General features: G+C 46.3%; 3 protein-coding genes and 1 long non-coding RNA gene across 5 annotated transcripts; 1 reads left to right on the top strand and 3 right to left on the bottom strand.

Annotated features, from left to right (window-relative positions):
* Positions 1–15,030: 15,030 nt before the first annotated feature.
* On the bottom strand, positions 15,031–42,405 carry TMEM242 (transmembrane protein 242). The gene is made up of 4 exons (XM_079146780.1): positions 42,032–42,405; positions 41,396–41,496; positions 35,368–35,505; positions 15,031–15,489 (listed from the first exon to the last, which is right to left on the bottom strand). The coding sequence occupies exons 1-4, from the start codon at positions 42,117–42,119 to the stop codon at positions 15,391–15,393; spliced, it is 426 nt and encodes a 141-aa protein (XP_079002906.1). The 5' UTR covers positions 42,120–42,405; the 3' UTR covers positions 15,031–15,390.
* Positions 16,899–21,491, bottom strand: LDHAL6B (lactate dehydrogenase A like 6B). The gene has a single exon (XM_079146779.1). It carries the CDS (start codon positions 21,420–21,422, stop codon positions 20,295–20,297), a length of 1,128 nt encoding a protein of 375 aa, XP_079002905.1. The 5' UTR covers positions 21,423–21,491; the 3' UTR covers positions 16,899–20,294.
* A 42,480-nt stretch (positions 42,406–84,885) lies between the features above and the next one.
* On the top strand, positions 84,886–357,488 carry ZDHHC14 (zDHHC palmitoyltransferase 14). 2 transcript variants are annotated; one of them, XM_079146777.1, is made up of 9 exons: positions 84,886–85,964; positions 250,379–250,539; positions 290,807–290,965; positions 319,837–319,974; positions 323,262–323,310; positions 333,449–333,551; positions 334,652–334,761; positions 337,504–337,606; positions 352,339–357,488. In XM_079146777.1, the coding sequence occupies exons 1-9, from the start codon at positions 85,720–85,722 to the stop codon at positions 352,738–352,740; spliced, it is 1,470 nt and encodes a 489-aa protein (XP_079002903.1). In that variant the 5' UTR covers positions 84,886–85,719; the 3' UTR covers positions 352,741–357,488. The 2 variants fall into 2 exon arrangements, with proteins under 2 accessions (XP_079002903.1, XP_079002904.1); XM_079146778.1 differs by having other exon boundaries at positions 84,889–85,964; positions 352,384–357,488.
* Positions 357,489–440,249: 82,761 nt separating this feature from the next.
* Positions 440,250–442,658, bottom strand: LOC306665214. The gene is made up of 3 exons (XR_013764946.1): positions 442,530–442,658; positions 441,753–441,868; positions 440,250–441,242 (listed from the first exon to the last, which is right to left on the bottom strand). It is a non-coding gene; the product is annotated as an uncharacterized lncRNA (long non-coding RNA).
* Positions 442,659–465,866: the final 23,208 nt, after the last annotated feature.

The following is a 465,866-nucleotide window of genomic DNA, read 5'->3' as shown; positions in this document are numbered from 1 at the left end:
GGTCAGTCGCTGTCCCTTCTGCCTCTTGGTCCCTAAAGTGTCACATTCTAATGTGCTGATAATCTAAGGACTTTCCATTTTCCAGAATTTCTACTTAGATGCAAATATTCCTGGGAGAGGTGGGGCCTTAATCCCTTAGGTGGGGTCTTTCCATCCCCTACCCCCATTGCCTATGTGGATCTGGTGTCTGGGCCAGCCCCTCACCCCATGGCCCTTCGGTAAATTTCCAGCTAATATTTCAACTCTCCAAACAGCAGCCTGGAAGTATAGGTTTCAAACCGACCAGGTTCAAGGAACTCCATATTTAGATGGAAGGAACATTCTTTTGAAGCTAACCTGAGTGATCAGAATAATCACACCACACACACACACACACACACACATACCACACACACACTGGGTTACCAGGAAGCTAGTCCTGAATCTCGACATTTCTGAAACAGATTCTTCCCTGGCCTCACATCCATCCATGAATGGTTGAGAGAGGTGTGCTCGGTGCCAGGTTCTCCAACTCTGCTGCAATTGGACGCTCCTGAGCAGCATTTGAAAATCTCAGTGGCCTCCGTGCCCTGCGCCACTTAGATCAGCATCTCTGACATCAGTACTTTAAAAGCTCCAAGATGATTGTTTTGGGCAGCAGAGTCTGAGACCCAGTGGGCTGGGCTGGGCTGGGCCTCGGGTGAGAGAAGCCTGGCCTGCCTTCCTCCCGGGACCTGCACTGCCCACCCTGTCAATCCAGGTAGGTCATCTGGAGACTCAGACACTCCCCACCTTCACCTGTAAAGTGGGATGAGCAACCCCCTCCCAGAGCCATTGTGAGTGCTACAGATAATGTATGGGAAAGTGCCCCAGGCCTTGCTGGGGCTGGCAACAGGGAGGTGTTATTATTTGTAATTTGCCGATTAAGAAACTGAGGCACCAGGGGAGGCTGGGAGTGAGCCTCAGTCTGGGCTCCCACCAGGAGACAGTTGCAGGAGAATGCGTTCATGTTCCTTTGAACTCTACCTGGGTTCTGTCGTCTAAGAGGTGAAGTTTGTCAAAGGTGGTCCTGAGTCACCCAGAAGATGAGGTGCTTCCCCCCGACATCTTAGGAAAGGACCTGAATGCAAGCGCAATGAGGCCAAGTGAAACCAGACACCCAGCTTCTGGTCACCCCTGCCCCGTCCCCTACTGTCCCTCAGCTGACTTGCCTTGCAACTTCTTGCCTGTTCCTGTCATTGGCCCTTTACGTTCATGGTTAAGGCCATGGCTCTTCAGGTGGTGCTGCGACCTTGACCTGGGGTTCTTGGGCCCTGAGGGGGTGGATCTAGAAACACTTGGAGTGAGATTTCTCAATCTGGGCATGACAGACATTTTGGGTGCCATGCTTCTCCCCGACCCCGCCCTGTGGGACCAGTTCTGTGCATCGAGGGCTGTTCTATCTACTAGGTGCCAGTCACGACAATAAAACATGTCTCCAGGCACTGTCACATGTCCCCTGGGGGGGTGACCTGACCTCCCGCCTCCCACAGCGAGGATTGCCCATGAAGACACTTCTTGCCAGGCTGCAGACAGTGGGCATGGTGCTCCTTTAGGTGCATCATGGTTTAGAGATCTATTTATATTTTTCAGATTTAAATTCACACCAGAAAGAGCCACTTGCAAAGGACAGAGTTGTTTCAACTGCAGATGGAGCTGGCAGGGAGGAAGAGAAAGGACAGGAATGGTACTTTCTTCTTCAATGAGTCCTTCAGAAGGCCACACTGAACTCCTGAGGCCATGATCAGGGACCACCGGTGACAGGTGCCAGTGAGGCTCACGGACTTGGCCCTTCTCCCACTGGGCTTGGGATGTCGGGTTTGCCCCTCGTCTCTGCCCTTCCTCCCGGGACTGGCAGCTCTTCTGTGGCTTCTGGGTGTGTGCTGAATGCGACCTCAGTGGGAAGGCACATCCAGGAGGCAGGTGGGAGGGCGGGACCCCAGTTTTGGGAAAATAATATATATCACCACGCACACACTCATGCACAGTACAGACACACCTAAATGTCACCGCTGTTACTGACAGAAGGAGGCCGGGATTTCAGGTGACTTTTCATTCATGTATCTTACATATGTTATACATTTTCTCATTTTTGTATCTTAAACAAGGAAAAAAAAAAGTCATTCAAAAAAGTTAAGGAAGTAGACACTTAGGAGAAGGCACCCCATGCCCAAATTGCCGGGACTCCACTTGGATCGCAAGGGCAGCTCCTGGCAGTCGGGGACGGCTCCCTCTGGGACTGAGCTTGCAGTTTGGAGAGGGGACAGGGGTGGCCGTGTTCTCGCAGGAGCGTGAAGATGGGTAGGTGGGGGCCTGGGAGCGAAGCCGCAGGCCCGGCCGCACCGGCCCTCGCGCCTGCTCTCCGCGCGGCCACCTGCGTCCGCACCTGCGGCCTCCTGCACCTGGGGCGGTGCGCGGCCGGACCCAGGGACCGCGACACGCCTGCCCGTGGGGGCCCTTCCAGGCTAGTGCTCGGTGGTCGGAGTGACCACGAACCCGGCCACACCTTTAGGACACGTGGGCTACGTGTGGCTTCTGCTGGGGACGGTCGGCGGAGATGTCGCTTGGGCGTTTCCAGGAGCCTTTAGTGGCCCTGGTTCTCGGGAACCCGAAGCAAAACAAAAGAGTCAAAGGCACCCGACCCATGCCGGGGACCGGCGGGTGCAGCGTCGCCGTCTTTTTGGCAGATGGCGCGCGAGGCTGGGGCCCGGCTGACCGGCCTCGGGCTCGCCGGACGCCAGGGAGGCGCGTCCCGTGCGGGCTGGGACTGCGCCCCCTGTCGGGCCGCCGCGCTCGGTGCCTCTCCGCGGCCGTGTCGCCGCCGCCCGCCCCGCGCGCAGCGCGGCAGCAGCGGCCGCCATCTGCTGGTCGAAGCGTGAATGACACTTCGTCGCGCTTCCTGCCCCCGCGGGGGGAGTCGACGCCGTGTCCTTGAGAACCGGACGCATGGGGACCGCGTGGAAGGGCGGGCCGGGCCGAGGAGCGGGAAAGGCCGGTCCGCGAGCGGGGCGGACATTTGTCCCGTGTGGCCGGCGAGCACAGTGCTGAGAGCGTGGGGACCCGCACAGAGGAACAGACGTGGGCCGGCGCCCCCGGGACCTGGGGGGATGGCAGGGGCAGCCTGGCAAACCAGCAATGCCATCAGGGGCCCCGGGCCGCGTCCGAGAGCGGCAGCCGGTGGCTTCCCAGGAGGGGAGGCTGGGAGCGGCCCCAGGAGGCAGGGGGCGTTTCGCCTGGGCGCCCGCAGAGGCCACTGCCCGTGCCTGTCGGGCCACCAAGGGCGCGTGTTCTTTCCTGGCGCTGCCTCACCGAAGTGCCACGGACACTTGGGTGGCTTGAGACAACAGAAACTTATCCTTCCATGGTTCTGGAGTCGGGAAGTCCCGAGTCAAAGTGCCCACAGGGCCCTGCTCTCTGAAGGCTCTACGGGAGGGTCTGTCCATTCCTTTCTCCTAGTGGGCCACCTGTCCCTCCGGTGTGTCCCCCTCATCACTGCCGTTCCGCAGCCTGTCTATGCCTCTCCCTGCTTATAAGGATGGCAGTCGTGTTGGAGTAGACCCTACTCCAGTGAAATGTAACCTTATTTTAACTTGATTACATCTGCAAAGAGATTTCTGAAGGTCACAGGTGTTGGGGGCGCGACTGTGACTCATCTTCAATAGAGTCTGGACTCCACCCTCAGAAGGCATGCTTGGGTGGACCTGCGAAGTCCAGAGTGGGATTGTGGGCTCCGCTCTTGAGGCAGAGAGAACACTGAAGGGTCTCAGTGATCTCAGGTAACCTGAGTGACCCTGGGCACACCAATCTGGTGGAGACCCACAGCAAGGAGGACCGAGGGCACTTCTACTTCCCCAGGGAAGGACTGAGAAGTGGGGACTGATTGAAGTTTCAGATCAACCAATATACTGTAGGCAGTGATGTTTTTATTATTCTTAATATTAATGAAAAATCCCTGCATTATTTTTTCTAGTTAAAAGAGTAAGGCCTGCCCATTGGGGCCGGGGGACTTGAGGAGTGCAAAGAGGGGTTAAAAGTGCCCCCGTCCCGGCCCCAGAGATGTGTGCACTGGAAAGATGCATTTATATACTCAAAGGGTTTCCGGGGGCACTGTTCACATTGAAAACAGAGCCATGTGGCCAGCCTTTCTGCAGCTATGGCTTTTGCCGCCACTCTGTAGATTCAGTTTCTGAAGGGTGACTCATCCTTCAAAGCAAGTCTGGCAGTAGGACCTCCGTAGGCCGCAGGGGCTCTGCTGGTGTGGTTCAGAGGAGCAGCAAAGTCGGATTGCCTGCAGGAGCCCAGATGAGCTCGGGGAAGGATGTCCTATATTGTGACTGCAGGATGCATACCCACAGTGAGTGGCTGGGACCATGGCCGAGTAATGCAGCTTACAGTGCCCTGGAGACAGGAATAGAGAAGAGACCCCACCGTCTTGCAGACCAGAGCTGGGCTGAATTGGATGTGGAGGAGTTGGGTAGGAGGAGCAGAACCAGGTTCATGACTGACCCACAGGAAGCAAGCTCCCCTTCTGGGTAGTGGTCAGGGTAGGGGACAGTGGTCCCCAGGGCTTAAAGGAGCCAGACACCATGGGTGTGTGCACACAGCTTCTTTTGAACAAAACAGAGTTCCCTAATACAACCGCTAAATATTGATAGCATTAAATGGCAAGGTACCTAGTGTCATAGGATAAGATTTCAAAACATAAAGGCAGGAGGCAGAAGTGTCCATTGGACTGTCCCTCGTGTGTCTTTTCTCCCAGGTTAGGTAAGAAGGCTCCTTTGTCTGACTCTGGATAGCTCAGTCAGCACGGGAACTCACTTTAGAGGTGGACGAGTGACAGTCAGAGCCCTGGTTTCCCCATACTGCACCCCCTGGAATGTCCTTCTTTCCTTTGTCCCCTCTCATGGCAGAGAAAAAGGAATGACATTAAAATCTCCATGCTAGCTGGTAAATTCAAGAAGTCACTTCAACCAGAAGTGACTCCACCTTGCCCGACCTCCCACTCCCAGCTATTCCCAGCTAGCTAGGAACAAACCCCAAATTTAAACCACACATGCTTAGGAAGAAAGTGGTCATGATAAACAACCTTTCGAAGTCAGCATTTACAGATCTTGCCCCAGGAGAGTTTTTTAGTTACAAGTCCAGGCCAATTCCAAGCCAAGATGTTTTATAGAAACAAAAACTCAGAAATGGGTTGGTGCATGAGATGTTTTGTGTTGAATTTATCTCCAGTGCCATGTCAGGGTTTCGGGTACCTTCTGAAATAAAAAGGCTACAAGGGGAGAGATTTCAGCCGTATTTATTTTTATTTATAATTTACACCCTGTCAGCTTCTGAAAAGATCGGCGGCAACTAGCAATAAAAGATATGTGCACGATAAAGTTGCTAAAATGGGAAGAGAAAAAGGAAAACTGATGCGGGAGGGGGAGGCAGAGACGGTGGGAACCAGCGTGACTCAAGAGGAAGTTAGGTTCCGAGCTTTCTGGTGGTCAAAGCAAAGATGGAAACGTGGCTTGCAGACATTTCATAGCCTGAATAAACAAAGTTGCAAAGCACAGTCGATTCGTTTTGCAAGGAAATCAGGGGGTCCCTGGCCCTGTGTCACTTGGTGACTCCTAGAGTGGTCTCTGAGGAAGGGGACAGGGAAGTTCCAGTTCTCCCTGCCTGTGGTCAGGGCAGCAGGAAGCAGTGAGGCTGGAGAGGGCCTGGGCTGCCTTAGACAAGGGCCCAGCCCAGCCCTCACTACAAAGGGCCCTGCTTCTCTGGCTCCCTCGACCCACAGTGAATCCCCAAGGCCAGGGTCCCCCAGCCCCACAGGTGTCCTTACCCCTCTGCCCAAGGAGAGGCCAGTGTGATCTGGGGGCCCAGGGGGTACTAGAACGGTAAGCTGGCCATCCATGCAGAGGAGCAGCACAGGATGGAGCCTGGGCTGAGGGAGGAGACCGAGCTGAGCCCTGAGTCGGAGGCCCCTGACATTGTGACCCATGGGCCTCAGCAGAGGCTAAGCACTCTACAAGTGCAGCTGGTCTTTAGACTATGAGATATTTGTCAAGGAAGGTGGCTAAGCTTATTTTACGTACCAACCTGTTAGCTTGATTTATAACAGTTCCCAAGTAGCAGTAAGCATTCCATACCTGCCTCCATTGGTACTCCTGCCCCTGGCCTAGCCAATGCAGAAATTTCAGACGCAAAACAGTTTCCTGTCTTGTCGCCTGCCTTGGTGAATGGGGCATGGGGGGCTTCATAGGTCAGACAGGGATTTTAATTTGAGTTATGACATTTATTAGATGGTGATCTTGCATCTGGTATTTTGCTTTGGGTCTCAGCTGTGTGACCTGGGAAGAAGTCCTCTGGTGTCTCCAGGCCTCAGTTTCCTCCTCTACACAACAGGGATAATGTGAGGCTCATTAAACGAGGCAATGCAGTGAGGCTTGGAGGACAGTCCCTGATTCTGGCAAATGCTGTCATTAATAGGACCAGCTACTCTTCCCCATCGTGGGTCTTGTCTGATTCCCTCCTGGAGGGTCTCCCGCGCACAGGGCAGACCCCTTGTAGCATCTGCCTGTGCTCAGTAGCCAGAAGACCCTCAGGGACTTTGAGGTCCTCTTCTGTGTGTCCTGGGCCCCCTTCCCTGGAACCTGGGCTGCCTACACCTCTAGGGCTGTCACAGGCAGCACGCGTGGACTAGCTCTCACCACCTGCAGCCACCTGCTGCTCCAGCCCACTCTGCCATGGGGAGGCCACCGGGGGAGCTTGCTTGGTTTCAGCTCTGGCACTCGTTCTAATTTTCTTTTTCAAAAAGGAAAATCAGCAGGGGTTGGGGGGACCGGTGAAAGTGCAGCCCACAGCCTTTGTGTCCAGGCTGTTTGGCCAGCGTCTCTCTGGTCATCGGCTGGGCTCTGCGCCCCCTGCTGGCCACCCAGGGGGGTGCCTCGCTCCTTGCTGTCTGTTCTCCACAAGGCCATCTTCCACCTTCAGGGTCAGCAGGAGTTCTTAAAGGAGGACTGTTTAGTGGTTGCCAGGCCCCCAGCTAGCACCAACCAGGCACTTAATAAATGTGCCTTAGGTGAATGAATGAATGACTTGAACATCGCAGTGTCATTTGTCACAAGCTCAGAAAACTTAATGAACTTCATAGTTCCATTGCTTACAGGCAAAACCACAGCCTCCCAGAGGCCAACCCAGGCCTTCTTTAATTTTGACCCTCGCCATCTTCCTGACTCACCTCTCTCTTCCCCACCACCCGTTACCCAGTCACAAGCTGCGTTAACCTGCTCGGTTCAGCCTCACGCCCTCTCAATCCGTCTCCCGGGGCCCCTTCTTCTCCTGTCCCTTCCAGATTATGCTCTTGGGGGGGGCCTATGGGGAAGGACTCTCATCAGCCCCATCAGAGTCTTGCTGCTGAAGTCACGTTGACCTTGCCTGCCTGTCCACAGCTTGCCGGCTGAGAACTGCTGGACACCTATGTGCTCACCCGTTCTCCCTCAGCACCCCCAGAATGGGTCTGTGAGGTCTCCTGCTGTGGGTCCCTTTGTTCTGCCCCAGTCTCCTGTCTCTCCACAGGGGCAGGTAGTACCCTCCACTGGTTCCCTTGTCCCCAACCACGCTTAGAAGTGACCAGGTGGGAGGTGGTCTGCTGAGGTGGGACAGTGACACCCAGCGGGTGTGTTTTCAGTCCCGTGAACGTGTCGCTCGGAGGTGTGGAATCAGGAGGAGGGCTAGTGCAGGGGCTGCAGAAGTGAGAAGGTGGTTTGTGGTGGCACGTGAACCATCAGCAGTGATGAGCTCCTGGGACACACTTTTGTCACAGGCACTATCATCAGAGGCAGGAACAGAATAGGGCAGTTGTTTTCGGACTGTGGTCCCTGGACCATCATCATCCAGGGTGCTGGCAGCACTCTGGGGCCACCCAGGGACTCCAGAGTACAGGGCTCCAAAGAGCAGGCTGTGAGCTCAGGGCAAGCCTCGCACACCCCGTAAGGATGAACGTTGCTGGCACACTGTCAGCACTGGTACCACGTAAGGACAGGCAACAGAGCATCCCAGGGAGCCGAAGAACGTAGGTTCTGACTCTCCCAAGATGGGCTGAGCCGGAGTCCTGCAGGTGGGGCCACAAGTCTGTGTTCTAACTGGCTCCCCGGGGGGTTGGAGTCAGGCCAAGGTCTGAGAACTGAGGTCTGGACAGGGCGGGAGTGATGCATGAGCCCCTCCTTTCCTGGCTGGAGTAAGTCTGGAGGCCCTGTCCACCCTAGCAGGGAGGCATCCGGCCTTCCCCGTGCCCCAAGACACCAGAGTTCCCTTGGAGCTCAGCTGTGTACCTGTGGAGGTAGGGACTGTCCTCAGGGAGGCCCACCCGGCTTACCAGCAGGTGCAGCCTCAGAAGCCCAGGCCCTCTCACCTGTTGGGTGGGAGGGAGGCGCAATCTGGAGACTGAAGCACCAGCTCCAGGAAGAAGCTGCCCTGGCGGGTGAGCAGGACTGTGCCGTGGGTGAGTGGCTGGTGTCAGTCAGTGCTTCACACTGTCACCTACGCCACGCTGGCAGAACTGGCAGGTATCCTGTCAGGTGCTATATGCTGCAGACCACTGCACACATTCACTCAGTGCTCCCACCAATGTGGTGACATGAGAGTCCTTGTGCCCATTTTAGAAATGAGGGCAGTGGGCATGGCATCTTGTGCCCTGTCATCTAGGCTGCCAATGGTTTGCTTTTGAGGGGGAAGGGCTCCAGCTGGGGCCGAGGTCACGATAGAGGACTGCAGGCTGAGGTCAGGTGGCAGAGCAGCGGAGGGCAAGGGACTCGGGTGTCCCTTTCACTGCCCCCCCCCCCCAGTGGCCCCTGGAAGCCCCTTCAGGGCGGACTGCCTGGTTACATGGGTGCTGCCTGAGTGTCGAGAACCTTTCCAGTGTGAACAATGGCGGGTCTGTTATGAAGGAGTTTTGGCCGCGCAGAGAATGTTTGTTGGTGTATCTCAGCATTGAGTAGACCATGAGGAACTGGAATGGACACAGACAAGGCTTGGAAAAGGCTTCTCCCGGCCCAGGAAGGTTTCAGGAACAGTTTCTGGAGGAGCCTTTGGAGCTAAGCTTTCCCGGGTCCTGGCTGAGCCTGGAGTGTTTCTGCCTCCCTCTGGCCTGCTGCCCCTGGCCAGTGCTGGATACTGCACTGAGTAGCGGGGCTGGCACAGCTCCTGGGCCTCTGAAAACTTACTCTGAGTGGGCAATTTAGAAGTTTGAAGCCATAGGGAATAAAGTCACTGCCCGGTCAGCATGACCCAGGGCCCAGAAGACTCCAGCCTGCTGCGTGTTTGAGAGAGCTGGTTTAATTTTGGTGCTGCTAGCCCAGGCACGGAGTGTAGATGGCAAACCGAAACCAGAAGGGATGATATTAACCTGCAGCCGAACTTTTCTAATAACTGCCACTGCCCTCCCGGCAGACACAACCCCGGAAAACCAGAGGACAGGGGGCTTTGTCATGCTACATAATTAATATGTGATGGCACTCGGCTCAGAATGATTTAGTGACCAGTGAAAATGTAAGACATAATGCTGGGGCTTACATTAAGGGCACAAATTGGGGAGATTGGGTGGAATTATTGGTCTTTCCAGGCCATATTAGGTTCAAGGAAAGTGGATGGCTGGTTGGTTTGTCCAATTTATTCGACAAACAACTTTGTGACCAGGTGCCCTGGCCCGAGGTATTCCTGGGAGCCCTTCCTGATCCTAGGTGCTCTCAGAGTAAAACTTCAACTTGACTTTCTGGAGATAAATCCAAACCCTCCACCCCAGAGAAGAGGCAGCCCAAGTTCAAGTTGGTTCTGCGGGTGCAATAAGTGAGAAGAGAGAGGTTCGGAAATGAGGCGAGAAGTGTATGTGTGTTTTCAAGGCTCTGTCGTCGGGGAACCCGGAGACCCGGCTCTGGGTGGGACTGGCCTCTCTCGGTGCTAAGGCACCAGGTCTCTCCGAGGACAACCTTGGGCTCTTCACCTCACCTGTCTGGTAGGCCAGAGTTGGTGAATGCATTAGGATCTTGCCAGATGGCTTTTAATTTTTAACCTATTTGGTCACAGGACTAGGAGTTAGAAATTGTCATCCTCAAGACTCAGAAATGACTTGTCATTTTGATCTGATTCTCATTTTCTTGAGTCTTGGTGGCTGGAGTCAAGGGCGCCAACCTGGGTGAGAAGGCAGATGTGTTCCACCAGGCCCTGGCTGTTCCCGCCTGCAGCCACTTGGACATCTGGGGCCTCTCCTGGTGAGGCAGCCCCTCCTCCCCGCTGCCCCTTCCCTCTCTCCCAGCCCCTTGCTTTTTCTTCCTTTTCCCTTCCCTCACCCTCCCCACGTTTGCCAGGGCTCGTGGTAGGCTTGGTCCTGATCTTGATGAAGAAATCTGAGGGCGAACGCCTGCCCCTGGCCAGGATGTGGGCGTTTCTCCGAGGCCCACTAGGCCCTGTGCTTTGAACCCGCGCCTCACTTCCAGCTCCTTCAGTCCCACTTAGGCTACTGGGAAGTTCAGCTCACCTACTCCCACGCCAAACCCGAATGCCACCCCAGCTCAGAGAGGTTGAACTCCAGCAACCCCAGGGGAAGAGCATCGTATGCGAGAGACACAGGGAAACTGGGGTTCAAGTTGATTGTTGGACGGAGACACATTCTGACCTCCGACTTGGAAAGAAGCTGGCTCAGGCACAGTGTGACCCCACCTACCTGCATTGTCATGCACTGATTATGCTGCAAGGAACATTCTCCCTCGGAAACAGGTGGTAGACTTTATAATGGGCTCTTGACACAGATATTTTACTAAAATCATTTGTAATAAAACTCTATGAAAAGGGAACCAGAGTTGGCCCACAAGAAAGCTGAGAGCAAAGGTTTTCCTCCTTTCTTTACTTTTGATGGGAGGTTTGATTTTAGCCCTCATGAAATTTACTACACTAGAATTTTCTTAGCTTTGTAACCTGTGAGGGTCTCTGAGTAGCTGTGGCCACCATGTATTAAGGGAAGGACCAGTGATGAACCCACTGGTCACCCTCCCCTGGCTGTCTACCTCATGGGCTTTGCCCCTGCAATGGGGACAGCTGGAGAAGACGACCAGTAGCAATAAAAAATCACATTCCCATCATCTGCCTACAAAGTTGGGCACAATTCCAGGATCCAAGCTTTCTTTCACCAACTGTTTTGTCAACTTGTTCAAGAAGTGCATGCATGCCAAGAGTACAGTCCAGAGCCTCACATTTCAGACATTCTGCCGAGTGTGTGCCATGGAGGGTCCCCTGTCAGGCTGCAAACCTGGAAAACCACCCTGAGCCTGGGACATCAGGGGAAGACTGATTTTTGGTGTTTTCAGACCAGCAGGTAATAGGTGTTTCCCATTCTGCCTGATGGGGCTTCTCAGGAAAGTCCAGTGACAATGGACTTTACCTTTATGTCTTTAAGTACATTTATACACTTGCTTGGCTTTTTTTTTTTTTTTTTTTTTTTTAACTATTGTTCTTTTTTGTTTTTTATGTAAGTGTTCATGCCTCATTAAATGGTAATGAGGCAAAGGATCTGATCCAGCTTATGTAAGAAATATAAATCAAGGTCCTAAATCACTTCACTAATACTGAAACTGAATGTACTTCCTGGCAACTGTGATTCTAATTTTCTCCAAAACCGAGTTATCTGTCATCAGACAAAATTTGCTAACAAGATGTTTGCTCTTTCTCTCTGCACTCATGAAATCACAGCCTTCCACAATGAATCCTGAAAACACCAAGAGAGCCCCAGTACTTGCTATATCATTCAGTGACTTTTGGCCAAAAATAAAAAGATCTCCATGAAAAATGCTAAAAATGAAAAAATGCTGTAAAATATGCATTTTATTAACTTTCACAGGAAATTCAACTATTTGAAGAAATACTTTTGTATTTTACCTGTACTTAACTATTTGTCTTAAAGAAAATATGTGAAATGAGGTGAAAATAAACAACATTCTCCATGAACCAAATCTAGGGGAGATGAAATATTGCCTGGAGTGAAATAGCTGAATTCAGAGGATTTTAATTACTTTTGTCCCAATGGGCCCTCCTCCCCATGCTAATTTCTTCAGTTTTTTCCCTTCGGTTGCAATGATTAATTTCTAGGTTCAGCCCCAGACCATCGGTGGATTGGACTACAGTGTGACAGGTGAGATGATTAGGTGCCACCATTTTTGTCGGGGGGCGGGTACTGGGGATTGAACTCAGGGGTGCTCACTGAGCAACAGCCCTTTTCATTTCAAGACAGGTCTTTTCAAGTTGCCGAGGCTAGCCTGGAACTTGGGATCCTCCTGCCTCAGTCTCCCAAGTAGCTCTGATGAGCATGTGCTGTGGCAAGTGGCACCTCTTGCCTGAGCAGGCTGGGTTTTTTCCATTGTCAGTCAATATCAGGGAGTTGGAATGAGGATGGATGAGGATCACCCACTGCCCATCTTGGCTTTGTGTAGGATACCTGCTTACTCTCCCTATCACTGGAATCCATCCTTGTTTCTTCCTGTGGCAGGCTGCTGAGATAGTTCCCAGCTCCTATTTTCCATTCCCAGGTTGTTCAGAAATCACATTTTCTTAACTCTGAAAAAAATAGGCAATGGACACATTGTTTCAGGGCAGTGATAACTAAAGATGCACATTTTCTCCTGCAAGAACTGAGTCTTGCAAGTCATCTCTCTGCCTGCCATGTTCTCTCCTCTGGTTTCCTCTAACAGCCCTTCTGGGTGCTGGTGTTCTAAGTGTAAAGCTTAGCACTCACCCAGTGGAAGCCACATCCTTACCAAAAGCCTTCTTAATGTTGGCTGAGACAGGAAATGGAAATGGCTGTGTATCCCTCCTTCAAAGCATTTCCAGTGCTCAGCCTCCATGAAATGGATTGCTTATGGGGAGATAATGTCTGTTCTATTCCTTTTTAAGTCTGTGAAAAATGTCATCCTGGTTAATAGGGTGATTAAAACTCTTTATGCTCCAGGAGATAAATGTGATTATGTTTGTCATACTCTACCCAAGATAAAGACAGCAAAGAAGGCAAACTTGAAATTCCATAACACTTCCTCTCTTCCATATCCAGGAACATTCAGAATGCAATACACAGATGGTACTTCACATAAAGAATAACATTATCTGTTAAACATTTTTCCTTTCCATTAACCAATTTAACAATATGCCTCTGGTATAAAAGGAATAGACTAAATCTTCTGATATCTGAGTTCTGACTGAGGAAAGACACTTTAGTCATTTGCTTGTTTTCTTTCTGAATTTCATCTTTGTTAATTCATTTTTGCTTTTAAAGTGCAATTGGAGCCTATGCTTGGTACTTATTCTGGGGAATCTGTCCCAGGTAGCCGTCCCTCAGCAGGTGACTCATGGTCATTTCTACAAGGGTCCCTCTGCCATCTGTCAAGAAGGACAGAAGTCAAGTGTAGGGACAGGGTTTTGGTAGGATCGGGCATGCCACAGGACAGTGTTCCCTCATTTCACCAGCTTGCCTTCCTAGGACTGGTCTGCCATCAGCAGTGTACAGTCCCTGCAGCAGACACTGTCACCTGTTCACGAGGCCCTGAGAGGGAGCCCCCACCCTCACGGAGCTCACAAGGCAGGAATTCATTCAACAGAATCACAGTTAATAATGATTTCCCCTTTTGTCACTCCAGCAACCTAGGAATTCTCATTTTCTTCTACCCAGTGGAGTCTTTTAAAAATCAATAGGCATTCTCCATCTGGGAAAACGAACATGGAGATCCTAGCTGTAAATGGCTGCAGGTCACCCCCTCTGCGGAGGGGAGCCTGGACCCAGCCCTCGGCTGCTTGGTTTGGCTCCTGCCTTTTCTCCGTGACATTCAAAGGCCGGAAATATTTTCCTCAGAGTTTAAAATGTAAGATGGGTGAACACTTTTTAACTACTCCCCACCCCATACGCTGATGAATTTCATAATCCTTGCCGTTTAGTCTTGGATTTTTAACAGGTTACACGTGAACCCAGACACTGATTACACCTGTTTAATTAACAATACAGTAATTTTAACAGGGTAGCATGGTCTAGAGAAGAATGTTACATTATGCATTTGACATTTCATTTAAAATTTCCCTTACAACTAAACGGTTTCATTATAACAGAAATTTCAAATGTGCTTTATTAAACCTGATTGCTGACTAATTAGAGCCTAAGCGATTCTAAGGAAATTGCACAACTGATGTTCAACCAGGGGTGATTTCTCTGGACATACTGACACATTAAAGTATTTTCTCTTTTTTAAAGAATTTTAATTTCCGGTAAAAATAATTGCACCTAGACATTATTCTGCACCTGTTTTCTGTGAGATCACGGAGTACATGAGAGGGTTGGGTATGTAGGTAAGAATTAGCTTCTTTAAGGAACAGGTACCAATTTATGAATGCTGAGACTCAGAACTCGACTCTATTAAAAATATGTAAGGTGACAACTGAGCTGATTTTACTTTGAGACAAAACTATAAATTGTCAGCGTTCAAGGACCCTGAACTAATTTCTCAAGAAAGTATATCTTATACCCATTATTATTATTTTAGCCCAACTGTGTCATTTCAAGTTATCATAGTCCGTCGGCTTTTTGTTTTAAGCATAATAATTTATAGGGCCTTCAGGCGAGTAACTGGCATGTGTGCTAGCAGTAAACTCAAGAGTGCTTTCAGGACAAGGGAGCCACACCATTGCCAGCTATATGGGAGTCACCTATGACCCTGTCTCTTTGGAGACTGCCTCACAGCAACAAGTCTTCCAAATTCTCATATAATGACAGGAAAGGCTCTTTTTTTTTTTTTTTTTTTAAAAAAAGAAATATATATATATTTTTTCTAGATGTTGATGGACTTTTATTTTTATTCACTTATTTATATTCAGGACTGAGAATGGAAGCCAGCCTCACACGCGCTAGGCAAGTGCTCGACCACTGAGCCACAGCTGCAGCCCCAGAGAGGCTCTTCAAATCCACCAAGTTGGCACATGGAGGTACCACTGCTGTCAGGGTCTGATTATAAAGACTGTCATGCTTTATTATAGACTTTTTTTTCCAGGTACAACGCTAGATTTACTGTTCCAAACAGACATATTTCCTTTGGGACCCCTGCACCTGGGGAAGTTATCCCAATGATTAGGATTGTTTAATAGTCATCGGAACTTTGAGAAGACAGCCCCTCCCCCGACACAGGCTCAGGCAAACAGAAAGACGGCCTGCCAGGGGGCCTCTGGACACTGCCCATCCTGTGGCTCCGTCAACAATCTGTTCAGGCTCCGAAGGAGAAGTCGGCCCAGTTCCTTTTCAGTTGTGGTGGTATTTCCAAAACCACCCTTCTTGTAGCGATCGTTCTGGAATTCGTCCATGTCCTTCTATTTAGATTTCAGTGCTTCTTCCCACTCAACAGCTGATGTAGAGTTCTTGGGAATTGTTGGAAATATCGATTGCATTTTACTTCGAAAGTCTTTCATCTAGAAGAAGGAAAAAGAAAAATCAGTCATCAAATGTCAGAAGGAGGGAGAAATAGCTGAAGCTATTACAGGCAGCACCTTTGCTGACTGGAAAACACTTCACCGCTCACAGGCACAGAGCAGAAGGAATAACCAATAACAGCCGAGGTCTGTATTCTAGCTGCCTTGACAGAACAAAGAATGCACCTCTTTTCTTCTTCCAAGTATGAATCCATTAGCTAAATAACAAAATTTCACTCTAAGTCTAGAAGGCAACATGCCTTAAATTGTCAACCCTCCAGGATATGTATTTGCTATCAGAAGAATGGTGTGGTCGCTGGCTTTCATATATACAGATGCAGCAAAGAATGGCATTTCTGTCAGTTCAAATAGATGAACGTACTCGGGTCCTTCAAAGTTAGAATTCTAGAGCCAGAGGGAAAGAGTGGAGAGAGGAAGCTCAGTAGGAGTTTATTAAAACAAATGAGTCGGTGAATGGCAGGTAGTTGGAATGCGCGCACAGGCCGGCAGCACGGAGAAGCCCAGGGGCTGGACCAGCAGAAGCTGGTTTGGAGCCAGTCAGGCAGGGTTGGGAGGTCTCACTAGGCTGGCGGTGTTCTCGCAGGTCACCTGGCGCCTGGCCCCCTCAGGCGTATGCCCCCTCTGAGCCGGGAATGCGACTCCTGGAGCTGGGCAGCCTCCCGCTGCCATGGATCCCTTCCTCACGTGGTTCTGCCATGAAGACACCATTTCAGCAGCACCTCGGCGTCACTTTCTCCTCAGCCATTTTCCAGAAGACGCCGATTTCCTTGATCAGGTTTGTGGAGAGCGCTGGGCTCATGAGCACTTCCTAGAGTGGTTATCTTGAGAGTCAGTTATTTTTTCATGTTGATGCTTAGTTTTTCAAACTGAGGCTAAATCTTTACCATTTCCAAGTTCAGAGGTGGTATCAGAGTCCATTCAGATTCCAGCCCCACCACTTGGAAAAGCTGCTTACTCTCTCCAGCCATAATTTCCACTGTGCAGAATGGAAATAATAACTACCTGCCTACAGAATTGTGAGGATTGAGATGATGCACATAAAGCACAGCACCCAACACACAGTAGGTGCACACATAATCAAAATGTCTTGTGTTCTAAGAACAAAGCTCACATGGATCTAAATATAATGGTTTGTTGGTTAAAGCATTATTTTATAGTTATATATAATTTTGGTTAAACTATTCTGACATTGGAGATACTTCAGGTTTTATCTACTATGTCGCCTGTAGCAGACCCATGCCAACCATCTCTGTTCTAGACCCTGATTCCAATCTTGAAGACACACGCATTGTGGGATAGGCCTCTCCTGGCCCCGCCCTGCTTCTCAGCTCTCTGTGCACTATGATGACCCCTTCAGGAGAGGTTCTCACTAGAGACAGCACTCACAATCATGGTGGACTACTATTTGTATTTGGTGGGAGTTGGGATGGTACACAGAAAGAACTGATTTATCCAAAGCACCGATCACACCCCCACTGAGGAACTTGCATCGACTTTCCTAGTTGAAAAACAGGCATTTCTCAGGCCAGGGTTTGCAATGTGTTGCCTGGTTCTCTCCCTTAACCTTTCTGGCTGAACATCTGTTAAAACTTAGCTTATTGACACAATTTTCAAATGGGAAGTCAGATAAGCAGCATCATTTACCACTGTCCCTCCTCAGTGACAGACTAGTAAGCTGTCAGGAAGGGAGTGGGTGGGAGGTGGCCGAGGCCAGGGTAGGAGAGTGAGGGGCAGCTCAACTTCAGCACAATGGTGTTCCTGTCGTCCCCTTCTGGCCCGATTTTCTTCTTTCCTCTCATTTCCCCAATATGGTATTATTTACTTGCTCCCAGGGTCATAGGTAAGTAAATAAACCAGGAGGAGAAAAAACAGCCAACCAGGAACATATGGGCTTCAAGACTGAGGTAAAAGAGCTGAGGAAAGTGCGGGAAAGAACACCACCGTGCCCTCGTCTCAAGTGCTCCAGCTGTGGATATGGAAACCCAGCGTCTACATTTAAGTTAGAAACAGGGTCTCAAGTTGCTTTAGACAATGGAGCTCCAGACACTTAAAATCTTCAGGTTATACCTCAGTTTAATTCATTTCTGCAAATCCCTGTAGCATCAATTCTAATAAATGGGCAGCTATTGGAATTTGAAACTCTTGAGTTTCAAAATGTTTTTGCCACTAACTAGCTTATTTAGTTTCTACTTCCTCACCTGTAGGACCATTTCTAGGATCATGAAAGGGTCCACTGATATGAAGGCATGGCCTTTGGATATGTCAGTGATTACAGCATCAATGATCACTTTCAAGAATCTGGTTATTCGACTTCTTCGTAAAACAGAACAGAATAAGAGCACATAACACTAATGTAGCAGGATATGAAAAGTATTGTTAGGTTGTTAAAGAGTGTTACTTAACAGGAATAATAATGTTTATCATTTGAGATCTCCTATGTATCAAGCACTGGACAAAGCATCATTATTTAATCTTCAAAATTCTATGTAGCTTAAATTATGACCCTCCTCCTTTATGTATAAAAAACCAGGTCAGAGAGGTGATGTGGCTCCTAAGGATACTTGCCTGGCTGATGTCCAGGGCTGTCCCCTCAGTCACTGTTTCTACGACCCAGAAACATAAAGTGTCTCTAAAACTTTCACCCATGTGCCAGCTTTCAATGAAAACATTTAAAAAAACATAATATATACCTCTTGTAACAGTGGATATTTTCTTTGGGATGGAATGACAGATGCAGCAATTATGTTCACCAAGAACCAGCACTCATCTACTTCTGGAGATGAGGGGTTCACACTCCCCGCTTCTTGAAGTTAGGTAACCATGTGACTAGTTTATATGAGCAAAAGAATCGTGTGTCACTTCCAGGCTGAGCATTACTGCAGGAGTTGCCTCTCTTGATTTCCCATCGCAACACTGGAAATCTGTGTCACCATGGTGGTGCCTCAAGATCAAAGCAACCTGAGGTGCTAAGCCAGAACATAAAGAGCTTCCCAAGAGAGTCACCTGAACCCACAGTGGCTTCTACAGGAGTGAGAAATAAACCTCTGTATTTTAAGGCACCAGCGTGGGGAGACTCTCCTTTGTTGTGGCAGAGTTCAGCCTATCCTGGCTGACATACACAGTGAAGGGAATTATAAAATAGACAGAAGGCTTACTCCAATGCCCTTCAGTCATACATTAATTTGACTGACACACAACTGAATAAAAGCTCAGCACATAGGCAGGAACAAGGACTCTGCAGAAGAACTCTACAAATCTCTTATAACCGCTTGGAAAAAAAATGAACCATCAGTTTCCCATGTTCAGGAAACTCAGTACATCACTTAATCCCTTTATATGATATTGTTTCCTGGGGGAAGTAGAACATTTCTAGATGTTTTCAATGAACTCATATATGGGAGATCTGATCAGCATACAAAGGGCCATTTTTTATGGGAGGATTGCTGTCCTAAGTCTGTCTGACAAAATTCATCTAAGCAGCACTGACTTGGCTTAAAGAGCAGATGCTGATTGCAACAATTTGAAGATGACGTGTGTTTGTATATAACCATGTTATTCATTTCAACATTCAATGGTGTTAGAAAGGCTAATGTGAATATTTAAATCTAAGCTTCCCATTTTCTTAGTCATTAGTACTATCATTTAAGTAAAGGACAGATAATCCATCTTTACTTTTTCCTAAATTCTTACTGTATCACATCCATAAAGTCTAGAATATGAAGTGAAGTCAACTGACTTAGGAATAAAAAGTGAACGTGCCACATTCTGAGAAAAGCAATCCTAGGTACCCATAAGATGGCCAAATCTTATGACACAATTACCAACAGGCACAACTGAAAATCAAAAGCTGTTCCACACGAGCTAAACTGAGCAGCAGGCATGACTGCCATGCCTCTGGGAGCCAGGGCCCACCGTACTGCTGAGACCGAGCCCCGCCAGAACAATTTACAACAGTGTCTTGATTTAATGTGATGGCAGTGAGGTTCTCACAGGCAGGTTTGAAATGCTTTCACTAAATCAGGCTTTATTTTTGGTAACTGCACAAGTCAAGGGTTTCCTTCCTCTGCCAAATCGGTGACAGAAGCTGCACCACCTGTGACTGTCAGGACTCTCTCTAAAGGCATTCTACTTTACTGCATTGAACATTTTATAACAGCTACGTCTGATCACCATTATTTTCATATCTTAATGATCCAACTTACAGGCATGGATGCATGCATGCATGTGTGCTGCACACACACACAGTCCCCATTTCCTGATGTTTCTGTTTAATGGTCTTGCTGATTGGTTGTCCCAGCAGAAAGAGGGTAGCCTCAAGATGGATTTATTTCTAAAAAGTACTCATGTGTACATATTATTTCTACATTGCAGAGAAAGTTACAACTTTTAAAGACTATATGAATGAACACAGGTACCAATCACTCAGAATAAATCAGTATGTATTTAATGAAAAGAATCAATTTCTAGAACACAATAAACACCAATATCCTTGTTTTGCATTCCAAAACAGACTTGTTTTTGAACCAGATGGCAACTACATATATGTATAAGGGAAGTAATGATACAGAAGAGACACTAAATCCCCCTCTTGTGTTGCAGTTAAGAATTGTAAAAAGGTAAGTACCATCCAACATCTGGATGCTAAATAAAACAAGAGGGCTAAACAAACAGGGGAATCTCTTCATCAATTTTTAGGAATTCAAGTTATTCAAAACGTTGGCATATACAATCCCATGTCTACTATCTTCTCTTCAGTAACTTCAGAACGGTGTCTCCAAACAACTTTAAAGCTTGAGATGCTTCTGAATTCCCCAAAGTGTTTTTGCACTCTTTTTCAAACGGGCCTCCTCTTCAGGGGTCAGCTTTATCTTTATAAGGTCTGTTATACCGTTTTCTCCTAGGACACAAGGAACACTGAGGAATACTTCTTCATTTATTCCATAAAGACCCTTAATTATGGTAGAAACTGGATGCACTCTCCTGAGATTCTTCAAGATACTTTCTGTTAAGTCAGCTACAGATAAGCCAATGGCCCATGAAGTATAACCTTTCATCTTAATGATCTCATAAGCACTGGTAATCACTGCTTTGTGGACATTTTCCCACTGCTCGGGGTCCTTATCAGTACCTATAGCGGAGTTCAGATCCTTTAGAAGGACGCCAGCGATGTTCACTCCGCTCCACACAGGAACACTTGAGTCTCCATGTTCTCCAAGGACCCACCCATGACAGCTTTCAGAGTGGATACCAAGCTTCTGTCCAATCAAGAAACGGAACCGAGCAGTATCCAGATTACAACCACTTCCAATAACGCGATTTTTGGGAAATGCACTCAACTTCCAGGCTACATAGGTTAAGATATCCACCGGGTTGGAAACCACCATCAGCTTGCAGTGGGGGCTGTGCTGCACGATACTGGAGATCATTACTCTGAAGATGGCCACGTTCCGCTGGACTAGATCGAGGCGGGTTTCTCCTTTTTCCTGGCGTGCGCCTGCTGCGATGATGACCAGGCGGGAGCCCGCGGTGACGCGGTAGTCTCTGCTGCAAACGATGTTCGGCATTTTCACGAAGGCGCTGCCATGCTGAAGATCCATGGTCTCGCCCCTCAGTCTGTCTTCGTCCACATCCACGAGGGCCAGTTCGTCACTCAAGCCTCTCAGCAAGATGCTGACGGCGCAGGCCACGCCCACCGACCCGCTTCCTATAACGGAGACCTTGGTGTGGCGGACGCGCTCGTCCGGAGCCACACTCTTGATGAGCTCCCCCTTCACGGTCGCCACCACCGACGCGGGCCTCCGGAGCCGGGCACCGCCCAGCGGGGCCTGCGCCGCCCTCCGGGGCCCCAGGAGCTTCGCGCCCGCCGCGCCGGCTCTCTGGTTGGTCCGCAGCACCACTGCAGCCCAGCTCATGGCTGCTCACTGGAGAGAACGCGTAAGGCCACGGCGGAGTCCGTTGAGGCCAGAGGCTCCCAGCCAGGGCGAGGCGGCTCCACTGCACAGGCCCCGCCCCGCCCTCCCACGTGGCCCAGCAGGCCCCGCCCCCAGCCCGCAAGGCCTCACTGGGCCACCGAAGCTGTGAGGGCCTCGGGCTGGCGCTGCAGGCTCCGGCAAGACTGGGGCGTGGTAAAGGGCTTCCTCTCCAGTGGGGCACTCCTGGAGTTAGTTTTACACACACACATTCTGTTCCGGATCTGACATGTTCAACGGGTCGACCCAGATTCCTGGAATCATTGGTTTTCTATTCTTAGTAGGCAGACCAAGTAAGATGCTTCAGTCACGCACAGGTGAACAAGGTTCTGTTGTAGGCCACAAAGGTGCGCACGCGTTGTCTCCCCACAGCCTGCTGCACCAGTCCCAGCTTCATAGGAGAAATGGGCTCCTGGTTTCCACTGCATCCAGTTGGAGGCCCTTTTATTTAGGAAAGACTTCAGTGTCTACACCAGCCATGACCATGACCCCACACCAGCCCTGACCATGACCCCACACCTAAGGAAATCCACGAGCGCTTGACACTCGGCATGGGGCTGCCCGTGTATTACTTCAGCACTCAAAACTCACCAGGAGAGGATACCCCTTCTTTCTTACACCAAAGGAAAGCCTGTGATTGAGTCCTAGTAAAAACAACTTCTTAAGAAAGATAGTAACAAAAAAGGAACTTACCTTTAAAATGTTCTTAAAATCGCAAATTTTAACCAATGCACAAACCAGATTGATGCCTAAAATTGTGAAAATTATTTAACAATACAACATAGTATCAGTATATCTTACCTCCTGCATTTTTTCTGGGCAGTCTTGTGAACTAATTTCCTTTCAAATTGCTGAGGAGGTGTACATTTTACATCTGATGAAATGCATATTCTGATAAACCCAGTAATCTACAAAAGCCTCAATTACAATTATGGCACTTTCTCCCCACTTACAAATGATTTGGACCCTGTAAGGATTGCCCTCTTTTTCTAAGACAGGATTTGTTCTCCCAGAATAGGGGTTCTTGGTACATGTATCCCTTTCATAATCTACAAGAAAAGATTCCAGTTTGAGGATAAGGAATCCTGACAAAATGAATGATTTATATTCAGAACTTGAAAAGCTGTTCTCATTCTTCCTGCCACTGAAGAGAGGAACAATAAGCAAAAGAGTTGGGTGAGGGGTGGGGAAAGTGGTAATTATTGGAGTTTCAAAATCTTGTTTCCCTATGACTCCTTGGCTGTGATGATGCACTATCCAAGCCACAGGGACCTGACACTGTTTACATGGTACAGAGCCACAGCTTTGTAAAACACAAAAGCATCAGACACATGAATTCTCTCCACTCAAGCAGTCAGATTTATAGTCTACCATTTGTCAAATTAAAAAAAACTGAACTTTAAAAATAATTATCTTTATTGAATGGTGGTCAACATTTTAAAAGGATCCTTAAAAAGAACCAACAAGATTTTGCTAGCTACCATTTCTTTTATCCTAGTCTTCACTCAAAATGTTCTAACCTGATGACTGTTCCCACCTTCTTCCTAAATGATTCCTTTGACCAGCCAAGTCATTTTCCAGGATAAGTGCTTCTGAGCATGAAATTCAAGGACATAAAGACTCAGCTGGATGGCTTCTTTCTACGTAATTTTCTTTCTAGAGCTTGAATTTCTTCAGCAATATAATATCTGATAGCAGCCTCTTTAGTCTTTCTCTCTAGCCACAACTAAATCACTTTTTGGGGGGTGAGGAAACCTCTCCCAAATAAAAATACTCCAAAAAAAAAAGCAGCTTTTTATTTACAATAAGTCTCAAGATAAGAAGGGAAGCACTAAGAAGGATGAAGAGATGCACATGACCTCTAGAGCAGATTTAGGTCTACTCAAAGTTGTGGAAAGCCAAATATAGCCAGACAGCTCCCTAACGGCTTTCTATCTTAGGTGGCTCATTATTCGTTTTGAATTGAAAACCTAACTCAAATTATCTATTCAAAATGCAGTGTGATATTACAGTTGATGGCATGATTACACTTTAATGCTTTTGTTTATACCACTTATGAGGGAGGTGGCAGGGAATTAAGACCACTGCGTGTCTCTGGACAAGAATGGTTGTGACTGTCACTCTGTTCTTCCACCTGGCCTCTCGAGCCCACTCCCATCCTTTCTCTGTCCAGGAGCCCAGTTCCCATAGCTCATCCTTTCAGATCTTGTCAATCCCTCAAGCAGAAAGGATTTTTAAAATCCTATGACACCACTTGGTACCTATCTCCCTACAGGATTTATCTCAAACAAATGTAAAATACTTATGAATGGATCACTCTTATTTATTAGCATTTCCTTGTCCTCTAGATCAGAGCTGGACACATGAATAGGGATTTGGGAAACGCTTATGGTAAAAAAGGATGAATAATCATTGCAGACCTGAGTTTGTAAGGCTAGAATGAGTGGTAAGAGATGAAAGGCTGAGCTAGAGAATCTACCTTGTACTAGAGTTCTGACAACAGAGGTAAGTAAAATGAGTGATGCCCCTTTGGGTTTGTTTGTTTTTGGTACCAGGGATTGAACCCAGGGGTGCACTTGACCACAGAACCACATATCCAGCCCTTTTTATATTCTATTTTGAGACAGGGTCTCACTACGTTGCTTAGCCCTCTAAGTTGCTGAGCTGGCTCTGAACTTGCTATGCTACTGTTTCACCTCCCAAGCCACAGGCGACTGTGACCACACCCTGCTCCCTTTGGGGTTTCTTAGCAAGGCTAGTGTATAAATTTCAAATAAAACTGTGGATAAGTTAAAAAAAAATTCTTAACTATTTTCATAGCCAAGCATTTTTCAAATCTTTAAAAAATTTCTTTGTTTTTGTAGTTGTAGGTGGAGAGAATGCCTTTATTTTATTTATTTTTATGTGGTGCTGAGGATCAAATTCAGTGCCTCACACATGCTGGGAAGCATGCTGCCACTGAACCACAGCCCCAGACATTTTTCAAATCTTAACCAAATTAAAACAACAAGATCTACAATGCTTGAAGTATAGTAGAACAAATATGCAAATGGAATGGAAAATATTTTAAAACAATATTTAAAATGTCGTTTTTGGAAACCATTAAGAAAATAGCCTCAGCAATTTAGCGAGGCCCTAAGCAACTTAGCAAGACTTTGGTTCTAAATAAAATATAAAAAGGGCTGTGGATGTGGCTCAGTGGTTAAGCACCCCTGGGTTCAATCCCTGGTACCAAAAGGAAAAGAAAAATAAAAAAGAAGAACCAGCACAGGAATTTGTTGATTTAGGGCAAAAAGGCTCCAAATGAGTAAAAGCAGTGCCAACTAACATTCTAATCTGATCTGAAACAGGCTATAAACTCACCCACAAGGAAGGAGAGCATTATATAAAATTATTTTAAAGACTCTGTGACTTGAAAATCTTACAATATAAATCATATTTATATTTTAGCATTCAAGAAGGGTCCAGGAAGCACTATGCCAGCAGCACTACCCCAGTTCTGACAAGCAAAAATGCCTCCAGATCCTGCCACATATCTTCTACATATCTCCTGGGCTAGGTGGGGGACATTTTTGCCTCCTGTTAAGAACCAGTAAATTAAAGACTAAGCAGAGGCCAGATCACAGAGGGGCGCATAAACCATTAGAGGAACCTACACTTCATTCTCAAGGCAAGAGGGAGCCACTGAGATGGCAGAGGTCATGTGACCAGATTTCATTCAACAAATACCTAGAAAACACCTACTAACGTAAGGCACTGTGACAGGTGCTGAGGATACAATGAGCAAGATAAAGGAGATCTGTTTTTGGAATTTCCATTTTTTAAAGACTGATAAAACAAGAAAATATGCAAAATAGTTTTATCTTGCAATTGGTGCTGTGAAGAAAAGGAAACAGGATATGACTAATTTTAGATCAGATGGTCTGGGGATGCTTCTCTGAGGAGGTGAAATAAATCTGGGTGGAGCCCTGAATGGCAACAGAGCTACGTGTACAAGGAGTCAGGCCATAAGTTTCCTGGGGAAGCTAGATTAAAGGTCCTAGGCAGGAGTAAACCTGGTGTACTGAGGGAAGAGGGGGCTAGCAGGCTGAAGTGCAGCAGGAGAGGGTGCACAACTCTGGTAGCTCAGGACAAGGTCAGGGAGGTGGGTGGGGCTTCACCATGCAAACCTTCCACAGGAAGCCAGTGAAGAATGTTAAGTGAAGTAGTGGCATAACTTGACTTACTTCAAAAAACATCTCTGGCGGCTGTGTGAAGAAAAATGCAGGGAAAGTGAAAGTGAGGCCAGGAGACCAAACATGACACTCAATACACAAGGCAAGAGAGGAATGGAGGTGGAGAGAGATGGAGGAGTCAGGCTATGTGCTGCAATCGACAGGACTCGCCATGGATTAGAAGGGATGAAGGGAAATGAGAAAATCTCGAACAATTCTCACCCGGGGTTTTGGTTTGAACTAGGGGGACGAGATGATGGTGGTACTTCCTGAAATGGGGGAGTCTAGGGGAGGAATACATAGGGAAGAGGCGAGGAAATCAAGAGCTCTAGTTGGGACATGGGTCATTAGACATGCCCGTGAGACACAGTGAAAATGGAAAATGTGCAGATGAGAGGCGTGTCTGAAGAGCTACTGCTATACATCTGGATGCCACTAGAATAGACAGATTGATTTAAAATGCCAGGGGCCAGATGAGAGAGCTGAGGGTCTGTGGACAGATGAAGAATGAAGAGTCTAAGTAGGAAGTCAATGGATTCTCGAACATCAACAGTGTGGAAGGAGGAGCTGGCAAAGGAGACTGGTGAGGTCGAAGGTGTCTCAGAAACCACAAGACTCACAAGACACTGCGTCCTGAGAGAGGATGCTCAATGGGTCAAATGTGACCAGGAGGTCAAGGAACAGAGGTAAGACCTGGATCTGGCAACAAGGAGGGCTCTGGAGACCTGGACAATAGCACTGCAGTGCCAAGGAAAGAAGCTAGCAGGGGACAGAAAAGGGAGGAAGTGGAAATGACCACCACAGACAACTCTTTCAGGAAATATTTTCTGTGAAGGAGGCAGACCAATGGGCTGGCAGCAGGAGAAAGAATATCAAGAGAAAAATTTCTAGAGGTGGGAGAAACCAGCACATGCTGCATCAAGAGGGAGAAAGCAGCCATTGATAAAGGCTGAGGAACAGGACAGCAGCAAGGCCTCTGGGTAGATGACCAGGACTGGGCCCTACTGCCCAAGTGTCAAGGGTGGGCCATTGGTAACAGCATGGACATTTCATCCCTGGTAGCAGGTAGTGTGTATGGTTCAGCTGCAGGGAGAAGTCCAGGGAAGATGGTGAGCACAGCGCCCTGGCAGTAAGATGGAGCAAGGACTGCAGCGAAGAAAGGTGGGAGGCAGAGAGGGCAGAGAGGTTGTTTTGATCATCTTGGGACAGGAGTGTCCCCAGCCTTAGTGGTTGTGCAGGAGAGAGGTATCTGGTTACTGATGAGACAGGGTGAGAGAGTGTGCTTATGACTGGTGATCCAGCTTCTCCCTTGGGGTACCTTTGTGGACAGTGCTGCTGTTTGATGGGAGAGTAGCCCAGAAGTAGGCTGCAGGGTGGTGAGTGGCCCTTCAGGGAGCAACATGTATGATGCCTGCAGGATGTCCACACATCAGGATCAAGTGGCCCATGAGCCTGGAGCCAGGGTGCGAATAGGCACAGAAGGGCAGGAACCTGTGGAGGAAGGAAGATGAAGACACAGGGAGGCCCCTGAGCATAACTGTGTGTCCAGGAAAGCTGCAGCATTTCGGAAGCAAATGGGACACACCCGCAAGTGATAAGAGACAAACTAGGACTGAGGAAAATTATTAAAAAAAAAAAAAAAAAAAAAAAAAACCCCAGAATCTGTTGGCACAAGAAGCAAACACTATCTGATGCCCAGTCTCCAAGAAAAAGTTAAATTATGTTGAGCACAATTTACATAGTGAAAAGATACACAGCATTAAAAAATATTTCTTCTTAAAATTTTTAGATATATTTGTTAGGGAAATTCAATTTGAAAGACTTCATTTTCTGATATTCTGGCAAGTAAATATACATATTAAATCCATGTTCATAGAATTTTAGCTATATTTGACTACCAGTAACAGGTAGCTTTTAAAATGAAGCTTAAGGGGAAGTATACAATAGCACAATATCAGGTCTTCAGTCCACAATGATTTATTTAGAGAGTTCTGTTCATATGAGCCCAATTTTGTAATCTCAGTGTGAGAAATAAGGACAAAGGAAAAAAGAAAACTCAATGAAATCAAGGCTACCTTTCCTCCTGTGTAATACGACTGTGACTGTTCCTGAGGTGACTAAGCCTGATTTGTGTCAGGCCTCTGGAAAGAAGGCCTTCTTTAGTGGATGCACGTTCCCATTTCATAAATTGCTAGAGGCCTGATATTACTTATGAAAGGAAGCTGGTGAGTTTTTAAAGAAGTATTTTGTAAATAGGCCCAAGCATCAGATTTTTCCCTTCCTCAGCTTAAAACATAAGTACACTGGTCATTATCTCCCATTTTACACTGAGCAAGACCCTGTGATTCAGTCTCTCTGTCACCAAATTGCTCCACCACAGTTATATCAAGTGCCTCTCCCCAGCCCCATGTTAGGCCATCAGAGCTGCAATGGAATGTGAAATAAGGGCTACAGAGATGTCCCTGTCACCTCAAACTTGAACTTACTAATTGATGCTTCCAATTCTTTTAAAAATGATTCCAGGAAAACATTCCTCAATCCATAAGCTGCTTGAAGGCCCAGGCTTGACAGATGAAACAACCTCAGGAAGATCATGCTGCCTGTTTTCTGGGGGTTCTAGTGAACACTGGGAGAAGAGGAGGCAAGGCCCAGAATGCTGAGTGGCAATTAGAGTAAAAAACTGAAGCTTCTTCCTAGGGCAGAGCTGGTAGAGATCTCAGAAACGCTAAAATTAGATTGGGCAGACACAGAAGATGTTTCAGCCACTTCTCAGACTTCCCCTGCAGATCACTCTGAAATGGCTGCTATTAAACAATTTGCCAGGAGACTCACACTTGTTTTCACTCTTTTGAACTGAACTTGTGTGAATTAAATAGCACTTACCCTTTTCCCTTGTTAGATAGCTTCAAAGTTGAAAACCTCTAAAATTTTCCATAGTTTTACTTACATTTAGAGTCTACCAGTCACTCTACAATACTACTTCATTTGAGATGAGTAAGTAAAAATAGTCTAAGAATAAATATACTAATGAAAGATACACCACAATAGTGATAAAACTGAATTAAAGAGTCAAAAGGAAGAAATTTAATTGTAATAAGCAAAAGCCATCAGGCTGGTCATAGAGTTAAGAAGTCATCTAAATATTAACATAAAAATTATACCTAGCAGCAGCTACAAAGAACTGGACAAAATAAATATTGTTAGAATGCACCCAATACAGTCTCAGAGGAGGAATATAATATTACTTCCCTTCGACTCTCAGAATAAGAAGCCCAAAGGCCCATTTCTAGAGAAATATTTAAAATATATCTATTCTATTTACATGGCTTACTTTTTGGTTTGTTTGTTTTTAAAGAAAGGAGACCTGGGCTCTTGAGAACACAGCAACCTCTATCAGCAGATGAGGAGATAGGACAGGTCCTGGAGAGTTTTGAAAAACTAAAATCACAGACTGTTTTCATTTGAGCCTTTATAGCAGCAGAGATGCAGGAGATGCAATGAGAAGGGAAAAAAGAAAAAAAAAGAAAAAAAAAAAGGGGATGATTTGCCATCTATCAGACTGCCAAAAGTTTCAGAGTAATAGAAGCCACTAATGGCCAGGGTGCTAGGAAATTTATATGGGCTGTTATCGTTGTCTTCTTTAAAATGTTCTCCCTTTAAAAAAATTTGTTCTTTATAGATATACGTGACAGTAGAGTGTACTTTGACATATTATTCATTCATGGAGTATAACTTATTCTAATTAGGATCCCATTCTTGTGGTTGTACATGATGTGGAGTTTCATTGGTGACATATTCATATACAAACACAGGAAAGTTATGTCAGATTAATTCTGGGCTGTTACTTTCTAAAAAAAATTTTTGGAGGTCCATTTAGCAACAGATAACAAAAAAGTTTTTTAAAAATACTTGGACTCAACAGTAACATCCTCTGTCTTTAGGACAAATTTCTCAATCAAGAAAAGTACAGTAAGATGTATGCCTACATGCTCACTATGGTGTTTAATAGTGAAAAATTATTTAACTGCCACTGGCAGTTAAGTAGATTAAGTATATTCTAATATGTAATGGAATACCATGTAGTCACTCACTGTAAGTGATGGAGATTTATATACTCTTGCTGTGTGAAATGTCCCTGTTACTGTGTAGTCAAAAAGCATAGTTGTTTTTGTTTGTTTTCAGTCCTGGGGGTGAAATTCAGGGCCTCACACATGCTAGGCAAGCTCTCTACCACTGAGCTACACCCCCAACCCAACACACAACATTTCTGCACAATTCTATGAATCTGCCCATAGATACACAGCACATGTCTGAAAGGGCGTTCCTACTATGGTTGACTGTAACTTGGTGGGATTTCTGCTGGTTTGTTTCCTTTTTGTACTTTTATACATTGAATTTTTATTTTTTTAAACAGTAAATATATATTTTTAACCTGAAAACCAATGTCATCTTTGTTTTTAAAAAAGATAGGTCTTAAATACATTAAGAAAACAACAACAACAACAACAAAAACACCAACATATGTGTTTTAGTTTAGATCCTGAATGTCCCCCAAGGACCTATGTGTCCCTGGTGTGGTCCTGAGAAGGGCATCAAAGAAGGTGGTGAAGCCTTGTGGGAGGTCCTGAGGTCACAGGTGAGTGACCCAAAGGGGCTGTGCAGTTTTTCCTTTGCTCCCTGGCTCCTGATATAAGCAAGCAGCTGTGCTCCACTACACACTTCCGTCACTGCCACCCAGCCCAGCACCCCACCAGAATCCCAAAGCAAGGGCCACTTAATAGGACTGGAATCTCCAAAACTGTGAACTACATCTTTTTGTTCAGAAATTAATTTTCTCAAATATTCTGATATAGTGACATGAAGCTGATTAATATAAGACGGAAATAAAGACAAACACCTCTTATTCCACAATAAGGAAGTAAAAGTACTCATAATTTATAATTTAAATCTCTAAATAATTTAAAGTAATTCACAATAACTAAGAACATTTACATTCATGGTTTTTACTTAAGTTTTAGTTCCTATGAAGGCAACAGCTGTAAATTATCTACAAATTCTTACCACAACAGGCATCTTGACTACATCTACACAAGACACAGGAAAGGGAAGCAGAGGTGACTCTGCCAGTTCTTGGAGATGGCAGTCCCCTCACAAATGTAGAGCACATGGCCATGGCAGTGTATTCTCCCCTCTATGAAGTCCCAATTACACCAACCAGGAAATACTGAGGTACCTATGTTTCCCCTTCGAAGAGGAGAAAAAATATTCAACGTGGTCTACTCAGAAACAAGCTAAACCTCTTCAAAATGATATGGTTTCTTCTTTTTCTTCCATAATTAGGGAATTGTCAGTTAGTACCACCATAGGAACTCAGAGCATTTACCTCAATTATTCTCTGAGCTCAAACTACCTGTCCTGATAAAACAATCTAATCAATCATACTGCCATGGCTGAATGGTCAGTCTCTTGGGATCAGGTGCATGGCTCATTATGGTAACTATGAACTGAAAGGATAAGTTCACCCCCCCACACACAATTAAGTTGCTGTATTAAAATTAATGCTCAGTCATACCCAAATGATACAATATAATAATTCAGAGTAATCAATAAACCCATATTGAACAATTGGGCTGTGCTTACTGGCCCAAAGCTGGCCAGGTAGCAGAGTAGATATGAACCTGTGCCGATTTCTACACAGGCAGGGAGAATCCCACTTTCGGTCCTGGGCAAACTTCCCTACTTGGGTATGCTACTGAACTCCACTGGATCTCCTTTTTTGAACCCTGATTAAATAATATGCCATTATATAAAATACAAATATATATTTGTATTTGATATATTACATGTACTCTGTGAAATGAAATTTCATAATTATGAACGAACAAAGACTAAAACATAAATACTTTTAAGAATCTATTAAGAGTTCTGATTTAAGCATTTTTAACATGTTCCCTTTGAGGCCAGCAGATGTAGCTGTGAACTAATTAGGAAATACAAATACCTTTGTCAAGCTGCTCCAAGTCAGCCATTAGATGGCACCCTTTTTTTGGAGGTGGGAACTGGGCTTATTGCAGATTGAATACATTTCAAGGTAGCTACCAACAATTATTTGATGCTGGAGTTGATTTTTGTTTGCCTGCATTTATCTAGAAATCCTCCTCTCAACTATTTACTGGCTACACAGATTTGGATCATTTCTGCTTATCATTTTCTAACTAAGACTACTGTCCATAGGTATATAAAAATGACATTTCCCAAGGAGGTAATGATAGTGATACAAGTTCATTACTGGACTCAGGTCAATCTTATCAAAACTCTAAATGTAGAGATGAAATATCCCACATTGCTCTCTACGAGCCTCAGAACAGGGTAATCAAAATTTTCTAGGGAAGGGAAGGGTAAGGCTTAGACAACAGCTGTTTTTTAGCACAGTGCCCGGCTCAAGGAAGACCCACGAACAACTCCAAATGAACAAACAAATTAATAAACACTGCTGCTTTTACAACATGTGCCTTGGAAAGGTATTAGTAGATTCATTTTTCTGTGACACTTCTCGAATATGCAGATCAAACTGATGTGCCTAATGATCTGTGTGTGGGGAGAAGTGTATTTGCATTCCCTCTATTTAGTCAGACATGAAGATGCAACAGAAAAGGAATCTGCATATTCTTATATTCAGTGGTGCCAATCAGAATATATTTTTTCTCCCCAAAATATTTTATTTAGGCAATAATCCTCTTATTAGTCACATAAAACAAAGTTCACATTCTAGAAACTAAAATAGCATAATCTAGCCCATAAAGCCAAATTCTCAAGTGTATAATAACCTAATTTTGTTGGTCTATGAAAATTTAGACTGAATCCTTCCATGGCTCTTAAATCAAAGATTATTCATATTTTCATACCTTAAATTTTTTATTAGGCTTATAACCAGAGTACTAAACACTGGTAACATCACCTATCAATTCCACTGTCAATAAGAAGTGCTAACAGGCTGTCAGTCACTTAACTTTATTACTGAGAGTGCAAGTTCCTGGTTCATTTCATATATAGTCAGGGGAGTTAGTTTTATGAACTCCTTTGCAGTAAAAAATGGTTAGAAATAAAATCTTGCACAATTTAAAAAGAGGTAATATTACTATTGAAGTAACATTTAAAACATGTAAAGACAAAATTAAAAATTCACTTATACACCCATAATTCATTCACATATTTCTGACATTTTTCCTCCTAGTTTTTCACTTGTTTCTGATACCTCCTCTCCTATTACATATAGCTATGAGTCCTTTTCTTCATTTACCACAATATCATGACATTTTCTATTGCAGATGACAGCTTAAAAGATTTTCTCTTCTATGAGTAAAGAATGGCAAGTCCTATACCAGACTTGACATCGGTTACCATGTGGAGAGACAAGGCCTCTGAAGATACCCAGAAAAATTTGGTGAATTATGGAGAACAACATGGTCACGTCACAATTAAAACCAAGTTCATTACCTGCCTCCTTCCCCTTGGCCCCTTCCACTTACTCCTTTATTTCCCATCTTAGTAAATAGACACAAAGCTGGAAAAAAAACAGGTCCTGAAGAGTCAAACCTCAGTTCAAAACTTGACTCTATCAGTTGTTAAGTTTTGTGATCCTGCAAGTGACTTAATCTCTTGAGCCCTAATTTCCTCATTTATAAAATGGGGGATATTAATGCTATATAGTTGTTAGGCAGATGAAATAGTCTGCTTGTCCAAAATGTTGGTACAATGGCTGAAATGAAAAGAATTGAAGTAATAACAATCATCAAAAATCTTCAATCATAGGTTTTCAGAATTTTCCAAGTTGCCCCTAATTTATTGTTACAAAGGATGATTAGACAGCAAAATTACTTTAAAAATAATGGTTGGTCAGACTACGGGAACTATCATTTGTCTATCAGTGTATTCTGAGTTAAAAGTACAAGAATCCCCATGTTTGATTATGATTAAACTGAATGTGAAAAGCTCAATTATGTTTATAAGGTTGCTCTAGCAAATCACTCCCTGTTGCCCACCTGACCTCAGTGTCTCCTTCTCTACTGAATTACTCCATCTCCACATACATGCTATTAATTCTCCAACTTAAATAACAAAACAAAACCAAAAAACCCTCTTGACTCCCCCATCCTTCTGGCTATGACTCCATTTCTTTCTTTGATTTTGCAGGAAAACTCAATACCTGCCTACACATACTGCTTCCAATTTCTCCCCTCTATTCTCGTTTGAATCTACTCCACTCAGGCTTCCACCACCATTTCAACAGCGACCACCATATTGCTATACTCAGTCAATAGTAAGTGTCCTTATGCAACTTCTCAGTAGCATGCAACATAGTTAATGGCCTCTTCTTCTTCTTCCCTTTTTGTTTTTTTAGTAATTTTTAGTTGTAGATGGGCACAGTGCTTTTTTCTATTTATTTGCTTATTTTTATGTGGTGTTCAGGATCAAACCCAATGCCTCACACGTGCCAGGCGAACGTATTACCACTGAGCCACAACCCCAGCCCCTAATGGCTCTTCTTAAAATGTTTTCTTTTCCTGGCATACCAGTTACCATTCTGGCTCACCTGACCTCTTTGGCCAAGAAATCCCTTTGCTACTTTCTCCTCACTCCCCAATCTTTCAACCTTAGGAATGTACAAGAGCTCCCTCCTCAGACCTCTTTTCCTTCCACCAGCCGCCTGCCTTCATGAACTCATCTGGTCTAATGACTTTAAACACTATCCATCTACTGCTGAGTCTCAAATTTACAGCTCTATATTGAACCTCCCCCTGAATTCCAAACTTCTATATCTAACTGCCTTCTTGACTCTTCATGTGGCTATATAACAGATATCTCAAATTCACAAGTCCCAGACTGAGCCCCTTACATTATCCCCTAACACTAGTCCCCATCTATTTTCCAGTTGCTCAGGTCAAAATCTTGGGAGACATTCCCTGATTTCACTTTTTCTCTCACCCTCACATACAATCTACAACAAGACCTTGCTAACTCCACCTCTGAAATATATCCACAACTTCTCTTCATCAACCCCATTATTGCCACCTATTCTAAACTACCATCAATGCTCATCTGTCATTAAGAGCCTGGTTGACAGAACTTCTCACCAGTTGTTTAGGAAGTTCTGTGGACCTTCTTATTGACAGAAAAGAAAGAAACCAGTCTTTTTTAATGGATAGCTTTTTACCTTCGGGTGTAAATTTTATAAACACAGACATATATACACAAACACATACATATTTAGGATCTTGGGATTTTTTTTTCCCCAATAATGTGTAAACAACACAATCATTTAAATAACCCATTTTTAAAATGCTTTATTTTACAAAAATGTTTATACATACAGATGTCAAATAGTATAGAAAGTTGTTCAAATTAATAATTTCATTAAACAAGAGGCTAACATTAATTTATATAGAATGAACATTAGCTATGAATTAGTCATTACTTAATTATAGTTGAAAAACTTAAATTCGTTACTAGTAATGAAAAGTTGCCTAGAAATTGGCAAGAATTTCACCACATTCTTTGCCATTACTTCCCAAACCAGAGACCACACTCCATGAAAATCCGAAGACCAGGAAAATTTAGACAGCAGAAGGTAGAAAAAACAGCCAGAAGCCAATCACAAGATTGTAGTTACTTACACTGTGAACTCCTAAAGCTTTCCAGACTGCAAAGCTGATCACACCAACCCCACACCAGGCATAAAGTGAGCCCCAGCCAAGAGCTCTCAAGGCAAGGGAAGATCCACTTTCTGGTAAGGCAGCTGTAGCCATGCTTCCCTGAAATGAAGACAGAAAGGGTTGGGTAAAATGATCAATTCAGCTGGGAGCATTTGGAATGAATTTTAGTACTCTCTGTGTAAGCACCATGACACTGGGAGGCCAGACCAACCCAAGGTCAAACAGCAGTTTCACTACTTAATAAGCTCATGACTTCTCTCATTGACAGATATTTCAGTATGCAAAATACTGTGCCTGTTAATTCTTCCAGAAAAAACTTAAAACATTCTGCTGAGATTTCTCTATTCTCCAAACATTGGCATTTTCATTAGAATAACATTAAAATAATTACCTAATCTGATAAGACCAAATTTTAACATCCTGTCTTCCATCTGGAACGAAATCTCCATTTATTTGAGTTCTCTTCCTTTTCAGAAGAATTTTTTATATTGCTCAACCTATTTCTTAGTGCTGCTTTTTCTTATGCATGCTTGGCTGGAGACTGTGAACACTGCTCCTACCACACTTAAAGCCTTATCTATGTCCCCGCATACAGTGCATCATGACTATATCTAGTAGATATTCAGTGTTTATTGACTGACACTTTTTGTAGATATACCTTAGACCTAACCAGATCGCCAAGAGATCCTTCTTTAACCATTTTCCATAATACAAACACACTCTCATCCTATTCCTTATCCCTGTTGCTATAATTTCAGTGTGGTTCCCTAGACACCACAGATCTCACAAAATGCACTGGTTTTTAATTGGCCTGATTTTTGCCCAGAAACAACCAAATGTTATTTAACCAGGATCAGTTTAAGTGCTTTGGCCTAAATTTTATTTTAGAAACAAATATTAAAAACTTTATTCACCTGGGAAGGACAGAAATTGTTATATATATATATATATTCCGTATATATATATGTATTATATATAATACATATATATGAATGTGTGTGTGTATATATATGTATACGTGTATGTATATATATTTTAAAATCTACATACACCCACATTTGTTTTACTAAACTAAGTAGAAAAACCTTGTATGAAAATAACCTCTAATGATAATAGCAGTATTCACAATAAATATCTTAATTTTGCCTCAGACATTTTAAAATAGCATTTTAAAATGTTTGCGTAGTATCAGTCTCAAACTATGAGATGAAATAAAAATTAGTTATTATTAGTTATACTACATAAAATTATGCTTCCAAAAATGAATTTTAGTGGCAACTTGATGTTAAAAATTGATCCAGGGCTGGGGTTGTGGCTCAGTGATAGAGTGCTTGCCTACCATGTGCAAGGCGCTAGCTTTGATTCTCAGCACCGCATATAAATAAATAAAATAAAGATCCATTGCCAACTAAAAAATATTTTTAAAAAATTGATCTGTCCTTGAGTATTAAAAGTGTAGACCCAAGATTCTTCCTCTGGGGGAAAATGCCAAAGGGACATTCATTCACTCTGTTCAAATTTTTCAAAATGAATGTTGACTGACTTGCAACAGGAAAAGATTAACTTGCCAGAAAGTAATGTTACTTTGACAGCATTTTCTCACTTTTTTTTAAAGACAGGGTCTTGCTAAGTTGCTTAGAGCCTCACTAGGTTGCTAAGGCTGACCTCGAACTTGAGATCCTCTTGTCTCAGCCTCCCAAGATGTTGGGATTACAGGTATGGGCCACTGCCCTGGCTTCATTTTTTTTTTTTAATTAAAATTAAAACAAAGGCTTTTGTATGTGGAAGCTAAATTTAACAAATCATACTGCAGTTACAGTAAGACACTAAGTAGTATCCCCAAGATAAAGAAGCAAAAAAAATTATATGTTTTTTGGTTGTAGGTAGACACAATACCTTTAATTTTATTTTTATGTGGTGCTGAGGATTGAGCCCAGGGCTTGTGCATGCTAGGCAAGCGTGCTACCATGGAGCCACAACCCCAGTTCCAAAATTTATTTTCTAAGTGAAAACTCAGTATTTATAATACCTCTATGCCTGAACACATGTGTACTCCTTATGTTCAAACATTTACCAGTATCCTTTGAGAATAATCTATTACTCATATATGTAGGAACTAACAAGAGCAAATCATCAGAATGTGAACTACATACCAATGAATAAGTATATTTTAGTGTTTTTTCAGTATAATTCTGGGATTGATTTTATGTAAATCAAATGGATTTTTTAAAAAGAATGTTCAATCTAGTTTACTTTCCCCTATAAAGCCTTCTTATCTAATACCATATTTTGATGTGTTTACATCACAGAATAACTTTTTATAATATATGCAATATACTGTTTAAAAAAGATATACTTTTATAATTTCTCAGAAGTTAGTTATATCAGAAATATGAATATCCTGCCCTTTTAATCTACCTATTACATAAATGGATCTTGAAATAACACAGTAATGTGATGAAGTTTTGCCATGCCATAAAATTAAGATAAGCAAAGGCACTGAATTACTAAGCAAACTTTGTGTATGTACATATTAATTCTGTATTTTCTTCAGCTGTTCCAATCAAACAGAAATGTACACATAAAATTTCACTCACATAACCTCATTTAGTCTCACAATCTTTTTATGAAACAAATGCGTGAAAAGAACCAGTTTAAGAAAAAAAGCTTGGTCTATTTAAATAGATCAAAGAGGCTCAAGAGTGGACTATTTGGTCACCTTAGCTGGCATTTTCCTGTTTATTCAAGAAAATTACAAGAAAAAAAAAAAAATGTGCTCACTTAGCCAGTTTTCTAGCAGAGACACAGCTAAGAAGGAAAATAAGTCACTAAGGGCATGATTATCTTCCTGAAATAGAAGCAGAATAGGTAGCCCCCAACTAAAAAGTTGGTCATTAAGAAGTCCTTTTGGGTTTTGATTTGAACCTGTGTTATAATTAATACCTACATTCCCAGGTTAGTGGACAGGAGTTCATGTGAATAACAATATCACTAACTGGTATGATTTATTATTCCCCAGAAATAACTGAAGATGGAAGAACCATGTCTGGCAAGTTGCTTAATTCCTGCTCTTTAGTGGGAACAACACATAGTCACAGCCTCTTAGGGCTGTGTGGAGGTTAAGTGAGTAAAGCCCTAAGAATAACAGCTAGCACTGTTGGCAATGGTAAGCATTTGGATGTTTGGAAAAATAATGATGATAGAAGACCTCCAGGTGTGGGTGACCTTAAAGTTCACTGCCTAAGTGATACTCTTAAATCAGTGCTTGCCCAGTACAGACTAAATGTGTGCTCCAGAACTTGAGTTCTTTCACAACCCATTTCAACTCTCAGAACCTAAATAAGTGGTAATGTTCTGATTCCATTGTTTTCCAGAGGGAAGTAGAACTTATATATATTTAACATTCCAGAATGGTGGTTCTCAAACTTTCTGGGTCTCAGGATCATTTTATACTTGGACCCCAAAGATTTTCAGTTATGTGGGTTATCAGTATTTAATATATTAGAAATTAAAATCAAGATGCTCTCAATTTTTATTTATTCATTTAAAAAATAGCAAATCCATTATAGATTAATATAAATCTATTTTTATGAAAAGTAACTTTTTAAAAATTAGTACAAAGAGAAGCAATATTTTACATTTTTGCCTATTTTTAGATGACCAACCTAATAAAAAAGATAGCTAGATCTTTGTGTCTGCTGCTGTATTTAATCTGCTGCTGCTGCTGCAAAAAAAAAATGTTTGGTTAAACTATATGAATAAAATCTGGCCTAACAAATATGTGATTGGAAAAGAGAGAAATAATTTAAAAACTTTCCTTCTTTATAACAAAACTCTTTCAAGGTTAGTTACAATGTGGGATATGAAGTCATGTCAATGAATTTCTTTGTAATTTATTACATTAAAATCTATTAGTCTATTTTGTACTTTGGACCTTTTATTCCATGTATCATGATTACTCAGAAGATATTGATTTACCAAATTATATAGATCTTTTGATTACTGATATGATTTATTAAACAATGTATTTTTTAAAACATCCTTACTATCACCATAAAAATCTCATCAGCAAAGTTGTTAAGCACCAAGCAAGGATTAAGCCCATGATGGCAGAGAAAAGTTTTCTAAAATCTAATTTGCATTTGAAAGTTTGAATTTTAACAGTGGTGACACAGATTTTAACAGTGGCAATACAGGATTTTTTTTTTTTTTTTTTCATTCTTAGGAAAATGTCTTCCAAATACTTATTTCTAAATAACAGTTTGTCAGTTGTGCTTTCACATAAAAATATTTCATGGGAAAAGGGCCATTTCAGGGGCAACTCAATCACAACTGCTTTTCCTAAAGAAAAACATCTTGCTTCAATGTAAAGAAGAACTTTATGAGTATTTCCCATTTCTCCTCACAATTCAAATGTCATAATTTAATAAAACTAAAATTTATACTGCCTATACAATAACATTCTTATGAAATGTTTGCTTTGTTTGTTTGTTTTAAATTGCAGATGCACTGAAATGAAAAACACAGTGACTACTTCAGGTGGATTTCTGTCACTACTATGACTATGCCAAGGCACAGCAGTTCCATTGTCCATTGCTTATGTACCCGTAGTGCAAACATGTTTGAATTATCATGAAGACAGTTCCGACCTTCCAGACCCACAAAAGGGTTTCAATCACCAGTGTTCTGTGGGCCAGTTTGAAAACTACAATCTTAGACATGAAGGGCATGTCTGATGATCAAATCCCAGAACAAAACAGAATGAAAAGTTGTAAATATGTGTATATGAGAGTCTCTAGCTGTCCTCAGATTCTTAAAAGTATCTATGAGCTAAGGGTTAACATAAAAACCTTCAGCTTACAAATTAACCAAAATCCTACTATTAAAGCACCTCTATCAATTAAGTTTTACTGATTTCTGCAAGATATATTTCTGCTCTAAAAATATTTAGTAACATAGGAAGAAAATGACCCACAAGGTTCACAGGGATAAATTGAGTAGTTCTATGTAAGCCCTCAGGGGAATTTAAATGCATTTTAAATGTGTCTCTTGTCATTACAGTATCCAGAAGGCTTAAGTATGAATAGCCAAGGTAAGAAGAAGCAAATTCAACTGGTTTAAGATTCTTCATGCAACACTCTTCCTTCACAGCACACATCAAACTGTGTGAATCACACCACAATCTTGTGTGAATATTTAATCTGTCTCCCACACCAGACACTAAGGCTTCTGAGGGGCAGATGTGTTGCTCATTTGTTGTTCACTTGCACCTAGCTAGTACAGTGTCTCACATATAAAAGATCCCAAGTAAACATTTGTTAAAGCAATGAAGTAATGAATAAGCCAAAGGGGTAGGCAGATAGAGACAGAACAATACAAAGACAAGAACCTACTAGAAAGCTGGAAGAAAATTTCTCATCAGTCAAGAAAATGAGGTATACACCACCAAAGAGCAACTGTGTCAATCTTACTCATAAGGTAAGGATATTTTGCTTTAAGTATGTTACAGTTATTCAACTAGTCTCTGAGCGTCTGCTATGTGCCAGTTAATTTTCTAGGGGCGGGGGCTATAGCAGTGTACTTTATTTCACCATCACATCTCTGAAACAGAGACACCTACGGCAATAAGTATCGAGAGTTTAACTGCCATATTTTTTCTATCTAAACAGTACATAAAATATTGGGACCTCTTATACTAATAGTGATTTACCTAAATTTAAAGTCATGTTGTGAATAGGAAATGTATCAGCTAAGCTTTCAAAGTCTTGCTCTATTAAAATTTAAGAAACCATGAATCAAGTACTTCTTTTTAAATGAAAATAAAAACCATCAATTAATTTGTACACTTCTTTAAACCATGTGGTATATACAGGTTTACTTCTTAAGCGATGAGAAAGAACATCAACATTTTCTTTACTTTTTCTATGTAAACAGCTGCCATTTATTATAAACAATAGCAATGCTATGAATGGATTTCAGTGTCACAAACCTTATTGAACCACTCAGGGCTTTTCTTTTTAGCCAATGATAGTGTTGTAACAAAGCCAGCCAACATTCCTGCTGCAGCAACAGAACCAAGGAAAATTCCACCTGCCAAGAGTTTGGGGGAGGGGAGATTTAAGTTAAAACACACACACACACACACACACTTAAGTTCAAAAGATGTCTACAAACAAGTTTCAGATAAAGTTACATTCAAAATTACTTCTAAACTCGAGAAATTATGGCTAAGCAGCTGTTGCCAAACGTAAATAACAGCCTCCTGTGAAATGTGCCTGACCTCACGACCTCTGGTTCTCAGGGTCACTCTGAGGGGTGGTTCCCAGGTGCAGGGAGTGGGCGCAGTTCCCTTCCCCTCTCCCAGGGCGTGAAGTTTCTCCCGGGCAAAAGAGAGTGAGTGTAAATAGAAAAAGAGCGGCGAATACCGCACGCACCGGAGGAGAGATCGCGGGACCTGCCTCCCTGCGGGGGGCGCCTCGGCCGGCCTGCGTTTCCGACCACGCGGGCTAAACCCAGGGGCCAGGCCGAGACGTGGGCGGAGTGGGATGCGTACGGGAACGTCCCATGAGGCGAGGCCAGGGCCTCGGGTGAGCTCGCCCAGACACCGCACCTCACCGCGTCACACCTTTAACCAGGAAAAGCCGGTCGTCCGTGGGCCCCGGAGCCTCCAGGCCAGAGGAAGGCTCACCAGGCCCAGAGCCCGCGGCCTCCATGTTTAAGTCTCCCCCACCACGTCCGGTCCCAACTGGGCCCGGGTGGAATCCAGAGGGAGGCGGAGGAGAAAGGTTCCGCTGCTGCCTCCACTGTGCAACCTGAACTTGAGTCCGGAGTACGGCCGCTGTCCCCAAACCCTCTCTTCTCCCGGGCGGAGCGAGAAGGATGGGAGCGCCTCCAGCAGGGTCCCCTGCCCCACGCCAGGGGAGGTGTCATCCAAGGCGGTCCCCTGGGAGGATCACTCGCCTTCCCCAAGGTGATGACCGCTGGACTTTAGTGATTATTTTGTCTATTTGAAAGAATGCTCAACCCTAACCCTAGGAGGCAGTGAGGTCGCAGTTAAGCCAGGAGTCCAGACCCAGCCGGCGCTGAGACCCTGGAGCTCAGTGTTCTGATCAGTCTGACACGGTGTCCAGCGATTGGGCCCGCGCTAACATTCCGCAATTCTAAAGAGCAGGCTTCAGTCTTTTCTCTGTACTTTTCTGAGAAATTTCCTGAAGTCGTCTCTTTGATGTAAGTGACAGGCTTTACTCCTGGAAGAGGGCCGGCCTACTCGCTCCGCGGGACGCTCCTCCTTCCCTCGGATTTGATTGGTCGGCCTACCGCGGAGCGAGGATGCCAGGCAAGATGACTGCGTAAGCGCTGCAACCTTGTGAGGACCGCCGAGGCCCACGCAGGGCCAGTCAGCTTGGACTCCAGGGCTGCCCAGCGCTGCTGCGGAGCGAGGACAGCTGGCCAGCAGGCCTGGTCCTCACAGTCTAGGAGGCGGGTAGCCAAACGGGTACGGATTGGTAGCTGGCTCTTGAGAGGACAAGTCTAGTGGTCAGTGGGAAACCTTTTCAGCCACTCAGACACATGACATCATCTTTCAGAAAGAAGCAGCCCTTCTGCCGTTTTGTTTTTGTTTTTGTTTTTTCCTAATCACGCTAGAGCGTGGATTTCTTGAGGATGGGGATGGGGGTCTATATTCATTTTTACATTCTCTGGCTCCCAGTTTATTACTTGGTCATGCACAGTAAATGTATGTCCGATGAACGAACACATGAATGCATTATGATTATGATTATTTTACCAGTTAAATGCATCTACTAGCTCAAACCTGGGTTCAGGTCGTAAACCACTTCTCAGCTGTGTGAAATTGGGATTGTTTAGGCTCTCTCTACCTCAGTTTCCTCATTTGTTAAATAAACAGTGCCTACATGGAAGAGTCACAGTGAGAATTAGATGTACATAAAGAAGTCAGCATAGTGCCTGGAACAAATACTCAGTAAATTTTAGCTCTAACCGTGCCACCTTTGATTCCAGTGGCTTCCTCTCAGAATTGCCTATGAAGATTTTAACAATTACAGATACACAGCTTCTACCACTGGAGATTATGGCTCTGAAAGTCCAGGGCAGGGTAAAGATTAAAAGCTGCATGAGGGATCTAGTGATTAGCCAGGATTGAGAACTACTGCTCTATTTCTGTGTAGAAGAGATCACACAGAATGTATTTTACCTTTGGGTTCCCTGGAAGTACAATGTCCGGGTCTGAAAGGGTCCTTTATCTCTCTTTGATCCCTTCAATCTAAGTGGGTTTCTCCACTGTGTGTTCCCATCATGATGTGCTGCCTCACTACAGGCCTAAAAGCATCATGGACTGGAAGCTCCAAAACTGTGAACCAAAGTAAGCCTTTTTCTCTTTATAGTTCATTATCTCAGGTATTTTGTTGTAGTGATAGAAAGTCGATCAACACAGTCTGTCATTGCATCAAGTACTTCAAATACATTGTCTCATTTAATCTTCTACTTAAACTTGGAAAGACCAACTTGCTGAAGCTCGTGCAGCTTGCTGTTAAGGGGCAAGGCCAGGATTTAAAAGCAGGCCCTGCCTTTTCCACTGTGCCAGTAGTCCTCACACCTGAGCTTGATTACTGGAATCACCTGGAGAGGCGTGTGAGACACAGATTGCTGACCCTAGTTCCAGAGTTTTCGATTCCGTGGGGCTTGAAAACTCAACTTGTCTAGAAGTGCAGGATCCTTTACTGTCTCCCCTCAAAAAGCACAGGTCCTTTTTTGTTTTCAGTATCATACTGCTACTTACTCTGTGAAGCCTAAGGGAGATAATGAACCTTCAAATCTAGAGAAATTGCAGAGCTCTGTAATCCAGAGCCTGTCTGCATTTTGAGAGCAACTACCAACCCTGTGGCACCCATCTGCTTCCATAGAGGAGGATGCGGTTTCATACTAACTCCCAGATGTGAAGGACAGTGCCCTCTTTTCTACTTGGAAGAAAAGAGGACTGAAAAAATAAAACCAACCAGTGGCTACTCCTGAGCCTTAGGTAAGTCATTTGCATTTTGAGGATCCTTGTTGGATGCCAATCACAGGAGGGGCCAAGTGCTCCCTGGAGAGGGCGCAATTGCGCAGGGGGGATTGCAGCCCCCATTCCTCACCAGCCAGGTGCTTGTCTTGTGGTTTTCCTGTGCTGTGTCCTTGGGTGATGGTGTTTCCAGAGTCTCAGAAGCCTGTGAACCACAAAGACAGGACCTGAGATCAGGACCACATTCCAGGCATCCCGAGTTAGAACTCTGAAAGAAAACATTTTTTAGAAGAGCTTGTTACCCAAGGTCTCACATTTCCACAGTGCACACAATTAGGTACTTCAAGTGCAAACAGATTAACTGGTTTGCTTCAGGGATTTCAAAATCCCACTGAGACTTGTTTCTGTGGGAATGCATAATGCAAGCTCTAAACAGGTGACTTGCAAACATTCAGAGCACAGTCTTTTCAAGACAGAGACTTTAGTTCTAAAATAGCAAGAAAGAGCATTTTCAAGTGTGGAAACCAGAGATTAGAAAGTTACAGAGCTTTGGTGCTGCATGCAGTGCAAGCAGGACTGTCACTTCAAAGCAAGCTTGATTCCCTTTTAGGAAAAAGTAATAGAAATGTCTTGCTGCAGAGAGGAGGCTGCTGGGAAGGCACGTTTATCAGAGATAGACACTGTTGCTATTTTGGTGTTTGTTTTGAGTCAGCCAAAAAGTCCATACCAGCCATGCATCTGACCACATTTTTATTTCAAATTTTTTGGCCCACATTTTTATTTCAGATTTCATCAGCTAGAAATCTATTAGCGTCATGGTTCCCAGAATCCTGGTAGCCTTAGCCCTAGCTGGTTTCACACACGGATGGACTTTTTTCCCATCAATTTTTAAAACATTTCTTTGGAGCTTCACTTACTCTGTGTTTAAAGTATGAGGCTGAATTATTTTTAAAATCCAGTAAGGGTCAAATATTGGTCAAATCATTCTCACTGCTGCTTGATATGACAGTTTTCAAAATGTAGTGTAGAGATCTTTAAAAGTTATTGTCAAATTAAGTGCCTGCATAGAAAAAAAAGATCTGCTGGATTTCATGCTCACGCAGGTGACCTGGAGGAAGGGGGAGGTGAATTTTCTATCTGTATTCCTTCTACTTTCTGCCTTAATAAGCGAAATGTTAGCCAAAGCAACATTTTCACATATTTCTGTAATGTTGAAAAGCATCTTCACATGAGTCACCTATTACTTTTGTGAGAAGGAAAAAAAATAAGGAAAACAATAAAATACTTCCAAAAAATATATCGCTTTATTTAAAAGACAGACTTTCTGGTTGAAATAGAAATATTATGTAAGGTTTCCAGGGTAACTCATTAATCTCTCCAGCAGAATACCCAGCAACAAGATTCTTAGAAGATGAGGAAATGAGCAAGATGCTTTATATCATAAGGAGAATGTCTGGGCTGTCCGGAGAGCCTATGTGCTATCTGCCTTCTGCAGTTTGTATCTGTGGGCCTTTTGGATTCTTCCCAGTATCTGAATTGAGTCCCCAGAGCTATAGCTACTTTGGAGTGCACTGCTGCAATCAATACCGTGCAATATGAATGGGAAGCTTGAGAATGATTCCTCTGGTTCCTCTGGTGAGCCGAAGCTAGGCTTCCAAAGCAGGCGTCTCATGACTCACTTCCGGTATCTCGTTACTTATCTTTAAGAATCCTATTCTGTAACAGTCCCAGGTTGAATAAGACATCCCTTTTTATCACAGTAAATAAAAGTTGCCACTCTGGACTCTTCCTTTCAATTTTTCTTTATTATAGAGTGTCTCTTTCCTAGGTCTTTCTATGCTTGCAACTGTTGAATTGTCACTGTTAATGATCATGCAGACATCTCTGAAAGCTGTTACATCTCATAAGCCACTAGATACATTCTTAGAAACAAGTGATGCATGTGATCTTCTTTAGCTTCTTTAGCGGTCTCCTCTCTCTTGTGAGGATCCAATATGAATACATGTGTTCAGGCATTTTGTGAACCGTCAGGAAGCTGAGTGATGTTCAGTGCTACTATCTGTTCCTCTGTGTGCATTCCAGTCGTAGAAAGATCCTTTAACAGTCCCGAAAGTGAACTGTGTTTCCACCTACACATTATGATGCACAAGCTTGCATGTTACATGAATATCCACTATTAGAGTCTGTGAGCCTAGCAACTTATCAAATGCTTATTGGGTTTTCATTAATTATCCTCTCCTAGTCTAGTGTATTAAAGATTATAAACTATAAGATGATTTAAAATAGCTTCTATCACACATGATGAATGAAGGACTACATAGGCCAGCGAAACCTTTCTTGACCAAGAACTGCTGGTTGACTTTTCTTTCCCTTCATGTGGCATGTTCCTGCTGAGCACCTGTCATGGACTTGGGTGCTGGATGTACTCAGGTGAAGTCAAGTCTTTGCTCATTGGACTTCCTAGTTCCTTGACCCTCAATTCTCTGAATAAGTGGGGCTTTCATTAGAACATCTTTTTGTTTCAACATCTGTGGTTGATATTCATTCTAACTGTATGCCTCCTGTTTTCCACCTTCATAGCTAAAGCATGATTCATTTCTGGCTTATCAACTCTGCAGTGCCTGAAGTCGCTCCTCTGAATATCAACTACCACTGCACGTGGCGTATTGAGGGCCCAGGAGACGGGGCTGCATGTGTTCTTCCCTGGACTGTCAGGGCCCACAATTCAGAAGAGGCTATGGGGAGGGGACTTGGCAACTGGGGCCCAGGCTAATAACCCAGGAGCAAGAAAAGAGGGTCATGGAAAGAGAAGTTTTTAGTCCATGTGGTCTAGTTGTGAGATGAAGTAGGATTTCTAAATAGATAACAAATGTCATGGCATCTGGAGAGGGAGTTCAGAATTCAGGCAGGGTGTCTATTGTCACCAAGAGATTTGACAGGGAGGAGCAGGGTTCCAACCTGGGCAGAACTGGAGATCTAGAAACGGCAACTGGTAATTGCAAGACACAAACCCTGTTTAAACAATGAGGGAACAAAAAAGAAATCCCAGATCCAGGAGTTTAGACACTGGGACCGAGGCAGACGGACTTTGATGTTGAGTCCCCAGGGCCTGGAGATACCCAAATCCATTAGGATATGCAGACTTATGGAAGATCTGGTTCTGCTTGGATCAGTTCAGACCACAGGGTGGAGGCGCAGGAGACAGATGGAAGAGACAGGGTCCTTGCCTGTAGCTGTGGGGCTTGTTCATTTGCAGGAGGGTCTCCCCGTGGGGGCCAGTGGGGACCAGAACCTAGCCTGTGTTCTGTTCACCAAGTTCTGGTTCTAGGCTGCATCTGCCCTGGGGAAGGGTCCTCTTTCTGGGTTTTCATGAAGTTACCTTCTAGGCTGGTTATTGGCGTTGGAAGCATAACTTGGTGTTCAAACACTAGAAAACAATTATAAATCCCTCAACTGTCGAGAGTATGTCCGGCACCTCAACTGTAGTAAGACACCAAAAAAACCTGAGAAAGATTCCACAGTATCCAGGGCTGGAGTCTCAGAACCAAATGCATAATTACCGAATTGCTGAAGTATGTATACATTCAAAATGCCATTGGAATTCAGAGAATAAGGCAGAAAAAATGTCACTTCTAAAGAGTATTGGCAGGCCCAAACTCCCTGAATTTATGTAATTTGAAAAATACATGTGTGTGACCTTTGGACACATTTTTATTATTTTGGCTCACCAATTGTCCCTCTCTGCATCACCAGCGGATTGTCTGGGTGACTTCTTGATGGGTGGTACACCTACGTTTTAGTAATGCTTTGCAGAGTTTTGACCCCTTTGCTTTGCTCTTCCTATTGAGGAAGAACCTCTTTATCTGACTGTGATTCTACAGTCAACTCAGATATTTCAGGGTCTAGTAAATCACAAGCCCTCCAGACAGCGGTGTTTTATTTAGGTCAACCGTACAGGGCCCAATGCCCTTTTTAAAACATTCCAAGCATTTGATGGATTCATTGCTGTGTGAACTATAAATAGACACAACCTCAAATTCCAGACAATGGAAAGGATGCTTGAGGGGAGACCTCAGAGCCACCACCATGGACCATGATTGAAGGCGATAGGAGGAGCCTGGACCGGATTGGAAACAGGTCCAGTTCCCAGCCCTGCCAGTAGCAGGAATCCACTAGTCTCCTGGGCCTCAAGACGGGCTTTGTTTTCTTCCTCTCTAAATCAAGGAGAGGATTCAATGGACAAGCACTCTTCCAAGTATGTTTTGTGGTACACCAGTTCCAGGAGCTGTTACATGTTACCTGGAAACACACAAGCGCACGTGTGAGCGCGCGCACACACACACACACACACACACACACACACACACACACTCTGTGATCAAATAAATCTGGCAAACCTGATCTAGTGGGTTACTTTGCTTCAGGGCTTCTCAGCATCATCAAGTCATCAAGAGGGGGCATATAAAGCAGCAATTCTATGAACTTATTTGACCACGGTACCTTTGTTTAGGGCATCTTGTGGCCCTGTGTACCTTAGAAATCAGTTTGAGAAAACACCGAGCTGGTGGGTCAGTGGGATTCTTCCTAGATCCCAAGCTCCGTGATTCCAGTCGAGCTTGGGGAAATGCAGTCATGCCATTCGGAAGACAGACAGCAATGCCTTCCCTCCTTCAGCTCCTGGTTGAATCTAAAATTCAGTGATGTCTCCACTCAGCAATTTCCAGAAGGGTGGGCAGGAAGAACAACATCCAGATTTCATGAAGGGAGTAGAGACTTTCCTTCTCCGCCAGCAAAAAACAATGTTTTCTTCCCTATGTGGAGCTTAGAGCTTTTCTTCATATTCTAAGAGAAGAAAGAGAACTGTTTGCTGGGGGAGGGGGCAGGGGTGCGTCAAAATGGGCGTGAATAATCTACTTCATTCCAATCAATTAGGAAGAAAAATGCAGTCCCCCAAACACATTCTGAGTTGATAGAGTTAAGAAACCAAAATAGACGGATGTACAGTAGAATTAGATGTACTATTTCCAGCCCCGCTGTGTATTTGTCCTTATTTGGTTGCCTTTTGCAGAGTTGCATGACTGAAAATGAGAGTGACCTTGAGTCACAGAGCTGATCATTTGATCATCTCAGATCCAGGGAGAGTCTCACTCAAGCCCTTTTAATTACGGATCCAGCTGCAGGTGCGCCAGGAGCCCTGATTTCAGAGCACACTGTGTTCAGACACAGTTTCTCCTAAAGGAACCAGGTGGCCCAGTGTGCTGCGGGCACAGGAGCCATGCGTGCTGGAAATCCATGATGAGTTGTGTGCCAGTCACATCTCCAGCTTGCAAGCCATAGACCGTTGCCTCTGCAGAGGTGTCTGTGTCTTGTATCACGAGATCTGCTTATGCTGGCCAAAGCAAGTTGACCAGGGTCACCACCATAACCAAGGACAGTCACCTAACAAATTTGTTGTCTTGCATGGTCCACTCAATCTGCCCTGGCGGCCTCTCTGTCTGCTGCTCTCTGTCCTAATGCTGCTGCTGCTGTCCTGGAGGGTCTCCTACCAGGCCTGCTTTCTCTGGCTGCCAAGCTCACTAGAGCAATCTTGCTGTGGATGTCACTAACCCTCATGGCACTCTGCTGGAATGGCAGTGGGGTGCTGAGGCGGAGCACACGCCCCTCTCAAATTATTTTGTGAATAGATCATCACATAAATACATGGTGGTTGTATGGCAGCAGGCAGCTGATATACCTGCATGTGCCACCAACCTTCCCACTTGCACACCCTCTGAAAGCTAGGGTCCACACCGAGCGGAAGGTTGTCCTTCCTAATATGATTTGTTATATTCACATGGTTAGTTCCAATACCGTAGTCTGCCCTCAGCCCGTGTGTACTCCGCTCTCGGCGGTCAGCTTTCCCTGGTCCTGGCTTCTCCCTAGGTGCTGTACCACTGTGGTGCTGTCCCCCAAACTGACCACAGGAGGCACGGGTCAGACAACCCTGATCCACACCACACCCTGAGCAATGTCCTACTCTTTCCAGCAGAACTTTTACCAAGTCCCGCCTTTCATGGTGTTACCGAGAAAGCTGGTTGTATTTGAAGCAGGTTGGGCACCCAGGCCCCAAGAGGGACTTATGTATCACCTGGAGGGAGACGACCAAGGATGTGCCACAGGTCTCTCTCCTCAGCCGTGCTGTTTCAACAGATTTCTAGCAACTTCTACGTATGAGACATGCCTGTTACATTTTATAGAAGGCACAGTCACATAATGAATAAGATGAACGAGAGAAATGTCTCAAAATTACCTTGCAGACGAGGATGAAAGTCAGAAACAACCAAAATGAGCCTCAACGGGGAAACATCAAATTTTCAGAAAATGCACAAGTACAGGACAGGAGCAGTTTATCCTGCAGTGTTCCTGGGACAAGACATGGCAGTTTAGTTATTTAGCAACGCTTAGATGACCAAGGTCATTGTGCAGCTGCCTCTGAGAGCCCTCTCCTGCCCAGGCCCATCCCTCTGGTGTCACCAGAGAGAAGTCGTCTTCAGAGAGCAGGAAGACACAGGCGAGGGTGACTGATGGAGGCTGGGAAGGCTTGGCCTCATTCCCTGGGAAGAAACGGTTGAGCGGAAGAGAGAGAGATTCAGGCTGGAGGAGAGAAGAATGGGAGGCTGATGCTAAATAAGGGTATAGGATCTCCCAAGAGGCACTGGCAGAAATTATGCAGGTGGAGTCGATCTTATCATTAAGAACCTTCCAAAAATCTGAAATGTCCCCAAGATGGAATTAAGTATTTTGAATTCTGTTGTTTCCCGTCCCAAGGACTTTCTGAGCAAAAGTTGCATTATTGTCTGTTTGAGGTGATGAAGAAGAAATTCCTTCACTGAGTGGCCCGTGAGGACTTCTAAGGGATTGACCTCCTATACCATGGACCTGCTCAGCTCTGTCTCGAGCGAGCGAGAGCAGATTCACCTCTTAGGGAAAAACTGCATTCATCAGGTTCTTGAGTCTGATGACAGTTTAATACAGTGTAATGCAAACCATGGTAAAAGAACAGCAATGGAAAACCAGGTAACAATCAGAAAGCCACATGTGATATCCCTTTTTGATGCTCTGATGGATTAAATAGACAAAAATGAGAAAGAAAAACTTTTAGAATGAATTGAGGGCCCCAGAAAGTAGCCAACCATGAAAGAAACCTTGCAAAAATCTATAAGTTTCCTACATGTTAGCTTTAACTCATTAAAACACAAAACAGGAAAAAAAAGATCCATTCTGTGATGATCACAAAACGTAACTGACACATCCAAGCCCACCTGACTACACCTTGTCTTTGTTTCAAAAGACTGAGCTGTACATGTTGTTGATTCTTTTGACCAGTTATCTGGGTTATCCTTCTCATGTTACAATGAAACTATGAAACTATGGAAGAAACTATAGATGAATCTCAAATGTAACATGCACTTGAGAAAGAACTTTCTAAGCATAAAACCAAGGCAAGAATTATAGATTAATTTGACTACATAAAATCTCAAAACTGCCCCAAGGCCCAGCATGGTAGCACACATTGTAATCCCAGCTACTAGAGAGGTTGAAGCAGGAGAATCACAAGTTCAAGGCCAGCCTCCAGCAATTTAGTGAGACCCCGTTTCAAAATAAAAAAAATAAAATAAAAAGGGCTGGGGATGTAGTCCAGAGGCAGGGTACTCTGGGTTCAATCTTAGCTTCTGCAGGAGGAGAAGACTATTGTATGGAAGGTAGAGAATGTTTTCTTACTTAACCTATTTCCCCTTCATCCTTGTCTGCGTCTCTTACAGGTGGCCACATAACCAGTTCTGGACAATAGAATTTTGGCAGGAGTCAGCTGGTATTGTCTCTTCTTCTTCCCTTCTTCCTTCTGCCTGGAACACAAACCTAATGGTAGTACTACAGCAGCCATTTAGTGACCATAAAGTGAAAAGCAGAAGACTGAATCATTTCTAGCAGCTGCCTCTGTACGAGATGCTTGGTATGTGAGATAAAAAAATCTACCTTGTTTAAGACAGTAGAGTTGGGATTCCTGGAACTTGAGGTCAAATTCACTCCTAACTGAATCTGAGCTTATGATAAAACACCATATTGTGCAAAAGGCAAACAACAGACAAATATTTACACTACATCAGAAAAGTCAATATCCCTATCAACATAAAGACCTCTACAAGTAAGATAGACAAAAGTACTTCTTGTAGTTTGGATCTGGAGTGTCCCCAAAGTTCATGTGTTGAAGGGTTGGTCCCACTGAAGCAAAGTTTTTCTTTGGAGAAGTGATTGACTCACAAGTGCCCTGGTCTTATCAATGGGTTAATCCTAAATAGACTGTTGGGAGGTGGTGGAAAGTGTAGGAGTTGGGACCAGTTGGAGGAAGTACTGGGGACGTGCCCTTGAAGGGCACATCTTTTCCCTGGACTTCCATGGTCTTTCTCTCGCTGCTTCCCAGTCACCAGAGTTGAGCAGCCTCTTGCACTACGTGCTCCCCCAACTTTTATGTCCGACTTCACCTCCGGCCCAGAGCAATGGAGCCATCCAAACTTGGACTGAGCTTTCTGAAGCCATGAGCCAAAATAAATTTTTCCTGCTTTCAAAGTTGATTTTCTCAGGTATTTTGTCACAGTGATAGAAAGCTAACACAATATTCTAATTTTTTTTTTTTTTTTTTTTTTTTTTTTTTTTGCCATACTGGGGATTGAACCCAGGGCCTTGTGCTTGCAAGGCAAATGGAGATATATCCCCAGCCCACAATATTCTAATTTTAAGATGGGCAAGGAATATGGACAGGAAGATAAAAAATAAGCAACTTAAATCTCTAATAAGCTCATTAAAAATTTCAGCTTCACTAATAATAATTATAAACCTACAAGTTACAATAATAGCATAATGACTGACCACCTATAAATCCTGGCAAACATTGGGAGAATTATAATCTATCTTCCAGAAAGCAATCTGACCAAAAGTCCTAAGTTTTGGAATCCATATCCATTGGGAATCTGTGCAGAGAAATGGTGAATGAAGTGCAGAGATTTGCTATGTGGGCGTCTGCCAGTTCTGTCGGAACTGCAAAACGGCAGGAACGCGCAATGGAAGAGCTTTGGTTTACTCATGAGATGCCTGTTATTCATTGGTGAATGAACAGCATGTCTCAGTAACGATGAAATCATTTTATTTTAACTAGTGAGTACATTTGTGTGTTTCTGTGTGTCAAAAATGGCATGGGAGAAGCTGTATCAAGGCATGAACGTCACCCCTGGGCATGTATGGCTTTTGATCTAAGAAAATCATTACTCTGCAAACACTTCATGGTGAGCCCAAAGAATGAGAAGAACCAATCACTTAATGGCATCAGGCCGAGACAAGCTGAGGCGTCTGACTTGCAGCGAGGATGTCAGAACATTCCAAGCTAGTCCAAGCGTGTGCCTCCCTCTGCAGGGCAATTCACGGAGCACCATCAAAGTCGGCTTTGCTGGTCAGCTTTCTCTGGCCCCTTCTGAGAGGTGCAGCTGGCGGCAGAGAGTCCCCTGGACTGGAGCTGCTGCAGTCAAGCCTCACAGCCCTGCATGTCCTGCTGTTAGGGGGACTTTGTGCTTCTGTTATGATTCAGCACAAGGGATTTGGAATTCAACTCTCGGGAGTAATCTTATTTCCCCTATTTCTAAGATTTGGAGGGGCATGAGAGCAGCTAAGTGTTGGGTCCCTAGAGACAGAAGGTTCCTTCTCCTTAGGAGTGGGGAGAATGACCTTTCCGTGGCGCGCTTCTGCCAGGTCCTGGCTGAAGACTTCTGACCTGCCATTTTTTCTGCTCTGAACACATCAAGGCCTGGACAGGCATCGCGTTTCCTTTACAGGATTTCTCAATCTCGCTTCCACATAAAACTAAAAATGACTATTTCCCTTGCGGCAATTACCATCATGACCTTGCAGGAGCCGCATGTGCCAGCTGGAAATTCTCCAGAACGTCTCTTTTAAAGAAGGAAAATATTCTATTGAACCAAAGCATGACTGATAGGAGGAAGTAGGCTGCATGGGAAAATACTGAAATTTATTATAATGACACCCATCACCCAGGTCCCAGCAGGAGATGAAACCTCCTCAACTGGTTCAACAGACATTTCCTTAAAGAAGGGACGCTTCACAGAATTTTGGCAGGGTTCAGGGACCCAAGGAGAGGACCGGGTACCCAGAGATCAATGGTAATGGGCAGCTGTTAGCCCTGGCCTGAGGAAGTGGTTGGGCAGGGCTGAGGGTTTTGAAGCCCAGTGACTTCCCAGAGCCAGCAGAAAGTGCTTCCCGCACAGGGGCAGTCCTGGAAGAATGTCGCCACCCCCAGAAGCCCTCTACTGACCACTCCCCGCTGCCTCCCATCATCCAAATTGTAGCGGTAATCAGCTGACAGGGAGCCATGAGAGCTCCCAGGAGCAGAGGAAGGTAGAAAGGGTGATGAGGGGGTGAGGCCACCAGTGGAGAAGGACCTGCTCGCTCCCTGAAGGAACGTTCTGTTCCTTTACAAGAGAGAACACAGGGCTTGGGGTGAAGGTCAGTGGCAGAGTGCTTGCCTAGCATGCTCCAGGCCCTGGGTTCCATCCCCACCCAGCACCACAAAAAAAGAGAGAAAGAGTGAAGGGAAAAAGAGACACTGAGAGACAGCACGACTTCAAGTACAATTTTGGCAATGCTTAGCCCTCTTCCTCAGGGTTCACCTGTGTGTCGTTTTAGGAATTTGGAGTTTTCAAAAAATAATGAGGGAAAAAGCCCAGCAGCACCCCAGGGAAATATACCATTATAGACAGAATGTGTCCCCCACAAACTTACAGGTTGAACTCTAAGCCTGATGGGATGGCATTTGGAGCAGGGACTATGGAAGATGATTCGGTTAGCTGAGGTCATGAAGGTAAAGGTGTTGAGGGATTAGCGTCCTTATCAGAAGCCACTCACTCCTGCGCTCGACCCCCCTGTGAAGACACAGTGGGAAGGGGGCTGTGTGCTGTCAGGAGGCGAGTCCTCATCAGGACTCAACCAGATGTGCTGGGCTGTGGCTCAGCTGCAGAGCGCTTGCCTAGCACGTGTGAGGCACTGAGTTCAACCCTCAGGACCACATAAGAATACATTAAAAATATATTTAAAAAGAACTCAACTATGCTGTCACCCCGATCTCACATTTCAAGCCCCCAGAACTGTGAGAATTAAGGTGATTAAGCCTCCAAGCCTCTGGCATTTTGTTACAGCAGCTTGAGCTGACCAAGTCCCACACCTCTAATGAAACATGCCTGTGTTGAAGACAGTACTGTCTTCATCAAGCACATGTCTGGTGCCAGGTACTGTGACAAGCACTTATAGCATGGGCTCTTTTAGTACCCACAGTGGCAGCGTAAATACTGTTGTCCCTCTTTGACATAAGAGGAAACTGTTGTCCAAGGAACTGTCCATCTATTCCCCAGGTCACAGGACCAGCCAGGGTGGCAGCATTCATCCCGGGTGGACAGGTTGCTGTCACCAGCTGCTGTCCCAGGTGGAGAGCAAACTATGGGGGATCTGGGTCACAGGAGGGCCCTGTGGACCTGAGACCTGGTTGGGTGGTGGGTCAGGGCAGGACATGCTTGCTTGTTGTCTGGCTCCTCTTACCAGGACACTGCCAATCCTCTCACAGTGGGAAGCTGGTTGGTCTTGTTCGTCACTGTCCCACCCTGCCTGGCATAGGGCAAGGCACGCTGTGTTTGTGAAGTGAATACATGACTGTGTCCAATAGAATCGACGTTCGTAACTCACATGCCTTCACCTTGATTGCTTTTTGATTGTGCAAAGATCACCTTCAACAAGGGCCAACATACTGACACTTTTTTATACCCGAAGTCTACAGGTGTGTGTTTGAATACAAACTGGTTGTTGCTCTGGGTGTCAGAGCAGGGTGTGGGGAAGGGACACTGCGCAGCAGGGCCGATGTCCTGGGAAGAGAGAGCCACAGAGGTAGGTAGCCCCATGTCATGTCAATGTCTACGCAAGTGGAGGCCTGGCCCTACAGGAAGGTGACAAGATTGCAAGGTCACATGGCACTGAGGGACTAGAGGAGGCTCATTGACACCCTAATGAGGGTGAGGGTTCCCATCACGCACATCAAGCAGGAATTTTGAAAGAAATGCTGTCCCTCGAACCCAGTCAGCAAGGGCTTCAAGATTAGCACCCTCAGCAAGGCAAAGGCTGATCGTCCCCCACTGTCAAACTGTGAGAAAGGCTCGCTGATTCGTAATCATGACTATTGTTTGCCATTGATCTGAATGTGCTTATTTTTTCTGTACCTAAGGAAAACCTGAACCCATATGATTGTTTCTAAAACTAAAGCTGGACAGACGACTTGAATATTGGGGTCCAGATGCCGCACCCTCCTGTAACGCTGCATCCTGAGCCAGGGGGTGTGACCACAGGAGTGAAATGCTCTGGAAACCGAGTGAACTGAGGAAGGGGCCCCCTAGGAGGACCACAGGGTCAGCTCAGGGGTAGGCCCCCCTCAGAGAACAGAGAAGCTGTGTTCACTGAGCATCAACCACCCCAGGCCTGTGGCTCTGCCTTCCTGCCTGCTGGCTCCTGGGAGCTGACAACCTGCCTCAGTACAGGACTTGCTTATTTATTTATTTTTAAGTCGACAAGTATACAAGGTATGCAGCATGATATTTTGAACTTTGTATCCACTGTGGAGTGGCAGGTTGACCAACCCCACCTCGCTACGCCTCCTCCTGGTACCCACCGGATGCACTCCTCTGCTTCTGCGCTTGACTTTTTCCCCTTCCACGTATACAAGATCACATGGAACGGGTCCTTCTGTGTCTTGCCTATTCCACTAAACACAATGCTCAAGTTCATTCATGTTGTCACAAATGACAGGATTTCTTTAGTCTTTAAGGCAGATATTATTCCATCGTGTATGTATGTTACATTTTCCTTGTGCATTCACTGTCAACGGACTCTTAGGTCCCTGTCACATACTGGCTATGCTGCAGAACGCTGCAATGAACAGAGGGTGCAGATGTCCCTTGGGTGTACTGATGTTAAGTGCCTAGTGGTGGGTGTTGGGTCTGATGGTAGTTCTATTTTTAAGCTTTTGAGGAATCTCCATACTATTTTCCATAATGATTATACTAATTTACATTCCCACCAACGGTGTTCAGGGTACCCTCTTCTTCATCTCCTTAAGTGCTTGTTATCTTTCAGTTTTTTTCTTTCTTCTCCTTCTCTTCCTCCCCCTCCTCCTCCTCTTTCTTCTTCCTGTCTCCCTCCCCCCCCCTCCTTTTTTTCTGCAGTCCTGTGGATGGAACCCAGGGCCTCGCACTCCCAGCCCCATCTTTCACCTCCTCGATCCTGCCATTTGGATAGGGATGACGTGATACCTTATTGTGGTTTTCATTTGCATCTCCCTGATGAGTGTGTGATGTCGAGCAATCTTTCATGTACCAGTCTGGCCACGTGTATGTCTTTTTTTCAGAAATAGCTATTCAGGTCCCATGCCTATGGAAAACCGCGCTTCCCGCTGGGGCTGCTTCAAGCGACTCAAGCCGCTTACGGAAAACCGCGGCTTCTTTGCCTGGCTTGCTGCAAGCGGCTCGGCGCCGCTTCTCCCGCTTATGGCCCAACCAGAGGGACAAAAGACACGTACACTTCAGAGGTTTATGAAGCAGCTTCCCGTTTATTCAAATAACACCCTCAATATATAAGCAGTCTCATGCATAAGCAATTGTAACCAGATATGTCCCTCCAATCCTGTTAAAGGTCAAGTGATCACTCGCTGGAGCATACATGTAAAGTATATCTGTCCACGTGCTAGGCGGCTGAACTGATTATCATACAGCCAATTGTAAATGCGTTCTGCCCTTTTCCAGGCATAATCAGGACGCCGTTTGCTCTCTGCCAGTCGCCAACTTTATATGCACGTAGCGTAACCCTGGGCCCTGGGTTTTGCCCGCCACACATGCCCATTTTAAATCAGATTACTTCTTTTCTTGATTTTGAGTTGTTACCTACTTATTTTGGATATTAACCCCTTCTCAGATATTTGTTCCTAAATATTTTCTCCGTCCCATGGGCTTTGTCCTCACCCTGTTGACTATATCCTTGGCTGGGCAGAAGTTTCAGCTTGATGCAATCTGCTTAGCCCGTTTGCTTTGTTGCCTGTGTTTTGGTTCATAATCAAGAAATCATGCCTAGACCAATGTCATGGAGCTTTTCTCTTGTGTTTTCTTCTAGAAGTTTCACAAGTGTCCATTCTGAGATGGTTTTTGTAGAGGATATAACATGTCCAATTTTATTCTTCAGCCTATGGATATATCCAGGTTCCCAACAGTTCATCGAAGAGACTGTCCTTTCCCTGTTGCATGTTCTTGGCATCTTTGTTGAAAGCACTTGACATGTCTGGCACTGGACCATTACTGCTGTGGGTAGGAAGACCCAGCACAAAAGCATTCTCAGAACTGCAGTCGCAGCTCGGACTTGGCCATCCGACCAATAAGTAACTCAGGCACTGGAGAAGGCAAGGCAGGTGGTTTGGGGCTGATGAAATTGCTCCCTCAATGGGTGAACTGCATTTCTAACACTGTGACAGTTTAGAATTGGATATGTAGATGCTGACATTAACCATATTCATGCTTTTGCCTAAAGGTCAAGGAGACATTTGAAATCCAAACTGAGAATTGGACACATTAGAACAAAGCCAGCCCAGCCTTAAAATGTGTAATTAAGTAATTGATTTTAGATGTGATTTAAATTAAATTTACAATTTGATTAAATTTATAAATAGTATTGGCATGTTCAAGTGAATTTGAGATTCACTATTATTTATAGGCTTAATTTATTAGATTTATTACTGTTGTTTAAGTCCTTGGAATGGCTTTGCTACTTAAGATAGGAATTTGAAGGGGTTCAAAGGGAAACTGAATATATTAAATTTATAATGGAAATTTAACATATTTGAGGGAATTTAATTAATTAATCACAATGTAAATGGGAATGGTTGTTTAAGGAAGTTCAATCTGTTCAACTTGATATAGTCATTGATGAAAGAAAAACTGAAATGAATCAGTCTTGTTTGACTAGATGTATAACCACAGAGTTATACATTTCAATTTAGTGGCTCCAAGAGAAACTTTAACTAGATTTTAAAATCTGGCATGCTCTGGGCTGAGAGTGTGGCTCAGTGATAGAGTGCTTGCCTTGCATGAGCAAAGTCCTGGGTTCCATCCTCAGCACTGGAGAAAAAAAAAGATAAAAAAAGGCATGTCTTTGTCCTTTCCAATTTCCTTTGGCCTTTGCCTTAAAGGCTCAGGGATTGAGTAAAAGATTCTTTCCTCTATGGACAGCAAATGTATTCTAGACTAACTGTGTGAACAAAACAGGAATGGAATGAGCCATGCTACATCATTTAGAAGCACCATCTTGCAGTCACAGATATGGAATACACACACACACACACACACACACACACACACACACACCCTCTGTTAAGTTTCAAAGGCAATCTTAAGATTTCTAATTGTTAGCTTACTTTGTTGAAGTTGAGTTTGAATGTGAAAAATAAAATACCTTGGAAAGGCCATTTTTTTCTAAATGCAGTTGACCTTCAGCTACTATGACTCACAGTGAGTTCTTCCACAAGAGTTTTATTAGGATGGAAGGGGAAGATATTTAAGACAAAGGAAATGATAGTAACAACCTGCTCTGGAAAGAATGAACCCAACTCCCGTGAGAAAAGCAACCCCATCATCCCTTACAGGCCCTCCTCCTGGCACCACCACAGTGCCAAATTGCAGCGTGAGCTTTGGAGGGGACAGACCACGTTCAAACCACAGCAGCAACCACTACTCACACTGCCTTCACTGCAGAATTTTCCTTGATTTTGACTTTAGGTAAATACAACAATACAGCAGGATTTATTTTTGTGTTTGTATCTTTTTTTTTTTTTTTTAACTCAGCATAGTGGTTGTGAGGTCCATCCAGGTCGTATGTCCCCAATAATGTACTCATAATCATTACCATATCACATTCCATTGCATGACTATCTACGACTTATTTATTATGCTCTTGATAATGGATCATTGTTTTCTTTTCAGTTTAGGTTTATCATGAATGGTTTTACAATGGCCATTCTTCTTGTATGTGTCTTTTGATATGTGAATAGCAGATTCTACCAAATGCTTTTCCAAAGCCAGTTAGCTTTTGCTGTGTAAAAAGTTGCCTGAAAAGTAGTGGCTTACCACATGGCTGTGGTTCTCTGGGTCAGCATGGTGAACTGGACTCACCTGGAAAGGCTCATTTGTACTCCATGGGTGTCCCCTGGATTCAGTCCTGCACTCACAGTCAGCTGGCAGTTGGTGGCTTGGTTCACAGGTCCAGCAGGCAGTTGGTTGTCACTCATCATCTGGTAGTGTGGCTTGGGTTCACTTACAAGTGATGGTGGCAGCAAAAGAGGAAACTCGAACTTACTCTTTTCAAACTTGCGTCACGTTTGCTAATGTCTCATTGGCCAAAGCATGTCGCAGGGTCAAGCACTGAAGAAATGGACACTGTGGAGGGAGAGACTACACTGCCAGTTGCAAATGGATGCGTTGATTGCAAATGTACATGCAAAGTGAAAAGTTCTGGCCAATTTTAATTTACTACTATATTTTGTATTGATTTGTGCTCCTTCTAGCAGTAATAAGAGAGCCAGTTGCTCTTAAGCGCACCAAGATTTGGTATAATCAGTTCTTTTCATTTTAACCCTCCTTTCAGGCAAGTGGTAACATGTTATTGTGCTTTTGGTTTTTATTTTCCTAATGACTAATACTATCCAACACTGTGTGTGCTTATTATCATTTTTATATACTCTTCCTTGGAGAGTCTACTCAAGCTTTTGTTTATTTTTAATTGGATTACCTGCCTTCTCAATTATTTTTAGGATGCACAAACAGTATAGATGCACAAATACACACACACTTTATTTACAAAAATATATACACATACATATGTATGTGTGTGTGTATATATAAATGTGTGTGTATAGAATATACACTTTATTTGTGTATTCTCACAGCTTGTCACTTGCCTTTTCATTATTTTAATGGTGCTTTTTATTGGGAGGTTACAGGGAATTTAATCCAGGGGTATTTTTATCACTGAGTTACATCCCAGCACTTTTTATTTTTATTTTTTATTTTGAGACAAGATCTCTCTAAGTTGCAAAGGATGGCCTCAAACTTGTGGTCCTCCTGCCTTAGCCTCCAGAGTCACTGGAATTATAGGCATTAATGGTGCCTTTTAATAAATAGAAGTTCTTAATTTTTAATTACATCCAATTTTTCCCATTCTTCTTACATGTGGTGCTTTTCACATCCTGTTTGAGAGCTCTTGGTCTATACCAAGGCAATCAAGATCTTATACTGCATTATCTTCTAAAATCTGTATGGTTACGATTTTTTCATTTCAGGGATTGATTTGGTGGTATGAAGTAAGAGATCAAGGCTCATTTTTTCCCATTGGATCCCTCATCTCTTATTGAAGAAATCCCTTCTTTTTCTGATCTCTCTGTTATAGCACAGTACTCTTTATTTTCCATTCATGGTTACTATAGTTTCCATCCATAATACCATAGTTCTCTAATTTGATCTTATAATAAATGTTGATATTTGTCAACTAAGTCTTCCAAATGTCTTTTTCTTCATCAAGATTGTTTTCATTCTTCTTGGACCTTTGCACTTCCAGATAAATTTTGAATCAATTTGTCAATTTCCAATTTGTCAATGACTTGTAGGTATCATTTTGTTGAGACTGCATTATATATACGTTAGTTGATTTGGGTAGAATTAACCCTTAAAATATTGAACATGATTCAATATTGAGTATTCATTGATTTGAATGATAATTAATACCTGCAATGAATGATGTTCATATCATTGAATATGAGCATGATATATACTTTCATTTAAGTTTTTCCAACATTCATGATGTTTTATAGTGTTCAATATAGAGACTGCACATCTTCCATTCCATTTATTCCTATAAATTTGATGATTTTTGCCCTTATTGTATGTTATATTATCTTTTAAGTCTTGTTTTCTAATTGTTTTATCTAATTTATGAAAACACAGTGCTAGCCTCAGGGTTGTTTTATTGTTGCCCTTTAAGGATAATATTTTTTCTCTATTTAATACTATGTTTTTTCCTTTTTAACTATAGTTTTCAGCAATCCTACGGTGACAAGACTATATGTGCTTTTATTTTGTATTTATCTTGCCTAAAGGTTGTCGAACTTTAAAAAACTCTGTCTCGATTTTGTTGTTGTTGTTTTGTTAGTTCTTACCAGTTTTGGGGAATAGTTTCTGCCCTGTTCTCTCTCCTCTCCTGGCATTTTAACTGCACATGCATTATGACTTTCTACCATGTCCCACATATCTTTTCATTCCTTTGTCTATTTTTGTATTTTTTCTCTGTGCTGCAATTTGGATTTTTTTGAACTGACCTATCTTCCAGTTTGCTAATTCTCTTCTGCTTTTAATTACTATTAACTACAGTTTTGAGTTCTCACTTCAGTTATTATATTTTTCTTTTATAGAATTGCCATTCAATTTTTTTTTATAGATTTCAGTTCCTGGTGAAAACCTCTCTCTATATTCTTTTATCTTCATGACCATTTAAATCATAGTTATCCTAAAGTCAGTGTTCATAAATGTAATGTCTAGATTGCATGTATTTCTCTTTCTGTTGTTATGGCTTCTTTATTTTTTTCCTCTGAAATTTTGATCCCTGGCCATCTTTTCTGGCATAACTGACAATTTTGGATTGTATGCTGAACATTGTGTATAAACATTACAGGGGCTGTAGATGAAGACTGCCTTCTTGCAGAGAGGATTCAGTTTTATTTTGGCAGCAGATCCCTCCAATCCAGTCAGGAACTGAGCTGTTTGAGATTGAATTTCAGGGCTACCTTCTCTCCTACTTGCCTTTGCTCCTCTCATGTGAATGTTTAGGGGTCTCAAATAAAGTCAGGAATGCTTGCCAGGAATACATTTTTTTTGTAGTCTTGAACTCCAACTTCTGTCTTCTAGCACCATAAGGCCACTAAATCTCTGGTCAGCAAGCTATTTGTCAGGTGGTTGCTTGGCCTCTTGCCTGTTAGACTGCATGCTTAGCTGAGAAGTAGGCCAAGACCTTGAGGAGAAACTACAGAGAATGTGGGGATCAGTTCTCAAGTAAGCTGGCTTCTCGAATTCTTTCAGTTGGTTAGCCACCAACTCTACTTTTCATCTTCTAGCACAGTGAGACTCTTGCAGCACTAGAGCCTCTTATTTGTTTATTTGATCCCTAAGCATCAGAAAACTCCCTGGGACAAATTTCTGTGGGAGCTTTCTGGCTCATTTCAATGCATTTACTTCTCCCAGGATTTTGGCCCCATTAAGTTCTGGCTCTTTGGTTACTTACTATCTGTTGTTTTATAGCTGTTTTACTTAGGATTCTTTTATTCTGCCTTTATGGTCGTGTCTGTGGGAGAGTCAGTCTGACACAAGCTACTCATTCATCAGCAGAAATACAAGTTTCCTGTTCCTTAATTTTTACAGAATAATATATTCTCAGAAATCTGTGTCCTGTAAAGGGAAGATTCTTTCTCTTTGCTCAAGTGTGGAAGGCTTCCTTGTGATGCTGTGTGTCTTCTGAGCCTCATTGCTCCACTTGACATTCGACTTCAAGCAGATTGGCAGACTCCTGACAACTGGGTTACTCGTTCTGCAACTTTGCATCAGTCTCTGAGGACCTGACCTTCCTCAAACTGATCTCTGGGGGAGCAGGATGATTATTCTTGGCTGTTTATGAGCGGGGAGTGTGGTTATGGCAGTCTTGGTTGATTTTCCAAGAGTGGAGTTAGCCTTGATAAATCCACGGGGATGAAAGATGGGTTTGTGTCGTCTAAACCTCTGTGAAGGAAAACAGCTCAAATAAATAACTCCCTCTTAAGATAAGGCTGCTGCCATGTGGTTTCCACAGGAAACAATAATAAAAACAGCATTCTTTTTAAAAGGGGCAGGAATGACACTTAGGTATTCAGATTTTAAAATAATTTAAAATAACTTAAAATAACAGAGGAAATGTTCAGCATCAGCTATTTCGGTTTCACAGCTCCTATTCTGACTTGTAGAAGAGTTCGTTCCTGTGTCCTTCTTACGCCGAGGGAGGTTACTGAAATGTCCTCAGCCTTTTCTGGCTCTACAGCCAGATGTTCCCATTTTTTGTCCATTAAGAGCATTTTTTCCCCAGTAAATTTTTGAGGTTTCTTTTCATAGATCGAATTCACCAGCTATCATGAGCTTATCTCGTAAGAAGTAATTTGGCTCTGATAAGAACTCCTTGCAATTTTTCTTTCATATCTTTGACTTGTTTTCTATAGGTATCCAGAAATTGCTCCCTGCTTGAGAAAACTTTCTAAAATGCATCCTTTCCTTTCCATATGTGGTATCATTCAGATCGTGGGAATACAGACATTGGATTATGAAAAATATAAAACATGCTTTTAATATTTTTACAAAGTAATTTATTAACAATCACTTTTTGCATTTGGTGGTGCATCTGAGCCCCTGAGAGATTTATAGGAGGCAGGGTCAGCCACCTGTGTTCAGGAGCTAGAAGAATTCTTAGTCAAGTGGATTTGCCCATTACCACTTAGGAGCCGTAGCAGAATGCTATTCTCCAACCTTAAAGAGAAAGTTTTAGAACTTTATGAAACAGACAGCAATTAAAGGTGAATTCAAGTAACATCTCCATAATGGGTCAGAGCTGTGCTTAGAAATGCCTCCAGGGTGAATTCTGCTTGCCTTAGAGGATGGCTCGCCTAGCACACAGCACTCAGATGTACCTATCCAAGGGAAAGTGGCTGTTGTCCTCTATTGAAGTCACTATTACCAGGTTATCCTTGCCAGAGCTGTTAGCAATTAGAGCTTGCTTTGGCATCTGAGCATGCCCAGTTCTGTCTGCTATTGTTAAAGAATCGCAACATCCCAAAAGAAATAAATGACAAGACCATGGGAATAAAAGGATGGGGGTGTTGGTGAGGCCTTGCTATTTAGAGATAGTTTGAAAAGAGCTGTGTGTGTGTGTGGGGGGGCAACACAAATAAAGAAGGGAATTAAAAATAGATGTTTTGATCTTGCCGTAAAATGAATCCTCCCACCTTTCAAAATGAAATTCCAAAGCTTCCTCCTTTTAGAAACCTGTGGTTACCTCAGCCGAGAACGAACACCTGGCCTCGCTCCTTAGATCCAGGGCTGCTCTCAGGTGGGCCCCGTTTGCATTACCAGGGTGCGGGTGCTTCTGTGGGAGAAGGAAAGTCTGCCGTCGCTCTGCCCTCTGTAGGACCATCACCTCACACCAGGTCACTTGTGTGACCTCAAGCAAATGGTGTGATTTTCTAAGCCTCAGTTTCTACCAATAAAAAGAAAATATCCTTTCTGAGTCTTTTCACTGAGATCAAGTGTAAAAGGAGGATAATAAAAGTACCTACCTACCTAATTGGGGTTGTATAAAGATTAAACAAAACAACTCAAGGTAACTGTGTAGCATGCTGCCTGGCACATCTTGGTATTCAAATAAATAGTGTATCTCGCACACACACATACTCATATATTTACTTGAATATCTATATTTGTATCTATCTATCTCTATCCATCTCTCTATCTACCTACCTGTGATCTATGATGTTATTCCAGGGCTACCTGACTAAGATGAAGGAAGACAAAGCAGTACCGGACGCATTCCTGAATGCATATCCCTCTTCTGCTTAGTTTACAGAGTTCTCATCCTGACAGAATCTGGCTGTGAGGTGGAGATATCAGACAAGAAAGCATGTTCCCAGCAGTCAAAAGAGCTGCTTTCTGGGGCTGGGATTGACACTCAGTGGTAGACCACTTGCCTGGCATGTGTGAGGCAGTGGGTTCGATTCTCAGCACCACATATAAATAAATGAGTAAAATAAAGATTCATAAACAAATCATAAACATTTTTATGAAGCTGCCTTCTTGGCACGTTGGAGCACCTTTCCAGTAGGTTGCTGTCACCACTGTTGTTACAGTGGGGCTGCTAAGCGATTTCATTGATGAGGCCTTGGGTTTATAGAAACATCTTTCCCCTTAAGCAAAGACGACAGGCAGATTGACAGTTACATCACAATGGGTCCAAGAACATCTCCCCCTGGTCAGAACCCAGCAGCACAGTCCTGGTTGCTAAGGGGCTCCTCCCAGGTTTCTAGGGTAACTGCTGTCTCAACAGTCCTGGGATTGTGCTCAGGCTGTTCCTGGTATGAAGATGACAACGTGCTTCTGTCCCTGAAGGTCGATTCCTTCCACTGTCCGGCTCTCCTGCCTGCTTCCCCATTGTCCACTCTTCCCTCAGGCCCTTTCAGACTAGCCTCCCCAGTCCTACAAATGCGCTCTCAGAGGACAGTGAGACTGCCTGGTTTTCACATGCAACATTTTTCTGTGACTTCGACATGGCTCTTCTCAGTGGTCTTTAACATTGTTTAGCACATGGCTCCTTCACAGCCTGGCCCTTGAGCTGGGTATGGTGGTGCACACCTATAATCCCAGCAACTCAGGAGACTGAGGCAGGAGGATAGCAATTTTAAGGCCAGCCTCAGCAACTTAACAAGGCCCTAAGAAACTTAACATAAAAAGGGCAGGGGATGTGGTTCAGTGGTTAAGAGCCCCTGGGTTCAGTCTCCGGTGAAAAACAAGTAAACAAACTAACAAACAAAACCCCACCTGCCCTTTGGTTGGCTTCTTTGGAGCCACTCTGGCTTTTTCTCCTCTGGCTGGTCCTTCCTTGTTGCCTTTGCTCCTCCTACTTTCGGGCCCCTAAGTCTCAGCATTCCCCAAGGTTCTGCCCTGAGTTTTTGTTCTTTTCTTGTTCTATATATTCATTTTCACTTGAATCCACTCACTCACATGCTGGTTAAAATAATGGGCCAAACACAGGAAAGTTGAAAAATTAAAAAACATACACCCAATTCTGGACATAAGTGCCAGTTACCTTTTTACCTTTATTTATGCATACAGTTGCCTAACTTTATAAAAATCAGGTCATTCTATATAAGCACAGCAGCCTGCTTTTAAAAAGTTCAGCAACAGGGCTTGAATGTACTTAAAGGTCAAGGCAGGATTTACCCTCATTTTGGGTGTGACCCACTGTACTCACCAATTAGCACTGCCATGGCAGAGTTCCACGGGCAGGTGGCCCACACATTCGAGGTTCACTCCTCACAGGTCTAAGGCTAGAAGTCGGAAAGCAAGGTGCCCACTGTGTTGGTTTCTCCTGAGGCATCTCCTGGGCCTGGAGGTGCCGTCTCCTCCTGGCCTCTCCATGTGGTCTTCTCTCCTGTGTGTCTGAGATTATGGACGAAGGCTCACCCTCTTCAAAGGTGAGCCTCTTCACTTTCTCTAAGTACAGTCACAGGCGAGTTCCTGAGGACAGACCTTCGACATGTGATTTGATGACTGTGAGGCACAATTGAGCCTGTAACACGTACATTTGAAAAAGTCATTCTTCGTCCGTGGTCACTTCAGCCACGTTTTCAGACATTGAGACACCCCAGCAGAGTTCTCTTTCAGTCGCAGTTTTGGAATTTTCTTTTCTACCCTTAGCTGATGACGAGTAGAGTTTCAGTAAAGGTCTGGACCCAATACCAGCTTCCCCTGTGAAACTGTCCACGGGTAGACACTGTTTCATCTGCCACCCAGACGCTATTGTGGCCTCCGTCACTGTGCTAGTTATTCCACTTTGCTTGTGGGAGGGTCCTTAGGCACCGTTTTTTGTCACTACTCTTAACGTCGCAGTGGTTCTCATACACCTCTGTGTTCCCATAGTCTATAGTATATGTCCCGACTCTGTGATGTGTCATAGTTTAGATCTAGAATGTTCCCCAAAGGTCTTGGTCCTCAGCTGGTGGAGCTTCTGGGAGGTAGTGGAAGCTCTAGAAGGTAGGGCCTAGTTAGGATGTAGGCCACTGAGGGTGTGTCCTTGAAAGGTGTTCCTTGTCCCCAGCCCCCACCCTGCTTCCTGGAGACCGCGAGATGAGCAGCTTCGCTGTTCGCCGTGCCCACTATGGTGCTCTGCCCAGAGCAAGGGGCGAGGTGACCATGGACTGCAACCTCTGAAACATCTGTCCTTCTTTTAAATTTCTAATCTCATCTATTTTGTCACAGCAGTGGAAAGCCAGGACGGATGGAGTTCACCAACATTACCAAATTTACCTTGGTACTCCATGCTTTGAAGGTTCGAATTTGACACCATTCATGTCACAGAGGATTTTTTTTTTGTCTCTGTCTCTGTCTCTCTCTCTCTCTTCCCCCTTTCCCCCCCAGATTCTCTCTTTCCATACTCTTTTTTTTTTTTTTTTTTCTAAAGAAATTGTTTTCAAAGCTTTGCCTCAAACTCATGGAACATCTATGTTAATCTAGATAGCCACATTTATTTCATTGTTAAGACACCGAAGCCAAGAAAATGGAATTTTTATTACCCACTTTCCCTTTTGCCAGGAGGATGATAAATATTTCGCTGAGAAGTGCTGATGGAGATCAAGTAACATGATGAGCTTTTCTTACGGTTACGGTTTTATGTACGGACAGGATGGGCCATCATGGAGGCCTGGCTGTAACTGGGCACTTGACCTTATTCACGCTTGTCCAGGGAATTAGGCGAGCTCTTCCTCTTTCCAGGCATTCCTTACAACCTGTGCTTGGCTGCTCTTGCATTTTGTCTAAATTTTGGTGATTAACATGGCTTCCAGAGTACTGTTTCTCTCTCAGTATGTGGACACAGACCTCCCTCACCAGCACAGAAGAGGCCTCGCTGACTTCAGAATAAGAAGGGTCAAAAGGAAATCTCCTTATATTTGGTGCTTTCCAGATTTCTATCTGAGATAAATGTATTATTTAAAAACTCTTTTACTTATTTCTAAACAAATTGGGGTATGAAAATATTATGGTAATTTCATCCTTCAAAAAGATATTAAGAAATATTGTAGGAATACAAAAATTATTATAGGAAATAGTATCATGAAAACATGAAAATCTCCCTGGGCTCACCATATAGCTTAAGAAGTAAAATATTTTGTGCTCCATTTAAATTCTTACCCTCTTTTTCATCTCCCCCACTCTATCCCTTGCAGAGATAACAAACATTCTGAATTTTGTATTTAGCATCCCTTTCATTTTTTCATTTAAATTTTAGCATGTATATATTTAACCATAAGTAATACATTCTATTACAGTTCACAAAAAGTTATCATAATATTTGCAATCTTCAGCAAATTTCTCTTTTCGTTTACTGTCATTAAAAAAATTACATATTTATTCTTATAGACCTGATTATTTCATTTCATATAATGTCTACAGTGTAAATAGTCTACAATTTCTTGACATAGTCTCCCACTGATGGACATCAGGTTGTTTCTAGTTTTGATATTTTTACTGTTACAGCAATGGTTCTGGGATGGCCCTGGGACATGTCTTCTAGTGCTCAGCACTAAGGGCTGACACAGAGGCCAAGTACGAGAGCTTCACTGTTTCACCTCCCCACCAGCTTAGGGAATTGTTTCATCTGTGGTTTTTATCACTACTCTTTCTGACCAAATGTTATGCTAGGCAAGGGGCTGGTTTGAGGGTAAGTGCTTTGGTCAATAGCTGTACTAGTTCAAGTTGCTAAAACAAAATATTCTAAAATGGGTGACTTAAAAAAAAAAACAACAAAGATTTATTTCTGATCGTTCTGGAAGCTAGGTGTCCAAGATTAAAGTACCAATCCTTGCAGGTCCTGGGCTCTCTTCCTGGTTTTCAGATGGTCATTTTCTTATTGAATGACAGTGGGAATGTTTATCTATCCATATCTGAGGGGGGGAGAGGGAGAAACCAAGCTCTCTCACATCTGTTCTTATAGGGGCACTAACCCCATTCACTTGGGCTCTACCCTCCTGACCTAATTACTTCCCAAGGGCCACATCTCCAAATACCAAAATGTTGGGATTAGGGTTTCAACATATGAGTTCTGAGAGGGACCTGAATGTTCAATAAATAACACTAATCTAATTCCTAGACTGCTCAAATTCCATCTTTAAATAGAGATATTTAAAGATTCAAGTATTTAATCATAAGTTTACTCAGGAAAAGGACTCTTGGCCAGGGATTTTACATGAATGAACACTGAATAAAAAACACGAGGATTTCTTTTCAATAAACTTTCTTCTTTTATTTATCCTCAGAGAGATTGTATTTAAGTTGACTTCAGTAGAAAACTGACAACTTGAAAAAGTCTACACTGTTCTCTCCCAATTTTAATTCTCAACTTCTACTCCCAAGCTGGAGAGAGAACATTGCTGAAATTCAAGGGTGTGGGCTAGCCTCAAACCTTCCCAGCATCCAGACAGAGAGCCAGCGTGAGGCCCCTTTTCTCTGGGTGGCAGAGTTCGAGGACCAGAGCAGGGGAACTCTGGATGAGCATGAATCAGGAAAGGTCTCCTGGAAGGGGTGGTCTGAAGAAGTCCATCGCCCATCCATCCATGGAAGTAAGGGCAGCACTGTATTCAGTAGGCTCCGTGGTAGCACACAGGACACCTACAAAAGTTTTCAAGTGAATTCCACTGCAGGTTATCACAAAATAATTGGTAACTGAATAGGCCCTGTCTCCACAAATGGTTATAAAATGGGCCAAAATATATGAAGTAGCAGGTTTTAGAAGTTGTACAACACGCAGAGAATGAGGGGAGTGCTACAATCACCTCAGCTCCTTGCCTGAGGGAATTTTCTGGATCACTGAGCAAGGACAAGATCCCTGGCACAACTGCACATTTGTCATGCCCCAAAGGGCAAATTCCAGGGGCTGGTTGTTACTGTAGCCTTAGAGTGAAGACCACTCTAGACCCAAATTACAAAAACTATAAGCAAACCTTTAAATGCTCAGGTGTTCCAACAGTGAGTCGATTGTCCAGTAGGAACAAACAAACAAAGAAACAAGACAACTATGCTAGTCCACTTTCCATTACTGTAACAAAATGCTCAGAATAATAAACAATAAAAAAAGAGAAAGGTTTATTTTGGCTCATAGTTTTGGAGGCTTTAGTGCATGGCCTGTTTAGTGTTGGCCTGCTGCTTTTGGGCCTGTGGTAGGCAGAGCACAATGACAGGGAGCATGCAGTCAAGAAACTGCTTATATCATGGTGACCGGGAAGCAAAAAGAGAGCGAGGAAGCGGCTGGAGCCCCACTATCCCCTTCAAGGGCTTGCCTTCAGTGACCTATGTTCCTCCCATTAGGCCCCACCTCTTAAAGGTTCCACTGCCTCCAACAGCATCACAGGCTGGGGACATGACCTTTGGTGGAAACTTACCCAAGCGACAGCAATAACAGACATCCTTACTCTCAACAATGTAGCATCTCCAATCTGGCAACAATAGAGAATTACTAGACACACAAAGAAGCAAGAAAACCTGACCTAAGAATAAGAGAAAAACCAAGGTATAGTAACCAACTAGGAGGTAACCAGATGCTGTAATGAGCAGACAAGGACTTTAAAAGGCAGTGCTTGCAAATATGTTCAAGGACTTGAAGAAGATATCGTCATGAGACAAGAGCTGAAAAAGCTCAGCAAGAAAGAAAAACTCTAGAGAAGAACCGATGGAAATTAGAGAATTGCAAAAAATCAAGCATGAAAATGCAGTTGGTGGGTTTAATGGTAAATCAGAGAGAGCAGAAGAGTCTGTGAACTTGAAGACAGGTTAACAGTGGCTATGTGATCTAAAGAATAGAAAGAAAATGGACTCTAAAAAATGAATACATACATAATCTGTGGAGCACTAGCAACCAGTTTAATACATGTGGAATTGGAATTCCAGAATGAGAGGAGAAAGGACCTTAAACAAATATATGCAAGTGCAACACACACACACACACACACACACACACACATACACAAATGCATATACAAATAAAGATCAATATTTTTCCATTTGCATAAAGAACAAATATAAACTAACAGATCTAAGAAGTTCTAAAACTTAGCTTAGGTGTGATAAATAAAAAGAACCCACAGCTGGACAGCTCACATCAAACTGAAGGAGTCCTGAGAGACCCCTTTTTCGGATGGATCGCTACTGGGGAATAGCAGCTCAGGTGAGAGCTTGCTTCTCACCAGAAACAATGCACACTAGAAGAGAGGGTCTAACACCTTTGGGGTACTGCGGGGCAGCACCCATCACCCAGATTCTAAATCCAGTCAAAAAATATCCTTAGGTAGTGAAGGCAAACCAAGATGCCCCCGTGTCTGCTATGACTAAATGATCTGTCCAGCACAATTGTAGAGGAGGAAAGGTTTATTTGAGGGCTCACAGTTTCAGAGGTCTTAGTCCACAGAAGGCTGGCTCCATTCCTCGGGGCTCAAGGTGAGGCTGAACATCGTGGTGGAAGAGTGTGGCAGAGGGAAGCAGCTCACATCATCAGGAAGCAGAGAGAAGAGAGACTCCACTCTCCAGATACAAATATATACACCCCATAGCTGAGGCCCAATTCCCACCTCCTCTTGCTACACCCTACCCGCCTCCAGTTACGGCTCATCCCATCAGGGATTAATTCACTGATTAGGTTAAGGTTCTCCAAATCCAATCGTTTCTCCTCTGAACCTTCTTACATTGCCTCACATGTGAGCTTTTGGGGGACACTTCACATCCAAAGCACAAGATCCCAGAAAAAGGAAACCTTTCTTTAGCATTTCTTTAGGTTGAAATGAATTGATATTAGATAGAAGTTTGAAGCTATGGAAAGGAATAAAGAGGACCAGAAATGATAAATATGTGGCTGAATATGAAAGATTTTTTCTTGTAATGTCTTTAAGTGACATATGAGTTTGTAGTTGTTCTTTCAGAGACACAGGCTTATCTAGGAAAGCAGATACATACTGGAAGGACAATGGCAGCCATCTTGCTAGTGAGACGGTTTTGGGGAACAGCAAGGACCACACATCCACATGCAAGGGAGAAGGTGGGCCGGTCATCTCCAGAGGGAGAGCCAGTCAACACAGGAGCATGTAAAAGCAAAATTCAGGTCATCATTTTTGTGGTTTATACTATATAGTTATGTGAAATCAATTGCATGAAAATAGGGGTAAATGGAACAATACTGTTTCAAGATTTTAAAACTTATATTAAACTCTAAAGACTGTGGTAAGCATCTATGTTCATAGCTGCTCAATTCACAATAGCCAGACTGTGGAACCAACCTAGTTGTCCTTCAATGGATGAATGGATAAAGAAACTGTGGTATATATATACAATGGAATATTACTCAGCCATAAAGAATGATAAAATTATTGCATTTGCAGGCAAATGGATGAAATTGGAGAATATCATGCTAAGTGAGATAAGCCAATCTCAAAAAGCCAAAGGACGAATGATATCGCTAATCAGTGGATGATGACACATAATGTGGGGAGGGAAGGGTTAGTGTTAGGGTTAGAGTTAGGGTTAGGGAGGGGGGCAAGTATGAAGGAAGGAAGTACTGTATAGAGGGAAAAGAGGGGTGGGAGGGGTGGGGGGAAGGGAAAAAATAACAATGAATCAAACAACATTACTCCATGTAAATTTATGATTACACAAATGGTATGCCTTTACACCATGTACAAACAGAGAAACAACATGTATCCCATTTGTTTACAAAGAAAAAAGACTGTGGTAAGTATGCATATTTTAGCTCACAGAATAACTACTAAAAAAAAAAAAGGCAAAGGTGTTAGCTCAAAAGCCAGTAGAGGCAATAAAAGGGACTATGAAGAAAATTTTGATAGAAAGCAAAAAAAAGGCAGGAAAGGAGTGAATATCAGAATCAAATATCAGATCAGAAAACAACATTTAAAAATCTAAAATCTAAACCCAATCATCAATAATCACATTAAATGTACAAATGCTCCCATTAAAAACAGATGGTCAGACTAGATTAAAAAAAGCAAGACCTAATTCCATGCTATTTCAGAGTTACCCTACATGAAGTATCAGAGAAAAAGTCAAAAATGGAAAAGTTATACCATGAAAACAGCACACGTAAGAAAGCTGGAACAGCTAAATTAATACTAGATAAAACAGACATCAAGACAAGGCACAGAAACACATTTCAATAAATTTGAAAGGATGGAAATCATACAAGTTCTCTGACCACAAAGTAATTTAATTAGAAATGGACAACCACTTTAAGTAAACCATGTTAAAGGAAGAATTCACAAGGGAAATTAGAAAACACTTTGAACTCTGATAATGAAAATACAACATTAAAAAATGTGTGGGCTATATCTAAGGTAGACCTTAGAGGGAAAGTTAGAGTTCTAAATACTTACATTACAAAATTTAAAAGAAGCTAGAAAAATAGGAGCAAATTAAACCCAAAGCAAATAGATGCAAGGTAATTATAAAGATAAGGGTAAATATAAATAGAGCAGAAAACAAGCAATAGTTTAAGTTGACAAAGCAAAAAGTTGGCTTTCTGAAAAAAAATTAATAAAATTATTTTTACCCCAGCAGGACTGAGAATTTGCCAATATTTGAAATAAATGATCTTATAGACATTAAACGGACAGTAACAGAATGCTATGAATAACTTTATACAAATATATTTAACCACTTAAATGAAAACTTTTGAAAAACACAATTTACCAAGAGGAACACAAGATGAAATAGAAAATAACTCTGCATCTTTTAAATAAATAGAATTTTCTATCATAACCTTGCCTAAAATAAAACTCCAGGACTAAATGAATCGAAAGGTGAATCCTATGAAACATTTCAGAAAGGAACAGCAACAATCTTTATTTTTAAAAACCCCTAAAAATAGATGAGAGGTCATTGTCATCCTGTTTTATGAGGCAGGAGAATTCTGAAACTTGGCAAAGGCATCAAAAAAGGGAGAAAAAGATATCACTGGACAATTACTCCTATGAACATAGATGTGAATTGATTTTCCCTGAATATTAGCAATTCAACTCCAGCAATCTATGAAAAAGGGTGATATATTTTGATCAAGTGTGGATCATCTCAGAAATGTAAAATTGTTTCTTAGCATTCCATTTGCAACCAATGTAATCCACCATATTAATAGAACAAAATAGAAAATTGATCATGTCAACAGGCGTAGAAAGTACATCTGACAAAGTTCAATACCAAACATAATAACTCTCGACAAACCAGAAGGAGAAGGAATCTTCCTCAGCTTGGTAAACGATATGTGCAAGAATCCCAGAGGCAGAGTTAACCTGCAGGATGGAATGTTTGAGGCTCCCCCCCCCCCCCGAAGCCCCGGGACATGCAAGGGTGCTGTGGGTTTTGCTCACAAATGCTGCCCTGGTATCCATTTGCAGGCCTCACATAAGTCTTCAAAACCCCGTGGTAGCTCATCCCCTTGGGCTTAGTTCCAACTCCCCCTCCCCCCAGGTGGTTCTCCATTGGGCTGCTGTGCCTCCTCTTACCAGGGCAAAGCCCAACTTGCCCTCAGCTTCTGACCACCACGGAACCTAAGGGTTGGCAGCATCAAGTCAATAAGTTCTTCCCTTTGGGTGCATGCACACGTGTGTGTGTGTGTGTGTGTGTGTGTGTGTGTGAGAGAGAGAGAGAGAGAGAGAGAGAGATTAACTAGCCCATCCACAGCCCCTGCAGGAAAGCCCAGGGGACAGCATGCACAGGCTAATAAGAGCTTAGTCCCACAGGTCGCTCCTCCCTTTTGCTCTCCCTCCCCCACGGGCTGAAGTCCTCATCCCCTCCAGACGCCCCATGGGCCTCCTTGTCATCACCCCTCACCTCAGGGAACTTTGGGTAATTAATTTCTTCCGGTTCATGCAGTTGGGGTTCACTTCCCTCACTATGTCTCCTCTGCGGGACACACCTCCTCCTGGTCAGACTTCTGGAAAGTGGTTATCTTGCTTGCTGGTCACTCTCAAAACAGAGACCTCGAGACTGAATGAGAAAGAAGCTATAGCCATAGAAACCACAGTAGATATCTACTATTTTTTATTGTTTAAAATAAGAAAGAAAGGGCTTTAAATAAGTACCTCACTTTTTGCAGGTGGCATGAGTTAGCAGTTCTGAAAGCCTTTCTATATTGTAGGCTTAAGGAAATGAGTAAATATACTTAAACTAGGAGGAAGGAGCCACAAATGTGGAAATTGAGAAGCAGGGAAGATGGCCTGTAATTTGGATTGGAATTGCAAGTGTCATTATGAACACGTGGTTTTTGACACTGAAGAAAATAAATATAAATACACATATGTCTGTTTTTATAGAGAGAGAAATAGAGACACACAAACACATACAGATCCTTTTAAAAGGAACAAGAGATACACAAGCACAAAGCATCTCATTAAAAGGAACTAGAACCTTCGGAGAAATGACAGGTAGCAGGGCTGAGACAGGGAACAAATAACAGGGTCCTGGAACAGCTGATTGAAAAAGACATCAGGGAAGCAAGTGCTGAAGGAAGAGCAAATGACAGAGTTAGCCGAAGAGGCTACCCCACCTAAATCTGGAACAATTTGAATGTCAAAATAACTATTCTCAATAATAGATTATAACCCACTGAATAACATAAGTCTATAAGAGACCATGCTGGCATAAATCCACTAATATACTGCATGAACAGAGACATAAACAGGGAAGAAGGAAAAGTGTTTCCTTACCATAAACAGCTAAGAAAGAGAAAGAAGGAGAGAGAAGGATAGAAAGGAGGAAGAGAGGAAGGCAGAATGAAGGAAAGAAGGAAGACAGGAAAGTGGGTGGGGGACAGAATTAGGGAATCAATAATAGACACTAAAATTAAGGGGTGAATGATGAAGAAAAATAGCATTATGGTCTTTGTAATTATTGATTATTAAAGGCAAAATAGTATCATCATATTAGAAAAACCCAGTGGAGACATTTTATCCAAACAATTACAAAATGACCATCACCAACTCTGGGACAAGCCAACATCATGTGCCTTTTGATATGATACCAAGAAGGACACAATTTCATTTTTCTGGTACTCCTACCGAAGATGCATAATCTGATTTCTTCCCTCTAAGTATCTAAACAAGCTAAATAGAAAGGTGGAGAACAGTAATGGCTGGTTAAAAAAAAAGTGTATGTTGTTCCAAAAACAATATAAATAAATATAAGTAACTATTGTTTGTTCTGAAATAATTTTAAACCCAGGAATGAGTCTGTTTTTGAACAAATTAAAATGTCTCAATGTGAAACATTCCTGTATGAATGATAGAAAGTTATAAAAATGAACATTTTTAGAATGTCTATTTATATTCTTTCTTATGGAATCATCTGTAATAACAAATATTTTTTTATTCCCAGCTGGGCACAGTGGCACATGTGCATAATCCCAGCCACTCTAGAGGCTAAGGCAGGAGGACCAGGCAAGACCCTGTCTCAAAATAAAAAATAAAAAAAGGGAAAAGGGCTGGGGATATGGCTCAGTGGTAAAGTGCTCCTGGGTTCAGTTCCCAGTACCTAAAACAACAACAATAAGCCAAATCTTCTGATGTTCCTTTGGGAACAGGGACACACACATCCCTTCCACCCCCTGGAATGTAGCAGACTGCTGACCCTCCTCCAAGAGATCCTCAGGAGAGGGCAGGCGCATTCATCAAGATCTCAATTTCCTTTTGAAGGACAATAAAATAAACAGTGACAACTGCTAACTGGAAAGGGGAACCGATGCGACCACAATTAACGGCTGCTTGGGAACTTACTATTTACAAGACACTTTCACATCAGTTTTTGATCTCGGAAGCAACCTTGGAGGGAGGCAGTTTAAGTTTTTCATTCCACTGGGGTTTTATTACCCAGAAGTGCCAGAAAAAATGTCAAGTAAAGCTTGTCCTTGGATCTCGTTTCCATGTATTCACGGAGCAAATACAATGAAAGAAGTTGTTGCCCTGAGTAGCGTCGGTCACTAACGGCAGCAGACATTTCTCAAAATCCGCTCTTTACAGAGGAGACCAGAAATGTTTGAAATCCACTTTGGATTCTTAGGGGATTCTCTCTAAGCCCCATATCTGGAAGGGAGAAGCGAGTCTTTGTTCTGGGCTGTCCTCCGAGCGCGAGTGGGCGTTGACAGTGGGACGTGGGCGTGAGGAAACCGGTGGCACCAGTGGGACTGGCCGGCTGCGTGGTGGCAGAATCGCCCCAGGCTCCTGGGCTGCTTCCCCTTCTGCCATCATGAACTGCTGGGTTGCGCACTTTGCACTAAAGTTACAAAACAGTTTGGGGGCCTTGCATCTCCTCCTGATAATTGCTTCTGGAACACCGAGCGCATGCTTTTTGACTTCTCAAGGAACAACAGTCCGTGTTTTGGGAGTCGATTTTGGTTTGGGCTTGAGGCGCAGCTGGGGAGAGCGTGTCCGTGCTTCTTCAAACTGCTGTGTGGTCATGGAGAACTGCAGGCCCAGGAGCAGCGGGGGACGCGCCCGGGCTGCGCTGCGCAGTTTCAGCAACAGGGCCCAGAGCAGGTGTGTTTGCCTGATTGACACCACCGCTGCTGTGCGACATGGCTGGAACCAGGTGGGAGTCCTGCAGTCCTCCAGGATGTCAAGATCACACATCTTCAAAGAAAGGTGGCCGGAAAATTCCACATTAAAAGAGACTTTAGGTCTAAGGCCTGCGTGCCATGGGTGGCCCTGGGCTGGAGACTGAGCTGGCAAAAACGACTGTCAAGGAATATCAGCTCTATTAGGACAAAGTGTAGCACCGACCTGTCCGTGTTTCCCTGGGTATGCCCATGATTACATGGGCATGGGGAGGATCTAGGCCAGGTTGTTAACATTAGTTTCCAGGGAAGAGCTGGGGTGCAGCACTAATTAGGGAAAATGCAATTTAAAAAAAAACACACAAGATGAAAATAACATGCATGATGTAATTCAATTTTTGTTGCATGATATAGATGTGTGTGTGTGTGTGTGTGTATGTGTGTGTGTTTATGTACAATGGACCATATAAGGATGATCTTAGTGACTCTTATTTTAAGGTGATGGGAGTTTGAACTTGGACAATCTTACATTCTTCCTATTTATGTGCAATATATACGAAAAAGTAATATTTTATGTTACAAAAGGCAAGAAAGGGGGGAGGGGAAGGAGAGCAGTAGAGGAAGTACCTGAGATTGAAATGGAGCAAACTGCTTATGAATTTGTGGAAATTAACCCCACTATTATGTATAATTCATTAATAACATTTTTAAAAGGCAAGAAAAACTTGGGGAAAATTATGAGAAAAATTACATTTTCCTACTTTACTCACCCCCCCGCTTTTTTTTGTAGTGTTGAGCTTATCAAACATCTTGCTTTTTTTTTTTTTTTTTTTTCCCTACTGGGATGCTATACCACTGACCTGTATCCCCAGCCCTTTTTATTTTTCATTTTGAGACAAGCTCTTACTAAGTTGCCCAGGCTGTCCTTGAATTTGGGATCCTCCTGCCCCTGCCTCCTGAATCACTGGGATTACAGGCATGCTCCCCAGAGCCCGACTTAAACATCTTGCATTTTGATACAGATCTTTCAAAATGAGGTGTGCTCAGCAGACTGGGTTGGAAGGAATCAGGGTGTCTGATTTTCTGAAGAATTTAGTTTGGAATGGGGTTTCCAGAGTTTTCTCTTGCTATCCTAGAACCTGTGTCAGTTGCACCGTTTTCCTAGGACAGTGTCTAGGAATGCGGTCCTAGTTTTCCTAGGGGTCTGAACGCGGTCCCTTCCTTAGTGGACGGGACCATCCACCCTCTCTCCTGCTGGTAGGAATACTGAGAAAGGAAAAAGCTCCAATTTCATTGATAACATAACCCCTGTTGTCAGTGGGTCCTTTGAGTTGAGATGAGAATGACTACTGGAATCAAAGATGCCACCAACAATCCAGGGAGTGCAGCTGGTTGCTCTAGGCACCAAAGGCAGTGCCTTCCCCTCTCAATGGCTCACTATACCCAGCGCTGCTTCTGGAATCCCCTTGCAGATGAATTACCTGCACTTGGATCCTTGTTGACTGCACTTCGCTACCAGTTTGCTTACCTGACTATACCATTCCTATTTCCCTGAGACACTAACCCCTCTTGTTCTGCCTGTTCAAATTGTCACAGTCACAGACACACTTTGCTATAGTCTGGGCCTGAGCATTCTCTCACCTTGGGAATCTAGATACTTTTCTCAATTCTACTCAGCTGGCAGTTCATCAGACATAGCAAATTTTTACCATTGTGCGGTGGGCTAGGAGAGAAAACCTGGAATCAGATACACAGACTTGCCTCGATCTTGACTCCATTTATTCCTGTGAAACTTCAGTAAATCGCCTAACTTCTCTCATCTTCAGTCTCTTCTATGAAACAAAGATTATAGTACCTGCCTCATTGAGTGTTCTCTGAATTTAATAAGCTAAATGTATAAAAATGCGTGATATTGCCTAATATAGGAAGATGCTTGAGAAAAGATAGTTATATTTGTAATCTTCTTTTTAAATTAAATTTCTCATGTGTCTCTGTCTTGATTTCCAAACTAGATTGAACTTTCTCTGATCATATTCCATTTCTTTATCACATTGCCTTGCGCATGACAGGCATGAAGTTACTGTTCCATATCATTTTTCTAAAGCTTTAAATCAGAGAATGCTCCCTTTCAAATCAAAACTCGTTTTTGGATTATTTGTTATTTGTGAGGCATTCTAAAGGAATTTTCTGGGTCTCATTTTCCTTTTATTCAAAATAAATGCTTTGTTCTATAATTCTAGATGCACTGAGGATCTTCTAACATTGAAGTTGGAATCTATATATTCCAGAAGGGCAAGGACGATATGTTACTCTTCTGTCTGATGCCTCCACACTTGAGCCAATGGTGGACACAGAGTAAGTGAACTTCCCAGTGCAGGCAGAATCAATTCCAGTGCCTCAGTGTCTCCTCCCAGTTCTCCTTCCAACCACTGTCCCTGTTCCTTGCTCTATTCCAGCAGACTTTTTTATTTGCACCTCTGGAACTTTCCAGGCTTCTTCTGCCTAGAGGCCTCTGTTTCTCAGACCTCCCATCTCTGCCCCATGTCTCTTCTGCAGAGACTCCTCACCAACTCCAGTCTCGCCACCCCACAACTTTGCTTTGTGCTTCATTTTTGTAATTGCCCTCTGAAACTGTCTTATTATTGAATCGTTTATTTATTAGTGGTTTGCTTCCTTCAATTCTCTTCATCCCCCAAATAGAAACATCCATCTTGATTTCTTTTATGTCCTTGCTGCTAAAATAATACTCAGCACAGATCAGGTCCTGAAATAAATAATGGTGAAATGATTGAATGAATGAGTGAACGAATTCCACCATACTTTAAACAGAAGGTATTAGTTGGTGAGCTAAAATCCATGGCTACCAGTGCAGGCTGAAGTGAACTTGATCTGAGTCACCCACACAAGTGAAATAAATGCCATAGGGCTTAGTATGGTGATTATTAATTAGCTGTTAATTAATAAATAAGGTCTTGGTATACATGGGAGTGGGAAGAAACACAAGCCCTAGGAAGGTATCTATAAGAAATCATAGCACAGTGTATCTAGAAATCAGCATTATCCCATTGCCGTGGATAACGTAGATAAAATTTAAAAATGAATGATTCACTTTTTATTATGGAAAATGCCAAACATAAACACAAGTAAATTTAACAGATAAGAATGTCATGATGAACCCTCTTATACCCTGGGTGGACAGACTCATCCTGTGTCCGTACCCCTGTATGAGTGTGTGTATGTGAAACATACTGTTTTCTGGTGAACAGAATGTGTGCATTTGGTGGGGCCTCTGTATGGTTATATCAGAGTCGGTTTTGCTAGCAAACTTTCTTTGCTGGCACAATGAAGTCAGTGGCCATGGTGGGAAAGCCCAGGAGATAATGAACCAAAGGTACTCTTTTAAGAACTGCAGGTGACCCCTTAGAGCTGTAGACAGCCTCAAGTGGACAACCAATAAGAAGCCAGGTACTCAGTCCTACAGTTGCAAAGCAATGAATTCTGCCAGTGCCCCCAAAACAGCATGGAAGCCAGTATTCCAGATAACGGCCAGTATTCCAGATAACGAGAACACGGCCTAGCTGACACCTTGACAGCAGGTGTGAGACCCTCAGCAGAGGACTCCATGTGCCTCAGTACCTGACTCACAGGAACTGGGAGATAAATCTGTGTTGTTTTAAAGCCACCAAGTTTGTGATAATTCACAGAAATGGATAATTACATGCAGATACATCACCTAATATCAACAGTTTTCAACAGTTTCCAATGTTGTTTCTTTTGTACTTCCTTTTCTTTCAGAGGTGGATGGGTGGAGTGTTTTTAAGCACATCTCTGACTTCGCATCATTTCATTTGCTAATACTTCAATACATAGTATCTCTAACAGAGCATAACCAAGGTGCCAGAAAAATTGGGTTTAACTGAAAACAGTGGGAGTCTTGGGGAGGTGTGGGGGTGTGGGGGTGCTGTGAATCAAACCCAGGGCCTTGTGGCACTAAGCAAGCCCACTGAGTTATACCCCCAGTCCCAGAGTGGGAGTCTTTTAAAGTCATTGAGACAATGGATTTAGCACATTAATTGAATACTCAGAAAAGGTGCTTGCAACAAATAGAAGGATACTTCCTTGATCCCAACAGCTAAAGGCCATGAGAGCTTTCATTTCAAATGTCAGAGGCTCGCCAGTTGAATTTTCAAGAATAGTGCAGCCACAAAGTTGTCCCTGTAATATGCTTGTTTGTCAGAGAATATTCAACACTAATTCTGATTGTGTGTTTAAGATCCTATCCATTCCCCCAGCACTCTATCTGCTTTGGAATGGACTCCTGTAAATTCCATCTTGATTGGTAACGCCCTGTAGTTTCACGTCATACAATAATTGCCATTCCCACCACTTTTCCCTGACCACAGAAAGCTTTTCGAAACTGGTTACATTTCTTTTTGTCTTTCGGACAGTCAACCTCTTCTCCTTTGACACTGCTCACAGAGGCTTGCTTTCTAAGAGAAATAGAGCTGTGGGTTCAATGCCATCTCTACCACCGGAGAGCTTTGTGATGTTGGGCAAGTTCAATAGTGTCTCGCAGGGTTGCGGAAGATCAGACAAAGAACACGTGTAATGTACAAAGTGGTCAGCACAGAGAAGGCACCGTCCCCACCCTCCCCTTTGTTGGTTCCCATCTCCAACCACCGAGCTCCAGGAAGCCCAGCACCGCGCCTCTCCCGCCCTCCTCGCGGGGGATGCAGGGACTTGTAGTTTTTTGCTCCCGAAGTCATTGTTTCCTCTCAGAGCCGGACCGCGAGAAAAGGAACTACACATCCCAGTGGGCTGTGAAAGCAAAGTGGGGCTCGGAAAATCGAGCGTTCCCGCCCAGCTGCTTTGGCTCTCCGCAGCGCCTTGACGGTGCTCACCCCAGCTAGGGCACCCACTCCAGCCAGGGCTTGGTTCCCAGGCAAAGCCAGGAGGGCGTGAGCGCGCAGGCGCCTTGGACTGGTGCCGCCAGGTGGCTGCGCCCGCCGGCCCGCGGGGCTGTCAGGCCCGGAGGGAGGGAGGCGCGGGCGGAGCGGACCGGCGCGCGGTCCCTATGCTTGAGAGGGGGATCCGCCCGGGAGAGGAGGGAGAAATAAAACGAGCCGATTGTGAGCGCCTGTCGGGGAGAAGTGAAGAACGAAAGGGCCGGGAAGACGGTGACCCAGACAGCCTGGCCTCCAAGGGGCTTTTAGTACGGGAGGGAGGCCCTGGGCGGGGCTGAGGGGACCCAGACCGCTCGGCTCTTTTCTCTCCTCCTGGTTGGAAGCTCGGCCTCGAGACCCCCGCTCGCAGCCCCTTCCCAGAGTCAGGCCTGCCTCGGGCCGCCGCTCCCGGTCCTGTCATCCGGCGCCCCACCCCGTTCCCAGGACATGAGTAGAGTCCCCCGGCGACTCGACCACGCGCCGGACTGGGGAGGAAAAGGAAGCGCGCGGGGTCGGGGATACAGGCCGGGGAGGGTCACCTCTCCGCGCCGTGGCTCCTCAGGTCCCCGGCAGTTGCAAGAATGGGTTTGCGAGTGGCGGTGTAAGCGTGCGTGTCCCAAGGCAGCAGTTGCTGCCGGCAATAAACCCGTAGAGAAGCCTGGAGGCGGACACCGGCAGCGCACGGCGCGGCGGGGCCGCGGGCGCTGCTCCTGATCGGCCCTCGGCCCTCGATGGGGAACGAGGCCTGCCGCGCCCGGCCTGTCGGGTCTCCAAGCTCAGTGCGTCCGCCTGGAGGGGACTGGGGTGGCGACCCGCCGTGCCAGTGCCAGGGCTTCGCCCGCCAGGAGGAGGAGCAGGAGGAGGAGCCCGGCTGGCTAGGCGCGGGCGCCGCCGCCCAGCCGGCCGCGAGGAGGCGGACCCGTTCCGAGCGCCGCGCGCGCGCCGGGGCTGAGCCTTGCAAACAAGTGTCTGTGGCGGTGTCCCCACGGCCCTCCGGCGGCCCTCGGAGCGCCGGGGCTGGCTCTCCTGGGTAGTAGGAAGCTGGGGAGGCCCTCGCCTCGCAGCGCGTGAGCTGCAGACACCACCCTCGGCCGGAGCCCTGCGCAGGGGCCGCGGACTGGGCTCGGCTGCCAGGCGCGCCGACGCGGGGTCGCGGAGCGAGCAGCGCCGGGGCTCTTGCGGAGCCGATCCTGACAGAATAACGTGCGTGGCTGTCCCCACCCCTGGGAGGGGTTGCGGGTGCCGAGAGCTGCCGCCCAGTTTGCAGCGCTCTCTCCTGGGAGGATCCGCCACCCGGAGGAAGGAGTAGAATAAACCTGGCCGAGGCGCAGAAGTGGCTCCTGAAGAAGCCGGCGCCGGGGCCGCCGCCTTGTGTCCCCTCGGGGCGCAGCGCCCAGGGGTCGGCTTGCGGGAACCGAGGCGCGGCCCGGGGCCCAGGGGCGGCGGGGTCAAGCGCTCCACTAGGCTCACAGCGACCCGGGGGTCTGCCAGGCGGTCCCCCGCGCCCCACGGGGCCCCGGAGCCCCGGGACGCGGGCTGGAAGCCACGGAGGACCGCTGCCGCGGGCTGCGGACGAGCATCGTCCCTCCCGAAAGCGGATTCTGCTATGACAGTTGGGCTCCCCGAGGGGTTAACCTGGGTGTCCTCGGTAAAGTTGTCGCCGAGCCGGGAGCCCGTGTAGGGGCCGCGGCACCGCGGCTCGGGGGCCGGCCGGGCGGCCGGCGGCGGTCGTGGCTCGGCGGGGCCCGCGCGGCCGGGGGGCTTCTGGGGGTGTGCGCCCCCAGCCGGCTGCCCTCGTGGATGCCTCCCGGCGGCGGCGGGCCCATGAAAGACTGCGAGTACAGTCAGATCAGCACCCACAGCTCCTCCCCCATGGAGTCGCCCCACAAGAAGAAGAAAATCGCGGCCCGGAGGAAATGGGAGGTGTTCCCGGGCAGGAACAAGTTCTTTTGCAACGGGAGGATAATGATGGCCCGGCAGACGGGCGTCTTCTACCTGACGCTCATCCTCATCCTGGTCACTAGCGGACTCTTCTTCGCCTTCGAGTAAGTGGCCGCGACAGCTCAGCGATGCCGCGTTCCTCTCTCCTCCCCCTTTCCGCCGACTACTTTCGTTTTCTAGAAGTCTTATCTGCCGTATCTTATTATATAATGGCAGCCCGCACTCCAGGGTGTTCTGTCAAGGGTCTGTTTGATTTTCAGTGCCCTGTGCCGGGCCAGGCTCCAGGACGCAGAGGAGAGGGGAGTGGGACACTTGTAAGGTGTGCCGCGCATAGCTGCTCTCCAGCGCCGGTGGGACTGGCAGGTGGGGCCGCCGGTGACTGATCCGTGGCGCTCTCCACCGAGTTTGGGAACCTGCACACCAGCCCAGATGCAGCCTGTATGGGAAGGGGGCTGCAGGAGATAGTTCTAAGTCAGAGATAAACAGACGTGATTGTTTTTTCTCCCTCTTGCTAACAAGATGCGGGGCATTAAGCTCAATCTGCCATTGGCTAAATCTTCTATATAACTTGGCGACATAATAAAAAACATCTCGGTTATTTTAGGTTTAAAAGTGTAGGCTACCTAATGTACCCTGGATGGAGAATTGCATTGTTTTCATTCTCCTTACTTGTTCATTCTTGATGAATGAGTTCTGATTTACCTGTGAGGTTTCCAAACTCTTCACTTTCAAAGAAGTTTCAATTAAAAAAAAAAAAAAAAAGTCCAGAAAAAACAGTTTGGGGACAGATGAAAGTAGACATGTATTCCTGGGAAAAGTGTGACCTGATATGGCAACTTCTGATGCCAGAGACAATACTTTGGAACTTTAAGGATTTTATCTGAAAAAAAAAACAAAAAAACAAAAAAACAAAAAAACAAAAAAAAACCCAGTACATGTGAGTCTTTTTCAGGAACCAAATTGGCCAGAAGCAACTGTCTTCCTGCCAACCAATGAAAGGTCTTCTTATTTATTAATAGTCATTAGGTAAGACAGTTTAACCATATTCTGAATCAGTTTCAATTGCTCTGATTGAGTCCAGCATTTGGGATGCAGCTCCTTATGTAATCCCCCATAGCTGTGCTCAGTGAAAGTTGTAGTCATTTCCTCCCTCTAGACTTAGAAGAAAAAGCCATATATTTATTGGGAGTTCTTTGAGCTTCCCATATCCTGGTTATTATGGGGGGTGCTATGCTTTCAGCTTCCATCTGCTTCTGCTGTGTAGAGTTAATTAAAATCTTTTGTGTTGTTTACTTTTGTCTTTGATAAGCATTAGTGGACTTGATCTTGTACCTGACTTTTGCAAGTGGAAATGCTATCTCAATTGGAAATGAGTGGTCTCTTGACAATATTAATACTTTTCACGGGCAAAACCCTCAGACTCTGTGAGGGGAAACATTTTGTATCTGAACACTGAGCTCTGATGAACAATTTTAACAGGATTAATTAGAATAGGGAAGGAGGGAGATCTCAGATGGTAGCTACCCCCTCCCCCTATTCTTTCTCTAACACAGGATTTCTCCTGCATTTTTGACTGTGACTTTTCCAGGTGTTTCTTAAGAGTCCCTGTTGTGCATGTTTGAGATTCCTCGGTGGAGTTGTGTGACGAGAGGGCAAGGGTGTGAGCAGGCATGCAGGTGGCAAGGAGGCATGCTCTGTGCCTGCTGCTCTTGCTTCTGTGGGTCTCCATCCAGAGCTAGCCTCTTGTCCGTACAGATCTATGGAAGCAGAAGGAAGGGCCCCAGGGGTCCCTGACATAATCGCATCCTGCACAGAATGAACACTGCTGCTACCAGAATGGAATGATGATGCTATGTGTTTAACAGAGATGCCGTCCCTCTAACGTGGCTCGGGTTACAGGTGGGCCTCTGCTAGGGCTGTATACACTATGTCCCTAAAGTTACAAAAAGTTTTGGATAGATCCATATTGGCATTTTTGCTCTTTTTGGGATTTGAAGAATGGAGACAGTTGGTTGATTTTGTGATTGTGTTGCAGAGCTTCAGCCACAAGTGTGTTTTGTGTCTGATGATGAATATTGCATTTTTAAAATATGTACCCAAATCCTTGCTGTATGGCTAGCCCCTCCCCCCCATCCCAGTTAGTACTCACTATCTTTATTTTCTTAACCGTGTCTTCTAACCAAACCATCATAAACTTGTTTCCATTTCTTGGCCTGTGTGCTTTTTTTCTGAGAATTCCCCCAAAGTCCCCACTTGCAGGTTGTCATGGATCTTCTTCTGCATCAGCATCGTGCTGATGACTAAAGGGATAAGCTGGTGCACTGGGATTTTATTAGTACTATTTGCAGCATTATTTTTGTATCAGCTCAGTGGGAGTCAGTGTGTGTGTGTGTGAGCTTGGTCTTCATGGTTGTTGCTTCAACCAGGCGACTTGAACTCTTGGGAAAATAGGCCCATCGAGTATGCGTTTTCAGTTGAGAAAAATCATAGGTCTATTCAAATTTTAGAATATTGTGGTTTGCTAGGACCATTTGTCATTGCATTTAACTGCTTTGTCACAAGCGTTGTGTTTTAAGTTCTTTAATCATTGCTAATGACAGAGTTAAATTAAATAACTTTGGCCAAATTAATTTGCTAGAGGCTCAAAGAACCAATTAGCCACTTGCATAGGAAATGGAATGCCAACCAGCTAATCATTAAATGAGATTCCGAGGAAACACTGGCATTATCTGCCCCCTGCCTGCCTTTCTTCTGGCCTGCCTCTAGTATTTATTGAGTGCATGCTACATGGTCCCCTCCTTTGTATTTTGATAGCTTTTAATGTTAGTGGAATTTCCTTGTCCAACATTAGGATCTGTTTCCCCCGACAGTTATACAAAGGCAAATGAAAAATGGGAGAAGAAAAATACATAACTTCCAACTTCAGGTTTGGACCTCCTTTACCTGAACCTCTTCTCTCACCCCTCCTCTTATTCCTGACCTTGAGCAGAGGAACCTGTTTGTTGAAGAGAAATGAACTTATTTGAACTCAGCAACAGATGTTGATGCTTCTTCAACCCCTGGAGAAAGGCAGGGTAGAAATTTTTATTCCCATCTGGGAGATGAGGTGAGTGACTGGGACGGGTCTCAGGATCACCCAAGATCCCAGTACCAGTGTGGGAAGGCTCCTGCCCACAAAGCCAGTGCTCCTTCAGACCACTGTGTGTAGAAATAGGTAAGGGACGGAGCTTGTGGAAAGACAGATCCCAAGACTCTTGCCAGCAGTATGACCCTTGGCAAATGATTTGTCTTTTTAGCCTCCATTTCCCAATCTATAAAAGGGATTGATAATATCTACCTTTAAATATCGTGAAGATGAAATGAAGAAGTATCCTTAGTACATTGTCCAGTATATAGCAACTGCTTAATAAATGGTGAATATCACCCGAGCACACCTAAGTACCCTCCTGAGGACCCTGGCTGCCCTTTTCTGACAGCTTTTCAAGGGGAGGGAATATGCAGATTAATAAGGAAATGTGACAGTGACTGAGAGCATATTAGGGCCAGAAAATGTGGAGCTGCACAGTCACTCATTAAAAAAAGACCTTCGCCCATCCTGGGAGCCTGTGTGAAGCAGTGTCCTGGGTCTCGCCCCTGCAGAGGGGAGTCCTGAAGGCCTGGGGAACTGCCCTGATCCAGGCCCTGGGTTCGGTTTCATCTCCATTTTGGAGCCACCATCCTGAATTGTAGAGACAGCGGAGAAAGCTGCCAGCAGCGGCCGGCTGGAGCACCATGCCCTTTCTCAGGCAGCCCAGGACTGCCCTCTTCTGCCACTTTTGTTCAACCTGTGGAGCACTGATGAGAGGTGACAGCTGTTCATAGCATTTGAGGGAAAGGAGCCGATGGCAGCTCATACACTTCACTGCTCCTGAAGGGTGTCAGATCTCATGGAAGACTCCAGAACTGGGATTTGGAAAGATCAGTGAGCATCATCGATTTCTTTACCTCTCTCCCTCCCGCCCACACACCCTATTTTCTTTATAGCTGAAATTTTGAAAATAAAAAGCCTTTGGTTCTGAAATATTGAAATTTTACAGTCTCTTGATCACAGGGACAGAGAGAAGGTCCTGTACCCTATGAGGTGCAGGGGGCCTGCTTAAGTCAGGGGTGTGACCGTGGCTCCCAGTTCTGGGCTGTCACCTCTGATTGTTCTAATGTGTTACTGACACTCAGATGTGAGAATTTGGGAACATTCTCAAATTTCTCATTGCTAAGAGTCCATTGATGATTTTTTAAAAAGCCTTATGTTTTTTCTTCCTGTTCCTTCCTTCTTTCCTTCTCTTCCTCCCTTCCTTTCTTTTGTTTTTCAATCAGTTATTCCCCTCTGAAAATAAATGATGAACACTTGGGAGTCGACAGAACTTTCGCCTTGAAGATGGAGCTTGAGGCTCTCCCTGGTAAACAAAAATGTCATTTCCTATAACGAAGTCACTGTCATGGGTGGGATGCCTTTTATAATTTAGTAGAAGGTGTTGCCCTTGAAACACAGCAGGATACCCATCTGTTAGTCTTCTTTCTGCCACTATAACAAAATACCAGAGATATAACTTCCAAAGAAAGATGGCCATTTTTTTTGGCTCATGGTTTGGAGCTTTCAGTCCACAATTTGGTCAACTCATTGCTCTCATCCTGGTGGACATGCAGGATGGCAAGTGGAAACATGGGAAAGAAAAACTCTTCAACCTAAGACCAGGAAGCAAAAGAGGAAGAGGAAGGGGTCAGGGTCTCACATCCCTCTGAGGGCACACCCCCAACGACCTAAGAGCCTCCAGTGCAGCCTCACTTCCCAAAGGTTCCACCATCTCCCAATGGTGCCTCCCTGGGGACCAAGCCTTTGGGGGACATTTAACATTGAAATGATACCTGCAGGCGCCGTCTCCCATAAATGAAAGTGTCATCTCCATAATAATGTCTCTGTCATAGCTGGGATAACTCTTATTATCTAGTAGAAGGTGCTGCCTTTATAACACTTAAGGACTCCATCTTTTATCAGACCTCCTATGCAGAACTGTATCCAGGTCTCCACCATCTCAGAAGAAACGTCTGCAAAGTGTTCTGTGTTCTTTTGGCCAAACACAAGCCTTGCTGTGTCCAGTAGAACAATGTAGAGCTGATAACAGATGATGGTAGATGACCCTCCGGACCTTACCAAGTCACATTACCATTAGCACAGTACACGAAGTCAAGGACATTTATAACCCACAGGAATTTTAGGTGACTTCACAACCTTATTAGTGGTACACCTCTATAATCCCAGCTACATGAAAGGCTGAGGCAGGAGGATCACAAATTCAAAGCCAGCCTCTACAACTTAGCAAGACCCTGTCTCAAAAAGAAAAAAAAAAAAAAATATATATATATATATATGGTGTGGGGGTTACAGCTCAGAGGTCGAATGCTTGCCTAGCATGGATTCAGTCCCCAGTGCTGCAAAACAAACAACAATGAACAAAGCCTTAGTAATGAGCTCTTGACATGAAGGCACTTGCCGATTCATTTGTGTGCGTGATCAGTAATGCGGGCAAGTCCCTGGAGGCTGGGACTCCTGTTTGTTTTGTTCACTGCCACATCTGCAGTCCTTGACTAGAACTCGCCTGCACCTGACCCTCAATAAATATTTGTTGTTTAATGAAGTAATCGTAACATTGAAACTTGAGTTTTTGCACTTTGTAAATGTGGGTATATTAATAAAATTTATCACTAATCATGTCTGTGGAACACATTTGCCTTAGAATCTTTGACTATCCTGTATAATTCTTCTGAATTCAGAATAAAGCAACATCCCTTTTCATATGTGAATTGAAGCAGAGGAGAGAGATTTTCTTAGGTACTTAGAAAACTAGTGGTAGGGTTGGGATTCACTTGGCTTACTGAGACTTCTTTGTAGTGTTTCTTTATTTTTGACCTAAATGTTTTAGGGAAATAAAGCACTCTGTGATATAAATGTTACTGAACAACTACCAGCACCTGGAATAATTTCCTGTTTTATGGATTCTCAACTTTTACACTCAAATTGATCAAATAAAGCTCTCAAGGATACTGTTAACCACTCACATTTTATTGCATTATCTCTCAGCTAGTGGGAAGTGATACCATACTATGGAGAAAGGACTCCTGGAGGTTCCTAAAATAGGAGAGTGATGGTTAATTATTTAATGGGTCATATCTGCATATCCTGGAGATTTTTTCTTTTGCTGTACAATGTTGCACATAATTTATTCATAGCAGAGTTATTATGTCTTAGCCAGAGAATTTAAATTAAGGATTTCAAGGAAGTGCTTCATTCTTTTATAGCCCAGGTTGTTAGGAAAACAAAAAGCATTGGTGGTCAATAGATACTTAAATAAGTTACATCCAGGAACTGTGTCTACGAAATGTGCGCTGGTTCTGGTAAGGTGGGATTCATCTTACTGCTCTTGTTCGGCTCTTCTCTAGATTTAAAGGCCAACCCCAATTCAAACTTATCTTTACAAACTGGATGATCTTCTATTGTCTCGATTTTTACCTTTAAAAAGTATATTAATTTATGGGGATGATTATGTATAGCACTGGTACAAGTTCTTAAATAAAATACTACCACAAACACTCATAAAACTACCATCCAGTCCAAGAATCAATCAATACCATTGCTTTCTTAATTTAAAATTTTTAATTGATTCACAAAAGTTATACATATTTATGGGGTGCCAAGTGATGTTTCTATTCATGTAAACATTTTGTAATGTTTAATTCAGGGTAAGCATATTTATCTCCTCAAACATTTATCATTTCTTTGTGGTGCAAACATTCAAAATCCTTTCTTCTAGCTTTTAAAAAATTGTACTGGCGTTTTGGATTTCCTCATATCCTGGCTGCTGCTGCCCAGGCTCAACTTACCTCCCACCCTGGGGCTATCACAGACTGAGCTTCATCAGGCATTATTGCTACCCCCCCACCTCAAATGATAGGTTGTTTAGTTTGGTTTATTTTTTCTTTATAAATATAGTATCATGCCATATGTAGTCTTTTTAAAAATGATAGCATTGATTTAGTATGTTCTTAACACAAGAGAGCATCACACTGAATACATTTAATTCTGCAGATGTCACAACTTTTTAGTTTGAAATGATTTCAGAGTTCTAGAACAGTTGCAAGAGTAGTTCAGAGAACTCTTGTATACCGTCAGACAGATTCATTAATTGTTGACATCTGTCATTACTCTTCTTTCCCTGGTCTTGCTCTTTGTTGTATCTTCCCCCTGAACCCCTGAAGAATAAGTTGCAGACATCATGCCCTTTCTTGTTCAAATACTTCAGCATGTAATTCTTAATAAAAAGAATAGTCTCTTACATAAGCACAATACCAGGATCAATTTCAGGAAGGAACATGGATATGATATTCCATATTCAAAATTTGCCACTTGTCTCCATATTGTTGGGTTTAAGTTGATCATTTTGGCATTTGTTTTCTACTTATCTAATATGCATTTTGTTTTTCTTTTCTACCTTCTTCCTTCTTTTAAATGAACTTTATATTTTTATCTTCTTTAAAAAATTTGAATTTTTTTGTGCTATTTTTAATAGTTGCTTGTAATTTTAACCAAGTAACAGTGTTGTACTTCAAAAATAATGTAAGAAACACAAAACATTTTAATTCCCTTATTTTTCCCTTTCTTTGTACTCTTATTGTTCTAGATTTTATATGTATGTGTACTAAAAAACCAATAATGTTATTTCTAAGTGGTCAATAGTATTTAAAAGAAACAGGAAGTAAATACAAAATATAAGATAAAGATGTTTTAAAACAAGATATACATGCAGATATAAAATATACATGTATACATATATAAAGCATGAATACATTTTATATCTGTACATAAATAAAATATCTAATAGTTAAAATGGACTTTTATATTTATCTTTACATATCTGGAATTTTGGGTACTCTCTGTCTCTTTCACCTGTATAATTTGTTTTTTTTTTTTTTAACTTAAAGTGTACCACCCACCAAATCCTAGACTTGGGACTGGGGATTGAATTAGGGGCAGTCTACCATTGAGCTACATCTGCAGCCCTTTCTTTTTTTTTTTTCTTGAGACAGGGTCTTATTAAGTTACCCAGACTAGCCTCAAACTTGTGATCCTCCTGCTTCAGCCTCCTGAGTTACTGGGATCTCAGGTGTGTACCACCATACCTGGCTTAAAGTGCTTTTTACTTTACATTTCTTTTCTGTAGGATTGCTGGTGACAAATTATCTTAGCTTTTGCTTTTTCTGAAAATGTTTATTTTGCCATCAGCTTAAAGGATATTTTAGTGGCTATGGACTTCTGTGCTGATGGTTTATAGCAGACATTTGATGACATTGACCAGTTGTCTTTTGGCCTCTATTTTTTCTGATGAGAAAGTAGCTGTTAATTTTTAGAATTTCTCTCCTATACATAATGTCTGATATTTCTCTAGCTTATGTTTTCTTTTTTTTTTTTTCACAGTTGAAGTGTGAGATACCTATATATGACATTCTCCATATTTATCCTGATTGGAGTTTGCGCAGGTTCTTGGATCTGTGGGTTAATATCTTTCATCAGGTTGGGGAATTTTTCATCTATTATTTCTTTGAACATTTCTTTTTATCCCCTTCTCTTTCCTTTCCTGGAACTCCAATTATTTATATATAAAACCATTTTATATAGTCCCATATATATTACTTTATTTCATGTGTTTTCTTTACTTTTTTCTCTTTGTGTTTCAGGTTAGGTGATTCCTTCAGGTTTACTGATCCTTTCTTTGTTAAGCCATTTTTGTTATTATTTTTTTTAATTTTGAACATTTCTACACTGAAATTTAAAATAGATTTTTATAGTTTCTGACTGGGCTGAAATTATTTATCTGTTCATGTCCATATTTTTCACTAGATCCTTTGACATATTTTTTGGTAGTTATTTTAAAATTCTTGCTTAATAATCCTAACATCTGTGTCATCTGTGAATCTGCTTCTTTTGCTATTTCTTCTCTTGGCTACATTTTCTTCCTTTTTTGCATGCCTCATCATTTAAAATTTTTTTTTTAGTTGTAGATAGACAAAATACCCTTATTTTATGTGGTGCTGGGGATTGACCCCAGTGCCTCACACGTGCTAGGCTAACACTCTACCACTAAGCCACAACCCCAGCTCCTGCCTCATCATTTTTTATTGCATGCCAGACATTGTGTGTGAAAGAATTTTAGAAATGGCAGTAATTTAAAATGTTTTCAGGTCACTAGTGTGTGGGATGAGTCAATCGGATTTGTATAACTTGAGTATCTCTTATCTAAAATGCTTGGGACTAGAAGTGTTTTGAATTTTATTTATTTTTCAGATTTTTGGAATTGGGCATATACTTAAGATATCTTGAACATGAGACTCAAATTCAAACACAAAATTTGTTTCTGTTTCAGCTGCACCTTACGCACATAGCCTGAAGGCAATTTTGCATGGTATTTTTTGTTTGCCTACATTCTGATGTACCCATCTCGTGAGGTCAGGTATGGAATTTCTACATGGTATCGTTTTGCCACTCAAAAGTTGTTTTTTGGAGCCTTTTGAATTTTGGATTTTTCTATTAGGAATGCTCAATTCATAATTGAAATGGGTGTGGGTTTGGGGGAAGCTTTATTTAGACTCATTTCATCACTGGCTTTAGATATTTTGAGGGCAGAATCAGAAGTTTCCTTTTACAGGGCTTGAGTTCTGAGCAGGGGATGAACTAAAGATCTCTTTGTACTCCCTAGCCCAGCACCAGTTTTCTCAGAACTGTAGATGATTTCTCTTTGCTTTTTAGCCTGACTGCCAGCTTTTTGGGTCAGCAGGGAGTTATCTTTGCTTTCAATCCTGCCCTGGCTTTCTAAACCTCAGGCCATCTCTACTGGCTGCTCTGCACAACTTTGGAGGCTACCTCAGTGTCTTGGAGTGACTGAGAGTGACCTTCTTGGGTTTTATGCTCCAACCTTTTTGTGACATAGGCCTCAGGCAGATAGCTCTCATCTCTCCTGCTGGCTGGTGGCACACACCTATTCTGTGGCCAAGATTCCTTGGAATTCTGATCCATAAGGAAGTCCTCCTGTGTGGTTCCTGATGCTGGTTGAAAGTTTAGCTGGCTTATGTTCACAGCTCTCTGTGATTTTCTGATCCTTCCCACTGCTACACTAGGGACAGAAGCAACTGATGGCCTTTTTCTCTTGGGAAGGGCTTTGCCATATCTAGGCTTCTTTGCATTTTGGGCTCCCCGACAGATTTTAAAGGCTATGCTTTTGTAGCTAATCTGACTTGTTCTTGTGTGGGAGTGATTGCAATCACAACTTCCAACTTGTGAATTTTTTAACTTAATATTGTGTTTCTCAGATTCATTTATATGTTGCATATATATGTAATTTGTTTTCTACTATTATAATATTTGATTTCTGTAAATGCACTCAGTTAATTCTTTATTTTTTCTTTAATCTTTCTCCTTTGATCCCTCACTGATTCTTGGGATTTGATGACATGTTATAAGGTAGAATATGCAAGAGTGCCACTTCATAGGTTTTGACCTTGAATTTGTGCTGCCAGTAACTATGACGTCCAGACCCAAACGTGTGGGCCTGAATCACTGGAGGAGTAGCATGGGATTCGGTGGCTTTTACACGATGATAAAATATTTGTCAAAATGCTAAATTCTAACTATCATCTGATCTGAAGCTACATATAATTAAGAGCCAGGTTTACAGAAATGTATGTTCTTATGATGAGCGAGGTACTTTATCCCAAATCATCTTCTACTTCAATTTTGTTTTGTTTTGATTTTTGGTACTGGGGGTTGGACCCAGGGGTGCTTTAACACCTCTGAGCTACAGCCCCAGTCTCTTCTGTTGTTTACTTTGAGACAGGTTCTAAGTTGCTAAGGCCGGCTTCCAGCTTGTGATAACTTTGCCTCGGCCACCTGAGTGGCTGAGATTACAAGTGAACAGCAGCGCATTGGTTTTGAAGGTCTTCTCTGATCTCATGCCTCTGTTACATACAGCTGATTCCTCATGTGGCTTTGTAGACCATCAGTCCCAGCTGCTCCACATGAGAGAGAAAGCCATTTCCACTACCAATAGGATCCAAAATGGAGAGCAGGCTGACAACCCTGCCTCTGCGCCTGCTCCTCTTTCTCAGACTCTACTGTTCCTATGGTCCATAGATTTTGGACTGTCCTTAATTTAGGCCTGTTTTTAGCTCTAGTCTCCTTTACCCTTCATACCATGAAAATAGACTTTCCTGTTCCCCTTTAGAGATTTTCAAGGTAGACTTGTTTTCAATTGTAGCAGGGCCATTTTATTTTAGAATAATTTAGGCACATTTTAAGACTCTATTAAAAATGGAACTGAAACCATTTCCATACACTTTCACACTGGATTTTAGAAACTGCTGACTTACAAGTCCTTGGGAACTGGCGTTACCACCAGGCACCATCAGAATGTGATAGACCAGGCAGGGCCGCTGATAGAGGAGGGTGTAGCCAACGGCCCTCTGGGACTGGGCGTGTTTGCCCTGAGATAGGCTTATCAGGAAGGATGGTGGTCCAGACTTCTGGGGAAGAAATTACGCTCCCTCAGCGTGCTAGCTTTGGGTGGTTTTCAGACGCTTCTCATGCAGGGCAACTGCTTATTTTAACATAAAACACTGCATTCTGTTTGAGGCATGAGTTCTACTTACTGAGAAATGATTGCCTCTCTTTGTACTGACTGCAGAAATAAACTAGGTCCCCAAGAGATGTGCTCCTGGCAAGATCCAGTGTGCTTTTCTCAGATGTCATTTTTCACAGCACTGGGGATCAAACCCACAGACTTTCCCACTGAGCTGCTTCCCCAGCCCTTAATTCTTCCTTTTCACTCAGAGAAAGACTCGGGTGGCTTCTCCTCTTTGGAAACTTTCTTCCCTTGACTTCTGCGATATCCCCCTTCTGCTTTCCTTTGGTCACTGCTGTTTCTCCTGTTAACGTCTGCTCTCACCCTTATTGCCTGGGGTTACCTGCTCCTCCTCTTCTGCCTTTCCTCAAGCAGTTTGCATTGTCATTGGGTCCTCTCTGGCCTTTTGGAAAGTGGCTTTCACCCCTGGCTCTGGCCCTGGTCTTGCACTTCCTCTCCTCTGACTCAGGACACCTTGGAAATCCCCTGTGCCTCACAGTTCTGGAAGGGCCCTGCTCTGCTCTCGGCGAGGGTGCATCCCGGGCCCAGGTCTGCATCCTGGTCTTGCTCTCTTGTCATCCTTTCTCGGGTGCCTTCTGCTGTCTCTGGGGCTGCTTTCTTCCTCTGTCTCTGAACTTAATGAACTGGTTTTCAAACATTTTTGCAACTTCTCTGACACACTTCCCATACGAAGGTAGTCAGTTCCCCTCCTCTTGACTATGGGGCGCCCCGTGTGAGGAGCAGTTGGTGGCGGGGCTGCGGCTATGTGGGTTCTGAGGTGAGCTTAGGCAACGTGCCAACGCTTCTGCCTGCTCCTGTCCCTTCTGCCCTCAGGAGAGAGGTGCACCCTTCAGGGCACTAAGCTGCCCTCTGAGTTTGGCCACCTGGAGTTTCCTGTGGTCCAGAGGTTGGATGACCGCAGATATGACCACACAGGGGCAGAGTGACCGTGCAGTCCCTGGCTGGATGAGTGACTTCACCTGGTGCCAGCTGAGCCCTCCCCACCGGGTTCTCTTGCCTCCACCCCCATCTTTTGCCCAGTGAAGGCTGAATGGAGCAGATGGGAGCGATCTCTGCTGAGCTCTGTTCAAATTGCAGATTCATGAACAAAATAAGGTCATTGTTTTAAGCCACTGTGTTTGGGGGAGGTTTATCATACAGCCATAGTAACTGGAAAACAACTATCAGAAATTCTCAGATGGAGTGTTGGGACTGGTTTGGGGCACGTAGTGATGAATGTGTGACAGACAGCACTCAAGTCACAGTGCTGAAGTTTGAGCACTATTGTTTTTAAATTACGGGTCAGCTCTTCTCACTGAATTCTGTTTCAGTGTGTTTCCTGGAGGCGAGAAGAAGAGCTACTTCACCACCCACTATCCTGGCCAGCCCTGGCTCTTCCGTGGGAGAAGTCATCTGTCATATGCGTCCTGGTGGGAAAGTCCAGTGGTCTAGGTCCTGGGCACCCTGTGCCTAGATGGCTATCCTGCTTCCTTTCCCACTTCCTGGCTCTAGTGTTCCCTCGCTCCACCCTTCAGACTCCCAAATTTCCTTCCACACGGGAACTTAGACACCTGTTGTGTGGGAAACCGAACTCATGCAAACCTGTTTAATGTGATATTCAGGCCTATCTACTTTTCCCAACGTGTTAAATGCACTGGATACGTCTGTTCCTTAATGTCTTGGTGTCTGACAGTCCTGTCTGTTGAGTTTGAAGGGGACTGAATGTGGGTGACCCTGTTTGTGCCACGAGGTCCAGTTTTCTCAGGGTTACTGAGAGGCCAGAGGCCTGTTCTCCTGCTTCAGTGTGCTTGAGACATACTGAGTCCTTTTCAGAAGTAGCATGTGGTGGCTTTGTGGTCTGCCCTGCAAGTGAGCACCTTGGCAGCCAGTGATCCCGGGTGATTTGATCTTTCCAGGGGCCTCAGATTTTATGAACAAAGCACTTCATCATCTTGAATGGTCCTGTTTTGGGGTCTTTAAATGCCATGAGTTTCTCATATACACATTCTTGATGGCAGATAAGGGCATTTTTGAATGTAAAAAGCCAAAGTCAAGTTAAATTCTGCAGCTATATATGGTCTATTTATCTTTCTCAGCAGCGAGAGTTCTTTACTCAGATGACCTCACAGTTACTAACTTGATTTAAATTTTCCTGCTTCTCTCTAAGATTGCAACCCATGCAAATTAAACCTCAAAATGGTCCCAGCACACACATTCAGGTGGTGACGACTACTCTACTTAGGAGACATGCTGAGTTTATGTTCTTATTCCACTATCAGCATATTTTGCGAATATTTCAAAAAGTATACTCTTGTCTTTCTAATGGTAAGTGGCAACTGAATGTTAGCTCTATCCTCCAAAATCACTGTGTTGTCAGGACCAACATTGTTTTATGTTATTTTTCTTCTTAGGCTCAAAGTGAAAAGCATAAGAGCTGGGTGTGTTGCTCAGTGCTGGAACACTGGCCCAGCGTGTGAAAGGCCCTGGGTTCATTCCGCAGCACTACCAAGTAAATAAATAAATGTGGGAAGCACTGATTTTAAGATGTATGTTTTTGAGCCAGAAAATATGAATATTCTGTTTTTTTCCTAAATTTAGAAGATGAGGTGGCAGCAAAGTTCAGCCCACTCATCTATAACTATGCTCTTCTGCCTCCTGGTTGTGGGGGTCATGAGAGGTGGGGAATGACTTCTCAGGAAGCTGTCCCTCTTCTTGAGCCTGAGATTAAGATTTCTCTTCGTCCATATGTGGATTGTTGACTTTGCAAGTTTCTCTGGGTTTGTTCATGTGACCCTGGTGGTACTGTCAACAAAGGTCTCAGGCCTTCCTGGATGGAGCTCTGGTCAATCATAAAGCAGGGGCATTAAAGTGGGAAGTAAATGAAGGGTTTTCCTACATGTGCTCTTTCTCTATGATTAGTTCTCTTTTGGTATCATAATAAATTACCACAAATTTAGTGACTTGAAATAACGTAAACATATTATCTTACAGTCTATAAGTCGGATGCCTGACCCTGGTGTCAGGCTAACACCAAGGAGCTGGCAGGGCTGGGTCCGTCCAGCAGCTATGGGGGAATCTATATCTGTGCTTTTACAGCTTCTAGAGCTGCTCTATGACCCGCTCCTTCCATCTTCAAAGCCAGCCACATGCCACCTTTCTGTACCTTTCTTCTGTAGTCACTGCTTTTTCTGCAGCCAAGACATGCCCTCTGATTTTAAGAGGCTGTGAGTTTACACTGGGTTCCCTTGATAATCCAGGATGCCCATCTAAAGGGCCTTAATGTCCCTACACAGGAAAAGCCCCTTGGCAATGTGAGATTACCTATGCATAGGTTGGGATGTGGACAGTTTGGGGGGAAAATACCACCATCCTTATTTTTCCCCAATTAAGCTGAACTTGAAAGTCTGAACACTTTTGCACAATCCTCTGAGCAAGACTTGGTAATCTGAAACCATAAAATGGGCAAACAGAGACTCTTGGTTATCTATGGGATTCTGAGGAAGTCAGGAGATGAAGCAGAGTGCTCAGGGACTGACCTGTGATGGACAGGGTCTCAGGGAAGTAGACTGGCACAAGGGTTAGTCTGAGGGACATTTGCCAGGATGTGATCTTGGATTGACCTATGTGGAGTGAGGGTCACCAAGCTGGGCAGATGTAGTCACAGCAGTCTTCTGATATCCTCTGGCAAGGGACTGGCCTTTGAATGCCTGCATGACTGCTCGTTGATTGTGGTGGCTCCAGAAGGGGGCAAGACCTTGGTGGAGGTGACTATCTTCAGTTGCAGTTTCCTGAGAGGCGCTCAGTGGAAAGCTGGCCAGAGACCAACATTCCCAGCAGCTCCTGGAATGAATGCTTCCCCGCTGAAAGCACAGGCAGTGCGAGTTCAGGGGGTTGTCTGGCTGGCTGACCACAATATCCACTACAGTTAACCACAGGTGGATGTCATAGATGGTCAGTTGCCCAGTGGGACGATGCAGATTTTGGGGAGAAAAACCCAAGTATAGGCGAGCGAGACTCCAGCTTGCAGCAGCAGGTGGACCCAGATGGCCCCAGGCAGGCAGAGTCTGGGAAGAGGAGGCAGAACAGAACAGTGATGGGATTTGGTGGAACGTGGAAACAGGGCAGTGTATCAGCAGGATCCCAGGCCCAAGAAAGAGGTTCAGCAGGAAGCTTTGTGCCCCGGTGGTGGTGGGGGCGCTGGGAGTGTTCTGACAGTTGGAGAACAGGGCCTCAAGTGCAGGGACCACGACAGGTCAGGATGAGGATGGGGCTACCACTGGGCATGGGGTGGGGTCAGGTGGCGCAGCAATCTGGAGTGGGAAGAGCTATCGCTCTGGCTGTATTTGTGGGGAGGAGAGGGAAGTCACGGGAAGGCCTGGCTGGATGCGACGTATGACTCACCTTCCTGCTCAGTTCTGAAAGACCTGTCTCCTCCAGGGAAGACTGAAATATTTCATTGTTTTCTTCTCTCTCTCCACCTAAGACAGGGGAATGGGAGTGATTGTGCTTTAGAGAAAGTTTGAGGAAGGACCTTCTTCCGAGTCAGGGTGACTGTGAAGGTGTTTTTAAGAACACAAAGGATCGTACCACCTGAAGGCCCTTCTTTTTTATTTTGGAGCAAATATTGCCTTTCTTGTTTGTTTGGAATTTTTTGGTTAGAGAAAAGGATTCTGTCGTGATAACGATCCCTTTGCAGGCAGATTTCTCTTTGCATCTACACTGACCAATGCCACAGAAGAGAAAAAGCTCTGGTATGTGTTGCAAGGTAAACATGCAGCGGAGGTTGGAAAATAGCTTGCTCATTTCCACAGTCTCCAGTCAATTAGGTGAATTCAGCCTCTAAAGAAAAATGGTTTTACTTGGAGTGTCTGTTCTAATGCATTGATCAATGACTCGGACGTTTGTGAACCCATGCGATTTTCTGCAGGAGACCCCCGCTGACTGTTGATCAAACTTTGCTTTCTTCATTGACAGCACTTAGACCAATGGATGACATCACTCCTCTGAGCAGGAGCCTCATTTCCATTCCTTTCAGGCCCCCTGTTTTTGTTGTTTTTTTCCTAGCATTTTCCCACATACCTTTCTTCATAAAAATTTCACTTTTCTTTTACTTTTGTTAGTATTTCTTGCTCGCTTGAGTCATGAAATATTCATTGAGTGTCATTGCGTGCTGAGCACAAGGTGGTGTGCTTTGGAGATAGAATCCCTGTGAGACACATCAGTGCAGGTAAATTGGTGAGCTGATGTCTGATGTCAGGGCCAAAGTTAGTCTTTCCTGACTATTCCAAGACACACCATGATGTGACCTAAGAAATAAAGGCGTCGTCTCACCCACCCTGTGCAGATGGGTGTGTGAGCCCTTTCTTCAGCTTCCATCTCCTCATAATTGGTGTCTTTTCACTCGCAAGACTTTTGTTCCAAGGTACAAAAGCAGGTGTTGTTATTTTCACTGGTATTAACCACCAGAAAGTTAATGGGTTCGTGAAGAAGAAAGATCTGGAAGGAGAAAGTTCTGTGCACTTTCGGCCCTTGTGCCCCTTCCTTTGCATGTCACAGGCATGGGCTCACTTCCCAGCAACAGGCCGTCAGGATGGCCCTGGTTCTGATGCCACTTGGGAGCCTGCTGCAGCATATGGGCCCACAAGTACCAGTAAGGTGACTCTGAGAGGGGACCGGGCCATGGCGTTGGGCAAGGGGGATTTCGCTCAGAGCCGTGCAGGCTGTCGCTGTCCAGGCTGGATTAAGGCCTTCCAGAGGCATAAACACTGGGAAGTTTCTGTGGCCAGCCCTCTTCACCACCACGTGTAACTTATATTAAACCATGGAACAGACTTTGTTTTCCCAGTTGAAAAATTGTGAATAAATTCATCGACGCTGAACTTCCTCGTTTTTTGTGCTTCCTTCCCGTGTTCCACGCCGCCGTGGTCTCCCTGGCCATCAGCAGAGCCTGGCTTAGGGAGGGTTGTTGAATAGGGCTGAACCCCAGCCCAGCCCTCCACGCCTTTCCTGGGACCCTCCTCCGGAATGCCCACCCCAGGGTGAGAAATACTCCTGTCACCTGTCGAGCTGCTTCTGCCCCCAGGCTCTGTTCTGTGAACAGTGGCAATGGGGGTGATGACTGGATGGCCCCTGTGCACTCTGCACGCCTGGGCAGTGGCCTTCAAATTTTAAGGGTGATGTACACTAACTAGGGCAGCAGGACACACCAAGGAGTTCTGCAGGATGGTGCTGGCTCTGACCACAGCCCTCAGCTCTGTTCTGTCCTGCTGTCATTTATTTTAGGAAACTTCAGTAGGTAGTGTCTCTGGACCCACTGACTTGATTCTGTGACCCGCACCTTGCTGTGCACCGCTCCCTTCCCCAGCCCCCCAAGTCGCTCCCCCCGTCTGCCACAGTGCCAGGTTCTCCTGCACTTGTCTTCACCCTGTTGTGGTCTCTGCCCGGATGTCCTGCCACCTCCAGCCAGGAACCTGTGAATTGCAGGCAGCCCACCTTTCCTGTCTTAAGCACGTGTGATTTAGAAAGACTTCAGGACACTGCTGGCAGCAACCCATTCCCGTGTACCAGCCCTTTGTCCCTGTGACTCCAGCTCTTAGCACTTAGTGCCAAGGTGGCAGTGCACACCTTTCCTGTGCACCAGCCTCGAAGCTCATAGCCCTGCCCTGTCTGTCTGGTCCTTGTCTCTCATGCCTCTGGCCCTACTGTGTGACTCACAGTAGGTGCTAGATCAGCGTTTCTAGAATAAAACGATGATCCAGGGAGTGGAGCGGCCAAGGGCGACTCGCCTTTAAGCCCAGGCCCAGCATTTTGGGGTCCCGGCTCCTGGTCTTGCAGGGGCCTCCTTCGCTGTCGCTGGCCAGGTGCTGAAGCCTTCCCATGAGAAGCCGCGGAGGAGTGATTACCCGAGTTCCAGCGTTTAGACCGAGAGTCAAGGGCAGGGAAACGATGGTGTTTCACATGATCCACTTCAAGACAACGGTTTTTGTTTGTTTGTTTGTTTGCTTTCTTGTTTAGTGTTGACCCTTAGTAAAGGATGTCCTGGAATTTGACTGGCTACGTGCAGGAGCCCTTTTCTCTTAGTACTGATCGTACGTGAATAGAACTGGTAGAAACGAACCTCCTTTTACAGAGGAGGTAACGGGGCCCACGAGGCCGAGACGACGGACACCGGGTTGCGCAGTGCAGCAGTGAAGGGCTGCTCCGCGCGTCTCCTCCGCAGGATCCCTTTTAAAATAACCAAGAGGGCGAAGGAGAGCGTGATGCGCCGGTCCTCCGGTCCGCGAGCGCATTTCAAGCGTGGAATTCTTTTGACAGTTCTGTAGGCTCGGCTTTCCCGGGAAGCGGTGGGCAGCCCTCCACTGCGGGCCTCGCGGAGGGAGCCGTTTTCAGGCAGGCGGCATGAGAACTCTAGCTTTCTGAACTGGGCTCCGTCGCAGAGTGTACAATAAAAAATTTGTGCTAATTTTCACCTGAGTTTGTAGATTCAGCTTTTAGAGTTCATAGATTCTCACCTGCTCTCATTAAAGATCCTAGCACAGAAAAAGAAATGGAAATATAATCCCTAACAAGCATCCTTGGGCGGGAAACAAAATTTCCTCATTTTGCCTCTTTCAGCAAATACCTTTAGGCTGCGTCACAAGCCAGAAGGAAAGTAAATAACCTACTTGGTCTTGAACCAAAGCATGTATTTTGTGACATGTGTGATCATTTAGTTGGTTAGAATGCAATAGTCACTGGTGTTTATTTTCTTTCTTTCTTTCTTTTCTTCCATTTTTAATCCTTAGCTACCTGTCCACTGATGGAGGACCTTCTTTCTTGCCTGCACAGTGGACCCACAAGCTCTAGGACCCTGCACTGTGTTCCCCAAACCATTGTGCCCTTCCCTGAGGATTAGAAGGTTTGGGGCTGGCCGGACCTCTGTCCTAAGAATTCTCTTCACTTGTCACATTGTTTCTACGGGAAAACACATTTCCAATTCCAAACAACCTGCCTTCGAATTAACTCTGGGGGCTGCCTGTTCCCTAAGAAAGCAAGTGTGTTCTTCAGAGCTGATTAGTTAAGCAGACAGACCTCATTAGCTTAGCTTAGTTTAGCAAGTACATCTCATTAGCTAATGTGACACCATGAAACATGCGCCTCAACCTTGGGAGAATGAGAGGCGGCCAGGAGGTGGCAGGCCTCGGGGACCACCGCAAAGCCACCTCTCCAAGACAGGGCTTCCTTCGTGGACTCCTGCTTGGCCAGCACCCATGTGTGCTGGACAGATGACCTGGTGGGCAGACATCAGACAGGGGACGCTCCCCATGTGGGCCACCTGTGAACTCACGCCAGATACCAGCTAAGGGCTCGGTTGTTCTCAAGGCTCACAGCCCCCAGTTCTAGGTTCTTTTATTAGTTCCATCTTTCAGTTGAGAAAATAGATTAAGTCTATATCGTTAGAGTCTGTTGTTTATAGAGACTGGTATTTGTTCACAGTGGCGAAACAGCTGTTTTCTTAAAAAAATGGTTTATGTCCTCCTACACTGATTTGTAGGGCCGGTATTAAACATTCTTTGCTGTGCTAAGACTCCGCAGTGTTGATAGGTGCCTTGGTGGGTGTCTGTGATTTGCTTCACTGAGGGTGTCTCCCCACTTCCCCAGAGAGGGCTTATTTTAGAGGGGAGGAAAATAGCTTTTGACATTTCCTATTGGTGGGTCAAGAAGAGAATATACCAGAGCGGGTAGCTCTGGGCCTGGCTTATAGACCCAAAGTGGAAGTTGGATCCTTTTCTTTAGTTAGATACTTGTTTTTAAACTAAACTTTTGATTTAGGATGTTTCAAGCTTACAGAAACATGAGGAAAATAGTATATAACTTTTGCTTCATTGGTTCACATTTCAGTCCTTTCTCATACGCTAATGCTTTCTCATTAGGAGTTAAGAGTTCATGAGCAGGTTCCTTGTGCACTGCTGACCATCCAAAAAAAAGATATGCACGTGGATCAGAAGCATATGTGAGAAGTCGCCTCCCAGGTGGGCCGCACAGACGTGCACACATCTGTCTTCAGAAGTGGCCTGCTTCAGCATTGGCAGGCAAGGGGGCCGAATGTGCTGAATTAAAACTTTTTCTGCTCATTAACAAAATATCAGGAATATTGTACATTAGGGTCTGAATCCAGAAATGTGAAATGAGGAGAGAAACTCATCTGGCAGCTTTTTTGTGCCATCAAGATCTAGTACAAAACCTGTGCCAGGTGACTCAAAAATCATGGCTTTTTCTTTCTTTCTTTTTTTTTTTTTTTTTTTTAAGTTCTTTACTTTTGGAGTGGGAAAAGTTTGGTTGGAACTTGGACCTGTCCAAGGCCTCTATCAACAATATTGGTGACAATGGTGTGAAAGGTGTGTTTTGCTGTTAATAACCGTATATTTGCGTAAGAAAGTGAATTTTGGGCAATGACTCACTTCAGTAGACACGGTTCTTTCACGTAAATGCCTTACAGTGCTGGTCATGTCGTGGGACTGTAGAGGCAGAGATCTTGTCAGGATTTGGTCCTAATTCAGTGTTACGGAGGAGGCATACATGAGAGCAAGTCTCGGCTGGGCACACATTGAGAATTTGGGTGATGATTCCCCGGGGAATGTGAGTGTGTTGGGTTCACACAGGGGCTGACATCTGAGGCTCCGCGGCAGCTCGTCAGAGTCTGGTTGGACCCTGCTTTCCCGAGGCCAAGGCAGTGGCAGGTGCCCCCGGCTACAGTTCGTGTGGGCTCTTCTCGGTGGAAGCAATGTGGGTGACATTTGCGTGGGCACCCCCTTTCTTTCCTGGTGAGGGACATTGGGCCGGCCACTCCCTTAGGTGCCAGGCAAATGTGGCACTCCATAGATCTTAATTGAGCACCAACAGTAAGTCAGGCACTGGAGCAGAGCAGGGGACCAGGCACACCACCCTGCACCTGTCCTCGTGGGGCTGACGTGGCCGTGGGCAGTACAGAGACTGAAGGCAAGAACAAATGACCAGTGGAGAGCCCCCACCAGCCACCTCTCCCTTCTCTTGGCCTTTGCTGTCGTCCCATTAAAGTGTTTCCATATGGTTCCATTCCCTCCAAGGGCACGAGAGGCTGGTCTTCTGCCTCCCATTCTCCCGGCAGCTGTTCTGAGTGGCCCTCAAGTGACTAATGATGGTGGAGAGAGGCCATCAGCAGCTTGTCAGTGCTTCCCAAACGTCCTGCCCTGGTGGCTGGTGACCAGGAGCCTACCTGTACTTCGTGACTATTGTTTTTCATGGATTGTCTCTGTCTCAGGGTCAGCCCAGCTACAATAAAAAACCATATGATTCTGAATGAAAGAGTAAGAAGTTATGTACAAAGACTTGCAAGTCTGTGAGCCAGAAATCATTTTGAAAAACAAAAACCTTGTCAGAAGCTCAATTTTCAGGCGCCTCAGAAAGAGCAAGCCATGAAGTCGAAGCTGGTGCCATTGTGTGTGGAAGCGTCCCCTGGGAGGCCTGGAGGAAGTGACGGGTGAAGGGGTGATAATGTAACATTATTCACCTCCAGCAAGATGTTTCATGCCATCTTTAACACCACAGTCATCCGTTAGCCAGAGGAAGTGGTCCAGGCCAGTGGCCCATATGCCACAGTGGGTCAGGATCCCCAGGAAGCTTTTTAAAACACCGGTCTCCTGGATCCCACGTTAGATCTACTGACTCAGAACCCTGGAGCTGGGAGATGGGTAGTGATAAAACTCAGGAAGTGTCATTTATTAAAAGCTTTCGGTGAGGGAAAAAAGCTCGTCTCAAAGGTTGCATACTGTATGGTGCATTTATGTAAGATTCTTAAAATGACATGGAGAACAGACGTGCAGGGCCACAGGTTAGGGGAGGGCAGGAAGGCAGTGAATTTAAAGTGGCAGTACAAAAATTCCTTTTGTGTTGATGGGACAGCTCTGTATCTTGATTAATCTAAACATATGATAAAATGACATTAATTTGTGCAAAAAGAAATATCAAGTAAATGATTTCATGCCAAGAACGGTGTCATCTAGTGAGGTGTGTAGCTCCTCGTACTGTGCCAACAAGCTGCCTTTTGTTATGTAAGGTGTCACTCTGAGGGAAAGTTGGATGCCAGTGCTTTCTTAGATAGACAATAAGATCTGTGAAAAGGTTAAGGGTAAGAAAAATAAGAAAAGGGAAGAAGAGAGACATGAGAAGGTCCAGGACTGCCTGCACTATTTTTGCAATTTCTTAGGACTATAATTATTTCAAAATAAAATGGTAAGAAGAGCTTTCCAGGAGTCACCAGTGTGTGGCCATTGGTTTCAACCGCACACCCATTGGCAGTGTTGGCCTGTCTCAGTGGGTTGGTGTGCAGCTGGGGAGCAGTAGGAAGATTGGCCTTAGATCCAAAGTTGGTCGAATCCTCTAGTAGAATACAGTTTATAGTGAGAACTGCTTTAAGCTTGGAGTCGTCATTACCTTAGAAACGCAGGTGGAAGGGACACTACCACTGAAGTGACTCTGGTGACTTGCAGAATGCAGGGCGATAGACAAGAGTGCCATGGATCACCTAGGACGGGAAGGAGTCCAGCCAGGCCACAGCCAGGCTGGAGTGGGGTGAACCCAGGCACCTGGAGTTGTGGATTCGAGTGAAGGAGAAACCAAGACCCGGAGGTGCTGAGGGAGTGGGGAGGAGGCTGACCCAGCCTGCGGAGGAGTTCCAGATGCTCGGAGCAGCTGCTGCTGTGGAGGGACACCTCACAGGTGTTTCTGGAAGTCCCGGCTGTGTGGGGCCCTTCCAGTGGTTACCCTGGTCCTCAGTTCTCACTGCCTGTGGGGCCAACACCACTGAAACTGCTCTCTGCAAAAGAGGCTGTGCTCAGGGGATGCTCCAGAGGTCTCTGCAGAGACACTGAGGGACAGCCTGGCCTCACCTGCTGACTGGAGTCCTGTTCGTGGGCACAGCTTCTCTGGTGCTGTTTTTAAATACCTGGGATGATGACATGGTCTTAGACAGTTTGCCTCAGGAAGGGGAGTTTCTTATTTCATAGCTTGAAAATTACCTGATATAGCAGGTAATGTTCTTTCAGATTGATCTTTTTTCCTTTTTTAGGTAGATCTTTTGAAGCTTTTCTTTTCTTTTTTTTTTTTAAAGTCAGAAGGCAGCCAAACATTTCTCACATTCAGAAACTTAGTGGGAAGAACGTGTGGGTGTTGAAAATCTCTCTCCGCTGCATTTTCTAAAATGCCTTGTTCCATCTAAAGCATGTCTCCATGGAACATCAGAACTCTCCTCTACCCACAAATTATTCTTTTCTTTTTCCACAAAATTTGTGCCTGTGCCGGGGTTGCCAGCGGTGGTGGTTTCCCATGAGCATTCGCTCCGAGTACCCTGCCTACTAAGTGCTGCTGCATTCCTTCCTCCCCAGAAAGGCAGGAGGCCTGGGGTCTTATGGGTCAACACAGCAGAGACCACCCAACCCGTTTTGGTACTTACTTGCTTTTTGTAGAAGTTAATGTGTCACTCACATTGCAGCATGACACAGGATTGGGGTCCACGGTGAGCCCATGCCAGTTACTTGGGAGTTGGCACACTCAGTGAAGGCCTTGAGAGTCTATTTAGTGTTTTCGGTAGACACATGCGCTGCTAAGTGAAGGGCATAAAATCAATGGGAGATTTAGGATGTTTGGATTCTCGCTTCTTTCCAAAATGATTCATCCATTGATTCCCTCATTGATTCCACACTAGGCATTGGAGATTAACAGGTGACCTAAGTGGACAGGGGCTGAGGGTTGGAGGGTTATATTTGTCTGGGCCCTGGGGAAACAGATGCGAAGGGATTGAGCATGATGGAACTTTTATTAGGAGAAACGTGCCGATGGGGAGCGGGTGCGAGGGAGCTGGCAACCCAGGGAGAGCCCTGAGAACATTTGGGCCTCGGTCCAGCGAAGGCAGGAGGGAAGCTGTCTGAGGCCTCCTGCACAGTCTAGGGAGGGTTTGGCAAAGCTGTTGAAAAACTTCTTGAGTCCAAGTCAGAGGACAGGGGTTCTAGGACCCCTAGGAAAAGCTCTGCCCCACCGACCCTACTGTGACATTGGCTGGGGACATCTCTGGGAGGTATGGCCTCACACAAAAGGGATTTCCAAGTGCAGCAGCTGGGTCCCCAGCCATTATGCTCCCTGAAATAGGAGTTCTGGGACTGCCCTTTCTAACTGCCCCAGAGGGAGGATGGGCAAAGATACTAACCCCCAGGTCACCTCGAAAATGTAGACTCAGAGCTGTGAGCACCTCTATGCATGCAGGGGAATCTGCATGGGGGGCACAGCAGAGCCATGAAACCTGGTCTGCAGTGCCTACCAGGGAAGGCCCTGCCCTGGGGAGCTGAGCTTTGAAGAATGAGAGGAGCCTGCTGGGCAAAGCGGACACGTCAAAGGAGATTTCTGGGCAGAGCTTCCCTTGTGGCCCTTTTGAGTGACAGGAAGAGGGGCCATGCTGGCCTCCTAGGTGAGCAGTGGAAGCCACGGGATGGGGGACAGACAGCATTGAGAGAGTGCTTTGAAGTGACAACTTGGGTTAAGCTTGGGGAGCTGATGGGAGGGGCAGGAGTCGATGGGGAGCCTTAGGAGGAGGCCGGGAGGAAGTCCCGGGAGGTGAGGGAGACGGCAGGAGGCATCTTGGAGAAGGAGTAGTGGACTGCACTTAGGTTGGATGGGGTGGGGTGAAGGAGAGCGGGCGGTGGCAGAGAGGGAGCGAGGGAGGGAGAGCGGCACAAGCACTTGACTTGGGAATTCCAGGTGCGCTCGTCCGACCTTGGGAGTTACCGGCACGTTGTTGGGTACGACCCCACTGAAGGAAAAAGTTTTACTGCAGAAATGGCTGCTGGGACAGGCAGAGGCTGGACAGAGGAGGACAGAGCAGATGTCAGAAGGGCCGGGGGGAGGAGGAGGACAAGAAAGCACAGGTGCAAGGACAGCGTTCCGGGGGAAGGTGGCTGTCAATATCAAGTGAGTGTCGGTGCTAAAAGCAGCTGCCAGATTTGGTGACATCCTGGTCATTGGTGACCTTAACAAGAGCTGTTCTGATGAAACGATGGTGGGAACACCAGATTGGAGTGGGCTGAGGCATTGTGGGAGGCAGGAAGCAACAAAGTCTGTAAGTTTGGCCTCATAGGGGAGAAGAGGAAGGTCAGCGACTGGAAGGGGGTCTGAGGCTGGGAGGTGGCTTTTTTTTCCCCTTATGGTACAGACTTAGCTAAATTTACAAGAATTAATTGGCTCTAATAAAAACAGAGGTTTATTTGTCAGTGCAGGCTTCCTGAGAAGGCAGGAGGGGCCCGGATCCCAAGTGAGGCAGAGGTCTTGGCTGTGGGAAGAGGGATCCTTCTCCATGTAGCTGGAGGGAAAGAAACTTGGGGAAAGCCAGGTGCTGAACATCCTAGAAGTTTAGGATGTGTCTGACAGTGGTCCAGAGTTCCCTTGGAAACTCTCCTGATGTTTCTCCTTTGTCCTTTCTGACAGGGGCCATGTATCTTGGTTCTTACCCTGGACCATGATGATGTTTCACGTTGGGTACCATAAGTTCTACTGCAGATAAGGAAATTATCCTGTGCTTTTTGGAGACTTTTGTGAATAGATAGTGTTTGCTGAAGCATCTGACACTGGTGACTTGTGAACCACAACAGATCCTGTGGCTGCAACCTTAAACCCCAGACGATAATTGTTTAAAAGGGGGGAGTTTAGAAAAAGAAGATGAAACAAAGCAAAGTGGTCGTGATTTCAGATGATTGGCCAGAAGGCAGCAGAAGCAGAGTAACGAACATTAATTTTTACCCAGTTACTTTTCTGCCCACCAGCTGGTTTCAGGTGAGTGGAACCTTTGCTGGTGGGGTCTCTGTTGGACTTTAGCTAAACGTGGGGCTGATGCTAAATTTCCATGTTCCTGCTAGAAACGCCTATTTAAATTTAAGCACAGCCTGCAGGGTCTGCGCACAGTGCAGCTGGTGCCCTTGGCAAGGCCCATCCTGCTAGAAACTGAGCGCCTTCTCCTGTTTGCCTGGGCGCCTGGATGGCATAAGGGGAGTCGCCCCTTGCAGCACAAACTTCCAACTCCCTTCATCAACCCACTGATTCTGAAGAATTGAAGACCTGGGACTTGAACAGCACAGGACTTTGATCTCTGCTTCTTGCCCTTCTTCCCAAAAAAGGGGGAAGGTCTGGAAATTACATGGCAAGCTGAGATAGCAGGCACGGTGCATGGGATTTGAGTGTATGACTTGTTTCTCTAAGAACCAGATCTAAAGCAGCTGCTATCACTGGGTCATTCTAAGCCACAGTAAGATTTTCTTCATTCCCAAATGTACTGAATGGCCAAGCTTTCCTCTAGCTCCAGTGGATGATCTCATTAGCTGTACACTTGGGCTGGCTGGCACCCTCAATTATGGGAACCCCCATTCTTCCCCTCCTACCTTTAAAATAAAGCCAGAAGGAATCCTCCACACTGGTTCCTGCGGTGCTAGGGAGAAAGGGGACCTGAGGAGCTGCATAGCTGGAGGACAATGTGAGAGTGAGATGCTGGCCATCTCCGGTGTGCTGTGGCTGCAGCCAGGGTATTTTATCCAGGTGACCCTGAGGCTGCATACGTGCTGGATCCTTCTTCTAGCACCGATAGACACCTGCAGCCCCGCTGAGTCTCCATGATGTCAGCATCCACAGCATCCAGTTGGTGGTGTCTCCCCCCGAGTTTAAGTGATGACCTTAGAAAACTGGCTTACAACTTCTTTCTGTAGTAAATGTCATGTTTGGGTAGGAAGGATTCTGCACACTCTAGTTCAGAGCTCTGACTTTTTAATTTCAAGTCTCTTCTCTGCCTGATTGAATCCTGTATTGTTTTCTTTTTTCCTGCCTGGCTGAATGACACATTTTCTAGATATTTTAATAGCACGTGATTGGATTCACACATCTCTCAGGCTTTCGCTTAGCTCTGTGGTTACTCCTCTAATGTCTCACTTAGGAGGATTTCAGAATTTAGTGGGCCAGACTTCACAGAGAGGATAGTGGGGGTTGTCGGTAGAGAAGGTGGGGTGCAGGGTTGGCCCTGCTTACTGTCAAGAGAGCTGTACTGATGACAGTTTAGCACTTCCAGCTATCAGTATATCAGCAATGAACAAATGAATTCCTGTTGTGTTTTTATAAAGTTCTTTCTATGTTTTGGGTTGGGCTAGGCTCTCAAAAGCCATTAAGTAATACTGTAAATAATATTGCCATAATAATTTATCAATATCTTTATTGCTAGTTTGTTAAAGAGTAGTGCAAGGAATAGGAAAGTTTTTTTTTTTTTTAAATGTCACCACTCTCAGAGGAGTTGACAGAGGCAGGAAGGACAGAGGAGTGTTGTTTAAGGAGTGAACGGAGCCCCGAAATGCGCTTATTGCATGAAGATGGGGCTTCTATAGAATGGGGGGTGGATATGTTTCCGGAGAGAGAAGCTTAGCAGACATCATCTGCTCGGAGATAATATCATGTCCATTTTTTTTTCTGATCCTGGATTCTTTCGAAGGACAGACACTTGGCAAAGAGAATTCCAAGGCAGGCATACTTTTCCAAAAATTACGAAAAACATCACAACGATGTGTTCATTCACTGAGCAATTACAGGGAGGCAGTGACGCGGTGCCGGCCTCAGGGATCTTGCCATCTGTGGGCGCAAGTCTGCAGCTGCAGGTAGGCCTGGCCAAAGCAGGTGGCATTGGGCTTAAAAAGAAAAATGCAGGTTGCTGTTTTTCACCTGTTCCATTTTCCTGGCCCCCTTTTAACATTCAAAAGGACATTATTTCCTCAGAAGGCTTTTCCCCTCCTTGCATATGTTTGGCACACATTTTTAAATGCTCACAACTGTTTGTTTTTCTTGGATCACCCAGGGAGCGTGCGAGGAGTCAGGCCAGCGCCTTGACAGTGGACCTGGATGGAGCCTTAAAGTAGGTCACGCCTGAGATGCCAGGTAGAGCTCGCTGCCTGCCGCTTCTCAGCTGTGGGAATCGTTGTTCCAGAAGGACCCACGTGGAAGCTTAAAGATCCTATAAATTAAACAGTTCCACTTAAGGGGGAATCTGGAGATGGCGTGATGGGAAAGAGGGAGGGTCGGGGACAGCTGGCCTTCAATTTTCGGATGAGCTGTCTTTGAGGATAATGTGCACAGCTCTTTGACTAATGCTAACAGAGTAGTTTTCTTCTGCCAGATTTTGGCCATTAAAACAATAAAAGAAAAAACAGAAACCATTGCGAACCACATGTAGAGATTGACATATGGCCTGCAAAAGCTCCCTAGAGAGCTGGGGTGTCTTCACGACCATTTTTCCTCCTCTGCACCATTCTCCAGAGCCTGCGGGAGTAACCTTGCTGTGGACCCTGACGCTGGCATCATCCACGAGGATGCTGGTGGAAGAGAACAGGTGTTGTGCAGCACCTTCAGCATCTGTGGGCAGTAATTCATTTACCTTGTCTGATTTCATTGCGTATCGCCAGGAACACTGCTTAAGGAATTTCCAGGCTCAGCTGTGTGTTTACAAGATCGTACCCCCTCCCAAAGGGAGATGGTTGAGCCCAATTTCATTAGGTACCAAAGCTACGCAGTCTAATTTATTCATCACACACATATTATTATTATACTTATTACCTTTACCACTGCCACCACCGCTGTGTACTCCAAAGCCAAATAACATTTTCCAGTGAGCTGTACCAATGTCCCCTTCCATGACCTACCACTGGGACCAACTGTAGATATAATTACCTCCATTAGGCAGGGGACCACACTTAGGCCCAAAGAGTCACAGAGGAGCGCTTCTAGAGTAACTTGGGCTTATGGTCCTGATGCAGGTTTCTCTCTCTCCAGAATATCACTGTGCCAGATTTCAGAGACACCAGGAGTCTCTGCCCCCAGTGGAGGCATGTGGTTAAGGAAGAGGAGAGAGATGCAGACCAATGTACAGTTGCACTGGAGAGAGTAATGTAGGGGTGAGATCAAGGGGCCAGGCTCCTGGGCGGAAGTGGTGCTTGAGGCAAGGCAGGGAGCTTTCTAGGGACTGGAGTACACAAGATTAGAGAGGAGGAGAGAAAAATTCTCATTGTCAAAGAGGCTGGTGGGAAAGTTCCCAACCAAGTGGGGACCACAGTCCCTCCAAAGTTCAGCATCTCTGGAATGTCATTGCATATTGGGACAGGTACTATTTTAAGAAAATACACAATTCAAAATTGGTGTCTGTCCTGAGTGGCTGTGCTTAGAAGTGCCCCAGGAGTAAGCTGGGCACCAGAGGGAAATCTGGAAAACCAAGTAGGAGTTGGGTCTTCTTGTGGTAGCTCTTCAAAGACTGTAGGCAACTATCACTCATGGAAGGGGACAGTGGTCTAGTTCATTACAAAACACTTTCAGCTTTAGAGTGTACATGTGTGCATTTAGATGGAATTTTGTAAATTTGTCTTACCGAGGCTATATTAAAATTAGTTTGTAGCTCCCTAATTCATACTGACAGTAGGTAGCTAGAAGGTTGTAGAGGAAAAGGAGAAGAGAGTTAAAAACTGCCATTTTCCTGTGGCTAATGGATGGTAGGTCTGAGTCGGAAAGTATGATTCAAATGAATTTCTAGGCAGTAATTTTTGTATGTGTATTTGTCATTGTAATACCTGTGAATTATCATAATTGAGTCCTTTAACCATTTTGAAAGTGTTATTCATCTTGATTTAAGAAATTATAAAAGTAGGGACTGGGGATATAGCTCAGTTGGTAAAGTACTTGCCTTACAAGCACAGGGCCCTGGGTTCGATCCCCAGCACCGCAAAAAAAAAACCAACAAAGCAAGAAATATAAAAGTAGTACATGCTACAGTAAAAAAAAATCAAACTGTATAGATGCTGTTAAAGGTAAACTAGTCCATCTCCCCCTGGGCACTCCTCCCCCAGTTGGAACTGTTGTTAGTGATTTTATGGCATCCTTCCAGAAATGCACATGCTTGTCTTTGTTCATGCCTGCTTGTGCTTAAATGCGTATGTGCATATGGATATATTCTGCACGCAGGAAATCATACCCTACACACTGTTGGGTGCGGTTTTTTGTGAACTGATCACATACCTTGGGCAGCTCTTGTATTAGCACACCTGGAGACCCTGAAGGTGCTGCACAACATTCTGTGATATAGGTGGACAATAATGTACTGAACCAGGATGGACTTTTGGGTTTCTAGTCTTTAGTTGTTAATTAGGCTGCAGTCAGCATTCTTGTACATATAGTTTGGCATTCACGTGTGACTTGCTATAGAATTGTTATCCGTTGACTTTAGCTGTGAGTTACAGAAAACGATGGCTTGCATTAGCTTACATGATACATAAACTTACTGTCTCTCTAAGGAAGTAGCCCAAGGTCAGGTATGTTCCAAGATGTATTGGTTCACATGCTCAGTGATGTCTCAAGGGCCCAGCCTCTTTCCCCCTCTGCATTCACTCACTGCAGGATCCCAAGTGGCTACGCTGACTCCAGGGGACATGTCCAGATTGGACACCATCCCAGGAAAAGTGAGGCCATCACTTCCAGCAAGTCCTTCCCAGAAGGCAGGAAACCCTAGCCTGACTCACGACCCCTTCTAAGGCCAGTCACAGGCCAGGGGCAGAATGTGCATTGAGGGTCAGTTTTCATACTTCTAGAAGGATAAAGTCCCACAAACTTAATTTAGGGTCAACAATTCTAAAGCTAACTTTAAAATCTTACAGAATATCCCCAGATTTCCTGGAGAAGACATGGTACCGATTTATACCTGTGTAAGCATGAACGAGGCCAAAGCAATGGTTCAAGAGGTCACTTTTGGAGCTGAGCGTGCTGTGTTTTGGAGGATTCACTGAGGCATGATGTGTTTTTATTTAACTGTCCATAATCAGATGTGTGTAGCCATTCTCCAGGAAGTTCCAAACCATTGGGGGAAAGAGAGGTTTACAAAATGCAAACATGGTGAACAAGGCGTCCTTATTTTAGACCGGCACAAGGCCCTTCCATCCTTAAATTGCTTCATGATAGCATTTGCACCATGGAAGCTGGAGAACTGTGTTCTTTCTCCTCGGCCATCCCCCATTCCCAGCAGATAAGCAGTTCAGTATTCTAGAAACATCTCAGTGAGTGAATGTCTGTCAGACTTCTGCAGATGTACCTGTTACCTAAAAATTCCCCAGGTGGATGTTTCCTTGTAAGTCAGAGTTCGCACAGAGGGTTCAAGATAGGGGATTTAAAGAGCGAGCTATTAAACCGAGTTGGGAACACTGGAGGAACTTTAGTGATTCAGTGGTTATATGGGGCTGCTGAAGAATTGCACTGGAATACTGAACTGAAAATGCGAGAACCTTACACGTAGTGCAGAACTTGTGACTGATTTAAAGTGCAGGCTTGGAGGACATCTGTGGAGCAGCAGGTTTGGGATAGGGCTGGTGTGGGACCCCAGGGGGGCAAAAATAAGGGGTTTTAATTTTCAGCCTCCTTCTTCCTAGGGTCGTCCCTCTGATCTTTGGTTGTGATGATAGTGTGGTACATTTGTAAAGATTGATCACCTAGGTTGAGTGATCACTATTAACTGAGGTCCACGGTTTATGTAGGGTTCACTGTGTGTGGGACATTCTGTGGGTTCATGTCATGTGTGACATCATGTACCCACCATTACAGTATCATACGGAACAGTTTCATTGTCCTGAAAATTCCCTGCATGCGTTCCCTAGAATCCGACAATAACTCATCTTTTTACTGTCCCTAGAGTTACAGACTGTTGCACAGTTGGAATCATGTGCTATGTGGCCCTTTTAAATGGATTTTTCTTTCTTAACGTGTGCATCCACCTGTACTTCATGCCATTTTGTGACTCGATACCTCAGTTCTTTGAACTGTTGGCTAATATTCCACTGTGAAGATGTACTGCTATTTGTTTATCCATTGCCATTTGAAGAACATCTTGGCTGCTTCCAATTCTTGGTGATTATTCATAAAACTGTGATGGATAGTTTTTTTTGTGTGTGTGTGGACATGAAGTTTTGACTCATTGAGGTAAATACCCAGGAATGTGATTACTCCATATATGGTAAGACTATGTTAGCTTTGTAAGTGTTCATCCAACCGTGTTCCACAGTGACTGCCTGCCTGCATTCCTACCAACAATGAGCAATGAGTTCCCGCTGCTCCACATACTCACCGGCATTTGGTTTTGTCAGTGCTTTGGGTTTGAACTTATTCTACTTGCTGTGCAGTAGTATCTCATTGTTTTAATTTGCAATTCCCTAATAACATGCTATGGAGCCTCTTTTCACATATTTATTCCCCATCTCCCTGAGCTATTTTAAGATCTCCCACATAGTAAGGAGTCTCTTGTTTTAGGAGAGCAAACTAGGGACCCTAAGGAGAGGGAAGAGGTTGCGGCTGCTCACGCAGCAGGCTGGGCCTCCGAGACTGATTTGTTGCCAACCTGAGTGGCCTACGTCAGTTTTGAGCACATCTCAGGAACTGCTTCTCTCTCTTCCCTCCATGGAAGCAACATGTTCTAAAGTTTAGGTTAGAACTTGAACACAGGGTGATGACCTCCAGGAGGAGGTGGACAGACTAGCAGGTTCCCACAGTGGCCTCATTGGTTTCAATAGACGTTTCCTCTTGTCCCTATGCAAGTGGGCCTCAGGATCAGCCGACCTGACCTTCAGCTCAGGTTGGGCTGGGACCTCCGACGAGCCACCTCACTGGGTAAGCTGGCAGGAGCTCACTTCTCTGATGCTCTGAAGCATCCTGACACGGAATCTCTTTGTTGGTAAAGAGCTTCCCTTTTTCTCTACCAAATCCTTGTACTGTTGCTATTAAGGAGCCCAGAAATGAAACAAAGCAGACTTAGGCCAAGAGCTTAGAGTTTAGCTGTATTCTACAAACCAAGATACAAGCCAGTTGCCTGCTCAGTGAGCTGTGAACTATTCAAATCCCCACCAGCAGTGAACACTCAGGAGAGGAGTTGCCATCATTCAGGTGGTGGGCTGGAGAGCCTTCGTGGAAAACTAGTAATAGCATACTAATAACTAACATTTGCGTTCTGTGTTGCACATAATTATCTGAAACTCACTGGTGCATTCAGCACTCTTCCTAGGTTTCAGGAGACTCAAAACAGCTCTCCGGGGCAGGGAATTCAGCTCCATTCAGCAGGTGAGAGCCCTGGCGGCCGAGAGGCAACTCAGCCACATGCCTGGGTCTGTTTGGAGCCCTTTGCAGTGGGCTGTACCGTGGCCTTTCCCAGAGCATCTCCAGGGATGCCAGCCTCAGGCATTGCTCACTTGGTGTTAAGAGGTGGTGAGCCCAGGAAGCGGTCGGTGAGAGTGGGAACGCACTGTTAGGGTGGGCGCGGACGTCAGTGTCAGCATTGTTGGAGCCATGCAGATTTGGGGTTTTCCTCCATCAGATCTTCCCACACCCGTCCAATGAATATTCCAAATTTTTAAAATATTCCATCTCCATTTCTGGATGCTGCACCTCCATCCCACCCACCTTGGACGTAAAGGAGATAGAAGGGACAAGTTGATGACTGTGGAACTGGACTCCATCTCTGGTTAGTGGTGCCCAGGAAAGTAGGGAGCCCTGACTGCAATGGGAGGTGGCCTGTCTTCATGGCACCTGTCACCGGAAGCTTCTCATGCAGCATTATTATGTGGACATAGTAGAAGCTCCATTTTCACTGAATGATTTTTGAAGCTGTCCCACATTTGTAAGGGTTCTTCCCCCAGTATCAGGATGGAGAGGGTAAGTCCTGTTCATGGTAACCCAACCCAGGTGTTGGGGGGGCGGTGTCAGGAAAAGGCAGAAACAGTGTGTGTAAGGCATTTGCCTAGACCTGTTATGAACTTTTTGTATTTTTATGTTTTTGTATTTTAAAATTTTGTATCTTTTTATTATGTATTTTGCACACTGTGTAAAACAGAGAGGTTCTTTCTACAATGTATCTATCCACATGGTCTTTCGCACACAGGAAGGTGAATGCAGATCTCTGTGAATAGGAAAAATTGCTTAAATGCGCGTGCAATATTTACTTTGCCTCTTTTTAAATATCAGTTATAGTTTAATCTTCTGCATTCTACTTTTTGGTTGATATGGAAAATGTTCTCCAAGGCCATACCAACTACACTGAGGTTGCACTCTTGCCAGAGACACAGGCTTCTGTCAAGGTGGCTGGTACTCTAGTAGGTAAAGTTCATTGTCATTGACATTCCTTAGCTTAATAAGGTTCCCAGAATGGCAATGACCTTGAGTTAAATCAACTTTGCTAGTGACTTTAGGCCTTAACTTTTCCATCCAGAAATGGGTTAAATGGTTAAAGGTTAAACCATTAACAGGCATGGTTACAATAGAAGGAATATAGGTATTGTGTGTTTTAGGGACCGTTTATTTTAAATGCATGAAGTCTGTTGAAATTACTTTTCCTTTTGTTTGGAACTTGCAATTATTCATAGATGGGGGCTGGAAAGACCCAGATATTTCTTTTTTTTTTCTTAGTGCAAATGAAATATGACAAATGTTATCCTTAAGAAAGTATTTGAAATGCTACTTTTTCAGACACCTCAAAGTTGAAAATTGAAAGGAATAAGCTACATTATATTTTTAAAATTCTATAGTTAAAGCTGCCCTCTTATTTAATTCAAATTGGTGAGGCTTTCCTAACTATTTTGGGACTTTGTAGGTATGAATCTTTAGCCAGGAGAACATTGTAGGGTGGACTGGGATGAGGTAGTCTGACTTGAAGCATTCACTTGACATGTCGGGGCACTTTGGCACAGTCTCTGCGTCACTGAGGGGAGCATGTGCCACCTGCAGGTTCATCCCTGAGGAAGTGGCCCCTTGCTGAGCCTGTTCCAGCCCTCAAACCTCTCACTACTGGCTATGCATCGCTAGGGTGGCATCCCCTGGAGCTCTTTAGGAAGGGGAGTCCCAGGCCCCTCCCCAGAGCTGCAGGCTGACTCTGCGCATGGCAAGGCCACCCAGGCACTTTGTGTGCGCTGCAAGGTGTCAAGGCACTGGCTCAGGCATCTCCTATGGCACGTTGCTTTGTAGCTCCCCAAGAACGCCCGAGACAGACAGTGGAGGTGAGCTGGGTCCCAGCTAGTCTCATCAAACGCCTCTGCTTTTAAAACCCAAGTTTTAACAGGTGCAGGCTTTGCATAACAGGCTGTTTGCACCCAAAACAAATACATTTCTTTTTCATCTCAAACACCACATTCACTGAACTGGTTCCTGAAAATGTTGGAGGCAACCACTGTGTGATATATTTAAACTCACTTTGTTCTGGTTGACGATGTTGAAAGGAGCTGTGAATCAGGGGGAAGAGGCAAACCTGAAAGGGACCTTGCTCCTGACAGAACAGCAGGCGGTGGCAGCAAGAAGGTTCGTAGTACCTTTGGGATTTATTTATTTATTAAAGAAGAGGAAAGGTAGGATGGAGGTGTCTAGCCACAGAGAAAGTAAACCTTGACCCTGAGTAGGTTGGCCACCAACATAATTGCTGCTCTGTTTTTTTTTTGCCAGCATGATTTTGAATCAAGAGGAAAAAGGAAAAATGTAGGGAAAGAGTAAGAGTCTTCCGAGGCTCCCAAGGCCAAGGCCGTCGGCTCACCGAAGCTCTCAGCAGACACCTAATTAGCAGAGTCAGAGTGCAGAAGTGGTGCTTCACTTGGCTGTGACCACACAACTAGTTAGCAAGCCTTTAGGAGGGCCTTGGTAAATTTCCACTGGGCCCAGAGTCACCACCGCCAGCCATGATGTGATTTCAGAAATGCAGTGGTAGGCTTCTGGGACGTTTGACTGATAACCGATGGGGCACACCTAACAGCAGGAGTCTTCTTTTCACATCTCTCACTCACATCCCGCGTCCAGTCTCCATGGTGGGATCTCTCAGTTACATCCTTTCTCTGCATCTCCAACACCATTCCAGCCTGGGCCCAGCTTTCCTCATCAGGACCCTGGGCTGGGTCTCCTAGCTCCCTCACCCGACTCCATTCCACTCTTCTTTGCAGAGCCACTCTGTAGCCAGAGGGAGCTTTTCAGGTAAGCTATATAATCTAATTGTTCTGATATATTTCAAAAACATTGTTTTTTTTTTGGGGGGGGGGTTACATTACCTTTACAGATTAGATTAAGAAGGACTGTGTCATTTTATGTTCTTGTTCAGGAATAGACTTCTAGTGATTTTTGTCATTCAGCTTAATTTAAAGTCTCTTCATAAGAATCTTGTGTAATCCTTATTGCATTTATTCCTAAGAATTTCGTAATGTTGCTCCCGTTACAGACGGAGGCCTTTTTTCTAATGTCTCTTTGAACTGCTTATTGTTTGGATACAAGTAAATGATTGATTTATATGTATTAGTTTGCTCCTATGATCTTACTGAATTCTCTCAAGGGGTGAAGAGTTTCTTAGTGGATTCTCTTGGGAGGTTGTATATAGTTGTACTTCTTTCTGAGTTTTGACTCTCTCATTTCTTATTCTTACCCAAATACATTGGCCAGTTTCTCAAAGAATGATGGTAGTGGACATTTTGTCCAGCTCCTGAGTCCCAGAATGCTCCTGAGCTCCCTCCTCCCTGCTCCCTGCTGCGTTTCAGGTTGGGATCATTGGATTTCATCATGTTAGGAAAGTGACCATCGGCACTTGAGTATTTCGCAGAACAATCTTTTTAGAAGGCAGACTTGACCATGTCACTCTACCACTTCCCAGAGCTCTGAAGAGGACACTAAAATTCTCCCTGCATCCCCAGGCCTAAGGTCTCTGGTCCAGCCTCATCTGGCCAGATGCTCCATTTAACGCCTGGACTTCAGCCACACTGGCTGCCTGGTAGCCTAGAGCACACCCCATGCCGTCTTACCCTAGGGTCCTGCTCCACCCCAGATTCCGTCGCTTCCTGCAGGCTTGCGGAGGTCATTCCAGTAAGCACTTCGTCATGGAAGCTCTCGGACCCCCTGACCAGATGATCCCACCTAGTCTTCTGCATTCTTCCCACAGAGGCAGACAGGTGTGATCATGAGAAGGGCGGGCTGTGAATCTGGGTGTCAGATTGGGGTAGGAGATCCAGTGGCCCTCACTCTGGTTCATGTTCAGATGCTGGGGGCTCGGCGCAGGGGTGGCAGGAGAGAGCCGATGTGGAGGTAAAAGCCACGTAGATGCAGGGGTGGGGTGGAAAGGGACAGTTGGGCCAGCAGAGGACCTTCTTGGATGATTGGATGGCATTCCAAAGACAGAAGTAGGTTTAAGGGGGAAAGCAATGGATGTGGTTTGGGGCTTTTACTCAGCAATCATTTATGGAATGCTTATTGTATGCCAGACACCGTGGTAGGTTTCAGGACCCCTTGAGGCACACAAGACCTCCGCTCTCTTGGAACTGACGGACTGATTAAAGGGACTTTTGGGGCCCTGTGTGCAGAGCACCAGGTGGCAGGATATATGGATCTGGAGCTCAGAGGAGAGGGTGGCCTGGGGCTTCACAGGGGAGTCCTCCACTGTGAGGGTGATTGAAGAGACTCTGGGAGAGTGCAGACGAGAATGCTGAGGGAACAGCTTTTGAGGTTAGGGAAGGAAAACGCAGAGGCGGGGCGCCAGAAACCGTTAGGAGGGAACCCAGGAGATGCAAATGGAAACCAGCATCAGATCCCAGAGCGCGGCGGGCGGAAAAGGTTGGCAATTTGGAGATCGTGGTTCATCTTTGCAAGAGTGTTTTCAGTGGAAATGGAGACTTCCTTTTAGTGGGTGGAAGAGTAAAGCGTGGGGGCTGGGGGTGAGGGAGGGTGGCACCCACTGCAGCCTCCCTTTTATAAAAGGCAGTTAGAGGGGAGGAGAAATTGTAGACGGTGTCTGAGGGAGGAGGCAGGTGGAGAGTCGGTCTAGATGAAAGGTAGAGAAAAGCAGCCGAGATCAGGGCAGCTTGGAGAGCCGGGGCCAGGAGGAGAGGGCCGGGTGGGGCGGGTGCAGAGCAGAGCCTGGGCGTGAACCTGAGCCCAAAGGGCAGCTGACCCCAAGACCAGAGGCAGGGAAGCGGGGCGGTGCCGGGAGGGAGTCCACTTGCTGCTCTTCACCTGTCCGTCCTCAGAGGCCCAGCTGTTGGCTCAGTTCATCAATACACCAAGTGAGCAGAGAGGTCAAAGCTGGAGGTGTCGCTCCATGAGACAGAGAGGGAAAGCGTCCACAGGGACAGGGCAGGGTTCCTGGGCCTCTGGGATTGGACACTTCTCATGTTTTGGGGAAGCTGCTGCCTGTCCTGCGGCTTTCCCCAGCTGGACCTGGGAGCATGGGGCTGGGCTGAGCGAACCCGTGGATGGTTGGCTAGATTCCTTCAGGACTGCAACTTAGCAGGGAAAATGCGGGGCCAAGAGACTACAGAGCCTTGGCAGTGGCACGAGAGGAGGCAAGGGGTGGGCAAGGGGTCCAGGCTGGCAAGGCGGACAGGGAGGAGGGTCGCAGACCCGAGGAATATGGGTGTCAGACAGGAAGGCCACTGTACTTCAGAGGCGGCAGATGCGCCAGGGCTGTTGACCTGCAGATGTGGAGTCAGGGATGCCCTGTGCAGCCTGCCGGCCTCCCTTAGAATGCAGGAATGTCTCGCTTACGACCTTCCGGCCCCTACGGTCAACGGGATGATGGGCTTCCAGTCTTCATCTTTTCCTGGTGATGGCAGGAGGGGTACATCTGAGAAAACACTGCTGGCGGCAGGGAGTGCCCGTGGGCGTTGTGATTAGAGGAACAGCCCGTTCCTTGGGGGTCACTGTGACATTGATGGGAGCTATTTTTGGCCCCCTCAATATTTTCTGCCAGAAAATCTGTGGAGAAGACTGAGAGGGCTCTGCAAAGGCCACACCTGAACATGACCCGGGCCCTGAGCAGCCACCATGTTGTTCATGTGGGCAGGAGGGGACGGGCTGCGGCGGGCTGCAGAGGCCTGCCCACCCAGCCTCCAGAGCCTCTGGCTGGCCAACGACTGTGCCGCAGAATCTGCTCAGCAGAGTGGACTGAATCTGCAAAGCAGGGTGGTGTCTTTCTAAATGAGTGATCTGGGAACTCCTATCAGTCTAAAATCAGCCTGTGGAAAGATGAGCTTTAATATATGTCATTAAGTGGAATGACAAGTAATTGAGAGTGAAAATTCCCATTTAAAAACATAATCTGTGCAAATAAGCCTCTTACATAAAAGGGTACTGTGACTTTTTCAGCGGCTTTTTATAGCAGTGCCCTCTGGAGCCGGTGGCCGGGGCACCCTGTACAGGAGCACAGAGAGGCACATTGGGCTGGGCACATCTCCCCTGCACAGGCTTGCGGAAGGCCTGACCAGGGCTCTGCAGAGCCCACTAGCAATCTTCCCTAGATGTGTTGCGGGATTAATAAAGTCAATCACAGCACATTTTTAGTCATTTGGTGCTTTGCCCAAAGGCTCTGGTCGCTTCTCCTTCGTTACAGGTTAATCTCTGGATGGGCCGAACAGTTGGGGGCTTTGGTCCTCAGTGCTGGCTCTGTGAGCACTGTTTTCTTCATTGCTCTGAGCCCTCCGCGGGCTCCACTCGAGTGACCTTCACAGCCATGGACCTGGTTGACAGGAACAGTGCATCGCAACGTTCCATGCCCAGCTCCCTTGATTCCTGCCCTCCAGGGCTGGTGGGAGCGTGTGTTTCTGGTGGGTGGTCATCACACTGAACTGACAGGACGCTGAGTCAGCTCACCTGGACGACAGTGGGGTGTGGGAGGGAAGGGTCTGCAGGCTGCCAGGCCCGAGCGCGTGTCTGAGGACTGACCTCTGTGGGGCTGCGGAGGGACCGGTGTACTGGTGTCAAGACTTCTATTAGCATTTTTCCAACTGAGAAGTGCGGTCCGTGACTACCTCATGAACTCAGTTGGCTAGGTTATGGTCAGAATGAAGAATAGAATAGAATAGAATGCCAATCAGAATGAAGGATAGAATAGGACAGAAAATAAGAATACATCCCTTTAAGTAAGGGTAGCATGGTTTGGTGAAAGTTTTGGTTCAGTTTGCCGTGAGTGTGGTAGTAGACTGTGACATAGAAATGCATCTATTGCTATGGGTAATGGTCCAAAAAATTTGAGAATCCACAGCTCTAATTGGATGGTGAGTCTTTGACTAATGAGCTCCTTGGAAAACCATTAGGGATTATTCACTCATTTTTGTATTTCCTTGCCTCTGGCAATAGGTAGTATATATTAGGTGCTTAGTAGTTATTTATGGAAAGGAGGAAGGAAAGAAGGAGGGAGGCAGGAAGGTCTGACTTCATGGACCTGAAGCACTGGATAGGGTACACCTGGGGATCATGTGTTATGTCCCCCCAAAGTTCAAGATAGTCTAGAGGCGAAATGGTTGGGTTGTGAGAGCCTTAACCCAGTCAGTGCATTAGCTGGGTGGTAACTGTAGGCAGGCAGGGTGTGGCTGGAGGAGGTGGGTCCCTGGGGGTGGCTTGGGGAATCTTCTCTCTCTGCTTCCTGGCTGTCATGTCCTGAGCTGCTTTCCTTACCACCCTGATGTTCTGCCTCAACTGAGACCTTTGAAACTGTGAGTGCCAAATAAACATTTACTCCTCTAAATTTTTCTGCTAAATTTAGTTGGCAAAAAAGCTGACTAAAATAAGACGTCACCCCCCAGTGTCATCCCAGGGTCTCAGCAACCGTTCCTCTTCTCTCTTTTCAAAATCTCTTCCTGAGTCATCTGGAAGTGAATCAAGAAAGCCTCTCGTACGATGGGCAGAGGTAATGCAGCCTCTCACCACAGCATTGACGTTCAGAAGAGCAGACCCTTCATGGAAGGGCGGGCTGTGAGGAATGACTCTCACTGAGGACTGGCAGGTTTATGTAGCACGGGGCCTTAGTTTCTGGTTAGCTGCTGTAGAAAGTTTCCACCAACTTAGTGACTTAAAACTGCCAATATTTGTCATTTTACAGTTTTAGAGGCTAGAAGTCCAAAACGGGTCTAACTGAGCTAAACCCCGGGTGTTGGCAGGGCCTTGTTCCTGCTGAGGGCTCTGGGGGAGACTCTTTGTCCTGACCCTTTCTGGCTTCCAGAGGCTGCCTGCTTTCCTTGGCTTGTGGCCCTTTGTCTGTTTCCAAAGCCAGCAACGCGAGGTCGAGTCCTCACCCTTCATCTCTCTGGTTCTCTCTTCCGGCTCCCTCTTCCACTTTTAAGGACCATTGGGATTACACTGGGTTCCCTCAGGAATCCAGGACACCCCAGATTGACTGCTAACTGATGAGCAATTTGCCCCGGCTGCTGCCTTCATCACCCTCTGCCATGTCTCCCAGTGTGCTCACAGGTTCTGGGGATTAGGACATGGACACGGCTGTGGGGCCACCATGCTCCCCTCCACCTATGGCTCATTTTAAGATTGCCAGTTGGTGGTGGCTCCTGCCAAGGCTTTTGTATTTGTGTGGCATCCAGTGGGGCTGGGTGTGCGTGCCGTGAGCATCACTGGGTGCGATAGAAAGTCCCCTTCCCAGGAGAGAGCCTGCCCTGACCCTGGTTTGGCTGGGTTAGTCCCACAGCCAGGTTGCATTCTTGTCTGGTATTTTTCCAGAGCTGTCATCGTGTTGCTGATCCTCTTGATGAAGTTGTCTGTAAATAGCAGCTGTCTTCATCTGGCTCACCTACTCCCATCTGCCAAGGTGCATGCAGGGTGAAAGGAATGCAGGCGTGGGTAGACCCAACGGAGCACCTACCTCGGGCTCTGCGCAGAAGTCACTAGACACTCCTTGAAGTAGAGGCCATCACCTTCCCTGTTCAGAGATGCCCAGAACTCAGGGAGGCTCACAATGCATCCATGTAGATCACTCATTTAGTCTGAGTGACTTCCAGCCCTGCATTTCTCTCCTGCAGGAACCACACGGAGTGGGGAGCTCGGTGCCAGCTCTTAGCACTGGATGCGAATCTTTCTTTGTTGGGTCAGTCATGTGCTGAGGACACCAATCTCCATAGCAGGAGGAATAATACGGGCATCCTTCATCCGACGCCGGGAGATGCATTGTGATGGGAAAGCATGGAGGAGCTGCTGAGTGGCTGAGAGTTCTGTTTGCTGATGGCCTTAGTACATTTGGTTATGGGGTGGATGTCTACATTCTTGCTTGCATGGGTTTTGTTGAAATCTCTTAACTGTTGAGGCTTCAGGGTTACCTCAATTCCCTGTGATTACAAAACCAGTAATCAAAACAAAAACAACAAAACAAAACAAAAAAACAAGTTACCCTCTATTTTCTCATTGGCATTTAAGAGAACGCTGCTATAATTTTTTCCTCTTGGACCTTTGGAAATGCTTAGCCAGAAACAATCTACTGCATGAAGGAGCTTACCAGTTAGCCCCGTAGAAGGTCATGGGAAGGAGTACAGAACTCATTTGCACTTTTTTGATAACTTGTGGTACAATTTGTCAAAGGTGCAGTTTGCAGCTTCATGAGCTGTGTAAATTTGAGTTTTAAAATAAATGGAAAACATTTCTGGCAAAAAGAAAAAAAAAAGAGCCTTGTCTTACTCATCTCTGTATCTCTAGTACTTGACAAAGTGGGTACTCAACAACTATATTGAATGAATAATCAGATTATTCATTCTTTATTAATGAGGTAGCTTTTGAGTCAGAGACTGTGTGGGACCAAAGAGAACAGGATAGAGCCCCTCATGGAGTGCACTGTCCAGTAGATGTATTTGCCCTCTGCTTTTTTAGGGATGTTAGTAGTTGCCTAGAAGTTATGAAGTTATGGGAGAGTTCATAAGTCAAACAAGACTTGCCTGCATAAGAGCTTTCCTTAGCAATTTATTTTCTTTGTCTGATAGCTTCCAGCAGGAAGTGGTTTTTTTGGAAAATTTCCATAATAATTTAATTTAAAATTTGACTTCCTGCACAGAAGAATAAAAAGTGTCAGGACTGCTTAGAGGCAGCAGAAATCTAGAACTCTAATTAGATCTCCTTCAGTGTGATTTTATGAACAGCAAGATGGTTCTCCTGACAATTAAACCACTGTTATGAGCCACAAGTTTCAGCCTATTGTGACTACTAAGTAACACCAAAAAATGTAGTAGGAAAGAGCTTTTCAGCCGTGCTCCTGGAAGTTGCTATATACTGTTGACATTTAAACATATGCAGTTTTTTGGGACCATTTTTATGTTTTCGAATCCAGATGGTTGTTCCAAAAGGAGGACTGTCCTTGCTGATCAAGTGGGAGGTAAAGAAACAGGTTTCCTCCAGTAGGAACACCCACTGTGTGGGGCAAACCTGTGGTCAGTGTGGGCTGCAGTCCCTCACCTCCCCAGAGCAGCATTCCTGTGTCTAATGAAGGCTTTAAAGGGCCTGTGGTCACCTTTCTTTGAAAACCTTGTCCCATGTCTTAGCAGATGGCCAGTGTGCATTTGGGCATGAAATCTAGCACACTGCTGGCACTATTGTTCTCTTTCTGGAGACTTCTTTAGTAATAAGAATCTGTGATTGAGTCATGTGGGCCCTGATAACTAATTGCTTTAATTCTGATCGTGTGGGCACAGGTTGCAAGCTAATACCATTGCATCTTTTCTGATATTGAATGCAGGATCATTTCTCTTGGGTAATGCATTCCATTAGCCTACACACAGAGACTCATAGGTGTCCTCTAAACAGAAGAAGGAAGAAATCGTAGAGTAGTGACCAGCACAAAACCAGAGGTTTAGGGCCTGGATGTGATGCTCAGGAACTGCTGGGCAAACCATTTACCCTCCAGGGAACTATTTTGTCCCAGTTACTATGGGAGGAGTCACTTCAGCTCTGCAGATTCTCCGGCTGGTGACTCTGATACTTGGGAGGGCAGGTTTTGTGACAGCAGCAGGACAGAGTGGGACGTGATCCTCGTGCACACAGATGTACCCCTCTTGCGCTGCAGCATTGCTGGCGGCTCTGGTCAGCCTTGACAGCTGTCCTTTTTAAATGAAGACGTTAACAAACAGTGATGTGACATGTGCTGTGACAACGTGCATGCCTTGGCATCCAGTTGGCTGGCTGACATCTTTCCTGAGGGAGCCTGGACTTTCAGATAGAGAAAAATGGCAGCAATGAGGATCTAGGCCACCCCACCCTTAACTTGTCCCTGGCAGTCACGTGTGAGTTGCCAAATGCTGTCCCATGAAGTGCCAGAGAGGGCACCTCAGGATGCCGCCTCTGGTCCTCCTAAGACATGTGCTGAAAGATTTTAGAAAACTCCAGCTCCAGGATTATGGAAACCCCAACAACCCAAAGAAAAATAGTACTTGACCTATCATGTAATTGATTGCTGATAAATTTTAGAAGTCAGTTCGTAAATGATGCTTATAAATTATGTGCTTATATACAGTAATGCTATTGTCCTTGCAGTTCTGGATCACGGAGCTATTCTGACATTCTGGTGACTGCAAAGTTATGGCCTGGGCTGTCTCTCCTGTTGGGGCCCTGACAGCCAGCTAGGAGCACTGTTGGGAACTGAGGCCTCTTTGCAGCAGGCAGATGTTCTTATGGGCCGAAACTGGCTAGAGCACCCCTGTGTCCTCTTCAGAAGTCTCCATGAAGACTCTGCTTCATGAAACCATTCCAGGAGGTCCTGGGTTCAATACCCAGCCCTGGGAAAAAAGAAAAGCCACTTCAGAGGTCATGTTCCTCCAGTTCCTAGGTGTCCTTAAGCATTTTATCTGGGTCACTGAAAACACAATTCCATTAATCATTCAGGCCACAGTCAGAGCTGCAACTGGGCTTTCTTTTAATATCCCTTGGGTACTTTGAAAATGGATCTTTCATCCTGGATTTATCCCAGGTGTGTGTGTGACTGGGCCACATGGAGATGCAAGACTTTAGGCTTCAGGGAAGAGCCAGGTTAAAAAAAAAAAAGGCAACTCTGGTCGCCTGTCGTTCTAGTGGACCTGCTCCATATTGGGGAGAATCCTTGTGTGACAGGTTTGGCAACAGCCCTGTCAACAGGGGTTGGCTGTGGTCTTGGGAGAGGGGACCTGCTCAGAGTTGCCCTTCCTGCATGGCTACAGAGAGTGCACTTCCTGGGCCCATGGCTCCCAGGGAGGCGTACCAGGAGGCGGGTGTACCAGGAGACAGGGGTACCAGGAGGTGTACTTGGTTTGACCTTTACATAAAGACAGAGCAAACTATTCACACCATTAGTGAACACAGACTAGCCTCATGGTGGAACTGGGCGCAGATGGTTTACACACTGAGGGAATTGCTGTGTGGGGTTCCTGGGGCTCTGTGTGGACTTCATCCCACTCAATCCTGCTGCCAGTCCCATAAAACCTCACGGTTGGGGAAACTGAGGCTCTGAAGTCACCGGGAAGTAAGAGGTAGGACTAGGATTTGGCTATGTATGTCCTGCCAGGAGGATGCCTTCTAAGACAGGGAGATTAGGTAGGATGTGAATCTGGGAGGAAGGCAGGGAGAAGGGGAGCATGGCAGGGGACACACTGGCTGTGGGGACATGGGGGGAGGGGAGCGAAGGGACAGCTTCCTGGAGCCAGTGACTGTGGGAGGATCCTTGGACACACGTGGACAGACACGTAGTTCTTGATTAATGACTTCTCTGGCACTAGCCTGTAAGGTCAATGGGACTGGGCACTCCTTTCTTCCCTCATTTCTTTCCTGGTAGCTGTTAGTCAGCTTTCCGTGACTATAACAAGTACACGAGAAAAGTCAACTTATAAGACAAAGAGGCTCTTTTTGTTGTGGTCAGTTCATGGTCAACTGACTGTGGCTTTGGGGCCTGTGGCAAGGTCACGCATTATTATGCGCACACATGGAAGGGTAAAACTACTCACATCATGGACAGGAGAGAGAGAGAGAAAGAGAGAGAGGAGGGAAGGAAGAGATTGGGATCCTCCATAATCCCTTTCAAGGGTATGTCCCAATTACCAGGAGATGTCCTGCCAGGTCCCACCTCTTAAGATCTCTACCCCTCCCACTAGCGCCATGGTAGGAACCAACCTTTAACACATGGACCAGCAGTATCCCAAGGCCTGGCACTTGGTGGGTGGTGCCCAGTGTACACTATTCCAAAGGATGGTTGGGAGGGACTGGACATGGAGGCAGTTTCAGGCAGAGAGTAGCATGGGTGCGAGGAATCAGGGCCAAATGTCGTTTGATTGGTCACTTGGGTCAGGAGAGTGCCTGGGGTGGCAGCCCGTGAGGCCAGGTGCGAGGTCACGCTGTGGGAGCCTTCGGAGGCCAGCTGCAGAGGCTCCAGGGAGCTAGCTCTCCACTGCCAGGCGTTAGTGGTGGGGCACGGATGACTTAGCAATGCTGCTGATCCTCCGTCTCTTCCTCATGTGTAAAGTGGAGAGGGTGCAGATGCACACGACCTGTCAGGGCTCACCTCCAAGCGACTCTAGGGTGCCTGCTTGATCACAGCTATAGTTGCGTCCTCACCAGATGATGGAGGGTGTTGCTTCCTCATGGGGAAGTGACGTGGTTGGCGCTGGGCTTGGCTCAAGAGTGCAGGCAGGGACCTCACAAGCACCGTGAGGATGAGTTAATAGGTATGGGGGTGGCCCAGGTGAGAAGCAATGAGCCCCTGAATTGGGGGGTGTGGGAAGGGTGTAACGGGGGACACCGGGGTCAGGGGCCTTGCAGAGGTCTGCAGGACGTGGCAGCTGACTGAGGGGGAGAGACGAGGGTCTGGCTGAGTCTCCAGGGGAGCAGACTCTCCGACTTCAGAGAGGGAAGCAGGCGTGTTTGCTTGGGAGGGCAACAGGTGTTGGGGATTGCATGGTGCCTGTGCCATTTCCGGATGCAGAAGTTCTGCAGAGTCAGAAAACGCCATCCTGGAATTCTGGGGCGAGGTCAGAGCGACTGCAGGGAACACTGAGGCATCCAAGGGCTGGAGGGAACGGTGGCATGCGGTGCCAAGGGTGCCTTCACCTGTAGGCAAGGTCGCTCCCGAGACTTGCGGCTGCTGAGAAAGATGGAGTACTGTAGTCATGTGTGTGGTGTGGAGACAAGTGGCCCTGCTTCTGTGGCCCTACCCTGTGGCCACAGGTCTTCCCTGTGCAGCCCCGGAGGGCTAAGGAGCCCAGCACTGGGTGGGAGTACCCGAGTGCCTTTGGCCAAAGTCTCCCTGTTTCCAGGTGTCCGATCTGCACACAGGACTTGTCACTTTGTTTCAGAGGTGCCTGCAGAGGCGATGCAGGACACCAAACCAGGCTAAGGCCGCCTCCTTCCTGAAGGAGGCCACTGCCTCTGGAGAGGACACCTGGATTCTCTTTATAGCAGCATCATGGAAATGAGCGGCCAGCACCGCCCTGTGCTCCTGAGCTTCTTGGCAGGCTCTTGCCCTCTTCCCTGGCCCTGAACTGCTTTGTCTTGGTCCTGAGATTCAAGCCCTTAATCTGTATGGCAGGAAGTAATGGGGAACCCTTGCATGTGGCTGCACCTGCATGGACCACTTCAGTGGTACCTGATCTCCTGGAAACCCCAGTGAGCAATCCTTCCCTTACAGGCTCAGCCCCAGCATTTTCTTTTTTTCTAAATTTATTTTTAAATTTAATTAACTTTATTTTTTTATTTATTTTGGTACTGGGGATTGAACCCAGGGGCATTTGACCTCTGAGCGACATCCCCATCCCTCTTCTATATCTTATTTAAAGACAGGGTCTTGCTGAGTTGCTTAGGGTCTCCCTTACTTGCTGAGGCTGGCTTTAAACTTGCTATCTTCCTGCCTTAGCCTCCTGAGTCTCTAGGATTACTGACTTGGTATTTTCTTATTACTAATAAAATGACCATCAGCGTCAGGGTCAAATGTATTCACATTATTTACTGTTGAAGGATACTAGCTCTTCTGTGCAACTATATTAGGTGATTGTTATATGATAATAAATTCATAGATTTAAAACTGGAGAAAACAGATCAGTGCATGATTCATTCTTCCTCTGTGAAATTATGTGATCATGTAGCTCAGAATTTTATAGAAGAAATAGCCCAACTTGTTGAAATTACACCCTCAGTGTTTCTATGGAAAGGTAGGGTTAAAAATAATTTATCCATTTATCCATCTACTTATCTTCATAATTTGATTTTCTAAAAAGGAATTGAGCTAGTTAAAACTTACATGTAATGTTTTCATTGAGCGAGAACACACACACACATAAAATTTATAATTTTAGCCATTTTTAAGTGTACAGTTCAGTGTATTAAGGATGTCTTTTAGTTTTAATTAATCTGATGGTGAAAAATTTCTCAATCTTCCCCCAAAACACATGAGAAAGTGGAAAAGACTGTTAGAAAGTCTTTACCAGGGAAAAAGAACAGTTGGTGAACTGAAAGCTAAGGGTTGTAGAAGTGGGGTTTCCTGGCAGCAGAAAGGAAGCATTTAAGGTAAGAATGCTTTAGGGAGCGTTCTCATAGATTCTACAAATAGGATTCTTTTTAAAATGGAGTGATTATTTTTATTTTGTCAGGGGAGTAAGGAAACCTCTGAGATAGTCAACTTAAGAGAATTTTGGAGATGGTAAAATCAAAATCTGGATTTTGAGATGTGTTCAGAACTATAGAAAAATCACTGGGATCCTTGAACACAAATGTCCTGTATCGACAAGTCTCTGTATTTTGCATCGTGAAGTTAACACATTATCCTCACAATGATCTCAAAGTACAGTGCAATGCTGACGTTCCCGTGTGACTCTGCCAATGAGAGGATCTCCATAGCAACGGCCACGTTCAACTTTACATTCTAAGATTGTTAGTCAAAGACACTTGTGTCTGTAAGGCTTCCTGGGGAGCGAAAGGCCTCTTCTCTTCACTGTACCGAAGGTGTTTCTTTCCTATCTCAAGCTTTTTTTTTTTTTTTGGAAACTCAAAAGTCTGGATGTCAACTTGGGAGCAGCCAAAACACTGGCCTTGGTGTCAGGATGTTAGAAGACATTTCCAGTAGCAGTTTGAGGCAGAGCTCCGGAATTTGTGCATGTGTTTGGCTGTGGAGGGTGGCAGGGAAAGCTTTGGACAAGTATATTTTATAAGTGATAAATTCAGGGTATTGTCCAGGCTGTGGTGTGATCCCAGAGCTGAATTCATCTAGAATCGAGCATTCATGCGGAGTCAGCCACTCCACTGCTTAGAGACTCGTTGACACAAAGGGTCTCAATTGCTGTTTGTGTGAGGGCCATTGAGTGGCTTTTTCTTAACACCCTGTTCCTGAGCTTGGGTACAGTTCCCTGTCCAAAAAAATGCTGTCCTGTTCCCCATCGAATGCATCCTTGCACATCTCTTATTTCCTACTCAGTATTTTCTTTCTTCGTCCCCCAAACATCTTAGGGCCCTTAAGACAATGGCGACTCCCAAGCAGAGGGCTAGAAATCTAAGCATTGGAGAAGACACGGGAGGTTTCTAAAGTTTAGAGAAGGACTGATTCTAAGATCGCTTTTACCAAAAAGAAAAGGAGTCCTGGCGGATCTTGACTGATGGCCTCATTTTATTGGGGATGGGACGAAATTAGGTAAGTAGGCCGTCTGCATGCAGGCATCGAACAAAACTGTGGCATGACTGAGCACCTACGTGGGAGAGTTACACAGGCTTCCCCTGCAGAGAATATCCCCAGTGGGGTAAGCCCCAGCAGAACAGGAGCAGTGAAGGCAGGTCCTTCCTGGCGGACACAAGGAACCATTTTAGAAGTCAAGGTGTTTATACACCAACAACAAAAAGAGCAAACTGTTCAGCATCAAACAGAGCCTCGTCAGAAGGGGAGGATCAGCCACCTACTGGGTCTCAGTAAGCCTGTTCAGTCTTCAGAGAGGCAGGATGAGTGGTGTTGAGCATGGACCGAAGGCCCAGGCTGCCTGCCTGCAGGTCCCGGCTCTGCCATTTACCAGCTGTGTGACTTCAGGTGAGCCACTTTACCTCTCTGTGCTTCTGTTGCTTCATCTTTAAAATGGGGCTAATGATAGAGATAGGGAAGCATTTCAAAGGGCAGAAAATGTAAGCACCTGCACATGTAGCAGATATGTGTAATTATGATTGCACCGTCATCTTCCGAGATTACCAGGGAATCCCAACTACCTGCCTGAGAGCTCTCACTGTTAGAGCAGTATATTCAGGCCACTCAGCTGCAGGGTTCAGGGGCCTCTCTCAGGAAACTTGGTGCCAGGTGACTCGAGGGGCTCTCGGGGACCCAGCAACTCTGGAAGTTCAGCAGGAGGATTCACAGAGTGTTCACGCCCCCAGCCCAGCAGTTTTACACAGCCACGTGCCTCATCAAAACCGTGCTGAATCAGAGTTTCTTGAGGGGTATTTTCTTGTGCTTTAGATCTACATAAGGGGGAGTTATGCAAGGGGTGACCTTGTCAGAGTAAGGGACGGGCCCCCTTCTCTTGCACTTTCTGCATGCACTTTCCAGGCCCCTCCTCAGGTGTGCTAAGGGTGAGGGGTGTGTGGGAGCGTGGTTCTAGAACTCCCCCAGGCACGGTTTGGTGACCAGGAGCAAGGTATCTGACTTCTCTGGGCCTTAGTTTCCTTATGTGAAATGGGGCAGATAATAATATTTTGAGAATTTAAAAAAAGATAAGATGTTGCCCTTTGGAGGATCTGGGTGTTGGATGTGCGGGACCCCCTGTACTATCTTGGTAACTTCCTGTGAGTCTAACATGATTTCAAAATTAAAATTAAAAAAGAAACATGAAAAGAGCTTAGCATTGTTCTTGACCCACAAATGCCTAAAAATGGGCATCTTGTACAGATTGATTGGATTTGGATGTACTCTGCTAAATATTCTGCTGAACATCCCTAGGAGGTAGGTAAAAGCTACCTATATGACCCATTTCACAGACAGAGAACTGAGTCAAAGGGAGAGGAAGTGATTTATCCAAGGTCACTGCAAAGTAAGTGGCAGAGTTGGGGGTCTACTGAAGTGCCCATGACCTTAACTACTTTGCTGTGCTTCTCTTAGTAAGGGCCAAGGAAGAAGAGGAGGAGAAACAGGGGTCTGGGGGTGTAGCTGGATGGTAGAGCACATGCTGAGCATGTACAAAGTCCTGTGTTCCATCCCCAGCACACACACAGAATAGCCATGAACAAACGAACAAATGAAAGCAGGTGAGATTTTTCTCACGTTGATGGAGCCCTCCATTTCAGGGGCTGTGTCTTGTTATTTAGTAAGAAATAGGGTAAAGAGACTTTTTGCATGTCCTCGAATTTGAACATGCACCCATGGCTAGTGTCATGTAATATTTTTTTGGTAACCTCGTTGAAGTAAGGGTCAACATGTTTATAACATTTACACGTAATACCATATTTAATGGATTCGTTGATATCGTGAAAGGTGGGCGTGTCAGTTAGCTTTCTGTTACTGTGATGAAATAACTAAGAAAATCAACTTAATAAAGGAAAAAGTTTATTTTGGCTCATGGTTTCAGAGATTTCGTTCTTTGACCACTTGTCCCTGTTTTGGGCCCGTGGTAGCACAGTAGTACATCATGGTGGGAGTGTGGCCTGTTCACCTCTTGGTAGCCAGGAAGCAGAGACGAGCAGGAAGAGGGTGGGATCCAAATCCCCCACAGGAGCATGCCCCAGTGACCTACCTTTTTTCCCATTTGGCCTCTTCTTAAAGGTTCCACCATTTCCCAATAGCTCCAGGGCTGGAGACCAAGGTTTCAACACCTGGGCCTCTGGAGACATTTAAGACCCATCCTGTAGCAATGGGGATGGAGTTCAAAGTGGCCTTGGAAGCTGTGTCAGAAACTAGCCACAGGACAGGGGAGGCTTGACCAGGGCTGGTGCCTACAGAGGCCCAAAGATGGAGAGACGGGTGTGGACACAGAGGTGCACGGAGATCTGACGTCTTTCTGGAAAGAAGGGCCCTTCAGTGCATGAGCAGCCAGAGGCCACGGGCTTGGGGCCTCATCTTGCCTCATCTGAGCACCTGCTGCAGGTTGCTGTCCACTCTCTAAAGCCGCGTGGAGCTGATGCAGAACAAGCAGCAGCAGTCATGGGGCTGGGTGTGGACGGCGGCTGAGAGCCCCTGGCCTGGCGGGTGGACAGGCTCTCCCATGGGCGGCTGGGCCTTTCTGGGGAGGCCTCGGTTGGGCAGCACTGCCTCTGGAACTGCAGGTCCTGCAGCTGGCATTCAGCCAGAGCCCTCTTTTCTGCAGCCTGTGGAGAACGTGGCTGCCGAGGGCCGTCTCCAATGCCTCCATAGGCCTGGCCATCACCGCTGTCCAGGCCCGATGGCCAGGCTGACAGGGAGGTGGCCAGTCCTGTTGCTGTCCTCGCCTCCTCACTCTGGGGTGTGCTCTGGGGCTGTTCCTCGTCTCCACACTGAACCCCGCTCCATTCCCAGGGCCCCAGTCAGCCCCCTCAGGGATCCCCAGGTGTCGTGGTGTCGCCTTGCACAAGGGCAGGTGTGGGATGGGTGTGACGCCAGGCCCCACCCCTGCTGCCACCGACGGTCCAGCCCTCTGAGGGCCCTGCCCCGTGCCTCCTCTCCTGCCCTATTCTCAACTCGGCAGCCAGGTCTGACTTTTAAAGCAGGTCGCTCAGGTCACTGGCAGTTGTCAGGGCCCTCGCGATGGTGCAAGGGTCTGGGCGAGGCTGCCCATCTGACCTCCACCTCTGCACCCCTCCTCACCTGGCATGGCGTCCACTCCTGCTCCCCAGCCCGCCTCCCTTGGTCTGGGCGTTCTCTGTTCCCTGGCTGGGAATCCCCTCCCTCCGGCTGCAGGGTCCCTGGCTTCTCCGGGCAGTTAGCAAACGTTACCTTCTTCGCTGAGCCTCGTGGCTGCCCTGCCTGCAGTTGAAATCACTCCGCTCTCCGTGACCCCCTGCCACACTCCCTTTTTCTCCTGATCCCAAGCTCATATCATAAACACCTTGCTTGTTTCTTCTTCCTTCCTGCTGGAATGTATGTGTCTTGAGGGCAAAATTTTAAAGTCAGTTTTGGTCTCTACTGAATCTTGGAACCAAAGGTGGACCTAGGTGTAGTGGGTGGTCAATAGCCTTTTACTAAAGGAACGAATGCGTGGTGGTTGTTCGTACTTAGTATGAGTTCCGTGAAGGCAGCTTCATGGATGAATGGATAATAGACTCATTTTTGTATCTCCTCTGGAAACTGGTGCAAAATGACCCAATATGTCCTTGGTCGCTATTCAATATTCTCAACTCACAGACAGGATAGAGGACCTCCTGTTTCAGAAATTGAATGGAGAGAAATAAGAATGTGACTTCTCAGGGTCTCGTCTGGCCTGGGGTGTTGGTTCCTTTCTGTGTTAACCCAGTGGGAACCTACCTGTTCCCCAGGCTTCCTTTCTGTCCCCTTTTGGTGGCTGTATTTGTTTGGCACCTGCAAATAAGTCACTGGAGGGGAGCGAAAGGAGGGGACTGCCATACCTTCCAGACCTTCGAGAACGTGGCAGGGATGGGAAGCTGTGCCCTAGGATCTCATCGCCCGCAGCTTTCATCTCGGCCTGGTGGGTTTCTGATCACAAGAGAAGAGAGCTATTCAACCAAACATTGTTTGCGGGAAGACACCAAATACTTGTTCTTCTTTCCACATCTCTGTTAATGTGGTTATTTGTTCTCTGTTGCTGTAGCCTCCTCTCTGCTTACTGCTTCGCAAGTGTTAGATTGGCAGACGCTTCGTGCAGGACCAAGGGAGGAAATTTCTTGCTAATTTCTCTCTGAAAAGCACGTGTGCAAATGGAGACACGGCCTCTTGTATATAAAAGGAGCAAGTATTTTTGTGTGTGTATGTATGTGTGTGGATTCTCTATAGAAAAGGTTCCATGTTTCACGGAAACCTGTGCTCAAAACATGCAGTGGGCTTTGTTTCCGTCTTATATGCTGGCTGCAGTTAGGACAGAAAGCTTTTCGATGTCAACTGGTTTACTGATTGGTGAGGACATTGGGGGATGTAAAATCGTAAGAGGAGTTAGTTCCGTGTGGCAATTATTGACACAGAAATGACAGTATTTAATAATCGCCAGTGTATAGAGTTCTTACCAGTGCCAGTGAGTAGGTGTCATAACAGAGGCAGACACAAGGCTTGGTGACCTCCTTGCTCAAGGTTGTACAGCCACTGAGTGCTGGCACCACATTTTTAAAGGTGGCATCTGATTCCGGAGGCTGAATTCTCTTCCTGGCTGTGCTCAACTGCTCCTCCAGGAGGTAGATAAAAACCCTTTTTGTGGGAACAAGCATTCTGCATTTATCGCCTCCTGGCCTTCCCATCCTGCTTCGCCACTCTGGGCACCTAAATTCACACAGTAATAGGACCATTTACTTTGCCAAAAAAAAAAAAAAACATCAAATTAATCTTTGATAGCGGTGAAATTGCTTCCAGCAACTGAATAGTTCTCATGGTTCCTGGCATGCAGGTGGTGCCAAGTAAGTACTTATGGGTGAACTTTTGCACGAGTGAGATTGGCAATAATGAATACCAGTCCCAATTAAAATATAAAAGAAGCTTAGATAATTTAGTCCATTTAGCATCAGTTGCCAGAACAAGCCAGCAGTGCTGTGCACCTGTTGGAAGAATATTTCAGTATCAAATGTGTACTGGTTATTGAAAATTATTAGTCCTGGTGATGGTCCAACTTTCTGTGTAATGGAAGGTCGCGGGAGTGTGTTAAGTGTCATTATTGGTACACCTGAGTCCTTCCAGTGAGCCACAGCAGGACCACATCTGCGCAGGGGTCAGGAAGTCAAAGAGCCGGCCCCAGGGTACAGGACTCAGATGACTTAGAGGAGAGTGCTACTCAGATCTGCGACTGCAACAGCAACACCCAGAGTCCAGCAGCTCACCACGACAACAGACGCAGACCCCTTACCTGTGTTACGGAGGGCTGCTCTTGGGGTTTTCTCGTTGTAGGAGCCCCAAGCTTCAGGAGCAGTGTTTGTCTGGACATGCTGTCCTTGTGCTGGGGCAGGAAGAAGCCACGCTGAACCTCAGCACAGAAGGCGAGTGTCTTTGGTGCAGAAGCAATTGTGTTTTCATGTCCTATCGGCTGTGGCCAGTCACTTGGCCAGTGTGGACAACTAAGATTCCCACAGCAAGGGGTGCGGTGTGTGTGTGGCTGGGTGGGTGAGTGGTGAGTCTGCCCCTGAGAGGCTGGGCCACAGGCATCTGCAGAAGCTACTATCCACTCCTTGTTTTTGTTGGGGTGTGTGTGTGTATGTGTGTGAAAACAAGAGTTTATGTGCATGCACATGTGTGTACAAGGGGTGAGTGTGTGTGTGAGGGGTGAACCATGCTGACATTACCACCTGTATTTAGATGTTGATCTTGGTTTTGTAAATATGCTCTGCATGACTGTTAGTTTTGTGTTGCTGTGACCAAAGTACCTGACAAGAACAACTTAGAGGAGGAAAGGTTTATTTTGGCCCATGGTCCAGTCCATGATAGGCTGACTCCAAGACAGAAACTTGGCAGAAGGGTGTGGTAGAGGGAAGCTGCTCAGCTCATGGCAGCCAGGAAACTGGGGTAGGGGGGAACCCCAGTGACCTACTTCCTCCAGCCACGCCAACCTGCCTGCAGTTTCTAAGCCCATTCAAACTATTAATCCCATCAAATAGATCAATCCACAGACGAGGTTACACCCTCATGATCCAATCATTGCCTAAAAGCCCCACCTGTGAACCTTGCCTACTAGGAACTATGCTTTCAACAGCTGACCTTTGGGGGAACATTCCAAATCCAAACTGTAATAGAGACTAAGTTTGCAGTTCCTTACTCTCACTTCCAGTATCCAGACATTCTTTGGGAAATGGCTTTAGGGACCACAGGAAGCAAGAAAGTGGTTGATCCTGTGTCTCTTGAGTGAGAAGCTCTGCAAATCAGTTTCATGTGTCCTGAACTAAGAGAGACTGCAGGTCCCAGGGTAGTGGGAAGCAGCAGGTGGGCTGGACAGCAATATCAGTGGATGCTGGCCTGGAAGGAGGTGGAGGCTGCAGAGCAGAGACCAACTGCTGTGAGTCATGGGGCCATTTTGGTCTCTCATGTACCTGTCCTTCTGGAGAACTTTCATGCATGTGTGCAAAACCTGTTCCTATTGCTGAGGAAACCCATAGAACACAGATTACAGGGGAACTCCATAGTGCTATATTTCATCTCTTGCAGTGGGAGTTACCTTTAAACCTGTTTTCTGGTACTAGATTTTGTTACTTAGTATACTGTGTAGCAAGAGTACTTGTGTCAGTATCAATATATCTTTGCTCTCAAATACTTTAAGAAGATGAAGTTTATTTAAAAAGGTAATACAGAGGTGCAAATTCGCTGTGTTTTAAACTTTAGCCTCAGCATGGCACCAACTCATGATACCAATCTTTTGTCCTCTGGGACCCTCTGGGGAATTAACTGTGAATGGACATAGTGATGCTTCTGATCCAGCCTCAAGTAGCAGCAGTGGTGCTCTGTTGAAGGCATATGTGACCTTTACCTGGGGACTTGCACAGCTACGGTCTCTGCTGGAGCATGGGCTGTGGACCTTGCTGGATGGTAGAGGAACGAGGGGAGCGTTGTGGAATTCAGGGTGTCCCTGGCTTCAGAACTCCTAGCTTTCTAAGCCCTCTCCTGGTGTGCCTGTTTGCTGGTAGCAGAGTAAATATTCTTTCCATTAACTAACGAGGGAAAAAATATTCGCAATACATCATTTCCTTGGCGCTTTGCCCGGAACTCTTTTACCCTGGTGCGGAAGCCTTCGCTGCAGGGCACGGACAGCATGCTTTTGCTGCCCTGCCGAGCTGGCTGGAAGCTGGCAGATACGTCCCGAGGTCAGCGTCTTCCTCCTGTCCCGGCCCTCACTCCCCAGGCGCTCCCAGAGGCGTCCTCCCTACTAGCAGCACTGGGGGTGGGGGGGATTTTTTTTTTTTTAAAGCAAAATTGTAAGACTTCTTCAAGAAAAGTTTATCAAAAAGTTGATCCAGAAACAGCAATGGGTGAAGTATGGCAGCCACTTCCTCAGTCACTAGTTTGAAGCCAACTCAGGTAGCAGACTGTCCACAGGTCTCCTGGGTTAGGGTCCCACTGCAGAGGGCAGGGAGCCTCACAGCAGCACCCGGGGCTATCTGGCCCTGACCCCCAGTCCCCTGCTCTACTGCAGCCCCTTGAACTCCAGCCTTCATTTTTGGGAGAGAATCATGGGCTATAAAGAAACCAGACTGTGGATTTGCAGTGCCAGCTGCCAGGGAACCCCAGGGCTGTTCTTTCAATGCCCTGCAGTGGCTGGCACAGTGATGGTGAAGCAGTCCATGTGGAGGGCAAGAGGCAAGTCCAGCTTTCAGATGAAGGGTCAGGAGCATTTCCAACTCAAAAGCTAAGACACGTTGGCTGCATGTGGATATTTATGACTCCTAAATATCATCCTGGCCAGATCACTAACCCAGTTCTGCCTCTATTAGCTATGTGACTTTGGGTAGTACCTTAACTTCTCTGGGCTACAGGTTTCTTCCTCTGTAATGTGGAGGTGCCTGCCTTCTAGGGTTCTGTTTGAAATTAAATGTCTTGGTCCACATGAAGAATTTATAACAGGGCCTGGAAGACTGTGGGCCCCACAGTATTATTATAGGCTGGCAAAAATTTGTTACAGCTTTTATACCTCCAGTGAACTCATAGTTAGCACAAGGCAGCAGCCAACAGCAGAATCCTGGGGCATGGGCTTCTGTTTCTAACCAGATGGAAGAGCTGGTCACAGCTGTGAGTCGGCGACACCTGAGAACAGGTGAGTGTGGAGGCTCCGAGGAGGCGTCCAGCGAGAGGACACATGCTCCTGTCTAGATCCAGGTGGGTCAGTGGGAGGATGTTCCATGGACAGCCCTTGATGAAAAGACATTCACGGGCCTTCGTTTCCCTGTGGACAGGCTGGGCAGGGGCTCCTTCCAGGGTCTAGTCAGCTGCTCAAAGATGAGAACAGAGCGGGAGAAGCGGCTGCCAGTCAGGGAAGCATAGCACAGTGGTCAAGAAAAAGTCCAGAAGTGGATCTGTAGCCAGCAGCAGGGTTCCACAAAGGGACTGGGAGCCCAGAGGGTAGTCCCTATGGAAGCCAGAGTTGAGGGCAGTGCTTCTTACAAGGTAGGGAGTGTGGGGCCTGGGGAAGGGGACACTTCCAGAAATACAGCACGAGCAAATCCCTGGGAATGACTCTGTTGTTTTACATATGTAAACCACTGGAAAGAGCAGCTCTGAATTACTGGGGATACATTACTGTCCCTGAAGGGGATAGAGAGATTCTGAGAGTTAATTTCCCCTCTGTCACTTACCAGGCTCTTGCTGCAGTTCAGACAAGAGCCATCCATGTTTATTACAGATAAACAAAACCTCGTGGGCTGGAGGTGGACGGGGTTTGTCTTGCCTGTCTCCTTCCTGCTGCACCTCCAACATGTGGCTGTCTGTCCAAAACAGTTCCTATTTCTGAAGCATCCGAAGATCTTTTCCAGCTGGGGTTAGAGGCCAGCACTGGTGCGCCCAGTTGGGCACAGCACCACCCTTTGGGCCAGTTGTGCCCCACAGTGAGTCACCAGCCCCTCCGACACATTGGCTGGTGGACCCGAGCCTCGGTGCCGGCATCATGGATGGGAATGGAGAGTCCTTTCAACCCTAATGTCCTGCAGAAATTATCTGGTGAATTTTATTAAAATAATCTGGTCCAAAAGTGAAGCATCCCACATTCACTTTTTTTTTTTTTTTTTTTTTTTTTATGCCAGGCCTTTGATGATTTAAAAAACAAACAAACTATATTTAGATGCAGAAAAAATAATGGGAACCAAATGGTTCTAGTTTGGAAAAGATATGCAGGGCATAGGGATTGAAATTAGGGTGCAAACGTAAATGCTGTCAGATTCCTAGAGCTTAATATCATGCAACCAAGACACAAAGCACCCTTCTCCCAGGGAATGCTCCAGCAAAACGTCACCTTGGGGCCAGTGTGCTTTCAGCAGGTCGGACTCTGCACACAGTGCTGACCCAGGAGAGCAGGTCACTACTGTCGTGGAGGGTGTTCGGGCATGGCAGGTCCTGGCAATCACCCTGTTTGGCGTGACCACACTTCCTTGTTCACAGCCTTAACCCCCAAAGAATGTGAGGCACCACGCTTCCTGCAGCTGAACCTGTTTGGGGTAGTGACTATGTTGGGCACAGCCGGCGTCCGCTCCAGCCCTCACCTGGGCTGACATCCTGCCACCCAGACATCGTCTCCGGAAGCTCCTCTTTCTGTTAGCAGTCGCTGCTCCCTGCACACACTAGGCTCTTGGCAGGTGCTGCTTGGGCCTCGAGGGCCTTCTCCTCATGACCACATCCTACTTGTTCCCGAAACCCCAGCTCGGCTCCCTCATCCCCGACGTTTCTCTTGACACTTCAGTTGATGTGTATCCCTTCCTTTCTAACTCCTTGACTTATTTTCACATGGTTAGTGATTTGCTGGCTCAGAATTATATGCTGCTGCTTGTGTTTGTATGTATGCATACGTGCGCACAGATATGTGCATGCATAAACGTATGCTGGAGGTAATGCTGTCCTACCTGATGGAGGTTGTATTTGTGCACTTAGTCTCCACTATGGGCAAGAACAGAGGCCCCTTGTCCAGGCCCTTCCATAGCTGTCTCTCTCTCAGTGGAACAAGGAGCCCAAGGGGCCAAACGGATGCACTGTCCCTTCTCAGCGACCTTGCTCTGGGTACCTGGAGCTCAAACTCCTTGTCCAGAGGATGCTGAGCTGCTTATAGAGGCTGTGCAGGCCTTCCCTGGGTGCTCACTGTGCCTCTCGGGGGTGTGTAGTGCTAGCACTGAGGGGCGAGCTGGGGGAGCTGCAGGTGGACGTGCAGTCTGCACTGGCCCCACGCAAGTGACAGGGAATGGAGGGAGAAGTGGGACAGAAGGCAAGGAAGGCCTTGGCTGGGAGAATGCCTGGGAGCCCAAGAACCCTGAGTTAGATGTCGGTCTTGCAGGTCCTTAGGATGGACGTCTGTCAAGGAGGGAGGGGGAACCCTTTCTCTTAAGTTTCTTGGTGACTTACAGCCGTCACCTGTTTGGGCACATGGCACATGGGCCTCTTCTGCACTCCTGCCCTGGGTGCCAAAGTGTTGGGGGTTTCGTCAGCAGCGTTTGAAAAGCATTTTTATTTGATTTCTTTGTAACTGCAGTGCTTCGGGGCTCATTGCAAGTAACCAGAAAGCTATTTGGATAATTGCAGAGTAAAACTTTGTTCTACCATTGGTCTTAACTCTCTCCCAAATGAACAGCTGTCCTGTCTAGAGCATGTGTGCGTGTGGGGGGGTGGTGGTAATAAAAGCCCCATGTCTATTAAATGACGAGGTTCAATACAACAGCTTCTCAGGTCATTCTACTCAACGTTCAGGTCACCTCAACAATCAACAGTTTTTCTTTTTTTAAATATTTCTAGATGTTGATAGACCTTTATTTCATTAACTTATTTGTATGTGGTGCGGAGGATGGAACCCAGGGCCTCGCGTATGCTAGGTAAGCTCTTCCACTGAGCCACGCCCCAGCCCCACCAACATTTTTTCAATCTCTACTGCATTTGCCTTTACCTACATGGACCCGCCCTGTCCTTCCCCCTTACTATCTTCTGTTGTTAGTCACCCGGAAGTTGTTATCCCATGTGCCACGATTCCCTCCAAATTACTGATGGCGACTCTCACTCAGGCGCCTGCAAACCACTGCTGGGCCATGGTTCCCGGTGCCTCCATGGGCTCCACCAGGCAGATTTTTGGTTTGAATAAATCTGGCTCACCATGGGACCTTGAGCAGGTTCAGGTTCAGCTGGATGTCCCCACCTCTGCGGTGAGGATAATGCTGGCATGTGCCTCATGGGACTGTTCTGGGGACTCACTGGGGTTGACCATGCAGAGCACCCCATCGTATCTGGCATATCACAAGAGGTGTATCAGTGTGACCTCGAATTGGGCACAGCCGTGGCGTCTGCTTCCTGTCTCGTGGAGATCTGTGCTAGGGACTCAGGAGGGACTCACGTGAGGTGAGATGAAGTAACCTTCCCATTTATGGTATTTCTCAAGCCTAATTTGCAGATTTCCCCATAACACTTCGTGAGCCTTATCTTCCGGTGCTTGGAAGACCACATGGTAACAACATGGGTAAATATTTATAAACATTAGCAAATAAATGTATCTGAAGAGGAACAGTCCAGAACTCATGAACCACTGAGCTAAGAATTAATAAGACATAATTTATCAAACAGTTTCATGGACTTTAGAAATCCTCAAACAGTTGGTGTTCTCTTTCCTCACTTTTGTTTGGAATGTTTTCTTTGCAAACTGAAGAGTCTGAAACTAAGGAGACCAGGAATGAATCAGCTCTGTCCTCCCTCAAAAAAGAAATTTAAACTAAACCATCTTGTAACAAGTCACGTATTCACTGCCGTTCTGTCGATGCCTTTTGACAATTGTATTTCAATGTCCTGCCTCGCACCTGGAACCTGGACTCAGTTCGGCTATGGATCAATAGCCACCAGGTAAGGCAGGTGTTCAGAGAATTAAGGTGGAAACAGCTCATGCTGCTCATAAATGTCACCTCAGAAGGCTCCTGAGTCAAATATCCTCAAGGCATAAAGCTGTAACTGGCATTTCATTTTTCCCCATTTTAATTTCTTATAATATCATGGATCTCAAAACATTTGTGATTTTATTTAATTTTTCCCACATGTGGGAGAAATTTCCCTGTCAAAAATCTGGCCTTGTTTTTGTGTGTGCCATGGAGTTTGTCCTTTACGAATGAGATCTGACCCCTTCTTGAGGAGGAATGTAGGCGCTTACACCACACCTGGCGATTCCAAGGAAGCCAATTAACCTTTGATGTGATCTTGACCTTCTTCAAAGCTTACGAATGCTAATGCTAGTGCATCTTCCTTTGATAAATTTAGCACAAATCAATATCAGAAATAATAACAATTTTTGAGGTGTTTAGAAAACTGGCAAATGGAAGAATAACGACCTTATCCATTTTCTGCCTTGTGATTGTGGAAGGGTGAGATCTGCACCTCACCCTGATGTTATGAGCAGAGCCACCCCATGTGTGGACGCGGAGCTCCATGAAGGCAGCACATCATCCCCAGTTCCTAGCACAGGACCTAGCACATAGTAGGTCCTCCATTCAATCAATATTTAGTAGTGCTTATTGAATAAGTATGTGCTAAAAAAAAATTTATGAATCAATAAAATAATCGAATAATCAATTGCTGGACAAGAGAACATTTGGTTCAGGTAAATCAAATTAAAATTTTAGGGTAATAGAAAAATTATGCAGAAATTAAGAAACAAATGTCCATACGCTCACATTGTTTTCTGGAAGGTTTGTTTCATGTTTGTTAATTATTGAAGATGTAAATACTTTTGAGGGGCAGCAAGAAATCAAGGTAAGAGAACAGAAAGTGCCTGCTGTGGTCCCAAGGAATGAGAGGGGTTCCTGGCGCGGTCCGCACTGGCAGAAGATGCTGACGGTCTTGGGATCCTGTGAGTTCCAGTGAGTAGTCCAGGTTGGCCCTGGTGGTGCTGGACTAGCCTAGTGCAGTACTGATCCTGGACAGAGAGTACAGAGGCCCAAGAGAGGGAGTCCCACAGTCCCTCCTTCCACCCATACTTGACCTTAGAGGAGACGGTCAGACTGACTCAGGTTCAACCAGGATTTCCAAACCATTTACCACTTGCATTCTCCATTCCCTAATGTACCTAGGATTTTTCTGTAAATACATTCAGTTGAAGTTCTTAAGTATGTCTGAGTACCACTTAAATCCTTGGCTTTAGGACTTTGGGAAACACTGGTTTACCCACCTGCCACCTGCAATAGCCCACCGTTGCTGAAATGCCTCCATCTCCAAGCAGTGACCTCTGTGAGGCAGGAGGCATGTGTGTTGTGCATGTTCTGACTTGGAAGTTGCCAAACAAAGTTCTGGGATTATTGTTTTTTTTTTTTTTTTTTTTTTTTTTTTTCAGCATTTTAAGCTAATTTTTAAATACAGTAGTGTTCATGTTCTATACAGCTCTGTAATTTGGAACTTTTGGTAGAGTTTAATAAGCCTTAATTTTCTGGAGTGTCAAAGAAATTTGAACTTGTGTCTTATCACCTAAATTGAAAGGAGGAAAGATGTTTGGCAGATCTCATAAAGATCACAGGACGTGGGAATAAGGAAACTGCAGCTGACCCTCTAGGAAAGTGATAGTAGCATCCTCTTGTGTCCCCTCCCCACTGCCGGCTGAGCTCTGTCTTTCACATGCTGGAAATCTCCTGTCCCACAAAGCTCCTGTTATGAGCTGGACTCATGTAGGATAAGGGTGGCTGTTATTGATCTGGGCATTGGCAGGTTCCTGGGGGTAGTCTCTTCAGACAGGACTCCCAAAGGGATGCTTCTTTTCATCTGTGCTCTTTAGATCCAAAAGAAATTCTGTGTGTTGATCTTTCATTTTCAAGCTTTAGGACATCTGAATGACGGTATCAATGCACAGAAACCTTGGTGGTCTGAAATCCTCTCTTCTCTGATTCCACAGAATAGGGTTTGGATTCCTGTGAGCCAGTAACTTTTCTGGCTGCTCTGCCGCCAACCACTCACCCCAGCCATCAGGGCTTGAGTTTCTCAGGCCCATTCTCCTCCATATCGATAGTTTCATGTTGTGTCATGTTCTTTTATATGAGAAAGGACCGACTAATAATTGGACCCGGGGCTAGATTGACAAGCTACCCTTGACTCTATCATCACTCATTCAGTGGGAATTTGTGGAACATCTATGGAAGTTTCTGTGCAGCAGCCTCTGTATCCAGACATGGTGCCAAATGCCAAGGCACCACATCTTTTCCCTGAAGACCAGCTGTGTGACTAGTGGATCCACCTGAACTTCCACTGGGCCTCATGCATGGTTTTCTTGGACCATGGCTGACTCCACTGTACACTTGTGTCTGCCCCTTTTCTGGTGGCCAATACATTCTTTCCTAGTCTGGCTCTAGAAATAATCCTGTCTGTTAGTTGGTAGCTGTTTTGTCCCAACCTTATGCATATCTCAAAGGCTTTAAGAAGGGGATGTATAACTTGGGTTAAGATCGGACTGTGAACAATAGGAAAAACATCATTTGCTTAGACATCCGTTCATTTCTCTTGCACACCCTACAACTGGTATGGCAGTACTGTTTCACAAAGTTCTCAAGGCCGCAGACCTTTTTTTTTTTTTTTTTAATGACTGTAATTGGCCTACATTCTCAAGGTGACCTCATGGTCCAGGATGACTGCTCCAACTCCAACCATCATATCTGTATTTAAGCTGCCCAGAGGGTAAAGAGACAAAGAAGTAAGGTTGAAAAAAATAGGCATCAGCCATTCTTTAAGGGCTATCTACTTATTTTCCCCTGGCGTGTCCTTAGTCCTTGCTATTTTTGAATGCACTTTTAACATCGAAGAGTAATTCTCTGTTATCTCTCCAAATACTTTCTGGAAACATGTTGTGCTCTTTAATTTCACAAGGTTCCTGGCAAATGTGTCTATCCATAAAAGAAAAAAGAAAAATGCAATATAATATTACTGATTTTTAAAAATGCTTCTAATGCATCTTTAAACATGATCTAACACGATTTAAAAGCAAGTGGAGATAAATGTTCCTATTTTTCTTCCATCACATTGTAAAGTCTCTGAATATCTTGAGTTTTCTCTGTATTAATGGAGTTACAGGCCCAGCTGGTGCTTCCTTTGATAATGCCGTATTTGATGCTGGTATCATGTGCTCTCTGCGTCACAGCTCAAGTACAGTACTGATTTCTGTTGGAGCAGGAAGCCACCCTCTGTGAGTGCCTTTGGTGGCTCTGGGATGATGCTGTTGGTCCCTCTGGGCTGAAAATGGTCCTCAGTTCCGTGCCACCTTCTCCCTGATCACAAATTGCAGAGCTTTGCCTGAGCTCTTTCCCTACCTGTGCTCCTTGGCCCCAGGTCTTCTAGGACCTGCCACCAGCCCACTCTGAAAGTCAGCAAAAGGCTCCTAGGTGTGAACAGAGCAGGGCATCTCCTGCAGTAGCTCTGTCTCCTGAAGACCTTGAAGCACTGGCAGGACACAGGAGAAGCCGGTTCTCGACGCTGCCTGATATAGACCGTCTTGTCTTTCTGAAGAGGCACGGTCCCCATGGCCACAGTGACATTCCAGCGATGCTGTAGGTGGGCACAGGGACAGTTGCCTTGTCTTAGGGCAGAAGGGCTCTGGAACTGAGGAAGACAGAGTAAGGCTGGGAAGTGTTCTGACGCAGGAGGGAGGCTTTAGCCCGGGGCTTCCTGTGGGGCCGACGTGCCTGGACATCACTGTCCCCCACACTACAGTGAAGTGGGTGAATGGCTTGTGAAATCTCTTGACCCTGCTGAGTTTCCTCAAGGGCTTCTCTGGATCTGGAGGCCCCAGATGGAGGCCTGATGCTCCAGGCCTTGGGTTTGCTTTGGTTTCCTTTTCCCGACTGGGCCTGCCCTGTCCTCTTTTCCGCAGGCCCCACTGTCTTGGGACACACTGCCATTTTCTTCGTGAGGAGCAGGGTGTGATTTTCCTAGAGTCAGCTGGGTCACAAGTGGCTCTTGATAGAAAGAAAATGACTGCAACACAGAATTTCCCTCAGAAAAAGCTCCTGGGTTCAAAAGGAAAGCAGAGGAAGAAACTTGTTGGCCATTGTGTCTGAGCAGCGCCCTCGGGTACTCATCTCAGTGTCAAATGATGTCCTTTGATGGTGGCCCTGGACTGGTCCCCGCCCCCTAATCTGCCTGGGTGGTGGGGCGAGGAAGAGGAGAATTGACGGCAGACAGTGGAGAAAGAACAGAGGAAATGGGTTTTGCTTTTCTGGCCATGGGTTTGGTTTGGCTTGTGTTCCTCTGTGTTTGCAGGTTGCTGCGCTGTTAGGAAAACCATCTTCTGCCTCTCCTTCCACAGGGGCCTCTGCTGGGCTGCTCCTCCTGACCTCGGCCTCCTCAGGAAGCCACCAGAGCACGAGGCCCCTGGATCCACAGGGTGGGTGAGTTAGGACGTGAGCAGACAGTCCTCCTGACATGCCCTATTTGCCCTGGATTTTGTGATCAACTCTAAACACTCTCCGGATCTTTTTGAGTGATTTGCCTATGCAGGTGCCAGTCACATAGTTTGTGGTCCAGCTGGCCCTGTCCTTGCCCATCTGGAAGTTGGAAAGTGGTGGGAAAAGAACCCAGGCCTGGCCTTGGCCCAGGCTCTCCCGAGTCTGCGTCTGTGGGCAGGTGACCTACTGCATGGAGCCTTGGATTCTGCAAGGTGGGAGGGACGGCAGCTGCGATGCACAGCAGAGCTGTGAGGGGCTTCTCCTGACACGGTCTGCTGGAGAGCGCTTGGAAAACTGTCCAGAACTGAATAAAGGCAAAGGGTTATCGTTTCCCTCCCTTGGCCATTGATGCCTCTTCAGAGTACAGATGTGGGTAGAGAAAGATTGATCCTTGTCGGCTACTGTTGGTCGATTTTTTTCTTTTTAACTGTTTAGAAATTTGCCACAGGAGGAGGTGGTCTAAGAAGAGTTTTACCATTATTTAGAGAGTTCACTTAACCATTCTATTTCTGTCCTTTTCTATTTTAAATCACCATGGTAATTCTGCATCACCTGCTGGTGAGGCTGGTGAGGCAGTGCCCACTCTCTCGGTGCCTGATGGGCCACAGAGTGGGATTCAGAGACTGGGTGTTTATCAGGACGTGGGTGGGACCCAAGAGCATCGTGTGTCTGGCCACAGCAGACAGAAGTGTTGTACTGAGCATGTCCTGGGGCCCAGGGGTGGGAATGTAAGTGGTTATTTGTAAGATCTGTTTCATGCATCGGGTCGGCCAAGGTCATTTGGGAGTGTTATTTTATGGAATTGGGAACTGGCAATTTGTGCTAAGCATTCTAGAGGAGACTGGCCCGATGATATTTTTAAATGGGCGATAAAGCCTGCACCATCCTCTGTTCCTGCCATTTTAGTGAGAATACACGAATATTAACTGCGTAGTCACGATATTCCCTGAATCGTCCTCCATCATTTAGGTGTGACATCACTGCCTTTTCTATAAGCCCCAAATTATAGAAATGTGATTTTACTATCAACTGCTAGTAGGTGATATTCATGTCAAAAACTAAGCCTGGAGTACACTGCCTCAGGCATTGGGATCCCCTTGGGATTTGACTTGGTGGCAGGTGCTGCTTGGGTTCAGTATTCTGGTTTCGGTTGCTTGGCACGGTCCCCTGCGGTCCCAGTCGCCCTTCCAACCCTCAGCAGTACCGAGATGGGGCCCTTGGCCTGAGCCCTGTAGCTGCTGAGGTTCCACAGCCTCTCTCTGTCCCAGGGACAAGGAGGGACGCATTTGGACAACATAAAGCATGACCCCTGAGAAAATCAACTCACGGACCTCTCAGGACTGTCTGCCCAGCCTGGCTCTGCAGGAAGACAGGCCTCAGCGGGCTGGCTGCTGCCCTCCCCGGCCCCCACTCTGGGCCCATGTCATTCCGCTTCCTGCGGGCGGTATGTGGGGGAATCTGGTTGTTGACATCTATTTATGTTCCAGCCTCGAGGAGTGTTTTTGTGGGTAGATGGGAGGGGGACTGCTCTGGGTAATTTGATGTGATTGCTAACAAACGTCTTTTTCCCTCTTCATGGTTCCCATGGTGATTTTTTTCATTTGGTGTAGCACTGATCTTGGGGGTTTTAATTAGACTCTAATAGGCCCCAGGATCAGTGGCTGTTGGGATTCATTAGTATCTTTTTTTTTTTTTATTTACTGTATTTCGGTGGTTACACAACACAAAGTGGTAGAAAACCTGTTCTGCTGGCATCTGTTCTGTCGTTTGATGCAGTAACAGGAATATCAGTGGCATGAAAGGGAAAATACGAACAACGAATGAGTGATCACGCTTTTCCCCCTTAGTGTCAGTTTGAAATTCCTTTGGGATTACTTAATAGAATTTTGGTTTTTAGAATTCATAAAAGAGGGGTGCCAGGACAGGTTTTCCAGTGCACAGGGATCCTGTTGTTGGTTTGTGATTAATCAAACATGAATGCAATTAAAACCATTGCTGAATTCATGATAGCCTTTTATAACTATTTTCTCAATGGGGATGTACAAAATGTTTTCACTTTAAAAAACCAGCTCCTCTGCCTGAAGTAGTCAGAAGCCACTCTTCCTAACTATCTACTGGAGTGTTGATCCACAAGAAAACCCAGAGATATGTGGAGTAAAGGGATTTCTCCAAAGGTGTCCATGGAGGAACTTTCTAGAAATCAAATTGTCAATGTTCATCCTAAACATGTCTATGGGGCTCCTGTTGCTTCCACCTAAACAACAGAACTGCAAAAGGCTTTTAGTGGTGGCACCAAGCCTCATAAACAGAACAAAGTGGTCCCTCCTTGGCTTTACCTCTAGTCTCTTCCTCACCAGCCTGGGAGATTTTTCTGAAATGTGAGGAGGGAGACCGATTCCTTGTTTCTGTGGTGGTGGTGGGAAGTTTGAGACCTCACTATGGGAAGTATGAGTTAAAAAAACAAGACACTTGCATTCTGTGACAGTGGACATGGAGCAGCGTGCACTGTGCCCAGAAGGCCCTCACTGGTGACCCTTGCCCATGAACTGGCACAGGGAGAGTTGGGGTTTGCTGAGAGTAGAGGCAACTAACCAGAACTATTGGAGTTTCCAGGATGCACAAGTTGGAGATCCTGGTAGGGTGTCCCTCGTGGAGTTCAGCTTGGATAGGTGACTTGGAGAGGGACACTTCATTCCTCCAAGTCAACCCATAAGCACAGAGCTGGCGTGTCTTAGGAAAGGTCACCGTGTGTTACAGATCTCTTCTGGTGTCCCCTCCTCCAGGGTGCTGCCTGGGGAGGAAGTCCTTATTCAGACATCATCCAGTCCAGTCCCAGGCAGGAGCCCTTCTACAGGAAAGGCTCCCAGAAGCCTGGGGTATGTCTCCTGTTGCTCGAGAGCCACACCCCCGGTCGCACACTTGAGTCACAGAGAGGCAGAAAACAGCAGCTCAGGGGGAGGTCTGCCCAGCGTGCCCCAGGTTCCATCCCTGCACACAGCAGTGTGAACGGAATGTAGCCTTGTGTCAGCCTATTTCATTTGCTTCTGACCGGTTGTATTAGAAGAGCAGATGAGGAAGGGGTTCCAAGGAGAAGGGCAGAGGCGCCCAGCGCAGCGTGGCTCCTGCCTGTACCTTCTCGCCGCATCTTCTGGAGTGGAGTTTCTTCCTGTCCGCACAGGTTGGCAACAGGAGGCTCCCAAATCATTCCCTTATCAGTGTTTTTCGTGTTTGAGACCATGAATAAAATGTGCCCGTGGTCGCAAACGCTCCCTTTCCTGCCTGCTAGCCAGCCGCTTGGCTTAGCAGGAAGGAAAGTGGTGGGGGTGGGGTTCAAAACGCTCATGCAGTCTGTGGCGGAGAATCTGATGTCACTGCTGTGCACTTTTGTTTTTGGAATCTGAAATAACACACACATTCCAGGGGCCTGGGAAATTCCCAGGTGGCCCCCGCCACGAGCACTTTCTCATTGAGTCTTATTAAACTGGCAGGAGTCCAGCCTTCTGGCCAGGAATGATTCCGGGTGCCACAGGGGTCTGCGTGGGGAAGGCACCTTTAAAAGGCAATCCATTTGTGGGCAAAGGTTTGAATACGTTTCGTGTAAATGTCTGCTCCTCATTGCAAAGAATGGTTGTTACTAAAAATAGTTTAAAGGCGACATCAGGATACGGCTGCAGCAAGACAAGGGAAGCAGGGCGGATTGCAGCGGGGTTAGGAACTTGGCTTTCCTGGACAGTTCATTACCCGCCCAGCCCGGGGCTCAGGCCATTTCAAAGGCAAAGACGTTTCGATTGGTGAAGAGCAGGCTTCCTAGTCCTGCCCCTTAGCTATTTTTCATTTTTGTTTTTGTTTGTAGTTCTGGGGATGGAACCCAGGCTTCCTGCATGCTTGGTAAGCACTATACCAGGGAGCTACATCCCCAGCCCTCTTCTAGTTATTTCTGTAACAGCAGCTTCATTTTTGGTTAGTGTCTTCATATTAGAAGGCTCTGCTCCTCCCCTTACAGGCACATTCTCCTTCTGGAAAGGAAGTAAAAATACAAGGATACCTGTTGTAGTTTGGGAATGTGCAGGTGGATAAGGAAGGCTGGGTCTAAGAACAGGAGGGTCTGTTGTGGCAGGGGCAAACAGAAACAGGCCAGCCACCTGGGAGGCTGCTGCTCCCTGCAGGGGGCGCCAGAGAGAGCAGTGGCCCCACTTCCCAGCCAGCCTCTGGGCCCAGGGCCCCAGTAGGAGCCTCCATGGTTAGTAATTTATCACACAGAAGCTGCCAAGGGAGTACTAGGCCCTGCTAAGGCAGAGCTTTCTGAGGCATGAGATTCTCATAGTTTTAGTCTGCCATGAATTTAGGATCATTTTTATGCTTTAGAAGAAAAGATTTTTTAAAGCCATGTTGGGTCGCATCCTGGTCTGCCATGTGACAGCAGCGTGGAGGGGGCCTTGTGGGGCCATGGACAGCTTGGTTTCCCTTGGTACAACTCACTGTGGATCCATGACTTCAGATCCTCTCGAAGCTTATTTATAGTTCCAGCCTCTTCAATGCCCTCTGCGATGAGTGTCAGGAATTTTCCAACATCACGGGAAGTTAGCTCTTCTGCCTGGGTCCTAAGCCTGCCTCCTTCAGCTCAAAGCAGTTGTGGAAGTGCCTGGCCCCTTTCCATTCTTTCTCTGGCCTGGTTTCCTGTGGGGTTCACCGTGGGGTTCACCTGATGATGTCACGATGTGCACAGTAGTGGATCCTGGTAGAATTTCATTGACAAAATCACCTCCCAAAATCAGCTGTCATAGGAGAAGAGCTGTCTCCAAAGAAGGGTCTGAGGAGTTCCCAGAGAGAAGGGAACGCTCCCCTGGGGACCAGTGGGGTTCCTGGCATACTTGATGGAGAAGAAATCAGCACACACCATTCAAAGGCATAGACAGAGATTATTTAGGAAAGTGCTTATGCGTTCCAGGAAGAACGGGAGCACCTCGGCAGAAAGGCCTTGTGGGTGGAGCAAGGAATCCACACGCTGGGGAGAATGCGGCCGCCTGGAGGTTAGAGATGCGCTTTGAGGGCTGCCAGCTCCTCTGTTAAAGGAAACTCCGCAGGCTGGTGTGGTCTTCGTCATCTGATCAATAGACAGCTGGAGAGGCCCTGCATTAGAGGTTCCTCAAGACATTGTATCTCTTTTGCCTGATCTATTTATTGGGGGTTAATTAACAGTGCACAGGTAGATTCACAGACGTCTCAGGAATTGGGGAGTAACAGAGGGAGACGGGCCGGGAAAGTGTGCTTAACTGCTGCATTAAAATCTTTTTCCTTGTCTGCCTTTCTGTCTCCTTCGACCTATTTCTTCTGTCTTCCATTGTACCTCACAAACCATAAGCCCCTATGTTCTGCCTCCTAAGAAAAACTATCTTTCTTTCTCCATATTGTGGTGGGGCTGTCTTCTGTCACATCGTGGGGAGGGGGGACAGGAGCTCAGTGCCTGTTTTTCAGACATTACTCACAAGATGCAGATTTCTGGGACTTTTTGGTTAGGAAAAGAAAGTCTGTATTGCTGGCCTTGGAAGATCTCTCTGAGAACCACTTTGGAGGACTTGGTACGTCCTTGCTTTGCGTAGTATTTCTCAGAAACAAGACCCGTCACGTCTGTAAGCCTTCCCTTACACGTGTGCCAGCTTTGCTTCTCACAATTTGGGCAAAGGAAATGGAGTGCCGTTGTTGGATGTGCCTAGCACTGTGCCCACAGCCTGCAGGGCCTGGCAGAGACGTCGCATGGGTCAAGCTGTAGAAGCCTGGATTGAAGCACTAGGTGTTGTGTGCACAGATGTGGTCAATGCTGTTTTAGTTGTTTAACTGTGACCCTCACAGAACTATTGAGAGGAAAATGGTCCCATTTCGTTACTAAAGAAATTTCCCAAAAGCTCTTAAAGATAGTTGCTGCTAGGTAGCCATTTCAGAGACTTTCTATGTCATCAGAGTTCAAGTAAGTAAACGCGTATTTTATTACTGAACGTTTATGACATTCGTTGTTAGATATGCAGACACACACAAGAGTATACAAGACAGCTGGAAACTAGATCCTTCTGTAGGAAATACTTAGTCTGGAGAGCAAAGACCTGGGGACATAAGAAAATGGAAGCCATCAGCCTGCTGTTTGTGTTGCCTCCTCTGCATTTGGACTGAGGCCCAGGCAGGGATGCTGGTGGCTGGAAATTGTCTCTGGAGCCCAGAGCCTTGCCAGTCCACGTTTGTGTGTTGGTGGCAATGTTTGCTGACCCCTCAGCTCCTCACCAGAGGGGTTAACAGCTATTGAGCCTTGAGGGGAAAACATGTACTCTGATAACTTTGACCTAAATTATATGTGCTATGTAGGACTTTTCACCTTAGGACTTGGGAAAAATTCTTTACTCTTTTCTACTCCTCTGGTTAATAGCCATAGTTCCTGGTTTCATTGTTTGGTTGTTGCATTTTGCTTTTGGTTACATATTCCACTTCTTACTTTTTTATACTGTGAATGCCCAGTAAATATTATTGACTGATTTAATAATTACCTCCACATTTCAGTTTATACCTATGATATATGAAGTAGATTTTAAGGCCAATGTATGTGAAACTATCATTTGTTCAAATTCACTATTTTTCCCTTTTAATGTAGATGAAGTTTTTTTTAAAAATAATGACATTCTCTTTTTCTGCTATTTTAATTATCTATTGTTATCCAATAAACCACCTTGAAGATTAGTGACCAATATCGATTATTTTTTTAAATCAATTATTCATTATTGTTTTAAAACCACCCCAAAACTTGGCAGCTGCAAATTTTGTCTGCTGTCTCCTGGTTCTTTGGGTCAACCTGGTTCAGCTGGCGGTTTTTGGTTAGGTTGTTTGCTGTGGGCTCTGTCTGCTGCCAGCTGGGCCTGGTCTTCTTGCCCTTGACCCTTCACTCAAGTCTGACTCTTTCTGGTAGGACAGTGGTGGCTGGAGGCTGGCCATTTGGCCTCTCCTCATGGCCTCCAAAATTGGCATCCCAAAGAAGCCCAGGCTAAAGCTGCAAGGCTTCTTATGATCTAGGCTTGGGGGTTCCAGGATGCCAGAATGTTCTCCTGGTCATATAAGTCACTAAGACCAGCCCAGCTTCAAGGGGAGAGCAATTAGAATTTTTCTCACAATGGAGCAAAATAATTCCCAGCCATCATATCAAACATATTGAATACTAAAAAGTAAGGTTTTTTTTGTTTTTTGAGTTTTTTTTTTTTTTTATTGTAATAACTGGTTACTGGGTTGGACCAATGAACAAAAAGACTTATTGTTCTATTTAGAAAAGCACAAACATATTTGGCTTTCCTGTTGTGCCATGAAATTTTAGACTATGGTAGTTTCAGATTATACCTAACTTGTCTTAAGTCCAAGTACATCAAGGTGCCCACTTTGAAACTAATGCACACATGCAGTTTGAGGTCCTGACTCACTGTTACTTGTGAGAGCCTTCTGAGAATTGTTTCAGCAACAAAACTTCTGGAGAATCACAGAATGCAGTAAAAATACCCCAGTGCATGTAAACGGTAACCTCCCCCACCAAGGCATTTCCAGAAACCACAAAAACTGTGACTGGAAGTAAAACAGGCTACTGAGACCCCATCTGCCCCAGGGGAGCTGGTTTGAAGTATGGCATCTGGAGAGTTAAAGCAATTCTATTTAGCAGGGGAGGGAAGGAAAAATAGAAATATCCCAAGTGTGGTCCTCTTTGAGGTGCCACGAGGCTCTTGTTAAGACAGGATGCTCTCAGGTATTCTATCCCTGCAGGTGGGGACCTCTGTGCCTCCCTGTCTTTCCAGAGGTCTAACTGGGGTGTCTGGGGAGAGTTGGGAAGAGAACGCCCATTGCTTGGACAGCAGCCTGTGAGTTTCTTCTGGTCTGATCCATAGCCACCTCTCTGAGGACAAGCCCCTCTACCTGAGTGAATGCATCTGCCGGCAGTGATGGTTCCCATGGCAGTTTAGGGCCTCAGGTCCCACACTTGTGGGACGGCACCATGCCATCCCTCCATGACAGCACCTTCCCTATTGAAAAAATGAGAGTTTGTCCTGAGGACACAGCCAGTGCTGTGTGACCAGAGCTTAGGACCAAGTGGACACACTGCAGTGTAACCAGAGCTTAGGACCAAGTGGACACACCGTAGGCATTTGGGGAATGTTGTTGGGTGAACAATAAAAAGCAGAGGTCACATATGTATTACTGAAAAAGAAAATGGAATTAGTTGCAAAAACCAAATTAAAGAAGTGTTATGGTTTGGATGTGAGGTGTCCCTCAAAAGCTCATGTGTAAGACAGTGTAAGAAGAGAAATGACTGAGTCGTAAGAGTCTTAACCCGATGCGTGATTTCATCCCCTGATAGGGGTTAACTGAGTGGTAACTGAAGTGGTGGGTGTGGCTGGAGGAGGTGGGCATTGGGGCGTGGCTTTGGGGATGTATTTTGTATCTGGCAAGTAGACTCTCTGCTTCTGGATCATATGAGCTACTTCCCTCTGCCACACTCTTCCACCATGTTGTTCAGTCTCACCTGGAGCCCCGAGGAATGGAGCCGGCCTGCTAGGGACGAAGACCTCTGAAACCCTGAGCCCTCAGATAAACTTTTCCTTCTTTACAACTTTTCTGGTTGGGCCCTTTAGTCACAGCAACAAAAAAGCTGATAAAAACAGGAAGTTTCAACTAAAGCTTAAGTGTTTTAGTTTTTTCCAAAAAGTGTGAAAATCTGGCAAAGCTTGGCCCGAGGGGCAACAGTTGGGGGTGGCAGGCTGTGCAGTGGCTGCTTCCTTTGGACTGGGCTGGTTTTCCAGGTGGGCCAAATCTCTTCATCCCTGCCTATTGCTTTATACACAACCTGCTTCTCCTGTTGAGTTTGCAAACCATGGAAGACATAGTGCTGTCTGATTTGGAAATACCCCAGAACATTTCCATTTATTTCGAGGGACATCACAGAATTCTCACACAGTAAGAGTTCTTCTTCGTCCTTTTTTTTTTTTTTTACAATGACTTTATGGAGCTCTAATTCACATTCCAAAGATTCACCCTTTTAAGATATACAATTCAGTGACTTTTAATATAGTCAGTGACAACTCTCACCACTATCCAAGTCAGAACATCTTCATTACCCCAAAAAGAAACTCCTGCACCCACCAGCACACACTCCCTCTATGCTACCCCTCTGCTCTGGGCAACCAGCCACGCATTTTCTATCTCTAGATATGTCTCTGTTCCGGACACTTCATGTGAATGAAGTCATGCATTCCGTGGCCTTTCGTGCATGGTTTCCCTCATGTAGCGTGTTTTCAAGGCCTGTCCTTGTATATCAGGATTGGTGCTTCATTCCTTTTTATGGCTGACTACTGTCCTCTTCCATGGATATCCCCCCTTGTGTCTATCCACTCATCAGCTGATGGACATTTGGGTTGGTTCCATTTGGGGGCTATTACCAACAATTCCTGGAAGGTTTTTCATCCTATGAAATAATTGTGTGCTATACAGCACTTTAAGGATGGGAGGGAAAAAACTTCACATCAGAAAGACAAGGATAGGTTATTAATGTTCCAAAACATTTGGAAAATCGCTACCGTAAGAGGGCATCTAACCTCCCAGAGTCACCGAAAGCGGAGGGCAGAGCCAGGTGAAGGAGTGGGGGAAAGCCTGGAACACGCAGGAAGCTCTGCTGGAGGGAGGCTAAGGCACAGTTTGGCTCACGTCAGTCTCTCTGAGCCAATTCCTCCAGGCGATTGTAAGTCCCAGTGGTGGCCAGGAACATCTGAGTCTGGACGGTGTGGTAGCAGGGCTGGTAATGGCTCCACCTCTTGTTGTGCTTTCAATCACTCTGGTTCAGTGGGTTGCCAGGGTCAAGGCTGTGTAGATAGCCTTCAGCCTCCTTGTTATTTCCTGGCCTCACCTCTTTGGAGTGACCTGGTACAGATAGACAGTGGTCCTGCCTGCCCAGTTAGGAATCCCTTTTCTCAAGGGTTGCAAGTGATGTGGCTTTGTATGGCTCCCGCAGCCAGTAATGTGTCCCCTTAAACAACTGTTCCGATAGCAAGACTATGCCCTGCCTCTGAGGCCCCCAAGGACACAGCGTGCTTTCAGAATGAGTGTCTAAGGCTACGAAGCAGATTGGGCCAGAGTGTGGCTCAGGGGGAGAGCACTTGCTGAGTGTGTACAGGCCGGGTCCATCCTCAACTCCACCACAGGAACAGAAGGAGGCCTGGCTATCTGTGACCTTGTTTTTCTTTCACTGAAGGACTGATCTCCACTGATCTTCCTGTTTTGTGGAGAGGACGAATCTAGGAGGATGCTTGCTTGACATAGAAGACACAATTTATTGAGGACCTACTGTGTGCTGAGCACATTTTTACTGTTTTAAGTAGCCTAGCATCTTATGACTTTGGTTTTTTATTCCCATTAGATGGATGAGAAACTCAAGGCTCAGATGTGGCAAAAGACCCAGGTCATTGTTAACCGGAAAATGACAGCACGTGCATCTGAGCCTGGAGGAAGGCTCTGAAGCCCAGCTCTCTCCCCTGAGGTCACCTCTGCCGGAAGTGGTATTTCTAAGTGTGAAAGACAATCACAACTTTCTGGGACTAGGTGGCCAAAGGCGACATGCTGGGTGGATGAGTCTGGGTACAGGGTCTAGCTGCAGCTGGGGACAGCCCGTGGCTGCTCACGTGCCCAGCAGTCTACTCAGGAGCTCTGTTGGGCCCTCGCCTCTCTGGTGAGGCCCTAAGCCTTTCTTCACCCTGTGCCCAGACAGCCCACCCCAGTGCTGCCCTGTAAAGCTGTGACGGACTGGAACTGGACACCTTGGCACTCTCCAGAACTCTTCTCCCAAGTGAGTGTCTTTCTCAGAAGGTATTACAGGCATGGTTTTTGGGCAGTGAGCCCTAGGTACCCCTCTGATCCTTTTAGGAAGGAAGTCGGCCACGTGTAGGGGAAGCGTATTCACAGTGATTTTAGAAGTTGAAAGGGATCAGGCAGGATAGGTTAGGTTGTGCTGGGGTAACAAACAACTCAGAATCTTAGTGACTTAGCAAAATACAAGTCTATTTCTTGCTCAAGTTATTTGACCACTGCAGAGTGGCCAGGATTCTGCTCTATAGCTCTGCACTCTGAGCCCCAGGCTGAGAGAGCAACTGTCACCTCAAATGTTCAAAGTCACTGTGGCAGAGGAGAGTTCCAGAGGATCTTGCTATAGCAATGAGATGCTCTGACCTGAAAGGGACTCATGTTACTGCCATTCAGAGCTCAGTGGCCAGAACTGGTCCCATGGCACTACCCAGCCACAGGGGCCAAAGCTCAGTCAACCAGCTGCTTAGAAGTGGGGCAGGGATGGGAATTTTGGCGAATATCTCTACTGCCTACTGTAGGGGTCTTGACGTTTCTCTCCCTCCTTCCAGGTGCCTTCACTTACTAGCTATGCAACCTTGGGCACGTGGCCTTTGCAAAATGGAGACAACACATTGAAGTGTGTAGCTCGAGGATTGCATAAACCTGGTGACATAGTAGGCGTCCCATAGATGATAACCTGGGCAGTGCCATCTTATGAGAAATATGTTCATCAACAGCCAGAAACATGTCTGGTGTGCCACTTTCTTTTAATTAATTCTCTTTTCCTTAGATGGGCCAACATCTGGAATTCTATTCTAACAGCAGGAAATACACAAATTTAAAATGCTATTACATATACATTTCAAAAACTGAAAGGAACCCAAATTGCATGTCTTAACAATAGAAGAATGATTAAGTAAATTATGATATATTGACTTTGTGAACTTTATGTAGTCATACAAATAAGAAAGATTAGTTAGTAACATGCAAAATGCTCCTGATGGTATGTTGATTTAAAAATGCAGTAAAGTTGTAGATATTATTAATTGACCAAAATCATGCCAAAATAAAAGCAGATGAAAAAAAAAAAAACTAGAAAAGAAAATGCAGAAAAATGACAGTTCTATTAGAGTTGTAGAATTATGTTCTACAATGTTATTTTTATGGTTTTAAACAGAATTATTTCAAGATACGGGAACTTCAGAAAAATATCCTGAATGTGTTTATTGATACCCTCAGAAATTACTAAGAAATTTAAAAATTAGATATATTAACACCATATATGGATCATCTGCAGTTCAAAAATCCAGTGGAAGAAACTGAGGAAAAGAAAAGGTTTTAGAAAACAAACGAACAGAACACAGTCCTGGAGCAGTAAGTCTGCGCACATAGGCATCATGAGAACTTCCAGACCTGAGTAGGGCTGATAGTGTTTGGCACCCGACAAAATCATTAGGTGTAGGGGACCCATCAGATGGGAAGGGGTTCAGGAATCTGTATTTAGATGTGTCTCCACAGTGTTCTTTGCCCCTGGTGGGAGGGCAGGAAGATGTGTCTGTCAAGTGAGCGCACTGGGAAGACTTGGACAGAACTTTGGCTTATATTTTCCCAGTGATTTGTGGGTGGGCTGGTTTTTGGCCTCCAAGCCTCCTCTTGAGGACCTCCACCTCTGCCCCCTCCAGACATGTCTGCTGCCCACTTCCCCAGGGTTCCCCCAAGAAAACAGATTTACATTGCACGGCTGGTCTTCACAGGGGAATTCTAGCATGCTGCGAGTGGTTTACACGGGCTAACGCCACCGTGTCTAGGAAAGAAGAAAGAATCTCAGGAGCGAACTGGCTAAAATTAAGAGTTCGAAGCCTCAAAATAGCTGGGGAAATATCCGCCTCTGTGAAGAAAACCAGACCTACTTTGCTGAGCGTACGATTCCTTGAAAGCTGGACAGGGGATGAAATGAAGGTTGGCGGCGTTGGCATTTGAAAGCGGCCTCAGTGCTGCTGCCGTTGGTATTTTCGGCCAGGTGCAGGGAGCCGCTCTCCACTCCCTCGTCTGGAAACAGTGATCTGATGCCCCTTCCTTCCTGGCTTGTCCTAAAGGTCCAGTACAAAGCTGTAGGTCAAGTGCCAGGCACAGTACCCGGCGCCTGGTGAAACTTTGGTGTTTTGCCTTGATTTTCTAATTAGAGTGCATGCAGCTCCTGCAAGTGAGGTGGCCGTCTGCCCGGGAAGAGGGAAGAGCAGCTCACTCTGCACCGGTGAGCGAGCCTCTGGGCAAAAGGTCTGCTGTGGCCCGTCTTCTCTTCCAGATGTGCCACAGCCTGAGCAGGCCCCGTGGGCTCCTCTGGTAGACATTGTGGCTGAAGGATCCACCTGTGGGACAGAAATGCATGCCCAAGGCTGGTACCCAATCAGCCCGGGAGGAGACTTGGGGCCTGGACACCATGGAACCTTCCAGAGAGCCAGGCTCTGGGGCTGTGATGGGTGCTCCACATAGCAATAGACATTCACTCCCTGGTCAGCCGCTGGGATTCCTGTTTTGACTTCAGACTGTGCTGCTTGACCTAGCAATTGAGTGGAGCAGAGGCTGACTTCAGGGACTGGACTCAGAAAACACAATTTTAATGCACTCCAGTTAAGCCAGAATCCACATTTCTTGTGATTCTTCTTTTAAATCAAGTTAGAGGTGATTTCCCCCTTTTGATCCTTTGGTAAGAGATGGTACTCTTCCTGATTGAAACCTCGGGTCTGGGAAGCGTGTGTGTCACACTTACTACAGAACAGTAATGAAGGGTCTAATTGGAGAGGCACTTACGTGGTCCTTACAGGGAGATACAAAGAACAGCCTTGCTCTCAGGAACATTTGAAGTCCTCCAGCATTTACCAAATCCGCACAGATGAAATCAGAGCCAGCGGGTTTCCACCTGGAGGCATGAAGGGCAGTGTGTGCTCAGAGCCACGGCGGACCATGCCGCTCTCCATTGCCTTTCTGAATCAAGTAGTTTCGAAGCACTGTGCTTTGAAAAACAAAGATAACAAGACATCGGGTCTTCTGATAACCTGTGGTTCATTTAAACAAGTTTTGTCCACTTTTAAAATTAACAATTATATATTTATGGTGCACAACATGGTATTTTGATACATATGCATACACCAATGGTGGGATGGCTAGGTCAATCTGTTTGACATATGGGTCACCTTGTGTACTGAGCATTGTCTTGCAGTGGGAACAATTAAATCTACCCTTCTACCAATTTTCAAGAATACAATATACTGTTATTAATGTTTGTCACCATGGGTACTATAAATCTCTTGCACTTATTCTTCCAGTCTAGCTGAAATTTGGGGTCCTTTGACCAACATCTCCTCAATCCTGCTGCCCTTGGTCCTTGGAAGTCATTATTCTATTCTCAATTTCTTTGAGTTTGACTTTTTAGAGTCCAGGTATAAGTGAGTAGAGGTAATTGTCTTAATGTGCCTGACATTTCATTTAACACAATGTTCTACAGGTTCATCCATGTTGTGCCAAATGACAAGATCTATTTCTCTTGAAGGCAGAACAGTATGTATTCTGGGGTGTGTGTGTGTGTGTGTGTATGAGAAAGAGAGAGAGAAGGAGAGAGAGAGAAAGAGAGAGAGAGTTATTTTCTTCGTCTACTCACCTTTGATGGATACTTAGCTTGATTGCATATCTTGGCTTTTGTAAATAATGCTACAATGGACATGAGAGTACAGTTATCTCTTTGACATACCAATTTTGTGTCCTTTGGCTGTGTTCCCAGTAGTGGAATTGCTTAAGAGATCCAGCTGGATCCTATGGTAGTTGTATTTTTAATGTTTGGAGGATCCCCCATGCTGTTTTCCTTAATGATGGTTCTAATTTACATTCCCACCAAGAGCAAGGATTGCCTTCTCTCAGATCCTTGCCACACTTATCTTTTGTCTTTTGAACAGCTATTCTAACAGCTGTGAGGTGATATCACAGCATGGTTTTAATTTGCCTTTCCCTGATTAGTAGGATCAAACATTTCTTCATGCCAGTTGTCTGTTCTGGTTCTGTGCCCATATTTGAATAGGGTTACTTATTTTCTTACTATTGCACTGTTTGAGTTCTTGATGTGTTTAGGAGACTAACCCCTTGTGAGATGCACAGTTTGCAAATGCATTCTTCCATGCTGTAGGTTGTCTCTTCACACTATTGACTGTTTTCTCTTCTTGATTTTTGCATGTGGTGCAAGACAAGTGCCTACTTTCATTGTTTTGCCCTTTGCTATCAGTTGTTCCATCACCCTTTATTGAAGAGACTTCCATTTTTCCCCAGAGTGCCCTTGGTACCTTCATTGAAAATCAATCGACCATAAATGTGTGGGTTTATTGCTGGGCTCTCTGTTCTGCTCCCTTGGTTAGTGCATCTGTTTTATGCCAGTACCATGCTGTTTTGATTACTATAACTTTGTGGTAGATTTTGAAATCAGGTAGAACAATGCTTCTAGCTTTGCTATTTTTGCTCAAGATTGCTTTTTAGGTCTTTGTGACAAATGTCATTAGCATTTTGATAATTGCCTGAGTCTTCAGATCACTTTGAGTAGCATGGACGTTTTAACAATACCATTCTTCCAATCCATGCACATGTGATATCTTCCATTTGTTTGTCTTTTCAATTTCTTTCATCAAGTTTTTATTGTTTTCAGTGTACAGATTTTTCATCCCCTTGTTTAAATTTAGTTTGATTTTATTTTTGTAGCCCTTATGAATAGAATTGGGGGCAGTCCATTGTTATTGTATAAAAATGATACTGATTTTTGTATTTTGATTTTGTATTTGAAACTTTACTGAATTCATTAGTTATATCAGTTTTTGGTGAAGAAGTTTTAGAAAGTTTACAAATGTGGAGAAATTAAATAAGTGCTCCTGAAAAACGTGTGTCAACAAAAAATTAAAAGGAGAATTAAAACACTCTTGAGACAAATGAAAATGGAAACCATATAACAAAACTTAAGAGATCCAGCAAAAGCAGTGCTACAAAGGAAGTTTGTAGCAATAAACACCAACATCAAAAAAGAAAAAATTCCAAATATTGTACCTCAGAGTACTAGAGAAAGAAGGAAGTAAGCCTAAAGTTAGTAGAAGGAAGGAAATAATAAAGATCAGAGCAATATAAAATAAAGATCAGTAAACAATATAAAGGATCAATGGAACTAGGAGTTGATTTTCTAAAACTATAAAAAATAAAGACAAACTGTTAGCTAGGCTAAGAGAAAAAGAGAGATGACATTACAACTGATAGAAATACAAAGGATCATATTAGACCATCGGGAACAGATATATGCAAACAAATTGGGTAACCTAGAAGAAATGGATAAATTCCTAGTCACTTACAACCTACCAAAACTAAATCATGAAGCAATAGAAACTTTGAACAAAACAATCACGAGCGAGAACATTGACTGAGTGATCAAAGTCTTCCATCAGATAAAAATCCAGGTCCTGATAACTTCACTACCGAACTCTGTCAGACACTTAACAAAAAACTAACACAGGACTGGGGTTGTAGCTTGCCTAGCACCTATGAGGCACTGAGTTCAATCCTCAGCACTACATAAAAATAAATAAATAAAGCAAAGGCATCCTGTCCATGTACAACTAAGAAAAAATTTTTTTTAAAACTAACACCAATTTTTCTCAAATTCTTTCAAAAAGTTGAAAAGGAAGGAGTACTTCAAAACACATTCTATAAGGCCAGCATTACCCTGATGCCAAGGCCAGACAATGATACTATAAGAAATGAATCACAGACCAATATTCCTGATAAACATAAATGCAAGAATTCTCAAAAATCCTACTAGCAAACTGAATCCAACAGCACTTTGTAAAGATCCTGTACCATGAGCAAGTGGGATTTATCCCTAGAATGCAAGGTTGGTTCAATATTCACAACTCAATCAATGTAATACACCACATTAAGAGCAAAGGACAAAAATGATATTATGTTCATATGAATAGAAAAGGAATTTGACCCAATACAACGTCCTTTCATGATAATAACTCTCAGTAAATGAGGTGTTGAAGGAAAGTACCTCGATACAACACAGGCTAAATGCGACAAACCTATAGCACACTCAGTGGTGAAACTTGAAACACTGGTCCCTTAAGGTCAGGAACAGGACAAGCCCACTCTCACCATTTCTATCCACCACAGTACTGGAAGTCCTAGCCAGAGAACTTCAACCAAGAAAAAGAAATGGAAGTTTTCTAGGTAGGAAAGGAGGAAGCAAAACTGTCTCTATACAGACCATGTGACCTTACAGAGAAAACCTAAAGACTCCACCAATACTCCATTAGCAGTGTTGTTGTTGTTGTTGTTGTTGTTGTTGTTTTAATTCCCATGAATCTTCAAGTATACAAATGCTCTAAGACCATCTGGGTTTTGTTTTCCTTATCTTGGAGATGTTTCTTTTATCTTCTTTCTCTCTCTCTACACATATTTTTTTTAAACTTACCCTTATCTTTAAAAAGAGTTAATTTGACTAAATGGTCCTTATAAGACATTACTGGCCAAAATGGATTACAGTACACATAAAATTCAAATGGTTCTTTGGAATTTTTCTGTTTCAGACCTGTGGTATACGAAAACACAACATAGCTCTGGGTCCTGTAGCTCTAGTGTTTATTTACTTTCAAGAAGCCATAATACTGTCTTTTGCCTCCTGGATGTTTGCAAATTATTTATATTACATAAGCAAAAATATGAACAAAATGAAAAACAAAAATGAACAAAATAAAAACTTTTCACACTTTTTTTCATTAGTATATTTTGGAGTTTTGTCATATTGTTGTATGTTCACTTTCTTTTGACATATGCAGAATAATTAACAATTTCCCGTTGTGTTTTGGTACTGTGATTTTTTTTTATCCTAGCAGATTTAATTAAATACCCTTTGCTGTTGAGTTAATATATCTGTCTATTCAAATCAGTTTGTCTTTAGTGCAGAACTACTAGGTAATTAAAACAGTTCAGCACATCCTGATTAATAAGAAGTTCCCAATTTAGGAACTCATCATCAGAGAACTTTGCATTAAACATGGGTTTAGGAATAGACAGCACATTAAGTCTTTAGTCACCTCTGTGTAGAAGCAATCATGATTAAGAAAAATTGGACAATTATGGATTAGAGTCTTTTATCATGTATCATTTGATAATATAGGCAGTTGTGAAGTGCAGTAACAAAATGAACACTTGTAACCTCACTGGAATTTCACCCACACTCCTGATCCCTTTTGCTGGAAATCACTTCCTGTGCAGTGGATGGTACATGCTCCGATTCGATTGGCTTTTGCCAACCTTGTCCACACACGAGGGTCAAAAGACATCCCTGCACTATTTCTAGAAGGAGGCCACGAATTCATATTGTAGGTGGTCCTGCTTTCTAAATGCCGCTCTTGTTACCTCTCTGAATATCAATGCTGGGAAGTTCATCTTTGTTTCTCTTACACTTAGCATCTGGGACTTAGTAAATGCTAGGCAAATATCCACAATATTCAATAATTTAATAAATGTCCTAAGAAAATTTAAGATGGAAGGTTGTTTCCATACTATTTCAAGATCAATTTGATATGTGAAATCAATTTTCTAATTCTCTATCTAGATATAGTCATAGTATTTTTATGATACATAGTCTGTGTAATATATGTGTATATATATTACACATATAATACATAATATATATATATATATTTATATTATAGAAGGCTCTCCCAAATGAGTGAGCTCCATGCTCTCCAACTCAATGGCACCAAGCATGGTCTCTGAGGAGACTCAGTGTCATCTAGCCACAGTGGACTGGAGATCTCTCCTCCCCATCACCCCACCTGTAATCTACCTATTAGAGAAGCAGCATGGCATTCTGGTCTAAAAGAATGGATTCTGCAGGTCAAACTTTGGGTTCAGGTCCCAGCTCTGCCATTAACCAGCTGAGTGATCCTGGGCCGATCACTTAACCCCTCTGTATCCACTTTCCTCTTCTAGGGATTGGGGACACAGCCCTTACCTCGTAGGAAGTTTTTGGGACTAAGCAAAGGCTAGCTTTGAACTTGTGATCCTCCTGCTTCAGCTTCCTGAGCAGCTAGGATTACAGGCATGTGCCACACCACCCAGCTCCTCCTGGCCATTTCTGAAGTACCCTGGTGTTTCCCTGAAAAACCTCAGGTTTCAATAATACTATAGCCTCAGGCTTCCGAGCCCACAGGAGGTGATTCTGTTTTCTGAAGGTGTGAAGGTGCAAGGAGGCCTTCACTTTGCATCTGGGCAAGTTGTTATCAGGCCAACGTGGCAGAGGAGAGAATTCACCCAATCCCAACGTGTCTCAGGTGGGCTGTGTGTAGAAGACAGCTGTGCCCTGGGCTTGCCTGTGCGCATGCTTCACTAACCCCTCTGAGCCAAAGGAGATCTGGACTCTCCAGGGAAGGGTGATTATGGAGGACTGTTGTGATTTCAGAGGGCGCCTTATAGACAGGTTTCTCAACAGGCCTTTGTCAGGTCAGCCTGTGCTCACACACAAGAAGAAAAGGAGGAGAAGCTGTTAGGATTCTCCAGGGGTTAAGGGAGCTGATGATAGACTGAGTCCTGGGTACTGAATGACTGGTTCTTGGTTCCTTTCATCTGATTCACCTGCTTATGACTTGGACCAGGCAGACTGCTCCCACTGTTACCTGTGGGGCCACCACTTGTATGAGACTATCCTGAAGGTCCCTGTAAGTGGAACATCTTATGAGAAACCCGGTCTGAAGGTAAAGTATAAAATACAGCCACCTCTTAACACTTAGCTCATAATGCCATCTGCAGACGTCAGAGCTTCCTGGACCATCACAAGGACCCACAGTGCCCCCGTTCTCAGGGCGCAGGTGATATACCTGAACAGGCTTTCCCGTATGTTTTATGAGATAAAGTAGACAATTTCTGTATTGCAACAAGAAAGGTGTAAATATTGTATATTCCTCATTCTCCAATCTTGAAGATAAAGGTTTAATTGGAGTTCTTTAATTGCTTTGCATTGTTTATTGATAAAAAGTATTTTGTGATGAGAAACAGTCACAGAGTTGTTCAGGAAGTTCAAACACACTGATGAGAAGCCCTGACAATGTTTTTTCAACCGAAAGCATTATTTCCTATTTCAGGCAGCATGAACCCCTGCCCTCTAAGAGGCCATCTCCAGCTCTAAAGTTCGTATACACGTGGCACTTCAACAAACCCATTCATTCTTCCATGTACAACATGGAAAGATGGATATTTGTGTTGTGTTTCACATAGATAATCTCCTGAGGTCTGACGCAGGCCTTTCCGCGGATAAGCTAGTCTGTCTCCTCAGGTTATGTCAACTTCTTTTCCCTTCCTTTCCTTTGAAAGTCAATATGGAAACAGACAGCTGGTTATTGACAGGTTGAACTGTTACGAGTGAATAATTGCGATGGGCTTTGAAACCAGTTGCACAGTGAGAGGCTGGTCACCGGAAGGCCCTGCCCACCTTCCTGAGGCCTCTGCTTCAGATGAGCCACATTCTTTAAGTTCCTTTCACCTTAGTTAGGGTTGTTCCTACACTTGGAATTACTTCCCTGAGCACTCACCTTTCCCCAAGAAACCTGACAGCAGCACCTGACTGCCTCCATCTCTAGAGAGGCACCTCCTGAGTACTGACTCCAGGGAGAACCACCGAGTGTCTTCCACCTCCGTCCAGAGGCCCAGGGGCTGCCGTGGGCATGAGTGGACTTGACCCCTTCTCAACGCTCCCTGATTGCCTTTTTATTTTCGACATTCCTAAAGCATCCGTAGCACCAGTGTTTGTATGGTTTTGGTTACGATAACTGAATTCTACAGAGTGGATAGTTTATAAAGAATAGGGGTTTATTTGACTGATGGCTCTGGAGGCGGATAGTTCAAGAGCATGTGCTGGCATCTACTTGGCCACTGGTCTGCATCTGGTGAGGGCCTTCTCACAGCTTCGTGATCTGGCAGAGGCCTCCCATGGTAAGATGAGGAGAGAGCTCACTTTGATAACAAAACTATGCCTGAGATGATCCATCAGTCCACGAATGGGTAAATCCACTCATGACTCAATCTTCTCCCACAGGTCCTGGAACTTAGCATTTCTGAGCTAAGTCTGTAATAAACTTTTTTTTAAATTTTATAAATTGGAGCTTTATAGTTATACAGTACTTGGTCTCATCCTGACAAACTCGTACATGCATGGAATTCGATGTCAGTTCCTGATCCCCTCTTTTCCCTCTCGTCTTCCCTCTTCTTCCTCTACCAGACTTCTTTTCACTTGTCTGTTTATCTATATCTGATTGTTCTTTTTACTTACACATAAAGGTGAGGCTCCCTGTGGTGTACTGACATATGCACAGGATCGATTTCTTAAGAGTTCACTCTGTGTGGCCTCTCTTTCCCATCCCTCCTCTGTCTCTGGATCTCCTTCTACATCACTGATCTCCCCTTCGTCTTTATGATATCTTATCCTTCCCTCCCCTTTCCTTTATTTTAGTCTCGTTTCCACAAATGAGAGAAAACATTTGACCTTTGAGTTTCTGAGTTTGCCTTATTTCACTTAGCATGATATTCTTCATTTCCATCCATTTACTGGCAATTGCCATAATTTCATTCTTCTTTATGGTTGAGTAAGAACTCCAGTATGTATATATGCCACCATTTCTTCATCTATTCATCTATCGACAGCACCTGGGTTGATTCCATAATTTAGCTATCGTGAATCGTGCTGCTGTAAACATTGAAGTGGCTTTCACTATAGCATGCTGATCTTAGATCTTTTGGGGGAATATCAAGGAGTGGGATAGCTGGGTCATATGGGGTTCCTTCCTAGTTTGTTGAGGAATCTTCATACTGCTTTCCAGAGTGGTTGTAGTAGTAGCAGTCCCACCAACAATATATGAGTGTTCCTTTTCCCCAGCCTCGCCTGCACTTATTATTGTTTGTATTCTCCATCACTGCCATCCTGACAGGAGATGGACTATTAGCATAGTTTAATTTGCATTTCCCTGATTGCTAGAGATGTTTTCAAATGCTTTTTGACCATTTGTGGGTTTTTTTTTTTTTAATTTTTTTGAGAATTTTCTGTTTAGTTCTTTTGCCCACTTATTGATTGGGTTATTGGTTTTGGGGGTGTTAAGTTTTTTGAGTTTATGTATTTTGGATATTAATCCCCTACTGGAGGAACAGCTGGGCACGATTTTCTCCCATTCTGTAGGCTCGCTCTTCATGTTCTTAACTGTGTCCTCTGCTGTGCAGAAGCTTTTTAGTTTGATGGCATCCCTCTTATTGATTTTATTTATTTATTTATTTATTTATTTACTTATTTATTCATTGATTCATTCTTCTTCTTTTTTTTTTTTTTTTTTTTTTTTGCAGTGCTGGGGATTGAACACAGGGCCTTGGGCATGTGAGGCAAGCACTCTACCAACTGAGCTATATCCCCAGCCCCATTAATTAATTCTTGAGTTTATTTCTTGTACTTTGGGGAATCTCATTAAGAAAGTCAGTGCCAGCATCTATATGATGGAGTGTTGACCCTCTGTTTTCTTCTAGTGATTGCAAAGTTTCTGATCTAATTCCTAAGTCTTTGATCCATTTTGATTTGAGTTTTGTGCAGGGTGGGAGTTAGATATCTAGTTACATTTTTCTATATATAGCTCTCCAGTTTTCCTAGCACCATTTGTTAAAAAGTCTGTTGTGTCTCCAAAATATATTTTTGATGCCTTTGTCAGGTATAAGATGGCTGTAGGTATATGGATTTGTTTGTGTCTTCTATTCTGTTCCATTGGTCTTCATGCCTAATTTGTGTGTGTGCGTGTGTTTGTGTGTGTGTGTGTGTGTGTGTGTGTGTGTGTGTGTGTGGTGCTGGGGATTGAACCCTGGGCCTTGTGCATGCAAGGCAAGCACTCTACCAACTGAGCTATATCCCCAGCCCTTCATGACTATTTTGATGCCACTACCATGGTGGATTTTTTTTTGTTTGTTTGTTTGTTTTTGTTTTTTGTTTGTGTAACACATGAACTATTGAGGGACACAGGCAAACCACACCAACACTCAGTGCTTGGAATTGTTACTATCTATCATCTTTTATCTATCTTCCCACCTACCATCTATCTTGTTTCTCTTATTGGATTATAAGCAATTGAGGTACATGACTGGGTCCCAAAGAGAATTGTTTCTGGTTCAAGCACGGGGGCCACAATCAGAGGGTAGGGACAGAACTGGGCATGCCTAGAGGCAGGTGTCCAGCCTGAGGACTCTCAGGATCTGCTGCCAGTTTATAATCTAAGCAGTGACAGTGACCCTGTGGGGACAGGCAGGCAGAGATGATATAATGCAGAACCCAAAGTTCACAGGAACTGGGTTCAACTGAGCTGTGATGGATAAGCCAATACAGTGAGGGTAGGGAGAAAGAAGGCATCCTAGGGGTCCTGGATGATCTGGGACTACAGGGTCCATGGCTACTCTCCCAGAGCAGTCCTATCATTCTCTAGTACTAACAGCTGCAAGCAGTGCACTCCTCTGTCCTGGGGTCTGCCCTCAGCTGGCCACTGATGCCAGGTTCCTCCTCAGGCTGAGTGGTAGGCTGGGCCTTAGCTACTGTTTCCCTTCACAGCCACCTGGACTTCTGCGAGCTCAAAAGTTCATATTTCTTGCTGTAACTCTGTGTCTCTGGCACAGTTCCTTGCAACTGGTCAGGACCGGTCAGTATTGTCCCATTATTGCATTTGTGTAGCCAGGAAGCATCCTGTTCCTAGGACATCTTTGGGTTCTGTTAAGGGAGACCACTGGCCCGCCACAAGTGCCAGACAAGTCCTCTGGTTGTGGTCACAACTCAGAGCCTTTGTTAAGGAAAAGGGTTTTCATTCCTTCTGCTTCTTTACCTGCCAGAGTCACAATTTAGTGTGCTTCGTTTGTCACTTATTTTCACTTAGATCACTTTTGTAGGACGGGTGGGGATGTAAGTGTGAGTGACAGGGTCTCCTTCCAGCAGGCAGTACCTTCCACAGGTGGTCATTTCTGGTTCCCGCTTGTGCACCCCCAAGGAGAAGGGCCCAGGTTTTACGTGACAAGAACCAGCCAGTCCAGGGCCCTTCTAACATGTCACCCCCTTGAGCCCCTGCGAGGAGAGTACCTGGCAGGTTCTGGGCAGCAAATGACAGTGTTCATGGTAGAAGGCACCATTTCAGAGAAAGGGCCTAGCCTGGAATGTTTCCCAGTGAGGCTGCAGGACCCCCAGCTCCTTGGTTCCACCACGTAGTGCTGAGTCCTGTCCGCACACCAGGGCGTGGAGAACACTCTTCACCTCCGGAGACTGTTGGGACGGTGCTGCAATGAGGGTGCTGCCCCTCGTGAAGGCAGTGGGCTGGAGGATCTCCAGAGCATCTTGCTCCCTTTGGGCCCCAAAGCCCTTCCTCCACGATGGGGGAGCATTCTGCCTTGTCCTGTGCGAGCTGAGGGCTGCTTGCTGCACACACAGGCAGGAGGCTCAAGACAGCCACCGATGTTACAGAGTGTGATTCACTGATGGGAAAACAGATCCTCCAGTAACCCACTATTGTGTAAGTCGCCAGGGACACGGTGCCGGGCTCCCCCTGCACGGTGCTCCTCTTCTGGTCCTCACTGCACCAGTAAAGAGATGATCACAACTTGTGATAAGGGCCATTAAGAAATGGGATGCAAGAGAAATCCAGGTTAATATGGCTTCCAGCATCCCGAGGTCCTCTCCGAAGAGGTGACATGGTTTGGACTGAGCTGTGACAGATGAGATGACCCTGCTGTGCTGGGGGAGTGTTCTGTGCAGAGGGCTGGAGTGGGAATGAAGGAAGGGCAGCCTGCTGGCCCCCGGAACTGGGGTGACCATATGAGAAGTCAGAGGCTTGGGCAGGTAGGATTTATTGTAAGTGGGACGGAATCCATGTAGTGTTTGTGAGAGGACTGCTCTGGCCCCTGGGTGGAGAACACATTCGTAGTGGGGCGCAGGATATTGCGTCTCCAGTCTCACCCGACCCTGTTTGGCCTGCTGATTCTGCAGATGGCACACTGGCCCACTGGTCCTCTGGCTTCCTGGTGGACCCAGCCAATGAGGAGCACCAGGAGGGGGCTGGGGAAGGAAGAAGGAGAACTTGGGGATTTATTCCCACATCTGCCTGTTGGACAGCAGTTTGGCAGTGATGAACGTCCACCCTGGACCACTGCCCTGTTCCTGTGGTCTCTCTGGCGCTGGCCCAGGCTGCGATGGCTTCCTGCTGAGGCTGTCCCTGGGCATTTCACTCTCTCTGCTTGGTCTCCCCTAATTCCGCCTGCCCTTCCTTAAGAGCCCCTGCTTCAGGCTCTCCAGTCTCCTCTTCTGAGTGCCAGATGTTTCTCCCCTGAGTGACGCAGAGCAGGAGCGGCAGGAGATCAAACAGGAGTCCATGGCAGTGCCCTGGTGAGAGGAGTTGTGTGGCTTGCCCGAGGTGACAGTCGGGCCCCCTCGACGATGACCGCACCACCAGCGGTGGCAGTGGGGCCTTCTCCCGCCTCGCGCTCCAGCATCCCCGCTTCTGATGCGGAACCACGGCTGGCGTGACTCGGTCGGGGCCCCTGAGCCGGTGTCTCCGTTCCTCAAAGAGCCACCTGCTTCTGCGCTTCCTTGAAGCCCTTGGGAACGTCACTGTATCGTTTAACAGAATCGTTTTAATTGTGCTGCTCGGGTTGCCTTTGGCTTATCTCATTGTTTTGAAAGTAGGGGAACATGAAAAAAATCATGTTCCCAGGTTCCTCCGAGGCTTCTGGGCTCGTGCAAGCCGGGTGGGGCCCCGCCCTGGTGTTTCTCTTCTTTGCCTTGAACGTCCCCTTGAGAAGCTGGTCACTCCCACCGTTCTTGACTCTGTATTTGAACTCATGCAGTGCATTAGGCTCACTCCTCATTAATCAGTCCAGGAATGACAACGACCTTATCTGTCTTATCCATTTCTTTATTCAGTCCTTGGACTCGTGCCTGGCACGGGGTGGGGTCTTAGTAAATATTAATTGACCAACTGTACAAATGAATTGGCCTGAAGCAGCTTCCTGTAGAGGGCTGGCCTCCCATTTTCTGTAACACTTACGTACACTCCGCATACTGTTATGAGGTGTTCATCAGACAAGGGTGCTGGTGAAGGCCGCCACCATGAAGAGGGAAACCGCATTTAGTAATGACTCCCAGCCGAGCACAGTGACGCCCCTGTAATATCAGGACCTCGGGAAGCCGCGGTTGGAGGATGGCAAGTCTGAGCCTAGACTAGGCAACTTAGCAAGGTCTCCATCTCAAACAAGCAGAACCGTCCTGACCACTACCATCTGACCATGTTACAACCAGTCTCTGAGTCAGCCACAGTGTATATGGGAGTGGAGAAGATGTGACCTCAGAGAGTGCGTCTCCACGAGATGATTAAGCAAGACAAACTTTTTATTTCATAACTAGATCAGTTCTTGGCCCCAATACTACCTCCCCATGAAGAAAACTCAAGAGAGAGCACCCTCTTCTTCAAGTTCTGAGAGTGGAGTCTTTCGGGGAAATTCAGTGGAAATATAAACTTAGCCCCCGATATTAACTAGTGGGAGATGTTATTTGAGTGTTGTGAGCAGTGTGAGGACACCTCGCAAGCATGTAGGACAGTCTAACATCTGGGTTTAATTTGCTTTTTCTTCCTTAAAATGACCCACTTTGCCTCCAAGCTGACTGAGGCTCTTCACAGCCCTGTGGCCCCAGCTGACTTGGCCTGGAGCGCTGCTCTCAGCCTGAGCATTTCACTCTATTCGCAGGCCCGAGTTAGGGCACCTGAGGGTCTTGAAAGTGGATCTGGGCAAGACGAGTGCATGTGGAAGTGGAAGACCTGCCCCTGGCTGCCGGAGCATGCTAGTTGCATTTTTTTTTTTTTTTTTAAGTTGTCAATGGTCTTTAATTTTACTTATTTATATGTGGTGCTGAGAATCGAACCCAGTGCCTCACACGTGCTAGGCAAGCGCTCTACCACTGAGCCACAACCCCAGCCCCTGAGCTACAACCCCAGCCCTGGTTTCATTTTTAATCACATTTTTTCCTCTCTGAGCAGCATCTTTTAATGTGCTGCTTCTGCAGGACAGACCAAATACAGTGAGTTATTGCTCAGAAGCAAAACAAACCCTATCTCAGTCCTTCTTTAATCAACTCATTTTTAGGATCGTGGATTTTCTCCCTGCTGGTGCTCTGTAAGCTTTGCAGGCAGTTCTGGGTCCTCGCGGGAGACTGGGACGCTGGGCAGAACAGCCGATCTAATGCATGGCCCGGACTGCAAGGCTCAGGCAGCGTGCGGTGTGTCCATGAAGTTCATCTTCAAAGAGAAATACCCTTAAAATGGATAAAGTCTGTTCTTCAGCTAGCTTTCTTTTGTACAAAGCCACAGCAGGAGAAATGTCGAAGTGAATGTGAGGTCACCGTGATGGGATCCCGGGCCTTGGTCTAGTCAGTTCAACCCTTTGGGCCACTTCAGGATGGTTATCAGCTAGGCCCTACAACCCTCTGCTGTGTGGACAGTTTTTATCATTCCTTCCAAAATTACAGATAAGAAAAGTGGTTCAGGAGATGTGGATAAACCTCTTTTGCATCCCATTTAACTCCCATGCTGCATGATACGTGTGGGCATGATATGTGTGGATACGTCACTGGCCTCGTGAGGCTACACAAGGTCTTTAAGTGGCACGACTTAGTGTTCTCTTTGTTTATTTATTTTTGGTAATCTGCCCAGAGTTTTCTAATAATGAAAAATATGAGACCGCCAAGGATTTGGGGGTACAAACATAACAAAATTGGGTCCAGAACCCTCCCTTTGAAAATTGCTTACTACATCGTAATTCTGGAGAATGGAGGAGGTATCAGTGGGAAGACTTGGTTCATTTTAAAATGATGTAGATGCTGGATTCATAGGCTCTTGGACCTAGAAGTAAACTTGAGGCCCCAAGAACAGGTTGACAGTGAGCGCTATAGTATGGAGGGAGGTTTGGGGCTGGGGCAGGCGCCGTGCCCAGGGGTTGCAGCAGCGCTGAGCCTGTGTCTTCTGTGGGCAGCTCCACTCTGAGCAAGTGGCCGTACTCGCCCCATGAAGAAGTTTAGGCACACGGAAGTTTGGAATGTAAGTTCCTTTGTCCTGCTGGTATCTTTCCTTTTATTTAAAAATTTCCTTTCTGAACCTCAGCCAAAATGTTATTTCTGTAGATTCTCCCATTCGTTTACGTGATTGGGTTCTTGTTTTCATTTTCATTCTGATTGTGGCTCTCTCTGTCCTGTCCTGAAACACATGCTTCTCTCACATTGATTTCGTGTCTCTGGTAGAGATGGGCAGAGCCCCAGTGACTGAGTCTTAAAAGGCCAAATCTTTTAAAAATTGTAATTAAAAATCCACACCTGTATCTCCCTTATTTCTGAATTTTTGTTTTTTGGAAACTCTCTACGGGCATGTTCTCTGGAATGACGTGGCTACTGTGTTCCACCCTGGGGTGCTTGTTATTCCATTGGTTAGTTGAGTGACGTCCTGGGCCTCTGTGACGGTCACAGTGCCTTCTCGGTGACTCTGCTAAAAGAAACGAGATCTTGAGTATAATGGAGTCATCACTAAATCTGTCCCCTGAGCTGGGCGCCAGGGTGGATAGCCAGCCATTGCTGGGGTGTTGCAATCCCACTGGATCTGCCACGCAAAGACCTCCTGCCTGTGTTATCCCAGAGTCTGCAGATCTCTGGTTGACATGCTGTCCCAAAGAATGAAGGCAGTAGATGAAGTGGAGGTGAGTATTCCTTCCAGCTCTGAAACTCTGCAGTTCTGATCCTGGCTTCTCCGTGTGTGTTTTAATTCTCCACATTACATCATACATATACATCATATTTGTTAACATAAGAATGGAAATATAATGCGTATTATATATAATATCATGCATATGATATTGTATATTATATATTATATATATTATCACATTAACAAATATTCAGGGTGAGCCTACAAGGTGCAAGGAACTGGGGTCCAGAGGTAGGAGATGCCAATCACACTCCCTAGGGACACAGTCTGGTGGGGGAGAGAGGAACAAACCTCTGGAATGGGGTGGCATGGTCTGCAGGTAGCAGTGTGTGGCCCATGCTCTGTGGACTCCCCAGGGAGTGCGAGGGGAGCTCTTCCCAGGGGAGGCTGCTGGGAGGGAATCTCAAAAGAGAAACATTCACCAGGCAGAGAGGTTGGGCAGGGCAGATGTGCAGAGGACGGGCGAGGTCCAGGGGACAGGATGTGTCAAGGGCAGAGAACAGGAGGAAATGAGGTGTGCTGGGGAACTGGGCCTCAATTCAGGGTGAGGAAGTCACGGGAGAATGGCAGGAGATGGCTGAGGGGTGGTTATAACAGTGGCATGTCGGTCAACTGAGTTAAATGATTGGTAAGTGTTAGCATCATTTTGCAAGTGAAGACAGTCTCAGGAAGGTAAACGGCTTCTGGAAACTTCCACAAGTATAGTTTAAAGAGCAAAATTTGAGTCTTTGTTCCAAACCTTTGGTTCCGTCCTACCTCACCCCACCCTGCTCCCCGCTTGAGGGATAGGAGATACAGAAACTCCCTCACACCCTGGTCCTGACTGTCTTGATGGAGAGCGTGGGTTTCATCCTAGAGGCTGCAGGATGATCTCAGGATTGCAGGCAGGAGCGGCACGACTGAGTAGAGAGGCCAAAGGGAAAACTGCGGTGGTCTGGTCAGCTGGCCAGCTCTGCTGGGCTGGAACCCATTCTGGCCCAGAATAGACCCTGGGTGGCTCTTGGAGTCCACAGGCCTGGTCTTATGTCTCCCATCTCCCATTAACCTTCTCATGGTCTTGAACCTGTTTCTTTGCAAACTTAAAGAAAGTCCAGAATGATGGAAAAAAGTAATTTCGGCCTATAGTGATGCCCTGACTCCATCCCTGGGCGAGCACCAGGCCCCTGAGCCTGCGCCCGTAGCAGCCTCTGAGGTGCCATGATTCACACCCTTGGGTTTGGGCACCACCTTGCCCAGGGCCTTAGTTAGCAAGGGGGAAGTCGGGACCCAGCCCCAGAGCACAGCTCTTGTCCTGTCACAGACTGCCTTCCAGAAGCACTGGGCTCAGCCCCAGGTGGGAGCCAGGCTTTTATCAGTTGTACAGTCGTCATTGTCATTGCTATTATTAGACGGGGAATTGAGGGGCAGGCAGGAGCTGAAGGAGCCTGAGGTCCTGGAAGGGCCCCTCAGGACGGCAGGCCAGGCGTTCCCTCTCTGCTGCCCCCGCCCGCCTCCTCCACTGCCCGGGTGTGACACTGCTTAGGGACTGCTCCAGTGAAGGTGGTCCAGGATGTTCTCTGCTCATAGTGGTCAGTCGTAGGCCTGGGAGACCCCCCACCCCTCCAGGGAGCCCACAGAACCAGCTTCCTCCTGCACTTGAACTGCAGCCATATCTCAGGACATTCTCTCTGGGGGATTCGTGCAGCTGAAATCCACTTGCCCAGGGGTCCCGAAACCCTGAATTTGCATTGGTTCTAGGGGAGGGAGTGGAACTCATAGGTCTGGTTAATAAGTGCCATCGTCCTACAGAGAGTCGGAAAGTTTAATCTGAAGCTCAGGGGTCTGGATAGCATAGCCTGTTTCGGGAGGTGGGTTGTAACTGAGCTTAATTTTCAAATCTCAGCCACCTGGCTTCTTTGGTTGCTGCACGTTGCCTGGCTTCACGGAGAAGAATGGCATTGGGGGGCCCTCCTTCCCTTGGGGTCCCGGGGTTGTAAACTGTCATCTCTGTATTCATGACCTGTTTAGTATTTATCTGTCTTTAGCAGAGTGTGGCTGCCCACGGGGTGGACGAGACCGCCTACCCTGTCTCAAGGTCTTGTTTTTTCTGTTTTACTTTTAAAAGGTCATACAAGCGCATGGATGGGCCTATCTCCCAGCCCTGGGTATCCCACTTTCCAGAGCCTGCATTTCTGAGTTTTAGAGTGGGACATCTTAACACAGCTAGTGCATCTGCAGCAATCCTGCCACCGATTTCCATCTGTTAATTGAGTCTGTGTGCTTTGTGAGCATGCAAAAGAGTTGTTATCCTGCATTTATTCATGTTTTAGAAATTTTTTATCTTATTTGTTCTACTTAGTTGTACATGACAGTAGAATGCCTTTATACATTTTGATAGATCAGACATAAATAGAGTGTAATCTCTCATTTTTCTGATTATACATATCTACATTTATTTGTTGATCTTTAAAAAAATTTTTATATGTTCTTTTTAGTTATACGTGACAGTAGAATGTATTTTGACATATTATATATACATGAAGCATAACTTCCTATTCTTGTGGTAGTACATGATGTGGAATCATACTGGTTGTGTATTCACACATGAATACTGGAAAGTTATGTCCAATTAATTGTATTGTCCTTCATATTCCCATCCCTCCTTCCTTCCCTTCATTCCCCTTTGTCTAATCCAAAGTACGTCTGTCTATCCCTTCCCCCATTATTGTTTGTTAGCATCTGCATATCAGAGAGAATATTCAGACTTTGGGTTTTGGAATTGGCTTATTTCACTTAGCATGATTGTCTCCAGGTCCATCCATTTACTGGCAAATGCCATAATTTTATTTTTCTTTATGGCTGAGTAATATTCCGTTGTGTATATGTACCACAATTTCTTTATCCATTCATCTGTTGAAGAGCACCTAGGTTGGTTCCATAGTTTAGCTATTGTGAGTTGAGCTGCTATAAACATTGATGTGACTGCATCACTGTAGTATGCTGATTTTAAGTCCTTTGAGTATAGACCGAGAAGTGGGATAGCTGGATCAAATGCTGGTTCCATTTCAAGTTTTCTGAGGAATCTCCACACTGCTTTCCATAGTGGTTGCCCCAATTTGCAGCCCCACCAGCAATGTATGAGTGTGCCTTTTTCCCCACATCTTCACCGACATTTATTGTTGCTTGCATTCTTGATAATTGCCATTCTGACCGGAGGGAGGTGAAATCTGTGTAGTTTTAATTTGAATTTCTCTAATTGTTAGAGATGTTGAACATTTTTTCATATATTTCTTGACCATTCGTATTTCTTCTTCTGTGAAGTATCTGTTCAGTTTCTTAACCCGTTTGTTGATTGGGTTATTTGGTTTTTTGGTGTTAAGTATTTTGAGTTCTTTGTATGTCCTGGAGATTAACGCTCTATCTGAGGTGCAGGTGCCAAAGGTTTTCTCCCATTCTGGAGGTGCTCTCTTCACATATCTTGATTGATTCCTTTGTTGTGATGATACTTTTTAGTTTGATACCATCCCATTCTTTGATTCTTGATTTTATTTCTTGTATTTTAGGAGTCTTATTGAGGAATTTTGTTCGTAAGCTGACATGATGGAGATTTGGGCCTACTTTTTCTTCTAGTAGGTGCAGGGTCTCTCGTCTAATGCTTGGGTCCTTGATCCACTCTGAGTTTGAGTTATTTTTTGGTACTGGGGATTGAACTCAGGGTCACTCAACCACTGAGCCACATCCCCAACCCTATTTTGTATTTTACTTAGAGGCAGAGTCTCACCGAGTTGCTTAGCACCTCTCTTTTGCTGAAGGTGGCTTTGAACTCACAATTCTCCTGCTTCAGCCTCCCTAGCCATAGGATTACAGGTGTGCACCACTGTGACTGGCTTTGAGTTGAGTTTCCTGCAGGGTGAGAGATAGGGGTATAATTCACATTGCTACAAATGAATTTCCAGTTTTCCCAGCACCATTTGTTGAAGAGGTTTTTCCCAAGGTGTTTATAGTACCTTTGTCGAGTATGAGATAACTGTATTTATGTGGGTCTGTCTCTGTGTCTTCTATTCTGTACCATTGGTCTTCATGTCTGTTTTGGTGCCAATAACATGCTGTTTTTGTTACTCTCACTCTGTAGTATGATTTAAGGTCTGGTATTGTGATGCCTCCTGCTTCACTTGTCTTGATGAGGATTGCTTTGGCTATTTTGGGCCTTTTGTTTTTCCAAATGAATTTCATGACAGCTTTTACTATTTCTATGGAGAACATCATTGAAATGTTACTGGAATTGCAATAAGTCTGTATAGCACTTTTGGTAGTATGGTCATTTTGACAATATTAATTCTGCCTATTCATGAGTGTGGGAGATCTTTCCATCTTCCAAGGTCTTCTTCAATCTCTTCCTTTAGTTTTCATTGTAGAGGTCTTTCGCCTCTTTTGTTATATTCATTCCCCAGTTTTTTTTTTTTTTTTTTTTTTTTTTTGAGGCTATTGTGAATGGGATAGTTTTCTTGATTTCTCTTTCAGTGGATTCATCACCAGATATATTGATTTATGGGTGTTCATTTTATAACCTACTACTTTGTTGAATTCTCATATGAGCTCTAGAAGTTTTCTGGTGGAGTTTTTGGGTCTTCTAATTATAGAATCACGTCATTGACAAATAGGGATAGTTTGAGTTCTTCTTTTCCTATTCTTATCCCTTTAATTTCTTTCATCTGTCTAATTGCTCTGGCTAGAATATCAAGGACTGTGTTGAACATGAGTGGTGAAAGAGGGCCTCCTTGTCTTGTTTCAGTTTTTAGAGAGAATGCTTTCCATTTTTCTCCATTTAGAATGATGTCGACCTTGGTTAGACATATATAGCTTTTACATGTTGAGGTATGTTCCCATTATCCTTAGTTTTTCTAATGTTTTGAACATGAAGGGGTGTTGCATTTTGTCAAATGCTTTTTCTGCAACTATTGAGATAATCATATGATTCTTATCTTTAAGTTTATTGATATGATGAATTATGTTTGATTTCCATATGTTGAACCAACCTTGCATCCCTGGGATGAAGCCCACTTGATCATGGTGCACTAATATATATATATATATTTGTTGTTGTTATTGTTGTTGTACTCGGGATTGAATCCAGGGCCTCGCGCTTGCAAGGCAAGCACTCTACCAACTGAGCCTTATCCCCAGTCCCTGAACATATTTTTGTATGTGCTTTGGCAGTATTTTATTAAGAATTTTGCACCTATGTTCATCAGGGATATTGGTCTGAAGTTTTCTTTCCTTGACGTTCTTTGTCTGGTTTTGGTATCAGGGTGGTACTAGCTTCACAGAATGGGTTTGGAAGGGCTCCTTCCTTTCCTATTTCACGGAATAATTTAAGGAGTAGTGGTGTTATTTCCTTCCAACCTCTGGTAGAACTTAGCTGAGAATCTGTCTTGTTTTGGGCTTTTCTTGTTGGCAGGCTCCTGATGGTGTCTTCAATTTCACTGCTTGAAATTAATCTGTTTAAATCTTCTATGTCCTCACGATTCAATGTGGGTAGGCGATATGTCTCTAGAAATTTGCCTTCAAGATTTTCTATTTTATTAAAGTATAAATTTTCAAAATAACTTCTGATTATCATCTCTATTTTAGTAGTCTCCATCATCTTTCCTTTTTCACCATGAATTTTTGTGATTTGAGTTTCCTCTCTCTTCCTCTTCATTAGTTTGGTTAAGGGTTTATCAATTTTACTTATTTTTTCATAGAACCAAACTTTGTTTCATTGATATTTTGGATTTTTTGTTGTTGTTTCAATTTCATTGATTTCAGCTCTGATTTTAATTATTTCCTGTCTTATTATTTCTACTGCTTTTGGTGTTGGTTTGTTCTTCTTTATCTAGGGTTTTGAGATGTAATGTTAGGTTATTTATTTGGTGACTTCTCATCCTTAATGAATGAGCTCATTGCAATGAACTTTCCTCTTAGACCTGCCTTCATAGGGTCTCAGAGATTCTGATATGTTGTATTGCTATTCTCATTTAACTCTAAGTATCTTTTTAATTTAATCCCTGATTTCTTTTCTGATATTCATTGATCATTCAATAGCATATTATTTATTCTCCAGGTGTTAGAGTAGCTTCTATTTTTTATTTTGTTGTTGATTTCTAATTTCAGTTCATTATGATCCAATAGAATGCAAGATATTCTCTCTCTCTCTCTCTCTCTCTCTCTCTCTCTCTCTCTCTGTGTGTGTGTGTGTGTGTGTGTGTGTGTGTGTGTGTATGTGTGTGTTTGCTAAGAGTTACTTCGTGGCCTAAGATGTGGTCTGTTTTAGAGAAGGATCCAGGTGCTGCTGAGAAGAAAGTGCATTCAGTCATCAATGGATGAAATATTCTGTATATGTCTGTTAAGTCTAAACCATTAATTATATTTTTTAGTTTTCTAGTTTCTTTGTTTGGTTTTTGTTTGGAGGCTATATCCAGTGGTGAGAGAGGTGTGTTAAGTCATCCAGAATTATTGTTGTGGTCTATTTGGTTCATGAAATTGAGAAGAGTTTGTTTGATATACATACATGCTCCATTATTTGGGGCATAAATTTTTACAACTGTTATGTATAATTCCATTATGCATAACATATGCTGATGTATAATTCCATTAAGCAGTATGAAATGTCCTACTTTATGCCTTCTGGTTAACTTTGACTTGAAATCTACTTTAGCTGATATGAGGATAGAAATCCCTGCTTATTTATGAGATTCCTGTGAATGATACATTTTTTCCCATCCTTTCACCTTCAGTCTGTGGATGTCTTTTCCTAGGACGTTAGTCTCTTGGAGACAGCATATTGTTGGATCTTCTTTTTTAATCCAAATCCAATCTGTCAGTCTGTGTCTTTTGATTGATGAGCTTAGACCATTTACATTCAATGTTATTATTGAGAAATGATTTTTATTCCCTGTCATTTTGATTTACTTCTAGTTTTTAATTTGAATTAGTTTCTCCATTGATTGGCTATTCTAGTGTAGTTCCTCCCTTTGCTGGTTTTCACTTTTATTTTTCATTTCTTTGTCATGATATATTTTATTGAGTATGTTTTGTATTGCAGGCTCTAGTGAATTTTTTTAACTTTTGTTTATCATGGAAGGTTTTATTTCATCATCAGTTCTGAAGCTTAATTTTTCTGGGTGTAGTACTCTTGACTGGCATCCATTTTCTTTCAGAGTCCACTCCCTCCTAGCCTTGAGGGTCTGGGTTGAGAAATCAGTGGAGTTCTGAATTGGTTTCCCTCTAAATGTGACCTGCTGTTTTTCTCTGGTAGCCTTTAAAAATTATATCTTTATTCTGTATGTTGGGCATTTTCAAAATATTGTGGCTCAATGTGGGTCTGTTGTAATTTTGTATATGTGGGGTCCTGTAAGCCTCCTATATCTGATTTTCTATTTCATTCTTTAGGTTTGGAAAATTTTCTGACATTATTTCATTGAAAAGATTGTGCATTCCTTTTATTTATATCTTCAAGCCTTCTTCTATCTCAAAAATCTTAAATTTGGTCTTTTCAGATTATCTCATATTTCTTGAAAGTTCTGGTCATGGTCTCTTAACATCTTTTCTCCATGATCAACTATATTTTCAAGACTGTATATTTCATCTTCATTGCTTGAAATTCTGTCTGTCAAGTGGTCTACTCTGTTGTTGATGCTTTCATTGAATTTTTAATTTGGTTTATTGATTCCTTCATTTTGAGTATTTCTGCTTTTTTTTTTTCAGAATCTCTCTCTCTTTATTGAAGTAATCTTTCACTTCCTGTATTTTATCTCTGATTTCATTCCTTACATTGTCCTTTACCTCACAGGTTAGTTTAACTATGTACATTCTAAACTCCTTCTCTGACATTTCTTCCACTGTGGTGTGAATTCTATTATTGAAGTATCTTGGTTTGTTTGGGGTGATTTGTTCCCTTGCTTTTTCATGCTTGCATGTCTACCCAGCTCCTAGTATGGATTTGAGGCAGGAGTTTTGATCCTGTGGACTTACAGTGACCCTGAAGGTTTCTAGTACCTTGCTGTTTAGGGGGAGACAAATAGTAACAACAACCAATGCAAACAATATACGGCATTAAATCAAATAGTTTCAGCTATGACTTTAACAATGTTGTCACAACATTTTAAAGAAAAATGATATGATCAGTTATTGCCTACAATAAAAATAGTAGGTCTGCAAAAGGGTTTACAATTTCAAATCATGGACAGGGAGAGAGCAGAAGTGATGTAGGATGTGATGATGATGAGGGAGGAGGAGAGACGATAGACATAAAAAAAGGAATTGTGAACGAGAGAACAATAGAGATCAACCGTCAGCAGAAGACAGAAAGAGAAGGGAAACAAATAAGTGAGAAATAATACATATATAAAGTAAAAAATTAAAAATAAAAGAATACAAAAGAAAACAGAAAAATAATAATCAAACATCTTAGTTCTATAAAAACTGATCCATGAAAAATAACTGGTTTCAAAAATACTGGAAATGAAAAAAAAAACAAATATAAATATCTACAAATGTCCATGAACCATTAAGGTCACTATTAAATAGAGAAAAGAAAAAAGGGGGAAAAAAAGAGAGAGATCTCAATAAAAATGTTAAAGAAATGTTTCCATTGGAATTCAAAAATTCTTAGCTTCCCTTCTCAGCAGTGTTAAGTGGGGTTGTCTGGAGTGTGACGTTTGCTCCATCCTCTGGGTGGAGTTCCTAGGGTGAAGGAGGTGATCCCATAGGCAGAACTCCTGGAGCTGGGCTCTAGGCTCTTTGCTGAATGCCAGTTGGTCTGGAGATTTTAAATAAGTGCACCTCCAGGGCCCAGCAATTGCTGATCTACGCCATAAGATTGCACCCCAAGATCTCCCCTGGGTTCCACTCATTTGGCGGCGGAGCCAATTCTTAGTCCTTTTTTTTTTCTTCTTTTCTTTCTTGATTATTAAAACAAATGGGATACATGTTTCTCTATTTGTACATGAAGTCAAGGCATACCATTTGTGTAATCATAAATTTACATAGGGCAATGTTGCTTGATTCATTCTGTTACTTTTTTCCCTTCCCCCCACCCCTCCCACCCATCTTTTCCCTCTATACAGTCCTTCCTTCCTCCATTCTTACCACCCTCCTTATCCCTAACCCTAAACCTAACCCTAACCCTAACGCTAACCCCTCCCACCCCCCATTATATGTCATCATCCGCTTATCAGCGAGATCATTCGTCCTTTAGTTTTTTGAGGTTGGCTTATCTCACTTAGCATGATATTCTCCAATTTCATCCATTTGCCTACAAATGCCATAATTTTATCATTCTTCCTGGCGGAGTAATATTCCATTGTATATATATGCCACAGTTTCTTTATCCATTCATCAACTGAAGGGCATCTAGGTTAGTTCCACAATCTGGCTACAGTGAATTGAGCAGCTATGAACATTGATGTGGCTGTATCTCTGTAGTATGCTGATTTTAAGTCCTTTGGGTATAGGCCAAGGAGTGGGATAGCTGGGTCAAATGGTGGTTCCATTCCAAGCTTTCTGAGGACTCTCCATACTGCTTTCCAGAGTGGCTGCACTAATTTGCAACCCACCAGCAATGTATGAGTGTACCTTTTCCCCCACATCCTCGCCAACACCTATTGTTGCTTGTGTTCTTCATAATTGCCATTCTTTTTGGGGTGAGATGAAATCTTAGGGTAGTTTTGATTTGCATTTCTCTTATTATTAAAGATGTTGAACATTTTTTCATATATCTGTTGATTGCTTGTACATCTTCTTCTGTGAAGTGTCTGTTCATTTCCTTAGCCCATTTGTTGATCGGATTATTTGTATTCTTGGTGTAGAGTTTTTTGAGTTCTTTATATGTTCTGGAAATTAGCACTCTATCTGAAGTATGAGTGGCAAAGATATTCTCCCACTCTGTAGGCTCTCTCTTCACATTACTAATAGTTTCCTTTGCTGAGAGAAAGCTTTTTAGTTTGAATCTATCCCAGTTGTTGATTCTTGCTTTTATTTCTTGTGCTATGGGAGTCCTGTTAAGGAAGTCTGATCCTAAGCCAACAAGTTGAAGGTTTGGATCTACTTTTTCTCCTATAAGATGCAGGGTCTCTGGTCTGATTCTGAGGTTCTTGATCCATTTTGAGTTGAGTTTCGTGCAGGGTGAGAGATAGGGGTTTAATTTCATTCTGTTGCATATGGTTTTCCAGTTTTCCCAGCACCATTTGTTGAAGAGGCTATCTTTTCTCCATTGCATATTTTTGGCACCTTTGTCTAGTTTGAGAAAATTGTATTTATTTGGATTTGTGTCCATGTCCTCTATTCTGTACCATTGATCTATCTGTCTATTTGGTACCAATACCATGCCATTTTTGTTACTATTGCTTTGTAATAGAGTTGAAGAAAGATCTGGTATTGTGATACCCCCCGCTTCACTCTTTCTACTGAGGATTGCTTTAGCTATTCTGGGTTTTTTATTCTTCCAGATGAATTTCATAATTGCTTGCTCTATTTCTGTAAGGTACATCATTGGGATTTTAATTGGAATTGCATTGAATCTGTATAGCACTTTTGGTAGTATGACCATTTTGACAATATTAATTCTTCCTATCCAAGAACATGGGAGATCTTTCCATCTTCTAAGGTGTTCTTTAATTTCTTTCTTTAGTGTTTCTGTAGTTCTCATTGTAGAGGTCTTTCACCTCTTTTGTGAGATTGATTCCCAAGTATTTTATTTTTTTCGAGGCTATTGTGAATGGGGTAGTTTTCCTAATTTCTCTTTCTGAAGATTCATCACTTATGTATAAACATGCATTGGATTTATGAGCATTGATCTTGTAACCTGCTACTTTACTGAATTCACTTATGAGTTCTAAGAGTTTTCTGGTGGAATTTCCAGGTTCCTCTAAATATATAATCATGTCATCAGCGAACAGGGATAGTTTGAGTTCTTCTTTTCCAATTTGTATCCCTTTAATTTCTTTGGTTTGTCTAATTGCTCTGGCTAGAGTCTCAAGGATGATGTTGAATAGAAGTGGTGAAAGAGGGCATCCCTGCCTTGTTCCAGTTTTTAGGGGGAATGCTTTCAGTTTTTCACCATTTAGAATGATATTGGCCATGGGCTTAGCGTAGATGGCCTTTACAATATTAAGGAATGTTCCCACTACCCCAATTTTTTCTGGTGTTTTGAGCATGAAGGGATGCTGTATTTTATCAAATGCTTTTTCTGCATCTATTGAAATAATCGTGTGATTCTTAACTTTAAGTCTGTTGATATGGTGAATGACATTTATTGATTTCTGGATGTTGAGCCAACCTTGCATCCCTGGGATAAAACCCACTTGATCATGGTGCACTATCTTTTTAATATATTTTTGTATTTAATATATTTTTGCATCGATGTTCATTAAGGATATTGGTCTGAAATTTTCTTTCCTTGATGTGTCTCTGTCTGGTTTAGGTATCAGGGTGCTATTGGCTTCATAGAATGAGTTTGGGAGGGTTCCCTCCTCTTCTATTTCATGGAATACTTTGAGAAGTATTGGAATGAGTTCTTCTTTAAAGTTTTTGTAGAACTCGGCTGAGAACCCATCTGGTCCCAGACTTTTCTTTGTTGGTAGGCTTTTGATGACCTCTTCTATTTCATTGCTTGAAATTGATTTCTTTAAGTTGTGTATATCCTCCTCATTCAGTTTAGGTAATTCATATGTCTCTAGAAACTTGTTGATGTCTTCGAGGTTTTCTGTTTTGTTGGAGTATAGATTTTCAAAATAGCTTCTAATTATGTTTTGTATTTCACTCATGTCTGTTGTGTTATTTCCTTGTTCATTCCGAATTTTAGTAATTTGAGTTTTTTCCCTCTTTCTCTTTGTTAGTGTGGCTAAGGATTTATCAATTTGTTCATTTTTTCAAAGAACCAACTATTTATTTTGTTAATTTTTCCGATTGTTTCTTTTGTTTCAATTTCGATGATTTCGGCTCTGATTTTAACTATTTCCTGTCTTCTACTACTTTTGGTGTTGGTCTGCTCTTCTCTTTCTAGGGCTTTGAGCTTGTAGTGTTAAGTCATTTGTTTGTTGATTTCTACTTCTTTTGTTGAATGCGCCCCATGAAATAAATCTTCCTCTAAGTATTGCTTTCATAGTGTCCCAGAAATTTTGATATGATGTGTCTTTGTTCTCGTTTACTTCTAAGAATTTTTTTATTTCCCTCCTGATGTCTTCTGTTATCCATTCATCATATAATAGTGTATTATTTAATCTCCAGGTATTGGAGAAGTTTCTGTTTTTTATTCTGTCATTTATTTCTAATTTCAATCCATTATGATCTGATAGAGTACAAGGTAGTATCTCTATCTTCTTGTATTTGCTAACAGTAGCTTTGTGGCATAAAACATGGTCTATTTTAGAGAAGGATCCATGTGCTGCTGAGAAGAAAGTGTGTTCGTTCTATGTTGGATGGTATATTCTACATATGTCGGTTAAGTCTAAATTGTTGATTGTGTTATTGAGATCTATGGTTTCTTTATTCAGTTTTTGTTTGGAAGATCTATCCAGTGGTGAGAGGGCTGTGTTAAAATTGCCTAGTATTATTGTGTTGTGGTCTATTTGATTTCTGGAATTGAGAAAGATTTGTTTGATGTACATGGATGAGCCAATGTTCAGGGCATAGATATTTATGATTGTTATGTCTTGCTGATTTATGCTTCCCTTAAGCAGTAGGTAATGTCCTTCTTTATCCCTTCTGACTAGTTTTGGTTTGAAGTCCACATTATCTGAAATGAGGATGGATACTCCAGCTTTTTTGCAGTGTCTGTGTGCATGGTATGTTTTTTCCCATCCTTTCACCTTTAGTCTATGGGTATCTCTTTCTATGAGATGAGTCTCTTGCAGGCAGCATATTGTTGAATTTTTCTTTTTAATCCAATCTGCCAGTCTATGTCTTTTGATTGATGAGTTCAGGCCATTAACATTCAGGGTTATTATTGTGATATGATTTGTATTCCCAGTCATTTGACTCATTTTTGTTTTTTGACATGATTTGCTTTCTCCTTTATTTGGCTATTCCTTTAGGCTAGTTCCTCCGTTGCTGATTTCCATCGTTGTTTTTCATCTCTTCCTCACGGAATATTTTGCTGAGAATGTTCTGTAATGCCGGCTTTCTTTTTGTAAATTCCTTTAGCTTTTGTTTATCATGGAAGGATCTTATTTCGTCATCAAATCTGAAAGTAAGTTTTGCTGGGTATAAGATTCTTGGTTGGCATCCGTTTTCATTCAGGGCTTGGTAAATGTTGTTCCAGGCCCTTCTAGCTTTTAGGGTCTGGATTGAAAAATCTGCTGATATTCTTATTGGTTTCCCCCTGAATGTAATTTGATTCTTTTCTCTCACGGCCTTTAAAATTCTGTCTTTATTTTGTATGTTAGGTATTTTCATAATAATGTGCCTTGGTGTGGGTCTGTTGTAATTTTGTATATTTGGAATCCTATAAGCCTCTTGTACTTGGTTTTCCATTTCATTCTTCAGATTTGGGACATTTTCTGATATTATTTCATTGAATAGATTGTTCATTCCTTTGGTTTGTTTCTCTAAGCCTTCCTCAATCCCAATAATTCTTAAATTTGGCCTTTTCATGATATCCCATAATTCTTGTAGATTCTGTTCATGATTTCTTACCATCTTCTCTGTTTGGTCAACTTTGTTTTTAAGATGAAATATTTTGTCTTCAATGTCTGAGGTTCTGTCTATTGTTCTATCCTATTGGTTATGCTTTCTATGGAGTTTTTAACTTGGTTTATTGTTTCCCTCATTTCAAGGATTTGTTTTTTTTTTTTTTCAGTATCTCTAACTCTTTATTGAAATGATCTCTTGCTTCCCATATTTGCTCTTTTAACTGTTGATTGGTGCGATCATTTAATGCCTGTATTTGCTCTTTCATCTCTTCGTTTGCTTCTCTGATTGTTTTAATTATGTACATTCTGAACTCCCTTTCTGACATTTCTTCTGCTGTGCTGTCATTGGGTTTTATTGATATAGTATCTAGGTTTGTTTGGGACATTTTCTTCCCTTGTTTTCTCATATTGGTCAGATGTCAGTGGGACTCTGAGATATTGCAGATTTCCTCTATTGGCTTATAGTGTCCCTGTAGATTTCCAGTGTATCACCTCCGAGCCTTCAGTAGCCTGAAGTCTTGGAGTAACTTGATAATGCAGTGCTTCCGAAGAAAGCTGCCCCTAGCCCGCTACTGGTTCCAGAACTTGGAGCTGGCTCTGTGTGGAAAGGCTCTCACTGGGGGGCTTGCTCCGAGCAGCTGGCTGTGTGGGAGGAACCCACCGCTGGAGTGCACAGGGCTGCCTGGGGAAGACTCTAGCTGCCCTGCCCTATTCTGAGAAGCTGCCCCTATCCGGGCCTGCCACCCAGGCCGAGCTTCACCAGGTTGGGGAGACTCACCCCATGGCTCTATTTTAGTCCGAGTCTCTCAATGCCTCCCCTTCTTGAATCCTGGGTTCTGGGGCGACTGGAGATGCAGTCACCCTCTAGTCCACCATCTTGGATCACCCAGTGGAAACAGCCTGCGGCTGGAGGGGGCAGGGCCGCCTGGAGAGGTCTCTGGCTGCCCTGCCCTGGTCCCAGAGGCTGCTTGTGGGTTGGTGGTCTCCGCTGGCTTGGGGACTTGTGGCTGGCTCTGTGTAGAAAGGCTCTCACTGGGCAGTCTGCTCCGAGAAGCTAGCCTAGAAAGGCACTTCCCACCGGAGGGAGCCGGGCTGCTTGGGGAAGTCTCTGGCTGCCCTGTCCTGGTCCCTGAAGCTACCTGTGGTCTGGAGCTCGCTGCGCTGGGTCAGGGACTTGGAGCTGGTTCTGTGCAGAAAGGCTCTCACTGGGGGGCCTGCTCCCAGAAGCTGGCGAAGCTGGCCATGTGGGAGGAGCCACCACCAGAGCGCCTAATTCTTAGTCCTTTATGTCACCTGTGGACCACATGTTTCCTGATCCCCCACCCCCACCTTTGAATTCCCAGCCAGACCTGTGTCTCCCACCCAGCCCTGCAGTCTGCCAGGTTGGAGGGGGAAGTGAAGAACTGGGTGGGTTTCCACAATCAATTGTTCCCTGTGTAAACCTCTCTCCATGTTGATTTTCTCCTGGTTACTTAGGCACACTCTATGTCATGCACTGTGGGTTTACCAGTCCTGTATTTTTTTTGCTGGTACCCGGCTCCCCCAGCTGCCAGCCCTGGTACCATAGCTGTGAAATGGTTCCTCCCTCTGTCCTCCACATGCTGCTGGGAGAGATGTGATTTCTTTCCCTACAAGGATTTTGTGCACCATGCCTTTCAGTTTAGTTGGGCGGTGTCTTTGATCTCTAAATGCTCCATACACAGACACCCCTCAGTCCTCCTCAAGATGTGGGTTCCTTTAATTCCCTTATCCCTCCACTTTGCTCATGGAGGGAACTCCTGGCTGGTGCCTCTGGCTGCGGCAGTGGTGGTGGCGCTGGGGATTTCTTCCTTATTTAATTATGTCCAACCTCCTGAGTCCCCGATCTGCTTTGAGTGTCCAGGATTAAATTTCAGTAAAGTTCCCCACACTTTTTTTTTCATCCACCTTGCGGAGAAGCTGCCTGTCTGCCTTCATGGTTTCATGCAACAGAACAGCCAGGAAAGTCTGTTATTTTGCTTTTAATGGATTGACAAGATGCCCTGATGTGTGCAGTGTGTGTGTGTGTGTGTGTGTGTGTGTGTGTGTGTGTGTGAGTGTTCCTACAGCAGCTTCACGGAGTTTTGTGCAAGTAAATGGGCTCTGGTCCACAGAACTCTGTCTCAAATTGCAAAGATGTTTCCACACAAAGGATGTGAACAGCCCTCCTCATCCAATTAACAAGTATTCCTGAACTTAGAGGGACTCTCAGATTGCTCACTTCAGTTTTACTCTTGCTCTTCCCATGTGGGAATGTTTAGAGTGGAAAGTTTTACTGGAGATTTAAATTGTAACATTAACCTGATACCTAAAACAAATCTGTGTGACTGCTCTCTTTGTAAAAGTTGTAATACTATAAAAACTGCATTTTTACAAAAATTTCCATAGAAGTGGTGTCAGGGTGGCTGGGGTTGTGGCTCAGTGGTAGAGCACTTGCCTAGCAAGTGTGAGGCACTGGGTTCAATTCTCAGCACCACATATGAATAAATAAAATATAGGTCCATCAACAACTAAAAAAAAAAAAGAATTACAAAAAAGAAGCATTGGGTTTTGAACGTTGCAAAAAAAAAAAAAAAAAAAAAATGACCAAGTTTTTTGAAATACTTTTTCCCCTCCCTCTCAGTTGCTTTTATGAAGTGGTTTTTAAAATGTTGCGATTTTATTTCCATTTCTTAGATATTTTAAATATGATTTTTGTAGACCTTGCTAAGGCCATCTGGATTTTGCGACGGGGTGGTGGCTATGCTTAGAGTGGGGGCTGAAGTGAGTGTGCCTGACACAGCCAGACCCCCCCCCCCCCCGGGTGCACTGTGTGGCCAGTCTTCAAATTCCGGGTGGGGACAGGAATTCCTTGCGTCTCTTCAGAGCATTGTCAAGAGAAGCTTTCTTCAGTCCTCACAGCCTCCTTAAGAGGCTGACACCAGTCCTGCTTCTGGGCATGATGAACCTGTCTGACAGAGGCCAAGTGACTTGCTTAAACCCCAGGACGGCAAGTCGCAGATTTCCCATCAGCCATGACTTTTTCCACGTGTTCCTTCCTTAACAAACAGACTGAGCATTGTATGTGCCAGGAGCTGTATATAAACAAGAGTGGCCTGGCCCTTGGAGTCTGGTCACCTAAGTGCCCTAGGAGGCTCCCTCCCCCAAGGCCCAAGAGCCCTTTGTCAGAGATTTCCTTGTTGAACTATCTTCCAACATGAAGGGGACACTTACTGGATGCCAGCTGGTGGCGAGTAAGACTCACAGCAGACTCACAGCATGTTGAGGTGGGATGGGTGCCAACTGACCTCAGGTGGGCTTGGGGTCGACCAGGGGTGGCCAGGTCACTAGGGTTAGTGATGAACGTGGGGAGCCCTGAACCAGGCACGGCGGGGTGTGAGGCTGGCGCTTCCTCCCTGGGCAGTGGGAAGCCATGGAGGAGTCTGCCAAGGAAGGAAGGGGTGTGCGGCTCGGTGGCAGGGAAGCAGGAGCGTGTCTGCGTAACCAAGGGAGCCGTGGCATTGGGGCAGTGAAGAGCAGTGGGCAGGCAGGGAGGCAGGCTCTCCAGTGTCAGGGGGATGAGAGGCAGAGGCAAGAAAGGGGGACCAGAGGCGACCCCCAGGCTTCTAGATAGAGAAGTGGGGTGGGCGCTTATACCACTTACTGGAATGGGGACGTTGGTGGAGCAGAAGGGACGACTTGGTCATTCGTGGGCAGTGGGGCAGGAATGAGGGATTATGAAGCTCTCCAGAGTTACTCTGGGTGTCTCTCAACAGTTACCATCATTGTTCATTCAGTTTTCCAATTCCGTTTTAGTTGTTGGAGTTTGAATTAGGGAAATTCCTTGGGTAATTTTTTCCCACTCAGTATTTGAATTTTTTTTTTTAAAGAGAAAATGAGGTTTTTTTTTCCCCCTGAGGTTTTTTTTTTTTTTTTTTTTTTTTTACTGTAAACAATTGGGATACATGTTATTTCTCTGTTTGTACATGGAGTAAAGGCATACCATTTGTGTAATCATAAATTTACATAGGGTAATGTTGTTTGATTCACTCTGTTTTTTTTTCCCTTCCCCCCACCCCTCCCACCCCTCTTTTCCCTCTATACAGTCCTTCCTTCCACCATTATTGCCCCCCTCCCTAACCCTAATCCTAACCCTAACACTAACACTAACCCCTCCCACCCCCCATTATGTGTCATCATCCACTTATCAGCGAGATCATTCGTCCTTTGGTATTTTGAGGTTGGCTTATCTCACTTAGCATGATATTCTCCAATTTCATCCATTTGCCTGCAAATGCCATAATTTTATCATTCTTTATGGCTGAGTAATATTCCATTGTATATATATACCACAGTTTCTTTATCCATTCATCAATTGAAGGACATCTAGGTTAGTTCCACAATCTGGCTACAGTGAATTGAGCAGCTATGAACATTGTGTGGCTGTATCTCTGTAGTATGCTGATTTTAAGTCCTTTGGGTATAGGCCAAGGAGTGGGATAGCTGGGTCAAATGGTGGTTCCATTCCAAGCTTTCTGAGGAATCTCCATACTGCTTTCCAGAGTGGCTGTACTAATTTGCAACCCCACCAGCAATGTGTGAGTGTACACATTGGGTTTTTCCCCGCATCCTCACCAACACCTTGCTGCTTGTGTTCTTGATAATCGCCATTCTAACTGGGATGCGATGGAATCTTAGGGTAGTTTTGATTTGCATTTCTCTTATTACTAAAGATGTTGAACATTTTTTCATATATCTGTTAATTGCTTGTACATCTTCTGTGAAGTGTCTGTTCATTTCCTTAACCCATTTGTTGATTGGGTTATTTGTATTCGTAGTGTAGAGTTTTTTGAGTTCTTTATATATTCTGGAAATTAGCGCTCTATCTGAAGTATGAGTGGCAAAGATATTCTCCCACTCTGTAGGCTCTCTCTTCACATTACTAATAGTTTCCTTTGCTGAGAGAAAGCTTTTTAGTTTGAATCTATCCCAGTTATTGATTCTTGCTTTTATTTCTTGTGCTATGGGAGTCCTGTTAAGGAAGTCTGATCCTAAGCTGACATGTTGAAGAGCTAAAGCAATCCTTAGCAGAAAGAGCGAAGCAGGGGGTATCGCAATACCAGATCTTCAACTCTATTACAAAGCAATAGTAACAAAAACAGCATGGTATTGGTACCAAAATAGACAGGTAGATTAATGGTACAGAATAGAGGACACGGACACAAACCCAAATAAATACAATTTTCTCATACTAGACAAAGGGGTCAAAAATATGCAATGGAGAAAAGATAGTCTCTTCATCAAATGGTGCCTTAGAGGAGGGGAGCTGTCCTGAGCAGGTCTAGGGGCACAGAGGTGCTCAAATCTGTTCATCCCCATCTCTTCGTTTTTCCTTCAGAGAGGACAGACCAGTCTGTGAGCTTCTGTGTCATCTTAGTCAAAGGCAGGAGCACGTCCACTCTGTACTCCCCACAGCACCCGGCACACAGCTCTGCAGACAACGGATATTCCACAGGTATTTATGGAATAAAGCCTGAGATAGGTCAGTGTTCCTGGAAATGGAAAGACAGGAGAGGAGCAGGAAGACTGTACATGAAGCAACCTCAGGACCTAAGGAGAACTTGCAATGGGTCACACAGGTCTCCTCTTTGGCCTCTTTTTTTTTAATCAATGTCTGAGAATGAGCTGAATGTGAATTTCTACATTAAATTTATTTGTTAAACTAGATCCAAAAGACTCACATGAGCCATTTTGGTGGGGAGACGTTGGGCCTCAGACCCTTTCATTTACCTCAAGTGTCCCTTGGGAGACACTTGATTGACAAGTGGCCTCGGCTGTCACTCTCATTAACAACTCTGGCTCCATAAACTGGCAGATAAGAGGGAATTGAAATGAGCACGGATAGGCTGGGCGTGATTGTAATGACAGAGGCCGTAACGCAAGTGTCTTGATCAGAATCCTGAGGATTAATTATCTTGATTATCAAATCACTGATTTGCCATTTTGCAAAGTACCCGGCACTTGCCCACTCGGCAACTTGCCCACTCGGACTCCCAGTCTGTCACCACACAGTGGCTGGCTCCCAGCAGCTGGAGCACTCCTGTGCCCGACTGCTTCCCCTTCAGCATCACGCTGGGCCAGGCGGCACTGGCCAAGCCCTGCCACGGCCCCAGAGCAGTGGAGGAAGCCAGGCCCCACTCACCCCCTCATCCCTGTCACTGGGTCTCAACCGCCAGCGTCCCCTTCCTGAGTGCAGGTCTTTCCACCCCTCTGCAGCCTGCTGTCCTTTCAGTCCTCAAGCCCCATCTGCCACCTCCCAGGTGAGAACCACAGTGGACCAGCTCCCTGGCCTCAGCCTGCCATGGCCCCTGCTGTCTGAGTTCCAGCCACCCTGTGCCTTGTATTCCTGGGACCCTGGGTGCTGCTTCCCACCTTGGGGCTCTTCATAGTCTGTCCTGCCTGATACCCTCTGGTTGAGCAGGGGAGTGGGGAGTAGGGAGGCTGGGTCCCTGTCCCGCAACAGTAGGGTGCCGAGCGAGGAGCTTGCTGCTTGTTGCCTGCCTCTATGTCCCCAGTGTCCAGGGGGAAGTGGCCTTTGACGCCCCCCAGCGCGGCAGCCCTGGAGGCTGGCCTTGGCCCATCCCAGGAGCGCAGCACCTCCTCCCTCTGTCCCCACCCCCGCAGCATTCTCCGGTGCTCCTGTGTCACCCTCACGCCTGTGATCACTTGCTTCTTTTAGGGCCGTGCTGTCTGTGTCCTTCTGTGCTGTCAGGGTGCAGCCTAGATCGGCCCTCCCAGCTGTGCCTGGGTTTTGGCATCTTCCTGGAACTCCGTTCCCTCTGCTCTCTTCTCTGTGCCGGTGGCACAGCTGCCGAGCTGAGGAGGAAACCCCGCCTTTCCTGTCCCTTCCTCTTCCCCGCAGGTCCTGGCAGCAGCCCCGTTAGGGGAATGGGTGATGTCAGTCAATGGGGGCTCCACAGGAGGCAGCAGCAGGAAGGAAGCTCCACTTGGGGGTGGGGGTGTGTCCCACAGTCTCACAGTGATGGGAGATCGCAGGGCAGAGCTCCACGACCTTGTGGTGAGGGCCAATCTGCAGAGAGATAAACCTCAGTGACCACAAGGGCAAGAGACAACAGTCTGAGGGTGGGCACTCCCCAAACGGCTAGGGCCTGGTCAGGGTGGGGACAGAGAAAGTGAGCCCTGTCCCCCCAGGGGGATGAGGGGGCTCTGGAGGGCACACACAGAAGGGGCTTTCCTGAGTTCTTCTGGCAGCTGATTGCTTGAAAGGTCATAGAAGCCAAAAGTATGCCAGGCAGTTGTATTTTCTGGAAAACTAGTCAACAATGGGAAAGCCTCCCCCACCCCCCATCAGCCATGAGCGGTGACACAGGAAGGCTTGAGCTCTGGCCTGGCTCCAGCCGACTGCTCTGCAGAGCTCGCTGTGGACATCCCCCGACTTCCGTGAAGACGTTCCCTCTGCTCCCTGATGTTGCCTCCTGGGTCTTGGGCAATTTGGGGTGAGAAGTCTTTCCAGGGAAGCAGCCACCTGGCCTCTGCCTGCTCTGGGCCTGCCATCTCTGCTGGGCTAAAGACGAGCAACCCATCCTCAGGCTGGTGGAGCACTGGAGAGTGGTCCTTGTCCACCATCACTGCGTCGCTGCTGTGTCCACTCCCTGCCCTCCACAGGCCAGGCCTGACATCAGCGCTGTAATGCCTGACAGGAGCCGGAGCCAAGGAATGGGATTTATGACCTTCTGTGTGCACTTGCTGGCAAAGAACTATGTCCCCCTGCTGGGCCTTGCGCGATCTCATACTTGGGCTTCCTCACTCTGAGCCTTGGTCTCTTCAGACTGTGAGAAGAGTGGACTGGACTTGATCATCTCTATGACCACTTTGAAGTCCCTATGTATTTGAGATGCTGAGGTCCGAGTCTGCAGGAGGTCACACACATGCATTTACTAGGAAGTCCTGGGCCACTGCCTGTGACTTACTTGGCACAGGTGAGAGACCAGCCATCCTTGAGGCTGAGCCTTCACCAACTTCCTTCTTCCTGGGGGCCCTGCAAGCCCTCTGCCCAGGAGCAGTGATGGCCTCTGGGTCAGGAGGGAAGGCAGGCTGTGTTCCTGCTTCCCCTTAAAAGATAATGAACCTGAGATTTAGACAGGACAGCCAGGATGAGAACTGGATGTCACCACTTCAAAATACATTCAGGATGCCAAAGATGGTAGGCAGATTTTTATAAAAAGGGACATAACTGACTTTTCTTATAGATCGTTGCTCCTCAGAGAATACCCGTTCTTATAAATTTTTTTGTTCCAATACAGTTCACTTTGTTTCATTAGGGAAGTCTAAAAGGAAATAACTTTAAAGAATCTAATAAATACAAAGAGAGAAAATTTTAAATTGCATTTTATTGCCTTTATGGTCCCAAATCCATTTCATTTCCTGAATGCATAATCTCAAATTCATTTCATATCCTGAATACATATGCTACATCTCAGAAATATCAGGGACAACCAAACCAAGAGTCAAGTGATAAAATGCTTCTCAGCAACTTGAAATTCTCTTCTTGTCTTCTGGGTCACAAAAAGTCTGCAGTTTCCCATCTCCTGTTTCCCTAGAAATAATTCAGCCTAGAACTGGCATTTTAACTCTGCTTTATAGTCATGTTTTTATGCATGTCTGTGGGACCAGAGCCTTCTGCGATGCTCTTGGGTTTGTTTTTCTCTCTTTTTGAGATGAATATAGAAAAAGTGCATCCCAAGGGATTTACAGTTTTTACAAATCCCTTCCCCCTAGCTTCTACCTGTAATTCTTCGCCTCGCACTGAAGAGATGCAAACTTCATGTTTTGGAGAATTGAAATAAACTTAACTTTTGTCATCCTGTGTATCTATGAGATTTTTTAAAAAAGCTGTCTAAACTTGGAATGGAATCCTGCTTTCAGCATCTCCTGTCTTTATTCATTTAACAGACATGCATGGTGTACATGCTCTGGGCAAGCCCTGTGAGTGACAAAAATGTTGACCAGACCTATTCCTGCCGCCTGTCCTTGCAGCCACAAAGGCAGGCCATGTGCACACGAACAGCTACAGTTGGGATCAGGGGACATGGGCTGCCTGAGAAGACAGAATCGATAGCGCCATCAGACCCAGGGGCTGAGAACTAGCCCATGAGGGGGTCCAAGGGAGGGACTGTGGGGCTTAGTGAGGAGGTGGCAGAAAAGAACAGCATTCATAAACTTAGAGAAGGAGCCAGAGTCAAGCATTTGGGGAAATGCTGAGAAGCCCAGGTTAAATGATGCTCTAAATTATGGAGGATGATGTTGGAAAGCAGACAGGGATATAAGGAAGGCCCAGGAGTCTGCTTCACAGGGTAGTTAGAGGGTTTCGAGCAGAGAATAGCAACCCACGTGGGGACTTGGTGAGAGAAATGTGGTTCTGAAGCATGAATGGTGCTGGCCCTGAGTTTGCTGCTGCCAGGACCAGCCCCCAGGGAGCGAGAGGGGCCCGGGGCCTCTTGGGTGGAAGTGCTGGGCAGAGCCACAGGGCGGCTGAAGTTGAAGAGCCCAGCATGCATGGCTGCTGGGGCGGGGCCCAGGAATATCCCAGACCAGAAGCAGCTTCTGTTACTTTTTTTTTTCCCCCACAAGAGAACAATTTTTTAAAATTTGGTCTGTGACTTTTCATTTTATTTTTTTGATTTTTAATTTTAGTTATTCATGACAGTGGAATGTATTTTGGCAGATTGTTCATACATAGAATATAACTTACTTTATTTAGGATCCCACTCTTGTGGTTGTGCATGGTATGGTGGTGTATTCAAATACAAGACAGCAAATTAATCAGTAATGTTACTTTTTATTCCTTTTGTTGGAGAGAAGGATACAGGAACCTTTAAAACTGTTTTGTGAAGGGTGACCCCTAAGTTTGCATCCTTGCTATAAACTTCTTTGGTGACCCCACAATGCTAGGTGTAGTCCTTCAGTTTTATTTGGTACGTGGCTACTCAACAAATGTTTGAAATGTCTTCGTGTATTTGTTTTAAGAACAAACTAAACTTATCAGCCTTGTTTGGCAAACTCGCATGTACTCAGCAAGTAAAAAAAACTCACATTCTTATGGATGAACATCTAAAATATTCTCAAGCCAGTAACGCCTGCACTTGGAAGGGGAGCCGAGCTGGGGCTCTCTGCTAGACCTGTTCCCCTTTCTTTCAGTAGTGGATACAAGAATGAAATGCCATATCAATGACCCTGGCCATCAGACAGTTACAGCTTGCAGGCACTGGGTGCTTCAGACATTTTCTGTCCAGCAGAGAGCACCCAGAGAGGAAGTCACAGGGATGGGCTGCATGATTCCTCCAGAGTCTGAGCTGGTTCGGTCAAGGCCACTGCTGCCGTAAGGCAGGTGCTGCTACCGGCCAGAGACAGCACATCCCGAGCTGCCCGTCGCCCTTTTGTTCATAGGCACCTTTCTTCCTATACCTTGTACCCAGCCATTTCCGCTCCTTTCATGGCCAGGAATCTGTGCTCTCTCAATACAGCAGACTCCTCCTCCTGCCCTATTTTGTGGAGCAGAAAATGACAGACCAGACCAGCGTGGTGGTACATGCCTCATAATTCCAGTGGCTCGGGAGGCTGAGACAGGAGGATTGCAAGTTCAAAGCCAGCCTCAGCAAAAGCAAGGCACTTAGCAGCTCAGTGAGACCCTGTCTCTAAATAAATACAAAACAGGGCGGGGGACGTGGCTCAGGGGTCGAGTGCCCCTGAGCTCCATCCCTGGTACATGCCCCTCTCCTCCCCAAAAAATCACAGACCAGCAGGTAGCAGCCTCTGGGACCGCCAACTCTGCCTCCCTAGTGTCATTCTGAGGGGGCATGGCAGGTCCAGCACAGTGGCCACCTTGGTTCCCAGGGAATGTCCCTAGGGTCTGTGCCCACAGGCCATGTGTAGCTCATGTGGCATGGGGTGCAGGAGCGCCAACCTGGTCTGGTCCTCCCGCCACTGGGGAGCAAATTGCCTCCTCCCATGCTATTAAGGGTTGAATTATGTCCCCCCCAAAGATATGCCCAATCTTCACCTCCAATACCTCAGAATGTGACCTTATTTAGAAGTAGTAGGGTCTTTACAGAGGTAATGAAGTTAAATGAATTCATATGGATGGGCTTTAATCAGACAAGACTAGTATCCTTACAAAAAGGGGAAACTTGAGCACAGAGATAGCCATGCAGAGGGAAGATGATGTGAAGAGACCCAGGAAGAAGGTGACCGTGTGACTGGAGCGAGCATTTACAAACCAAGCAGTGCCACAGAGCTAGCCGGCAGACTCCAGGAGCTGGAAGAAGCAAGCCAAGATCTGCCCCTGCGACTTCAAAGAGAGCTCAGCCCCACCGACCCCTTCATTTTGGACATGTGGCCTCCAGAACTGTCAGACAACACATTTCTGGTGTTTTCAGTCACCCTGTTATGGTCCTTGGTTATGGCAGTCCTAGGAATCCACACATGACCCTGCATGAGCCTTCAAGGCTCCTGCACAAAGGTCACAGAAACCGAGTCCTCGTTTCCTTCGACACTGCTTCTTGGTCTTCTCTTCTGCCTTTCTGTGCACAGAGTGGCCTCAGAGCAAAGCACAGATCCAGTCCAGTGTGACTAGGATGGACTGGGGAAGGGAGGAGAGCTGCCGGGTTCTGAGGATCTGTCCCAACAGGGCTGTGGCAGCCCGGCCCTCCGTGGTGTCATGGAAGAACTGGGGGCTTGACAACTTGAGATCTGTGAAGAACTCCTGATTGTAAGGCCAGAAGAAACCAGCCGAAGAGAAGCGGTGCTGTTGGTGAGCTAGACCACCTGTGAATTAGGGCCAGCGTTTAATCCAGCACACGTGTTCAGCAGACAAGGAATCTGCCTCTCAGGGACTTGCCACCAATCGCACTAACGAAGACAGTGAGTCAGAACCAGAACTCAGTCTCCAGGGCTCTTTTCACCAGCCCTGTCAACACACACTTTAACGTCATTACCCTGGGGCCAGCACCGTGAGACCCGTGCCCTCCCTTCTTATAGCCCATAACCTAATCAGAGACAAAGCCAATATCCTAGCATTATCTGATGAAGACAGACAGGGCAGCAGAAGGCAGCAGGCCCTGCACAATCCCTTTACCCAGGAAGCTCCTTGTCTTCAACAGTAACCTGGAGTAATGTGTGTCTTGCCCACTGAACTAGTTACGTGAAAACGCTTTGAAAACTGAAATGCACTCTGAATGCAGGAAGCACCGGCAGTCAAGTGTGGGGTCAAGTCCAAATCAAATTACATAAGGGATTTGGTGCAGAAAATTAAGTGCCTTTATAGATATTATCATTTTCACAGGTTATTTTTTTAATTGATGGAATGTCTGTAAGGCACATTATCTCTGGAGTCTCTTGGCAAACGAACATCTGAAACAAAATCTTTCTGAAATAGACGTTAGCACTATTCTCATAGTTCCTCTTGTCCTACTTGGTTTACTTCTTTCCATCTACAAAAGCTAAAATAAAAAAATAGCAAATTCAGATAAAAGTGGTGGTATATCCAAAGAATAATGCAGAAGCATCTGTTAATTTAAACTTGGGGCTTTATTAATAAGTAAAACTACGCATAGCTTTTATCTGTGTTTCCTTTTTACCAAGTTCAGTGACTGTTGTGCAGGGACTGCTGAGCAGATTTGGACCCCATATGCTTAATATTAATTAGATTCATTTGGGCGCTTAATAGCTTTGGTAAAGCGGAACTGCATTTGACACTTTTTGTTTGTGGTTAGGTGATGCATTCAGTTCTGGAAACTTCAAGGGAAAAAAACCATAAAATTCTGACAACCTGCCTGTTAACCCCATCTACCTCTGGGCCCATAAACTCTCATAGCTAAACTTCCTCTGGTGAGCAGAGAGCACTTTGTGTGCAGCTGGTTGTATTCTTAGTCACAGAGCAGTGTCTTGGCCTATTTGGGTTGGCAAAATACCCTGAACTGGGTGGCTTAAACAACAAACATGTATTGCTCACAGTTCGGGAAGCTGGGGAGTCCAGGATGGGGCTTCAGCAGGTTCGGGTCTGGTGAGGGCCCGCTGCCTAGTTTGCAGATGGCCACCTTCTTGCGTAGTCACGGGTCCAGGAAACCAGCTCTTAGCTCTTCTTTGTACAGACACTAGTCCCATCTTGGGTGCTTCACCCTCATGACCTCATTTAATCCTCCCAAGGCCCCATCTCCTGATACCACCCATTGGAGGTTAGGGGATCAACAGAGAATTGTGGAGGGACACAAACATTCCGTCCATAGCAAGCAGCCCAGAACCATCCTCGCCTGAAGGGTTCGGTTACTGGCATTGCCCAAGGGCCTTTTTACATGTGTGCTCATGGGGAAAGGGCAAGATGAAGACAGTGTCCCGTGTCATGTGATGTACTGGGTTTTGCTACTTGGATCATCCTAAGCATCCAACCAACCATCTTCTTATAATAATGGTCTAAAATATTTTCTTTGAAGAAGTAGGAATTTGCTTGAATTATGTAACTCCTAGGTCTGCAGCTCTCAGGAGACCAACAGATTCATTCACTCACTCACCCACTCACTCACTGGCTCATTCAACAAATATTTAGTGAGGACGGGGCATTATTCTAGATGCTAAAGAAGTTAGTAACAAGATAAAAATCCCTGCCTTCAAGGGTCTTATGCCATTTGCAAATCCATAAATTCATATGTAATATGATATTAGATCATGATGACAGAATAAAATCCAGAGGAAAGGCAATAGACTACGATTGGGGAGATTAATCTGACTTGGATGAGCCGGTGAGAGAGAGCACTTTTAAAAATTTTTGTTACTGCATTATAGTTAGACAACTATAGTGTATTCATTATATCATATTCGTATAGCACATGATGTGATTTTCTCAATCTCTCCCCCAGTACCTTCCCCAGGGAAAGCATTTTTGAAGAGGTGATGCTAAGCAGAAATTTGAAAGAAATGAGGGATGACTTTCATGTGGAAGAAGAATATTGCAGGGAGTGGGAACAGCTAGTGCAAAGGCCTTGAGGTGGCATGAACTTTGTATCACTGAGGATAGGTAAGAGGTGGGCATCACTGGAGTCATTGAACAAGATGAGGAATGGTAGGAAAGTGGGGGCAAGAGACCAGGAAGCCAGATCACGTAGGGCCCCGTCGACCACGGCAAGGACACTAGATTTTGTTGTAAGTACAATAGGAAGTCATTTTGAAAGGGTCACTCTAGCTTCTCTCCAGGGAGTGGGATGTTGGGAGTGGGGAAATTCAGACACTATTTCAAGTCCAGTCATAAGGTGAATGTGGACATGGACCAGACCAGAGAGGGAAGGGCTGGGAAGTAACTGGAATCAGGAGCATTTTGAAGGTTGACATGATTGGCAGGTGGACCATGAGGGGCGTGACTCTCAGGGAAACAGCTTTGCTCTTCTCCAATTAGAGAAGCCCAGGGGCCACAATTGCAGCCCACCGTGACCCACGAGGGGACGTGACTCTCAGCAGCAGAATCCACAGCCCTTTCATGAAAGTGAAGGAAAATCAATGCCTCTGGTGGCTCTCACATTTAAAATAAAGGTTTGAATTTTAAGTGCCACACATTTTCCATGAAGAAGAGAATAAAGACATCGCTTACATTGTATCACTTTTTAAAAACCTTTCCTTAGCAACCTTTCAAAACCATAGCAGATGTTCCTTGGTTAGAAAAATAAGTAGATTGCAGTTTCCAGGAAGAGGAGACCATTATCATGGGCTCATTATGAAGTTCATTACTGCATGCATCGGAAAGACCAGACTTAGTTTATAGTTTCTCCTGCTGGGTAGTCCCAGACAACATCAGAGCAGGTAATGGTAAAAAGGAGGCCAATGATAAGAATTCACATTTTCCTCTTCTCTCTTCTGAACTTTCAAAGCTTAAATCATTTTCTTATAGAAACAATACTCAGCATTGGCAGGACTTACTTTGGATTTCCCCTTTCCTTTCCTTTTGGTTACTTCTTACTCCTTCCTTCCTCCAAATCTGTTTTTCATATTTTCCAAAAATAATTTGACATATTTCTCTAGTCTCTAAATTTTTTGAAGATGAATGTGCTATTGCTTAGAGCACTTTTATAAATTAAGAAATGTGAAAATTTGAAATAATGCAATTTGGGGGTTCACCTGTTTCTTGGAATTTTTCTTGAACAAAAACGAAATGATTCTAGGAATCTATCTGTTCTACACCAAATTAGTTGTGTCTCCGTGTTTTTGTTGTCATTCTTTAATGACATTTACAATGTATAGCCTGTGATTAGATGTATTTCACAGCACTGAAATTTAAGCCTTTGTGTCAAAGTCATATCAGTTCTTATTTTGTGTCTGTGGATACAGTTATTAAAACAGAGAGCCTGTGTTTCCACTGTTGATACTGTTCCGTCCTGGAATGAACAGACCACCTGGCACCCCGTGCTGATTTCCTCTTGCTGACATCCTGGGTTGAGCATTTTATTGGCTCATGGCGCCAATAGCTTCTCCTGTAACGGCTTCAGGGGTTCGTTTTATGGTGATCATTTGATAAGCTCTACGATCTTCCGTTGACATGTACAGTGCTCAGATTCTCCCTTATCCATAAGAATACAACTTAAAGATATCTTACTTTTCCCTGAGAAGGAGATATTCCAGGAGTTTTAGGCCACAGGACTCTGTTCTGTGCTGGAAGGGATTCTAAGGACAACAGTCAGCCTCTGGCCACAGCAGGCCTTGCTGGAGTCCAGGCCCTCCTAGATTCCTCCAGCACCAACGGTCAGCAGCCACTTATCAAGGTTGGATGATATGTCACCATAATTCATGCAACAGTCTTGGAATGTTGTCCTGGGGACAGAGAAAATGATTGCGGCTCAGTGAGGACAGATTCTCTCTCAGGGCCCACTGGAGTTGGTGTCAGTGACCACACCTGAGGGACAGAAGGCTGCAAAGTAGAAGAGCAGCACTCCTTCCTTCTTTCTTCCTTTCTTTCTTCCTTCCTTCCTTTCTTTTCTTTTCTTTTCTTTTCTTTCTTTTCTTTGCGGGGGGCTACCAGGGATTAGACTGAGGGGCACTCAGCCACTGAGCCACATCCCCAGCCCTATTTTGTATATTATTTAGAGACAGGGTCTCACTGAGTTGCTCAGTGCCTCTCCATTGCTAAGGCTGGTTTTGAACTCACAATCCTCCTGTCTCAGCCTCCCGAGCTGCTGGGATTATAGGCGCACACCTGGTGGAAAGAAGCTGCAAAGTAGAACAGTTGCACACCTTCCTAAGGTGTGTGTGTATATATGGCAGAAGGGAAGCCCAGACGCCAATGCCATGACCTATTAGGAGCCAAATGCTTTGCATGAGTGAGAGAAGGTAGGTGAAAGTCAGAGCATGGAGGCATCTCTCAGCTCTCTGAAGAGACACCCTGTGTGGCATGTAATTAATGATGACTATTCTGAATGATCCCATTTGGAGAGGGGTTTCTAAGCCTGTGCTCACATCCCAGATTCCTGGGATCAGCCCTGCCTCTTGTTCTTCACTTGTCCTCCAACATGTGACCATGTGGACCTCACAGGTCTGTCAGCTGTCTCCTACCTCTTGCTGTCGGTCAGCTCTCCCAGGGTGTCAGGGAATGCCACTCATGACTCATAGTTCCTGTTGCATTTGTTTTAAGTCACAAAACTTGTGCGAGGATGCTCCTGGTGGAGGTAAAAGAAAACCAGGCCCAGATGGCCTCAAGCAACAAGGAACTGCGTTGATTTACATAAATTGGTACCCAGCCACCAAGCAGTTCATGTGGCAGTTCAGCTATGTGATCAGAGGCCCATCTGTCTGCTCCGCCTTCCACCCTGATCTTTGTTCTGTGACTGCTTCTCCTTGTGAGCGAAGGGTGGCTGCTAGAAGCACGTGCATCTGTTTACTGCCTTTTCTTGTCTGATAGCGAATAGACCCTGGTTTCCCATTGCTGCTTGTGAGAGCAGGGAAAGATTTTTCCAGAAACCACCAGTAGTCCTCCCTTTGAATCTCTTTAGACAGACTTGGTGCACATCTCCATTCCTGGACTAATTACTATCAAGAAAGGTGGGATTCCCTTTGACTCTATGCGGCCACCTTTTAAAAAAAAATTATTTATTTTTTAATTTGTTAGAGACTGCATTTTGATTCATTGTACACAAATGGGGTACATCATTTTGTTTCTGTGGTTGAGCTGAGCCCAAATCCCTAGTCCATAGGCTGCTGTCTAGTGGGGGAGGAGTCCATGATTAGTCAACAGCAGTGTCCTTATACAAGGCAAGTAGTAACTCCGAGGCCCAGCACCCATATTTATTTTCCATCCTCTTAAGGTTTGGGGCTGATGGATAGTTTGATATGCAGTGCTACAAAATGAATTGCCTAAAATTATTAGGAGGCAGGTGACAGACAATCTAAAAACATGAAAACATGCTGGGCCTTGTTAGTAATAGGGAAAATGTAAATTAGGATCTCAATGACAAGCTATTTTACTCCCACTAAATTGGCAAAAATTTAGAAGTCTGACATTAGCAAGCATTGGCAATGATCTGTTATGAGGAAACAAAACCTCTCCTATAATGGGAGTATAATTTGGTACCACCACTTTTGAAAATACAGCTGTTATTATAAAACAGAAAATTTGTGTGCCCTTTGAGTCAGCAATTCCATTTTTAGGTCTATATTCTAGAACAGTTTTTACAATTTCTCCAACAGACATGTTTGAGAATGTTCACAACAATATTGTTCACAACAGGGAGAAACTGGCAACCATCTAAATGTTCAAGAACAGGAGAACAAATAAATGCACTGTGGTATATTATTTAGCAGTGAAAATGAAGAACCACTGGCTACCCAACAACATGGATGTGTCTTAAAAACTTATGCTCAACAAAAAGCAAGTTACCAAAGACTACAAACAGTAAATTACCATGCTTATAAAACTCAAAAGCCAGCACATTCAACCAATGCATTGTTGGGAGCCTGCCATATGTTCTGAAACTCTCTTGAAAAGCAAGGATGGTTTTCTAGGGAGAGAGCAGTCTAGAGGGTGGGGTCCAGAAAGATCTGATCTTTAGTTGGGTGGTAGGATTGGGGGTGTTTATTTGATTTAGGGGTTTCATAACTTTCTATTTATAAAATATTACATAAGAATCTTAAAATATATGCTCTCTGAGCTCTTTAGTGAATGTCATTGATTACAGTAGAGTGTCAAAAAAATTATGATTCTTATAGAAGAAATCCGTGCCTGATGAATCAATTAATATTCTGTGAGGGAACCAATTGTTATGTGGTTGGAAGAATGAGCAACTGTAATCTATTTAGGCTTTGAGGAGTCTTTGATTAATTGCTATGCCGTGAATCATTAAAACCCTGGTGTTAAAAGTGGGTTGAGTTAATATTCACTCACAGATAGGAAAGCAAGGACAAGAAGTTCCAAAAAAATTAATGTGGAACTAAATGAGCCATTATCTATGTGTAGAAATGTAAGCTCTTAGTTTCTGCAGTGATCAGAGTCAAATTTTGCTTATAGCACACTTTTTAATGGATCATTTGAAGGGGAACACACAAGCAAAAAAGTCCCTTGGTCAAAGGGAGAGTTGAGGCACCAGGTGGTTCAAGCACAAGATCAGAGCCTGTTTGACTCAGAAGCACAGCAGATGAGCTTTTGTGTGGATCGCACTTTCGTTCGGTGAGTCCCACTTCCCATTAAATTCTCTCTGGACATTTATTCCTGATGGGAAAACATTGGAGCTCATGTAGTCAGGCATTTTCCCCACACTGAGCCTCTAGGGGAATCTCTTCATGGTTAAATAAGTTCTACTTAATCAAGTTCTATCTGCACGAGTTCTATTTCTGGTGAAGGTGTGGCTTCTGGCGTCATTGGTGTGATTTGTGGTTCGGCATACTCTTTCAATCCCTCTTTAGAACTTCCATGTCTCCCTCAAAATGTAAATTCAAGACTAAGTCCAGGATGGAAGATTCTGGCCCACCCGGCATGATTACATAAGGCATCTGTGATTTTGGCAACTTGTCTCACTTTCTTCGTTAGTGAATTGAAAGGGTCACGCTGGGATATTTCTGAGGTCGCGCTCAGATCCAACATTCTGCGACACTGGGAAGCCACTTATGGAGGCCACGGGTTGGGGAAATCCTCTTCCGGGTTGGCCCAAGGCTAGCAGTGCTGCGCTCTTGCTGATGCTCTGTTACCTGTGCTCAAGGTAATGTGGACCCTCTATGATCCCTTTGAACACTGTCTTCTTAGTGTTAAAATAACTTCTTAGTTATTTTCTGGGCACCTCTCCCTGAACGGGGCAGAAACTCGTCACTGATGAGCCAGACCCAGAGTCTTTATTAATTTGCTTCTGCGGTTGTGTATCGGTATACAACTTAAATGATGTGTGAAAAATCCCATCAACATTAGGGAGCCCTCATATTCTGACAAGAGGCATGTTTTGCGTGGTCCCTGGGAAGATGTCAGTGTGAGCCATTATTTGAACCTAAAGGAAAGCTACGCTCAGGACAGTGAGTGTTCAGAGCATCCTGAACATCTGTGTCCTTAGATCCAGAGTGAATGAGGCCATTGTTAAGTGGCCCCTAGGACTAGCAAGTCATTTTTTTTGTTTAAATTTGATTTTAGTTTTTATTCAAGTATCACATGCACATATTTTAAAAAGTCAAATTGTTCTAAGAGACCTATAACAAAATCACCTGCTCTGTATCCTCACCCTAGTCTACTCTGGTTCACTTCAACTCTTTTAATCTCTATTTTTCTACATAATCTGTATTTCTTTCTGTTGATTCATATTAGAGCTTATTGATTTACTTCTATTCTCTCACAATCCCCTTCCCCTCACCTCCCTAATCTTTTTGGAATAATTATACATTTTGATTAAATACATATCCATATTTTAATTATTTTGAACATATGAATATTGTTCACATCTGTACCAGGTAAGAGGCTATTATATTTCCTGACTCGTTTGTTTCATTTGGACTTTTTATCCACATCTTCCAGCAGCTCTGTAGAAACGTGTACATACTGTTATTCGCAGAGTTGATGCTTTAGCTCTCTGCAGAGCCTCCTTCTCCTTCACACCGGACTGGCCCGATGCACTGATGGTATTCTGTGACCTCCCTTCGTTGTCATCCTGAGAATGTTCTTGGCCTCCCTCTGGAGGCAGCACCTGTTCCTGGACCCTGGGGCTTCCTCTACATGATTTTCCTATTTTTGGTGGATCACATCCTATGATATCTTTAGGAAGTGGTATACTTTTGAGATTTTTAAACATTTGAAAATATGTCTATTTTTTAATCTTATACTTGATTGATGGTTGAATTGGGTATAAAAATATGAATTGCAAATCACATTCAATCAGCATTATGAAGAAATTATTCCATCATTTCTTCACTCCCTAACTTGCTAAAAAGTCCCTGGTTATATACAATATAAACAGTTTGAATCTGACCTCTTTCCCACTATCTTTTTGTCCCTTTTAAAGCTTTTAGATTTTGTTCTTTATGTCTAGTGTTTTGGTTTTTTATTTTTTCAAGTTATTGCTAGCCATTGTGCTGAGCACCAAATTACAATGGTAGTGAGTCCTATTAATAAGGGAACACGAGTCTTTTATTTCCAGGAAATATTCTTTGATAACTTCCTCTGTGCTTTTTTTTGGGGGGGGGGGGGGTTCCTCTTTATCCTGAGTGTCTTTTGTATATGAACTCTTTTATTTGGATAAGGGAGTCTTAAATTGATCTTTCAATTTTTTTCTAGCTTTTTTGTTGTCTGTCACTTGATCTTTTTAATTTTTTTTTTTTTTTACTTTTAGTTGCAATAGACACAATATCTTTATTTTATTTATTTATTTTTATGTGGTGCTGAGGATCGAACCCAGCGCCTCACACATGTTAGGCAAGTGCTCCACCACTTGTCCATTTTTGTTTTACTTTCTGGGAAATCTGTTTGAATATTTTCATTGAATTTTTAATTTCAGCAGCAATATTTTTGAGTACTGAGAACTCTTTCTTGTTTCCTGACTCTTCAGTTTTAGAATGTCCTGATCTTACTTCATTTCTCTGAAGATATTTATCTTTGAAAAATAATAGCTAGCACTTACATAGGACAAGGTCCTGTCCTAAGCAGTTCGTATGGAGTAAGTCGTGTGTTCCGCAGAGCAACCATCTGAAGCAATGTCGTTACCATTCTGATTTTACAGATGGGAAACCGAGGCACACAGAGGGTAAGTAACTTGCCCAAGATGCCACAGGGGAAGGGTGATCAGAACAGGATTCTACCACTCTCTCAGGCTGCCTCTACTCTCTGCACCATCTCTTAGGAGTTCTTCACCTCTTTGTTTTTGTGTTTTTCATGCTGAAGATGCTTCTCAGATGTCTGGTGACATTTGGCCATCTGTTCACATTTTTTGTTTGTTTTTTTTTTTTTTTTTTGGTACCAGGGATTGAATCCAGGGGTACTTAACCACTGAGACAGCCCTTTTTTATTTTGAGACAGGTTCTCACTAAGTTACTTAGGGTCTTGCTAAGTTCTAAAGCTGGCTTTGAACTTGTGATCCTCCTGCCTCAGCCTTCCAAACCGCTGGGATTACAGATATGTACCACCACCATTCCTGGCTCTGTTCATATTTAACACTGAGTTACTCTTAAGCTGCTGTAAGCTCTGTTGGACTGGGTAGGACTTTTTGCCTGGTGGATTGTGGGACTGTGTGATGGGGTGTGGGGGAAGCCATTTACCTGCTGGAGGACTCTGATAACAAAGAAGTCTTTTTTCTAGGTCTGGGCTCGAGAACGGGTCTGGTCCCAGTCAGCATGCATGTGTCTTACTTCCTGTTTTTAGGTTGGCGTTCCATCTCTGTCCTGTTCTGGTGCCTCTGAGCACAATGCTTATCTGGTTTAATTTTTGAAGTCTTGACTTCCCATCTTCTGTGGAGGAAAATTCTGGAACAGATTCTCATGCACAGGACCATTTTGAGCCCCTGGACTGTGCAGGTCCTGCCTGGTGAGCCATCTGTCTCTGTCAGCCTCACTCTCTCCCCAGTTCCCCACACTTGAGGCACTTAGTGCTGACCTCCTTCAACTCTTAAGTCATCTCACAATCCTGTGTCATCTTTGTGGCATCCTTCCTAACCGCCCCCATCCTATACCTGGCGATTTTGTCTTCTGTATTGGATGATCCTGATGGATGGTCCTGATATGTTGTTTCTTGATTCTTCCATGTCTCACTCGTCTTAGCCTGTGTTCTTGGTACTTGCTGATCTTCAATTGGAAGCCCATTGCTAGTTTTTCTCCTTTAGAAAACCCCGTGGTCTAACTTGGTTGAGTGTGCTCTCCTTCAGAGGACTCTTAGCCACTGCTGTGGGGACCTGGGGCTCCCAGGCCTGAGACCACCTCAGCCTCACTCCAGTGCATGCGGGGGTCCCCAGCCCAGCTGCTCGCCTCACAGCTGGCCGGCGGCTGCGTATCAGAGCTCCAGATGGGCATTCCTGTTGGCGCATGCTGTTGGTGCCATCCCGCCCTATGGTTTACCCAACAGCAAGCGCTTAGCTCTGCCCCTCATCTTCCTTGGGAGTGTGGGAGGACCTTGGAGACCCCTGACCTTTGGGCATCTCAGAAGGGGTTTGGGTGCCCTTAGGTACCATCTGCCACATTATCAGAATCAGAAGTCTTTATGTGCTTTCCATTTTCACATGTCAGTTTGGGGGAGCCCCATATGCTTCTTAAGTCCCCAGAAGGTGGAATCTGTGTTTTAGTTTACCTTCCCTCTACGTAGGGAGTGATTTTCAGGAAAGGCTGTGGGTAAAGTACGGAACTGAGAAAGTCGCCTGTGCGTTCCATTCTGAAAGTGTTCCCATGCTCAGTGTGCACAGAACCGCGGGCCCTGGGCTGGAGTGCACACAGACACACGGACCTCGTATTGGTTTTTCTGCTGAGGTTACAACAAATTAGCCCAAACTTAGTGGCTTTGAACAGCACACATTTATCCTCTCATGGTTTTTTTTTGTCACAAGTACAGGTTCAGCACGGCCCTTGGCTTAGGGCATCTTAGAGTGTCACGAGGTGTCAACAGGACTGTACTCCTTTGGGGAGCTCCTGGGAAGAACCCTTTTCCAAGCTCATTCAAGCCATAGGCCCAGGGAGGACTGAGGTCCCATTTCTTCAGTGCTGTTGGCCAAGGTAGTTCTTAGCTACTAGAAGCCCCTACATCCCTTGGCTCATGTCCCTTTTGCTCCAAGCAGCAGTGGGTGTGTCTCCAAGCTCGGTCTGTCTGCCTCTCCTCATCTCTCCAAAGCATTTCTGCTGACACATCGTTACGCCCTTCTCTTGTTGTCCACATTCATGTGCGTTCCCGGGCCTCTGAATGATCCAGACCACCTGCCCATCCTAAGATAGGAAGCAGGCCCAGCTACATCTGTAAAGCCCTTCCCAGCCGCCTGTAGACCAAGGGCAAGAGTCTGGGAGGAGCCTCTTCCAGGTCCTGCCACCCCATGTGGACGCACACATTCATCCGAGTCTCACGACAACCTGTGAGGTAGGTGGCATCACTTTCCTCACTTTAGAAACGTGAACGCCGAGGCTCCGGCATCTACCTGGATTCCCACTTCTGGGCGGTTGGCGAGGGGCAGAGCTGGGCTGTAGACAGCGCGGTCTCCAGAGGCCGTGCTCCCGAGGGCTGTGCTGCACGCTCTGGATCACGAGGCGCCATGCAGGTCCCTGCCGTCTGAAGCACTGCTAAGGGTGACTGATATTTAACAAACCGTTAGAGAGGAGAGGTTGGGTGTGGGAGTGTGAGCTGCTGTGTGAGCCCTTCGGGTTCTCCGGATAGAGTGCCTGCTTTCCCACAGGATGGTTCATGATCTTTCTTTTCTCAGTGTTAATTTGTACACATACTCGCAGAGGAAGGCGTGTTAGATGCCTCTCACTTACAGGTGGAGGAGCTGAGGTCCGTCCTCCCCTTTCCCTCAGCCGCTCTCCACTCTGTTCTCCTCATTCGCTCTGTTCCCTCCTGTCCGTCTGTTCCTGTCACTGCTGCCCCCACCTTTCCTGCTCCTTTTCCTCAAACCAAATCCCCAAAATGAATATTCTAGATTCTCATTTACAACTGCTCCTCAAAGCTGCCCTCGTGGGTTGCAAATGAACCTCTCCAGCCCAGGACACCCCCTAGGCCCCATCTCACTGACCCATCAACCTGGACAGTATGGCCATGCCCCATTCTGGAACTTTCCTCCCCTGGTCTTTGCTGCTGCTCATACGGAATTTCCTGCTTCCCGATGTTCTTTCTCAGTCCCTTTTGCTGGTTTTTCTTTCTCTACCTACTTCCTTCTTTGCAGTCTGCAACAGGAGAAGCAAGCATGACCTCTGTAAGAAAACCCACGGAAACCACGCCAGACAGGGAAATCACATAAGGGAGTTTATGAAGCAAACAGAGTGTCTCCCTGCAGGGTAAGAGAGAAAATGAGAGGAAGAGAAAGGGAACGAGAAAGGGCGTGTGCTAGAGAGAGTGGAAAAACGAGGGGGAGAAAGAAAGTGAGTAGAAGAGAGAAAGCATGAGAAAAGATGGCGGGTAGCTACTGTGAGGCAGTTGAATTCCGCTGGGCTAACAGGGGACCAATACCGGAGAAGGACACTTGCAAGCTGACTGATGAACCAATAGCTAGCCAGGATGTTCACAGACTGACAGTAGTTGGGAGGCGGGGAAATGGCTGCAGCGGAAAGGGCGGGAACAGCTTTGTATTACAGCCTCAGCCCCGGATGTGCTGAGGGGAAGCACCAGGAGGCAGAAGGCGGTCCCAGAGGTGCCTCCAGCCCCAGCCTCCTGCAGCCTCACTCCTCAGGAGACTCCGCCCAGCGGTGCCTTCAGCTACCACACCTGCATGGCTCGCAGCGGACGTTTTGGCCATTTCCTTTTCCCATGTAGTTTTTTAAATCAATAAATGATATCGGGTTTTTAAAAATTATCATTTACCTTTGGGGCTTAGAAATCCAGTCGTGACAGCAGCTGTCTCCGCCCGTCCCAGCCAAGGCCTCTGCCCCCGAGAAGGCAGTGTTCTCTAACCTAATTCTAAGCGTTGGCTTTTCATTTTCTTTTTCTTTCTTTAAGATTTAGTTTTAGTGTCACCCTGTGGGACAAAAAAGGATGGGGTTATTCATCAGCATTCCCTCCCGGGCGGGGGCTGGTCTTTGCCAGCAGACTTGTGCGGCGTGAAGCAGGAAATCACCTGGGCCGGAGAGTGCTCTTCCAATGCATTTGTTTTCCGCTTCCATCAGCGAAAACATGCAGCTCCCCACTCGGCGCAGAGTGAGCAAGGGAGCGCGTGGTGTAGGGGAACCAGGAGGCGCTTCCTGTCATGGCACATTCCTTCACCGCGGCGTTCCATTCCCGGGCTGGCCTGGGCATGTGCCCGGAGTCTGCGTTTATGGTCGTGGTCCTTTGTGTACTGTGAATTTCCGGAGGACCCACGTCGTCTGTTTAGTGCGGCACCCAGCACAGTGTCCTAAACGCCTTTGATAACAGTCGTTTCCGTGACAGTGGGAGAAGGTGGCAGCTGCCATTCAGTGGCCTCGGCTTATTGGAGATGGATCACCGACAACATGGTGGAGACAGGGGGGTGTGGGGCAGCACACAGGAAGCAGAAACGCCTGAGGAAGGCAGGACAGCGGCCTCTGAAGGGCTGTAGATTGTCGCTTCGGGCTTGCAGTCCCCTCCCAGAGCCGATCCAGCTGTTTTCATTTTAGAGTGAAGGGAACTCAACTCAGGGAGGTCAGGTGAGTGACTTGCTGACCTCATGTGGCAAAGTGGAAGGCTGAGACTTTAGCCATGCTGTGGTTGGAATGTCCCCTCCAGGGCTCATGCTGAGATTCGGTCACCACTGTGACTGTACCAGAGGCGGGACTCTGGTCCAGATTCTGACACCCCTGCCTTCGGGAATGGACAGATACCATCATCTCAGGGGTGGCATAGACTCAGGGGTGGCTCTGTGAGGGCAGTGAACTCTCCAGGTGGGCTCTTGTCCTGCCCTTCCCCCATGGGGCGAGGCAGCAGGAGGCCCTCACCAGATGTCCAGCAAGTGTCAGACCCATGTACTTGGACTTCCCAGTCTCCAGAGCCATGAGAAGCAGGTTTCTGTTCTTTCTAAACCACGTGGTCTCAGGTGTTCTGTTACAGTAGCAGGAAACGGACTAAGACCCCTATCACCTGACTCAGGTCCCTGCCCCTCCCCTGTGGCCTCTCCTGGCCCCTTGTCTGGCGACTTTCCCACCTGAGCATCGCATTCCTTGGCTCACGGCCACATTTCCCTCAGCCGGTCAGCATCTCCAGCTCCGCTCTTCCTTGGGCCACTTCCTGCCTCAGGAGTCCAGGGATCCGCCCCTCGCAGACAGAACTCGCTCTGCACTTTGCGAAGCACCGTCCCGGTCATGACGCACACGCACGCACGCTGTGGCTTCCTCTTGGAAGAGGAGCTCTGAAAAATTGGCTTATTGAGAAGGCGTTGAACAGGTCAAAAGGCGTCTGTCTTTTGGCATCTCTATTTTTTAATTTGTACACTCATCAGAATTAGGTTTAGATTGCGCTATGCATTCCTAAAATGTTTTTATCATTCTTTGAGAAATTATGTTTTTTGTACCTTCAAGCTAATTATGTCCCCTAACTCAGGAAAAGCTTGCTTTTCTGTCTTGTATGCAATTCATATTTCATTATCAATGGCAGAGCTTCAGAAGAACCCAGAAATGAAGCCAAGCCCCACTCAGGAGGACGCTGGCCAGGGCACGTGGAGTGGTGGCATCTGTGTTTCCCAGCAGCAGTCCGTCAGGGCCTCGTTGGAGAGTGTTCCCACTTGTGGACGCAGGCACAGTTGACCCAGCTGTCCCTAGGGTGGTCTCTGGCTAGGGTCCCTGGGAGGCTCCTCAGGTCCCTCGGCTGAGCAGGTTGCTCCTCACAGCCCACCACCCTCTGCGGGTTGACACAGGACAGGCTGCTGGGCGCTGTTCTCCACTCTGCGTCATTAGTTTCTGAAACGCATGCTAAAATCTCAGGAGCTGTGGTTGGTGTGGCTGCCAAAAAGACGTTGCAGAGCTGCAAACGTGGGGTGGCCTCTGGGTGTGCCAGTCATCCGGGCGGGGGACTCACGGGGTGGGTCACAGAGGCTGGTGATTCGGTCCCCTGAGCATTTCACTCCGTGATCCACACAATCTTCACCCCACCTGGGACTGCCCACACCCACGTCAGCCTCAGAGACGCGGCCCACATCTCTTTTACCTTTGCTGTTTACTATTACACTGTGCCAGGCACTTCACTAAATGCCACGCACACATTTACTTCACCAGATACTGATACTTGAGCCCTGAAGCCTCGTGGTCACTGGGAGGCCTCACTGGCCTTCCCCTGGGGGAGGCTGACCCAGCTTGCATTCCCAGTAGCCGGAGTGGGGTGCAGTCCAAGCCTTCAGGAGAGCGGGGTGCAGTCCAAGCCTACAGGGGAGTGGGGCGCAGCCCAAGCCTACAGGAGAGTGGGGTGCCGTCCAAGTCTACAGGGAACCCGTTCCAAGAGCATGGGGTTTGGGGCCTGGGTCTCAGGGAGCTGAGCTTTCCTGGAGTCTCCAAAGCACCGGCTCTGGGCAGGTCAGAGTCTCAATCTTGTCTCAGTACTTTCAGAAGCGTTGGCATTGGGGTCCTATAGGCATCTGAGGTGTCAGAGGGAGGGCAGTTTATTTGGTGTGGCTATTTGATGGTGGCCAGAATGTTTCTTTTCGACTCTCCAGAATGTCCTGGGCTGGTGGGATTGAATTGATGCCTAAAAGGTTGTTGGTGTGTGGGGAACAGGAACCAAGGGAGAGAGATGGCCCTAAGCAACACACCTCCCAAGCCCAGCAAGGCCTGATGACTGGACCCTCAAATAGCCTACTATGGCCAGAGTGTTCCTGCTGGACACCAAGGGCCAGACACCAGGAAGTTCTCCCTCTCCAAACCTCTGGCACTGTCTGTGGAACGTGCACGGTGTAACTGATCACGCTCTAGCTCATGATTATCACATTTGGGGCCTCCTTCTCTAAGCTTATGTCAAATCACATGCAATGTACTTGGGACCCTCCCAGTCTCTTTAGCTACCAGTTCCCAGTCTCTTGTGTCACTTCTATAGCAGCCTACTAGCACCAACTGCATACATCTATGTATAAGTAAACATTTTGTTGGTATATAATATACATACAGAAAGTATACAGATTACACGGGTACAGTTCAGTAAATTTTCACTGTGTTCAGAACAAGCAAATAGAACAGTACCAGCACCCATAAATCCCCTTTGTGCCTCCTGATAAGCCACTACCCCCTCAAGGGCAACTGCAGGTCTGCTCTCTAATACGGCAGGATTCATCATACCTACTTTGGAACTTTATAGAAATGAAACTCATGATGTCCTGTTTTTGCTCCACATTTTATTTTTAAGATATGTCTCTGTTGTTGCATTCAGCTATTTATATCAATGCCAGATAATATTCAGTGTGTTAATATTTAACATGAATACAGTCTACTGTTGAGAATCGGTTGGGTTTTAGTTTTTGTTCTTACAACAGTGACACTGTGAACATCTTGTATGTGCACTGGGTTGCATCAGCTGCTTTGAATCCAAGTTTGCTATCTTAAGGTAATTTCATCCCAAAGTTCTAGGAGTACATAATTGTCCCATGGACAGGCTTCTGGTCCCTGAGGGCTGGCACATGCTATCTTTGCCATGCCATTTGTGGGCTTGGCCAGTCTCCTGCCAAACTGTAGATCCACCAGGGTCTCCCACACCCAGTAAGTGATGCATAGTTATTGGTTCAGTGAATGTTCTGATGAGAGATTGGAACACCAAATGTTGGGTCACAATGGAAAACGAAAATTCAGGTTGCTTCTCTCTGTTCCCCATCACCGTGCCCACCATACCACAGCAGTTGTGCAAAGGGACATCGGTCAAGGGGGAGGTCAGGCTGGAGATGCACTGAAGATCCTGGGAGGCTGGCAGCTGGAGGGCCTCCCAGCCTTCCCAGGAGTGCCAGCCACTGACATCCTGGGGAGCACAGTCAGGAGGTATAGAAGCCACGGAGGTGCAGCTGTCATCTAGCTGACACCATCGCCACTGTCCTCTCCCATCTGTACGACATGGACGCCAGGATGGCTGCCTTGGTGGGGCAGGAGGAGGCAGGGTTGAGAGGAAGGGAGCTCTACGTGGAGCATGGAGGGGTCACTCACGCTGCTGGTACCCAGGCTGGGGCATCCCTGGGCATGTGCAGCGCCACTGGGGGAAGCGCCATCCAAGTCAGGGCCCATCCCTCCCCTCGGGTCCTTGTCGCTCTGAGCACTGCTTCTCTGATCCTTCCTCCGGAAATCCGGAGGGAACCAGTTCTCCAAAGTAGGGAGCTGTTTCCCTGGCGGGAGCGAATGCATTCACACAGCGTGACAGGTACAGGGGCCTGAGAGCTGTCTGCTCAGAAGTGTCTCCCAAGCTGCCCTGCAGATTGTCAGGTTCGCCCAAACCCGTGACTCCTGGTCCTGAACTAAGACATCTCCCGGGTGCTGCCCTGAGCAGGCTGGGCGGGGCTGCACCCCGCTTCCTCCTCCCCGCCACTGAGGGTCTCGCTCTTGTGGGGTTTTGCTGCTCCCTCTGCATCTCTCCTTGTCACCAGAAAGGATAGATTTTGTGTGAGCCGCTGTCGCCTTGGGTATTGCACACATCCTCTGTCAAAGTCCCACCCGTGAACCGCAGCTCAAGTTGGCAAGTGGGGACGGGCTGGTTGGAAAAGTCCTCATAGGATTGCCTGGGACTCCTTGAGAGGATATGCGTGTGCTTGCATGTGCACATATGCCTATTTGTGCACACGTGTGTGTGTGTGCATGTGTATACATGTGTGCACTTGCACGCACCCTGGTCACTCGCGGATCTGATTACATGGGCCAGCAGGAGGATGGGGCAGCGACCCTGTGGCTTTGTGCAGGCAGCAGGCCGCTGGCAGCTTTGTTTGTTTTCCTGGAGTTACAGTTCCCAGGCCTTCGTGGGAGGCCTGATAGAACAGACCACCCACCTGCCGCAGCTTTGCTTTCTTCTTTTTGTCTGCAGAGAAGCCCTACTTCAAGTCGTGCTTCAGTGTTAAAGAACTGGCCCCTGTGAGACCCTCCTCAAGCCACCAAGGGGCCTTCCACTAGTTTGATTGGGGATTTAGCAAGTGGTCCCTGACAGACCCTCACGTTGGGGCCTGCGCCAAGGTCTCCACAAGGCCATGTGTGTGGCCACTCAGTTCCTTGGGGGCAACAGCTCCTGAGGGAGGAGGCAGGGAAATGGCATTTTACAAACAACCCGAGACAACAGTAAGTTATCAATGGACTCAGTGCATGTACAATCAATGCCAGCAACGCTGGTGTGAGGAATGAATTGCATTAGACAGAGGCCATCCCAGGACCCGGCAAGTCCACTGCATCTGTCAAAGCCCCAGGTAGCCACCCGCAGCTGGTGCGGCTCTGCACACCTGTTCCCAGACTTTCCCCCTCCACTGCAGCCCCTCTGACTCTGCCCCTGCTTCTCAGGGTCCCACCTGTGTCTGCATTCATCGCTCAGGCTCCCCTCGGTGTTGGTGTCCTGGAACCTTGGGTTTAAGACAGGGACCTCACTTCGTGGCTCCTCCACCACCTGGATCGTTTTCCATGATTGCAGACCTGTTCCTATGATGAGGAGACCTTCACACATGCTGCTTAGGTCCTGCCTTCCCCGGGGACACAATAACAACCCCACGGGGGCCGAGAGGAGTGGCCCACTGTGGGCAACAGGAAGAACGGAGCTGGGTCAGAGGGCAAGGGCGCAGTGCACGCAGCTACAGCAGCTCTCACAAACCCTGTGCTTTCTGGGTGACAACCAGAGACACGGTGACAATTGTGACAACAGACAGTCGCTCCTGTCGCCCTCGGACCCAGCTCTGTTCTTCCCGTTAGCCACAGCGATACCTGATTAACGGTTCTGGTAAGCAACGGAGCATCAGTGACCTCAGAAGCAGGTGGAGGGGAGTCTCTGTTGTTTTCTCCTGAAGTTTTGGAATCATAAAGCAGCAGCTGACTCCAAGTGTTGTTTTTAACACTGTATTCTCCAAAGCCTGATGTTAAAATTCCGATGGCATCTTTACTTCAAACCAGAAGCAAAGAGATGAGCCAAGTTTGGTATTTTTTGTCTTTTGCTTATTTTTGCTGTGAAACCATTGAAAAGAAAAATATCGGATTTTCACACACCCAGGTGTAAATTGGCCATTGCGTGCCATAAAATAGCTGCTTTCCTTATCACAAGTCTTCTCTTAAGGGTCTCAGTAAGTGTGGGGGCAGCTTTTGCCTCCTTAACCAGAAGAACGAGCTGGTAGGAGAGGTGAGAGCCCACAGAGGTGCTGGCTTGGTTGTCCAGAAACGTTAATTGCCCTTCCAGGGACTCTGGAAGCAACCTCAACAGAGTCACAGAAGATTCGGAATCTTCCCTCTCCTGACCAAGGGCCTGGGCACAGGGACAGGAAGTGGAGCCTTAGCCCAAGAGGAGCTGTGTGCTCTTAGGCAGTTCTCTTTGCCTCTCAGCGCTTCCTCTGCACAACCAGAGGGTTCAGCTGGTGTCTTTCATGACACAAACATCTCCTAAGGTCCTTCTGGGAGCCTGTTGCTTTGCCAGGTCCTCACATGGAAGGTAACCAACCAGTCCCTGCTCCAAGGATCCAAGTCCTGATAAAAAAAGGGAAACAGGACAACCAGCAATTACAGCGCAGTGGGGAGAGAAAATGGAGATGGGGTGCATTGGTGGCACCGAGGTGGCACCGAGGAGCCTGGGAATGTGACTCAGGAAGGACTTCTTGGAGCAGAGGGCACTTCAGCTGAGCGGGAGGGAAGAGAAGGACTTTGCAGGCCAAGGGATGGTTCCCAAGGCCCCGTCCAGGTCTAAGTGCAGAGTCCGCAGTTGGGGTGTGGGGCCGATCAAAAGTTCCACTGGATCCAGCGGCCCTGGGGGCAGTCCCTTCTCCACTCTGACTGCAATGGAGGAACCAACGACAAGTTAGCTGTCTCTCCACGACTTCCCATCATGGTTTCCATTATCCCTGCTTCTCCCCTCCTCCCTGGCTGTCTGGCATTTGTCTCATTGGGACACAGTTAATTAGAGATCACCTGGCAGTCGCTGTTTATGCAGGAGGTTGTTTCCTCATGATTTCAGATTAGTTAGATTAGGAGTTTGGAACTAGTTGTTTTTAGATGTGGTCTTCAAATATTTTTGCTTGTTTTGAGCAAAGTTTTAAAAATACAGCTGGGCACCATGGCGCATGCCTATAATTCCAGCAGCTCTGGAGGCTGAAGCAGGAGAATCAAGACTTCAAAGTCAGCCTCAGCAACTTAGCGAGGCGCTAAGCAACTCAGTGAGACCCTGTCTCAAAATAAAATGTAAAATAGGGCTGGGGATGTGGCTCAGTGGTTATGTGCCCCTGAGTTCAATCCCTGGTGGTAATAATAATAATAATAATAATAATAATAATAATAATAATAGCCTGGAGTGGTGGCACACACCTGTAATGCCATCTACTTGGGAGGCTGAGGCAGGAGGATCACAAGTTGGGAGTCCAGCCTTAGCAACTTAGTGAGACCCTGTCTCAAAATTAAAATTAAAATTGTTAAAAAGGATTGGGGATGTGGTTTCATGGTAGAGGGCCTGGGTGCAACCCCCAGTATCACATACACACAAAAAGCAGAATACTATATACATAATAGTAGTGTTTTTTAAATCTCTCTCTCTCCAGGGTTATTAAATTTCTGGTACATTTTCTAGTGTTATCTCTAGCACCTACCTGGTAATGAGCGCAGAAATGACATTTCCAGAGAAAGTTTTTAAAAGATTTTAACTTAAATGGCAGTATTTAAATCACAAAGCAATCACCAAGTCATCTGAGACTTGGAACAGAAGTGTTGGCTTGGGGTGCTGATTCAAGGATGCCTGGGAAGGTCACCCTGAGTACTAGCACTTAGAAGGAGTGGGACAACAGCAAGGTAGTTGCCAATTCACTTCCTGCCAGCTTTAAAATTATGTGGTTCCTGATCTTTTCTTTATCTAGAGAGATTTGGAGTTTTGCACACCAGATGAAACCTCATTAATAATTGTATACCCTATTATTCCAAATTTATGTAAATTCAAATCCACAGGAAATGTCTCTGCACTCTGCATTTAAGGCTCTGCAAGGCACTGAGGGAGGACAAAGAGTGTGCACACGTCTGTTTAAAGCCACAGGTATCAGCACTGGGGGACAGTGTGATGAAGAAGGGGCCCCGGGAAGCAGAGTCCTCACGGTGAACGGGATCTTGTGTCGTGGCTGGAATCAGGCGTGACAGCTCCGGCGGAAGTCAGGGTCATCCAGCCTCGAGTGAGGGGCTCAGCTTTCAAGCGGGTGGCTTCCGTCTTTGTTCTCATGGGCTGCTATGACAAAGTACCATCACGTGATAGCTTAGGAACAGCAGAAATTTCTTTCTCACGATTCTGGCAAGCCCAAGGTCAAGGAGCTGGCAGATTTGGTCTTTCTGATTGAAAGATGGCAGCTTCTTGCTGTGTCCTAGCAAGGTGCAAGGCCAAGGCAGTCTTCGGAGCTTCTTTTATAAGGTCACCAATCGCATTCTTGGCTGAAGACCATTGTATTGGTGATCACGTTTCAACGTGTGGATTGGGGTGGGGCACAGAGATCAAGACCTCAGCACCCTTTTAGACTACTTGGCTTCCTGGAAAGTTGGAACTCACGAAGGCAGAGGCCACTGTGAAGTCTGGCTGAGTCCTGTCCTTCCGCCACACCACCACCTCCCAGGACCAAAGGGGATTCCTGATGGACTGGATTGGGCTTCCCAATAAATGGAACAGGAATGTGTGCTTTAGAAACTAAAACCGTACAATAAAGGGGACATGCTGGAGACACTGCACTATCCAAACTAACCTAAAAACTGCTAAGCGTGTAACAGGTTGCTTTTTTGGCAGGGGAGTACTGGGGATTGAACTGAGGGATACTCGACCACTGAGCTGCATCCCCAGCCCTATTTTGTATTTTATTTAGAGACAGGGTCTCCCTGAGTTGCTTAGCACCTTGCTGTTGCTGAGGTTGGCTTTGAACTTGCCATCCTCCTGTCTCAGCCTCCCGAGCTGCTGGGATTACAGGCATGCACCACCACACCTGGCAACAGGTTGCATTTTTTAAAAATTCTCAAAGCCAGCTGCACAGGTGCCCCTCATTAGCATGAGCTGTCATGGGTTTGCCCTTCACATTTCTACTCAGATGACCTTTGACAAGTTTCTTGATGTCGCGGTTTCATCATCTGTTACACGCCCTCCTCATAGGAAATCGCTGTGGAAATCAAGTTTGTCCTCTGTGGCGGGTTCCTGGACCTATTCCTCCTAAGTACAAATATTATGTCAAAAGCCAAGTTTAGATAAAAATGGCTTTCACAATCCCAGCATCGGATAGAATTTAAATTTCATACATAGTCTCAAACGAAATGAAAATGCTAACAAGGAACCGGTAAACCCGCTCTCAGCGACGGAGTCGCACTAGGCCGCTCCTTCTTGCACCAGCACCCTATTAAGGTTGGGGGAGTTCTCATGGGCCTCATTTTCCCTCATTCCCACCTCTGTGACTTTAGAGAAATAAGTAACATAAGAAATATCAGCTTAGAAAAGGAAATTAAGCTAATTTTTGATGGTATGGATTTTAAGGAAATTATGCCCTTTTCTGGTCTCAAAAAGCTATCCAAACCATTTTATAAATGTTCTGATTTATAAGCAATTCTGTGTTATTTTAAAAGCTTACTCACGAAAGTTATTTCCTTCCCCTCCTCCCCTCCTCCCCTCTCCCCTCCTATCCCTCTGCTCCTCCCCTTACCTCCCCCCTCCCCTTTCCCTCCCCCTATCCCCCTCCCTCCCTCTACCCTTTTCTTCCCATCTCCCTTCCACTTAACTTGCTCCATCTCTGGCACCTGTTCCCAGGCAGCCTCCCAGGGGAGCTGTGCCGTCTCCTACTCCTCTGGCAGAAGGAGGGGGAGGTGATGTCTCTCCACCCGTGGGACATCTGCCAATGTGAACATTGAATGATCACTTTAATTTGCCTTGCTTTGATTGCCGGTGGAGTTAGTGCCTATGTGCAGTTCTTCCCTGCCCCAGGTCCCTCCCTGCCCTAGGGGGCCATCTGTGTTCGCTGTAGTGTGGTTGGTACATGGAGTAAGCGGTGGGGAGCCCAGAAGTCGTCCTGGCTCCTCCCATCAACAGTGCATCTGTGAAAGCTCTTATCTTCAGCCTTTCTGCTGTTGTCATGTGTGTGTGTGCGCGTCATTGTGAGGTTCTGAGGGAAGGTTGGGAGGAGGGACCTCCGACACTTGTCACCAGCAGCTTGTGAAGCTCACTGTGTAGACTCCTGGCTTCTTCTGTCCTTTATGCCACTTGCAATAACACCAAATATAAAGACAGAAAAGTTGGCCACACCTGATTGTGCAGAGTATTCTTTAAACTCATTTAAAAATGAAGACTCAGTGGTAAATATCTCCTTCTGTTTTGTATAAACGATGGAAATATTTTCTTGGGAAGTAAAAAGGAAGAAAATTTAGCTGGTTAGGGTATCTAGCACAGGATTTTAGAAATGCAGCAGGTAAATAAGACATAAGAGGATCTCTAGGAAATGCCAGAATGGCTTATTTATTGTGCTCATTTTATGAACTTCACTTTGGTTTATTTCCAGTTTTTGTTTTTGTGCTGCAGCACTAGGGATGGAAACAGGCTCTTACCACTGAGCCACATCCCCAGCCCTTTTTACTTTTTATTTTGAGATAGGGTCTCACCAAGTTGCCCAGGCCAGTCTCAAACCTGCAATCCTCCTGCCTCAGCCCCCCAAGTAGCTGGGATTACAGGCAGGCGCCACCGTGCCCAGCTGTTTAGTTTTTAAATAGGTAGCAGTTCTGCAGCCCTGTGATTTAATTTTAGGCCTCTGTGGCATACAGTTGTGCATAAACACATGTTTTCTCTTTCTATATTTGTTCCTTAGATTTCTTTGTTGGCATGTTAAGAAGTCAGGTCTTCTTGGTCATTGGTCCTATAAAATCTTTAGATCACCTTCAACATAGTCATTTAGACAGAGGCAGCTCAGCTTTCAGTTAATCAGTGGCAGAGCCCAGACTAATCATCGACAAGCCTTCTGTCCATGCAGAAGGAGGCCTACACACCCCTTGGCTGGCCAGTGGAAACTGAGTGGAAAGGCTTGATCAACTGCGATTCTGTTTTACTCGCCGTAGCAAGAAATAGCATAGTATTTCAGTTGACATACGTAAGTTGGTAAGTTGTGTTCACAGAAATCAGATACAAGATACCATCAGATACAGATACAGATACAAGATATCTAAGTTTATGTCTGATAGAGCCACATGTGTCCGTGATTCGTAACAAACTGTCCCAGAACCTAGTGAATTAAAACTATACACATTTATTATCTCCTAGTACAGGGGCCAGAAGTCTGGGTGCAGATTAACTGCCCAGTGGATCAGGCACTGTCCAGGGCTGCAAGCAAGATATATCTGGGGATGTCATCATGGGCAGGCTAGACCAGAGTTAGGATGTTCACTCTTGTGGCTATTGACCAGAGGCCATCCTTGTGAGCCTCTCCGTAGGGCAGTTCACAAGGACAGCTGGTGTCCCTTGGAAGACCAACAGGAGAAAGAAAGAAAGTGAGCAATTTGGAAGTTGTCCTTTTTTGTAACTTAGAAAGGACACCCTATCACGTCTTCCATTTTCTAGAAGCAAGTCAGCAGATGAAAGTGAATACCAGGAGGCAGGGATCTCTGGAACCATGGATAGGCTTCCACATACAATGTGTGCTGTGGTCTGGGTATGTCCCCCCAAAACCACGTGTTGGAAGCTTGATCCCCAGTGCAAAGATGTTGGGAGGTGGGGCTTATGGGGAGATGTTTAAGCTGAATGGATCAGTGGCCACCATGAAGGGCTCAGGCTGTGAGTCTGGTCTCTCACTCTCGCTTCCTATCTCTGCCTTTTAGCCATGGGCTGATGCAACATGAAGGTCCGCGGCAGATGCCGGCCCTTGACCTTGGACTGCCCAGTTGCAAGAGCTGAGAGAAGTAGATTCTACCCTCTATAAGCCACCTAGTCTCAGGTGTTCTGCTGCAGCTGCACACACACTGACCGAGATGCCATTTTCCCCATCGCGTCAAGTAAAATTGCCTGGACATCAGGAGGTTCCCCTGTCCCCCTGCACACCTCTCTTTCTCAGACTTTCAGGAATCCACTCAGTCACCTCCTGTTCCAAAATATACCACTTTTCTGCCTGGATTATTCTCTAGGCTTTGAGTCTTCTTCCTAACCTCCTGGGCTCTGAAACAAACACAGAACTCCCATAAGCTTTTACTGGACTAAATCAAAACAAGGAATAATAGGGAAGTGTGGGAAATTACCACGAGTCCACACAAGTGCAAGACTAGCTCTCTAGGAGGAAGGGATTGTATTTATGGAGCATCTAATGTATACCCAGGGGTATGTACTAGCTAAGGGTCTTCCTGATGCCAACTCATCAATTCCCAGATCGACAATACAATTGGCCAATCATTACTCCTAATTTGTACTATTCCAATTTATTCCTTGATCTGTGATGAAACTGACTCAGAGTCTGAGCTGACTTCTCAAGCCAGGGTTAGGTGGGAAGCCAGTCAGTCTGATTCTATAGCCTGAGACCTTCCCACTACAATACCAGGGTGGCCCTATGGACCCAGCCCCAGGTTCTGGTATGAAGTGATTCAGGCCCTTACCTTAAACACCTATCTACTCGGTCTTGCCAAGGTAAATTTCTTCAGATTCCAGGCAAGCTGGGGATGGGATGGTACTGCTTCTCAATCTATTCTAGAAACTTCTTCCCACTCTCCCATGGTGCTGTGGGCTATTTTTCTGTCACACAGGCTTTGCCTCAGTATTCCTGAGTCTGGCAAATCCTTGAGCTCATGGGTGAGGAAGGGGCTTCCCCACCTGCTGCCATGGCTGTACTAGTCTCAAGGTGGCCCTTTCCTCCTTTTGCCAGAGGCTGTGAAGTACAGTCTTCCTTTACTGTGACCAAGGGACTCATCAGAGGCCCTGAGAAGGCAAAGGGGCAGAGCTAAGGGAGCAAGGACGGGGACAACTCCACGTGGGGTAGACAGTGACCTTTATTTGATGGATCATGGAGAACTCACAAGGAAGTAGAGGGACTGGGGCCCTTGCTGGTGCTTGAGGACACTGAGGGACTTGGGGCAACACATTCAGCAGCCAATCCAGAAACTCACTTTTGTGTAGCTACGTGGGTACACCCTTCCCTTCCTGAGGGAAGTTATACAGGTGCTTTTGGGGTCAGTGCCCTTAGAAGATCTATGGACCTTCTCCCCACAGAATGTGAGGCCAGGTCTGGCATGGCCCAAGGTAAGGCTCTTCACCCATTGCCGCCAGCCTCTGAGGCCTAGGAGCCCCCAGCAAGCGGTCATCATTCGCAGGGGGCTGACTGCCTTGGGCCCCACTTCCGGACAGTCCTGCAGTGCCTCCAGCCCCTGGGCTCTGTTGCTAGCTTGCTCAGGAACCGGAACCTCGACCTTCCTTGGCTGGGTTAACCATTTCCCTGTGTCCCTCCCTGGATGTCCCATTCACAAACCCTTTCCTTCAAAGACGCGCCTTTGCGGAGCTTGTGGTCATGGTTAGACAGTGTGAAGCTCTCCTTTTAGACTGAGGAGCAGCAAGAGGAGTGTGCCCTGGGGAGAGTGTCAGAACCCGAGCTGGTGGGAACTCCTGGCTGAAAAGCCTTTTGAAACTGTTCAGAATAAGCACCATGGTCACAAGGCTTTGCTGATGAGCACGAAGGCACAGCCAGGGTGTCTCAGGCCATTGCCTCCTCGGCCCTGCTTGGTGGGCCTCTGCTTTCGGACTTCGGTTTCCTGGTGTGAAGTAGTGGCTTTGTGGCAGCCTCATGGCAGCTGCCCAGGCAGTTGTGTCTGGAAAGGTAAAAGACCATCCCAGACCTGACCCCATTCTTTCCACCGGCTGCGTCAAGCTGGACTGTGTGTGCCCACGATGAGCAGGGACTCCGTGGAAGGAGGTGCTTTCTGGCCCTTTTCTCTCTCCATTGTATTATTCTGCAGCTTCCAGTGGCTTCTCCAGCTTTGCCATTTGCAAATGTGGTGGCCTTTTAACTTACTGTGCCTTTCGCAGCAGTGACATCTCCCAGACACTCCTCAGGACACAGCATGACTCCGTTGGCCGTGTCCCTCTTGATAAGCACTAGTTAAAGATGCTCTTCTCAGATGCTTCTCCACCATAGGTCCCATGAGGTTCTCTAAATCTAATGTTTATTATTTTGCCCTCTGGCCCCTTCTATTTAAAAGTTAACTAATAGTCATGTTTGCCACTGGGTGGTCCTCAGGATTCTTTCTGTTCTGTTTCAAAATGAACTGGAAAGGTTTTCTCTCAGAAGCAGTTGGCTTACAAGAAAACTCAAGAAATGATAATGAAGGTTTAGCCCAGGCAGATATACTAGGAAAAGAACGGTTAGATGAAGACTGGGGTGGGGTGGCTAAGGTATTCATTCATTTGTTGTCACATGGCATTTTTTGGCTTTTCCCCCATGAATTCAAAGAGTTTCAGAAAGAGCACACCATGGAACTTGCTCGAATCTAGTGAAAATGCTCAGCCTTCTGAGCTTTATCCAGCACCTCCTGCCTGTCTTCTTGAGGCACCACGCTTGGCAGGACTGTGCATCTGAGCAGGACACACAGGCCTCTTGGAATTGGGGGCCCCTGGGCTTTCTCACCCTGCCCCCTTCTCACAGGGAGCGGTTTACTCCTTGGGTGGAACCTGGGAATTTTAACAAGCATCTTTTTTTTTCTATCAATGAAAGTTTTTGCTTTAGTATTGTACTGGTTAGTCTCCCCAATATTTAAACAAAACTAGTACTGTCGTCATCTAGCATAAATGTATTTTTAAATACTAGGCACCATCTTTACTGCTAGTATCAAGTTTGGTGGACAGGGACGCTGGGGATCCAATCTGTGTTACACAGAAACCAGGGAGGTTGTAATTGCTCCGGGGAATGGGAAACAACCCAAGAGAAACGCTCTTGACCTTTGCGGGAAGGTGTTACTCTCTCACTAGTCCGAGCCACTGCAGCCCAGGGGACATGAGTGGTTTCCATGTTCTGGGTGTCCCTGGAGGTGTGGAAACCAAAATGTGACCCGGAGCCCTCCCTGGCACCCCACGCTTATGACTGTGACAGCCCCAAGCCTCTCCTGGGACAAAGCCGATCTGCACTGCTCCACCCCATGTGTTTGGGCTCCAGATGGCCCTGGCCAGCAGTCAGGGGCTCTGCGCCTGGCTGTCTTTTTGGCAGGGCTGCATGAGTTTCCTTTTCCTGTCCTTCTGCTAGCAATCCATCATTGAGAAGCATGTCACCTGTGACTCCTGAGCTGGCCATCTCCACAGGCCAGGCAGGGCACCTTCAAGCTGAGTCGAGTTTCAGGATTTCAAGGTATTCTTAATTATATTTAATGATTGTAGTTTGGCTCATGAAAAGGTGAAAACAGGCACAACTGTTTCTGTACTCTTAGGAAACAAATATATATGTATAGGGTACATATCAGAAGTGTAGGCCCATGTGGCTTAATGGAGAGAATGTGCTATGGGGTTCGGGCTTTGAAGACAGTCACATCTGATTGGAATTCTGGTCCTGATTTTTACTAGCTAAACTGGCTCTCAATTAAGATAGTTTCCTCATCTGTAAAATGGTCTCAATAATACCAATGACTAACTTTTTGAAGAGATTACATGAAACATAATATGTGAAACCACTTGAAATATAAGCACTCGATCAAAAAATGTGAATTTTCTTCCATTTCCTGCAGTCTCCCTGTCTGGCTGCCTGTTGCTTTGAAAACCATGTGTGCAACCACATCTGTGTGTCTGGCAGGGGAAGACCGTCCCTCTGGATCTGTTTGTTCTGACCTTGTCTTCTAATTGGGCTGGATAATTACATGCCTTTGCCATGTTTTAATGCAAAGGGGTTTTACCCAGGATACACAGGCAAGAGCTCAGGAACTGTGCTAATGGGTGCTAAGTGCTGCCCCTTTGGGGATGGGAACAATGACTCAGCAGCCCCCAGCAGCAACCCCATACCCAAAGACTCCAAGAGCATCGCATTTCATCCATTTTTCCACCATCTGTGTGCCCTAAAGCCGCCTGCACCTGATTGTCTCCAGCTTCATGTCAAAGGGCTCATGGGCTTGTTAATCTGTTGACCTTATTTTGTTTTTATTTCTCTCCTTTTGGGAAATGGAAGATTTTTTTTTCCTCTAAGGATTTTTGTAGCCTTCCCACCCTGCCCCAGTCAAAAGCACTATGTTCCATTTTGCATAAACATTATATGTATGATTGTCAAATCACAATGTCTCCACTATTGAAAACTGTGTTGCTTTGAGTTTATGGAGGAAGCGGCTGAGCCCTCTTGACTCGCACATCTCCTTGGGAAGACAGGCCATTTCTGGCTGCATTTGGAGGTACTCTAGCTAAGAGGTTAGTGCTGATGACTGAGGTACAGACTGAGTCTTCAATTCCTCATTAAGAAGGGAAAATGGCTCACTTGGTCATTCTCCTTCCTTTGCAAAAGGAGGAAGGGGGCCCTCTCTGCCCAGGTGTGGGGGCTAAACCCAGCCTTTGGTGGGAAGAGGAGAGAGCCATCGCAGGAAGCCAGGACACACTGAGGGGAGTGTCCCCTGGGTCTGCACTCGGCTGCTTCTGTCTGGTCAGCCTCATCACCACCTCTGTGGGAATGGTCTCCCCACTCACCACACACAGTGGAGACTCAGAAGTTGCAGGTTTGCTCTGCTGATTCCCCTAAGTTCAGCTCAGCCCCATTTGCGAGCATACTGAGTGGCAGCCGGCATATGAGGTACTAGGTGCAGCAAGCGCCACCCAACCCCTGGACCCTGCTCCTGCACCAGCCACTTCCAGCAGCCACCGAAGGCCTGGAATTGACAGCCATTGCCCTGGGTCTGTGGCTGCTCTCTTGACTGGTCCAACTCCTGCTGACCCCTGAACAGCCCTTGCCTGAGCTGGAGCCCTGCCTGTTCCCAGAGTGCACGCTTTGCATCTGCCTCCAGGCTTGCTGGTTTGCTTGTAGTTAACTGACCTCAGGTCTGTCTGTCCTAGGGTGTGAGCCCCTGAGAGCTCCCCACCCCTGAGGCTTGTGTCTTGATCCTGCCTTTGGTCTGGTGTCGTGGTGTGTACTAGGTGCTCAGTAAATGTGCGCGAAGGGAATGAATGAAGGAATGCGGGATTCTTTGCAGTATCTTGGATCCACGCTCCTACTTTCCTTCTCTGGAGAAACTTTCCAACACTCATGCCTGCCTTGCCTTGAGTTGCTGCTTCTCAGTAACATCCGAGACCACTTTTCGGTAGCAGTAGCTCTGGATGTTGAGAGAAAAGAATTTTGTGCAGTAACGACCCCAGGGCACGGGGCCTTGCTCTGTAGGGCAGGTGTGTGCTGAGTGACACCAGCAGCACCAGGGCTCCCAGGGCCACATCCCTGACCGTCTTCCAGTGGTGCCTGGGAACAGGAGGGGCTCAGTGATGCTCTCATGCAGTCCAAAACGAGGCAGGGACATTGTCCTTCCTCGAAGGCCTTTTTTTTTTTTTTTTTTTTTTTGTATCGGGGATTGAAACCAGGAGGCTTGTCCACTGGGCCACATCCCCAGCCCTTTTTGAAAATATTTTATTAGAGACAGGATCTCGCTGAGTTGTTTTTGCTAAGTTGCTGAGGCTGGCTTTGAACTCGTGATCTCCTGCCTCAGCCTCCTGAGATGCTGGGATTATAGGCATGCACCACTATGCCCAGCCCCAAAGGGTTTTTGAACATAGAATGATAAAACTAATTTGTATGGAACTGAGCGTGTCTCTGTTGACAGTTCATTCCCAACAATACGCGTCAGTGGGATATTCAGGGATGCTTTCAACTTTGGGTTCGACTCTACGTGTGTTGCCAGTTGGGGAGATTTGATTTGTGTAGTTTTATCCTTCTATTCCTGGAAGCTCCCTTACAGGCTGCCATCCCTGGACCCAGTCCCAACCCAAGGAAACAAAAAGGGATCTACCTTGAATGGGAGACTTTGGGTCTCCAGGGGGCTGGTGGGAAGAGAGGGAGCCTGGGCCCAGAGTGGGTGGCCTCCTCAGCTGTCTTCTTGATTTTTTCTTTCTTTCTTTCTCTCTCTTTCCTTCTCATTCTTTCTCTCTCCTTCCTTCTTTCCTTTCCTCTTTTGTTTCCTGTGAAATAGTATGTCTATGTATGGTTGTCTCTGCCTTCAATATATAAATGTCCAGTTTAACACAGAAATTCACAAAGATGGTAAAAGAACTTCTCATAGTTACATCCCATAAGAAAGTGCATCTGGCCTGGAGTTGAGCTGGGAGGTGACCCGAGTCTTGCATGCTTGAAGACCATCCTCCATACCCTAAGCCCAGCCTTCTCAACAGGGTAGTGTAAGGCCACCTGCAAAACCCAAGGGCTTCATCCAACAGTGAATGTGCATCTTCTTTATTGATACTTGAGTTTCTTAAAGCACAGGTCGATTTTAGTATTATGGCAATTTCCTTTTTTTTTTTTTTCCTTTATTTTTATTGTAAACAAATGGGGTACATCTTGTTTCTCTGTTTGTACATGAAGTAGAGGCATACCATTTGTGTAATCATACATTTACATAGGGTAATGGTGTTTGATTTATTCTGTTATTTTTTCCTTCCCCCCCACCCCTCCCACCCCTCTTTGCCCTCTATACCGTCCTTCCTTCCTCCATTCTTGCAATTTGACCCAGCTATCCCACACCTTGTCCTATACCCAAAGGAATTAAAATCAGCATATTACAGTGATGCAGCCACATCAATTTCCGTTTTTAAATTCAACAAGTATTTATGCAATTTATTTTGAATAATATATTTTTCCATTGCAGAAATAAGCTGTGCTTTAATTAGAAAGTTTGGAAACCACACAAAAGCACATATGCACACAATCACCCTTCTACCTTTAAAATGAGGGAATAATTCGGGGCACATTCTTCCAATTATGGATACAAAAGTGTTTTGAAACACAAATTGAATCATCTCAACCCTACTTTGGATTTCATGTTTTTAAAGATACTTTTCATTTTATTAACAAATATTTATTGAAAGCCTACTATGTACTGGCCCAAATTCTAAACATTGGGGTTACATCTGCGAACCAAGCAGACAAAGCTCATTGTACTGAGCTTCTCTCTGATGGGAGTCAGAAAATATACAAGTCAGTCCAGGTGGGGCTAGAAGGGGTGGGCTCCAGGAAGGTGGGCATAATGAGTGATAGTCACCATGAAGGACGGGTGCTAAGAGGAAGAAAGACTCGAAGGGGGCTGGGAGAGGGGATGCTGGTCTGAGGACCATGCTGGTCATAGAAGGGCTGTGATTTGGCCATTCTGCAGTTTTGTAGCCTGGTTAGAGAAGGTTCCACTGCAAAGTGAAATTGGAACAAGGGCTTGGAGGAAAGGGTGTTCTCTGCAGAGGTAGATGCCCTGGAGGGTATGCCTGCCATGGGCTGAGGATCTCAGCTGGGTCAGGTGGAGGAAGCGAATGGCAAGAGGGCAAAGGAGAAGATGAGGTCAAGGCAAAGAGGTAGCAGGAGCTGGGCAGCTTTGTGGCCCCTAAGAGCCCTTGGGCTTAAGCCCTGAACATCTGGGTTCTGAAAGCAGGGCTCCCACTCTGTGCAGGGAGTGGACTGGAGGGCAGGAGCAGCACAGGAAGAGGAGCTGCTGCTGTGGCTGTGGCTGTGTGTGTGATGACCTCAGACACTGTACCTCCAAGTGAGGACGGCCTGGGGCTGCCCCGCCGTGTGACCTCACTCACGGAGCTACACACAATAGCAACATGGAATTTTTAAACTGGTGCCAAAGAAGCCTAGAATAGCTCTTTCCAGAAGGGTAAAGTTTACAAGTGATTATAGAATATTATCTTATTAACACATTTTTTCCCTGAATGATACATCTTAAAACTTGGGTACCTTATATTTGATGAAATACAGAATTCTAAGAGAGTTAAAGTCCTGCCAAGATTTTTTTTTTTTTTTTTTTCTTGGAACTGAGTTTTGAACCCAGAGTGCTTTACAATTAAGTTCCATCTCCAGTCCCTTTTTCCTAATTTTAACTTTTTATTTTGAGTTAGGGTCTAAGTTGCCAAGGCCAGCCTCCAGCTTGCGGCCTCAGCCTCCTGAGTCTCTTGGATCACAGATGAGCATCCTGGGCCCCAGCTGTGAAGACGTTACAGAATTGCCACACACAAGCAGAATAGACATCCTTCCAAACGTAGCACTGTCAGAAGTAACCAAAGCTTAGATCATGCTAGGGCCAGAGCGAATCCCCAGTGTATACCCTTGCCACTCTCCACGAGAAGGCCTCTTCCACAGGCTACCATCCTGCCTGAGGAGGACCAACAGGAGGGCCTGTGGCAGCCGGCCGATTCCTTACGCTTCTGGTGGCAGTGAGAGCAAGATGGTGGAGTTGGGCTGCGGTTGCAGCTCAGTGGCAGAGCGCTTGCCTAGCAGGTAGAGAGCCAGTTTGGGGTAGTCAGTGTCAGCTCTCCTTCCTGTGATTTGCACCTACCCAGAAGTCCTGGCTTCCAGGAATTTTAAGTGTAACTTGAAATCACTTGGCAAAAATGTTGAAACACCACAATTTTCCCTAACAAACCCTTTCCCGCTTTCAATAGCAGGTGGAGATGTAGGGCTGTCTACACACTATAATTTGAAGCCTTTTTTTAAGCTATAGAGGCCCAGGTTCTGTATCTATAAGTAGATCCATCTGGGTGGCCTTGGAGGTCCCTAGTTAAGTATAATGACATCATTTCTGTCCTGCATATTTGGAAGGTTCTGACCACCTGGCTGGAGGGCCCCTGGCCTCCCTGCCTCCGCCCACTGAACACTGGAGGCCTGGAGGCCTCTCCTCCCAAGAACTCCACAGGCAGAAGGCAAGACTGTGTTGAGTCCTTCCTGCTAAACTCTGCATCTGCAGGAGAAACCTGGTTCCTTGGTGACTCTCCTCTCCTCTGTAAGGGGACCCTCGCCTCCCTCCTCTCTTAGTAAGCCGCAAAGTGACAGTTCTCACCCAAGAAAGGCAGACGGATCCTGGGTATGGTGAGGCCCGTGAGCTCCTCCTTCCAGGATTCTGTCTTGATAGTTTTCCTCTGGACTCCCAGGTACATGCATTTAAAGTCTCTCCTTCAGTACGAGTAGCAGTAGACTCGTCCTTAGGTGACCTGGGGTGGTCAAAGCAGATAGTGAGCAGGGGCTTTCCCCACACTGGGGCTGCTGTGGGGTGTCCTGTAGGGGCTGTGCTCTGGGAGCTTTGGTGAATGTTTGTCTCTTCCCATCATCGAGTGAAATGGATATTATTTCAGAGTTACTTTTTCCTTTGTCTCCTAGTAATGTACTTATCTCTGCCTTGGAGTGCAGATATATTTCTGAGTATGCGATTAAGCAAGAAACCACAAAATGAATGGTGCTTATGTCCCTCCCTGTAAGTGAAAAATACATTCGTTTTACAATGACTCATCTGACAAGGAAAAAAGATCATTTTTATTACGATCCTTACAACCTCTATTTATCACAGTACCACTCGCTCTGCTGTACTTCAGACATGTGAGTCATTGGCTCAGATCATTGTATTTTATGATCATTTGCCTTAGCTACTTATTACTGAAATGCGTTGTGATCAAGAATCTGAAATTTAAAATAATAGCTTGCTTCGTGATTTCTGAAACATAGGAAACACTTAATATGCAGCATCGGTGAAGCATGACCACTTCCGCTTCCTGTGTGGTGATACATGGTGTCTCAGTTCTGCATCTAAACAAATGACATCTGTGCACTTACACACAGGACGAAGCAAAAATACCAAATGCAGGCCGTTTGTTCTTAATGAGGAGTCGTGAACTCCTCCTATTGACAGCAATTTTTTTTATGCGCACCCATTTGCAGATAAAAAGAGGCATTAAAAGATGACAGATTGTTTAGATATGGAAAAAGATTCTCTACTTCTTGCTCCAAAGGCCTGTGTCTCTGCTCCATCTTCTTAATATTGCTGTGCTGTGTTTTGTTTTTAAGCAATGTGAATCTTCTCCTAAAGACTGCCCTATGGAAAAACAGGGATCTAGCTGCCCAGGAATGGAATCCAGCTTTCCTAACTGATTGTTTAAGGAATTAATTTTGTCCTAGGGTTTTTGTCCAAGGAATCAGCTTTGTGTGTTATCCTCCCCATGACCCAGTCTCCAAATACTGATGTAGAATCAAAGGCGGCATTCGCCCTGGGAGCTGGTCAGCGCCTGAGGGTGAGACCGTGTTACACTTGTCTCCGTTTCAACAGTAAAGTGCTCTGGCTGTGATCTCAGCCCAGCACCAGAAGATAGTTCCACTTCTCATATACAAAGTACTAAAATTTTTTTTTTTCCTAAAGATTTGAGAAGATGACTGTTGGATTTCAAAAAAAAAAAAAAAAAAAAAATTCCCTGTCACCTTCTGGCAATGCTGCCGTTTCTGATTATTACCTAGCCGTGGCCTCTTTCCCTGAAATGTACGGGCCTCCGGTTTGCATACCGGTGTTTGACCCCGGTTTCCAAGTCACAGGGCTGTGCCGTGGGGTGGGGTGGGAGGCGGGCTTTGTGAGGGAGCCTCGTGTCCCAGCGTTTGTTTGGTCTGGTGCTAAATTAGCTAATTTCTTTCATGCCCTGAAAACACATGCTTTCGGATTCTTATTTTCTCCCTCCTGTCAGTTTCCGATTGAGCTTTAGGAAGGCAAGAAGCCCGAGGCCCCGACTCCTATGTAGGTCACGATTCTTGAGACAGAAATAGGCCTCCATTTGGAGTCTGTGTCTCTGGCGGCTGTGTCCCCTCCCGTGTGCAAGCCAGGCCTCGGGGAGAAGCCCTCCCCATCACAGATGGCTCTCGGAATTGCCACCCCACCCACCTCTGCTCAGAAAGGCCAAGGAACCGGCTCCCAGTGGTCCGAGCTGGGGCTCCAGATTCTCCATGCTGCTTCCAGAGCTGCAGCTCCTGAGGGCTGGCCGAGACGGAAGCCGATAGAAGAAGGAAATGTCACCAAGCACCTAGTAATGCACACAGCTGCACCCACGTAAGGTGCTTCATCTGCCAGAACTTCAGAGGCGAGGGTCTCAGAGGTCTCGTGCATGCTACCGCAGCATCCCCTGGTGCTCGCAGCCCCGAGCCCAGGAAGACCTCCCCTAGCCTCCACTGAGGAAGCTTCATGGAAGCGACACGGGCCCTGCATCCAGGTGAAGGAAGCCACTAGCCCCAGCTGGCTCTGAAGAGGAGAGAGCTTCCAGGTACAAGGGACACTGCTAATGTCAAGCGAATGGCCAACCCTCTTCTTATTTTCTGAGTCACCGTACAGTTCATTAAATGGATCGTATTCAGTTACTCAGCAGATGCTTGTCGATCATGCACGTGTGAGGCACCTGCTGGGTGCTATGGGGTACGCAGAGAGGAACTGCGAGCATTCTCACCCGGGGACTTTCAACCCTGTGGGGTCTGTGCAGCACATCCACAGACAGCCACAAGTACCCAAGTACCAGCGGTGGGCGGGGCGGGCGGGGACAGTGGCCTGTCCGGGCGTTCAGAGAAGGAAGGGCCCACTTCTGCCTGTGGGGAGGCAAGACTGCCCACAGTCGTCACAGGAGGTGATGCCAGCCCAGCGTGGTCGCAGGGGAGCCTGGGCACGCTCAGTGGGGTGAGGGCGTCAAGACGCAGGAGCAGGGAGGCAGGGCCAGAGGGCGTGCAAGGTCGGGGGCTGGGGGTGCATGCGGCCATTCTGTGTGTGGAAAGGGGGGCGGAGGAGAGGGCGAGGAGGAGGGAGCTGCAGCAGGTGGCGTGTGACCTGGCTTTGGAAGTGACAGCAGGATCGAAGAGGGTTCTGGGGCAGGCAGAGTGATGGGGAGGCTGTTCTGCCATCCTCAGTGCCAGAAGACGGGGGAGAGCTGCCGGGAGGACAGGCGTGGAAGGCCCAGCAGGCCAAGGCTGCCCCGCTGGAGGAAGGAGACAGGCGTGAACTCAGGCCCAGCAGGGCTTCTGGAAAACTCACAGATGCGCATTAGGGAAATTCAGTTCTAAACATCTGGGAGGCCAGAGCGCACGGTCACCTTGTGACAGAACTGTTCCAATCCGGACTTCCCTGCCTCCCTGTCCAGGCCATCTGCTTTCTTCTTCTCCAGTCACCCAGGGGCCCGGAGCTGCAGCTGGCCAGCTGGGGAATGGAGGGGCTGCACTAGAAGTTCTCATTATGATGGCACTTTTATTGATTGGCACGTCTGCTGCTTGAGGGGCTGGAGGACCTCCTGGACCTTCGCGTTATGATCAGAGGGGTCCTGAGGCCCGGCCAAGTCTCCGCACAGGCAGGCGCAGGAGCAGGCTCACAAGGGAGACAGAGCAGTCTGTCTGGACTCTGCCCCTGTTCCTCCCCGTCAACAGCCAGCCGCACTGAGAACCCCTGGCAGGTCACCTCTGCGCTTCCTCTCCCACTTTCCCGGAGCAGGACTGAATAAATGAAGGTGTGCTCAAGGGCGAATAACTTCAGCCACAAGGCATTGTCTCTGGGGTGAAAATGTGCGGGGGGCAGAAAGCTTAGTTAAAGCCATTGATCTCTAATTGCTGAGTGTCGACCTTCTCCAGGGGAGGCGATGGAAGGCCTCCGGAGCATGGAGCATCATCACGGCCATTAGCAGGGCGGCCATTAGCAGGGCAGCCGTTGAAGACTGCAGGCCTGCCTGACGTGCATCCCCGGCAAGGAACAGTTCAGCCTGTGGGGGGCTCGTCAGCACCACGGGCTCTAGGGAGGCCGCTTCTGTGACTTGGCACAGGCAGGCTTTGAGGTCAGCCAAGGTAGCTTTCAGACCCCAAAGGGAAAAACACACATGCCAAAATCTGAGACCTGCTAAGCCTCCTTCACGAGAGGCCTCTGGCCGTTCCGGAGTATCTACCCTTGGAGGCACAATGGAGACGAGAGCTCTCAACTCTGCACCCCTGCAGGGAGCGCATCCTGTCAACGGCTCTGCCCGGCTCACCTCTCCAGCCGCCAAGGATGGCTCACCGCTGTGCCCATTCATTAATAACGAGAAAGAGAAAAGACACAGGCCTGTTTTATTCTCTGCCAGTATTCAAATCATGTGCAGTTGTGAATTTTTCTGGAACATTCTCTTTTATACAAATCATTTTCTTGGCCTTTAAAATTATTCTTCCTCCTGGGTTAGTCAGTTTTTGTATCACTGTGACCAAAATACCTGACAAGAACAACTTAGAGGAGGAAAAGCTGATTCTGGCTCCTGGTTTCCGAGGTCTCAGTTTGTGGGTGGCCAACTCCTTGCTCTGGACCTGAGGTGAGGCAGCCCATCATGGTGGAAGGGCCCCGGAGGGAAGCGCCTCAGCTCATGGTGGGGACAGTGTGGAGAGGGTGCCACAGGGGATGAACCCTGCCAGGCACCTCCTCAGTGACCACCTCTTCCAGCCACGCTCCACCCGCCCACAGGTGCCTCCCAGTCAGTCCATTCAAACCCGGAGGGACGATCAGGTCACAGTGATCACAGTCCAGTCCTTCCACCTCTGAAGAGTCCTGCATTAACAGGAGCTTTGGGGGACAATATCTCACATCTAAACCACACCACCTACATTTGTGTATGTGTACTTATGTTAGGGCTAATGCATGTAACTGGAAATCTATTGTTTTGTACCATAGATTTTATGCTAATTTTATGCTTTCAATATGGTTTGTGTTTCTTTCTCCTTTTTTCTTTTGATTTTTATTTGGAAATAATTTCAAATTTACAAAAAAGCTGCAAACATCATAATAGTACAAAGACATACATATGCCCTCTACCCAGCACCTCCTGTGAATATTTACCCCATTTGCTCTCCCTGGAGTGTATCTTCCTCATGGGGCTGTGTTCCGGAACACTCCAGTGTGTGTGTCCTCGCAAGAGGGGCCTCTCACGAAACTATGGTGCACATTATCAGTGTCAGCAAATCTGACGCTGGCCCACTGCTCGGACCAAATCCGACATGGCATGCTTATTTCTGATTGTGATACACAGTGTGAGGTTGCTTTTTACTTGACAGTAAAAGCAACAAAACTAATGTCACAATGCAGTCCCTTTAATGAGCTCCTGGAGTCTGAGTCCCTTTAGATCAACCCCAGGCCGATGTCTCAGTCAGTGGTTGAGACTCTGGACTGGCAGCCGTTGACTGGTGTCACCAGCCCTCGGTTGAATGTGCCCCATCGGCACTGGACTTGGACTGAAGAGGCAGGGTCTCCACCACCTGCTGCCCTGTGCACCATCACCATTTGGGATTCTGAGTTCAACACACCATTAAGTAGATTTGATTGTCACTTTATATGGAATCTCTAAAGGAAAATGATCATTTCCTGAGAGATTTTCTATTCTCTACATGTCTCAAATTGAATTGCAAGTTCTGTGCCAGACCCCGGAGCCTGGGCCCACACTACAGTCTGGTGCGGTCTTTTAAAATCCCAAAGATCTCTGTTGTAGGAAAGATTTCTTCTACAGGTCCAGGAGTACAAACTAAGTGCTATTTGCCTGATTGTGGTGTCCCCACTTTCTTCAATGTTTAACTTGAAGCTTTTCAGTACTTAAAAGCATAAAATCAAATGTTTTAGAAAGGACAGAAGACTGTTAAAGAGAATTATGTCAGTATTTACCCAGAAACACTCAAGGAAAACAGTGATTCCCTTTTACATACAGCAGTACCAGCTGGATTAAAGAGACTTCCCAACATGAGTGAACACTTTTTCAGAGGGAGTTCATTTTGTGCTGCTATAACGGAATGCCTGAGGCTGGGTAACTAAAAGAGCAGAAATTTATTTCTGACAGTTATTGGGGTTGGGAAGTCCAAAGTCAAGGGCCCACATCTGGCAAGGGCCTGAGTGCTGGGTCATCCCGTGCAGAAGACAAGAGGGTGAGAGAGAGAGGGAGAGAGGGAGAGACAAAGAGAGAGCAGGAGAGGGCTGAACAAGATTTTGCAGTTTTTGCAGCACGGAGCCCCTTCCTATGATGTTGACTAGCATCCACTGGAGAGAGCTGAGCCCTGGCCACCTAATCCTTCTTAAAGACCCTCCTCTCAACGCTGCTGCTTTAGGGATTAAGTTTCTAACACGTGAAGTTTGGGGGACACATTTGCAGGACAGCAGGGAGTTCTTCTTTGTTGTTGTTCCAATTGGTTACACGTGACAGTTGAGTGCATTTTGACACAGCATACGTTTAAGTGGAGCACAACTTCTCATTCTGCTGGTTGTACATGATGTACAGTCGTGAAATCACATGTCTGACTAGTTCTACAACCCTTCCTACCCCTATACCGCCCCCCCACCCTTCACTCCCCTCTGCCCAATGCAAAGTACCTCTATTCTTTCCTAGCTGCTCCCCCTACTTATTATGAATGAGCTTCCGCATATCAGAGAAAATATTCAGCCTTTGATTTTTTGGGGGATTGGCTTACTTCACTTAGCATGATATTCTTCAGTTCCATTTATTTACTTGCAAATGCCATAATTTCATTCTTCTTTAAGGCTGAGTAATATTCCATTGTTTATATGTATGACATTTTCTTTATCCATTTATCTGCTGAAGGGCATCTAGGTTGGTTCCATAGTTTGGCTATTGTGAATTGAGCTGCTATAAACATTGACGTGGCTGTATCTCTGTAGTATGCTGATTTTAAGTCCTTTGGGTATAGGCCAAGGAGTGGGATAGCTGGGTCAAATGGTGGGTCCATTCCAAGTTTTCTGAGGAATCTCCACACTGCTTCCCATAATGGTTGCACCAATTTGCAGTCCTATCAACAATGTAGGAGTGTACCTTTTATCCCACATCCTTGCCAACATTTATGGTTGCTTGTTTTCTTCTTGATGATTGCTGTACAATCCACTTTGAGTTGATTTTTGTGCAAGGTGTGAGATAGGGGTTTAATTTCATTTTGTTACATATGGATTTCCAGTTACCCCAGCACCTTCTTTTCTCCAATGTATGTTTATGGCACCTTTGTCTAGGATGAAATAAATGTATTTGTTGGTATGACTCTGTGCCTTCTATTCTGTTCCATTGGTCTTCATGTCAGTTTTGGTGCCAATACCATGCTGTTTTTGTTACTATGGCTCTGCAGTATAGTTTAAGGTCTGGTATTGTGATGCCTCTTGCTTCACTCTTCTTCCTAGGAATTGCTTTGGCTATTTTGGGTCTCTAATTTTTCCAAATGAATTTCATGATTGCTTTTTCTATTTCTATGAAGAATGTCATTGGGGTTTTAATAGGAATTGTATTAAATCTGTTTAACACTTTTGGTTATGGCCATTTTGACAGTATTAATTCCTGCAGGGAGTTCATCTTGTCACCCTCCTTTGTGAATTCTCTTTCCTGTGAGGCTCTGTGAGAGTATAAGCGGTCAGTGTCGGAGGTTGGGTGGTTACCTTGATGTGAGGACACCAGCTCTTTGTTTGTTCTGGTCTCCCCTGAGTCCTATGGAGGGACCTCCCACCTGGCCGTCCACCATGTTGATTCCTGCTGTGGTTTTGCTTTGTTCTGTTTCTGCAAGGGGGTTGGTGTGGGAGCAGGGACAGAGAGGATGGGGTGTCGTAGCTTCGTGCCTCTGGGTGGTCCTCCTGGAGACAGCAGTCCACCTAGTCACATTGGGGTCGCTCTCCACCTTCTTAAGGTCATGGGACATCTCCAGACTTCTGCAGGGCTGAGGACACACAAAGACCTCTGGCCTCAGTTCAGTCACTGTCCAATTAGCAGCACATATGTCCCCAGGGCTGGTGGGCCAGCTTTTCTGTTGTGATCTCAGAAAAGGGGCTCCTGGCTGGTGGTACTCGGGCCCCAACTTGTGCCAGCCCCCCTTGCCATCTTGTTTGAGCATGTGTGGGTGCTGGTCCCACAGCTTCCAGGAACGAGCCCCTGTCCACCTCCAAGTCCTGAGCAGAGAGCTGAGGTCCTGCACCTCCTGCTCTTGGCAGCTGCAAGGACCTGTCATGAGGCTGCGTCCTGTTTCTCTATACCTACCTCATCACTTAATGTGGTGACAAGAGACTGACCATGGTCATGGCAGAGACCTCCCTTCCCTTGGCTTCATGCCGACTCTCAGGTCTGCCTCCCACCCTCTCCATGAAGTCTGGGAGCCATGACCGTGAGCCAGACCCTGATGCTGAGACAGCCCAGCTCCTGAACCCCTCAGTCTGCAGCCAAGGCCAGATGCCAGTTCCCAGGCTGGCCTGGCACAGGCTTTAGTCTGGCCAGAGGCACATCTCCCAGCTCCCCATAGAATTCAGATTTGGGAGTGTACCCTGTAGACCTGTAGTCTCAGCTGCCCGGGAGGCTGGGGTGGGAGGATGACTGCAGTCCAGAAGCTGAGAACAACCTAGGCAATAGAGCAAGACTCTACCTCTTAAAAACAACCCAACAGCCCAGCTGGCGCAGTGGTGCACGCCTGTAATCCCAGTGGCTCGGGGGGCTGAAGCAGGAGGATCACCAGTTCAAGTCCAGTCTCAGCAACTTACTGAAGCCCTAAGAGACTGAGCTAGACTACGTCTCAAAGTTAAAATATAAAAAGGACTGGGAATGTGACTCTGGTTGAGTGTCCCTGAGTTCAATCCCTGGTACAAAAAAAAAAAAAAAAACAACCACAAAAACAATGAGAAGAATCGTTCATCAATTGGTAGCTCAAATGCCTTCTGGAATTAGTGCAGTTAGCCACGGAAATCCCTTCAAGCTTCTTCAGAGACTCCCCTGCAGGCTCACGTCCACAGTTCCTTGACCTCTTTTGGAGAGATAACCTCCAAAATATTGAAAAATGGTTTCTTGCTTTTTGCAAATGAACTTAGTCCTCAAGGTCTTGTGCTGGCAGAAAGTGCCTGAGTTGTTGGATCCGGGCGGGAAAGGCCGGTTCTGGTGCAGATGGTTCTAAGGTGATGTCTCTATGAGGTAATTCCAAGGCCAGGTGACCCCTATGAAGAGCCATGTTCTCAGCCAGGGCACGTGTGCACCTGCCCAGCTCTAGTCTGAGGCTAGCCGGGGGGAGGCAGAATCGCCTCCATTCTTCTGCCGGCTGCTCTTCTGGGGGAGCAGAGGGTGGGCTGCCATGGCTGGGGAAGGATGGTTTGGTGGTCCACAAGAGACAGCAGCAGAGTCCCCTGCGTGCAAAAGCTCAACACGACTGGTCTCCAATGGAAGCAGTTCGTTCCTCCCAGGAAGTCTGGCTTCTTAAAAGACAGAGCTGCTCACTGTGTCTAACTCTGGTTCCCTTTCTTCTCCTCCCCTCCCGCCTCCCCCACCTGTTGGCAGCTGTCCGTACCTAGCGGTGAAGATCACCCCTGCCATCCCCGTGGTTGGGGGCATCCTCTTCTTCTTTGTGATGGGGACCCTGCTTCGTACCAGCTTCAGCGACCCCGGAGTCCTCCCGCGAGCCACACCAGATGAAGCCGCTGACCTGGAAAGACAAATAGGTAATCACACAGGCCCTTGGCTGTTTTGGGTCACTCTCCTCCTGTGCCAGCCCTGTGGGCAGCCCAGCCGAGGTACCCATGCAGGAGGGGCAGGGCGCTGGCCATGGGAGGAGCAGCCGGGAAGGGTCGGGCATGAGCCCATCACCTGGGGAGGAGGTGGGACGTCAGGTGGGGGCAGAAGGCTAGAGGCTCACGAGTGGAGTCCAGGGCTGCTGGCGCGACCTGCAGGGTCCCCCAGTAAGCACGCTCCAGGTTCTGCTCTGGTGACCAGCCTCAGTGACCACAGATCTGCAGTTGTAGGTTGCTGTCTTCTGTTCCCATGTCGGTCACTGTGACTTAGCTAGTTCTGATAAAAACCTTGGAAAGGTTATTCTCCGCCTGCTGCCCTGTCTGTCCCGCCTGGGACCCAGCATTTCCTTTACTGAGGCACAAGAACACCAGATCCTTGTGACGCACATTGAGATGAATAGCTCTTTTTCCTTAGAAATTACAGCCCTAGGTTAAAATGTCTACAGCCATTCATTTTGAAGACATTAAAACAGATCCTAATTCCTCACACAATAAACTTTGGAAGTCATTTTTTTAAGTTTAGAAAGAGCGCCTTTTCTTCCTATTTAATGCTCTTAAATGTTCTGACTTGTGACTGTGGCTTTGCTGTCGCGTGCTGGTCAGTTTGGCCTGGATGGCAGAGGGGCTGCGATCTCTCCGCATGAACACAGAGCTAAGGCCTGAAAAACCATGTGCAGAGATGTTTCCCTCCCATTCCACAGAGCTCCCTTTGCAGCCTCCACCAAAGCTGGCATGGTTCCCTTATCTACAGTGTAAGCAGGTCTGGAAGTGTGGCTGTTGCTGGGAAGTGTCCACTCTGGTCTGACCATTCCCCAGGAAGCCACTGAACTCCGAGAGGGAAGCAGTGAACTGGAAGGCAGAGGGACAGTAGGAAAGAACCCATGAGACCGAAAGTCGGATCTTTGAAAAGAACATCGGCAAGCCTTTAGTCACACTGAGAGACCCAGGGACAGAGATGGACAAGTGACTTAAAACAGGGACAGCATTGGTCCAGAGAAGACGCACGAAGGGTCAGTGAGCACATGGAAAGACACTCGTGGTCCTACTGCCGAGGGGGCCCAAGTCGGAACACAATGAGGCACCGCCCCCTCTGCACCTCTAGGATGCTCTGATCCAAAGGACTGATAACCACAGACGCTGGGCAGGAACTGGAGACACTAAAACCCCGGCACAGGACTGGGGGGAATGTAAAATGGCATGACCACCTTGGAGAATAGTTCCTCAAAGTCCTTCCAAAAGTCAGCTACCACAGGACCTGGCAACTCCACTCCTGGGCAAGGATCCAAGAAAAATGAAAATGTCTGTCCTCACAAAGACTTGTACGTGAATATCCACAGCAACTTTATATCTACTAGTCAAAAACTGGACCCAACCCAGCTGTCCATCAAAGGATGAATTGATGGTCAACATGTGGTATATCTACACAATGGAATACTATTGAGCAATAAAAAATGAGCAAGTATTGATACACTTTTTTTTTTTAAGGTTCATGGATGAACCTTAAAATCAGCATGCTGAGTCAGATAAGCCAGAGGCCAAAGATTACACTGTGTGTTCCACTTATGTCAAATGTCCAGAAAGGACAAATCTTTAGAATGCAGAGTAGTATCATGTGGGTAGGCTAGGAGTACAGGCAGACTGTCCCTGTCATAAGGGAGTCTGAGGTGATGGACATGGTCTAAAATTAGCCCGAGGCTCTCACTGAACTGTATACTCACAGTGGGTCACTGCTGCAGTATGTAAATCATACCTCAGTAAATCTGTAAAACAGGAGGGAGGAGGAGGGGACGAAGGAGCCGAGGGAGAGGGCAGGCGGGGGCTCTGGAGTCACGCCAGTGGGTGGGAATCCTGGCTCCCGTTCTCCAGCCGTGCGACACGAGGCTACAGCAGCCTTTTCTAACCTGGCCTCCCGCGTGGTTCTCAGCAGGAATGCTGGCCCGTTGAGGACGCTCCGTAAGCCGTGTTGCTGTTTCCAAGTCTCCGCTTCCCACCAGTTCTTTCTTCTCCTTCTACAAACATAAAACCCAACTGCTGTGTGACAGGAGTAAGGGGCGGAGCTGGGTCCCCATCCCTGCTGGCTCCCCGTGGTCTCGGCGGGGCTCTGGTCCTTCCCGGGGGTCTCCAGGGGGCCACTTGGCGTCGGAAAATACGATGTTTCCATGAAATCGTAACACATTCATGTTGTGCGCCTGGGTAGAGAAGGAAGAATGAAAAATGAGGTCTGGAAACCTTTTGTTATCAGGGTCATTAACTCTAATCTGTTGTAGATCTCTTACTTCTAAACGCTCGGTGTAGCCCTCGGAAGCAGCCCTGGGTAGTTCATCGGATTTTGGCGAGGTCTCCACCACTGCCGTCCTCAGACTCCTGCAGAGGAGTCGGGCTCTCGGGGTCTGTTGTGCCGGTCGGAAGGGCCTTGCCCTTCTTTCTTCTGAAGGAATGTTCCAGAACTTAGGTCACAGCTAAAAAGACATGGAAGAACAGCGGTAGGGGTGCAGGGGAGGCCCTGCTGGGATCGCAGACTTGTGCATGGATGTCCACAAGGCCCCTGGAAACTTCAGTTTCAGAAACTCCGTTTTGTCCCTTCATCAGGGACAACCAGATACTCAGCAATAGATTCGGGGTCAGAGAAAAGCAGGTGAGATGCCGAATCAGAAATCTCGGACTGAGGCACTCGGCTTCCCTTAGGTGGGGACAGAGCTGCCTAGTGGCCACGCAGCTCCTCCAGCTCTCCGCGATCCTGAGGGCGCCAGGACGGGAGCCGCACGGAGGAGGCCCAGCTGCATGGGAACCCGGCCCCTTCAGCTCCCAAAGAAAGGCTGGCGGCTCAGAGGGCTCCCCGAGCCAGAGAGACCCAGAGGCCACGTGAGGGGCCCACCATTGTGGGGTGAGGGTGGACTGGGCCAGTGCGGCCTGTGGAAGCCCACCCGAGGTGGACTCGAGCTGAGCAGTCCCTGCCTCCTCTCTGCTCCTTCACGAGGCAGCCCAGTGCCACTGTCCCCACCTAGAGCCTAGCCTCCTCTTCCCTCTGGCCCTCCCGACCTTCCTCCTCCTCCTCCTCCTCCTCTTCCTCTCCTCGCTCCCCTGCCTCTGCCCACCACCCACATCTGATCAGAGTGTCATGCTCAGCAGTTCTGGGACGACGCAAGCCAGTCCCCAGGCCCAACAGCCCAGCTTCTCTCCTGAATTAGCTCTGAAACGGGCGCCTGTTGGTGAGATTCCCGGATCCTGGGAGCTCTGGACCCTGAGCCCCCAGCCCCGCCGGGTCCTCCTGGGGAGTTGCCTGTGGCAGCAGGAAGGAGTCAGGTTGACTTGCTGGAGTTTTTTCCCCAACGACATCTCAAGCCTTTGTTTAAGGGTAGAAGCATTTTAATTGGAATTTTAATGACACCGGTGAATTTTTGTTGAAGGAAATACGATTCTGAGGAGAATGCTATTTAAGCCAGTGTAAGACCTTAATCAGTTTTCTCCATTGCAGCTAAACTATTTCCATTTCCATTTTTATTTAACTAAAATTACTTTTATTGGAGTAATTTCTTTTCTGCATAAAGTCGGTAACCAAGATTTTTAATTGATCAGGTTTTTTTTTTTTTAAATATTATGAAAGTGGGTATCATAAAATTTCTCATAGAACTATTATTTCTTTTTTATTGGTTCTTTTCAGTTATACGTGATAGGAGAATCCATTTTGACATAATTATACAAGCGTGGACTCTGTCTTGTTCTAATTCAGACCCCAGCACCTCTCCTTCCCTTCCCCGCACCAGTTTTGCCCCTCTATTGATCTTTCTGCCATTTACCCGTAGTTAGTTTTTAAATTAATATTGTGTGATTGTGCACAATGGCGGGATTCACTGTGGTTGTGTATGTACTCAGGAAGTTATGTCAGATTTGTTCCACTGTCTTTCCTTTTCCTATCCCCACTCCTGTCCCTTCGTTCCCCTTGGAATAACCCCCTGAACTTCTACTGTCCATCCCCTCTTGTGGGTCAACCTCACATCTCAGAGAAAACTTTCGGCCTTTGGTTTTTAGGAACTGGCGTATTTCACTTAGCATGATGATGGTCTCCAATTCCATCCATTCACCAGCAAATGCCATATTTCATTATTCTTTATGACCAAATAATATCCCGTTGTGTATAGATACCATGGTTTCTTTATCCATTCATCCATAGAAGGGCACCTAGGTTGGCTCCAGAGCTCAGCGATTGTGAAACGTTTGATTTGGCCACATCACTGTAGTATTTCTACCACAACAAATTTTCTTGGTGATTTAATTTTCTACCTATCAAGTGTTTTGGTTTTGGATTTTTTTCAGCCATTATTGGTTTCATTTTGTGTTTATTATTTATATTGATAATATTCACCATAAATTTTCCCTAAGATTTGATGGTCTCATTCATGTTTTGCCTAAGGAGTGGTGTGTTGTTTTGACTCACCTGTGTCAAAATCTTCTAGACCCTGTCCGGTCACTTTGGATCCTGTACAGTAGTTGTCCATACTGGCAGTTAGACACCCCACCCCATGGCAAGTCAAAGGGCAGGTGTTGCAGGTGCTATTTTGATAGCTCTTTCTTGTCAGAAGATGGCCTTTTCTGACCATGTTCCCAGTTCCTATTTGTATCTTTCTACGTGCTCCCAAAACTCCACGATTTGTCTTCCGTGTTGTTTACATTCACGGTGATCATTTCAGCAGCTGGTCTCCAGAGCTCGGTCCAGAATCGGGCCACACCTGATACTGAGGCTCCTTTCTGCCTTCTCTGCCCTCTCTCTCCTGCCTGCCCTTGCCAGAGATGTCAGCTCCCATTTACGGGGCTTTAGGACTTTCTCTTCCAGACACCTGTGCCCACGAACTAAAATATTCTCTGCTTTTCCTGTGTCTCTGGGAGGCTGGCTTCCTGGGGGTGGTGAGCAGGCAGGACAGAGTTCCCAGCTGACATCCGTGGGTACTCTTTCATGTGGGCACTGCGTTACACTCTTGCCCTGTGTTATCTTGACTCACCCAGCAGCCCCCGTGATCTACAGACACTGTTGTTGTCCCTGTTTTATTCATAATGAAGCCAGTGCTCAGAAAGTGATTTGCCAGGGGTGGTTTGGCCAGAGCTGGACGTCCAGCTCAGCTCCATCTGCGCTCACACCCTGTGCCCTGAGCTGCTGCCCAGTCCTGCCCCATCCTGTTGGCATGGGAACCAGGCCCTGAACAGGGGATTTCTGGGCTCACTGGAGCAGGGCACCTCTCTTTCCCCCATTGCTGTTCCTCTTCCTGCGACTGGCCGTATATCCAACCCTGCAGCTTCCCTGTACCCCTGGCTGACTCTCCTCATCATCAGCTCAGCTCAGGCATGGAGCCCTGGGTCAGCACCACAGTCAGAGGCCTGATTCTAAAGTCCTGGCCCAAGAGGGTAGAGAAGGAGGCCAGGCAGGAGGCGCCAGGCAACCCGGCTACCTCTTGGAGCTGCCTGAAGATCGAGGCCTTTCGTTCTGTGGGACCCTTGCTGCTGTCTGCATGTTCTGCAGAGTTTGTGAAGGAGCTTAGGCAGCAGGAGTGGGGAGCCCACCACGCTGGATCCCTCCTGGAAGGGACCAAGGTGTTGGAAGAAACATCCCAGGGAAAGGAAGGGCAGAAGAGGGAAGAAAGGAAAAGGAAGAGTAGATTCCTTGTTTGGAGGAAGGTGCTAGAATCATCTAGCATGTACTGATGCCAGGAAAGGGCAGGTGGTGAGCCGCCCACACAGAGGTGGGGGGGTGGGGAGACTCAGAATGTCAAAAATCTTGATTGTCTCTTTTAAAAAACTCCCAGCCAGGCAAAGTGGCAACCAGATGTCACAACTCAAAATTGTGGTATTTGGGGAAATACCACAAGATTTTGAAGAGTCTGGTTCTGAGGGAAGGAGGAAGCCAGAGATTTTGTTTTTCCACAGCATCCCCACCCCGGATGCCTCTCGTAATAAAGGTCGAGGTTCGACTCGCATGCATGGTCCTGCGTACAGAGCTAATGAGCTCCTCCCGAGAGGCACTAATGGTTCTGCGATCAGACGGGGAGGCCTCTCTCTCCCCCTCTCGGCACCAGCGTCACTGCCTGCAGAGTCTGTGTTAAATCAGCACAGTGAGGGCGTAGAGCGATGTCGATGTGCCTTGCTAAGAAATAGAAATGTGCTGTCGTTGTAACCAGTTCTCATATCGGGAGCCGTAAATGGGAAGGATGAGACAAGAACCAGGGTCAGGAGGAGGTCGGCCTCAAGAGCAGAGAGAAAGCCTGCAGGCACAGGAGGAAGAGATCAGGTGCCATGACGGGAACAGGAGAGTTGGGACCCCGTAATTCAGGAGCCTGGTCCAGAGGAGGCGCAGGCGCTCTGGAGCACGTTGGTGGGAATCGGAGCCCCCCTTGCCACCCAGGGGCACTGAAGCTTTGGCTTCCTCCATGGCCCATGGTACAGCTCTCTGTACCCACCTGTCTTCCTCCCGGAGTGCTGGTCCCAGGCAGTGCTGCAAGTCACAGAACATTCCAGTTTGAAGAGACCTCAGCCATCATGGAGATCATCTTGGGCAACTCCTCTGCTTTACAGAAGAGTAAACCGAGGCTCAGAGACAAGCCCCCCCATGCTTACATGGAGCTAACAGTGACAGGCTCAGGACACTGGCTCTGGGGTCTGACTCAAGTCTAGGTACTATGTACTTCTCCTTTGTTTTCTTCTAAAACAGAATCTCTAAACCCTTGCTACTCAAAGCAAGGTCCGTGGAAGAGCAGCATCCACAGTGCCTGGGAGCACAATAGAAATGCAGGATCTCAGGTCTCAGTCCACCTATAGATCAGGTCCTGCACTTAGCAAGATGGCAGGTAGCTGCAGGAAGGCTGAGGAGCAGAGCCCTGGGGCCTGCCATTGCCCACCTAGTGATCCTTCTCAACTGTCCAAATCCATTTCCTCTCCTCTTAAATTCTCAAGACTTCCATATTTTCAGGCGTTCAGCTAACTACAGATCTGTGTACTGGGTCTAATAACCTCCCTTCCCACAGGACCTGAGATATGAGTGGCATCTTATGCTTTATTGTTTCTTGTTTAAAATAATCATATTAATAAAGACCTTCTCTTCAGATAGTGCTGTACAGATTTCAAAGACTATATATGTTAGTATTATCAAGAAAGTGTATGGGTATGAGCACAGAATCTGTAGCTAATTTGACTGAGCCTGAATCCCAACCTTTTGCACTTCCTTGGTACCTTGAGAAGTGTGTTAACTTCTCTCGGCCTCAATTTCAGTGTCTATAAAGTAGACCTGCTAAGGGCAAAGATCTATTCTAATGTTATCATTCTAAAGTAAATTCTTCTTTCTCCTCTGCTTCACTGCAAAATGCAGGAACTAAAATACTTCAGAAGTTTGTTTAGCAGGCTCAACTGTTTAAACATTAGGAATGACGTATTCTGTTCATTTTAGAATGCAAAGATACATGCGCACCCATGTGAATTCAATAAGCAAAGTGTAAGTACTGCAAAATAAGTAAGATATTTAAATAACTCATTGCATATTACTATCATTAGTGCTTTAACTGGCACGCTTGTGAGGATAATTGGAGATGATCAAACAGCAGCTCTTTTGAGCGAGAGAATGAATCAGGCAGTCAGTCAGTAAGGTTTTAGAGGGAAGCCAATGACTCTTCGTCCAGGTCAGCAGGTTAGGGTATTGGGTAAAAGGGGCTCAGGAACAGCAATCTGACCACAGGAGCGCATGCGGGGTGTGCTGAAGGAGTGGGGGCAAGGCTGGCTTTTCAGGGGAGAATCCCCTGGAGGCGGAGTGGACAGGCTCTGTGTGCCAGGGAAGCAGGAGGCTTTTTAAATTCCAAATATAAAGGTGTGCACGAGGCCACTCAGGGGTGAAAGGAAGCAAAGGACGTATTGAGGATGGAGGAAGGAGACCCGGGCAAGGAGGGATGTGGGGCCACTGGGAGTAGCCAGAGCAGGCCAAGCAGGGGCTGCCTGGTGGGGAGGAGGACCAGCCGCGCTGGGCACTGGAAATAGGTAACCAGATGACCAGAGACGCCGTGGGCCATGCAGCACCTCTTGGCAAGAGCCTGTTCCTAACTAAAGGGAGCCATTCCACTGTCCCACACGGTGGCTCATGGTTCTGGACTCAGCCGAGAGCCAGCTGCCCACAACAACTCGCCGTGTCCCTGATCATTCTAAGACATCATTGTTCAAACGGTTGAGGCGTTTGTTCAAACGCTAAGCCAGACTGTCCTGGAAGACCAGGAGGGTGATGGCAGCTGGTGTGGTGAGGTTTCTCAGTAGGCAAGAGACACTGGGCCCCACACCAGACACAACAAGGAAGCCTGGGAGGAGCAAGGTGGGGTCGTCCATGGAAGATTGCTAAAGGAAAAGGTCAAGGGCGAAGCGTCATTCTGGCTGAACCTACCAATAGGATTCTGGTGGATGACAGGCCAGGCAATCAGATAGTCCCTGGGGTGGGGCTGAGGAACCAGGTCAGACAGATCAGGAGGGACCAGATATCTAGGATGGGGCTGACTTCACAGGATTCTTGCTAACACTGGACAATGCAGAAGCCCAAAAGCCAGGGCCTATTTGAGAAGAGCGAGGAGCCTGAGGAGAATTTGGTCATCACGATCCTTGTCATCGCAGATGCCCTGTGTCCCTTGGGTGCTCACGTGCTCTGTTGTCACCAGACCCTGTGAGGTGTCATCTGTGGGGTCTCCACATGGGTCTGTGGTGCCAGTGACTGCAAGCCCTCAGCCCCTGTGCGGAGGGGAGGGGCTGACCCGCGTTCCGTGAGGGCTGTGTCTCCCGTCCCTTCTGGAGGGGAGACTTGGTACCTTGAGGAACTTGTAGATTGACTTTCTGCAGATAAGTTCGGAGGTTAAGAATCACTGCCTAAGAACACGAGTCAGTTGCTTCTGCAGGGTGGCACGGCTGGATGTGGGTGGCCCTGGGAATCGCTTGCAGCCCACACAAGGCTAGAGGGTACCCAGACAGAGGGAGGGCTCAGGTGGGCTGACCAGGAAGACCAGGGGTCATCCCACAAGGGCACTTCCTACCACCAGGTTCTTAGGAAAAAACTCCTCACAATTTCCATTTATCCAAATTTACCTTCCAAAGCTCCTGTTCGGCTTCTATAGCTGGACAGAAATGAAGTTCATTTATTTGGAAATCATAGATAACACTCTCCAGGAGAAAACAGAAGTGCCGTGGATGCCTGCCAAAGTACTTACCATCACAATTTGGAATGTGTACTTTTTAAATCTCTATTTTCTTTGAGGATGGAAACTTGAAGTCTGGGGTCCCTGAGTGAGTGAATAGGTAAGTTGTTCTTTGCACACAATAAAAATAAATAGAATAAAAACAGACTAGAATCACCTGTGACCCTCAAAGAACTGAAATGTAACACACTTGGAGTGAGACTGAGAGGCAGGCATGCCCACTGGAAATATAATGCAAGTCGTGTGTGTTAATTGCACATTTTCTAGCAATGATATTATAAAAGTAAGGAAGAAATAGAAAAAGCAGCAGTGAAATTCATTTGGAAAACTAAGAGAACCAGAATAGTCAAAGCAATTCTTAGCAAGAAGAGTGAAGCAGGAGGCATCACAATACCAGACTTTAAATTATACTACAGAGCTGTAGTAACAAAAACAGCATGGTATTGGCACCAAAACTGACATGAAGACCAATGGAACAGAGTGGAAGTCACAGAGTCATACCAACAAATACATTTATCTCATCCAAGACAAAGGCACCATAAACATACATTGGAGAAAAGATAGCCTCTTCACAAATGGTGCTGGGAATACTGGAAATCCATATGTAGCAGAATGAATTGAACCTCTATCTCTCACCCTGTACGAAACTTCACTCAAAGTGGACCAAGGACCTAGGCATTAGACCAGAGACCCTGCACCTAGTAGGAGATAAAGTAGGCCCAACTCTCTACCATGTGGGTTTAGGAACTTACTTCCTTAACAAGACTCCTGAAGTGCAAGAAGTAGAATCAAGAATCAATAAATGGGATGGTATCAAACTAAAAATCTTCTCAGCAAAGGAAACAATAAAGAATGTAGGCTCTTCACAAGAGAGCCTACAGAATGGGAGAAAATCTTTACCCACCAGCACCTCAGATAGAGCATTAATCTCCAGGATATAGAAAGAACTCAAAAAACTTAACACCCACACACATGCACACACACACACACACACATGTACACACAAAATAACCCAGTCAATAAATGGGCAAAGGAACTGAACAGACACTTCACAAAAGAAATAAGAATAGTCAAAAATATATGAAAAAATGTTCAACATCTCTAGCAATTAGAGAAATGCAACTCAAAACTACATCAATTCCATCTCACTCCAGTCAGAATGGCAATTATCAAGAATACAAGTAACAATAATTGTTGGCAAGGATATGGGGAAAAGGTTCACTCCTACATTGCTGGTGGGACTACAAATTGGTGCAACCACTATGGAAAGCAGTGTGGAGATTCCTTAGAAAACTTGGATAAAACCACCATTTGACCCAGTTATCCCACTTCTCAGTCTGTACCCAAAGGTCTTAAAATCAGCATACTACAGTGATACAGCCACATCAATGTTTATAGCAGCTCAATTCATAATAGCTAAACTGTGGAACCAGCCTAAGTGCCCTTCAACAGATGAATGGATAAAGAAAATGTGGTAAATATGCACTATAGAGTATTACTCAGCCATAAAGAAGAATGAAATTAAGGTATTTCTTGGTAAATGGATGGAACTGGAGACTATCATGTTAAGTGAAATAAACCAATCTCAAAAAACCAAAGACAAAGTGTTCTGTCTTATTCTAACCTTCAACAAGGGAGGGGAAGATTAGAAGTTCATTGGACTACACAGAGGTGAACGAAGGGAAGAGATGGGGAATGGGAATAGAAAAGACAATAGAATGAATCAGAATGAAATTTCCTATGTTCACATTATGAATACATGACCAGTGTAACTCCACGTCATGTACAACCACAAGAATGGGATCCTAATTGGAATGAATCATACTTATTCTGTTTGTATAATATGTCCAAATGCACTCATGTATATCTATAAAGAACAAAAAAAGTAAGAAAGGAATAAATGAGATTAATTTTAATGCCATCATTTCAATGTGTATGTAATATAAAAAGCACTAATGTGATACTTTATGCTTTGTGTGTGGTGTGTGCTGAATCTCCAAGATCTGGTGTGTGTTGTGTACTTACAGTTATCTTTCAGTGTGAACTAGCCATATTTCAAGTGCTCAATAGAGTAGTCACATGTGACGAGTGGCTACTGTGTTGGACCACACAGGTGTAGGTTCAAACAATTGGACCTAAATAATTATTGCAATCTCTCAGATTTGTTAATCTTGGCTATTTTGTTTTGGATCATTTGAAAGAATAACTGGGGAGAATGTTTTTTAACTTCATCATTTTTTTCAATTTTGAAAGAGAGCTTCATTTGTGCGTTCATTCATTTGCCCACTTATTCAACATTTATTTGTTGACTTGTAGCTGGGTACTAGGCACTATGGTAATGGCAGGTCATATTGTTGTTGTTGCTGTTGTTTTATTGCTGCCAATATAATTGTGAAGTTATAAACAATGGAATCATTTGAAATGTCTAAGCAGGCTTATTATTATTGCTCATTAACAAGACCAGATTCCATACCATTCAATTAGATCATCAATCTGAGTGTGCATCAGAATCAACTGGGAGCCTATTAAAATGTAGATTGGAGAGCCACCTGCAGAGGTTCTGAATCAGATCTGGGGTGGGGCCAAGATGCTGCATGTCTAACAAGGCCCCAGATGACTTTGATGATGCTGGTCTGGAGGCCACACTTTGAGAACCCGTAGATTGGAGTGGTTCCTCCTTTACCTTTTACTTAGTCTGCAAGCCTAGAGGCACAGTCTTCAAGCCTGGAGAGTTGAGCAACCACAGGATTCCTGTCTCTAGGGGATTCTTTGGCAACAGGTAAGTCACCTTCCCGTGGTCTGTTTTCTAAGATACAGCTGTAGTGACACGAATGGAAAATTCCTTGAGAAACTTATTTAGGAACATCACCAGGGACTGAATGAACTGGTGTGGAGTCATCTAAGGGAAGCTCAGAGCTGCCTTGGGGACCAGCATTGCCCACCATGGCCTCGCCCATCCTCCATGGTCAGTCCGTTAAGGGCTCAGTCCCTTGTGCTCCCTCTCCGCTCCCTTCGGAGCTATGGGCACAGCAGGACACCTGCACATGAATTCTGCCAGCAGAGGTGCCAGGTGGGAGCAGTGGCCTTTCTCCCCTCTGCCAGTTATCATTTTTGTAGGACAGACCTTTGACAGGCCAGGTGACAGTCGCAAAGGTGACTTTCCAGGGTCCTCATTCTTTCCACTCATGCCTCAAATGACTTGATATCAAGTTCAGATTATTTGGATGTGCCTTTTCCCCATGACATTTTCTTTCTTAAAAAAAAAAAAAAAAGCGCTTATTTTCTCTAAGATGCAGATAACAGGATTTTGCTGTCATATATGATTTTGATCCTGTGAATGCCATCCAAAGGTCAAGTTCTTAGAAAAGAACAAGAAAGGGAAACTGGAGGCAAATGGTTTCCTGCAGAACTGTGGCCGGATGTCGGTGGGAGGAGGTCTGAACAACCCCCATGCCCACCCCCACCCCTCTGGCCACAGCACCATCTGTCCGGTAGTTAGATAAACTTTTGTTCGAAGAACGACAGAGACTTTTGCATTTTTCTCTCAATGAGCACAGAATGTCTCTAACATCTATGTGATTGTTTTTTATCTTGCCATGATAGATCCCAGACACTTAGTGAAAAACATTCCTGGCTGGTTGTTGAGTTTTTAAAAAAAATCGCTAAACAGTTCCTCAGTTTATTTTAAGCCTGGCACGATCTTAGGTACCGTAGAATGATCAAAGGCACTCTAGCTGGGGGCTAGCTTACACACGGGAAACCACAAACAGCTTTCGTTAAACAGCAGAGGAACATCAGCAGGGACAAATTACTATGCGAAGGGCTTGGAACCTCTGCTCCTTTGCCAGGTAGTTCACTGTGAGGCTCCTCCTGCCTGTGGTACGGCGTTGAACGGTCTCACTGCCACTAGAATTGTGACAATCAAAGCATGTCCCAACATTCCCAAGTGGCCCTGGGGGGCAAAGTCCCCCCGGGAAGAACCTCTGCTGTGAAGTCAGCTGGGTTTGTGAGGGACCGAGGGGCATACACCCAGGAGAGCATCAGAAGAGATCAACCACAGAGAGCTCTCTGGAAAAAGCGAATTGGAGCTGGATTTTAAGAGACAAGAAGGACAGGAATTGCCTGTGGGGATGACACTGGGGTGGGGCGGGCAGAGCGGAGGAGAGGGGAGGTGTTATTCTGGAAACGAGTGACCAAGAGACCCAACCAGAGCCCTCTGGCTGGCATGGGCAGTGTGTACAGAAAACAGAGCAATAATTAGTGACTTTGGTCAGTGTTGCATAATAGCTGCTAGAGGCAGACATCAGCAAGCACGAAAGCAGAACCAGGACAGAAAGAACAGCTAGCAACTGAATAGCGCCTACTGTATGCCAGGCACAGTTTTAATGTTACATGTTAATCTAATCCTCCCAACAACCCCTGAGGCAGGCGCCATTATTATTCTCATTTTGTAGCCGGAGAACCAGAGGCATGGAAGGGATCAGTAACTTCCACAAACTTCACCTTTAGCCCTCTGTCCAGCTGCTCAGCCATGCTCTTACCAGCCTCACTGGGTCCAGGTATCCAGGTTTGGTTAAGCAGGGCCGGGGTGATGGTATTCTGTCCCCAGAGGGCAGGAACTGGTCTGGAGTCCAAGCCATCAAGCAAGGTTTGAAAGAATGAAAGAAGTGGCCTTGGTTGTAAGGAGGTCAGGAATTCGCATGAAGAGTCGTATTTCATGGGAAAGCCAGGGTCAAGGGGGCCACAGGAGCGCAGTTCCAGCGGCCTCGAGACTCCCACAGGGAATATTTAGCTGCGAGGGAAGCAGAGGATCCGGCCAGATGAGGATGGGGCAGGCGTGGGCCTGGCTGGGACAGGGTGGGACACTGCCTTCACTGAGGAGTGGGGCCTCAGGAATGAATCACTCTGGCTCCTCAGGAGGGGGGCGGGACAAGAGGCAAAGGGTGGGGTGACAGGAGACTCGGCTTAAAGATGGAGCTGGGTCTGTGTCCAGTAACTGGGGAGCAAAGGGTCCCTCGGTGAGAGGGAGACAGGGCTGCATGTGGAGGGGCCTGGAACCTGGAGGCAGGGGCCTGGACTGAGCCCAGCATTCACAGTGTGGTCAGAGCGGGTGCCTTGGCCCTCCACGTCAGAGTCCTCTTCTCTTGAACAGGGGCCGTAGAACACACTCGGGTCGCTGAGGGTTTAAATGACACCCCGGGTACAGGCCAGGCACCGCACATCACGGCAGCAGAGGAAGAGTTCCTAGGTGAGAGCAGCTGGAGAGGGACAAACTGAAGCCAAACCAGGCAGGGAGGAGGCGCAGGACCCTGAAAGGAAGGCGCTGGGCCTGGATGGTGGCTCTGGAGGGCCCACCACACTGCTAGCCTTGGCAAGCCTGTTCGTTCTGACAGGAGGGCGAGGAACCCTTTCTTTTGCCCTGTGAGGATTGGAGTCACCGATGGCTCATCACGTGATCTTCAAATGCATAGAAATTGAACTGTCGGGCTGGAGTGGATTTTTACCTTTGGCCATGCTGAGCAGTTGAATGCGTGTCCAGCATTGTGTCAGACTGAAGAATGAGAGAAAGACAAAATGTTATTTGAGGGACAGGACCTTGGCTGTTACTGTTTGCAAATTTAGCTCTAAAAAGAGCTTCAGCCTCAGGCACTGCAGGGGTTCGTGACACACCTCTGGTCAGTGGGTGCGCCCTGACCTCAGTCTTCCTAGTGTTGTTGCCACACCACAGAGCAAGGTGTGGATGGTTGTGCCAGCCAACTGCAGAGCACAGGGAGCCCCCTTTCCCATGGCCCCCTCAATTAACAGCACATGAATAGTTATGTCCCACTAATTTCCAGTGAATCCCGATTGGTGTTTCCGATTGCCTAAACTGGCCTGTCCAATAGACAAGTAATGTGAGCCACAAATGCAGGTCACATGTGTAATGTTAAATTTTCCAGTAGCAACATGATAGACCCAAAAAGGAGCAGATCAAGTCAATTTTAATAGTATATAGTATTGAACCCAATTATTCAAAGTATTTTCACTTGAAATATGATTGATATTTAGAGTGTTGAGATAGTTTACATCCTCCTTTTTTGTACCATGCCTTTGAAATTGGGTATGAATTTTATACTTAAAACACATCCCCATTCAGACTAGCCATATTTCGGGTTCTTAAGAGCTACATGTGGCTGGTGGTGCCATACTGGGCAGTTCAGAACTAAATTCCTTGACTGTGATGCTGACAGTCCAGGAAAAGGCTTATAATTACTCAGCCTGGGGACACTTGTTTCCCCTGATTCCTGGTTGCTGCTGTAGAAGATGCCAGTTTTTGATTCATTTCCCACCTCAGCATTATCAGAAGGAAATTATCTAAAACCAGTGATCACCAGAGAGCCCAACTCTGGGCCATGTAGGGACAAGAACAGCCAATCAAGGGCCATGTGCAAGTCTAAAGGAAAAGAAAACAAATCATTTTGGTGCAGAAATGGAATCCCAGGTTGAGGGGAGGAGGAATTTCTAATATAAGAAAGGCAATGGCCATCAATAAAGGAAGATTGGATTCAGGCTACTGCAGTGAACACTCAGAATTGTGGTCTTGGCTTTATTTCTTCTGTGTGGGATCCTCATCTCAGGCCATTATGATCATTCTTCTGCTCGACAGCACACAGGGTGATTATAAGACAAAAATCTCTAAGACGAAATGATTGGGATGGCTTTGTGCAAAAATCACCAGGTGAACTTTGAGGGTAAAAAACAATGTGATGAAGTTCAAGCACATGGTACAGTGATTCTTCCTTCCTGGTATAGAATTCTGTCTGTCCTAGCCAAGCCCAGAGGGAGGGAGGAGCCCGCAGGAGCATAAAACATCTGGCCCCTGCAGTCAGGGCTGCTCAGTCCAGTCCCTCCACCTCTCTGCCAAGTCCAATCCTGCTTCAGAACTGTTACAGCTCAAACACACCCACGGAGATGACTGAGGGCTTCCTCTGGCTTCCTTGACACCTCCTGAGATAAAAGCAGTTGACGACTGCTCTTCCCTGGTGATAAATGGTTGTTGGTTTTCTTTCATCAATATTTTAATGACTATTTGCACATTTTGGCAATAAGGGATCCAGAGTCTGATGGTAGGTGCAGAGGCAGATTGCAGAGGTGACTCACGAGGATTCGGCTGGCCGTCAATGCAACGCCAGTCCCCTGTGACAAGTAGGTTTCAGTCCAGCACCTGGCTGCTTGGCAGGCTTCTGAAGCAGGTGTACCAAGTGAGTCAACCTGCCTTCCCCTCTGATGCTGTCTTCTCTGAGATAGCTTTGCTGCCTGGGAAATGCACTGAGAAACTTCAGGCCAAACCTCGCCTCTGCCCGGGTATGACTGGCACTGAATTCGCAGCTGCATTGGCAACCCCGAGGTGCCTATGTTAGGGGAAAGACTCTGCTGCAGCAGGCGCAGCCCTGTCCACTGGGGAGAGCAAAACCACTCTGCTCTCCTGGAGGGCACTTGCTGCTCCCTGGACACTTCCCCAATCCTCAGTTAAGGTCATGTTCACATCATGGATCCGCTCTTCAGTTCTTCCCCATTTCAAGCTTCAGATTGTCATGAATATTATTTTGGAGCTAGACCAGTGGTAAATGTTCTGCCCAGTAAAGAGTTTGGAAGAAAAGCTCCTAACTACTGGGGATGGTAGAGAGAGAATTAGGAACTGTCTTTCCACATTGAATCAAGTTTTAGAAATGAATGCTTGAAACCAAAATGACAAAATGATGGAAGAAGTCCAACAGGAAAGGAAATCAGAATAGGCATTTATAGGGAGCCAGGGAGGAAGACTAAAGCTAACCTGAAATAAATATGAAAATGGTCATTATAGAATTATTTAGTACAAAAATTGGAAGCAACTTCAATGCATAACAGTAAGCAAATGAGTAAATGAAGCGTAGGATGGGTAAATGATGTCTATGATGACTATTATTAAGAGGTCATTAAATGTTGATTTCAAGCCAGGGACTGTGGCGCATGCCTGTAATCTCAGCTCCTCGGGAGGTTGAGGCAGGAGAATTGAAAGCTCGAAACCAACCTGGACAAGTAGGTGAGTCCCTGTCTCAGAATCAAATAAGGGCTAGAGTTGTAGCTCAGTGGTAGAGCACTTGCCCAGAGTGTGTGAAGCCCTGGGTTTGATCCCCAATACTGAAAAAAAAAAAAAAAAATGTTGATTTCAAAAATATGTGATCACTTAGAAATGAAAGTTACCTTGATATCTTTAAATGAACATAAGCAAAATACAAAATTGCACATACATTCTGATCTTATACTTCCAGAAGCCTAGAAAAACGAGAGGAAGGAATTACACAGTTCTTTCGCGGTTGGTCTGGAAAGTGATCTCGATTTTTCTTCTTTGTCTGTTTCTTATATTCCAAAATCTCTGTGATGAGTATGTGATACTTTCATAATCCAAAGGAAAATAATCAGAAATTGTTATTACATAAGTGAGCAACTGTCCCTCAACACACGCCTAAAGCCGTGCCTCTCCCCAGTTGCCTGGTCTGGGAAAACCCCAGATTCCCCCCAAGTGCCTTCTTTCCTTACTGGGATAATGGGGTCCAATGGCCTCACCTGCCTGTCTGAGGGGGGCATGGGGACGTCCTAACCTGAAGAATCCTGAGAACAGCAAGGAGTTCTCCAAGCATGCCTGGTAGCACGGGAGACGTGGTGTCTCATTGCAAACCTCCTACAACATGAGGAACAAGGGACTGAAGGAACACACTGGAGTGGTCCAGAATCAGAGGGAAGTGGCCCACATGAGGGGCAGCGGGACACTGGGAACCCAGGTCTCAGAGCTCAGATGTCTCAGCTGCCCCAGGCAGGGCTCTCCTGTATGATAGGAGCCTCAGACACGTCCCTGAGAGTGGCTCTTGCAGCCACCCCTGAGACTGACATTCATTTTGCTTTCTCCAAGCAGAGTGAGGTAGAAGGTGCCAGAGCTGGATGTGGCAGGTGGTGGAGGTCGTACTGCCTGTTTCATGGCTGTTTAGTGCCAGGTGTTGATTGGGGCCAAGGGTCCCCTCCCTAAGTGCAGATTAGTATTCCCAAGGAGGCCTGAAATTTTTTCCAGTAAAAGAAAAATTTTTAAGCACATGCATATTACTTTTCAGTAATCAAATGCATAAGGCACAGTGGGCCCTCCTCTGAAGACCCTGATTCAGCAGGTGGGTGCCCCACCAGGCCCAGGCCTGTTGCAGCGTCCAGGTGTGACACCTGCCATCCTTAGTACCCTGACAAATGTGGGGACAGACAGAACAAAGCAGCGCCCCACAGGATGGAATGACAGACGCAAACCCCACGCACCCAGCAGAGTCAGAGCTCGGTCGGCAGCTTCGGGTGGCTCTTGAATTGTGGAATTGAACTGAAAAGTTAAACACACATGTACAGATGTTTTCAGGGTCTCAGAGACCTTTATCTCCTAGCGTCTCAGGGTGTGTGGGTTTAGTGAGAAAGATGGATTTTGTGATTTATCCAACAAAATAACTTCAACTCCTCCACTCAGAGAGCTTTTCGCATGGAGACACAGGTGATCGCAAAGGCGTGTGGGATGGTCAGACTGGGCAGCTGATGCTGGGCAGGGGTGAGAAGTGGAACCTGGTTAGACACTGGGGAGGAGAAGAGCAGGGGGCCTGGGGGTCAGTCTCACTCTGACCCAAGGCCCAGAGCCTGGCCCATGAGGGAGAAGCAGAGACCAGGTCCTAGCTGGACCTGGGCCAGTGCTACTTCAGAGATGCAACCCTTCCAGAAGCTCCCAGGCGGACGCCACACTACTGGGCGAAGCTGTGGGGGAGGGGGTGCCCACATTCTGCTATCCCTTGTTGCTCTTCTTTATCCATTCCTGCGGCGGCAGCCGGGGGGAAGCTTGGGAGAGCCATCACCAGGTTCCCCTAGCTGCTGCTCTCCAGGCAGATTTGGGATGGGGACCCCTCAGGAGGGTGTGTGAGAGCTGGCCACTTTCACAAGGCAGAGGGCAGAGGAGTCTCGAAGCACCATCTCTCACTCTGAGGTCCGCAGGCCTCCATACCGAGTCCCCTAAGCTGCTCGTTAAAATGCAGACTCCCAGGCCCTGTCCTGAACCTACAGCTCAGAGTCTCTGGGACGTAAGGCCTGAGAACCTGCATCAGGCACATTCACAAGTGATATTTATACACAGTGGTGTTTGATGTTTGCTGACTTAAAATGTCCCCAGACATATAAGGAGCATTTTATGCATGTGCACAGAGATGCACTGTTGGGAATCAACAGCCCCTTCAGAGAGACAGGTCAGGCCAGGGCCCACCCATCAGCCAGGAAGCCACTGAGGGTCAGCATCTCCACATTTTGTCTCCTCCCCACCTTCCACTGTCCCCCAAGCACCCACTCTACCTATGTCAGAGAAAAAGCCCAGCAACCCTCAAGAGCTCTGCATTTTCTGGCAGAGGCCACCCAGAAGGTAAGAGGGACTGAGACAGGATGGTCAGGTGCTGGGACTCTTGGATGCAAGGATCTGTGATCTTCCCGGGGACAGAGCTGGCTCCCCAAGGATCCACAGATGGCCTCCTAGGGGCCCAGTGCTGGACTGGGACCCCAGGATGTACAGGTGCATAAGGCAGAGCTGGAAGGCAGCCATGCGGACCCAGAAACTTGGTAGAGGAGCCACGGCCATGCCTGGTGACGTTTTCCTCTGCCTCTTGGGAACGCCGCGGGGCAGCCCTGGCGAAGTTTCCTGGGTGGCAGATGCATGCACCTCGTCCCTGGCTCCATGCCAAAAGAGGGGCTGGAGTGGGGTGGGTCTCAGGGACATGGGACTGCTCAGAAGAGGCAGCTCCTGCTTTGTCCTGTTCTAAGGGGCAGGTACCTATTTTGTTTTGTTACGCCTTATCCAGGAGCAGAATTTTTTTGTCTAAAAGGAGAACATGTGCTCTTGTCTCGTTTATAAACCCTGTTCTGGGAAGATGCCGGGAGACCCATAGCAAGGACACATCCCCCCGGAAGGCTCTGCTTACCAACAGTGTTGGCTGGACACACCCTGTGTTAATCCAAGCATTACTTCCTGTAGGATGCAAACACAATAGGGCCAGACCTCCACAGCAGGCACAGTGTGGTCCATGCCCAGGACCTGATGCCAATGGGACACAGAGGCCCAGGCCTGCGGGAAGGGAGTGGACGGGAGGTGGGGGGTTGCCGCATGTCACCCCCTGTTTCAAAACCAAACACCCAGGGGCCTTTCAGGGAAACTTCTAGGTTGTACAGGTTGTGGGGCAGTAGTGAATGGCTGCATTGAGATTCTAGAACTTTCCAGAAACCTGAGTGAAAGGGAACAGTGCACTCTGGTTGACTGACAGGCTCCCGACTGAGTTCAGTCATCCCCAGATCCTGCCACTCTCAGCTGCCATCAGGGGAAACACTAGTCCACAAACCAGCCCCAGGGGTCGATCAGAAGGGAAGAGCCTGCCACACCCCACTCAGAAAATCAGGTCCCCGCAGAGAGGAAACTGGGCAGGAAACTTAAGGGATTTCTTGGTCACATTTCTTCTAAGTTAGTTGACAGAAGACTTGAGAAACTCCTCCCCTGCTGGAAGGCAACAATAATTTTTAAAAATTAGTTAAAACTGCCCTTGCGTGATGGTGACAACTGGCACCTGCTGTCTCCAATGGGGCAGGCCAGGGCTGCGCGTCAGTAATCAGAGGCAAACTCTGAAGACTGAGCTCTGATCTACTCTTGTTGTCAGCCAAGCTCAGACCTAAGCAAGTCTCTTTCTCTGCCAGAAGGGAAGACAGACATTCAGAGATATCAATGTGACTGTGTGGCTGCAGAGAATCATAGGCACTTAGGAGTAGTTGTCTTTTATATTATGTACCCTTTTGTCATATGTGGAAACAGATGACCATTATAGGCTAATCTCTGGACCTAGACACCCAATTCTTCTCCCCTTTCAATCCAATGCAACCGATATTTCAATGTAGTAAGCATTGAAAAGAACACAAAGATAAAGAAGTAGAGTCTGTGCATGTGTCAAAATCTAGACAGTGCTGCTATTGACCACAAGAAACTGGCTAAAAAGTATTGTATCTGAATTCTGCCACCCTTACATTGTGATTGCATGAGGCTTACATGGTTCTTTATTCAAGTACATATGAGCAATACAGAAAAAACAAAATCTGTACTTCCAATCTTACGGTCAGGTGCAGATGAGACTCATTTTTGCCTGATGTCCCTTTGAGAACTCAGGCCTGGCCATTGAAGGCTGCTGAGGAACCCACAAAGATAAGTGGAGAGCCCTGGGGTGAAACTGTAGTGATCTGGTAAGTTCCTCTGTGCTGCCTCTGATAGTAAAGCATGAATACTCCAAAGTAAGAATATTTAGTAAATTTCACTATAATTGCTGAAAGTAGATGTTAAATTGAGATTATTAGTTCAATGGAGGACTGGATTTAGTTTAAACAAGTGATTACTTTACATGTGCTAATGAGAAAGGGCAAAATAGAAGAAATCACGATGATGAAATACCTGAAGCAGTTAACTTATAAAGAGAAAAGGTATATTTTGACTCATGGTCCTGGAAGTTGCATTTCGAGATTGGGTAGCCCTATTGCTTTGGGCCTCTGATGAAGGCCCAGGATGACAATGGCAGAGAGCATATGTCAAAGCAAACTGCTCACATTGTGAACTAGCAAATACAGCTGGGATAAGTGGTGTCCCACAATCTCAAAATGTTAACCATGGATGTCTCTGCAGGGTTTAGTAGGATCAAATACATTAATAAGTTAATGACCTAAGGACTGCCCATAGGCCCACTTCCTAAAGGTCCACAGTATCTCCCAATAGTGCCACCCTGAGGACCAAGTCTTTAACACATGGACCTGTGAGTACACTCACCTAAACCATAGCAGAGAACATAGGCAAGTTATTCAGTGTTAACCAAATTTAATCAAATTTAAATTTAATCAAAACAAAGTCACGGACAAGGGAGTCAGTAAGTTGAGTACAGGGAAAGCCCTGAACAGAATCCTAGCCCCACAGTTAGGAACCCTTCTCTCCAGCCCCCCATCAGACAGACCTCAGTCACCCCCAGAAGTTCAGTCCTTTGGAGGGTGCACAGCAGGGACAATATAGCTCTGTCCTGACACCTGGGATTGCTGTTTCCATCACCCTTTCATTTCTCATGATGCAACATCTGAATAATATTTTGGCAAATGAAGGAATGCAGTTCCCAGTAACAAGAAAGGCACTTTTTCTTAGAGTTGAACATCATGCTGACTCAGTCTGGGCTAAGTGATTTTCTACTCAGCCCAGTGCATCAGTCCACAGCTGCCTGGGGGCCAGGAGGAGACCGGAGATTGTGGGAGCTTTGAGTGGACCCAGTGATGAGTGAAATGGCCTCCTTGTTATAGAGCCTCGGGAGTGAAGGAAGAACCTGAGAAAGGCCTCACTCACCCCAGTCTTCAGGAGCGATGGGAAGGATAGCCTCCCAACATTATTGACGAAACCTGTGCACTCGTGATTCGTTTTTTCAAAGCAATAGAAATACTTCCTCTGCCATCTAAATCTATGGTCTCACTCTCTTACAAACGATGTACGCCTCTTTTCAAACTGTCCCTTAAAAGTTACATTTTTGTTTGCTATAAGTCATATATATTATTTTTAGAAAGCTTGAAAAGAATAAAGAAGAAAATGAAAATAGATTTTAACTTATTAATATATTGGATCCTAATAATCCACGCAGAGACATCCATGGTTAACATTTTGATGTACCCTTGCATTATTTCTTTCTCTGCCTGATCTATTTTTATAGAAATGTGGAATCACATGCAACATTACTATCTAGAAAATTTTTTTCCTCAATGCACTGTGTGTCATTGTACCCCATCTTTAATAGGTATACAGTGTTTCATTGTATGATCACATAATTTGTTTAACCAGTTCCCTCTTAACATTGTAGTTTCCAGTTTTTGATAATCACAATGTTGCAATCAATATCCATGAACATTTCCTTAAGTCGTATGCCTTGTAAGTGCTCTTGCTGGACCAAAGGATTTATATGTTTTAAATTTTCGATATACACAGCTTATTTCTTCGAAGGTTGCATTAATTTATATTCTCACCAATATAAAGTACAAGTGGTTTATTCTTCCTGTTCTCAGCAGTACTAAATATTGTCATTTGACATTTCACTTGTTTGAAACTTGTTTGTGGGCACAAATCACAAACTTTTTAAAAAAGCGTATTTACTGATTGAGTTTGTGTGCGAGTGGCCTGTTCATCTCTTTGGCCCATTTTCTTATTGGAATATTTATCTTTATCCTATTCATTTGTAAGGGCTCTTTATATATGCAACAATATTTATATATTGTTACACAAATGTTTGTAGATGCAATAAATATTTTCCTGCTTTAACATTTGCTTTTTATGGAGTTTCTGACATACAGGATTTTAAAATTTTATGTGGTCAGAATTCTTTATGTGGCCTGCCTTGTCATATTTGTTTAGAAAGTGCTGGCCACCCTCCAAATACAACAAGTTTGTGTACATTTTTCTAGTTATTTTATGTTTTATTTTTTATATTTGGTCCTTTGGTATATACTTGAGAGATATAGCTTTAACATTAGATTTTATCTTCCTAAATGAATAGCTGTTTATCCAATTCCATTTATTGGATCATCCCTACTCTCCCCACTGAATTGGAAATGGTGTATTTATCACGTACTAAATCCTAGAGAAGTTGCATCTAAGATTATGTATTTGGGGACGTTCTATTTTGTTTCAATGCTTCATTTATTCTGGGGCTAATTATTTCCCTTCATGATTTCATTTGGCAAAAATGCTCACCCATTTATTCTTCCAGGTGGAATTCAGAATCATTTTGTTAAGTTTGTCAAGATTTCCCCAAGTCATAGGGGGACTTTAATTAGCATTGTAATCGATGTACCAAGTACCTGGGGAGGGTGGCAGGTTTAAAGCATTGCAGGATTCAGAATGTCTCCTCATTTTCCAAAAAATTCCTTAACGTCTGTATTGTTTTATAATTTCTTCATTTGGGGCATATCTACCACTGCAGGGGGGCGGTTAAGATTATTCCTAGAGGTTTATGGTGTTTTTTGTTTTTTTTTTCTGTTGTACATGGGAAGTCATCCTCCTTATCCAACAGGTTATTCTAATATAACGTAAAAAGTATTTGAAGTTTGTGAGTATATTAATTTATGCTATTCATATTATTGAAGATTCTTACTCACTTTAAATGATCTGTTGATGAGATGTGTGTGTGTGTGTGTGTGTGTGAGAGAGAGAGAGAGAGAGAGAGAGTGTGTGTGAGAGAGAGCAAGTAGGACCAACTAGATGGACATTTTTATTCTTTAAAGTATGGTCTGTTTATAAATAGCATCCCCTGCTTTTGTGCTGGTGAGACCCTTCACTCTTCTCCTCGGTGCTAAAGATAAAATCTGACAATTGCTCCATGCAGATGGCTCTGTGAGCAGTCCCCGCCCCCGGGGCCTTGCTAATACCCTCCTACCAGGGGCCTTCAGACTTAGCAGCAGCGAGTCACTTTCCTGTGAGGTGTGGAGTCAGACCGGCCTCTGCATGGCTTCCAGAGGCCCTGCGGTACCCTGGTTCCCATCCACTTATCTTACCACACTGCAAACATGGACAATCCAAGCTGATCCCTGTCGTTGCACCGTAGTCTGTAGCTTCTGCCAGGGCAGAGTCTGTGCCCTGTGCTGTGGAAACGGATTTCTCACTTTGGCCTTCAGTAGAACTGGTCTGCATGTTTGCAGGACAGTGGTTTTGTGAGTGTGTGAGTGTGTGCCCAGAGAACTTTGACAGCGTTTGAGGGAAATTAATACTCTGCAAGGACAAAGCCACTTTTCTTTCTTTTACATTCAAGGGCAAGCTTTGCATCCAAGTGGAAAAAAAATAGCGTGGCAAAAAATAAGGTAGTCATTAATTTTCATTTTGCTATAAGCATATATTGGATTAACTCAGTTAGTTAAACTAAAAGGGTCACAGCTACTGAGCTCTTTCTTTCTCTGTGTTTAATTGCACTAATTAGAGCTATATATATACATTGCCCTACAGGATCTGAGCAGGCCTGAGAAAAGTACTTTTGATAGCTGTGCACGTCATAGCATCTGGCAGTTCAAGGCTCCCCTTGAATTACAATGGCTCTGAGCTACAAGAACCCAAATTGTCATAGTCCAAATGTGGAGAAACTGAGGCCTGTTTTCTTCCACCAGATTAAAAGAATCACAGCGATGGCATTCTGGGTTCCAATTTTCTAGAACTTATGCTTCCAGAGCTATTTTTAGGAATATTTGGCTTTGTACTTGTGGAATTATTTTTGATGCCTACCACTCCATCGTCACATTAAAATTCATGTGTGGCACCATCTTGCTAATGTCATGAGAGCTCACATATGTGCACAAGATCTCCCCCGAATGGAATTCAGTTCCTTACGGCCATTCTTCACGACCGACTCTGGCACCCACTCTAGGCCACAGTCACTGTCTGCTGCGTTCTTCGGACTGGGCAGGGCAAGGGGCAGACATGCTTGGGTCATCATGGGAATTAGGTCGCTTCACTCTGGTGGGTGGCATATGTTGAGGTTCTTCTAGAATTTTCTTTGAACAAAACGTCACACTGTTATAAATAACAACAAAAACGAACAGTTTAAAAACCAGGCTTGGCTGTTTCCTCGGGCAGACTTTCAGCTCTATCGGCTCTTGGAGTAACATCGATATCTTTGTAAATGGCACGTCTTCCTCTCTGGCATCTCTGTCCTTAGCTGACCTCTTGGATTCTCCTGCCAGTGAAACTCAGCCTCAGGGTTGAGCTATTTCAGGTGTCGTGTTTGCCATGGACACAAACCTGTCGCCGTCAGATGTACACAGGTGGCATTTGTAAAATTTCATATTCCTAGCTCCCACCCAAGATAAGCATCTTTAGGAGGGAGGAATATCAATTTTTTTAAAGGTTCTCACGTGCTTTAAATACAGCTCTGGTCAGAGTGCTGCAAAGGCAAGAATGGGGACTTCTCAGCTCAGTTAACAGGTGTCTGGCTGGACAGCAAGTGTGTCCTTGCTAACGAGTGTTTGCACCCATAGCAGGGCTTCCAACTTTCATGTGCATCTGAGTCACCTGCAGATCTATTTTTTAAATATGCAGATTCTGGCTCAGAAGGCTTGGGAGGGGCACCAAGATTATTCACTTCTGACCAACTTTCTGGTGATGTCAATGCCGCCGGTCCATGGACCACACCGTGAACAGCAGGTCCTGGCTCAGCTTCTCACAGTAGCACTCCCTCCTACTGTGACAATTAAAAATGTCTCCAGACATTTCACGCTCCCCCGGAGGCAGGGCAGATTCTCAACTCCTGGTTGAGAATCGTGTCACTAGGTAATCCTGATCATCCACCAGGTATACAGTCTACTTTTAAATATAATTTGTTTGCACACTTAAATGATCAAAAACATCCACTCTCTGGGTTTGCCTACCCTCCCCACGGTATAAGTCACAAAGGGCAGAGGACTTGTCCTGCTCATCACTGTATCCACAGAAGACTGACAGGTATGTAGTGGGCACCTAATAAATATCTGAATTAATTAGTTAATTGGTTAAACTAGCACTGAGTTGTACATGAAGTTCAATCTTAGAGGTCACCTTTTTCTATTCTCCATAAAGAGACAGAAAAAAAAAAAGATTGCTTTACTCTATTCTCTACAGATATTTCCATTGTATTTCTTTTCTCAATGCTTTATTGAAAAGCCATAAATAGTCAGGTGCTCGTGGGGCAAGAAGTGCCTATTTAAAGCTCTCATCTGACATTTTTTATTTCCTGAGAAGGTTCTCATCTAAAGGAGATCAACCCATGACCTTTTGTTGACCAAGTCTAGAAAAAGCCCAAATCCTTTGTGCTTTCTCAACTAAATCATCTCACACAACTTCAAACCAGCTTCATGATCAAGGGTGACCAGGGCTTGTGTGAGCCACTGCGTCATCAGGGGTTTCTCGTTTCCACTCACCGTTTCCCGCCTCTGCCCCACACAGCCCCTCCCCTCATACCTGCCCACCACTGGCACCCTGGTCAGCACGCCCCCAGAGCTGCGCCCTGTACACCCCTGCCACTCAGAACAGGGAGCACCCATGCTTGGCCCATTCAGCTCCCCTCACCGAGGGCCACACAGGACCGGCATGGCAGCACCACCAGGGTGGGTTGAACCTCAGGGGAAACTCTGCTCCCATCTCCCAGCATCCTCCAGCAAGGGCAGAAAGGCTTGTCACCGCCCCTTCCTCTCCTCCCCACCCGCTGCTGGGAGTTTTCCTTGCTTTCTTGATTTTGCAGGTAGGTGCTCTCTGTTTCTCCTGGGATGGGCCAGAGACAAGGCAGAGGAAACGCCTGTCTGCCCACCTTGGCTCAGCTTTGAAACTGCCCAGTGAGCTCGCCCAGCATCACTTTCAGTCCTTGAAGACCAACATTTAAGACTCACTTGCAGAATAAAGCTTTTAACTGGAGAAAGAATGGAGAACTCACGTCCCTTTGTGAGCCCCTGTGTGCATATTTGTCAATAAGCACTTGTAAAGACAAAGAGGCTGCTATATGATGTATTAGCAAGGAAATATTCACATTTTACTCTCTTGAGTGAAGACTAGCCAATATGGATAAACAGACCCAAATTCGCTCTACTTTTCCCGTAATAGAAGTTGGCTTGTCTAACATAGCTAATCATCATGGATATTTTCCTGTGAGCTTGGAAGTTGACAGATTGTAGGCCACGACATTCTGGCAAGTGGCTCAAAAATTGCTATCTTCCTTCCTGATAGGTCTGCCTTTCCAAGATTGGGTGGTTTTTGTCCTAATGGCTGCACAGCACCAATGGAAAGAGCTTTCTGAACGAGGAAGATTTGTTAGGTCCATCAGCTGGGTGTCGGTGGCCTCCAAGGACTGGACTCCAGCACACAAAGAGATAGGGCCATGACAACTCCAGTATAAAGCTATATTTGCCCTGGGCTTTGTCATCATTCCAACTGAACTCTTATCAGAGAGGTTCCTACCATCCTGGAAGGCACTCTGGCAGCTAGTTAATGACCTCTGAAACTTAAATACCCCAGGGAATATCACTCCTCTGAATCATTCACTAAGGAAAAAAATCTTAATCCACATCTTGCAAAAATTGAGATTTTTTTTCCCTTTGCATTTTGTAAAAGCAAAACGCCATTACTTGCTAACAGCTTGGAGCAGGAGGCCAATGGGTTGTGTTAGTCAGCTTTCTGTGGTTGTGACAACATACCTGAGATAAGCAACTGAAAGAGGAAAAATTTATTTAGCTCAGTCTCAGAGGTTTCAATCCCTAATCACAAGACTCTGTTGCTGTGGGCTTGGGCTGAGCAGAGCATCATGGGGGACACATGGTGGAGCAAAGCCATTCATCTCATGGTGGCCAGGAAGGAGAGAGAGAAAAAGGGAAAGACAGATGGAGTGTGGGGGGACCAAGGAAAAGATATCCCCTTCAAAGGCATGTCCCAGTGACCCACTTCCTCCAACCTCCTAAAGATTGTACCACATTCCAATAGTGCCCCTGGCTAGCAACCAAGCCTTTAGCACATGGTCTTTGGGTTCACTTCGGATTGGAACCATAACATGCATCCATGTCAACAGAGCTGTAGTATTGATACCGCCGTTTACCGGTGACGAGTTCTGCTCCTTCTAATGTTGAAGATTGAACACTAGAGAAGCAGCCAAGGCAAGCATATTAAGCAGGTTTTATTTAAAGGTAATAATACAGACTTCTCCCGGCAGGGAGAAGAGGGCCATGGCTGATGTTCTAAAGTCCCAAGAAGTGAGCGCACCCTACATCTTTTATAGGTTAAATTCTCTTTTGTTCTCCAGTTCCCTCCCCGCTTATCTCTCCTTCCTGCCTACCTGACTAGGCCTGGTTTTGCATTAAGTGAGAAGCCATGGGCAGGAGGAGGGCCAAGGTGATTCAGGCAGGCAAGGACCCAGGGGGCATTAATTAGCAGCTCCTGGCTTGCAGTCCTTGATAAAGGCAGGTAAATTTGGTAATCAATGGCCTCTGGAGATCCTTGACATTCCATTCTTCCAGGGGCAGTCTCCAACTTCCAGAGGCAGATGGCTTCATGGCCTCCATTTCCTCGATTTGACCGATCCCCTATTTCTACACTAACTACCTGTTCCCAATTCTGGCTTCATTCCCCCCTCTAATCTTAGGAACTCCATGCTGCTGGGGAAGGAGGTCGATGACCGCTCTGACTTCTTCGAGCTGGAAGTGGGTGGCGTGGGGCAAGCAGCTTGGAGTTCCTTTTCTAAAAATCGGGTCAATCGAGGAGTCCCAGGAAGAAGCCTGGTTGGGGGAAGAGCAGGTTGTAAAGTCATCTGGGGGTGGGTGCTTCTATGAGAGAAGAACAAAAAGACATAAGTACTGAAATGAGAGTAGTACAAAGTAAATGTTACAGCATCTGAGACATGCCACTGAGTATCATGAAAATGGCAGAAGTCAATCTCTTACCAGAAGGTGGAAGAACTGAGAAATTGTTCCCATAACTAGGCCTAGCAAAGGCTGGAGAGGACAAGGCCTTTATTTGGGGACTTTAACATTGTCCAGGTTGTCAGGAATGTAAACATGACATTTAACTCTTAATGTCATTGATGTCCCCAGAAAATATAGTTAAGCTACTTAATATCATCTGATTTTGTAAAATATCCCTTTATTGGTATAACCTGTGTTTAGTAGAGATCTCTATACTTCTGTTATTTAGGGCTAGATAATCATACCTGTGTAGCATAGAAAGGTCTTAAACTGCCTAAAACTTCTGACTCTGGCAGTTTCTCTTGATAGTTATTCAGGCACATTTGCTGAAGAATCTTTCTTTCATTTGTAGCTTCCAGTCTTTATTCTAGTGGGCTAGTACAAGTGTACATCTTAAGTTACATTTAACTATTATTTCCTTTAAATGCCCAAGAATGGCTATATTTTGGTTTTAACTGTTTTGCTGGGTATCTAAGATCAAGCTGGTCAAATTGACCTGGTTCCTGTCTTGTTAAAGAGTCAGCTGAGTTCCCACAGGGGTCACTCCTAGAGAACTTAAGAGCGGCTTCCCGGTTCCACCAGTGACTTTGGTTAGGCAGGGTCTCTTGATGAGGTGACTTCCTTTGGAAGCATTAAGGGATGTTTCCCTTTTTCCATGACCCTCCTCTGCAGCAAATGCACTGGGTGATTTTTCATCCTCTAGTCTCAACAATCTCCTTGATCAGGAGGTTGTGTGACCCAGAGTTGCAACGCTCCTTAGAGAAGTTCTCTTATTCCATGGGTTCAGGCTGACGTTGAGGGCAAGACCCAAATATGGACTTTTCTTGACCTCTGTATTTAACTTCAATCTCTAAGTTTGATCTTAATTATCCAACAAGCCAGTCTCACCAGTCATAAAGTAAGAGTACTGGGCTTCAACTTCAATGTCTATAACTTTACAGTTATTTACTCTTATCTAACAGGAGTCTGTATTAGTACTGGAAGTTACCACTATCTGTTCTATAGGTGATGGCTTATTATCACAAGTTACCTAGGTTGTGTGTTCCTGAAGCAGCTACTTCTGCAAAACATCAACAGGTAACAGTTTTACTAAATGAAATTAGCAAGAGTAAAAATATATCTTGTTTGTATAATAGCTATCTTGAGTTTTGACTGAGGACCACATTATATCCCCTATTTGAGATCACAGTACTTTTACAACAAGAACCAATCTTTTGACTATAACTTTAAATAAGCTGAAGTCTGGCTTATTTTGGAGCTATCCTACACACAGTGAAGTGGGAGGCAGAGCCTTATCTCAGGTAAGGCGTGGCTCTTTACAGATCTTAAGTGTTCTAATTCTGATGTTGATCTTTGCTTCTTTCTTAAATGTCATTTTAAGAAGTTTACATATATTGTTTCCTGAGTCTATATGAACACTAGTTAAAACAATTTAACATTATATCTAAAACATGAATTAAAAAAAGTTTGAGAGAGCTTTTAACTTAAGTGGCAAAATGTTTTCATGTTTCACAATATTAATCTTTACAAGTCAGGCTCTAACATTTATAAATACATTTATATTTGAAATTTTTTATCTCAGTGTAAAAAGTAACAAATTTTACATATACCCTATTGATAACAGGTCCTATAATAAAACATTAAATGATAGAAATAAATCCCCAATAAAATTTACTCTTTGTAAGTTTAAGATTACCATTACAGACAAGTTTAATCTGGAGAATAGCAAAGCTTGATAAATTTCCTGCTTTAAAAACTTGTGTACATGAAAAATATGAACACATTTAATATACAACTAGTGACCATTTCACAATTACCCTGACACTTTTATCTTACCAAATTTAGTTTTTAAAGAAAAATGTAGACTCTGTAACATAGTACAATAATCTAACAGTTGTTTAACCATAATTGTATAAACCCCTAATTTTTAAAACTAATTGTTCCAAAGAATAAAACTTAATAGACATAAAGTTAAGAGTAAATTAGTGTTTCTAAGAAATCCTTGTCATTTTACCATATAGATTGAGCTTTGGTTTATATTAGAACATTAGTATTTCACCTTAGGAAAAAAACCTTAAATAGCTTTAGCTGTCTCACACACATACAACCAACTTAGTTACATTCAAACTTGTTGAAACTTGCCCTTTACTTACACAGACTTTCTTAGCACTTACTTAGACCCTCATGTATTTCATCACACAAGCACTTTCTTACCCAGAAACATTCTTTTCCTTTTACTAAATATATTTCCATACCCAGAACCTTTTATTTTCTCTTTCCTATTTGTTGACCCCTTTTTGTTCACATTCTGAAACAACTCTTATGAAATTTCTGAATTTAGATAAATTACTCTATTTTAATAAGATTAAATATTTTGTTGTTTAGAGTACTCTAATTGAAACACAGTGGAAACTTTTGGGACCCTTTGTATATAGAATTGTACTTGTTAGGACATAACTTTTAGTAACCTTGTTTTTAGTTTAGTGATGACACAAAGCAAGTTTAAACCCTTTTATTTACCAACCTATGAAAACACCAATAATGTTCAAGTATGATACCCCATGGAATTTAAGGAGTTAAAAGTACTCAATGTTATTTAATAATTAGCATTTTAACTTTGTAAATTAATCCGATGTCTCTACAAACACATTTGAGTAATCCCATGCATGTTAACTCTAATTCACTTATTCTGTAAAAACCAAGATATCAGACAAGTGTCCTGAACAGTATTTGCTCTCTTCCCTGTTGAAGAAAAGTCCTAGAAACAATTGATATTAGACATTTTATTAACATCAATATTTTATTAGCTTGACCACCTAGAGACTTGCAAGTTATTTTCAAAGACATTTTACTTTTATTAGTTTACCCAATTTGAACCTTTTTAAATCACGTCAATTGAGAGTATCTGGATCCATTTTTTTTTATTTTAATTTTAGGAGCGCTCAGACAAAACATGACATCAGACAGCACGACATACAAATAACACAAAATCAAAGGCCTTGTAACTTTATAGGTGAATCTCCATTGCAATGTAACAGATGTTCAAAAATTCTAGTTGAATAAAAAATAGAACTGATCAAAAAAAATCATGAGCTCAAAAAAACATAATTAAAAAAACAAGAGTCCTGGAAAAATGATACGGCCGTTAATTACTTTAGTGAAGTACCATAAAATTTACTTTTTCTGGAGTTTAGATAAGGCTCTTTCTATCTTTTTTTTTTTCCCTTGGGTTTGAGACCGGTCTCCTACTGAGCCTTTAGGCTTCCTTTATTAACAGAAACCTTGTGCCTAGGGCATTTTAGCCATCTCATCAGGACAGGTTGGATGTCAAAGAAAATTATGAGAACTTATTTTCCATTACCTTTGAGAATGAAGCTACTTTGCTAAGTTCCTCACTGAGATATGCCATTGGTTATTGACCTGCCTATGGCTACTTATCCAGGATTTATTTTCCCCTTTGTGACTAACAGGTTAAATCTTGCTTCATAGGTAAGCTGAGGACAGGAGCTTGAAGTAAGGCCCCTTCTTGATATTCCTGGGGCAGAATATTGTCCTATAGTGGCTATTTTCTGTAGTATTGAACCTGTTGATGACATAATTAAGCTTTATTTTTGAGATCTTTAAATTCCTATTAGCTAAGAAGTTTAGGAGCTCTAAAATGGCCTTTTGATATTCCTCCTGGGTGGAGGCACATAGAGGATGTCATTTACTTACTGGAGAACAATTGCAGATGTTTTATCTCTGAATTTTGTTAAGTCCTTAGCTAAGGTTTGTCCAGAACAGGTGAGGGCCATCTAAATCCTGAGGCAATACTGTCTAGGTTAGTTGAGATACAGTATCTGGTTCCTCAAAGGCAAACAGAAATTGCCATTCAGAGTCTAGCACCCACAGGAAAAGTCATCTTTTAAATCTAACTTAGTAAACCAAGCAGCACTTGGAATCCAAGATAAAAGTGTATGGATTAAGAACTACGGGGGGGGGGGAAATTACTGCTTCATTATTCTAAGGTTTTGGACTACGCAGTTTGCTTTTTAACTCCTAAAATGGACTATTGCAAGGCATTAAAAGTTTCTATCAATTTGAATGATCTTTAATAAGTCCTTTTTCTTGCCTATATGTTCCCTTTTCTTTCCTTTTGATGTCTATTAAAAATGGAAGAAGCAAGCTGGAGAAGATCATCTGAGGATTGATCAGGGCCACATGCCAATTATTGTAATTTCCTCTAAATATTTGGGGCTGACTAAATGATAAATTTATACTTTAAAAGTAGGTGGCCCTTTATGGATTCAGGATTCAGAGTGGTGTGTTTTCTTATTGCTTTCCTAAGTCTCTCTATGAAAATAGCAGGACTTTCCTGAAGGCTGCATAATAGTTTTTTAGGCATCCGACTCATTATTCCAATCCCAGTTAGGATGGTTTCTGGGAACTGCCTGTGCTCTAGATGGTTAATAGCATAATTTTCCAGGTGAAATCATTCCTGGCATAAGTTTTAAAACATCTCAATATTTATTAGGATCTTCCAAAAGCCTCCTTAAATTTATTTTTGTCTGTCTTAAGTTGGGAGGGTCCCCTCCATTTTCCTCCCTTCGTGGGCGATTCCTCAAGGCTTTCTCCTCTCATGGTAGATTATTGATGTCAAGCATGGTAACATATGAAAGGCACTTTTCTTGATCATTTGCAATTTAGCAGTATGCAGGCTAGTGGTGAACCTGGCAATACTGTTGAGAGAAGCTCCCTTCTGAGTTAGAAATGTTAGGGACGTCTCCCTAACTTTGAGCTTCCTTATGGTCCAGAAAAACCCGTCTCTCACTACCTGGCTTTGCCAAAGTTATTTCTGGCCTTCTTTGGCAAAGTGCTAGGGTCCTAGTTTGCCCTGTGCTAGGGACCCTGGGAGGATTCAGACTTAAGGGCATTACTGCTTTCCTCCTGCCATTATAAACTCCTAATTATGAAAAACGATGACAAAAGTAAAAAGTGTGCTTTTTGCCTATCATTTTGCCCTGGGTGGGGGCACACCTGTTGGTTGTTAGGCGTATAACGCCCTTTGCTTGGAGGGAGGGGTTTTTAAATGCCTCCCTCTTGCAGCTTAAAGAGAACACCGTGAGCACATTTAAGCACGGGAACAGTAATGGGGAGACTCTAGATATCTAGACTAGTGAAGGCTAACTATGCGAACAAAGGGAACCTGGGCATTTTCATACTAATCATCCCAGGCCTTAATCCTACAGCTTGAATTCCTAATATCTGACTGGCAAGGGAAGGGGAGCATCCAGGAGGGAGTGGATGTGGGGAGTGTTGTGCACTGTGCGGCCCATACGGAGGCAAAGGTAATTGGCGCTTTCCCTCAGTGCCATTCATCTACCGATCACCCTGGATACCCCTCAGGGCTGTCGGGAGGGGGAGTCCAGAGAAGGAACCTTTGGGGTCCACCCGAGAGTAGCCCGGGCCGAGAACCCCGCAGTTGTTCCAACCCTTCCTCCACCTCCACGCATCCTGGGCAGATCAGGACTAGGGACACTGTGTACTGGCGGCAATTGCGCTCCGGGCCTGGACAGAAAAGTAGGAAACGGCTTCAGCAGAGTCCAACATGCCTACAGAGCAGGGGTTGGAAACTTGCCTGGGCCGGGAAATCTTTCACCCGAGTCTTAAGAATGGCGGCTGCACTAACTGCATTTAAGTAGCCGACGGGTGCCCATTTTGCCCTCCAAAAATAAAGAGACAGAAAGATGCACCTCAAACAGATGTGAGGTGCGTGGAGAGAGAAGCTTACTTACCTTGGCGTAAATCTCCGTGGGACCTCCAAATCTGATACCGCCGTTTACCGGTGACGAGTTCTGCTCCTTCTAATGTTGAGGATTGAACACTAGAGAAGCACGCCAAGGCAAGCATATTAAGCAGGTTTTATTTAAAGCTAATAATACAGACTTCTCCCGGCAGGAAGAAGGGGGCCATGGCTGATGTTCTAAAGTCCCCAGAAGTGAGCCACCCTACATCTTTTATAGGTTAAATTCTCTTTTGTTCTCCAGTTCTCTCCCCCCTTATCTCTCCCTCCTGCCCACCTGACTAGGCCTGGTTTTGCATTAAGTGAGAAGCCATGGGCAGGGGGAGGGCCAAGGTGATTCAGGCAGGCAAGGGCCCAGGGGGCATTAATTAGCAGCTCCTGGCTTGCAGTCCTTGATAAAGGCAGGTAAATTTGGTAATCAATGGCCTCTGGAGATCCTTGACATTCCATTCTTCCAGGGGCAGTTTCCAACTTCCAGAGGCAGATGATTTTATGGCCTCCATTTCCTCGATTTGACCCGATCCCCTATTTCTACACTAACTACCTGTTCCCAATTCTGGCTTCAGTATTCTTTCAGGAGGAGGAGATGACTTCCCTTGCAGAAAATGGCTTTGAGAGCAGGAGAACCTGTCCCCGTCCACTTACTTGAGCCTGTGGCTAGCCCAGGGCTTCTCTTTGAGTGAAACAACCCGTCAGTGGCAGTTTCTGGTCCCTGAGCTCACACACGGACCAGCCTCCCCTTTCCATTCTGAAGGCCCCGGATTCTTTTTCCCTGGGTTTGGTTGCAAGGTTAATACTAGATGTGGTGCTGCTGTTATGTCTGCCTCTTGCCACCACTCTCAACAACTGGGGAGCGGAGGTCTTTGTGAAGGTAAGGACCACTTCAAGCTTTACACTTTCTCTCAGAGTGTTTCTGCATGAAATTGTCCTTGAGAAATAAATACTGGCTTACAGGAACTTGCAGAAACTACTCAGGGGTTTTTACCCAGCATTCTAGTGTTCTTGAACTATTAGCTACTGTAGGCTTTGATTATTCTTGTCAATAGCTGTATTTAAACAACAAAGAGCAGCCCTAAGAAGCAGAGCAGCAATTGTTACCAACAACAAAAAGAAGGGTAAAAAACCACCCCAAAACCAGCATAATTGAATATCAGAGCAGGAACAATCAGCTTCACCCCTTGTGCCTCGGAACTCAGGCCCCGGAGGCTGGTGCTCTCCACTGAGGAGAGAAAGGCTTTGTGACCAGCCATGGCCGCAGACTGATGGAGAAGAAAAGGTTTTGTCCTCAGGGTGGTGTATGAAGCCCTCAGCTCCAGGGCTGGCATCTAGCAGAAGCATAGCAAGATCGATTAACCAGATAAATAAATGAATTAAGTGCAATGAGAGCCCAAGGGAGGAAATAAGCAACTGTGCCTGCCAACTGTTTTCACAAAAGAGGCCTGGACTGGACCTTAAAGGCAGGATTATTCCCGCAGACAGCAGAAAGGGAAACTGCAACATCGCCGTCACTGAAGGACAGAACAGCGTGGCCTCCCAGGGAAGCACAGCGAGGCCTCGGGGCTTGGAGCACAGCCTGCCGGGAATCCTGCGCTGCAAGAAGAGCAGGCCCTCGGGAGAGGCCCCAGGGTTCTTGGACAGACTCTCCAGGGCTGTGAAGAGAACGAGTCTAAGCAGAAGAGGCAGCAAGAGTAGCCAGGAGGCTGCCAGCTTCTCAGGCAGCCACAAGTGCCCCCAGGCCACTGCGGGCCCCACACAGCCCGCACGCAGGACTGTGTTGCCCAGAGTAAGTCCTCCTTCAAGATCGGTGGACTGCTTTTTCATTCCCTGGTCCTTCCAACACTTTACAACCCGGCCCAGGTCTTCTGATCCTTCCGTTTCCTTCACATCCAGAGCTCTGGAACACCTAGCCACCGGTTGGAGGGGTGGGTTCACTTCTCGAGCTTCAGTTTGCTATCTCTGTGGAATTCAAGCTTCCAGCTCACTTTTATATCCAAGGTTTAAATTTTCTTTTCCTTAATCGTAAGGAACTCTAGTAAAGATTAGTTTATTGTTTTGAGTTTTTTGTTTTATTTTTCCCAAGTCATTGCTACTCACAACTAAGCTTTGTAAGTGATTCTAGCTGGTAAGTTTGCCATTTCTGTATTTTAAAATAGTTGACTTCACAATTCAGCTTCAAACTTTTCTGCTTAAATGAGCACAAATGTTTGATTATCTTTTTAAACTTATATCTGACCCTCTAGTTTTTCTACCCATGTTTATAAGAATTAAGTAAATACAGTCGACTTCACACTGACCTACGGCTACCGAAGCCCCCAATCGTTAATTTATCGAAGCCCCAGTAGGTGCCTGCAGAGATTTGCCTTTACATTGATGTGTTCAAAGCCAGTTCTTTTCACCCTGATACTTAGGGACACACATAACCATGCCACCTCTTTGTCTTCTCTTAGTACAGAACAGATTGAAAAACCCGCCTTCTTCCCAGAGTGCTCGCTTCTGGAGCTGAATTTAGCACCATTTGATGGTGTAGTCAGCAGGGTGCCAGGCAGGTGGGGCACATGCCAGGAGGGGATGTTCTGCCTCATCAGGTCCTATGGAGGAGGGCTGGTCCCAAGGAAGAGGCAGAGCCAAGGCCGTGACTTAGCATTTCCATCCTGGCCCTCCCAAACTTACTCCCTCTCTGTTTGCAACCTGCAAGAGGAACTTTAATTTGCCATGAACAGTCAGCGGCTGGTAGCCACAAAATATTCCCCTATTGATATTTTTACTATCACCGAAAAGTGATAGGCTCAAGGTTGAGGGCAGATTATCACAGCCTCTTAAAGGAGGCTAGGGGTGTGGGGGCAGGAGAATGGTCGTTTGAGCCCCTGAATCAGGACAGGTGAACTGTAGATCCTGTCAATGAGTGAAGCCCTCCAGAGACCCCAATGTGAAAAGACTTGGGGCACCGTGAGCATTTACTTATGGAGCCCTTCATCTGAAGTAAAGTGTCTTCTCTGAGTTGGGCTCCTTATCATACTTGAGACCTCATTAGAAGGCACGTGTGTATGACGTATGCCCTGGAGAATATCTTCAAGACCCTGAATCAGGTTCTCAAACTTTAAGGTGCCCAAATCACTGGTAAATCTCAGATACATGCAGATCATGATTTAGTAGCTGGGACGAGCTGAGAACCTGTTTCTGTTTCTCAGCTGAGCTGTTGGGTGACATGGATGCTCTGCGGACCACACGTGGAGCCACAGGGCCCCAGAGAGCAGTGTTCTCAATGGGCCTCTCTAGAGAGATTGGCATATCTGGGGAGCTTTTAAAAATCTTGATGCCAAACTGTACCCCACACCAATGAAATCAGAATTCTGATGACAAGGCCAAGATATCACCAGTTCTAGAGGCCCCCACATAATTCCTGTCTGTATGAAGGACACGAGTGGATGATGGGACTGAGTCCTGTCACTTTGGAAATCAGCCAAAAGCATGTTGTGAGTCTGGATCTGATGTCCTTCAAGGGTTGTGAATTAAAACTGAGCGGCTGCCTTTCCCGTCGCCAGCTCCAGAGCCTGAGCTGAGGGCTCCAGAGCCCGCGCTGAAGGCCTCACAGCGCTCCCGCAATGCTCGGTGCACCTGTGGTTTCTGTTCTTGGCTGCTCCAGGTTCTTTTCAGAAGCCTAATCGGGCTGTGAGAGTCGGGATGAGAATAGAACTGGACGTTTATGTTCCTATGGAGAGGGTTTCTCGGCCCCGCTGTATATTCACATCACTCGTCTGCATTCCGTGAGCTGGGCTAGTTTTAAAAGCTCCCCTGGTGATGCTGATGTGAAGCCAAGGAGGGGAAGATAAAATGAAACTTTTTAAAATGGACATATTTGTTTTTTCTTCAACACTATTGGAACTGGTTCTAAATAACAAGGTGCGGGTCCGATAATAAACAAAATGTAGAAATGATTTTTAAATATGCATTAATGATTTTTAAAAATGTTTCGAAATGTATATGCCGGCTTCCTGTCCCCCACCTGGTATTTTTGAGGAGGCCAATTGGCCCCTGAGCTGGGTGTGGAGTAGCCACCTGAACATGAAAATTAATTAGGGCACTGCATTAGTCAAGGAAAGGCTAGCTGCTAAAACACGTAAAAGCCGAACCTTCTGGGGCTTGACACTGCAGGAATTTGGCAAATGAGACCAGGTCCGGGGGGCAGACCTCCTCTGCAGTCTGCCCAATGGGAGGGGAGGGAGTGGGCGGGACTCCGGGGGGCGGTCCTCCAGATGGGCGGGGCCACGTCTGCTCTCACTTCATTGGCCAGAGCTCCATCACGGGGCTCCTGGCCCCTGTATGAGTGACTACCCCCGGATCCCAGCAACTGAGCAGCCTGGCCTGCAGCCAGCAGCGAAGACCAGCAGTCCTTGAAGTGATGGGGGTTTTTTTGTTTGTTTGTTTGTTTTGTGTGTGTGTGCTAGGGATTGAACCCAGGGGCGCTTAACCACTGAGCCACATCCCCAGTCCTTTTTTATATTTTATTTTGAGACAGGGTCTCTCTACGTTGCTTAGGGCCTTGCTAAATTGCTGAGACTGGCTTTCAACTTGCAATCCTCCTGCCTCAGCCTCCAGGGACGCCGGGATTACAGGCATGCATCCCCACGTCCTGTTTGAAGTGATGATCCTAAGGGCAAGTGTTCTCTTTTCTCCGCAGATATTGCAAACGGCACCAGTTCAGGGGGGTACCGCCCACCTCCCAGAACCAAAGAAGTCATCATCAATGGCCAGACTGTGAAACTTAAGTATTGTTTCACCTGCAAGATTTTCCGGCCCCCTCGCGCCTCCCACTGCAGCCTGTGCGATAACTGCGTAGGTGAGTAGGAGCCTGGGGCGCTGGCGGCCACGTTCGGTTGCTCCGAATAGGCGTTGTGCAGGGTTGATGTGTACCTCTCTTTAATCCTTCTCCATGAAAAGACTCATTCATGGTTGATGTTCGGTGTATTTGCCTGTTGCCACCATTTGCACTGACCAGACCTACAGTTACCAATCTCTTACTTTTCATTCCCTCCCCCCCCCCCTGGCATCCTGCAATGCCCTAGGCCTTCAATTCCCCCAGCACAGCGCAGTGTTATAAAGCCATTTCAGCCCGAGGCCCCTGCATGGCCTGACCGGCTGGCCAGGCACACATTTTGTTCAGTTCTCTTCTGGAGCTGGAAGCATTGGATTAAGCAGGGAGAGGAGGAGAGGCTGGAGGTTTCTTCTTTCAGGGAGCTGGAGTTAGGATCATTGTTCTTCAGAAACCAAAGGACCTCCACTCTCTGTCCACTCGCTTTCTCCAGGACAGATGAGGGAAGCAGGCAGAGGGAAGGTGAGAGCCCAGAGGTCCCGGTGAAGTGGCAAGGAGATGGCAAAGTAGCTAGAAAGACAGAGGCTCACCAGTGTTGATGTCCCACATTTCCTCAGTCCCACAGCCAGCCTCTAGTAGAAGCAACCAAGGACACTCCTGGGGGAATGAACTCGGACCCCTCTGTTACTTCATACCTGAGAGATAGGAATACACCCCAGAACAAGCCTTGTTTCCCTGGTGACACTGATTTCTAACCCACTTCTTGAGTCTTAGAGCTTGGAGTCTCCATTTTTCTTGAGAAAAATAAAATTTTATAGTTTGCTTCCTGTTGTGCCAAGCAATCTTTTATTCATCTTAAATTTAGCTCATTCTAACTTTAATAATTTAAATTTGGTCCAAAGGCCATGTTTTCCCTATCAGGCTTTGTTAATAAAACTTACTATTAGTTTTGCCTTTCCGTGGAACAGCATGGAATTTTGTTCCATCCTTCCTGTGTAGTCAGGAGTCTGTAGTTAAGAGCCTTGGATGTGGCACTGGTGGGCCTGGGTCCAGATATGGCAATGATCTGTAATTGTTAGCTGCTATTGCTGTTATCACTACTGCTGTCTTGATGGTTTAGTGGCTTCCTCTGGACAATTCCTTGATAACATGGTACTCCTCTGCAGGTGCGATGACCAACACTATAGCTAGGCCTCAAGGTGGGGCACACTAGGATTTCAACAAGGACAAGTGACAGTCGTGATTTGATTTGGTACCCTTCTTTGGCAACGCCAGCCTGCCATGCCTATCCCATACCCATCTCAAGGACATTTAAGCCAAAACAGCATGACAGCTTACATATCTTCCAGGGCTTCTTAGATTGTTGGCAGCCTTTTCTTGTGCTGTCACTTTGACCTCAAGACTTCTGGCGTGGTGGGACAATATGTAACTTATTCTTACTCACATAAGCTCCTGTTATTTTGTACGCCCTCTCCTATGGGCCTGGGGATTATTCTAGTCTGCAGGGAGTAGTTATCTGCAAATCAGAAGTGTTTACTGAGCACTTCTTTCACTTTCTCATTTTCAAAACCTTTACCCATTTCTAGACACCCCCATTTCCACTTCTTCATTTCCATCAATTGGTCTCAATCCTGTTTCTTATCTGTAGGCTAGATTCTTAGTCATGATGAAAACTTTCATTCCCATCTCAGAGTGACTTACTGTTTTAAAATTCCCTTTGGATTCTTGTCAGACACTTTCTAAAAGCTCATATGTTCACTCACAGTTTCTTCCCACTATTGCCCATAGGCGTAGATGTCCCTTAAAGAACCCTGATGTATTGCATGTAAAAACCCCTTACCAAAATTAGATCTGCTTTTCCCCAGTTGATGGTGTGCTTCTGCCTTAGTGAAACCACTTAAAATAGTGTCCTCTCCTACCAGCGGTCATAGAGCCATGGGTCTAGAATACCCAGGAGTAGGTGTTGGCCTTTCTGAGAATAAAGTCACCATGGATAATCCAGCGTCCCACTAACCAGCAGAGAGGTGTTCTAGAAACCAGAGATCCTAATCGCAAAGGGAAAGGAAAAGGAGAGAAGGTGGCAAAGTCTGTGGTGGGTCAAGAGGAGGAGGCTGATCCAAGTGGCATACCACCAGCAGTGACCTCTAAGCCTGGTCCACAGTCCTGGGCTTGGGTTCGGCTGAGCCTAACTAGAGCCTGTCTTCATGGAGGACAGCACAGGTGAGGAGCATAAGACTGATTTACAATAAAGCTGCTCATAGAACTCCTTTAAAAAACCATGCAGTTATTCAAGCCTGCATAGCTTTGGTTTTGCAGTTAATTCCATGACATTTGGGCCTTTGTCATGACCAGAAGATTGAACCTTCTGCATATGGGAAAATAGAATGGAAAGCAGATGTCTCCCACAGAGACGGGTAATGGCAGAGTTTGCCAGTAGTTTATTTTTAGATAGAAAGTTTTTACTGAAAGAATTCTACTTTTTGCAGCAAGGGAAAAGCACAGGAAAGCGGAAAGCCAGGGTTAGACTATGTGCTGCCCTTGTCATGAAGAGCTTTGGGTTGGCCCTTCCCAGGCACAGTAGATAAATCTTGCTTTGCATGAGGAGAGGGGAGAGGGAGAATGTGCTTTCTCCGGTGGCTGGGAAGAGTATTTTCCTTTGTTAAATACGTTTGAGATGAGAGTTAAGTTTTAGGGACTATGAGTTTCTAGTTGAGGATGGAGGGAAGGACTTTTGGGGGGACAAATGCTGGTGCAAACATAGAACTAGTGAGTAGAACTCGTGGCTGGGACCTGGCTCTTGGGACATGCAGATCCAGGGCTGCACGCTGTTCCTGTCGCTGAGTGATCCCAGAACCTGGCAGGTTATCTGGACACTTGTTTCCACCTCTGTGAAACAGGGTGACCCCAGGGCTACCTCACAGGTTTCTCTAAGAGAGTAAATGAGATGGTACTCATCAAAGCGTCCAGAACAGATCTGGCACACACTAAGGGCAGCGAGCACCTGCCATTGGGCTCCTGGATAGCAGATTCAAACAAGGTTCGTTGTCACAACATGGCAGTCAGCTTGGGTGTTTTTGGTAGGATTTAGACAATATGCAGTAATGGAAGTGTGTGTGTTCTCTCTGTCTCTCTTACTGGGCCTTGATTTAGCTCCACTGCTGTCTCTCAATCTTCCTCTGTCTGCCTGGTTTCCCTATTACTTCTGCACACCATTTCTGCACATTTGCAGCAGAGTATTTGGGTTCGTTTGTCCGTCTAGATGATCTTTGAGTTTATAGAACATTTTTAAACAACCAGCAGCTCAGGCCTGGCACCCCTCCCTCTCTCAGACCCTCAGGTCACTGGTGCGAAGGTGGTGGAAGGAGAGAAAAGCCAGATGGGTCCAGGAAGTCCTCTCATGTGCTCCACCTTCTGTGGTCAGGCAGACCCTGTCGGGGAGGTCTGTCCTTGGGTGGCCCTGGTCCAGTGTCAGAATGGCCCCAGCCTTCTCCAGAACTGGGGACATCTAATGCAGCCTAAACCTATAACCAAAAGGGACTTAGTTGAAATGAGTGTGATCACATGCTGTGGGCAAACTAATGAGAAAGCTTGCTAGACATGAAGACTTGCGAGCATTTTCAAACTGTCTGTGCAAGAGTCTACCTTGGTCAGACGGAGGCAGCTGTGCCTAGGAGCTGAGAGGGGCCTCTGGAAGTTCCAGAGCTGCTGTCCTGTCCGGGCTGGGGGACCCTCTGTGCACCTGCAGTGCCACACCTGGAGGGGCTTCGAGGACAAAGAAGGTAGCGCACAAAGCCTCGGGCCTTTGCGTATTTTGAGCATGGTCAGCCTCCCTCATGCAGGGGAGCACTTGTCTTGCCATTGTCTTCTGTCCCTCTGTCACTTCTGGTGTGGGTGCCACAGGAACCTCCAGAGCCTCTGCAGAGGCTCGGGGTCCATCCCCGCTGGTCTGGGTTGCACTTCGCCACCCTCCTCAAATCCCCATGGACGCCCCCCCCCTTCCCCTCTTCTTGCTACACTCTCTCTCCTGCTCCTCAACCACTCCTGCCCCACAGCTGCCCTCCCGATGCTCCCATGCTCCTCTGTGACGCAGGTGTCCACACTCAGCCTGCTGGTTCCATGTGTGTAGCGCACGCTCTGCCGAGTGCCACCGCCGGCCCTCAGAACCCAGGCTTTGTGTCAGCATTGTACCACATGCTAAGAGATGTGAAAGGGTGGAGGTGTGGAGTTACACCTGCCTTCAGGTGTGGGTAGCATCAGGGAATTCCTTCTTAACTATTTGTATCTGGCCAGAGGGTAATCGATCCCCATGGGAAAATGTATCATTCAGGGGAGAGGAGGGGGCTGGCATTGAATCCTCCTTGGAACCCAGAATCTCCTGGGCTTCCCAAAATCCATGATCTTTGCATTTCACCAACTTTAATGAGCATTTATGTGTCAGGTACTGTGATAGGAACTAAGTATATCAAAGTAAAAGACAGTCGCCAGGGATTATTAAGACTCGATCAAGGAGAACTTGAAGCAAAAAGCATTATATGTATTACATTACACAGGTCAGAGAGTAATTCTGTGTTGGTAAAGAGTCCGATCAAAAATTGTCATCAACATGTATGCACCAAATAATATTGCATCAAAATACCTAAAGCAAAAGGTGTCAGAAAATGCAAGAACAGTTTTGTATAAACATAGTGGCTAGTGAGAAACAACAGCATACCTCTGCTTTTGATGGCTGAAGCCAATGAAATATAAGGAAATCAAGGATAGCAACTGATAAGGAATAAATATTATGTTAAATTTTATTTCTACAAAGTAGCCTTTTTCAGCTGTTCATGAAACATTTACAAAAATTAACCATATTAGGTCACAAAGAGTCCAACTTCCTAAAAGCAGATATTGCACCAACAGCATCATCTGATGACACAACAATAAAACAAGAAACCGACCACAAAGATATGATTGCATAAACACAAGCAATGGCAACTTAAAAAAAAAAAACTTTTAATAAATTCTTGGGCAACAGAAACTTCAATATTAAAGTTGTAGAATATTTGGAAAATGACAGTAAGAACAATGCAAAACTGTAATTCAGAATTCTAAATTTTAAAAACACAAAAAGCAGCCTAAGAGGAAAAGGAAATAATTGAAAGACTATCCAGGTGCTGGTAAGAATCAACAAGAAGCCGGAGAGGCAAGCTGAGGGAGGCTGGGTGGTGGGGCGTGGGCAGTCACGCCTGTCACAAGAAACTATCTGGAGGTAACTGCCACAAGCAGTGCATTACTGGTACCACCACAGAGTCCTCTGTGCTATGCCAAGACCATGAGCTCCAGATTCAGAGGTCTGGGTGGGCCTCTGGGCCTGTCTCACTTCTGCACTTGAGCAGCCCTCAAGGCGGGGCCACACCTGCGCCACCTGCCCCACTTACATATCTCCCTGCTATTTTGGGATTCTCTCCAAACAGGAAGTTTACTTGGATGGTAGATGACCAATGAAGTAAAGAGTTTTTAAAAGTCTAGTACAAAAAAAAAAAAAAAATTGAACTTAGAATAGAAGCAAATAAACAAAGCATCTATCTCAAGAAGACAGAAAAAAAAAAAAAAAAATCCTTAAGAAAACAGGAAAATAAAATCAGTGACCTAGAAGGCAGAACAGTAAATATGATGCCAGATCTAATTTCTTAGAAAATAAACAATCAAGAGATAAACCTCTGGTGAAACTGAAGGAGAGAACATAGCAAGAAAGTGGAATCAATTCAAATGAGATGAATGTGTTGAGATATTTTTAAGTCATTAGAAAATGTATTATTTTGTATGCTGTCTGACTCTATGTCAGTTGATTTAAAAACTCAATGAATCATGATTTTTATCAGAGATTGGTCAAAGACTGAGTAAAAAACGGGTAGATTACAAGTTTCTCATGGAATTATCTAGGCAATTTTCTGGCCAAAGTGCTGTGCTCAGACAATCTTACTTCCTACATTCTGAATATAGTGTTTCAGAGTTTAGGAAACTTTTCAGTTCATTTTGCCATGATAGTATGACCCTAATGACAAAATCTAACAAAAATAACGTGAAAAAAACCACCAAAATTTTTCAATTATAAATGTATGTAAAAAGATAACATGAGACATAGAAAATTTAATCTCACTTAATTCTATATATGAAAGAATTAGTCCCTACAGCATAGAAGGGTATATTCCAGGTATGCAATTGCTTTTTAATGATATTAAAACTACTAACATACCAGTAGACCAAAGGACAGAAGATAATGAGCATGATGATGATTCCATAAAGGGTTGGATGTCGGGTGGCCTCCGTCTCTAACTTGAACTAAGCCAAGACTGGGAGGCATGGTGGGCAGAATTTTGACCCCCAGGACCTCCTTCCCTGGGTGCTACTTGCTTGGCAATAGTGACTTTGTGGAAGTCATTAGAGGTTACTAATCCACTGAGCTCAAAGTGAGATTATCCTGGGTTATCACAAGGCCCCTGAGGAGCCAACACAGACATTCAAAGCCACGGAAGGATTTAACGTGTCCTCACTGCCCATAAGGTGGAGGGACCATATGCAAAGGTGAGAGGGAAATTGGTGGATCATGCCAGCAGCAGGGCATGTGGAAGAGACCTCAGCTGTGCATGGGAACTGTTCCCTGGATGTCCCTTGATCTTAGCCTTAGACTGAGCAGAGAAGCCAGTCAGGTCATGCTGAACACCTCAACCATGGAATAGTGAGATGATAAATTCGTGTTGCTTAAAGCCCCTACACTTATGGTAAGTTGCTATGCAAAACTATTGCTGTGCAATAGAAGTCTAGTACAGAAGAATGTTCCTTAACATGGTTTTTGTTTTTTTGGTTTTTGTTTTTGTTTTTTGGGTTTTGTTGTTGTTGTTGTTGTTTGGTTTTTTGGGTTGTTGTGTTTTTTTTGTTTTTTTGTTTTTGTTTTTGTTTTTTTTTGTACTAGGGATTGAACACAAGGGCACTTTATCACTGAACTACATCCCCAGCCCTTTTTATTTTTTATTAAAAGACAGCATCTCAGTAAGTTGCTGAGGCTGGACTCAAACTTGTGATCCTCCTGCCTCACCCTCCTGAGTTGCTGGGATTATAGTCATGTACCACTGTACCCAGCTTAACATGTTGTTTTTAAAAGAAAAATTAAAGCTAACATTTTCTGTACCGTAAAGTAGTAAAGTGATGTACATTGAAGTTGGAAACAAATTAGGATATCCATTGTCACAACTAGTTTTTAACATTATCTTTTGTAACTAATGCTGTAAGAAAAGAAAAATATGAACATAAATCTAACAAAAAAGAGGAAACTAAATTATCATTTTCGTAGATGATAAGAACACCAGTAATAACAGTACCAACAAACATTAGAACTAGTGTCATAAGTTTAGTAGGTTTATTAATCACCAAATAAATCCATGACCGTACTTTACCATGGATCAGTTAGGAATTTCAGTAGAAAATCAAAATGGATACCCTTCACAAATATATCTATAAATATAATGCAGTTTGAGGCATGGAACAAGATAAAATAACCATAGCATTCAATTAGCCAAATAAGCAATAATTATGAATAACATTTTTGAAAATAGAGCTAGTCAAGGAAACCAGCACTGTTGGGTATAAAGGCCAGTGTGTCCCTCATAGACAAGTTGCAGAAAGTGACCTCAGGGCCCACACACGTGTGTGTGTGTGTGTGTGTGTGTGTGTCTGCACTTCCTTTGTCCACTTCCGTCTTTTCCAGATCTCCAAGGTGATCCTTCAGGTGCTTAGTTTGTTCAGCAGGGCCTGGGGTCTGGTGGGGAAGGCAGAGACGGATGAGCAATGGGAGATGGGAGGGGAACCAGGTGCAGGTTCCAGGAGACCCCGAAGTCCGGTCCCCACTGCACGTTGTGACGCCAGCAGAGGAGTTACTGGTTGAGGATGGGCAGGAGGCCCCATGTGGACATGTCCAGGGGTCAGAACGAGAGGACAATGCTGACTGTCAGAGAAAAGCAAGGCTTTCGGCCTACAGGTTTGTGGGAGCAGTCAAAAGGGCCAGGCTCAGATCCCTGGGGACCCGCGGGGTCTTCCTCTGCGCTGTCCATATTGTCCGCAGGTTCCACCCCTGGAGCCTTCCAGCGTCCACGCTTGCTTGTGGGTTTTGTCTGAGTGTCCAGAGCTTTATCTTCTTTTTTTTTTTTTTTTTTTTTTTGGCTTCAGCAGCAAAAATATATCAGACAGTCTGAGTAATGCACGTGGGTGCAGCCCCTCCGTGTGTGCACCCCCTCCCGTCCCTTGACCCCGGGGAGAGTTCCTCAGCTTCAGGTCAGTGAGCATTTGTGCCTCCCATCCCCGCCCTGCGACTCAAAAAGGATGAAGTCATGAGAGCTTTTACAGGAAGACAGATTTCAGAGGTTTTTTGTTTTTTCACAGAGAATCTATTTGCAGTGCTAGAGGGTTTCGTGACACTTGCAAAATGACAGGCAGTGTCAAACTGAGCGGCCTCATTGGACTTCTGCCATTTGTTCCTAGAAGATTTTATTCTTCTACATGAGAAGCTCAGAGCCAGACCCAGGCTCACAGTGCAGATGGGCGCTGGGGTGTGGATTTGCTGCTGCCCTTACTCCTGGCTTCCTCCATGGCAGCTCAGATCTCTCTCAGCCGGGTTGTGAGTGTGGTCTCAGGTGCTCATCATCCATGGTTTGGTGATACTAGCTCCAGTGACTGACAGAATTCCAAGGAACTTCCCTGGCCTCTTTGACCCAAGGTGGTGGCGTTCTGTCCCAGAAGCCTTCTCACCTGCTTTTGGGGTGTACTTAACATATTCCCTCCTTTCTTTGTCTAGTCCTGCCAGTTGTCGTTGCTTGGGCTTCCCTCTTGATTCCCTCCTCCTGGGTCCCTGGGCACCCCAAGCTCTTCTCCTGGTGCCACCCCTCCTCCTTGGGTCTGCCCCACTGCCAGCTGGAGCCACTCCTGTGCTAGCTAAAAAAGCCACCCCTTCCCTGGCAGCCCTTTCCTCAACATGCTCACTCCCATCGGATCCCCACGTTCTGCTACCAAGGGATTTTTCTTCCAAAACTATTTAAACTGAAAAAGTGCCAAGAGGTGCTTTTGAGGCAGTAACCAAAATAAAATTCTAGAAAGTCTTTCATCTTTCACCAGAATCGCCTTTGCAACCTGTTTGCTACAGGTGTGAGTAGAGATGAAGTCCTTCAAATGGAATGGCGGGCTGGGAGTCTGCATTAGCACACGCCCCAGGGGTCTTCGGCACTGTCAGGGAATGAGTCACAGGAAGACTTTCTACCTGTCCTGGGAACAGTCATCCGGTTGAGTTGGGAATTGCTCTCAGAGCAGTGACCACTGAGGTTTCCTTCCAAAAGGACGCTGCTGAGGTGACTTGCAACTGTGAAAAGTTAATAAGCAGTGCACCTGTGGAGGGCCTGCCAGATGCAACCCACGCTAACTGTAATTTTGGAGTCGATTCATTCCATACAGCTGTTTCTCCCCACCCGCCTGGGGCCATCATCCCCTTGGGTGTCTGAGGTGAACCATGTGGTTGACCTACAGTGCTGCAGGCCAGGATCAGAGATTCGATCAGGTCTGCCGAATACCCTGTGGAGCAGCATTTACAACTATCAGCAGGGAAAAGAACAAGAAATTCAGTTTAAAAGATCTTGATTGGCTTTGTGATTCTAGCATCAGGCAACAATTGAACAGAGGAGTTTGGTTTTACAGACAAAAAAGGCTGAAGAAAACCGAAACAAAGAGCAAAAAGTGGATTGGCCATTTCGAGGAATTTTTCTTATAGTGCGGGAACAAGAAGACAGAAAAATAACTGACTAATGAATATCTAGGTACTTTTTTCTTGTAAGGATTAAAGCAGAGGAAGCTTCGGTGTCGCATGGATGGAGACGGGCCCGTTTGGGGAGTGTGGCTGTTATGTTTGTGTAGTCATTCTGATTTCTCAGGCAAGTAACAACTTAGCTCTGGTTTGGTGATATCAGCCTTCAGTCTGGGTGACTCCATTTTGATTTTTAATCTGGTCTTTTGGGGCCCAGTGCAAAAGCTTAGTTCAAAACAATGACCTCCTGTACATTTTATTCAACACAACTAATCCAAAAGTATTTATTATTGGCTATTTGTACAAGCAAAGTGCAAAGAAATATAGGACAGACTCCCAGCCCTTGAGGAGTCTTCTGTTTAGTCCTGAAAAGTTAATGGATATCCTAGAGAAATATTTAGCAATACTGCAACATGCAGGATAACTAGTCTGAGAGCAGCAGGGATGTTTTAGACCAATTCCCATAAAGGGGAGAAGACAAAGCTGAAAAAAATAATCAGGTGGTGGCCACACAGAGAGGTTGATGCCACCTAAGGGGGGACTTGATAGCCATAAGCACATAATGCTCCAGAAAGAAATCCAGAAGGGTGAAATTCCACCTTGGGAGGACTGATCTGATACCTGAGCTGTGAGTGAGTTGATGAGATGTATTTGCTAGCTATTGCCCAGTGATGCTGTGTAACAAACATCCTCAAGACTCTTGGTGGAAATTAGCAGTAGCATCTCTCTCTCTTGTGTGTCTGCAGGTTGTCTGGGACAAGTCTGAGGCTTGGCTCTAGCATTGGTTCAAGATCAGGTCTTCTCAGATTTTACTCTGAGACTAGGCTAAAGGGAAACCAGCTCCCAGGGTACATTCTTCTCATGGTGGACATGAGACCACACTGTGGTGAGCCAAGTCACACAGTATCTCTCACAACCTGTGCTCATAGCCCATCTGCGAAGACTCCAGTGACCAAGCAAGGCACATTGCCAGCGTAAATGTCAATGAGCGGGAAAGGTAGTCCAACTGGAGAGGGACAGAAGAGACTGTGTTCCCGATGGTACAGTCTGACGGGGAATTTGAAGGATTAAGACCAGTTACTTTCTAAGAAGTGGTTCCTTTTAACCCATATACCACCTTACATCAGGGGCCCAGCGACCAATCATAAACTGACTTGAGTCCCTTAGAAGCAAGATTGGCTCCAGCAATGGACTCGGGAGTTAGGATGGATGGCAAATGCCCAGGCATACCTCGCCAGCCCTGAAGGTTCTTCTCCTGAGATGCTGTGCGTAGAGCAACTCCAGATGCTCTGTTGGGTGTGAGGCAATAAATGTTTCACAAATTGCCAGCCACCCCTCGTGGGAGTTGGGCAGAGCTGAGCTGTTCAAGGCTGGAAACTTCCATCAGGAACAGTAACCAGTGTGCTTAACTTTGAAAGCTTAATACATGTTTGTACATTTTTTAACAAAAGCTATAAAAATAATTCGGTGTGTTGGAATAAGTTAAGTTTTACTTTATGTTTTAAAAGGGTTGAAAACTATTTTAAATAAAGGGGTAATCAAAAGGGAGAGATTGTATTTTGGGAAAAGGAATAAACATGTTTATTTTAAAATCCAGTGACATACCTGCAGAACTGTAATTATGACCGTTCTGAAGAGGGAAGTGAAAGCAGTTCATAGAGGCCATTTTTACTAAAATAACACTTTCCTTTCTGTCACACTACCCAGTGTTTATGCGTGGCTTTTTGGCTTGGGAGGTAATTCACCACGTGGCTTTCATTCTCCAAACCAGCCTGAGCACTGGTCACTTGATGCAGAGCTGAGGTCCAGGCGGGCAGGGACCTGCCCAGGTCAGACGGCACGGCTGGAACCAGAAAGGCAGCAGCCAGAGCCTGTGGGACAAGGAAGAATTACTAACTTCCTGCCCGGCCCGCTTGTAGGGCTCTGCGTTCTTCTGACAGTTGTCATCTGACCTGATGAGAGCACAGAGAGCACAGAGGACCAGACTGTGGGGAGGGAGCAGGATGATGAGTGGCCACAGTCCCCAGCCTTTAAAAGGCGTTCATGACTCCTGGAGGAGCAAGGGAAGGCGCCACCTGCTCCATCCCAGCTGGGCCCTTGCAGAGTCATAAGTAAGCTCGGCCTGCTACTTCAGTCCCCAGGAACATCAAGAAGTCAACAGACGGATGTGCACTAAGTACTTTCATGTTTTAAGAAACTTCTCTCACGTACATGTATGAATACTGCTTTGCCCTTCTGAAGTTCTTCCCTGGAGGGAAGAGTCTCCTGGTTTTCTGGAGCGAAGGCTCACTAGCCCTTGGATTGGGCCTTCTCCGCCTCAGAGTTCCCAAGGCCTTTGAGGTCCAAGGAGAGCGTTCAGTGAAGTGAGCTGAGACGGAAAGCAGAGGGTGCCAGGAATTTGATGGGATGCAGAAACTTAAGGGGAAGCTTTGAGCCCCAGACATGAGGAAAAGCTAAATGATCTACCCCAGGGGCCTGGACAGATCAACCTCCCCTGGAGGCCTGCGGGGGGGCTCAGTTGCTATGAGGACTGCAGACAGGAGTGGCCCCCCTGTGTGGGGTAAAGCTTACTCCTGGGGACTGACCATCTCCAGGCACCAAGAACCTGGCTTCTCAGGTTTGCTTAGAGCAGGGATTCTTGACTTGGGGCCAGGGATGGAATTCAGGAGGTCCATGACCTTGACTGGAAAGATAATCGTATCTTTATTTTCACTGACATCTAAATGAAATTGAGTATTTCCTCTGATCATGACTATAGGCAGCAAACCACATTAGTAGTGTTCATCGCCACAGGAACTACAGATATTTCCTCTGACGTTAGTTATGATGGAGACCTCAGAATAACATTTGCACCAATCCTGCTTCAAAGTTCTGGTGGTTGATAAGCCATAACTAGGTTAGTTAGCCTACTAATAAATAAGCACACACCTTACTGTTTCAAAACAATTTTCAACAAAAATTTTTTGAAGATGCAATTTCTTTATAATTGACCTCCTTTTCATCTCATGGACGTTATATATATAAAACATTCTGGGCTGGGTCTGTGGGCCTCACCAGTCTGCCGAAAGGTTCACGACACAAAGACAGTTAAGGATCACTATTTAGACTCAAGCTGTTGGAAAAGAGTCCTCTTAGGACTTGGGTATCCTCTCTCCACCCTACCCCAGAGGGTTTCTGTGGGTGTTTTTAAGTAATAAATAACAACATTTCTTTCCAGGAATGCCATTTTTAAAAACTCTTTTTAAAAAGAGAAAGCAAACTGCACTGGACTTTCTACTTCCTTCCTCTTTTTCTCTCTCAACCCAAACAGGTGTGTAGCCTGTAGCTTCCACAGGTGGGAGGCAGGCCTGGACACCTCCCGGCCCCAGTGGGACCTTTGGGGCTTGGTGCTGGGCAGCTGTGTTTAACCCCTTCCTTAGGAAGAAGGGAACACAGCTAGCAGGCAGGGCAGGGTGAGCAGCTGGCCCATGCTCACTGTTCTGTGGTAAAGGAACCATCGTGACAAAATGGCTGTGTAGACAGGGTTGAGGCTTCTTTCCCTCCCGGGTTTTTCCTGTCCCCATCCTGGGGAGAAAAGAACCCTCAAAGTAAAGAAATGAAAACCTTCCCACAAATCATAATAGGACACTTACAGTATCATCTTTTCAATCTGAAGCCATGGTTTTTCCACAGGGGTTGTGGCAAAGGCTTATGTAACATACCTTTTCACCAACTTTTGGCAAAAGCGAGACACATCCTAGAATGCAGTCTAGTTCTTAGGAGTTGAACCACACGGCATTCCAGTGGAGTGACATGCCACTGGTCACACAATAGCAGCAACCAGTTTTCTTCTAAGAGATTTGTGCCTAGAAACCTTTGCTTACTACCAGCCCATTTCTGGTCATGCTCAGAGGAAGTAGCTGGTGTGTGGGCCCAAACTGGCTGCCCACTGCACTCGGGGAGGCTGTCAGCCTCAGGGCTGGTGACCCTGATCTTTTAGGGCTGTGGCACAGCCAGTGAGCATGTCATTCACTCACCTATTTAGAAATATTGACCAACTGTGGAGGTGTGTCCAGCCTCGTGCTAGTGGACACTGGCAGGTGGGCCCTGGGAGGCAGTGGTGAATGCAGCCAGCCTGGGCCAGCAAAAGAGCTTCCAGGTTTCTGAGGAGGAACATGGATAGATTAGCAAACACCTGCCGTGTGCGAGCTTAGGAGAGAGACTCCCAGCCCAGGGGAAGGAGCGCCCCATCTGAGGCCCAGGGGTGAGTGCCTATTAGCCAGCACATGGCCTTTCTACTCCTGCCTCCCTTTGCCTGGTGAAGGGAGCTGAGGGACAGGTCTACCTGACTGCAGTCTCCACACGCAGAAGGCTGAGAGGCAGGAGGGAAGTGGGTGCCTTGCAAGCCGCACAAGGGGGTGTCCATCTTATGAGGGTGAAGGATGAGTGACCTCATCCGTGTGGGAGAAAGTGCCCTCTGTGTCCAGCGTACAGAAAGCTGCCTGGTAGAGCATGCAGCCATGGAGACAGGTTAGGGCTGTGGCCCCAGGGCCAAGATGGGGCGGTGGCCCAGACCAAGATAGTGTCCTGGGGGTGGGAAAATGTCGATAATTCCAGAAATATTTAAAAGGAAGAGGCAACAGGACTCAGTTTTCCTCAGATTCATGGGGTTGAGACAAAAGAACAAGTCCGTTCTCTTTGTCTCCTGAAAACGTGGGTTTCCCCATGTTAAAAACTAAGGCTTTTAAAGAAAGAACTATATCATGATTGGTGACTTGAGTTTAGAACCACCTAGAACCTTCTGACCCTCAGTCCAGAGCTTGAAATGCAGTGGTTTAAAATAAATGTGAGGACCCAGAAACACAGGTGAGCTCCAGGAGCCAGAGCCGGGAGCAGCACACGCCACGCTACATCCGTCTGGCTGGTGCCTGCGAAGTCAGAGGCAGAGCGAGAAAAGGAAAAGGATGGGAAAACAGTGCTGGAAGGTCATTGGAACAGAAAGAAAGGGGGACCGGCCCAGAGGGAGAGAGAGTTGGATGGATGCAGTGTCCATGGCCTGGAGAGCAGGGGCCTCAGGACAGCCTGCTGAGGCAAAGCAGCCACGCTGGCCCTGGGAAGCGGCTCTTCCCACGTGGGGTGTGGGCTCCCCCAGAGCCGCTGAGGATGCCAGCCAAGCCTGAAGGGAGGCCCAGTCATGCAGCTTGCTCCCTTAACCCAGAAGGTCTCCCTGTCACCACCGCTGTCACCCCATCTCTTGCCCAGCTCTTGACAGTTTATAAGCTCTTCATAAAGAGCGTTGAGTTTGTGGTCAGTGGGGTGGGCTGTTTAATGGCTTTATACAAAAAGTGTTATGGGTGCCACAAAACAGGATCCGTTTTCAGGGCTACTCCAAGCAGCAGCGTGTCTCCCCTCTCCTGGGGCCATGGAAGAGAGCATGGAGACCCGCACAGAGCTCAGGCAGGCCGAGGAGGAGGCCCATCCCTCAGGACCACCCAGGGGTGATAAGGCAGTACAAAGGTGGACTCTGGGGAAGCACAGGTAGGAGCCAGAGCCTTGGGATGCCACAGGGGGCCATCAAGGGACCCCAGAGGGGATCCAGGCTGGTCTTCTCCCAGACCTTCTGGATGAAACCATTAGCGGTCCCCTGGGGACAGAACTGACCAGTAACATGGGAGCATTCTATTTGGAAGTTTTCCCCATGATTTTGCAGGGTGGATCATCGTTGTTCATCGCAGAGGGGGCTTCAGAGGTCGCAGAGGCCTTAGTTGGCATGATCAAGGCCTCAGCAACGACCACACCCACCTTCAATATTGTTAGACCCAGACAGCTGGGCTAGGTGGACCCCACCAACTACCCACCGTGAGGCCTTACTGAGCCTCGTTCTGTCTCTGCAGTTGCATGTTTCAGGATGTGTCAGTCACCCCAAGTCTCAGGACAGTCCTGGATGAGAAATGGAAAGAGAGGTTGTGCATCAAATGAGAAGAGGCAGCTAAGCCGGCCCACACCTGGAAAGCAGGGTCTTACTCCGTGCATTTATTTATACATTGTTTTCAACAAACAAGTGACACTGCACATGCCACGCTGGCGGGAACCCTCAACCACAGAATTCCTGGGGCCTCCGGGTACCAGTTCCAATCTGTCCTGGGTCAGTCAGTGACTCCCACAGTGCCCATGCACAGTCGGAAGCGCCCACTTCTCATGCAGGGACTGGGCAGCCAGACTGGGTCTGAGCTGGCCGGAGCACCTCTGGCCGAGCCTTGCCTGCTTTCTGCCAGGAAGTGACAAGCTGCAACTCACTTTAGAAGTACTTTTCTTCATGCCCCGCTCAGCCACAGCAGGCACTTGGTGGAGCTTGTTTCTGTGTCCCTCTCCCCCGGGCATCTTTCTTTGACGTGCTCCGTCCCTTTTTATTGGCGTGTGGCTCTTGGCTCAGTGTCTCTGGGGAGCACGTGCTCCACCCTGCGTCCTGCCCTCTGCCTTCCAGAAGCCTTTCTCGGAGTCTCTGACTCCAGCTCAGACCCCTCTCTGAGCTCTAGTCTGGCGCATGCAGCCATCTGCTGGGCAGCTCCCCTTGGAATCACCCCTCATCGTCTTCCCAGCGTCCTTGCTGAGTGCCACCTCCCTTCATGCTCAGGGAGTCCCGGTGAGCCCTTCCTCTGCCACACCCGCTTTACCATCATCACCAGTTCTGTGCCTTTTGCTCATGTGATGAATCCCAACTCCATCCACTCTGCGCCCAGGCTGTGCCCCCACCACCTACTCCTGCTCCTCTCCAGCCTGTGCCCCAACACCAGTGTGACCATTCCCAGACAGAATCTGACCCTGACGTGAAGGAGGCCACACCCCTTCGCCTGGTCCACAAGGCCCAGGAGAGCGTGCCTGGCCTGCTGCTGCCCCTGGACATGTGCTGAGCTCCTCAGTGCCACCCGGCTCGACCCTGGGCGCCTGGCTCCCCTCTGTTAACTCCTCATCGCCTTTCAGGGGAGTCCCAGTGGGGGCCTCGATGTACACCCCACACTCTGCGCTCTCCCAGGGCTGGGCTGTGGGTGGCCTTCTTGGGTGAACGGCTCTGCCCACCTATGTGTGAGCTCAAAGAGGGGAGGCTGGGTCTCTCCACTGCCTCATGCTCCCCACAGCTGCACCTGGGCTGGCAGCAGGGGTCCTGAGGAGGGTAGCAGAGGAAGAGGAGGAAGAAGAGGCTGTGGTGTTCCTCCGTCACGTCAACCTTCAGCTCTCCATTTTACCTTTCTCTCTTGAGAAACAAACTTTCTGGCTCTGTGATGAGGTTAGTATTCTCAACTAGGGAAAACTGTTTCCTTTACCCAGTCCAAACTAAATCATCGCCCAACCCCAGACCTCTGGGAAGTACACATTAAATTTTCAGACTCCAGGAGCAACAATGGTCAGTTTCTTCCTGCTATCATCTGGCAGGAGGCAAGCACCACCACTGGGACCTCGCCTCATGCAGGTCGGTCTGCACACGCGCGTACTATTCAGCAAGTCGTTCAGGGCCTCTCACTGCCAGGAGCGGATCTCTGAGGGGCAGGAGCTCTCTCTGGGATCCGTGTGCACACATTCCGGGCTGAGCCCCTGAAGCAGGACTTTCCCGCAGCGGAAGAGGCCTGGAAGCTTTCTCTTCCGTTTTTGGTTTTTACGCTGGTCATGGACCCTAAGTTCATCTCATGACACACTGCCGGGCCACCGCCCTTGTTGAGAGGACCTTCCAGGAAAGCACAGGAGAGCAGCCTGCTCTGAGTGGTGGCAGGGTTGGGCCGGGCCCCTTGAAGGTCTGTACCTCCACCGCACGATAGGTGGGCACCTGCCTCATCTGCCTCCTTAGAACAACTTGATTTTAAATCATTTGCTGATGTAAGTCACTCAGGTTTCCATGCACTAACCATGGGGGGAGGGGTAGCGTTCCCTCCTCTTCAGGACATGGTGTGCTCAGTGTCATTGGAGTGCTCACAGTGGGGTTGGGACGCAGTTTTCCTCAGATTTTCCAAACATCAGGGAGTGGAACAGGTTCAGAGCCATGGCCCTCAGGGTTAAAAGCAGAGTGTCTGATACTATCTTCAACAGCAGATGAAGGGGGACGGTCTCTGTGCACGCTGGCTCCTGGACTCAGGTCCTCCGGACACCCTGTCCTCTTCCTTCACTTACTTTGTTCGTGCCACACCTTCGTCCCACCTGCATCGCCCGGGCTCCCCAGCGCAGGCTGGGAGGTCTGAGATGGGGGCTCTGGGAGGACCACCCCATCACTCAGCCTCAGTGCGCAAGGGCTGGTCTGCTTGCCCCAGGGCTGACCGCATGGCCCGATGCTGGCTGCTATTAGGACTAAGCCCTAATCACAGCGTCCTCGCTAAACACTGCTCTTAGAAGCCCCTGCAAATCCTTGCAGGAACGCCAGTGGGACCCGCAGACATTTATCTGCCACAACTGAGAAAATCACTTTCCCAGGCAGCAAAGCCAGGCAGGGCTGAGGTGCTGCTTCATCACACACAACCCAAGGTGGGTGCCGTGCTCTGCCTGAGCCGTCTTGAAATTCTTACCAATTATTCTTAATAAGCTGCTCCATATTTCCATTTCGCAATGGGGCTCATAAATTATGTGCCCAGTCCCGACCATGAGAGAGACCCTTTGCCTGTTCTTCTGAATGCTTTTGTTTAGAAGCATAATTAAAGATCTACTGGCTAGACTTACACGCTGCAAATGAACAACAAGAAACAAAACAAGAGACTATAGAGACTATTTAGAGCCCGAGGAGTCTGCACAGCCACAGTCTGCTGGCAGAGCCTTTATGTGTATTCTGTCGCTCCTGACTGCTGGTAGAGCCACCAATTAGTTCGGGACCTAACCCAAGCCTGTAAAAGATCCAGTTCTTGTAAATTCTTTATTCATGGTCTCTGCCGCCGAGGCCTGCGGCCCTTCCTGGCTTTGTGTAGAGCGGACACATTGAATCGAGTTCTTGAAACATTCTACTTAGCCGTGGAATCGTGGTGTGAGAAGGCGCCTGGCAGAGCCTAACTCGCCAAGGCCTGAAACCTGCCTGGGGACATCGTGAAATAGCCAAAAGGCCAGGACCCACCTTGGGTCCTCAACAGAGTCCAGCTTGCTTTTCTGCACATCTCACCACCACACACCAGGACCTTGACTGGATGCTAGAATAATGTCAGTAAATGCCTACTAGCCGACTGCAGAGATGCTGGCTGTTTATTATTATTTTTATTTATGTATGTATTTATTGTTGCCAGCAGTGGCCCATTTAGGAAATGAACATTTTTGAGGAAACCCAATATGCCGCACAGGTACAGGTGTAGCTGCTGCAGTTCAGGAGCACATGGTGCGAGCTGGTGGGTGGGAGGGGTGGGGGTGCTTCCCCGCACCCCAGGAGCTTGGTTTGGAAACTGCAACTTCAAACACATAGCTCTGCAGTCACCTTGAAGAGGGCCACCTGCGGGAAGAGGGATAGGAACGTCAGCAGCAGGAACTCCCCAGGGAAAAGGGGCGAAGGGCTGACGATTGCACCGGAAGGAGCCTGTGGCACAGTGTGGAGAACACACCAAAGGGACACCCAGATGTGACAGTGGTTCCTGCAGGAGGAGACGAGGGCATGCACAGGACCGTGGCCTTCAGAAGTGGGGGAATGGAAGGATGGAAAAGACCAGAAATGCTTCCACGACTCCAGCTGACCACGTGGGTGTGAGGGGGGGGAGCCCAGAGCAAGAAATGAATACATTCCCTGCCTGGGGTGCCCTGGCTAAGAGGGGGGCTTGTGAGGAGAGAGCGAGGGGGTGTAATGAATGGAGCTTTGGACCTGCTGAACAAGAGGTGTGTGTGGACAGTTGGGTAGAAGCGGCCAGCGGGGCCTTGGAAGCAAGCAGGAGCTCATCTCGGCAAGGCGATGGAGCAGCCCAGCCCCAAGGGTGGCCCTCCCGGCAATGCACACAGACCAGCCCCACAGCAGCGATGCCCATGTGCACCTCAGATGGCCGGTGCCCTGGTGCAGGATGACAGCAGGTCTCCACGCCCAGCTGCACCCTCCCGGCCAGGCACCTGTGGTGGACTTGCAAGCAAAGGGACAAAAGGACCTGAAATCTCAGAGGCAGGCCCTGAAATCCCAGCCAGGGGAGGCGGGAGCAGTAGCTATTTCAGGGGTCAGGGTCACACATCTGTGTGGAGGACAAGGTGCTATGAGACTTGAGGTGTCCTGCGCCCCTTCCGCCCACCAGAGTGTCGCTTTGCTTCTGGGCCACATCAGAGTCAGGACTTGTCCCTGGAGAGCTGGACTGAGCCTCAGAACCCTGACTGAGAGTCCTGGATGGCCAGGGTGCCTGTGGCCCTGGATCTCAGACTGTGGAACATCAGAGCAGGAGCAACCGGGGGTTGAGGGGAGGTGGAAGGGCAAGGCCTCGTAGAGATGGGGTGGGAGACGGAGGACCGTCATGACCACAGTAGACATGAATAGCAGCCGCTAAGGAGATGCCCTCCGGGTGGAAGCGTCAGAGCACACGCGGAGGAGGGTGAGAGGGGACAGCTGTGCCAGCCCTGCTGTGTCCAACACGATCCACGCCGTCCCGTCGTAACACCAGCGCAGTGGAGAGTCACAGGGCACCACTGAAGATGCACAGTTTAATCTCCAGGAGGAGTATCATGTGCTGACGCACGAGCGCATGTTTGCATTTCTTTCTTTAAGCTGCTTTTATATTTCAATGCCACAGTGCTTAAGTTGGGTGTGCAGTTTCAGTTCAGAAAAATGAAATATCTCAGAAATTTTGCAGAGTCTTCATGCTTCTGATTTAAAGGGGAAAAAAAAGGTTCTCCTTGGGAAGATCACCACCTGCTTCCTCAGGGAGCAAGCATCAATTGCAGTGACTCACTGAGTCCTGCTCCTAGGCAAGTTCTAGGTGCCTGGATGATGCAGATTCCTTGCTACAAGACCACCAAGGCGCGTTGACCTTGGAAAACATACTAATTGGGAATAGGACTTTCAAATTGGGTATAGAATAATAGAGCCAAATTAAAAGGTTTTGAAGAGCCTTGGAGTGGCTAGATTCCTGTGGGTATTACACATACAAGATAACTCAGTTCTGAAACCTCCATTATGAGGATAGAATGGCTGAGACTTTGAAAAATCTTAAAAACAGGACAAAAAAAAAACCATAAGACTCGAGAGCGGGGAATACGCAGGAAAAGCAATACACAGAAGGAGAAAGAAACGCTGCTCCCAGACTGGCAGATCCGACTCTGTGTGACTCAGAGCCACTTTCTCCCAACTGACTCCCAGGTGTGTGCTGCTGGTCTCAGACTGTAGAAAGTGAGCAAATAAGAAACGGGAATGGGAACTGAAATCCAGAAAGCCCGGCAGATGCTCAAAGTGTGACATAATGCGGTGTTACTGATTTTGAGACCAGCAATTTCTGGAGAAAACTGAGAAATTTCTGAAGGGAGCCATTGAATGTGGAAGTTTGATTTTTGATATTATAAGATAATTTGTTTTACTCTATGGAGAATTAAGGAGAACTCCCACGTATACCCTTTGGCCCTGCAAACCCAAAGACGGGTGAGGCCAACACGGGACTTGGGTGGGGTCAGGTGGCGTGGCCCCAGGACAGAGATTCACCAGGTTCTCAAGCACTTGCCCCTGGAGCTTATTCCAGTGAGTGACAGCTGTAGAATCACCAATACACAAGGGCTGTTTTCTTGAGCGCATGCAAATCTAAACTTGCATTACTGATTCTATCACAGTGGTGCAGAGCGCAGATCCACCTCCTGCGTTCCAGGCAGCTCACAGCTAGACAGCAGGCTGCCAATCTGATTCTTGTCAAAAGGGAGAGGCCTGGCAGTGGGATGGAGCAGAAAGCGGGGCTGGATTCCTCCTGCTGGTCCAGTGATCCTCCCCAATCCAAAACTGAAACGGTAGGATTTTCTTTTGGATCCTAACTGACCAACTTGGTTCTTAAGGTACCTCTTTTCTGCTCCCTTTCTTACATGGCCTTTCAAAACCGCCATGCTGTAGATGAAGTCATTTTTCCCTCTCTCTCCTCCACTTTCTCTAGCAAAGCCTTTTACGTCTTTCCTCAATGGTTCCGTAACCTTCTGTTTCTAATTAGCCGATTATGGTCCAACTTGCTTCAAAACCCCTGTGTCTCTATTGCTTGCTAGTCCTAGCTCCCCAAGCACAAAATTCCCCCAACACTGGAAACCAGAGTTGGGCTGGGGAGATAGCTCAGTCAGTAGAGGGCTCGCCTCACAAGCACACAGCCCTGGGTTCAATCCCCAGCACCACAAAAAAAAAAAAAAAAACACGCATTAAACAGAAAATTTGAGAAACTAGAAATCTATAAATTGCCTGTTTAGGGAGCTGAAGGGACCTTCATTGTGCCTTATCAAGCTCCAATATCTCATGCACAAAGGGGCCCTTTACATGCCAGGTAGTGAGGAAACCAAGGCAGGAACCAGCGAGACCAAGAAGATGGAGGAGGTAGGCAGTAGGGTACTTTAAAGTCGGCCACATGGCTGGCCAAGGTTATGTTAAATTGCAGCATAAAGGTGACAACTCTACATTTACTAATTACTTTTACATTGAAAAGTTTTAGGGTTTTGGTTTTTAAAAACAAACAAACAAAAAAAAAAAAAAACAAGGAACTAAAAGCTGCAGAATCTTCATGTATAAAACATTGGCAAAGACTCTGACCAGAAGAATTCACACAGGTACTAATAAAACACAATACCTTCTTGCATTTTAATTTTCCAGCTCAAAGGTATCTTAGAGCTTATCTGATCCAACCTTTGACACAAAGAGATTGAGTGCCCACATAGAAACGCTATAATACTTTAAGTCCACAGAATTAGCTAATATGATTTTTTGGTTTTGTTTCTCTATCAAATTGAGCAGAACTCATTTTCAGGAAGGGAGCTGAGAAGAGAGGGCAGGGAAGAAAGCTTCCTCCCTGGTACTCACTTGGCCCCAATTACGCCCAGCTCCACAATCTCAAGTTAGTGTTCAGATCCACACATCTGCATAAGTCTCGCTTCCCTGATGTTCTCCTTGCTGAGAATGAGGCCCGTTCATGTATCAGAGGACTTCTTGATTGAGGGTGGGCATCTCCAGATGCAGACCAGGTGTTCTGCACATGCAGCAGAGCTCGGAAGCCCCGGACCAGAAGAGCCCAAGGAACCACTGACGGAAGCAGTGTCTACCCCTTCCTGTTCCTGGCCTGACCCTCGGTGACTCCCTCAGCAGCAGAGCATGTGGGCTGTTATGGGAGGGACTAACTGAGTTGGGCCCTGGGCATAGGGGCCAGCAGCGGATTGGCAGGGGAGGCAGCCACAGGTGGTGTTGGAGTTGGGATCAGCGCCTGGGTCTCAGTGCCGGCTGCTCCATCTGGTTTTCTCATCTGCAAAAATGGAATAACAGCCTGGAGCTCAGTGAGCTTTGTAGAGTTAGGTGACACAGTTCAAGTGACGTTCTTGGCACAGCGTCTAGCAGGTAGCAGGGTAGGATACAAAGGCTGGATGAAAGCAGGGGCGGTGAGGAGTAAGGTAGGTGGGGCTGCTCTTCAGAAATCTCACCTTCTTGAACCCAGAAGCAAAGCAGCTAGAACTTGGGTCTCACCCAGAGATTCACAGCAGCAGAGATTCTTCAGCGTCTGAGGACTTGGTTCTCGGATGCTCTAGTCAGCTTAATATTTAAATGTTACTGTTGCTTAACTTTATGAATGAGGCGAAGCCACAAAGACCAGGTAGCCACGTGTACCATGGTATCCCAACACCTGTCCTTCTAAAACACAAATGAAATATACTTTATAAGGCAATTATTTTTGGAGGTAAGGGGAAAAAAAAATCCAGGTCTAAAGAAAAGCAATTTTCTACTTCAAACCTTTAAAAACATTTAACTAAATTTGAGTGTAATTAACATTTAAATTAGAACTTTTAAACCTCAATCCTGCATTTCTCTCCCTTAATTCCACATGGTCCTTGGGATGCTCTTGGGGAAGGAGGCTGAAACTGCGCCTTCTCCATCTTCCAACCCAGCCGAGCCAGGCTCCCCAGAGCCCAGACCACTGCCTGGAAAATGGAGGATTCTGGCTCCAGGCCACCTGTACTGACCTTAGGGCATTACTCGAACCTATGCACAGATCCCGCTCATGAGGGTACAGGTCAAAGCCCAACTTCTGGGAGGCTTTGGATTCTTAACATTTTTTCCAAAGATTCCATTCCTTTCTCTGGCCACCTTCAAACACAACTCTTGCAAATACTTTTCTTCCCACATTTCAGTGGACTTTTCCGTCCTGTCCGGTTTGAATCATTCTCCACCTCTCTTTAAGGATCCTTTTTTCATAGTCTCTTCCTTTAGCCAGAGGAGAGATGCAGCCATCAGCTCAGGGTCCCAGAGCTGACTGGGCAGGCGGGGTATGGTCAAGTGGAAGGAGATGACATTCCTAACAGGTCTCAGTAGCTGCAAGCTTTCCTTAATCACTAACAAAATGGAGGCCAGCAACATAGCAGGGTATCTGCCTTCCTTGAAATATGTTCCCATTGGCCCTTTTAGGGGAGACTTCTTTCCTGCTTGGGATCCAGGGGCAGGTGACTTGGTTCCCCTCCAGCCTCTGGGTCCCTCTGTGGCACCTGCAGAGCTTTGAAGAAAGCCTCCTGCATTCTCCAGGAGCCTGTTTGCACTAACAGCTTTCCATCTGCTCCCTACGCCGCTGGTGAACATCTTCCACCCCTCGGTCTTCTCTGAGCATCTTCAGATGGCAAGGACCCCTGCCTTCCCTGTGGTTGGCATTCCCAACCCTCTCTGTACCCACATTGTCTGATGCCCCCACCTGGCTGTCAGGAGGGGTGGTCACTCATAAACCCACAAGTGGCCATGAAAGTCATCTCTTCCTTTACTTGATGTGTATATATTGAGCATCTGTTGTATACCAGGGCTATTAAAATGACTGGCAATGAGTCCTGACTTAGAGGTAACGGGGAAAGAGGAAAACAAGTCCACAGATCGTTGTGGGCTGCACAGTGCTACCAGAGGAACAGCAGGACACCCCAGCTGGCCGGCTCATTACTGTAGAGAACTCTAGGTCCTCCTGCCACACCCCACCTCAGTGTCCAGTCAGCACCCTTCCTGTAGGGAATAGCTCCTCATCCTTTTTAAAAGAATCCTGCAGAACCACTGCAGTGTCGAGACCACTGTGTTCTGGAAGGATACAGACTTCAGAATCAAGCCGTGTGGCAGCAACCCCAAGGTGGTCCTTTAAAGACACCCCATCACTCCCACACCCACCCTGCCACCCCCAGTACACAGGACCCCTTTCCACTTCTCACACTGACCTCCCATGGCGGCTGTTAGAAACTGCTCAGCTGTGTTGTTGATGCACCTGGCCTGGACAGCTGTCGGGTCCCCTCCCTCCTCCAGATGCCTGCCCTGGCCCTGCCAGCCAATTGCTTGGGTCCCTGGGAGCTGTGTCATGAGTCAGCCGTGGCCACTAGATCAGCTGTTGTCCAATTCTCGACAATTCCTCTGGCCTGGAAACTGAGCAACACAAGCCTCATGGTTCAGAACGACCCTGGAAATTCCTGGACTTCCTGCCAATCGGAGCAAATTCAGGGCAGAGGGAGGCCTCCCACCACAGGACAGGGCCGGCCCCCAGGGGCCTCAACCATGAGGCCCCAACCCTGCTCCCTGACCCCCCATTATGCTCCCCCCGCTGGTTTTTGTCCTTGACCTGTGAAAGGAGAATGTTGTGTGCTGCCAGCAATGGAGAGCAAGCAGGCTGATTTGGAAGGTGAGCTGGTTTGTGAGTTCTTTCCTCGCATCTGAGGAATATTTTGGAGGATGAAAATAGTGACCTCACCAAATAAGATCAGGAACTCTTTGAAGCCATGGAGTCTTGTCTTGCTGTTTTTTTGTATTAGTTTCCTGACACATGATAATGGTGTTGCATACCTTGGAAATAATAAAGGCAAGGTGGCACTTACTGACCAAGGACTCAGACTGACATATGGAATAGGCTCCATCCCAGCTTTGGGATTCCTCACCTGTGTGACTTTGGACAACCTACTTATTCATGTGGATGTCCTTCTGGCAATATGTGGGTTAATTCAGTCATTGGACAAAGGTCTGTTAGACCTGGAGCCTAATCACTATTTCAGCTCACAAAATCAAGTAAAAATAACCTGTGGGGTGGAGCCCATAGGACCTGCTCGTGAATCAGATGTGGAGCAGAGAAGGAACAAGGTCGGGAAGGTCACCTGGGGTTCTGGGTTGAGCACCTTATGGATGTGGAATGGAGAGGCTCATGTTTGTGGATGTGGGTATGGAGAGGGATGACAGGAAAAAGTCTCTCTGGGACAAGGCCAGTTTGAGACGCCCATAGGCCTTCAGCCAGAGTCTGTCACTAAAGGTGGGAGATGACATTTTGGAGTCTTGGGGTGGAGTTGGCATTTGAACCTTGGGATGAAAGATTTCCCAGTGACAGAGGGACTCATGGAGAACAGCAGAGGTGCAGGCGGAGCCCTGGAGCAGCCTGTGTGCCCTGCATGGGTGGAGAGCATGCCCCATGCAAGACTGAGAGGGAGGCACCCTGTGCCCCTTCCTCCCACCCTGGGTCCCACACTGGCCAGGCCCACAGAGGGCCCCAGAGTTCTCAGAACCACTGACAACTTGAACTCAACAAACACAATGGTGGCCAAGAAAAACAGTCTGTGAAAGAATTGCTCGGTGTGCCTGCAGTTTCAGTGGGCTTTGTCAGTCAAGGAAAAGTTCCACATGCGAACGGCTTCCAGGCCAGGGCCACTGGAGGGCCAGGTGATCACAGCCACATTGAACACCTGGCTCCCAGAATCCTCTTAGGCAGGACAGGCCATGTAGCAGCCAGGGCAGCTAGCATTAAACTTTCTGAGCTAAAAGTCCAAGGCCTGCCCTGTGGAACAGGCCCCATGGCTGCGAGACCTTCCCCGGATGGCCTAGCAGGTGCTGAGAATGTCCTTTGCTGAAGGAAGATTTTCCCTGCAGCTAGGAGGCTTTGCCCAGGGCCTTGATGTGCACAGTCAGAGTCAGACTTGAACTTGGCGTGTGTTTTCCTGCCCCGGCCTCCACTCTCGTTCCTGTTCCCTACAGTCAGATTTTTTAAAAAGTGGTTTCTCAAAACAGTCGCCTCTGACCCGAATCTTCCTTTTCCTCTTCTGCCCCCCTTCTTGAAGACCTCTCACTGTACAGACCAGTAGATCAGACTTGGGGAAGTGAGGTTGTTTGTCTAATGTTTAAAGACTTATTTTTTTTTAGAGAAGTTTTCAGTTCACAGCAAAATTGACAGGGAGGTACAGAGTTCCAGCCTCGCTGCACCCCACCTGCACAACCTCCCCATTACCAGCACCCCGGCCAGACTGGAGATGTCTGTTCCACTGAGAGGTGCTCTGGCACATGGTAACCACCCCACATCCATCGTTGGCATTAGGGTTTGATCTTGGCCTTGTGCATTCCATGACTTTGAACCAACATATAATAACATGCGTCTGTCACAATCCATGGTGTTTTCTCTGTGCGCCATCTATTGTCCCACCTGTTACTCTAATGAGGCTGTTTTAATGGAGGGCTTAGCTTTTCCAGGATGTGGGGTTGCAGCCATGTCAACGTGGCTCACATAAAGACACCAAGAGAAATTATTTTGGTTGAATATCAGCATTTTATAGGCCATAGGGTTGTCACCAAACCAGTGACCTCCAAAATTTGTCCTCATGTCCTCGGCGTGATTGGCAATTTCTTCTTAATGCCACTTGCAGGCCCTGGTGGTTCCCTCGCAGTCCCTGTGCCACCTCCATCCAGGTGTCCTTGTGCTCTCTTCAGAAGCAGGCCTTCGACCTCACGTAGGAGACGAGTGGTTTAAGACCCGTGATCAGAGGGTCATGGGACTGACCACCTTGTTTTAGTTATTTGGTCCACTTCAGAGAGCTTCTCTGTGCTCTGTTAAAGCAAATACGATAGATAAAGCATGAAACTGGGTAGAAAGTAAGCTCAGAAGAGTCTGCGTCGAGGCTAAGCTGCACGCTGAGCAACTCCCAGGCCAGGCGGGCAGCCTGAGGAGGCGGGTATGGGAATCCCAGGGAGCAGTGATCTCAGCAGATCAGCTGAGGCGTCAGGAGAAGCACTCTGCCATTGCTTGCAAGGGAAAGGAGAGTCACAGATGCGCTCCAGACTGTGGGACTGGGACACTCCCAAGGTGGGGACAGGGGTGTACCTAGGGTACCCGGAGCCGTGACAGGCGACAGTGCAAACACGGCACTGTCACTACACACACCAGAGGCCACGCTTGTAGCGGGAGACAGGAGCAGCTCCAGCAGACCCAGACTCAAGCTCTAGTGTCATGGGCTCTGAGCTGGCTGGCCCCCTGCAAGCCAGTCTCCCATCTCCCCAGCCTCGGTTTGCTCATCTGTAAAACAGGGCAGCGCTTTCATTGTCCTTATAAGAATGTTTCAGGGCCAAATGTAGCAACGAATGGGATGAGTGTGTGCCCAACAGTGTAACTGGGATGGGAGAACGCAGGAGTGTCCTCTGTCTTGCTCCAGGCCCTTTGTGACATCTCTCTGTGACCACTTACTGTGCCAGGTGGTCACCCAGTGCCACATCCAGCTCCAGCCCACACAGCCTAGCCCAGCCTTTACCATCAGGTGGCCTTGGGAACATCTTCAGGGAAGATGGTTCTGTGAATAGAGTCGTCTTTTAGACAGAGGGAAATCTTTACTTTTCTAAAAAGGAATTGGTACCCCTCTTTTTTTGGCAGGACTGGGGATTGAAGCCAGGGCATTGCATGTGCTAGGCCAGCCCTCTACCACGGAGCTACACCCCAGCCCCGTACCCCCATTTCTTTCTTACTTTTAGAAGAACATGTACATTATTTTTTTGAAACAGCTGAATCCTGTTGGAAGAATAATTATGTTCTTGAAATGTCTCGATGTTAATAAGCATCTCTCTGAGTGGTTTCGAAAAATTGTAGTATGATATTTTTATATCCTCAGGGCATGGGGGAGGGCTCCCTCCAGTAAAAGACAGTACATTAATTGACTTTCATTCTTTTTCTTCTGCCTCTCATTTCAGAACGGTTTGATCACCACTGTCCCTGGGTAGGCAACTGTGTGGGGAAAAGAAACTACAGATTTTTTTATATGTTTATTTTATCCCTGTCTTTTCTGACAGTCTTTATATTTGCATTCGTTATCACCCACGTCATTCTTCGTAAGTATGCTGACGAAATCAGATTACGTATGTAACCATTTGCCTGACTTTGGTTTTCTGATTTAATTTTGATTTAATATTTTGATCATTTCGGGCTTTCTCTTCCTTCTCTTCCCCCCCCCTCACTTCTCACCTGCCCCCTTTCCGTTGCTCACTTCCTCCATCCCTCTTCATCCCTCCCTCTTCCCCTTCCCCATCCTCCTAACAGCAGTTTCCTGGGTCACACCTGGACCAGGTGTTTCTTCCACCAACGAGACTGTTTCCTTGATACACCTGTCCCCTTGCCAACCTCGAAGTCTTCTGCTAAGGGATCCTCTGAAAGATTCATTCCCACGTTTTGCACAAAGGACAGTGTGCCACAGTGATACACTAAATAGCAGACGCCACCTGCCCCAGGGAACATGTCTGGGTTTTCTTGGGCACAAACCTATGTATGTTAAAAATACACATTTAATGACATATTCAGTGGTCTGCGAGAACCTGAGCGAACTGCCCCTCAGCATATAGAGAAAGCGACTTTATGAAAAATTTGACTTGGATGTAAATAATCTTAATATATTTGCTTAAGCAAATGGAATTTTTTGTTCCCAATTCCAAAAGTCGTAACTTTGAGTTTCTTTCATCTCCTGATCATCGACCTTCCTACAACAGGCAGTGATGAGAAGAAGGAAGTTAATTGGCTTTGAACTAGAAATTCAAGCCTTTAAACTTCGATTACAGTGCCATCAGCAACACTGAAGACTAGCCGTGCCTCTCACCCACATCCCTGAAGTATAGCAGCCCGTTAGCAAGTGTGCAGCCTCCCTCTAGTGTGTTTCCAGAAGTGTCTGAACAGAGGCCTTACCTTCTTCCTGCTTCAGTGCTGACACACAGACTGAGTGTGCAGGGTCTCAGCTGGGGTGCACTTCCCTCCCTGGTCTGTGGATGGGGTCCATGTGCGGCTGGTGAACAGGAGGATTCTCTTTACCTCTTGTGAGCATTAATCCAGTGTGGACACTAAAGCGACTATCCAAATTCTCACAGATATTTTAAATCCTAGATCCCATTCTTTCCATGCTCCTTGTGTCTGAATATGACACAGATTTGTAGCGTGTAGGTGACAGCCATAACTCAGAGAGCTTACAGGAGACAGTGTTCGTCAGAGTCTTCCTGCACACCAGTGGGGCGGGGGAGTCTCTGCGGAGGCCCCCATCTCTGCAATTTCAGAGGCCCAAAGCAGCAAAACCGAACCAGCATCCCATCTGGGGTTCATAGACCAAAAAGAGAAAGCCTAGAATATCATATTATTTTCAAAAAAGCAATTATTGGCACAAGCGGAGGTAAATCAGTATTGACTCCAGCACACATGCATAGTGTTGGAACCTTACCTTTTATATCATTTTTACAAGTTCAAGATGCCTTCATATACACTACCGAATTGTACTTGTGGCCTTACCTCTACATTCTAGATATAAGAGCCAGTTTCACTTGCCCATTTGTAAATTTCAGGAACACACACACACACACACACACACACGCACACACACACATGCAAGCATCGTTGCACACTACACAGTCTCACACACTCTTACACTTTCACCTGCCTTTATACTTCTCTACCCTCACTCTTGCACACCCACACCCCTCGCCCGGGTCACACACACCTCACGTGCATGCACACCCACACACGCTCCCTCACACACATACTCATGCACAGTGAGGTTCACTGCCGGCCCCCACAGTTGGGCTGGGATGTACATTTCTCTTTCTCCTTTGCTAAAGTGTCACTCACCCTGGCTCCAGCAAACTGGAGTTGACAGAAGCTTATTCTAAGTGCTGTTAATCTAATCAACAAAAAAAATTAAGAATTCATCTGCCTGCAAGATATATTTTAGACAGCAAGCAAAGCTTTTTCTTTCCCTCCTTTGGCTCCCCCCAGCAATGTCCATGAAACAAGCTGCCGCCCTGTTTGGCTTGGCACATGACGTTTTCAAAAGGCAGAGGGTTTACGTGGTCCTTATATGTCCTTAAGACTCAGGTGACATTAGCAGGGCAGAAAGCTCCCTGAGAGCATCTGGGAGCCATGGCCCAGGTTCTGAGCTGGGGAAAGCATTCCATGGCCTCTGGTACTCCCAGAAGCCAAAGTCTGTATTTCTTTGAGGGCAGGAGACTTGAGGCAGGTGATTATAATGGGAATTCAGCAGAGAAAGAAAAATCATTTCTCCTCATTTGCCTCCAAATTGTGCCTGCCCCAAACCTGCAGCATGTCTGCTTGCTGGGCAGCCTTACTGGCCTCAGGGATGCAGGAAGAAGCTTAATGCACCTGCCTTCCGGCTCAGCTCTTGAGACAGCCCTTTCCACATCCCTTCCCTCCATGCTGCACTCCTCTGTGCCTTAGTGGTGGGCAGTAGGTCCTGAGGGAGCAGAGACTCAGAGTAGAATATGGAGTGAGCCCCGTCCTTGCCATCCCAAAGTGGGACGCACTTGCTGGGGCACTGCCCCTCACTGACTCCTGCCCTGCAGCCGAGACAGTTGAACAGCAGAGGAATAGCAGCCTGGCGCTGTCTTGCCAGTTCTGCACACTTTATTGCTGCAGGTGGACCAGATTGCGTCCCCTAACACACAGGAGCCTCATCCAGCAAAGAGGGACCAGGCATCGTCACCCAAGATGGGATTGTCAAGACGTCCCCCAAATAGGCTTTATTTTTATTTTTAAAAGTATGATGTCAATACAGAAAACAAAAATTGCTTCTCGTCAGATGCCTCTTTGTTCAAGTTCCTAAAGAAATGTTTCTTGCACAGATGAGCTCATAGGAAAATGTCATCGATGCAAAAAGATCAGTTATAAACTTCAGCTCTATGACTTTATTTACTCTGGGTTCAGAGAGGGGATCTGTGTCATACGTAACCAAGTCTATAGGACTTCTAAGGTCAAAAGTTAACAAATTTGGGGAAAACAGAGGAGAAAAAATAGTATGCAGTAGTCTGTTTTCCTATTAAAATGAAGGAAACAAAGAGTAATCAGAACTGTGATTTATGGTAAAGTATGCAGACATCCATCTGCTTTTATTGAAACAATATCCTGCAGATGTTGAGTCCCATTGTGAATCTGCCATTTTCTTGTTGAATAACTTAAGTGGAATCTCCATTTCTGATCAGTAAACTGGGTGCCGTAGTACTTACAAAATGTAATTATTTAATTGATCTTTAGAAACCTATTATTTTTATGTAGATGACGGCTTTCAGCATGAGGCTGTGCATTTGGGAGGTAAGTGTCTGAATACTAAATGTTGGTTTTATTTCCGCAGGTTCACAGCAAACAGGATTCCTCAATGCCCTTAAGGACAGCCCCGCGAGATATCCTTTCTGGCACTCTGAGGGTGCGGTGCAGATGTGTTCATTTCTCACGGAGTCTACACTCCTGCTCCTCATCTTTGGCCTTGGCTCTTCTTCCCATAAATCTTACTCTTTTTCATTCTATAAAGCATCCAGGAACTCCCTAAGAGTCACTTGCATGATAAATGACATCTGAACACTTAAATCTCTAAGCGACTCATCCAGCGTCTAAATTGAAGTGCTTTTCAGTGTGAAAGCCAAGTGTGGATGCCTGCCTGCCCCCAGAAGCCAGCCCTGATTTGTGTTGAGTCACGTTGGGCAGGGAAGATGTAGGGCTATGAGCTCCTCCTGATCTCATTTTGATGGACAGGTGATCTGAGTCTCCCCAGGCCCACTGGATAGATGGTGTCTGGAGGGCAGAGTGACATTCTATGGGAAGTGCAGATGATCTGGTCGTTTCTGGAAACAGAACTCCCTTTCACTACCCGAGAGGGACTGAGGATGCTCAGTCTCAAGTGATTTAGATCAATGAGGACCATTTCCCATTCTCCCAAATAGGAAATATGGGCACGTACCACAGTATTTTGAATTTTGAAAGAAAAATGTCCACCATGGAGTGCTTGCTTGGGCTTCCATCTAGATAGGCCCCAGGTTGACACTGGTGTGGAACTGGCTGATTGGACCCGCTCACCTATCTCCTTAGACACGAAGCTCTTTCTTCGTGTAACTGGGAAAACTGCACTTGGCTTCCTCATTTCTCTGGTGTGTGTGTCCATTTTGGAGTAGAGAATTCTACCACATGTTCACGTCAGGTACTTTTCTCTGTGTGGTGCTCAGAGTTGAACCCAGGGCCTTGTGCTGCTAGGTAAGTGCTTCACCCCTGAGCTACGTCCCCAGCCCTTTATCACACGCTTCTTAAAGTAGAGTGGTCCATGTCCCTTAAAGTAGAGTGGCGGTGGAGGATTTGGATCTGAAAAGTATCTTTCTGGCAGCTCTGTGTTTCTGGGCCACATAGGGTGTTGGTTACAAGTCCAGCTTCTATAGTCAGCTGATATCTTTTTAATGCACTCTATATTATGGAAGGGGACTCGGGACATAGAGACAGTGCACAAAGGGGACTTGGAAGATAAATCCCATAGGCATGGCCTGCCTTGTTAATGATATAGGATGCTGGAGTGTGCTAGAAGTTGGCTAGAAGAAAAGGCAGCCGGGGAGTGCCGAAAAGCTCTTTGCGTGACTAAGAACAGGTCCAATGAGCAACATCATCCTCTCTCTCTTTCCTGACCCTACAAAGGGTGACTATCTTCCTACCACATTGCCTCTCTGCGCTCTCCTGTTTCCAGGGACGTGGCTTTGCTACATCTTAAAGCCTTCTTTGCTGAAAGAAGACAGGCTTGTCTCAGTTCAGGGAATCCATGGCATCGTGAACACAGGCTGCTCATCGAGGCACGAGGGATGAGGCTGACTGTGACATCACACTGCCACAAAGCTGTTCTTTTAACTGACAGCTGCTCTTCTCTGGAGCAGATCTGTGAAGTCCGGCGTTCGCAGGATGAGAGGACTTTTCCAGGTGGCATTGCCTGAGCACAGGACTGCAGTCTAACGTCACCTTCCCAAGTGACCTCTGCAGAGTGCTCTCGAGCAAGAAAATAAATCGTATTTTCAGACTTTCAGTGGCCCCACAGCTGATTTCTGACCATGGTGTAAAAATACTACTCTGAGAAATCAGAGCACAGGCCAAGATTTCTCATAGCGAATTTACTCTGCAAAATATCCAGCTAAAAACAATGTGGTTGAGAGATTAGGAACAAAAATGGCTAATTAACAACAAACCAAGTCACCCATCAAAAGTATCAATGTAAACAATGGACACACTGATCAACCATCAGCCCTTTAAAACCCAGCCGGACTCTAGGAAGAGAATCCACCTGCATTACCACAAGGAAGTCAAGAAGGGCCGTGCGTCCAACCTGCAGTGTGGCCAGCTGGGAGGGTGGGAGAGTGGCAGGAGCAGGCCTTTCCTCTGTGCCCACAGTGCTGCTGGTGGTGAGGGAGGAGGGGAAGACCCTGGCTGCCAGGGGGGAGCACTCCCAGCCTCCACCCGTGGCCTGCCTGTCTCCCTCTTCGTCTTTCCTGCCCACCTTCCCTTGCCTGCCCACAGACTCCCCTTTGGTCTTTGCATCCAAGAAGCTGAAGCCATGGGCCAGGGGACAGTGAGGTGGCTGCTGGCCTTCCCCAGGGAAAGAGATAAAAGGAGAATCTTTTCCAAAAGAGATAAAAGGAGAATCTTTTCCAAAACCATGAGAGGGGCCCTCAGTCTACCCAGCCAGGCCGTTTGAGACCCACTTGGCAGCTCAGTCCTACAAAATCACTTTCCTGAGCACGTGCCAGACCTGCAGTTACAAGGTCTACAACGACCTGGCCTGGCCTTCAAAGCACTCAGTCCAAAGGGCGGAGCAGGTGGGGCAGGGATGAGCCACATCACAAACACACCAGCTCCCTCTCCTCAAAGGCCTGCTGGTGCCCAGGTCTGAGCTCTAACTATGTCTTAAATCAGACTGAGTCTTAGGCCCCAGAACAGGACCAGACCCCACTTGCGGGGGGAGTCAGGGAGACCTGCACGTGCTACAGGGAAAGGCTGTGGCTGATGGCCCCTGCGCAGGGTCTTGGAAATGCAGAGGTGGGGTGGAGGTGGGCTCTAGCAGGGACATGGGGAGGGGGAGGGGCACGGGGGAGGCTGAGTCAGGCCTGGAGGCAGGTAGGAGGGTACGCTGGAGAAGATCCCAAGCCTGGCATTGGTCACTCAAAGCCCTGCAGAGTGTCCAGCAGGCTGTTGGGCATGTGGAAGGGGCAGGCACCCAGCCTGCCTTCACTCATTCGAGCACCCAGGTGCGCTCACAGTGCTGGTAAAGCAGAGAGGCAGGGTGACAGCTAGGTCCCAGGAGGGTGGAGGGCATGTGACAGCATTGAAGACTGAAGGCAGTGGGGTCCCTTTGTCCCTGAAGAATGGGGAACCAGGTGTGATTTTTGGCCTGTGGGTGGCATCCTCGGAGTTGGCTTCTCATTTTGTTTCTCAAGAATATTCATCTTTCACTGGGAGCACGAGAGATCGAAATAGTGAGCGGAACGATTTGCAGAGGAAAGGCCCCCAGATGGAAATCAGTGACGAGGGACAGCTCAGTGGGGACAAGCAGGGCAGTGGGAGCCATGTCATGGGAGGGGTGAGGGTGAGGAGGAGACAAAGCTGATCCTGGGGGTCTTCTCAGGGTGCCCTGGAGAATGAGGGTCACAGTGGAAGGGAGAGCTGGCACTGGGCTGGGAGAAGCCACGAGTTCTCTCTGAGGTACGTGTAAGAAAGTTGAAGCTCGCACACAGGTGAGGTGCCCCCCATCAGCCCACAACGACTGTAGGGTCCTCGGTAGCCCCCTGCCTGCAAAGTGGAAGGAAAGAAAAGATAATGCCTAAGAATGTCCCAGCTGCTTAGGAGACACTGCCAGTTGGGCGGGGAGCCACATGTACCTGCTTGTACATGATGACATCTGCTCCCAGACTCCCCAGGTTCTCAGGAAGAAGCCTCAGGAACTCAAGCAAGGAGAGTCAGGGGGCCTGGGCATTCTCCAGGAAGACTCCAGGAGGGGAACTCTGCCATCCACCATCATGGCAGTGTAACAGGGCATTATCGTCCCACTAAAGGGATTGTGGTCACTTTTAATCGTGACTTACTGTCCAGCTCTCCCCAAATGAAAGGATCTTCTGTGGTTGATAAATCAGATGGTAATTGATCCTGCGTCTGTGGAAGCTTTCCACAGAAAGCCTTTTGATCCCTAATTCGCATTCGTTGGACAGTTCCCCATCTGAAGGGCACCATGGCCCAATGGGCATTGTCTGTTTTAATGGAATTTAATGGCAGGCTCAGAGTTGGCCCAAGTGCAACAGAAAACAGGACACCACATGGCACCTTCACTGGCCTGTCCATCCTGATAGCTCTTGACATTCAGAGGGATCCCAGAAAATAGGAAGAACAGGTATCCTCAGCTCTGCTTACTGCCGCACCTGGGCACCTGGGCACCCAGGTACCTGAGCTGGCGAATTGATTGATGTCCCCAGGGAACACTCCACAGCACCAAAGCCACAGCCTGGTTCTCCTAACTCCAGTCCTGTTCCCCTCCAGGAATGAGATGCTCCTTGGCACCACAACCAGTCAGATTGGGGGAGTTTCATGGAGAATAAACATCAGATTGTATCTCATAAGATCCCAAAGAGGGGGAGGTTGTTTGGTTTTGAAAATCACCCCAGGGATCCATGAGTGTATTCTGATTGTAAAAGGTTTCTAAGACCAGAAATCTAAGAGTGAAAAATGCTTCATTCTTTGGCAGAAATCTTGGTCAGTTTCTGTGTGTCCTTCCAGAGTATCCACGGAGCTGGACACACAAGTACATTCATATACCTGTATATGGCCAGGGGATTGTTGGTACCTCAAAAGGGTACCCTTTGCCTTGTTCTATAATTTGATTAATTATTTCCTGGAGATATTTCTGCATCAATACATAAATCTACCTCATTCTTTTTTGCACAGTTCTATAAAATTTCAAGTGCACATAATGACAGTGTATTCATCTATGAATGGAGTTCGATTTCTTAATTTTTTTAACAGTTCAAAATATGAGACAGTGAGTTTTCTTGTATGTGACTCTTTGTGCACAGTGTTGTCATTTATCAGGGACTGACAATGAGATGTGGAATCTCTGAGTTGAGAGTTAAGCACGTTTTAAATGTTGGTAGACCTGCCAAACGGTCCTCTAAAGGGATTGCACCCACTATCACCCCTCATCCCTACAGCCTCACCAACACTTGGTGTCAGTCTTGTTTTTGCCAATTTGATGGAGAGAGAAATATCTCATGGTTCTAATTTCTACATTCTATATGATAATCATGTTGCACGTCTTTCTGTGACTATTGGTTTTCTCTCTCTCATCACAAGGTGGCAATTCATGCCCTGGCACCTAGATTTTGCCTTTCAACTTTACCCCCAAATTTATTTCCCTTATTTCTGTCTAATCTTTATACACTGTTTATGTCAGACACAGTAATCAGTCGATGGTGTGATTTTGTCCCTGTGGTGGGAGTCGAAATTCTTTATCTATCCCAAGAGTTTAGTGACATGTCCCAAGACTGCTTTCCATTCTCTTCCAGTCGTTTGAGAACTTTTCGACCTCAGGGTTCTTTACACTGTTAAAAATTGAGGACCCCAAGGAGCTTTTGTTGGCGCATATTGTGCGTGCATGTGTGTGCCTGTTGGTTATTTATTGTGTTTGAAAATAAAATGGAGGAAATTTCAAAGCACTGTAGTCCCCAGTGCATTGTGGGCCAGGGCACCTCCCGCGGGCAGCCCTGGAGGAACCTGGCACTGCAGGAGCCGGGAGGGAAACTGGCAAATGCTGTTTGGGGATTGAAGGGAATGTGGCTTTGACCTGGAGGGACACTGAACACTTCCTGGGGACTCTGAGGGTCCGTGGGCCACACTTTGAGAACCACAGTCTGTCCCTCCACCACTGATTTGAAATGCACCTTTGCCCCCTGCCCCTGAGCCTATGTCCGGTCCCCATCCTGTCCTTTGCCACCCTGATGTTAGCACCTCGTTTTGTTGACTGGAGGTCCCCTGTCTGCGGTCACCCAGCAGACGCGGACAGCATGCTGAACCTGAGTGTCCCAAAGTGCTAATGCTGATGTCGGCCCTGCCCGGAGGCCCCCAGAGACCCTGCCATCAGGACCCTTCTCATTATTTTTGAGAAGGCACGAAAACAGGCGACGATTCTTCTTCAGAATTTCTCACCTGTTTCTGTGACTGTTGTCATCTAGTTAAAGTTTAGAGTCTGTTTGTCAAATTCCATCTTCAAAACTCCAGTTGGGATTTTGACTGGGATGCCAGTGACTTCTTACACTACTTCCAGCGACCTCTTATGTGACACTCTGGACCTCCGCACGCCATCATTGCCCCATGTCCACGCACGCAGGAGAAGAGGATTTGAGAGAAAGGCGGTGGTCAAATGACCCTCAGGCCTGTCATTCACACACATCGCCACAGTCCCTGCCCCAGACAGTGTCAGGCATGCAGGTGACAGTGCACAGCTGTTTTCCTGCCCTGTCAGGGGTCAGTTAACAAACGAGGGAAGCATGCCAAACCTGAATATCTAAGAGTTTGGCACTGGTGTGGACTCTCCCAGGGGACTGCAGAGCCCCCGTTGCCATCTGCTCGGCCACCGGAGCGCTTCCTACTAGCAGCATGACTATTTCATCCTGGCTGTTAGGAAAAAATAAACGATCGCAAGCAACATGCTCTCTTCTGTTTTAAACACCAGAACACTTTGTGTCCAGCTTCCTCCCAAGTCAGAGAACTTGGGGCAGAAGGACAAGCAGGAGAACCCAGGGCCACACACCTAAGGCACACAGAGGAACACCCGCTACCACCGGGCAACCCCAGGACCTTAACAGCCAAGTGCCAAAAAGGAGAGGCCGGTGACCAAACCCTGGACGTTGGCACTCCCCACCATTCTGGAATCTAAGAAAATCTGGTAAATAAAAAACACACAACACTTACACACTTTTCAAAGGATTGTCTGAATTTGACACTTGGTGAAAGTACCGTCCCCACCCTGATTGGGGCAATGTGTGGAGAAGACAGGTGACAACATGTCCATGCCAGGATGGCTTTAAGGCCACAGGACCAAGGACCAAAGCTCAGTATCACTGGCTGACTCCAACTTGCCACCGTGAGTGCCAAGGCCCACTAAGTCACAGGCGCTGTGTGACACTGCCACGGCCTGGAGCCTTGGGACGGGTCCTTCTACTCTAGAATCTGCAGAGCAGGTTCCGTTCCGTTCTGCCCTGAACGGCCCTGAGGAGCAGCATGACCCCTCTGGGCCTCTGCTTCCTACCTGAACAAGGGAGAGCTTTGAATAAATAGGGACCTCTTACCTCCAAGATGGCACGTACCTGTGGCGGGCTCCAGGGCAGCTTTAAACCTCTGAAAATTATAAGAAAATCTGTGTTTATGTGCATTTTTTTCTAAGAGTAAGGCAGGAACCCAAAGTTACAGGTACGTGGCTCCCTGATGTCTCCCCTCGTAATTGATCCTCCGGGTCCTGCGGCTTCCCAGATGCTCTTCTCGCAGCATTTCCATGTCCATCCGTGGCTTCTCCCTGTCTGACTTACCTTCTCAAGCAGAGAAACCCTGTTCCCTCAGGGGAGAGAGCTGGTCCTTCCCACCCTCACTGTCCCCTGTTCAGGGCTCGGTGCTCAGCAGGCACTTCTGGGATTCTGAGGACTCACGGAGGGACATCTGCAGGTCAGCTCTTGTTCAAGGTCACTGTCAAGACCATAAACATCTAGTGAAGTGGGCAGCTGTTGGGTTAGGGGCTGTGGGGAGTTGGTCGGCACGGAGGGGCTCACCGTCTTAGTGAGGGCTGCAGGGGCTGCAGGGGTGACTGCTCTAGTTCAAAACCCTTCTCTGCAGCCAACCAATTGGTTATTTCCTCTCGTTTCTCTTTTTTGCAAGATCAGTGAATGGATTTTGATACGCGTAAGATGATTTCCATTTCTTGATCTTGTGATACTGTAGATATTTTCAGTATCCGGCTGGTGGGTCAGTGAGACAAGTTGTTTGGGTATCTGTGCCTCAGGTGGGAGTGGATGTGAGGGGAATGGACTCCTTCAGCTGGCACAGCTCCTTGAATCCCTCTCAAGGAATGTCCGCATCTCCCTCGGCAGGGGGCGGATCAGCAAGCACAGAAGGAACCAGCCCTGGGCGCCCCGCCTCACTGGCAGGGCTCCCCTCCAGCATTCGACTCCCAGCTCTGCTGATTCCTAAGCACAGCTCTCCCCTGCTTCCTGCCTCGGGTTCCCTCTCAGTTGCTGGGAATGGCCTTCCCCTGGGATTGCTCTGAGGGTGGTGAGTGAGTCCATGTGAAGTCTCTGGAACAGCGCCTGACATGTGGCCAGCAATGCCAGCCATTGTTCTGAGTGACAGCGACAATTTCTCAAGACACCCGGACTGAGGGGCTGTCAGCTGGGGACGGGGCAGCAGAAGTGAGTGGCTTCCTTGTGTCCTCCCTTGGATTCATTTTGACACAGGGGCAGCCTAACAGCAGCACTGCCTTCTGTTATTGATGGAATATTCCTGAAGCACACAAGATAGGAATACAGAAAGCTGCATTTTTTTTGCTGTTGCTGTAACCCTTTGAGAGTCCCCAGCCACTGGTCCCACTGCCTGCTAAGGGGGCAGTGATTGTAGATGGCTCACAAAGAGAACAGCAGCCAGGAGCCCCTCTGGCTGCCGTGACTCGCCCACTGGTACGTGCTGGTTTCTGTGGGGTTCATACGTATGAACGTTACATCTACCTGGATTGGCAACTTTTGGTGACACACAAGTATTTCTGAGATTGAGATTCAGCGCTCTGCATGCTATTCAGTACACAAACCCTTGGGTTGGGTTCTTAATTCTCTCCCTTTACCTTTGATCACCTCTTGTTCTTGGCCTCACACATCACCTCCTGTTTCGTCTCCCTCCGGTCTTCTCCTTCCATCTGAGACTCAGACTCATTACCGGTATCATTGCCTCTTGCATCGCCCAGTTTCCCTGACTTGGTCTCCCCTCTGGTTACTTCGTCCTTTTCCCTGGATTCCCCCTCTGCTTCCCAGCCAGTGTGGGGTGTGAATTCCACCTGGTTGCCTCTCCCCTCTTGGATGGAGCATCTCTGAGCCCTGGAAAGCTTTGGAGAACAAGGTCACCAGTGAACCATGTTCCACCATCTGTGTGTCCCAAGTATACACCAGGCTCCCAGCATAGCCATTTGCCCACTGAGTTAGCCCTGGGAGGAGCAGAGGGGTCACCCAGCCCAGAGGCAGCCCTGGGGAGGGGATGCTTCCCTGCACCTCTCTTATCGCCTCCGGGTCCTCAGACCATCTTCTCTGAGTGCCCGCCCTCTCCCCACTGGCTCTGCAGTGCTGACAGCCCAGAGCGGGAAGCCCATTCGGTCCTCCCATTCCAAGCTCAGCCCTGTGTGCCGGACAATGGCATCTGCTGATCATGCTCTGACAGATTGTGACCCTGCACTGGGTGATGTATTCAGTGCTCCAAACATGAATTATCTCTGACCTGCAAAAATCGATGGTGACGCATCAGCATGATCTCTACAGCTTGCATCCTTGGAGGCACGAGGAAAGTGCGAGGGCTTCCTTCCCCAGCCTAAAATTCATTGCCAGTCAATGCAAGATGTATATTTAACCCCCAGACCAGCCCCGAGATGAATGGGGTCTTTCCTGAGAAACATCTGTATCTTGTAAATGGAATTTTATAAACACTTGTAGGACAAGAAAATTCTCTCGTCCTTACCAATCGCCACACTATGTGGCTTGATCTCATCTGTTGAAGAATGCCAAGCTGTTTCTCCTACAGCTGACACAGCCCGGCTGTCCTGAGGAGGAAGGCACCACTCCCAGCAGCTGGACACAGTCTTTTACGTCAGGGACAGACTGAGAGACGGGGAAGAGGCCCCTCAGAAGAGCACCCCCACCCCAGGGCCATTCTGAGAAACGCCCCTGCCGGTTCAGAGGCTCAGATCCTTCTCCCCCAAATCTATGAACCAAAAATGGATGACCCGCCAAAGCAGAAACCTCTGACCGCAGCAGTCCTAGGGGGAGACACCTGCTGGCTGCCATCCTCAGCCTCGGGAAGGCAAGCAGAGTCCCAGCTGAGGGATGTCCAGTGTTTAGTCCTCCATCAAAGGCCTGCGCCACGGCCAGAGCAGCGCGCGTCTGGGTGCATCAGTCTTTGACTCCAGCAGGAGTCACAGGAGAAGGTCAAGGTCCAGTAGGGAGGACAGCCAGGGGACACTGCTGTAAAGTAGTGAGCGGAGTGCAGGGAGCCTGCCAGAGCCACAGGGGCCCCTCTGGACTGGGGGCAGGGGGTACAGGAGAATGTGACAGGGCTCCTGTCTGGAAGGGGGTCTCCCTCTGGTTGGAGAGGAGACGGATGTGGAGGGAGAACACTCCCCACTCGCGGCCAGGCAAGGAAGCAGCCTGAGGAGCCGGTCCGGCTCCCCAACCCGCCTCCCCCTGGCGTGAGAGCCCCTCGCTCCGTGTGCTCCTTGACTGGCGCCACCGTGCTGGAGGCCGTGGTGTGCTTCTTCTCCGTCTGGTCCATCGTGGGGCTCTCGGGTTTCCACACGTACTTGATCAGCTCCAACCAGACAACAAACGAGGACGTAAGTTCCTGGCTGCAGGGGACACGGGCGTTGGGCCGTGCTGGGCAGTGGAGGAGGGAAGGGAAGGAAGAGGTCAGGGCCCGCTGCTCCCACGCATCGCACTCCAGGTGTGAGCCCTGGGAACCAAGGACACACCTGGGAAGCATTTCCAGATGTTGTCCTGCATGTCTCTGTTGGGCAGCTTTGCATTCTCCCATCCTTTTCTGACCACGTCGGTTGGATACTAAGACTGGCCGAATGGCATCCAGTTCTGGCCCTGAGGAGAAGGTTCTCTCTATTCCTCTTACATAGTCTTGGAAGCAACTCATTACCCTTCCCCTAATACAGACCACAGCAGCCTGACATCTTGAGTCTCCTTGTCATGTTAAATATCTGCTTAGTATTTCAGGGAGAGTGCCCTGACCCTGAATTTAACTTTTTACCTGGGATCATCTATCTGCCTACATTTACAGGCCAAAAGGAAGAACAAAATCAGGAGTCATAATGATGGATATGTTTTAATAAAATGGTCCTCGTGGCTCTTAATACTTAGATTTTGACAGAAGTCTCTATCCATACATGAATCAAATGTCTCAGAATAAGTCAGGCTACCTTAAGCAAAAACTTGAGAAAAAATTGGTGGTGATAAAATACGTGAGGTAGAAGACTACTAAAACAACTAATTACGTAACTATGAACATTAGAATCTGCCAGACACTTTAGCAGGACTGTGAGGCTGAATTCTTATGTCTAAATTGGAGTTTGGGGACCACATTAGCTTTTCCCGCATCCATTCATTTAATTGCCATTAGAATAGTAAATATGCATATGAAAAAATCTCCACTGGCTTGCAGGAGAGGACCCTTTAGTTCCATGTGGTGTGACTAGAGATGGTTGTCCCCCAAAAATGTAACTCTCCCCCAGTCTAAGCTGCTGCTTGGGGGATGTTTCCAAGTTCGTAGTAAATACCCATTTTCCTTTGGAAAAGCACTTTGGTTTCTCCTAGTGAAGACACGGATAAAAACTATTTGCATTCCTCCTGGGACCCCATGATCAGGTTGCCTGAACTTCGGCATTGGCTTGAAGGATAGTGTATGCTATTGATTTTCCTTGTCTTTCAGATTAAAGGATCTTGGTCAAATAAAAGAGGTAAAGAAAATTACAATCCCTACAGCTACGGAAATATCTTTACAAATTGCTGTGTTGCCCTGTGTGGGCCCATCTCTCCAAGGTAAGATTCAGAAACAGCGGTGCTCTTCACAGACATTGGAAGAGCAAATTGTTGAGCAGCGTTAGCCTGGGCCTTCCCAGGCAAAGACCTGGCCCCTACCTAGTGGAGCTGGCCACACCCACCAATGACCGAGGGCTCAGCCCTCCCCTTTGTGTCACGTAGACACAACCTTAATGAAATACAGATCTGGCTTCCTTTAGTCACACTTCACATCTGTTTTGGTCTTCAGCTAAATGTGTGTCAGATTTGGGGAATTTGAGCAGAATTTGAGCAGATTTGAGGAAGATTCCCTAAAGCTCAAGATAGGAAAATGGAAGTCTCTGGCAAACAGGGAGCAAATATAGGAAGCAGTTAGAAAACTGTAGACACTAGTGCTAAAGGCTGAGTTGTAAAGGATATAATGCTAAAATAGTTCAGGACGGAGATACGGAGATCCATGTGGCCCGGAGAGTTGAGATTGCAGGATATTAACAATGCCAATATCAATCATGGCAGTAGCTGGCACTTATAGGATTCCTGTTCAGTCTTGCCGTAACTGCATTACAGGTAAGAGTTTTTTTTTTAAAGCTCACTCTGTATCTATGAGGGAGGTACCATTATCTCTCACTTTGTAGATGAGGAAATTCAGGGACAGAATTTAAATCATATGGCCAAGATCACAGCTAGTAAGTGCCACCTAGTCAAGCCACCTGCCAACAGAAACACTGTGTGTCCCCAGGGCCAGAGGTCCTCTGGATCAGAACTGTTCAGGGTTGAAGTACAGCCAGGATTTGGGCATTTGTGAGTTGTGCCCCAGGAGATAATTCCCTACCAGTCAACCGACTGCTCATCAACAAGAAATGGACAAAACAGAGAAACCACAAAGGCCACTGGATTGTCTCCAAGTCAGTCCCCTGAGCACCTAGACCTCACGGAGTGAGCTCTGGGGACCCACACTTCATGTTTGTGTCAGCCTAGGTGAACTCTGAATAGGGAAGTAAAAGGAATGCAAAGAAGAAAAGGAAAGAAAGCAGGCACGGGGTACGTCCATGCCGCTCTCCAGCCGTTCTGGGCCACGGCTGGTCAGAGTCATCACGGTGCCATCGGGTCACTAGGAATGGACCTTTTTGTATCTTTGGCCTGGGAAGTTGGGAGCCCAGTATACCTCTCTCCTTAACTGGGCCTCCACTGACCCCAGAGCAGCTCCTCAGAGGCTTCCTGGGGGAGGGAGGCAGCAGGGCCTCTGGGACGGGTTTGGCCTGCTTGCTGGGTACTTGCCCCTAGTGAAGACAGCTCCAGATCCATCTAGACCTCCTTCTTGGGTCTCCTTAGGTCAGCCGGTCTCTCAGGAAGTCCTTGAGCCATTTCAGTTTGTTCCTCATGAAGGGATGTTGGAAGAGCAAACCGAGCATCTTTTCCCTTGTCTGAAATACACATTTGAGTCCAGGAAAGGAACTGAAAACTCACTCTGTCCAAATCTCTTCTCTAGTTCCTGAATCCTGGATTTGTACATGGTACTACTCCTCTACATAAATCAAATTGTGTCACAACAAAAATGATTTCTTTCACAACTGGATTAAATGTGCTATTTTGGTTGGGTTGGGCCATATTCTTTTCAAAACCCAAGTTCTTTGGGTGGGCCATATCTCCAGGATGGCTCTGGCTCCCCGCTTCGAACTGCTTGAATTACTTATTAAAAGGTAAACTAAGGCATATTAAATCAAATTATTTGGGCAGGTAGAGATTGGTGAATCAGGTAGCTCCAGCCTACCTGTGATTTGGGGCTGCATGGAAAGGGCATGGGGCTTTATTTAGGGTGAGAGGAGTCAAGGCCAAGGCAACATGAGATTAGTTGAGGTGGATCACTCCAGTGGAAAGTCACTGGTCCTCTCCTGGGAGTTCCTTTGAGAGCCTCCAATTGCAGCTCCCCTTAGACCAGGAAGTCTCTCAGGAAGCCCTTGAAAGCTATTCTCTCACCTTTTGGAGGCTGAAGCCAAGGTGCAGCAGGGCTGTGCTCCCTCTGAGACTCTGGGCAGGGCGCTTCCTTGCCTCTGCCTGCTCCTAGTAGCAGCAGGCCTTCCTTGACAAGAGGTTACAGCCTCCATTCTCTGCCTCTGTGACACATGGCCTCCTCCCTGTGTGTCTCCATTCCTCCCAACAACATTCCTTCCCTGTTGTCTTCTCCTTTTTGTGAGGACACTGGTCACTTGGATTAAGAGTCACCCAATTAAGTATGAACTCAAAGTAGATATATCTGCAAAGGCCTTGTTTCCAAAAAAGGTCATCCTCACAGACACCAGGGTTGGGTTCCAACATAGCTTTTTGTGTGATTCGACCCAGGACATTCCCCTTCCCACCAACTCCAGTGGGCAGTGGAGCAGGAGGGCACAAAGGGTAGGGGGAAAAGCTTGACCTGACATACAGATGGCAAAGCACAGAGTGCACAAGGCCCTGCCATCACTCTGGTCCCATGCAAAAGACTGGCATATGGCAGGTGGTGGGGACACGTTTGCTGAATGAGTGTGACAAGAAGACATGGAGTTAGGTCTGCAGAGAGAAACTGGGGACAGATTGTGGCAGGAGGAGGTGAGACCAACTAGGAGTATCTCATGGTGGGAGGGGCAAAAGGGGGATGTGGGGTCTCCTGCAGGTGGAAGGTGACAAGCAACCAGTGACAGGTCTTTTAAAGGTAGAAGGGAGCCCAGCTCACACCTTCAAGCCCTGTTGCTGGCCTCTTGGGGCTTTCTTCTCTCTCTCTTGCAGCCTGATCGACAGAAGAGGGTACATCCAGCCCGACACTCCACAGCCAGCAGCGCCCTCCAATGGGATCACCATGTACGGGGCCATGCAGTCACAGAGCGACATGGTAGGGACCGTCTGCACTGGGGGTCACTGCTCCCTCCAAAGGCTTCTTTTCTGCTTACATGTTCTCTAACCAAGTAACAAACCAGGTGCCTAGCCCTGGCGGAGGGGCAGCCAGGACACCCCTGTGACTGATGGGCTTACAGGAGAGAAAGGAAATGGCAAACTAGGGCAACACCCAGGGACCGTGGCCACTGAGCCTGGCTCGCGGGTAGGGGAAGCACACACACAAGATCTCTTTGTCAAACAGCATGTAGCACACTGATGGGAAGCCCTTCTGCAGAACCAGGGGATCCTTGTGGGTTGGGATTCACTGTCCCACCAGGGCCTGGCTGGCTGGATACTCTCCCTGGTCTGGTGCTGTCCATGGGCCCTGCACCCCACTGCTAAGTGTGCAGGGATGATCTGCCCCTTCTCCTTCTCCTTCCTTCAGCCAGAACCTGAGACCAGCACCTTAGCACAAATGACCAGACCAGGTCTCCTTCATTCACAGCAAAACCTGCCTGAGACCCCTGCAAAGCGCCACGCACAGTGTGGGCTCACCATGGCAGGAAGCTTGAAGCAACTGCAGGTGGGGGTGGGCAGGAGTCTCCTGTGGACACAGGCAATACCAGCACAGCCAGGTTCCAGCGCTTGGTGCCCTAAATTCCTTGGGTGTCTAAAGGCAGTGGCCTCCCTTAATTTCCTTCAAGAAGCTTCTTCCTTCTGCCAAGAAGCCCGTCCTTTGTCTACAGCCTGCAAGGCTGCTTGCTCTTTGTAGGGCTGAATCACCCCCAGTTTGCATGCTGTGCAGATCAAAAAGCTGAATTTAAGGGTCCACAGGGAATGGGGGTTCCCGGGAGCACCTGGCTTCTGTGTGTGGAGAGCTCGAGGTGAAGGTCGGCACCCCCCAGGCTGTCTCTGTGAGTGAGCTGAGGAGAGCATTGCATTCCTGGTCATCCTGGTGGCTCAGAAGGTCCCTGGCTTATCTGTGGCTAATGCTGGCCTCTCATCCAGGCTGCTTTGCTTCGCTGGTAATGGGTCTCCTTTAAATCGAGTATGTGTTTGTCACAGTCCCTGCCACTTCCTTCTGCGAGCAATCAGGAAGCCGCTTGTTTCGTCCACACAAGTGACCCAAAGGTCACGCCCCTTATTCTTCAGAGAAGGAAAATGAGCAGAGAGAATAAGAGTCAGGCTCACAAGAAAGGAGATTGCATTTATCGAGCACTGACTATGTTCAAGGCGCTCGATGATCCGATCTCATTTAATCCTAAACCAACAATGGGAAATTGTCACCCACACTTTTTGTCAAGTTGGGAGAGCTTGTCACCTACCTGACAGCACATAGTCCCTGGTTTGTGGATCCAGAGCCCATCCGAGGACTCTGAGGTCCACCTCCACTTCATACTCGGCCTTCAAGTGCACAGCCTTAAAGACAAGCACACCCGGGCTCGGGAGCCTTCCTCGGTCATTTGCAGGTGTGCAAGCAATGTCTTGTAGGGACGGTCACCAGAACTCTGACCACGGTATACACTGATCAGTGTATCAGGCTCCTGGGGTGTGCTAAGGACCAGCCTGGGGACTAGGGCTACAAGATTTATAGGGCACGACTCCCTCAGCTTCAAGGGCCAACAGCCAGGTGAATGGACAGGCGAAGGGAACATCAGGGACCTTCATTAGAACAGACCACTGACGGCGACAGGCATTATGGACCCCAGCGGACTTAGGTAGCCTCACCCGGAACTCCCCCGGCACTGATCCCGCCAATGCTATACGTCTTCTCCAGAGTTGAAAAATAAGCACAGGCTATCTTGAAGGTGCTGCTGTCACCAGCAAGCCCCTTGAGGTCAAGAGGGGATGGGTCCCCATTAATGCTACGAACATTTAGGGAGCCCCTGCTGCATGCCTCTCAGTTAGGGCAGCCGTGACAAGGGAAATGTGGAGGTGGCTTCTCTCCACCTGGTTCGTCAGATTCACCTCTGGATCCATTCAGCTGTGCTGCGGCTCGGTTAGGGGCACACCACGACGAGCAGGGCGTGGGCGTGGCAGAAGTGGTTAGGACGTCATGGCCCGTTCCTGGGGCACAGCCACCTCCCAAGCAACCAGCAACCCGGAAGGCACAGGCCCAGGTGCCAGAGCCCTGGGTGAGGACCCACAGAGGCGAAGAAGCTTGTAACAGAGAAACAGTTTCCTATTGCTGGCTCCACTCAGTGTCAGCTCACTTCACGACACCTGCTCATCTCGGTGCTGGGCACCCTGTCAGGAAGCAGGGGGACCCAGAACCCAGACTCCTCACCCTCCAGTTCTCGGCCACATCTGGAGACAAGAACAGGTGTGAGCAGTTAGGGAGGGAGCCAGGTGTGGCATCTGCATGCCACTAAGCTCCAGGCTGATCAGGCAACACAGACAGAGCTCTGGACCTGACGTGGAGACTCCAGTGCTGACCAAGGGACCAGTGGTGGCATGCGTCACCATGGAAACTGCATGTGGACCTGTGGTCCTGGGTCACCTGCCCAGACCTCAGACCTCATGTCCCTGTGCCCCGCACACCTGGTACGTGTGCCCAGCATACCACCTCCCAACATCTGCACACGCGAAGGGGCGGAACTTCATCACCTCTGTGTTCAGGTCTGAAAGCCCATGGTGTGAAGAAGCAAGCAAGGAAGGCCCATGCGGGAGCCACAGCCCTGGTGACATCTGTGCCCCGTGAGCTCAGACACACAGCTTCTCACATGTGACGTCAGGACCTAGTCCTCCTGTGAAGCCCTTGGACTCCAAGGTGAGCCCTCCCTCGGGGATTGCTGCCATCGACCTTCTCCCCGGCAGAGATGAGACTTTCAGAAATCTGAAACTTCAGAGGTGAGACCCTGTGAGCATGGCTCCAGGTTTGTAATGTGCAGAACTGTGAATCAACCCCAAGCCAGGACTTCCAGCCGGTGACAAAAGCTGGATACAGATGTCTCTTCCACCGGGTGAGTGCTCTGGAGTCAGCCACCCTCAACTCTCAGTTGTCTTCCTCGGCCTTTTCTTGGAGAAGAAAAGGGGATGGGGACTCCTTGCCAGAGACAGGGCTACCGTTGCTCTCTAGATGAGTGACCTTGATGGTTGCTTGACTTCACTCTGCCTCAGTGTTTTCACCCACAAAATGGGAACATTGGTGTCCTTACCTGGTGCAAGCACTAAGCACCTTGCCTCGCACAAGGTATGTACCATGAAGGGTTAGCTATGACATCATCATCGTTACCATCATCGTCGTCACCTCCCTGATGTCCTTGGGCATGATAGGCAAGAGCAATTGTATCCTCTCTAAGCAACTGGACAGTAGACATGATTCCAGGGAGCTAAGGCAGGAGAGGAAGGCACGAGGGGCCTTGGAACCATCTTGGGTTTTGTTCTGTAGATGGCGAGAAGCCATCACAAAGCCTCGGTTCGGTTAGTCATAGCTTCAGATTTTCATGTGGATGAAGATGGCGATGGTGCAGGAGACCTGGGTGGGGGTTCTGCGGGGTGGGGAAGGAAACATGCCACCACTGGAGCCAGAGCAAAAGAGGAGGCCCTTGCAAGAGACCTGGTGACTGGCAGGCTGGCCAGAACAACAGAGGTGGGTCAGAAAAGCAGCAGCACAGAGTAGGCTTTGAGAATTAAGACAATATTGGGGCCTGGGGGAGGTCGACCAGGAGGCCTCCCAGCCAGTGAGCAACTCAGCAATGGAAGTTCAAGAAGAGGTGTAAGTAGGGGAGCCGATTTGGGCATGTGGAATCTGATGGCCCGCAATTCTGATAGCTGGGACCATTGGGGAAATGCCATCAGGTAGCTGAATGGAAAGCTCAGGGAAGGTTTGCTTCCTGGTGTTGATGAAGAAATGATATGGTCGTTAGAAATTCATTCTGAAATAATGGAGATGTTCATTGATTTTACCAATTATTCTAAAGTATCAGTCACACTGGAATTGAAAAGCAAACTATGAGACTTGCTTGTGTTGATTGTCTAAGATATTAATCCAAGTTGACCTCACAAGCTGGGTGATTATTTTTTAATCGGCACTTATTATATTTTCCTTTTTCTCCATCCACCTCTGCCAGTGCTATCCCCACTAAGCCAATCAAGTGTCTTGTTCCAATTGGATACTAGAATGGTAGAGAGCAGGGTGTGGATCAGAGAACCACTTCAACGCTTTGGGGCTGTGTAGTTTTGGAGGAGTCACTTAACAATGTAAACCAAAGAAGGGAACAATGACACCCAGGTTCCTGCACTGTGGCTGGAACTGCCTGAGACCTTCCTGTTATACCTTCCCATTGCCAGTCCATAGCAGAGGGCTGGGCACTCAGTAGGGACTCGTTCAATGTTCACTGGACTGTATGTGAACATTTCTCTAGCAGGATCTGGCTCACGAAGGTTCTTCTTTTCCTCATTACTCCCATCTTCCGATTTTGCCATGTCTGCAGAAAGCTCGATCCAAACTGTACATTGAACTGGGAACTAGAAACAACTATTCTTTGGGCAGCGACATGTCAAGATGGCTTCATGAAGCAGTGGCCTCCCTTGGGTCAAAATGACCCATGAGAGGCAGAGGTTGTGGTTGTGATACCCATTAGACGCAGTCGGCCAGTGTCTGTGCACTTTCCCATGGACTTCTATGAAAAGTTTTAAGATCTGGAAAAAAGACTATATGCACTAAAACATGAAAGTGACAAAATCAAAATCAAAATTAATAAATGTTTAATGTCTAGGAGACACATGACTATATCAACTTCATTGTTAAATTTAGCATTCATGAAAATTTCATTACGTTTGAAGAATGAGTTGTAGCTGAGTTATGCTCATTCGTAAGAACTCCCAAGCACACAGATGAATACACAGAAAGCAGTACCAATTGTAAGTTAAGCAAGTTGCCCGTAGACAGGTGCTTGGAAAGTCTAACTGACTCGAAACCCCATGCGCCTCTCACTGGACTGCCTTCCCCTTGAGGAACCCAGGTTGGCTCTGTGCTTAAGGCTAGAGAAAACTTTGGGGCCCTGAGGTTCCTACCCACAGCTAGGAATGCCCCAGGTACACGAGCACATCTTCAGGAGAGGATGAGGTGTGTTCTTTGTGGCCCCAACAAACTTAGAGCTAGAACCAGATGGCAGGTGTGGGATTCAGATCCTACTCAATCCAAGAGAAAATGCCAGCCCCCAGAGCTCATGGAGGACGGGAGTCCCCACTCCAGAGATGTCAGCCTGGGAGAGCTGAACTCCAGCAATGTTGGACAGTGGCTTTCAGCTGCCCATTGGCCTTCAGGATCCTTTCCAGTGCGGTCTCAGTGGGGCAGACATTTCTGCTCATCCTGTCTTGTCTCCAGCTCGACAGTTCTCCACTCCAGGTTCCCTTGCGGACCGTGAGGCACCTGGAGTCAGACTTTCAGTGGCTTCCGTCTCTCTTTGTGGGGCTCTGTAGTGCAAGTTCCAGGCTAATGGGTTCAGTCGTGGAGCTGGGCTTGCCCCAGCAGAACCCTCACCCCGCTCTCCTCTTCCCAAGTCCTTTGTGGTCACACCACATGGTGTTCACCGATTCCCATACCAGAGCGGCACGGGACCCACTGTGTTCCATTCCAGGGCTTTGTCATTGAGATGTCCCACTAATCATCACGACAACCCTAAGAGGTACTAATACTCTACAGATTAGTAAAACTGAGTTAAGAGAGCTTGAGTAAGTTTGCCTAAGGAAAAGTTTGCAGTCTGAACCCAGAGTCTCTGATCTTTACACTCGTCTGCCCTCAGCGAAGACGCGTTTACAGAGACTGGGCATGAAGTGATTTTCTTCAACACTCTCTCAGTCCTGACAACCCATTATCCTCACCCCCTCTCCCTATGACAATCTACTCTTAGAAAAAGATCTATTAGGAATCATTTATACCTTGAGGGAAATTTAAACCAAATTTCATGAATATATGAATTTTTCAATTATAAATGAACATTTTACCCTCTATTAAAAACACTTGTCTTTGATAATAATATAATAACAACAATAATAATCTAGTGTTTCAATGCTGTTTGTTCAGCACTATATCCCTCGTGTCTAGAATAGTCCCTGTGATGGTTGGTTTCAGCAAATGTTCATTAAAAGAGCAGGGGGGAAGGAAAAAACAGAGAAAAAGATTTAAATCGACTACAATGTGCCCAACACTGGGATAAATGCCTTACATGCATTATTAACTCATTTAATCCTCACTGAACCATCTGATGTGGGTATTTTAATTGCCCCTTGGAGGAGACAGGGACTCGGGGATGTTAAGTATCTGACGTAGCCAACCAGCAGTGATCTTCAATTTCTTCCTTGGCTGTCTGAATCTAAGGTGTTTGCAACCACTGTATCTAAAGTTTCTCATGTGGGAGATCTTCTTATGCAGAGCAGGGGGACAGAGGCTCCTCCCAGGACTGGAAATCATGCCACACAACATTTCTCTGTAGAAGGATGATTAATTTCCCATAGTCAGTCACAAAACCAGACTGTGGGACTGAATGTGTAATGTCTCCATAATTTAACCTACACCTTGACCAGCAAATGTCTATCAAACATTGTCAGTTTCTACTCTATTACAATGGCAGGGCTAATTCAGGACAAATTGAGTTAACTCTTTTGTTCTCTGCTTGCTTCCCTAAGTCCAAACCATTTGCAACACTTCAGACTAGTCTAGTGGAAGTTAGGAATTTATTCGCATAAAAATGCATCAGTACCCAAGTGAATCATTGACCTGTTCCATTATTGTACTGCTGGGAGTTTATCTAATTTGGGGGGTCTGAAAGCTATTGTTTTTCATCCAATTGTGATACTTTGGGGCATTTAAAAATTTTTTTTTTCATTCTTATTTCATTGTCTTTCTTCCTGGAGCCCCAGTTATACATATGTTAGGCCATTTATACTGGCCCCAAGGACAGAGCCTGAGGGTCTTTAAACTCTCTCTCCTTCAGGTTGCATAATTTCTTTTGATAGATCTTGATAGTTGCTGAGCCTTTCTTCTGCTGCCTCCAATCTTCTGTTAAACTTATCCCAGAAGTTTTCATTTTGGTTATTATACTTTTTATTTCTAGAATTTTCATTTGGTTCTAACACATTTTCTTATTTATTCATACACCTATTAATATTTTATTTAAACTGGACATTTTTATTCAGTAGAGGCTCTAGATTTTGTTATCTTCCTCTGAAGAATTCAGTTACTGGCTAATCACCTTGAACTTTGGTAGCCTGTATTATATTTAGCTTGTATAGACCCATGAAAAGTTCAAGAAGTTTCTCAGACCCCTCTAAGTATGTCTGTTGTGGATATCCTGTTAGTTGTTTTTTTGTTTGTTTGTTTGTTTGTTTGTTTTCTCTTTTGGAGGGGGATATTAGGACAGGTCTAGGGTCTTTCTTTAAGGCACGATTCTTTCTCCAAATGCATAGACCTTCTAATGTCTTCATTGGCTGCCAGATATGAGCCATGTTAATGTTATCCTTGTCCCCAGCACCACTTACTCTCTAGTCTTTCTAGTCCTCTCTCAACCCCACTGCAACTTCTGTCTTATAAGTCTTGGGATAGGGGGTCCCCACCCTCATATGCACAGCACAGCTCCTTGCTACAGACTTGTGGAGACTCCACTGGGACTTCTGGTCCACCCTCTGCACAGCATCCTCTTATTCAATGCCTGGTCCTACAAACCAAGTCACTTTATCTTCCTTAAATTCCAACTGGTCTTCTTCATTCAGCAAACTCTAGTTCTAGCTCTATGCCAGGGTTGGGAAATTGCCCCTAAGAAGAAAACTGTTGGTCACAGGCTTGTTTTGTGAGTTTGCCTTCTCTCAGGGTTCGTGGTCTCGCATTGTCTATTGCACACTATTTTGGCACCATTTGCTTCCAGTATTTTGGCCAGTTCTGTCTAGTCCTTATATGCAGAGTAAAGACTAGTCCAGTATCTGTTCTCCGTCATTTCTGGGAGTAGAAGTCCTATCTCTATGACTACAGGACATGTTACAATCAATGTCACCATATGCCCCAGACACACATTTTCGCTACCCACTCTACCAATGATAAATATTGAATTAACTGTGGTAAGATTACTCTGACCCCAAACCAGTTCCAGTGCTTACCTGAAAGGAGAAGCATGCCTAGACACTCAAGATTGAGCACCAAACTCTGAATGTTCATTTGCAGTGGGAAGAAAAATGGCAGGAAAGAGGTCCTATGTATCTTTGGTCAAATTTTGGTCTATCATTTTATTTTAGGACCAATGTCCAGATCAAGAAACCATTTCATGTATGATAAGAAAAGTGCTCCTAAGGAAATACACACTATTTTAGAAATTATAGATAATTTCTAATTTCTTTATAAGTCTTAGACAAACACTGTGATATTGCAGGTCAGAATATTAGTAGAAACTGGCACCTAAGTACACACTAGGGCCTTATTTATTGTCTCAGAAATGGAAAACTATCACCAGCAACCTACCATCTCATGCAAGTTGGGGTGGCAGTAGTTATCTAGTGCCTACGTGATCTTCCTTCTACTACAAATTCTCAAGGAAGAAAATGTTAGAGGCATGAAGTCACACTTAAAGCATCACAATGGCATATGGAACAGCAGATGCGGCCTTCGCCATCTGAACTCATGAAATTCTGAGAACCCAAGATGGGATTGTGTGCAAATAGCCCTGGTGCTGAGGGCTGTATTTTCAGTGCTCCTATTTTCTTCTTTATTGACTCTTGTTATTACCCAGCATGGAAGTTCTTTCTATGCCCATGTATGTATGAATATGCATGACGTTCAGTTACCGTCCAGCTTTTAGCATGCATATTTTATTTAATTGCCAAATCATTTAAATTCTAGATATAATTAGAGTCACAGTTTATGTTTATATCTGGCACTCGTGGCTTCAAAGATAGTAACATAGGGCATAGTTGTTGGAAGTTTTTTAATAACATACTGTATTTGCTGAACCTAATATTTTACAGACTCCTTGCTATAGTCTGGGCCTGAAATGTCCCCCAAAGTCCCAAGTGGTGAAGACTTGGTCCCATACCTGTACGATTAATAGTGGAACCTTTAATAAGAGGTGGGGACTAGTGAGGGGAAGCTAGGTCACTGGGGGCATGCCCTTGTTGGGGATGCTGGGACCCCAGCCCCTTTCTCTCTGTGCGTTCTGGTTGCCATGAGGTGACCAGGTCCTTTCTCATGCATTTCCACCATGACCTATTGCGCCACCACAAGCCCAAAACAACAGAGCCAAGTAACCATGGACAGAAACCATGAACCAGAATAAACCTTTCCTCCTTTTAAGTTAATTATCTCAGGTATTTTGTCACAGTAATGGAGAACTAACACATCCCTTAATCTAGCATCAAAATAAGACTAACCCAGCAGATGCATGATTTATTAAACAAGAATTACATAATCTGAAAAGTCAAATGCAGTAGATAAAAATTACTTCAATAAACTTAATAATATTAAATAAAATAACAAAAAGAAGTTCTCCTCCTAACTTCTGTCTGTGTTTTAGGTGAACTTTAGAAATGTATGTCTTCTAGCATCTATAACAGAGCTTTTATAAGACTCCAGGACAGGGCTTCACAGCCAAAGAGGGATATACCATGCCTACCTCTAATACTTTTGACAGAATTGGAGCAAAAGAAAGAATTAATTTCATTCATTCTTAATTTGTATACAGATCACCTAGAAACTCCTAGTAGCATTTAATGTGCACACTAGGTTTATTTCAGACAAGAAGTCAGCTAGGATAGATAAGATAAAATGTGTTCCAAGAGGAGCAATTTTATTTGAAAATCTACAGAAACAAGAAGGAAATAATCTCTGTGGCATTTTAAAATTGTAACATTAAGCACTAATGTGTGTGACACCCGAATGTCAGAGCCATAGGCTTCTTTGCAAGTTAAGTGCTGAAACTCCATAAGGGCAATAAACCGTCCCTCATGGTGACTCACCACAAAACAGTAACACCCTGTGCTCCTACAGCAGCAGCCCCCCGCTGCCCGCAGAAAGGACTTTTCATAGACAGTCCTACCAGAGATCGAGCTTCTATCCTGCTCCTGTTCACCATCTGACTGATTTTTGACCTAAGAAAAGGATGGCAATTTCATATGCTTCAACCTCATAGTTCATAAATACGAAACTCTGAAGGATTGTTTTGGGGACCAAAACACAAGTTTCTCCATTCGCAGTTCATAGTAGATGGATTGTTCCTGGCAAGAATCTGGGTGCTTAAATGTTTTTCCTTAAGATTATGTAACTGGTGAGATAAATTAAAACATATTATAGCTTCTTGGCATTCGCTGGGATAGTCGCAGAGCCACCAAATTGGAAGAGAAAAAGAGCAAGCAGGGATGTCTCCCTCTACTGGTGGAAGGTGGAAGAGCCCTCAGGTATAAAGCCAGGAAGGCAGGACTGGGGTTTGATTCAAGGCAAGAGAAAAGAGGGAGGAAGGGAGAAGAAGAAAAAAGAAAGGGAAAAAGAAATAGGAAGGAGATGGATGAGGGGAAAGATGGAGGGGAAGAAATTGAGCAAGGACTGATAAAGCTAAGTAGAAAATCAAGAAATGAGCAAATAAGAACAAGAAGGAAAGATTTTAAATTTTAAAAAAAGGAGGGAGACTATTTTTCATGGCTCATCTCCATAGTAACCTGAAGATATTGCCTATTTTCTCTATGAGGTCCTTAAATGGGAGTCATGACCATGAAGGTTTATCAACTCATTGTTCTTGGAATTGTGGCACAGTAGAAAATGTGAAGAAGCGCTGACTTATTTTTTTTAATGTCATATATCCCTGAAACATTTGCTTTTTCAGTTTTTTCCTAAAGAGGAGATGTTCAAAACTGGAAAATTAATATTATGGGAATTATAATTTCAACGGGTAGTGTCATATGCTAGCCTTGGTTAGAATCTGATAAAATCCCAGTCTCCACTCCCAGCCCTGTTATGAGCCAACAGGAGGTTGATGTGGGCAATACGCTGCAAGTAGAGCCTGATCTCTGTGTGCCCCTAAGTGGGGCTGCTCCCCTCAAGGGAAGCCAGTTTGAAAGTAAGAGCTATCTTAAAGGTCATGGGATACAGCAGGATTTAGACACCTGGGTTTGGAGTACCGGGACCTGCACCCACTGGAACCAGGTAAACAGAGGCTACTGGAGAACAGCTTAGCTATTCATATGAAAGTAGTCCCTACAGCAGGAAAAACACCCCAGCTATACTTGGAGAGAGTCATCTTTAACACATTTAAACAAATCTATATAAAACAGGTGCTTAAAGTCAGAGAAGTCTGGGTTACAATAGTCGTTTGGAAAAAATTTCCGAGTGATTTATGGTAGTTTTTTTTTTTTTTTTTAAATTAAATGGTTTAGGCTAAACTTTTCTTTCACTAATTTTTCCCCGTCCTTTCATTGATGTCCTCAAACCGTACCCACAATAAATAGGAGACCAGTTTCAACAGGGTCCGGGCCACAGCGTCCGACATAGGATTTGACCTGCATGGTTCTCAGCAAGTCCTAAGTCTGAGCAAGGTAAAGCTCTGGGTGTGCACAGGAGTGGACCCGGGTCTTGAGGGGCCTGTGTCATGCCATGGGTGTTAAGAAAGGAAATCAGCATGCAAGATACAAGGCCTTGGAAGGGGCTATGCCAGCAAGGTGCCCTGGAGCTTCCGATTCCTTAGCTAAATAGGACTCCGCCTCTTGGTCTGTGTTATTTAAGTCAGTGAAGTGATGCTCATAGCTGAAAGTCTGAGAAGGTGCCTCAGATTCAACATCAACTTTTCAGTGACCTTCGCGGTCCAGTGTCAGCAGCAACATTATTTCCAGAAGGTTCTGGTGGGTGTCCATGAGCTCTGCTGTCAGGCTTGAACGGAAGAGAAGGGTCAGGGAGGTGGGAAAGGGCACCTTTGTGAGGGAAGCCACGAAGTTGGAGAATGGACAACAGAGTGAGGAACAGAGAGGAAGAGAGAGAAAGGGGCGGGGGAAAGAGGAGGAGGGAGAAAGACACTGGGGGCGGGCGGGGGGCTCGGCCTCCCTGTGCTCCTACCTTGGCTTTGGAAGCCCTTCCAGCTCTAACCTACATATTTTCCTAAGCGTCTTTAAGAGCCAGTCACAAAGTACTTGGGCTGAGCCCCAAAATAGAATCTGCCAATTGGTTTTCAGTAAAAAGGTCGACAGAGACAAGCAAATCTAATTTGCAATTTCCTCGTTCCTTGGGGCAGGGGGAACGTGTGAACAGAAAGCACAGGAAGAGTGAGGACTGAGGGGGAGGTTGACACCAAGACTCAGGAAGGGCCCTAGGATTGCGAGCCGGAGGCCCCTGCCCGGTCTCCGCCCTGGCTTCATACGCAGGCCCTCCTGCAAATCGGAGCTGCCCAACAGGAAGCAGGAGCCTATGGCCGCTCAGTCTCTGCCACGAAGAATATTCCTAAAATGGCCTTTGCAAAGCACAGTCCACCGCCTGCCAGCACTGGGTCTCGAAGACGAATATTTACTCTGCAAAGCTGCTCTTCTTCCGCCACTGCCCTGGCAAGACCAGGCCCATGCCCTGAACAGAGCTGGAGCCAGCCTGCCTGACCACCACCGTCCACAGGCAGACAGCCACCACCAAGCATCCACACCTTGGTCCAGAGTCCCTGTAAGAGCAGAGAAAGCTACTCAGCTGCCCCCCTGATGGCAAGGAAAAGGAAACACTGACCTTCACAAAAGGACCATTAATGCTGGACAGTCAACCCATTGCGAGTACTTTTTAATGGCCTTTTCATCTCCTCCAAATAGGCCCCATCCACTCCCCAGCTCCTTCCCACCCTCCCTGCCCTTGCCCCAGGTCTCTGTGTGGTTGGAATCCCCTTGGCCAGAAGGAAGCATGATAGAAAAGCAGGGGTTTCCCCTGAGACTGGCTTTCCCTCCTCAAGCCTTTCCTGTGAGCCTCGCTCCTGCCTGGAACCAAGGGCTTTGAACTTCTAAAGCCTGCCAATTTCTGAGAGTCTGCAGCTCCGCAACCTTCTCCTGTAGGCTCAAGGCCAGGACAGGATGTAGTCTACACTTGTGACTTTAGAAAGAAAGTCTCTGGGATGGCTGGGATGGGCACACTCCGCTGCAAATGAAGCGAGCCCCTGAGATTGCAAGTCCAGGTGAGCTCTGGTCCCATTAAAGCTCCTCCTTGCACACATTTTGCATCGCTGCTGGGGCTGGAGGTCAAGGTCAGTGGCAGTTTGGGGTGCACCTGAGCCACCTGGCTGTTACTACCTGGCTCTTTAGTAACACTCCAGTTCTGAAAAGGAGCAGGAGATAATAAGTCAAGCAACATTTATTAGGTTCCTACTGTGTGAAAAAGTCCAAATGGTTTGCAGTGGAACTATTCAAGCTTCAGATGCTGGATCCATCCCTTGCTTTCATCTTTGAGGTCTGAAGCTCAGGTCCAACCCACCTGAGCCTTGGTCTCCATCTGTAAAGAGCAGAAACATGATTATTAGGAGAATTAAAGAAACAGAGCAGGGCACCCAGCCAATAGCTAGAACAGTCACAAGGTGCTCCCTTGATACCCACACCCATTCCTCCTTCTTGCTGCAGGAAAGCTGCTTCTGAATCTCAAGGGACTGACTGCAGAGGGTCTAGTTTAGGATTTCTATCTCCTGGGAAGTGTATTCTAGCTCTCATAGTTCAAGGAGAGAGTCTGCTGAGCAAACAGGGATTTTACTCTGTTTTCTTTGCCAGTGATTAAAGTGAAATAAAGGACGCAAGATAGAGGTGATGTGACTTCTGAACCCTTGGAAGAAAGGGAAGTCTTCTCAAATGCTGGCATCATCACGCCCCAGGAGCTTCCTTCATGGTTCCTGAGGCTGATGAAAACCCGGCAGGAATTCTAGGCCTTTGCAGAACAGTGTGATCCAAACCCCAGGGCTTCTGTGAACTTTGTATCTTTCTTTTCTTCTTTTGGTCAAAAAGACATAACCTTTTTAAGTACAGCTCAGTGGAATTCAGTCACTATCATATTGCTCTGCAGACATCTCCACCCTCTATCTCCAAAACTTTTTCATCTTCACAAACTGAAACTCTATCCCCATTAAACAAGCACCTCCCAGTCCCCTCCCTAGGCCATTCCCATTCTGTCTTCTGGCCATGGACCTGACTCCTCCAGGTACCTGGTCAGTGGAATCATACAGCACTTGTCTTTGTATGTCTCGTTTATTTTACATAGTGTGACATCCTCGAGCCTCATCCTGGTTGTAATGTGTCAGAATCCCCTTCCTGAGACCCAAGCATATCTCTCTGTACAAATAGACCACATTGTTTGTGCACTCAGCCATCCATCCATCTCCCATTGCTTTTGCCTTTTGAACTATTATGAATAACACTGTGAATGTGGGTGTACTTTTAGAACAATATGGTTTAAAAAAAAAAAAAAAAAAAAAGGTTTTCAGCACATAAGCAACTGCCTCAGACTGCTTTAGATGATAAAAAGCCTGGTACTCAGTCCACAGGATTGTTTTAAAATTACATCCTTTAAGTTGGGGACAGGGGCCACGGGCATCACGGCCTGGGACTGCATGCTACTTCCATCCAGGTGTTGGTCTTTGCCAGCTGTGGGGAGGGGGGGTGCGGGGGGGGGGGGTCTCTCTCCAGATGCACCTGGGCTACTGTGCCAGCTCCTGCCCCCACCCGGGCGCTGCTAACCGTTTTTCTCTTCTTACACCCTCCCTCCCGCCCTGCCTCCCTTTCCCATTCATCTTCGCCTTCTCTCTGCTGGCTCCTGCTGCCCTCCAGTGCGACCAAGACCAGTGCATTCAGAGCACCAAATTCGTTTTGCAGGCCGCAGCCACTCCCCTGCTGCAGAGCGAGCCCAGCCTCACCAGCGACGAGATGCACCTGCCGGGAAAGCCCGGCCTGGGCACGCCGTGCACCAGCCTGACGCTGGGCCAGCCCACGCCACCCTCCTCTATGCCCAACCTCGCCGCCGAGGCCACGCTCTCGGACATTATGCCCTTGAAGGACGAGCACGGGGGCCACCAGTTCCTGACCCCCGACGAGGCGCCCTCGCCCCCGCGCATGCTGGGGGCCGGCAGCCCGCTGGCGCACAGCCGCACCATGCACGTGCTGGGCCTGGCCAGCCAGGACTCTCTGCACGAAGACTCCGTGCGGGGCCTGGTGAAGCTCAGCTCCGTGTGACCCGTGTGGCGACCCCAGGACCGACCAAGGGGTGCACCGCGGCATGGAGATGACAGCCCGGGCCTGGGGTACAGAGACCAGCTCAGAAAGCCAGGGCAGCCCCGTCTCACGGCGGAGGGCCAGCAGGCTCCGGAAACTCGGAGCTTGGTTTTATTTGAATTTTCTTCCCGCTCTGAGCGCTTGGACAATAACGAATATAGAGAAGAGGCTCTTTTCAGGCTTTCGGGACCTGCAGGGTGGGCCTGGGGAGGGAGGACCCTCGAGGGCGCACCCAGCCCGGGAAGAAAAGATGCTGCCCTGGCTGCTGCTCTGGGGAGGGACACGCGGCAGGTTTCAGACATCTGGCCAGACGGCGATTGCACTTAAGTGTTACGCTACTAATATTTGAAACAGATACGCCGTTCCATTTAATTTAAAAAATACTGAAGTTCTAAAGGGAAAAAAACAGACCGGATGTGGATTTGCATGCCACGCTACAGTCTACCTTACAGTGGTGTTGGTATTCCAAGGAAATGCTGCTTTCTTTCCTTCTTCCTTTCTTCCTTTTTTTTTTTTTTTTTTTTTTTTTTGTGAATTTTCAAGTGCTGTTTTGTTGACAGGCAGCAGTGGGATGCAGCCCAGTGGGCAGTGCCATTGGTGGCTGCTTATTCAACATGGTTCTTTGTGAATGGGGAGCATCTGGGCTGCTGGGGTTTATCCCATCCAATGCCCTCGAACCTCTGCCTAGTGGTCAGATGGGGTGCCGTGTTGTGCTGCCCTGCAGTCTTCACGTCCTTGTGTCATCAACTCCCCATGGACAGCCAATAAAATGACATCCTCTGTTACTTCAGATCTGCGTGCAGTCGTCCTTAACAGCTTCCGTGAGAACAAGCCATCTGGAGGACCTGCAGAGAGTGTGTATTTTTTTCAGTGCCCCTAGCCTGGAATGGTTCAAAACCACCAAACTCAGAGCTGTGGGTTGTGGGGTGTCGGATGGTTATTGGGTGATTTCTTAGTTAAGGGACACGCTGTCCACACCATCCCCAACCTTAATCACCTCTGTTTGACACAATCTTGGGGGAACTTGCTCTGCGATTAGATTGCCATGTGACAGGTGATCTGCCGTAGGTAGAGGGAGGGATGCTCAGGGAGCGAGGGTGCTGTCTGGCTGTCTTCCTGGTTCCAAGTCGGATTCGTTGTCACCAAACCTCAGAAGAGCAACCTGAAGTCCTGGTAAAGATTTCAAAAAATGAGGAGGAGAAACTGGCTCAAAGTTTGGGCTGAAATCTCAGAGAGCATATTCTAAGCTAGACACTAATTCAAATGGAATTAAGAAAATTACCTCTTCATTCATTTTGTTTGTCAGCTGAGGGAACTGGCTCTGTACTTGGGAGGAAGTCACTTTGGAGGCAGCCTCAGGGAACTCAGCAAATTCTCTCCTGGCTTCCCTCCAACAGCCAAATCCACTCAAGTTCCAGTCTTGCTGTTTACAACCATATGAAACCATATACATTGTTCTTTAATACAAATAACCACAAATGATTTCCATTGATGAGAAAAGGCTATTTCTCCTAGAAAGAATCACCATTTTATATGAAATAAAAGGAAAGTAGAAACAAAAGAAAAGCACGATTTTAAATGTTACTTGGAATAAAACCAATTCTATTTGGGTCAAAAAATAATTGTGTTGAAAATCTGCAGATTTTTTGCCTCATGATATCTTTGAGCCATCTTTATTTATCATACTGAATGCAAGTATAGAAAATGGAAAGGTAAATCATGTGTGGCCATTTTTGTTTTTGACTTTCTGGACTACCTTACTGCTGTTCCCACTGGTGACTTAGGCCAGAGTCCTCCTTACACGACCACACCTACTCATATCCCATGCCCCTCGAAGGTTCCCTGAGCATAGCGAGAGTTCCATAAAGGGCATTCCACACTCCTGGACTCTCTCTTCCTCTGACCTCACCCACCTGCTCCCCAGGGCCCCCAGGAGAGCACTGGCCCTTATGAGAAGTCTCAACCTTCATTCTGGGATCAAGAGTGGGTGGTTCCATTCCCAGTTTCTGCCTCTGGAAGACAAAGACGGTGGCCTTTGGAGCCCTTCCATCCCGAACAGTCTCTCATCCAGAGGTTGCTCATTTCCTGTGACCGGCCCTTCTCCTCATTTTATGAAAAAAATCCAAGAACCAAACAGAAACGAGGACCAAATGATGAATGATTACCTGAATCGGCCAACCCTCTGTATCCTCTGATTCTACATCTGTGGATTCAACCAAGATTGAAAATATTTGGAAAAAATTGTACCTGAACATGTAGACATTTTTTCTTATCATTGTCCCCTAAACATTACACTATTGCACAGCATTAACACTATTTACACAGCATTGACATTGTATTAGGTATTGTACGTAATCTAGAGAGGCTTCGGGTATCCTGGAGAGTGCACACAGGTTATACGCAAATACCATGCCTTGTTATGCAAGGGACTTGAGCCTCCAAGAATTTTGGTGTCCAAGGTGGCCCTGGGACCAATTCTCTGAGGAAACTGAGGGACAACTGTATTTATTATCAATCATCCCACCCCATACCACCCCCCCATTCTATCCCCTGAATGCATTTGGCATCTTTCATGGAAAGGGTTTGAGAATTTTGGTGAAATGAATTAAAGTTATTCAGGGTCAAGAAGGAGACTAACTTGATTAATTTTCAAAGAAATTAACATCTTAAAAACCCAAACCACAAAGATGTCCATAGCCCTTGCTCCTGTGACTTTCAAAGAAGAAGCAATTGCGCTCCCAGGGTCTCCCTCCCCTGTGGGGCAGAAGAGATGGTCTGGAGGGTAAGTTGCCTGGTGAGGTTAGGCCTTTGCATTTCCCATTAACTGATATGTATCTGCTGAGTGGTCCCTCAGCGTGGCTGAGTAGACCTCGATATTTCTAAATGCTTCCAGTAAGCTAGCAATTGATTGCATACCAGCTAGAAAAGGGAAGATAAATATTTTACCATGCTATTAAGGCTTGGACCATTATCAGACATACACACACACACATATACTCGTGCTGTTGTTTAAAAATTCAGCTGCTCTCGTTCTCCCAGGAAGGCTCTAGGGACAACAGAGCTCCCAGGCACTCGAAGGCTGAATTTAGCATAAGCACCCTGGCCTCTCGACTGGATGGAGATGAGAATGGCAGACAGCCTACACCTGAGAGGGCACGATGACCTGTCACTCTGCCTGGGGTAGACAGCCCAGCCTTTGTGCCGCTCCCTCTTGAAAAATGCTCATCCCAGACTTCACATGTGACTGTTCAGCTTGTTAGAACTTAACCAACCCGGAGCAAGCAAAATGCAGAGAGCTGTCCTGGTCCACAGTGGCACAGGAAAGGGTCTTCAGAGCCCCCTCCCCATGTCTTCTCCAGGGTTGCTGGCTGGGCTTCAGAACCAGGGCAAACTCCTTTCTGTGAACCACAGAAACCTGGGTGGGTTTAGCTCTTCATGCCTGAAGCCCACACCTCCTTGTTGGATCCAAGAAGAAGAAAAATGAATTTGCCAAAATTGGCAGTAGGTGTCGGGGCATAGTGCTTGTGAGGGCACCTCCAGAGAAATGCCAGAATGGAGCCCACAGAGGCTTTTGAAGGGCACAGCCTAGCGGTTGCTCCCCGAGGGTCTCAGACCTCCTGCCCCCTGCCCCAGCACATCCGCCTGTGCAGAGATGAGCTCACATCCCATCCTCTTCAAGCTGGGAGCCAACTGCTTCTCAGCCTCGGCTCCAGGGTTTGGAGTTTGTTGGGAGGTGGCAGGAGAATGGGGCTGTTACTGGGATCTCTCCAAAGGGAGTGTCTTTTGCCCACAGAGAACATTGCTTAGCCCACTCAGTGCTTGGCCAGATAAGAAAAGAATGAGGAGGAGTGAATGGTAAATGTATTTTCTAATTAATGCCTTATAACTGATCTGAAGCTGAGCCTAATCAAATCAATGTTTACATATTTTATTAAATGATATGAGTTGTGGAAATCTAGCATGCTCTTTTCCAGAAGAGAGAGTTTCAAATGAGTTGCTGTTCCTCCTGGGCGCCTGACCTCTCTCATGGCACTGTATGTTCTTTCCCATGTTACCGCATTAAAAAATCGCCTCCCACTTGTTTCCTTAAAACCTCTCTCCTTCTCTCTCTCTCTCTCTCTCTCTCTCTCTCTCTCTCTCTCTCTCTCTCTCTCTCAACAAGCTATCATAGAAATATTAAATGAGCTGAAGTGTCATTTTCTTTCAAATAAATGTCAGACACTGATAGTTTTGTACATCAGTAAACCCTCTGTCAATTGCCCATTGTACATGATCCCAATAATATAGCCAAGATGGATTTTCAAATATAACTGGTTAGTCCATTCATCCAGCCATTAAAAATAATTGGGAGATGGAAGATTAGATTGTCTCTGAAGCATCTGTGTTTGCAGCTGCCACAAAACTAGATAAATGGCTTCAACTGGAATTATCTTTCAATCTCATAAGCCCCAGGAATTACACCCAGAATGGATAGGAAGACAGATGAACATCTTGTGCTACTGCAAGATTTTTTTTTCCATCAATTGTTGAATTTTTAAAGGAAACTCAGTTTTATAATAATGAAGATATGAAAGGACAATTCTCTCTTAACTGACCAAATATCTTAAGATTTGTAGTTAAACCAAGAGATCACATGGACTAGGAAAGGAGGCATGTTTTGGTTCCATAAGAATGGAAATGGTTTCAGACTACAGCAAGAAAAAGAAAAAGTTGAAGCCTTGCTAACCTTTGACCAGAGAATTCTGGATTGGTATTTTGTTAGAATCAAACATTTTGGCATGAGAGAGGGGGGGGGGGGGGGGAAGAAATGAACGAACGAAGGAAAACATCTTGAATTCTAAGTGGATTCAAAACCTGAATCTGAACAATGATGAACACATAAAATATAACATCTCATGTTTTCAGACGGATAGTTAAGTGCCTTTCATATTTTAATCAATGTTTGCAGAACTGATCCTAACCCTGGAATGAATTGGGAAAGCATTTTCCTCCTTCAATAAAAACTGCAAAAGACATGCAATGTAAACCTCAGTCTGTGGAGAGACACCATCTAAGAAGGAGCAGGGAGGAGTGGGATTGCCTTGCCCTGAAGGAAGGGGGGCTCTGAGGACCCACAACCGAGAAGTGTGGGTGTTCTAATCTCTCATATTCAGACTGATATCCTACAGATTTTTCAATTCATAAGCAACTTTAGAGTAATGTAAAAAGTCAAACCTAGAGTAATGTAAAAAGTCAAACCCCTAATCCATTTGCTCTGTGTTCTATCTTCCAACACACACACATGCACATACCCCAACTCCCCACAAAATGAGGTAGAAGTTGTATTTGGCTACTGGTAACAAATCCCCAAACAATAGCGGCTTAGACAAACAGCTGTCTTTTCTGTCATGCAAAGTAAGTGCAGGGGTAGTCAATCCTGGGTCAGTGTGATGGCTCTACAATGTCACCCATCGATCACAAAATAGCTGCTGCAGCTCCAAACATCATCTAGGAAGGAAAGAAGAGAATGAGGGAAGAACAAATGAGACTACTCCCTTTAAGAAACATTCCCAGAAACCCCATCTTGTGATTTCTCCACGGTAGATGTTGATTCACATGACCACCCTGGCCAAACCACATCCTGAGAAATATGGTGTTTTAACCGGACACATTGCTGCCCCAGATGATACTGGGTTCTGTCAGTGAGGAGGAAGAGGGAAATGAGTGTTCACTAGATAAAACAATAGATGACCTCACCTCCTTTAGTGAAAAAATTATATGCTCTAGCCTGATGTCACCCATTCTCCCCTTTCAAAAACTGCTATCTTCATCCACCAACTTTTCTCTCCCTTTATAGAGCATTCTTGAGTTCTTGGGACATGAATTGAGAAGGAGCTGGGTGCTGGGGTCCTGGGGAGTGAGAGCCAGGGTCCTGGGGTTGTGGATGGAACAGGGGCTTGAGGAGACAGGGTCAAGCCTACTTTAGCAAGTAGGAATTCACTGCAATCCTGGTGAATCAGGAGACTGAGGCAGGAGGATCCCAAGTTCAAGTCCAGCCTCAGAAACTTGGCAAGACCCTGTCTCCAAGTAAATATAAAAAGGGCTGGGTATGTAGCTCAGTGGTCAAGTGCCCCTGGGTTCCATCCCCAGTACTAAGGAAAAAAAATGGAAGACTACTCTGGGGCAGCCATGTTATTACCAGCCCAACGTTCAGCTTAGATGTCCCCTTGTCATCCCAAACCCCAAATGTCCTCATGTAGTTGATGTTTTCTGAGTAGAGTCCTGGGCTGATGACCACAAAGTGGTCTCAACTCTTCCTCCTTCTGCACATCTAATCAGGCACCAGGTGCTCTCCATCTTCCTTTACATTACCCATCACGTCTGTTCTCCTTTGCCTTTTATTCTCGCTTTCGCCATCTTACCCAGGGTGCTGGATGGCTGCGGAGAGCTTTCTTCCTCTTGATCTTCCCTCCTCTCAATCTTCCCATGCCTGTCCATCCTGGATGATTGGACAATAATCTCCCCCAACCATTGCTTGGCCCATGTCAGATCCCAGAAGTAGGACTGGCAGGGGGTTTTGCTGACATAGATGTCCCACATGGGTAAGAGAAAGGATTCCCGTTGGAGGTATGGGCTGGCTGCAGAATAAAAGCTAAGAAATATATGTGTGTATATCAGAAATAAAGACAAGAAGGCAAGAATATTTTTGAAGTGGGGCATGATCAATTGAGCCATCCAGAAGGGCCCTGCTCTAACAAAGGAGCCCGTGCTTGCTTTATTTATATTGGTACAGATCAAAGGGGACTGGTAGGAGCTTCTTCAAGAAAAACAGGAATTGGGGTGGAGGTAAGCAGGCCATCTGGCTCTAGCAGGTCACTCCCATCCCCCAGGTGCCTGTACTTGAACCTGAGTGGTGAGCTAATGCAGGACTCAGGTGTTCTTGAACAGTAAATATCTGACTCTGAGTTCCTGAGGCCAGATATTCCTGGGTAATGGCTCGAACTTCGCCTGGTTCTCACACAAGTCATGGATGGCTCCCAGCATTTTGCTTTCCCGTTTGCTGCTGGGACCAGCATCTCACGCCTGTGTGATTTGGCCCATTGGTGTCTCCAGCCTTCTTTTCCTCTCTCCCTGGGCTTCCCCTCTGCTGATCCAGCCACTCTTCTGGTCTGGCACACCGTGTGCTTCCATCCTCCTCCTGCCTCTCCCCTCTTATCTAAGTCCTTCCTGTCCTACAAGAACCAACACCACCTTAAGATCTTCTCCACAGCCTGCGGCACACCCTTTCCTCTGAATTCCTAAATACTCAGTCCCCACACTGTCTCCTGTAACCAGAAACGAGGGTCAAGACACCAAGATCTGGAAGCAACACTTTATTAGTGGCACCATGGCCCAGAGGGATAATTCCCAAAGTCTGAGCCCTGAGCACAGCGGAGCTCACACTTTTACACATAAGCAAGTCTGGGGTAAGGCAAGGGCGTTGGTGCATTTCTCTTGGAGGGTGGGTTCTACATTCCTGATAGGGGTACAAGCTTGTCAACAGCCTAGGGACTCTTAGCTCGTACAGCTTAGGGCGTTTTACTGCACTGAAACTAAAGGGGGTTTGTTCGACTCATTGCTTTGTTTCCTGCTTCTGCTACTCTTCTGCTACTGTGGTTATGTGTAAGGCACCTGAGAGCCACTGCAATTCTCTATGGTTAAACATCAGTAAGCACAGCTGCTGTGTGTCAGTGTGCAAAACCACAGCCTGTCAGCTCTTAAACTCCTGCAGCTCCCATTTTCCTCTACCACACTCCCAGGAAAGTCTGGGAGCCTCTCAAGAGCCCTGAGTTTCACGCCTTGCTGTGACAGTGCGGGATTCTGGGTTGGGCCGGTAACTGTACCTGCCAGAGACCCTCTAAGAAACTAAGGATGGGGGCAGAGGTGACTGGTGATTAGATGTATTTGTTATAACAACACTTCAAAATTGAGGGACATCATCCTAAGGGGCTCAGAGAAAAGCCACCTTCCCTCCTGTCCCTTATCTCAGCTCTGAATAAGGAGCAAATACTACTCAGAGCTAATGAAAGGGACTAGCTCAGCCCTCCAAGCTCTGCTGAGGTCACCCTTCCCTTCCTGAGGCAAGACAAGTATCCTGACTTGTGACAAAATTGGGGTCTTAAGTCGGTTATTTCATGTAATACCAACAGAAAAAACAGAAATGACAACTTCAAGAAATGTAATCTGTGATCTGTAGTAGGAATATTTGGATGATTTGAGAATTGCATAAATTTTTTTCTAAATAAAAATTTATTAGCCAGTTCCAACAACAAACACTTGCTGAGCCCACAACACAGGAACAGCCGTGAATAACCATGTGCACCACTTTTTATACCATAGACTGGCATACATATTCTACATATTAGTACAGACCACATACAGTCACTTAAATTATGTATCATTTCTACCAACAAATTATGTTCCATAAATAGTAAAGTTTGGAATATTTTCCCATGGAAATGAAAATCATAAATGTGTCGAGACCCTGGGCCAATCCACAGATAGTCCACAGTGGACCTGAAATAATGTTGAGAGGCCTACAACTCTGAGCATTGCTGAGCTCCTAAACTGCTTTCAGTTCTGGGTCCAGAGTCTGGTTCTAAGACCCTCTGACTTCAGCCCCCGACTCCCTGAGAATGAAAGAAACTCCCAGAGACTGGCCTTTCTCCCTCACTGCCAAACAAAGTAAATCTACCTAAAGAAAGAAAGAGCTCATTCAATCTCTTGAAAATCTCTACTAGAAAAAAACAAAACCTGAAAAAAAACTTTAAATATTTCTAATTCTTATTGTTTGCTTGTTTGTTTGTTTTGGTACTGAGGACTGAACCCAGGGACACTTAACCACCAAGTCACATCCCCAGCCCTTTTTGTTTTTCATTTTGAGACAGGGTCTCGCTAAGTTGCTTAAGGCCTCATTAAGTTGCTGACGCTGACTTTGAACTTCAAGTACTCCTTCCTCAGCCTCCCAAGCTGCTGGGATTATAGCATGTGCCACAGCCCCTGGCAGTCTTTTCTAATTCTTGAGATTTTAAAATAGGTAAAACCTCCTTTCCAGTGTACTTACACTCGTTCTTGAAAAATGAACTTTTCCTTTTTCCTGAGAGCCTCCAGGAAGTCCAGCTGACACAATTTCCTGGCAGAAACTCTAGATAACTCAGCAGCTAGATTTAATTGGGCCAAACATGAACGTCTCCCTGGGGACCAAAGATTGATTTATCTATTTATTGTCAATATCTTGAACCAAGACATGCGCTGGGCTTAGAGCACAGCTGCCTGATGTTGAGCGTCATGTTGAAGGAGTATCGATCACTTCGCGAAGCCTTCAGCATGGTTTCCTGGACCCCGTGAACATCTTTGGAAAGGAAGATGCAGCGCAGAGGGTTTTTAGGTCCTGTTTTGAGACATGTGGTCAGCAAACACTTCTGTCTGTGGCATCTGTGTTTTCTGGTTGCGATCTAGTCTGAGGATTGAAATTTAATTAATTTGTTAGGTCGGCCTGGCAGCTGCTCTAGAAAACAGATGGCTTCAGAGGCCACCAAAGATTGTTCCAGCCCCATTCTCATGGAAATGCCAGACAGGACATTTAAATAACAACCACAGATCAGCTGTGTGGAGGCCACCAAGACCCTGCCAACAAGGCTGTTCCCTGAGTAGAAACATAATGCACCTTGTCTTGTGAGCTGTCCTCATTAGATTTAGGTCAAAATTAACTTCCTGCAATAAAACTCTACCCAGAACATGTTGGAAATTCACTGAAACGTGAAGGGTCCCACAATGAACCCCGCAACCACTGCTACACTGGTTTAGGTCCCCTTCTTCCCAGGGACACCCCTTCCCTCTCATACTGCACAGGATATCCACTAGGGACTTTGTGAAAGGAACCTGGCCACCTCTGGGCGTGTCAGCTTCCTGTGGTGTGGCACTTCCTCATGACTGACAGAGTTCTACATGTTGTCAAGAACCAAAGTTCAGCTTCCAGCAGATGTGGCTGCTCCATTTTTAATTTTTTTTTTTTTTTTTTTTTTTCTGGCACTGGGAATTGAACCCAGGGCCTTGCACTTGTTAGACAAATAATAAATTCCATATTAGCAAAAAGAAGGGGCCAGCATTTGTTTCTGCCAAATGCCTCATTGTCCCCCAGAGGTGGCATCTGGGTCTGAGAAGCACTCCCGGCCGTTCTTCAGGATCCTGAAGGAGACCGAGTTGCTTGAAGCAGCGTAGGGGCCGTGCTTGTTCTAGGGGAGAAATGGGTCTTTTTCGTCTTTCCTTTCATTTCCTTTTCTGAAGGGCAGAGTGCTCTCCCTTTTGTGTAACCCATGGTAACCAGAGAACCACATTCAGTGCTGTCACTTACATAAATGCCAATGAGTGTACAAATGACCAGGGGACGCAGGAAGGATTTACTATCAACTGGATGCTGAACCGTTTTGCAGCAGTGAGCGAGGGTGACAGTGCTCTTAAGGAGGTGAGTGGCCCACAAAGCCGGGACTGGGCCCCAGCTGACCCCAAGGTGAGCACACTGCATAGACCCCAGCCAAGAGGTCAGTGTTGTTAGTTCCCATCCACGCACACGCCTGCAACGTTGCGGCACAGACACATGCGGATGCAGCAAAGTCCTCACATGAAAATTTGGTTTCAATTTTTTTGAGAAATAAAAATGAAAAGCTCCCTGCTTAGCTCTCATGAGAAAGAGCATAATTGATCATGCACAAATCAGAAATTTGTAGAACTCAATGGCAGCCTGCAGCTGGGGTCTCGTTTGTGGTTCTTGGCTCACCCTGGCCTAGGTTCAGACAGGGTCCTGCCAGTGGCAGGAATCACTTTAAAGACAACCTCCGGTGTCTCCCACACCAGGCCAGCTGCCTGGTCCCTGGCGCCTTGACATCAGCTTAGTGGAGTCAGAGTCACATTCTTTTCAGATGGAATGAATGAGAACACAGGGATTGAAATAGGAAATGTCAGATTGATTTCCCTGTAACAAGGGTGAGCAACTCACTGGGTCTGATACAAGCATATTTCCTTGGCTGGGCAGGGTATACACCTACAATCACAGTTACTAGAGAGTCTGAAGCAGGAAGATTACAATCTCAAGGCCTACGGGGTTGAGCAAGACCTTGTCTCAAAATAAAAATTGAAAAAGGGCTGGGGACATAGTTCAGTGATACAGCACTTGCCTAACATATACAAGATCCTGGGTTCAATTCCCAGTATCATACACACATACACACACAATCTACTATCAATGTATATATATATATAATTTTTTTCCTTACAATTCTGATCCAGTTTGTCCATTGCTGCCTCATCTTATGAAAGCAAACCCTGGAAATCAGCATATCAGCAGTTTTCTATCACTGTGATGAAATACCTGAGGTAAACAATTTATAAGGTGGAAAGGTTTATTTTAACTCATGGTTTCCAAGTCTTCAGTCCATGGTTGACTGGCCCCATGGCTTTTGGGCCTGTGGTGAAGCAGAACATCATGGTGGGCCGGGTGAGATGGAGCAAAGCTGCAACCCTCTCAGTGGCCTGGAAACAAAGAGAGATGAGGCGGCCAGGGTCCCAAAACTTCCTTCAAGGGCAAACCCCCAGTGACTCAGCTTCCTTCCTTAGATCCTATGGCCTAAAAGTTCCACATCTCCCAGTGATGCCACAGCTGGTGACTAAGTAAGTCTTCAACACATGGTCTTTGCAGGACAGTCAAGATCCAAACCATGGCAACCAAAAATCTGAAATGTCACATCCAAGGTCACATAACTGGTCAGGACAGAGTTGACTCAGCAGAGGTCAGTGCTTCTCAACCATCAATGATAAACAGTTTTTGCTTTTTATAAAATGTCCCATCTATTACACATGAATATTTTTATAAAACATGACTAAAAGGAATAACTAGAAAAAATGAAGTTTAAAATAAGCACGCAAAAGCCCCAACATTTCATTGTTGGATTCAATAGGCATAAAACACTCTACCAGATTGCTATAGGAGTTTCTAAACAGGAATTTTGGTTTCTGTATTTATCTCATCATGTGTCAGAAACAAAGAGTTCATCACTGACCCTGGTGTGCATAACACACTTTGAGCAGCCCCGTGTCCAGGGAAAGATTGGCCCTGCCCGAAATCAGATCTGGCCTCTGCCCTGGGATGCTGGAAGGTAGTGTTGAAGCCTCGGAGTGTTCTACCTGGTAAGAATACCTTGGCTTACTTGGGGGCATGGGCCAGATATTCCAGGGTAGCACTGTGGTTTATGGTCATACACAGCCATCCATAGTGTCAGCTCAGTCTCTGGAGGGACTAGGGACTAAGGTCAGCAGATGCTCACCACACTGAATGATTGACCTCCAGGGAAAGCTCTGGGCTTGAGGCCTGGGCCAGCTTCCCTGGTCAGCTGCACTTCCTGTGCGCTGCCATTATCATGGCTGGGAGAGAACAGGAAGTTCTGTGCTGGTGGCTCCAGACCCCACCCTACAGACTTCCTGACTGTTGACTTTAATTTGGATTTTTTCACTGCAGTAAAACTGTTCCAATGACTTTTCTAAGTTCTGTGAGGCTTTCTAGCAAACATTCAAACCTGAGGGTGGTCTTGGGGATCACTGACCTTACAGTGGATGTCAGAATCAAGGGTGGCCTTGGAAACTCTCAAACGTTGCCCACAGCACAGGGAGCAACCCAAGCTGTGTTTGGAGGGGCCCCATGATGTCTCCCCAATCCCACCAGCTTCACCCCTCCAAACCCAGGACCCCTCAAATAGTGCAGTGTGGCCACTGAAGGCCTCTCCTGTGCAGTGATGTGTTACCCAAGGGCCAGAGGAGGCACAGGGCAGTATGGCTTCAGCAAACTTTTTTAAAAAACAATATTTAACTGGCAAAGAGCAAAAAGAAGAGAGAAAGTAGGTTTTAATAGGAAAATGGAGAGGAACTGGCAGGATGTATATGTAAACATAAGGCTAATCCTCTTAAGAGCTGTTTTAGACCCAGACTAATTAGCTTTAAAAAAAAAAAAAAAGAAAAGAAAGAAAAGAAAATATCTTGAATATTCTCTGGCTTGCTCTTACTGGTGTCAAGTTTAACCTACTTAGAAATATAAAAGAATAGGAGGAACAAAAGGGATTGTTTGGGGGGAGGAATTCCTTCCTAATTTTCTGGAGAAAATTATCAAACACTTAAAGAAACTCTTATTGTTAGACCTGGGTGTGGTGGCACAAGCCACCCAGCTATTCAGGAGGCTGAGGTAGCAGGACACAAGTTCCTCAAAATAAAAAAATAAAAAGGGACTGGGGATGTGGCTCAGTGGTTAAGTACCCCTGGGTTCAATATCCAATACTGTACCAAAAGAAAAAAAGAAAAGAAATTCATGGAGGTTAAAAAATGTCAAGATGTGTCCCAGCCTGTGGCATGTTAAGACGTCACCAAAAGGAGGAAGCAGAGGGACCCAAACTCAGGAGACCCCAAGGGTCAGGAGGAAGGAAGTCCTACAGGCTGCTGGGGCCACACAGCCTCACTCTTCCTGCCATTTTTAGGAACAGCGCCTGTCTTCTTCCCATTGTTTCAAAACCTGGTGGCTGGGCTGGCTATGAACGAAGCCACACCCAGAGGCTGGAGACTCAGAATCTTGCTGCCCGGGCACCCACCAAAAGACCTGTGTGGGCATCCCTGCCAATACAGAGCTTTTTCCAACACCGAAGTTCTTCAGAAACTGGACACCACTGGTGTGAAGGTCAAAAGTCAACAACAAGAAGTGGGGACATACTGAAGGTCTGAGTGACTGAGGCGAGACCGCTGGGGTGCCCTCGGAACTCCCTGTAATGGCAGGAAGTAGCCTCGGCCTGCCTCTGCACCATCCCTGCTCCTCCTGACCCCTGCGGCAGGCATCGTGGGAGGTGCCCAGCCGTCCTTCAAAGTAGTCCTCCAGACTTTGGGACCCCAGAACCTCCTCTGGGGCTGCAGAGAGCACACAGATTCTTAGGCCTGGGATGGGACCCCCGTCTGCTTTTCTAAGGAGCCTCCCTGTGAGGTTGGGGCCACATTTGGAGAACCCCTGCTCTAAAGAATGTGGAAGGGGAGAGAGATCCCAGGAAGCCAGGGTGATAAGGTGTCCAAGGCAAGAGCAGGTGCACAGGGGATGAAACTCAGAGCCACAACATCAGTGCTTTGTCCCAGGCCCTGCCACGGGGAGTCCCCTTCCTCCTAAATGGAAGGGAACGACAGGGTAGGCCACATGCAAGCCAGGTGCCAAGAATCCTCTAGGTTCTGGGTACACCTGGCCCAGTCCCTGACTCCTCACTTCCTCAAGGAGCTGAGTTAGCAGCTGGTTGGTGCAATGGGTGGTTCTCATCCAGCAGCTCAGCCCATCACTAAGTCTTGGGTGAGCAGTGTTCACACCTGTGACTGCTGTATTCATGGCCCTGGTCCCAGGAAGGGTGTGCAGTTCGGACAAGATGCCCTACAGCATGGTGAACAGGCCTTTTCTCTCCTTTGTCTCACTGAGTCTCTGGCCCCTCTGAGGGTTCTGGCACAACTCAGAAATACCCGTCAGTTCCCATCCCAGAACTTCCACGTGAGAGACAAAGGTTTAGGACAGACAGGTACAGAGTGCAGGTACAGAGTGCCTGGAAACAGCTGGCTGGTTTCTTTTCCCCACAGGGAGAAGGGGTGAGAAATTTGTTAGGACATAGGGAGGGGTGTTTCCCAGGTGGAAAGTGACCAGAGGGGAACCTGCCCTCTTTGCGTTTGTGTGGAATCTGTGAGCAGAGGGATAGGGCCCAGCTTCCTTGGTCAAGTCCAAGGAGAAAGCAGGTCTCCCAGGGCTAGGAGCTGCTGGTGGAAAACAAAGCAGAGAGACAGAGCCAGCCAGATGCCCGCCACGTCCCAGGCCTAAGCCGCACTCGGACAAGCACCTGTATGCAAATGAGAAAGAGGGCCCCCATTGCTTCCTTCTAGGGGAAATGTCATCGTAGACAGACTTATGTAAGAAGATGGGGCTTTGCAGTCACACATGCAAAATATTCTGAGCAAATGCACCGATCGATAGTGTTTTCCATGTAAGCAGCACTCTGGGGGCCATAGGAAGCACGAATTTACAGAGGCCACTGAGCGGGGACGTGACCCAGGACCCACAGTGCCTTCCCAGAGGACTCCATGACAAACACACACACATTTCAGGGAAAACCCCAGAGAGGGAAATGCTAACATGACAGTCTACCCAGGAGCGCGTGGATTGATCCTTTCCTCAGAGTTGGAAAAAAGTAATTATCAAAAAAGCTCTTTTGCACCCAGGCTTATGACTGTGACGTAAGAGGGGCTTGGTCCCTGGCCACACGGAGCTCCCACCTCAGTAGGACTCAGGGATGCAACTGGATCCTGCCCAGGGCCGCTGCACGGGCCACCCCTCCCCTTGTCGTGGCCCCAGGCGCTCCCTGGGCTGGCTGGCTCCCCTCTGGGAGTTCCTCGCCTCTAGCCCTTACCTGGTTTTGTTTACTGATTGATTTATTTACTCCTAGCAGTTTTTGTTTCCCAACAGCATATTACATATGATGGTGAAGCTGCTTACAGTCTGTCCCACACCATAGAATAAAGATTCCACTTAAAAGAAGTGACTTCGACTTGGATATGACAGTGACAGCGCATTTCCGGTGTCCAGAGCCAACCTGGCACAGAGTAGGTCCTCAGCGATTTCAGAATGGATGAAAGGTCATTTGAGGAAACCACCCTGCAAGAAGTCACCTGAATGCCCAGCCCACCCACCGGCTCCGCCTCAGCGAGCCCACCAGTGCGCAAGCTCCCTGCTGAGCTCTCCCTGGCGCCAGAGACCCCTGACTCCTGTGTCTGGGGGAAGACTTGCCTGCTTAATTTTATGGACTTTGAATTTTCATAATCGCTAAGGCTTAGTGGTGTGTAAAAGCTGCCTGTTTGGGTTCAAAGAAAGAAAGAGAAAAACAAGAAACCAGTGGGGGAATAAGAAGGAATGTGGGAAGAGGCAGCAATGGTCACCACTTCCCAGCGAGTGAAATTCAGTGCAGAAGCCTCCTGAGGATGCTGAGTGGACTCCACAGACTCCACGGGATCTTTACTCACCGGCATCCACCAGGGACTCAGGGTGGTGCCAGTACTTGTGAACTCTCCAAGCCTTTGTGTCCCCCAAGTCCCGCCCTGCCCCATGATTTCCATGACCTGTCATGGCCCTTTCGTGACTCCTTGACCCTCCCTGGAGTGAGTCAAGGAGAGGGGAAGGAAGAGCCTCCTGTCAGCCTTTTAAAATGAGTGTGTCAGCAGCTCTGGTCCCAGCTCTGAGAAGGAGAGGGACATGCCCTCTGAAGGGAGATTCTGATAATCCATGCCTGGGCCAGAAGCTTGCCCAGGCAGATGTGTGCTGTCCGCAGGGCAGAGCCTCCGAGGCAGGAGTGCCCACACCCGCAGCCCACACCCACAGCCCACCGGCCAGTGCCTCCCTCTTGTGCCTCCTCCCACCCTGGTAAGTGGTTCCCTCTTTTCCTGGCTGACTCCTGATCCACTTCCTTGAACCCTAGACTCACTGGCTGTCTTCGTGTATCCGACTGTTCCAGAACCTCTGGTCCCCTCCACACCCACCCCCTGGGGCTCCCAGGCCTTTGCTGTTAGGACAGCACCTCAGCTCCCCCAGAGGCTCATGGGCCATCTCAAGGCAGCCCTGCCAAGCCCCCCTTCTTCCTGGGGTAGCCCCCTTGGAGAGCTCCCCCTTCCCAGCATTCCCCTGCCTCACTCCCCCGGCACAGCCTCCCCCTTGAGGGCCAAGAGAGCAACTTTGAGAAATCTCCAGTGCCTGGCATAGAACAGTCACTCAAAAGCATTTGATTAGTAAATCAAGGAGGAAGGTAGGAGTTGTTCTATTCCATTTTTCTTTTATTCAAGATGATGGACTGTTAGCATTCACAGTCGGCATTTGCAATAACGTCCAAGATATAATTATGAAGAAACACTGAACATTAAACACCTACTAGCATGGCTGCAATCCAAAACGCTAACACCACCAAATTCAGGTGAAGGTATCCCACGACTGGATCCCTCATGTCGCTGGTGGGAATGCAGAGGGTACAGCTGTTTTGGAAGACAGCTTGACCATCTGCTATCAAGCTAAACATCATCTTACCTATGGTCTGTCAATCACCCTCCTTGGTATTTACCCACATAAGCTGAGAGCTTATGTCCACACAAAATGTGCACCCAGATGTTTAGCAGCTCTATTTATAATTACCCAGATTGGACGCAGCCAAGATGTCCTTCAGCAGCTGATGGATAACGGCACCACAGTGCATGGCTCAGTGCTCAAAAGAAGCACGGTGGCAAGCCATGAAAAGACGTGGAGACTGCTAAGTGAAAGAAGCCAAAATTTTTTTTTAGAAATAAATAAAATAAATTGTGGAAAAAACTACAAAAAACAAATCTGGGAAGGCTGCAACTATGTGACATTCTGGAAAAGGCAAAATTGTCGATGGTTGCCTGGGTTTTGAGGGAGGAGGAAAGACTAGATGGAGCACGGGATTTAGAGGGCAGTGAAATTACTCTGGAGGATACCACAGTGGACCCACATCATCACACGTCTATGCAAACCCACAGGACGCACAGGAGTGGGCACTGATGCAATCCACACGAAGTGGAAAAGAACCAAAGGGACGCCATTTTGCTCTTACCTGACTGCATTGTATACTTGCTTGTCATGCTTTCCTTTCAGCCTCCTGAAGCTGTATCTGTATCTGTGTTCCCACATCCCTGACTACGGCCCTGATGTACAACAATGACTCTGAGATGTGTAATCAAAACTATTCTCTCATGCAATCAAAATATCTGTCTCAACAAGGTCTTTTCTGACCTACATATGCCTCAATGGTCCTTGTGGGTTTTGTAGATTTTGCCTTTATAAACTCTGTACTTCCAAAATTCAGGGCTAGGAGTTCTTTGAGGCGTTAGCCTGCCCCCAGCCTTTGCCCCTTTCAATTTGGCTCAATATGCATGGTGGTTTGTGATTCTCACACACTCCATGACTTTGGGTGATCACACTGTGTCAACGTAGGCTCAGCAACGGTGGCAGAAGTGCTGCTTGGTGAGGGAGGCTCTGCCTGTGTTGGGGTGGCAGGGTACTTGGGCACCCTCTGCTCTCTGCTCAATCTCACTGTGCACTAAAACGGCTCTAAAAAAAAACTCTTTTAATAAGGAAGGAAGGAAAGGAAGGAGGGGTGGAGGGAGGATAAAAGGAAATAAAAGACACATTTTCAAGAAGACAATGATGTAACATTAATGATGAGAGTGCACGCTTACACACACACACACACACAGAATGGATCGTGAAACCAACAAAGGACTCCTGTGCAAAGTCACAGCAAGTGTGAAGGGGGCACCGTCACCCTTTAGCACTAAGGCTGGGCCTGGGGCAGCACCAGCAGGCTCTTTCCCCAGGCTCAGGCCCAGCTTGCTCATGCCCACAGCTGTCTAGACAGGGACAGTGGGATGTGGGCTGAAGTCCCTGCCCATCCCTGGGGAGCAGGAACACTGGAAATATAAGCCAGGGCCACAGGAAAATCCACTCCTGGGTTGGGGCACTTCAGACTCCCTCTCAATAGCTTGGCAGAGTGGAAGCCCTAGTGGGCTTTGCATGCATCCCACAGCCCGGTTTAGAGGAACCTCAGGGGACCTTAAACAGAACATGTGTTTAAAAATGTCGGAACCTTTCTACATTATACCTGAGGCTGATGCCCTTTGTGTGTGAGGCCTCAGAAGATTGGGTGAGAAGACAGGGCCTTCCTGCCTCTTTGTAATGTGCGTCTCCCTAGAATCATTTTCTAGAATCTTTATAGTTATCGAAATACAATGTCTCCACAAATGACTGTGACTTCTTAAATCCTTAACCAGAGTAAGAATTAGTGTGGGCCAGACATGGTGGTGCACACCTGTAATCCTAGCGGTTCAGGAGGCTGAGGCAGGAGGATCATGAGTTCAAAGCCAGCCTCAGCAATTTAGCAAGACCCTAAGCAACTCAGTGAGACCCTGTCTCTAAATAAAATATATAAAAGGACTGGGGATGTGGCTCAGTGGTTAAGTACCCCTGGGTTCAATCCCTGGTACAAAAAAAAAAAAAAAATTAGCATGGGCTGCCCCCCGACCCCCAGGAGTCCCTGCTCTAAGACCTGAGAGTAGATGCCCTGGCACTCTGCCAAGTGTGGAGGGACATTTGTTCTGTGTCCTCAATTTCCAATGCTAAAAGAAGATAAAATGGTTCTGTAAAGTAACAGAAAATTTTCGGTGAAGCAACTAGGCCTTCAAAAGGTGAACCAGGATTCCAGGAAATTCCTCTGGGCTCTCCCTGCCCCAAGACAAGGCAACTCTAGGAACCAGAAGAGCCGTACTGAGCGAGCCCCGCATTCCCCCGATTAGCACAGAAAGTTCCCCAGAAAGGTCAATGTATTAGTCATGACATTTGTTAGGACTCGTTTGGTCACAAGTGACGGAAACCTCAGTTAAAGTAGCTTGAGTAAGAAAGAAGCAGCCACCGCGTCACAGGGACCATCCAGCCTCGGACCCTCCGTGCATCTCACAGATCCGGATCCTCCATCTCGTCCCTCTCAGCTCATCTAGATCGACCCTCACTCGGACAGTCTTGGCCCTTAGAGTGACGAATGCTCGCTGATGGCTCGGGTGCACGTCTCCTGGTAGCCACCCCGTGAAGGAGAGTGGAGGAGAGCCTCCATCCACCGCTGCCACCATCTCGTGAGATGCCCTGGGTCACATGCCCAGTCCTTGACCAATCTCAGAGGATGCCGGGTGAGGGGGTCTGCTGCCCCTGGGGAAAGCTCCCCTCCTGCAGGAGGGCAGGGAGTCAGCCCTCCTCAGACCTCATGGACAGAGAGTGGGGCAGGGCTGGCCTGGCCACAGGGCAGATAAAGCAACTGTCCACTGTGCTTCCCTTGTACGCAGCCATGGCAGTGTGACACAGGTGAGTGGAAAGCCAGGGGACGCCACAGCCCAGGCAGCTGGCCGGGTCTAACAAAGACGAGCAGGACTGGCTCCTCTGACCGACACGAAGAACAGGAGGTCACCAAGCCCGTGCCAGACCCCAGGACTGGGTGGCGGCCTGAGAGCCCCTAGCCCCTCCTTATCAGTTCTTTCAACCTGGCGAGGCCCTGAGGGTGACCTTCCTTCTCCTTGCCACTGCTGCCCACATCAGCCTAGGGGCCTGGACAGGTGTCCTAGCATGCGGTCACAGAGCGTTACAAATTCAGCTGCTAGGACAGCAGAAGCTTTTCCTCCAAGCTCTGGAGACAGGAATCAAGGCACACGCAGGGTGGGGCTCCCTTGAGACTCCAGGGAGCGGCTGTCCTTGCCTCACCCCAGCTTCTGGGGGTGGCCGGCCACTCTTGGTGTTCCCTGCGACTGTATCACTCCAGTCTCTGTCCTGTGTCACCCGGTGTAGGGCCTCTTCTTCTTATAAGAACACTGGTGAGATTGGATAGGATGCATCCCAACGGCTTCATACTAATTTGGTCACCTCTGCAAAGATGCTATTTCCACATAAGATCACCTTCGCGGATCCCGAGACTAGAAGATCCCATGCTTTCCTGGATACACAACTTAACTGATACCATCACCTCTGCCCAAGCCTCTGGGTGGTCCTTTCTTATTCTCTCCAAAAAAGACGCTCACAGATCCCTTCTCCTCTCTTCACATGCACGGCTCCTCTATCACAAAGGGCTGTCCCCTTCACCCGCTGCAAGTCTTAGCAGGCTGTGACTTGCTGCCACCACCAACGGTGCAGCAGAAGGGTTACAGGTCTGGTTCCAGCCTGGCCAGGACTTGTGCATCTGAACTGATCCCCAGAACTCCGGGGGGGCTTATTTTAAGAGTCCCCAGGATTTGTCATAATGGCGTGTATTATGACACAGAAATGACCATCCTCAGGGAAGAAGCTTAACTCCCGGTTTCCTCGAAGCAGCAGGCCCTGCCCAGCACACAGGACCACATTGGAAACCGCAGGACGGGAGCAGGAGGTCCCGCGGGAGCCTGGATGGTGGCTTCTGCAGGATGCTGGGGCAGGGTGGGCCAGCTCCATGTAGGCCAATCTGAATAATGTCGGCAGGCTCTGGGGCACAGGGGTTGCCCCTAGTCGACTGGTACCTGGCCCTTGGGTGATTTTAGCAGATGGATAGTGGCCCAAAGTGTGAGAGTCCAGTGAAGTGGGGGACTGGCAGTGTGGACTCTGGATTGATGGGTTTGTATACGAAAGGGGCACTGGGGTGGCTGGTTATTATCGGGGGAAACTGGCTGTCCCTGGGAAGGGCCATCTCTCCTGGACCAGCCAGACCCAAGAAGTAGAAACACGGAAAAGATGAGGGTAAGCCAGGGTTCACCAACTCTGTGTGCTGGGGCTTGGGGCAGAGTCCTTGGTCTGTTTGTCCTTGGCTGCGGTTATTTTAGAACCTACTCCTTTCACATCTGTGACATGAAGCGAAACAGGCACCCTGGACAGTCTTTGCTGGAGTCATCAAATGTGCCAAATGGGGTTAATCAAGAGGCTGCTCTGCAGTACCCAGCATGCCTTCCACGTAGAAGGCACTGCAGAAGCATGTCATTAGAAGCATCCTAAATTCTGTGTGGCACGTAGTCAGTCACCCAGCAACGTAGGGAGTGGCCTGCTCCCCAGGTGCTGAGTCCATGACAGACTCCCAGTGGCAGCTGTGGGGGGAGGGGCTCAGGGTCTGAGGCCACCAGGAGCGCGTGGCAGTGGGGTGAGGAGCACATTCAGGCTTCCGTAGGCTCTTTCATGCCTTGGTTTTGGTGAATTGGCAGTGTAGCTGAGGAGTATCATGTTTCAAGCTCGGTCATTATTAAGAAGTAAGCAGGCCTTGAATGTGATGATGGACATTTACAAACATATTTGGTCATAAAATTTCCAATACCCAAAATGATTGCATCAATGTCTAGCAGGGTGTCTCCCCTTTTCAACCAGCAGGATGCCTTTTCTTTCTGTTTTTTTTTCCTCCCCATAGATCCTGTGGGATCCATGAGGAGATAATAATTATTCTATATTCCTATTTTCTTATGAATCTATTGAGCTCATCTGGGGGAGTGAATCAGGGTTTCTACAGGGACTTTGTTTAATTCTATCCAAAACAAGGGAACACGATGCATTGGCTGGCCTGGGAGGTGTCATCACAGGCAAGTGGGTGACTATTGACGGGGGGTATGAAGTCCCATGGGCTTACCCTGGACACCGAGGGTCAAGGGGCTCGTGCTGGGGAGATGCTGGACTACAGCCAAAAATACCCAGAGCAAGTGAGCACTAGGCTAGCAGATGCCACCACCTGCTCCTTCAGAGGGAGCATGGCTTCTTGGGGACAGTAGCAACATCCTCTGTCCCCGCGTCACAGTGAGCTCTTCCAGCGTGGTGCTTCAGTCTGTGGTCCCATCAGTCTTGTGAAGCAGGCTCACAGAAGGCAGTGAGACCCAAGGTCTGCTGCAGGGGACTCGGTGCCATCGCAGAGCCCTGGCCACAGAGTCGGTGAGATCAGAGCCCCACGTTATGGTGGGATTTGGAGTTAGGACTTTTCTCTGAGTGAGATGAGTCTGCTCAAGCTGCCATAACAAAATCCCACAGGCTGGGAGGCCTGAGGAGAAGCATCTTCTCACAGTCATGGAAACTAGAAGTCTAAGATCAAGGCCTCTCCATCTGCCTTGTCAACAGCTGCCCTCTCACTGTGGGAGCGGGGCTCACAAGCACTACTCTCTCTTCTTATGTGCACACAGTCCTACTGGATTAAGGTTCCATCCCAATGACCTCATTTAACCTTGATTTCTTAAAGGGCTTGTCCCCAAATACAAACATAGTGGGAGAAAAGAGATTCAACCCCGGATGTTGGGGGACATGGAATAATTCAGTCCAATACAAATACCATTGCTTTTTTTTTTTGGTATTGGAGACTGAACCCAGGGACACTCTACCACTGAGCTACACCCCCTGGCCCTTTTCATTTTTTATTTTGAGGCAGGGTTTCATTAAGTCGACAAAGCTGGCCTCTAACTTGCAATCCTCTAATTTGCAATCCTTCTGCCTCAGCCTCCTGATTCACTGGGATTACAAATATAAGCCACTGCAACCAGCTGCTATTGCAATTTCTGTGGATCCACTAGACTGTTAATACCCTGAGGAAGCAGGTGAGGGATCTAAGTGCATCTTCCTCCAGGTGGAGTCAGACTTAACTCCAAGCCCCTGGGTTCCCGATCCTCAATATGGAAAAAGGTGACTTTCTATCATCCTTTGAATTTTTCTAGGTAGTCTTCTTTATTCTTCTGGTTTCCAGGAAAAAAAAAAAAAAAATGAGTTTGCAAGCAATAAAGAATCTGGACTAATGATGAAAAAGTGGATTTTGGTTCCAGATAGCTCTGAATCAATGGCCACTTTAGTTGCCTGTAAGATATATGGCCTGGGACAAGTTACTCAGTCTTTCTAAACCTCACGATTCCCATCTTTAAAATGGCACCACCAGCTTCTACCTCACAGGGCTGTGGGGGAAACAGCACAGATGAGACAACTTGAATAATGCTCCTGACCCTAAAAAGAATTCCCAAAATGCCAGGCATGTGCTATGTTGTTAGTAGTACCTCTGGTCCCTGATTTAAACACTAAAACCTTCTCCAAGCACAAACCTCCCCTCACCTGGCCAAGTGCTTAGATAAAGTTCAACAGCCTCTCTGAGTCCATCTTAGGCATCCCCTAGGCATCTGCAAACTCACACCTGCCCATCTGGTGAGCCTTTTGTTGTCAACATGCAATTAAGTTGGAGCCACAGGGGTCCTCCAGGACCTGCAGGGTGTTGCCTGCCCTGACCTGGTCAAACTGGTCTGAAAGCCAGCACGGTCCCCAGGGTAGGAGCAGAAGGTCTTTCTTTTGTTTGTTTTTGCTGTGCTGGGAATTGAACCCAGGGCCTTGCACATGCTAGGAAGAGGCTCTACTGCTGAGCTACATCCACAGCCCAGGGGCAGAAGGCCTGAGTTGAATAACCAGTTGTTCTGCCATTGGCCCGAGTGGCTCGAACTAAACATTTCCATCTCTGGGCTTCTGTTTAGTCTGGCACCAAGGTCCCAGAGGTGGGGAACATGAGAAGCTTAAGTTCTCTTCCCCATTCTTTAGGGAACTGACTAGCTTTTCCACCTTCCTGACTCCAGGCCAGACCCCAGAGAAGAGCAGAGCTTGAGGTGAGCAGGCTGGCACGGGTGGGTAGAGCAACAGGGAAAGGCAGGTGGGCTCACCAACGCTTTCCCAGGCAGAACACAGCCTCAGAGAGAGGGGACTCTGCTGTACCCTAAGCTCCCTGAGATTTTCCTGCTCTAGAACCAAACACAGTTATGCTGTGGGGACGAGAGGAAGGAGACTGGGGAAGAGAGTGTTTCTCTCACACATTCCTTCCTCACTCCTAGACTCCAGGAATCTTCCCTTAACTCCTGCAGATTTAAAAGACTAAAGAAACCTCTGTGATCTTGAGACATGCCCCAGCCACAGTGGGGCAAGGGCAGACATGTTGGCTGGTGGTCATTTCTCCTTAGCAGTGGAGGGAGAAAAGCAAAGCAAGCATGATCATGGTGGGGACACCTGCTCAAATCTCTCTCCCCAACTTTGCCCTTTAGAACATCACCTTACTAGAAGGTGGCTCTGATTGGCTTAGCCTAGATGGACAAACCAATTCTGATGAGCAGCATGGGGTTCCCATGATTGGCTAGGCTATGGAGTCCTCCTCCAAAACTGGATTCTGCTAGGAAGGAGGAAGGAGCAGGGATGTTGGCAGGAGATTGACAGTGTTCATGGTGCAATTTGGAGACCTCCCTAAAGCTCGACAGATGAGCAATAGCTCATGGTGACCAGAAGAGAGTCTTTGTGCAGGGTGATCCCTGCTAAAAGTTCAGTCAGCTCCAGTTATTTGCACCCACAGAGGAGAATGCAATGTCAGGTTTGTTAGGGGTCGCTGGCTCAGTTGTGGCTCACCAATAGCTCCCCCCCAAAAAAAACGCTCCACAGACACGAGATCTCACGCAAGAGACTTATGTGGACGATTCACATCCGCTGGGGGGAAAAGAAGGGAAGAAAGAGAAAGATGGAGTATGGCTTCTCCCAGATATTGGAATCTTGTGGGCTGGAAGGAACCAATCACTGAGGAGAATTCTTGGCAGGCTGACTGATGAACCAATAGCATGTTAGGACGTAAGGTGGGAGGCAGGAAGATGGCGACAGCGTAAGCTGGAAATTCCTGTAATGTAAGAGGCGGGGGAGCGCAGATTGACAAGTGGTTGGGAGGTGGGAAATTCCTGTAAAGGGAGAGGCGGGCGGCTTTATACCTTACAAGGTTGGGGAGGTCCTGGCAGGCTCTCAGGACTAAGCCCGATGCCACCAATCCCTAGCTGCTATGGTACACACAACACCTGCTCTACCAGCAAGAGCAGAGGAGTTCACCAGGCCTGGACATCCGCCATTTCCTGTGTCTTGTCCTCTGGTCCAGTCATTCACCCTTCCCATCACCTCTCATTGCTTATATAAGCGCAGTCCTGGACAGCAAGCTTTGCCTGCCAGAAGCTCCGCTGGATCATCCTCCATCTGGTAAAGGTCCTGAGGAGCTCTTAACAATCATCACCCTAGTGACAGCAGATGCCTGCTTCCCATCTGAATGAGTTCTGCTCAGCTCAGAAGAGCAATACCGCACAGGCCTACATTCTCTTTGGGATCACAGTGGCCTAACTGGGAAAGCACAACTTCTGGAAATAATTTTCTCACCCACCGCCTCAAAAACTGACTGGGCCAACTACTACGTAAGAAGCAGCTGACAGTTTGTACATTAGAAGAGACCAAGTCATTCATTCTCTACCCTGAGATGACTGACCCCATCTCATAAGCCCAGGTTTACATGGCAGTCGAACCCTCAGGAGGGACAACTATTATGGTTTAGATATGAGGTGTCCCCTAAAGTCTCATGTGTGAGACGATGCAAGAAAGCTTAGAGGTGAAATGACTGGGTTATGAGAGCCCTAACCTAATTCATACATTGATTCCCAGATAGGTGGTAACTGTAGGCAGTAGGATGTGACTAAAAGAAGTAAGCCACTGGGCGCATGGCTTGGGGTTTGTATTTTGTCCCTGGTGAGCAAACATCTCTCTCTGCTTCCTTGTTGCCAGGTCCTGAGCTGCTTTCCTCCTCCTTGCTCTGCCACCATGATGTTCTGTGTCACCTCAGGTCCAGAGCAATGGAGTCAGCCATGTATGGACTAAAACCTCTGAAACTGTGAACAGAATAAAAATTTCCTCCTGCAATTGTTTTTGTCAGACCTTTTGGTCACAGAGGTGAAAAGGATGACTAAAATAACAACTAAAATCATTCTTGGACTACATTGATGAATCGCAAGTGACTCTCTAGAGTATTGGGCTGAGAAGGATCCTGGGTCTTCACAAGAACAAGCTCTCAGAGCCATTCACATTGTCCTGCCACAAGCAAGGGACAGGAATGGCACAGATACCAAAACCTGACCTCCCTGTCTGCTCTGGCCATAGTGAGCCTCTGCTGTATAGTCCAGGGTAAAGAAAGAGGCATTGCTATTCCACCTGGGTCCGACTGGATACAGGAATGAACCTTGGCCCTGCTGAAGGAATTGAGGCCATGAGTGAATGTCCTCCCTTCTATGGGCCTTTCCTCCATCCAGTGACAGAGTCAAGAATGCTTTTCCAGGGGCTGGGGACACAGCTCAATGGTAGACCACTCACCTAGCAGGAGTGAGGCCCTGAATCCCATTGCTAGCACCACCATAAAAAAAATAAGAAAAAGAATGCTTTCTGAACTAAGCTTCCTTTTAAGCCCCAGGGTGTTAGTGGCATAAAGCATATTAGTTTTATCTGTATCTGTTTTTATTATTCCCTTTTATGAAGATTTGGCCTCAATGATCTATAAAGAGAAGAAAAACACAAAGTCTAAAACACAGCTCATCAGTTACTTGCCCTGGGATACCCCTTTGAGAAAAGCTCAAATTACATTAAATTTATGAGTAAGCTGATGGCATGCAAACCAAGGGATGAAGAAATCTTGCAAGACAGTTTTGTTTTCCAGGACTGCGTTTCCCAAACAGTGGGAACAGCAAGCCTCGTGACCAAATGGGTGGGCCCGGAATGCTGGCTGCCCCCACAGGCCCTGCAGGGAGCATCCTGGTCTCGAAGCAGCAGGGCCAGGCACTGCTCTTACTCTGGAAAACAGCCCCACCCAGTCAACAAACAGCCAGCCATTCCCCAAAAAAGGAGCCCCGGACACTGGGGTCCTCTCCCCAGTCAGCAGCTGACCTGGAACCAAAGCTGGGTGACCCTCGCCATCCAGGAATATCTCTGTGGTGGCACAATCATTGCGTGTTTTGCTACTTAATGAAGCAGAGACATTCCTTCCCGGGTTTTGTTCCTGTCACAGATACAAAGCAGGAAGCCTGCCTCTGTTCTCCCAGGTAGCAGTCGGCGAAGCAGCCGAGGATGGAAATTTAAAACTGAGGCTCAGGACGACCGCCATGCTTTAAGCCGCAGCTGACAGACAAAAGCTGTCTGAAGTCCTGATGACCTTTCCCATGGATAATCACAAGAGCCCAGGTGTCCACAGGATGGAGGAGAAAACGGTGGCTCAAAACCTGATGTTGGTGGCCCGAGGTCCCACAGCAGGAGTTCCGTGACTGAGTTCATGCCTGTGTTCCTTCTGCTGCCCTAGGAGACAAGCTGTGAGTCTGTGATGGAGTGACCAGCAAGGAAGAAGTAGCCAGCTACCGCCTGGTGCCAAAGAGGAAGGAAAGCTTTTAGTGTGACAGATTTTTGCTTTGAAAATGTTCAAGCTGCTGTTTGCTAGAGTTTTTTGCCCCCCGTTTAATGCATTGCGTTCTGAATTCAATGCCCTGGAAGATATTGAATAGACAGGACAAAATCCATTAGGCTTGTTGATTTATAGCTTTTCAGCATTTAGAAGGAGCCACTTTCAATGTAAAACTGATCACACGCAGCAACCCTTTTTTGGAATTTGTTCTCTTATTGCCAGTGATTTATGCTATTCTTCCATGATTGCCTCTCCTCTGGAAAGAGGGGGAAAAATATAACACAAAGCAAATTCAACATCCAATGTCATTGTGAATCACGTCCAAGGCCCATTCCATCAGCTCCGCACCTGCTGGCCTGCAATTTTCCACTGACCTGCAAAGGCTATGGCTTCTGGTTCCCGGTTAAACAGAGGCTGCAAGTTGGGGTCCATCCACTAAAGTGCAGTCCCTGGAGCTGACAGGAGGGGAGCTGCTGGGGTTCAGCAGGACCCAGCTGGAGTCATTCCTTATTGTCCTTTCCTCTGGCGCAGGGCCCTCCTCAGGTTAGCAGGCAGGCCCAGCTCCGCCCTCCCAGCCTGAGAAGGAGAAGCCCTCCCCTGCCCCCCTCAGTGCTATTTCCCAGAGCCGTCGCCCCATCCTTGCCTCATCCTCCCCCTGCTGCCCAGTGCTCCCCAGTGCGAAGCATCCAGAAGAAAGCAAGAGTAAAACGAATGGCCTTGCCTCCAGTTCCTAACAGGAGCCCCGGACACAGCAGGCGCTCCATAAATGCTTTCTTGAAAGGATAGTTCACACACAAGTAACAGGATAAGCAGAGCCTGATTCAGACTGGGGCCTTGAGCCACGGCCAGGATCCTCCCTGAGCTCAAGTCCTATGTTCTCTTTCCCTGGGTATTCTAGAAAGACATCCTGGCATGGAAGATGTTAAGACACTTCATAAGGAATTCTGCATGAATGGGTTTCTGCAGTTTAACATAAAAGCCAGATGGGTTGGCAAACTCATCCTAGACATGTGGAGCTAACTGCTTTATTGAACAATAAACAAACAAAATTGCTTTTATTTTGCTCATCAATGTCCAATTCCTAAAACGCCCTATTCTGATTCTTAGCTCTTTATTTTTAAAATGAAGCCAGCCTGTCTACTCCACTTCAATCTGCCTCATTCTTGCCCTCACCCCTTGTCTACGGCGCCAGGGCTCCAGCCTCAGAGATGGCAAGAGGAACTCTCCCTCACTGAGTGCACCCGGCTCTCATGCCTTCTCCGCTGGCCCCTTCTTCCACTCTGTGAAGGGAGAAGGCAGTCAGAGGAGGGCAAACTTCTCCACTCAGCCAGGGCCTGCCGCAGCCATCTCTACCTGGCAGGTGCTCCTCTAGAAGCTTCTGCAGGGGCCTCCCCACAACACCCAGTGCAGCAGGTGCCCTGGGCCGGCCCACTCTGACCCCACCCTCAGGTCTTGCTCCCAGGGTATGTTTCACAGCCTCTGGCTTCTGAGACACAGACCGAAGGTCTGAGGTACCACCACCTCCCACTGCTGAGTCCCTGGACCCACCAGACACACTCAGTTCTTGGTCAGAGAGCGGTGATCTCTGGGGTGGACCCCACTAGCAGTTGTTTCAAGTGGTCATGTCTGCAATGATGAGAAAATAGGGACTTGCATAGTGGCCCTGGGAGCCAGGCAAGAACTCTGCCTCCACCCTTTCCCAAGCTCAGGGTAAACCGTCTCATTCGTTCATGGAGAAGTGAAGGTCGGCAACTGTGCTCATGTAAGAGAGCCAAAAGCCAGGGAGCAGAAAATCACAGTTCCATCCTAAAGCACTTACCTGTTCTTGGAATTCAGCCAGAAAGTCGAGGCAGAAGCATTGAAGCCTGAGAGGACAGGCTGGCTCAGTCTCTCCTGGCCCTGAGTGAAGGTGCTGGGTCGACACTTGCTCATTTAGAAGGCACCTCCTTAGAGACTTGTGAGGGCAGCCGCAATGTATTATTGTTATTTATTTCATAAAAGAAAGTCACATAAAAGGAACTCAGAAATGCCAAAACAAAATAAAATAGAAGAAGTGTGGAGGTAAACTTGAGCTTTCAGAACAAACCTACAGAGTTAAGCCTCCTCATTCTTGGATGCTCTGGAACATCGCTGAGTGTATCTGGTCACACTGATTTGCTCTACGATGGCTGGGTGCAGTGGCACACACCTGCACCCCCAGTCACTCGGGAAGTGGACTGTTGCAAGGTACCATGTCAGTAACACAGACAAAACATTGTGTCTCTCCACAATGTCAGACGTTTTTATGACAATAATTCACAGAAGACACTACTTCATCAGTTCACTGAATATTCATGGGTCACCTGATACCACTAGGCCAGGCAATCACTGTTCTTTTATTCCAATCTTCATTTCTAATATATAGAACACTCGAGTCACCACATACTGCACACAGTGATATACAAATGGGTCTCAGGAAGACTAAGGAAGGGTGATAGCGGCTGTGGGGTTACAGGATGCTGTGCCAAGAGCACAGGCAGGGAGACGGGTGCAGAGTCAGAGCCACTGTAGGTGTTAGATAAAGATTTTTTAAAATATTGTTTTAGTTGTCAATGGATATTGATTGATTGATTGATTGATATGTGATGCTGAGAATCCAACCTAGTGCCTCACACATGCAAGCGCTCTACCACTGAGCCAAGACCCTGGTCCTCACGTAAGGATTTTAACAAACCAGTTCAGAGTTGTCAAAGCAGAGGGACAGAGGCTCCTGGCTGGACAGACGACAGTTTGGGTTTCAGGGTCAGCTCTCCAGCTGTCAGCTTGGAGTTGGCTACGCCGGGTCATCACAGGCAGGAGAAACTTCACTCAGCTGAAATCCCACAGGGACAGGAAATCAGAGGTTTGCTCAGTGTGGCATTTTCCTGGGCAAGGCCCCAGGTGACAGGGTCAAAGTGCCACCATGTTCAGACGTCAAGACCTCTTTTTATAGGTCTTGAGTGAGAGATTCTGTGAGGTTAATAAGTTTCTGGGTCTGGTGTTACTGATACGATGTGGGATATCCACATGTCCAGGTACACCCTGATTTAGTTTTATAAGTTGCCACATACAAATTATTTGTCAATTTGTGCCTTGTGGCAGTGCCAGGCAGATGGTGATTGTTTACTGGTACAAACAAGGTATGAAGTCATTCTACCTCGGCACATGTTCTCAAAGTGGAATAGCTCATGGCAAATTACTGCTTTACAAACTGAAGTAACTCAGGTTTGGGCACAGTCTGAAAGTGACTGTTCTCTACATCAAAGAGTCATTCAAGGCAGGGCACAGTCTGCTCTCTGCACTGAGGCAGGAAGATCACAATTCAACACCATCCTCAGCAAGTTACCCAGACCCTGTCTCAAAATAAAAGGGTTTAGGATGAAGCTCAGTGGTAGAGCACCCCTGGGTTCTACCCAGTGCCACCAAAAAAATAAAAAATAAATTTAAAAAAAAAAGGATATGCTCCATGAAATCCCAGTAATGAAGAATTCTGTGCTCCTTTACCCTTTCCAAAACATCCCTAAAACTCACAGTCAGAAGAAGCCCAATGTCCAGGGCTCTGTGCTGCACCCCAGGACCCACCTAGGATTCTGTGACTCCACGTAGGATCCACTCTGCCCTGAGAACAAGAGGCCTCCTGCCTCAGGGAGAGGTGGGCAGCCCCACTCAGCCCCTTGGTCTGGAACAGAGAATGGGTTGACTGTCTCAGCCCACACTTGGTACAGCTCGAGTCTGGCATCTGGACAATCACAGCAGTGGTTCTGCAAGAGCCTGTGACCGAGCTGGGCTACCGAGACAGGAACAGAGGCGTGCTGGAGGAGTGTCTCTCTCTGGGTGGTGCGTGGTGTAGACACAAGCTTTGGGACTGCTGGGACAGTGCCGCCATGCTGGCAGCAGCCAGCTGGAGATGCCATACTGACTCTTGGGAGGGAGTTATTACCCAGCTGTCTCTGGAGCTGCCCACTCTGGGCACTTTCCAGAAACATAGCCGCTATTGAAGGTGGAAATCATAGCTGCCGAAAATCATGCCAGGATCGTCTCCTCTCAGTGGGAATGCACAGCCACTACAGCCTTCACTGAGAGGAGCCTAGCGGTCTCCAAACGGACCACCTTAAGGTGAGCAAAGTCAAATCAGAGTTAGTCAAAGGAAGAACATCATGCGACGCAGAGCCTGAGTCTCACCTTCTCTACCCACAGCCAAGTGATGTTCAAAAACGTGGCTCTGATCATCTCCTGACCTGCTTAAAACACCACCGAGGTGCCCCGTCTCTGTAGGATTAAACCTCTGACCCGAGCGGCCCAGCTCCTCAGGTCTCCCCCCCCGCCCCTTCCTACACTGTCCCTCGCTCACCTCCTCTGACTTTGCCTCCCCTGCAGTTCCTCTCCCCTTCCAGCGCTCATCCTCCAGGACTCCTGCCCTTCACCCCTCCAGCCACCACTGGTTCAGGCTCCCTTGCCACTGAACTCCAAGACCCCCTTCCTCCCCTCTTCACACTCCTCCTGGGTCCTCAGTGTGACCACACAGGAGTGGGGGAGGCCTGTGTCTTCCTTTGTGCTGTTAGCACCTTACACAGCGGCTGGCCACAGAGAACCTGCAGACGGGTGGATGCAGTGAACGAGTCCTAGGAACATTAAGATCAAGACTGCAGCAGAATGCTGAAAACCCAGCTCTCAAGTTCACAGTGTCTCCTGCTCTGTGGGTGGAGTCTTCCCAGGTTCTCAAGGGTAGACCAGTTCTCCCTCCTGATATTCCTTGGCCTTGGGGACTGCAGCATGTTCTCACCACACCATGCTCATTCCTCCAGAGGGCTCAGTTTTGAAGACCGACCTGGGGTAGAGGGCTGGGCACTGGCAGAAATCCCTTTAAACCACCAGATCTGATGTGATTCAGAAATCCCTTTAAACCAGCAGATCTGATGCGATTGCTCTCAGCTCAAGAGGTAAAGCGTTTTGATGTTCTGTTTTGTTTTGTTTTTCATCGGAAACCCTGAGTTGCAGGGGGGTAATTTCTTCTACTCTCCATTATCCAAAGGTTAATATAAATGAAAGTAAAAATCACTTCTTTTTTTATCTCGATTTGCTAATGAGCTCCCTCCCAAAAGAAAACTCAGTTTCTTTTGTAACATTGTATAAGAGTACCAGACCCAAGCCGAGAGGAAACCCTTGCTACTTCTCACCGGCCTCTGTGGTCATCAGCCATTGGAAGTCTGAATTCTCTATTTTGCACTCTGCAGAATTATTTTTGTTGCAGATTCACTTTTCCCTCCACATTCTCATAACACCTACAGCTGTTCTGCTCCTGTGTAGGGCAGCTCCAGTCCATGTTTCTCACCTTGTAAGAGACAGGAGGTGAAGGAATAGGAGCTCAGAGAAAGGACAAAACTCAGGTCACCTTCTTCAGTATTCTCAGTTTTGATATCTTTGACAAAATCACTACAAAGACCTTGTTCAGGGCCCCTCACAAGAGGATTCACACACATAAGAAAAAAAAAAAAAAAAAACTCATAAAATTCAGTACCTGTAAAATATTCATCTCTCTACAAGTTTTCTTTTATCAGGCAACATGAAACACACACTCTGTCACAACCCCCTTATGCTCTGAATCGTAACTTCTAAAATGAGTACTAATTCTCCAACACGTCCTAGGCCTCTGGCTTCTGAGGTCCTCTTTATTTCTACATTCACTGTCCTATTTTATACATGCTTCATTATTTTGAACCTCTTGGGGTCCTTTATAAAGTAGGATATAAATGGTTAAAAAAAATTGTTTACAATATTCATTGTTTCCTTAATCTTACAAAACCACATTGTCTTAAAAGAATAGTTCAGAATCACATTAAAAAATAATAATCCCTGAGTCTGAAAAAAACTAAACTCTTGCAATGAATAACTCCAGGTCTGCTCTGCAGCAAACTCAGCTTCTTGTCCCTGAATTCGTTCCAACCCTGGGTTTTTCCCTCCTGTGCTCAATCTGCACATAAATGCTCCACCACTGAGCCCTACCTGCCTCCCTCTGCTAAATCTGTCACTGGTGCTTAGTCCTTGGAGGTTTTCTCCAGGCACCAAGAAAGCCAACTCCATGGAGGCCTGGCAGGCTCTTCCTGTTTGGGTTTGCATGAATATTTCACAGGAGAATTCTGGATAACCTTCAAAAAGCAAGTCCCAGGACCCAAGATTGAAGGAAGGACATCTTGCTCCCAATACCACCAAACAACATCCCCAAGGACATTTCAGCCTTGGAAGCTTCCAGTCACTTCAGGGACAAGTACTCGGCTAACATCTCCCTCCCTTCATTGGAACTGATTTTACTCACATTTCTGACACCAAATATATGGGCTTTTTCCTAATAACGATCAATTCCCCAATTTCCCAGACACTAACTGGATGTCCTACAATTCATCTGTAATATTAACCACCTGAAGTTATCATAGATCCCACAAGTTGAGGACTCTGTCCCCAATAGCTGCTCCCACTTTGACGCCATTTGCAAGTTCAGGCCACCTGTACTTCTGATCAGCTGGCTGTGAAGTCAGGGGGGTTCCCACAACCCCTTCCCCAGATTCCATAATTTTCTAGAACAAATGATACAACTCAGGAAAGTGCTTCACTTAGGATTCCCAGTTTATTGTGAAAGATAAAACTCAGAAACAACCAAATGGAAGGGTGCAGAGGGCAAGGCACAGGGGCGAAACCAGAGTTGTGAGATGGGACCGGGTTCCTCACTTGGCCAATTTCTTCTAGGTTTTTGTCTCGCTAATTTTGAAGAATAAAATCCACAGATGATCACAGAAGGGAAGAGCATGCAGAGCAGGATTTATTAGGCGAGAGGAGAGAGAGCCCCTGCCGTGCAGGAGGTGGGCCTGATAGCAGAAGAACCCATTTCCTGTGTTAGCTTAGAAGTTTCGTTGGTTCTGGACAGAGTGTGGAGCAAAGTCTATGTAAAATAGGTGTCGAAAAGTCATCCTGGCTACCATCTGGGTTCACTTCCATCCCCTTCCTGCACTTCCCTCTGGCTTCACCCCCCATCTCTGGGACAGACAGAGTTGGTTGGGGTATTCTCAATTGTGAGTCTCAAGGTTTTCACATTTGGAATAGGCCCCAATGGTGCTCCTTAGTACGTCCACCGGTTAGCCTTCAGGTGTGGTTGAATGGGGCCCACCATCCTCTGCCTGGTGGGTTTACTATCCTATTTTATCCTCATTCAGGGGTAGGGGCACAGATTTTCCATCACCTCTCCAGCTGGGAAGCTCCCAGGCCTGCCTCTAGGAGTTTCCATGGAGGCTCCATTACAGAAGCATATTTGATTTAAATCATCATCCCTTGGTGATAAACTCCATGCTAATCAGGGACAATACCTCTCTCCTTTCCAAAGATCCAGAGTTGGGACTGAAAGTTCCAACCTCTAATTAATCACATGGTTAGTCTTTCTGAATGAGTGATATCAACAATGGGTGGTAAGAATTCAAGCATCAGCCCCTCAAGCTACCTAGGAGATCCTGGGGCCAAGAGTCATCTCATTAGCATACCAAAAGTATTACTTTATCCACTCAGGGAATTCCAAGGTTTTTAGGAACTCTGGATGAGGAACTCAGACAAAGACAAATATATGCTTTTTATTATCACACTTTGGGACAAGGTCCAGACCTCCCAACTGCTTGCTGACAGTCAGGTGAGTGAGGGTCTTTCAATCTGGAGAACTGTCTGCAGCTGATCAGAGAAATGCCACATTATACTCCATCATTTCTTGACAGTCTCGTCTCCAAGTTCTAAAGTGGTCATGAATTCTCAAGCCACAGGAGCACAGGAAGATGGAGTGCATTCAGTCAGCTTGTAATAATCAGACCTTCACATTGATGCAGCACGCCGATGTATAACCATGCACACTCTTTCAGTCCTACTGGATGGTGAGCTTCATGAAGACAACATCTGTCTGCTCATCATCCACAGCAAGGCATATGGGCACCTCACAAACTGGCCATGCTCAATATGCATTTGCTAGAAAAGTAATCATAGTAATCAACAGAAATAGTCATGTACTATTCTCAAGTACTGCATGACTATAACTGGCATTGTTTTCCCACTGTAAAACCAAGTGGGGGTTTTGCCCATTTTTATATCTATAATGGAACAACTGTTGATAGATTTCCTGGGTTTGAATACAGGCTATTACACCCACGAACACACACTGACTTGGTGAAAGATAAGCCTCTCTAATACATTTCCCCAACATTCCAGGTTCCAGCCATCTCATAACTCCCTCTAAAATGGCCTGAGATGAAACTCCCTTAGCCTTGCACCTGCTGCCCTCCTCATTCTACAGAACCATTATAAGCACAGACTCTGGGCCATATTTCCTGGCTTCAAATCTGTCTCCTTCAACTGCAGATTGTGGCCTTGAGCAAGTAAACCTACCTGTTATCCAATTCGTTTCTTTATTTGTAAAGTGAGGATAATTCTAGCATTAATCAGTGGTAGTTTGCAAAACGGCCACACACTCTTCTTCCTGGGCCTCCTTCCTTGGGCACCACCCACCATGGGGATCCTGGGCGTGGCCTCAGGTAGCCAATAGGATAGCAGCAATAGCGGAGACTTGAGAAACTCCACCACTTGTCCTCTTGCTGCCTTGGGACTCTGAGTTCACCATTTAAGCAAGGTCAGTCAGGCTACTCAATGAGAAGATGAAAGACCATGGATGATCAGTCATCCCAGCCAAGCCCCTGACGCCATCATAAGCCGGCCAATCCCCTGTCGACCTGCCACAGGTGAATTTATGCTAATGCTAAAAAAAAAAAAAAAAAAAAAAAAAAAAAAAAAAAAAAAACCAATGTCCCAAGGGGTAGGGCAAAGGCAACCCTCCAAGCTCTGCTGAGGTCACCCTTCCCTTCCTGAGGCAAGACAAGTATCCTGACTTGTGACAAAATTGGGGTCTTAAGTCGGTTATTTCATGTAATACCAACAGAAAAAACAGAAATGACAACTTCAAGAAATGTAATCTGTGATCTGTAGTAGGAATATTTGGATGATTTGAGAATTGCATAAATTTTTTTCTAAATAAAAATTTATTAGCCAGTTCCAACAACAAACACTTGCTGAGCCCACAACACAGGAACAGCCGTGAATAACCATGTGCACCACTTTTTATACCATAGACTGGCATACTATTCTACATATTAGTACAGACCACATACAGTCACTTAAATTATGTATCATTTCTACCAACAAATTATGTTCCATAAATAGTAAAGTTTGGAATATTTTCCCATGGAAATGAAAATCATAAATGTGTCGAGACCCTGGGCCAATCCACAGATAGTCCACAGTGGACCTGAAATGTTGAGAGGCCTACAACTCTGAGCATTGCTGAGCTCCTAAACTGCTTTCAGTTCTGGGTCCAGAGTCTGGTTCTAAGACCCTCTGACTTCAGCCCCCGACTCCCTGAGAATGAAAGAAACTCCCAGAGACTGGCCTTTCTCCCTCACTGCCAAACAAAGTAAATCTACCTAAAGAAAGAAAGAGCTCATTCAATCTCTTGAAAATCTCTACTAGAAAAAAACAAAACCTGAAAAAAAACTTTAAATATTTCTAATTCTTATTGTTTGCTTGTTTGTTTGTTTTGGTACTGAGGACTGAACCCAGGGACACTTAACCACCAAGTCACATCCCCAGCCCTTTTTGTTTTTCATTTTGAGACAGGGTCTCGCTAAGTTGCTTAAGGCCTCATTAAGTTGCTGACGCTGACTTTGAACTTCAAGTACTCCTTCCTCAGCCTCCCAAGCTGCTGGGATTATAGCATGTGCCACAGCCCCTGGCAGTCTTTTCTAATTCTTGAGATTTTAAAATAGGTAAAACCTCCTTTCCAGTGTACTTACACTCGTTCTTGAAAAATGAACTTTTCCTTTTTCCTGAGAGCCTCCAGGAAGTCCAGCTGACACAATTTCCTGGCAGAAACTCTAGATAACTCAGCAGCTAGATTTAATTGGGCCAAACATGAACGTCTCCCTGGGGACCAAAGATTGATTTATCTATTTATTGTCAATATCTTGAACCAAGACATGCGCTGGGCTTAGAGCACAGCTGCCTGATGTTGAGCGTCATGTTGAAGGAGTATCGATCACTTCGCGAAGCCTTCAGCATGGTTTCCTGGACCCCGTGAACATCTTTGGAAAGGAAGATGCAGCGCAGAGGGTTTTTAGGTCCTGTTTTGAGACATGTGGTCAGCAAACACTTCTGTCTGTGGCATCTGTGTTTTCTGGTTGCGATCTAGTCTGAGGATTGAAATTTAATTAATTTGTTAGGTCGGCCTGGCAGCTGCTCTAGAAAACAGATGGCTTCAGAGGCCACCAAAGATTGTTCCAGCCCCATTCTCATGGAAATGCCAGACAGGACATTTAAATAACAACCACAGATCAGCTGTGTGGAGGCCACCAAGACCCTGCCAACAAGGCTGTTCCCTGAGTAGAAACATAATGCACCTTGTCTTGTGAGCTGTCCTCATTAGATTTAGGTCAAAATTAACTTCCTGCAATAAAACTCTACCCAGAACATGTTGGAAATTCACTGAAACGTGAAGGGTCCCACAATGAACCCCGCAACCACTGCTACACTGGTTTAGGTCCCCTTCTTCCCAGGGACACCCCTTCCCTCTCATACTGCACAGGATATCCACTAGGGACTTTGTGAAAGGAACCTGGCCACCTCTGGGCGTGTCAGCTTCCTGTGGTGTGGCACTTCCTCATGACTGACAGAGTTCTACATGTTGTCAAGAACCAAAGTTCAGCTTCCAGCAGATGTGGCTGCTCCATTTTTAATTTTTTTTTTTTTTTTTTTTTTCTGGCACTGGGAATTGAACCCAGGGCCTTGCACTTGTTAGACAAATAATAAATTCCATATTAGCAAAAAGAAGGGGCCAGCATTTGTTTCTGCCAAATGCCTCATTGTCCCCCAGAGGTGGCATCTGGGTCTGAGAAGCACTCCCGGCCGTTCTTCAGGATCCTGAAGGAGACCGAGTTGCTTGAAGCAGCGTAGGGGCCGTGCTTGTTCTAGGGGAGAAATGGGTCTTTTTCGTCTTTCCTTTCATTTCCTTTTCTGAAGGGCAGAGTGCTCTCCCTTTTGTGTAACCCATGGTAACCAGAGAACCACATTCAGTGCTGTCACTTACATAAATGCCAATGAGTGTACAAATGACCAGGGGACGCAGGAAGGATTTACTATCAACTGGATGCTGAACCGTTTTGCAGCAGTGAGCGAGGGTGACAGTGCTCTTAAGGAGGTGAGTGGCCCACAAAGCCGGGACTGGGCCCCAGCTGACCCCAAGGTGAGCACACTGCATAGACCCCAGCCAAGAGGTCAGTGTTGTTAGTTCCCATCCACGCACACGCCTGCAACGTTGCGGCACAGACACATGCGGATGCAGCAAAGTCCTCACATGAAAATTTGGTTTCAATTTTTTTGAGAAATAAAAATGAAAAGCTCCCTGCTTAGCTCTCATGAGAAAGAGCATAATTGATCATGCACAAATCAGAAATTTGTAGAACTCAATGGCAGCCTGCAGCTGGGGTCTCGTTTGTGGTTCTTGGCTCACCCTGGCCTAGGTTCAGACAGGGTCCTGCCAGTGGCAGGAATCACTTTAAAGACAACCTCCGGTGTCTCCCACACCAGGCCAGCTGCCTGGTCCCTGGCGCCTTGACATCAGCTTAGTGGAGTCAGAGTCACATTCTTTTCAGATGGAATGAATGAGAACACAGGGATTGAAATAGGAAATGTCAGATTGATTTCCCTGTAACAAGGGTGAGCAACTCACTGGGTCTGATACAAGCATATTTCCTTGGCTGGGCAGGGTATACACCTACAATCACAGTTACTAGAGAGTCTGAAGCAGGAAGATTACAATCTCAAGGCCTACGGGGTTGAGCAAGACCTTGTCTCAAAATAAAAATTGAAAAAGGGCTGGGGACATAGTTCAGTGATACAGCACTTGCCTAACATATACAAGATCCTGGGTTCAATTCCCAGTATCATACACACATACACACACAATCTACTATCAATGTATATATATATAATTTTTTTCCTTACAATTCTGATCCAGTTTGTCCATTGCTGCCTCATCTTATGAAAGCAAACCCTGGAAATCAGCATATCAGCAGTTTTCTATCACTGTGATGAAATACCTGAGGTAAACAATTTATAAGGTGGAAAGGTTTATTTTAACTCATGGTTTCCAAGTCTTCAGTCCATGGTTGACTGGCCCCATGGCTTTTGGGCCTGTGGTGAAGCAGAACATCATGGTGGGCCGGGTGAGATGGAGCAAAGCTGCAACCCTCTCAGTGGCCTGGAAACAAAGAGAGATGAGGCGGCCAGGGTCCCAAAACTTCCTTCAAGGGCAAACCCCCAGTGACTTAGCTTCCTTCCTTAGATCCTATGGCCTAAAAGTTCCACATCTCCCAGTGATGCCACAGCTGGTGACTAAGTAAGTCTTCAACACATGGTCTTTGCAGGACAGTCAAGATCCAAACCATGGCAACCAAAAATCTGAAATGTCACATCCAAGGTCACATAACTGGTCAGGACAGAGTTGACTCAGCAGAGGTCAGTGCTTCTCAACCATCAATGATAAACAGTTTTTGCTTTTTATAAATGTCCCATCTATTACACATGAATATTTTTATAAAACATGACTAAAAGGAATAACTAGAAAAAATGAAGTTTAAAATAAGCACGCAAAAGCCCCAACATTTCATTGTTGGATTCAATAGGCATAAAACACTCTACCAGATTGCTATAGGAGTTTCTAAACAGGAATTTTGGTTTCTGTATTTATCTCATCATGGTCAGAAACAAAGAGTTCATCACTGACCCTGGTGTGCATAACACACTTTGAGCAGCCCCGTGTCCAGGGAAAGATTGGCCCTGCCCGAAATCAGATCTGGCCTCTGCCCTGGGATGCTGGAAGGTAGTGTTGAAGCCTCGGAGTGTTCTACCTGGTAAGAATACCTTGGCTTACTTGGGGGCATGGGCCAGATATTCCAGGGTAGCACTGTGGTTTATGGTCATACACAGCCATCCATAGTGTCAGCTCAGTCTCTGGAGGGACTAGGGACTAAGGTCAGCAGATGCTCACCACACTGAATGATTGACCTCCAGGGAAAGCTCTGGGCTTGAGGCCTGGGCCAGCTTCCCTGGTCAGCTGCACTTCCTGTGCGCTGCCATTATCATGGCTGGGAGAGAACAGGAAGTTCTGTGCTGGTGGCTCCAGACCCCACCCTACAGACTTCCTGACTGTTGACTTTAATTTGGATTTTTTCACTGCAGTAAAACCGTTCCAATGACTTTTCTAAGTTCTGTGAGGCTTTCTAGCAAACATTCAAACCTGAGGGTGGTCTTGGGGATCACTGACCTTACAGTGGATGTCAGAATCAAGGGTGGCCTTGGAAACTCTCAAACGTTGCCCACAGCACAGGGAGCAACCCAAGCTGTGTTTGGAGGGGCCCCATGATGTCTCCCCAATCCCACCAGCTTCACCCCTCCAAACCCAGGACCCCTCAAATAGTGCAGTGTGGCCACTGAAGGCCTCTCCTGTGCAGTGATGTGTTACCCAAGGGCCAGAGGAGGCACAGGGCAGTATGGCTTCAGCAAACTTTTTTAAAAAACAATATTGAACTGGCAAAGAGCAAAAAAGAAGAGAGAAAGTAGGTTTTAAATAGGAAAATGGAGAGGAACTGGCAGGATGTATATGTAACATAAGGCTAATCCTCTTAAGAGCTTTTTAGACCCAGACTAATTAGCCTTTAAAAAAAAAAAAAAAAAGAAAAGAAGAAAAGAAAAATATCTTGAATATTCTCTGGCTTGCTCTTCCTGGTGTCAAGTTTAACCTACTTAGAAATATAAAAGAATAGGAGGAACAAAAGGGATTGTTTGGGGGGAGGAATTCCTTCCTAATTTTCTGGAGAAAATTATCAAACACTTAAAGAAACTCTTATTGTTAGACCTGGGTGTGGTGGCACAAGCCACCCAGCTATTCAGGAGGCTGAGGTAGCAGGACACAAGTTCCTCAAAATAAAAAAATAAAAGGGACTGGGGATGTGGCTCAGTGGTTAAGTACCCCTGGGTTCAATATCCAATACTGTACCAAAAAGAAAAAAAAAGAAAAGAAATTCATGGAGGTTAAAAAATGTCAAGATGTGTCCCAGCCTGTGGCATGTTAAGACGTCACCAAAAGGAGGAAGCAGAGGGACCCAAACTCAGGAGACCCCAAGGGTCAGGAGGAAGGAAGTCCTACAGGCTGCTGGGGCCACACAGCCTCACTCTTCCTGCCATTTTTAGGAAACAGCGCCTGTCTTCTTCCCATTGTTTCAAAACCTGGTGGCTGGGCTGGCTATGAACGAAGCCACACCCAGAGGCTGGAGACTCAGAATCTTGCTGCCCGGGCACCCACCAAAAGACCTGTGTGGGCATCCCTGCCAATACAGAGCTTTTTCCAACACCGAAGTTCTTCAGAAACTGGACACCACTGGTGTGAAGGTCAAAAGTCAACAACAAGAAGTGGGGACATACTGAAGGTCTGAGTGACTGAGGCGAGACCGCTGGGGTGCCCTCGGAACTCCCTGTAATGGCAGGAAGTAGCCTCGGCCTGCCTCTGCACCATCCCTGCTCCTCCTGACCCCTGCGGCAGGCATCGTGGGAGGTGCCCAGCCGTCCTTCAAAGTAGTCCTCCAGACTTTGGGACCCCCAGAACCTCCTCTGGGGCTGCAGAGAGCACACAGATTCTTAGGCCTGGGATGGGACCCCCCGTCTGCTTTTCTAAGGAGCTCCCTGTGAGGTTGGGGCCACATTTGGAGAACCCCTGCTCTAAAGAATGTGGAAGGGGAGAGAGATCCCAGGAAGCCAGGGTGATAAGGTGTCCAAGGCAAGAGCAGGTGCACAGGGGATGAAACTCAGAGCCACAACATCAGTGCTTTGTCCCAGGCCCTGCCACGGGGAGTCCCCTTCCTCCTAATGGAAGGGAACGACAGGGTAGGCCACATGCAAGCCAGGTGCCAAGAATCCTCTAGGTTCTGGGTACACCTGGCCCAGTCCCTGACTCCTCACTTCCTCAAGGAGCTGAGTTAGCAGCTGGTTGGTGCAATGGGTGGTTCTCATCCAGCAGCTCAGCCCATCACTAAGTCTTGGGTGAGCAGTGTTCACACCTGTGACTGCTGTATTCATGGCCCTGGTCCCAGGAAGGGTGTGCAGTTCGGACAAGATGCCCTACAGCATGGTGAACAGGCCTTTTCTCTCCTTTGTCTCACTGAGTCTCTGGCCCCTCTGAGGGTTCTGGCACAACTCAGAAATACCCGTCAGTTCCCATCCCAGAACTTCCACGTGAGAGACAAAGGTTTAGGACAGACAGGTACAGAGTGCAGGTACAGAGTGCCTGGAAACAGCTGGCTGGTTTCTTTTCCCCACAGGGAGAAGGGGTGAGAAATTTGTTAGGACATAGGGAGGGGTGTTTCCCAGGTGGAAAGTGACCAGAGGGGAACCTGCCCTCTTTGCGTTTGTGTGGAATCTGTGAGCAGAGGGATAGGGCCCAGCTTCCTTGGTCAAGTCCAAGGAGAAAGCAGGTCTCCCAGGGCTAGGAGCTGCTGGTGGAAAACAAAGCAGAGAGACAGAGCCAGCCAGATGCCCGCCACGTCCCAGGCCTAAGCCGCACTCGGACAAGCACCTGTATGCAAATGAGAAAGAGGGCCCCCATTGCTTCCTTCTAGGGGAAATGTCATCGTAGACAGACTTATGTAAGAAGATGGGGCTTTGCAGTCACACATGCAAAATATTCTGAGCAAATGCACCGATCGATAGTGTTTTCCATGTAAGCAGCACTCTGGGGGCCATAGGAAGCACGAATTTACAGAGGCCACTGAGCGGGGACGTGACCCAGGACCCACAGTGCCTTCCCAGAGGACTCCATGACAAACACACACACATTTCAGGGAAAACCCCAGAGAGGGAAATGCTAACATGACAGTCTACCCAGGAGCGCGTGGATTGATCCTTTCCTCAGAGTTGGAAAAAAGTAATTATCAAAAAAGCTCTTTTGCACCCAGGCTTATGACTGTGACGTAAGAGGGGCTTGGTCCCTGGCCACACGGAGCTCCCACCTCAGTAGGACTCAGGGATGCAACTGGATCCTGCCCAGGGCCGCTGCACGGGCCACCCCTCCCCTTGTCGTGGCCCCAGGCGCTCCCTGGGCTGGCTGGCTCCCCTCTGGGAGTTCCTCGCCTCTAGCCCTTACCTGGTTTTGTTTACTGATTGATTTATTTACTCCTAGCAGTTTTTGTTTCCCAACAGCATATTACATATGATGGTGAAGCTGCTTACAGTCTGTCCCACACCATAGAATAAAGATTCCACTTAAAAGAAGTGACTTCGACTTGGATATGACAGTGACAGCGCATTTCCGGTGTCCAGAGCCAACCTGGCACAGAGTAGGTCCTCAGCGATTTCAGAATGGATGAAAGGTCATTTGAGGAAACCACCCTGCAAGAAGTCACCTGAATGCCCAGCCCACCCACCGGCTCCGCCTCAGCGAGCCCACCAGTGCGCAAGCTCCCTGCTGAGCTCTCCCTGGCGCCAGAGACCCCTGACTCCTGTGTCTGGGGGAAGACTTGCCTGCTTAATTTTATGGACTTTGAATTTTCATAATCGCTAAGGCTTAGTGGTGTGTAAAGCTGCCTGTTTGGTTCAAAGAAAGAAAGAGAAAAACAAGAAACCAGTGGGGGGAATAAGAAGGAATGTGGGAAGAGGCAAGCAATGGTCACCACTTCCCAGCGAGTGAATTCAGTGCAGAAGCCTCCTGAGGATGCTGAGTGGACTCCACAGACTCCACGGGATCTTTACTCACCGGCATCCACCAGGGACTCAGGGTGGTGCCAGTACTTGTGAACTCTCCAAGCCTTTGTGTCCCCCAAGTCCCGCCCTGCCCCATGATTTCCATGACCTGTCATGGCCCTTTCGTGACTCCTTGACCCTCCCTGGAGTGAGTGCAAGGAGAGGGGAAGGAAGAGCCTCCTGTCAGCCTTTTAAAATGAGTGTGTCAGCAGCTCTGGTCCCAGCTCTGAGAAGGAGAGGGACAATGCCCTCTGAAGGGAGATTCTGATAATCCATGCCTGGGCCAAGCTTGCCCAGGCAGATGTGTGCTGTCCGCAGGGCAGAGCCTCCGAGGCAGGAGTGCCCACAACCCGCAGCCCACAACCCACAGCCCACCGGCCAGTGCCCTCCCTCTTGTGCCTCCTCCCACCCTGGTAAGTGGTTCCCTGCTTTTCCTGGCTGACTCCTGATCCACTTCCTTGAACCCTAGACTCACTGGCGGTCTTCGTGTATCCGACTGTTTCCAGAACCTATGTTCCCCTCCACACCGCACCCCCCTGGGGCTCCCAGGCCTTTGCTGTTAGGACAGCACCTCAGCTCCCCCAGAGGCTCATGGGCCATCTCAAGGCAGCCCTGCCAAGCCCCCCTTCTTCCTGGGTAGCCCCCTGGAGAGCTCCCCTTCCCAGCATTCCCTGCCTCACTCTCCCCCGGCACAGCCTCCCCCTTGAGGGCCAAGAGAGCAACTGTTGAGAAATCTCCAGTGCCTGGCATAGAACAGTCACTCAAAAGCATTTGCTTAGTAAATCAGAGGAGGAAAGGGTAGGAGTTGTTCTATTCCATTTTTCTTTTATTCAAGATGATGGACTGTTAGCATTCACAGTCGGCATTTGCAATAACGTCCAAGATATAATTATGAAGAAACACTGAACATTAACACCTACTAGCATGGCTGCAATACAAAACGCTAACACCACCAAGATCAGGTGAAGGTATCCCACGACTGGATCCCTCATGTCGCTGTGGGAATGCAGAGGGTACAGCTGTTTTGGAAGACCGCTTGAACCATCTGCTATCAAGCTAAACATCTATCTTACCTATGGTCTGTCAATCCCCTCCCTTGGTATTTATACCCACATAGACTGAGAGCTTATGTCCACACAAAATGTGCACCCAGATGTTTAGCAGCTCTATTTATAATTACCCAGATTGGACGCAGCCAAGATGTCCTTCTGCAGCAGCTGATGGATTACACTGGCACAACAGTGCATGGCTCAGTGCTCAAAAGAAGCACGGTGGCAAGCCATGAAAAGACGTGGAGACTGCTAAGTGAAAGAAGCCAAAATTTTTTTTTAGAAATAAATAAAATAAATTGTGGAAAAAACTACAAAAAACAAATCTGGGAAGGCTGCAACTATGTGACATTCTGGAAAAGGCAAAATTGTCGATGGTTGCCTGGGTTTTGAGGGAGGAGGAAAGACTAGATGGAGCACGGGATTTAGAGGGCAGTGAAATTACTCTGGAGGATACCACAGTGGACCCACATCATCACACGTCTATGCAAACCCACAGGACGCACAGGAGTGGGCACTGATGCAATCCACACGAAGTGGAAAAGAACCAAAGGGACGCCATTTTGCTCTTACCTGACTGCATTGTATACTTGCTTGTCATGCTTTCCTTTCAGCCTCCTGAAGCTGTATCTGTATCTGTGTTCCCACATCCCTGACTACGGCCCTGATGTACAACAATGACTCTGAGATGTGTAATCAAAACTATTCTCTCATGCAATCAAAATATCTGTCTCAACAAGGTCTTTTCTGACCTACATATCCTCAATGGTCCTTGTGGGTTTGTAGATTTTGCCTTTATAAACTCTGTACTCCAAAATTCAGGGCTAGGAGTTTCTTGAGCGTTAGCCTGCCCCACCTTTGCCCTTTCATTTGGCTCAACTATGCATGGTGGTTTGTGATTCTCACACACTCCATGACTTTGGGGTGATCAACACTGTTCAACGTAGGCTCAGCAACGGTGGCAGAAGTGCTGCTGTGGTGAGGGAGGCTCGCCTTTGTTGGGGTGGCAGGGTACGTGGGCACCCTCTGCTCTCTGCTCAATCTCACTGTGCACTAAAACGGCTCTAAAAAAAAACTCTTTTAATAAGGAAGGAAGGAAAGGAAGGAGGGGTGGAGGGAGGATAAAAGGAAATAAAAGACACATTTTCAAGAAGACAATGATGTAACATTAATGATGAGAGTGCACGCTTACACACACACACACACACAGAATGGATCGTGAAACCAACAAAGGACTCCTGTGCAAAGTCACAGCAAGTGTGAAGGGGGCACCGTCACCCTTTAGCACTAAGGCTGGGCCTGGGGGCAGCACCAGCAGGCTCTTTCCCCAGGCTCAGGCCCAGCTTGCTCATGCCCACAGCTGTCCTAGACAGGGACAGTGGGATGTGGGCTGAAGTCCCTGCCCATCCCTGGGGAGCAGGAACACTGGAAATATAAGCCAGGGCCACAGGAAAATCCACTCCTGGGTTGGGGCACTTCAGACTCCCTCTCAATAGCTTGGCAGAGTGGAAGCCCTAGTGGGCTTTGCATGCATCCCACAGCCCGGTTTAGAGGAACCTCAGGGGACCTTAAACAGAACATGTGTTTAAAAATGTCGGAACCTTTCTACATTATACCTGAGGCTGATGCCCTTTGTGTGTGAGGCCTCAGAAGATTGGGTGAGAAGACAGGGCCTTCCTGCCTCTTTGTAATGGTGCGTCTCCCTAGAATCATTTTCTAGAATCTTTATAGTTATCGAAATACAATGTCTCCACAAATGACTGTGACTTCTTAAATCCTTAACCAGAGTAAGAATTAGTGTGGGCCAGACATGGTGGTGCACACCTGTAATCCTAGCGGTTCAGGAGGGCTGAGGCAGGAGGATCATGAGTTCAAAGCCAGCCTCAGCAATTTAGCAAGACCCTAAGCAACTCAGTGAGACCCTGTCTCTAAATAAAATATATAAAAGGACTGGGGATGTGGCTCAGTGGTTAAGTACCCCTGGGTTCAATCCCTGGTACAAAAAAAAAAAAAAAAAATTAGCATGGCTGCCCCCCGACCCCCAGGAGTCCCTGCTCTAAGACCTGAGAGTAGATGCCCTGGCACTCTGCCAAGTGTGGAGGGACATTTGTTCTGTGTCCTCAATTTCCAATGCTAAAAGAAGATAAAATGGTTCTGTAAAGTAACAGAAAATTTTCGGTGAAGCAACTAGGCCTTCAAAAGGTGAACCAGGATTCCAGGAAATTCCTCTTGGGCTCTCCCTGCCCCAAGAACAAGGCAACTCTAGGAACCAGAAGAGCCGTACTGAGCGAGCCCCGCATTCCCCCGATTAGCACAGAAAGTTCCCCAGAAAGGTCAATGTATTAGTCATGACATTTGTTAGGACTCGTTTGGTCACAAGTGACGGAAACCTCAGTTAAAGTAGCTGAGTAAGAAAGAAGCAGCCACCGCGTCACAGGTACCATCCAGCCTCGGACCCTCCGTGCATCTCACAGATCCGGATCCTCCATCTCGTCCCTCTCAGCTCATCTAGATCGACCCTCACTCGGACAGGTCTTGGCCCTTAGAGTGACGAATGCTCGCTGATGGCTCGGGTGCACGTCTCCTGGTAGCCACCCCGTGAAGGAGAGTGGAGGAGAGCCTCCATCCACCGCTGCCACCATCTCGTGAGATGCCCTGGGTCACATGCCCAGGTCCTTGACCATCTCAGAGGATGCCGGGTGAGGGGGTCTGCTGCCCCTGGGAAAGCTCCCCTCCTGCAGGAGGGCAGGGAGTCAGCCCTCCTCAGACCTCATGGACAGAGAGTGGGGCAGGGCTGGCCTGGCCACAGGGCAGATAAGCAACTGTCCACTGTGCTTCCCTTGTACGCAGCCATGGCAGTGTGACACAGGTGAGTGGAAAGCCAGGGGACGCCACAGCCCAGGCAGCTGGCCGGTTCTAAACAAAGACGAGCAGGACTGCTCCTCTGACCGACACGAAGAACAGGAGGTCACCAAGCCCGTGCCAGACCCCAGGACTGGGTGGCGGCCTGAGAGCCCCTAGCCCCTCCTTATCAGTTCTTTCAACCTGGCGAGGCCCTGAGGGTGACCTTCCTTCTCCTGCCACTGCTGCCCACATCAGCCTAGGGCCTGGACAGGTGTCCTAGCATGCGGTCACAGAGCGTTACAAATTCAGCTGCTAGGACAGCAGAAGCTTTTTCCTCCAAGCTCTGGAGACAGGAATCAAGGCACACGCAGGGTGGGGCTCCCTTGAGACTCCAGGGAGCGGGCTGTCCTTGCCTCACCCCAGCTTCTGGGTGTGGCCGGCCACTCTTGGTGTTCCCTGCGACTGTATCACTCCAGTCTCTGTCCTGTGTCACCCGGTGTAGGGCCTCTTCTTCTTATAAGAACACTGGTGAGATTGGATAGGATGCATCCCAACGGCTTCATACTAATTTGGTCACCCTCTGCAAAGATGCTATTTCCACATAAGATCACCTTCGCGGATCCCGAGACTAGAAGATCCCATGCTTTTCCTGGATACACAACTTAACTGATACCATCACCTCTGCCCAAGCCTCTGGGTGGTCCTTTCTTATTCTCTCCAAAAAAAGACGCTCACAGATCCCTTCTCCTCTCTTCACATGCACGGCTCCTCTATCACAAAGGGCTGTCCCCTTCACCCGCTGCAAGTCTTAGCAGGCTGTGACTTGCTGCCACCACCAACGGTGCAGCAGAAGGGTTACAGGTCTGGTTCCAGCCTGGCCAGGACTTGTGCATCTGAACTGATCCCCAGAACTCCGGGGGGGCTTATTTTAAGAGTCCCCAGGATTTGTCATAATGGCGTGTATTATGACACAGAAATGACCATCCTCAGGGAAGAGCTTAAACTCCCTGTTTCCTCGAAGCAGCAGGCCCTGCCCAGCACACAGGACCACATTGGAAACCGCAGGACGGGAGCAGGAGGTCCCGCGGGGAGCCTGGATGGTGGCTTCTGCAGGATGCTGGGGCAGGGTGGGCCAGCTCCATGTAGGCCAATCTGAATAATGTCGGCAGGCTCTGGGGCACAGGGGTTGCCCCTAGTCGACTGGTACCCTGGCCCTTGGGTGATTTTAGCAGATGGATAGTGGCCCAAAGTGTGAGAGTCCAGTGAAGTGGGGGACTGGCAGTGTGGACTCTGGATTGATGGGTTTGTATACGAAAGGGGCACTGGGGTGGCTGGTTATTATCGGGGGAAACTGGCTGTCCCTGGGAAGGGCCATCTCTCCTGGACCAGCCAGACCCAAGAAGTAGAAACACGGAAAAGATGAGGGTAAGCCAGGGTTCACCAACTCTGTGTGCTGGGGCTTGGGGCAGAGTCCTTGGTCTGTTTGTCCTTGGCTGCGGTTATTTTAGAACCTACTCCTTTCACATCTGTGACATGAAGCGAAACAGGCACCCTGGACAGTCTTTGCTGGAGTCATCAAATGTGCCAAATGGGGTTAATCAAGAGGCTGCTCTGCAGTACCCAGCATGCCTTCCACGTAGAAGGCACTGCAGAAGCATGTCATTAGAAGCATCCTAAATTCTGTGTGGCACGTAGTCAGTCACCCAGCAACGTAGGGAGTGGCCTGCTCCCCAGGTGCTGAGTCCATGACAGACTCCCAGTGGCAGCTGTGGGGGGAGGGGCTCAGGGTCTGAGGCCACCAGGAGCGCGTGGCAGTGGGGTGAGGAGCACATTCAGGCTTCCGTAGGCTCTTTCATGCCTTGGTTTTGGTGAATTGGCAGTGTAGCTGAGGAGTATCATGTTTCAAGCTCGGTCATTATTAAGAAGTAAGCAGGCCTTGAATGTGATGATGGACATTACAAACATATTTGGTCATAAAATTTCCAATACCCAAAATGATTGCATCAATGTCTAGCAGGGTGTTCTCCCCTTTTTCAACCAGCAGGAGGCCTTTTCTTTCTGTTTTTTTTCCTCCCCATAGATCCTGTGGGATCCATGAGGAGATAATAATTATTCTATATTCCTATTTCTTATGAATCTATTGAGCTCATCTGGGGGAGTGAATCAGGGTTTCTACAGGGACTTTGTTTAATTCTATCCAAACAAGGGAACACGATGCATTGGCTGGCCTGGGAGGTGTCATCACAGGCAAGTGGGTGACTATTGACGGGGGGTATGAAGTCCCATGGGCTTACCCTGGACACCGAGGGTCAAGGGGCTCGTGCTGGGGAGATGCTGGACTACAGCCAAAAATACCCAGAGCAAGTGAGCACTAGGCTAGCAGATGCCACCACCTGCTCCTTCAGAGGGAGCATGGCTTCTTGGGACAGTAGCAACATCCTCTGTCCCCGCGTCACAGTGAGCTCTTCCAGCGTGGTGCTTCAGTCTGTGGTCCCATCAGTCTTGTGAAGCAGGCTCACAGAAGGCAGTGAGACCCAAGGTCTGCTGCAGGGGACTCGGTGCCATCGCAGAGCCCTGGCCACAGAGTCGGTGAGATCAGAGCCCCACGTTATGGTGGGATTTGGAGTTAGGACTTTTCTCTGAGTGAGATGAGTCTGCTCAAGCTGCCATAACAAAATCCCACAGGCTGGGAGGCCTGAGGAGAAGCATCTTCTCACAGTCATGGAAACTAGAAGTCTAAGATCAAGGCCTCTCCATCTGCCTTGTCAACAGCTGCCCTCTCACTGTGGGAGCGGGGCTCACAAGCACTACTCTCTCTTCTTATGTGCACACAGTCCTACTGGATTAAGGTTCCATCCCAATGACCTCATTTAACCTTGATTTCTTAAAGGGCTTGTCCCCAAATACAAACATAGTGGGAGAAAAGAGATTCAACCCCGGATGTTGGGGGACATGGAATAATTCAGTCCAATACAAATACCATTGCTTTTTTTTTTTGGTATTGGAGACTGAACCCAGGGACACTCTACCACTGAGCTACACCCCCTGGCCCTTTTCATTTTTTATTTTGAGGCAGGGTTTCATTAAGTCGACAAAGCTGGCCTCTAACTTGCAATCCTCTAATTTGCAATCCTTCTGCCTCAGCCTCCTGATTCACTGGGATTACAAATATAAGCCACTGCAACCAGCTGCTATTGCAATTTCTGTGGATCCACTAGACTGTTAATACCCTGAGGAAGCAGGTGAGGGATCTAAGTGCATCTTCCTCCAGGTGGAGTCAGACTTAACTCCAAGCCCCTGGGTTCCCGATCCTCAATATGGAAAAAGGTGACTTTCTATCATCCTTTGAATTTTTCTAGGTAGTCTTCTTTATTCTTCTGGTTTCCAGGAAAAAAAAAAAAAAAAATGAGTTTGCAAGCAATAAAGAATCTGGACTAATGATGAAAAAGTGGATTTTGGTTCCAGATAGCTCTGAATCAATGGCCACTTTAGTTGCCTGTAAGATATATGGCCTGGGACAAGTTACTCAGTCTTTCTAAACCTCACGATTCCCATCTTTAAAATGCACCACCAGCTTCTACCTCACAGGGCTGTGGGGGAAACAGCACAGATGAGACAACTTGAATAATGCTCCTGACCCTAAAAAGAATTCCCAAAATGCCAGGCATGTGCTATGTTGTTAGTAGTACCTCTGGTCCCTGATTTAAACACTAAAACCTTCTCCAAGCACAAACCTCCCCTCACCTGGCCAAGTGCTTAGATAAAGTTCAACAGCCTCTCTGAGTCCATCTTAGGCATCCCCTAGGCATCTGCAAACTCACACCTGCCCATCTGGTGAGCCTTTTGTTGTCAACATGCAATTAAGTTGGAGCCACAGGGGTCCTCCAGGACCTGCAGGGTGTTGCCTGCCCTGACCTGGTCAAACTGGTCTGAAAGCCAGCACGGTCCCCAGGGTAGGAGCAGAAGGTCTTTCTTTTGTTTGTTTTTGCTGTGCTGGGAATTGAACCCAGGGCCTTGCACATGCTAGGAAGAGGCTCTACTGCTGAGCTACATCCACAGCCCAGGGGCAGAAGGCCTGAGTTGAATAACCAGTTGTTCTGCCATTGGCCCGAGTGGCTCGAACTAAACATTTCCATCTCTGGGCTTCTGTTTAGTCTGGCACCAAGGTCCCAGAGGTGGGGAACATGAGAAGCTTAAGTTCTCTTCCCCATTCTTTAGGGAACTGACTAGCTTTTCCACCTTCCTGACTCCAGGCCAGACCCCAGAGAAGAGCAGAGCTTGAGGTGAGCAGGCTGGCACGGGTGGGTAGAGCAACAGGGAAAGGCAGGTGGGCTCACCAACGCTTTCCCAGGCAGAACACAGCCTCAGAGAGAGGGGACTCTGCTGTACCCTAAGCTCCCTGAGATTTTCCTGCTCTAGAACCAAACACAGTTATGCTGTGGGGACGAGAGGAAGGAGACTGGGGAGAGAGTGTTTCTCTCACACATTCCTTCCTCACTCCTAGACTCCAGGAATCTTCCCTTAACTCCTGCAGATTTAAAAGACTAAAGAAACCTCTGTGATCTTGAGACATGCCCCAGCCACAGTGGGGCAAGGGCAGACATGTTGGCTGGTGGTCATTTCTTCCTTAGCAGTGGAGGGAGAAAAGCAAAGCAAGCATGATCATGGTGGGGACACCTGCTCAAATCTCTCTCCCCAACTTTGCCCTTTAGAACATCACCTTACTAGAAGGTGGGCTCTGATTGGCTTAGCCTAGATGGACAAACCAATTCCTGATGAGCAGCATGGGGTTCCCATGATTGGCTAGGCCTATTGGAGTCCTCCTCCAAAACTGGATTCTGCTAGGAAGGAGGAAGGAGCAGGGATGTTGGCAGGAGATTGACAGTGTTCATGGTGCAATTTGGAGACCTCCCTAAAGCTCGACAGATGAGCAATAGCTCATGGTGACCAGAAGAGAGTCTTTGTGCAGGGTGATCCCTGCTAAAAGTTCAGTCAGCTCCAGTTATTTGCACCCACAGAGGAGAATGCAATGTCAGGTTTGTTAGGGGTCGCTGGCTCAGTTGTGGCTCACCAATAGCTCCCCCCCAAAAAAAAACGCTCCACAGACACGAGATCTCACGCAAGAGACTTATGTGGACGATTCACATCCGCTGGGGGGAAAAGAAGGGAAGAAAGAGAAAGATGGAGTATGGCTTCTCCCAGATATTGGAATCTTGTGGGCTGGAAGGAACCAATCACTGAGGAGAATTCTTGCAGGCTGACTGATGAACCAATAGCATGTTAGGACGTAAGGTGGGAGGCAGGAAGATGGCGACAGCGTAAGCTGGAAATTCCTGTAATGTAAGAGGCGGGGGAGCGCAGATTGACAAGTGGTTGGGAGGTGGGAAATTCCTGTAAAGGGAGAGGCGGGCGGCTTTATACCTTACAAGGTTGGGGGAGGTCCTGGCAGGCTCTCAGGACTAAGCCCGATGCCACCATCCCTAGCTGCTATGGTACACACAACACCTGCTCTACCAGCAAGAGCAGAGGAGTTCACCAGGCCTGGACATCCGCCATTTCCTGTGTCTTGTCCTCTGGTCCAGTCATTCACCCTTCCCATCACCTCTCATTGCTTATATAAGCGCAGTCCTGGACAGCAAGCTTTGCCTGCCAGAAGCTCCGCTGGATCATCCTCCATCTGGTAAAGGTCCTGAGGAGCTCTTAACAATCATCACCCCTAGTGACAGCAGATGCCTGCTTCCCATCTGAATGAGTTCTGCTCAGCTCAGAAGAGCAATACCGCACAGGCCTACATTCTCTTTGGGATCACAGTGGCCTAACTGGGAAAGCACAACTTCTGGAAATAATTTTCTCACCCACCGCCTCAAAAACTGACTGGGCCAACTACTACGTAAGAAGCAGCTGACAGTTTGTACATTAGAAGAGACCAAGTCATTCATTCTCTACCCTGAGATGACTGACCCCATCTCATAAGCCCAGGTTTACATGGCAGTCGAACCCTCAGGAGGACAACTATTATGGTTTAGATATGAGGTGTCCCCTAAAGTCTCATGTGTGAGACGATGCAAGAAAGCTTAGAGGTGAAATGACTGGGTTATGAGAGCCCTAACCTAATTCATACATTGATTCCCAGATAGGTGGTAACTGTAGGCAGTAGGATGTGACTAAAAGAAGTAAGCCACTGGGCGCATGGCTTGGGGTTTGTATTTTGTCCCTGGTGAGCAAACATCTCTCTCTGCTTCCTTGTTGCCAGGTCCTGAGCTGCTTTCCTCCTCCTTGCTCTGCCACCATGATGTTCTGTGTCACCTCAGGTCCAGAGCAATGGAGTCAGCCATGTATGGACTAAAACCTCTGAAACTGTGAACAGAATAAAAATTTCCTCCTGCAATTGTTTTTGTCAGACCTTTTGGTCACAGAGGTGAAAAGGATGACTAAAATAACAACTAAAATCATTCTTTGGACTACATTGATGAATCGCAAGTGACTCTCTAGAGTATTGGGCTGAGAAGGATCCTGGGTCTTCACAAGAACAAGCTCTCAGAGCCATTCACATTGTCTGCCACAAGCAAGGGACAGGAATGGCACAGATACCAAAACCTGACCTCCCTGGTCTGCTCTGGCCATAGTGAGCCTCTGCTGTATAGTCCAGGGTAAAGAAAGAGGCATTGCTATTCCACCTGGGTCCGACTGGATACAGGAATGAACCTTGGCCCTGCTGAAGGAATTGAGGCCATGAGTGAATGTCCTCCCTTCTATGGGCCTTTCCTCCATCCAGTGACAGAGTCAAGAATGCTTTTCCAGGGGCTGGGGACACAGCTCAATGGTAGACCACTCACCTAGCAGGAGTGAGGCCCTGAATCCCATTGCTAGCACCACCATAAAAAAAATAAGAAAAAGAATGCTTTTCTGAACTAAGCTTCCTTTTAAGCCCCAGGGTGTTAGTGGCATAAAGCATATTAGTTTTATCTGTATCTGTTTTTATTATTCCCTTTTATGAAGATTTGGCCTCAATGATCTATAAAGAGAAGAAAAACACAAAGTCTAAAACACAGCTCATCAGTTACTTGCCCTGGGATACCCCTTTGAGAAAAGCTCAAATTACATTAAATTTATGAGTAAGCTGATGGCATGCAAACCAAGGGATGAAGAAATCTTGCAAGACAGTTTTGTTTTCCAGGACTGCGTTTCCCAAACAGTGGGAACAGCAAGCCTCGTGACCAAATGGGTGGGCCCGGAATGCTGGCTGCCCCCACCAGGCACTGCAGGGAGCATCCTGGTCTCGAAGCAGCAGGGCCAGGCACTGCTCTTACTCTGGAAAACAGCCCCACCCAGTCAACAAACAGCCAGCCATTCCCCAAAAAAGGAGCCCCGGACACTGGGGTCCTCTCCCCAGTCAGCAGCTGACCTGGAACCAAAGCTGGGTGGACCCTCGCCATCCAGGAATATCTCTGTGGTGGCACAATCATTGCGTGTTTTGCTACTTAATGAAGCAGAGACATTCCTTCCCGGGTTTTGTTCCTGTCACAGATACAAAGCAGGAAGCCTGCCTCTGTTCTCCCAGGTAGCAGTCGGCGAAGCAGCCGAGGATGGAAATTTAAAACTGAGGCTCAGGACGACCGCCATGCTTTAAGCCGCAGCTGACAGACAAAAGCTGTCTGAAGTCCTGATGACCTTTCCCATGGATAATCACAAGAGCCCAGGTGTCCACAGGATGGAGGAGAAAACGGTGGCTCAAAACCTGATGTTGGTGGCCCGAGGTCCCACAGCAGGAGTTCCGTGACTGAGTTCATGCCTGTGTTCCTTCTGCTGCCCTAGGAGACAAGCTGTGAGTCTGTGATGGAGTGACCAGCAAGGAAGAAGTAGCCAGCTACCGCCTGGTGCCAAAGAGGAAGGAAAGCTTTTAGTGTGACAGATTTTTGCTTTGAAAATGTTCAAGCTGCTGTTTGCTAGAGTTTTTTGCCCCCCGTTTAATGCATTGCGTTCTGAATTCAATGCCCTGGAAGATATTGAATAGACAGGACAAAATCCATTAGGCTTGTTGATTTATAGCTTTTCAGCATTTAGAAGGAGCCACTTTCAATGTAAAACTGATCACACGCAGCAACCCTTTTTTGGAATTTGTTCTCTTATTGCCAGTGATTTATGCTATTCTTCCATGATTGCCTCTCCTCTGGAAAGAGGGGGAAAAATATTAACACAAAGCAAATTCAACATCCAATGTCATTGTGAATCACGTCCAAGGCCCATTCCATCAGCTCCGCACCTGCTGGCCTGCAATTTTTCCACTGACCTGCAAAGGCTATGGCTTCTGGTTCCCGGTTAAACAGAGGCTGCAAGTTGGGGTCCATCCACTAAAGTGCAGTCCCTGGAGCTGACAGGAGGGGAGCTGCTGGGGTTCAGCAGGACCCAGCTGGAGTCATTCCTTATTGTCCTTTCCTCTGGCGCAGGGCCCTCCTCAGGTTAGCAGGCAGGCCCAGCTCCGCCCTCCCAGCCTGAGAAGGAGAAGCCCTCCCCTGCCCCCCTCAGTGCTATTTCCCAGAGCCGTCGCCCCATCCTTGCCTCATCCTCCCCCTGCTGCCCAGTGCTCCCCAGTGCGAAGCATCCAGAAGAAAGCAAGAGTAAAACGAATGGCCTTGCCTCCAGTTCCTAACAGGAGGCCCCGGACACAGCAGGCGCTCCATAAATGCTTTCTTGAAAGGATAGTTCACACACAAGTAACAGGATAAGCAGAGCCTGATTCAGACTGGGGCCTTGAGCCACGGCCAGGATCCTCCCTGAGCTCAAGTCCTATGTTCCTCTTTCCCTGGGTATTCTAGAAAGACATCCTGGCATGGAAGATGTAAGACACTTCATAAGGAAATTCTGCATGAATGGGTTTCTGCAGTTTAACATAAAAGCCAGATGGGTTGGCAAAACTCATCCTAGACATGTGGAGCTAACTGCTTTATTGAACAATAAACAAACACAAAATTGCTTTATTTTGCTCATCAATGTCCAATTCCTAAAACGCCCTATTCTGATTCTTAGCTCTTTATTTTTAAAAATGAAGCCAGCCTGTCTACTCCACTTCAATCTGCCTCATTTCTTGCCCTCACCCCTTGTCTACGGCGCCAGGGCTCCAGCCTCAGAGATGGCAAGAGGAACTCTCCCTCACTGAGTGCACCCGGCTCTCATGCCTTCTCCGCTGGCCCCTTCTTCCACTCTGTGAAGGGAGAAGGCAGTCAGAGGAGGGCAAACTTCTCCACTCAGCCAGGGCTGCCGCAGCCATCTCTACCTGGCAGGTGCTCCTCTAGAAGCTTCTGCAGGGGCCTCCCCCACAACACCCAGTGCAGCAGTGCCCTGGGCCTGGCCCACTCTGACCCCACCCTCAGGTCTTGCTCCCAGGGTATGTTTCACAGCCTCTGGCTTCTGAGACACAGACCGAAGGTCTGAGGTACCACCACCTCCCACTGAGTCCCTGGACCCACCAGACACACTCAGTTCTTGGTCAGAGAGCGGTGACTCTGGGGTGGACCCCACTAGCAGTTGTTTCAAGTGGTCATGTCTGCAATGATGAGAAAATAGGGACTTGCATAGTGGCCCTGGGAGCCAGGCAAGAACTCTGCCTCCACCCTTTCCCAAGCTCAGGGTAAACCGTCTCATTCGTTCATGGAGAAGTGTAAGGTCGGCAACTGTGCTCATGTAAGAGAGCCAAAAGCCAGGGAGCAGAAAATCACAGTTCATCCTAAAGCACTTACCTGTTCTTTGGAATTCAGCCAGAAAGTCGAGGCAGAAGCATTGAAGCCTGAGAGACAGGCTGGCTCAGTCTCTCCTGGCCCTGAGTGAAGGTGCTGGGTCAGACACTTGCTCATTTAGAAGGCACCTCCTTAGAGACTTGTGAGGGCAGCCGCAATGTATTATTGTTATTTATTTCATAAAAGAAAGTCACATAAAAAGGAACTCAGAAATGCCAAAACAAAATAAAATAGAAGAAGTGTGGAGGTAAACTTGAGCTTTCAGAACAAACCTACAAGAGTTAAGCCTCCTCATTCTTGGATGCTCTGGAACATCGCTGAGTGTATCTGGTCACACTGATTTGCTCTACGATGGCTGGGTGCAGTGGCACACACCTGCAACCCCAGTCACTCGGGAAGTGGACTGTTGCAAGGTACCATGTCAGTAACACAGACAAAACATTGTGTCTCTCCACAATGTCAGAACGTTTTTATGACAATAATTCACAGAAGACACTACTTTCATCAGTTCACTGAATATTCATGGGTCACCTGATAGCCATAGGCCAGGCAATCACTGTTCTTTTATTCCAATCTTCATTTCTAATATATAGAACACTCGAGTCACACATACTGCACACAGTGATATACAAATGGGTCTCAGGAAGACTAAGGAAGGGTGATAGCGGCTGTGGGGTTACAGGATGCTGTGCCAAGAGCACAGGCAGGGAGACGGGTGCAGAGTCAGAGCCACTGTAGGTGTTAGATAAAGATTTTTTAAAATATTGTTTTAGTTGTCAATGGATATTGATTGATTGATTGATTGATATGTGATGCTGAGAATCCAACCTAGTGCCTCACACATGCAAGCGCTCTACCACTGAGCCAAGACCCTGGTCCTCACGTAAGGATTTTAACAAACCAGTTCAGAGTTGTCAAAGCAGAGGGACAGAGGCTCCTGGCTGGACAGACGACAGTTTGGGTTTCAGGGTCAGCTCTCCAGCTGTCAGCTTGGAGTTGGCTACGCCGGGTCATCACAGGCAGGAGAAACTTCACTCAGCTGAAATCCCACAGGGACAGGAAATCAGAGGTTTGCTCAGTGTGGCATTTTCCTGGGCAAGGCCCCAGGTGACAGGGTCAAAGTGCCACCATGTTCAGACGTCAAGACCTCTTTTTATAGGTCTTGAGTGAGAGATTCTGTGAGGTTAATAAGTTTCTGGGTCTGGTGTTACTGATACGATGTGGGATATCCACATGTCCAGGTACACCCTGATTTAGTTTTATAAGTTGCCACATACAAATTATTTGTCAATTTGTGCCTTGTGGCAGTGCCAGGCAGATGGTGATTGTTTACTGGTACAAACAAGGTATGAAGTCATTCTACCTCGGCACATGTTCTCAAAGTGGAATAGCTCATGGCAAATTACTGCTTTACAAACTGAAGTAACTCAGGTTTGGGCACAGTCTGAAAGTGACTGTTCTCTACATCAAAGAGTCATTCAAGGCAGGGCACAGTCTGCTCTCTGCACTGAGGCAGGAAGATCACAATTCAACACCATCCTCAGCAAGTTACCCAGACCCTGTCTCAAAATAAAAGGGTTTAGGATGAAGCTCAGTGGTAGAGCACCCCTGGGTTCTACCCAGTGCCACCAAAAAAATAAAAAATAAATTTAAAAAAAAAAGGATATGCTCCATGAAATCCCAGTAATGAAGAATTCTGTGCTCCTTTACCCTTTCCAAAACATCCCTAAAACTCACAGTCAGAAGAAGCCCAATGTCCAGGGCTCTGTGCTGCACCCCAGGACCCACCTAGGATTCTGTGACTCCACGTAGGATCCACTCTGCCCTGAGAACAAGAGGCCTCCTGCCTCAGGGAGAGGTGGGCAGCCCCACTCAGCCCCTTGGTCTGGAACAGAGAATGGGTTGACTGTCTCAGCCCACACTTGGTACAGCTCGAGTCTGGCATCTGGACAATCACAGCAGTGGTTCTGCAAGAGCCTGTGACCGAGCTGGGCTACCGAGACAGGAACAGAGGCGTGCTGGAGGAGTGTCTCTCTCTGGGTGGTGCGTGGTGTAGACACAAGCTTTGGGACTGCTGGGACAGTGCCGCCATGCTGGCAGCAGCCAGCTGGAGATGCCATACTGACTCTTGGGAGGGAGTTATTACCCAGCTGTCTCTGGAGCTGCCCACTCTGGGCACTTTCCAGAAACATAGCCGCTATTGAAGGTGGAAATCATAGCTGCCGAAAATCATGCCAGGATCGTCTCCTCTCAGTGGGAATGCACAGCCACTACAGCCTTCACTGAGAGGAGCCTAGCGGTCTCCAAACGGACCACCTTAAGGTGAGCAAAGTCAAATCAGAGTTAGTCAAAGGAAGAACATCATGCGACGCAGAGCCTGAGTCTCACCTTCTCTACCCACAGCCAAGTGATGTTCAAAAACGTGGCTCTGATCATCTCCTGACCTGCTTAAAACACCACCGAGGTGCCCCGTCTCTGTAGGATTAAACCTCTGACCCGAGCGGCCCAGCTCCTCAGGTCTCCCCCCCGCCCCTTCCTACACTGTCCCTCGCTCACCTCCTCTGACTTTGCCTCCCCTGCAGTTCCTCTCCCCTTCCAGCGCTCATCCTCCAGGACTCCTGCCCTTCACCCCTCCAGCCACCACTGGTTCAGGCTCCCTTGCCACTGAACTCCAAGACCCCCTTCCTCCCCTCTTCACACTCCTCCTGGGTCCTCAGTGTGACCACACAGGAGTGGGGGAGGCCTGTGTCTTCCTTTGTGCTGTTAGCACCTTACACAGCGGCTGGCCACAGAGAACCTGCAGACGGGTGGATGCAGTGAACGAGTCCTAGGAACATTAAGATCAAGACTGCAGCAGAATGCTGAAAACCCAGCTCTCAAGTTCACAGTGTCTCCTGCTCTGTGGGTGGAGTCTTCCCAGGTTCTCAAGGGTAGACCAGTTCTCCCTCCTGATATTCCTTGGCCTTGGGGACTGCAGCATGTTCTCACCACACCATGCTCATTCCTCCAGAGGGCTCAGTTTTGAAGACCGACCTGGGGTAGAGGGCTGGGCACTGGCAGAAATCCCTTTAAACCACCAGATCTGATGTGATTCAGAAATCCCTTTAAACCAGCAGATCTGATGCGATTGCTCTCAGCTCAAGAGGTAAAGCGTTTTGATGTTCTGTTTTGTTTTGTTTTTCATCGGAAACCCTGAGTTGCAGGGGGGTAATTTCTTCTACTCTCCATTATCCAAAGGTTAATATAAATGAAAGTAAAAATCACTTCTTTTTTTATCTCGATTTGCTAATGAGCTCCCTCCCAAAAGAAAACTCAGTTTCTTTTGTAACATTGTATAAGAGTACCAGACCCAAGCCGAGAGGAAACCCTTGCTACTTCTCACCGGCCTCTGTGGTCATCAGCCATTGGAAGTCTGAATTCTCTATTTTGCACTCTGCAGAATTATTTTTGTTGCAGATTCACTTTTCCCTCCACATTCTCATAACACCTACAGCTGTTCTGCTCCTGTGTAGGGCAGCTCCAGTCCATGTTTCTCACCTTGTAAGAGACAGGAGGTGAAGGAATAGGAGCTCAGAGAAAGGACAAAACTCAGGTCACCTTCTTCAGTATTCTCAGTTTTGATATCTTTGACAAAATCACTACAAAGACCTTGTTCAGGGCCCCTCACAAGAGGATTCACACACATAAGAAAAAAAAAAAAAAAACTCATAAAATTCAGTACCTGTAAAATATTCATCTCTCTACAAGTTTTCTTTTATCAGGCAACATGAAACACACACTCTGTCACAACCCCCTTATGCTCTGAATTCGTAACTTCTAAAATGAGTACTAATTCTCCAACACGTCCTAGGCCTCTGGCTTCTGAGGTCCTCTTTATTTCTACATTCACTGTCCTATTTTATACATGCTTCATTATTTTGAACCTCTTGGGGTCCTTTATAAAGTAGGATATAAATGGTTAAAAAAAATTGTTTACAATATTCATTGTTTCCTTAATCTTACAAAACCACATTGTCTTAAAAGAATAGTTCAGAATCACATTAAAAAATAATAATCCCTGAGTCTGAAAAAACTAAACTCTTGCAATGAATAACTCCAGGTCTGCTCTGCAGCAAACTCAGCTTCTTGTCCCTGAATTCGTTCCAACCCTGGGTTTTTCCCTCCTGTGCTCAATCTGCACATAAATGCTCCACCACTGAGCCCTACCTGCCTCCCTCTGCTAAATCTGTCACTGGTGCTTAGTCCTTGGAGGTTTTCTCCAGGCACCAAGAAAGCCAACTCCATGGAGGCCTGGCAGGCTCTTCCTGTTTGGGTTTGCATGAATATTTCACAGGAGAATTCTGGATAACCTTCAAAAAGCAAGTCCCAGGACCCAAGATTGAAGGAAGGACATCTTGCTCCCAATACCACCAAACAACATCCCCAAGGACATTTCAGCCTTGGGAAGCTTCCAGTCACTTCAGGGACAAGTACTCGGCTAACATCTCCCTCCCTTCATTGGAACTGATTTTACTCACATTTCTGACACCAAATATATGGGCTTTTTCCTAATAACGATCAATTCCCCAATTTCCCAGACACTAACTGGATGTCCTACAATTCATCTGTAATATTAACCACCTGAAGTTATCATAGATCCCACAAGTTGAGGACTCTGTCCCCAATAGCTGCTCCCACTTTGACGCCATTTGCAAGTTCAGGCCACCTGTACTTCTGATCAGCTGGCTGTGAAGTCAGGGGGGTTCCCACAACCCCTTCCCCAGATTCCATAATTTTCTAGAACAAATGATACAACTCAGGAAAGTGCTTCACTTAGGATTCCCAGTTTATTGTGAAAGATAAAACTCAGAAACAACCAAATGGAAGGGTGCAGAGGGCAAGGCACAGGGGCGAAACCAGAGTTGTGAGATGGGACCGGGTTCCTCACTTGGCCAATTTCTTCTAGGTTTTTGTCTCGCTAATTTTGAAGAATAAAATCCACAGATGATCACAGAAGGGAAGAGCATGCAGAGCAGGATTTATTTAGGCGAGAGGAGAGAGAGCCCCTGCCGTGCAGGAGGGGGCCTGATAGCAGAAGAACCCATTTCCTGTGTTAGCTTAGAAGTTTCTGTTGGTTCTGGACAGAGTGTGGAGCAAAGTCTATGTAAAATAGGTGTCGAAAAGTCATCCTGGCTACCATCTGGGTTCACTTCCATCCCCTTCCTGCACTTCCCTCTGGCTTCACCCCCATCTCTGGGACAGAAGAGTTGGTTGGGGTATTCTCAATTGTGAGTCTCAAGGTTTTCACATTTGGAATAGGCCCCAATGGTGCTCCTTAGTACGTCCACCGGTTAGCCTTCAGGTGTGGTTGAATGGGGCCCACCATCCTCTGCCTGGTGGGTTTACTATCCTATTTTATCCTCATTCAGGGGTAGGGGCACAGATTTTCCATCACCTCTCCAGCTGGGAAGCTCCCAGGCCTGCCTTCTAGGAGTTTCCATGGAGGCTCCATTACAGAAGCATATTTGATTAAATCATCATCCCTTGGTGATAAACTCCATGCTAATCAGGGACAAATACCTCTCTCCTTTCCAAAGATCCAGAGTTGGGACTGAAAGTTCCAACCTCTAATTAATCACATGGTTAGTCTTTCTGAAATGAGTGATATCAACAATGGGTGGTAAGAATTCAAGCATCAGCCCCTCAAGCTACCTAGGAGATCCTGGGCCAAGAGTCATCTCATTAGCATACCAAAAGTATTACTTTATCACTCAGGGAATTCCAAGGTTTTTAGGAACTCTGGATGAGGAACTCAGACAAAGACAAATATATGCTTTTTATTATCACACTTTGGGACAAGGTCCAGACCTCCCAACTGCTGCTGACAGTCAGGTGAGTGAGGTCTTTCAATCTGGAGAACTGTCTGCAGCTGATCAGAGAAATGCCACATTATACTCCATCATTTCTTGACAGTCTCGTCTCCAAGTTCTAAAGTGGTCATGAATTCTCAAGCCACAGGAGCACAGGAAGATGGAGTGCATTCAGTCAGCTTGTAATAATCAGACCTTCACATTGATGCAGCACGCCGATGTATAACCATGCACACTCTTTCAGTCCTACTGGATGGTGAGCTTCATGAAGACAACATCTGTCTGCTCATCATCCACAGCAAGGCATATGGGCACCTCACAAACTGGCCATGCTCAATATGCATTTGCTAGAAAAGTAATCATAGTAATCAACAGAAATAGTCATGTACTATTCTCAAGTACTGCATGACTATAACTGGCATTGTTTTCCCACTGTAAAACCAAGTGGGGGTTTTGCCCATTTTTATATCTATAATGGAACAACTGTTGATAGATTTCCTGGGTTTGAATACAGGCTATTACACCCACGAACACACACTGACTTGGTGAAAGATAAGCCTCTCTAATACATTTCCCCAACATTCCAGGTTCCAGCCATCTCATAACTCCCTCTAAAATGGCCTGAGATGAAACTCCCTTAGCCTTGCACCTGCTGCCCTCCTCATTCTACAGAACCATTATAAGCACAGACTCTGGGCCATATTTCCTGGCTTCAAATCTGTCTCCTTCAACTGCAGATTGTGGCCTTGAGCAAGTAAACCTACCTGTTATCCAATTCGTTTCTTTATTTGTAAAGTGAGGATAATTCTAGCATTAATCAGTGGTAGTTTGCAAAACGGCCACACACTCTTCTTCCTGGGCCTCCTTCCTTGGGCACCACCCACCATGGGGATCCTGGGCGTGGCCTCAGGTAGCCAATAGGATAGCAGCAATAGCGGAGACTTGAGAAACTCCACCACTTGTCCTCTTGCTGCCTTGGGACTCTGAGTTCACCATTTAAGCAAGGTCAGTCAGGCTACTCAATGAGAAGATGAAAGACCATGGATGATCAGTCATCCCAGCCAAGCCCCTGACGCCATCATAAGCCGGCCAATCCCCTGTCGACCTGCCACAGGTGAATTTATGCTAATGCTAAAAAAAAAAAAAAAAAAAAAAAAAAAAAAAAAAAAAAAAAACCAATGTCCCAAGGGGTAGGGCAAAGGCAAAGCAGAAATCTCAGACCATGATCGTGGCAGCTAACTCTGTCATACTTACAAAGTCCCTCTTGGATTCCTACCACCCGTTGTTGATGTCACTAATTTGGCAATCAGTCGTGATTAGCCTACGTGTTCCACTGCAGGAACTGGAGGTTGACATGTCATGCTTCAGGTTTCACCTCCGTGTGTAACATGTGTGTTACGTTTCCCCTCATCTCCTGGAGCTCTGAAATCCTGTTATCTTAAAATCAATTCCATTGATGGGACATCTCTTCATTTCAGCTTGCACAGTGCCCTAACTGACCATGACTTGGAGAACCTCATTTTCCAAAATGCCTTAGACTAAGACTGCATTTGTAGCTGACTTTTACAAACAGTTTGAGGTCATGGAAAGGCCTAGATCATGGCATCTGAATCAAAATCTGAAATTAAATCTAAAATTGAAATCCCTGCTTAGGCCTTTTATCCCAAGAGTTTCCATCTCACCAGAACATCCATATTGCTTCTGGATTCTGCTACATCTGGTTTTCTGTCTGCCTTCTCTCCTCTTCTCCCATTTAATTCACTTCTATTCATCAAACCCAAATTTCTCCTCTTTTTTCATTGCCTTCTTCCAGACAAACTGTTGGAGCCTCACCTCCCAACTATGGTGACCTATCAAGGAATGTTCAGATGTTATCTGTTCTCCACAACAAATATGACATCATGGAACAGTCCAGAAGCAATATTAATCTGTTCCCCCTCAAGGTTAGATTGCACCTATGATTCCTCACTCCAGTCCCAGAGCCACAGATGGATTTGCTGAGGTTTGCTTAGAATGTCCTAATGCTGTGCACAGCAGGCAGACCATTCCTCCTAAAGGAACTCACCTTCCTTGGTGCCCCTGGACATTCTACTGACACTGGGCTTCAAGCGGATTTTAAGATCTTCCCACCTGTCCATCAGTGAGGCTAGAAAGAATTACACACTTTGCCCTTGGTTATTTTTCCTGGTGAAGATGAAGGCCATGGAGAAGATGTCCTCTTCCCTACTAATCTTCACACCTCCTCCAAAGGCACGTTTAAAATACTTTATCATAAACCTGACTTAAAACCTTCAGTTGCTCCAATTTTCTCTGAGCCTTGAGCAATTTGCAGTCAAGGGTAGCCGAGTCCCACCACCACCCTGCTGGAGCTGGAGTGGGATTCAAATCCTAGCGACCCTGGATCCCGGCCCTCAAAGGCCCTCTGCGTACCTTTTCCTTTTCTATCTTTTTGCTTTGAAGTTGGAGGCTGTCTTGAGGAGGTCCTGTAGCGTGTTGACTGACCAGAACTGGAACTGGAATTGATAGAGACAATTCCCATCAGAGGGGAATAAAAGGTGTTGGGCAATAATAGGTACTAGGAAAATTAGAGTGATTAGCATAAAACAAAGTTGCATTTCTGAGTCATTTCTTACTTAAATCAAAATGAATCCACCAAAGCAAAGGTTTTACATTTCAAAAAAGGTTTAAACATAAGATTTTAAAAAGCTTTGAACATTAAAAATTAAGCAATGAAAGGATAAGAAGAAATGTAATAGAATCTTTAAGTAGCTGAGAATGAGGAAGAGCTTCTAAGCATAACCTGGCTACCCTAGCTAACAGTCAACACAGAGGAGCCACACGGCCAGCTAAGGGAAGGATGCAGAGACAAAGGACCACGTGATGTACGATCCCATTCAAGGGAACATCCATCTGTAGAGATAGAAAAGTAGATCAGTGGTTGCCTGGGGCTGGGGTGGGCATGGGGTAGGGACTTGGTCAGTGAGGACTGGGATCGTGTATAGGTGGGTTGTGTTCCCCCCCCCCCCCCGCAAAATGAAAATACTGCAAAATTGAAGGTGGTAACAGATGCACAACTCCGTTAATACACTAAAAGAAATTGAACTGTACATTTTAAATGGGTAAACTGTATGGCTTGTGAATTTTGTCTCAATACAACTATTGTTTTTAAAAAAGAAGAATAGAGCCAGGAGTGGTAGGAAACACTTGTAATTCAAGCAACTTGGGAGGCTGAGGCAGGAAGATCACAAGTTCAAGACCAGCTGGGGCAAACTTAGCAAGGCTCTGCCTCAAATCTAAAAATAAAATGGACTGAGATATAGCTCAGTGGTAAAGCATCCCTGGGTTCAATTTCCAGTACAAAAGAAAAAAAGGAGGAGGAGGAGAATAATGGAGGGATATAAATCAAATTATCAATAGCCGAAGGAAGGAAGGAGAAAAGGAAAAAAGAAGGAGAGAAGAGGGAGAGAGGAGGCAGAACCTGGTTTCTTTTCCTAAGAAGCCAAAGGTAGGAGCCATTCCTGAGACTGCTCAAGTTGCTCTGATAACTACTTAATTATTACGTTGAAAAACAAGTTTCTTTACCTCAGTTTTTGCATGAGATTAGATTAGATTAGTATCCAAGTTAAGTTCACAATGCTTTACAATGTTTGTTCAGCATGAGTTTCCTACTTGGGAAACATCCCAGCTCAGCCTCCTGGATTTCGTCCAGCTTGCCTGGATCAAGTGTGAAGTGTTGGGATGACCCCCTGTTCAGTTCAGAACCCTCTGACTGTATCTAGTCCCTCTTTTAAGTGTAAGAATCACCTGCAGGATTGAGTATAAAAATCTATTAAGGATGCCATTCCCCACTCAGAGAATCTCTTCTGTGTTGAACTGTCCTGTGTTGAACTGGGAACTTCCAGCTCAGTGCCCAACTACATGTCCCCATGGGAACCTCCGTCCTGCATCTGGCAATCAGCCAGAGTGACCCAGTCCTCACAGAGCTCAGGGCATGTGGGAAACCCTGGTACTGCCAGGCAGTGTCTGGTGGGAGAGCAGGCATCCAGCCAGCCACCAAAGCCTCCAGGGCCAAGATGGACAGTTTGGACCTCCTCCCATGTCCAGGGGACAACAAAGGGCTCTGCTGAGGGGCTCCAAGCAGAAAAGTCCTGTTGATATTTGAAAAGACCACCTGACCTCGGGGTGAGAGGGTTCGGAGCAGACTTCCTGACGTTCCAGCAGCGAGGTCAGAGTCAGAAGGGTAGGGACACCTGCTATATCCAACAGTTGTGGCCCCCAGCCCCTCTTACAAGGGCACAGGGCTTCACAAAGCTGCTCTTGGAGATCGCAGCGCCTCCTAACTCTACGCTGCACTGTGTTTATCCCAGCATCCTTACTGCCTTACGCCTGGGTCTCCTGTCCAACACCTTTTTTAAATTTTTTGCGGCTTATTACTTATTTTATCCCCAGCCTCACTGAGATACAATTGACAAATAAAAATTACATATACTTAAGATGGACAATGTGCTGCTTTGGTATATGTCTACACTGTGGAATGAGTACCACAATCAAGTTCATTAACACACCATCACTTCACCAGTTATGTTTTTGTCTATGTGGTAAGAACCCCTTAGCAGATTTCAAGTGTGCAGTTCAGTGTTGTTAGCTGTAGTCACCAGGCTGGACACTACAGAACTTACCCTTTGTACCCTTCAACCAACAGCTCCTGTTTCCTCCACGCACTGAGTCCCTGGCAAACACCATTCTACTCTCTGCTTCTGTGAGATTGACAGTTTTAGATTTCAGAGTGTGTAATATTTGTCTTTCTGTGCCTGGTTTATTTTCCCAAGCATAATGTCTTCCAGATTCATCCATGTTGTCAAAAATAGCAGGATTCCCTTCTTTTATAAGGCTGAACAATATTCCAGTGTGTGTATGCACTCGTTCATACATGCCATATTTTCTTTATCCATTCATTGTTGATGAACAGTTCATCTCCATATCTTGGGTATTGTGAACAGTGCTGTAATGACCATGAAGTAGAGCTCTCTTTGCCAGACAGATTTCATTTCCTTTGGATACACACCCAAAAGTGAGCTTGCTGAACACAAGATAGTTCTGATTTTTATTTTTGTGAGAAACTTCATACTGATTTTCATAATGACTATAGCAATTTATATTCCCACCAACCAGGGACGAGTTCCTTTTCTCCATATCCTTACCAGCATTTATTATGTTTGCCTTTTTGAGAGTAACCATCCCGACGGGGGTGAGGTGGTTTGATCCCCTTCTCTGATGATTAGTGATGCTCAGCTCTTTTGCACGTGCCTGCTGGATATTTGTATCTTCTCTTGAGAAATGCCTATGAGGCTCTTGCAGGGTGAGACAGGGCCTTGTTAACCAGAAGTAAACCGGGTACTGTCGGTTAACTGAAAGAAGAAAAGAAAAGCAAGCACTCACTCACGTCCTTCTCAGCCACGGGCAGTTCCCCAGCTCCTACGTGGAGTTAGAAAAACTAGAGGGGGTAGGGGCAAGCCCTTCTCTGTCATCCCAGGTTGAAAAGCCTTCAAGTTGACTTAAGCTTGTCCTAAGAGGCCCTCTCTTTGCCTTGCAGGCCCGTACACATGGTTTCCAGAACCATGGGCAACTTCTAAGTTTTTCCATAGGCTCAGAAAAGGAGAGCTCACTCACCCTCCCGCAGTCTCCCCAGCAAGAGTGTAGTTCCTGCGTCCAAAGGGGACTTGGAATATTTCAGCAGCTCAGCTTTGAAGGGTCACAGGATGGTATGGTGACAGCCAGGATCAGCAGTGAGCATTTATGTTTTTAGGATAACACTCCCAGTCACCTTCATCAGATTTGACACTCAGTGTGAACAGAGGACCACCTCAGGGTATGTGACAGAAACCACAACTACCTATGGTAAGAATGATGAACGGCATGATGAGCACCGTCGAGTCATGACTGAAGGGCGGTAATACTCAGCTATGGTGATGGGAAATAAATATGTACATAAAATCTCAACCTGGTGACTTCCTAGTGTCAGAATCACGTTTAGTGTGGGACTTATTTTCTTGTGTTCTCTTCAGTGATTTCCTCATTCTCTGCAGTGAGACTTTGTGACTACACTAATTGGAGAGGAAAACTATTTTCAGAAATCATCAAAAATTATTTGCTCTGTTGCATATTATACAAAGAAAATAACCAGCACTTTTAAGAATTTTAGAACTGGATTCAAACTCCTGCAAATTGGCTGAGGCCTACCAGCATGAGGGTTATCCTGCAACAAGTCAAGGAAGAGCCTGCTTGGAGTGGAGTCCGGGGGGACAAATAGGGATTCCCAGAGTCCTACCCACCCCCACCGCCACCCTGTACTGACTAACAGGAGGGTGTCGGGTGAGGAAGTTGGCCCTTCAGGTGAACGTCCTAGAAAGTCTAAAGTCACAGAGGAAGTGATGAAAGTTGAACCCTGAGGTTTGCAAGTCTCTGCCCAGCTCAACACCCACAGAGGTGCCCCAGTCAGCCCGGGCTGGGCCGCTCCCCAGGGCCAGGCCTGTGACTGCTCTGTAAAAGTCACTAACACCCCATCAGTCTTCCAAGGTTCCAAGGAAGCTGTGTGAGAGCATAGACACATCCAGGGTTTTACTGGAAGAGTAGAACTTGGTTTTTGTTGAACAAGGGGCAGCATGATTTCACCAGAAAGTCACAGACCTGGATAGCTCTGCTTTACACTTTATTTTTCAATCGATGTCAACATGCAAACATGGGATTGGAAGTTCCAAGTGGTTCATATTTCAGTGTGTGAAGGTTGAACCCTCTCTCCGAGCACCTCCCACTGCCCAACTCCAGGGGGCACCCTTCGCCTTGTTTTCTGTGTGTCTAGCACTTCAGGGCTCCATCCACATAGAACCCAGGCGCTGGTGCCCCTGGAGTTGCGCAGCCTGTGGGCCTGACCTCTTCCTATAGGGCAGGCGAGGCAGGCCTCTGCTTAGAAGCCTCTAGTACTTCCCCTCACATCTCACTGACGAGAAGTGGGTCACTGCCTGGTGCTGACTCACTGGCAAGCAGAATGGAACTCGAGTATAATATGGCTTATCAGGACTCTTAACCCAGGACTGGAGTGGGGCCCAGCTCCTGCCGAAGCACACTGTCACACAGTACAGAGAGGGGAGTGAGAACAGGGTATGTTCCCAGCAGCATGGCCGTGCTTGCGTCTAATCCTCAGCGTTTCCGAAAGGATGGTGTCCAGGTCAAGGAAAGGGAGCGTGGATACCTGGGGCCTCTCAGACCCCACAATCAACAGGAGAATAAAGAAAGTAATTGTTGGAGAGGAGAATTTACAACTGCTGTGGGTCCCACACAGCTGAGTCTCTGCCACTCCCATTCAATGCTCCCTTTGGCCACTCCCATGTCCTAAATGCAGGGACAACTTGGAATGCGCACGGGCCTTCAGATTGGATGTGCCTAGAGCCCTGTCTTTGCCATTTACTAACTTTATGACCTTGCAAATATTACTCAAGGACCCTACGCTTCCGTTTTAAAGTGGAGATAATAAATAGCTACTTGGTAAGATTTCTGTGAAGACTGGTTTAATCAGATAAAGTCTGTAGCACAAAAGAGGTAATCAATAATTCTTAAGCTCTGGTGTCCTTAAGAGTTGCCTGAGAGTCTGTGTAAACATGCAGGTTCCTGGGCCTCATACCTCAGTTCTGCTGCACGCTTTCGAGGTTAGGAATCTGCATTTTTAACAACTGCCCCCGGTGATTCGAATGTAAGCTTCTGCTATCATCCTTGGGTAGCTTTTAGGGGAAATCTGAGCGTGACGAATATCTCCTGCAATAAGACAATTCATCTTCATTTTAATTTTTTATCTACAGTGAGATGCATTCCATTAAAATAATTGAGTCTGCAGTTTTGGGGGTATGCCCTGGCTTCTTCGTAAATGCTGAACTTCCCCTGCACAAATCATCCAAGCACAAGTTGTGAAGGGGAAGCCCTCCCCAAAGGAAGAAAGGCATTCACCTCCACCACTGCAGCCAAAACACAACTCTTAACTAAAATTACCAAAGCATCACGTTTCCGGCAGAGAAGCTCCTTCCAGCCTCCAGCCTGGATTAGTGGAGCGCTGACGGACCCGGCTCCATAAAATTGACTTACTTGCCCAGGAAAGGTGCAGGGCCCAGAAAAGCAAAGGTGAACCCGGCCTTCCCCTCCTCCCTACCACTGTGGTGCTCCCCCTGGTCTCAGGAAGATGTAACAATGTTCCTTTCCTCTTTCCAGCCTCTTAGCCTCCAGCAATAAGAGCTCTAAGATCTCTGCTGTTATTGCAAAACTAGGATAGGAAACCTTGTGCAGAAGCTGTGACTTGGAACAAAAGAACAGGAAAGAGAAAAGAAGCTCCCGCCAGCCGGTGAGAGGGGACACCAAAGGAGGATGCCAAGGTTGAGAGAGGACAAAGGAAGCATGTGCTGGGAAGAAGGGCATTATGGGTTGTGAAAGAGTTGAGAAGGAAGCGGCAGAAGACGAAGCCGTGGTCCATGGTTCATGGATGGCACTGGCCTCATCCTGCCTGCCTGAGAAAGACTTGGCAGCAGTCAAGTTTGTGCAGAGCTGTGGTCAGATGAGAGCGATTAACTGTTCTTTTCCAAAAGGGCAAACCAAGGGCAAAATGAAATGCAATAGGATGGGAGGACGCTTGGTGGGAGGCCAGTGGCTCCCAAATCTGGCTGGCTGTCAGACTTGAGGGGTCTGGTTGAGACCCCAACTCTCAGCACCACCCACCTCCGGAGCCCAGCAACATGGACAGATGTGGGAACTCGCTGCTCTAGAGGTCCCCAGGGTTCTGGACTGATGGCCTTCTGGGGCAATGGCGTTCCTTCTGTAGATTTGTCAGAGAAATTAGTGCATTGTGCATTTTCCTTTTCTTTCTTTCTTTCTCTCTCTCTCTCTCTCTCTCTCTTTTTTTTTTTTTTTTTTTTTTTTTTTTTTTGCAGTGCTGGGAATCAAGCCCTCCAGCCTGCTAGGCAAGCACTCTTCGAAGTTAATGCATTTTTCTAAAGTGCAATAATCACATCTGTAAAGCCCTTAATCCTCACAGCTAGGACCACTTAAGGATCTTCCCAGATGCTAGGATTCTGATGTGGAGGCCCCCACAGCACATCAAACATACTAGCATATACCCACATCCCATCTAAATAGAATCTTATCATACCATTTTGAATCTTTTTGTTTTGCTCTCGTTGTCTCATTTAGCTTAGAGTTCACATTTATTTCTTGGAGACCATCTGGATACTCAGATTTTTTTTTTTAAGTGAAAGAAAAAATTTAACCCACAGGTAATTTGCCAATGTAATGAGAGTTTTGTGAACACCAAATTTAGCAATTGAAGGAGTTGACCTATTATGTTATATTTTTCTGGCATGTAGTTAAATGCTTATTAGTGTTGACTTCAAGCTTCATTTGTATATTTTGGATTAAACCATCTGTTCCAGGTCTCCATCACTCTGGAGGCCTCTGCACAAGCTTGAGGCACGGCACTAGTCCCGTCTAATGGAACCAACAGCCTGCCCGTGAAGACACTGAGAGCAGAGCTATTTTGGAGATGAGAGGATCATCAGAGTTGACTTCAGAGGCCTACAGCCTGTGCGAAAGATGAGCTTGTGAACAGAGACGTCACACACATAGTGTAGGCCGAGTGCGGTGGTACATGCCTGTGATCCCAGCTACTCAGGAGGCTGAGGCAGGAGAACGGCAAGTCCAAGGCCAGGCTGGGCAACTTCGTGAGATCCCGTTTCAAATTAAAAAATAAAAAGGGCTGCTTCGGAAACTTTTCTTGGTCTGCTTCTCTCCTATCCAAACGTGATCAACTCTCCTGGCACAAACTTTCCCCATACATTAAATGACAGTGTATTGCTCCTTCTGTGGTTTGTTGAGCCAAGAAGATTCCATCTTTCACTGTCCTGTCTGATTTTCACCCAGGAAAACTTGACTTGGAAAATCTGGCGATTCCATTCTGCCTGGGGTGACTTCAGTCTTAAATTTCACTTTCCCAGGCCAGGAACGAGCAAGGCATTGGAAGATCACATGCTTTTCTTCTTTGAATGAAGCCAAGGACAATAACATGAACGATCTATTGAAGGAGAAACACAAGTAAACCACAGTAACCCTCCTGGGTGGGATTGGGGAAGTCTCCGAAACTTAGAACTTCTGCCAGCTTTGATTCAAAATTTCCCTTTTTCCCTTCTCCAACCATGTATTTGAAAGCATGGAAATGAATACAGTTAGAGAAGAATGTTTAATCTTGTCATCTAAAGACGTTACGTAAATACTTTGTTATTCTTCATTAAATCCCCCAGCCATGGAATGCTGGTTCTCCTGGACACGTGAAACACGGAAAGATAGCTACAGAATCCAAAACAGGATTTTTGTCTTAAAATGGAAGGAAGGAAGGGAGGGAGGGAGGGAGGGAGGGAGGGAGGAAGGAAGGAAGGAAGGAAGGAAGGAAGGAAGGAAGGAAGGAAGGAAGGAAGGAAGGAAGGAAGGAAGGAAGGAAGGAAACCATTGAAATGCAAATTTGCACCCCAGTTAAGTGCTGGGAGTCTGTGTTCTCCAGGATGCTGGGCACGAAGTGATGCTCCCGAGCTTCTGTCTCCAGGCAGAAGACCCCATGTGGTCCTTAAATATAAGAATCAAGGGGCCAGGCCCCGCCCCATGGAGTAGTCAGTTTTCAGAATGTTATTCTTTCTGCCAAACGGAAAGCAACAAAACACCCTCCCCTCCTTGACCCAGGGCGAGACGCAGAGCCAGGAAAGGCCTGGCTAGAAGGAGGAAGGACTCCTTCCGGGTGGACAGAGCTTCTGGGAAGGAACTGACTCCAGCGATTACAAATGGAGCTCAGCAAGTCTATTCTCTGAGACAAAGACTAAAACCACCTACGAGAAGTAACGCCCCAACTCAGAATTGAAGAGGCCGGGGCGGAGGATGTGGCTCAGCGACATGGTGCTGTCCTCTCAGGCATGAGGCCCTAGGTTTGACCCCTAGCAGACATAAAAAAAAAAAAAAATAGAATTTTTTTAAAAAGAAGAGGCCAGGGAAGTGACAGAACCCGTGGGTGTGGCACACTGAATCCACAGGGAACTTTCTCTGAGCCACGCCTGACCAAGCCGGGACTACAGGAGTGGTGAGCATGGTTTTAAAAGTCCAAGAACTGAGACTCCATGCGCTGGGGGAGAAACCAGTGATGGGACCTCGTGACCAAAGCCGCAAAATGATCTCCAAACGGCAGGCGGTCATTTGCACTGGTTCCCAGTGGCGCTTCAGCAACAAATGTTGCTCTAACAAAATTGCTATCAAGAATCGCTTGTAGCAGTTTGGCTAAATATAAGGTTGATCATTGTGGACCAAAGAACAAAATATGGAGATTAATTCCACATAAAGCATACTGATGAAAAATATGAATTATTTCCATTAGTGTTGTTCATGAAGTAAACTAATGATATTAATCCTAACTAACATTTATTGAGTCCCTATTATGTATGAGGCACTGTGCCAAATAAGAGGTAGACATGACCATCATTAATCTTTATTAGAGCTCTTTGAGATGAGTACTATTATCTTCATTTTCCAATTAGGAAACTAGTCTCAGAGATGTTAACTAATTTGCCCTCTGTCACACAGCCAGTAAGAGGCAGAGTTGGGATTTGAACCTAAGAAGCCTGAATCTAGAACTGTAGAACCAAACAAGAGTTTACTTATTTATTTGTGTGTGTGTGTTCCTGGGGATTGAAGCCAGGGCCTTGTGCATGTGAGGCAAGCGCTCTACCAACTGAGCTACATGCCCAGCCCAAGAGTTTATTCTTTATACTGTTAAATCCAATTTATTTCAATGAAACATCATCCATCATTTCATGTCATTAATTTGAATTTAATTGATTTTGTCATTTTGTTTTTATCTAATTTCAAATTTTATCTTGGTTTTATAATTGTATTAAATCTACCAGTCTAAACACTCTGCGTCTAGTTTCAGATTTATAGATATTTAAGTAACATAATAGTAAAATTAGGTCAACATTAGTTATCTGTGAGAAATTTTTCCTTTAAAAATATCCTTAGCCAGGAGCAGTGGTGCATGCCTGTAATCCAAGTCACTCAGGAGTCTGAGGCAGGGGAATCACAAGTTCAAAGTTAGCCTCAGCAACTTAGGGAGGCCCTAAGCAACTTAGCAAGACCCTGTCTCTAAATAAAATATAAAATGAACTGGGGATGTGGCTCTGTGGTTAAGTGACCCTGGGTTCAAAAAAGTATATTTTTCTTATGTTTAACTACAATGTAAAAAAAAAAAAAAAAAAAACAAAAACAAAAACAAAAAAAACTGCCCCTTACATAACTCAAATTTTTCTTGTGTCCAATACAACATTTTGAACACCAAATAATATCTTACCTACAGCTGCTCATCTGTTTTCTCCTTTTCATGTTCACAGAAGTTTTCCTCCTGAATTCCATTCTGGATGGAATGTTTTCCACAAACTAATGTGTTTCATGGCACTAGCCACTTCCTAAGGGTTGGGCAGAGTTCTTCGGTTTCCATTAACCATAGCGTGACTCTCTCTAGTATCGTCTCTCGCTGTTTTCAAATGCATCCTCTCATGTAACACATCCCAAGGAGGTAGGCAGTGGGAAGACAGTTTGTCACACCTCACAGAGAATCTAAAGTACAGAGAGGTTAACTAAAACTCATAAGAGTTCATGTCACACAGTGAATTTTATATACTCAGGTGTCTTTAGATTCAAAATAAGATTACGCATCTCCCAGAGAATTTGCATATTGATTCTGTGAAGCCATCAGATCAAGAGGTCTCTGCCCCATGCGTGTGTGCTGTTCCCACAATTAGAGGGGAAGAGAGGTCAAAGTGATGTTCAGTGGGGTGTGGCCAGAGTCTGGTTTGACCTTTAACTTTAAAGTGACTAGCTTTGCGACCTTGGGAAAATTACTTTGCTTTTGTGGGACTTGACTTCTTCATCTATCAAGTGAGAATAGTGATAGTACCTACCTCAGGCAGTCATTTTGATAAAATTAAATAAGATAATGCACGCAAAGTGCTTAGCACTGGCTTGAAGAGACAGGAGTGAGCACCATCAGCGGTGGCCACTGTGCTACCTGGATTTTCTGCTCAGGATGGACAGAAGGCTGTCCCTGCACAGAAGGCTTCCAGCACTGACACTGCCCAGATCTTAGAACTCCTGCTGAGATGGAAGTAAAAGAACAGATGCTGAAAAGGAAATCAGTGGAGAAATCCCAACCAATGTGGCTAACTATGGATGATTGTGTCAGACACTTTCTGATTTAGCTCCATATGGGCTAAACAAGGGGATTCAGAAGTTCAGAGGTTGAGAAGCTTTAGGGTTAATCCGGCAACTAAAAAACCTCTAGGGTCCAAGTTGCATACATACCTTCCATTGACCAGATTTGATGGCCCTGTGGTCTCAGGCGACTCCTGTCACTGTCCCAAGGCGGTTACCACAAGATTAGAAACAGCCAGGACCATGTCAGGGAACCCGGCCTGTATCTTTCTTGACTCTCCATTTCCTAAGGAATAAGAAACCTCGTCAGAAGCCTCCCACTTCCTGTCAATGCCTTGAGGGCCAGAACTGGGCTGTGTCCCTTCCTAAACGAGTCCCTGTCCAGCAGCATTGTCCAGAGTTTGGAAATTCTGCATGTAGAGCAGGATATGGGAAGCTCAGAGGAGACAGAGTTTGGATAAAAGCAAGGAAGAAATCGGGGTGTCTCTTGGGTACTCAGCTAAGTGTCTGCATTTATTGAACACCTCCTGTTTGGACAGAGAAGTGCTTTCTGGAAACTGGGTCTCTATGTGGATCACACATTGTGCGAGTGAACATGCGCGCATGGCCTCCAGGTGGGCCCAGGCCTCTGGGAGCACAACCTGAGCCAGGCTCCTCCCTCCTCACGGGCGCACCACGACTTCAAAGCATGGAATGCTATAGTTGGAATAAGAGTGCAGGGAGAAAGGGAACCGAGCCGCCACCCGAGAAGGTTGACATCCAGCTAGGGGTGTGTTTTAGAAGTCGGTTCCTCAGGGGACTGTAACCCAAGGCCACCAGAACTGAAAGGGCCCAGTCAGGGGACGGAGGCCGGACAGGGCTCTTAAAGCCCCGCCTTGGCCTGACTCGAAGCGTCTCCACTGGCTGGACTGCTCTCCAGCTGCAACTTCCGGAATCTATTTCGGGAGGTGAAAGCATTTCTGGAAAGAGCAACATCCTCAGGGAAAGGAAATGTCGCCCTGTACCGGATGCTTCTGAGTAGCAGGATCCGGCTGGTCTCACGGGGCAGATGGGGTCCGAGCCGAGTTCCTGGAGGAAACACACTACTGATTGTCCTGATCTGGTGGCAGCCCTCTGAAAATAAAGTCAAAAATTCACTTACCTTATAATGTACTTCTGATCCCAAATCGGAAGACCTTGATTTTGGCTAAAAGTAACCTGCTGGGGTGATGGGCTGACAGATCTGACTCCATGAGAATGTTCTAGGCCAGACTCTAAGGGAAATGACTACAGAGACTCCATTCTGCTCTGAGACTCCATGTTATGTAGGAAATAAGCTTCTCCCATGGGAACACCCCTCCTCTGTCCCCATCATCAGTTACTTAGTGTGGCATGTTTAACAATACAGAATGACAATCCTATGTAAAGAAAAATTGCTCTCTTTGATTCCTATTGCTCCTAAACAATGTACCGTGTGAACGGTGGTTGTGTGGATGTTAGTAACCATTCTTTAGTTTGTACCTAGGTAAGGGTCATTTTGACCCACTTCCCCCTCTGTCGATGATCTCATGATGTTAGTTTGTAATTTCGAATCATAGCAACAGATACTTATGATTGATGTGATTTCTGGTATAAGAATCCCTACAACCCTATGGTTGGGGCTGTACTCCCAATAGCCATTTTTGGGGCATTGTGTGAGACAGCCAGCTGCTCAGCTTAATAAAGACTCTCAAATTTGGACTTCTCAGTGGTGATCGGCCTGTTCTTAAGTTGTGCCCCATAACACTGGGAGGTGAAGATCTCGAGTACTATCATGATTACCCTGGGAGCTACCCAGCTGCCCCAAGAAGTTCTCTCCATTCCATTCAGAGTCAGGAGAGAGTCCCACCAGGGAGACTCAAACCAGCAAGCATCTCCTCTCCTCTCCTGCTTGTGCATGGAATTGGCTACTGGAATTAAAGATTTCCCCCCGAGTCTATAAATTGGTCATATATATGTAGCAGCTATGCCGTGCTCTTCCAATGTAGAGTACAAATAAATCACACCTTTCTCATTTTAATTTAATCACCACAGACCCTTCATAGGAAGCAGAAAGGCCTCTGATCTGCCAAAAGCCAAAGAACACCTGTTTTAGCCTCAAGATATCCAGGTGCAGCATCCAAAATGGTGATTACCTCCTTAGTGTCCTTTCTACCCCCAAATACTTATCCGGTCCATTCATGGTAACCTTTTCTCCTGGCCAGTGACTGGTTTGGACAAGAACTAGACCTGAGACCCAGCTTTGGTCCCCGAGATATCAGGCAAACCTGCTGGGGGCTCCTGGAACTTTCCTGGCTTTCTCTCCTAAGGAAAGGGCTTTCACAACATCCGGGGAGGAATTCTCTCTCAGCCCTCTCTTTCCTAGTAGCCTCACTTGGCATGTGTTCCTGAGTGTTAGTCACCCCTCCCCACTTGGTAGGGAAGAAAATGCATCTGGGATTGAAAAATACCAACTCTGAGTGTGTGGACATTTCTCTTCGAGTGTTTAGAGTAATAAAGACGATTGATAGGCTCTTTGGCATAATTTAGGAGTCTTCCTTTTTTCTCAAGGATTAAATAAATAAAAGCCCCTTTCTCACGCTTCCATTCAGATTATAATGTAACAGTGTCACTGGTTTAAGCTCAGATGTGAGAGATTTAAAAGAAGTTGCTTGAAAAGAGTGGTTTTGCTTCTTAAAAAGAAACCCCTACTTCAGATGATTTTTGACTTTTCATTCCTAGGAAGAAGCCAAGTTAAATGTTTTTAATCCTCAAAGTGCCCTTTCATAATCTCTCCGATCGTGGTTGCAAAGCAGAAATTGAAAAGCACCCATTAGATGTCTTTCTAGTTCTCACATCTGTCTACCTCCACTGTAACTGGTGAGGCCGGAGGAAGCTCAGGTGCAATGGGAAGATAATGCAGTGAGTCACGATCACAGGATTTCTTTCCTCTGAAACTAGACTTTGTTTCAAGCGTGACCTTTGAGAAGAGACATAACATCAGCTGACTGACAAGACTGTTGCCAGTAGACGCATCTGACAACAGTAAATGTCAGTCTCCCAACACGGTTTCTACTTTATTTCATGAATGCCATCCTCAATGGCATAATTGAAAACATATGTCACAGTACTCTATACATTTCGAAGCTCTACATAAATACCTTCCCTGTCTTCATTCATGGCAAACCAGGATAAAATGTCTAGGCACAAAAATTTCCTCATTGCTCCAGGAATTCTTCCAGTTTTTTCCTAGTTTGTTTTTCCAAGAGTCTCCTTGAACGTGGACTTTGAGGTCTGGAATTGCTTCTATACTCCCACGGCTTCTACCACCACACGCAGATGGTAACCCTCCAACCATCCTCTACCTACGCCTGGGAAATTGGGCCCTGTGACTTGGAGAAGGATCCCTAGGGGCGACAGAGTTAAATACAGTGGAAAGTTCTGCATCTGGCCAGTAGAGGGCGATGGTAAAAGGAAACAGAGCATTTCTGCAAAGAAGGCAGTTGTGCCGATATGCAAATACAGGCAGGGCTGCCGCCCTCTGCACTTGGGAATATCCAGATAGGCGGCCTAACTCAGTCGTTCCCTTGGATTTCAGTGTAATGTATGTGAGTTACATTTTTTTCACCCATCCCACACTAAATTTTGGAAGAGCAATGTCTTTCAAACTGAATGCCCCCACCCCCAGGAAGTGGCAGTTAAAAATATTAAGTATATACTATTTATAATAAGCTGTTTCTCTAATAAAAATCAGGAGCATTAAAATAGTAATAAACAAACAGATGGAAGGAGTCCAGAAAAGCAGACTTGTGAAGCACAATGTAGAAGCAACTCAAATACCTAAAAATATGCAGTCATGATAATAACCATTTGCAGACACTTCCTCACGTACCTCCCACTGAGCCTACAAGGCAGCTACTTGGCGGAGTGATGGACCCAATTCACACTACGTGGGAGGCAGCACTGACACAAACTCAGGATCCTGTGCCCTCAGCCACCTCACTCTGTCACCCTTGATAGTCATTCACTCAACAAACCTTGTGGACAAACAGTACAGAGGCGGTTGGTGGCTCTCACTGCACAGCCATACTGGTGAACTTGCCCCTGGAACCAAGATTTGAAGGCTGAATAGGAGGAGCAGGCAATCAAGAAGGGAATGGGGGTGAGGTGGGGAGCGGAGGGACTCCAGGTAGAAATGGCACTGCCAAGTGGGGAGGCCAAGGAAGGTCCCTTTGGCCATAGCATAGATCTGAGGAGGAACGTGTTGAGAAGACCAAGAAACAGGCCCCAGGTCACCTAAAAGTACTTTACGCCGTGTGGAGATGTTATTTGGAAGACTGGGAGGACAATGGCAACATTGCAAATGGAATTTCAGCAATATCATTGGCCCAGCAGTATGGAAAATGGACTTGAATCCAGCAAGTCTGATACGGGGAAGGAGGGAGAGAAATGAAAGCCCTAGACAGAAGCTGAAGGAGAGGATTTGGAGTCATTTAGGAAGTGGAGCAGATCCGATTTATTGACCAAGTGCTCATAAACAAGTGAGAGACAGGAGTCAAGGACAACTCAAGGATTCTGACCTGGGTCACTGAGCAGATGATAACATCATTACCCAGATGAGCTCCAGGAGGGCAGGGCTGCAGCTGATCGGGGCCGGCTTATCAGCACGTGGTGCATGACTGGCAGGTAGTAGGTGCTCTACTAATATTTACAGGATGACTGATGGTGGGAATGCCTGAGGACACACAGCAAGAAGGACGTACAGAAAGTTGCTCAGGTAACTGGAGTTCAAGGGCAAATCTGGGCTGATGGTGTGGATTTGGTCTTTTTTCTACTTGGGAGCCAAGTAGAATAAGGACTGAAATGTAGTCATTGCATTTAGCAACCAGGAGATAAGACATCACTTGGCCCTGGCTGGTGGAAGAATCTTATCCTACGGGGTTAGATGAAGTTCAGCTGAAGTCACAGAGAGATGGGCCTCAGAAACAAACCAGGTGAGGACGTGCTGGAACTGGCCTAGACAGGCTCGAGAGAACCAAGACGTAAAGTCTCAGGAAGTTCGTGAGCCGGTTGTCAGCCATTGTTAAAAATTAAATAACATAAACTTAAAAATTGAATAAATTACACTGAAAGTGACAGTAAGAAACACTTGAAAATCATCAGTTCCTGATTATTTGCAGTCCGCTATCGTCTGTGCTGCCAGGTCATTGATGTGTGTTTTATGCACCTGCATGACCTGTGCTTCTCACGTCTCCTTCCAGCAGCACATTCACTGACACCACGTGGATAATTTGAACTTGGCCTTGCTGGGAGGATTTACACCATGGGAACCACCAAATGTACTTTCAGGCTCTTTTTTTCCCAGAGAGCTGTGCTTATCAGCACATCACTGAAACACAGCCAGAGGGTGCTGCCCTCCCATTTCTGCCCTAGGGAGTATCAGATGGTCCAAATTACAAAGTCCTGTCTGACAGAGAGTGGCATTGATCTCAATCTGTCCAGTGAGGTGGAGGGGTGGGGAGGGATAGCAGGGCTAGACAGGATAGTCCTCAACCTCAGGGGCTTCAGTGTCACTGCAGTAGAGAGCTCAATCCAGGTACAGGTGCAGAGCCAGGGGCAGAGACCAGCCAGAGAGGACACAGAGGATTTGCGGGCCTAGAGGAAGTGGGTTCCAGTTGCCTAGACTGACATTCAGGGCTGGATTTCAGGACCAGAAGAAATTCAGGAACCGGCAGAAGCCAAGCTGGTGGCCTGGTCACCTGCACTATGCTTGGGTGGGGGCAGGCAGCAACAGCCGACTGAACCCAGGCAGCACTCCTTGGTCGGGGTCAGGGGCTTCCGTCTATTGCAGGCCCTCTCCCCATTGCCTCCACCTGACTGACACAAACCTGCAAACCGCTCTGGGGAACCAGGTGCAGGAGGGTGGCAACCAAGCACTGGGAAGTTAGAGTTATTTTTAAAAAGAAAAGAAAAACTAATAAAAATAATGCTTAAGAAATCCAATGGATAACATAAATCACTTGTTATCCGAGGAAGAGGAGGAAGCCACGGGAGCTGAGTGCATGATCTAGAGAGAAAAGCAAAATAAGAAGAAAACCACCTGAAACGTCTGCTTTTTATTCTCACCCTATGTGGCAATTTCAAGCCATGGCAGGTCCACCCCCACAAACTGTTTAGACTCCAGATGTGCAGTTTTGCCTACATCCTCAGTAATCCATTGATTCTTCTTCAGTTCCTTTCTGTGATGCTAGTTTCGTAGAATCACATATTTTTGTGTTGGAGACTTGCTTCATTTTTCATTCAGAGGACAACACGTAGCAAGCAGCCCTTGATGTGCCATCTGTCCCTCACGCTTGGAGTTGAAGAGCAGCCTTAAAGACAGAGATGGGCTCTGGAACAGTTGGTAGAGAAATTGTTTTGTGTGTGCTGTGGAATAAGTCAGGAGTAGCTATGAGTCACCAGTTTCCTATTATTCTGACATTGTACCTGCATAGCAGAAAGTCGGGGCTTTTGAAGAACACATCAGCGTGCAGGATGTGGAAATGTCGGTCTAGCAGCAAGTTCTGGTGCACACGAGCTGTACAGCATTAGGAGGAATATTCTACTCAACTCCTCAGAGCCTCAGTTTCTCCACTTGTAAAATGTGGTCACTGAGGCCTGACCGCTACCCCTAGCTACTCCCAGGCTAGTGTCAGAGTCTAGCAGAAGCAGGAACAGGAAGGGATGATGCATCTGTTAGTGCCTGCAGCTGCGTCAGTTCCTTGGGATCCAAGAAAGGGAAGGAGAGCCCCTGGTGAGCCTATTTGGGCAGCTAAAACACCGATTTGGGTCCAGAATTTCAATTTCCACTGCAGATACAGTGTGCTTAGAAAAGCCCGAGAACGACAGAGTGAAAATTGGAACTTGGGACCAGGGCTCCCCAGAGTGAGGCTCACCCCAGGGAACCAAGAATAAAAGATGCTGCAAGAGAGAGCCGTGGGTACAGGTGGGGGCTGCCCCTCTCCATATCCAGGCTGCTGTGTCAAGCTGGGCAGGGCAGGGGCAACTTTGGGGGAGCCCCTACATGCCAAGTGGCAGGTATGATCTGCAGCCAGAAGCCCTGGCTGTCTTCACTGGCTTGGCTCAGGATGTTTCTTTTATGGAGGAGGGTGATCGAAATCCGGCAAACCTGCCAAATGTCCTAAATCAAATAGAAAAGAAATCAAACAACACTCAACTCAAGCCTCTTTCTGGCTCACTACTGTACAGGAGGAAAGATCATTTTTTCCTGAACATTCAACACAGGTTCACAAGAGAAAACCAGATAGATGTTTAATTATCACCTACATTTTTTATATATATATATATATATATATATATACACACACACACACACATATATATATATATATATATATATATATATATATGTGGAAGATATCCAGGGAATGAGAAATTCACAAAAGGGTAGCTTTGAATTCCAGCTTATATAGCATCATCAACAGAGAACAGTCCATTTCTAGAAAACTGACAATACAAAGGAAAAGAACATCAGTCTCTAGAGACTGCAAATTGGGGGAAAGTAAATAAACAGCAGATAAGGGCCATTGGTACAGCGTGTTAGTGTCCATTCCTCTGGGCTCTCAAGGGCCCAAAGTTGTCTCTTGTAGTCAACCTCTGTCCTCCCTGGTAGAGGGTCAGGGTGTCTCCTATCCTGAGACCTCACGTGTTGATTTGGACGAGTAGGAGGAGCAGAGCGCTCTCCCACACCGGCTCTTCCCACCCTCAGCTCAGCGATCCCTATGCCAGGAGGGGCGTTCTGACCTCCCACCCCATGCCCGGATTATACACTTCCATATCAAACATGCACTTTTCCTTCGTGCCTGAAAAATAATGGAAAGCCCTTTCCAAAGGGGGCTAATGTTGGCATGGTGACAAACTGTGACCCCCTCCAAAGCCCAGTCCACCTCTGCCCTCGAGGATGCTCAGTGAGGGGCTGAGAAGGCCGCCCTGCACTTCCAGACCAGACCCAGAAGGGAGGAGCTTTCCACACAGGTCTCTAGGTCTCCGTGCGGCGTAGACCCCTGAAGGAAGACACTGGTCACTGTGGAAAAGGACCAAAAGCACTGCTCCTTCTTCAGTTTAGAGCGTAACATGTAGGGTGAGGCAAGAAGGTGCCAACCAGGTCAGATTCAAAGAAACCAGTCACCCAGGGGATGTAGGTGGCCCCGGGGCTCCTGTTGATCCAGAAGCAGGTCAGCCGGAAGCTCCAGGGCTGGTGACTCACTTCCTACCTGGCAGCACAGGTGCGCGTCCCTCCCAGGTGGAGCCCTCCCTTTTCCGTGAGTCACCTCCTCTCTGTGCACCTGCTGATGCTGCAGCCCTACCCCCCGTGCCACGTGGCGGCTTACAGTTCCCACGAGCTTCGTGACCTCTAATATTCACAATTCCTCAAAACACTGAAGTGAAGTGCTGAGAAATCTTATCCTGAAAAACTCCGAGGATTAAAAAACAGGGCCAAGAGCTCCCAGTGATTGCTGGCAAATCTGGAATTAGCCTCCTTATGTTTCTGGCATGAACATTACTCCCAGCCTGCTTCTTGTTCTCCAAATATTGTATCTATGATGTGTGTCGGAATCTCAGTGGGCAGGATTTCTAAGGCAGAGGAAGAAAGCTAAGCAGGTGTCAAGCTCCATTAGTCTCATCTGGTCCCTTTCTGAAATTGACACACTGTAAAGCTCGATGCACATAGGATGCAAATTCATACTTGCTTTGTATATGCATCACAAAGTGAGCTTGAAGTCTGATATTTGGATCTAAAATAGTCTGCTTCGGCCTCCCCCACCACCGTCTGTACCCCTCTGAATGTTTCCATTCATCACACTGACTGGGTTTAGTGGCTGTCTCACTGGAATGGCCAACGGGTACAGAAAAACACCACCTTCTTGTTAATTGAGTCCGCTAAGGCCTCTCTTTGATTAAAATAAGAGGGAAATATAAATTGCAGAAGCAGTAACTAGAAAACAGACTTCCTCCCACCCTACCATGGGCTGGCTCTGCCCCCAGCCGTGTTCAAAAGCCTTGGCTATAAATATGTAGCGGAAGTAAGCAGTAACCACACTGGAGCTAAAAACACTTCACTGGTTTCTGTATGTGGCTTTTGTAAATCAGTTTCAGTACGTCACATTTCCACCTCGGATGTGTGATAACAAGGTCAGGATTACCCAGCAGAGGCAGGAAAACACCCCGGATGTCGTGCCACATGGCACCTTCCCATACAGCTTGTCTTTCCCTTCAGCCAACAGTGAATCCTGGGCCATGGTTGCTGGAGATGGAATTCACCTCTGAAGCAAGCGTGGGCAGGAATGCTGCTCCAGCGAGGTGGCCCTGTGGAGGCCAAATGGCATAAGACTCTTTATCTGTACTGTAAGGAATTAAATAACCAGGTGTCAAAAATGTACAGTCGCTGCCTTGTGACACTGAACAGTAAAATGTGCTGGCAGCGCCAAGTAGCTCTTGCAAAATGTAATTACAGATACCAGTGCTCCGAGAGCTTGCATGGAAATAATTCCCATCCACCTAAAAGAGTAACAAAGGCTGCACGTAAACCTGACGCAGATGATCTGCAAAGGGCCGGGCAGAAAACCAGCAGTTTCCAAGCTGGTAGGATCCAAAGGAGGTTGCTGCTAGTTCCACCACGGACCTTACCCTCAGAGACAGCAACCTCCAACCCCACCATCTTCCACAAAGAATTAGATCTGAAACCCAAGGGGCAAGTGCTTACGTGGCGATGTTCCCAGCCCCACCACACTCAGGAGTGGACAGAGGCTCACAGTCACAACTGTGGAAGCTTCGGGCATTCATTTGGACATTTATTTATTTAATCATTTGAACGTAGTTGAGTAATTTTCCAGAGAGAAAGAACCTGGCATAGGTTAGGTAGCATGACGCCAAGAGCCAAACATTCCACATCTGCTAATGCTCCATCCTGACTCTCTGAAAAAAAAAAAAAAAAAACTGTAATTTTTATTCACAAGGGAGCTTTGGAAATGAATAAGATGTTGGCCAGGAAAGCCTGTCATTGCAGACTTCATTGCTGAAAAAACTTTGTAAATGATCTTGGGCCCATGAGCACAGTTGATCAGGAACACAATACCCAATTAAATCATCCTTACAAAAATTCTTTTTAAAAAAATTTTAAATAGCTAATTGTAATCATTGTGACAATATTTTCCAGAAGCACATACATATTTTCCAGAATATTTTAATGAAATACCCAAGTATCTTGTCACCAACCGTCAATGCAGTTAGGGTACTGTTCAATTGTCTCATGGATTCCATCTGGGTGCTACTGTAATTCTTCCTCTTAACTTGTTTTGAATCTGACACCTGGACACACAAGGGACACCTACTGAGTCATCTGTCCAGCTCAAAATGTTTCCAAGGGTTTGGACTGGACTCTGGCACAAAGTCACCTGCCTCCTGTCTGTAGCAATATGAACGAGCAAACCCACCCTACCCTCCCGTGCTTAGGAACAAAGAACTCTTTCCCATCACTGGGTTTATAACGAATAAACGGGTGCTGCCCACAAGTATGTCCCGTTACACTGGGTACCACAGAAGCTGGTCTCCACGAACAAGACAAAGCCCAGGTACCTCCCAGCCACAACCCTGCCCTTCCGGAAGCCTGGCCTCAGCTCAGTCCTGGCTCTGCCTGATACTCCTGAGTAGTCCTCCCTGGTTGTTTAAGTCTGGGTGACCCTGCCTCATATGACCAGAACATTCCAGCTAGTATGAGTTCATGTCTTATAATCACACCCTCCCCTGGGCAGGGACTCCAGGATGGTTGACATCAGGACTTCCAGCTTCTCTCAGGTCCTGGCTTCCCGTTCTGTGTGAAGAGGCCTCCGGTGGCCTGGCTGTGAGACCTGGCCCTGTTGATTCCAATGACGAGAATTCAGCAAATTCTTCCTTCTCAGTGAATCTTTGTTTCCACAACTGTAAAATGAGAGAAATAAATCTCAAAATGATAATGCGAAACGCTTGAACCCTGGGATTAGCCTTGAGATAGGCCACACTCGGCCACCTCTCCGAGCTTCCGGCTTCTCACTGGGTTGTTCTGAACATTAGAAATGATAGAGCTAAGTGCATCTGACGGGTGTCAAGTAATAAACACAGCGCTTCTATTGTTACTATTTTACTCTTCCGTTGCGACCACTGCTCTTACTTCTCTTCCTAAAGAAGGTAAAAGTTAAATAATCGGAGTACACGCAGAGAATCGCCGTCAAACAAAAAGTGGCATCTGAAGGCCTCACCTTTCTTAGGCAGCTGCAGATGCTCGGCTCTCTGCTACAGAAATCTCCTGCTGTGGTCTGTTGATCTGGCATGAGAGCCACAGGGCGCACATACCCCACCCCTCTTGGAAGGGAGAGACGCAGCCAGCCGATCTGGGAACGCTACTGACCTTTGGAGCCAGTTAGACCTGGGTGCCCTTCCTCAGCCACTTACCTGCTCTGTTTCCCATAAAATCAGGATCCTGATGGCGCCCCTCCTGGCCAGTTAGAAGCCTTAGAGGTGCTGTGCAGAAAGTGGGCTGATTATTTGGATGACAATCTTCCAGCAGCCTGTAATGGTTCCTGTGTTAGCATGAACTAGCGATGTGTTTCTCCTCAATCAGCAATTTTCCTACTAGGTCATCATTTACGAAAAAGAGATAAATCCAACCTCCTTCCGTTGATATTTATTACCTTATTTGGGTTTTTTTAGGAACTGAAATTTGCATTTGATGCAAGTTAAAAGGAACAATTTTGAGAGTTCAGAAATATCAGAATCTCAGTTCATGCCAGGATCCTGTTTTCTCTTTAATCACAGATCATTTTAAAGCAAAAGTTAAGGGGATTTTGTGATAGAAATTTTTTTAAAAGTGACATGCTAAAAATAATACCATCAGGGTCCCAACTTCTGGCCAGAGTCGATCCTCAAAACTGCTCTGGAAAAAGGCGATGCCATGAGGGCCTCAGGCTGCATTCCAGGGAATGCTGTGGCACGTGACATCTGCTAGGTCTACATCTGCTACCTCACCCGCCATCAGGGGAGGGTGATCAACTCATCCTGGCTTGTCCGGAACCATCCCGCTTTAAAACTGAAAGCCCCGGGGCCGAGACAGCCGGTCCCACCGCAGGTCTAACCAGTCTCACGTTCAGCTGACCCGTCAGCCTCACTACGCAGTCTAATCTCTGCCTAATCTACTCCATAGACTTTTCTTAAATTTTTCTCTTTTCTTACCTGTATAGAAGACAAATAAAACAGGAGGAAAAAAGTGTTTGAGGACAGATAATCCAGTGAGGTTAGAAATCACAGCTTTGCACAACTGTGTCTTTGGAACAGAAGGCAAGGGTGGGTGCCCTCCTGGGCGCTCATGGCCTCAGAGGAGGTAAACGCCATCCCTGGTAATCAGGTCGACGGCCATGCCTGCTTTCCTGTTTTCACAGGCACTTCTTAACTTGTTGCTTTTAGATACTCGGCAGCAGGGTGTTTGGGCGTATTACACAGACATGGAGTGCGACCCATTTAAAGGAAGACTCACGAGCTCCATTCAGGCAACACTAACTTCCTCCTCACACCCTTCCTTCTGTGGCCTGTGAGGCCCATTTCCCCTTTCCAGCCAGAGGAAATATATTTGCAAAGAAAATGGCCCTAACAGCAAATTCCTCTTGCCTACTACTTTGTTTAAAGTGAACTTTGCTGGGGAGGGATTATTTGTCTTCACGATCAAAATAAGCATGCATATTATCAGCAAGTAGAAACATAAAGAAGGAAATTTTTAAAATCACCCATAATCCCAGAAGTTGCCTTAAAAAAAAAAAAAAACAAAAACAAAAACAAAACTAATACCAACACAAGTAGGGTCAGATGAGTCACACTGTAATTCCACAGAATCACAGCTGCCAGAACGTTCTGTGAGCCTTTCACATACTAGCAGCAGCAGTGAACACATTTCCCTCATTGCTCAATGACAGCAATTCTCTCCCTCTATGATACTGAATTCATGAGAGAGTCTTGAATTCATCCTTCCGCCCACCCATCCTCCATCAAGAAATACTTGCCAAGTTCTTCTATGATGCAGGTACCCTGGGAAGGAGGCAGAGTCAGGAGCTGTCTTCACACACAGGAAATTCACTGGACATGAACAATGAGATGTATCAAGGGGAAGAGTATATGCTGGGGGAATGGGTCTGTAGCCAGGGCTTTATCCTAGTCTGGGAGGCAGGGAAAGCTTCCTGAGGACTTTGTGCTTAAGACAAAACCTGAAAGCTGAATACAAGTCAGGCAGGTGAAGACAAAGAGAAAACATGACATGGGAGGAAGGAGGCAGCGGTGAGAAGTCTCCAAGCCTGGAGAGCATCCCTGCTGAGGGGCATCATGGGAAATGGTCAGGACAGACACACCAACACTGTAGAGAGTGTGACACGAGCTGAGGATGCCAGGGAAGGAAGGGGACAGAAAGGGCCAAGCCTTGAGGTTCCTGGCCAGGCTTTGGTCTTCTGCCCAGAAGCAATGAGAAATCTTCCAAGGCTCTCCAGCAGTGGTGAGACAGGCCCTCTGCTGTGATCTGGCCAGGCCGGGGAACTGATGGATGCAGGAGAGAAAGGTAAGAGACATCCCAAGGAGGAGAGGGAGAACTGGTGTGTGTTGTGAGGGGACTAGTTCACAGACTTCGTAGAACTTAGTCACAGATTGTGGATTACGTATGTGTGAGAACCACTGGGATTCAGGCCCTGGTTTGCAGAAGGAAAGTGCCCAGGGTCCTAAAGCAGCAAGGGAAACCCCAGGGCAGACCAGCTTCCTGGCATTCCATCTGAGCTATTGCATGATTGGGCCCCACACTTGGGTTCATGCACTGCTGTCCCCATCTTGAAATGCTTACTGATCTTGAACATGAGGTGGCCCTACGTTCTCATTCTGCACTAGACCTGCAAACAAGCGAGCTGGTCCTGCCCAGGAATAAAAGTCTTCTACGTGTTCATGCAGAATCTTGCTTGGCTAATGGTACATGGACTCCACTGAAACCCTTCAGATTGTGTGTTTACCCCTTCAGGCAGGAGAAGGTTCCAGACCCCAGCTCAGTGTGGTTCCTCATTGAGGCTGCTCTGGGGATAAAGTTCACCTGAGGAGGTTGAACACAGAAGAGTTACTGTAGACCTTGAGGACACTGAGTGCATTTTAATAACATGAGCTTTGAGTTCACTGCTTGAGTAAAACAGGAATTTCCCTCACCCAAATTTTATTTAGTTTAATAAGTCAAACTAAAAATTTCCATGAGTTCAAGACAAGGCCAAATGGGTCTGCCATTTGGCAAAAAGACCTTTGTAAAAATAAACAATTTATTATTGTATTTGGCTAAGAATTTCATAGGATGCCTAAGCTATATGAAACAAAATTAGCATTTAAAATAAAGTTATTATTGACAAGGTTTAAAAAAAAATGTGACTGGCACAGTGGTAAGTGCCTGTAATCCCAGCTACTCAGGAGAATGAGGCAGGAAGATTGTGAGTTCAAGCCCAGCCTGGACAATTTAGCAAGACCCTGTCTCAAAAAAGAAAAGAAAAATTGAGACTACACTGTTTGAGTCAGCTTTTTTGTTGCTGTGATTGAAAGACATGACAAGAACAATTAAAGGAGGAAAAGTTTATTGGGGGCTCACAGTTACAGAGGTCTCAGCCTATAATTGACCAACTTCATTGCTCTGGGCCAGAGGGGAGGCATGGTAGAGCATGTAGCATGTAGCATCAGGAAGCAGAGAGAGACTCCACTCAACAAGAGCAAAATATATACCCCAAAGGCATGCTCCCAGGGTCCCACCTCCTCCAGCCACAGGCTACCTGCCTACCATACCACCAAGTTCATCCCTATCAGGGAATTAATTCACTGATTGGGTTAAGACTCTCATAACCCAATCATTTCACCTCTAAACTTTCTTGCATTGTCTTACACATGAGCTTTTGGGGGGCATCTCACATCCAAACTGTAACATACACCTAGATAGTTTCATTTCAGGGGAAAAAAGTGAGAGGTCCTTACCAAAACCTAAAATAGAACACAAAACTGATTATTCAAGGAACCATCTATAAGTCACTATAATTGCTATGCAAAATATCTTAAGCCTGCAGATTCTGGACCAAATAATAATTGTCATTTTTACTATGAAATGAGAAAATAAATGATTATCAATAACTGAGGTGTGGATCACCACTCTGAATTTCTTCAGGTGTTTTATATTCCCTTTAGCAACAGCTAAGTTCTAAAAAATATTTAGAATTATAGAAACAATGGGAAAGTTTGGGAAGCCCTTCCAGGCATTAACAAGACTTTCTCTTTTGAAGTCTAGTAACATAGTTCAAGGGAAGTTCTTTGAATTCATAGGGTTTTAGGGTCGAATCCCAGGTTCATCTTGGGCAAGTTGTTTAATCTGCCTGGCCTCAGTTTTCCCTTATATACATGGGTGTACCTTTAAAATGTATATGTTGTGATCATTTAATAATTTGTATATTTTTGAAGTATAGGTGTTAAAAGGCAATTAAATGCACAGTTTCCTAGGTAAATCTTCATTAATTGCTTCAAAAACTAAACCTTTATTCCTTAGATAAGTCACTTCAGTTAGCGACTCTGAATGTGGGTGTCAAGGTCAAGAGCTCTGCTTAACTGCTCGTGTATGACCCAGAGATGAATGAGTTGGTCTTGACCCCCAGAAGGGAGGAGGTGAAGAGGAGACTAAGTAGAGAGAATGGGAAAGACTCTGTGTGATGTCACTGAGGCCACGTGGGGAGAGGCCACAGGGACATATCCAGAGATGCAGGATGGCAAGTGGGGGCTTTAAGAAGCAATATGTGTTTGCATTTCTTTGATGCAAGTGGGCATGTCCCTAGGTTGTCCCACAGATAAAGGGATATTTGTGAGGCATTGGAGAGGTTTCCTAGGGGCTATAACAATAAAGTACAAGAAACTGACTAAACACAACAGGAATTTATTTTCTCCCAATTCAGAAGGACAGAAGTCCAAAATCAGGGCATTGGTAGAGCTGGTTCCTTTCAGGACTCTGAGGGATATTCTGGCCCCTGCCTCTCTCCTGGCTTCTGGGCTATGCTGGCCACCCTGCATGCTCCTTGGCATGTAGTGCTGCTTTTAGAAGCCAGTCTCTGCCTTATTGTCACCTGGCATTCTCCCTGCGTGTCTCTGTCTGTCTTTGCATAGCATTCTTGTCTCTGTGTGTCCAAATTTTCCTCTTCTTATAAGGACATCAGTCACTGGGTTAGGGTTATGATCTTTTCTTGACTACTTACATCTGCAAAGACTCTATTTCCAGATAAATTTACATTCACAGATACTGAGCATTACTACTTGAGAATATCTTCTGGGGGGACACAATTCAACCCACAATAGACACAGTCCAAGTGCAATGAGAGGTGACCAGCCAGGCTTGTCTGGTGACCTCAAGGGACAAAGGGATTAATAATGCAGCATAGTATCTGTAGCCCCTTCTTAGCACAGAAAGCTCCAGCACATAAATCCTCCTCCACCTCACTTTCCTATTCCATTTCACCCTCTCCATGTCCCTGGTAAAGTCTGTACTGAACACAAACTCTTTCAACCAAATAGGCTGTGATCTAAGCAAAGGCACAGTACCCTCAAGCCTCCTCGGGTGCAGGCGGATCCTGCTGGGGCTCCCCTGTCCAGGGCAAGCAGCAGTGTATCTGTGAAGGACGTTCAAGGCTGACGGGTCTGACACAGAACAACTTGGAGATCCTCTGGTTAATCCTTAAGCCTGACTCCAGGCTCAAGCAACCTTCTGAAAACGAGTTATTTTTCCCTGTGGGAAGATAGGAGAGCGTGTGTTAGCCAGAGGGTCCTCCTGTCCCCACTACAGTTCCACTCTGAAGTAAAAAGTATCATTGTGGCAGCAAATGGTCAATCTTGTAAGCTGGGTTAATGAGGAGTTGGTCCTGCAAGATGGGCCATGGACCCCCAGCCTTCAAGGCCAGGAGCCAGGCTCTGCACCGAGCTGATCCTACCCGGTGATGCTGCCTGGGAGGTGTCCAGGCCCAGGCCTCAGGTGGCTGACACTCACCTTCTCGACGTCTGTCTTAGTCCATTTTCTCTTGCTATAACCGAATACCTGAGACCAAGTAATTCATAAAGAAAAAGTTTTCTTGGCTTATGGTTCTCTGTGGGCTGTGAAGTTCAACGTCAAGGTGCCAGCTTCTGGCAAGGGTCTTCTTGCCACATCACAACATGGAGGAAGGCATCTTATGGTGAGACAGAGCAAATGCACTAGCTCAGGTCTCTCACTTAGTTGCTGAGGTATTGAATAGAAACTTCACCTTTGCTTGGGGAAAAACAAAGAGTAGGGAAGCCATTCTCTCCTCTGGGGGAAAACTCTGTCTGGGTATGTATTCATAAATATATTTTCTCTCATCTGTTTCATTCACCACCTGTGGGGCTATTCACAATTCGAGACTTTTGGGCCTTCCAAAGCATCCTCTTTATTCTTCCTCTCTGCTTTTTATTAGGGCTTTAATGTTGCTAGGGGTGGCCCGAGGCCAGGCAGACTGCTTACCAGTAGCAGGACCCTGAGGCCTGTCCTCCACTGGCTTGCCGAGCTGCCTGGTGAGTCAGCCTCCTGGCTTGTCCCTGTTTACTCCATTGAGGATGAGGCGGTGGGAATGTTTACCAGCCTAACAGGATGTTGTAGCAATGAATGAATGAGTAATTAGAGAGTGCACCACACTGACAGCTCCTGATAAAGCTAAACCTTGTTTTCATAGACGCTCTCAAGGAAGTTGCTCTTGATGAACATCTACTGCTGACTCAACGTGGCTTGTGAACTTGGCCCCCGGCCAGGGGCGCCTCCATCAACTAGGGACAGAACTTGTGAACATCTCTATCTACCGCCTGTCTTCCTAGAATGTGGCCTGCCAGGGCCAGAATTCTGTCCACTTTGGCAGCAATGAATGGAGACTAGGAAGGTGCCAGTTTCATTTACCAAGAGTTCCAGTCAAATCTGAATTTCAGATAAATGACAAAAAATGACATACTTTTTCGTGTAATTATGTTTCATTTCTCTTACAATAATTACATAAGACCTATGGTATACTAAAATATTATTCGTCATTTATTTGAAATTTGAATTTAAGTGAGCAGCCTGTTCTTATTCGTTTCTTTCTTGGGGTCCAGAATGTTGTGTAGTGCCCTCTGAAGACCATGACATTGAGAAGGAGCATGACTGTCAACCTCTGTCTTCAGGAACACAAGAATCTGTCACTGGTGGTGAGGTCAATGCATGACATGCCATGAGGTCACCAAAGTCCGTAATACTCCTTATTAAGGCAAAATGCTTCTGTTAGGGCTGCTCACCTACCTCTGCCTTCTGGAGTCACAGCCTAATTGTCTGGCCATGTGCATCCTGTGTATTTATATGTAGTAATAAAGAGTGTTTAACTCTAGGACTCTGTGAAGATGAGAAAATATTTGAGAAGGATTAAACACACTCTGTTAGAGATTATTTGGTTGAACTTGTACTATTCATGGTTTTCAAGGTCAAATGCATTCAGCAGGGGCAATTCACATGGTTCCACCTTTGTATGCACTCAGGCTGTGGGTCAAGAAGCCACAGAGGACGGAGAGTAAGCTGCCCTGTGCTAGGCCCTCTCTGTGGCCCGGTTGGGATCCACCTCTGATGACCACCTGTTCTCATCTGTTAGGACACTTGCTTGTCATGTTAAGGTCCTTGAGATGAATCCTCTAACCCAGGTATTTTTTAAGGGGGGTGAGTTCAATGTGTAGGGCTTTAATTTCTTACAAAATTCTCTGAAAATTAGGAGATTTGGTTCTGGTAATGATTGAGTAGCTTAGTGAAACTAAACACCAAGATAATAGGACAGTTTTTTAAAACAATATCTGAAAGCAGCAGAGAGTGAGCAAAACAGGTGGAAGTTGGGAAGCAGCTCTCCCTTGAAGAGGGGCTGCTGGGCCTGGCTGGGCCGGAGTCTGTAACCTTCTTACTTGTCTTGAGAGAACGTCCCCAAACCTCCTGCCCATGAAGAGCAGAAGCTATTAGCCTTACTGGCTTGAGGTAGATGTAACACACACAACAATCGTAACACCCTGTGTGTGTGTGTATGTGTGTGTGTGTGTGTGTGTGTAGGGGACCTAAATATGCTACCCCAGAATGTGCCACTTGGGCATAAGGATGATTTTATTTTGAGCTGGAGACAAATGAAAATCCACAGATACAGAGAGAACTTTTCCAGGGTCCCCTTACCTGACAAAAAGCAGACACTTCTGAGGACCGAAGGCCACCACATAACCCCTCTCCAGAGGGTGTTTTATGGCCATTAAAAAGACAGAAAGCTGGCACCGAGATGGGTCTGCCCACAGCCTTACTAAAATAACCTCTATCTACTGGCAGTTTCTGCCAGTTTATGCCTTGAAAAGCTTTTCCTGGTCTTGTAATTCTCAAAAACTGAAGTGCTGTTTGTTAGGTCCTAAACAGGTCCCAGGGCTGGCCATGGCTTCCCGTGCGCAGTGACCGACCGTCTGGGCTTCCCTGGTTCATCTGTCTTTGTCAGCTTAATTCCAAGGGGCACAGTTGGGCACCTAGGAGGGTGAAGAAAGAGGTTTCTTGCCTCTCCAAGAGCAGCACGTGGCAATGCTGCTGTTAGGTTTTACAAAGAATGTGAGACTGTACAGTGTTACCTCTAAGCAGACTGTGACGAATCCAAGAGGTTAACTAGGGCAACTACTGCAAATTGACGAAAATATTAAATTTTATTTTGATGTATTTTAAGTGTGAAAAATATTTCTTGTGAAAGAAGATAAGGCAGGAAAAGAAGCGGTGAGATGGGACAATTAAGACACAAATATGAAGATAGTAGACTCGAATTCGACAAGATCAGACAAGCCAGACCTGACGGTACACTGCTTCCAAGAGTGGTATTGGTATTTTAAATACAGACAATCAAATAGGGTCAAAATAAAATAGAAAAAGAAAATTGGGGTGGTTACGTTAATTTTGGAACAATGGGCTTCAAGGTGAAGAGTATTACTAAAGAGAAGGAGGGACATTTTGCAGCTACGGAAGGGTCAGTGCATCAGGAAGACAGCAATGTGCAGTGTTGAAACAGCACACAGCAAAAAGTGACAGAAATGAAGGAAGAAGCAGAGATCTCCCACCACAATTGCAGATCTTAACATCCTCCTCTCAAGAATCGATAGGTGGGTGCAGTGGTGTACACCTGTAATCCCAGTGACTGGGAAGGCTGAGTCCTTGACAAACACAACTTATAAAAACTGATTCAGGTGAAACGCAAAATCTAAATAGCCCTGTATATATAAAGTAATTGAATTCACACTCTAAAATGTCCCCATATGGTTTCTCTGGTGAATTAAACATTTAAGGAAAAAATAATACTGTATTAAAATTTTAAGGAACATATTAAATACTTAATGCACATATTAAACATTTAAGAAAGAACTAATGCTCATCTTATACAAACTCTTAAAAAACAAAAAGAAAATACATTTCTCAATAAATTTGATGCAGTCAACATAACTTGGATGCCAACATCTGTCAGAAACGATATAAAAAAGAAACATTATGGACCAATATACCTTCTGAACAAAATCTTTAACAAAACATTGGTGAATCAATTCACAATATGTAAAATGATTATAGATCATGGCTAAGTGGGGTTTACTCCAGGGTTGTGAATTTGGTTTAACACTCAAAAATCAACAGTGAGATGGGGCATGGTGGCACATGCAGGAGGATCGCAAGTTCAAAGTCAGCCTCAGCAATTGAGTGAGCAATTGAGCACCCCTGGGTTCAATTCCCAGTGTGGGGGAAAAAAAATAAAGAACAACTGTGATTGGCTGTATTAATAGAATAAGGATTCAAAAAAGTATGATCATTTCATAAGTACAGAAAAATCATTTGACAAAAATTAGCACTCATTCATGAATTTAAGAAAAATTCTCAATAAATTAGTATTACAAGGCTATATCTTCAAACTGATAGGAGATCTATAGAAGACCTACAGCTTACATGATACTTAATGGTGATATACTGATATACTGCCCCACAAGGTCAGAAAAAAGATAAAGATGTCTACTCTTACTGGAGGTCTGTGATGATCATGAGATTATACTTCAGAACACCAGCCCCTTAAGAGAATATAACTGACAACAGACCCAAGCAATGAGCTCTGAAACTGACCAGAGTCACAGGACTCCTCTGATAACTGACTTCCAGGATGCTTCTATCCGAACCTTTCCTCCCTCCTCTACTTCCTCACATCAATGTCTGATAGTGGTCCTTGTGGGACTCCCTCCTCATTCTCTCTTCTCCAGATATTTCCCCTAAAAAAATCTTTACATGTTCAATTCCATCTTTACACTTTTACTTCTTAGAATATCTAAATAACCCAAGGTGCAATAATTTGCAACAAAGCAAGTGTAATAAGGCAAGAAAAAGAAATAAAAGACATATAGATTAGAAAGGAAAAAGTCAAACAGTATTTGTAGATAACAAATTGTTTATGTAGACAATTCTAAAGAATCAGCAACAAAAAAACTTATTAGAACTAACAAAATATTTTAATAAGATCTCAGGATAAAAGGTTAATATGTAAGAATCAATTATATTTTGATACACTAACAGCAAACCATAGGAAATAAGATTTTAAACTCCTTTTGAGATAGCAATAAATTACATAAAATACACTGAGGTTGATTGAACAAAGATTTGCAAAGACCTCATCCTGAAAACTACAAATTATTGCTGAGATGTTAACTCTGGTTGTTGAGTCCACAGCTCTCTGCCTCTAACCTGAGTTCTGTACCCTATAATGAAGAAAGGATATAGAAGAATCCCCATTTGTTTGTGTCTACTAAATGATCCCCATTCCAAAAAACATGGACACCCTGCTGCTTCCCATGAAATGTCTTTAACATTCTCCTCCTATGATGGTTGACTTGATGCATTAACTTGACTAGGCCATAGGGTGCCCAGATATTTAGTCAAATGCTATCCTGGGTGTTTGATGGTGTGTTCTTAGGGGAGATAAACATTTGAGTAGAGCAGATTGCCCTCTCCAATGTGAATGGGACTTATCTAATCAGTGGAGGCCTTTCAGAGAAAAAGAAAGCTGATCCTCCCCCTAATAAGAGAGAATGCCTTCCACTTGACTGCCTTTGAAATAAATCTATTCAACTTTTTCATGTCTTTAGACTTGTTCTGAAACACAGGCTCTCCCTGAGTCTCAAGCCCACCAGTCTTCAGACTGAACCTTCACCACTGCCTTCTGTTTCTCAGGCCTTCAGACTTGGACCTATGCTACCAGGTCTCTTGGGGTTCCAGCTTGCTGACTCATCCTGCAAATATTGGGACATAACCTCTAATTGCATAAGCCAATTCCTTGTAATAAATCCCTCTCAATCTCTCTCTCTTTCTCTGTGTGTGTGTGTGTGTGTGTGTGTGTGTGTGTGTCTTTTTCTGTCTCTCTGGAGATCTCTAATACACATCTCCAAAGCAACAGTAGCTCAGAAAAAATCTCAGAGTATCTTTATACCATCATTTCCCACTCAAGATTGTATATGTTATATCAACATTGGTCACTATTATTATTATTATTATGAACCCTGAGAATATAGCACATATATTATAAATATTTAATTTTTTAAAATAAGTTAGATTTCACTAATAGAATGCTAATTATCATTTTTATAAATTAATAATTCTTCATATATTCTTAAGTTACAACTCCCCATCTCAGAGGAGACCTATCCCTCTTCAGAGTTCAGCTTTAACTATATAATTGGGCTCATCTGCAGTCATACCTTGGCCAGCCAATGGTCCCATGTCGCAAACAACCTTGTCCTCCTCTCCCTGTCCTCACCTACAGCACTTGGGGTGCTGTGAGGTAACTCCTTTACCTTTCTGGCTCTGTTTTGTCCCCAAGAATTCAGTGCTTCAAAAGATGAACAATTGGATCCATTAAAATCCTGTTGTAGCTCCTAATCTTTTTGACAAACATTGTTGGAAGCTTTGGGAAATGAGGAACAGATTCATTTAAACCACCCTGATGCATTTAGGACATTGATTGTGGGTTTTTAAAGATTGTTTTTGCTGCTTCAGTTTGAGTTCTAGCTAATGGTCCTGAATGACTTTGCTGCCATCTATAATGTTTCATCTTCCTAGCAGCATATGTAAGTTATATCAATTTGATGAGCCTAAATTACTGATGATAATCTTCTTCTGCTATTGTTCTATTCCATTCAGAAGATATTCTGCAATCTTAATATACATAGTGGAAATGACTCTTGCTAATAGTGAGGCAAAGAATGAACTTTGTCCCTTTCTCAATGCCACCTGGTCCCCTCTGTGAGGGTGCAAACAGTCTCCTGTTTGGGCTGGCTGAGAATGCCTGAAATAGCCATTAAATCATAGAACCCATAACAATGGTCCCTGGAAGGTTTTCCATAAATAAATCCCGAATAAATAAATAAGATTCCTGATTCTGCTAAGGAGTGTCTTTAAAAAGCTGTGTCCATCCTCCTCAGCAAACACCCCTCTAGCGTTGACACCTTGTCTCCTTGGCACAAACTGCAGGTGTCACAATGGTGATGGGCCAGCTGCTGGTCAATCCAGAGCAAGTGTCTATCAGCCCACTTCTGGAAAAATCCTTGAGACTTTCACCGGAGCAGCTCCTGCCTGCATGGAGCACTGACAGCTTTTCTCTTCTAGGTTTCCTCGCTGCATATCGTTACGACACCCATAAGTCACTAATTACTGAAATTCTGGTCAACAGAGGGATGTGTGGAAGTTTGATTGTGAGAGAATTGTTTTACAAGAAGTTTAGAAAAAGTGATCTGGCAGAAATCCAAGAACAGCAAAATTCCTTCATAGCTTGTTTGTTTTAGCCTTCTGCAGGACTCTGTATTTTTGGATTCAGTCATTTTATTTATTTTTTCTTATATTTCTTCTATTCTTACCATATTTTATTATTATTTTAAAATTTTTAATTGACAAAAAGTTGTATATATTTATCCCCTACAACATGTGGTTTTGAAATGTGTATATATTGTGGAATGACTAAATCAAGCTAATTAGCATATGTATTACCTCACTTATTTTTTGTAATGAGAACATTTAAAATCTACTCTCAGCAACTTTCAAGAACACAATTCATTATTATTAACTGTAGTCACCAGGCCATACAATAGATCTCTTGAACTATTTATTCCTTCTGTCTAACTGACATCTGATACCCTTGGACCACTGTCCCACAAACCACCACCCCTCTTCACAGCTCCTGGTACTCTTGTTGTAACCCTTCAATATCCTTACTTCTTAAAAGACCTCATATTCATTATCTAAATTAGTTGGTGTTAGTGCACCTGTTTTGGCTTCAACCTTACCCAAAGGATGCAATGAATTCTTTAAGTGCCAGCTATTGTTCATATACCCACCTCATGCTAGCCTGATGGCCCTAGAAACACTTTAGATAAATGTCAAGGATCAGCTCCAAAATGTAAGTTTGCCTCCTCATGACTGAGGAAGCCCAGTGGTCAACCTAAGGACCTTGGCTTTGGCGATATTAATGCTGGGCTGAAGATGCCCCCGGGCTCTGAGTCTGTCCCTTCCCCTTCATTGTTCTGTGTACACCTGATCCTCCCTCCTCTCAGACTGCTCATCTCTCAGAAGGCCAGGCTCGCCTCTGTGCCTACCCCGCCTTGTCAGCACCAGCTCCCCGAAGGATTCCTCCTATGAGAAGCAAGTCTGCTATAGATACTCACTAAGTAAAATAGGAGACATGGCCATCAGGGAGTTGGACTTATTTTCTTGTGTGGCTTGTAAACTGAAAGCATTTACAAAAATATTTGAGGGGTGGCAGCATCAGAGAAATGGGATCCTGGTTCCAAGGGGCCTCAACTGAAGGCCCGAGACCTGGTGTATTTAAAGGAGGGACAAACATGGTTTTATAGTTTTTCTGCAACATGGCATTATGAAATCTATAGAATGGTACAAGTATATTTTGCCCATCAACTAGGCCAAGGTTTCTCATGGAGAAACCAAAGCTCAGACAACTTATAGGACTTTGAGCCACAACTTTGAGACCAGCCTGGACAACATAGTGAGACCCTGCTCTGGGGAGGAAAAACAGTCTTTCTCTCTTATTTATTTATTTATGACTAGGAAATATCCTTCAGGGATAGTTAAGAAAATTCTTATTTCTGAAGGCCATTACACTCTTTTTCTAAAATGAACTTCATAAACATGAAAAACAAAACTTAAGTCATATGATCCAGAAAATTCTTGCTCTTATTCTCTAGCACCCAATTAACTAAGATATTTTGAATGACTTACTTTAGAAAGAGAGTATTTGACTAATGTAATATGTATTTATATATAATTATATTCAAGTATAATTTTATATTATATGTATATGTGTGTGTGTGTGTGTGTGCTTGTAAAGAATCAGGGATATGAAGTTCTTAAAAATGATGCTAGATTTCTCCAGATGCAAGGTGAGATATGTGTCTTGCTCAAACTTCCCCAATAAAAAAAGAAAAATATTTGGAAAATTAGAATTTTTAAAAAATATAATAGTAAAAGGAAACAAATTGAGATGAATTTTAAAGTAAAATAAATTCATTGGCAGAGACTAGAAATTAAACAATACAATTCAATATGTGAACCCAATTTAGATGCTGAATCAAACTAAAAATGAAATTAAATATAAGAATACTAGCTAGAAACATTTGAGAAAATTTTGAATTTAAACTGTTATCAGATATTGTGAAGGAATTATACTGTCAATTTTGTTAGATTTTTTGCTATAATTTTTGTTTTGATGATGGTATTATGGTATGTAAGAAAATATTCTTATTTTTTAGAGATATATAGTGAAGTATTTGAGAGTTAAATGTCATGATATCTGGGACTAGTTTTAAAATAATTCAGCAAAGGGAAAATTAGATAAAGCAGAAATGACAAAATATTAAGAATTATAAAATTGAAGTGATAGTTTTATGATAATGTATTATATTATTCTCTCTACTCTCATGCATAAAATTGCTATAAACTTTCATAGAAATAGCATTAAAAGTCACGTTGGGCAAAGGGAGTAACCCCTATTTAACCTTAAACACCAGGTTAACATGGAAACCATTACTGGAATCAGTATAACAGTAAAAGTGTCTTTGATGTATCCTTTGATGTAAAGTTGTGTTTCTCACCTTTGTATAAGTGAAAAAGATGTCAGACTTTTAAAAAGTAAAAAGTATGATCAAAATCATATTTTCTTTAAACAGGAAGTGTGACTTGAAGAACTGGCATTATAGAAAGAGAGGAAGTTAAAATGTCAGGCACTCTGAGGAATGATTCACAGGGGATTATAAGCCAAGGCTCTCTGACAGTATGCCAGGAATGTGGTGCCCACTTTTTTCTTTTTAACTGATGCTCCTGTTTCCTTCAGTGCTTCCTTGTAGATGAATAAACTTGCAATACTGTTTTTTTTTTTTTTTTTTTTTTTTTGGTTTGTTGGTTTGTTTGGCATATGCATATGCTATCAAGTGTTTAGACTATTAGAAGAGAAGATGACTTTCTATCTTTCTTTCTTTTTCTTTTTTGCAGTTCTGGGATCAAACCCAGAGCCTTGTGCATGCTAGGCAAGTGCTCTACTACTAAGCTTCACCCCAGGTCCCCTTTCTTCTATTTTGATGAGATCCATGAAACTAGAGGAGAGAGATAGAAGTCAGGACAGGTGAGGTTATGCTGCAGAAACAATCTCAAAAATCTCCGTAACTACAAAGGCTCGTTTCTCACAAACACTTTGCTGCTAGTCAGCAGGGCTGGGGAGGATCTGAGCAGAAGCGGGGAGCCACGCTGCCAGAGCCTTCCCCATCCTGCAGCTGCGCCATCTGGAACTTGCCTCTGCAAGACAAGAGAGACTGGGGCTTCTCACCAGTCACTGCTGCCCACATTCCAGAAGTGGGCATGTGATCCCACCAAACAGCAAGGGGACAAGGAAGTGTGGCCCCTACATAGCGATGAAGAAAACAAGAACCACATTTTGGTGCACTCTCTGTCTACTTCTTTATCATCAGTGCTTCATAGATGTGGGCACTCTTGTAGGCCTTGGCGAGAGTTCAGAGGCTCAGCTACGTTCCTCCACTCCTTAAAGGAGCTCCGTTATCCTCCGCATATGGTGAGCTCAGCATCTGTATTGCTCAGAGGAACTGAACTCTGCACCCGATGGATGGAGATATAAATCTGCTTGCTGACAAGCAGATTTGGTATACATATGATGTTACATAATGGAAACCCTGGAGATTTTTAGAGTTGATATGGGGGATGATCATTGAAGTGAGATACTCCAGGCTTTCATCCTAGCTGTGCCACCTGCTGTGTGACCTCTCTAAGCTTCAGTTGCCTTTGAATTAAAAGAATAATATTATGGTCCAGTGCAGTGGCACACACCTGTAATCCCAGCGGCTCGGGAGGCTGAAGCAGAGGGATCACAAGTTCAAAGCCAGCCTCAGCAACTGAGCGAGGCCCTAAGCAACTGAGTGAGGCCCTAAGCAACTCAGCGAGACCCTGTCTCTAGTGAAATATTAAAAAAGGGCTGGGGATGTGGCTCAGTGGTTAAGTGCCCCAGGATCAATCACCAGTACCAAAAAAGAAAAAGCATAAAAAAGAAATAAACCTACAGGAATAACTAGTAGGAATAATTCAAATAAAAATGCATTAAAAAGAGAATAATAATATATACGCTAGAGAATGATAGTAGGGAGGAAATGAGATAACACACATTCTGTGCACAGAGGCTCTGGCACAAAGCAAGTACGCTGTAATGTAAAACACATAAATAATTTCTAGTTAAAGTGTTTTAAAATAACATATAAATGAAATTTAAATTGTTAGGAAACTTCCTTCCTTCCTAACAGTACTGCTGTCCACGTCTGGGAGCCTGGCACAGGGTATTGAAGCCCAAGTAGGATGAGGAAGGTGTCCGGAAAGGAGTGGAGGTGGCAGGTGGATTACTTATGGAGCTCATTGATCTCATAAGTAAACATTGAGAAAAATGGGAGCCAATTTTCTAACTGTAAGAGAAAAGAAGACTAGAATGAATCCAATGGTATTAGATTTGGGATTGAAAGTATTGGCATGAACTATGGTTTTTCATAGAGACAAAGAAATAAATATAAATGTCAATTTTGGATACATATGTGGATCTTTCATGTGTTTACTTAGGTAGAGTCATAGTTTGTTCATAGATGATTAATAATAGCCCCATTTATATATAGATGATTGGTAAATAAATGGATAGATGAATGAATGGATGGATAGATAGAGAGATAGATAGGTAGGGAGAGCCCCAGCTCTGCTTGAAAGCAGTGATAACTCATTAACAACATGCAAAACTGGAGTGTAGACCTTGGTATCTAAATACCATTCTCTGCTAAAAAGACTCAGGGATCCTGGGGAAATGGTAGATTCCAGGAATGAGGCAGTGAAGACACAAGATGACACAAACATCTTCTCATACCAGAAAACAGGGAAGGGCTTAATGAATGACGGGACATGCTTAAAGAATACAGAAATAAGTTTGATGGGCCTCACACTGGACAAATCCAGACAATTTGGCATCAGAGTAAGTAATTATGGGAAGAGGCAATAACCCACTGGGTAAAAGAGGAATCCATAAGTCTGCACTGGTACAATGAGAAGACATAATAAAGAAACGGGGTGAGGGAGATTTCCTTTACCATAAAATCCAACTAATAAATGTTCAGGGAGTGATGGACCTAGAAAAGCACTATTTGACAACACAGTAATTATTAGTGTAGCAGCAAACATAATACACTAGTGGGTTAAAAATGAATAAGGAATGGAATATTTCCAGTCTCAAAGTATCTCCTCACAAGAGTCTTATTGGTTACCAAAAAAGAAAAACATACATATAGCAGAGAAACCTGGAAGACCACATTTTTTTTAATCAAGTGATCCAAATTTATACTGAAACTGGCATAGCAGTCTGTGCCCATAATCGCAGCTACTCAGGAAGCAGAGTCCAGAGGACCGAAAATTCCAGGCCAGCCTGGGCAATACAGGAAGACACCATCTCAAAATAAATGCAAGAAGTTTATTTCATGACACCTGTAATAAAGCTAAATCGTGCGCCATTTGCAAGGGAGCCATGAAGCAAACTCACCATGATTTCAGTGATGTTCTGCCCCAAAGCATATCTGAATCCAAACACCAGAAAAACGCAAACCAAGGAATGTTCTAGAAAATACCTGGCTTCTAATCTTTAAAAGTGAACTGTTCCAGGTTGAAGAAGACTAAAGAGAAATGAGAATAAATGCAATGGCTGGTCCCAGGCTGGGAGCTTTCTTGTGAAGGACATTGTGGGCACCTGGTGGAACTTGAATGGCATCCCAGGACTATCTAGCTGCACTTTGTCGGCGTTGATTTCCTGCTGGTGAGGGCTGTTTTCAGCTCAGGTCGGAATTTGCCACTGAAACATTCGGGGTGGTAGGTGCAGCATGTACTCTTCAGTAGCTCAGGAGGAAATGTTCTTTGTACTATTTTAACAGGCATTCTCTAAGTTTGAAAAACTTTGCAACAACAACAAAAACCTAGGAATGGATGGTAGTGGTGGTCATAAAACAATGTGAATGTCTTCAATACCACCAAATCGTACCCTTAAAGTGATAAACATGTTGTGTGCATTTAGCCACAAATGTTTCCAGAGCTAGGAAAACAGTAAATGGAAAATAGAGAACAAGATGGTTGCTCAGGAAACATGTTCGGAAGCACTTTATTCTCCGCGTGAGAACCGTGTGTGTGTGTGTGTGTGTGTGTGTGTGTGTGTGTGTGTGTGTGTGTGTGTGTGTGTAGGTCTTTGGTGCACTCATGCTGCCTGTAATCCTAGAGAAGAGGATGAAGGAGTCACCCTAGGGCAGGGCAGTTGGGGCAGCAGCAGCCTGGGGGCCCATTTGGAACTTTGAGGGGAGGTTCTCTATGGTCACCGTTATTGAGGAAGAAGGGTACTCCTGGAACTTAGTAGTGATGGCTAGAAACACCAAGCTTGTGGCACTGTGTGATGTTAGACCCAATTCTCGAGTGTCCTGCAGACATTCCTGAGGGGAAAGAAACTTCTTGTAAATACTACACGCAGAGCTCCATTTTTCATATATAAGTGCAAATTTTTTTCCACAGTTTTCATATTTGCTGAATTTTCCATGAACACAATCACCTTGTAACTTGAGAAAAGATTGCATTTCATTTTATTTTAAACACTACCAAAAAACTGCTTGCCATGTTGAAAGAATAAGGTCTCCTGTAGCAATATTGCTCAATGCACACACCTTTCTCTCTCTGCCTTGTAAATGTTCATGGGCAACTGTGTAAGCTGTTTTGAGTCTCCTCTTAACTGACTTGCAATAAAAAATTATTAAATTAGCAGACACATGAAATACAGAAATCTAGTTTAATTTCACTAAAAGTATTATTTTAAAATATTTCATGATTGCTGTCAATTTTATTATTTTTTTACTCAATGATAAGAAATACATCATAAAATTGCATGTTGCAATGACTTATCATTCAGTTGCTGTTTTTAGATTCCCCTATTTGACTCTTTCCCATCCTCTCTTTGCTCCTTTGTGTGGTGAACCTGTGCTCTCCAATATTTAATTCACCTAGAGTAAATTGAAGGAGATCCATCTAGGGTGTATGTTCTTGGCAGTTCTCAGTTGTGACACTATCCCATGTCCCCAAACAGGAAATTATTCTGACACTGTACTTGCATGTGAACTCCAAGTTCACCCACCAGGATCCTTCTTGCTCTCTTTCAACTGACCGCCATGTTTTGACACATCCCATGGCTTCATGGTATCTTCCTCCACAGGCAATTTTGGCCTGTTAATTATCCTCATGCACAGTTGTACCTTCAATCTTTTGTATTCTGTTCTTTTTCTACGTGGGGGCTCTGATCTTCTCACTTCTCGTGAATGCAGACTTTTATGATAAGCAGGTGCAAACATCCACTTCATCATGAGAGCAGCTGGGCCTGAGCATTTACACGCTAGTTTTCATAAAGTACTTCCTTTTTATTCCTACCTAATTTTATAATTAGGACATTAACTGTGTTTTTAAGTTACATGTCTAGGCAGTTACTTACATATTCATTGTGCATGCGCACACGCACGCACACACACACACACCACAAGGACTTTATTCCTGGATAACAGATGAGGCATCACAGAATATTCCTTGTGAGAAGGAGGTGGTGACGGTGAAGATGTGCACCTGTGCTCTGACATACCAAGCAGAGAGTCACATCAAGGGCGGCTCCCCAATCTGGGCACAGCGTAAAGCTGGGACACCTCTAAAACCCCAGGGGAAAGCTGTAGGAGTAGAGAATGCCATGTCCCAAGTGGCTTCACATTTGGTTCTCAAATACCTCGAAGGTAGCCGTGCAGACTGAGTTTGGATGGGCGCCAGGTGGCTCTAGGGACAGGGATTTGGCCAATGGAAGTTTCCACAGAGGCACATGTTGCTCAGTTAAGGCTGCCCCAAGAGCCATCCTCATCTTCCCTTCCTGCTCCAGGACCAACACCACAGGTGTTCAGAATGACGGACGCCACAGAGGGAAGGCCCCGAGATGCTGTCCTACTCTGGACCCATTCGAGTGTGTAGACCTTAGAGGGGTCAGCTCTGAACCAGGCTGTTGGGGTTCAGATTCACCCCACCTCCTAGTGGGGTGACACTGGGGCCACTCCTTTCCTGTGTTCCTGTCTCCTCTCATGTCTAATGGAGACAGGGGTTCTTGTGGCATCCACCAAGTACTTGGCTGATGTCGGCTATTTCTATTAATGTTTATGAAACACCTAAGAGAGAAACGAAAATAAGAAGCAGGGAGTCCTAAAAACTTTCCACTTCCCTACTGAGACCCAATTACATTTTTAGGTTCCATGAAACTGTCCTGTACTCTTGTACGATAGTTCCCTTTTCTGTTTAAGAGAGTTCAAGTCACTTTCAGTTACCTGCAACTGAGAAAGCTTAACCAATACAGATGAAGAAGATCTAAAATAAGTTCAGAAAACTGGACTAAGAATTGAGAAGAGTTGACACAGTGCCAGCCCTGGAGGTCAACATGACTGGCAGCAGATTTGACAACTCGCCAGGTAGACCCTCTCCAAACTTCTCTCTGAAATACCTGTGAGTATACACAAAAGCACTCAAACTTGCAACATCACTGGGCATCAGAGAGAGATGTTGTTTCTCTTGTGCCCGACTAGCTTATATGCAGGGTAAGTGGCACAGAGTCAAGACCCAGACTCCAGGAGTTGGGTGGAAGCAAGCTTGTGGCAAGCAGCTTGCAAACTCGTTTATTGCGAGAACAGCTATACATTTTATAGGTCTCTTGCCCATCACAATATGCCACAGCGGATCAGACCACCAAGTTCCTATACAGGTTCCCTAGGTAACACCAAGTCAACTTGGGGCAGTTGTGTACTTTCCTAGAGGGCTGAAGCAGAACACTCCTCCCCGCAGGTTTACACACTTGAGACGTTCACTGTTGCCAGTCAAGAACTAGGATTTCTCCCAACAGGGAGGAATCCAGGAGCCAGAAAGTGGGGAAATTTCCAGTAACTTCAGGTTGGATGGGGCTGGGCTGGTAATTATCCTTGGAAACCTTGCCTTATTGGCCTCTGAGCCAGTTCAGCAACGGATGGCTGGGAAGAAGGTAGAGGCCCAGACTCACCTCTGTTAGGAGTTCCTGTGAATAGCCTGAGAAGCAAACCAACTTGCCATTCACACCTGAAAATAACAAGATGGTACCATTGCAAACCTTCTTCAAAACATCATTCAAAGGAACATGGGGCAGGGAGTATGGAAGCCAATTGAATGTAGGCATTCTTTTTCTGATGTGGTTTCACAATTGACTAAGGGAAGAAAAACTCTTTGAGGAGATCTGAATGAGTAGATAATTAGCATAGGCTACATTACAACAACCAACCAGCCAGGGAGGGGGCGTGGGAAAAGGGCGTCTGTACCAGAGGTCAAACATAATTCTCAACTTTATTAGACTTAAGCAAGTAGCCCATAAACCTAAGGTAATCTCAAATAGCCTTAAAACAGTATACTTCCAAACACTTTAGGTTATGAAAGCAAATAGAAGAGTTTATATCTCAGATGACAAGAGAAGATAACAGAGAAAATAGCAAAGAAGCATAAGGAACAGAAATGAAGGGTTGGGGAGCAGCTCTTGAGGAGAGACCTCAAACCCCAGTATCTCAAACTGAGAAACAGAAGGAAGAAAGCATGGAGATGGCTGAAAGAGGAATGAGAGGGTCACTGAGAGACTCAGCAGCCACTGACACAGAGAAGTGCTTCATGGTAGAACGCTAAAGTACAAGAAGGACAAAACACCCAACACGTGAAGGCCCCGTGTGAAACAGCTCTAGAAGACTCTGGAAGGAACGATGCTTAAATTAGCTGACTCTGTTGGTGTGTGAACTTCTCTTCTTTCTCCAACCTTTACTGGGGCTTGCAGTTTGTCAACAATGGTCATGTGTTGTCTATTAGTCAGGGCTTATTACTGCCAGCAACAGCCACGACGACCTTAGAAAGAATCTATCGGGAGGTTGTTGCGGGGTTCATGAAATCAAGGGGAGGTCTGGAGGATTTGTCGGAGGAGGCAGCAGCCTGAGCAGCTTGTGTATGGTGCTTATGTCCTGATCTTATTTATGGCAGAGACAACTGGTTCCAAGATATTCCTGAAAGTATACATTGCTGCCCCTTTTCTCTGCTGGAACTACTGGGACCGAGTCTTTTAGTCTCAGTGTTCCTTTTCACAGTTTCAAGATCAAGGAAGAGCATCCAGAGAAACAACCATCAGAATGACTCTCTCCTTCTCTCTCACTCTAGTTACATATATATATATATATATATATATATATATATATATATATATGTATATATATGTACATATACATATATATATGTACGTATATATATACATATAGTTATAGCTATGCATTGAAGCATTGCAGCATCCAATTTGCTGGAACCCAGGGCATATGCAGGAATGTGGGGGAGGTATGGCCCCCTCTTCACCCTCTGGTGAGAAGCAGAGCTCTGTGCTCCATCAGTGCTACATGTGGAGGGGCACTGCTATATACAGAGGGATGCCCCAGAAGCAGGAAGGAGCCAGACAAGTATTTGGAAAAGTTACATTTACAAAGAGCAGGGTTTGGGGGTTTTGTTTTGGTTTTTTTGGTTTTGGGGTTTTTTCCTCGCAAATGAAATGTGAGATATACACAGGAAGCCCTTTTGAGATTCAGAGACTATGAGTCATGTCAGCATGGTGCTGTGACTTCATCCACAAGCCCCTCCCACGTAGGGCTTTTTCCGCTTTGGGCCTGGTCTAGGATCACAAGCCACCAGCCACCCAGGCCAGGAGGTTGCGCTCCACCGGCCCCTCCCTCTGTCCCACTGTCCCCACCCCAGCAGTCACCAATCCTGCTCCCTCCTCTCTGACCCCGCAGCCACTCCCCTGACCCAGCTTCCCTCACCTCTCACCTGGACTCCCGCTGAGCCTCCCCATCTCTCTTCTCCATGGAACCCTCCTCTCCAGGGTCGGCTTTCTGAAGAACAGCACACACTGCCATTCTGGGTTCCCAGAGAGCAGAGCCAGTGTGCTTCCATTGCCCAGGTGAAGAGGACTCTTCAGAGAACCATGGAGTGCTCTGGGATAGGTGGGGCTCTGGGGTGCATCCTGTCCTACCACAAAGGAGAAGCACACGCGACACCCACAGAGAGCAGGAAACTACAGGATTTTAAATACATCCGTTTCCCCCACCCAAGGAGGTAAATGGTTTAGATTCACTCCATGTGGCTCAAAGTATTTTTCTGGATAAAGCTGTTTCTCACTGGCCTGCTCACAGCCCCGCTGCACATCCTGTTATTTAATTATGCATTTGTGTACTTATCCTGTCTTTTTAGGTGTTTCCAGTCACTCGGCAGAACTTCATTCAGGGTCTGCCCTGTCAGGCACTGTCAGGAGCTGTCTATACCCATAAAGTGCAAGAAAAGGTCCAGGTAATATAGTTTAGCACATGCCTCAATTTTTCCTAACCTTGGGCCTAGTAGTAAGGTAAGATTATTGAGTGTCTGCCACACTAATAGGCACCCACCCCACTGATAATCTGACTTGGAGGTTATTATTTGAATATTTGATTGAAAGCTCCATATACAAAAAAATTAATAAAACCATGTTTATCTTTTAAATTGGACTCTTAACAAGAATGATAAACACCCAAAAGAGGGTTAACCTAAAACTGAGCTGCTCTTAAAAAAGAAAATAATCTTAAAAAGAAAATAAATAGCAATTCTTTCCTTGGCTTCTTTTTCTGCTATGTATGGTAAAGCCATCATCTCTTTCTATTCTTTCATTTCTGCACATACCATGGGTTCCTGAGTCAGTCATCTTCAACAGATTTCTTTAACAGTTACTCAGACTCTCCAAAATATTTGGTCATTATGGAGAA

Source organism: Sciurus vulgaris (genome assembly GCF_902686455.1).
Source record: "Sciurus vulgaris genome assembly, chromosome: 7".
NCBI lineage: Eukaryota > Metazoa > Chordata > Mammalia > Rodentia > Sciuridae > Sciurus > Sciurus vulgaris.
Note: the sequence above shows the minus strand (reverse complement) of the source record. Positions and strands in the feature narration are given on the sequence as shown.

Coding starts and splice junctions, on each gene's coding strand:
- TMEM242 (XM_079146780.1), bottom strand. CDS start 42,119: ATGGAGGCCGCGGGCTCTGGGCCTGGTGAGCCTTCCTCTGGCCTGGAG. Junction 41,497..42,031: donor CCGGCTTTTCCTGGTTAAAG/GTGTGACGCGGT, acceptor AACTCTTGGCAG/GTGGAATTTTCCTTGGTTCT. Junction 15,490..35,367: donor AAGCTTTAGGAGTTCACAGT/GTAAGTAACTAC, acceptor TCCTTCTTCTAG/ATGAAAGACTTTCGAAGTAA.
- LDHAL6B (XM_079146779.1), bottom strand. CDS start 21,422: ATGAGCTGGGCTGCAGTGGTGCTGCGGACCAACCAGAGAGCCGGCGCG.
- ZDHHC14 (XM_079146777.1), top strand. CDS start 85,720: ATGCCTCCCGGCGGCGGCGGGCCCATGAAAGACTGCGAGTACAGTCAG. Junction 250,540..290,806: donor TGACCTGGAAAGACAAATAG/GTAATCACACAG, acceptor TTTTCTCCGCAG/ATATTGCAAACGGCACCAGT. Junction 333,552..334,651: donor ACCAGACAACAAACGAGGAC/GTAAGTTCCTGG, acceptor CTTGTCTTTCAG/ATTAAAGGATCTTGGTCAAA.